The 576,716-nt window shown below is 37.9% G+C and overlaps 1 protein-coding gene, 5 long non-coding RNA genes and 1 other non-coding gene across 10 annotated transcripts; 3 read left to right on the top strand and 4 right to left on the bottom strand.

Moving 5' to 3' along the window:
- Window positions 1-62,306: 62,306 nt before the first annotated feature.
- Window positions 62,307-108,844, bottom strand: LOC134736443 (uncharacterized). The gene is made up of 2 exons (XR_010120443.1): window positions 108,273-108,844; window positions 62,307-62,480 (listed from the first exon to the last, which is right to left on the bottom strand). It is a non-coding gene; the product is annotated as an uncharacterized lncRNA (long non-coding RNA).
- Window positions 108,845-117,172: 8,328 nt separating this feature from the next.
- Window positions 117,173-497,664, bottom strand: TENT5A (terminal nucleotidyltransferase 5A). 4 transcript variants are annotated; one of them, XM_055274170.2, is made up of 5 exons: window positions 497,562-497,664; window positions 457,664-457,730; window positions 167,232-167,278; window positions 123,024-123,612; window positions 117,173-121,905 (listed from the first exon to the last, which is right to left on the bottom strand). In XM_055274170.2, the coding sequence occupies exons 4-5, from the start codon at window positions 123,573-123,575 to the stop codon at window positions 121,129-121,131; spliced, it is 1,329 nt and encodes a 442-aa protein (XP_055130145.1). In that variant the 5' UTR covers window positions 123,576-123,612; window positions 167,232-167,278; window positions 457,664-457,730; window positions 497,562-497,664; the 3' UTR covers window positions 117,173-121,128. The 4 variants fall into 4 exon arrangements, with proteins under 4 accessions (XP_055130145.1, XP_055130142.1, XP_055130143.1 ...); XM_055274167.2 differs by lacking the exons at window positions 457,664-457,730; window positions 497,562-497,664 and adding exons at window positions 299,224-299,268; window positions 303,776-303,904; XM_055274168.2 differs by lacking the exons at window positions 167,232-167,278; window positions 457,664-457,730; window positions 497,562-497,664 and adding an exon at window positions 123,792-124,137.
- On the bottom strand, window positions 133,107-152,182 carry LOC134736444 (uncharacterized). The gene is made up of 2 exons (XR_010120444.1): window positions 152,116-152,182; window positions 133,107-136,016 (listed from the first exon to the last, which is right to left on the bottom strand). It is a non-coding gene; the product is annotated as an uncharacterized lncRNA (long non-coding RNA).
- LOC129481443 (small nucleolar RNA SNORA70) lies at window positions 135,482-135,614 on the top strand. Its single transcript, XR_008657434.1, has one exon. It is a non-coding gene; the product is annotated as a small nucleolar RNA SNORA70 (small nucleolar RNA).
- Window positions 188,671-189,567, bottom strand: LOC129480421 (uncharacterized). The gene is made up of 2 exons (XR_008657036.1): window positions 189,404-189,567; window positions 188,671-189,059 (listed from the first exon to the last, which is right to left on the bottom strand). It is a non-coding gene; the product is annotated as an uncharacterized lncRNA (long non-coding RNA).
- Window positions 218,656-233,187, top strand: LOC134736390 (uncharacterized). The gene is made up of 3 exons (XR_010120392.1): window positions 218,656-218,755; window positions 232,001-232,112; window positions 232,520-233,187. It is a non-coding gene; the product is annotated as an uncharacterized lncRNA (long non-coding RNA).
- Window positions 497,665-517,708: 20,044 nt separating the features above from the next.
- On the top strand, window positions 517,709-518,574 carry LOC129480419 (uncharacterized). Its single transcript, XR_008657034.2, has 3 exons — window positions 517,709-517,764; window positions 517,999-518,099; window positions 518,193-518,574. It is a non-coding gene; the product is annotated as an uncharacterized lncRNA (long non-coding RNA).
- The last annotated feature ends 58,142 nt before the right edge of the window (window positions 518,575-576,716 follow it).

Genomic DNA, 576,716 nt, shown 5'->3' with positions numbered 1-576,716 from the left:
CTCACAGAGGTCCTCGGGGAGGGCTGGCACTGGGAAATGACACATTTTATCATTCTAGAAAAGTATCGGTTTTATCTAAGTTTTCAAATTTTCAACATAAGTTGTATATTTTATAATACAGCCAATATATTTATGTTTCCTATTTTTCATTCCAAATATTGTTTAATGCTTTTGTGCTAAACAAACTGGCCAAGGTTGTGTTTAATTGATATTATTACATTTTAAAATAAACTGTGCTTTTTGCTTTGTTGATGCTTTTTCTCCTATCTTTTCTTCTAGTTTATAAATTCTTGCTTCTTCTTATTTTCTTCTGTCCACTTTTTTGGGGGATTATTCCCATTTTATTTTCTCAGATTCTGAGATATATCCTTAGCTTTTCAAAATTTCGATGTTATCATTTTGTAACATAGGTTTTTAAGGCTATGAATTTTCCTCTAACTTCAACTATATCCCACAAGTTTTGATACATAATCATCTTATTACCATTTACATCTTAGTATTCTCTAGTTTTTATTACATACTTTCCTTTAATTTTTAAGTATTTAGACTTTTTGTTTCAAATGTATAAGACTATATGATGTCAAGACTGTATAAAAATGATACATTCATGTTTGTTCTTTGATATTGAGACATTTATAGCCTAATATGTGGTCAATTTTTATAACTGTTATCTATACATAAAAAATTATATTCTTGATGGGTGCAGAGTTCTATAAACACCCTTTAAGGAAGCTTATTATTATTCAAATATTCTCCATTCTTTTTAATTTTTGGTCTTTTTTATATATTGCTTGTGTAGGGAGATGTATTAAAATCTCCCACTATGACAGTGAGTGCGTCAATATCTTTCTCTAGGTCTGCTACTTTTTGCTTTAGGTGAAATCAATATTATTAGATACATACAAGTTTGGTTGTTACACCTTTCTGGTAAATTAAAACTATAAGTACGCTTTTGCTTTAGTGACTATTTTGTTTAATGTTACACCAGCTCTATTGGCCTTTTGATTAGTATTCCACTTTTTGTAGCCAGTGTTTCTATATTCTATATTTTATTTGTGATACTTATAAGTAATAAATAGCAGAAATCGATTTTTGTCTAATCTGAAAAATCTCTGCATTTAATTGCTAATTTATATTTATTTACATTTATTGAGATTGTTGGTACTCAGATTAATTTTTAGAATTACATAATTGTATTTTATATTACTTATTTTATTTATACTTTTTTCTTTCTTCTTTCCTGCCCTCCTCTGGGGTTTTTTCTAATGAACTGAAAGAGATGCAGTCTATTTCTATTCCTTTAGTAGTTAATCTTACTGCTTAAGATAAATATAAAACAAAGTGTGATGTACACTGTATTTCTAACCTCCTCTTAAATAATATAGGGCTTTAGAAAGTCTAAATTTATATTAACACCCTCCCAACTTATGTTATTCCCATCCAGCCTTTTAACTATATATTTATTTTATATCTCTTATGAGACATTTTATTGTTTTATGCATTTATTTATAGTCATATATGTGTATATACAGACACAATTATTATAATAGTTTATTAATTTAGATTTATCTATTTCTATATATTTGCCCATTTGTCCATCATCCTTGCTTGAGTCTCAGACCTTTCTTTGAGATAACGTTCTTTCTTCTTTCATGAAGACAATCCTCTTGAGTTGTGGTTGAACTTGATATGTAAATAAGGTTTGACATTTATTTTCTCTCAACATTTTTATGATAAAATATTGTAAAATTTTGCAATATTATTTCAATGTCTTCAGTCTGTATTGTTACTGATGAGAAGTTTGATGTGATACTAATTATCTTTTCTTTAAACCTAATTCAAGTTTCCTTTCTTTTAAGGTCTTTCCTTTGTCTTCATTGTTTAGCAGCTTCCATGCAATGTTTTCGGTTTCCTGAACCTGAGGATATATGTCTTCCATTAATTCTGAAAAACTGGGTTTTCCCATGCTCACTCTTCCCTCTTTCTAAAATAACAATTAGACTTATGATATGGTTTCTTAGATTATTCTCCATGTCTTTTATCTTCCTTCTTTATTTTTCATCTTGTGGTCTCTCTGGGTTCAAATCTGGGTAATTTCTTTAGCTATATTTTCCACTTTGCTAATTATCTCTTCACCTGTGTCTAATATTCTGTTAACCCACCCATTTAGCTTTTAATTCCAAAGGTATATGTTACTAGAAGTTTTATCTGGATTTTTTCTCATTTCTGCCTACCCATTTTTGTAAATCTTGTCCTTTATTACTATTTTTATTTCCTTTTCCATTTATTTGAGCATTTTAAAACAAATTTATTTTATATTCTATACTCTATCCTCAACACCTGAGGATCTACAAGGTTAATTTCTGCTATTCGTTTTTCTTTTCCTTTTATTCTCCCGACTCTGGTTTGTATAATTTGTTTACTCAGGCTATTTGTAATTTTGGATAATGGGCTCATGTTTAGCTAGACTCTATCTGTGGGAATCCTGCAATACCTGGTTTGTGTATTCAGCAACCGAATACTGTTTTTGCTTATGTCAAGGTATTCAGAATGCTAGAAACCCAGGGGTTAATTTTAGGTTAGTTTTTAGGTCTGAGTGTTCTATACCATGCAGGAAGTACAAATTCAACCACCAACACTGAGGCTTAAATTCAGTTCATTCTCTGTCTCTTTTCCAAAAGGCATTTTTTTTCCTGCCCTGCTATCCTTTCACTGAGCATGTGTCTCAGTTCCACAGCTCACGTTTCACACAGGACCAGGTCTATGTTGCCTGCCCTTTTGTGGCTATTAAAATACAAACTTATAAAGGGGCAAATGACCTAAGGTCAGTTGCAGATACAGTATCAACTACCACCTTCATACACGACCCTGTATACACCTAGAGGGTACACAGTCAACGCTTGGAGTTCTTCTGTGGGTTATTTTTGACCTGGAAATAAGAATCAGTGTACTCTAGTGATACTAGCAGTAAACTGTGATGTTTTGGAGCTACTGGTGCACATTTTTGCTTTGTGTGGATCAAACCAATCTTTTGAAAGGATGAATAAGACTAAGGTACAGAATGAATCAGAGATAAGAAGTAGTGACAAAGTGTCCTGGCCATTTATTGCTTCTACTTGTTCTTGAATCTTAGATGATCCAGTTGTGTCTCTGTCCATCCCATGATTAATTAACTTTACCTTTCCTTTAATTGCTGAGAAACCCTTTGGCATAAACTAGTTGAGATTATGTCTCTGAGTTTTGCAATAAAAGGACTTCTGACTAATACACAAATATTTTGTTTTACACATCTTTCTCTTTTTCATATCCTGCAAAGCCTATGCATTACATGACAACTGATAGTTGTTGAGTTAAATTGACTTACATAAGATAATCACAGTAGTTTTACTGAGACCTGAAAATTAACTTTTGTTTGGTCCCAGACTACTTTCAGCCAGTGCTTTTAAAATGTTCCAGTAATCAGGACCAAAAGAAATAAAGCAGCCTGAAAACTGTCTCACCCACCCCAAGGTGGGCAGAAAATGGTCCTTCCTTGCACCACAAAACTCACATGCTTTAAGGACCCTTGAGAATCAACCCTGTGCAATAAAATAAATGCTGAAGTACTAATCTGAATTGTCTGAATATTGAAAATTTTCCTCAAGTCCTTAGAAAGGAAAGGTTTTATAGTCATGATTCTAGAACATAGAAAAAAGATCACATTTCAAAATTCGTGACAAAATGTACACAGGCAAACAGGAACGGAGGTCTGAAGCAATTGATTGGTAATGCATATCAAAATGTGCTACTATATAAAAATACCTTTGTGCCTCAAGTCAGCCATGTTGCTTGTCATCAGTGATCAAATCTTTGGCATTGCTCCTCACATTTTGGATACACAAAATCAATCAAGCAGGCCAATCAGAATGGAGCTTAGGGCATAGAAATTAAATCTTTATGCTGTCTTGGAAGTTGGCTGTCAAATAGTGAACAAGTAAAATAAAGGCCTCATTTTCATTACTTCTCTCCATGCTCAAACCCTAATATATAAAAGGCATCCTTGTCTAGTAGTCCTATATAGGCTTACCCTCATTCCAAATATTAACACCAAGGCTTATGTCCCATATAAATATACTTCTATAAATTTAATAGAATTATATTTTAATGCCACTGAATTTTCAATAGTGTGTTAGTCTGTTCTCATGCTGCTAATAAAGACATTCCCAAGACTGGGTAATTTATAAAGGAAAGGAGGTTTAATGGACTCACAGTTCCACATGGCTGGGCAGGCCTCAAAATCATGGCTGAAGGCAAAGGAGGAGTAAAGTCACAACTTACATGGCGGCAGGCAAGAGAGTGTGTGCAGGGGAACTCTACTTTATAAAACCATCAGATCTCATGAGACTTATTCACTATCATAAGAACAGCACTGGAAAGACCCACCCCCATGATTCAATTCAACCCACCCTCCCATGACATGTGGGAATTACGGGAGCTACAAGTCAAGATGAGATTTGGGTGGGGACATAGCCAAACCATATCAAATAGAAAAGAAAGAAAAGGAAGGAAAAAAATATGAGAGCCAGGATGCAACATTTTGATTTATCTTTTTGTTTTTTACACACTAACATTTTTATTTAAATCATAGATTATGTATTTCAAGAAGAGAGTCCCCATTCCTAACCCATTAACTTCTCATTTCCTTTCTTAAACTTCAGAATGTGTCTATTTGTTTCTTTGGAAACTACAAATCATCTGGGAGATCTCCTCACTGGCTGTTTTAGTCCTTTGTCTTTGAGAAATGGGCTTTTTCCCACTGGAAGCTACTAAAAGGATTTTTCCAAAGGAGCTACACCACAATGAAGTGACTGCACAGGCAATTATTTGAGGAAAATGCTCCCTGTGAGTTGGCCAGACAAGATGAAATTGAATAATTTTCTTTTAAACCCTAAAGAGGAGAATAAGAGACTTGGAAATAAAAAAAGGATAGGTTCCAAAAAGAATTTCCCCACACAGGGAAAGGAGTGGTCAAGTACCAAAGCACAAGTCAAAACAAGGATGTCTTGGCCTGTCCTACTTAACGATGCCCTCTGAGGACCAGGAGCTTTCTCTCATTCTCTCTGCGATTCTGTTTGGAGTCACAGTCTTGTGTGTTAGTGTAAAATGAAAATAACCACAATAAAAAATAAATAAATGCCCTTCCAGAAGATACTGTGTCCAGGCATTAAAAGTCCAGCATATGAGATATATTTGATCCACTGAAAATAATATACCATTGGAAGTAGTGAAGTCCACTTTTATAATGAACAGAACATCTTGGCTGAGTTCTTTAATATTTTATCAACATGTTCAGAAGTATTTCCTCTAAGTGAAATCCTTGCTGTTATGAGCTTTTGCTTTTAAATTTGGGAAATAATTTTAATTCCCATGAAGAATTATAAATGAGAATTATAAATGGTATTAGCATTGAGTGACACCACAAAATCCCTTCTCATGTTAAAAGTAAGCAAACTGTAACCTAGAAAGGTGTTCAAGTTTACTCAGCTGCTTAGTGACAGGGTCACAGCCAGTAGATATGTGTGCCTGATCCTAGCCCTACTGTTCTGACCACCTGCTTACTACTCAGTATTCTGCTAAGTGGAAAATAAATATAATAATAATTTGTGCAGATATAATTTTTAAATTATTTCTGTAAGGCTAAGTGTAAATTCGTGAATGGCAAATTTTCTCATTCTAACACAGAGGCAAGTGCAGATAAGTTTATCTTACCATAAGCTGATTTTTATCAATTCAGTGCCTTCACTACATTTTAGTTTTCTATTCAAACATTTAAGTCAAAACCTCTGACCATAAAAAAATACAGAAATAAATTAATTCTGTTTTTACATTGTCAGCAGAAGTACTACAGCCATTCTACCTGCTATGAAAAGTAAATAGTAAACTAATGCTCAAAATTAATCTTAGGCTGGGCACGGTGGCTCACACCTATAATCCCAGCACTTTGGGAGGCCAAGGCAGGCGGATTACCTAAGGTCAGCAGTGTAAGACCAGCCTGACCAACATGGAGAAACCCTGTCTCTACTAAAAATACAAAATTAGCTGGGCATTGTGACGCATGCCTGTAATCCCAGCTACTCGGGAGGCTGAGGCAGGAGAATCACTTGAACCCAGGAGCCGGAGGTTGTGGTGAGCCGAGATGGCGCCATGGCACTCCAGCCTGGGCAACAAGAGCGAAAAGTCCATCTCAAAAATAATAATAATAATAATAATCTTAATAAATTCAGGTTGACAATGACATAGATCACAGAGCATAAAATTATGTGCTGTGACCTTACAATGTACATTCATAAATGCTTGACTTATGCAGTAGATTTTTATTACTACTATTTTTCATAAGTTAGTATTACTTCTAAAAAGGTCAAAATGGGAAGAAATTTCAGGTTAGCCTCCAAATAAAATGTGTCTAAATTCCAGGACTGAAAAAGGGAAATAATACGGATGTTAACCTAAATGACATAAAATACCTAGAAAATCAGAATTGATTGGAAGTGGCATATTTGAGTGTTTTTCACATTTACTAATGAAAAGCATACTGTATTTGTGTAAACAATGTGTCAAAAAAAGTGGCCTTATACTTTAGACATGTAGCAAATGAGAAATTTCCCTGGAAATGATAAATATTTGAGTAACAACTCAAAAGTAACTGAGAATGGACCTGGAAACGGAAAATAAACCAGGCAATGAAGAAATCTGAGGGCTAGGCACAAGGGACTCCAAAATTGAATACACAGTCTTTACACTCAAGTTGCCTCATGTGTAGCTGACAGGCAGAAATGTAAATGTAACCCACATGTTTGCTGGGGTCACTCTGTCCTGTCAGCATTTCTATAAAGCAGGATTAATTTCAGGGGACTCCTATTCTGAGGCTTTCTCATTCTGATATCTTGTTCTTGCTGAACTATCTCACCACCATCCTTCCACCCTGCTCTGACCAGATTTTGAATAGAGTCTCTTGTCCTTGAGTTCAACTGAAGCATCACTCATACAAGGCATTTGCGTGAGACAGACGTTACTGAGGGTCTGTGGCAATGGGAGAAGGACCATTATATCATAAAATCACACACCACAGAACTTGACCATAGAATTGAAGAGATCCCTGGGCTCATAAGTTCTCTAGCCACTTTATTCTGGCCATTTTGCTCCAGTTTCCCACTTTCCCATCACATTCTGCCCTTCTTCCCTTTCTTCTTTCACCTGCTTACCACTCAAGCCCAATTCTCCTTAACCTCTTTGAGTAATTCTTTATTTCACTGCTTCTTCTAGAGTATGCCTTAATAACCTCATCATCTTCCCCCAAAGTAATCTGTTAGCATATTTTTCTAAACAGAGACAGATGCCTCCATAAAAGGAGCTCTTGGATCAAGTGTTAAAGTAACAAACTTCTCCCTAGCAACATGTATGATACAGCATGGTCATTCCTCCAAAACTAATGCAGTGTCAGCAGCAGCAGTTGCAGAGGAGAAAGCAATGGAGGCCTCAGCTTTATTGGTTGTATTAATAAAATTTATCTCTCTTTTCACAGTTACCATTAGGATAAACTGATTGTGCGTATGAACTCTGAGTTATATCCTAATACAACATATGCTATTCAATATCTAGTCATATCTGATTCACAGCACACTTCCAACTAATTTGACAGGCATTCTTCCACACCTACCACATGGCAGAGAGAAACTGAGGATGTTTCAGGAACAAAAAGTCACCAAACGTGATCCTTTTAAAACATTTACCTTTGAAACAGGCCACCATGAGACATTCTGAGTTGTTCTAAGAGAGAAGAACATGACAAAGATGTGTAAGAAAGAAAATACACAATGAATTCATTCATATAGGAGAGTACTGGTGGGTAAATTACAGGTAGATTAGGCAGGGGCTTAAAGGCAGGGTAATTATTTCAGATTTAATTTAATAAATTGGAAACAAAATCACTGCTGTCATGTGTGATGTGACTGACAAATAAATAAGCAATTTGATTGCATAATAGTGTCAGAGCATTCAGCACGTGAGTTGTAAGAGTTTGTGTTTTCTGCTCTGGTCAAGAAATACCTATAGTTGTGTTCAGCCGGGACTCCATTATTTGAGAACTTTCACAAACTGCAGCTAATTCAAAGAGAATGGTAAGGAAGCCTGGTACTACCACACATGAGGAATGACAAAAAGAACAACGAGTGTTTGCCCTGTAAAAGAGCTATTACAAGGGGATGACGTGATAGACCGTGACATTCCTAAGAACATGGTTGGGTATTTTTGACCTTTGAGTCCTCTGTGCCTACATATGGTTGTTACTCAATAAAGGTCTGTTGAATAAATGAATAAATAATTGAATGGCCAGCTGTCAGACGGAATAGAAATTACATTTGTTCTTTGTGTCCCTAAAGGGCAGAGGGTGATGGGAGTTACAGAGATAGAGATATAGATGGCAACTCAACATAAAGAAGATTTGAACACGTGCAACCTCCCAGCAATGAATGGAACTTCTGCCAGAGATGATCGAGTTTCAACTCACATGCTAGGGTGAACAAGCTCATATTTGACAAGGAATGACTTAAGCATCCCTTGAACTCTGTGACTATTCGGCTTCATCAAAATTGTTGAATTTTTAGCATGATATAGGTCTCTTATAATGACTTCCAACAACTTTGTTAATATTACTTGTAAATGTAGTAGCAAATTGCCCTAAAAAATTAGCTTCTTAAACAATGCTCGTATTGCATTTCGAGGTGTTTCATGAGTCACAAATTGGTGAGAGGATACCACACATAGGTAAACACACAGGCAACCCCTACCTCCCACCATGTGTACACATTAGATGAAGTTTCCAATTTATTTAATTGAAGACATGAAGGCTTGTCCGAGTCAGGTGGCTCCACCTGCAAAGGCAGATGTTGCAAATCTCTACACACTTTCCTTTGCCCCTATTGCTTCTGAAGGGGGCAAGCAATTGTTATTTATATTTTCTATCAGAATACCGTCATATCTTTCCCCGTTATATTTGCACTTACACCACCATCTTGGAAAAACTTTTGCATTAACAGTTATATTATTTTGTTTACGACATCAACTCCCACATCCAATTCTTGAACTAAATTCAGCATCAGAAAGGCATAACTTGGGGAGAAAGTAAGATCACTGCACAATGTGTCTGAATAATACCTTTACCTAGGCTTTCCACAATTCTCAAAAACCTATTATTTCATACAATTATAAAAGTAACTTAATTCACATGATTTTCCTAAGGAATTAAATCGTCTTCTTTGAATATTATGTTGTCTACTAATTTCTTAATTCAGCCATTCTTTTTAGTAGCTCCTGGAAAGTATAGACAAAAGAAATCTTAGTGTTCTATATAATTATAAGACTAGACAAAGAAAGCCTAAGGAAGAAAGAATTTGATAAAGAGCTTTAAAAAGAAAACATAAAAGAAATAGGAAAGAGTTTTGGCTTTAATGACAAAAAAGAAAAAAACCAAAAATTCTATTTTATAATATCTTGAGGTTTTGACAAAGAGTCTCTGCTTGATGAGAATTTATCAACCTTCTCAATCTTCTCCTAAGTTCATCTGTGCATTTCCTTGTTAAATCTAGTTTTAGCAAAGAGCCTTGCTAAGTCAGTTTAACGAGAAGCTTCACCCTTGATATTTGGCTCCTTATCCTCTGCCTGCCCTGTGGTGATGACTGATCGCCCTGGGCTGTCTACAGCGAGAATCTTGTTAGGTTGGTCTAGCCAGAATCCCTCTCACCCCTGATGTTTCCTCTTAGTAATTTTCCATCCACTGACTCCCACCCTGCTCCTTGGCTGTAAATTCCCACTTGCTCATGCTGTATTCAGAGTTGAGCTCAATGACTCTCCCAGCTGCAAAACTCTACTGCCAAGGTACCTGTACCTATTGCGATGGTCATGAATAAAGTCAGCCTTACGATGTAACAAACGTCAGTGAATAACTATTTCTTTAACAGTTATTACAAACATAAGAGTAATTAAAATCTGCCTAACGACAGCCATCATTCCAAAAATTTTCAGAAGAAAATTCTGACTTTGTTTAAAAAAAAGGTAAAAAGCATAATAAGTTAGATGACTACCTTCAGACACTCTTAATGGCAATAAGTGAATCTAAAAGAACCCAAGCCCAGTTCTAACACAGAGAAGAAACTAGAGCATTAGAGTATTTATTAAGGAGGTTAGGCAAGAGATTTATGTGTCAGCTGTGGTTTTAGAACTTACAATTTTCTTTTTATGGTGTAGAAGTTAATTCATTTATTAAGTATTTATTGAATACCCTCTCTGCGCCAGACACTGTTACGACTTTGCTTTATTCAAACAAAAATAGAAAAAATATCCCAGTTCTAAGGAGCTCTTTAAAATGCTATTTTACTATTCCATTCAATTTTAATCCTAGCAATTCCAGCCTTGAGGAATGATTAGACAAATTTGTACCTATTCTGAAAAAAAATTTAAGTTGTAAGGAAAAGTAAGCTTTAAATAAAACATGATATTATATTGATTATTTTTTTTACACTTCATTCAATAGCTTAAAATTCTAACAAAAATCTAACTAATCCAACATACTTTAGACTAAAAGCCATTGTGTCTGCCAAAGTATTTACTCCAAATTCTATACAGATTAACACTTCTCTCTCTCTCTCTCTTTCCTCTCTCTCTCCCTCTGTGTGTGTGTGTGTATATATGTGTGTGTGTGTATATATATATATGTATATATATGGTTATGTATATATAATGGTATATATATATAACCATATATATGGTTATATATATACACCATATATATATATATATATACACCATATATATATATATATATATATACTGTAGTATACACAGTATACTACATACACACACACACACATATATATATACTGTAGAAATTATGGCTTTTATAATGAGCAGCAGAATGATTGGTGATGAGGGAGGAAATCCAACCCATCACAGTATAAATGAATCAAGGACATAATAATGAATAATATCCAAAAGGGAAAGCAGTAAAGAACATAATGTCTGGAATGCAAAACTTTTACCAAACTTTTATTTGATCTTAAGTAGCGTTCGGTACACACAGTCAAAATATGTGCCCCAAAGAACATTAGGGCTGCAGAATATAAGCGGATGCTAAGCACAAATATGAAATAAATAAGATAGTCATGGAGAGATGATTTTCATAGTAATATATAGGTTAATGAAACACTGTATAAGACTTCTCAAGATCTTTTATTTTCTAATTAGATAGTATGACTTTCCAGGAAGAGCATATAATTTTTCAGTATTTATGAAATGTGCTTGACCATGGAAACATTTTCATGAAGAATTACTTTGTCAAAGTTTCCAAGAAACAGATTAAGGTGTTGGGAGCCTAAAAGAAATCATGTATACAAAGCACCCATTACGGTGCCTGGCACAGAGCAGACGCTCACTGAAAGGTATTAGTAGCTGTGGGAACAGTCATGGAATTCTTGTTGCTGTTATCACTGCACAAGGAAAGCCATAGTTTTATGATGCCTGGCCCATACTCTAAACACATGTAAAGTGCTTCTGAAAATAGAAGAGGAAAGACAGGAAGGGTTCTAGCAGACATTTATGCCACAACTTGTTAGGCATGCAAATGCATTATCATTGAATTCTTACAACCGTGGTAGAAGGTAGTCTTATCATGTCAGTTTTACAGGTGATGAGACTGAGGTTCACAGTATGCTAACAGTTCCACAGGAAGTAAATGATAGGTCTATCTGAATTCAGAATTAACTAAAGTTACTCTTCTTTGTCAAATCACATTAATTTTTTCAATAGACTCTTGATTTTATACTAGATTTTACTGTTGTTTGCTTGTTTTATTTGTACTTGCCTTAGAGTTTACTAAATAGAGTAGTGCTCTGGAAAATAAAGCAGAGCTGAGGGTCAATTTTGACTCTGCTATTGTTACCTTGAGCCTTAGCTCCTTATTATAAGATGGGATCCTCCCTCCCTTCCTTCCTCCATCCTTATCTCTCTCCCTTCCTTCCTTCCTACCTTTTTTCCTTTCTTCCTTCCATATAAAATCAGTGATATTTGAGCAAACCGAGTGAAGGGAGGAGTAGAAAAAGATGAGATTGGGGAGCTAAACACAGTTATGAAGGGCATGCTAGACCATGGGAGGAAGGTGGAATTTTATGTTAAATAAGGGGAGCCACTTGAGGATCCTAAGCAAGGGAAGTGCATCATCACAGTATCATTGAGAAGATCTCTATTGCTGCTATTTGCAGAATGAATAGGGGCAGTGGTGTGAGTAGCAAAAGTAGAGAAACCAGTTAGAGGCTGATGTGTCCACTGAGGCAAGAGAAGGCAGAGGCCTGGACTAAGAGGGTGGTCTATGACATGAGGTGGGGAGAAGAAGTTCAGATATTATTTTCAAGGTAGTATCAATAAGGTTTGCCAATGTATGGGATGTCTAACTTATCAGAAAGGAAGGCTCCCAGAGGGTTAGCTTGAGTAACTCGATAAAACCCTATGCCTTTTACATAAAAGGAGAACAGGGATTGGAGAAGATTGACATGGAAGGGGAAAAATCCAGAACTTCATTGTGGATCTGTTAAGTTGGAGAACCTGGAGCCACATCCAAAGAAGGATGTCAAGCAGACATTTGGACATGAGAGTGAAGAGCTCAGCAGAAAGATGTGGGCTCCAACGGAAATGTGGAAGCCATTAGCAGCACAGAGCTCACAACCATGGCAGCTAATGAGATCACTTAGGGACAGAGGTTAGAGAAGGAAAAGATGACAGCCTGAGGCCAAATTCTGAGTTACCTAATGAAGAGGTCAGAGAAGGAGCCAGCAAACAAAACAAACAAACAAAAAAACAAAAACACAAAAAAAGAATGAACTGAAGAAGGAAGGAAAGCAGGAGACAGTGGTGTTTTAAAACCGAGAGAGTAAAGCCCTACTATGGAACAGGCATAGAGGATTTTAAAAGTGGTGAATTACTATGTTAAAAAGATGATATCTTGAAATATTAACTCTTTCTTCCCCTAGGATGGGATGAAGGTAATGCTGCGGCCCATGGGAGGAGAGGGACACTTCCTCCATGGGAGACAGATGCAAGGATGGATTGGTTTAGAGATGAAAAGACGAGGGAGTTTACGTCTCATGGCAATAAGTTTTTCAAGAAATGTGAGGCTCTTAGATCAAATCTCAGATACATGAAACCATGTAAAATTAGGACAAAGTTTCATTATGTAGGAGTTCCTGTAACAAGGTATTGTGCAACATGAGGACTGTCTATATAAACATATAAATAGTCATAGTGGCAACAAAGATTGCAATATCTCAAAATATACTCTAGTATAAGGGAAAATGTACTTTCTGTCAAAGCTGAGCCTAATTAGCCTTGACCAAAAAGAATAGACTCCTATCTGCTTTGTAGAGGGTAGTCTTTTTACAGGGGGATAGCGGCATTCCTCTTTCTTTACACTGTAACTTTTACTTTGTTCAAGGGCCATTGTCACACTCACAGTGAACGGACAACCTAGGGACTCTGCCTTTCAGAATAATTAGTAGAGACAGAGAGGAGCAGATCATTTCATGTTATAGATTGGCCCTGACCTTGGTTTCCTAATCTGATTATACTTGATGACTAAAAGGGTGTAGTAAGGGCTCAGCTGAGACACCTGTAAAAACAATCCACCTCCAAAATGTGAGGCAAGGCATAGCTTGAGAGCCTGGTGAGCAAAAGACCACTGGTTATGCAGCTATAAAGCTGTAGACAGCTGATGCATACTTTGCAATGCTGGTTCTAAACTAACACCCACAGAGTTTATAAACTAAATAAAGTCGTGCATAACCTTATTTAGCTGAGGGAATGAATATATTTATCAATTATTCATAGTTTCTCCTACTTGGCCCTTAAATTGGAATTGACCTTTCCTTTAGTCACTAGGTGTTCCAAACTGCATTTTAGGGAAAACTCATCAAGTCCAGGAACATCTTCTAGAAAGAAATTACCCACTTCCTCTCCTCCAACACTGCGGTCAGTTCCTCCTTCTCTAGTCTCAGCTGTGTTCAGTGCTTAGGGCTCGTGTGCCTTTCCCAAATTGAGGGGTAAGTCTCAAACTGGATGGGAAAAAACAAAAATTAGATACCACTACACATCTGTTATAATGGCCCAAATCTAAAACACTGACAACACCAAATGCTGACAAGAGGAGCACCAGGAACTACCATGACTTGCTTGTGGGAATGCACATGGTACATCACTTTGGCAAACATTTTGCACGTGGAACATCCACTTTGGAAAACATTTTGTCAATTTCTTGCAAAACTGAATATAGTCCTACAATACAACCCAGCAATCACACTCTTTGGTATTTGCCCAAATGAGTTACAAACTTACATCCATGCCAAAACCTGCACACAGATGTTTATAGAAGCTTCATTCATAATTACCAAAACTCAGAAGCAACCAAGATGTCCTTTAGTATGTGAATGGATAAATAAACTGTGGTACATCCAGATAATGATATATTATTCAGGGCTAAAAAAAAATGAGTTTATAAACTCATAAAACAACATGATGGAACCATAAATGCATATTGCCAAGGGAAATAAGCCATTTTATTCGTAATTGCCCAAAATTGGAATCACCCAAGATGTCTTTTAATAGACATACGGATAAACAAATTGTGATTCATCCTTATAATAGAATATTATTTGGCAATAGAAAGAAATGAGCTATCAACCCACAAGAAAAGGCATGAAAGAAACATAAATGTATATTACTAAGAGAAAGAAGCTAATCTTAAAAGGCTACATACTATTTGATTTCAAATATATGACATTCTAGAAAAGGCAAAACTATCCATATAGTAAAAGAATCAGTAAAAAGATCAGTGGTTAATGGGGAGGGAGGGATAAATAGCAGAGGACAGAGGACTTTTAGGGCAGTGAAACTGTTCTGTATGAAACTATAATGGCAGATACATGCTATTCATTTATCCAAACCCATAGAATGTACAACACCAAAAGTGAACTCTAATGTAAACTATAGACTTTGAGTGACACATCGTTTGACAATGTGTCAAATGATGTGTAGGTTCGTCGATTGCAACAAATGTACCAATGTGTTTTGGATTTTGATCATGAGAGAGGCTGTGCATGTACTAAGACAGGGTGTATTTGGGAACTCTCTGTACTTTCTGCTCAATTTTTCTGTGAAGCTAAAACTGGTTTTAAAAACACAGTCTATTAAAAATTTGGACAAAAACTAATTCTTTCAATAAGTATTTATCGGATTAGCTGAGACCCCCTAGATCTCTTTCACATATAGGGCTTATTGTGTCTACTCTAAAACATTCTTATTTGACTTTTTCTTTAGCCGAATAATAGAAAGAACTTTATCTTAAGTGATCCTAATTCCCCTGGAAGCTCTATGCTTTTTCTCCCAATATCGCCCTAGTTCAAATAGTTTGTAAAACATTCTCAAACATCTTTCTAAGATAATCCACGTTCTGAAAAGCTTAGCAGTTATAGTTCGCTAGTTTTTTTATTTTTATTTTTAAATTTAAGAAGTCACAGGTGAAGGGAAAAATGCTATAAAGCCCTAGTTTAGAATGACTTTTGAAAGGTTATTATTTAAGGCTGTCTTTTGAGAAAGTGACTTCAACAGGTTATGGTGGGCCTGAATTCAGACAGAACAAGCCCAAATTCCATCTTTCACTGCCATGCTAAACAGGAAGGAACACATAAAACTGTCAGGCATTTCACTGAAAGGTCTGTATTGGAGTTTTTTTTAAAAAATGAAACATTTCCAGTAGTAGTCTGGAAGATTTTATTTCATTTGTTTGCCTTATAAAGTCGTGCTTAGTCATCTTATTAAAAGACAGCCTTGCTATAGAAAACACAAGCCTGCTCCATGAAATTATGCATCAACAAATATTGATTTGCACCAGATTGGACCCTGGTTGCAGGAAGGCAAAGCTATGGCCCAAATGGTCCCATTGATTCAGGATAGAAGAACTGTGTCTTCTGTCTGTTTTGACTCTCCAGGATTTCCCTAACTTTTCCCTCATCAAAAATATATCAGTCTGCGGACTGAGGTGTTGAATGAATGTGCCAGTAGGTGTGAAGCGTTGGGCAAGAGTGGTGAGCTCTTTGCACCTCCCTGTCAATTCCTGCCCACCACTGGCAACCGTGCCTGCCTTTCCTCTCAGCCACTGCTCTGGCTTCATGCTAATGACATTTCTTCACTAAGCTTTCATTCAAAGGCCATTTCACCCACTACCAGTGTAAAACAGAACCACTTCTTTATCCTCACAAATATGGTAGACTCAAGTAGATGTGGCACAATGTGTGGATGTAGCAAGGGGGTGTGTTGAGTTTATTATTTATATACAACAAAACTTGATCAAACAGTTCACCTCTCAGTCCAGTATCCTCAACTTTTGCCTTAAGGAAAGTGAACAGGTAATTAGCTTGCAATGAGTAAGTACCATGAGAAAGGAATGCCACATACGTGCTATAGAACACATTCACTCAAAAAATTCTTGGAGAATAGAGAAAGGTGAGCAGGGAAGCCTTTCCTGAGAGGTAATGACTAAACTGAGACTCAAAGGACAGGAAGTATCTATATCCACAAAAAGAGTAAGGCTGGGTAGCATCTAGTTGGTCTCATTCTTTGTATCAGGAAACTCAGATGGAAAGATGAAGTAAGTTTGTCAGAATCACATAGCAGAACTGGGATTCATATTGTCCCCAGAAGGGACAGAAAGACTGAAGTTCAAATCTTAGTGCAAATTACTTCTTTTCCATAAACCTTCATCCCTTCATTTGTAAAATAATGATGAATGAAATGTTTAGTGTGATGGCTATAAAATAATAATCAGTCAATCAGTGGTATTAATTCAACCATCATTGTCTTGTTTGATTCTGAGCATGCAGGCAATATGTCCATCTTGCTCATTGATACATTTAAGGGCTTTATGCAACACTTGGCATAAGACAGATAATTAATATGTTTGAAGAAGTTATTGGGAGAATGAAATGAAAGAACACATATGAAGTTCAGGCATAATGCCAATATATTCTCAAAAAATGTTAATTCTCATTGCCTACAACTGTGTCAAAAACACAATCCCTTTCAACCATATATAGCCATGCACCACATAATGATGTTTTGGACTGCAAGTACAATTCTGGTCCCATAAGATTATAATATATTTTTACTGTATTTTTCTATATTTAGATATGTTTAGAAACACAAATACCATTGTATTACAACTGCCTACAGTGTTCAGTACAGTAACACACTGTACAGGTTTTTAGCCTAGGAACAATAGACTACCAGATAGCCTAGATGTGTAGTAGGCTATACCATCTAGGTTTGTGTAAGCACACTCTATATTATTGGCACAATGACAAAATAACCTAATGATGCATTTCTCACAATAACACCCCCATCATTAAGTGACACATGTCTATAATTCTATTGGGAATTATGTGCGAGTTCTCTTAAGTGTCATTTGGTATTGGTATCCAGGCTCAAGGTTACAACTCATGGCTAATAGTTTTCCAATTGGTGTTTTGTGGCAATAGGTCAGGCATGGTCTACCGATACAGCCACTGGCACCATCTCAACAGTGATAATAATGATAAAAATTGATGTATCCAAGACAGAATATATAACCCTGTGCATATGACTTCAGAGTTGTCCTCAGGAAAAAAAATAGCTAAAAATAAACGATGAAAGTCATTTTGAGATTCTAAAATCTTAAGAGGCTTTTATATTCCTGTAACAAGTTTGCATTTCCTAATTTTCTGTTGATATTTTGACTCTTTTATAAGCATGGATTTCATCTTTTCAATGATTATCTACAGTTCTCAGAGCAGTGAAGCCCTGGAAAGCTCTGGCTCTGTTGGACAGCAGTGGACAAAATCATCCAAAGACTCTGTGCATGGATACATTTGGTACCAAGAACCTATTGAAATGGTCACAATCACAAAGCAATTCTGACCATTTATACATAGAAAAACTAATTGAGAGGTTAGGACTTGCTAAATGTTCTCTTTTACACTTGCCATCAATCCCCATGATAGCAACTAAAAGATTAGCCTAAACCTGATTGATAATAATTCCATTGGCCTCAGAAGACAGCACAAGAAGCGAAATAAAAAGCAAATAACGTATCATTTTCATTTACCCTTCTTTTAATAACGAGAAAAATGTGTCAGGGAGCTTAAAAGATACACATAAAGCAAATTAACTTTGCTGATAAAATTTTTGAAAATTATTATTATTATAGAGGACTCACATTATCAGAATTCAACATAGATTACCTGGCTTCAAATTCAATGCCAATCTACTTTAATGATGAAAACACTATATATTATTAACTCTATTCTGGTCCCTTACCTGCCATTTAACTCTTGTAGGCCAAGGCCCACTATAAGCAGGAAATGCTATTATATGTACAAAATCTCTGGTAATTTTCATTTTTTAAGAATATGGTCATTGAAGGCCAACGGGTATGTGAAAAACACTCAATATCACTAACTATCAAAAAAAATTCATGATTAAAAAAACAGGCAAATTAAAACCACAGTGAGATATCACCTCATACTTGTTAGAATGGCTATTATAAAAAAGATAAAGGATAACAAGTGTTGGTGAAGATGTGAAGAAAAGGAAGCCCTTGCACATTGTTGGTGAGAATGTAAGTTAGTGTAGCCATTATGGAAAACAGTATGGTGGATTCTATTAAAAATAGCACTACCATATGGTCCAGCAATCCTACTACAGGGTATATATCAAAGGACATAGAATCAGTGTGTCAAGGAAATATCTGCATTCCCATGTTCATTGCAGCACTACTTACAATGGTCAAGACATGGAATCAACCTAAGTGTCCATCAATGGATGAATGAACATAGAATGGTACATGGACACAGTGGAATACTATTCAACCTTTAAAAAGCCAAAATCCTATCATTTGTGACAACACAGATGAACCTGGAGGACATTATGTTAAGTGAACTAGGCCAGGTACAGAAAGACAAATGCCACCCAATCTCACTTGTATGTGGACTCTAAAATAGTCAAATTCATAGAAGCAGAAAGTAGAATGGTGATTACCATTCTACTTGAGCCTAGAGGCTCAAGAGCGAAGGGATAGGAGAGATGCTAGTCAAAGGACACACAATTTTAGTTAGACAGGAAGAATAAGCTCAAGAGATCCACTGTACATCATGGTGACTATAGTTAATAACAATATGTTGTACAACTGAAAATTGCTAAGAGAGTGGATTTTAAGTGTTCTCACCACAAAAAAAATGACAAGCACATGAGGTGATGCATATGTTAATTTGTTGGAATTAGCTATTCCACGAGATATGTATGTATGTATGTATTTCAAAAAATCATATTGTACATCATAAATATATATAATTTTTGTCAGTTAAAAAATTAAATACAGATAAACATTTGTTATGGCAAAAAAAATTGCTCATTAAAAACAGAAACGCTATGCTTTCAAATCAGTGCTGCCAGTGCCAAAGGGCTCCCCTGGTACTTAGTCTCCAGAGATGCATGGCTGATGCCCGCAGAGGTTAGTAACTCTAAGCCTGGGACTTTCCATGAAATGCTCCCATATGTTGTTTGTGACTTTCCCCTACAGTTCAGTTATATATTCAAGTATAGAACAAGTGTAAAACAAAAATGTGCACTGTGTGTGGGGAAATGTATACTAAATATTAAACAGATACTTAGAAGGATCAACTGGACAGGACAAGTTGTGTTTAAAAAGTTGGTTGGAAGGATTTTTTGTTTTTGCTTTTACTTTTGCAATTAAGGTACTAGTTGGTGATTCAAAGAATACTTGCAAGTTTGCCAATTAACGCGTTACTCTTATTCACAGACTACCTATATATCATCACGGATACCTGAGTGAGCAGTGAGAGACAGTATGCTTTACAGAATAAGCTGTATATCAGATCTCTGAATAGAGATCATTTGTTTAAATAAAAATCTGAGAGACAACCCCTTCTCCTGCCTAAAGCCTGACCTTTCTCCTTGTACTAGAGATTTCATTCGTTCTTAAGGACTTGGCTTCTGCAAGTGTTTCCCTGTCTCTCCTGCACTATCAGCTTTTTCCTCTCTTCTGGATCATTCCCATAACAACACAAATGCCCTATATCAGCTATAAAATCTCCTGTAAAAATACTCCCCCCGGGCCTTCCACTATTTCTCTTCCATTCTCTCCTGAATCAACTCCCAAGCAGGCTTTCCTTCCCAGGGCATAACCCCAGTGAAAGCAATCTGGTTAAATGGAGCAGTGATATGCATTATAACACATCCAACGTTCAATTAATGGTCTTCATCTTACTGGACCTCCCAACTGCATTACACAATAGATTACTCTCTCCTCCTTGCAACATTATCTTCACCCACCTCCTACTATATCACTCCCTCCTAGCTTTCTTAGCCCTTCTCTGGCTGGTCTTGATGAGTCTTCTCTCCCATCGCCTTTTCTCTTCCTTTTCTTTACTATATCTCAGGCTCTATCTACATACACTCCCCGGAAGCCTTACTAAGTCCCAAGGCTTTAAACAACATCATATGCCAATGACATCCAAATTTATATCTCTAGTTCCAATACTTTCTAAGTTGCTGATTGATATAGTAGGTACTTGATATCTCTATGTGGATGGCCATTTAAAACTCTGACGTTCTTCCTCTTCTCAGTGAAGGTGCTACCAACAGACCCTCAGTGTGGAGGGAAACAGAAGGAAATCTCTTATCTGAATTTAGCTAGTTGGTTCCTCTGTCTTTCCTCGTTCCCTACAGTCACTTCTCCACCCAGATGCCAAAGGCATTTTTTTTTGAAAACACAAATTGTATTATGTTAATCTCATGCTTGAAACCCTCCAATGCTTCTTGTCCATCACACTTGGCATGAAGCCAAACCCCTGTTTGTAACACATAAGGCCATAAAACATCTGGCACCACTTATCTCTCTAGCCTTCTCACACTGACCATTCTGTTCCTGTCCCCTTTACTCCAGCCACTTGGGCAGTAATGCCATTCCTTGGGCCTATCATGTTCAGTCCCATTTCAGGGTCCTTGTGTGAAAGTTAATTTCAGGTGTCAACTTGACTGAGCTAAAGGATGCCCAGATAGCTGGTAAAACATTATCTCTGGGTGTTTCTGTGAGTGTGTTTCTGGAAGAGATTAGCATTTAAATAGGTAAACTGAGTAAAGAAGCTGTGCCTTCACCAATGTGGGTGGGCATCATCCAATCCATTGAGGGCCTGAATAGAACAAAAAGGCAGAGAAAGGGCAAGTTTGCTCTCTGCTTGAGCTGGGACATCCATCTTCTCCTACCCTTAGACATTGGTGCTTCTGATTCTCAGTCCTTCAAACTTTGACTGAATGACACCACCAGCTTTGCTGGTTCTCCATCCTGCAGATGGCAAATCATGATATTCTCAGCCTCCATAATTGTGTGAGTCAACTCCCATAATAAATCTCTTTTTATATATCTGTGTATATCCTATTGTTTCTCTGGATAACTCTGACTAATACACCTTGCATTTGCCAACCTCTCTGCCTGGAAAATATTTATTCCAGATTCTCTTATGCCCTTCACTAGCTCCCTGCGCTCACATATTAGTTCCTGAGAGAGAACCTCTCCAGCCATCCTTTATAAAATAACTCTCACCCTCACTCACTACCTAGACTACCTGGCCTCCTACTCTAGTCTATTTTTCTCCATAGCACTTACCACTATCTGAAGTTATAACATATATTAATTTACATATTTATTATAATTCTCTCCAATTTGAATGTAATTCTATAAGGTAGAAACAATCCTTTTATCTACATTTGTATCGCTAGTAACTAAAACAATAAATAACAAATAATAGACATTCAATAAATATACTTTGAATAAAATAATAATAAACATGACTGAGGAAACAATACTTTTCACACAGTGACAAATATAGGGTGGGTTTTTTTACATATGACTAATGGTGAAATATACAATTACATTTTATTATCATTGTACTATAAAATTCCCTTGGGCTTTGCTTTTAGTGGTATATTTAATTTAATTTAATTTTTTATTTAATTTTTTCAGTGACATGGCTCTATATGATGCTATTTCTCCACTTATTATTTAGTAATTCTTCTTTCTCCTGTAGTTTCCCATAATATTTCTATAATGTTGGTTCCTTAAAAGCTAGCAGGTAACTATAACGATTCATGCAACAAAGAATTTATTGGCACTGAGCAAAGACAAGCTCAGAACTTGTAATGCAAGCAAGGGTTACTGAAGCATTCCATACACATCCTCTTTCTGAAGGCATGCCTACCCCACCCTTCACTTCACAATCAAGGCTTTACTTTAGGTATTTCTTTATGAAATATCAGAACAACAGTTTGGTTTTTAGTTGGTGGTGGTGGTGGTGGTGAAGCAACTATGAATTTGTCAAAATTCACAAAATTGTACAACAGAAAGTGAATTTTACTGCTTATAAATTAAAGTATAAAGAAAAAGCTAAAAAAAACTTCGTATCACATAACTGCATTTCTTCATGGCTGAAACAGAAAAGTTCTAAAAATGCTGCTTCATGAGGAGTCTCAAAAATCGCTGGAGAACACATTTAGAAGAAAGCTGAATTCTAGCAATTAAGCCAACCAGAGCTCACTAATTTGGTCATAATAAATGATTGAACCTTATTTGTAGTCATGGATAGTTGAAGTTTTAGAAATTTAGAACATAAATAGATAGAAACTTTTTTTTTACCTTTATTTTAAGTTCAGGGGTACAAGTGCAGGTTTGCTACATAGGTAAACTTGTGTCAGGGGGTTTGTTGTACAGATTATTTTACCACCCAGGTAGTAAGCCTAGTACACATTAGTTGTTTTTCCTGATCCTCTCCCTCCTCCCACCCTCCATCCCCCAAGAGGCTCCAGTGTGTGTTGTTCTCCTCTAGGTGTCCATGTGTTCTGATCATTTAGCACCCACTTATAAGTGAGAACATGTGGTATTCGGTTTTCTGTTCCTGTGTTACTTTGCTAAGGATAGTGGCCTCTAACTCCATCCCTGCAAAGGACATGATCTCATCTTTTGTTATGGCTGCATAGTATTCCATGGTGTATATGTACCACATTTTCTTTATCCAGTCTATCATTGATGGGCATTTATGGTGATTCCATGTCTTTGCTATTGTGAATAGTGCTGCAAGGAACATATGCATGCATGTGTCTTTAAATTCAAAGTGCTACATTACTCTAGCCTGCGAATATTTTCATTACTAAGATTATGTAACATATGGAAATATATATGAGACAATCTCTAGTATAGTATTGTTCTACAACTCTGTGTTTTTGACCAATGGCACTTTTGTGAAAGAGTAGAAAACTTGTTCTATACTACATGTCACCTTGTCAGGAGCTGAAGGGCAACACAAATACAGGTACTTCAGCAATTATGAAAGATACTAAATCACACTGTAACTCCAGTTATTGGGAGTTCCTATTCACTGGGGTTGTATAAAAGACAGATGGTTGCTTTGGTGACAAAATAAAAAAAAAATGGCTTCAAACATGAAACAGAAGTAGATGATGTGGAGGTGAAATCAAGAGAAAGGGCAAGGTTGGAATCAAAGCTAAATCTAGAATATTAAGGACACATAGTCAATGAGGAAAACTAGAGAGAATACAAAAGACAAAACTAAAGCTGCAGGAAAAAAAAAAAAAAAAAACATGAGCATGGGAAAGAAGAAAAGACCAGCAGATAAATTGTGCTATGTTTCTGTGGAAGAAAGTGGGTAAATGAAGATGTTAACTAATTCATGTGATGACACATGAATCCATGTGGTCATGTACATTCCAAAATATCCAATTTAGTCTGTGATATATCTGAAATATGGAAAACTCAAGTTGTCCATATTTTCTCATCTGTGGTAATTCCAGTACTTATCTATAGGAAAAACATTAAGGGAAGCAATCAGGTTAAAAAAGAAGACCAAGAGATTGATCATGAAACTATGTTTTTATATAAGTTACATTGTTTATCCATAAATGAAGTTATAGAAAAACATAACAAGCTTTTCTAATGAGGCTTTTATTAATATTTTGTATAATATTTTAAAATACTGTAAGTCATATTAAAATATTATTTTATTATTATGAACTTATACCTAGGAATGCTTTTGGCTACAAGTAACAGAACATTTGGCTAGATGTTAGACAATAAAGATTTTAATCACCTTAAAAAATTAGAAATCAAGAGACAAGTCTTTCTATATTTGATAGAGAAATTCAACAGTATCATCTGCTCTATCAGCCTCAAAGTATTATATTTTTGTCCTTAGATATGCTAGCTCATGGTCTCAAGGTATCTGTCGACGCACCAAATATCACAATCTTATACAATAGTATTCAATCAGGAAGGAAAGAACCTTCTTTGAGGCATTAACTTCTTGTTTTTTTTTAATTGAGGAGAAAATCTGTCCTAAGAATCCCTGTAATAGTTCCTTTATACATCTCATTGACCAGAACTGGGTCATCTCCACCTGTAGGCCAATCAGAAGCAAAGTGGGCTAGAGTTGCCATGACTGGCCTAGCTTGATCAGGAATTATGCCATGGAGATGACTGAGGGGCTTACCTTCCCGAAAACAAGAGATTTCTATCTGTTATCTAGACACAGCTGTGCTTTCATCCACAGGGAAAAAGCAGGGGCTGCAACACAGCTCCAGGGGGTTTATGGCAACATGTAAGAACTAAAACTTCCCATCAACACATTCCTGGGTGCTATTATTCTCTGCTTTGTCAGTTACAGATTCTTATCTCAGCCATGGATATGTGCATTTTTAGTCAACCTAGAAAAATTAAGTGTAAAAATTAGTCTGGTCCCTAGGAATCCAAGGTAGCAATGTATTTCATATACTTGCAAATCAAAGCTTTTTATTTTTTTATTTACTTTTATTTATTTATTTATTTTTTCTGAGACAGAGTCTTGCTCTGTTGCTCAGGCTACAGTGCAATGGCTTAATCGATCATGGCTTACTGCAACCTCTGCCTCCCAGGTTCAAGTGATTCTCTTGCCTCAGCCTCCTGAGTAGCTGGGACTACAGGCTCGCTCCATCACACTCTACTAATTTTTGTATTTTTTGTAGAGATTAGGTTTCACTATGTTGGTCAAGCTGATTTCAAACTCCTGACCTCAGGTGATCTGCCCATCTCAGACTTCCAAAAGTGCTGGGATTAGAGGTGTGAGCCACCACGCCCAGCCCTGCAAATCAAACTTAAGAAAGTAAAGTTAATAAGTAGTTGATAAATAGTCACAAGTTATATCTGGCCTCAGACATAGATCTTTAGTCATGATCAAGCAATGTCTCGTAGATTTTAACTCAGGAAAATGATTATCCTATGGAATAACTTCACAACAATGAAGTTCACCATCTCACTCCCACTGCTTGGAATTCCTAGTATCTGGAATTGCACCTTAGAAGGTTGTTTCTTAGACTAAGACATTCGTCACGTTAAAATGTAATTGTCTGGCATATGGATAGTTATTTAAGTTCTACATTATTACATAGCAATGTAAACTAATATTGAGCTGTCTCCTGAGAAACAAGTTTCCTTTGGGTAAGCAGAAGAGAGAAATACTATGATGAAGCTTAGGAGATGATAATTTGGAACTGAATTTGCCAAGAGTAACAGAGGCACACTAGAAGTTTCAAAGACCCACTTGAAAAAAAAATGATTTTGCAACAATCCTTGATTCTTTGTGCACTTTTATCAGAAAATGAGGATTATACTACCCATTCACTCCTGGGGAAAAAAAATGACTTTTGTATTGGGAATCTCATTGTCTTTCTGAGATTTTCTAATTTTTCTTATTTTTGATAATTATGGAAGTTTTATGAAAGGTATATCTTTTTTTACATGGGTTTTTCTAAAATTTCTCTAAAATTTGGGTATGGCTCAAAACCTTCCAGAAAGGGACTGCAGCTGAAAATCATACATTAATATAATATTATAGACTAATGTGCAAAGGTGGCCATTTTCAGGATGCAAACGAATCTGGAAAGAAATCCAATTATAAAAATCTGAAAAATTATCTTCTGATTAGGTATTGAACCATTCAAAGCTACAATTTTTAGGTAATTTTAATAAAAGATGTATCTATTCTGACTCTCAATGTGAATTGAGAGTTAATTTATATCTACCTTGATATAAGGGTCCTTATAATATAAAGCCTTAAGAATTTAATTTGAAAATAAAATGCAGTCACTTCATTTAGGAGCAACTTAATAAAGATGTTTATTTTAAATTCTAATAGTTTAATGAACAGAAGATAAATTTGTACAACTGATTTTAACACAGATCCCACTTACCTCTGTGTGTAGGGTAACTAACTTGCCTCAGTGTGTGAAAGACGTTCCTGATCTTAGAACTAAAAGTCCTAGTTCTCAGGAAACTAGGATGGTTGGTCACACAGCTGTGTGGAACACATCAATACTGAGAAGCCAACAACTGCTGTAACTTCATTGATTACATATTAATACATTCATCTAACATTTACGTCAGCATGTAGGGTACATGGGGCATATTTCAGGTTAACATTAGAACCCAACAACTTATTAAGCCATTGCCTCAACATAATCATATTTTTCTATTCTGCTTCATATAAGATAATCATGATGATTAATAGAATAGCATGTGCATAGAACCCAAACTTCTTATGAAGCCATTGCCTCAACATAATCATATTTTTCTATTCTGCTTAATATAATTATGATGATTCACAGAATAGCATGTGAGTGCATTTCTTAGCACCCGGAGCTAAGGTGCTACGTTTCAGTGCCCAAGACAAGGAATTATTGTCGCTATTGGAATTCTCGAAGAACCTGAAAGAAATCTAAGCTCAGGTTTGTGAAGCCAAAAGAAAATATGTAATTGTGTAATTGTCTGCTGAATCTGGGTAACCGGGGATAGCCATACTGCTAAAGCAAATAGAGCTCACTTTGGGGCAGCTGAATAATTCTTGTTTTTCTTATACACCATTTGGAATTCAAACTGTGATCTTCATAATAATCCTCTGAGTCTTTCATTATTATCTGCTATGGCTAAGTGAAGTTAAGCAACTTGACCAAATTCATGTAGTGAATATATAGTATAGCTAGGCTTAAACACAAGTCTGTCTGTCCCTACGGCCTATGGTATTTGCATTACGGCACCACTTTCTGCCCCGCATAGTTGAAGTGCCTCCTGGGGAAAATTCATCATTTCAAATAAATCTTCATGTGTGAATATGATGTCAGTAAGCTTCCTCCATTAAAAAACACATTAGTTGAACAGTGATGACATACGGGTGGATCCACATTTTCAGTATGATTATGTTACTGCTGTAATTGTTATTATTGTTTGGTTGTATAGAGCCAGAACGTTTCTTTATGGAACTTTTTCAGTGAAGCAAAAAGAGCATTCTTGAACAAGAGTTAACTGCTAGAGCAGCAGCATCTGACCCACACTCTTGCTCCTGAAGTTGTTCTCTGCACTCTGAGATTACTTCTCATACTTTCCTGGAAGAGGAAAAACATGCTCTTGTACTGGGCATAAAACACATACAAAAATCACCTCAGTCTCAGAAGTAGTGGTCGCCACTTGCCCATTTTGTACAGACATGAATATTTTCTCTTCTTTCCCTAAATGAGGGAAGTGATTGATCTAGTGAGGGATCCCAAGTGTTTCTCAATAGAGCATTGTGATAAAAGGAGTGGTCTCTAGAGCCAAACTGCCTGTGTTCAAATCCTGGTTGGACCAAATGGTGAAACTACTTCAACTCTGGGTCTTTGTTTCCTTGTCCGTAAAATGGCAATGATCAATTTCCTTTAGAGTTTTAAAATTACCTGATTTGATCTAAGTAAATCACTTAAGACATACAGTAAGTTCTCTTATAAGTTTTAAGCTATTATTTTTCACCAGGCAAGGGCACACAACATTCATAAAAAGAGATTTACTGAGTCCCAGAATCTACAGTGCTTAAAACTAGACACTAGAGCTACAGGAGATTTAAGACATGGTCTTGGTATTTAACAATATTACAAACCAACTAAGAATACAAGAAATGTGGTAGAGTAGATAAACAGCAATACAAGGAGGACCAGCTAAGGTGCAAAGTATCTGTCATGCATTATTAAATTTGATTTCTGGCAGACATTATTAGGTAGATAGTATTTACCCTTTATAGACAAAAAAACTAAGGCTCAAAGAAGTCTCCCCTGCTCGTAAACACTATGCATCCTGACTTACTACATGTGAAGAACTGAGACTTCGGTTTCTTCAGTCCCAACATCTTGTCAAGTCAAAAGAAAGCCACTGTGAAAATCTTGGATATCTTATTGAAGAAGGGAAGCATCTGAGAAAAACAGGAACACCCTAGGGAAGCTGACCCATGGAAATGAGATGCCAGAATCATGCCGGCTTTCTATGGTTCATGCTGGCCTGTCTTGAGCTCAGGTTCATTTCCAGTGTTCATCCTTCTTTCTGCCATGGTACAGACTTCAGGAACGCAGTGGGCTCTTCTTAATGCTGCTGTCACTCCCTCAGTTCTTGGAGATTGTCTTCATCTCTCTCATATTGTTGAAGGGTTGGATGGGGTCTCCTCTCTTACCATTCCCTTCCCAATCTCACCAACTTTCACAGCTCCTAACGATCAGCTCACAGATTCTGTGTTTAATTTGTTAAAAGCCACTCAGTTTGAGGTAACAAAAAGTAAAACATAATTAAAATAAGAACTCACTGTATACCAGTTTGAGAATCTCACAAAGTTCTTACAGTCATTTCTGGTTGACAGCTGCTGACTTCCCCTTGAAAAGTTAACAAGGCCTTGTGTGTTTGATTCTCTACTCCAGATACACAAAATGGAGTTGATGAAAACTCTGCTCCCACCTTTCTTCCTCACATTCCTAGACATAGATATTCTCTTGAATAAATGAGCCAATCAACCAACAGAGTGTATTGTTAGTGGTGTAAAACCGAACAAAGCAACTCCACCTGAGGAAAGTAGATTCATACTGAAGGCTTTGAATATGTCTTAGAAAAGTCACTCTCCATCACAGTCTCATGAACAAATAGAAGCAACAACTGCTCTTGACAGATGAAAATACTATACAAAGAAAAAGTCAGGCTATGGAATCCTGAAAGAGCTTAGTTCTTGGAGGTTGCATATATCTGGCATGATCTTTAGAAGCATCAATGTTAATTTTGATACTACATAGAGAAATTGAAGCCAGTGGGGGTTGGGGGACTGTTTAGCCTGTCTCTACAGGCTGGATTCTGTGAGTAGCTCTACTTTCCTATCAGATTTGAAAGTTTTACTTATTTATACTCAGTTGTGTTTCAAATGGGATTGAAGTAGTTCAATTAGCATAGGTGACTTAAATCTGATTATGATTGTTATACGTCAAGTTCAGAAGGCAGAGGGAGAGAAGAATGTCTCCCCAGATCTGAAACGCACGTATTTCTGAGAATAATCACTCAAAACACTTAGAAAGATGTGTTTTATGGAAAATAGATTTATAAAGAGTTCCATTTTCATTCAAAGTAAAATCTCAAACCTTCTCTAGTGAAAAAATAAAAATTAAATAAAGAAACTGTATTTAAAATGGCATGCATTTTATTTCACTAAAGTATAGGACATTAAGCAAAGGTTTGGTTGCCTTGGTGACAAATTGTCAAAAGAGATGCATATCTCACAAAAAGGATACGTAAAATGCTTTCAATATACTATATTCATTGTAGAGAAATACAAAAATTAAAAATAAACTGCATCAAACATCAATTTTTTTGCTGTTTAAAGAACGCCCTGGCTTGAGCAAAGGATACTTTATGCTATTTTATATTTCTTGAGCTGCTAAAAGCCTTCCTAAAGTGTTTTGAAATTTACTGACAACCACAACGATTTTAAGAAAAGTTTTTAAATTTCAGTGATTTTATGTATGTGTTTTTGAAAAATTTAGTTTCACCTAGTTGTATTTCTAATTGCCCAAATGATTCACTAACATAGACCTACCTAATAATTATCAACATGTCTATTATTACTACTCTGTAACATATCATAAATACACTAATCTAGACTATAAAGTAAATGTTTTTCCTTGTATGCTTTTTGTTCTGCAGAGTCCATTTGATCAAAAGGAGGATTAGAAGGCCAATCTTCTAAAACATAGGCTTCTTAATCTACTGATAGATTAAGAAGACTAAAGTAGAAAGGTCAATTTTAGGGAACCTATATGAGAAAATGTATACTGGTGTACACTGGAATTGTTAACATAGACTGGGAAAGGGTCACTTAAATGAAAAGAAACTTCACTGAGTAGGATAGTCTAGGAAAGAACCAAGAGCAAATATGCAGGTGAGGGCCCCATCTCTCTCAAAGCTTGTTTTTCTTTATTGTTAATCATTGGGATTATTGAAAATAATGAATATTTATTGGATCTTTACAACAGCACCTTGGAAAAACTGTCATCAGTATTTTGGTGTATTTCCTTCCCAATTTATTTCTATTGATATTTTACAGACTTGGTTAAACATTGTGTACATGTTTGGCTCTCATTTTCTTCTATTTAATATAAAAATAGGTGCTTTCCAATAGGATAGCACACTTATCGTAAACATCTTTAAAGGCTGTAAGAATTTTTCAACATTTTTAAAGTATCGTAATTTACTTTTTCCATCCTCTACTTTAGAACATTTATATATTTAATGAATGTTGGTACTACTCACATACCTATTGATATCTTTGTGATGTGAAGGAAGGAGAAAAGCAAGCTAGAAAGATAGCAACCTTTAAAAGAAAGAAATAGTACACTTTAAAAAATCCCAGCCTGATAATAGATATGTTCAGTTCTCATTTATATATAATATGTCATACATGCTGACACACAAATTGGAAAAAAATAGAGTTTAATTTATATGTGCTGACTTGTAATGTTGTCAGGCTGTATATCTGGGCTATTAATATGGATCCCAGGAGTTGGAAATGATTGGCTTTTATGTTGCTTCTCTTGTTAAAATTAGCAATTTAATTTTTGCATTTTGAAGATTCAAGTAACAATATTTTATAGCATTAGGTTGGTGCAAAAGTAATTGCTGTTTTTGCCCCTAAAAGTAATGGCACAAACTGCAATGGCTTTTGCACCAACCTAATAACATTTTTAAATGCCTACCTGCAGAGATCAACCAGGAAAAAAAAGAGGATATGAGTTTCTGTGCAGTTTACCAAAATTATATTTTTTAAATCTCAATGTATATAAAAATCTGAACAGAAAAATCCAAATAATAACTATCCTTGAATGTTGGAGATATGAGTAAGTTTTTCTCCTTTTCTTATTTTTTATTTTGTCAAAAATTTCATAGTAAATAGGAATTCATTTTATAATCGAAAAAATATAAATTCTACATTTTATTAAAATATAAAATATACCTGGCATTGATTCCAATCTGCTATTCCTTAGCTGTGAACTTGGATGAACCATTTGATCACCCTAGTCCTCATTTTCATCATGCATAATGACGATTAACAATATCAGCTCTGCCTAACAGATGTATTTTTTATAAGAATTAAATTAAAATTCTTGTGAAAGTAGTATACAAATTAAAACATTCCATATAAATATACGATGTCATTATGATCAGTGATTTAACTATATGGCTAAGTAAAGAGGAGGGAGGAAAGATAACTACAGTTTCTTCCACTCCTTAGCAGACACCCAGGTATTATTTGGCAAGCTACACTTAAAGGATGCTGAGAGGGAGGGAAAAAAGAATAGGGGTAAAGTGGAGAAGGAGCTATAAAAGTAAGAGGAAAAAAAAATCTGCCTACAGATTTTTCATAATTATCACTTACACCGGAAGAAAATTAACTTACTGCTGTGTTATGCACCCCTAAAAGCCACTATGATCAGATGCTAAGAGCTCTTCAGATTGCTGGATATTCCTCTTACCTGATTACATGATGAAAGACAACAATTGTTAAGTAGTTTCCCAATTTAGCCTTATCCTTTTTTCCTACATTTCTTTATTACACTACACCACAATAAATTCTTCACCAAAATTGATTTCATGCTGTCAATGGTGTAATCCATTGGCTTCAAAATAAACTAGATTTTAAAAATCAGTTAACTCCCCGATAAAAGAACTCTTCCATAAATAAAAATAACACTTATAATTAATTAATATATAATTAGTATATAATTAATACTATATTAATGTGATATGAAAACATGTCACTTTGTTTTTTCATAATATAATCTCAACTAGATCATTTAACACATTTAGATATATTAAACTCTTGATATCTCAAAAATCGTATTTTATACTAGGCACTGATTATAAAATGCTTTTATGATCTAAGAGCTGGGTCAAACTCCATTATCAAAAACCATCATTCATTTTAAATTATAATTTTAGAAATCCTTAAAAGTCTCAAATCCGTAAACATTCTGTTTCAAATTGCTTTCAATATAGCCAACCTCTTTCAGATTCAACTGTTTTGATTTCATCTTCTGTAATGCATTTGGAGGGTTTTTTTTTTAAGCAAAAACAACAACACTTGATCTTATTCAGTATTAGTTCCTGTTACCAAGAGTTTTATAGCCTGCAGAATGAGCCCGCTGTAGTCTAACTGCTATCCGCAGACCCAGATTATCAGTGAACAATGAAAGTCAAGATTGCATGGTCCATGCCCTCACAGTGGGAGCTATTTAGTTTCTCTGGGGCCTTTTAGTTTCATCATTTACAAACAGAGATATTTGAATAAATACATTTTCCAAAGGCATGTTTTGGAGCATAGTGGTCCTACCTCATGGTATATGAAAGACAGATAGGGGTGGGGTGGGATGAGGGGATCATTAACATGGTGAATTTAAGAAAGGCTGTATCCTGTATTACTTGTTAAGAGAGTCATAATGGGGATGAGTCAAGTAGATACGCAGAAGAAACCTTTGTAATTCACCCTAAATCACTGTTTCCATAGTGTATGTAAGCATGCAATCATTCTGTATTTTAGAGAGAAAGTAGAGATAGACTCCAGAACACTGGAACACAATTTGAGAAAGTAGATTTTATAATTAATAGCATTCCTTTTAGCACTAAAACTTTCTGATATTATGTTGGTCAACAAAAGAGTAGTAAGATGTATCCTGATTATAAGACAATTATGTCAGAAAACTTTACTATATGGTAACAAATAAATTAAAAACTAATAAAGTCCCCACTAAAAATGATTAATGCCAAATATCCTTTTTTTTGATATTTCATACCATGAAGAGTTGCCTAACAGCAACATAAGTCTAGGTGAAAATGGAAGAGATATAAGATTATCAAGCACTAAAGATTACTGTTTCATATTCAAAATAAGTTTTCGTTTACATTTTGTTTTACTTTTTTAGAGATGAGGTCTCTATGTTGTTCAGGCTGGAATGCAGTAATACACATTGCAGCCTTGAACTCCTGGGCTTAGGTAATCCTCCCACCTCAGCCTCCAGAGTAGCTAGGACTACAGGCATGCACCACCACACCCAGCTAATTTTTATGTTTATTTTTGCATTTTTTAAGAGATGGGGCCTCATTCTGTTACTGAGGCTGGAATCCAGTGGTACAATCACAGCTCACTATAGCCTCAAAGTCCTGGGCTCAAGCAGTCCTACTACTTCAGCCTCCAGAGCAATACAGGCATGTACCACCAAGCCCAGTCAAAATCAGCCTTGACTTCAGCCTCCAGAGCAATACAGGCATGTACCACCATGAATAGTCAAAATCAGCCTTGACTTCAGCCTCCAGAGCAATACAGGCATGTACCACCATGCCCAGTCAAAATCAGCCTTGACTTCAGCCTCCAGAGCAATACAGGCATGTACCACCATGCCCAGTCAAAATCAGCCTTGATAACAAGGAGTCTTTACACAATGGTGTATTAATCCATTTTCACACTGCTATAAAGAAATACCCAAGACTGGATAATTTATGAAGGAAAGAGGTTTAATCGACTCACAGTTCCACATGTCTGAGAAGGCCTAAAGCAGGCACATCTTACAATGTGGCAAGTGAGAGAGTGAGCATGTGAAGGAGGAACCGTCAAACACTTATAAAACCATTAGATCTCATGAAAAGTCACTCACTATTATGAGAACAGCATGGGGGGAAGCACCCCCATAATCCAATCACCTCTCACCAGGTCCCTCCCTCAACGCGTAGAGATTATGGGGATTATAATTCGAGATGAGATTTGGGTGGGGACACAGAACCAAACCATAACAAATGGTGCCCTTTCTCTTTTGCAAAAAAAAAATACCTTTATCATTTGTATAATGTAAAATGAAAAGCCACAAAAAAATTTTTAATCAATGCTTCCAATTCTTAGACATCTGTGTTTGCATGGTTGCTGTATATCTAGTAGATGAATTAATGGTTCAGGGTAAATTGCAGAGAAAATAGAATGGTTTGAAAGGAAACCAAAGCACATTCATTCTCCAGGACTTACAGAAGCTGGAATAAGAAATGGTGTAGAATCACTGTGGAGACTACAGTCACGGGAAATCATAAAAAATTACTTTTCAGTTAGATTACAATTAGCCTCCATCTCATCCCTATGTTCCTGAGAAAAAACACTTTCTTTGAGTGCTGATAGCTTGGTAACAGAGCAGAATGGGAAAAAAATGCAGTGCCAAGATCCTGGGTTTCCTTTTTCCCTAAAGTTTTCTGTTCCAAAATTACCTCAGCATTTGCCTTCAGCTAGATAAATCCGGGTCTGAATCAGGCCCTGTCACTACATTGGCTATATTTTCCTGGGCAAATCCTTGGATGTCTCTGAGCCTGTTTCTCTCATATGTGAAACTCAGATAAGAGTACTTAACTTGTATATAACATGAAAACTAGAAATGGTGTATGTTAAAGTGCTGGCACATAGCAAATCAGGTCTGACCCTAGGCACATGGGTCAATGGGTGGAGTCTGTGATAGTGCCACAGCAGTTCTATATAACAATATTTCAAACTATTGCCATATAACAATATTCCCTCTGATGCAGACGTGCAGTATTCTCAATTATGTTGTATAAAATAACCCCCAAACCCATCCCATGCTCTCCCAGTATGAAGTGTTGTGGTGTCACAGCTAAAAGTCATTTAGGATTTGCTGTGTGCTAGGCACTGTGCTCAATCTATCACATACAGGCTCTCAATGACTCTCCACAAGAATCTTTAAGGTTGAAAGTATTACAAATGAAAAACCTGAGGAATGAGGATGGTGATGGTATCACCTCTGGTAACCCTGGCTATAACAGAGCCGGTACTAAACCCAAATCTTTCTGACTCCAAAGCACATGCCCTTCCTCATCCCACAGTACTAGTACCTGTATCCAGGTCTGTCCTGATGGAGTAGTTTTTGCTCTAAGCAAGCACTTTCCAACCTTTTCCTGAATAGCTTCTTTGCAAAGATAAAAATTGTATAACCCTCTATTATACCCTTCCCCAGTTATACTTGCACTTCTAACTTTCTCTGGGACTTTGCATAAGGATAAATGTTATCTTTACTGCAGATATGCTTTCATATGAAATTGCATGTTATTAGGCATGACAGCAGCTATACACATTAGAAAATTAGATTTACTATTGTGTAGAAGATATACTGGCAATCTAGACAGTGTTTCATGTACTCTGGATAACGCTTTTAATAATTCCACAGCCACCCTTCTCAGAAATCTGCAGCCATCCATTGGGATTCACTATCTAGCTCTTTCCTGACACTGCCAAAACTTACCTTTAACTTAGAAAGTTCTATTTTTGGTGGGCAAGTTAATCTATAGTTTATATTATTGTACATTTTAACAGAAGTGTAAAACCTCCATTCTCATAAAAACTTAAATTTTAGAGATCCTTTAATTTAATCTCTATATATTCACATATAAATCTGTGATGTGTATATTTACTATATGCGAGGTACAGAAATACAATAGTGAATACAATTATAATGTCTGCCCTCATAGAGTTTGTAGTTTGCTGGGATGAATTGATGAGGAAGCCAAACATCAATTAAAATACATACTACAAAGTACTTTGAAAAGCAGTACAAAGTGCCTATGTGGCTGAAATGAAATACCTAATTCATATCATCAAGAAAGGCCTCCAGCAGGAAATGTCTAACCTATGGTAAGAAGAATGATAGGAAACAGTCAAATGAAGGTATCAGTAAGGATCAAGAAAGACAAGAGTTTGGATGAGAGAACGGATGGTGGATTTAGGGAATCAAAGAATCTTGGTAGATGGTAATGGTAGAGTGTGAAGTATAGAGTGTCTTAAAATAGGCTGGGTGCAGTAGCTCAGGCCTGTAATTCTAACATTTTGGGAGGTCGAGGCAGGTGGATCATTTGAGGTCAGGAATTCAAGACCAGCCTAGCTAACATGGTGAAACCCTATCTCTACTAAAAATACAAAAAAAAAAAAAAAATAGCTGGGCATGATGGCACATGTCTGTAATCCCAGCTACTCAGGAGGCTGAAGCAGGAGAATTGCTTGAACCCGGGAGGTGAAGGTTGCAGTGAGTCGAGATCGTGCCGCCACTGCACTCCAGCTGGGGCGACAGAGTGAGACTCCATCTCAAAAAAAAAAAAAAAAGACTTGGATATGGATGAGAGAAAGAATGATAGACGGTAATGGTAGCGTGTGAAGTATAGAGTGTCCTAGAATAAAGCTGAAGCCCTAAGTGTTAAAGGTCCTTGTTAAGGAGCACAGATATCATGTGGTCTAACCAGCATAAGAAACATTATGCCTCTTCAAATTGCTTAACAAAGATGCCAACCTTATCTGCAGCATGAAGAGCCACCCATCCCTTGGCTGCTGCAAGCGTTGGCGGCTAAGGGTTCACAGCTGCACCCTTCCTCCAGAAAATGTCCCTGGGTTACTGGAAGCCACTCCACCAGGAGGGATATTCAGCACCCTTATAATGTAGTGGAATGACCTTGCAGTGTAGTTTAGACTCAAGAGCCTCCCTGCATCAGACCAAGACTAGACTTGATCTAAGACCACATTTTCAATTGCCTCTTTCTTCTTCCTTACTCGGCTTTTTTTTTTCTTTTTCTTTTTCTTCTTCTTCTTTTTTTTTTTTTTTTTTTTTTAGACAGAGTCTCTTTCTGTCACCCAGGCTGGAGTGCACTGGCGCGATCTCGACACACCACAACCTCTGCCTCCTGAGTTCAAGTGATTCTCCTGCCTCAGTCTTCTGAGTAGCTGGGACTACAGGTGCACGCCACCACACCTGGCTAAATTTTTCCTATTTTTAGTAGAGACGAGGTTTTGCCATGTTGGCCAGGTTGCTCTTGAACTCCTGACCTCAGGTGATCCGCCTGCCTTGGCCTCCCAAAGTGCTGGGATTACAGGCATGAGCCACCATGCCCAGCCCACTCCCTTTCTTAGAACTTTTCCCAAAGAGCACTCCTTCCATAAATCAAGTGCACCTGAATCCCTGGTTAGTCAGGCTCTGTTTCTAAGGAAACCACGTAAGGCATGCCACAAAAATTAAAGAAAAATTTTATCAGGTGAAATACACACAAAGACATTAAACTAAAAAACTAAGCAATGTTATCTTCAGATAGATGACTCAGCCAAGCTGTTATTAATGTAATCCTCTAGCCTCTTGGAATGGTGCTATAATTGAGGGAACTCAGTCCAGAAACAAATAATTTCAAAATTACTCAAATTTTAAATGTGCAGTCTTCCAAATAGCATACAAGGAATGTATAGGCCTCAACACTACATAAAATCCTTCTCTGTGCAATCTACTTTCCTCCCATTAAAGTTGCCTTTCAACTTTCCTTAAAGATTTTCCAGCTCATTCTATTCTAGTCCTATCCCAAGTGACCCTTTTTGTCTTTCCCATTTTTTTCCTGATAGTACATCACTACAGCATAAAATACCCACCTACACACCCCCTCAGAGGTTAAATAGATCAGGTGGCGCCAGGTGGTGGATAGTGGAGTGAATTAAATGCTATTAGTAACATGCATATATCCATAATTATTCTAACATTGTTATCAAAGTGCTCCACAAATTTTCTGATTATTCATTTGAGAACTAAATCCATCCTTACTGATTTTCTCAAAAGATTTTTCCATTTTATTTCTTAATATGTTGTGTTCTATCAACAACACAGAAAAACAACTACATCCCTAAAAGGGAAATGGAAAAAACTAATTGATTAAAATGAAGTGACTAAGATGTATTCCTTATTGCTGTGTCTCTTCATGCATATAAGAGGCTAAATGCATATTATAAATAGAGGGTCTTTGAGTACCAAGAGAGCCTTCCTTAAAAAGTATGAACTGAGACAAAGCAAAACATAGGACATCAAGAATTAACTTCGTCAAGGAAAATGATTAACAATACGCATCTTTCAACCAATGCATCAGTTTTGAGATTATAAAAAAAAACTTTTACACACATCCTTTCCAGTCACACAGTAACATTCAAGTGTCAGTGGATGATCCTTCCAGATGTCCTTACAGAAGTATCTGTACTTTCCTAGGGTGAACGACTAAAACTAAGAAAAGTTATTAAAATCTTAGTCCTGGAAAACCTATCTTTGAAATTTTCCCTTCAGTTGATAGTGGCAGCAGTAGCAACAGCAGAGCCCTATTTATTGCAATGTGTCAACACAGCCCAGTTACTCTGAATGTACAGTACTGTATACAACAGAGCTTGGCCCCACCACTGCTTTTAGGAAGCCCACTTTCTGTCAAGTGGGTTGCTTTTCTATTTTATTAGATGCAAACTAAGAAAAATCCTTGTTTTTACGGCCCCAAGAAGTTTGTGTGCATACTTCAGGTGCCTGATTTATATGTTTTTCTAACCAACTCCAAAAAGAAAATATGATCATAGGTATTTTTTGTAAGTGTTGCAATGCCAGGCTTTCTTCCAGCAAGTTGAAGCAATGGATGGCTAAGTCAGCCTTAACTTCTCAGTCTGTTTAGTCAGAATGAGATCAACTGCCCCCATACAGTTTTGAGCTCCTCGAAAAGGGCTTCTGACTTATTCAATGCTGTATTTCAAGTATCTAACATATAATTAATTAGTGCTTAATCTTTTTGAGCTGAATTTTTTTTATCCACATAGTAACAATGTAAAAGGCTTTCCTGGTACTTTCAGGAGTTACTCTGATAAGTTGGTGCCTAATAATGTATATAACACTTGTGCCTTCCCATTTAATATACCATCAAATGAGATCTTAGAGTCAGTTGTATGAGACAAAAAAGTGACATACAGAATACCTTGGAGATATTGCAGGTTTGGTTCTAGACAACTGCAATAAAGTGAATGTTGCAATAAAGTTAGCAAGTCATGCAAATTTTTTGGTTTTCTAGTGCACATAAAAGTTATGTTTATACTATGCTATGGTGAATTCAGTATGCATTCACATTATGTCTAAAAAAATGTACATGCCCTTGATACTTACATAAAAACAGCCATAGATCAGTGGAACAGAATAGAGAACCCACAGATAAACCCATACATCTACAGTGAACTCATTTTTGACAGAGATGCCAAGAACACATACTGGGGAAAGAACAGTCTCTTCAATAAGTGTTGCTGGGAAAGTTGGATATCCATATACAGAAGAATAAAACTAGAGCCCTATCTTCACCATATACAAAAATCAAATGAAAATGGACAAAAGACTTACATCTAAGACTTTAAACTATTAAACTACTAAAAGAAAACATTGGAGAAATTCTCCAGGACATTGGACTAGGCAAAGATTTCTTGAGTAATACCCCACAAGCACAGGCAACTAAAGCAAAAATGGACAAATGAGATGACATCAAGTTAAAAAGGTTCTACACAGCAAAGGAAACAATCATCAAAGTGAAGAGACAACCCACAGAATGCCACAAAATATTTGCAAACTATCATCTGACAAGAGATTAATAACCAGATTATGTTAGAAACTTAAAAAACTCTAGAGGAAAAAATCTAATAATCCTATTAAAATGGGTAAAAACTGAATAGATTTTTCTCAAAAGAAGACACACAAATGGCAAACAGAAATATGAAAAGGTGCACAACATCGGTATTAGTCCATTTTCATGCTGCTGATAAAGACACACCCGAGACTGGGCAATTTACAAAAGAAAGAGATTTAATTGGACTTACAGTTCCATGTGGCTGGAGAAGCTTCAGAGTCATGGCAGAAGGCAAGAAGGAGCATGTCACGTCTTACATGGATGGCACTAGGCAAAGAAAGAGAGCTTGTGCAGGGGAACTCCTCTTTTTAAAACCATCAGATCTTGTGAGACATATTCACTAACACAAGAACAGCAAGGAAAAGACTTGCCACCATGATTTAATTACCTCCCACCAGGTCCCTCACACAGTATGTGAGAATTCAAGATGAGGTTTGGGTGGGGACACAGCCAAACCATATCATTCCACCCCTGACCCCTCCCAAATCTCATGTCCTCACATTTCAAAGCCAATTATGCCTTCCCAACAGTCCCCCCAGGTCTGAACTCATTTCAGCATTGACTCAAAAGCCCACAGTTAGAAGTCTCATCTGAGACAAGGCAAGTCCCTTCCACTTTTGAGCCTGTAAAATCAAAAGCAGGTTAGTTACTTCCTAGACACAGTGGGGTCACAGGCATTGGGTAAATACAGCCATTCCAAATGGGAGAAATTGGCCAAAACAGAGGGGCTACAGACCCCATGCAAGTCCAAAATCCAGCAGGGCAGTCAAATCTTAAAGCTCCAAAATGATCTCCTTTGACTCCATGTCTCACATCCAGGTCACACTGCTGCAAGGGGTGGGTTCCCATGGTCTTGAGTAACGCTGCCCCTGTGGCTTTCAGGGTATGGCCTCCCTTCCAGCTGCTTTCACAGGCTGGCACTGAGTGTCTGCAGCTTTGCAAGCTGTCAGAGGATCTACAATTCTGGGGTCTGGAGGATGGTGGCCCTCTTCTCAAAGCTCCACTAGTTACTAGGTGATGTCCCAGTAGGCACTCTGTGTGGGAGCTCCCACCCCACATTTCCCTTCCACACTGCCCCTGCCCCTAGAGCAAACTTCTGCCTGGGCATCCAGGCATTTCCATAAATCCTCTGAAATTTAGGCAAAGGTTCCCAAACCTCAGTTCCTGACTTCAGTGCATTCACAGGCTCAATACCACATGGAAGCTGCCAAGGCTTGAAGCTTGCATTTTCTGAAGCCATGGCCCAAGCTCTACATTGGCACCTTTCAGCCATGGCTGGAGTGGCTGTGACACAGGGCACCAAGTCCCTAGGCTGCACAGAGTTCGGGGACTCTGGGCCCAGCCCACAAAACCACTTTTTTCCTCTAGGCCGGTGATGGGAGGGGCTGCCACAAAGGTCTCTGACATGCCCTGGAGTCACTTTCACCATTGTCTTGGGGATTAACATTTGGCTCCTCATTACTCATGCAAATTTCTGCAGCTGGCTGGCTTGAATTTCTCCTCAGAAAATGTGATTTTTCTTTCTATTACATTGTCAGGCTGCAAATGTTCTGCTTCCCTTATAAAACTGAATACCTTTAACAGCACCCCAGTCACCTCTTGAATGCTTTGCCGCTTCAAAATTTCTTCTGCCAGATACCCTAAATCATCTCTCTCAAGTTCAAAGTTCCACAGATCTCTAGGGCAGGGGCAAAATGCCACCATCTTTTTGCTAAAATATAACAAGAGTCACCTTTATTCCAGTTCCCAACAAGTTCCTCATTTCCATCTGAGACCACCTTAGCCTGGATGTTATTGACCATATTGCTATCAGGCTTTTGGTCAAAGTCATTCAACAAGTCTCTAGGAAGTTCCAAACATTCCCACATTTTCCTGTCTTCTTTGGAGCCCTCCAAACTGTTCCAACCTCTGCCTGTTACCCAGTTCAAAACTCACTTCCACATTTTTGGACATTTTCAGCAGCACCCCACTCTGCTGATACCAATTTACTGTATTAGTCCATTTTCATGCTGCTGATAAAGACATATCTGAGACTGGGCAATTTACAAAAGAAAGAGGGTTAATTGGACTTACAGTTCCATGTGGCTGGGGAAGCCTCACAATCATGGCAGAAGGCAAGGAAGAGCAAGTCCCATCTTACATGGATGGCAGCAGGCAAAGACAGAGAGAGAGCTTGTGCAGGGGAACTCCTCTTTTTAAAAACATCAGATCTTGTGAGACTTACTCACTATCATGAGAAGAGCAAAGGAAAGATCTGCTCCCATGATTCAATTATCTCCCACCAGGTCCCTCCAACAACACATGGGAGTTCAAGATCAGATTTGAATGGGGACATGGCCAAAACATATCAATATCATTGATCATCAGAGAAACACAAATCAAAGCTATAATGTGTTATCATCTCACCCCAGTTAAAATAGCTTATATCCAAAAGCCAGGCAATAACAAATACTGGAACCCTTGTGCACTGTTGTTGAGAATGTACATTAGTAAAACCACTATGAAGAACAGTTTGGAGGTTCCTCAAAAAACAAAAAATAGAGTGACCACATGATCCAGCAATCCCACTCCTAGGTGTATACCCAAAAGAAAGGAAATCAGTATATCAAAGAGATATCTGAACTCCCATGTTTATTGAACAACTATTCACAATACCCAAGATTTGGAAGCAACCTAGGTGTCCAACAGATAACAAATGAAGAAAATGTGGTACATATGCACAATAGAGTACTATTGAGCCAGAAAAAAAGAATGAGATCCTGTCATTTGCAACGACATGACTGGAACTGGAGGACATTATGTTAAGTAAAATAAGCTAGGTGCAGAAAGACAAACTTCAAGTGTTCTCACTTATTTATGGGAACTAAAAATTAAAACAATTGAACTCATGGAGATAGAGAGAAGAAGGATAGCTACCAAAGGCTGGGAAGAGTAGTGGGAGTTGGCAGAAAAGTAGAGATGGTTAATGGGCACAAAAAAAAATAGGAAGAATAAGACCTACTATTTGATAGCACAACAGGTGACTATAGTAAAAAATAATTTAATTGTACATTTTTAAATAACTAAAAGAGTATAATTGGGTTGTTTGTAACAAAAAAAAAAATGCTTGAGATGATGAATACCCCATTTACTCTGATGTGATTACATATTGTATGCCTGTATCAAAATATCTCATATACATATGTACACACATACCATACACCTATGTACCCACAAAATTTAAAAATCAAAAAAATGCATGCCTTAATTTAAAAATACTTTATTACTAAAACAATGTATTCGGCAGGTTGTAATCTTTTTGCTGGTAGAGGGACTTACCTCCATGGGCATGGATCAAGTCTCCCCCAAGCAATTATAACGCAAACAGCAAAGATTACTGATCATAGATCACTATAACAATATAATAATAATAATACAATTAGAAATATTGTAAGAATTACCAAAATGTAACAAAGAGACATGAAGTGACCACATGCTGTTGGAAAAATGGCGTCAATAGACTTACTGTAAGCACAGTTGCCACAAACCCTCAATTCATTTGAAACACAGTATCTGTGAAGCACAGTAAAGCAAACCGCAATAATAAAAAGTGTGCTCGTATTCTATTTCTTCAACATTTTCTTTTGTTACTAATACCTTATACAATAAATGTATTTCTACCAGATAAACTGTTCATAACTAGAGTTAGTATATAGTTCAGTATCCATAGTTCAATATTATTCGTATTATGTTTTATTCCTCTTGAGATCATAATTTTGAATAATGGGATTGAAGGATGAGGATAAGATTGCTTCAAAGTAGTTCTTGACACTGTTGAAATTTTGCTGATTCCTTGCCTATTTTCTGCTATCTCAACACCTGGTGACCAGGGTGGCCTTTTACCAAAAAATACACTAGTAGGGTCCTAATAAACTGAAAGTAGTATAATTGCAGGCTCAATCTAAACTGGTAAACAACTGATAAGCAGTCTTGCAGTTGCTACCGAAAACTTAGGCTGATTCTCTAATTAAAATAAATACCCAGGAGGAAATAAAAAGCTTGCAGTGAGCTAAATCCCCAGAACGCATATGCTGAAAAGATTATTCCATGTTAAACACAATCAAGAGAGTTGGGTGTGGTGGCATGTAATTGTGTCCCAGTTACTTGGGAAGCTGAGGTGGGAAGATTGCTTAAGGCCAGAAGTTTGAGGCTGCAGTGAACTATGATTATGCCCATGAATAGCTGCTGACCTTCAGAATGGCCAAGACAGTGAGATCCCATCCTCCCTACCCAAAAAATAAAGAGGACTCTACTTAGTTTATCTCAAGATATTTCATCATAAGATCCCTCCTAGAATGCACACATTTGATAAATTTGTGACAGTATTAAAAATGAATACTTTACCATACCGTTTGGTATTGCAGATACTATCATGACTTAAAAGTTTCTCATCTGCACACAGAACATACTCCAAGACTGACCACATGCTCAGCCATAAAGTGCATCTCAATAAACTAGAAAAAAATCAAAATTATACTAACCATACTCTCGAACAGTGGAATCAAAATCAAAATCAATACCAAGAAGATATCTCAAAACCACACAATTACATGGAATTTAAACAACTTGTTTCTGAATGACTTTTGGGTAAACAATAAAATTAAGGCAGAAATCAGAAAATTATGTAAAATAAATGAAAACAAAGACAAAATATACTGAAATCTCTGCAATGCAGTAAAAGCACTGCTAAGATGAAAGTTTATAACACTAAATGCCTTCCTCAAAAAGCTGAAAATATCTTGAATTAATAATCTATTATTATACCTAGGGGAACTACAAAAACAAGAACAAACTAAAACCCAAGACTAGCAGAAGAAATAACTGAAATCAGAGTGAAACTGAATAAAATTGAGATGCAAAAATACATACAAAATGGCCAGACGCAGTGGCTCACACCTGTAATCCCAGCACTTTGGGAGGCCGAGGCAGGCAGGTCATGAGGTCAAGAGATTGAGACCATCCTGGCCAACATGGTGAAACCCTGTCTCTACTAAAACTACAAAAATTAGCTGGGTGTGGTGGCAGGCACCTGTAGTCCCAGCTATTCGGGAGGCTGAGGCAGGAGAATTGCTTGAACCTGGGAGGCAGAGGTTGCAGTGAGCTGAGATTGTGCCACTAAACTCCAGCCTGGTGACAGAGTGAGACCGTCTCAAAAAAAAAAGAAAAGAAAAAAAGAAAAGAAAAGGATAAAGAAACAATGAAAGTAAAAGTTGGCTATTTGAAAGGATATAGAAAAAATAACTAGATTAACAAAGAAAAGAAGAGAGAAGCTCCAAATAAGCACAATCAGAAATGACTAATGTGACAATATAACCAATCCCACAGAAATACAGAATATCACAAAAGACTATTAAGAACACCTCCATGCACACAAACTAGAAAATTTAGAGGAAACTTAGAGAAAACACATAATCTCCCAAGATTGAATCATTAATACAATTAGGACAACACAATCTTCCAAGATTGAATCAGGAAGAAATTGAGACACTGAACAGACCAATATCGAGTTACAAAATTGAATCACTAATAAAAAACCTACCAACCAATAAAAGTTTCATACTAGAAAGATTCATAGCTGAATTCTACCAGAAGTACAAAGAAGACCTGGTACCAATTTTAATAAAACTATTCCAAAAAATCAAGAAGGAGAAACTGCTCCCTAACTCATTCTATGAAACCAGCATCAACCTGATACCAAAACCCGGCAAAGACACAACAACAAAAAAGAAAACTACAGGCCAATATCCCTGAAGAACATATACACAAAAATATCCAACAAAATACTAGCAAACCAAATTCAAAAAACATATCGAAAAGTTACTTCACCACAATCAAGTAGGCTTCATTCCTGATATGCAAGGTTGGTTCAACATATGCAAATCAATAAATACAATAAACCACATGAACAGAATTAAAATATATATAATCATCTCAATACATGTAGAAAAAGCTTTTGATGAAATTCAACATCCATGCATGATAAAAAAACCTTCAAGAAACTAGGCATCAAAGGAACATACCTCAAAATAATAAAAGCCATCTACACCAAACCCACAGCCAACATCATACTGAGTGGGCAAAAGCTGGAACAATTCCCCTTGAGGTCTGGAACAAGAAATGGATGCCCACTCTCACCATTCCTATTCAGCATAGTACTGGAAGTGCTAGTCAGAGCAATCAGGTAAGAGAAAGAAATAACAGACATTCAAATAGGAAAAGAAAAAGTCAAACTGTCTCTCTTTGCAGACAACATGATCCCATATCAAGAAAACCCTAAAGACTCTATCAAAAGGCTCCAGGAATCGATAACTTTGTAAAATTTCAGGATATAAAATCTATGTAAAAAATCAGTAATATTAGTAATATTTCTATACATCAGTAATGTTTGAGAGCCAAATCAAGAATGCAATCTCATTTACAATAGCCAAAAAATAAAATAAAATACCTTGTAATACATCTAATCAAGGAAGCAAAATGTCTCTACAAGGAGAACTACAAAACACTGCTAAAAGTAATCACGGATAACATAAACAAATGGAAAAACATTCTGTGTTTATGGATTACAAGAACCAATATCATTAAAATGGCCATGCTGCCCAAAGCAATCTACAGATCCAACAGTATTCCTATCAAACTATCAACATCATTTTTTACAGAACTAGAAGAAACATTCTAAAATTCATATGGAACCAAAAAGGACCCAAATAGCCAAAGCAAACCTAAGCAAAAAGAACAAAGCTGGAGGCATCACGTTACCCAACTTCAAACTGTACCATCAGGATACAGTAACCAAAACAGCATGGTACTGTACAAAACCAGTCACATAGACCAATGGAACAGAATAGAATACCCAGAAATAAAGCCATACACCTCCAGCCATCTGACCTTTGACAAAGTCAACAAAAATAAGCAGTGGGGAAAGGATTCCCTATTCAATAAATCATACTGGGATAGCTGACTAGCCATATGCAGAAGAATGAAACTGCGCTGTTACATTTTACCTTATACAAAAATTAACTCAAGATAGATTAAAGATTTAAATGTAAAACTTCAAACTATAAAAATCCTAGAAGAAAACCTAAGAGAAATCAGTCTGGACATCAGCTTTGGGAAAGAATTTATGACTAAGTCCTCAAAAGCAATTGCAACAAAAACAAAAACATACAAGTGGGACCTAATTAAACTAAAGAGCTTCTGCACAGCAAAAGAAACTATCAACAGACTAAACAATTAACCTACAGAATGGGAGGAAATATTCACAAACTATGCATCTGACAAAGGTCTAATATCCAGAATCTATAAGGAACTTAATTCAATAGTCAAAAACAACCCCATTAAAAAATGTACAAAAACATGAACAGACATTTCTCAAAAAAAAGGCATACAAGCGGTTAATGAGCATATGAATATAATGCTCCATATCACCAGTCATCAGAGAAATGCAAACCAAAACCACTACACATTAGGGAGAGTATACCGCTCGGGTGATGGGTGCACCAAAATCTCAGAAATCACCACTAAAGAACGTATTCATGTAACCAAACAACACCTGTTCCCCCAAAACCCATTGAACTTAAAACACACACACACACACACACACACACACACACAATGAAATACCATCTCACACCAGTCAGAATAGCTGTTATTAAAATGTAAAAAAACACATGCTGATGAGGCTGTGTATAAAAGAGAATGTTTATACACTGTTGATGGGAGTGTAAATTAGTTCAGCCACTGTGGAAAGCAGTTTGGATATTTCCCAAAGAACTTAAAACAGAACTACCATGTAACCCAGCAATCCCATTATTGGGTATATATCCAAAAGAAAACAAATCCTTTGCTAGGCACAGTGGCTCATGCCTGTAATCCTGGCACTTTGAGAGGCCGAGGCGGGAGCATTGCTTGAGCCCGGGAGTTTAAGACTAGCCTGGCAAAGATAGACCCAGTCTCTACAAAAAATAAACAAAAATTAGCCAAGCATCATGGCATGTGCCTGTAGTCTCAGCTACTTGGGAGGCTGAGGTAGGAGGATTGCTTGAACCTAAGAAGTCAAGGCTGCAGTGAGCCGTGATTGTACCACTGCATTCCAGCCTAGGGTAATAAAGTGAGACCCTCTCAAAAATAGAAAAGAAAAGAAAGGAAAAGAAAAAAAAGAGAAAGGAAGGAAGGAAGGAAGGAAGGAAGGAAGGAAGGAAGGAAGGAAGGAAGGAAAAGAAAGAAAAAGAAAGAAAGAAAGAAAGAAAGAAAGAAAGAAAGAAAGAAAGAAAAGAGAGAGAGAAAGAAAGAAAGAAAGAAAGAAAGAAAGAAAGAAAGAAAGAAAGAAAGAAAAGAAAAGAAAAGAAAGAGAAAGAAAGAGAGGGAGGGAAGGAGGGAAGGAGGGAGGGAGGAAGGCAGGAGGAAAGGAGATGCATGCACTTGCACATTTATGGCAGCAGTATTCACAATAGCAAAGACATGGAATCAACCTAAGTGCCCATCAATGGTGGATTGGATTAAGAGAATGTGCATATACACCATGGAATACTATGCAGCCATAATAAGGAATGAAATAATGTCCTTTGCAGGGACATGGGTGTACCTGGAGGCCATTATCCAAAGCAAATTAATGCAGGAAACAGAAAACCAAATACCATGTGTTCTCACTTATAACTAGGATCTAAACAATGGGCACTCATAGACATAAAGATGGCAATAATAGAAACCGGGGAATGCTAGAGGAAAGAGGGAGGAAGGAAAAGAAAGGTTGAAAAACAAACTATGCTCTGTACCTGGTTGATGGTATTATTTGTTCCCCGAATCTCAGCATCACACAATATATCCAGGCAACAAACATACACATGTGCCCCCTAAAACTAAAATAGAAGTATTTTTCTAAAAAAGTAAAAAAGGTCAGTGAAGTTAATGAATATCTGCAACACTGGAAATTTTTGTGATGATATAATGTGAAATTCACCTCTAAGTGAAATTCTCAGGGAAGTCTTTCAAAGGTCTATTGGCTGAAGTCAATTTTAACATTTTTCCACTAAATAGCTCATGAAAGTTACTTAGCTAGTAGGACTGTATTGTTCTTTGAATCACCGGAGGTAAGGAGAAATACCTAACAGAAAGGCTGCTGTGATATGCAGTGCAAGCTCTTGCCATACGGTCAAATTCATATAGGTAATGCAGTCTCAATTCTGACTAACCATGTCCTACACAAGGCCAAGTTACATCAAATCACTGCTCTTCCAACAGGATAATGGACATAGAATGTAGTGTTTCTAAAAGAAACACTCAAAACTATCTTTGAAAGAGCAGGTACCGTTTAAAATACTTTCTGTTAATGACCAAAAACTGCAGTGGTACTACACAGTAAGAGATAACTTTGATTCTAATGATAAAGTTCAGGAACTAAGATATATCAAAAGTGCCAAGATAAGTTGCCTTAATATTCTGCAATATCCACATAAATGACCATGAATACTAGAGAAGTCAAAGGCACTGTTGCTAAACATTTTTTAAATGAAAATCAAATAACATCTTCTCCTACTGTTCCTAGACCACCAAGGTTGATAAGGCTAAAGTCTGTGGGACGAATGTACTATAAAGAATCTTTATGAAGAATCTTCCAGGTTATATGTTACAAAAGCCTTTTGAATAAAAGAAGATTTGTACGAGTCTGAATCAAATGCAAAACAATAGCTGAAATATGAGACATTTTTATTAGTTTTCCTAAATCATTTCAGCACTTAGCACAGAGCCTAAAATATATGCAGCATTTAATATTAGTTTAGTTGATTTGAAATTTCTCTGGTAACCAGCATCCAACCAGTTATTAAATTTATTCACCTGGAAGATTGACATTTATTTTCCCACTGAAGAGAAATAACAGAAAAGTCACTAAAATATTTAAACAGATTTGTTGAACCATTCACACATATAAGGTGGACTACACAAGTCATGCTAGCATCAAATTCTAGTAGGAAGTTAAGAATTTCATGGAGTCTACATGTGGATTGTGAACAAAGCATTTGAGAAACTTTAGTGGCTTACAGATTATTCTAGTGACCCGAAATTGGTGCAGATGATAAAGATTTCAAAATTGAGGGACACTTTACATGTGTCATTTTGAGTCTAAACATGAAAATATATGGTATTGGTCAATATTCCACACTGATTCTCCAAGACCATTCTGGGGGAAGAACTTTATACTAATGTAGATTTTTTTTTTTTTTCAACCAAACTAGCTTGAAGTGTTTCTAATTTCAGCATTTTTTTTCTGAAAACAGGTCTAGATTTATTCCCTTAAGATGGAATCTTACCATGTGTCTCATTAATTCCAGGAAAATGCTCATGCTCACACTGAATGAATAGAGTAGAATATTCTGGATGTGTCCAGCTAGACAGAGTTTGCCAGGCTTATCATTTCTTAAAATGGCACTCTGTTTTCATGTCTGGGAGTCATTCCTGCTGATTAGCTGGGGAGGCAGTATATCTTTGCTTGCATCTCCAATTGTAATTACATGGCAAACAAAAATAGATTCTGGTGAGTCTGTCTTACACATTTGCTTTTGCCAAAAGGTTTTCCTCTGGTACGGTGCTGAAGTCAGTACTCCTCTTGTACCCTCAACTTCTGTTTGGAGTGGCCCACTCACATGCAGTATTGTTAAGCAGCATTAAATTTGTTAAAGATGTCAACAAAAAAATGAAAAGAATAATTTATACAGCACATTTCATGGCAAACAACTCTTAAATCCCCCTTTTCTCCAAAGACTCCACTACTTTAACAGCAGTTACACTCAACCTGTCTGCCCTCTCCTCAACTTTGTCAAAACAAACTCTTCCTCTAAACTCATATTTCACTCATTTCCATGTAGAGGGAAGGAAGGGAGGAAGGAAGGAAGGAAGGAAGGAAGGAAGGAAGGAAGGAAGGAAGGAAGGAAGGGAGGAAGGAAGGAAGGAAGGGAGGGAGGGAGGGAGGGAGGGAGCAGGGGGAGGGGAGGGGAGGGGGGGAGGGGAGGGGAGGGGGGAGGGGAGGGGAGGGGAGGGGAGGGGAGAGGGGAGGCGAGGGGAGGGGAGGGGAGGGGAGAGGGGAGGCGAGGCGAGGGGAGGGGAGGGGAGGGAAAGACAGTGGGAGAGAAGAAGGGCAGAAGGAAATTTTGGAAAAGGCAACACAATTTATTGGAAGATGGCAGAAGTTACACTGTTAACACTCAGCCATAACAACCCTAGTTTCATTCAGGCATCCCCTTAGTGTGGTACCAGTAAGCATATCAAAATAGTTATTCCCAACATAACAGGACTTTCTCCAAGAGGTACTATTTTGCAGCAGTACAGATGCTTTCCATATTGTTTCTGTAAGAAACAGGCAACCGGGACAGCATGATTTCTGCATGGTAACAGATCTAGAAGCCTGTGCTGTTAAGTTTCAGAGAGCAGATGGACAGTGAAGTCAAAGTTTGCGGATATTTCCCTGTGCAAATAAAAGAGTGGACCTATAGGGCTCAACTTTCCCAAAGTCATCTGGGTCCAAACATCATTAGAGTCCCAATGGAGAGGGAGAAATCTTGACTTGCTGGCAAATAGCTATTAATATAATCTCAACTGGTATCAAATAAGCACTTAAGGGTTTTAATCTAAGGTTGGCTGGTAATGGGGAGATGTGGATTTAGGAGAATTATAATTATAGATGCCAGGAGTGATGTACTTTTATTTATTTTGCATTCTAATAGTGATCTGATCTTTTGGTGTTTGAAAGCTGCATTTTTAATGTGACTAACTCAAAATAATGATTATTTCAGTGAAGAATTTATATTGAAATCCTATTTAATTCCTGCCTGTTTATTGCTAAGCCAACATGGAAAAGTATGACATTCATTGACAATTTGGAAATATATCTCCTGTAAAAAAGTCTTCTATATTAGGAAGTTTAGTTGGGTTTAATGACCAGAATGTTATCACAAAAAGTGAATATATTTGGCCTCAGGCAAGAGAATAGGCAAAGTTCCGCACATGCAAAAATTATGCAATATAACTATACACAATTTTACACAAATACATTTTAGAAATATTTTCAAAGTTCATTAAAAACGAATGATAATGTGAAGTATTTTTTTAACTTTAAAAGCTCTAGCCTCTTCTCATCAGCTCAAACATAAAATTTGAAATAAAAATATTCTCCTGCATAAGTCTAAGAGATTTGTGACAGTAACAAAAGATCCTGGTGATATTGTTAATTAGTTAAGAATCACTGGAATGACGTATGTACTGTAAATGTAGACGTGCAGCTTAACCTTTTAGCACTATGACTCATTTTGATTATAATTGCTTTTGCAGGACGTTCACCCTTTTCCCAACTGTTATTTTATTAGCACAAAGACAACAAAATTCAGCAGAAGGTAGCTTTGTTAACACTGACCTCATGGTGAGGTTCTACCTTAGAATATAAGTGGCTCCAGAATTGCAATGTATCACAAAATGCAGAATTGTGTTCTCTGATAGGCCCTACCCACTACCCTCCCCACACCCACAAGCCCAGGACTCTAAATGAATTCTTCATCCCAATTTGAAACAGAAAAGAAAAACCCAAATAACAACAGAAAGCTTGAGTTATTATTTATCATTTTATGATTAATCATAAAGTGGCAAAGCCAACTAATCTTAAAATAAACCAAACTATATAACTAAGGGAATAGTATGTAGACTAGAAAAATTTCATCCTACCCAAATGCATGAGAACTTTCTATAATGTCATTATTGAAAGAAAGCATGAACACATGCTTTTATACCAGTTCTTAGTCATATATTATGTTTGAGGAGACACAGATCAACATGTGGAATAACCAAGTATATCTAAGATAGGTCATGTCTTTGGATTTAATCATCATCTCAGCATAAACCTAATACCTGAAATTGAATTAATAGGCTAATAATGAACTGCTTCATTTGAATATAATTGATGTCTTCCAGCTAAAATTCGCTAGATTTTGAATTTAATGATCCCTTGTGCATTTCATTTTCTGATTTTTCATAAGAAGTAGAATCTTCCTTTCGTATCACATTTTTTTCCTTTTTAGTTTCTCCAAGTATTCTTCCTTAGTTATTCTGACCCATAGAAAAGTGAAAAGTAATAGTCTCGTTTGTCTGCTTTTCTTTTCTTTTTGTACCAAACTAATTCAAGTGAACTAGTACATACTAAGTATATATTTTGTCAGGAAACTAGTATCAGAGAATGAGACAGTTAGAAAGTGCTTTAATCTGGCATCCACTGGCAGTCTTTACCTTTAGGTTCACAAAGTAACAGATTATGTTATGCCTGAATCGAGCTACTTTGCCGAAATACTCCATTCAAAGATAGCAAGAACAAAAACACAATAACATACATTCCTTCTTGTTAAAAAACACGAGAGCCTTCCTTTAAAAATAATCATTTATCTAGCTATTTTATGTCATTATAATTTGGTTTTGAACTCTTGGCTTGGTAATAACATACCACCATCAACTTAGTAAGATGCCAGCAAGATTGCTCTTATATGCTTGCTCCTGTCACACCTAACTGGTCCTCAGTCCAGGTCTTTATCATATTTCCTGGCTATGCCTCCCAAGACGTAAGTTTTCATTCTGAATGAGTTAAAACATAGACTAAATACAAGTGATATTCTCCCTGCAAATGTGTGTATTGTACAGGATCATTTCCAGTAACATTTTCCACGCAGAATTTAATTGCTAGAGAGCTTTTCTCTTCTACCTACCAAATCTTTTTCTTTTCCTTGTGCTTTTTGGGTAATAACGCACATGAACCTACTAATACATAGAGTATAAATTAATACTAAACTGAATTTTTAAAGATAGACTATCTGAAACCAAATTCACATGTCTGATTTATTATACATTCCTGTCTCCTTACATAATAAATCAACAGACTTACAGAGAAACTGTAGACTTCACAATTTTGCTTGACAATGTGGAGGATAAGGAATGAATGTAAAATATCATCCCTGTATGAAAGGAAACTGTATGAAAGATCACAATCTATATATTCCAGCAACAGGGACATGTTCAAGATACTAAAGCTAAATTGCTGTTCTTGTTGATGTCTAAGAGGTTTCTCAAACTTAACCCTGAGCTAAAATCCTGTTTTTACTTCCCAAAACCTCTTTCCTCACAGTCTTCCACCTGTTGATTAATGGCAAGTTAACTTCCCTTTGAAATCATTTTTGACTCCTCTCCCTTTTTGTAGACATCCAATCTAAAAGTAAATCGTGCAGAATTCACTGATGGAATGTGTCTAGGATCCAGCAACTTCTGACCGCCCTCATTGTTACTGCCGTGGCCCAAGCTACCACCACTTCTCATCCACATCATAGTTATAGTCTCCCAAACAGTATCTCTTTTACCTTGTCCACAATAGTCAAGTCTCATCCAGCAGCCCAAGTGATTGTATGAAAATTAAAATCACATTATACCGTATGCTAAAATCTTCCCCATGGTTTTTTGTTCCACCAAGGAAACCCCAAAAGCTATACAATGTTTACGTGGTTGTTCAGGACCTAGATTTTTAGAAATCATGACCAAAAATGTTTTGTAAGAAGAAAAAATAAAGTCAATAATTCATTACAAGTTGATTATAATATCCTATTCATGGTTCAGATAAATCATCTTTCTTTTGAAAAATGTGTATTTGAGAATAGACATCTCAAACACCTGCGAACTGAAGAATAACTCCAAAACATTGTTTCTAAGTCCCACGGCGGGGTCCGGGCGAGGGCTTTAAAAAAAATTCTGATACTAGGGCTCCACCCCAAATCAATTAAATCAAAATCTCTTTGGATGAAGCCAAAGAATAGTTATGCTTTTACAATCTCTTTGAGTAATTCTGCTATGCTTCCAAAGTTAAGAACTACTGCTCCAAATGGGGCATGAATGAAGATACAAGTCAGTTGCCTGTTATTTATTTTTGTAAAGCATACACTAGAAAGAGAAACATACAAAATTTCTAGCAAGAAAAAGCTTTAACCGCCGTAATTTTCGGCTGAGCAACTTAGGTAATTGGAAACTTCAAATGCTACAATGTGGAAAGCAATGATGTAAAACATTCCAGAAAGAATATGGTAAACAATGAATTTAGTTACCATGATGGTTCATGGAGATGTAACAGGTATTGTTAGAACTTCGGTACTTATAATAAAATCAATTTTAAGTCAATATATAAAAAACTGTCCCTTTTTAATGTCTACAAGTGCACAGAGTCAAACATTAAAATAAATTTATTTTTTGCCATTGTACCTCTCCTGGCACTACTTGGAACAGTAAAGAACTCTAAAACTTGCTATTATTACAAATGAGATTCCCTTATGCCAGCTGGGTCTACATGCTATTAAAAATAAATATTTTTAAAATTTTCAATAAGGTGGACAAATCAATAAAGCCCAAGTCTGGCTCAAGGACCTAGTTACCCTACCACAGAGGATTTTTTTTATTGATCAAGTTATTTCCTCTATTGATGGTACCAGATGGATTCTTGGATGAAACTGAATGACAAGTATGGCTCTGCCAGCAAGAAAATGGCGATGGGCTCCCTGCTATTTTCTGCTCTAGCCGCATCTTCAAATAAGAAGGAAGCATCAATAACTCCAACCTACCTTATGTCTCCTCACATCAATTTATTGGGAAAAATCTCTATAGTCTATCAGTTAAAAATTGAAATAACAAATCACCTGTGAAGCAGCAAGATCCAGAATTATTTTTTTCTATTTTAAATATAAGCAGACATTTCTGTTTACAATGATAAAGTAATAATACTACTTGGTCTCTTTTTCATGCCAGGTAATAGAGGCAATAGAGTTCAATCAATGGTTAAAAGCCTGGGTTTGATTATTGTGTGTATCTTGAGTGAGTTGCTTGACCCCTTTGCACTTCAATTTCATTCGCTGTACAATGAAGATGATATAATAATATCTACTTCAGAAATCCGAGAAAATTAATGATGACATATGCATAGCATATAGAAGAGTGCCTGGCACATGGTAGGTGATGTATACATAGGTACATGGCCACGTGGTTATTGACTTTGCAGTGTACTAGCCAATCTCCCTCAGAGTAGGTCTCCTCTGCTTTTTCCATGGGGAAAATCTCATATCCAAAGTCACATCAAGAAGCTGAAAAACTCTGGCCCTAATGGAGAGCTGCCCACCTCTCCTTCTTCATCTATGCTTGTCACCATTGTCTATTTAAGCAACTGTTGTGTGGGAAAATACATTGGCCCATCAAAACATTCTAATCAAAACATTCACTATATTTCTAAAGTTTTGCCATCAAGAAGAGATACAACCTAAGGGTAAGTAGTTAAGCTAATTACTTTCAGGATCACACAACAATCAATAAACAGGCTCTGTTCAACATATGAAAAATGCTAGTACTTAGGAACACAGTGCACAATTTATGGTATGATGGTTGAGAGTTGTCAGTTGGGGAAATGAGAGTAAAGTATACCGTGAAAAGTGCCCTTAATTTTCAAGAAAAAAATTATTGTATTCGAACTGCACAGATTACCAAAATTAGAGCTGCTGTATTTTAATCTCAACTTTGTCTACGTACTAGTCATTTAAATTTTGTCCCATTTTGCACGCATAGTTTTAATATATTATTTATATTGTTTTCTTCCATTCACAAGTAATGTATATTAGAATTTATGAGATATGTAATTTATTTAAGCAATTATTGACTTGGTATGAATGTTTATTTTCCTATTTCTCCTCTAAAGGATGGGAATTAATTTTAGTTGTTGCCCAAACCATGAGTTTTCATCTAAAAAAGTTACTTTAAATATAACCCATTAAAGTATCCCAGATTGATCAGTTACATACAATGAATTTTCATTTGAGGTATTTTATTTATATATTTGTCTATATCCTTTAAAATGTTACTTTCCCAGCTTTAGTATACAATTTCTCTATTGTTCCTGTGTCTCCATCTTCAGGCCTCTTAATCATTTTTACCTAACAGCCTCCTTAAACCTTCTCACTTTTCTGTCATTTATTTCTAGAATTCAGTTGCTCAAAGCTGACAATTGAACTGTTGAAAGTGTAAAACCATCTCCACATTGTCTATGAGGATCCTTCCTTAGCAGGCGAAAATTACATCAGTCTTAATTTATTGACACCACACATGGCAAAATCATTTGCCCTCTGGTTTCATCTATGTCTCTTTTGGCAATACAGTAGTCTTCTGCTCATAAAATATTTGAGTTTGGGATTATTATTTCTCAAATTATTAATATATTTTGCATTTTTTCCTCTTAAAATTCATTTTCATTGTCGATTTCCCAAACTGCCAATCTATGCTCTCACTTATTTTTTTCCAAATTCATCTGTAATATTTGTTTCCTAACACTTAAATATTTTCAAAAAAACATAAAAATATTAATGAATAAAGCCTTATTAATTTTAGAGCATATTCCTCTTGAAACCTTGTAGGGTATAAAGCCACTATTTAAGTACAAGAGAAGGAAAACTGAATTTTTTTTTTTTTGGATAAAATAATTCTATTTGACTAAAATCAAGGTTAAGTGTTTGTTCTTATTTTGCTCAATCTGTGAGCTGCATTGGACCTGGATAATCCAATTGAAGACTTACTTCTTTTATTTTTATTATTATTATTATTATACTTTAAGTTTTAGGGTACATGTGCACAATGTGCAGGTTTGTTACATATGTATACATGTGCCGTGTTGGTGTGCTGCACCCATTAGCTCGTCATTTAGCATTAGGTATATCTCCTAATGCTGTCCCTCCCCCCACCCCCCACCCCACAACAGGCCCCGGAGTGTGATGTTCCCCTTCCTGTGTCCATGTGTTCTCATTGTTCAATTCCCACCTATTAGTGAGAACATGCAGTGTTTGGCTTTTTGTCCTTGCGATGATGGTTTCCAGCTTCATCTATGTCCCTACAAAGGACATGAACTCATCATTTTTTATGGCTGCATAGTATTCCATGGTGTATATGTGCCACATTTTCTTAATCCAGTCTATCGTTGTTGGACATTTGGGTTGGTTCCAAGTCTTTGCTATTGTGAATAGTGCCGCAATAAACATATGTGTGCATGTGTCTTTATAGCAGCATGATTTATAATCCTTTGGGTATATACCCAGTAATGGGATGGCTGGGTCAAATGGTATTTCTAGTTCTAGATCCCTGAGGAATCGCCACACTGACTTCCACAATGGTTGAACTAGTTTACAGTCCCACCAACAGTGTAAAAGTGTTCCTATTTCTCCACATCCTCTCCAGCACCTGTTGTTTCCTGACTTTTTAATGATCGCCATTCTAACCGGTGTGAGATGGTATCTCATTGTGGTTTTGATTTGCATTTCTCTGATGGCCGGTGATGATGAGCATTTTTTCATGTGGGAAAACTGAATTTTTGAATAAAATACAAGTAATGATGTAAAAGAGATGAAAATATTACATGCCCTTTTTAAAGAACTAATGATATAATTAATTTTAAAAAATAATAAAAATGAAGGAGTTGTTAAAATCATATGTTGAATCTTCCAAATAGTGTCCAGAGACTAGATCTATCTGCGAATATCTAGAAAAGCTTAGTCATAGAATCTTATATTTAAAGGAATATTAGATGAAATTTCAAATGAAAATCTCAACCTAAAACCTGCTTCATTGTTAACGTATCTGTACTGATCTTTCTGCCACACACTGAAACTCATAACAAGTCTACACCTGCTTCCTCAAATGCTTATAGATTGCTATTTTAATTTCCATTTCCACTTCTTTCATCTTTTGATGTGATTTTAAAATCCCTTACCGTCTTGATGGCTAGCCTTGCACACACACTATTTTTAACATGTATTTTTAAATGCGATACTTGAAATTAAACACTTGACTCTAGATGATAACTTTAATTGGTATTGTGAGTGATATGGTCAGCTGGCACTGCCAGGCCACCACTTGCATTATGAATGATGCCCCTTGGAGTTATACAACATAACGGCCCTGGTTGGCACTCAGCAATTATTCCCACCTCCTTCAAGTATGTTGTCCAGTACTCCAAGGAGTAGAAATCTGAAAACTTCATTTCTCAGATGTTCTTGAATTTAGGATTTTAGCTGAAAAACAGATCTGTCAATTAAAAGCAATCATGAGATATTTGGAATGCATAAATGAAGTGGAGGCCACCTTCATATCGCTTCTGACTGTTTTCTGTTGCCAGGAATGTTTAGAGATTCCAGCATCCAATCACCAACCTCATGACTATTGAGAGACACTTGTAACTGAGGCAGCTGGGCTCCACATAGAGTGTTCAGGCAGTTACAGTAATTGTTCCTTCTGACTGCAGCTGCAGTAGAATGTTCTTGAACTCACTCTTTTCAGTGACAACCTTCTTATTCCCCATCTTTCTTGATTAAAGGAGAGATAATAGTTCCTCTAACAGGTGAGTCCATGGTATTCTCTGAGTCACTCCTAGGATACCAGCCTGGCTTCCATTTCCCCAGCTCATCTAACAATTACCATTATACTTGACTGTATGTAAATCCTTTTCTGCTTAAAATGCATAATATATCTTCTGTTTTCTTCACTAAACACTGTTTGTCATAAATAGAAATTAGACTATTATGTACCAGGACCCAAACTCTGTACTTCTATTACACAGAAATTATCACAATTTACTTACACATATTTAAATTAAATAATGATACTTTACTAAACTTTGCGGCCTTTTGGCTGTCTTTGTGGGCAAGAAGTCTCCAGTGTTTAAAAGAAAGCCCCTGGAGATGACAGGTACAAGCATTTAGCAGCAATGCACAGAGAAGCCGAGAGACAGACCTGGTGAAAGGGATCCAAGGAGCATTAACCGTGTCTGTTACGCAACTTTTGAATCATGTGAAAATTGATAAGTCAAGTCTGTACATTAACCAAAGTCTTGAAAAAAAATGTTTTTCAGAGGCTAGGCATGCATGGCAGCTCATGCTTGCACTTTGGGGGGCCGAGGTGGGAGGAATGCTTGAAGCCAGGATTTCGAGGCCAATCTGGGCAAAAACGCGAGACCCCTGTCTCTACAAAAAAAAAAAAAAAAATGTTTTAAAAAAAATTTTAAGTAGTTGGGCATGGTGGCGTGTGCCTGTAGAATCAGCTACCCAGGAGACCAAGACAGAAGGATTATGTGAGCTTAGCAGTTTGAAAGCTGCAGTGAGCCATAATCATGCCACTGCACTCCAGCCTGGGTGACAGAGACAGATGCTGTCTCTTAAAAAAGAAAAAAAAAAAAGTTTTTCTAGGACTAGGTCCATCCTAGAAAATTCTATTTAAAAATTTTATTAAAAAGAATATAATATTGTGAAGAGAAAACCATATTATAACTATTTCACTCCATAGTAGCCACAAAGAAGGTAGCCTAAGGTGGGCAAGTAATCAGAATTAGTGTTATTCTAAGAAACAAACTTTGGTCCCAGCCCTAAAGACTTTTCATCTCTAACTAGAATGAGATCATCTTGACCATTCTAATATTGATACAGTCAATGTCTAGTTTCAAGATCATATCTGAAAAAGAGTTCCACACCATATAATATCACCTGAAGGCTCAGAAGTGTCAGCCATGAGGCTGAGCTTTTTCAATCTTCCTGTTTGATAATCCAGAAAATGGATGAGGAAAATGCTCTCAAATTTACAAGTGTTACTAAACTAGGTCAGACTGTTAATTCTTGAACTACAATTCAAAATGGTCTTGATGAGAAAGAGCTTCTTGTATTTACATGTGTTGGGGACATGTGTTAGAATTTGAGTAATACACACACACACAAGTGGGTGGGCAAACACATATAACAACTGAAGCATGTGTAATACCAAACATTACTTTTAACAGATGAAAATTTTTCAGAGAGTCCAGAGGGCAGTCAGAGAGAAACAAAATAGATGTTTGGGATATAAATTAAGTACAAGATGCTAACAAGAAAAAGTAGAAGAAACTGTTATCTTCAAATTCATAAAAGGTCATATTATGAATAAAAATCATAAGAGAATAAGTGGAAATAAGCTGGTTTAATTGAGGCACAAGGGGAAAAGGAAAAAAATGAGTAGATCCCTCAGGTGAGGTTGGGAAACAGAATCTTTTAGTTTCATCTGGTCATTGGCAGCTAGTGTTCAGTGCCAGTTGTCTTCAATTAACCCCTCAAGTTTTACTCTCTACTCTTCTCCACCTGCTCTCTACCCTCTACTTAATTTATTTATTTGGAGACAGGCTCTTGCTCTGTTGCCCAGGTTGGAGTGCAGTGGTGATCATGTCTCACTGCAGCCTCAACTTCCCCAGGCTCAGGTGTTCCTCCCACCTCAGCCTCCCAAGTAGCTGGGACTACAGGCACGCACCACCATGCCCTGCTAATTTTTGTATTTTTTGTAGAGACGGGGTTTTTGCCATGTCATGCAGGTTGGTCTCAAACTCTTAGGCTCAAGCAATTTGCCCACTTTGGCCTCCCACAGTGCTGGGATTATAGGCATAAGCCACCGCACCTGGTTCACCTACAGTCTACCTTGGAGATGGATCTCCAATGGACTCCATCAACACTCCCCTTTCTCCCCATCTCATCACCTCCACCCTCTGGCTTCCAGTTAGGTTTCAACTCAGCCAGTGTGGCGCCTCAGCAGGAGATCAGAGGGAGAGAGCAAAGCAAGGCCATGGAATTTATTCCCTTGGCCCTATCTTGTAAGTTATCTTGGAGATAATCGTGTCACCCCACTGAAAGCCACTGCTTCTCTCAAGGCCTCGTAATCCACATGAGTCTGTCCTTTCAGATTCCAAGAAACCATCCCTCCCCACATCCCTTCCCACCTAGGCGTGATAATAGTGCAGCTAGAATCAGCCCAGGTTACTGCAGTATCCCATGAATTTTTCCGACAGCCACAGAGGATAAATCACTCATTTTTAAGTAAATACCTGTCTAATTTTCTTACTTTGGATGTGCCATCTATTTCCTATTGGAATCTGACTGGTATGGGGTTCCTGTGATACTACATGAGGTAGCATGAGAGCCAGATGGGGCTACCACATCCTCTTCTCTGCTCTTTGTTAGAAACTATACTGACTTTATTATTATGCAACACCCAGAGACAAAACAACTGACAGCAAATCTTTGCTCCAGTCACTTCTATCCCTAACCACCATTCCCTTGGAATCCAGAAAGCAATTACCTACCACATTTGAGAGACTGCCGACCTCTATTTTAGACTGACTGAGTGGTTTTGAGAATATATTTTCTTCAAATAAAGCTTTTTAAAAAATCTTGTAAGTGCTGCCACTTCCCATTTTGCATATACTTCAGGAACCATTTATGCAGGAGCCATTTATGGATGCTTTTCTCCAGAAATCTGAAGTTTTCTCTTAGTACAACAGCTGTTTTTACTTGGACATCTGCATAAAAATGCAAAATACTTTTTTTTTTATACTGTTAGTTTAATCTAAACCGGTGTAAAATATTTTATGGCCTAACTTCTTAGTCTTTTAACTTTCTTTCCAAAATAAATATGTCCTGTGGCTCTTTGGTCTCACTTTTACAATCATCAGCCTTCATTATTGGCTTTTCTCCATGTGGAAAGGAATTGGATTTAATTCCTTACAAAACGAAATTTTGAAAAATGTATTTGCCAGTGGTTCAACCTTAGCCAGAATGGATGATTCTAGATTTGGCTTCATTGTTCTGGTTCTGGGTCAAAATGGATTTGTCCAACATCTATTTGGAAAAGCATTAATATGTGATTGGAACATTTTGAAAGGCAGGCTAGTGACAGTCCTGGCTTTGTTTCTCCCGACATCTTGAATCGTCATTGCCCGAAGAAGAGTCCATCAACTGCCTCAGAGACAAAGAGGGGTCAGGAATGAATGTGTTCATTATATCGAAGGGTTTCATGAAAACAGAGACAAGAGTGAGAATGAATAGGGGGTTGAAATTAGGATATTCTTTCCATATATAGGAATTCCATAATGAACATTATGGAATATTAGGCACTGAAAGGAACAGACCATGAGAGAAATTCATATTATAATCTTATCCTCCTAAGAATATAAAAAATCATCTTAACCAATTAAAGGGAAAACTCAATTTTTCTTTTAAATAGTCATCATCTATATTAATCCAAGATTATTAATATTTCTTGGTACAACAAATAAATTTTTCTGGTCCCCTAGTTTCAAAGGTTATATATATTTATGGAAGAATAAAAATATAAAAACACTTTTCTTAAAGAAGTAAAACGTTGCAAATATTAATCACTTTCCCTTATTATAACAAGTAATGAGCATATCTTTCAGGGAATGTAACAGCATGTTGTATCAGGTGATATTAAAGAATATAAAATAAATCTTGCTCTCCAAGAACCAATAATCTAAACAAATATTTCTTATTACAAAGCACACATATTACCATGTGATCTCAAAGAAAATATTCTCCACACCTGAAACACCAAGTGATGAAGTAACCTTCCTTTCTAGGGCTGAATGGCTGCAGAAAACCAGCCTATGTTTTATTTAGATAAAGATAGCAGATTTAGTGTCTCCACAAAGCTCTTTGTCAAGGTAGGTGTATGTCACTGATCTCTAGCATGTGACAGCTAAAACAAACCCTTGTCAACACAAGTGTCACATGGTTTTAAATGGTGTCATCACAGCACATATATCAGCTTAAAAGAAATTATGACTGTCAGGTTAAATTTACAGTGTTCACAGAGTAGATTTATGCATATTATATAATAGCAACGATTTCCAGAAAGTTTATATTGATAAGTGAAACCTTTTAAAACAGTTTACGAAATTTATTTTAATAATGTGACTTTTCCATTAATCCTTTATAAGACCTCTTTCAATAAACTAATTAATACATTTGAAATAGGACTAAATCAAAAAATAGCATATCTGAATTTTAAATAAAACTTACGTATTCCAATTAAATTATTTTACTGTAATAATACTTTGTTAGTATTATGTCTCTTACTCTTTATAGATTATGCACTGAGAATATATCTCTATTTCCCTTACTTAAACATACATAAATTGATAAAAGTGACCACAAAGAAGGTGCAAATTGTGAGGTTAATCTGGTATGTCCAAAAGTCACTAACCTAATTTAGTTAAAATTTTTTTTAGAAAAAAATTTAAACATTAAAGTTTAAAATATATATATTTCTCTAGAAAAAAATATAGTCATAAATCATGGGGTAATTGTTGTTGTCAGATATTATCCAGACAACTCTGCTATCTCAGTATCCTGTCATTCCACATGAAATATTTTTTCATTGTGTAACTTTCTTATGTAACTACAAAAACAATATGTTTTCACTAAAGACAATTTGAAAAATACAAAGAATAAAAAGACTTAAAACTTCATCACAGTAAAACAAAAAGAAACTATGTATTTTACACATTTTATTCCAGAATTACTATGTCATGAACTAGGCTATAATAAAGTAAAATTTTGAAACAGAAACAGTTTTCTAGGTTTAGTGCTCAATTTTCTTTTGTTCCTTCCTCTCTTAGGGATCTCCTTATTTTTACTATTTCAACTGTTTTTTCTGTCTGTATAACTTCCAATAACCTCCATTTTTAACTCTCATTTGAGCTCCAAGCAACATTCACATTTGCTTATTTGTTAGTCCTATCTAACTATCTCACTGGCATCTCAAATATCCAATATTGAACTCATTAACTTCCTTCCAAAAACAAGTTCTTCCTCATGAGATTTCTAACTATAAATGAAATATCTTCTATTTCTAAGACATCTCGAAGTCACCTTTGATTTTCTTCTCTCCTTTATTTTCCTCTTTCAGTAATTGTGCGAATCTTTGTGGTATTCTATCTCTGCAAATGACTTATGCTATCCACTCCTACTGCAGTGATTCAGGTGTCATTATTTTTCTTTTACACTTTTTTTTATTAAGTATACACACAGAAAGACACACAAAATATACAGCTTTATTTGCAATGGATATATGCAAGTGAATAAATCCAAATATCCAAAACCAAGATCAGGAAGCTGAATTTCACCAGCACTCTAGGACTCCCTTTGTAATCTCTCTCAGTCTCTACGGCCCATAAGGGTAACCATTATCCTAACAGCTAATAACAGAGATTGTCTTTCTGCCGGTATTACTGAGATGACTTCTGAACATCCTGCCTCTAGAATCTCTCCCAATCAGTCACACTTATGGTCACCAGAACTTTCTTTACTTAAACATACATAAATTGATAAAAGTGACCACAAAGAAGGTGCAAATTGTGAGGTTAATCTGGTATGTCCAAAAGTCACTAACCTAATTTAGTTAAAATTTTTTTTAGAAAAAAATTTAAACATTAAAGTTTAAAATATATATATTTCTCTAGAAAAAAATATAGTCATAAATCATGGGGTAATTGTTGTTGTCAGATATTATCCAGACAACTCTGCTATCTCAGTATCCTGTCATTCCACATGAAATATTTTTTCATTGTGTAACTTTCTTATGTAACTACAAAAATTAGTTAAAAATTTTAACTAAATTAGGTTAGTGACTTTTGGACATACCAGATTAACCTCACAATTTGCACCTTCTTTGTGGTCACTTTTATCAATTTATGTATGTTTAAGTAAAGAAAGTTCTGGTGACCATAAGTGTGACTGATTGGGAGAGATTCTAGAGGCAGGATGTTCTGGATCACAGAATGAAATCTAACCTCATAGTATTGCATTCAGTGCTTCCCCACCTCCTCGTTTAATCTGGTATACCCTTTTGATTTTTTCCATATCATTTGAAAGATTTGCGCACTAGTTAACACAAAAGGAAGCTAATTATACTGATTGAATATCAGTTACTGTCACAGTAATGACTTTAGTCCATGTAACATACATGGTTGATATCTGGGGAAGGGGAAGGGGTATTATGAAAAAAAGGGAAGTGCTTAAATCACATTTCCTCCTTTACATAGTTATAGGTCTGTATAAATAAAATAAAATGTTAGTAATTAGGTAAAAAGGGTCAAAGATAACTATTTTATTCATTTGCTCATTCATTCAGCAATTGTTTAGAGGCATTATTTATAGGGTAAGGTGAACATGCAGATGCTGCCACAATTCCACAATATACCTGTCTTCACTTACACAGAGGTCTCCATTCTCCTCTGCCAGCGGTTTGGCACCTATGGAAATGCTAATTTCATTTTAAAATAAGCAACCTCTTGAAAGAGCCATATTCATTTGCAAGCCTGTCTCTTGCCAGATATTCAAAAGCAGGTGCAACGGGTCAGCTACCTCTGAGATATAAACAAAAGGTTTCATGTATGAGTCAGTGTGACCTTTACCAGCAGAAAACAGGAGGACCAGAGCTGAAAGCAGCAGCTTATGTATTTAGTTAATCTAGTTGCATGAATAAGCAGAGTGTAAAAGGTACAAGTGTTTTCAGTGAATGTAGATTAAATGTGGGCCTCATGGGGTTCGTTTTCAATATTCATAGATGAAACATATTACTCAGGCTAAAATTTCTTCTTCATGGACTCCTACCTCATGGACAGATGTATTCAAAGAATTATCATATTTCTCTATCTAAAAGTTGAGAACTTTTCACCCAAAAAAAGTCATCACCTATGTAAGTAGATTTTAATGAGTCAAGTCGTTCAAACAACAAAATAATCTTTCTTTTGGCAAAGTAATAAAAAGTACTCTATTCTTTTAATAATTTGGAATTATTTCAAATACTTTCCTCATACACTTTAGTGATTCTTCTTAAACCCTTCTGCAATTTACTTTTTCAAAATAAAAATTCTTGTTTAAAACTTTTTTTTTTCTAATTTCTTCTAGGAGAAAGATTTCCTATTGTAAATGCCCTTCGGCTAGTTTCAGAGAAAATTAAGCAGTGTTTGTTTCTGCTTGTGTACATTAATACTTAGAAATATCCTAGAAGCTAATGAACTTAACTCCTCTTGGCATAAAGAATGTAAACTGTGAGGAGTGCAGTCGAGGAGCTCTAGTCTAGTTTTCTGGACTTAACTGACCATACAGTTTTCACTAGCAGATTGTTGGCACTAAAAAAAATATTGGTAGCATGATTTTATTCCAAGAGAATTCAAAATATATTTAATTGCCAACAGCAGCATTAGGTCCATTTTGCCTTCTCTACAAATGACTTGCACAAAACAGACCCCCCTTAATCATTCGTTGAATACATTCACAAACTGCATGTATACATGTGTATACATATGTAAGCACAAAATGCTCAGGCCCATGCAGCTTGACATGTCACTGGAAAGTGGCACACAGTGATCTGAGGACATTTTATAACCACTCCTGTGAGTTCTCTGGACTGACGTCCATGTATCATGAGTAAGCATATGCTCCAACGCTTCCTCTGGCCATCATTCTGATAGCCCTCAAAGGCCACTGAGGTCAGTATGTATTAAAAGAAAACATTCTCCAATCAGGTCTGTCTTTCTCCTCCTGCCTATATTGTTGATTTTGGGGTCACCTGAGTGCCTTGTCCTTGGAATTGAGATGACCAGAAGACTCTGTGACCCTCTCGCAGGAGTTGGAAAACCCAAGCCCTGCTGAGGGGTACATTAGATTTTCCTTTATGTTTTCTGAGAACCAATTAGATTTTCCTTTATGATTTCTGAGAACCAATTAGATTCTTCTGAAGCCCCAGGAAGATTTTTTGTTCATATTTATGTAGGATGGTCTTATTTTCTGTAGATCCTCTCACAAGAGAAAAGTGGACATTAATAATTAGGCTTTCTACCTTTATCTTTTTGGATGCACTTAACAACAGGACTTTTGTCAATGGCCTTTGCACAGGTGCAAATCTCTGTAACAAAATCATACATTGATGATCCTTTTTCATTAATTTTGTAAATAAACTTTCTATTGTCTTTATTGTAAAAACTACATACCCACAGAAAAGTGTTCATCACACGTGTACACAGAGTTAACACCCATGTATCCACTCTCTTTTTAATCACTATTCCTCCAAGAGTACCAGCCATCCTAGTTAGCTAATACCATAGATTGGCTTGCATGATTTTTGAATATTATATAAATAGATTCATAAATTATGTACCCTGTGTCTTGTTTATTTTACCTAATACTATTTTTATGAGATTCATCCATGCTGCCAAAAACTCTAGAGTTTATTCATTATCACTGCTGTGTAGTATTCCTCTGTAGAAATAGATCAATATGAATCAATTTTAGCCTTGATGAACACGTGGATTGTTTCCAGTTTGGTGCTCTTGTACATAATGCTGCTTTGAAGATTCTTGTGCATGCCTTTAGTGCACATTTGTATGCATTTCTATTGGGTATAAATCTGGGTGTGGAAATGCTGGTGAAATATATATATACCCTTGCAACTTTAATGCCAAATATATTCAACTTTATTGCCATATATATTCAACTTTAATGTCAAATAGCTTTCCAAGGAGTTTCATCAAATTTATTCTCCAATCAGCAAGTGCAAATGTTGGCATTTGCAGTGTTTCTCATCACTGCCATTTTGATGTATGTATTATGAAATCAGTTTTAATTTGCATTTCCCTGGCAGTTAGGCTGAACAACTTTTCCTATTAATTGATTATATGCGTTAGACATCCTATTTTTGAGGTTTATGTCTATGACTTTTGCGCATGTTTCTATTGGGATTTTGGCCTTTTTTATTGATTTGTATATTCTGGATACAAATCCTTTGTGTGTTATATGTATTACAAATTTTTTCCCATTCTGTCGTGCCTTTTCACTCTCTTCATGGTGTCTTGATAAACAGAAGTTCTTAATCTCAACATAATAACATTTACCATTTTTTTCTTTTATATTCAGAAATATTTGCCCACCCTCAGGGTTATAAAGATATTATTTCATGCTTTCTTCCAAAATCTATTTTATCTTTTATATTTATAATGATTTTTGTGTGTGGTGAGGTAATAATAAAGATATATTGTGACCTGCTATTCATAACTAAGTTAAAATTGTATTGACTTCTTTTTCTTTTTGATGTATATCCCCAAAATTTAAAAGAAATAATCGAAGTAAAGTCTAGATAGGATATAGTTGTGTAGTATCTGGACTAAGAAAGCATCTTTCTGTAATATAGAAACTATGATGTAATTACCACTGTCCAAAAAAAAAAAAAGCTGAGTAAAGGAAAACAAAATATTATCATTATTCAGGTAGAGCACCACATTTTTCCTTTTAATTCTTCAATAAATTTTGAAAAATTGAAGTAGAAAAAAACTACAATTCTAAGATGACAGGAAAAAAATTCACTAGACTAATAATTCAGAGATCACCTTGAAACTGTCCTGCCCCTGTGACTATGTGAGTATTGGCTGCACCTACTCAAATGCTGCCTCTAGGCCCAGCTTGTAAACATCATCAAGTTTCTTTTGGGTATTGCTATATGAATACCTATAAAATCTGTTTTCTTCTTAGCATAAACTCATAGAGGCCACAATAAAAAGTGAAATTTCATGTTTTTAGAGTAACTAACTCATTTTTGTTTATTACACACTATTTTTGTTCACATTTATTTGCTCTTTGTTATTTTAAAAATCAAGCAAGATATAAGATTATAATTATAAAAGGGATATTTTGTAAAATATTTAGTCTAGCTCCTCACCATCTAATAGTGTACGCAATGACAAAATGTCCTATACCTCTACACCTGCATTGTCTAATACAGTAGCCACACAACACTTGTGAATATTTGCACTTAAAATGTGCTGAGTGAGACAAGGAAACTGAATGTTTTTCTTTAATTTTAGTTAATTTAGATAAAAATATAAATAGCCACAGTGGCTAGTGACTACTATACTGGACCGTCCAGCACAGGTCTACCTAATCTTAAAATGTGAATTTTTCAAGGAACTATTTCCATGGTAAGATGAAGAATAAACATTTATGGAAAAGACAGCACTTGTCTTCCAAATGATTAATCACTAAGGAATTTTTGCAACTAATTGACTATCTCAAACCTAAAGATGGAATGAATATGAATTATGTTTTTGGGCCCACATACAAACAACTCAAAAATTAAGTAGCAGATTGTGAGGTACAAGTCCTTCCTGCCACCAATTGCTGTTCTCTCTCTAAATAGCCTATAGCTAAGTTTGCAATATGCTTGGCTGGGCTCCTACCACAAATTCCATAGGCTAAAAATCAAATACAACCTTTATCCAAGTGCCATGAGCGAGACCAAGCTTATTTTTTAAGAACATTAATCAAAAGTCACATGAAAAAACAACTATCTGCTGTTTCAAAGCACACTAAAATATATGCTGTATTACAAGTTGATGAACTATGAAAACATCCAATCCGAATTTTGTAAATACACTTTAATAGAGGATGAAATATCAACCTAAATATACTTTATATCATCTACCTCCTTTTATTATCATCTACTATTATCATTTATTACCATTTAATAAAATTTACGCTTGAAATTTTAATCTATCTGCATTAATGCATCTAATTTTATATTGCCAGAATTTCAATAAATTTTAAGTATTACTATTCAACTTTATAATTAATTTTCTGATTACAAAACATATTTTACATGTTCAGCTATGACCTAAAATTTGCAACACTGATCTTCCTTGCTACAAAGAAAATAATTGCTATATTCATGATTATAGTCTGTTCAGGGATAGTCATGGGAGGAGAAGGTTGTTTGTTTCATTTTATATTACTCTGTTTAGGAAAATAAGACACCGCTTTTTTTCTCAAAGAGGAGTCTATATGCAGTAAAAACTTTTTTTCTTTTTTCTTTTTTTTTTATTATTATACTTTAGGTTTTAGGGTACATGTGCACAATGTGCAGGTTTGTTACATATGTATCCATGTGCCATATTGGTGTGCTGCACCCATTAACTCGTCATTTAGCATTAGGTATATCTCCTAATGCTATCCCTCCCCCCTCCCCACACCCCACAACAGTCCCCAGAGGGTAATGTTCCCCTTCCTGTGTCCATGTGTTCTCATTGTTCAATTCCCACCTGTGAGTGAGAACATGCGGTGTTTGGTTTTTTGTCCTTGCAACAGTTTACTAAGAATGATGATTTCCAGTTTCATCCATGTCCCTACAAAGGACATGAACTCATCATTTTTTATGGCTGCATAGTATTCCATGGTGTATATGTGCCACATTTTCTTAATCCAGTCTATCGTTGTTGGACGTTTGGGTTGGTTCCAAGTCTTTGCTATTGTGAATAGTGCCGCAATAAACATACGTGTGCATGTGTCTTTATAGCAGCATGATTTATAGTCCTTTGGGTATATACCCAGTAATGGGATGGCTGGGTCAAATGGTATTTCTAGTTCCAGATCCCTGAGGAATCGCCACACTGACTTCCACAATGGTTGAACTAGCTTACAGTCCCACCAACAGTGTAAAAGTGTTCCTATTTCTCCACATCCTCTCCAGCACCTGCTGTTTCCTGATTTTTTAATGATCGCCATTCTAACTGATGTGAGATGGTATCTCATTGTGGTTTTGATTTGCATTTCTCTGATGGCCAGTGATAATGAGCATTTTTTCATGTGTTTTTTGGCTGCATAAATGTCTTCTTTTGAGAAGTGTCTGTTCATGTCCTTTGCCCACTTTTTGATGGGGTTGTTTGTTTTATTCTTGTAAATTTGTTTGAGTTCATTGTAGATTCTGGATATTAGCCCTTTGTCAGATGAGAAGGCTGCGAAAATTTTCTCCCATTTTGTAGGTTGCCTGTTCGGTCTGATGGTAGTTTCTTTTGCTGTGCAGAAGCTCTTTAGTTTAATTAGATCCCGTTTGTCAATTTTGGCTTTTGCTGCCATTGCTTTTGGTGTTTTAGACATGAAGTCCTTGCCCATGCCTATGTCCTGAATGGTAATGCCTAGGTTTTCTTCTAGGGTTTTTATGGTTTTAGGTCTAACATGTAAGTCTTTAATCCATCTTGAATTAATTTTTGTATAAGGTGTAAGGAAGGGATTCAGTTTCAGCTTTCTACATATGGCTAGCCAGTTTTCCCAATAAAAACTTTTAAATCCTCAAAATCAATAGTTTTAGCATTGCAATTCCTCTTTAGATGCAGGAAAATAATCATGTTTATTTAGGAGCTAAAAGGAAAAGAAGACCAAAATAATGATAAAACTTTTTTGATTTGTTGCTTTAGATGTATGAGACGTAAGTTACAATCCCTCGAGTCAATTATTTCTGTGCCAGCCACTCTTGGCCCTTTTGGCATTATGAAACTTTATTCCTCTAGGCTGATACATTGGTCCCAGAAAGAAGATTTAGTGGGGGTGAGGAAGAGAGGCTTCAACTGGCAAGCAGCAAAGTCAATTTTGCAACACCTTTTTTTTCCTTAGTGAAGAGAATCAGTTGTATCTGTAGACAATATTCATTTATTCAGTCACATAGCCAGTCAAGCAACATGAGGGTTAAGTATCATCCCACCAGAGTTTGGTTATTCAATTAAATAGGAAAATGCCTTTTCATTTATACTTTTATTGACCAAATAAGATTTGGAGTACTTAATTTGGAATAAATCTTAACACATTATGCTTTTTTGGATAGTTGTGGGGAAATCAAGAAGAGAAAACCGAGCAGCAAAACCATTCTTTATCACTAAATATATGTCTATGAAGATTTCTTCAGCTGCAAAATGTACACATAAATTTTAGGATTTGAGGAAAAATTGCAGCACAGATAAGCAATGTCTTTGATATAGTGGGATAAAAACAAGAATATATTTGCCTTTCTCAGTTTGACACTATGTGTTATAAAAAGTCATAAAATTTTATAGCAATTGATTTCATCTTTATGCATGTCTCCCAAGGAAATAATCCAAAAAACAAAATTGTGTTATAAAGTTATATATTACAGAGTTATTTAAAATAGTGAAATTTACTACCATCTCTATATATTCAACAACAGAGGAGTATGTGAGTATTTTGGAAGATCTTTTCAGATTTATATAAAGTATTTTTAAATGATGGTTATAAAGATCATGCACTAGGAAATACACTAATTATTGTGGTCTTTAGACCAAACTGGATCAAAACCAAAGAAATTAAAATGTTATTAAATAAGAACTAGAAAGTGGACTTCAGGAAAACAAATTTTCAGAGTACTAGAAAGCTAAGTACAGAGATTATTGGTAGATAACAGAAAATTATTGACAGACTGATAATTAGATGAAGATGCAAAGAGAGATGCAGAGATACATGCAAATATAGATACTATCATAAGTGAAAGTGAAAAACGAAGACACTATTATTTATATAGCATATTTACAATTGTACAAAATACAAACGTATACTGGGAAAATATACAGAAGAATAACAATGGTTATAAAGGGCAGAAAAATAATTTTCATGCCATAAAAGTAATTTTTTATGGAAAGAAAAATCCCTTTCTTCCATTTGCTTTCTTCAATTTGAGCCTTTTGAAGGCAGCATTTTCCCCCATTGGCTATGCATTCTCAGAAAATTATTCCAAGGATTGAAAAATTTCCTTTAGAGACAGTTAAAATTTTCATTATCTCCACTGGGTGATTAGAATAATGATATCTCAATTTTACAAGTGGGACAACAGGCCCAGAGAAATTAAATGTTTGTCCCCATCTCCTACCATTTTCCCCAAAATGACCCAATTGCAACAAAATCATTAGTGAACAATGAATAATGTATTAAAGATTTTGTAGGACATACTCAACAAAGTTAAAAATTACTTCAGAAATCACTTTCTGTTCACCCTGTTCTCTCCAGTTTTGCTCTCCCATTGATACCAATCGTGATTCCCCTCATTGCCTCACATGAAACACTGAAGCCACCCGCTATTTCACCGAGCAATTTTTCTCTGCCCCCAAACTTCCACACACAATTCATTTTGGTGAACGACAACTGATACAGTTTGGCTCTGTGTTCCCTCTGGTGTCTCCTCTTGAATTGTACTCCCATAATTCCTACGTGTTGTGGGAGGGACCCATTAAGAGATCATTTGAATCATGGGGGCAGTTTCCCCCATGCTGTTCTTGTGGTACTGAACAAGTCTCACGAGATCTGATGGTTTTATCAGGGGTTTCTGCTTTTGCATATTCCTCATTTTCTCTTGCCACTGCCATGTAAGAAGTGCCTTTCGCCTTCTGCCATGATTCTGAGGCCTCCCCAGCCATGTGGAACTCTTAAGTCCAATTAAATCTCTTTTTCTTCCCAGTCTAGGGTATGTCTTTATCAGCAGCATGAAAAGGGACTAATAAAACAACCAATACTTTTTAAAAGTACTTTAGTGACCAGGTAGTGTACATAAGTATGCTCCCTTCAAGCAGTGGCTTGATCAAAGTGCCTCTTTAATATACAATATTCTTTTGGAGCAGAATGATGATACAGCTCTTCTCATTTAAACAATGGCTTCAATGACAGCCACCCCCTCAACACTCCCACTCCCAAGCCAGGACATAATGAAACCAACACAAGACTTTCCCCTAGATTCTGATTAGCTCTAAACTTCCTACCCCTGCCTTACCCTGCCAAGAATCCCCACCATAATAGGCCTCTTCATTATTAAGAATGTACTGCAGGTGAATTGACGCTGGGAAAAAGAGTTGAGGACGTTGACTTCATTTCAGCCACTCTGCGGTTATTAGAAGTTTATCATTGGGATTCCTTGGTAGGCACTCTGGATGGCTTCTTCTGCACCCTCCTAAATGTGGATGACACTCCAAAAATGCCACATTCAATAATCCGCTCTCTTCTCACTGCGGTTGCTTTGGTGATAAGCTCTTCTGCAGCTTCGCCAAAGCATCTCCTTCTCAGCAGGACACTCCTAATCCAGTAGCCCCATGCCCCAGCTTCACCTGCACTGCCATACTTCTAACTCCTCCTGGAGTCATTACTCTCTAAAGTCTTCCCACAAATCGAATTATAATGACAATTTGAATATATGATCCTAACAACACCGTTGGAACAACCTGACTTAGGAATGTTAGATATGACATAAAAATCAGATAAATGTAAAGCTTATTTCCCCTTCATATCAGAAGAGAGTATCGTCTCTAAAGAGCATTTTTCTCAAACCAGTGGGCTTTCCTTTTCCAAGCAGGTATATTTATCTCTAAAGATCCACATGAGATGTGATCTAAAGTGCACTACAGATAAAAACTTATTTTAAACAGGCAATAAAACTGTGGTTTGTTGTTTAATTGGGGAATAACAAGAGAACTATTATGTATTTTCATTTAAAAAATGTTATATATGGAAATACACTCCTATTTTGTAAATATCTGTGATGATCAAAGAATCACATGTGTTCTGGAACCTACAGGCCCTAAAGTTTTCATTATAAAGTTGCTTTTCCTGGGGCAACATTGAAGGTGTTGCCAAGATAAACAGGCCCTGTCAGAAGCTACTAACCCCAAGACTTTGCGCGAAGATTATGTTATTTTTATGTTTAAGTTTCCCATATTATCATTTTGTTCTTTCTCTTCATTCAAGTATTTTCTTTAAAAAACTAAGAAAAATTGAAGGGAAAAATATAGGAAGGGAGGGAGGGAAGGAGGGAGGAAGGGAGAGAGGGAGGGAGGAGGCGAGCAGGCAGGAAGGAAGGAAGGGAGGAAAGAACAGGGAGGAAATGAAAAAAGGGAGAGAGGAAGAGCAAGAGGGAGGGAGGAAGTAAAAGAGGGAAAATTAGTTGAAAGTTACGTTTATCCGAATTCTGGTTTAATTAAGGATTTCATTACATTGAAGAAAGGCCAGTTTTTCTGTTCCATTTGCATGCAGATAACATCAGATGCATAATTTCAATAAATACAAACTCAAGTAATGGGATTTCCTGCCTTGAGCTTCTTTAGGAAGTAGAGAAACTTTCCAAAATACTGTCATATCTTCTTTACCCCCAATAATTTAGGTATAACTCATAAGTTCATAGGAACTAAACCAAACATTAAATTTTACATCCTATGTGTATATCTAATCATTGCTAAATTCCCCCTTCCCTGTGAGGAAAGACTAACATCAGCCTTGGTCACTACAAACTATAGCAAGGAGGAAATTGGATATGTCAACTACGGGTTTCCTAAGATTTATCTAACCTTCAAGAATATTGAAAATCCTGATGAAAACTGTGGTCCAACTCAAGTGTCAACCTGAATCACCGTATGTAACTGCATGAGAAACACTCTCATGAGGTAGCAGAGCCAGATGTTCAGAGAAAACCTTCACTGTGATTTCACATTTTTAGAATGGTTTTCATCAAATTAGTATTCAGAAATGTATGTTTCTGAAGATAAAGTGGCTTAGCTGGAGATAGGAGAGAAGCTAATTTCTAAAGCTAGTTCTTAGCAATATTTTTCAGTGGCAGAAATATTTTCAGTATTATTTTAGAAACTTGCTCAAATGAGGAATGCCTTACATATTCCAAAAGGTAAACTCTAAATAATCTTAGATACTGTGTTTCAGATTCCATATTTATCTTATGACAGCTAGGTGATAACAGTGACAAAATTTATCATGGAGCAAATTTATACATTTTTGAAGAAAACAGATCCAGTATTTCAGAGACACTCAGGAAGAAATTCAAGTAATTTAGCTCCACACCCCTATCGTATCCGCTGAAAATCTAACTTAGTCTTCTGTCCATGCTAGTGAATGACTCCCTCAATTAGTGAATTCACTATAGCAATTTGAATTTTTGGTGCTGCTTTGCTTATGCCTGTTCCTTACTTCAATCCAGAACAACCTGTTTATTTCTACAAGATAGCGGTATCACAAGTGAAAACAGAACCAGCTAAGTAGGTTTGTATCCTGCTTTGCAACAGTTTATTGGAGGTGGGGCCAGGGTAATGGTGGTTGGTAAAAAGTAGATCAGGTGTTTACATTATGTGCATCTTATTACTGACTACTGTTGGTTGTACTTTTAGACATGAATGCTACTGTGAACAAATAAACAAAACAAGGTACATTGCATGCCCAATCTGCAAATTTGATGGTTTTATTAGTATCATGAAGGTGGTGTGGCAGAGTGGAAAGGCTCTGCCGTTAGTAGCCTACTGTATGAATTAGGCAGTTAACCTCTGTAAAATTCCAGCTCTGTCCTTCATAACATTGAAGACTCCTTTCTCTACTAACACTACATTTTTTACTGCTTTCCTTGCAAAATATGGTTTTAGAAGTTAGAACTTAAGAATAGTTTTCTTTTTTCATACCTCAAAACATTTTAAAAGACAGATTCTAACTTAATATTAAAAATTGAAAAAATAGAATTCTACTAATAAAAAGTCGTTTTACAATCAACTTTATAGAAATTATTCCCTCCTTTAAAGTGAAATATGTTCAAAATGGAAGCATTAAAGTTCTTTCAAGTATTAAAAATTGCTCCCTTAAAGTTTCATAACATTTAAAAATTAGATTTAACTAACTTTATGGCAGAAACTAAGTAAGTATGTTCAACTTTTTTATTACATAATCAGCAGGTGTTCATTACAGAAAATTAAACAATATAAGTAGTACATGTATTCACATTGTTTCATTTTTTTCATGTGTAAACTCAGGATAATAATGTATATATTACATTTAATGTAGTGGGGATTAAATAAGATAAATAGATGCACGGATAGATAGACAGATGGTAGATGGACAGACAGATAAATAGAAAGCCTAGAATTCTACCACTGCTAACCTAATGAGAGTAAAGAACAGTTAGTCAATAACAATTTTTAGAACTTTTCCAATCAAATATTATCATATTTCTTCCGATCCAACTATATATTCAACTTTATTTGAAAAGAAGATCTATCAGGAGGCACCAAATAAACACTTGGTTAAATAAATATTAGAGAATTAATGTTACTTTCTCTTCAACCATAAAGGCATTTCCAAAATTATTCTTCTCTGTACATCTTCCTAAGTAAAAGTTACTTGAGATTTTAATTAAGTCCCAAGAACAAATAATGTTATTAGTATTTTCTTAAATCATAACACCCTAATTTAAGGAGGAACTTCAAAGGCCCTTCTTTTGGGTCTCTTCCTATTATGTTGCTACCTCACCTACATGTTCTTTCTTACCCCTCTTTCTTAGTCTGCTTTATCTAAAATTAGAGGCAGAATGTTCAGGCCTTCAAAAGTCATAGATTTCTCTCAAGGAGGAGCGGGGATGACTTTTAAAATTAGTTCATACTGTACACTCGTCTGTTCTCCCTTCCAGGAATGGGTCAGAAGGCTGACATTACAGCAGTAGGAAGAACAAAGAAGATGGATGTTTCAAACCTTAGTAACTGTGGAAGACTGGGCAATTTATTTATGCTTAGCAAGGATTTATTTATTAATAAAATAAGAAAAATAAAATATAGAATTATGGTTTAGTATGGGGATTAAGTGAAAGCATATTATAAAGTTTTAAGATTCCAAACAGTTTCTACTTTTCATTAATCCTAAAGAATTGGCCTGTGGGTTAAAGTTTAGTCAAATACTCATATGATTTTGCTTTTTGGTTTTTCTCTAGTAATTAACTTTATTGAGGCTAATTTACATAAAATAAAAAACTTCATTTCAGATGGATAAATGGATAGACAAACTGATGAGTTTTGATTAATGGATACATTTGTGTAACCAATATTGCACTATAATCAAGATACAAAACATTGCCACCATCCTCAAAAGCTTCTGATGCCCCCTTGTACACAGCCTCACCAACTGAAGCCTCAGGCCACCATTGATCTGCTTCTTTCCGGATTAGGTTTGTTCCTTCTAGAGTTTCACATAACTGAGCATGTATTCTTTGGCTTCTGCTCAACATAATGCCTTTGAGATTCATCCATGATGCTGAGAATCAGTAGTTTCTCCCTTTTTATTGAGGAACAGCCTTCTATCATAGGATATACTGTTCCCGGAAAGGGGTCCTGATCCAGACCCAAGAGAGGGTTCTTGGACCTCACACAAAAAAGAATTTGAGGTGAATCCATAAAGAGAAAGCAAGTTTATTAAGAAAGTAAAAAAATAAAAGAATGGCTACCCATAGGCAGAGTAGCAGTATGAGCCACTACGTTGAGTATACTTATACTTATTTCTTGATGATATGCTAAACAAGGGGTGGATTATTCGTGGTTTCCTAGAAAAGAGGAAGGGATTTCTTGGAACTGAGGGTTCCCTACCCTTTTTTGACTATATAGGGTAACTTTCAGATGTTGCCATGGCATTTGTAAACTGTCATGGTGCTGTCAGGAATGTCTCTTAGCATGCTAATGCATTATAATTGGCGTATAATAAGCAGTGAGGGCAGTCAGAGGTCACTTTCAAAGCTATCTTTTGTTTGGTGGATTTTGTCTGGCTTCTTTACTGCATCCTGTTTTATCAGGAGAATCATTGTGACCTGTATCTTGTGCAGACCTCCTATGACTAAGAATGCCTAACCTCCAGAGAATGCGGCCCATTAGGTCTCAGCCTTATTTTACCCAGACCCTACTCAAGATGGAGTTTCCCTGGTTAAAACGTCTCTGCCACAATTTTAAAAATCCTTCCACCAGTCGATGAGACATATATATTGTTCCCAGTTTGGACTACTGTGAATAAAGCTGCTATAATTATGTACTTAAAGTTTTGTGTGGATATATAACTTTCATTCCCTAAGGATAAATATTGAGGATAATTGCTGATTTTTATGCTAAAGTGTAATGTTGAATTTTATAAGAAACTACCAAACTATTTTCCAAAATGGTTATTCCATTTTATATTCCGTCCAGCAACGAGTTCCACTTTCTCTACCTTTTTACCAGCACTTGGTATGGTATTGTCAGTCTTTTTAATTTTAGTCATTCTAGTAGATGTGTAATGGTATCTTATAATTTGAATTTGAATTTTCCTAATAGCTTTTCATGTGCTAATGGACCACTCAAATATCTTCTTTTCTGACGTGTCTGCTCAAATCTTTTGCCACTTTTGATTGGACTATTTGTCTTATTACTGAGTTGTAACAGTTCTTTATACATCCTAGATACAAGTTTTGTTAAACATATGTATTGTGAATATTTTCATCTATTTTATAACTTGACTTTTATTTTCTTAATGATATCTTTATAACAGCAAAAGTTTACAATTTTTATGAACTTTAATTTACCAATTATTTTCTGGTTCATCTTTTTTGGATAATCATTGCTGTCACAGTTTGGTGAGGATTTCCCCATATAATTTCTTCAACAAGTTTTATACCTTTAGATCTATGAGTTAATTTATGTATATGATAAATGTATATCATAATCATATAAGACTTATATGTTTTTATATGGACATTCAATTATTTTGGCATTCCCTATTCAATTACTTTGGCTTCTTTATTGAAAATCAACTGATTTTATGTGCGTAGGTCTATTTCTAGACTCTATTCAGTTCTTTTGCTCTATCTGTCTATCCTTTTGCCAGTATAGTCATGCACTGCCTAATTTTGGTCAAAAGCAGACTACATATATGACTGTGGTCCTGTAAGATTACAATACTATATACTTACTGTAACTTTTCAATGTTTAGATATTTTTGTATAAATTTAAGGAGTACAAGTGCAGTTTTGTTATGCTGATATATTGCCTAATGGTGAAATCTGAGATTTTAGTATATCCATCACCCAAAAAGTATACATTGTACCCATTAAGTAATTTCTCATCCCTTGACCTCTCCCACCCTTCCACCTTTCCAAGTCTCCAATATCTTATTCCACCTTCTATGTCAATGTGTACACATTATTTAGCTCCCAATTATAAGGAAGAACATGTGCTGCTTGTCTTTCAGTTTCTGAGTTCTTTCACTTAATAATGGCCTCCAATTCCATTCATGCTGCTGCTGCAAAAGGCATGACTTCATTCACTTTTATGGCTGAGTAGTATTCTGTGATATATGTGTATATATACATTTGTATATATATGTGTGTATATATATGTGTATATATGTGTGTATATATGTATATATATGTGTGTATATATGTACATATGTGTGTATATATATGTATGTATATATATATGTGTGTGTGTATATATAGATATCTCTCACATTTTTCTTTATCCAATCATCTGTTAATAAACACTTAGGGTGATTTCCTGTCTTTGCTATTGTAAATAGTGTTGTGATAAACATACAAGTGCAGATCTTTTTCTGATATGATTTCTTTTCCTTTGGGTAGATAACCCAGTAGTGGGATTCCTGGGTCGAATGGTAGTGCTATTTTTAGTTCTCTGAGAAATCCCCATTGCATTTCTTTGGTACTTAATGATGTTGGGCATTTTCTTTCAGATGCTTTTTAGCCATTCGTATGTCTTCTTTTGAAAAATATCTATTGATGTCATTTGCCCGCCTTTTAATGGGGCAACATGAATGAAACTGGAGACCATTATCTTAAGTGAAACAACTCAGGAACAGAAGTCAAATACTGCATGTTCTCATTTATAAGTGGGAGCTAAATAATGTCTACGTTTGTACATAGACAGTGAAATAATCAACATAGAAAGTGGAATAATAGACATTGGAGACTCGGAAAGGTGGGAGGAGAGGAGGGAGAGAGGCATGAGAAATTACTTAATGTGCACAAAGTACATTATTCAGGTGATGGATACACTAAAAGCCCAGACTTCACTTACACAGTATATCCATGTAAAAAAACTGCTCTTGTACCCCTTAAAATAACTGCCCAAAGCAATTTATAGATTCAATGCTATTCCCATTAAACTACCATTGACATTCTTCACCAAACTAGAAAAAACTACTTCAAAGTCCATATGGAACCAAAAAAGAGCACAAGCAGCCAAGGAAATTATAAGCAAAAGAACAAAGCTGGAGGTGTCACACTATCTAACTTCAAACAATACTACAGGGCTACAGTAACCAAAACAGTATGGTACGGGTACAAAACAGATACATAGAACAATGGAACAGGATAAAGAACCCAGGAATAAGGCTGCACATCTACAACTATCTAGTACTTGACAAACCTGACAATAACAAGCAATGGGGAAAAGATTTCCTATTCACCAAATGGTGCTGGGAAAACTGTCTAGCCATATGAAGAAGATTGAATTCATTATACCATATAAAAAATTAACTCAAGATGGATTAAAGACAAATTTAAAACCCAAAACTATAAAAATGATAGAAGACAACCCAGGCAATACCATTTAGGACATAGGAAAGGGCAAAGATATCATGACGAAGACACCAAAAGCAATTGCAACAAAAGCAAAAATTGACAAATTAAAGAGTTTCTGCGTAGCAAAGGAAACTATCAACAGAGTGAACAGACAACCTACAGAATGGGAGAAAATTTTTGCAAACTATGCATCCAAAAAATGTCTAATATCCATTATCTAACCATCATTCACAGCAAACTAACATAAGAACAGAAAACCAAACACCACATGTTCTCACTCATAAGTGGGAGCTGAACAATGAGAACACATGGACACAGGGAGGGGGACATCACACACCACAGCTTGTCGAGGGGTGGGGAGATAGGGGAGGGATAGCATTAGGAGAAATACCTAATGTAGATAATGGGTTGATGAGTTCAGCAAACCACTAAGGGACGTGTGTACCTATGTAACAAACCTGTACATTCTGCACATGTACCCCAGAACTTAAAAAGTATAATTAAAAAAAACCAAAATTTTAAAAAAAAGAAAATTCAAATCAAAACCACAATGAGATACATCTTACACCAGTCAGAATGGCTATTATTAAAAAGTCAAAAAATAACAGATGCCACAGAGGTTGTAGAGATAAAGAAGTGATTATTCACTGTTGGTAGGAGTGTAAATTAGGTCAACCATTGTGGAAGACAGTGTGGGAATATCTCAAAGACCTAAACACAGAAATACCATTCAACCTAGCAATCCGGTTACCGGATATATACCCAAAGGAATATAAATTGTTCTATTATCAAGACACATGCACGCGTATGTTGACTATAGCACCATTCACAATAGCAAAGACATGGAATCAATCTAGATGTCCACCAATGATAGACTGGATAAAGAAAATGTGGTACACGTACACCATGGAATACTATGCAGCCATAAAAAAGAATGATATCATGTTCTTTGCAGGAAGATGAATGGAGCTAGAGGCGATTATTCTTAGCAAACTAACACAGGAACAGAAAACCAAACACCACATAGTCTCACTTATAAGTAGGAGCTAAATGATCAGAACACATGGACACACAGAGCGGAACAACACACACTGGAGCCTATCTGAGAGTGGAGGGTGGGAGGAGGGAGAGGATTAGGAAAAAATAACTAATGGGTACTAGGCTTAATACATAGGTGATAAAATAATCTGTACAACAAACCCCCAAGACACAAGCTTACCTATATAACAAACCTGCACGAACAAACCCTGAACCTAAAATAAAAGTTAAATGTTTAAAAATTAAGTAAAATAAAATTTTTTAAAATGAAAAGATGTGCTTTTATTTTTTGTAACAGTAATATTTATTCTATTTATTCTAGGTGTAGTTTAACCCTACTACTAAGGCATGACCATTTTGAGTTTGTCCATGATTTCTGTGATCAAAACGACTCTCCATTCTGGCTGAGCATAGCTCAAACATCTCCATGCTATCCTCAGCTTATAGCTCCCTCATGGTTTTTTGTTTTTTTTTCCTGATCTGGTGAAGTGTATGTGAACTTAGGATGCAGCAAAGGCTCAAGTGAACTCCTATGCAGATTTCCAAAGCTTTTTTTTTTTTCCTTAGCTCTATTCTGCTCAGAACTCTGCTTTGCAACAGCCAACTAATGTAGCCTCCTTGAATTCTGATATGTCTCCTCAACTCAGTTAAGACCAACCTGCCTTGCTTGGGAACCCCTTCCTAAACCTCATTCCAGAATGTACTTCCAGGCAGAAATCCTAAACCTCATTCCAGGAATGTGCTTCCAGGTTATTGTTGGGTAGCATTTATTCCATCTGTTTCCTTCTCAGGAATTGCAGTCTTACACTGCCTGTGGCCCAAAACTTAACAACAGTCATTTCAAGCATATTACCTAGTTTCCAGTTGTTTATGGAAGGAGGATAAGTCTGTTTTCCTAAGTGCATAATGGCCAGAAACAAAAGTCTAACAATCTATTTTGACTGATTTTTTTTTTCACTGACTGGCACAATAGAATAAGAACAGGTAATAACAATAATACATTTAGAATGTGTCAAGTACTATGATAAGTGCCTTTTAAAAATATGTCATTTGGTCATGACAGAAACACTACAAAGCACATCTTTGGAGGGCCAAATTCCATTAAACTGGTAACACCAAATGTGGAGCAATAGGAACTCTATTTATTTCTGGTAGGAATGCAAAATGGTACGGGCACTTTGCAAGGCAGTTTGGCATCTTGTTGCAAAACAAAGAAAACTCTTATCATATTATCCAGCAATCACGCTCCTTGGTATTTACTCAAATGAAATTAAAACAGCTTTATTAATAATTGCCAAACTTGGAGGCAACCAAGATGTTCTTCAGAAAGAGAATGGATAAATAAGCTGTGGCACATCCAGACAATGGACTTCAACACCAAAAAAAAAAAAAAAAAAGGAGTTATGAAGCCATGAAACACCATGAAAGAAACTTAAATGCATATTACTAAATGAAATAAGCAAATCTGCAAAGGCTACATACTGCATAATTCCATGTACATGACTTTCTGGAAGAGGAAAAACTACACAGATAGTAAAAAGATCAGTGATTGCCAGGAGTTGAAGTGAGGAAGGCATGAACAGGCAGAACAGAGAGGATTTTTAGGGTAGTGAAAAGATTCTGTATGATACTGTAAGGATGGATGTATGTCATTATCTATTTGTCCAAAGCCATAGAATGTACAATGTCAAGAGCGAACCCTAACATAAAGTATAGACTTTGAGTAATGATGTATCAGTGAAGGTTCATCAGTTATAACAAACATACCACTGTGGTGGCGGATGTCGATAGCAGAGGAGGCTGTGCATGTGTGGAGGCTGGGTGTATATGGGAAATCTCTGTATCTTCCTTTCAATTTTGCTGTGAACCTAAAATTTCTCTAAAAAACTTAAGTCTTTATAAACACAAATTCTACTGATGAGGTATTATTATCAACACTATTTTAAAGGTGTGGTAAATGGACTTGAAGGAATGAAATACCTTAATCAAGATCACACAATAAAAAGTGACCAATTTGCAACTCAGTCCAACCCACATTTGTCTTATTCTGCAGCTTCACCTCGTACACACTTTATTACCCTGTCCCTTGATTGACATGATACTGTGTTCGATAGGCTTTTTATACTCCTCCATATCAGCATGGAGATCACATGGCTTGATTCAATTCATGATTAATACATTTCACGATTAACTCTCTGAAATAAAAACTATTTTGAGGTGGTAGAGAAGTGGGCTGGAGACAGAAACAAGAAGAATCAATAATTCTTAAATAAAAGTCTTTATATTAGGTCTTAAATTTGGACTGGGAGAATTTACATTCTCAATCATAAGCAGCCTAAATGGCACTTATAAAAGTAACAATAAATGTCTATGAAAAACCCTATGAAGGCCTAAAAAAGACTGTTTAAACATCTGGAATAAAGCTCCATTTCTCTAACTCAATACAACATTTCAGTCAAAAATTTACAGGGACTTTGGGCATTGAAAGAGAATTGCATATCAGCAATTCTAGGTCCAATTTTTTGAATGAACTGTCTGCTATGTGAAGATGTTTAGTCACAGGAGGTCAGCTGATGCTGAGGCAATCAATGCAATTGTCATTATCAATGGGTGACTAGAGTCTGACGACAGTAACATAACAGCCTAGGAGCATAAAAATCCATTCACTACGGAAGTTAGAATCTATGCATATACACAAAATGTGCTGTTTTTTAGATTATTACACTAATCTCCCAACTCTATAAACATAATCACCTGCAATTGCAGACTCTAAACCTGTTTTTTTGATAATAATGTTTGAAGCAGAAATGACACAAGCAGACTTTCAGAAGATGCTTACCAGGGAGATGTAAAGCCAAGGACAGCATAAGGGAAGGCTCAAAATCTCCAAACAGCAAGGAGTGATACATACTTCTAAAACTGAACTGAATTTTTAGAATATTATTTTCATTTTGGACTGGATATTCCTCAAGACATTTTTTAAACCTCCATATTAATACCTGATAAGCTTAAAACCATACTAGTATCACACCATATTAAGTGTGGTACTATTAACTGTTCTCTGTTAAATGGAAAATGGATGGCCTAGACAACATGATTGAAAACTGCCTATAGAACTGTCTACCCACCTTATTTTGAAGCTTGAAATAAGAAGACATGGCAGGGAAAACAAACTGTATTAAACTAAAGTGATGAGGCAGTAAAATTCCATTTCAGTCAGCTTCGTGTCATTGCATGTAGATGCTAAATGCAACTTCCTTTGGGGTGCTATTAAATTGCTATTGCTAAACATTCATAAAGGCTATTCCCTTCCAGTGTTGAAGATTAGAATGTCGATCATAAACTCCTGCAAGCTGGCTTACAATCTAATAGCTGTCCCTGGACCTTTTTGATTGGTTCCTTCAAAGAAGAGGATGCTCAGAATAGGGAGAATTTCAAAATTTGGTTCTCTGGAGTGGCAGATACTCTAACTCTCCTAATTTCCAGGAATCTTCTCTAATAGACTTTATTGACCACAAAGTCAGTGAAAAAAACATATAAATGAATAACTGCACATAAAGGCAGAGAAAAGAAGGTCATTTCCCACCCCTCTAAAAACTTCAGAATTAATTCATCCTGCCTCATACTCTACGGACAAAGAACTTGAGCTCAGGGATTAGGTGGTGTGACCCTCTTAACTAATTAGTGGCAGAGCTGACCCATACCAATATTCTGACTCCTACTTAAGCATGCCCCACCCCACTAAAAAATACACCGTCTCCTCTTTTGGAAAAAGAAATTCCTCAACAACAACTAAAATAAGGTGTTATTTAAGAAAAAGCCATACCTATTTTTCGCTTATTGTTCCATGATACCTGTAACATGCTACTTTTCAAGTGGATGTGAGAGAGAAACACGACAAACATTTAAATCTGAGAAATACAGGCTCAAATTCAAAAATTTATAAAAATGTAAGCATGAAGTAATATAAACTCACGTGACCCCAAAAAATCCATGTGAGAATCACAACCTTTCATTTTGTCCTGCATGTCAGTTTGAGCTATTCTGTCAAATGCATAATAGGGAAATAATTTTCCTGAGATGAAGCAAAGATAAAGACTTGCTGTTATAATGAATTACCAGTGAGTATTTTCTAGACACATAAACATTTTGAATCAAGGAATCTCACTTGCAATCTAAGACAGGTATCAAATTAAATGGCTTCATTTTAATAATATTAGCCAAGAGTTTTCATTTGTCTTACTCATCTACTTAAGGCCATATAACAAGAAAGGTAATTATACTTACAAAAAGGTAGTTAATGTGAGAAAAAAAACATAACCTAATGTTTCCCTGACTCTGAAGTGTCAATGTAAATAACTGAAGAGAATTTTTAAAAATTCTAAGTTATACACGAAAAAAATCATACCACTTGAGCAGCTGAAATCAGCTTTGACTGCTAGGACTTGGTATTCAACAATTTTTCACCAGAAAAGTGATATCTTAACTCTTAATTTCCAACTGCAAATAAAATACTACAGCTGGAAAAATATACATATTGGAATTCATAAAATTCCCATGAAAACAAGAGAGGAAGTTTTCTCCTTGCTTGAAGTCAATGTGGAAAAGACATTAGGAACTTTCATAATCTAAACTGAAGCCTGATATCTTTACCCTATTATTAATGTGGAAATAGTGACTTAACAGGTAAAAACAATTGCATAAGAGCCGTCTTCAGCTTATAAAATACTAAAGGCTAAGCATTCAAAAGAAGCACTAAAATATAATATTAGCACTACTAAACAGATGACATTTAGATAATCATTCTTTACAAATGTGAAGGAGGAAGTCATCTTTAAAACAATTATGACAAGGAAGTACATGTCTATTTGAATAAGAAAAACTTGTCAATACTTAAGATACAGTGATCAGGACTATGATCGTCTAACCATAAAATACGTGAAATATATTCTTGGGTAATAGAGGATGGAACCTTGGTGAAAAAGTAATTAATTATTTTACTAATAACTCCTATTTTTTGACAATATTTCTTTCAGGAGTCTAGGAAAAAAATGGTTTTTTAAACTTTATAAAAATATCATGAATCCTCTGAAGGAAGAGGATACCACAAAGGAAAGATTAGTAGGTTATGAATAAGTGAATATTGCCCAATAAACCTAGTTGTGAACATCCCCAAATGAGGGAAGAAATAAGAAAAGAAAACCACATGTCTTGGATGACCTTTTTACCAAACCTCAGAGAGACAATGAAAGGAAAAAACTGATTGAGAGAGGAATAAAAACCTACAAAAATTGAGTCATGGATCTGACTTTCAATGGTAAGAATTTTTTTCCCCTCTCTGATGAGAACAACTTATTTCTATTTTACACAAATGTTCTATAAATAAGTATACTTAATTCAACTTTTGCATTCTCTTTCCATGTTCCTTACTCTACTGTTGTCCTCTCAGTTACCAAATTTATGGATTAACTATGACTTTCAATTTCATGTTTAGTTTTACTGAACTCTTTCAAGCTGATTTCCAGTTTGGTAAAAGAAACCGTAAATATGATTTTATTTTCCCTTTCCTTCTTCAAAGCATATCTCATGTTGATAATGACACTATTAAACAGGAGCGTCTCTGACTTTCGGGCTGAGATTGGTGGAGATAATCACTTCGTAAGATCGCATGGGAGGAATTATGACTTTTACGTTATCACCCAGTTTATCTCCTCCACTAGGCTGGGAATTCTATGAGGAAACTCATCTAACTTATTATTTGGTTGGTGTATACTCAAGAAATATTTGTTGATCATATTTTTTAGTTGAGTGTTTATTTTCCAAAGACAACATGTCTAAAATGGCTCTGATTATTTGACTATGAAGAACTATGTGTGTTCCAGAGCATTTATCTTTTGTTAGCTCATCTACCTAACTTTTCACAGCCATTTTTCTTTTCCACCACGCACCATTTGTAAAGAACTGGTAGCTAACATATCTGTTTGATTGTTAAGATATACCTGTATTCCCCTAATCTATTCAATCAATTTTGGTTCAAGTCATTTTTATTTCAAGGAGAACCCTAAAAATCTTTCTTTATCCAGGAAGAAGTTGGTGGAAATACTGCTGGGAAAGTTATTCCTCCTGAGAAAGCAGAATCAGCATTTCTGTAAGAAGCTTTGAGGTTCAAGGAACCAAATATGGCAGAGGAATTCACTTTTCTAACACTTTGCCATTTAGTATGAATAAACAATATATCCCAAATGGGAGGAGTCAAGAAACCCAAAGCTGAGCTAAGAGGAGATCTAAGCATTTACAAATATAAAAGCAGGTTATGTTTGTCCCAGGAGCCCTTGGTCAGCTGCAACCTGTTGCAGTTTCTGACCCATGTATATTAAAAATGTTTGTGCCGACTGAAGCCCTTCTGTTAACCTCATCTTAAGGGTAAAATTACGTGACTCCTTCTGTAATTTCTTCTGTAATTTCTGTCTCAGAAAATGGCTTATTTCTATCTATTGATATATCCAGTAAATTTAACACAACTTTAGATAGCATTCTACATAAGATTATTCATTTTATCTTGAATAATTATCATGGCCAATTTTATAGCAAAATACATTTCACTCTGAAATTCTGTATAAATATGAGAAATGTATGTTTACCATAAAGGGAACACAGAGAACTTAATAATCACATATGATTGAAATGAATGGCCAAATAGGTGATGAGATCTTCCAGGCAGATGAGAAAGGGCCTGAAGCCATGTTTCCAAGGCTGAGTCAAACTATGGGCTTATCAAGAATTTCCTATTTCAGATAAATCTGTAAAATTGGTATTCTGAGGTCTGCTAGATCTCAGTTTGAAGTGATTCAGTCTCTTATGAGCTCTGAGATCTTGAACAGACTATTTAATCTCTCTAATTGCAGTTTCCCCATCTGGAAAGAAGAAATAATACCCATTTCAAATGACTGTTATAAACATCAAATGAGATTAAAGGAGGAAGCAGGTGAAAAAAAAAATTTGCCAAAAATATATAGTTATTATTTCTCTTTGTTCTTCCTTCCTTCCTATCTTCTTTCTTTCTTATCTTCCTTCCTTCCTTACTTCCCTCCTTCCTTTCTTCCTTCTTTCCCTCCCTCCTTTATTCCTTCCTTTCTAACATGAAAAATGAAAGCAAAAAATAATCTTATCTGTAGCTAGATGCATTAAGAAGCATGGGGCTTTGGGGAGCTGTCAGTAGTCTGGTTTGTCTAAAGTCTTGGGCCTTTGCTTCATTGACTGGGGTATAGAAACTGGGATTGCAGAAGAGTATGAATGTTTGGGTGTGTGTTAGAGAAGTTCTCAAAAGTAAGATCCCCCTGGCTCCTGCAACACACATTCATTTTCTCTCTCATTTCACCACTCTCATTCTCTCCTGAATCTACACTAATCCTGTTATTTACAGCACTAGTCCACTTAAATTGCTCTCATGGTTTTCACCAATGATTGTCACTTTGCTAAATCCAGTGGTGAATAAAATACACATCTTGTTCTCAGTACCATTTGACACAGTTGATCACTCTCTTCTTGACAAAATGTCTTCCCTTGACTTGCAGGACATACACTGTTCTGGTTTTCCTCTAGCTCATTGGCTGCTCCTCTCAGTCTTCTGAGATGATTTTTTTTCATCTCCTTACCCTCTTCTATATAGGTTCCAAGTCCCAGAACTCTTTCCGTGGTCCAGTCTCCTATACGTTCTATTGGTGATCCCATTTGGTCTTGGCATTAAATTTATGTCTCTGGCTCAAATCCCTCCCCTGAATTTCAGACCTTCGCATATACAACTACCTGCTTCTCATTCTCAACATGTCCACATTGATGGCTAAGAGGTATGACTTAGGCCTAAAATCTAACTCCTACTTTACCCATAAAAACTTGCCTCTCTATACTTTATTCCATCTCAGAGGGATGGCAACTCCTAACTTTCAGTTGCTTAGATTGAGTTCTTCTTGATTTTTATCTTTCTGTCAATCCCCAATTCCAATCTATCTAACAAGTTCTGTTGTCTCTACCCATAAAGTATATCCAGAGTTTGATCACTCTTCATCTTCTCTACTGCTACTACCCTAGCCCAGGCTGTCATTAGCTCTCTCTTAGTTTATTATAATAGTCTCCTACCTGAAGAGGGACTTTGCCTTCCTGGAATTCATTGTCCAGAAGCCAGAGAGATTCTCTGAAAATATTATTGGTTCAAAATGTTCTATAAAATTCCTATATAACTTGAAGTCAAAGTCTTTACCAGGGCCCTACAGAATCCTGGCTTCATTTTCTCTGTCCTTCCCTCCAGCACACACACACAGCCTATACTCCCATTCCTCCTGCCTTGCTTGTTTTTCTCATTATCATTACATAATTTACTTATGTATGTATTGACATACACACACACTTGCTTTTCTCATTATCATTACATAACTTACTTATGTATGTATTTACATACACACAAGAACAAAAACTCCGTGAGGGCAGGAGCATTTTCCTCTCCTATTCTTGTACTCACTGATACATCCTTTGTGTTTAAAACAGTGCCTACCAAAGAGTCAGTGCTCAATAAATGGTAATGAATAAATTTGATGTTATGAGAACTACACATATTTGCCTTTCTGATGGCCTCGTTCATGCAAAGCAATAATATCTTCTTTATCAGCACATCCAAAATGAAAATTTTATAAAATGAAAATAATATTATTGACCAGTTAAACTGTATCATGTCTTAGTTCCTACAAAAACATTTTTTATCAAGGCAAACGAGCCAAGTCCCTTATTACCATAAGGGGAGTAAGCAGGAAGGCAAAACAAAAACTTGGAGCATGTATGTGAACAGAATTGACTGTTCTGTTGCCTAGGATCTATCTAGGTCCTCTCTCTACATAGGATCAATCTAGTCCATCTCTCTAACCTAGACTGCCTCAGCCCTTTTCCAACCTGTCAGAGCTTCCTTTCCCATTATTTTCCCTTGAAACTTCTCTATATCATTTATATGTATTATTTCCTCCAATTAGGAGGACCCAGAGCATCAGCGTTCACTAGGTAAAATGACAACATCAGTAGCAGGTGCAGAAGTAGCTGATGCAAATCCAGCATTTCCGCCAAGCACCATGATAATTGTTTTGCACACATTTTGTCATTTAATGTTCAAAATAGTATCCAGAAGGAGATACTATCATCACCTTGCTTTTACAGAAAAGTAAGCATGTTTAGACATGGTGAAATAACATGTCATCTCAACACAGACAATGGCAAAGTTGAATTATAAATCCTCAAAACTGTCAGCTAACACAATTACCTTCAAACTATGAATATCCACAGTACTTCCCTGGAGGCTCACATTTACCAGGATATGGGTGGAGCTGGGAATTTGTATGTTTAATGAGGCCTCCAGGTAATTCTTCTTATAAGTCTGGGAAAGATGATACTAGTTATCCTGCCTCTCAGTCAGGCAGTTTGATAATTACAAATTGAAAAATGATAGAGAACTGCTGATCTATAGAGTGCTCCATATTGCACTCTCTCCTGCTAATCAAGATAAAAGCCCTTATCAACCACAAGCTACAATATAACAGACTGTCACAGATGTGTGTGTTGTTGTTGTTGTATTTAAATTTCATTTCTTTTATATATAAGCAGCAGTCAATTGTTCTTCAGACATACTTCATTTCCTTCCATGAGGCCTTTACTAATGAGATACATAAAATTATAGTTTAAAAGAAGAAAATGATTCTAAGTCAGTTAAGTTTTTAGCAGAAGTTGCTTCCACCACGTGTGCCTTTTCTCACCTTTCTGTGAGTACACCTTGTACTTTCCCATCCAAGGACCTGCCTGGCAGTGACATGCATCTAGGGCATGTCTACTTCACCCCACTCCTGAGCTACAGATCAGAGAAAGGATGGATGGACCAGAGCCAGGATGATGAAAGCTCTGAGGCCCTCACTCTAAAGTAGCTTCTTTTCTGACTGTGAAGACAAAAAAAAAGGGCAAAATACATAAGCTACTGTATGAACACACAGTATTAACTTTATAAAGATGTAATTATATAAAAATCATTAAAATAATGGTCAGAGAAGAAGGCAATTTCAGGTATTGTAAAGACCACAGACTTTTAAGCCGGTTACTCAGGAGTAAATCCTACTTCTCAATGGATAAAACCTCAGAATCTTCATTGACAAAGAATATCATTGTAATAAAATAAATTCATGGAAAACATCCTGAGACCAATTGCTGTATGTGGACGGATTCTGGGTTAAAATGGGGTTTATCACAAAGGAAGAACTCATACTTAGGCAGCGTTCTAACTTGGGGCTCTACTCGTGCATTCTGATGACTTGTGTTCTAATCTCCAGAGGAAGAAATCAATATAAGTTTATTTTGCTCTTTGTCTTCTAGGCATATGATCTTTCTCCTGATAGCAATTATACATGCTAACGAGATTAATCATGAAATATTTCTCCTATTAATAATCATGTGAATCCACTGTCAATTCTACAAACTAACCACATACCAACCCTTTAGTATGTTCTAATCAAAAACTCCATACAAACACACACAATTCATGATTAAGAGAGGTGGTATTTGTTCTCCATATCATGCTTTCCTTACAAACTACATTTCTTAGGCTCTTGAACAGGGAGCTATAAAATGAGTTCCTTCAGTTCTTATCTAGGCTACCCAATCCTTTGGCCTTGATTTTGAATTTGACAAGCTGCTTACCCAGTCTGTGTCTTAATTCCCATTGGTAAAGTGAAAAAAGCACTGCAAACAACCCACCAGGTAACTGAGAAGAGTTTCCAAAAGGGAACTTCAAGGAGTTTTCAAAACTCATAATACAGAGTACTTAGTTGAGCCCAAGGATTAGATTTCAAACCAGCAACAGAGCAACGGAAGGGGTGGGCTGTGAGCTCCAACTTTCTCAAGGCCCCACATGGGCTGAAAGTTTCCATAGTCTCAAAAGCTTTAGTACAAGCACTAAAAACACTACCATGTTTTCAGGTTGACAGGGAGTCATAGCATGAAATTATAGAGAAAACGAATTCAACCTTTACAAAAAAAAAGTCTTTAAAATCTGGATTAGTATTATAGTACCACATACAAACATAAACATATATATATATATATATATATATATACACACACACATAAAATACAAAGATATAATGAGAAAAAGTGGCATTGAATAAACAAAAACATAGAAAGTTATTTTGAAAACTAAAGAATATAATGTTAGTATAACCTACTTGATAAAAATCAATGATGAAATATATTTACTACTAATAATTGAAATTGTGGCTTCCTTCATTCCTCCATTTAATCCATACTTACTGAATACTTCCCATTTGCTACCTGTTGGGGAAACAACTATAGCCTGGAGTTTAGGTCCCTACCTTAATGGAATTTACCTGCTAGTAGAAGAAAGAGCTTGTCTGGGAATTTTGAAAAATATTTTACAACTTGCTAAAAACCATAAATATTAAATAAAATATAGTTTCTATTCTCAGCTATTTGCATTCTAAAGACAAAAACACATTCATATGTACCACTTTTTAAAATTTTAAAACTTAATGATTTTTTTTAGGTAACTGTAAAGACCAGGAGAAAATACTAAAGTGGAAAGAAGTGTTATATATTGCAAACATTTGGTCCAGGGGATGGGATACAATGGATGGTACCAAGGGAATCAAAGGTCTTGCACAAGAAAGGATTCAAGGAGCATGATCTTCTTTCTCAATACGTGTAGCAGTGACATCCAGGAAATACACACACAAAATAAATAGCATATTGATAAACAATGGATTCTGGAGTCTGTCTCTCCCTGGGTGTCTGAATTCTGATTTGGACATTTAGAATCTATATAATCTGTGTCATTTAAACTCTGTATCCCAGTTCCCTCATCTTCAAAATGAAAATAATTGTGCCCACTTGTGTAGATTCTAAAAATGGACACAGTCCTTTACTCCTCCCTATATTCACATCCATCGTACTTCCTCCCATCTAGTTCCCCTCCCTTGACTAGAGGCTGGCCTTGCGACTGTTTTGGTCAAAAAAACCCATTGGAAGTGACAATGCATTTTCTCCAAGCCCAGGCTTCAACAGACATTGTTCTCTTCTACTCTCTCCCAGGACTCTGCCTTCCCCATAGAAAAATGATGTTTCCATCATAGGAACATGTTGCTGGGTGATGAGCAATCACATGGGCCAGAACCAGTGAGTCAGCCCATTGGTACCAGCCAAGGCCCCTCAGATTATAACAGAGCTTAGCTAAGATTAGCAGACAGAAAATACACTAGCTGGATAAGCAGAACTGTCCAGCTAACCCACAGACTAGTGAATGATATGCAGTGCTATTGTCTTCTGGGCATATGATCTAGTTAGTTTGAAGCTACTAAATTTTAAGGCCCTTTTTTATGCAGCACAAAGCTAACTGGTACACATGAGATAGGACTGATGTGAGGATTACATAAATTCAACTGCCTGGCATATAATAGCACTATGTGAGTACTTCCTATTAAGAAGAGATAATTTCAAAATTGAGACCATTTGCCTAAGGACCTCAAAATCAAAGCCTGTGGGGCTTCTTGCTGGTTTTGTATCCTTTTGATGGACAGTGGCACGGTGGCTGTGAGCCTGACATGCAGCAGTCAGATTTGGATTTCTGAGGTATCTTAACTTTCTATACAAATAATTCATATCACAGCAGAATGGTTGTCTAAGCAGCTCCAAATTCACTACTTGGCTGGGTGGGAAGTAATTTAAAATGTAGAAAGTAAAGGATCAGATAAGTCAACTATTTGATCATCATTTTGATACTCATGATTCTTCCAAATAATCTGGTTATTATCTTGACTTTCAGTAATCATATATAAGTAACCTCTCAAAGTGATTCAGAAGTAAATCTGGAAGAAGGATGGTTACTAGAGGCTAGGAAATGTTTTGGGGGGTTGGTGGGAAGGCAGAGATGGTTAATGGGTACCAAAAATTAGTTAGAAAGAATGAATAAGACCTAGTATTTGATAGCATAGCAGGGTGACTATACTCAATAATAATTTAACTGTACATTTTAAAATAATTGAAATAGTATAATTGGATTGTTTATAACACAAAGGATAAATGCTTGAGGAGATGGATACCTCATTTTCCATGATGTAATTATTACCCATTGCATGTTATTATTATGCATGTGTAACGTTTTTAAAAAAAATTTTTTTAAGAGAAGTTGGGAACTAATCTGGTGAATAAATTTCTTAATACTCAGTAGTCTCATTGAAGTATTCTCCTGATCTCCTTAAGCCGGCAGCATAGACAGTCACTGTATTTGGACAGCAGGCCATGATACTCCTTATTAAACCATATCACTTTTAATAGTGCCTTTAACCATATAACAATTAGCTTGTGTTCTGTCTCAATGTAATCCTTAATACCAACCGACATGTCCTTTTTAATACGCTGTGATGCAGAGGGGATTGTCTTATATACATGCATAAAATGAATTGTGAATATTCTGCCAAGTTAATTTTGTATATTTCAATACGATCTTCTCATCTTTTCCTTATTAAACTTAGTGCTTGGGAATTTCAAGGTCTTTTACAGAGGATCCAGATGCCCTTCGGTAACTGCCACCCACATCTTTTTTTATGATGTTGGTTATTTCAGTTAATGTTTTATTTTGTAAATATAAAATTCATTGCAGAGAACATTGATGTTCTCTCTCTTTCTATCTCTCACTCTCTGTCAGAATACAAATGAATTTGAGGTTTCCATTGCTCTAACTCAGTATATTTGCTAAATATAGAAAGTTTACATCCAAATAAAGAAAATTTGGCTTAATTATACTGCCATAAATAAAAGTGAAATTATCTTATTCTTTTTTTAAATAATCAACAGCATCAGCCATCATTTGAATGTACAGAACAACAGCTATTCTGTTTCACACTGGAGTTTGCTCTCCTAAAATCTGACATACTACAGGTCAGCACACAAATAAAGTATCTACTGCCCAAATAACAATGTACTGGGGATTTAGAGAGGCAGCATGTAAAAACAAATTTATAAAGCTGGAATTGCAAATAATTTTAACACTTGAAGATAATTTCTTCCTTTAACATTCTTGAAGAACTTAAAAGTCTTTTGGAATTTACTAGCACGTTCCTCACTCTGGAATCTCATGGGATTATATTACATTGAGACAAATCTTTCACCTGTTGGTAAGGGAATAGACTTTTGTTAAAATTTAGAGAACAGCCTTTCATAGGTTTGTGAAGAAGGACAGGAGAGAGGGTCTTCCTATATGTCCACAAGACAAGCTGATTTGCACTGAGCTGCTCACTTGTGCTGAGGTCAAAACTATATGGTCTTTATATACACACCATGAACCCTCATATATACTATCAACATTTCTTTAGTACTTCTGAAACACGGCGATCTTCTTTTAAATTATTTTTTTAAAGCCATGAGAAAGTGAAGGTTCAATTGGCCTTACTGACTCCACTTTCATGGAGAATTAATTCCTGTAGTGTGTCAAATAGCTGGTCCCAGGAGTTGACCAAGAAGAGCCTGAAGAGGATTTTCTTCTGCCTGGAATAATAGGAGGAAAATTGGTGGAGAAACTACCAAACAATGTAGAATCTTGGACCTAGAGCTAGAAAAGATTTTAAAGGATAAACCTGATACCTGTATTTTATATTCTCCAGCCAAAGGACTCCGTTAAATTCTAAATCACACAGAATCTTCAAACGTCTCATTTTCTTACTCAGGGTAAAAAGCAAAGTCCTTAAATGCTCTACATAGTCCTATTCTGCCTGCCACTCACCACCTTTGGCCTCAGCTTCTGTGACTTTCTCGCATTGACTTACCTCCAGCACACTGGCCTCCTTGCCAAGACATACGCTCACTGCATGAGATTTCTGTTTGCTGTTCTCTCTACCTGGAATTGTTCCCCTCTCATTTCGACATGACTCATGCCTGTATCACTTTCAGGTCTTCTCTCAAAAGTTACCTTCTCAGCGAGGTCTTTCCCTGACAACCTTAATTAACTTAAAAAAAATCAATCCCCCGCATTTTCTATCCCCTTTCAGTTTTATTTTTTGCACACTACTTATCACCTTCTAACATACCTACGTATTTCCTTTGTTTGGTGCTTGCATCTCACCATCAGAATGCCAGCTCCCTGAGCTGCATTTCTGTCTTGCACTGCTATATCCCCAGAGCCAATAGCATCCTGGTACATTGTAGGCACTTGATACCTTCTTACTGAATGAATATGTGAATGAAAAACGGTGTTCAAAGTACTTAAGGATTTATACAAAGTCACACTCTAGAAATCAGTTAACAGAGCAGGAGTAGACACCAACTTACATCCCCTTTACACAAACTAAATGAAGACTTATTAATATAATACAGGTGTCAGTCTGAAACATAAGCCTACTGACATTTATGTAGGCATTTATTACTCAAAAAACTAATTCTCATTTAATTCTCTTGACCACTCTATCAAGTATAAACTAGTATCTACTTTACAGTTTATAAATTTGATGCTCAAAGAGACTACAGGAAAAAATAGGTTCATTGGAAAGAGATCTGTTAAAGATGCTCTTCTGCCCTCTAAAAGAATGTTTCATTTTGCAAAAAGAAGCACTGCAGAATTTCATTCAATGATAGCTCTTCTAGTACCAAAATTTTAAAGTGAAATTCAATATGCCCACAACTTTTCAGATAAATTCTTAGGGAATAAAGCAAGTGTTCCAGTTCATCTGGATTTCATCCCTCATTTTGCCTTAAGCTTTTATGAATATCATTCTGAGGTCCAAGAATAGTAGTATAACAGAAAAGTTTACTTTCTTTCTGCCTATTTTGTTTTTATGTGGGTATGCACGTGTGTGTGCATGTCTGTATGTGTTTGTAATTTTGTTTTGTTTCAATCTGAGAGGATTTACCAGTCTTAAAGAATCTGGGTCTACTTTGAACAAATCTAATCACTGCAAATTGTCTGCAGATTAAAATAAAATAAAACAAAAAAACTCATGGAAAACAAAAGTAGAAGGAAAGAGAAATTAAAAATAATTCGCTTGGGAAGGAGCAAAAGTTACCCCATGAAATTCTAACAATTTTCCGAAATATTCTGCCTGCAGCTGAGATTAGTCTCATAAGCAAATGCAGACATCCACCTTTTTTTTATCTGAGTATAGCCCCTACATCTACTTGTAGGGCATTCATAAGACATGTAAAATGTGAAATTTATCAGATTTGATGATTCTTAAGAATTAGAAAATCTGGGACTACAAGATATATTCAAGATACCTGCTATGGTGTCACAACTTGTACTCCCCAAAATTTATATATTGAAATCCTAATCTCCAAGGTGATGGCATTAAGAGGTAGGGCCTTTGGGGTGATTACATCAGCGGATAGGGCCCTCATGAAGGGATTAGTGTCCATCAGTGCCTTGATTTGGACTTCCTAGTCTCTAGAACTCTGAGAAATGTTTATTGTCTATAAGCTGCTCAGTTTATGGTATTTTTGTTGTAGTAACCTGAATGGACTAAGACAATACCTTAAGTGAATGTCTTTCTACCACAACTGCATAGAATAGTCCTTTGAAATCCAACTAAAAATTTCTTCCATTGCTGAATCAATTGTAATAACATCACAACTAGAAACTCATAAAAGTGAAACATAAGAAAACTGATTTACAAGAAGAAAAAGCAGAGTGTAGGGTCTTTTTTTTTATGTAATGCATTTACCACAGAGACACTTGGTTTTCAGGTCAAGAAAATTTGTCTGGGGCAAGAATGATTACACTATGGAGGTTAAGCACTAATGCAACAGCCATCTTTATCAAAATAAAAAGTAAGTTCATCAATCATAGAAAAAGCACCCGAGAGACTGTTATACTAACATAGTAATTAAGAAACATAAATGTGAACAAACTACCTGCAGATATAGCAATACTAAGTGTTCCTTTACGGACTTAAAACATAAATGCATTAGTTGCAGAATATTTATAGGCAATCTATAATCTTGCAAATCTAAGAGGTTTTTTTACTAGAACACTGAAAAGCCCGTGACCAAAAAAAAAAAAGTGTAAAGCTTAAAAAAAGAAAATTCATAAGATCTTAGGCTCCAAGTAGATCAGCTCTATTTTCAGTGTCTTAGGGTAGCATCATATTTAAGTCATTCTAGAGAGCTAATAATCAATTAGTATCCACTACAGAAAATGACTTAACAGCCAGCCCTGAAAATCTGCTGCAATTATTAATTTAAAAAATTTGATTTGTACACGCTGTTATTTCTTTCCAGAAAACTAAAATTAAGACCTGATTCATCTGGATGAAGATGAACACCAAGGCATTTTCCTGTTTCAGAGTTTAGAATGTGGAAACTATTTCTGGATGTGGTGTGAAAATAAGAATCCTATGTATTATCCATTTTCGAAGTAGGAGAATGCACTAACCTTACATTTAATGAAATTTAAATTCGGTTGCAGGGAAAAAGGAACAAAATCAAAATCATTATAAAAATTTCCATTACTAAATTTTCATTTTCCCAATTATGAACATTACTTGACATAGCAATATAGTTTATGGCAGAGCACAGAGTTCGAGTTCTAGTCAACAGAACATGAACTGAGTCATCACCTCAAACTCTGCCCTGTCAAAATGGAATCATCTCAATAAATTATAGCTTCCTTGGGTCTCATTTCTCATCCCTTTAATCATCTTTGAGGCTCTCCTCTGAACAACTTCCAAGTGTTCTGCATTCTTCTCTGGCTTCTGAATTTTTTTTTTTTTTTTTTTTTTTTTTTTTTTTGAGACGGAGTCTTGCTCTATCACCCAGGCTGGAGTGCAGTGGCCCGATCTCGGCTCACTGCAAGCTCCGCCTCCCGGGTTCACGCCATTCTCCTGCCTCAGCCTCTCCGAGTAGGGCTTCTGAATTTTAACAACGTATTTGATCAGATGTCAAAGGAAGTTGTTACTAGTCTTTCAGAACAATTTCAAGAATAGATACACTCTTAGAAATCACGACTTAAATGAAACCTGCATAAATCTAAACAATTTAGTTCTACTACCCTCAGTGGAATAGGTAACCAACAGTACGTTATTTTACTCATGTTTCATTATTTATAGAAAATGCTTTTACTCAAAATATACATTGTAAATTTACTTCATTTACCTAAACTGTTTGAAAAGGCACAAATAAGAAATTGATTTTGAACGTTCCGTAGCTATACTCGTTTTAGTAGCACCAATTAACTTAAGTAGGAAAGTGCTTAGAGCAAAAGTAAATATTTTTATTAGAACACACATCTATTATTGATATGACCTTTTGACGGGAGATATACACATTTTTTACTAGTACACATATCTATTGTTGGCATGACATTTTGAAGGAAGGTTTACACATTTTTTTATTAACACACATATCCATCATGACATTTTGACATACATGATATTTTGGTGAGACGATCCATAACCCCTTGCTCTCAGACCTACCTGAGTAGGATGAGGAATCCAGCTACCTTCCCCACTTTAGCAGGGCACCACCTAGTCTACTTTTAATGCTTTTTTTCTTTCCTCACCTCCAAACGGGGCAAGGAGGCTGAAATGGAAATGAGACAAGCGGTTTTAATCCACTCAGCCTGGAGACCCTCCTGATCAGCTCGGTTTCTCAGATTCACAACCACCTTATAACTTAAAGCCCAAATTTACTTAGATGGCTCCCAACCATATCATTGGCCTTTCACTAGCCCAACCAGTGACACTTGAACAAAGTGTACAGGGTGTTAATGTATGTTAACAAATTATTTGACACTCCTCCAATCAACAAGTCTTATTCACCAAGCGATTTACTTCTAAAGAATAGGATGTGGCAGCAGTGAGCAAGTACAAGTTCCAAGGCTAGATTAGAAAAGGTCATTGGGATTCTGACTGATTCTCTCCCTTGGGACATTCACTTCCAGAGCCCTAGCTGCTGTGTAATACGTCTCACTACTCTGAAGCTGCCATACTGGAGAGACCACATGGAAAGACCACAAGAGAAAGAAAGAAATGCTGAGGAGCTCCAGACATTTTTGTCTCAGAGCATTTGCATCTTCCCAGACAACAGCCAACCTCACTACCACACCTGTGAGTGAGCAGCTTTCAGATGGCTCCAGCCCAGCTTTCAAGCCACTGCGATAGAGCAAAGACAAGCTGACCCTCTGAGTCCTGCCCAAATTGCAACTATGTGAGAAAATGAAATATTGATATTGTTTTAAGCTACCAGTTTGGGGGATGGTTTGTTACACAGCAATAGACAAGCCGAATACAGACCTTATCCCTATCAACAGATAAAATCAAGCTTCACATAGAAAAGTGACTAAATCAATAGTCTCTATAATTTTTCATCACACAATCACAATAAATGTTTACTTATTTATTGATTTAAACATGTATGACTACACTAATGTACTCTGCACAAACATAAACTTTCTTCTTTTTTTTTTTCTTTTTTTGAGATGGAGTCTCGCTCTGTCGCCCAGGCTGGAGTGCAGTGGCGCGATCTCGGCTCACTGCAAGCTCCACCTCCCGGGTTCACGCCATTCTCCTGCCTCAGCCTCTCCGAGTAGCTGGGACTACAGGCGCCCGCCACCACACCCGGCTAATTTTTTTGTGTTTTTAGTAGAGACGGGGTTTCACCGTGGTCTCGATCTCCTGACCTCGTGATCCGCCCGCCTCGGCCTCCCAAAGTGCTGGGATTACAAGCGTGAGCCACCGCGCCCGGTTACAAACATACACTTTCAAAAAGAGGAGGTAAAAACAGAAATTCTGGCCGGGCGCAGTGGCTCACGCCTGTAATCCCAGCACTTTGGGAGGCCGAGGCGGGCGGATCACGAGGTCAGGAGATTGAGACCATCGTGGCTAACATGGTGAAACCCCGCCTCTACTAAAAATACAAAAGAAATTTAGCTTGGTATGGTGGCAGGTGCCTGTAGTCCCAGCAACTCAGGAGGCTGAGGCAGGACAATGGCGTGAACCCGGGAGGCGGAGCTTGCAGTGAGCTGAGATTGTGCCACTGCACTCCAGCCTGGGTGACAGAGCGAGACTCCATATCAAAAAAAAAAAAACACAGAAATTCTGATATTCCCCTGTCCCAAAAGGTTTATTACGCTCACCCAACTTTGAAAACTTCTGAAGTCAGCATGCAAATTGTTTAGATAATAGTTCTGAAATTCCAGGTGATTTGACAAACTACTAGTTAGGAACAGATTAAAAGTGCCAAATTTGAAGGAAACGTGGATTTTACGTAGTCTTTAAAAAAAAAATCACTTTAGCAAACAACGGAAACATTTAGAATGGAAGGAGCACTTGCAAGTTTTAGCTAACAACTCAACTCCGGTATCAGCTAAGCCAGTAATCTGTTACAGAAGTTAAGAGACAGCAATTCACGAAGTGTTACTCTTTTGATTTAGTTCGACTGGTTCCAGGAAAACTCTGTTATAAGATATACTGCAGTCACTCATGTTCAATGGTGTTTCCTGGAAGTAGACAATCTGGCATAGTGGCCAAGATCACCACCTTGCCAGGAGTGTGGCTTGGTGGTTAAATCTTCTGAAGTAAGCTCACTGCTCTCCCAGTGTGCCAAACAGGCTGGGTATCTTTGGGCAACTACTTAACTCTTTAAGCATCAATCTCCACTTCTACAAATGGTGATGACAATGGCATCTAACTCTTAAGGTAATGAGGATTTAATCAAGTATCTAAAGCTCTAAGCACCGTTCCTGAAGTGGAAGGAGTGCTCAATAAATTTTAGCTGTTAATTTTTGTTATTATTGTTATTATCAAAAGATAAATAATAAAATTTATAATTTAAGGAATTAGTAAATTGTTTCTGTCTGTCTGTCTTTCCTGAAAGAAAATGGCATTCTTTTAGTCAGGATTAAGGCAGAAAACGAGCCCATTCCCAATCTTTTGCTCATCCAGTCCTAGTCCCCCACTCCTCCACCCTAGGCCACCCTCAAACCATTTATAAGTGGGGCAACTGAAGTGTGGAAAAGGGAAATAACTCGCCACAAGTAACAAAGCTTATTTATGACAAAAGTTGTACCCAAACTACTGAACTAGATGCGTAACAGAAATATCAGTGTACTTTGGAATAAGATGTAGTTCCAGTATGTGGTTCAGTAGCATTATAATTCCAGGTAACATCTGTTTCCTCTTCTGTAAAATTGGGAGTCATAATATACATATTGGCTCTTGTGTAGTGAAAATAAAAATATGTATAAAATGATTTTTGTTACACAAATGTAAGGTAGTAACATTATTAGAGGCCGTATTTCTTAAGCCGGGTCTAATATGTTTTACACCAATATTTTTCAAACTATAGGTGTTAACACATGGGATTTGTGGAATCAGTTTGGTGAGTCACAACCAGCATTTTACAAAAACATAAACAGATTAGAATACAGTAGAACAGAACATATTAGGAAATATCCTTTATTTCAGGTGATAAGGTTCAGAATGATTTTGTGAAAGTTTCACACACGATAATACATGCATAATCATGGAAAAATATTTTCTCAGTAGACAAGTTTGAAAGTCACCACACCACTGGCTTTGAAACTTCTATATGCCTCAGAATCACTCACAGGGCTTGTTAGAATATGTTAGAAACTAGCTGGTACATTTTGTGCCAGCTTCTGTACAATGTTCCACAGAGATGCTAATAAGTGGAAAATCGAAACTGCACAGCACCACCTCATGAGATAGATGAGTGCAAAATGGAGGTAGACATTCATACGTTTGCTACAGGTTCCTAACAGCCTTATTTCTATTTTGTTGATAAGATTTGGCCAGAAAACTTTACATATTGGGGAGTTCTTCAAATATTTACTGGAAAAAAGAATGCACTGACAACTCCCAAATACTTGGCTAAATCACCAACCAAAAGCGGACAGGAGTTGATCAAAGAGTCCCTTAAAAGCTTTCTACTCTATATGTTAGACCTAAAACCATTAAAATCCTACAAGAAAACCTAGGCAATACCATTCAGGACATAGGCGTGGGCAAGGACTTCATGTCTAAAACACCAAAAGCAATGGCAACAAAAGCCAAAATCGACAAATGGGATCTCATTAAACTAAAGAGCTTCTGCACAGCAAAAGAAACTATCATCAGAGTGAACAGGCAACCTACACAATGGGAGAAAATTTTTGCAACCTACTCATCTGACAAAGGACTAATATCCAGAATCTACAATGAACTCAAACAAATTTACAAGAAAAAAACAAACAACCCCATCAAAAAGTGGGCAGAGGACATGAACAGACACTTCTCAAAAGAAGACATTTATGCAGCCAAAAAACACATGAAGAAATGCTCATCATCACTGGCCATCAGAGAAATGCAAATCAAAACCACAATGAGATACCATCTCACACCAGTTAGAATGGCCATCATTAAAAAGTCAGGAAACAACAGGTGCTGGAGAGGATGTGGAGAAATAGGAACACTTTTACACTGTTGGTGGGACTGTAAACTAGTTCAACCATTGTGGAAGTCAGTGTGGCGATTCCTCAGGGATCTGGAACTAGAAATACCATTTGACACAGCAATCCCATTACTGGGTATATACCCAAAGGACTATAAATCATGCTGCTATAAAGACACATGCACACGTATGTTTATTGCGGCACTATTCACAATAGCAAAGAGTTGGAACCAACCCAAATGTCCAACAACAATAGACTGGATTAAGAAAATGTGGCACATATACACCATGGAATACTATGCAGCCATAAAAAATGATGAGTTCGTGTCCTTTGTAGGGACATGGATGAAACTGGAAAACATCATTCTCAGTAAACTATCACAAGGACAAAAAACCAAACACCGCATGTTCTCACTCATAGGTGGGAATTGAACAATGAGAACTCGTGGACACAGGAAGGGGAACATCACACTCCGGGGACTGTTGTGGGGTGGGGGGAGGGGGGAGGGACAGCATTGGGAGATGCGCCTAATGCTAAATGACGAGTTAATGGGTGCAGGAAATCAACATGGCACATGGATACATATGTAACAAACCTGCACATTGTGCACATGTACCCTAAAACCCTAAAGTATAATAAAAAAAAAAATAAAAATAAAAGCTTTCTACTCATTCTGTAGGGAGCAGTCTTGGCTAGTCATGAATGAAAACAAGCACTGGGATACTCTAATTTTCCCATCTACAACTTGTAGTCTGTAAATAAGCTGTCAGGTACTGTCATTAATTAATTCATTCAATGAATATTTATCAAACAGCATGTCAAGCCCTGTATTAGAAACTGGGAACACAATGGCGAGCACATTGCTCTTGCCTCTGGAATTGTTTGGGCCAGTTCATTTCCAGGCCAGGTGACAACACACAACATTCATTACTCAAAGTACTGATGATTTATGATTTTAAGATTTAGGACACATTACAGCTGCTAAAAGAACTTTTATATCCATTATCTCATTAAATCTGTATAGCCATAATCTAAGTTGTTTAGAGCAGGTATTAGTTCATTTTATAGGCTGAAGAAACAAAAGTCCAAGGTTCACTAAGTAGTAAGTGTTGAGACTAGAATTCAAACCTGAAAGCCTGATCCCAAACACTGTCTCTTCCCACCATGCAGACTTGCTGTTTCTTACCCTTTCCATTCCTGGGCTGACGATGAATGCAGATGAGGAGCTGAGCGTGAGGGTCTGTGTATCAAGATCCCACAAGCTCTACTTCTTTTTCAGTGCTTCTGCTGTCTTACTGAATTTACAGGAAACCCAAACTACTCCAGGGATATGACTCATAAAGAGTTTTAATGCAGAAAGAGGGTGCTTACAAAATGGTTGGAAGAGCTAAAGGAGTTAAAGTCAGAGGGCCCTACTGGAATCTTGTTTTTTTTTTTTTTTTTTAAGAGACAAGGTCTCACTCTGTCATTCAGGCTAGAGTGCAATGGAACAATCATGGCTCCCCTCGTTCTTAACCTACCAGGCTCAAGTGATCCTCCTGCCTCAGCCTCCCGAGTAGCTGGGACTACAGGCACGTGTCACCACGCCCAGCTAATTTTTTAAACTTTTTTATAGATAGGGTCTCACTATGTTGCCCAAGCTGGTCTCAAACTCCTGGGCTCAAACTATCTTCCCCTTTGGCCTCCTGAAGTGCTGGGATTACAGGCATGAGCCACCACACTTGGCCAACTCTTGCTTTTAAAGTCACTCCACTATAGCTGAAATCCAAAGGTGAAGAAATTACGATTGTCGCCAGTACACACATCTACAGAAACTTGTCGGTGGTACCACAGCCACATAAAAAGGGGCTCTCTACCACATATTATGCACAAGTGCAACCTATTGGCAAAATCTGAATTACAGCCAGAAACCTAACAGCAAGAGAGTCTTGTAAATGTAGCTCTTTGCCTTCCAACTCCTGGGATGCAGGTTAGAATATAGAAAGGTGGAAAGAGATGCCAGGTGCCAGTCAACAATATTTAACACTAATTTTTATTTTCCCAATGTATTCTGTGTGGCTCCTGTCTTTCCCCAATCTTCTATGCCCTCTTTAAGTCCAACTTTGTCTTTTTGACATGCTGAAATAACCCCTCAATAATCTCTCCTTCACCTTCAGTGACAATATTGCATTGAAGGACATAAACTTTAGCTACTTTCTGCCTCACTTTCTTAGTCAGAACCCCACCTGTTGCCAGATCAACCCTACCTTTGGAATTAAATGAAGCATCACCCTACAGGACATAAAATTTGCATTCCTGCAGAGTCACTCAAGGACCAGATGAAGCAACTAGAAATGGGCAAGAGGTAATTCTACCTGGAGTGAATTTTGACCAGTGGGAGACAGAGAGAAAGCAAGCAGGCAATTATTTCTCCTTTCTCTCCCCTGCATACTACTCCCAGGTACAGTGCTTCCTTTCAAGGCTTCTAGATAATTCCTCCCTGCTGATTGAACAAGCCTGCTGAATTATCTGACATGTTGCGTTATGGCTATGATGCAGTAGCCAGCATGGTAGCACACTGTGTTGCAAGAGATTACATCTGTTCCTTACCTCAACATCCTGTGATGTGATTGTATCTGGAAAATAAACTATTAGAATCATAATCATTGCTTCAGGCTCAGCTTTCCAGAGGACTCAGACTAAATGACATTGATTTGACACTATCGGAATCTGTAAAGCAAGGGCTCTGAGCAGAGCTGTGCTTCAGAAACACTTTGTGAAAATCACAGGTATTTTTGCTTCACTCAAGTCTGACTATATAAAAATGGCTAAGGTGGGCCTGGGCATGCATGTGTTTCTTTAAGTACAGTTTTAGAAATGCATCAACTAGTACAAGTTCAGAACTAAAATCCAGGCCCACAAACCTGATTCTCTCTGCTCCCATCCCTATGAACTATGTACCAAGTGACGAGAGAATTTTGGTGCCACTATGTGCTGAGAAAGGCTTATGACATCATTAACTAGAAGTCACAAACTAGAAGAAGAATTCCAGGGAACATGTCTATGGTGGCATAACTAAACAGATGTGATAAGCATACAGCACAAGAGGACTAATTAACATTTTAGGAGTTTCAGGAGTTTATTCGGAATTTTGTAAGAGGTTAGCATATCTCATTATGCTCTTTACCTTTCCTTTTAGACATTTTCTTTCACTTTTTTTAAAGATTCAAAAGCAGCCACCTGGTAGCATGCATTGTCAATAAGAAGTGATGTAGGCTAGACTAATTGATCACTTTTTAAAGATTAAGTGGCCCATTTGCTGTAATATGAATACAGAAAACAGCTTTGACAACACTGAAGTAGTTTATTGAATTTTGACTGCCAACTGAAAATTTAAATCATGCTTATTTTTCACAAGGTAATCCACTCACAATAGGCAATTGATGTGATCTCTTTCTGTAAGAAAAGCTCTCATGCTCTTCCTGAACCTTCTACTTACTGTGCTGTTATGATGCACCTGCCTTTTGGATAGGTGGTTGATAGGAGATGGGTTGTTAAAGACACAATTTACCTTGTGTGTTTCAAGCAGAAATAGACTCTCTCTGTGTAATCACTGAATGAGTTCCAAAAGCCTTTATGTCTTACATACAAGCTCAGACACTCCAGAACTCATTTTTCTTAACTTAAAAATGGGAATATTATAATACCTTTTGTACCTATCAGGATTATTGTGATTATTAACTGGAAAATATAATTGTTTTATCAAATTGCTATGAATGTGTACCACTTCTGTTACACATTATATGGAAAAGCCTTCCATTGGGAAGTATTGGTCACATTGTACAATCAGTCTTTTTCTTGGGGCTTGTACTACTTCATCTGGGCTACAACTGTGTATCTTTCCTCCTGCTCTTGATATCCTCCACTTTACAGAATTCTTCAAGTGGTCCTTGAAACCTTAAGTTTATTTAGAAGGCCTAAATCTACCTTCTTTCTAATTGGAGCTTTATATCAAATTTTCATTATTTATTGTGAAATACATCCTCCTATTTCATTTTTCTCGATCCATCTCCCTCCTAGCCTCCCTTCTCATGTGAATCACGTGGGTTAAGTAGGTTGAAACTCTGGACAAGATTCAGAGAATTCACATTGGTTTTAATATATACAAGTAGCAAAAATTAGAGACTAATTTTTAAAATTTTTGTAGACTTTGTTTTATCTATGAAGTCCAGCATCCTTTGTCACATAGCTAACTTTTTCAATAATTATAAAACAGCACCTAAAATCAGAAGCCTTATTGTGACAATATGCCATAGCATGGCAGGCACAAGGTCTGACAACATGGCAACATTCTGAAATTGGGAGACTCATGAAAAACCCATAACAAATGGGCACAACAGGTATAATGCCCCAGGGCAAGACTGTTCAATGAGGTTTGACCAGCTAAGGATGCCACTGGAAATACTGATTGCTTTTTAGAAAAGGCTAATGGGCAGACTGCCCTTTCTACATTTCCCTTCTTCAAATAACAAAGTGCATTTCCTGAATAATAGCCTCTATTCTTACTCAAAATATAACAAACAGACCCAGTCTTTGTGCTCTATGTCTTGAAAATTTCAGAGATTCCCTAGTTCTCAGAAATGTAGCAGATGATTTAAAAAAAAGAAAGAAAGTGTAGTTACTACCCAAGACAACTGGAATCCTCACTCTACCAGGCTGCCAGATTTGGTTTGGAACAGATAACAGATCTATGGGTGCTAGCAGATATGTCCCTGAGTATCACACCACAACAAACATTGTTGACCCATTGTTCTCAACTCCTCAAGCTCAGGAATCAAAAAGAGGCAACAGGTTTTTTTTGTTCAAATACTCCTGCCCTAAACAACTCAGCTGAGAGTATCTCTTTCATACTGTTCAGTGCTCCTAAATTGATTCAAAATTGGAATTTCTCCACCTGGGTTTTCCTCCATTCTTTTTCAACAAGCAGGCAATCTCCTGCCTTCTAATAAGATCCTTCTCTTATTTCAACAGTGTTCTTGATGACTCTTCCTTCACCATTTTAACATCTTTGATATGTTCCTAATATTTCACCTCACCTTTCATTTTGAACCAAATGAGACTTACTCATTCATTAACTCACAAAAATTTAACAAGCACCTCCTAGGTAGCAGGCACTATTTCAAACACTAAAAATATAGTAATAAATAAGACAAATTTGTGGCCTTTATGGAATTTCATTCTATGGTGACAAACCATAAACAAAGAAATTGATCTATAATACAGTTTCAGGTAGTGACAAGTGTCATGGTAACATATATATAAAAATCAAGTTAAGAATTTAGAGAGTAATTTTGTAAAAATGTTGGAGAAAACTCTAAAAAAAGAGGATCAGAAAAAAATTTCTCTGAGAAAGTAACATTTCAACAGCAACAAAAATTAATAATAAAGTGAGAGTGCAAGAGATACAAAGATCTGGAGGAAGAGAATTACAAGTAAATGGAACAACCAGCATATGTTATGAAGTGGAAATGAGCTTGGGCACACTTACATTGATCTGGCCAAATAATTGCACTTTTGCTTTATGTTGTATTTGTCCATATACCTGTGTCAACTTTTCAATTTCAGCTTCTAGTGAAAAGAAGCCAGTTTTGTGTAACTCTTTGTAAACCTTCACATAGTATCAACCAAAGACATGAAAAATTAAGTATTTACTGAACATTTTGATGATGGTGAAGGCTGTGCATTTCTCCCATCCTGCAGTACAGGTGAGTGCATAAGTAATTAGTACGAGAGTTATAAAGCCTCTTTAAATAAGGTGTCTACTTTAACTAAAATAAATAGACTGACAGCACAATTGGTTTTACATAAATTGGGAGTGGAATAAGATTTGGAGTGCACGGTGAATTTGATGCAGTTGAAGAATCTGAGAAAGGGACTTTCACAGTGATGAAAAATTACAGCAAAGACTAAATTGTACTAACTTCAAGATGAGAGTTAACCAGAAGTGGTTACATGAGAAACATTCAAGGGAATTTTAATGTGCTGACACAAACAGGATTATAGGGAAATATAATTGCAGTGTACATTCTAGTTAAGTCCTAAAGATTTTTGTAGTAGTTTTGAAAAGAGAACGTAAGTGTCCAGTGACTCAGGACAACGTTTTGCTTCTCTCAGAAAAAACTGCAAAACATCTACTCTTATCCTTTACTGCAAAACAAGCAAATAGCCAGTGCCTGTCTCTATAGTGGCTACCTGTGGGGAGCTCCACTTCTGTAAGCTCCCAAGAAGGTACATTTCAAGGGCTATTACCCTAATCCTGATTCTCCATTAGTCCACAGGGTTCTTTATGGTGCCCCATGCAGAGCTAAGCCTCATGAGTAATTAACCCCAGGGTAGCTGAAAAATTAATATTCAGCAGTGAGTCCTATTTGCAAATAGAATCTAGTCTTCTAAGGGGCATCAGACTAGGCCTTTCACTTATTTTTTTCTAGCTTTATTAAGGTGTCAATAAAAATTATATGTATTCAAGGTAAAGAATGTAATATTTTGATATATGTATACATTGTGAAATGATTACCACAATCAAACTAATTAATATATCTACCACTTCACATAGTTACCTTCTCGTATGCATGTGTAGTTAGAATACTTAAGATCTATTCTCTTAGCAAATTTCAAGTATACAAGATATTACAGTTACCTGGCTGTACGTTAGGTTTCTCGAACTTATTCATCTTATGTGAAAAGCAAGTTGGTCAAAGGATACAGACTTGCTTTTCACTTTTTTGGAGTGCCTCTTAGAGCTAGCATAAATCTAAACACATAAAGGCATTCAGCAAATATTTAATAAATGAACCATGTTTCAAAGGGTTTGCTGCTATGGGTACTCTATGTCAATGCAGTACTTAATGATACCTAAAGGTTAGGTATTAACAAATTATAAAATGTTCATTACTTAAGCTGTAGGAAACTTTTTGAGCTTTATTGTGTAAGCCTAGCTAGGTTTTAGGATTGCCTGAAAAAATACAGGACTCTCAGTTGAATATGAATTTCAGAAAAAAAATAAGTTTTTAGTATATCTATAACATTATATATTATATATTATATATCAGATTATATATTTTATATCATATTATATATTATATCACATTATATATTATATATCATATATTATCATATTATATATTATATATAAATATTACATGACATATTTTTTATAAAAAATATATTTTTAAAATATATATTTGTATAAAAAATCAGTTTATCTGAAATAAAATTTATATTAAATACAGGATATACTGTGTTTTTATTTACTGAATCTGGCAACTCCAATTCAGCCTTTTGGCCTTGAACCTGATTGAATTTGTTTCTCTTCTTTTCTCAAAATACGATTAAACTATTTTAATAGTGTTTATGCCCTATTAAATGAAGACTGTATAATCATGATCCTCTTGATCTTCTTTGAAGACATACAGAAAAAGAAACTCCAGAGCATACGTAGTTCTGGATCAATGTGTAGAATGGCATTATTCACAGGGCCTAGTAAAGCCCAATATGTTGAAGTTTGCTAAAAAAGAAGAAAAAAAATAAAGGAATAGGGTTTCAGCATTTTCTAATGACATGGCCAGATGATGCCACAAAATCTTGGCATTACTGATAAGTACACGCTGTGCTGGAAAATCAATAGTTTCTGAAGGGGATCCTGAAGGGAACTTTCCATTATTGAAGTTAGAAATAACTTAGCCCCACGCTCATAAATTCCTGGAGTTCAGGGTGCTCAGTGTCCCTAAGCAAGAAAGCACGGGACTCGTCCTAACTTCATAACCTGCTGAGCTGGAATTATTGCTTTTACAAATTACAAAGAGTACCTACTTTTTTAAAACTGCATTTTTGACTATTTCAAGTGCCAGACAGTAATTGAGATAGGAAAGTAAATTTAAGTACAAGTGTCCCTCCACTTTAAGAAAGCCTGAATAGGCTGGGCGCGGTGGCTCACGCCTGTAATCCCAGCACTCTGGGAGGCCGAGGCGGGCGGATCACGAGGTCAGGAGATCAAGACCATCCTGGCTAACATGGTGAAACCCCGTCTCTACTAAAAAAATACAAAAAATTAGCCAGGCGTGCTGGCGGGCACCTGCAGTTCTAGCTAATCAGGAGGTTGAGGCAGGAGAATGGCGTGAACCCGGGAGGCGGAGCTTGCAGTGAGCCCAGATTGTGCCACTGCACTCCAGCCTGGGCGACAGAGCGACACTCTGTCTCAAAAAAAAAAAAAAAAAAAGCCTGAACATGCTAAAAGATAAGCTTAGGTAAGCAGATAGGTTGTGGAAGCAGTTATTTACATTAAATAATATTTCATTGCAATGTTCCATTAAATATTAGACTGCCTTGCTATGTTTTAAAAATTACATCATTTTCTCCCTTGCAATGAATTATCAATTTTTCAGATTTTGTGTTATGTTTGGGCGGTGAAAGTTTAGCCCCTTGATCGTTTTAGCGTTCCATGTTATAAATACTTACATAATGGTTTATAGTTATAGTTAGTATTCTCCTTCCTTAAAACTCTAAGGTAATAGTACTCTAAGGTATTATTCTACAGGTAAGCATTGGCTACAGAACTCAGCTTTCTTCAACTCCCTTGCTTTTTTCTAAAACTTGTAGGTAAAGCTTCTCTAAAACTTTTGAGTAAACCACAACTTTTTATTTTCACTCCTTCATATGATCTCCTTACACTGTAAGTACTGAGACATTAAGAAATAAAATTCACTATTATTTTTGCAAATGGAGTCATTGTTCAGAAATAGCAGAGAAGAGTTATTCAGAATTATTCAGTCTTCTTTTTTCTTTCTTTTTTTTTTGAGATGGAGTCTGTCTCTCTTACCAGGCTGGAGAGCAGTGGTACGACCTTGGCTCACTGCAACCTCCACCTCCCGGGTTCAAGCAATTCTCCTGCCTCAGCCTCCCAAGTAGCTGGGACTACAGGCACGTGCCACCACGTCCAGCTAATTTTTGCATTTTTAGTAGAGACAAGGTTTCACCATGTTGGCCAGGATGGTCCCGATCTCTTGACCTCGTGATCCTCCCACCTCAGCCTCCCAAAGTGCTGGGATTACAGGCATGAGCCACCATGTCCGGCCAGTCTTCATTTTCAAATAAACTTTTTATGTGAGAATACTTTTATTTTTAAAAGTGATGATATAGAAAGTTCCTATATACCCCATACCCAGTTTCTCCTTTTGTCAACATCATACTACATTTGTTACAACTAATGAGCTGATATTGAACCATTATTATTTCAATAATGCTTGCTTCAGATTTCCTTAGATTTTACCAAGTGCTCTTTTCTGTTGCCAGACCCCACCAGGATCCCACATTACACTTAGTCATCATGTCTCTTTAGGCTCCTCTTGGCAATGGCAGTTTTCACGCTTTCTTTGTTTTAATAATTTAAGGAATACTGGTCCAGTATTTTACAGAATGCCCCACAATTTAGTTTCGGATGATGCTGTTCTCAAGATTTGGCAGGTTTTAAGAGTGTTGAGGAAAAAACCACAGAGGTAAAGTGCCATTCTTATCGCATCACAACAAGGGCACATACTATCATCATGACTTGTCACTACTGATGTTGACCTTGGTCAGCTGGCTGAGGTAGTGTTTGTTCGGTTTTTGCAATGGTACAGTACTCTTCTTTCTCCCTTTTCCAGACTGTAATCTTTGGACACAAGTCACTTGCACAGCCTACACTTAAGAGGTGGGTAGTTAACCTCCACCTCCTTGAAGGGCCAATATCTACACTGATTATTTGGAATCCTGCACAGTAAATTTGTTTCTTTCCCTCCATTTATTCATTCAATCATTTATTTATATCAGTGTGAATGCATGGATGCTTTACACGTTGTGTTATAATCCATTACTACTTATTTTGTTGCTTAAATTGTTCCAGCTTTAGCTATTGGAGCTCTTTCAGTTAGCTCCTATGTCCCTTTGACATAACCCTGCCACCCTCATCATTATGATTTTTATCTTTTTTTATGCTTTCTGAAGGCATCACAAGATGCTTCAGGCTTCTCATATATTTCCTGCTCCAGACATAACATTCAACTTCTAGTTCCTTTTATTGGAGAATGGCATTAGAAACCAAGATCTGAGTCATGCTAGGTAAAAGCTGCTGTCATTTTAAAATCATTTCTCCTCCCTCTGTCCTACATGATGTATTTGCTATTAGATTGAAGGATACTGCGTTCATATTGTTGATCTCAAACTTGGTTCTTTAAAGAAAATTACAGTTTAATTTTGGAATTACTTGATTTTAACAATCCTTATTCTACTCTATATTTAAAAACTATGATATTAATTTATTTTTCTTTTTTGGTATATTTTGTTCTTTTTCTTACTAAAGGAATTAGAAGTTTAGGGAATGAGGTTCCTAAGGAAGGCTGGATTACTTCTCTCCAGGCTCAGCTAGGAGGGGCAGCCTAGTAATTCAACTAGAAATGGCAGGGTATATCGAAGCCTAGGAGGAGTTTAATATATACTGCTCTTATTCAACCGTTCTTTAAAAATAGTTATGTGATGACCACAGACATATGAGGAACTGGCTGTAGAATGAAGAGGCTGCAACAAAGGAAGAAGAAAATGACACACAAATACCATTGTCAAACCAAATAACCACCTTGTATTTTTATGATGCACTGTATACGTGAAGGAAGCTGGTTTTCAATGCCAGGAGTCGCTCTTTCATACACTCGGTGTCAAGCATGCATTCTGTCCAAGATCAAGACTTTAAGTGGTTTTTACAACCACATGTATATCCTATAGTAGCCTGGGCTTACCAAATTCTCATGCTACTAGCATTGAGACCATCTCCAAAATTACACTAAGAAAAATTTTAATACATAAACGTATGCCCCCTAGCAATTTGAATAGGTGAGGTTACATTAAATGCTAGACAGAAGGGTGATTTCCTTGCACCCGACACACACACACACACACACACAGAACAACATACTAGATCTTTTGATTGCTCTTCCTTCTCTATACTTCCCCTTTCAATTCCTAGCCACCAATTCCTCTCACCCCAACTTAAAAACTCTGAATAACACTATAGAGCCTCGAACAGAATCTATATAACCACTGACGCATCACAGCCCTAAGGCTACTCAGGAAGACCAAGGCTCACGCTAGGGCTACTAGAGCCCTACGGTCTGCTAGAGCCGTGAGTCTCTACTGATACCGGAAAATAGTTCTGACTTCTGGTCACTTAACACTGCTAAATTGATACCCAGACAAAAAAATTGTTGGCATCTATTAGCTAGATGCTTTTGGAGCTTAACTGAGCCAGTCAGAGATGGGCTGGCTGACAGCTGGATGTTTTCATTTACTGTGCTTCAATCAGAAAGTGGCTGAAGGCTACTCTTCTCTATGTACCGCTCTGCCTTTTCTAAAGGACGTGGGTTGGGATTCAAAGGACATGGTCTTTAGTCAATACAGACATTGTAGACAGCAAACACAAATCAATAGAAAAAAATAACTTTTTTATTTACAAAAAAATCCAAATATTGGATGCTGTAAACAAAATTCACAATCTGTTCCCTCTAGCAGATTCAAACATGTCAGTTTTTTAGTCCATTTTCCATCAACTCCTTTTCTGCCTGTGACGCAGCCTATAGTCAAAATATTCCAAAAGAGTAACCCAAGGTGCAGCTTGCTGCAACAGAACACCTCAAAGCAGGCAATGATTGTAGAGCGGTTGGAGGGAGAGACAGCCAGCGGGCAGAGCCTCCTCCATTCTGCAAGGCTTTGCAGCAAGTCTCGTTAACTTGACATCTTCCAACTTTGTACTTTACCATTTGCTTTGTTAGAAAGCCATTATTTTAACAAAATATAACATAGAGATTCTTTCTTAGCACTGAAAATGCTATGCTAAAAGAAATTTTAAAGAAAGATTATATTCAAATAGATGCTATATATGAAATTACTTTTTTTGGCTTTTTGGTTTCATCTAACACACTTCATCTTCAACAACAACAAAAAAGCTTACTTTTGAACTGACAGCTATCAACATAATACATTTCATTTACAAAATAGTTCACAATATTTATTGAACAAGCATTGCATTGAAAACAACTTTATGCACAGTGAAGCAACCAACAATAAGCAAACAGAAAGGGGTGGTAAAAACAGTACGTTCACTTTTCATTTCCTTCCTTGGGTTGGATTACAGATATTCTTCCATCCTTGCATTTTTGGAGCTACATTATTAGTCTATCCAATACCAAAGTGAGCAGATACTTGATCCCATTTCTGGAAGGGAAATGTCCATCTTGATGTAGGAGTTCTTGAGGCAGCTGGATTTACTGCAAATGAAGTAAACTTTTAAAAACGGCATTGTCACAGGCTATGTGTTCTCTGACATGCCAGGCTGGACAGGTGAGAAGAGCCTCCAAAAGACAAAACTTCTTCCTGGTTTAAAGACACAGCACACTAGGCCAGATAAACACAAAAGCAAACAAATCACAGGCGCTAACAGGGAGTCGGGAGCTGTTCTTTCTTCTGACCTATACACATGGCTCTCTCTCACCAGACAAACATTCAAATTTTTAGGCCACACATCCACAAAGACAGACATATATTTCACTGTGTGTTCAACTACATATGCACAAGACTATAGTACATACAAAATAGAAATAAATTATATAAGTCTTAAAGTAAATGCTGGAAGTTGTCTTGAGTACAGCCTGTTCTATATGAATAGGTGCCAGGTGCTGGCACTTCCAACTAAGCTACCAACCCTGAAGTAAGCAAGAAAAGAATATAAATATTTAAGAAAATAAATGAAAGTGTATTTCAAATAAGGCTCTTCCAGACAAGAATCTGTGTTATAAATTAACAGCAGGTTATTGTTATGGCAGAGCCAGAGACCTCCAGACTCTTTAAAATAGTAGACGACTCATTTGTCAAGAGTTAGGGTGAGAAAGCAGATCACCAGCTGCTCCTGTGTTCACAAGTGCTCCCCTAGTTTTCTTTTAGAAAACTTTGAAACAACTAAGCAGGCGGAGCTCTGGTTTCTGACAGGTGAGTGCCAGGCTTCATCTGCAAACTGAACAATGTTTCCTGGGAAGTTGCAATTAATTTTTCAAACCTAGGGCTCGAGTGAGGGAGACTGAGCCAAGATGGTAGTAGGAGTTCCTTAGAAAACTGAGTGGCAGTGCAGGGGCTGTTGCAGCTCTGACAGAATTCACAGGGAAGCTGCTACAGCAAACCCATCAGGTTCCCATTAAGGCTTCAAAGAAAGATGCACAAAAGGTAGTCCAGACAGATTAACCTGGATTAACCTAGCACTAAGCATCTGAGGATCCCTAGATAAACAAACAAACAAATTATACTGCCAACAGAAGGACACTTTTTTCTCCCGTAGTCTCTTTAACTGATGATGAAAATCTTCTGATTGGGTCTTCGAGGAATTATCATAGCAAGCAGTCATCCACTAAGGTTGTGGAGATTATGTGGTTGTTTCACAACACAAAGGGAAGGTTCTTATGTGTTCGTTTTGTTTTGTTTTTAACAAATGCATTTTCAGAGACCAGTATCTAGAGGACTACTGGCAAGGAGAAAGGGTGGTTTTAGGATTAGCTGTTATTGAACTGAAATAGTAATGCCAGTTCATTTCACAAAGGTATAACTGGTATTTTTGTAAGAAAGAAAATAAAGTTGGATTTGATTTAATGGAAAGTGATTTAAAGTACAGTACTAAATATTTAAATGCAGTGTGACAACCAGATCAAAGATGTTTCATATTGACATGATTTATAAAATGTTATATATAATATATATCTCATATATAAATTTTAAGCAATTGTGCAAATATTCTTTAAAAAGGGTCATTTCACATTACTAAATTCTAGTGGTCCAGAAATGCAGAATGCATTCATTAAAATTCATTTAAACATTAGCAAGTAGTGTTTAGATCACCGGAAATCCTTTTTAGCAGTCAGGGATTTAAGTAGCCTATTACTGATCCATGATCCACTAGATTAAACATCATAGAGGAATGCAATTATATTTTTACAATGGGTTCAAACTGTCAAAATGGCAGTTCAATATAAAAAAGAGTGCTCTGCCAAACAAATATTCTCCCATTTGTGGAATTCTATGGCTCACCGAAGAAAAAAAAGAAAAATAAATCCCACTAAAACAGTATAATTTCTGCTCTTCCTATGAAATATATTACTTGGTTCCCTCCTTCATTTAATTTTTTTAGATGTGGATTTAATTCATCATTGCAATATGCCCACGTCTCACGTTATCCTGTTGAAAACATAAAAACACACAGTATTTAAACATTTCCTATTTGAGACATTATTCTAGATCATAGTCAATCTACTGTGTATATATACATATAAAATGTATATATAAAATGTATACATACACACACACATAATTTATACACACATACACATGTACCTATGATAATATCAGATCAACAAATGTTAACTTTATACAAGTATTTGCAAGAAAAAATAGGGCATTTTCTCCACCATTCACAAGCTTATATGTTATTTTCTTCTTGAGGCAGTCCCTGATAAAATAAAATAATCATTAAACCATAATTTTGCCACTTCAAATTTTCGGAAGGCAACAGGCACTTTGATGTATATTGGTGTGTAACAAATATAATCTCTCTTCATATATTCTACTATAACTCTTCTAATTGGGTATTTTTATCTGTTAAATCTTTGGTCCTTGAGCACACTTTCTTTGTTACAGCTGTTTTTGCTTGCATTTTTACATTTTAAAAATGCAATCTATGCACGCAGCTGGAATTAATGGATTGGGTCATCATAAGTTCTGCTGATTGTTACGAGAACTGCACCAACCTACTACTGTTCATTCGGAGCAAGCCGTTTGTTAGCAAAACAAGATCATTCCACAGAAAGCACTTGCTACAAGCCTCAGACAGTAATCCCAACGTTGGAGTTCCCCTTTTTCCTATATTGTTACTATTAATATCTGAACTCCTAAACTGATTCACAAGTTGGAGTGAGACCTTTTTTTCCTCTGTATTTTCCCTTTTATGAATTCCATCTTAAAAGAAACTTTCCACTTTTTTTTTCCTATGGCAAAGCTATGGGAGCAGATATAGCAAACCCATATTGTCATCACACATTTCTTCTCTTGTTATATCAGGAGAACCTGGTTGCTTTTAATGACAGGTCTCTCTTTTTTTGCAGGATAGAATCCAATTGGGTAGGAGAATAAGGGGAGGGAAAAGGATCCTTTCGAGATCATGCTCCCACATCTATTAAAAGATACATAAGCTTTGCCAAACTTAAAACCAGGAGCATATCATCATTGCAGAAAACACATCCCTAATAAGGGCTGGATCACTTTTTTTTCTCTCTTTTTTTTTTTTTTTTCCTCTCCTGTCTTGTCTGAAATGGCTTCCCCACAGGACATTTTTAAATGATTTTTAATTGCAGGGTAGCCAAGTGGAGTAGGTCTGTTGCTGGCACGTGAATACTGGCTGAACCTGTGCAATGTAGTAATTGCTAAAGTTGGCATCTGCTACATAGGGGGCTGGCTGGTAATAGCAAGTGACATTAGCCACATTAGGAATGACATTTTGGTCAGCTAACACCCGGATAGCCAGCATGGTGATAAGGTTTAAAGTCTGTCTTCTTTCATGTCCCATCAGGCACACGGTGCTCTCATTTACCACTCCATGAAGGGTCATGAGATACTCATACTTGCGGTCTTCCAATCCCACAAAGTGGTTCTGCAAATAGGACTCCAGTTTTCTCTGCTGCTCTCCAATGTCTGAGAAGTCGATGAAAAACCTGGAACACATATACCTTTGAAGGGTCTTGATCTCATCAGAGGCGGGCCTAAAGCCCCTCACCAAGAGGTTGCAGTACTTAAGCAGGCCTCCGCCTCGGATTTCCTCTGGGTTCCTGGTGGCAATGATCTTGTTACAAAGGTGATCAAAGGCTTCCTGGAAATCGCCATAGACGCTCTCCCCGATTATTGTGGGGTGAAATGTCTCAGTCATTGGGTTCTCTGAACATTCATAAAAGAGCAGAAGAGAGTCTAATTTGATTTGAAAAGAATCTACACTGAATTCAAACTGCCTCCGGAGGGAATCCACAAATTTCAGTTCCACATTTTTGCCACTGTTGTTTGACAGGGATATAAGACTCCAACGGTCAGAGTCATTGCACACTTTAACCATTTTCTGCACATAAGCTTCCTACAATTTAAAAGATAAAACAAAATGAGCAAACCTAGAAAATAATACATAAATAAATAAATACATCCTCTTCACAGCTGAGAATTATTTTGCTCTTTCCCTTTTGTTTTGTCAAGTTTCAGCCAAACAGTACCTACAGGCTTAAACGGTCTTCTGAAAATAGAAAAAAAAAAATACTTTTAACGAGTAGTTTTACTGTCTGGGAAAGGGACTAGAGGTAATAGTTTGAGGCTTTTGGCAGACGTAGCACAGTATAAGAGGTTTTGTTGTCATGTCTGACTTTTTAAGTGTTACTTTTTGAAAATGGTCTAATAGGCACAATATTCACACAGTATCCAAACAACATTCAAAAGACTCGGAAGGGCATTCAGCGGTAGGTTAGTCAGCCACTCACCCTTGTTCCAAGCCACCCAATTCCTCTCCGCCTGCGGCAATCAATATTATCAGTATCTTCTGTGTCCCTCCAGGGGCACTCTGCAGTTACAATCAAATATAAACTAAATTATGACATTCCGGGAGACTGCCTCCTCAGACAATTTTAACTAATCATATAAAACCCGTCTTGAACTAAAGTGGAGGGTGGGGAGGGGGTGCCACTATACCCTTAACATATGAACCAGCACGAAGAACCACCAGATAGACCTTTAACATGTAGTCAGCTGAATGCCGCTGTGCAATCTATTCACCTTTTCCAGTACAATAAAAAACTCATTGACTCACTTCTGCTTCAGGCTGTTATTTTCCCAAAGGCTAGATCATATAAGGACTCAAAAAATTATTTACATCATTTCATTCTGCCAAGTATCAGAATCTACTCTGGACAAGACTCCAACAGGGAAAGCCAAGAGTTAAACCGCAAGGAGAAAGAAGAGAAGAGAGGGCAGAGGACGACCTGGGAGAAGAGTTGTAGCGCCAAAGCATCAAGGAAACTGAAAACACTCAACACCGTCCACGCACGTCAGTTTACTGGTTTAAAAAATCAAAAATCAAAGAAATACGCGCGCCCAAACTCGTGATGGCCACAGATTCATGGCATTTAACCGATGCCCCTCTGCCCGCTCCCCGCCGCACCTGGCCCAGCCTGGGTCAGGACCCAGGTGCATCTCGGGTGGTGTTACCTTGAGCGTGAGTGGTGTGATCTTCTCTTTGTTCACCCCCTCGGGTAAGAAGTCCAACAGGCAGTCCAGCACGACGTCCTTCACAGTCTGAAACTCCCCTTCCCCGCGCAGGTCGGCGCAGAAGATGAGGTCCAGGTCCTTGTAGCCCAGGCCGCTGTCCTGGTGCAGGACGTGGCTGGCGGCGGAGCCGTTGAGGCGCACGTCGCGGACGCCGATGCGCTTCTCGGCCAGGCGCCGCCGCACCACCTTCACGATCAGGCTCGGCTGCAGCTCGAGCGTGGGGAAGTTGCCGCGCCCGTGAATCGGAATGGTCTCGCTCAGGATGCCGTCCAGCCGCTGCACTTGCTCCCAGTTCAGCACATTGCAGTGCGCCGTGGGGCTTTCGCAATAGTCCACGCAGTGCCCACCGAAGCTGCCGCCGCCGCCGAAGTCGCTGCCGCCAAAGTCGCCGCTGCCAAAGTCGCCGCCGCCGAAGTCGCCGCCTAGGGGAATGTAGGGGCTGCAGGCCAGCTCGTCCTCAGCCATGGCGAAGTACCCTTCGCCCTCCGCCATGTAGTGCCCGCCGAGCGCCACTTGGCCCTGGTCAGTCCTAAAAGGAAAGGGAAAGGAGCGCGGTGAGGACGCGCGGCGGCGGAGGGCAGAGGCCCGCCAGGAAAAGAGCGCCCCCTCCCCCATAGTTCCCTGACCCCGGGCCTCCTCGGAGACTCTCCCTCCCCCGGCCCTTACAGTCCCCAGCCGCGCCCCGCGCCCCGCAGAGCAGCCCCGCACCAAAAGTATCTCTGATGCATCTGGAAAGCGCAAGCGAGAGTCCCGTCTGTGTCACCTGGAGGCGGCCGCCCCTTCTAGGAGCGCAGCGAGCGAGAGAGAAACCGAGAGGCGGCAACACTTCAGGAGCTGTGAGTGCGCTCCGACAGCAACTAGCGACTTCGTCCTTCCCAGACCCCTGCCGCCTGCGCTCACCACTCCCTCCCCGCAACCCCTCCCGCGCCACTGCCACCCCAGCTGCGGTGGTCCCAGAGTGGCGGCTCTTGCTGCCACACACGTTCGTGTCTCTGGAGCTTTAGCAGTTGTGCGGGGAAAATGTCTTCAGTACTTTTTTATACCGGGCTTCTCTGCGCTTCCGGGGCCCGGAGCGGCACGCTCGCCACACCCTCCTCATCTGCATGGGGCGCCGCCCCCTCTGCCCTCCCCCGCCCGCAGGGCACACAGCTGACTAGCCCAGCAGTTAGTGCGGGACTGCGGCCGGTGAGCGTGAGGCCCTAGTGCGTCTGTGCGGATACTGTGTGCGCCCGTAGATGCGTGTATTTATACATACATTTAATTTATGTACGCCCCCTCCCGCAAATCTCTTTTCATTTTCCCCAGGAGGGGACACTTTAAATGCCCCAGGAATCATAACTGGTCATCAAAACCAGATCACGACTAAAATCCTGCAACTGCAGAAACTTCCCAAAATTCTCGCGGATACAGCCCGTCATTAGATCATCACGGTTGGGCTCCAGAGGTTCCTCACGACCGCTCTTTCAAACCTCGATGTCTAGCTAGACCATTTACTCCATTGATAAACCCCATCCAAGTGTGGACTCATGAATCCACGCTTGCACGCAAATCAGTCACGGCGCGTGAGTGGGAAGGGCTTCTTGATAACTGGGTTTCGATTCTCGAAACCTCGGGAAGCGCGCCGGGGAGCTCTGGGCGAGCCCGAGAAGGCGCGGGGGCGGCACCACGGGCCTCGGGCGTGCGCGGCTCCTGCGCACGAGTGGCTCCAAGGGGCCAGTGCGTCGCGGGGACCAGGACGCGTCACGGAGCAGACGCGGGCGAGCAGCCAATGGCCGAGGACTGGGCGGGCCGAGTGCGGCGCAGAGAGCGCGCCCGGGGAGTGCGTGCTGCCCCGGAGTCTGGGGAAAGGGCCGCTAGGTGTTCGGTGCCTTTGCTGCGAGTTCTCTCACAGAAAATTGGAGGCAGCGAAGCGCGTTCCTCGCGGCCCGCTAAGGTTTGGCCATTTTAAGTGCATCATAGTGTCAGTGGATACGATTTGGTTTTCCACGAGACGTAAAAGTAGGGGTTTCAAGAATAAAATGAATTCTCACCTCCAGCTTCGGTGACTTCGGCAGAGCTAATTCTACCCACGCTCAACTCGCGCCACCACCACTCTTTGCTAGAAAGCTGTGGCCGTCTCTTCGGCAGCTCGCTGCCTCCGTCAACGAAACCGGAGCAGCTTTCCCAGCGCCTAGACGCTGCCGGGGGGCCGAGGTGGGGCAGAGGGGAGAATGCCAGGGTCACAGAATACTCCCCAAACCCTGCTCAATCCTGCCCGCCCAGACTGGGAGGAAAAACAGCGCTGACCTCCTAACTGGGGGAGCCCCGGCCTAGTCACCCAAGCTGCGCGGCTCGGGGCTCAGGGGTAGGGTGCGGGGGTGTCACCCGTGGAGCGTCCAGCTGCGTGACAACGCCGCCCCCTGCCGGTGCCCTGCAGAGCTGCGTCCCAAAATGGAGAAACCCGACTGGCTCCGTGGCAGAGGCCGTCCCCTCAGCGCTGCGCCTAAGCACTGAGGTGCGCCTGAGGACTCTAGGACAACTACCCTGTCCGCATAGGGCCATCGCTTCCTTCAGAGCACACCCATGTGTTCCTCTGACCAGCCATCGGCGCATGAATCTATCTTAACCGGGCATTTTATACATGTATATGCATACACACATTCTTGTGTGAGCATGATAGAGCATTTAGTGACCTGTTACGTGCCAGGCAACTGGCTAAGTGCTGAAGATTTAGGAATGACTACCTTTCACAGAATCTAGAGGGCATAGCACCCAGGTGCATAATCATGGTTCAGCTGCATATGTATTTTGAGAGAAGTATATTCTGACGCAATCGCGTGGCGGGCTAACGACATAGGAAACAGAGAGACACCCAAGAAGGTGTCATTTGGACTGGATCTTGAAAGAAAAGAACGGATGTTCCTTCAGTAGTCGGGGAAAGAAGAGAAGAGCGTTATCTACAAAGGGAAGCGTATAGAGTTGGAGAATGTTTGAGAAAGGGTATGTACACTCCCGTGATTCATAAATGAGATTGGTAGTGCCTTGAGATAAGGTTTATGAGTACCAGGAACTTATTGAACACGTCTGGGCTATAACCTGTTTAGCTCCTTAACATAATACCTAATTTAATCTTCAAGAAGAAGGTATTTCCATCTCCTAGGGATCTAGAAACAGAGGAATCCAAGAAGTTAAGACACATTCCCAAGTTCTACAACTAATAAGTTGTGGGAGCAGGCCTTTTGGCCAAAAACAATCCATTTGGCTGTGAATGCTGTTTAGTGGTCATTACGGGGTAACAAGTGGTCTGTAGCTTACCAGTACCTTCTTATTGGAAAACAAGACAAGCACAAATAGCAACGATTTAAGGAAGAAGGAACGATGGGGAGGGGAGGGGGGCGGGAAGAAGAAAAGAAAATGGAGGAAGGGAGGGGAAGAGAAGGGAGAAAGAAAAGAGAGAGAGGGAGAAGAGAAAAGAAGAAAAGAGAAGCGAAAAGAAAAAGAAAAGAAAAAACACCTGTTAAAAATGTTTGCTTCAAAGGCCGGTATGAATTCTGCCCCTTCTTAAAACAAAGCCAAAGTAACAGATCCTGTGTTAGACACACTGTACTTTAAAAATCAAGGGTGTGTGCGTGTGTGTGTGTTTAGCTCTACTACAATTATTTTGTACTTTATTTTTACCTTTGCTCCAAAAACTAAAAATAAAGAAGACTCTTAGAGCTGATGGACACCTGCCTGTGCATACCTAGGATTTCGTTCTGTAGCACTAAAGGAATCTGCATTTTGGCAAGCTGTCAGGGAGATCCTGACACAAGGGCCCAGCCACACTTTACACTGCGCTGACAACAGCCACCATGGTCCAGTTCTCTAAGTGGGGACCCTCCCCCAAGCAAAGGCTGATCCCATGGCCATTCCCAGAAATGGAGGGCACAACTGAGAGGTGGAAGCACAGCATGCAGCTGGACTTGCAGGGCCTGCTTATGTGCTATATGCTGTGCTGGGGAGAAGATAATCCCAACAGCAGTGTGCCAAGACCGCCTCTCCCCCAAGCATCCAATGCTTTGTGGCTGACACTTCCTTAAACCTCTAACAAAACATTCCCCCTTTCCCAACCATAATCCAGACCCTACTGCCTCCTGCACTGGGACATCTGGGATATCTTACTTTTGGCAATGCCTTTGTGGGCAATTTAATCTTTGACTGGATTAATATGTGCCTGATACATAGTGACCAATCATTACATATTGTTGAATGAAAGCATATGTTCACTGTTCCACTCTTCCTGTCTTCAAACTGAAATAATATTTACATTCTAGGAAAAAATACTCATCCTCACATAAAATTGCAGATTCTGCAATTGAAACCATTAATTAATTTTTTCTAGATAACCAAAACAATTATGAAATGAACGCCAGTACTTTCCAAATACATTCACAACTAAGATATTTCTCAACACAGTTACTCTTAGATTAAATTTAGATGCAAAGTTGCTAAATTTTTCCCCCAGGCTTTAGCTTCTGAACCTGTTTGATAAATTATTTACTTTTTCCCACTCGAAAGGAAAAAAAAAAAACCACCTGTGGCAATATGAAGCTCTTAGTTGATAAAGTTAAGACCACCACAAAACTGAAATACGGACAGCCTAAATTTAAACTGCTTTCTAAGCGAGCAGAAAAAAAGTCCTTATTCTGAAAGTTTTAAAGGAAAGCTTTACATACAATTTTGCGAAAGAAACACTTATAATTAGTTCATCTTATTTTTAAAGTTACAGTAACAATCAATCTGGACTTAGCAAAATAAGATGTTCAGCTTCGGCCTTAATGATAGTTATTATTATTGAGTTTGTTATTATATCCCAGAAACTCTGCTAAATATTTTATATACATTATTTTTTCTAAACTTTCTCTAAAAACCAGAGCTGTACACATTATATCTCCATAGGAAAGACAGGGCATAAGAAGGTTAAGTAACTTAGAGAAATCGCAGAGCCTTGGTTCAGACCCATGCACGTCAGTTCCTTACATTCTGTGAGTTGGCTTGTTCCCAGTCTTCTCATATTCCCCCTAGACTTAAACTTGAGCTGGAACTGCACTCTGATTCTTCTTTCTTTCCAAGTTCTGGACATTCAGGTTGGGCATAACTTTGGAGACCAAGTGATTTTATCCTGAAACAACTGCTGAGGGCCAGAATGCACAATGACCTGATGAAGCAGATGGGCGCTTCTTCCCCAGCAGCCACGAATAACCTCTGTGGCAGCGGAGAGCCAGCAAGCTAGCACCTTATGGAGAATTTGCAAGAGACACCAGACACACTGAAACACAATGGGGTGCTTGAAGACTGCCCCAAGTTCACTTAGTGGTACTTTCCCCTTCTTGCCCTGCTTCCTACCTTCTCAAAAATGGTTTCAGAAGATGGGAAGCCACCAAATACGAAATTATTCCTTCAAGTTCATACCCAGAAGGAGAGACATTAGAAAAAAGCACCCCCCCACACACGCACACGCACGAAACCTGCCATTAAGCCTGCTACTTCCCTCTCTCATAGCATTCTAGCCAGTCTCCCCCCATATTCCTGTCCTACTTTTGGTCTTTCCACACCAGCCCTCTCGACTCTCTCTCTTGATTTTCCACCTTCTACCACTTCTGCTCTTGGAACCTTTCCACAAAAAGTGGCATGTACTTCTAGAAGCACCCTGCAATGCAGGCAGAGAAGTGGTAGTGTGAGGAATTTGAGTACTCCCCCACCCCTCTCTGTCCCCCACCCATTTGCTGCCTTTGTGTTGCAAATCCTAGTAATTCCAGAGACCACTGGGGTATTGTATGCTTTTCCAAGCATGCACACACATATGCCTTCTTTGCAGAGTAAACTGGACATCTCTCTGCTGTCCAGTTAGTGTTTGTGGAACAGCAACTGATCTAAGTGCTTCATGTAAAAATTAAAACTCACTTGGGAAAATAAATTACCTGCTTTCACAGGGAAATGGTGCTTGTGAAATGACGTTCCCTATGTTTCTTCAGAAAATAAAAAATGTTTATTCATTATTCAGGGCCTGTGGAAGACCGGCAACATCCTATGTCATACAGGTTAGTTTGGGAATAACCATCCAACGTATTACTTGTATATTCTTTGTAATCAACAAATTAGCTTTTATAGTTTTAAATTTCTCAACCCTTTTTCTTCTATATCATCTCATTTTATCTTCAAAACTGTTCTGATCAGCATGAAGTTCTAAGTTTAGAGATGAAGAAAGGCTAGATGATCTTCCCTATATTTACACAGCTAGTTATGGGAAAGTTAAAGTTAGACTCAGTCGCCCTCATCATGTGGCAAAAGCCCTTCTAACCACACTGTTTAATCTTACATCAGTGTGAGTGCATTTAAATGATCAGCATCAAACAGCTAAGTTTAAAGAGATCCTGTAGCGACACAGAGGATTTTTTATGTGGGCTACATTCCCACCTGTGGACATAGTATAAAGCATCATTACTCTACTGTTGCGCATCTTATAAGTGTAATATCCTAAGATTTTAAGTGTGTTTATTTGAAGTATATGACCACATAAAAATAACTCCATTCACAGTTACAGATCAGTGAGTTTAGGAAATTCAATATGCAAGCAGCAAATATGGTCAGACAGACCTACATCATCACTCTTATAATCGAACTTGGTCTGGACTGTCCTTTAACAGAATTCTTCACCAGAAAGACTAGCTAGTATTCTCTTATGCTATTGTCAGTGTTGATTATGCCAGAAGTTCTTCCTGTTATGACATCTCTGTGAAATTTTACCGTTTCAATCAGTGTTGCAAGGCCCATGGACCAGACTGCTTTCCTTACTCCAGATAAAAAAAGACATTCAAAAGTTACATTCATTTGGCAAAATGTAAACTAGAAATACACTGTATTTTCAAAAACCATCAAATGTGAATAAGTAAACTTTAATATTTGTATTACAACTTTTTTTGTAAATTTGTGCTGGAATACGTTTAACTGCTCTGAAAAAAGTGTTGATTTTACTTGTGGAAACTGTAAGGTTTTGTGAAGAGTACAAGGGAAGAATATAATAAATTATTTCTCTTTTCTAGAAGGAATTTAGCCAAAAATGTTTGGGTACCTTGTAAAAAATAAGGCTGTATTCAATGGGTATGTTATATCCAGCTCATCTTGATATATTTTCAGCCTATTCTTACCTGTTCAACGTATGTTGATACATTTTTTAGCTACTGATAGTTGATTTTTTATATGAGATTTAAACTTACGGCAGCTGTAGAAGGCCTATTTACTCATATGTATACATAAACCATACATTGATTCAATAATGCATATTTGTTTAAAATAACCTTCTTAGTGTTATTTCTACCATCACTTGTTTTTATCTTTTCCTATTAACTTCCTTCCCTGACCTCAAAATTATCTGTTGCCAAACAAATTACAAATTAAATACTACAACTAATGTTATTTTGATGTTTGGGAGAAATTACTATGGAATATGATAAGCAACCAAAAAACACATCATCTTAGAAAGTCTGAAAAACTGAACAAAACATAATAACTAAACAAAAGCTTCCCTTGAAGCTACTCAGACAATGGACATTTTTAAAACACTTAAAAAAAGAACTGTTCAAACCAGACTCTAGGAAGAAAAATATGACTACCTTAAAAACCCTGAGATTGTTAAGTGTAAGTACGGAAACTAGCTGTAGACTTTCTATAGGAAGTCACGCTAAGATGCCAACATTTATTCTGGTAATATGGAATAAAAGAAATTCAAGTTTTCTTTCCTAACAAAAGAAAAGGCTTCAAGATGCTAGTAAATTAGGCATTAGCCGAGAAGCTGTAGAGGAGAACAAAAGCTATAAAAGTTATTGATATTTGAACCATGAAAGTGTCCGGCTGGAAGAGATCAGTTTCCAATAAACTACAACTCCTGCAGGGGAGCTGGGAAATAAAAGAGAATTTGGATTGACACATGATTAAGAAGGCTGAATATTGGTAGTTTAGATAAGTAAGATATCCCTAAAGGGTAATAGAACTGCCCTTTAGGTTTTGAAATTCATAATTATTTATGGAAGTGAATAATTGATTAGCATAAAAGTGATATTCTTAACATAAACTCATGTCAAAATATTAGAAAGGGAAAAAATATATGGCACTCAAGATTCTTTTCCCAACAATTTCTCCCTGATTTCCATTGAAATTCCAAAGATTTTGGTTTTCTTTTTTTTTTTTTTTTTTTTTGCGATTCACTGGAATTAACTTAGCAACCACATCCCACTCTATTTACTTATTGTGAGATCCTTGTGAGCAGTAGTTTGTCATCCTCACACTGACTAGATATGGATTGTGTTGCTGCGTTTTAAAAAAGAAATATTTCTTGCAAACACTGATGACTTGTCTATGTCTTCTACAAGTCTGGACATGTCTTGGAACATTATCTGTGTTCTGTGGGTTACAAGGCTTATCAAGGTCAAAGTACTCAGACATGACACAGGCACCTTGTATACTCCAGAGAGCTAGAAATACTTGGAGATTAAGTCTAGTCCATGCTCAGAGTAGTGCAGAATAGTGTATGTATTTTTAATTCACTATTTTAAAAGTAAATGATAACATTAACAATAGTATATTTCACTTTAGCTATTATACATACTATTATGATTTTTATATGAGATTTTAACATTTCAAAGAGATGTTTAAAAATGGTAGATACCCATTTTTCTAGCATCATTTTTATATACTAAATTCAGAAACTGTGTAATTGCCATATGAACTTGTGGAATCATGGAAATCATTTGAATAAATATACTATCATAATATTTGAATTGTGTTTTGTAGTACGTTGCATTGCATTTCATTTTATATATATATATATATATATATATATATATATCATAACTCTAGACCAAGTGCAGGAATGACATAAGAATATTTCCAACATAAAAGTAATTACCCTTTGCATATTGGATCGGTCATTATTTTGAGTCACACATTCTTCATAAATCAAAGAAATTGAGTTATCATGACTAATTCTTAATCCACTTTGAATCTAAAGACAGCAGACATTTGAATTCAAAGTTTGAAAAACAAACTAATTATTTAGATGTTTTATATACATCATATTTAACAGCCAGATATCTGGCTAAACTTCTTGTTCTTACTCAACTAAAATGGAAATTTTAGTTTTCTTCTAAATTTAATTAAAGATCAATTTGATCCAAACATTTACTCTGGAACTCGCGTTATAGATTTCGAATGCCTGTATTGATCAAATTACCCAGAGGCTTTACAAACTGCACTTTATACTGCACTAAAACTTGAGTAAGCCTGGCCTTTGACTCCCCTCCTAATATAGGGCATGGCCCCCTCCCTACCTGTGGGCTGCAGAGTTGAGGGTGGGTGGGGGAGAGCGCTCTACAACATAGCCTCCTTGGGAAGTTAGAGTATGCATGCACACATGCACTCATTAACTCCCCTAGATTATTTGTTCTTTCACAAATCTTTCTCATTTCCTATTCATTAGTACAAATAAATGACTGTTGAATCAATCTAGTGCCATCACCACTGCAACAGACACCTGCTGTAAATTCTTCAGATCTAGTAACTATGGTTACTTAAAAATCACCTAGCAAATAATATAGATTATATAGCCTAGATATGCTCTGTGTGTCAGATAAAAGTTCTCTTTTTACTTAGGGGGATAATATTTTCAGTTGGAATATAGTCAGCTTTAAAATTTTAGTAAATATCCTCAAAGTTTCCAGTGATTATTTGATGACTCACTTCTAAAGCCTCAGCTACGTATGATTAATGGGATTTTATTGCAGATTTAACTTGTCCATCTATTGTTTATCTTTTAATGCTTCTGGGAATACTCCAGAAGCTTCCACCACTATTCTGTTTTTTAATCAAGTGATATATGAAAATTAATCAATTTTGGATTGCAAATTGTGCTCTCATACATGGGATACAGAATTAAAAACATACCATTTCCTTTTCTGAGGATGTTATGTTACTACTTACTGAAATTCTACAATAATAAGCACATATACATTTTGACTAAGACTTTTGTTCTTATTATACTTTTAGGACATTTGAGTATAGTGAATATGTATCCTAAATCAAAAATCAAAGTATGTGGCCCAACAACTAATATGCTTATAAGGACGAAGGGAAAGTCTATTTGAAATCTCTTCACGTCTTCAGAAATCTGAGATGTATGGTGTTCTTCCATCCGTTGTATAGAATTATGCTTCTTTCTTCAGTTCATTTCCATAAAAGCCTCCCTGACAGCAACATTTCTTATTGTCTATTGGCTATTAAGTTATAGCAGAAATTAAATATAGGGAATTCATTCAATATTCACACACCCACAGATATTCTTCCACTTAAAATTAAAGGCTTTTGCATACCTAGTTGAAAGCTGACCATAATGTTAATTTTGTAAAACTGAAATGTAAATTATTCTCCCTAAGCCTATGGACAAATGTAGTATCTCACTGAAAAGCATTGTGGCCTTCTCAAACACAGAACCCTCCTGATGCCACTCTGTGTTTTTTAAAAATCAGTTTGGGCTAATAAATGCCCATAAAATATTTTAATATATTTAATTGCTCTAGGAAATTAAATTGAACTTTAATTACAATTAAGTAGAAGATATCAAATATAATGCTATTAGAGCATAAGTTGGTTGAGCATTTGTGTTTGATTACATTACCCAAACACATGAAACAGTCAAGTTTCTAAGCTGGTCAACCCCTGCAGGCAGTGACCTGCTGTCTCTTGCCAGTTGAAGTCTGTTTCTGTGTTATTGCTCTTACTGTCAGTAGATGATCCTGACAATTCCATAAATGCTATTTAACTCTCCATGGTTCCCTATATTTCTTATCTGCTTCATTGTTCCAGAAAAAGATGTTCTTTAAAAAAAAAAAAAAAGAGGAAGAGGAAGAAAAAGAATGAAAGAGACAGAGGCAGGCATTTGTTGCAGAACTTCACAAACTATGACTAGTCAGGATTTAGGTAATAGTTCACACCCAAGCCCCAAAATAGCCAGTTCATTTTGTTTATAATAAATTGCAAATCAAAGCAACCTGGTCTGAGGAAGAAAATGGCTTTGTTCCAATGATCTAGAGGCACTAGAGATCGGCTATCCATGATCCTTTAACCTATGGCAAGGCCATCTTAGTTAAGGCCACATCTTCCTTATTATTTGTTTCTTGGGGAAAGTCAGTGGCTGACGTGGAAACAGCTGAGTGCGTTATTCTAAAATTAAGTGATTAAATCATGAGGCTGAGAGTAGGATGCAGGAACCCTGGGGATGGATTTTTTTCTCATTCTTGAAATTGATTCTTCCTATGAGAACTTATAACAATTAGTCCCATTAAAAGCAGCCCATACTTAATTTCAAGTGGCCACAGTAAACTCTTCAAGGTTGAGACTCGGAGGAAAAAAAAGTAAAAATAGTTAGCACAAATCATTACTAAGGAATTAAAAGGAATCAGAAAGATGGGAATCATTGGGAACAGCACCCACAGTACATGTCAGAGCTTTGAAGAAACACTCCCCTAGTGCTGAGCTGAGAAGGGATAAACCCAAGATTGTGACAGAAGGCCAGGCTGGAAAAACAGAATGGCCGGTATTAGATGAATGTAAATATGTAAATATGCCTTAGAGTATGCCTTAGAGCATGGTAAATGTGCCTTGCAACATGTAAAATATGCCTTAGAGAATGCCTGGTCCTTTGTAGGCACTCAGGCCAGCTAACTCATCTGTAAGAGCTGGATAGAATGTAATGCTTAGGCATGGAGACCAGCAAAGGCAGAAGAACGGGCAAAAACCAGGTTGCTCTCCTTCTAGGCATCAGGCCCATGGGAGTTCAAATGATGTTCTCAATCTTACACTGTGGGAGTTACCTCTCAGGGCATCCAGTTTGAGCCTAAGGCAAATTTGGCTGATTCCAAGTTCTACCTGAACTCAAAAACAACTATTATAATATATCCTGCAACTCCATCCTGCAACTGGTGGCTAGTGAGGAGTGATACCATGTGAAAATACCTGTTTGTACATTTGGAACTGCTGGGGCAGAAATGGGGACTTTTAGTTTCTAGGGACAAAGAAGCTTGCAGGTCCCCTTCAACAGTACTGCCCTTGTACAAAGCCAGCAAATTATCTGTGATCTTTATAGCACAGGAAGGACCTCCAAGCTAGAGAAGGGATGGTTCAAGCATGGAAACATCTTTCTTATTAAAACACCACATAAAACCCTGTGAGCTCTGAATCAAGAAAAGAACCTCCAGCTGGTGGGAGCTGACCCCACCAGCAACCTCTGACTCTTTTCTATGAACACTGCCTTTCTCTAGAGTTCTGTCACTCTGATTACCACTGTCACCCCGAATTCTGGGACTCAGCAGACTTTTTAAATTATTCATCTGCAGTCAATTAAGCCAGCTGTACTCCTTTCCTCATAGGGGCTCGGTGTAATGGCTGCAAACAACAGCCTCCTTTGTTGTATACACAGCTTGTTTCTTGTATGGGTTGCTCTAAAGAACATAGGAGACAGCCGTTTCCAATGTATGTTTGTGTCTCTGACCTTTGACTTTGCACTGTTCCCAGTGTAGGCTCCAGACAGGTGTGCAGGGTATCTCTAGAAAGCCCCAGGGTACCATGGCCAGAATTTACACTGGTCAAGTCATCATGTCCGTCCATACCAAGGTGCAGAACAAGGAGCATGTGATTGAGTCCCTATGCAGGGCCAAGTTCAAGTTGCCTGGCCACATCACAAAGAAATGGGGCTCTATCAAGTTTAATGCAGATGAATCTGAAGACATGGTAGTTGAGAAGTGTCTTATCTCAGATGGCTGTGGGGTCAAATGCATCCCCAGTCATGGCTCCTCAACAAGTGGCAGGCCCTGCACTCAGGAAGGCTTCCACTGTTCTGCTGCCTCTTAGGCTCACCAATACTTCCTGTCAAAGAAAAAAACATTGTTAGCATATGTTTAACCAAACCCCTTCTTTCCTTCATCCTTCTTAGCAAAGTAGAGGCATGTAGAATTTTCCAAATCAATGTAATTCGGTATTACACAAAAATGAAAAGGCAGGCATTACAGGCAAGCTACATTGCGTAAAGTCGCAATTCCAAAGTTTTAAGTCCTTGATCCTAAGATGAACACATCCAGCCCTAAAAGACTTCACTATCTCTTGCTGTGAGTCCTCCACCCACCCCCATCTTGCCTGTTATTTGGTCAGTTTTCTAGCTGTCATATTTTCTTTCCATCTTTCCAACTGTGGTAAGTGTTCAAACAATGGGTTGAAATAAAAAATAAGAAGGAATGATCCACTGTAACCGGGATGGTTAAAAAAGGTGTCTTTGTAAAGAAAAGACCAGACTAAAGAGTAAACACCAGCCAGTCATCAGAAGTTGGGAAGAGTGTTCCTGGCAGAGGGAGCAACTTGTACCTGGGCAGGCAAAAATCTCTTGTACTGGAGGAACTCAAATGTGTTCTATGGAACCAGAGCATGCAGAGGAAGGGAGAGATGGCGTGAGATTAGACTGAACAGAATGTCAAAGTTCAGATCATGTACGTTTGTGGTGAGGAGTTTGAAAGATTTTAGATTTTTTTGTGTAAGTGTTAGAAGCTACTGAAGGCTTTGAGCAGGACAGTTGCATGACTGGATTTATCTTTTGAGATCCTTTTTGCTGCGATATGCGGAATTCATGAGGGAAAAATAGAAGAGAAATGGGTTAATAGACTGCTGCAGATATCTGGGCAAATGATGATGCTATCTTAGATTACTGCTATTCAAACTGTACGTCACAACCCATCACAGTTATGCAGTCATTTTAGTGGTCTTAACCCACAATAGCAGTGAAAGAGAATAATGTACAATACAAAACTTCAGCCAGGTGCAGTGGCTCACACCTGTAATCCCAGCAATTTGGGAGGCCAAGGCCGGTGGATCACTTGAGGCCAGGAGTTTGAGACCAACCTGGCCAACATGGCAAAACCCTGCCTCTACTAAAAATACAAAAATTAGCTAGGCATGACGGCAGGCGCCTGTAATCCCAGCTACTTGGGAGGCTGAGACATGAGAATCATTTGAACATGGGAGGTGGAGTTTGCAGTGAGCCAAGATCTCTCCACTACACGCCAGCCTGGGCAACAGTGTGAGACTCTGTCAAAAAAAAAAAAAAAAAAAAGAAAGAAAGAAAAAAGAAAACATAACATCAGAGACTGTCACATCATTTCATAACAGTTCCTCTCAAATTTTTGTGCATATAGGCATGCATTTGCAAGTACTGGATTATACTGTGAAGTGATTTTGTTATTCTTCATAGTGATCAAAAAGGCACTGGCCTAGACTAAAGTGGTGATGGTGGAAGCAGAAAGAAGGTAAAGATGTCTTCAGATACATGGAAATGGAAGAGGTCACCTAAGAGGAGACATAAAAAGAGAGGAAACAGAGTCCTGTGATGTATTTTAAGTTTCACATTCTTATGTTTATGTTCCATCTATTCTTTAAAAAAAATTATAATAACTTAAGCATAGTAAAAATCTAGTAAAATTCAACCATTAACATTGGAAAATGACATGTAACCTGCCATTTTTTTTCCTGAAGGATACATATTTTAAAAATTGAAACATAACCTGATGGTCACCAGTAGGTCATTCTCTCACCTCTCTGCTGAGCATGACTTTTCTGAGTCACTGACATATGTCTAGCAAAGTTTAGAAACAAATCCAGAATATTTCCAAACCAGGCAGGAAATATTAAATCCTAAGTCTACTCAGTCTTCATTCCTTCTGAAGAATGTTTCTTGGGCTTCTGAGTTTCCAGTTCTAGCTTTTCTGAACTTCACAATGCAATCTGGTCTCTGCTCAGTTTAATGTATAAAGTCACCACCATACAACATGTCCAAAAATTCACATCATTGCCACAGTGAGAAAAGAAAATGCACAGTGCACTTGACTATATGTCATGTTTATGTTTTTTTTTTTTTTTTTTGTATAATGTAAGATACAATTACCTTTCTTAGAAAAGATCATCTTTTTTTTTTTTTTTTTTTTTTTTAATTTTAAAGCTGGGTGTCCGGGGAGACATCACATGTCGGCAGGTTCCGTGATGCCCCCGAGCCGAAAAACCAGCAAGTTTTTATTAGGGATTTTCAAAAGTGGACGGAGTGTACGAATAGGGTGCGGGTCACAGAGATCACGTGCTTCACAAGGTAATAGAATATCACAAGGCAAATGGAGGCAGGGCGAGATCACAGGACCACAGGACCAGGGCGAAATTAAAGTTGCTAATGAAGTTTCGGGCTCCAGTACATACAAAGCGACTTATTAAGAAAAGATCATCTTAATAAGTCTCTTTATATGTACTGGAGCACACTGGATTTAAACTTTTGGGATATGCTTTTAACCCGATGAGAAAATAGATTAATAATAAATCGTCACTGAAAATCAGAAATGTGACTTGGAAAGAAAAGGTACATGTCATGGGCAATTACAGATGCAGAAATCCTTTAATTATAAAGCATGCCCATACCTGAGGAACTTTATACTATGCTGACATGAGGCTACATCTAACAATAAGCCTTTTCATTTTACACACACACAAACACACACCCACAATCTATGAACATGTTGAGACCCGTATGTTCAAACAACCCATTTACAAATTGCTAGATGGGACCAGCATGAGCTCCTTACTCCCTTCACCAAATGAAGAAAGCAGTTTTGTTATTTCATCACCTTTCTTCTTCCTGGAGATATCTTCCCGCATTGCTTCTCAATCCGGACCACTTAGGTAACTGCTTATGTTGTTGTCCATGCATTTTGATAGAGCCATCCAGAGAACCACTACTGACCTGAGTAGTTGTGCTGCTGACTCTACTGTAAAGCCATTCCTGTGCCAGATGAACCACAGAATTTCAGCAAGGAAGGAGCTAAGGACAGGGCAACGTTGTAATCTTCAATCTGTTTCTTCATTCTCAAACCTCACAATGTTGGCCCTCTCTGCAGAATTTCAGTTTGTGTTTTATTCACTGAGGAAGTCTGGTACATAGAAAAGCTTCCTCTTAGCATAGATAAGGCTAACAGGCTAACAGTTACTTGGGTAAGTAGGATTAATTATCAGGAAGCTGTTGATAGTTCATGGCTGACCTGTAAAAACCTGGTTAGAATGAGGTCAGCTAAAATAATAGGGTCTATTTAAAGTTTGGGTCATATAAGACGTCATTAAGGATCACATTATTTCAGCAAAGAAAATATTGCAGAGTTATCCTCTTAAAAGAAAATAGCTTTTCTGCTGGAAAGCTTCCAAACCACACCATTGCAAAACCTAAACACTTCAAACCATTGAATGCTAATGTTTAACTGCCCAGCTCTAGTTGTCTTGCAAACCTTTTCCCCTTTGGTAATTGATTTTTTCTGCAATCCAGGTGTCGTTTGGTGTTTAATCCCAATTTTGTTTCTTATGCTGAAGAAAACATGTTTCCATTGCCTGGGGGTTAATTTTTTAAACCCCACATAATGTAGAATATATTCTACTCGGTTGCTTGTGATTAAGAGAAGTAGTAATCAGCATTTTACTAGAGTTGAGGAAAACAGCAAAGGGAAAGGCTAGCCCAAGGCATAATTGGGAAATGCCTGAAATTTTAAAGCCTTTGCCTCATAATTTGTCATTTAACTATTTTTGTGCCTTAATCTCTTGTTCAGTCACTTAGAGCTGCATGACCCCTTCTAAGCTTCAGTTTCCCCCTCTAACCTTCAGTTGCAGGATTGACTGAGACGCTGCACACTACACTGTGCAGCACACTGCCTGAGGCATAGTAAATGTTCAGAAATTGGTAGGTGATCGTCATCATCCTCATCAACATTCCTAAACCTCGGGACTAAGGGATATTTAATATTGACTTATGATGAAATTGCTTGTAAAACATTTGCTTTTAATTTTACTCTCAAAGACTAAAAAACTTACCAAACCCAAAGGAATGTGCCTTTAGTTCTAGTATTTTAAGCCACCACAGGAGGTGGAGAAGAGATATGGTAGCGGGTGCGGGAGTCTTCCCTCCTTTGTAGTGCTGACAGCTACCTGTTCATTAGACTGGACTTGTTGAAAAAAAATGATAATATGAGTCAGGCATGGGGACCAAGACAATATGTGGGGCCTGCCCTGCTTACACCAGAGCAAGAGAGCCCATGTCCCGGACCAGTTCCAAAGCCACGCCCCTGGCAGCCCACCTGTCTGGATTCTTGCCCCTCCCTCCTGTCACCAAGATTCAGTGAAGAGTCTAATTAGTTAGTGCATGTTTAAATGCTGTATTGGCAGGGGCAGATACATGATCTGTGGGATCTAAAGATTATATAATTATGGGGGACCTCTTTAAAAGAATACAAAATTATAAGTAATAGATATGTATGAATATTTAGTTAAGATGAGAAATCACCACAAAGTATACATATAAACAGCTAACAAATACCACAAACATAAAAAGAATCCAGAAAAATATTTATTTATTAAATCCCTGATTCATCCTACATTTTTTTTCTATTTTTTCTTCTTGATTTCATACTCTTTGATTGCACCCCTATGTATGGTAGGAGAGGATTTCTGACTTTTCTGACTTAACACAGCATTGATGAGATTCAAAACCTTTGCTTACAATTTTTTTGTTATGATGATTTGAAAAATGTTCAAGTCTTCTTTCTCTTCTACTGCCCACATACTTCTGGCACAGCACAACATGCTTATATAGTATTACAACCACTGTGTCTTCATTCTGTGATCCCAGATGAGTGGGGAGAGGATTTCTGAAAGTATTCCTGCACATGGACAGGTAGCAATAATAATTACTATACCTGAAAATGACTGCAAACCACATAAATCCATCTCACTAAACCCAAATAGAGGGACTCCCAATTTAATTTCCCATTAGCCAAATCTCAAAAATGTCCACAGCCAGTCTGGGACTATCCAACATGAAAAGGCATGGAAAAGAATTCACATGAAAAGGGATTGCAGTTTTTTTTTTTAGAAGGTCTCACTGTCACCAGGTTGGAGTACAGTGTGATCATAGCTCACTGTAACCTTGAACTCCTGGGCTGAAGCAATTATACTCCTGCCTAAGCCTCCCAAGTGGCTGGGATGACAAGTGTGAGCCAGCACACTCAGCCTAAACTGCAGTCTTAATTGTGGCTAAAATGTTTTACTCCTTCAAATATTAGAAAAGCATATGCCCAAGCAAGTGAGAGTCCCTGAAGATGTAAACTTCTTTAGCTTCACAGAAAATCTATCTCTGCACAGAGGAATTAGCCCCATAGGATTCTGAGGATGAAGGCGAGTTCCTGCCCTCCCATGCTTACAGAAAAAGCTATTTTAGGCAGAAGCACTGTATACTATAAGGACTTATACAACAAAAATAATATCAGCATTATTACTAAAGTCCCTTGTGTCCAAGCATGAAGCACTCTCAGGCAGAAATCACAATATCAGGCTCTTTGGAGAATGGAGAAGAAACTGGAACTGGCCACTTCTTGAACTATGAAGAACCTGGTTCTTTCCCGCCCCCTCCCTTAGTTCTGCCCAAAGTGACCTGAAGAAGCAATTGTCTTTAATCTCATCTAGTTCAATAATTTTAATTGATACTCTGAATCCAAACTCTACTCTGTCACTAACTAGCTGTGTGAGCTGGGACAAATTAGCCTTTCTAAGCGTTTGTATTCTCACACATAAAATGGCAAAAATATTTTATTTGCATAACTGTGAAAAACATTAAATGGATAGTGTATGTATATTACCTGGCACCTAGTAGATAACTAAGATATTGTAGCCATTTTACTATTGTTCACATTTCAAGTGATAACTATAAGGGAGGAACTAGAAAGGGAATATTGAACAGCCAGGACTCCAGATTACCAAACACAGCATGGAAGATCAAACTCCATAAATGCTAAAAGGGATTATTTCAGTTTCAACTTTTTTACTTTGCTCCCAGAGCCCAATGGCAACACAGTGAAAGTGGCTGTGGCAACATGACAGCCACAACACTCTATGAACAGAGTTTATCAATAAACATGAAGCTTTTAGGAGGCCACAAGAATTCCTGTCTGGCTCAGGTGTTCCTCCCGGTGTAGGATCTATCTCTGAAGTTGCATGAGATTTGGGAAATTTTCTTGTCTCAGATTTTGGCAGTTTGATATTTGAACAGAAAACAGCAAGTTGCCCCTGGTAATGGTTGCAAGGGACTGGCACTAAGCACCTGGCAGGTAGTGATGACTCTGTAAAAGATTTCTGAATTCATCTAAAGTGATCTGTCCTCAGAGGCCCTGTACACTGCTGGTCGGGCAAGGCACAGGCTCTGAGTAACCTGAGACATCAGGCAATTTGAGGCATCAGAGCATTGTCATTAGTGTTGGCTCTGAAGTCAGATCAGACCCAGCCCCAAATTCCAGCTCTAGCATTTACCATATTTACAACCTTGAGCAAGCTGCTTAAATTGTCTGTGACTCAGTTCCTTCATTATAAAGCAAGGATAATAAAGTATCTACCTAAAAAGGTTTTAGTGAGTGTTAAATGAGGTAACATTTCTGAAGGGCTTTAGAACAGTGCCTAAAGTCCTTCATTGCAAGTGCTCAGTAATGGCTAGCTCTAATGTTAAAGGGGAAAGCTGGTAGGGATGTCCAGCAGGTGTTTGGTTATGTGGATCTGGCACTCAGAAAAAAGACAGTAATTAAAGCCACAGGTTTTATATTTTCTAGTTTTATTCCTTTCTTATGGTGCCTGTAACAAGTTACCACAAACTTGGGTTGAAAATAACAGATTATTTTCTTACAGTTCTGGAGGCCAAAAGCCCAAAATTGGTATCATGGGGCCAAAATCATGGTGTTGGCAAGCACCCTCCCTCTGGAGATATTAGGGGAGACTCCATTTCTTGCCTCTTCCAGTTTCTGGTGGCTGATGGCATTTCTTGAATCATGACAGCATTGTTGCAATCACTGCCTCTGTGGTTACATTGCCTTCTCCCCTCCTTCTGTATCAAATCTCCCTCACTCTTCTTCTTATAAAGACACTGAATCATGGCATTCAGGGCCTACCTGGATAACCCAGGACAATGCAGAGTAATCCCTCCATCTGAAGAGCATTAACTTAATTACAAAGATGCCCACCCCAGCAAATAAACTAGCATCTATAGATTCCAAGGATTAGGACCTGATATCATTGGGAGCCATTTAATGAGTCTACTCTACTAATTAATACACGATACTGCAAGACATAGGTGAAGATGAAATTATGTGAAGAGAAGACTAAATACAGAACCCCGAACCATAAACACATAACAGGGAAACAAAGAGGAGATACCACAGGGAAATGAGAAGGAAAGGGTGGCTAGAGGAGAAGACGAGGTGAAAGGGGGTTGTCTGAGACTTCAAGAACGTAGTTTCACAAAGGATAGCATCCTGGAAGCACTTCAAAGAATCAAGGTAGGGGGCTGAGGAGGGATTATGGGGTTTGACTTTTGAGAAGAACATCAGTAAATTTAGCCACAGTGAATTTATTGGCATGGGAGAAAGAGAGCAAATTGTGATAGATTAAGGATGGCGTCACTTACCTCTGTGATATACTTTGTACATGGGCATAGTTGTAAGAAGAAAATGGTGCAGACATTCATCTTGACAAGCCACCCTCCGAGACCTTACTCTCAACTGTGTTTTCTTTGGATTCCCAACAATAAAATCCCATGAAAGGCCCTGAACTTGCCAAGGTGGACATGATCTATGATTAGAAGAGGAAGGCACTGCCTCCTTCCCATAGAAATATGTTTGCTCTCCAGCTCCTGAGAGAGGTCAATGAAAAAGTTATATTTATCTTCATGATTTACTCAGCCCACCCTCTCTCTCAAAGGTATTATTAATGCCTAGACTAGTCAAGTGGTGATGTTTTTAATCATTATACTCTTTTACTCTTCTTCAATATCTTAAAAAAGCACTCTAAATATTGAAGAAGTTTACATTTTTTCTAACAGAGAAACATTATTAGTCACTCAAAAATTATTATAGAAAATAAACCATGTGCTAGAAAGTATATTAGAGATAATATGAGATTAAAATATTAATAGCTAATATTTGAGTACCTTGTATGGGACAGGCACTAATCTAAGTGCTTTATATATCAACTTATTTCAAAAATTTGGTGACAGAGGAGGTACTAATATTACACTATTATTATCATCCCAACTTTATAGAAGAGTGAACAGAGGTGCAAAGATAAGGGAAAAACACACAGCTAGGAAACAGGAAGCAAGGATTAACTCAGCAGTCAGTCTCTGGGCCTACTCTAACCACTGCGGCATTCATTTTTACAGCATTTGCAAGAAGACACCATACAAATAAGCATTATTTTAAAGTGACTTGACAAAAGCCAGTTTTTGCATTTAAAAAATCTTGTAATACTGGAAATATTTGTCACTCAGAACATATTGACTGAGTACCTAGTAATTTACTAGGCACTCTTCTAGAAACTGAACTTCCAAAAATGAACAAAATGGACACAAACTCCTGCCCTCATGTTCAAGTAAGCCATCCCCATCTTTAAATGTCACGCAATAATAACACCACCACCATACTTCCAGAGCCAAGAAGAAGCCAACTCTTCCCTCACTGTATAAGAGAACAGCATTGAATCATTACAAGCAAAATTACAGCAGAAACTACTGTTACCGACTATTGACATCGTGCTTCTGGAGGAAATTTTGCTATACTGAACCATGGGTGAGAAATCACACAGAAAATAGCTAATGCGTGCTGGGCTTAATACCTAGGTGGTGAGTTGACAGGTGTAGCAAACCACCATGGCACATGTTTACCTATGTGACAAACCTGCACATCCTACATGTGTATCCTAGAATTTAAAGTAAAATAAAATAATAAAATAAAAATTTTAAAAAGAAATTACAGAAAAAAATGGAAAATCGTATATGGAGGATCTTTTTCTTGAAGCTCACTGACCTTTCGAGCATCTAAATCAATAATCCTGGTTCGAAGAAGCACTATTTTCTTGATATTAAACAAAGTGTGTGACATTTCTGGGTCTGTTCCCTGAAAATGGTATTGCCTGAAAAAATACTAAAATTAAATAAATAAGTAATAAATAAATAAAACTGATTTGGGTTTAGGGGGAAAATGGTATTGCCTGTACCAGACATCTAAGATCATTTTCCGTCTGGCTTTATGTGACCCTAAGTAACAAATATCAGGAGTTACAAGGAAGTAACCCAACTTCCTCCACGTTAGAGCTCCAACACGTTCTACTTTCCACTCACCCACAGTCAAGAATCTAAGAGAAATCCCCAAACCTCAATGACTCAGAATAAGACAGCCCTGTCCAGGCCTCTGCAGTAGGGCAAATGGAGCCCCAGGGCTCTGCAATGTTCTTCATTCCACAACCTATGACACCCTCTTCCCATCAAAATTTATCACTGAATCACATTTGCCCTTTATCCCAGAGGAAGATTCAAGGCTCCCAGTGCATTCCTCATTACCAAGTATAGTTGCCAGATAAAATAATAGGGTGACTGACAAATTTAACTGGACATCCTGTATTTTTGTTTGCTAATTCTGGAAACTCTAGCCCAGGCCTCTCAACCCTTTAGATGAAAATGCCACCATATCCAGGAAGACTTTCCATATCATGCAGCCTGTTTTTTTAACTTGCAACCTTTCCTCCCTCAACATTTCCTATCTTACTCCTGGGTTAATTCTCCCCATAGCATTTATTGTCACCTGTCATAGGATACATTTTATTTTATTGTATTTTTTTTAATTCTCTGCTCTTTCCTCCTCCCACCAAGATTAAAGGCCCTCAAGACTATAAGTATTTATCGACTTTGTTCATGCTATGTCTCCAGTGCCTACAATACTTCCAGGCACAGAGTAACTGTTAGATAAATATTTGTGAATCAGTTTGTTAAATTAAGTATCTTTCTTTGATGTCAAAAATGACGATAGAATTGTGATAAATATCACAGGTGAATTGAATAATAATAATGAATACAAATAGATCATATTTATGGTGTACATATATGCCTGGCAATATGCTAAACAGTTTACCTAGATTAACTCATTTAATACAAAACAAAAAAACAAAAAACCATTTAATACTCACAAAAACCTGTCATCTTCATTTTACAGCTGAAGCAACTGATACAGAGAAAAATAAGAAACTTGCTCAAGGGCACATAGGGTAGCTTCAAGATTCAAACTCAGCTGCCTGACTCTAGAGAGTGAGTTCTTTCCTTAAAAATAATGTTTTTACCTGGGAGACAAAAATATGAAAAGGGGATTAAATACTTACACAAATGATTGAAGGCTTTTGAATGAATAAATTACTTCACCTGGCAAAAACAAAAATGTGTTTAATGGATCGCCATATGTGAAATAGAACCTGGATGTGGACAACTTAAGACATTGTTATGTAGCAGATTAGAGTCATGTTAATACACCACTGGGTTGGAAAGGAGTCTGAGAAGGTGGCTTCATAGCTGCTAACATGTTTATGCTCACTTTGAAGCTCAGAAACTTGACTCCAGTAGGTACCAACATATAACTGGCTCTATATACTGTGTACACAGGTAGTTTCTTCGCTTAGGACTTTATAAAGATGGCAAAGGGATTGATAAGTAACAACTGAAGCCACCGTATATTCTGAAATAATAGTGATAATTTATTTTACTAACAATTAACATGAACACAAATATACACAATTCTAGGTAAGATCTGATTTAAATTTCTAGTTCCTCCTCATTGAGAAACAGGCTATATTACTCTTTGCCACTGACATGAAGGGAATTTCTCTTCTTTTGCCCGTTCAGAAAGCCTCTCCTTTCCCCTTCTGTGTTGGATGTTCTCAGCTCACACTGCTCCGTGCTAGGTTCTTTTTCTTATATGAGGATGCTTACTATCATTTTCACATTACTCCCAATACCTGCTAAAACAATGATTACAAATTTCCATGAAGGACTCTCTGTTATTTAAAACTAGTGCACAGTGCCGCTATCAAGACCCAGGATCCCAGCAACAGCCCATATGTAGGAAGCAGTAGCCAGCAGCTGTTACTGATTAACTATTGCTTGTTCTTTTGTGACAATGCTTTTGCTGGTCTTCTCTTGGGCATCTAGCCCAAGATCAACAAATAGCCAACAGGCAAAATCTAGCCAATAGCCTATTTTTGTATAGTCCAGGAGCTAGGAAAGGTTTATAGAGAAAAATATTTACAATCTATTAGAGGATACGGAACACCAATGTTAAACATCTGTTAAGTAAAATGTTCTTTTAAAAAAATCAATTCTTCTTCTTAGCAAAACTGTATTACAGAAAATTGTACTCCATTATATTTTTAATTTCATCAATTAAAATTGTGGAAACGTGTTCTCTTTTGCCATATAAGTAGCCACTTATACTCAATTTAGCTTCTTGGCCCGTAAATCCTAAAATATTTACCCACCTTTTACAGAAAAAAAAATGCTTATCTTTGTTCTAGTCTTTGATATTAAGGCAGTATGATGCCAAAAGGCTAATTGATAATTATTTTTTAAAAGAAATTAAGTACCTTTTCACCAACTCTAATTTTCTTATTTAGATGTGATTTAAGTATGCTATTTAGTGATATCTTTTTTAAACTTCATATTTATTTTCTGGCACAGACAGGGTTATTAAAATTTTTTATTGTTATTTCCATTTTTGAAAGACACTACTTTTTTAGCATAAGTTTGTATTGTTTCAACTTACTAATTGTTACTAAAACATTCCACTTTGGCAGTTCATTTTTATGGGAGCCAAATTATATGCAGTACATTGTAAAAAGATAATTCAGTTCATTTAAAAATATGCTTCAATAAACACAATCTAGAGAGGCTTTTTCTTCAGGATCATCTCTTCCCTATCTATATCAGCAAGGATGTTAATATTTTTTTAAAAATTCCAATTGACTGGCATCTCATTGCAGATGGAAAAAAATAAAACTTTTTTAAACAAAAAGTACCTGCTGAAGAAAGTTTGCATGGATGTCCACTCAAACACACACACACACACACACACACACAAAAATCCCTTTAGCTGACCTCAAGGAAAGTGTGGCACATTCTTGATGGAACTATAAAAACACAGTTATGACTTGTTCTATACCATATTAAACTTTTTTAAAAGCTCTCTCTCTCTCTCTCCCTCTCTCTCTTTTTGTGGTAGACCTTGAATCAGCCAGGGGAAGAAGAACACACGTAGGCATTGCTGAGTCCCTGGAAGTCTCTAAAGGCCATCATTGGATTTAACCAAGCCAGGTTTATGGAACAAATCAATTCAACCTGGACCTGGGGCTGTTTGTTCATCATTCCCTAGTCCACTCAACACCCCTTTACTGGGAGGAATTCAGAGTTAATTTAATCCTGTTTAAATTGTTTGGCCAAGGTTGGCCCTTGGAGAAACTATAGTTCAAGTAAATATAGCTTGCTGTCTCTCACTTGGTTTACCTATATTGCCTTTACCTTTTAAAGTTACCAGTATAATTGCTCCTGGGATACCAAAGATCTATAGCCCACTGATGCTATTCCTGCCTTAGTTTCTGGAAGTCAGAACCTACTCCCTAGAGCCTCCATTGGAGCCTTCCCTATGACTCAGATCTTCAGCCATCTCCAGAGCACCCAAAGGCAAGATTCCTCTTTCACTACTCTATGTTATTTCCCATCTCATTCCTCCAGGATCAGATTGATTCTAAAGAGTCAACTAGAACTTTAGGAAGTAGTCTGTCAAGTCCACTAGCATTCTAGGAAGTGAACTAACTTCTCAGACTTCTAGATGAGAATAATAGGCAACATTTATCAGTTCCAATGCTGACTTAGGCCAGCTGCTGTTCTATAGACTTTACATGAGTTCACTTAGAATTCTTTCATAGTAACCTCATGAAGTAAGTGCTTCTATCCCTGTGCATTTTGAAGATGAGGAAATGGGCACAAGAAGCTTTACTAACTTGCTCAAGGATGTTCTGCTGAGATGTGGAAGGCCAGATACAAAGCGAACTTGTCTGACCTGTAACCTCTACTCTCTCAAGTGCCTTTAACAAGATTTAGAAGATTTATATAGATTTTAGGAGTTGATCAGCCAGAAGCAGGCTTCCAAATTTGACCTGACCAAGCAGAGACTAGAGTACCCCCCGATCCAAGGGGACTATGTTCCAAGATCCCCAGTGGATGCCTGAAACCACAGATAGTACCAAAACCAATATATACTATGCTCTTTCCTATACATACATACCTATGATAATGTTTAATTAGACATAGTAACAACAGATAACTAAAAATAAAGTAGAACAATTGTTAAAAAAAAAACCTGTAATAAAAGTTATGAGAAATTGGTCTCTCTCTCAAAATATCTTATAGTACTGTACTCACTCTTCTTCATGTGATGATGTGAGGTGATAAAGTTCCTGTGTGATGAGATGAAGTGAGGTGAATGATGTAAGTGGAAAATTTCGGAAATAAACAATTCATAAGTTATTAATTGTGTATTATCCTAAGTAGCATGATGAACTCTTCAGCCATTGTGCCTGCATTGCCTTTAGTAGCCTTCCATGTTATTAGATGGGCTGTCAGTGTCACAGTGCTTGTGTTCAAGTCACTCTGATTTTACTTAATAGTGGTCCCTAAATGCAAGAGTAGTGATGTAATATTTTCAGACCAAGGATGACTGTAGGTAAGAGAAGCCAAGAATATGGGAGGACTACCGTACTTTGAGGAGAGGAATTTTGAGCTGAGACTGAGGGATAGGTAGACTTCCTTGGAAGAACGACACTTTCACTTTTAGTAAAAGAAACAGCCTACAATGATCAATGTTGAACTGAGGGCATTGAAGGAATTATTTCATAACAGAAGCCCATTTCTTGGAAAGTCAGAAATAAGCAGCCTTTTAGGCTTCCATGTCCTGACCTGGTCACCTTGTTCCTGTGGATGAACTTCCCAATGGGGCCCACAATAAGGGGCTCCATACTGGGGGACTTTTTCACAGCAGTAACCTGATGACTCCAAGGCCAGGTTGTGGCCAGGATGAAAAGTCAACCAGGACTTGGGATGTACGTGATCCAGTCAGAGGCCAAGTCCTTCAGAGAAATATGTTTCCCTCGTCACATCAGGAGAAAAAGGCTAGAGCCAGGTGGCCAATTATCAAAGATTTTCTGAGCTGCAACATTCTTCAAATGTGAAACATATCATGTCAGCCCAGGCCCCTGATCATGACTATGTGAATACATTAAAACTGCCAGGCCTGGCATGGTGACTTACTCCTGTAATCCCAGCACTTTGGGAGACTGAGGCTGGTGGATCACTTGAGGCCAGGAGCTCAAGACTAGCCTGGTCAACATGGTGAAACACCATCTCTACTAAAAATACAAAGATTAGCTGGGTGTGGTGACGTGCACCTGTAATCCCAGCTACTTGAGAGGCTGAAGCATGAGAATTGCTTGACCCTGGGAGGCAGATGTTACAGCAAACTGAGATTGCACAACTGCACTCCAGCCTGGGTGACAAAGTGAGGCTCTGTCAAAAAAAAAAAAAAAAGGCAGACAAAAGAAAGAAAGAAGAAAAAAAAAGAAAGGAAGGAAGGAAGGAGAGAAGGAAAAAGAAAGAAAGAAGAAAGAAAGAAAGAAAGAAAGAAAGAAAGAAAGAAAGAAAGAAAGAAAGAAAGAAAGAAAGAAAGAAGCAAACATCAGAGGCCATCACATCATTTCATAACATTTCCTCTCAGATTTTTGTGCGTATAGGCATGCATATGCAAGTACTGGATTGTACTGTGAAGTGACTTTGTTACTCTGCATAGTGATCAAAAAGGCACTGGCCTAGACAAAAGTGGTGATGGTGGAAGCAGAAAAATGGTAAAGATGCCTTCAGATACATGGAAATGGAAGAGGTCACCTAAGAAAAGATATAAAAAGAGAGGAAAGAGTACTGGCATGGTGGCGGGTACCTGTTATCCCAGCTACTTGGCAAGCTGAGGCAGGAGAATTGCTTGAACCCCAGAGGCGGAGGTTGCAGTGAGCCATACCACTGCGCTCCAGCCTGGGTGACAGAGCGAGACTCCGTCTCAAAATACATACATACATACATACATACAACTGCCAGAGTGAGATTTTGGTTTTGACTTGTGTATGTGTGTGTGCCTGTGTGTCACTACTTCATTTTGTGTTGCTATAAAGGAATATCTGTGTATTAGTCCATTTCCATGCTGTTGATAAAGACATACCAGAGACTTGGCAATTTACAAAAGAAAGAGGTTTAATTGGACTTACAGTTCTATGTGGCTGGGGAAGCCTCACAATCATAGTGGAAGGCAAGGAGGAGCAAGTCACGTCTTGCATGGATGTTAGCAGGCAAAGAGAGAATGAGTACCAAGTGAAACGAGTTTCCCCTTATCAAACCATCAGATCTCTGGAGACTTGTTCACTACTGCCAGAACAGTATGGGAAAGACCCTTCCCGATAATTCAATCATCTTACTGGGTCCCTGCCACAACACATAGAAATTATGGGAGCTACAAGATGAGATTTGGGTGGGAACACAGAGCAAAACCACATCAATATGAGTCTGGGTAATTTACAAAGAAAGGAGGTTTATTTGGCTCATGGTTCTGCAGACTGTACCAGAAGCATGGTGCTAGCATCTATTTCTGGTGAGGGCATCAGGAAGCTTTCAATCACAGAGGAAGGTGAAGGGGTGCAGGCGTGTCCCATGGCAAGAACAGGAGCAAGAGAGTGTGGGAGAGGGAAGTCCCAGACTCTTTTTAACAACCAAACCTCCCAAGAACTGACAGAGTGAGAACTCACTCCTTACAGTGGGGAGGACACCAAGCCATTCATGAGGGTTCCACCCCCATGACTGAAACACCTGCCACCAGGCCCCACCTCCAACACTGATCACATTTCACTGTGAGATTTAAAGGGAATAAATATACACACTATATCAATCAGTCCTCCAGAAGCTGCATAGAATATGTCAAAAGAAGTTGGCATTTGTGAGGGCACTCACACTGTACAGACCCAGCAGGCAGACTTCAGCAGGCACAACTTCCCCTGCATGCCCAGGCTTTCTGGCATCCCCTTCCCATTCCTTCCAGTGGACTCTGGGGCTGGTTGGGTTAGATTCTGATAGAACAGAGATCATTTGGCCTGCCCGTAGATCAGAAAGAATAGCTTTGGGTACCTGGAATGGCAAAAATTTATACACCACAGCAATGTGGTAAGGACAAAGACAATGTGAGCTCCGTTACTGTCACCAGATGCCAATCACCCTTCCCTACTTGAAGGAGAGTTTTAACTTCAGGACTGGCTTTTCAGATTTTTCCTTTTCATCTCACATATAATTCGTTACTACTCACCTTCTTGCTTTTAACTGATATTTAGTATATAATTGAATTAAGCCAGACATCAGGATCCTAAAGCGTTTCTCAGAGAGTTTTGTTGGTTTGTTTGTTTTGTTTTCTATTTGCAAACACCAGTCTTCATTGCCCCCAAATAAAACAATTTAGGAGACAATTTAAAATAGATTTTCCAGGACATCATATGTGGCAAGAACTTTGAGAATTCCTAGATATTATGTGAAAATGTGCTTTATGCCCCAATGCACAGGATAAAAAGTCCACGAGGCTGCCCAAAGCCATGTCTTCTACACTCCCCTTTAGGATGGAGCCTGATCCTCTAAAGACTGGACTAAGAGCAGAGATGAAGTCTATAGAGGAAGATGAATGCTAAGCATTTGGGGGACTTACAGGAATGTAAGGATAGTAAAGGGACCATGATTCAGAGCTCCCTGGAAGTTACTTATTTCCATCCTTTCTTTCACCCTTTCTCCTTCCCCTTTATTCACATTATTTGTTACGGAAAGAGTAAAAGATTTGAAATTTGGGTTAAAAATCCTGGCTTCACCATTTCCTACTTGCTAGAGTCTTTCTTGCTTATAAAATGGGAATGATATTCACTTCACAGGTTGGGAGGATTATGTGAGGGAACATTTGCAAAATGGAGAATAATAGCCTGACCATGTAGTAAACACTCAACAACTAGAGCCACTTCTACTCCACTTGTTCAGATGATGTTAGAAACTCCTTTGATTACAAAAAAAAGCATTTCAATTAGAGATTAAAAAGTGAGTAAAATTCAATTTGATATATCAGTAGAGTCTATACCAGATTTTGATGAGACTTGGAGCTAAGGCCCAACTGATTTTGGAGATTTCTAACAAAAAAGGCTTTAGTATTTTAAAATGTATTATTACTTTTAATGACATGTTATCTCCTTAGTAAATGATAAATAAATGGTAAGTTATCTCATTTCTAAATGGTAAATTATCAGAAGGAAAATAGGAGAATAAAATCTTGAGGAAGATGAATTATCGCCAATGTTTATTGAGTTCTTATCCTTGTCAGGCACTGTTCTAAGGGTTTTTTACATGTGAATCCATCCCATCTAACAACACTCTGATGTAAGATACTCATTGTCTTAATCATACAGGCAAGGAAACTAACTTTCCCAAGATCACAAAACTATAAATAATAGGTCTAGATTCAAGCCCAGGCATTCTGGATCCAGAGCACACACTCAGCCTCTTCACCACTTGCCTAGTCCTTAGTTTCTAGATATTGGCTAATCAACAAAATGAAATCATTATCCCAGGATTATTTTATTCAATTTAAAAGCCTTCTTTTGGTAACCAGCAGCTCTTAGTTTAAGTATATACAGCATAGCACACACACACACACACACACACACACGCACACACACACTCTCTCTCAAACACAGTTGGCAATTGTCTTGTTTATTCATAATCATATTATTTTTAAGATACACAATATAGGAACCAAGCAGTAAACCCCCTGATTTTACTGAAAGAAATTAGGAGACATGACTAAAGTACTAAAGTCATCCCGTTAATTTGTAAGAAAATCATTATTAAAAGTTCCGGTTCTTATCTTCCAGTTCAGAGCCCTTTGCTCTATTTTACTGTCTTATAGTAATGACAACATTGAGGACTCACTGTGTGCTCTGTTAAGCTGTAGATTAAAGTTATCCTACATAATCTTTCCAAAAATCCTATTCGATGTTTTTATACTCATTTTACAGATAAGCAAACTTATATGGCCTATGTATGTATAAGCCAGTCCATGTTATTAACTTTCACATTAATAGCATTGCATGTACCAGATTTATTAGTTAATTGAAATAAATAGACAACCCAAGGGCTTTATTTTATTTTTTGGTTATTTCATTTAGCACTCTTGTCAATTCTCTGAGTAGTACCCATCTCTCTGTAAGACTACATTGAGAACGTTAGTATTCTATGCTACCTATTAGTCTTATTTACATAAAAACAAGGAATAAAAGCAAAAAGTTCCACAGGCTAAAGAGCCTCTAAGTAAGAAATCAATTGGAAGGCCGGGCATAGTGGCTCACGCCTGTAATACCAGCACTTCGGTAGGCCAAAGCAGACGGATCACAAAGTCAGGAGATCAAGACCATACTGGCTAACATGGTGAAACCCCATCTCTACTAAAAACACAAAAAATTAGCCAGGCGTGGTGGCGGGTGCCTGTAGTCCCAGCTACTCGGGAGGCTGAGGCAGGAGAATGGCTTCAACCCGGGAGGTGGAGCTTGCAGTGAGCCGAGATCAGGCCACTGCACTCCAGCCCAGGTGACAGAGCAAGACTCCATCTCAAAAAAAACAAAAACAAAAACAACAACAACAAAAACAACAAAAAGCATCCTTTGGTGAAAGCATTAGAACTTATTTTCTGTTTTATGATTTCTTTCAAGAGCCTTCATTATTTAGAAAGCAAATGTTAGAAGAGCTGAACTTCCTCTGTGTGTGCCATAAAATCCAGTCCACATCTGTGTGCTTTTCAAGCATGTGAATCTAGCCACCATCCTGAAGGAACAGGGAAACCGTTCAATAGTTGCTGTATGAAGAGGAAGAAAATGCCAGTTGGAATTCGAAGGCAGTGCAGAATTCTGTTAACATTTGCAAATAATGCTGGCTTGTTTGTTTCTACTTTTGGTTTTGTATGTTGTTGTAGTTATTTTGTAATCTCTCCTCTTCTATTGCTCAGTTTAATTAACTGCTCATCAAATCATCTTTCAATGAGGCATATCAAAAGGTGCTGCAGGACAGCGCTTTCCACTTATAACCTAGGGGAATGTAATGGACTCAGGCACTGACACTGAGGATTATTTAACATTAAATGCAAATTAGAATTAAATTATGGTTATTCAATGATTATAAATAACTAAATTCATTATAAATGAATAATTACTATTACCAAATTAATATCAAAGTGCAAATCATCTGAGAAATCAAAACTCTAAAGAGGAAGCTTAAAGACAAGAATGCAAACTGATTTTCTGAACTAACTCTACATGGACAATTCCTATTAATATTTAAGGAAGAAAACACACAAAAACCAACAGTCACTCATTTCCGGAATTCCATCTTTACTAGGCCCTCTGGGTCAATTACATTTGTTTGATTAAAGTCAAATGCTGATTTAATCTTCAAGATATTTTATGCTCTGGGGGCAGCTTCACACATCCCTCCCACCCATAACCCATTCTAAAAAAGCAAATACAGGGTGATTATGCTAAATAAATAACCTCATAAAAGAATTTTATGCTTGTGACAAAAATCATTTATTCCCAAATGGACATACATAATACATCTTCACATCATATTGTATATAAATTGTTAATTGACGTTCAAAAGGCTGAACTTAAATGAAGAAAAAAATTAAAACATTTGGAAAAAGGAAAGACTTGTGCATGTTTTGAACATGTACCTCTCAGAAATTAGGAATACACTTCTTATTGGTTAACTATAAATAAACCAAAAGAAAAAAGAAAAAAAAAAACTGGGAGTATTCTGTGTTATGTGATTCAACTCTGTGACCCGGAAGCTGGATTCATGATTGTTTTATTAGCATGTAGGCAGCTTTTAAAACTCTTAGAGGACAGTTTACACTTTCAATTGCATCCCCACTTAAAAATGACTATCAGTGACATTCCTAAAGTATATCCTTGCTTAATTGTAAGACTTGAGGGTGTCTTTAGAAGAACTCCAATCTCACAATCCAGGACTTACTTAGACTTCAGGAATGGCCCTTTTAATCTTAAGAAGGAGATTCCATAACTCTGTTGGTCTATGTTGGTAATAAGTTGTGGAAGGTTATATTTTCCAAGATGTCTGCAACAACAGCTCATGTTCCACATGCTCTACTACAATGTGTTTCTTACTCTTGAATCTGTGCAGGGTTATGATTTGCTGATAACAGATGGAATGCAGCAAATTGATGCAACATGACTTCATGACTTCCAAGCCTAAGTCAAAAAAGCCAAGGCAGCTTTCACCTTGCTCACTGGAAAGGTTGTTTTTGGAGTCTTCTCCTGTCATATAAAAATTTCAACTATCTTGAGACCACCATACTAGGAGGAAGCTTAAGTCACATGAAAAGACCACATGTTGGTGTTCCCATCAATTGCCCAGCTGTATTAGTGTGTTCTCATGCTGCTAAAAAAGACACATCTGAGATTAGGTAATTTATAAAGGAAAGAAGTTTAATTGACTCACAGTTCAGTACATGCTGGGGAGGCCTCAGGAAACTTACAATCATGGTGGAAGGGGAAGCAAACACATCCTTCTTCACATGGCAGCAGGAGAGAGAAGAATCACTTCCCAGTGAAGTGGGAAGCCCTTTATAAAACCATCAGATCTCAAAAGAACTACTCACTATCACGAGAATAGGATGAGGGAAACTGCCCCCATGATTCAATTACCTTCATCTGGTCCCTCCCACGACACACGGGGATTTTGGAAACTACAATTCAGGATGAGATTTGGGTGTGGACACTGCCAAACCATATCACCAGCTGAAGTGCCAGTCCATAGCCAGCATCAACCACAGTATACATCAATGAACAATACCATGAGATCAACCATGTTAAATAAGAATATATTAATCACATATGAAGTTTTAAATTTTCTATTAGACATATTTTAAAAATTAAATGAGTGAAATTAATGTTAATATATTTTACTTTACCCATTATATCTAAAAGAGTATTATTTCAACATATAATCAATATATGAATTATTAACAAGATAGCTTAAATTATTTTATTTTCCATACAAAGTCTTTGAAATAGTGGATGTGTATGTGTGTGTGTGTGTGTGTGTGTGTTTTGAACTTAGAGCACAACTCAATTCAGACTAGACACATTTCAAGCACTCAATAGCAACGTGTGATTATTGCCTTCTCTACTGGACAGCACAGCTTTGGAAAATTTCAGCCTTCAGCCATCAAATTCTCCTCCACTCCCATAGCAGCTGTGGAGTCTTCCCAGTTAAGCACTAAACAATGTAGAGGTCTCCCCATAATCTTGACACACAAAATACAGGTTTTAAGCTGCTAAATTTTGGGAAAATGATTGGCACTGATAGTGGAACCTAGGTACTACTAGAAATGTGGGTTATGAGAACAGATGTGTTTTTTGTCCTCTGTTTAAGCTTAATTATTTTTAAGAAAGATTAAATCATAGAATCTTAGAGGCCCTTAGAAAAGGTCTTAAAGAGTGTTTATTTCAACCTCCTACCTAGTGCTAATCATGTCTATATCATCCTCAGAAAATGGTCTACTCATCTTTGCTTGATCATTTACAAGTTATACCTCACAAGAAAATGTATTGAATTTTTTAGTGATTTTTACTTTTTGAAATTTTCCTTTATATTGAATTTTTAAATGGCCTTTTTATAACTTCTTTTCACCAGTGCTATTCTGGCCTGTAGAGCTACAGGTCTCATCCCTCTGATGTAATAGCCTTCAGACAAGACAATAAATATATTTTCTCTGTCCATATATTACCCCACCTCAACCCCCATATTCCTTTTTCTAGGCTGAACACCCAAATTTCTTCAATTGCTCCTTGTAAGACATAGTTTTAAAAACTTTCACCACTAGAATAAACTCCCTCAGCTCTCCACTTTCTGACTTTTCATAAATCTCAAATCTTTCAATGTAATACTCAAAAGAGTATGCTCTAGATAGGGCCTGGCCAATACACAGTTGAGTAGGATGGTTAGTCTTGTTCTAGATGATGTATTTTCATGAAGGTAAGAAAGATTGCTGCTCTTGAAAGGTGTTTTAATGAAGCCGGGGCTCCCTCTATCTAAATACAAAGGATTGGTACTGATAGTGGATTAAGAGACAGCAGGGACTAAACAAATAGTCCCTTAGCTGCATGCAGCACCTTAGAGCCTAGGACTTAAAATTGGAAGACTGACTTTGATTTCAATTGGCAATTTACTAGATTTGTGACTTCAGGAAAGTTGTTTATACTGTCTGTGTCACACTTTGTTAAAAAAAATCTTTATAGGAATATCATAAGAATATGCTAGTATAGAAATGTGGCATTTTTGGCAGTCATTAAATGAACTAAGTATGTATAAATGATTTGCAATCTGTAATTATGCAAACATAAAATCTTTTTTTAATTACTGTCAACCTAAGAATAGAACTTGATGCTCATTTCCATATAATTTTAACTTCCTGATTTTGACTTATCATCACAGCTTGTGGAAAACTTTCTTTAAAATGTTATTTAGTCTGGTTCAGTAATTTAATAAATACTTACTAAGCATTTATTCAATATGACACATAGCATATTGGTTCTCCTTAGAAAGTCGACGAAAGTTTCAAAGTTCCCAGGTTATCCATCAACTGCCTACAGATCCATTGGAGTATTTTAATCAAAGGAGTAATTTGATTTCGGACTGAGGATGCTGTTCTTTGTACCTGATGATCCGGAACCCTGGGTCAGGTTGCCCAGGGCAGCAGCAGCAGTAGTCAATAGACCTAACTCCACTTTAGGGCTGCTACAAGAAGCTACCTGTACAGCTTCCTACTCCATTCCAAAGCTCTAGCACAGTCTGAGTGAGCCAAACAATTACCACAGAATAAAAGAGCCTTTTTAATTAGTGTAGATGTTGGATCTGGAGACTCTGGGACTCAGACTGGTGAAGGCAGTAGGCCGTTTGGTATCTGGAACTTAGTCATGGAGGAGACTGCACTCTTCTGCAAGGCTTCTAGTGGCACCAGACTCAGGAACAAGCTGTAACATTTGGACTTACTATGTCAGTCCACAATATACTCCCACTGAAAAAGTCTAGAAGAGAGAAGCATATTTTCCATGCTCCTTCCCTTTATTTCATTTGCTTTTCTGTCTCATACAATAACATTTATATAAAGTATAGCGACTTTAAACTCACTGTGAATGGCATGGCAGAGAATGGCAAGGTATTTTTCTGATATGACCTAGCATAGATGTATTACAGATTTCTCCCTGTCTACGAGTCATAGACAGGGAGAAATCTGTCTCCCTGTCCCCAGAGGGACCTTCTGGATCAGCTAGTGTGACATACTCAATTTACAGGAGAGATTGAGCTTTGGAAAATTAATTTGGCAAATTAACGGCAGCACAGACTACAATTTCCTATCTAATGAATTTTCTCCATGCTGTACTGATTAAGCAATTGAGGAGTTAAGCCGTTGAGAAGGTCACAAATACACAAACATACATATATACACTCAGGCATAACACATTAAGTTGGAATGTGAAAGAAACTGAGACCAACATCACTTAAAATCTGATTCATGGCAGTTTCTCTTCATAAATGGAAACTGGAGGCACCAGTTTTGCATTTGTTTTTTTTTTTTTTTTGAAAGCTGCAATGAAGTGACTGAATTGATCCACCCTCGTTATGTACACCCACTCTTAGTTGCATACACTATACTAAAACTCCATTAACATCTACTGAAATATGGGGTCTTGCACAACTGTCTATTAAGTGGCATTGAAATTAGAATTAACAAAGCAGAATGGGACCAACCATGCAAGGTTTCCAGAAAGGTAGATCTTTAAGATGGTAAGAGCAATACATCCATGTAGAAAAATGAGGATAACGTGAAGTTAAACAGCTTCTAAAAACACAGAAGTGGAAACAATCAAGTGGTATGAGAAAGGTGGAAAGCAAATAGTCTTGGCTGGGGCAGGGGCAGATGTATGGAAATCTGGTAGAAAGTGATGTGAAAGGGTGCCCACTGTCTCGACACCATCTAGATATGTATAATGGCATTATGCCGCTTCTACTGCTTATTGCACAGGGCGATAATCCCAGCAGTGAAAACAATGTGGAGGCAGTTAATATTAGTAATACCATATGGGGCAGTTTCCAAAGTTAAATGCATTTCTCCCCAACATGGAGTTGGTTAGAACTAATTAACATGAAATCCATTGTACAAAAAGAGGGCGCAGAAGTGCTCACACTTCGCTGAGTTTTTCATCTAAGTAATTCTGTGAAATCAAAGCAAGTACTGTACTTGAACTACTCTGTCAGGAACTATATATGCCATGCGTTTATTAGCATTTCACGGTTTGCCAAGCACATTCGCAGATACATTTTGTTTCATCTGATTTTCACATCAATCCTATGAGTTAGGCTATTATTATTCACAACTCACAGATGAACAAAGCCCAGCCTTGAGAAATTTGGTGAGTTGCCTGAGGTCATTCCGCTTGTGGTGTCAGTGCTGGAGTTCAGACCCAGGTTCTGAATCTGAATCAAGTTATCTTTCCACTGAACCATTTCAGGGAATAATAAGGACATCTTCTTGGGCCCACCACCTTGGGTAGCCTTCTGACAGAAGGGACTTCTGTTAAGGTGTTCCTAGCTACCATAAAGAGTTGAATGTTAGACAAGAGCCACCTTCTCTGCAGGACACTTTATAATCCGTCTGTTTGATGGCTCACATGGGCAAGTCTGCAATACACAACAGGACAATGGGTACTACGATACAGTTTATGTATATAGAAGCTTGGAATGTCTATGACCCTCTGTGTAGCAAAATGGCAACTTGAAGAATTGTTTTAATAGGATTTATTAAACGTTTGACCTTTATGCTTTCTGGGGAAGATGAGTTATGTAGACAGCAAAATGGATTTACTTTTTAATTGGCTTTTCTAAAATAATTCGTCTCACTTTGCATTTAGTCTTCAGCTGTTGCTCCGATGCCTAAAATTTTACGTTTTTACATTTTCTGAGGCAGACATTATTAAAATATTCACTGCTACTTGATATTTCAGTGCTTTAGTTTCAGTTTCATTTTTAGGAAACTGATAATATTTTCAAATTATATACCAGAGTGATTGTGTCAATGCAATTTCCTTTTTGTTTTTACTGTATTTACTTTATTCAAGATGTTTTTTGCTTTCTTTACTCAGACACACATCCTTGTGTGATTTTTTGTATGTGCGCTTTCTAATATTTTTTTCTTGCCCAGTGGCTATTACTATTTTGCCTTGTTCAAAATTCATTCATGTCGATTTCAAAGAGATTTTTAAAAGAACTTCAAATATTTGTTCACATTTTACTGTACAAGGCAAGTCCTGTCATTCATCTAACAATGGCCAACGTTGCTTCTTTAAATGTGTCCCCAAAATAGGTTCTCCTCATTTCTTCATTTTACCTCAAAGAATCAGAATGACAAGGAAAACTTTAGCAGGAAAAGCAAATGGTCGTCCTATAACTTTTTTAAAAACAGCAATAAATTGTATCATTGGCAGCACAAGAAAAAGTCTGTGGCTGATGACGTTAACAAAGTTGACATAGTGCCATTTGAATTGACTCTACTCCTAGACAAGCATAAGTAGTATTTACTCAGTCCCAGAAACTATGATTCTCAGGTTGCATCTGAAAATAAAAACCCAACAGTCTGTCAATTTTTATTTTCTTAAATCTCAGGCTGATATTTAAAACCATTGAAAGACAAAATTGGCTGTTTGATAGTAGCAGCATAGTATTATAGCTCACACACTTCTACTCAGAGAAATACGATGCCCTAAGAACAAAACGTTGACAGAGCTTAGCTATTTAAGGTTCATAATACTCTGAATTTGTAGAGTATACTTCGGTTTACAAATATTGCTTTGAAACTGGCAGCAAACTTAAGAGGTTTGCAGAGAGCATACACTATTAATCCCAGTTTAGAGCAGAGAGGAGTGGAGGTCAGTCAGAAGGTCTAAATGACTCACAAAAGGGCAAACAACTAATTAGAAGAAGATCCAGGTTTCCCAATACCTAGTCCATATTATTTGTACTATTTCGGTTGAGCCATTTTTAAATTTCTATGCTATTAGAACATCTTTAGACCAATAAGAAGGACAATTTCATATGGTCTCTCAAATGTGCTTCTTGCAATGAATATTGTCATTGTTGGTAGTTTTTATGTGGGAGTATGGAGTGCGGAGTAGGAGGAAACAGGTTTGAATTTTATATAATTACTAACTAGTTTGAAAATATTTCATGACGATGTGACTTTAATATTATTTTCCTTCTACATAGCAGGAGTTCAATTAATTAATTGTGATACTTATTAATACTGTGAAGTACATATTTCCACAGAAACTTCCAAAACTTATAAACATATAGGGTTTAAAAATTGGGGATGAGGAAGATACATCACTAACCCATATTATCAAATAAAATATTTAAATACTCACTTTGTACTCTAATCTTCCTGAAGACAGTTTATTTCTTTTTATATCTAAGATTCTATATTCTACTGGACTCTACCTCTGATTTATTTTAAAAGAAATTTTAATAGTAATCAGAGTGGAAAGTCAATAACTCAAACTTATCAGAATTGAGAAAGGTTCTAGCTTAGGAAACTTGTCCCTATTCACTCAGGAAATAGAGAGCACTTAATCTAAAGGAAGATGCTTGCTCCCATTCAGGAGGGAGAAATGTTGTTCTCTGTTGCTTGCGTCTCTCCCCAGCCCAGTGCCTATGCCCTAACCCAACTGCCATCTCCAACTTCAGAGAGCAGCTTTAGTAAAACACTTTGGCTCCATATGTCATGCTCCCAGACCAGCGGGATCCACACACTCTCTTAAGGCCAGAAAGACATCTTTATTTGTGAACAACATGTTCCAGGAAGCTCCATACACCTACCATCAATAAAGCACCACTCAGGACCTTGGGAGCTGGTGACTCAATGGTGTTTGTTCTGTTTTTTTTTTTTTTTTTTTTCATTGCTGTTTATGGAGGACCATTGTACAAGGAAAATTAAAGCTTAAAAAAGACAGTTCTGCCAATGTTACATTGGTGGAAACTGCACTATTGATTCTCATTTGCCTCATGAGTCACCCAGGATTTTTCCCTATTTCCTGTCAATGGAAATTGTCTGATAGGGTTTTAAAGGATAAACTGTGTCTCATGGTCAAGGCAGGCAGAACAGCATTAATGGTGAAAAGCAGGTGGCTTTTATGTAGACTGCCTGGGTTTGGAGCCTGGCTCCACAGCTTACTGGTTATGTGACCTTGTGCAAGTTTGCTAACATTTTTACCTCAAATTCCACATCTATAAATGGAGATGATGATAGTACCTACTTAGTAGAGATGTTATGAGGATTACATGGATTAATGCATGTTAAGCTCTTAAAATAGTGTGTAGCACATGGAAAGTGCTCAACATGTATTTGTCACTGTAATCAGCTCAGGTGCCCAACTAGCCCAGTGATAAATATATTCGTCTTCAGAAAAACAACACCTATATGTGACTCTGTTATCTCTAATGTATGATGACCACAGAAGTCATAAATAAAAGGTCACCTCAGCACCACGTTAAAAGTATGATCAGGACAATGTACTGAAAGAGCTCTATTCTGTAAGTCAAAAGACACAAATTTTAATCCATGTTTGCTACTAACTTGCTATGATCTTGGGCAGTTATGCATCTTTTTTGTCCCAGTTTTCTGAACTATAAAATTAAGCAAATCTTCCAAAGGCTTATCCAGACTTACTACCCTACAATTACTTGGCCTTTGAGGGATAAAAGAGAAACCTAAATGGTTCAGTAAACTGAAAATAATTCATTCAGTGAATATTTGTGTGCCACATACAGTTGTGGGTCCTAGTTGGGGATAAAGATTGGAACAAGACAGACAAGAATTCTGCCCTCCTGGAGTTTGTCGTCTAGAGAAGAGAATCCATCAATTGATATAGACTAACAAATACAGAAAAATATTCCAGGTAGTGAAAAGTGCCGTGAGAGAACTAACACATGATGAAGGGATATGAAAGAATGGGTTACTTTAGTTTGGGTGGTCAGGAAAGTTCTCTTGGAGATGTTATTTAAGTTGAGAACTGCAGGGCAAGAAGAAGCCAGCTATGTGAAGACTCAGAGAAGAGCATTCCAAGCAGAGGGACCAGTGGTTCAAGCCCAAAGTAGAAACTGGTTTGGAGTATCTGGGTACAAAAGGAAGACTATGAATGTGGGAGAGAGTGGAAGAGTCTCAAATGGGGAGGTGGATTCCTGTAAGCCTCACAGCTATGGGGAGAAATTCAGGTTTTATTCTAAATGTGATGGGGGCCAATGTGTTTTAAATAATGGGGGTTGGGTGGCTTATTCTGATTTGTGGTTTATAGTGTCTTTTTAAAAATAAGGACTGATGCCAGAAACCTCACTGGTGGTGGCAGTCACTGTTTTCTGAAGAGAGGGATGAATTACCTACTTTATTAATTCAACAGTCCTGATCCTTTGTCTCAATTTAGCTTTCAACCGAGAGATGATTTGGCAAGTCATATAATTCATAATTGCCTCCTTTTCTTATCAGAAAAATAAGAATCAAACTATTTTCTCACCTTATATTTGGAGGTATGACAAGAACTGAGATTATGCTGTAAAAGCCCTTTGAGTTGCTTTAAGGATAATGTATCTTACACATTTTCTATTCAATGTTTTAAAATGTTCCATATTCCTATGAAAAATGGAGAGAAGAAAGGTAACAGGGAATGAAGAGTGGATGTCTGCAATAGCCGGTCATTAAAATTACAGGCTCAGAACCAAACTACTAAATTGGTATGTGCAATCCTGAGAAAGTTACTTAACTCCATCTGTAAAATGGGAATAATAATACTGGTAATAGTACCTCATTCACAGAGTTATTGTGAATGTTAAATGAAATAATGTCCCTATAAAGTGCTTAGTACAGTAATTGGTAAGTAAGTACTCAGTTGATAAAACCACTACTTCTTTTGGTTCTCTGTCATTTACCCTGACCACTCTATTCCCATTTGGGGGGACTCCCACAGTGCTGTGCTTACTGATGCTCTGCCATCCACTATGAAAAATGAGTGCACTGTGACCTAGTCTGGGTCCATCAGGGCAATTAAGATGCAAAGATGATGGAGTTACTATGCTTTATTCACAGCCAGGCTCTCTGCTGCACAAGAGATTTGGGTCTGTCCTCCACCAACACCACTCCCACTGCCTCAGGGTGCTTTGGTACCCAACCTATATTATCCAAATGCAATCCTCCAGCCTCTTTCTGATACTGTGAACCCCTCATCTCCCACCAATTCATTTCTCTTAGCTTTAGATAGCCAGAGTTAGTTTATTTAGTTACAAACAAATGATTCCTAGGGAATACAGGCTAGAACCTTCCCTCTGGCTCTGCCTCTAGGGCCTTCCTCTTCTCCCCTTATTCAATCTTCTAAGATGATTGAATTGCTAGAAGACAGCTAGTGATAACATCACAGCTGCCTAGCCTTGCTTAATGTGTAGGCCAGAATACTGTACAATAGAAAGTCTTCCTTTCACTAAGGAGATTTACAATAAATCTCTCCTCATCCAAGAAGCAGAAATACAGACCCCTCTCCCCTTCATATTGCCATCATACATGGTTATCAAGCCTAGTACTGGCCACACTATGTTTTACATCAGAATTATTTGAGTATGTACCTATTTCTCCTCTGGACTGTTAGCACCCAGAATGCAGGAATTACATGTTACTCATTTTAAAATTAGTATTTGATACACATTTAATTCATTAATATAATCTCCTTTGAGAATTATATCATTGTAGCTAATAGTTAAAACTCCCTTTGACAACTATCTTTAATCCTGGCCCCCTTCATGCCCCCAAGTTAACAAGAGTCATCATATTGGTGTGCGGCTATCAGCTGTGGCTGCCAGACTGTCACCAAACAACCCATCACCCATGTGAATAACACTTCCTGCCACTGTGCAGTGGGAGGACCTACATCAGAGGGTATTGTTCCAGAGTCATTGCTATGCATCACAGTGATTATGGAGAAAATAAATAATAGAGAAAGAGAGTGTGTGTATTTGTGTGACTGTGTGTGTGTGTGTGTGTGTGTGTTGTGCATTTACATAGAGTATCATACTGGATGCATCACTTTATATAGTTATTTTTTCTCTAACATCATGTCTTGGAGACCTTTCCACTTGTGGATCTACCTTCCTCTTTGCAAATGATGCATGGTTTTCCATTGTATGAATATCTCAGAATTGGTTTTGCCAGTCTCTTAATGATGGGCATGTCGGTCATTTCTGAGTTTTCACTGTTATTAACAATACATCAGTGAACACTTTGGTACATGCCCCCTTGGGTTCAAGCACACTTTCTAAGATGGATAAGTGAGAATCACTGGCTTGCTCATGAATTTTGTATACCTCGCACACTGTCCAGCACAATATCTGGCTTTCAATAAGCCTTCAGGAGATATTTTTTAGATGAATTTGAATAATCAAAGCTCACCTCCATTCTAGTTCTTGTTTCTCAAACAGAAATCCCATCCAGAGACAGTGTAAGCTGAGATTAATATTGCCTATGCCAAGAACAGAGGCACCTCCTAAGTTCTAAAGAAGGCTAGGAAGTCTTTCCACAGACACAATCATATCCAATAGCAATCATAAGTTTTAAAAGACCTCCTTGAAACAGGCAGAAAACAAAATTCAAATTAGACCCAAGGAGGTATAGCTTCTATAGAAGCAATTACAGCCATTTTTTTTACAGCAACCAGATTTATCAACATCTCTTTTTCTGCAGCCCAAATCCCTCCCATTTACAGATGAGACAATTATTGTCCCCATCATAAACATTAAAGGATATTTATGCAGTGTTCATCTGCTCTACAGTTTCCATACACTTTATACGCCTTCATTCACTTGCAGCAGAGGCACATTAATAGCAAATGCTGAATGATACATTATTTCTCATGGGAAAGATAGTTAATTTCACTGACCTGCATGTGTCACAATTCAATGCATCACCCTGGTTGAGGAAGCAGACCTGTGGAGAGGAAACCACAAAAAGACAAATCAATGCAAAGCTCTGTGATCCAAGGCTAAGGTCATTTTTAATGGAATAAAAGGCACTCCAGGGCTTTAGCTATTATACCACAATCACATGCCACTGTACCCTCAACTATAATTAGAGCACAATAATACAAATTCTGGGATGTTTTCTTTAATTGGCACTGAAAGCTGAGGGAGGGATGAAAAAGAACTATTTGTCAGGTAGTAAGATTTAAAAAGAATAAATTGCAACATTGATTAAATAAGTCATTTTGTGTTTTTTATTACAATTTATAATTTTACTTTGCTTGTCCCTACCTAAGCTAGTCACCAGATATAAAGCATTCTCCCCCTAAACAATGTTGAAATTAATGACCTCATTACTGTGGGGTTGCAGATAGCAATGATGAGGCTATCCCTATTTTAGAGGTTATGTAGTTTGACTGCGAGCTTGTTGTTGTTAGGGATCAATCACATTATGCATTGCTTGGGTGGGGGAGCAGTAGAGGCAATGTTGGAGGGAATTGGGTGGCTTACTAAGGTGTGACCTTTATTGAGAGCACGTGAAAACAATGTATGCAAAAAGTTATCCTCCTACTTCAGCCCTGGTGGTTTCCTAGTTCTGTTACCAGCTACCTCCTTCAATAAACATGTTTTCTTAACATGACTGGAACTAAATTTACTTTCCTTGTACCCTAAAGTCCCCAACTTGAAAAGTAGTCGAGTGTCAAGATTTATGATAATTTATCGTAAGAAATAACCAAGTACTTTCCTGGAGTGTGAGGTTCTCTTTGTGAGTACAACGTTTGTACGTTCGCATGGAACTGTATTCATCTTTTATTTCAAGTCATTTGTTTCTGTCCATATTTCTTTAGCTAAGTGTAATTGAAGTTAGAAGACAGAATTTCATCCACAGAAAGATATTTCTCATGAGTAATCTTACCCCACTTGGCTTCTGTTTGGTAAGCAAGGCTACTCCTGACACATGTGGCAGTCTAAAAAGTTCTTATTGAGCCAGCCTGTAGAGTTCTTGGAAATTGCATACCATCTTCATGGGAATTATGATTCTACTCAGGCTGGGAGGAGTACATTAATTGAAGCATTTGGGAATATGTTAAATTCAATCCTTTCCAAGTCATAATTGTTTTTTGAAGAAGGAGAGAAGGAAAAAAGGCTAAACTTAATTCAGGTTAAAGGGAAGTAGAGAAAAGAGGATGTGAAAGAAATTATTATTAAGAAAAAAAAGTGTGTGGAAATGGATGTGAGTTAAATGTTCCCTCTTTGGAGGAAAATGTGGAAACGGAGGAAAAAAGAAAATTTTCACTAAATTTAAGGAAAGAGTATTTTCTTTTTCTTTTTATTTGCATAACACTTAAATAAGAAAAACATTAGTGGTTCTAATTGTTCTCGGGAATAATGTAAATCACTAAATCATAAGTAGTGCTTTGTGCAGTTCTATGGCAGTAACTTCGACAATCTTAAGGAAAATTGATTATTTTCTAAGGAAATGTGTAGAGCCAAAATAGCAAAATGGGCTAAAGAAGAGATTGGAAGTTCTAAGAAATAATCATACCATAAGAAATGAAGAGAGATACCAAAGAAGTACTCTCTCCTTGCCCTAGGTACCCTACCCAGTTGGATGTATGAGTAGAATTTTTCCCCCAAATATTTCCTGAATAAGTAACTCTAATGTTACTTAAATTATTTCAGAGAATAGAGAATGAAAGAATGCTTCATAGCTTATTTACATTCAATTAACATAAATTATATGTTATTAGTACTTACATATATTTAGGGGAAAAAAAGATGTTAGATTTGCCTGTAAGACAACTGAAATATATTTATGACAAAAAGCATTTTTTAAAAAGGTTAAAAGGCAAAGCACAAACTTTAAAAATATTTGCAGCATACATGATACTATATTACTTTCCTTTACACAGACTCACACACACATGCACATACACAAACACACATAAACAAATCAGTAGGAAAAATTTTTAAATCCACATACAAACGTGGGCAAAAGGCATACATAGAAAATTTATGAAGAAATGCAAATACTCCATAGAAATGCTCTACTTATAAGAAATCAAAATGCAAGTTAAAACAAGACACCAATTTTGGATTTTCAGATTAGCAACAATTAAAAAGGTATTCATCACTATTGTCAATTAGAGAATAGACTTGCTCGTATAATTGTGGTGGGAAGGAGTAGACATTAGCATGACTTCTTGAGAACGAAATATGTATTAAGGCATTTAAAATATGCCTATAGCCTTGGCATAGCAGCTCTAATTCTTATTATAAATAAAAATTGTGGGAACTCACAAACAATGGATATATAAGGATGTTTATATTGGTTAAGAACTGCAAATTTATTAAAATATCACCTCTAAACATGCACTTCCCCTATGTCCCAGGAATTACGCTCTTGGGTGTGTTTGTCCTAGAGAAATAAAAACACATTTATACACAAAAACCTGTATACATTCATAGCAGCTTTTTTTTTTTTTTGTAATCGCCAAGTACTGGAAACATACCAAATTTCTTCCAACAGGTGAGTGGATGAACAAACTGTGACTTATCCATACAATGAAATACCATTCAGCAGTTTGAAACAATGAACTGTTAGTAGGTACAACTACTTAGATGGGTCATCACGGTGTTATCCTAAATAAAAAAGCCAATCACAGAAGGTTGCATATTATTTGATTCTATTTATATGACATTCTTGAAATGACAAAAGTATAAAGGTGGAGGAGAGATCAGGGGTTAGAATTGGGTAGAAGAGTGTTACTGTTAAGGGGTAACACAAAGGAGTTTTTTGTGGTGATGGAACAGTTCTATGTGCTGATTGTGGTGATATTTACATGAATCTATGCATGTGACAAAATTTCATAGAACTACACACATACACATGCACATACATGAATGCATATAAAAACTGGTAAAATCCTAATGAGGTCTGCAGCTCAGTTAACAGTATTGTACCAATGTTGATTTCCTGGGTTGATTAAAATGCACTGTGATTATGTAAGATGTTACCATTGGGGAAGCTGGGCAAAGGGTATATGAGAACTCTGTACTAATTTGCAACTTCTTATGAGTATAGAACTATCTTAAATGTTTTTAAAAATATGACTGTAGCTTCCAAATTTTTATGAAATGGTCTCACTTACTTGAAGCTCTTCCTATGACTTGGCCCATTTTCTCATTCTAATTTTCATTTGATATCACTCTCTCTTACTATTCCTCTGTCTCTCTCCTTTAAAGCACCTCATTCCTCTTGCAAGAGACTTATAAAATTCAGCTTTTATCTTATTACTCTACTAGATTTTAAGGTTATTGAAGACAAGGACTATGTAATTTGCATCTTAGTATATCTGAATATTTGCCACTTACATTGAATGTAAAAAACACTATTCCAGCATAGTTTATAGTCAATGACGTTTGTTCAGTTAATTTCATTTAACTCAAATTCATAAATCCCCCCTAGTTGCAAAAGAATGAAAGGGTATAAAATATTTCCTCCACCACTTCCACTTTGGTGAATGTAGTCCTTAACTGCCCTGAGCATATAAAATGAAAGTAAAAATATTAAAAATACATAAAACATTTAACACATTGTAAAGTTCTCAATAATAATATTTACTGAATTAAACTAAAGCTAAGATTCACTTTTGGTATAGAAGGAAAACAGAAGTGAGATTTTTCCATGTAAAGTCAATCTCTCTGATTCTTTAACTGTGGATATTATGAAACGTTTGTTATGTAAACTGAATGTTGGTGATGAATATTGTTGTGGGTTTTCTTTGTCACGGCAGCGCCTAGTATCAAAAGAAGAGAATCAAATTACCAGGTTTCTATGCTATGCTATGATTGTATTGATTTTTCTGAGGCACAAGATACAAAATGATCCTGTTGGAAACATTCCTTTCTATATAGCCTATTTAAAAAAAAAAAACTTTATTGAAGTATGATTGAATACAAATAGCTGTGCATATTTAATGTATTAAATGTTATGACTTAATGAGTTTGAAAACCATCACTACAATCAATGCTATAAACATATCCATCACCTCCAAAAGTTTCTTCTTGCTCTCTTTATTAGTCTTATGTGCAATAAGAACACTTAAAATAAGGTCAGCATTTCTAGCATAATTTTAATTATACAATACAGTTATGGTTACAGACACCATGCTGTATAGTACATATCTAAGACTAACTTATCTTGCATAACTTAAACTTTGTTGCCTTTGACCTTTCACATTTTCCCATGTCCCCAACCTAGGCAACTACCATTCTACTCTCTGCTTCTATGAGTTTGATAGATTGCACATGTAAGTGAGATTGTGTGGTATTTGTCTTTCTGTTCCTCTCTTGTTTCACTGAGCATCATTTCCTCCAGTTTCATCTATGTCACTAATGGCAGAATTTCCTTTTTTTAAAAGGATAAATAATATTGCATTGTATATACATGTTATATTTTCTTTATCAATTCATCCATATATGGACTCAGGTTGATTCCATAACTGGGCTATTGTGAATAATACTGCAGTGAACACAGAAGTGCAGATATCTCTTTGACATACTGATTTCATATCCTTTGGATATATACTGAAAAGTTGGATAGTTTAGTCATTTGGTAGTTCTATTTTTAATTTTTTGAGGAACTCCTTACTGTTTTTCACAGTTGCTGCACAATTAACATTCCCACCAACTGTGTATAAGGCTTCCCTTTTCTCCACATCCCCACCAACACTTGTAACCTTTTGTTTTTTGGATAATAGCCATCCTAATACATAGGAAGTGATATCTCATTGTGGTTTTAACTTGCATTTCCCTAGTGATTAGTGATGCTAAGCACGTTTTTATATACTTTTTGGCCATTGTATGTGTTCTTTGGAGAAATGTCTATTCAGGGTTATTTGTGGGTTTCTTGCTACTGAGTTGTAGAATTAATACTGTTAACATGTCCATACTACTTGAAGTGACCTACAGATTCAATGTAATCCCTATCAAATCCCAAGGGCATTTTTTACAGAAATAGAAAAAACAACCCTAAAAATGCACATAGAACCACAAAAGATGCTGAATAGCCAAAGCAATTTTGAGTAAGAAAAACAAACCTGGATGCATCATACATCCTGATTTCCAATTATATTACAAAGCTGAGGTAATATGGTACTGGCATAAAAACAGACATATAAACCAATGACACCAAATAAAAAAAATCAAGAAATAAATGTACACATATCCAGTCAACTGAGATTTATTTTTCCAAAAAGGTTTTTATACTGTACTTAATGCTGCCACTCAACTGGTCTTTGATAAGTATGCGAAGAATATGCAATAGGAAAAAGATAGTCTCTTCAATAAGTGGTGTTCTGAAAACTAGAGAGCCACAGGCAAAAGAATGGGATTGAACCCTTATCTCACTCCATATGTAAAATCAACACAACATAGATTAAAGACTCAAACAGAAGACCTCAACCCATAAAACTCACAGAAGAACAGAGGGGAAAATCTTCTGGATGTAGGCTTTGGCAATATTTTTTTTTGGATATAACACCAAGAATACATGAAACAAAAGCAAAAATAGATAAGTGGAATTATATCAGACTAAAAAGCTTCTGCAAAACAAAGGAAACAGTCCACAAAATGAAAAGGCTACATTTAGGATGAGAGAAAATATTTGCAATCCATATATCTAAAAAATGTCTAATATCCAATAGTAAGGAAACCCTACAGCTCAATAGCAGACACACACACACACACACACACACAAACACAAAACAACGACAACAACAACAACAACCAGAGACCCACCCCAGCCTGTTTAAGAGTTTCTTTGAAGTAAGTCAAAGAAGTAAAAGATATGTTTCCCAATGCTTCCCAAACCCTAGCCCTGTATTGGGATGGATGTAAAACTTTCATGCTGCCATCTTCTCACATCCTTAGTTAGGAAATTCCCCATCATACCCTGCTATTTTGATGGAATAAAAGGAGAAACAACATTCTCTTATTTACACTTTGAAAACAATTTTTTCTTTCATAAAGAAAAAGAGGTAATTTAATATATCTCTGTCAGAAGACTTTTCAGCAGAGGTCATATAAATTCATGTAAGTAGTACCTCAGGTAACAGCACAGGATTTGTTGAATAGTCAACATTCTATGACAAGTGAATGACAGAGGCATAATTTTATCTTGCTCCTTTCTAATAGTGTGTTGAGTTACTGTTTGTAAGTTATTGGCAGGGCCAAATCCAACTATGCTTTAAAGACCTATGCTATAAAGATTAAACAGTTTTACGATTGAGTTTCCTTTCATGCTGAGTTCTTTTTAAGAAAAATAACAGAATGAAGTATGAACATAAAAACCTGGGTTATTTCTTTTGTCCTCCTAGAAGTCTTGACTTGTTTTTTTTTAACTCTGATTTTCTTTGGACAGCAGAAACAGCTTGAGGTCAGTAGTCTGTGACTTTGCCTCATTTTGCTAACTGATATAAAATGCCATTTGGGTGTGGCTGTATGGAATGGATTCCTAGATAGGAAATCAAAATTCCCACCCTATGGGCCTTATTAATGTCAGCTGTGGAGCAAAACAAGGACTATTGAGTCTTGATTAGATGACATGATTTTAATCATTCATGGGATGCTCGAAGCAGGTTTATTTTTCCATTATATCTCATGATCAACAGAGCAGGCTGATTGTTCATTCATTCAAGATACTTACCTAATATTGTAATAAAACTTACTATCTAATGAGAACTTATTAGATAGTAAGTTTCTTGTGCAATAGCATTTCTCACAATCTTATTTATACAATAGTGAAAATGTAGAGGGGGAAATACTTTTTTAAAAAGATGTGTGCTGGCTATTTCCCAGTCCAGATATACTCCACACCCTTCTTCATTTAACTCTGTTCCAAGCATGGCTGACCTCTGTGGGCTCTATGTCAAAGACTTCTTTGCACTCTGACTGAATTTACCCAAGGAGAAGCAGCATCAGGAGACTGGAAGGCAGAAGCAGAGAGAAATTGGGGTGTTTATTTCCCTTTTTCCCTCCCTACCAGGCTTGTACCAGAGATCTCCTCTGACAGCTATACCTCTCTGAGGATTCTGATAACCATTCTATCCCACTCCCTCTCAAGCTTGGATGATAATGACTCTGAGTATTTTATCATTGCTTGTTGGTATCCCTGACCATGCCCATATACCTGTAAATTATCCTTTTATAAACTACTGTTGGTTGTCCCAGTTGGGTGGGTCACCTGTTTTCTTTTTTTTTTTTTTTTTTTGTATTTTTTTTTTTTTTATTATACTTTAGGGTTTTAGGGTACATGTGCACAATGTGCAGGTTTGTTACATATGTATCCATGTGCCATGTTGATTTCCTGCACCCATTAATTCGTCATTTAGCATTAGGTGTATCTCCTAATGCTGTCCCTCCCCCCTCCCCCCACCCCACAACAGTCCCCGGAGCGTGATGTTCCCCTTCCTGTGTCCATGAGTTCTCATTGTTCAATTCCCACCTATGAGTGAGAACATGCGGTGTTTGGTTTTTTGTCCTTGCGATAGTTGACTGAGAATGATGTTTTCCAGTTTCATCCATGTCCCTACAAAGGACACGAACTCATCATTTTTTATGGCTGCATAGTATTCCATGGTGTATATGTGCCACATTTTCTTAATCCAGTCTATCGTTGTTGGACATTTGGGTTGGTTCCAACTCTTTGCTATTGTGAATAGTGCCGCAATAAACATACGTGTGCATGTGTCTTTATAGCAGCATGATTTATAGTCCTTTGGGTATATACCCAGTAATGGGATGGCTGGGTCAAATGGTATTTCTAGTTCGAGATCCCTGAGGAATCGCCACACTGACCTCCACAATGGTTGAACTAGTTTACAGTCCCACCAACAGTGTAAAAGTGTTCCTATTTCTCCACATCCTCTCCAGCACCTGTTGTTTCCTGATTTTTTAATGATGGCCATTCTAACTGGTGTGAGATGGTATCTCACTGTGGTTTTGATTTGCATTTCTCTGATGGCCAGTGATGAGGAGCATTTCTTCATGTGTTTTTTGGCTGCATAAATGTCTTCTTTTGAGAAGTGTCTGTTCATGTCCTCTGCCCACTTTTTGATGGGGTTGTTTGTTTTTTTCTTGGTCACCTGTTTTCTAATAGGACCCTGACTAATACAAAATGGGAATAAATTGTATTTTAATATAGCCATATGACGAGATATTATATAATCATTAAACATAATTTTTTACAAATACTTTATAAGAAAATGCTCAGAATAAGGAAAAAAGGATATATAATAATAGCATGAGTATGACTTCAATTTTGAAAAGAAAAAGTGTGTGTGATGTGTGTGAATGTGTAAGCAAAAAATTTAAAGACTAAAAAGAGATACACGGAACTGTTAGTTAAGAGCTTATATAATTGATAAATTTGAGAAATGTTTCAAATGTTTTCTTATTTATGCTAGTATTTTCCACGTTACCTATTATACGCTTATATTGTTTTATAGTCAAATTTATAAGTAAGCTCTTTCTTAAATATTTACATCTATCTATATGAGTGTGTCTCAGTCCATTGTGTTGCTATATAGGATTACCAGAGGGTGGGCAATTGATAAAAAATCAATATTTATTTGGCTCATGGTTTTGCAAGCTATACAAGAATCATAGTGCTGGCATCTGCTTCTAGCAAGGGACTCAGGCTGCTTCCACCCTTGATGGAAGGCAAAGGGGAGCCGGTGGTTGCAGATCACATGCTGAGAGAGAGGAAGAACAAGAGGAGAAAGTGTCAGGTTGTTTCCAACAACCAGTTCTGTCGGGAACTAAGAATAAGAATTCACTCTCTCTCCGGAGAATGACACCAAGCCATTCATGAGAAATCCACTCCACTCCACCCCATGATCCAAACACCTCCCACCAGGCCCTGTCTCCACCACTGGCGATCAAATTTCAACATGAAACTTGAAAGGACCAAACAAACCATATCCAAACCATAGAAATATGTATATACGGTTTCTTCGTTTAACACTGGAATTGTTGGTAAAGGATAGGCCATACCATTTTGTTTAAAGTATGCTTTAGCTAAGGACATGGATTCTATTGTCTTATAATGCCATATGGTTTCTAAGCACAAAGCTATTAGAGAAAACGAAATGAAAAAGATATTTAGTAAAACTTCTACAGAAGAAAAAGGTTATATACACTTCTATAAAATTGGAATGTTTCAAGACTTTAGAACATAACACTTACTTATAGAGAACAGTAATTATTAAAGCAATAGTGACAAAGCCATCTATTTTTTATAGTACTTTTCATTTTAAAACCTTTTGTATATACAATAGTCTATTTTCTTTTTCTAATAACTCAGGGAGGGTTTTGTGTGTCCCCACAACAAAATTTTTAGTACCATGCAACACTTCACATTCTTGTAATTTGAAACTGTAGAACCCACTTGCACATGTCAGTTTTCAGGGCCGACTAAAAGTGACTAACAAAATTATAGACTACTTTCGTCTGAATGTTTGTGTTCCCACAAAAGCCATATGTTGAAGTCGAATCCCCAGTGTGATGGTGTTAGGAGCTTCGGCTTTTGGCATGATTAGGCCATGAGAGCAGGGCCCTCCTGAATGGGATTAGTGTCACTATCAGAGTTGCCATGTCCCTTTCACTATATGAGCCTACAGCAAAAAGATTAGCCATCTAGCAAACAACCTTCACTAGACACTGATCTGTTGGTACCTTAATTTCAGGCTTCCCAGCCACTAGAACTGTGAGAAATAAATTTCTGTTGTTTGTAAACCACTCAGTCTATGGTATTTCGTTACAGCAGCCTGAACAGACTAAGACACAGACTACGATTAACTGAATATGGCTCAGAAAAACTTGAGTTTTTGTAGCTCAATCAGTCTCACTCACTGCTCTAGCTCTGGTTCATGTCTAAATTTTATTTCACTAAAATAGATATTATTTGTACAAAGTAAAAAACAAGAGTTAGATTAAGTAAAAACTTTCTTATTCCCCAATACCAATCTAATTTCTCTGGTCCTATGGTATAACAACTATTAAGAAATGGTTTAATGTGTGTTATTTCGCATGTTTTTATGAGGCGTGTGTGTGTGTGTGTGTGTGTGTGTGTGTGTTTGGTGTATGGGTGGGTAGGTGGTTGTGTGTGTGTTTCTTTTAATACAAATTAAAGTCTTTTCTATTCATCTTATTCTGTAATCCAGGTTTTTAAAAAATTAAAAATAGAAAAGATAAAAATTTAAAAGGCAGACATCTTTTCTTATGAAAACATATAAATCCACCTCATTTTCTCCCTCCGCCAAAGTTATATATCATTTAAATTGCATAAATATGCATAAATACATTCTTGTTATAAAATATGCTTCAATTTTCACTACCATCTATCTAGAACATACACGAAGAAAGATTGCATCATCAAAGACTCCCCAAAAATTATGCCTCAATTTTTTCCTCCTTCCTGTACTACCCTGCCTATGCTTCCTACCTACAGTGTATATCATCACACTCCAGCACAACTGGCAAGTACAAATGCATGACATGAGTAACCCTATACAGTGCAGGGTGGATTTCCAGGCATAAACAATGCACTGTTCAGGTTAAATCTCAGAACCCCACATTATTCTGTTTAATTGGCACAGATATAAGGTATTATGTGAAGCATTCTGGGGGGACTCCACTTTCTGCCATTTTCTCCTCAATCATTTTTCTCTTCACAACTGGGTCTCAGAAAATCATATTCAGGGCTAGAGCAAACTCTTTAGTTACAACTTCTAACCATCAAAGGGATATGAGACTCTGTGCCTTCCCCCATTATGCAACTAAAAATAAAGTAAAAATAAATAATTAAATTAAAATTATATTTTTTCAGGATTTTGTAAAGTTTCTAGTAACTGGTTTTTTTTTAAGGTTTGTAATTTATTTTCCAACTCTAGAGAAATATACAGTCTTATAACCCATTTTTATTCATGATTTTGTCTTTTCTTTAAAGAAGGTCTTGTCAATTAAGTAAACTGTAGACTTCATAAAATCTGGATGGTTTTCTTATAGCTGGTTGCTGTTCTTATACCTTATGCATATTTTGTAAATATTTTCAGATATATGGAACATTTAATAAAACTAATATAATTTTTTAAAAGGAAAAGAGAAGCCTTTAGTTTACAATGGCTGGTCTCGCTCTGTTGTCTATTCCAGTTCCAGCTCTAGATTCACGCTTTTCTCCCAGTGAGTCGGTTCCTATTTTAATGATTAATTCTAGTATCTGTTTTTCTATCTTATTTCTCCTTCTCACTCCTTACTCATCATTTCATCACATCTTCCAATGGACAATCTTCCTTTACCTTACTCCCTTGAGTTCCAATTTTTTAGTTCCCCTGGAAAAGCGTCTTTCATTAAAACTTTACTTTTACCTGTCCGTGAAAGCTCGGCTGCTGCTTGACATCCATAACACTTTGTTTGCAGCCTAAATCATTCTGTTGCCTTTGTGCTGGCACCACACCCCTCACCTTCCAGGACTGACTAGGATGCCTATGAGGGGATCTCCCTCATCCCAGCTCTCTGACATATTGCCACTGCTGATTACTCCCCTCACCACTTGCCTCACCCCAATGTAGTCTTCAAGATTTATATGTGTCCTTGCCTCTGTCTGACCTGATTTAGGGGACAACACACAGCCCTTCCCAGAGACAATGAACACAATGGAAAAATCACTTTCCTCTCTCTTGCTTGACATATTTTCCATGAACCTTAGTGGTATCATATGCTTTCTCAGGCTCTAAACAGAGAGTCCACAGTTACACTGCCTTCTCTTTGGCTTCTTGCATCTGGACTCATCCTGTCCATTCTTCATTTTTCCTCCCATTCAGTTTTATCACCATTCCTATCATGTGATCCAAACATCTACTGCCAACCATGATGATCATTACTTTTATTACAACTCTCTGGCCCAGGCACTGTGCTCAGCATTTTCCCTATATATTTCACTTAATTGTCACAAAGCTATGATGAGAAAAATGTTATCATTATCTATTTTTGTTGGAGTGAGAAACTGAGGTTTAGAAATGTGAGTAACTTGACAAAGGTCATTCAACTAATAAATGAGAGAGCCAAACATCAAATTCAGAATATTCTGCAAGAGTATCTTCATGGCAACACTGGCAGTCACTCTACTGCTGGCCTTATCTGCATTAGCTATGACTTCCGTATTTCTAGACATTAACTTTTCAATGGCTGCCCATTGCCTACAGGATAAAGTTCAAACTTTCTTACATTCACCCTGGTGCCAAATTATCTTTGTGTACTTTATGTACACATAACGCATACCCTGCTCCTTTATCTAATCTTATGAAATTCCCATTCATTCTTCAAAGCACTTCTCAGCTCTTGCCTTCTCGATGATATCATTCCCAAGTCCCGATCCATAGCCATCTTTTCAATTCCTGAACAATAATTATTCTGTGCTACTTATTAATTTTTCATTTTTATTATTTCTGATTTTTCACATAATCACATCTTTTCTCCCCAATTAATCTGCAACATTTCTAAAAGCAGGTATAATGGTGTTATATATGTTACATAGCTTTTTATTCATCACAACACTTACCTAAATGTCCTTCCTGTGGTAGGAGCTCAAAAATTATATGTTGATTAATCTTCCAAATTTCCTACATCCCACTGTTGAGTCCTATTTTAGTCATGCACAACAGTGATACATAAATTAATTCGAAGAGTTTTTAAATGTAACATGCTAACACATTTCCCCACACCAGACAACACTCATTGGTACCTCTCACTTGTGGATAATCATGCCCCCTGAGGCCACACAATTTAAAACTTGGGAATGAATCATAGTGTTCAGTGTTCTGGAGTTTCCTGAGCATCTCTGTCACCATTTTTTTTCCCAACACCAACTGAAAGTATTATTGAGAAAGAAAATGAGACTAAAAGAAGATGAAATGTGCAACGAACCTGAAAACAATTCAAGAGGCCAATTTTATGGATGCTAAAGCATGCCCATTGCACTGCCTTGGGTAACTTTTGGCTTCACAAAAGACTTTGGGAAGATTCAGTCACAGGAAACCAAGACTATGAAAACGGAAAGGAGACACCTAAAGTGGCCATCAGTTTATGTCACTGACACTGTTTTCTTAGTCTTATCACACACCTACAACGATGGAGGCAATCATACTTTGATTCCAGTGACACCAAGGGGTTGATAGAGATGAGTGGCTGGCCCCTGGAATTTCTGTCAGTGATCCTATAGCTACACCAATGTAATAGTATAATAATCTCTAGAAAGTTGATCCTTTCTCAAACTCAAGCAGCATGAACATAAACTACATTAGAAACTCACTATTTTTATTGACCCAAAACATGTATGAAGTAAAAACATTACTTGTGATGCAAATTCAGCTTCCAGATGAGTCCATAATTTATCTTCCAGCCCTATTGTTGCCATTAAATCCATCTATGTAGAATTCTGAAACTGCTTCCAATGAAAGGTCAAATTTGTTGCGATTGATATTATTTCCTTTGGGAACTCTCTGGAGGAGGTTACAGATTTTGTTCCACATTCAGTTTCTAAACATTGAAATCTTGGTATCACCAAGGTGTTTCCACACCACTGTTCCACCATCAACACTGAATATCGCTTTTGTATGTAAGCTCATGTCATCTAGATTTCCATCTTCCCTGTCAACTCCTCCAGATCACCTCACTAAAGTACTTAGAACAGTATCTGGGATTTAGTGAGCATTCGATGCATGGGAGTTATTATTATACCTAGAACCACTGGGTGTTTCCAACGTCCTTCAGCAGGGGTATGCCAAGGCCAGCTTATTTGATTGTTAATATTTTTATTATTTTTTGATCATCCATCCCAGAATGCCATTTTAATACCTTTAGAAATTTAACAAGCCAATTGTTGGACATGCCCATCATTAAAAATTATATGAACTTATAAGTCAATAAATTATATTAAAAATAAGGGTTATAAGCACCCAAAACTCATCACTTTCTAATTATTTTACTATATTTTATATTACTTATGTTTTTGAGGCTATTTAACTCTATTGTATCAGCATGGCAGAAATACTATATGATGGTGTACTACCGTGCTTCTCTTCCCCACTCTGTGTTTGGTGACATCACGCTAGTAGCTTGAAAATGGTCATGATGGCAATGCTTCACGGAAGAAAGGAGCCAACACTACAAATCAGGACTTGGTTTAGAATTCTGTTGATTGTTTAGACTAAAGAAAATGATGGAGAAATTGTTAATAATGCCAATTAAACTTAACAGTGTGTTGTGCCTAATATTAAAGCCAAAAGCAATTTCAATTTAATGAACATAACTTTGCACAAGGGTTAGCAATAGTTCAACAATTAATCACATATAGGATTTAATGGCAACAAATTTATTGGAAAAAGAGGTAGCAGATTGGGATCTAATCATTTGTGAAATCATGGCAGCATTGCAACCATAAGTTGGTTATGCATACAAGAGTTCTACAAAAAATAACAAAAGTATACTGTAAGAATCAATTGGATATGTGGAATTTACAAAAGGGTATTATATATTTTACTATTTATAAATTTGTGTTATACTTTATTATATTACATTTATAAACTTTATATGTAAAATGTACAACAAATATGTATATATATGCACACGTACATATACATATCTGTACACATACACATGCCTTTTTCCTAAAAGCTTTATTATGAAACATTCACTGCACATTTCTGCCTTTGGATTTTCTTACCAATCAGAGGATAAAAGAACTTTGCTAAAGGTGGAATTCATACAAAAATGAGATGGTGAAAAGGAAAAATGGACATCACCATAGAAAACCATGGAATCATTCAAGTAGCAAATATTTATAATCAGTTATTGCTGCAAAACAAATCACCTCAAAATCAGAAGCTTAAAACTGAGAATATTTTTTATTGCTCTGAATTTATGGTTCAGCTATGTAGTCCTGCTCATCTGACCCAGGTTTGACTGGGTTTACTCATGCATTCACAATCAACTAGCTGGTCTAGGATGGCTTTGCTCGTATGTCTAGCAACAGTCAGGTTGTTGTCTGGAGTGATAGAGGTAACCGAGCCACATATATCCACCTACCAACGGGACACCTCAGCTCATTTTCATAATTACGGGCAAGATTAATACAAGGCCTCTTGCAGCCTGGGCTTAGAAGTGGCATAAAACTCACTTCCTCCTAATTGTTGACTAAAACAAGTCACAAATACAGCTCAGATTCAGAGGCGGGAAAATAACTTCCACCCCTTAATGGGAGTCTGGGAAGTCAAAGGATATGGATATAGAGAGGCATTGGCAATTTGAGTCATCATCTACCACAATGTTTTCTCCCATCATCTACATATGCCCACTTCAGGATCCAGCTGAAATCCTATTTACCTTGGTTAAACAAACTGCCTGTGAATGGGGCCGGCCCAGCTGTAAACCGACAAACAAAATCTTCTTTGTCCCTGGATTATGGTCCTGCTCTCCCATTTTCTGAATATGAACAATTTAGTAGACCTACTGTAGACAAGGATAAAGTAGCTAGAATTTAGTCTCAGTTTCTCTTTTCTCATAAAAAAAATCCCATACAATGCAAATTTGCAATTAGAATCAGGTTGTAGAAGAAAAATTAAAAAGAGATTTAGCAGAATTAAGGAAGCTGAATGAAATTTAATCCCAAACACCAAGAAAAATATGTCTTAAAAGCTGTGGTTTTACAAAGTATTAGAGATATATGGACCCAAGCTAAACTCGTGTAAAGAGAAAAAGGGGGCAAAAAAGGACTACTTTATTCCAGATAGAGACACTAAGGTTATAGGAAGGAACTACATTGTGATAACATCTTTTTTCTTCTTTGGTCCCTTACCAACATTTGCAATTATATATATTTATTAACTGGCCTTTTTGTTGACTCATGTATCCCTAACACGTAACTCAGTACTCTGGCACAATAAATAGTTAAATGTTAAACTAATGCCTCAATGTATGAGACAACAATGACTTTTATAGAAAAGTTATATTCATGTATTCATTTCAGTAATGTTTTCCTTTTAAAAATACTCTCTGCATAGTCTTCAAAACTGAAACAGTAGAAAGGAAGGGTCCCGCCTAAATATTGGAAAACATTTGAGGATTTCTATGGTTCTTTCCTTCCTTTTGGGGACTGCAGAAGAATTGTAGAACCATACCAATCTTAACGTTTATCCAAATTAATCAGCCCTATTCCCTCAGCACAGCAGTGTAACCCGCACAAAAAATACTGATGCATCTGTTTATAACATTTCTGTGTGGGGATCACATCTACCAATTTGGCTTTCACTCACAGCAATGACTATCTCTCAGTGGTGTTTAGCCAGTCATATTAAAATAATCCTGCCTGCTGATTCAGAATAGGAAGAAAGGAAGATAATGAATATTAGTTGAGTGATTAATTATCAGTTCCTATTCCAGGGTCTCTAATACATTATCTCTTTTAATTCTCTAAAACAATTCTTCAAAAAAGTATCACAATCTCCATTTCACAGATGAGAAATCTGAGGCTCAAAGAGGTCAAGAATTTGATCCAGTTTACAGTTTGTAAAGTGACAGATACGGGATGTCAACTCCAGTAAGTCTGATTCTAAAGCTTTTGTTCTTTTCACTCTATAACTGTATTATTTCATCTCTTTTGTCTTAATCAAGATGGGCTTATATTCTTTATTTGAATTTTAATGGGGAAGAAGATTTATAATGTATCATTGGAAATGTAGTAGAAAAGAAAAAGAAATTTCTAAGCCTCTCCTCCCATTTATGGTTCTTCCAGAAAGCATGAACAACCAAAAGAATGCCATATTTCCGCCCTCAAGGCAGACTGAATCAAACATTCTCATCAGCTATGGTTTATGTCGCAGCAAAATTTTGTATTGCCCATAACTAAAATATGCCCCTCCTTTTGATAATGAAGATCCCAGGTCTCACTGTACCCCTCGTATCATTCATCCAATTCTGGCTGGCACTGCTCCATGGCTGCACTCCCAGAATCAGTACATTCCCAAGCCAAACCATTCTTCTATTCCATATTATGTCTGCTTTAATGGGGGAAGGAGTCTCAGAGAAAAGGAAACAGATAGAGGCTGTGTAAACACAGCATATCCTAGGCTTCAGAGTGAAGTAATATTAGAGGAAGTCTGAAATTTTGCAAAGTGATAGCAATTATACAGTTTAAGCATAATTACATGTAAGCATCATATATAATATAAAAGAGAAAGATACTATAAGCAAGTGGCAAAGAAAGATGGAAATGGGTATCAGTGCATACACAGGAGAAAAAGAAACGGACCCTCAGAGGATTAATACAATTTCTCCTTTTAGTGGCAAGCACAAGGCAGTTTAATTTCACTTACTTCTCTATTTGACAAGGTTGTTTTCATGATCTCTTCTATTTATAGCCAAATGTTCTCCAGTGCAGTACTCCTCAAACTTGACTGTGCATGAAAATCACTAGGAGAGTTTGTTAAAATGCAGATTCTGATCCAGTAGCTCTGGAGTAAGCCCTGAAGAGACTGTGTTTCTAACAAGCTCACAGTTAATATCCATGCTGCTGGACAATTCTAGAACCCCATTTGAGAAGCAAGTGTCAATAAGACACTATATTGTGGAGTATGAGTGGGGAGAGGAGTAAAAAGATCTAGTGCTTTAGAAAATGGAGTTAAAAACAATATTTACTTACTTTTCATTTCTAAGAATTCTCCAATTTTCGGCTATCAGTATTGACATCTTTTATCAGATTTCGGAAACTCGTTATGCTTTCCTTTTTAATATAAACAACATTTTTGTTTTGCTGTCTTCTAGCATTTGAGACTAGTTAGTTCCTCAAATGTTAAGTCTGTGTTTATGTAACAAAAAATGAATCTAGATTTCTACTTTCAAGGGTTCAATAGGATTCTTCTTTTCTCTTATGGATGAATCTGTGAAGTCACAAAAATCAAAACCAACTAAGTCATGGTGGTTCACGCCTATAGTCCCAGAACTTTGGGAGGCTGAGGTGGGAGGATCACTTGAGGCCGGGAGCTGGAAAGCAGCCTGGGCAACATAGTGAGACCCTGTCTCAAAAAAAAAAAATAGCTGGACATGGTGCTGTGTACCTGGAGTCAAAGCTACTCAGGAAGCTGAGGTGGGAGCACCAGTTGAGCCCAGGAGTTTGAAGCTGCAGTAAGCTATGATCGCAACACTGCACTCCAAACTGGGCAAAAGAGTGAGAACCTATCTCTAAAAATAAAATAAAAATAAAATCAATGTCATTATTTGTATAGGTGTGTACATATGTCATCTGAATCAAAATGGATTTTAAGGCGAAAATACACACAACACAATTTTGAAGTTTCTTTTCAACAAGCAGTAGTAAGTTTCCGTCTAGCCAGGGGTAACCTAGTCTAAGAAAATGCTCCATAAATAATTGAGGGACACAGATTTGCTCCTTCTGTTTCAGAAGCTTCTGGCTAGAAAGAAAAATACCGAAATAAGATTTCCAGTTATAAAGTAAAACAGTATCTTTGTCAGAGATGTAGTGAAATAAAGCTTGATTCTTCTCATTTCCCAGATCAGAAAATCAAGGCACGGAGAGGTTAGTCCACTTGTTCAAGATTGCTGGAGTCATTAGCTCCAGGGGATAAGTTATGAGAATAAAAGCCAGCTCACTGACGCTGAGGCCAGTTCCTTCCTCTCCCTATGCTGCCTGCCTGCTTAGGTTTCCACCTTCCCCTGCTACCCCAACTTGGCTTTCCTGTCGCCTGGACTTCTCACCTTCAGAAATGTCATTGACCGCTTAGAATTTCTGGGCTCAAGTGGTGCTCCCACCTCAACTTCTTGAGCAGCTGAGACACAGTGCACACCGCCATGCTCCGCTAATTTTCCTTTAGAGGCAGGGTCTCGCTATGTTGCCCAGGCTACTCTCCAACTCCTGGCCTCAAGTGATCCTCCTGCCTCAGATTTCCAAAGCTCTGGGATTACAGACATGAGCCACCATGCCTGACCTGAGTTTTATCATTGATATGCTGGAATTTTAGGCAGTTTCTAACTCAGTTTGCCAGTGAGATGTTAAGATTGGTTCTCAGCACAAGTGAATGTCCTATTTCAATATTTTTGCCCAGATCCACTGGTATATTATTAATAGTAAACTTCATTTGCTCTCTTATAACTCCTATCATGTATGATGAACTTTTGAGAAATCTAGTCTTAGAACTCTAATCTTCCCCTGCTACTCCGATTTCCTTTCCTTCGGCCATTCCCAGTCCCAACTCCCTGAAGCCCATGATCCTGCCTCACACAGCTCAGTTACTCAGAGAGTGATGAAGGAAGGGAAAAGTGAACTGTCTTTTCTTAGAGAACCTTGGCCCATTCACAACACAAGCATTTGTTCTATCCTTCACAGCTAAGGTGATCAAATGATTCATAGTCTACATCAGGAAACTTTTGAAAATGACAGGAGCAAGGTTAAAACTAGGCCAGGGTTACAGGCATAAATTAGGATTGTGCTGGGCATATTGTAACATGGCCAACTAAAAATGGCTACACAGGGCACTCCACAAACTCCTCTAAGATTTCACTGGAAAAGGCATTGAATGCCAGGAAGTTTGGTGGACCCTGAGCAGTAATCTATGCGTGAAATGTGATGTACAGCCTCTAGAAGTTCCACCACATTGTAACTTTCAGGTGTCAATTGTTTTAACAACTTTTAAGATCTCAAATTATAATGAACACATGCAGAGACATGCACAAACCAACAGAATAAAGAAAAAGATGAGACATATTAATATTAATTTTTTGTTGTTTTTGCTTCCAGCTGACTTAAAACCTCTGTTTGCTGGATATAAAACATTTTTTGTGTTTGCAGAACACTTACATCAGAAACCAGTGTTGATCAAAATGAGAAATCCAGTTTATTTTTAATTACCCTTGGCTCCCTACTCCCGTTCTTTGCTTAAGAGCCAAGTTTAGTTTAATTTAAAAAGGGAAGCAAGGCTGAGAAGTGATAAATTGTACACTCTAAGAAGATATTAAAATACTCTTATTTCATAACACATTTTAAAATCTGGAAGTCCCCTGTACAGTGACATCTAATTCCCTCATCGAATGCAACAGCACAGAGAATGGGGTATTGTATCATCTTAAGCTGCCTTATAGATGCTATATCTAAAATATTTTCCCATTTGTTTTTTCACAACTCCAATCTTTGTCTCCAATAGTCTCCTAATTCTTAGTCCCCTTGAATTTACTTGCAGCCCTTGTTATCTTTTGCAAATGCTTCTCTGAACCTGTATCTCCGCAGAAAGTTTCAAGGTCCTCCAATAAGGAAACTACAAAATATTTAACCCAATTTACAAATCCCTACATCATCCATGCCTCCAGACTTATCGCTGAGAAAGTAATGGGCTTGCATTTGTTGAATGATTGTAACCAAAGATTAAAAAGACATGCCAAGCCTTTCTCTCAAGTGACTTTCTTTCTTTGAAAAGGTAGTTAAAACACTAGTGTTGGGATGGACTGAGATATCCCAAGAGCTGATTGGAGAATAGTTTTTATTTCTGTTTTGCTGAGCTCGTGGTAATTGGGGAAGCAAACAGGAGGAAGTAAGAGGGGACCGAAATTGTTTTAGTCTAGGAAGCAGGCGGAGGAACTGGGTTCCAAGCTGTGGAGAAGAGCAGAAACATGGAGGAGTGGAAATGAAACAAAAATGAAAACGGAGCAGAGAGACCAAGATTGGAAGAGAACTTTCCTTCCGAACTATTTTTAAATCTCTTTGAGGTTGTAAGAGCTCATTTCATCAAAAGAAGACTTACGTTTGATGTTTGGTGCCATAGATGTGGACCCTTTGACTCTGTGATTCTCAATCTTGGCTGCACATTGAAATCACAAAGACATTTATAAGATGATAATTTGCAGCACTCACCTCTGGATGTTCTGATTTAACGGTTTTAGGTGGGGCTGAAAAGTGTAGTGTTTAAAAGCTTTACCCTCCCCACCCCCACCACCAGGTGACTCTTGTGAAGATGAAAGGAGATTACCCATGTGACTGCATTTTACACAGGGCTCTCTAAAGGTTGATCTTATTGATAGGATCCTATCTTATTGATAGGATTACTAAATCGGTGGCCACTGAATTTCAAAGCAAATGGGGGAAAGAGCACAGTTATGGACTCTGCTAGGGCCTAAGCTCTGTTCATAATCACTTTTTCAACTAAATCTTGAAGTCCAAGTTAGGTAAAGAATAGGGTCAAGCAGCCCAGGAGAAGGAAGAGCATACACAAAAGCACAAAGGTGAGAAATAGCATATTCTGTGCAGAATGCATTTAATTTTCTGACTTATTCAACAACCATTTATTGCATACTTAATCCATGCTTCACACTGTCCTATCCAGTGGGGGCATAAAAGTGACAGACAAGAAATTTACAAACTAAAGTGGATTGGACACAGCAAGGCTGTCTTCTCCTCTGGAGTGCTTGCAATGTTGTGTTGGTCAAGTTGAACTTTAAAGGAACCTTTAGGAGCAAACAAAGGGCAGGACCTTCCTGTGGTGAACTTCTCATGCCTCAGCTAATTCAGAGTCAAAGACTAAATGTCAGGAAGAATGGGCCTAAAAGTCCAGTGTGATTAGCTTCACAAGAGAAAAGTACGAGTAAGGGTCTCATATACATCCTCTTACTGGCACACTGCAAAGTCTCTGCAATATGAAACAGCATTATTATTATTGGCTCTTCAAAGCAAATGTTAATAAATCAAGAAAAAAATATTTTAATACCTAGTAAGTATTAATCCCACAGAAACTATAAAATGCATTTAATATTAATGTATTAAGATTTAAACCTTTATTCAGATCTTCATATGTGCAGTGACCCAGTTCATCCAAGTTTTAGTAGTTGCCTGAAACTCTTTGTGGAAAGATACATAAATCCAGAAATACATATACAGGATTATTGAGATCGTAACTCTTCCCAGACATGTTTTTTTCACTAAAATTTTTCCACGTTTCTAAGGAAATATGTGTATGAATCAAGAGTAACTTACCAAGGCAGCCCAGGGAGAACCAGGACCAAGGACAAGAGACCCCTGGGCACTGAGGGTGTTCCATAAAGTGGCGGGAGTTGAGGGGGGAAGCTGGAGACTCAAACACCAATTACAACACATAAATTGGTGCAGTGATTTGCAAATATGGTCCTAGAACCAGCTATGTCAGCATCACTGGGAACTTGATAGAAATGCAAATTGTCAGGCCAGGATATATATTGAGCCAGACCCCTTGAGGGTAGGATCCAGTAATGCGTGCTTTAACAAACCCTCAAGTGACCTGATGGTTGAGAACCACTAGATTAGTGGTCCCCACTGCTGGCTACTTATTGAATTTATTTAAGGACTATATTGTTTTCTAGGGTGGCCATGACAAATACCACAGACTGGGAAGCTTAAATGAAAATTATTTTCTCACAGTTCTGAAGAATAGGAGTCTGAGATTAAAGTGTTCACAGGGCAGGTTTCTTCTGAAGCCTCTCTTCTTGGTTTATAGACAACTGTCTTCTCACTGTCTTCACATAACATTTCTTCTATGTGTCTGTCTCTGTGTCCTAATTTCCTCTTCTTAGAAGGACATCAGTCAGATTAGGGCCTACCCTAATAACCTCATTCTAACTTAATTACCTTTTTAAATATGCTGTCTTCAAATACAGTCACATTCTGAGGGACTGGGGGTTAGGACTTCAATATATGAATTTTAGGGGTATTATGAGGTAACACCCTAAATAGCTCAGATCATAACAAGAACCTTTCATTTAAAAATATCAGTATCACATGAGACCAACTGACTCTGAATTCTTAGGGGTGGGGCCCTGGCATAAGTATTTCTTAAAAGCTCTCTTGTGAGTCACATGTGTAGCAGGGCTGAGAATCAGGCTATAATGGGTAAAAGGCCAAACAGTTGGGCACATGGCAGGAGATGTAGCCATCAGTGGCCACATGCTGCCCAGTAAGGCAGGTAGACCCTACCAGGAATAGAGGGTGCTATGAGGTAGCAGGAACTCAACCATGAGAAGTCTGGCTTAGGGCAGCATATTCAGCCAAGCCCTAAAGCAAGAGTGAAGAGACTGAGAATTCAGGTAATAGCACAGAGGTGTGTGAGAGAGCCAGTTTATAAGACACCAACATCAGAACGAGTGTGAAAGATTAGAACTCAGCTGTAATCCACAGAGCTGATTTGACTCTGGTGGCACAGGTTTCTGACCAGGAAGCTGTTGCCAGGGCTGCAGAAACCCAAGAGATGGCAGTGAAGGAATTCAGATGGCATCTGAGGCTTTTACAAGACATCCTACCTTTTAATATCTCGAATATACATATCTCTTTATAGTGTTTTATAAAGAAAGAAAACAAGACAAACAGCAATAACAAAACCACTGCCCTGAAGATAAAATGTATTTATGGTCTTAGGAGGCTGTGTGAGGAGCTATCCAATTCCTAGTGAGTTCCTGGACTTTATTTTCTGTGGGTGTTGGGGAGTCTCAAAGAGTGACTCATTAAACATCTAGCCACTTTTGTCTGGTCAAAGCCAATAATCTCTGCTTTGTTATCCTTCAGAGAGAGGAAGCCAGTTGTGTTCAAATTGTCATTATTAGCTCCATTTCCAACACCACAAAAATTAAAGGACTGTTGCAAAGAAACAAATGGAATCCAGGAAGAACACACAATGTCTTTGAAACCTCCTCACCCCCATCCACCCACCTGGCCCAGAGATGGAGGAATTACAGGGAACCCAGCTGAGTAATAATGTTGTTGATTCCCTGCTAATCGGATTTTTCTTGAGTCCGGCAACAGTCAAGTGTTTACAAGACTTCTCTTTTCAAAACAACTCAAAAGACATTCCCAGCAGAGAAGCTAGGAACGAGCAAATCAATAATGTAGGAACTGCTACTAAGGATTTTCATCTGCCCAGCAAGGAGAATATTTATTTATAGAAAAACTGGCCACTCCAGTTTAGTGTGGTAATAACATGGTGCAGCTAGTTCAAAGAGTGGCATGGTTGAACACAGCCTTGTATTATGCCCACCGTAAATGGTCTCTATGAGGAAAGGCCTATAATTTAGAAAGATTTGCCATGGATGGTAAAGCCCGGGTCATTGTAACAGATACTTTTTACCAACTCTATTTGTGGAGAGGGCATGTAAAAAGGAAGGAAAAAGGTTAGCTTCAGGAAACCTGGAAGGAGAAAGTGAGCCTCATTTGGTTTTACCTACATGAGAGCTATCTTACACCCAAACTGAAGCCTTCCGTGATGGTTGGAGACAAATTTATTACAAAGGCACAGAATTTTTTACATGCAATATATATATGTTTTGTTCCCTAAAGAATCATTTCTCCACTGTCCTGCTTATACATTATCTCTCTTTACCTGCCCTTGAATGCTGAGGAAAAACGATGTACTCTTCAATTGCATTTTTATATTAGGGTATACCATTGGGTGGAAGTCAGAAAACACTGACTCAAAATGTCAAGCTCTTCTCCAGGGAATTCCCTGTGGTATGGCTCTGTTGACCTTCTGTTGTTTATCCCATCAATCTTTGTCATCGCTACTGGAAAAGCAGAAGGTGCAGATTGTAGATGTGGCTGCTTCAAAGCCAGTCTCTGAAGATGCATGTAACAATTTCTTTGACCTATATTTTTAATCATCAGGTAAATATCCTGTCAAGAATTAGGAATTGTACATCTGAACTTATCTCTCTGTGTCTATCATTGTCATTTCTAGTTTTTATCAGCCAGCTGTGATGCAGTCCCAAAGGTGACATTTGTACAGTGGTATCTGGTAAAGATTTAAAACTAGCTCTCTGGGGAAAATAGGACTGATTTGTATTGTTTGACAATTTCCTTGATGTAAATACTTCCACATGGCTCATTTCAAGCTATCAACATGAAGTTCTTGGAAGCAAAGTTGGGAAGAGATACACCATTAAGTAGTATTTCCAGAAAACAGATATAGTTGAAGGAAAAAATCCCAGGAGTATACGTAATAATAAAATGTAGTAAAATAAGCAGTAAGTGATAAGTTTTGAGTATTTTTGACCTTGTTTTTAATAAAATTTACATAACTGTAAGTTTATATAATTTAGTTTTTTAAATGGTTGTGTTTATCATCCATCTTTACAAAATTCCTGAAAATCTAAGATTGGCTTACATGAGCCAATAGTAGCCAGTTTCAGCACACCACTGGTCCTCTGGAAGGTGAAGCCCAGATTTACGAATTAAAGGAGAACCCAGGCCCACAACATCAAGCATTAGATACTGTGAAAACCCTGAGCCTGTGAGCAGAGAAGAGGCTGATCAAATGGCACTATAGGCTTGAGGAATAAACACAAAACCACATTTCCAGATTCCAGCCTGTAGGGCAGAGGTCACCAATTAGGGGGCTGAAAAATATCTTTTGTTGGGGAGTTCTGATCCCACTGGGCCAGCTTGTGCATTTAGCATTGCAGAAATCAGCTGGATCTGAGAGGTAGCTGCCACCTTTGGGTAAGATTTGTGAACTCTGATTTACAACTATCCAAACCTCTCTTTCCATGGCTTGTTGCATTCATTTACATTGCCTCTGAAGTCAGGAGTGCTTCCAAATCAGCACTTAGCCAAGTACACCCCTTCAAGAAGCCTCATGGCTTTAAGTGACAGCTACATGCTGGTGCATCCCTCCCCTGAACTGGAGACTCCTGTATCTAATAGCCACTGCCTATGCAGCATCTCTCCTTGAACATTTAACAGGCAGCTCAAACCTAACGTGTTCAGAAGTGAACTGCCCCTGTCACTGTGTTCACCAACTCAGAAAACGGCTACTCCATCCTTCCAGTTTCCTGGCCAAGAGTCATGGCCTCATCTTTGACACCTTTTTCTCTCTGTCCCACATTCTATCTGGGGGCAAATCTTGTCATCTCTGCCTTCAAAATACATCCAGAAGCTGATCTTTTCACCACATCCACCACAGCTTTTATAATCTCTCCCCTTCATTATTGCAATAGCATCCTAGCCGGTCTCTGTTTCTGGACTTGCCCACCTACTGCCCATTCTTAAAACAGCTACCACGAGCCTTTTACAACTTAATTCCAGTCATGTATTTTCTCTGGGGAAATAACTCAATGTCTCCCTATTTCACTTAGAGTAAAAGCCAGAGTCCTTAGGCCTTTGCTTCTGCTGTTCCCTAAGAAATGTTCTTTCCCCAGATATTCTCACGGACCCCTTTCCCATCCACTAAGCGTTTTCTGAATGTCATCTCTTCACCTGTCTTCAGAATTGTATCCTCCATCAAAATCTCCTTTGGCTTTCTTCTCCATTGCACTTATCACTAGACTGTACATTTTACTTTTTTTCTTCCTGGAAGAAGTTAAGCTTCCTGCGGGTAGAGATTTCTGTTTTGTTCACTGCTGTATCCCCAGCACCTAGAAACAATGCCTAGCATGGTGGGTCTCAGCTATCAGTTGGATGAATGGATACCAACCCATAGGAAATGAAGTTATTTCAAACACAATTAGGAAGGTGTGGTAGGATGGGAGAGGAGGTAGGGAGAAGGGAGTTAGGGGAGTCATAGGAAAATAGAACATTCCAACTGGACAACTCAGAATCTAGCCTCTTCAGCTTTCTTGCTGAGAATCAGTGAATGGTGTGGAATTTTAGAAAATTCCAGCACTTCTGATGTGGAATAGGGGCATATATAAAGGCAGGCTGTGTGCTTTCCTAAAAGGAACAATATTTTAAGTGAGATAAATGTCGTTCTACTCCTGTCGTTATTTTCTTGGGTATATAATTTAATCCCTCTAAGCTTCTCCTGGTGCTCCTTTCATTGAATTCTTCCCCTTTTAGGCAGCTGGCTTCTGTGGCATCTTTTATTCCCTTGATCTCTTAAAGGCTGCGCCTAGCAGCCTTTCTACCACCCTCTTCTCTTCTGACTCTAGCCTGATAGCACCACACTTTTCACCTTCCTGATTTCACTCACGCTACTCCCTTAGCCTGAAGAAAACAGACAAATTTAGACAGAGAAAACAGTGCAAACTCAAGTCTTCTCTGTTCAGCACAAATTGCCGTGTGTTCACATGATCCCATCTCACCCACCTCCCTCATAACTGCAAGATGTCATGGGACAAGTGTAAGCCTTAGAGGAAAAACTGAACTTATCACAGGATCATCATTTCACAGCCATGTTAACTTGAATCAGTCCCTTAAACTGTATAAGCTTCTGTTTCTCTAAGTGAAAAATGAGCAGGAAGCCAGGTATCCTGGCTCTAGCAATAGACTCCTTGGGTTATATCACAGCTCTGCTACTTTTAGCTGGGTGAAAGGGCAAATTAATGTCTCCAAGCTTTGAAGTCCTCCTTGATGAAAGTATGAATAATGAGGCCCACTTCATAGGGTTGCTGTACAGATGTGATGAGATGTAAAACCCTGATACACTGCCTGGCACATAGGTAGCCCTTGATTCAGGTCAATTATTTCAATTATTATTATGGGGCCACTGTAAATACCCATGAGCTAATGTCCATGTCCTGGACAGCCTCTGTTTGCCCCTCTATATCCACTCTGCCCTCAGCCTTCTTCCCCCAACTCAGGCCCCATGAAGCTCAGTTGGAGGGCCTCCATCAAAGCTCCTTCATCCTTGGGCTTCTGTTTGGGCAAATGGAGGCACTAGCAGGAGATGTGCTCCCTCCCTGGGAAGCTCCGTGGCTCCTGTCAAATGACTTTCTCCACGAGATGCCCTACGCACTGTATATATTGTCTGGGGACGAGTAAACACGACCTCCTCTTGGTAGTGACGTCCTGCTATTACTAGCTCTGGGATATTAGATTATCTTGGTTTTGCTTCACTGTGGTGACTCCCCTATAAATAGTTTCTTTATTGAACTCTACTCTATGTGAGCATGCTAACTGCTTCCTGACTGACACCCAGTTGATAGAGTGTACATTAGAGTACTTTGTGAAGTTACGACACACATCTTTCACCTACGTGCTTATTTGTCCCTACATCCCTAGCAACTGGCAGTGTCAAGCACAATGAGGAAAGAAAAAATACTGCGTTGGGCACACTGGGTCACACCTGCAATCTCAGCCCTTTGGGAAGGTAGATCGCTTGAGTCCAGGAGCTTGAGACCAGCCTGGGCAACATGGTGAAACCCTGTCTATACAAAAAAAAAAAAAAAAAAAAAAAAAAAAAACCCAAAACAAACAAAAAAAACCACGAAAATCAGTGGGCATGGTGGTGCACATCTGTAGTCCCAGCTATTTGAGAGGCTGAGGTGGGAGGATGTCTTGAGCCTAGGAGGCAGAGGTTGTAAAGAGTTGAGATCACACCTTTGCACTCCAACCTGGGTGACAGTGCAAAACACGGTCTCAAAAAAAACAAAATCACTGTTCAAGTTTTTAAAACATACACTGCCTTGAATGTGTCCTCCAAAACTCATGCTGAAATTGAATTGCCATTGTGGCAGTATTAAGAGGTGGGATCTTTTAAAGGTGATAGAGTCTTAAAGACTCCGCCCTCATGAATGGATTAATCACAGGCATGGGTCTGTTATCATGAGGGTTCAGCCCCTATTCTCCCCGAGTCTCGCTTGCTGGCTTGTTCTTCCTTTCACTTTGCACCATGGGATAACCCTTACCAGATGTCTGGCACCACTATCATGGACTTTCCAGCCTCCAGAACAATTAGTCAAATAATATATATTCTGTATAAACTGCCCAGTCTGTGGTATTCTGTTATAGCAGCAGAAAATAGTCTAAAACAAAAAGAGACTGACTTTTTATAGAATGACACTTTTCCGTTTTATAAGGCATTCTTTGCTAAGCCTTCTATAAAATGCATTAGCATTTCTTATCAGCATCAATGGACAAAACTCGTTACCAGGTGCCAAGCACTTCTATCAAGTGTACATCTTAGACCCCATGGAGAACTGGAACTGCCTCCACTGTTCCACAAGACTTTTCGTCTGCAACCTCCCTTCATCAGTCTCTTTCTGTAAGCTCCCAGGTTAAAGTCTCTTTGCTATTTTCATTTGTTTGCCTGAAGCATAGTTTGTTTCCAGCTGTTAGCTGTAGTGCAGTAACCCATTTAAAGTCCTTTCATACTTCCTTCTAGAGATAATTGATGCTAATGAGGCATAAAATAATCTATTTGAATAACTGGTAGAGAAGTTTCAGTTTCAGTTCAGTTTCTTTTCATGGAAAATAAAACTTCACAACTTGATCATGTGTGAAAGCAAAGTCAGCTATTTCAAAGAAAGGAACTGATTAAAAAGAAAACACACACACACACCCCATAACCTGTTGACACTAAACTACCTGAACACAGAAGGCATTTGGGCCAAGGCAGAGTAATTGAGATTTGTGCTTACTTTTCCCTTGGTCTTGCCCTTTTGGGTTCATGAGGATTGTCTATAATGAACAAATAATAATTCTGATAAATGGGTTTATTGGTTAATTCATAAAACATATGGCAAGCTTCCTCTGCTACAGTATTTGGGCAAAGGAAAAGCAAATGAAGATCAAGAATAAACAAATGATATGACACAAAAACAATGTTTTGAAGTAGACCAGAAAAGTCAACTAATTAGGGTTTTATTGATCTAGAAAAGAGGAAACCCCAGTTCTATTCTAGGCACATTTGCACACACCTAAGTATCAAAATGGAGATGAAAACTGTGTTTTCATTAAAACTCAATGGGTGTGGGCCCTAATTCTCACATTCTTCTGTAGGTTATCACATGTTTGCTCTGTAGACTTTATGTTGCAAAATAATGAATGCTATATAAAAGGAGCAGTTACCTTCCTCATATTAGCCTGGATAAGAATGACAGTGCTGTAATATTAAATAACCCCCAAAATCACAATTTTAACTTAATAAAATCTTATTTCTGCCTCCCATAGTGTATACTGCTAGTCCAGGTGATTGTCCAGGATAGGCTTTTTGATCTTGTTTTACTTCCATTTCAACATGTATTTCCAACATGGCTGATCACTTCACCAGAGAAGACAGTGTTGCTGGAGGTCTTCTACCAACAATTAAATACGCCAGCCAGGAAGTACCACATGGTACCTAATGTCCAAACAGGAATGTGGGGCCATTACTGTAACACAGAAGCACTATACAGCGGTACTCAGTTCTGTCACAATTCTCTCATCTCCAAAATCCAGATCATAGTCAAGCCTCTTTTTGGCTTGTGCCTCTCTACCCTGGAGGATGCTAAATTTTTAACAACAGAATATCCTAGTAGGAGGAATATTGGTTTGGCTTCTGTTTGCACCAATTCCCAAGTGACCTTGGACATATTATTTAACTTCTCCAAGCCTAATTTTCCTCATTTGACAGATGAGGATAATAGTAGTTCCTATCTTATAGGCTTGTGGGATTAAAATGAATAATACATGAGAAGTAGTTGGCATTGAAGAAGCATGCAGTAAATGCCTGGCCATTCCAAAAGTGCAGTCATGGACAAAGTTTCACGTCCTGCCTATCTCATGTATTCTCTACCCACTGATAAATGCCTATGAGAGAGGGAGATGAAGCAGCAATGCCTATGAGAGAGGGAGAACTCAACTAGAGGACAAGCAAGTGTCTGGATCTGAGGTCTCTGCTTGGAGGTTATAAAGTGTCTGTGTCACTAGAATTATAATTGCTTCTGATCCCTGTAAATACTGCCCTGGAAAATGGACTTAGGTGAGTACTTTGGAACTCCCATGGAAATGAAGGTGATAGACAACAGGCAGCCTACTTCTCTGGAACCATTTCAAATCTGGTTTAAGTTTACTTTGAAAAGTAAACAATGGTTTACAGCAGTCCTGTGAATAAAACCTACGTAATACTTTACCCAAAAGCACACTTGACCTTTTAAACTTGCTTTCAGAAAGAGGTGAAGATGTCATTCTATTTCAACAGAACTGCTGTATGAAATTTTTGATTTTATGTAAAATCATTATAGGTATGATTTATCACTTTGCAACAGGATTCAGTATAGAATTGGTTTAAATAGCACACCTTTTCTGAACTTTATTATATATATTTATTGTTATACATAATTATATAATAACTATTATTTGCCTGGACTTTATTATTTTTATTTTTTATATTTATGTATATTTTATTTTCCCCAGTCCCCTCCACATTTCCTGGCCTCTGGTAACCACAAATCTACTCTCTATCTTCATGAGATCCATTCTATTTAGCTCCCACATATGAGTGAGAATATGTGATATATGTCTTTCTGGCTTACTTCATTTAACGCAATATCCTCCAGTTCCTTCCATGTTGCTACAATGACAGGAGTTTATTCTTTTTTATGGATGAATAATATTCTACTGTGTATATATGTTACATTTTCTTTATCCATTCATTCATTTATAGGCACTTAGTCTGATTCCATATTTTGTCTACTGTAAATAGTCTTGCAATAAATGTGAGAGTGCAGATATCTCTACAGCATATTGATTTCTTTTGGATATACACCCAGTGGTGGAATTGCTGGACCACATGGTACTTCCATTTTTAGTATTTTGAGAAACCTCCATATAGCTTTCCATAGTAGTTCTCCTAATTTACATGCCCACCAACAGTGTATGAGAATTCCCCTTTCTCCATACCCTCACCAGCCTCCATTATTCTGTTTTTTTGATGACTGTCATTTTAACTGGAGTGAGATGTCTAACTATGGTTTTGATTTGCATTTCTCTGATGATTAGTGATGTCAAACTATTTTTCATATACACATTGGCCATTTGTATGTCTTATTTTGAGAAATATGTGTTCAGATCTTTTGCCCAGTTTTTAATTGAATTGTTTATTTATTTAATTTTGTTATGGAGTTGCTTGAGTTCCTTATATATTTCAGTTATTAACTTATTGTCAGATAGAGAGTTTGCGAATATTTTCTGCCATTCTTTAGGTTGTCTCTTCACTTTGTTGATAGTTTCCTTTGCTGTGCAGAAGCTTTTTAGTTTAATGTGGTCCCATTTATTCATTTTTACTTTGGTGGTCTGTCCTTTTACACAAGTCTTACACAAGAAAAATATGTGCCCATAACAAGTTCTGGACCATTTCCCCAAAGTTTTCTTCTACTAGTTTTATAGTTTCAGGTCTTAGATTTAAGTCTTTAATCCATTTTGAGTTGACTTTTGTATATGGGGAGAGACAGAATTCTAATTTCATTATTCTGCATGTTGTTACCTTGTTTTCCCAGCACCATTTCCCAGAGACTGTCCTTTTTCTATTGTATGTTCTTGATACCTTTGTCAAAAATGAGTTTGGCTTTAAATGTGTGGATTTATATCTGGGTTCTCCATTCTATGTGCCTGCGTTTATTCCAGTACCATTCTAGTTTGGTTATTATAGCTTTGTAGTATATTTTGAAGTCAGGTAGTGTGATGCCTCCAGCTTTGGCTATTTAGGGTTTGTGTAGTTCCATATAAATTTTAGAACTTCTTTTTAGTTTTGTGAAGAATGCCATTCATATATTGATAGGCATATATTTCTTTCATCAGTGTTTTATTGCCTTCCTTGGATAGAATTTTCACTTTGGTTAGATGGATTTCAAAGTATTTTATATTATTTGTAACTACTATAAATGAGATTGCTTTCTTGATTTCTTTTTCAGATTTTTCAGATAGTTGTCATATATAAATGCTATGATTTTTGTATGTCGATTTTGTACCTGCAACTTTACTGAATTTGTTTACCAGTTCAAACAGTTTTTTTGGTAGAGTTTTTAGGCTTTTCTAAGTGTGAGACCATGTCATCTGGAAACAAGGCTAATTTGACTTGTTCCTTTCTGATTTGATCTTTATTTATTTCTCTTGCCTAATTACTCTGACCAGGAATTCCATATTATATTGAATAAAGGTGGTGTAAGCAGTCATCTTTGTTTTGTTCCAGATCTTAGAAGAAAAACTTTCAATGTTTCCCCCATTCAGTACGATGTTAGCTATGGGTTTATAAAATACGGTCTTTATTATTTTGAGGTATGTTCCTTCTATATCCCATTTGTTGAAGGTTTGTATCATAAAGGAATGTTGAATTTTATTAAGTGCTTTTCAGCATCTATTGTAATGATCATACAATTTTTGTTCTTGGTTCTGTTAATGTGATGTATTATTTTCACTGATTTGAATATGTTAAACCACTCTTGCATCCCTGGGATAAATCTCACTTGATCATGATAAATGGTCTCTTTAATTTATTGTAGAATTCAAATTGCTAGTATTTTGTTGAGGTTTTTTGCATATATATTGATCAGTGACATTGTCTTGTAGTTTTTTTGTCGTTGTGTGCTTGTGTGATTTTGGTAACAGGGGAATGCTGGTCTCAGAATAAGTTTGGAAGTATTCCCTCCTCTTCAATTTTTTGGAAGACTTTGAGTAGAACTTGTGTTAGTTTTTCTTTAAATGTTTGGTGGAGCTTCAATCTCATTACTCATTATCGGTTTGTTGAGGTTTTCTATTTTCGTGGTTCAATCTTGGAAGGTTATATGTGTCCAGGAATTTATCCACTTCTTCTAGGTTTTCCAATTTGTTCACATATAGTTGTTCATCATAGTCTTTAATGATTCTTTGTATTTCTGTGGCCTTCATTGTTATGTCTCCTTTTTTGTTTCTGATTTTATATATTTGAGTTTTTTCTCATTTTCTTAGTCTAACTGAAAGATGGTCAATTTTGTTTATCTTTTCAAAAAGTCAACTTTTCATTTTGTTGATCTTCTGTATTATTTTAGTCTCAATTTTATTCATTTCTGCTCTAATATTCATTGTTTCTTTCCTTCTACTAAATTTGCACTTGTTTTATTCTTGCTTTTTTGTCTGCCTGTAAAGTTGTCTAACATGCCAACAAGTTTTCAAGAATGCAATACAAACTAAAAAGGGGTTTGTGAAGGACATATATGATCAATAGAAGACTTCACTTCTCTACTTTCTTTTGCAGCTTTCCAAAAGAATCATGCTAATATCCAAGTAAGCATATACACAGAGATTTAAATTACCATGATTTTGTCTTTCAGAGAAAGGGGAGGTTCTTATTTCTAGAGTTGAAATATGTTTTTCAAAATGTCCAGCTTTTAACAAAAAATTGTGAGACATACAAAGAAACAAGAACATACGGCCCACATACAAGGATGAAAGATCACTGAAAACTGTCTTTGAGGAAGCCCTAAATGTTGAATTTACTAGGCAGAGACTTTAAATCAGTTATTTTACATATTTTCAAAGAACTCAAGTAAATAGTATCTGAAGAACTAAAGTGTAAAAACAACATCTCACCAAACAGAGACTATCAATAAAGAGATATAAATTATAAAAAAGGGTCAAACAGAAAGTCTGATGTTGAAAAGTATAATAACTGAAATGAAAAATTTAGTGGAGACATTCAATAGCAGATTTGAACTGGCAAAAGAGAATCAGTGAACTTGAAAACAGATCCATCAAATGTATCCAGTCTGAAGAGTAGAAAGAAAAACGAATGGAAAAAAAAAAGAAACCAGAGCCTTAGAAAATTGCAAGATACCTAATCCAACATAAGCGTAATAAGAGTTTCAAAAGAAAAAGAAAGCAGAAGGGAAAAAAGAAACATTTGAATAAACGATGACTAAAATTTTCCAAAATTTGTTTAAAAAACATTAATCTACACATCCAAGAAGCTGAATGTATCCATGTAGACAAACAAGAAGATTCACACCAAAACTCATAATAAAACTGTTGAAAAAGACAAAGAGAAAATCTTGAAAGCCACAAGAGAAAAGCAGCTCATCATATACATAAAAGGGATCCTCTAAATTAACAGTTAATTTTTTATTAGAAACCATGGTGCCAATCACATATTCAGAGTGACAAAAGAAAAAAAAACTGTCAACTAAGCAAAACTATTTCTTAAAGAGGAAAGAGAAATTAAGACATTCCCCGTATATAGAACCAGAGAATTTGTTGCTAGTTGGGCCCCAAAGGAAATACTACTATGAACAAATATATGGGAACATATTAAATAATCTAAACAAAACGAACACTTTCTTAGAAAGGCATAAACTACCAAAACTGACTCAAGAAGAATAAAATATCTGAATAGACATATAGCAAGAAAAGAGATTGAATTAGCAATCAAAAAATTTCCCATAAAGAAAATTCCAGGACAAATTGGCTTCACTGGTGAATCAACCAAATGTTTAAAGAATTAACATCAAATCGTCACAAACTTATATAAAAAACAGAAAACATTTCAGAACTCATTTTATGAGGTTAGGATAATTCTGATACCAAAACTAGACAATAGTATATCTAACAAAAAAGTGCAAACAAATATCCCTTATGAATACGGACACAAAAATCCCCAAAAACAATACAAAACTAGCAAACTAAATCTAGCAACATATATCAAGAATTATACATCATGACCATTAAATGAGATTTATTTCAGTAATGAAATATTGGTTCAGCATACAAAAATCAATGTAATACATGAGTAGTCTGACTCCCAAAATATTATGTGCCATTTTTCAGGTCTGACCACAGGACCAATTTCAAAAGCTTTACCTGGCAGGCCTCTTGGGGGAAAGCTACCTTCTCTACACGAGACATGGCGTACAGCTAGTGCAATGCAGGCTCCAAGGAAAGTTGCAGTCATTTGCATTCCTAGTTCAGGATCCTCCCTTCGAAGGCATCGTTAGCAGGAGGCCCTTGGCCAAAGCCTCTTCAGGTGCATCTACTAAGCCCACCATACCTGGGGGACCTTGAAGACACTTTTCTTCACTCTGACTTAATATTAAGTACTTTCCTTTCCCAGTCCTAGCCTTCTGTCTCTTCCCCTTCCATCCCCTGGGTCAGGAAACAGCAGGACCCTTTTTGGGAGGAATCCCTTAGCAGTGAAATAATCCCCATGTCTGCAATGTTACATCTGACTCCTCCCAACACCATTCCATGGGGGAAAATGGAACATTGAGAGAGCCAGCACTTTTTCCTATTTAGCCTCTTGCTTATATTATCACCACTAAGTGATTAAAGGTTTGACTGTTACTTTCGCTTTGGCTTATTATTTTAATTGGCCACCTAGACCCTGGCAGCTCAGCTCTCTTAAGTTCAGTTCTTGACATAGTAATATATTACATAATCATAGTAATATAATAAAGGACAAATTCCACATGATGATCTCAATGGGCACAGAAAAGACATTTGACAAACATCTAACAGTATTTATTATGATAAAACAGATTTGTTATGATAAAACAGTATTTTTATGAGAAAGCACACAATAATCTAAGATTTTTTTTTTTTTTTTTTTTTTTTTTGTGAGACGGATTCTTGCTCTGTCGCCCAGGCTGAAGTGCAGTGGCATGATCTCGGCTCACTGCAAGCTCTGTCTCCCAGGTTCCTAAGAGTACTTCCTTAACTTGATAAAGGGCATCCGTAAAAACCCACTATTAACATTTTTCTTAATGGTAAAAGACTGAAAGCTTTCTCCTTAAGATCAGAAATGGGACAGGTACATCCCCTCTCATAATGTCTATTCAACATTAAATTTAACATTCTAGCCAGAGCAACTAGGCAAGAAGAAGTAATGAAAGGAACACAGACTGGAAAGAAACAAGTAAAACTATCTCTATTTCCAGATGACATAATCTTGCATATAGAAAATTCTTTTTAAAAAATCCATAAAAAACTATTAGAACTAATAAATTACTTCAGCAAGGTTGCAGGATATAAGATCAGTATACAAAAATCAATTGTTTTTCCACACACTACCAATGAATAATCTGAAAAAAATTAAGAAAGCTATTGCATCTGCAATAGTATCAAAAATAATAAAATACTCAGTAATACATTTAACAAAAAAGTTTTGTATTCTACATTGAAAAATAAAAAAAACTTGAAGGAAATTTAAAAAGATATAAATAGGCATCCCACGCTCATAATTTGGAAGATTTAATATGGTAAAAATGGCAATATTCTCCAAATGGATCTACAGATTTAATGCAATCAGTCTCACAATTCCAGCTTCCTTTTTTAGAGAAATTAACAAACTGATCCTAAAACTCAGAAATTTAAGGGGCCCAAAAAGCCAAAACAACCTTGAAAAAGAAGAAAAAATTTGGATAATTCTCTATTTCCATTTCCAATTGAGACTGTGTGGTACTGGTCCAGGATAGACATATAGGTCAATGGAATAGAATTGAGAATTAAAAAAAGAAAAAGAAAGAAAAAGAAAAAGAAGAAAGAATCCTGCTACATTTACAGCTTTTTTTTTTTTTTTTTCCTGAGACGGAGTTTCGCTCTTGTTGTCCAGACTAAAGTGCAATGGCGTGATCTCAGCACACTGCAACCTCCACCTCCTGGGTTCAGGCGATTCTTCTGCCTCAGCCTCCTGAGTAGCTGGGATTACAGGCATGTGCCACCAGGCCCAGCTAATTCTATATTTTTAGTAGAGACAGGGTTTCACAACGTTGGTCAGGCTGGTCTCAAACTCCTGACCTCAGGTGATCTACCCACCTTGGCCTCCCAAAGTGATGGGATTACAGGCATGAGCTACCAAGCCCAGCCCATTTACAGCTAATTTTTTTAACAAGGGTGCCAAGACAATTGATTTAGAAAAGAATATTTTTTTCAACAAATTGTGCTGAGGTAATTAGATATCCACGTGTAAAAATAATGAATTCGGATTCCTACTTCACACCATATAAAAATCTATTCAAAACTCTATATGTAGGTGAGAAGACTGTAAAATCTTCAAATGAACCATAGAGATAAGTCTTTATGACCTGAGATTAGACAATGATTTCTAGTTATTACTCCAAAAGCATAAGGAATAATAATAATAAAATAGGTAAATTGCATTTTTCAAAACAAAAACTTGTGAGCTTCAAAGGACACCTTTGAGAAAGTGAAAACACTAGCAAATCATAGAGCTAATAGGTACTTTTACTTAGAATATATACAGAACCCTTATGACTCAATAACAAGATGATAAATAATCCAGTTTTAAAATGGGCAAAGGATCTGAATAGACATTTCTCCACATAAGATATACCGATGGCCAATAAGCACGTGAAAAAATGCCTAATACCATTATCTCTAGGAGAAATGCAAATCAAACCACAATGTCATACAACTTCACCCCCACTAGGATGTCTAGAATCAAGAAAAATGAACAAATGTAAGTGCTGTGGAAGATGTGAAAAAATTGGAACCATCGTAAATTGCTGGTGGGAATGTAAAAACGGCAGAGCCACTGTGGAAAACAATTTGGCAGGTCCTCAAAACTAAACATAGAGCTTAATAAGAAGATTCAGCAATTCTACTCCTAAACATATACCCAAGAGAATTGAAAGCTTATGTCCATACAAAAACTTATGCATGCATGTTCATAGCAGCATTACTCATAATAGTCATTAAGTGAAAACAACCCAAATATTCATCAACTGATGAGTGGATAAACAAAATACGTTATATCCAAATGGAACATTATTCAGCCATAAACAGTAATCGAGTACTGATACATGATACAACATAGAAAAACCTTGGAAACATTATGCTAAGTGAAAGATAAAAGACCTAAAAGACTACATGTTGTGTCCATTTATAGAAAATATCTAGACCAGGAAATCCCACAGAGACAGAATGTAACTTAGTAGTTTCCAGGGGCCTGGGGGCAAGGAGGAATAGGGAATGACTGCTAAATGGTACCGAGTTTCTTTTTGGTGTGATGAAAGTGTTTTGGCATTAGACAGAGGTGATGGTTGGATACCCTTGTGGGTATACTAAAAACCACTGAATTTTACATTTTAAGAAATGTGAATTTTATGATATGCGAATTATAGCTCAATTTTTAAAAACCCATGGAGAGGTTTAAAATGAAAATTAGTGCCATCAATAACTCTATGTTCTGGAGACAAGCACCACTAACATTTTGAATATTCCATTCCATTTTTTTCTTATGGATATATACATATTTTAAGTCAAGCTCATATCCTACATATATAGACATATATTTTCCTCTATTGGCATTATATTTTTTGTTGTAAGAACAAAAATTTTAAGAAATATTCTAAAGACCTCTTTTTTTGGAAGAGTTTATTAATCTTGTGCCAGTAGAGCAGTTCCAGCTCATCTACTGATTAGACAAATGCAAGAAGTTGCTTTCTAGGAGCAAGCCTTCACATTGAAAATGATTTTGAATAGTGACATTGAGTGTAGAGGTACCAAGATACTGTAGAAAAATGGTTCGACACGATATTTTGCAAAGCGTTTTTCTTTCTCTTTCAACATTCCTTTCCTTTCTTTCATAAATATATTTGTTTTTCAACACAGGTATATAGTCAAAGGCTGCATACTGGCTAATGATTAGCCAGCTGCTCTGATTATTTGCCAAGCTAATGTTGTACGGGAATATTGCACGTTGAATGATAAAAACCTTGGATACTGCACATTAACTCTGGTACAACAGGTATTCTAAATGTCCCCCCTTTGACTGGGAAAGTCTAGTACATTTTAAGGGTGGTTTATTTTTGTTTGCATTTCATTCAAAGGCTGAAACAGCATACCATCTTTTCTAAGTGCACAAATGGCTCCAGCATCTTAACTTATCTATGAAAATTAGGGTTTTTTTTTTTTTTTTTTTTTTTTTGAGACAGTGTCTCACTTTGTCACTCAGGCTGAAGGGCAGTGACACCATCATAGCTCCCTTCAGTGTCAACCTCCCAGGCTCAAGCAATCCTCCTATCTTAGCCTCTTGAGTAGCTGGGACCATAGGAGTGAGCCACCATTTGATTGAGACACCAAATTAAAATTCTAAAGTACTGTGACCCTTCCTCGGCACTCAAATTATAGAAAAGATTTTTGAGGCAAAGAAATGGCTCTTTATGAAATAGGTCCTATCTATAGCATTATAAAAGTATTTCAGAAGATGGTTTAAGTCAAATATGTGGTATAGATTATTCTCATTAAAAAGCATTCATATAAGACTATGTTTTGTAGGCCCTTGAAAAAATTTCATTGCTTATCAGTTACAACGTAGTAAGTCAATTTCTTTTAGAAAAGGCAATTGAGATGCTCATGGTTAGATTTGCTCAGACCCACCCAGCAACACAATGGCAGATTGAAAGTCCTGGTTCTTTAATTCCCAGGCCTGGTTCTAATGCTGCTGGATCACAAGGTCTTTATAATAGATCTTATAAAAGCACATTTTATGTGAGGTGACTGGTTAGAGAAAATATGACCTTTCAAACTATATCACCATTTTCCACATAAAAGCCTCAGCCAACCTCCTAATTTATGCGACCTTTGGAAGCCATAAAATCACTTCCCAGGGAAAGTTGATGTTGATTTGATTAGGGCCTGCTCTTTTTGACCCAGAGTGGGTAGGAGCCAGCCACCCAGGGAACAGCCCAGGGAACATCAAAATTCACTCAGCCCAGGGAGAAAATTGCAGCCTAAGGAAGTCATTTGAGCCCAGTAATGCACTTGCTAGAGACAGCTAGTTACTCTAGCTAAAGGTTTAATCTTTATCTCCTCAACTGAAAACCTAAGAAAACCTTTAGATTTGCCAATTGCTTGAAGAGGAATATTTCACAGATGTTAAGGAATACAGGACTCTACAAATAGAAATGCTAAGAGTATGTATGCATAGAAATTAAAGTCATCAGAAAAGGAAATGCTGCCTGATTGAAAACTCATACATTTAATAGAATTTCTGTTTATTAATAAAGCAGTTTTACTTTAGAACTTGATGAATGACTAAGTGAAACAGAGGAAAGAGCAAAGGACTTGACAAAGTGCTGTTTAATACCTTTAAAGTATATCCTGTTTTTTAATATAAAGTCATTTTTATAGTATATCTGCCTTATGGGAAATCCCAAATAATTGGATAATAAAAGATACAACTAAGATTTGTTGGATTTTATATTCATTACTTTTTGTAATGTACAGATTTAGGTACCTGGGTGAAATTCTACTTATATATATAGGATAAAAGTAGGATATATATATATGTGTGTGTGTGTGTATATATACTAAAAGTGTGTCTGTGTGTGTATATACACACACACACACACACATATATATCCTACTTTTATTCACAAAACATAATAGTAGTATTTTCCCCATGTGATTATAAATACTATGAGAACCTCATCATAAACTGCTGAATAATGTTCCAACATATGAAAGTGCTACAACTTATTGAAATATTCCATTATTGATGAACTTTAGAGTTTTCAATTGTTTTATATCATAACTAACAATCCATTAAACATTTTTGTGGATAAAAGGTTCTCGTGTATTTCAGCTTGTTGTGTGGAATAGATGAATTTATAATGTGTTAAATCACATTTCCTTTTTGAAGATGAGTATCACCAACAGCCTTTCTATTTTTCTCCAGGTATATTACAACCTTCTTTTTGCAATTATAATCATTGAATTTGGACTATGAATCAAAGAACCAGGTTGAATACTGTGTTTTTACCTGCATGCCTCTGACATTCCATAGATCTCTTGGATAATTACTCTCCCTTTAACAACACCATGAGTCCACTTAATCTAGGAATTTGAACCTTGAACAAGAGACAACTGAAGAATTATGTAAGAAAGAAACAGAAGAAGTGATGTTCTCAAGCTCTGGAGATTTTCAGGCAGCTTTGAAAATCTTTTTTATCTTATGTTTTATTCCCACAAAACTTAAAATCCTACTGGGGCATTAAGGTAGTATCGGAGGGGTAGTTTTTCAAGATGTTCTTGTACAGCTTCCTTCTAGAAATATCTAGAGTTCTCTAAACTACGTTTAAAAACTCACTAATTTAAGACTTATAACTTTGCAGATGGACTTTCTTACCTGGGAGAACAAATTGTTCTTTTCTGCTTCAAGGAAATTTTAAAATGCTAAGTAAGGCTTGCTATCCTCAGAGTCAACATTGACATCCTGAAACAATTTTGGCCATCTGATTCCTGAGGGTTTGGCCAACAGCTGTGCCCAAAATGGATAATTGTGCCTGGTTAAGTTTAGTCTTCTCTGACATCACACATCACAGAGGAAATCAGCCCCACACATTTTTCCTCAAGGAGAGAAGAGAATTCATACAGATGATTCAGAATCAAGGAATGGAAATGACAACAAGCATGCAAATGTCACACTGAAAACAAAAATCCTTCCAAGTTCATTGGCTAAAGAGGCAGTAGAAACGTCCTGGGTGGAACTGAGAGCTGTGACTCTTGTCCTCAGTGGCCTGGAGCCATTCACAGCATCATCAGGAAGTGAAGGCAGGGAGCAGCGCAAGGCCTGGTTGCATCTGTTTACCGAGTTCTGTAGGCCTTACCAACTATCATGTAGTAGTTTCTTTTTATGGAAACTAGATAAACAACATGCGTCACCATGGCTATTTCACTTTATCAGAGAAGTGGAAGAAAGACTTCTACAAACGGCAGATATCATGCAAGTGTGTGGGCCTTTCCAAGCTATTATTGCACAAAATCAGAAAGAAATTGAAATGTTTTCTGCCAATGACTGATTATTTTTATCCAAGTCAGACAGAAAAATATTTCTAAACATATAGATGTTTACCAGCTGTTCCCAGAGGCATTCGTGTGACTGCGACATCCTTTCTATCAGCCCTTTAGGTTTGGAGTTTTCCATGCCAAAGAGACTGAACATCTTCTGCATTTTAACCCCAGCTCAGAGACACTTCCAGGAATTCCAGGCCTCCAAGATTTCAAATGTCTTTATTCCTGTTCTACACTTCAGTTTTGTGCTGAAAGCATCTAAAGGAGGAAGAATGAGGGAGGAGGAATTCTGCCTTTTTTTTTTTTTCAAAATTTGTGTCTTTTTTTTATTATACTTTAAGTTCTGGGGTACACGTGCAGAACGTACGGTTTTGTTACATAGGTATACACGTGCCATGGTGGTTTGCTGCACCCATCAACCCATCACCTGCATTAGGTATTTCTCCTAATGTTATCCCTCCCCTAGCCCCCCAGCCCCCGACAGGCCCCTGTGTGTGATGGTCCCTGCCCTGTATCCATGTGTTCTCATTGTTTAACTCCTACTTATGAGTGAGAACATGCGGTGTTTGGTTTTCTGTTCTTGTGATAGTTCGCTGAGAATGATGGTTTCCAGCTTCATCCATGTCTTTGCAAAGGACATGAACTCATCCTTTTTTATGGCTGCGTAGTATTCCATGGTGTATATGTGCCACATTTGCTTTATCCAGTCTATTGCCCTCTCTTTAATCCATGGTCTTCTCACCTTTGCTTATCAACATTTGTTGACTGACGAGTTGATGTCTCAGTTTTACCTTCATCTTGCACTCACTGTGTTTCAGTGGATCCTTACCTTCTTTCTCATCTCTTCTTTGTGACCTCAAGTTATTTATCAGGATCTTTCCTTGAGGGACTTGGGGTATGTAGCACATAATGTGGAACCAGCCAGGGCCCATTTATCTTTTCAGTTACACTTATCTGACTATTATATTTAATTTATAGGGCATTGTCTGGCTCATAAGGTTTTTAGAAGTCCAGCCTTCCCTCTCTTTCTCTGCCTGTTCCACCCTGCTCACTTCCTACACTGGTACATTTGTTTGTTTGTGCTCCCAAAGAAGACCCCTATGATTTCTCCCCACTTCTCCAATTGCTCCAGACTCTGACAAGGTTAAATTGTTGGCCTGAGAACATGTTCTCAAGAGGCACCCATGATTGTTGTCCTAGTGCCTAATTAAGAAGGGTGGAGAAAATTCAACAGCAGGACCACAGTGTCATCATGGGAAGGGAGGAAATCAGATCAGTTTGCATAAGGGATATCTGCACTCACATGTTCATTGCAGCACTATTCACAACACCCAAAATACGAAACCAACCTAAGTGCCCATCAACAGATGAATGGATATGTGGTGTGTACACACAATGAAATACTATTCAGCTGTTAAAAAGAGGGAAGTCCTGTCATGTGCCATAACATGGAAGAACCTGAAGGACATGATGCTGAGTGAAATAAGAAGCACAGAAAGGCATATAACTGCACAATTTCATTTATATGTGCAATCTAGGGAAGTCAAACTCACAGAAGCAAAGAGTGGAACAGTGGTTACCAGCAGCAAGTTGAAGTAGGGTGGACAGGTGGGGTTGGCTTGGGGAGATGTTGTTTGAGGATATAAGATTTTAGTTAAGTAGAAGGAATAAATTCAGAAGATTTATTATACATCATGAGGGTTATAGTTAATAATAATGCATTGTATACTTGAAAATTGCTAAGGGAATAGATTTTAAATGTTCCCGTCACAAAAAATGATAAGTATGTGCAATAATAAATATGTTAATTAGCTTAACTTAGTCATTCCACAATGTGTGTGTATATATATATATCAAAATATCATGCTGTATACCATAAATATATACAATTTTTATTTGTTGATTAAAAACATTTAAATTTAAATTTCAATAAATGGAAAGGGAAATGGGTTTGGAGTCACTCAGAACTGGATCAGATTCCTGGCTGCACAATTTACATGGACAAATCCTTTAACTTTGATGAATGTCCACTTTCTCATCTTTAAAATTAACCTGATAATACCACAAGAAATTTCTGGAAATATGAAATAAACTAATGTATGTGAAATGATTGGCAGGTTATAGATGATCAGTATCAGAGCCAGTTTCCATCTCTCTGCCCCTCAGTTTTATTCCTTCTTCCCTGTCTTCTGCCCAGGGCTCTTTCATTCTATATCTGATACACAGACAAAATACAATAAATAGTTACTGACTGGGTGAACTTCTGTAAAGATGCTGGTGAGTAGACCATGTTTGCAAATGTGCAGAGTAATATCACCCTTTTGGCCAACCCAAATTCTTGCTTTGCATGGGGACTTCCTTAGCTCTCCAGAATTCCCAGATAGATAACAAGATAGAAACAGGTGAGATGGATATTATTATTGTTGTTTTATGTGCATCAGTATGTATAACTCTGCATGTAGATATTTATACTGGATGGATTTATATAAATTTTCTATTTCTAGGCAAGTGTTTCCTACATTCTACTTTTCTGGATTATGAGGAAATCCTTGAATAGTGTGGGCTCTGCCAATCTCTCCGTCCAAATTCCTGCCATCTCTTTTCTCTTCCAGCATTCCTATGCCTTCTATATTATGGGTTAAATGATTCAAAAGTGCTGCTACCTCCTTGGTGCCTTTGCACAAATCATTTCTTCCATTAGACTCATCCTTCCCTTAATCTACCATGTATTAACTTGTCCTTTAGCTCAACCATTACTTCTGAGAAGACTCTCCTAACACCACCTCCTCCTTTCTCATAGTTGTCTAGACTTTTCTACTCACCATATTTGCCATTTTATTATTGGTTTAGTTTCTGTCTGTTTCCTACCCTAGATTCTCATCCTCATGAGAGCTGGGTCAGCAATTTTTCTTGCTTTCTTCTGTGTTTCTATAGTACTCCATAGTTCCTGGCTCATAGTAGGCGCTTTAAAAGTATTTGTTGAAGGAATGAATGAAGAGGTGAAAGCACCTCACAAATTCACATTCGCTTCTCTTCAAGTAATGCTCCTGTAAGTAGAAAATGGTTGGGTATATTTCCAACAAGATCATTTTATATAATTTGTCAAACCTGAAAATGATTTTATGTCTGAGTCTCCAGCACTTAACTCAACATTGTTTTTAAAAAGTTTCTCATAATAAAATACAACTAAATTTTCAGTGGGTATATAGAGGAAATACAGGAAGAAATACCCCTTTTAAACAGGCAAGCTTCATGGACCATTCACATCTAATGTGCAGCAGAAGCAATTCTATGTATTGTTTCCAATTCCATTATTATACCCATGATTTTTGAATAAGGATGCAACCATATACCTCTGATTTCCTTCTTAGAATCTTTGTGATGTTGTCGATACAGGTGCACGCCTTCAGTATGTACAACATGATTCACAGAGTGTATGACATCACAGGAGGTTTAACAAACATAAGAAGTAACTAGAGTACAGTTGCTTGACTGGTGTTGCTAGGTTACTATCTAGTAATCCTCTTGCTTATCTTGGGCTTCTGGTATTTTCAATTCCATTTAGTAAGGGTTGGAGCTACCCTGATGTGTCTAGTTCTGTAATATATTAAAAGTCTAGCCAAAAAGAGGTGGCTATTCATTATAAGTGGGAGCTAAGTGTTTAAAAAAACACATGCAATGAGAGAAATAGGCCAAATCATCAGGAAGGACAGTGTCAGGAAGCTTTGTCTGACTTATTTTAATTTCTTTTTTTAACTATCTGACTCCATGTAAGTATTCATAAGGCTTATCTTGCCAATATAAAATGTGCTAATCATGATATTAACATTTTTACCTGTTAACACATATATTCTGCCCCCTAAATGTCTTTTAGCACAGGTGAGAGAAAATTCAGTGAGTAACGTGGTTTTCAGTAGTTCAAGTTTGCCACTCATGGATATTTAAAAATAGAATAATGGCAACATGTCTTTCCTAGAAATGCAAGAAGAATCATCCACTGACTGTCATAAAGCATGAACCATGAGTGATATACACAGGACATAAGAAATAGTTATGAACTTTTTTCTCCATTTAGGCCTAACAGAGGTGAAGAAGATAAAGAAAAAATGAAAAGAAGAGAGCGAGAATGAAGAAAGAAAAAAGAAAGAAAAGAAAGAAAGAAGGAAGGAAGGAAGGAAAGAAACAAAAAAGGAAAGAAAGAGAAGAGAGAAGACGGTGAAAAGAAAAGGAAGGAAGAAAAAGAAAAGAGACTCTCAATAAATGAGAAGGGTCATTCGTCCATTGAGGCAGGCAGGAAATCACTATACATATTTTACACAGGTAATAAATGGCAGGGGTATTGCTGAGGGCAGGAGGAAAAAGGAATTAAACCCATAGAAAACTAGACAAAGTGCAATACTCTAAGAGTTAGACCTCCAAATTAAATCCTTACAATGATGTTGAGTAAGCGTTTTGATACGTGTATAAGCAGAGTCCTGCTAGAACACAGAAGTTCTAATGCCTCCTGGAGGAGAGCAGGGACACTTCAGAGAGGAGATAGCCCTTGAGCAGACTTTCACAGCAATTGCATATTTCCTCCACCAAAATCTCCATAAGGCACTGAAGTAATCCATTGCATTGCTGAACAGAAAGTTTATGAAGGGGAATAAAATACATCTGAGATTGGACAGTCACTTGAATTATTTCTAAAGTTCACAAAACTCCAAAGTAACACTAACAACCACAACAATTACTATTATTACTAACATTTATTCACAATATTTTATTTTAAATTACCATTTGTTAAATACTAAGAATCTACAGGACTTAATGCTACAGAACAGAAACCATAAGTAGAAAGAGGCAGTATCTCTCACTGATTAAAAATGAATGAGGACATGTATTGAAAAATGAGATAGAGTTTAATAAGGTGTCTCCTGTGAATCTGCATAAGACAGGAAAAAATCTTGCTCTTTAAATCCATTAAACAATAACAAAGAAATTGGTGTCAGAAAACTTAGATATGCATATTCAGCTATATTAAATAAAACAAAGACCGAAAGAACTAGAATAATCTTAATTAGATATTTATTCTAGTCAATATCTATATCTAGTGTGTATCATTTTGGACAGTTGTCTTTCTTTCAAAACCCTTCAGCTAGAATGCCTACCCCACTGCCACCTCCACTGTAGCCTTCAAGACCAAAGTCTCACGTTAATATGTTGATCAAGAAGCCAAGCTCAAACAAACATAATCAACAGAGTTATGGTAAAAATTATAGTTGGCTAAATAGTTTACTGGCTCAACTTAAGCAAAAAGAAAAGTCTAATTTTGCCAGAATATTGCAGTAGAATCTTCATGAAGGGTATTGGGGCTGAGTCTACAAACATTTACCCTAACTAGATTGGAAAGGAAACAAAAATTTAAAACAAAGAAACCAAAAAAAAAAAAGTGTGTTTGATTAGTCATAGCTTGCCAATAGCTCCTCTAGCCAACAGAACCCCAGAAACATTTTCCTCTGCTGATCCCCTACCACCTTCTCAAATCATTCTTCTTAAGAGGCCCCTGTGAAAGTCAGTTCCACTAGATGTGTGCTGACTCAGTCAGGCCAGCCAACTTTGACTGAGAGCTCACCTGAACGCAGGAGCCATGAGCCAGTCAGTTCATCTCTGAAGTGAGAGAAAGAACAGTTCATGTCTTCGTTAATTAGATACTAGCAAACTAAATGAGTAGATTCATAGGAGTAGGCTATCATTTTTACCACCTGAATGCGAAAAGGAGAGGTGGCACAGATATGATTCTTCAGCAAATTGGCTACAGCTGCCAAATTGCACATTCAGACAGCCCAAGACAGTAACTATTTAACAGAGTATCTGTGCTGGGCCTAAAATTTTCCTAAGACATGTTTTTGTATATCTTATCATCAGTTGGGTTGAGGTATAGGCTAAGAAGTATAGATGAGACATTGGTTTATCTTCCTAACTGAATTAAGTTCGTGAAAGTGCACAGAAACGATGGATTCATTTAACACTCATCACTTTGATTTATTTTGCCTCAATGCATTTATCTACAAAATGAGACAGACAAATATCTGTTTAAAGGCACCTCCTAGTATTGAGCTGAAAGTAATATAAATAAGAAATGTATTTTAAAAGCTAAAAATGCAAGTGTAATTTTTATAGTGGATGACTTTTCTCTTTAAGCTACTGATCTTTTTAAAGACTTATTTTCTTTGTATTTTGTTTCTACCTTTGTAGCATGAGAATACTTTTTTTTTTTTTTTTGAGACGAAGTTTGCTCTTGTTGTCCAGGCTGGAGTGCAATGGCGTGGTCTTGGCTCACTGCAACCTCTGCCTCCTGGGTTCAAGCGATTCTCGTGCCTCAGCCTCCCAAGTAGCTGGGATTACAGATGCCCGCCACCACACTTGGCTAATTTTTGTATTTTTAGCAGAGATAGTGTTTCACCGTGTTGGCCAGGTTCATCTCGAACGCCAGACCTCAGGTGGTCCTCCCGCCTTGGCCTCCCAAAGTGCTGGGATTACAGGCATGAGCCACCATGCCCGGCCGAGAGTACTTAATACTTACAAATACAAAAGAAAGTTGTTCAAATCTAGTATTAAAAACATAATTAATCTGTTAACATGCTTAACTCTACTAGATTAACAAGATTCTAAATAACCTGAAATAGAACATGTCATTAATGAACAAATTTTCAAAAAGTAAATTACACTTAAAAATTTCTTGAGAGTAGATCTCATGTTAAACACTTTACTGCAATAAACTAAAAGAAAAAATGTTTAAGTAAATAATTTCTAATTTTATTGGGTTTTCCTATTTGAAAACGTCTTTGTGGACTTCAGGGAAAGGATGTTGTATAAGAAATTATTAGGCCGGGCGCAGTGGCTCACGCTTGTAATCCCAGCACTTTGGGAGGCCGAGGCGGGTGGATCACGAGGTCAGGAGATCGAGACCACGGTGAAACCCCGTCTCTACTAAAAATACAAAAAATTAGCCGGGCGTGGTGGCGGGCGCCTGTAGTCCCAGCTACTCAGAGAGGCTGAGGCAGGAGAATGGCGTGAACCCGGGAGGTGGAGCTTGCAGTGAGCCGAGATTGCGCCACTGCACTCCAGCCTGGACGACAGAGCGAGACTCCGTCTCAAAAAAAAAAAAAAAAAAAAAAAAAAAGAAATTATTTTACCAATCCCCTGTTGATTTTAGGCTCCACTGAAGAATATGATTAGAGTTTGGCCCAAAAATTGTTGACAGAAAACTTGTATTCAAATTTTATTTGGTGACTTTCGTTGAATGAAAAGTTTATGAAGATGTTTGTCTTTTATATTATATTCCTTCCCATCCTGTCCTCATATATGTGCACTGGGGGACGATAGGGAGATGAAGACAGGAGAGATTTATTAAAGGAGGACTATTTATTTTCTGGCCAATTTCTAGTCTAAATCTAAATTCCTAAGAAAAAAAGACATGTCAGCCATGTAACTGCTACTTAGCAGACATCAATTTCTGCTGTCATTTCCAGAAAAGCACCATGATTTAGTGTGGCACTCTAACATCAGACTTTTGGGTTGGGATCTCTGCTCTGTCATGCACTAGCTGTGTGACAGAGGGCAAATTATTTGACTGTTTTATCTCTATGTTCTCATGTGTAGAGTGGGAATAATATACAGTTGTTAAGATTCAATAAGTTAATACACATAAAATGCCCAGAACATGGTAAATGCTCAGTAAGTTTTACTTATTACATCCATTTTTTTTTAAATTTGTGGGGGGTTTTTTGTAAAAATTAATCTGCTCTGCTGTTAGAAAACAAGAGTTGCTTAAGGTGAAATGAAAGAAAGAAAAGTAAAGAAAGAAAATTCTATTCGTCTACTAGTTGTGGAAAAATCATATTTTATATCTTGGAATTGAAATGGAAGACCTCAAGAAGAGAAGACTCAGTCACACCAGAAGAAAAAATTGCCCATGAAACTTGAACTATTGCTAGCAGAGGTCACCATGTGAAAGCAGGAGCCTGCAAGCATTGTTGAACTCACAGTCTTTTTGGAGGACAGCCCAGGGACACAGGTCAAAACTATGCAACTTTCATTCACTACTACTCAGTGAATAGGAATGAATTTCATTCCTACTACTTCTTAGGGATATAAGCGCTAAAAAAATCAGTCAAGAGGGGAATAAACTCTACCATGTTTATAAAAATGGCTATTTCAGTATTATGTATAATCTTGAAAAACTACGAAATGACCTAGCTCATAGGGAAATGTCTAGTTGATGAAATATTATATTATTAAAATCATACATGTTAAAATTAGCAACATGGAAAATAATGTTTAATACTAAGAAAAAAGGGCTTGAAAGTGTATATAGCTTATTACTGCATCTTTATGGAAATACATTCATAAATATTTAATGCAATTATATGATAAAAGGCAGTAAGTGAGCTGAGAAAAAAATAGTTGGGTTTTGTGATAATAATTTCTTTGTACTGTTTTTGTGAGCATAATTCCTTTGTACTGTTCTACATTGATACTAAATAAATACAAAATTAAAACATAAACACATACATGAAGCGTAATGCTAAAATCAATCAAGTAACTCATGTTGTAACAAACCAATAGCTTAAATAACTGTTCAATTTCATGAATTAGTAGAGGATTTGTTTTACCTTTCTGCTGGTATTGATGATGTTACTAAAGCAGTGTTCATTTCACATGTGTAATAGGAAACCTATGTGTCATGACTTAGCAAGTGTGAAGTGAAAAAACATCTTATTGATTTTTTCTGTTTAAAAAGTATATATAATTGGGTGGAGCCAAGATGGCCGAATAGGAACAGCTCCGGTCTCCAGCTCCCAGCCCGAGCAACACAGAAGACTGGTGATTTCTGCATTTCTGTTTGAGGTACCGGTTTCATCTCACTAGGGAGTGCCTAACAGTGGGTGCAGGACAGTCGGTGAAGCGCACTGTGCGCGAGCCCAAGCAGGGCGAGGCATTGCCTCACTCGGGAAGCGCAAGGGGTCAGGGAGTTCCCTTTCCTAGTCAAAGAAAGGGGAAACAGACGGCACCTGGAAAATCGGATCAGTCCCACCCTCATACTGCGCTGTTCCAACGGGCCTGGAAAACGGCACACTAGGAGATTGTGTCCCGCACCTGGCTCGGAGGGTCCTATGCCCACAGAGTCTCGCTGATTGCTAGCACAGCAGTCTGAGATCACGCTGCAAGGCGGCAGTGAGGCTGGGGGAGGGGCGCCTGCCATTGCCCAGGCTTGCTTAGGTAAACAAAGCAGCCAGGAAGCTCGAACAGGGTGGAGCCCACCACAGCTCAAGGAGGCCTGTCTGCCTCTGTAGGCTCCACCTCTGGGGGCAGGGCACAGACAAACAAAAAGTCAGCAGGAATCTCCAGAGACTTAAATGTCCCTGTCTGACTGACAGCTTTGAAGAGAGTAGTGGTTCTCCCAGCACGCAGCTGGAGACCTGAGAACAGACAGACTGCCTCCTAAAGTGGGTCCCTCACCCCTGAGCAGCCTAACTGGGAGGCACCCCCCCAGTAGGGAAAGACTGACACGTCACTGGGCCGGGTACTCCTCTGAGACAAAACATCCAGAGGAACTATCAGACAGCTGAAATTGTGGTCTCAGGAAAATCCGCTGTTCTGCAGCCACCACTGCTGACACCCAGCCAAACAGGGTCTGGAGTGGACCTCTAGTAAACTCCAACAGACCTGCAGCTCAGGGTCCTGTCTGGTAGAAGGAAAACTAACAAACAGAAAGGACATCTACACCAAAAACCCATCTGTACATCACCATAATCAAAGCCCAAAAGTAGATAAAACCGCAAAGATGGGGAAAAAACAGAGCAGAAAAACTGGAAACTCTAAAAAGCAGAGCACCTCTCCTCCTCCAAAGGAATGCAGTTCCTCCCCAACAACGGAACAAAGCTGGATGGAGGATGACTTTGACCACTTGAGAGAAGAAGGCTTCAGACGATCAAACTACTCTGAGCTACGGGAGGAAATTCAAAACACTAGCAAAGAAGTTAAAAACTTTGAAAAAAAATTAGAAGAATGGATAACTAGAATAACCAATGGAGAGAAGGGCTTAAAGGAGATGATGGAGCTGAAAGCCAATTTTCGAGAACTACGTGAAGATTGCAGAAGCCTCAGTAGCAGATGCAATCAACTGGAAGAAAGGGTATCGCTGATGGAAGATGAAATGAATGAAATGAAGCGAGAAGGGAAGTCTAGAGAAAAAAGAATAAAAAGAAATGAACAAAGCCTCCAAGAAATTTGGGACTACGTGAAATGACCAAACCTACGTCTGATTGGTGTACCTGAAAATGACGGGGAGAATGGAACCAAGTTGGAAAACACTCTGCAAGATATTATCCAGGAGAACTTCCCCAATCTAGCAAGGCAGGCCAACATTCAGATTCAGGAAATACAGAGAATGCCACAAAGATACTCCTCGAGAAGAGCAACTCCAAGACACATAATTGTCAGATTCACCAAAGTTGAAATGAAGGAAAAAATGTTAAGGGCAGCCAGAGAGAAAGGTCGGGTTACCCACAAAGGGTAAGCCCATCAGACTAACAGCTGATCTCTCGGAAGAAACTCTACAAGCCAGAAGAGAGTGGGGACCGATATTCAACATTCTTAAAGAAAAGAATTTTCAACCCAGAATTTCATATCCAGCCAAACTAAGCTTCATAAGTGAAGGAGAAATAAAATACTTTACAGACAAGCAAACGCTGAATGATTTTGTCACCACCAGGCCTGCCCTAAAACAGCTCCTGAAGGAAGGACTAAACGTGGAAAGGAACAACCGGTACCAGCCACTGCAAAAACATGCCAAATTGTAAAGACCATCGAGGCTAGGAAGAAACTGCATCAACTAATGAGCAAAATAACCAACTAACATCATAATGACAGGATCAGATTCACACATAACAATATTAACGTTAAATGTAAATGGGCTAAATGCTCCAATTAAAAGACACAGACTGGCAAACTGGATGAGGAGTCAGGACCCATCAGTGTGCTGTATTCAGGAAACCCATCTCACGTGCAGAGACACACACAGACTCAAAAAAAGGGATGGAGGAAGATCTATCAAGCAAATGGAAAACAAAAAAAGGCAGGGGTTGCAATCCTAGTCTCTGAAAAATAGACTTTAAACCAACAAAGATCAAAAGAGACAAAGAAGGCCATTACATAATGGGAAAGGGATCAATTCAACAAGAAGAGCTAACTATCCTAAATATATATGCACCCAACACAGGAGCACCCAGATTCATAAAGCAAGTCCTGAGTGACCTACAAAGGGACTTAAACTCCCACACAATAATAATGGGAGATTTTAACACCCCACTGTCAACATTAGACAGATCATCGAGACAGAAAGTTAACAAGGATATCCAGGAATTGAACTCAGCTCTAAACAAAGTGGACCTAATAGACATCTACAGAACTCTCCACCCCAAATCAACAGAATATACATTTTTTTCAGCAACACACCACACCTATTCCAAAATTGACCACATAGTAGGAAGTAAAGCTCTCCTCAGCAAATGTAAAAGAACAGAAATTATAACAAACTGTCTCTCAGACCACAGTGCAATCAAACTAGAACTCAGCATTAAAAAACTCACTCAAAACCGCTCAACTACATGGAAACTGAACAACCAGCTCCTGAATGACTATTGGGTACATAATGAAATGAAGGCAGAAATAAAGATGTTCTTTGAAACCAACGAGAACAAAGACACAACATACCAGAATCGCTGGGACACATTCAAACAGTGTGTAGAGAGAAATTTATAGCACTAAATGCCCATAAGAGAAAGCAGGAAAGATCCAAAATTGACACCCTAACATCACAATTAAAAGAACTACAAAAGCAAGAGGAAACACATTCAAAAGCTAGCAGAAGGCTAGAAATAACTAAAATCAGAGCAGAACTGAAGGAAATAGAGACACAAAAAACCCTTCAAAAAATTAATGAATCCAGGAGCTGGTTTTTTGAGAGGATCAACAAAACTGATAGACCGCTAGCAAGACTAATAAAGAAGAAAAGAGAGAAGAATCAAATAGATGCAATAAAAAATGAAAAAGGGGATATCACCACCAATCCCACAGAAATACAATCTACAATCAGAGAATACTACAAACACCTCTATGCAAATAAACTAGAAAATCTAGAAGAAATGGATAAATTCCTCGACAAATACATCCTCCCAAGACTAAATCAGGAAGAGGTTGAATCTCTGAATAGACCAACAACAGGTTCTGAAATTGTGGCAATAATCAATAGCTTACCAACCAAAAAGAGTCCAGGACCTGATGGATTCACAGCTGAATTCTACCAGAGGTACAAGAAGGAACTGGTACCATTCCTTCTGAAACTATTCCAATTGATAGAAAAACAGGGAATCCTCCCTAACACATTTTACGAAGCCAGCATCGTCCTGATACCAAAGCCAGGCAGAGACACAACCAAAAAAGAGAATTTTAGACCAATATCCTTGATGAACATTGATGCAAAAATCCTCAATAAAATACTGGCAAACCAAATCCAGCAGGACATCAAAAAGCTTATACACCATGATCAAGTGGGCTTCATCCCTGGGATGCAAGGCTGGTTCAACATACGCAAATCAATAAATGTAATCCAGCATATAAACAGAACCAAAGACAAAAACCACATGATTATCTCAATAGATGCAGAAAAGGCCTTTGACAAAATTCAACAACCCTTCATGCTAAAAACTCTCAATAAATTAGGTATTGATGGGACGTATCTCAAAATAATAAGAGCTATCTACGACAAACCCACAGCCAATATCATACTGAATGGGCAAAAACTGGAAGCATTCCCTCTGAAAACTGGCACAAGACAGGGATGCCCTCTCTCACCGCTCCTATTCAACATACTGCTGGAAGTTCTGGCCACAGCAATCAGGCAGGAGAAGGAAATAAAGGGTATTCAATTAGGAAAAGAGGAAGTCAAACTGTCCCTGTTTGCAGATGACATGATTGTATATATAGAAAATCCCACTGTCTCAGCCCAAAATCTCCTTAAGCTGATTAGCAACTTCAGCAAAGTCTCAGGATACAAAATCAATGTACAAAAATCACAAGCATTCTTGTACACCAATCACAGACAAACAGAGAGCCAAATCATGAGTGAACTCCCATTCACAATTGCTTCAAAGAGAATAAAATACCTAGGAATCCAACTTACGAGGGATGTGAAGGACCTCTTCAAGGAGAACTACAAACCACTGCTCAATGAAATAAAAGAGGATACAAACAAATGGAAGAACATTCCATGCTCATAGGTTGGAAGAATCAATATCGTGAAAATGGCCATACTGCTCAAAGTAATTTATAGATTCAATGCCATCCCCATCAAGCTACCAATGACTTTCTTCACAGAATTGGAAAAAACTACTTTAAACTTCATATGGAACCAAAAAACAGCCCGCATCGCCAAGTCAATCCTAAGCCAAAAGAACAAAGCTGGAGGCATCACGCTACCTGACTTCAAACTATACTACAAGGCTACAGTAACCAAAACAGCATGGTACTGGTACCACAACAGAGATATAGATCAATGGAACAGAACAGAGCCTTCAGAAATGATGCCGCATATCTACAACTATCTGATCTTTGACAAACCTGACAAAAACAAGCAATGGGGAAAAGATTCCCTATTTAATAAATGGTGCTGGGAAAACTGGCTAGCCATATGTAGAAAGCTGAAACTGGATCCCTTCCTTACACCTTATACAAAAATTAATTCAAGATGGATTAAAGACTTAAATGTTAGACCTAAAACCATTAAAATCCTACAAGAAAACCTAGGCAATACCATTCAGGACATAGGCGTGGGCAAGGACTTCATGTCTAAAACACCAAAAGCAATGGCAACAAAAGCCAAAATTGACAAATGGGATCTAATTAAACTAAAGAGCTTTGCACAGCAAAAGAAACTACCATCAGAGTGAACAGGCAACCTACAGAATGGGAGAAAATTTTTGCAACCTACTCATCTGACAAAGGGCTAATATCCAGAATCTACAATGAACTCAAACAAATTTACAAGAAAAAAACAAACAACCCCATCAAAAAGTGGGCAAAGGACATGAACAGACACTTCTCAAAAGAAGACATTTATGCAGCCAAAAAACACATGAAGAAATGCTCCTCATCACTGGCCATCAGAGAAATGCAAATCAAAACCACAGTGAGATACCATCTCACACCAGTTAGAATGGCCATCATTAAAAAAGCAGGAAACAACAGGTGCTGGAGAGGATGTGGAGAAATAGGAACACTTTTACACTGTTGGTGGGACTGTAAACTAGTTCAACCATTGTGGAAGTCAGTGTGGCGATTCCTCAGGGATCTCGAACTAGAAATACCATTTGACCCAGCCATCCCATTACTGGGTATATACCCAAAGGACTATAAATCATGCTGCTATAAAGACACATGCACACGTATGTTTATTGTGGCACTATTCACAATAGCAAAGAGTTGGAACCAACCCAAATATCCAACAACGATAGACTGGATTAAGAAAATGTGGCACATATACACCATGGAATACTATGCAGCCATAAAAAATGATGAGCTCGTGTCCTTTGTAGGGACATGGATGAAACTGGAAAACATCATTCTCAGTAAACTATCACAAGGACAAAAAACCAAACACTGCATGTTCTCACTCATAGGTGGGAATTGAACAATGAGAACTCATGGACACAGGAAGGGGAACATCACATTCAGGGGACTGTTGTGGGGTGGGGGGAGGGGGGAGGGACAGCATTAGGAGATATACCTAATGCTAAATGACAAGTTAATGGGTGCAGGAAATCAACATGGCACATGGATACATATGTAACAAACCTGCACATTGTGCACATGTACCCTAAAACCTAAAGTATAATAAATAAAAAAAAAAGTATATATAAAATCGTTCATCGTTCAATAGTTAATTATGATGAAAAATAGGTGGCACAGTAAAAAACCAACATTTACTGAAAACATATTATGTGATATATAGGGTTTTTAGAAATACATGATTTCTCCTCTCAAATGCTACAAGAAAATTATGATTGATACCAGAGTAAACAAAAAATCACATGCCATTGTGGTCAGGCACCATGTTTGCCTCTAGGAGTTCCATGAACCACAAATATAGAGTGAAAAGAATGTGTGTCAAAGAAGTAGACCATGAGTTCATTTGCTGCTGACTTCCGCTCAGAAACATGATCCCACGAAGCACATTGGAGCTGACCAAGTTGCACCCAAGGATTGGACCAGCCACCCATGGTGGAAACCAGTGAAAGACCACAGGAGACCAGGTGACTCCTCCTCCTCCCAGCATCAAGAGGATCACTAGGACAGACACCACACTGGGAAGAAGTAAGAATTGAAAGGTAGAAGTCACCATAATAAGGACTTAAATTTAGAATTCCTGGAATATTTACCTCAACAAGAAATCTGAAATCAAAATAGACTGTTTAAATCAGAGGAGGCAAAGAAACCATTGAATGACATTATTTTTATTTTTCCTTGCTACCCAGAGGTGTAAGGTAGAGATGGGGAGAAGAGAGCTTGAGTTTAAGGAACATTCTATAGAAGTAGAAAAAGAAGATAATCTTCTTTGTTTATCTAAGCAGTAGAATGAATAGCTTTCTATATTTTGAGATCTCTGAAAGAAGAAATCACATTTTATTCTTGTACTTATCCCCCTTTAGAAATTAGTTATACAATAAATGGCACTGAACGAATAAATCACAAGACTTGAAGGGATGAGAGAGGTTTTCTAATTCATCATCCCAATTCCAGGTAGACTACCACAATTCAGCACAGAAACCTTTTTCTTGAGGACCTGCAGTATTTATCATGAGTTTGTTCTTGGCCTGTGCAGTAAGCAGGCAGAACAGTCACTCTCCGCCAGCCCTACCTTTCCTTTCCTGTCCTTTCTTCCTTTCATTACAACTTGCAGGCTGTTTTTCTTTACTTGCTGATTGTTAATAAATTTCTGCCCTTCCTCTCCCCACCCCTCATATCACCTTACTTTTCCAACTAAGGAAACACCAGTCTTGTTGAACCATCTATTACAAACACTACAGCAGAATAGCAAAGGGATTTTTTAATCAAGGAACAACTTGAGGTTAAATTATTACTATCTTGATTATGTGGGTTGTTCAAAAGAACTTTAATTTTTTTCTCCAATGAGAAATTCCTCCAGATAACCTATTGAGTATTTGAGTCCTCTGAGTCCTCCTGAGGCACTAGCACACTCAATTTTTTATATTGATCAAATTATAAAACACACCATACATGCAATTTGTTAGCTTGACTGAGTTTTGTTTTGCTTTCATTCTTTTTGGTTTTATTTGTTGTTTTCTCGTTTCCTTTTTTTAAAAAAAGGAAACTTTCTCTAGTTCTATCTACTTCAGGGACATTTATTTGGAATGAAATAAAAGTGACTTGTAATTATAGTTTAATGCCTCAAAATAGAAAAATGTGCCAAGTTGCTTAACCAAATACATATTTGGTTGGGATTTCAGAGTTACTCCTGAGTCAAGGCCCTGGAAAGTCTGAACCATTGCTTATCTTTAATTTATGGTTCTCTGCTAAGGGCAGCATAGAACTGATTGTTCATAAGGTTAAAATTTTGGCTTATGAAAGTTGTGCATCACAGAACAGGCATTAAGACAAATTTCTACTGCATTCTTTTTCTTAGTTGTGGCATCTATTTCCCTCCGTTTAAGACTCCCTCATGGAGGTATATCCAATACTGATTAACAGGGCTGTGGATAAAATGGTCTGAGATAAAGGCAAAGTGTTCGATGAGCTCTTCCTGAGATTCCTGAGCTCTTCCATTTCCTTCTTTCTTATTTTGGCCTCATAAAATACTGTTTGTGGTGTCTCACCAGAAATGATCTTGTACACTTTAGAATTCTAACATGCACAATTTTAAAAATGCATATATCTCCAAGTTTAGAGTAAGAGTAAAATGGAGAACTGTGCTTTTCTCAAGTGTTTGCCAACTTTCAAAGCTTTGGCATTTTAAGTAGAGATCCTTACAAAATGGAGTTTTTCCTGACATGTCTGGATGTGTATGTACCTGAACTAACTGAATTTAGTCTTTCAGGGAAGCAGAAGATGACCAAGGTGACTAAGGGGACAGTGAGGGCCCTGTGGATTCATTCCTAAAGTTCAGCACAGTGCTCCTCCATCTGTGCAGCTTGGTTGATGTATCAACCAGGATCCTGGCAAGAAACAGATGGCACACTCAAATTGGGTGCTCTGAAGAGAGATAGTAGGGGGACTATTTATTAAGGTGAAGGTAAGGTGAGGAAGCTACAAGTACTTTGAGGCTAGTGACAGTTGGATTGGGAGGAGGGATTGGTGGTACCCTGGGCCAGAAGGGGCAAGGGGAGGAAGTAGTTACCAGAACCTAGAGACAGATAACAAAGAAAGAAAGAGGCATGTGGTGACAGCTGTTGGCAAGAGCCTGGCTTCTGGTGGGGATATAGCTGGACTAAAGAAGTTGGATACAGCCAGCCCAGAATGGACTTGTCCTTGAGCTCCACAACTGGAATCCCAGAATAAGGGAGGCAGTTGATGCAGGTCAGACTCTTGGAGAAACAGCAGGGTGAATTCTGGGTTTGAAAGTGAAAACAGAAGAAATACAAAAACCAATGAGATTGATTCCCAAACTCCAAGGTCATGGCTGCTGCTAATTCATAGATACCTCTTTGTGAACTAGAAAAATAAAATGCCCTTTTTGAGTGACACAGACCTATTAGTGCACAGGGTTTTGTTCTACTGGACTCTGATCAATCTGAGCCAACTGAAGTAATTCTATTCCCCCTGCCAGAGTTATTGGTTTGGTGATGGGTGCAGAACCTAGTCCAAACCAGTCAGCATCCTGACTATCCTCTGATAAAAGCCAATGATTCAAGGGCAGGCATGTGTCTGGCAATAGCCTGATGGGAGTGAAGTTCAGAACATTTGATCTATGACTGTTCAAGAAATTCTTTCCTCCTTCCCCAAGTGAACAAGGGAGCTCATGGTCCTGAGAGATTCTAGCATTTACCATAAGGGAAACCAGACTAAGAATAGACCTGGTGTCTAAAGGGCAACAAAATGAAGAAATTATCCACAGCTCTTATTTTTATTATTATACTGTTTGTATCCTGAGACTTTGCTGAAGTTGCTTATCAGCTTAAGGAGATTTTGGGCTAAGATGATGGGGTTTTCTAAATATCCAATCATGTCATCTGCAAACAGAGACAATTTGACTTCCTCTCTTCCTGTTTGAATACCATTTATTTCTTTCTCTTGCCTGATTGCCCTGGCCATATCTTCCAACACTATATTGAATAGGAGTGGCGAGAGAGGACATTCTTGTCTTGTGCCGGTTTTCAAAGTGAATGCTTCCAGGTTTTGCCCATTCAGTATGATATTAGCTGTGGGTTTGTCATAAATAGCTATTATTTTGAGATACGTTCCATCAATACCTAGTTGATTCAGAGTTTTTAGCATGAAGGGGTGTTGAATTTTATTGAAGGCCTTTTCTGCATCTATTAAGATAATCATGTGGTTTTTGTCATTTGTTCTGTTTATGTGATGGATTACGTTTATTGATTTGCGTATGTTGAACCAGCCTTGCATCCCAGGAATGAAGCCCACTTGATCGTGGTGGATAAGCTTTTTGATGTGCTGCTGGATTCAGCTTGCCAATATTTCACTGAGAATTTTTGCATCGATGTTCATCAGGGATATTGGCCTGAAATTTTCTTTTTTTGTTGTGTCTCTGCCAGGTTTTGCTATCAGGATGATGCTGGCCTCATAAAATGAGTTAGGGAGAAGTCCCTCTTTTTTTATTGTTTGGAATAGTTTCAGAAGGAATGGTACCAGCTCCTCTTTGTACCTCCCACAGCTCTTACATCATGAGTATCCAAGTTAAATTATGCCTGAAGTCTACCCTGTCTCTATATTTTTCAATCACATTAGTCAATAAATTTCCTTTAGTTCGTAAGTTAGCCAGAGTTGAATTTTCTTTTGCTTGCAAACAGGGATTCATAGTTCTTACTGACCTTTCCATTGTGGACAACTTAAAGCTTTTTAGCTTTCTCATTATTTGAACCATACGGGACAAGGAAGATTTTTTAAAAATTGATTCTACCCAAACTACATTTTCAACTCAAACCAGATTGATTTCAATCATTCCTGTAAGTCTATCCTTACTGATGTTCACTTAGAAGTGAAAGTACCTGCAAAATTATTTAACACATTTCAGGTCATGTTTTATTTCTGACACCTTCTTTAGCATAATTGCAATGAAAGTATCTTTTATCATCTCTTCAAACAATTGTATTTGCGTTTGTCAAACAATGCTCCCTCTGAGTGGACATCTGCCCAAGTTATCCTTTTGATACCCACAATTGAATTTTCTTTTGGTAATTTGAATATTTTACATTTAACTTCCTTGCTCACAAATGTGAAGGTATAACTTAACATTAGAGACATTTCTGTAAGAAGAAATCAAAAAATGCAAACTAAAGTTTAGCAACTCAGGAATTTGGTTAGGTTTAACTATCAGGAGCTAGACTCCAAAAGTAGACTAAAGTGTGGCCGTCCTAATCTCTGTAGTGATCAGAGCTTGTCTGAACTCTTTTTTATATATTTGGTTTATTTCTAGCTGGTATGCAACATAAAACAGCCTTTAAACCAGCTTCCCCATAGGTAATCTTGACCTCTTGAAAATCTGCCTTTGCGCTACCCACAGGAAGTTGAAGGTCACTCTCCCGATTGGGAAGGGTGCCACATAATAAGGCCTCAATAGACTTTTGTATAGTTTCTTGCTTAAAAGAATTTTGTTCAGGCCCCTCAACAAGAAAGATAAAGTCCTCAGTGTCTTGCTTGGTTTCCAATCTGGTTTCCCCCCTTTCTGTTCCGTGCCCTGAACTTTAACTTAACCAGCATCTCCACTACACAATTCTGTTTTCTAGCTGTGTCTTTGCTCTATCTCTCCACCTGGAATGTCCTCTCAGGCTCCCCTCCACAACCTTCTCAGGCTTACCTGGCCAGCTCCTACTCTTGCTTGGCTCAGTTGGCACCCTCTCCAGGAACGCTCCTCTTTTCACACTCTGGCAGCTTTGCTTCCTTAGCACTCTCATGTTAGTTGTGTCCTTGCAATTCTACTCTCAGCATATCTCAGTGTGTGGACTCATCCACTAGACTGAGCTCCATAAGCAGGAACAATTTCTTACTTCTCTTTTTATGCCCACTGACCATGGAGAGGGAGTCCTATACTTAAAGAATTCCATGTACAAAAGAATATTTTTATCTCCTTGTCCAGGTATGAACTCCCCAAAACATTAGATTTCATATCACAAAACACAGTTGAGTCAACTGAGAAAACAATTAGTTTGCACTAAAGTTAGACATTGAATTGAAATTCCTTTTGAGCTGTGAGTGGAGAAGATAAATTTAAATTCAAATAAAATTTTAAGTTAACAATACTGTAAGTGATATTTTGTTTTTCTAGATAGCATCATAAGTATTTTTCCAATAGCTTGCTAATCATATTCCAAATACTTTCAGTGACTGATGTGATGGTACCTTCAAAAAGCAGCAACAAAAACAAAAACAACTATTGCAAAGCATTCTTTGAAAATCTGTCATCTATATTGTACAATAAGTATAGAGTTTTACAATATAAAAACAATTCTGGAGATGGATGGCAGTGACGCTTGTACAACATTATGAATGTATATAATCTCACTGAACTTAAAAGTGATTAACATGGTAAATTTTATGATATATGTAGTTACCACAAAAAAATGGGGAAAAGTCTGTCAAACAAAAATTCCTGGTGAAAAATATTAATTCTAAATTTCTGATGGGCTTTCTTCCACCTGCTTGGCTCTCATTTCTAACAGCCAGATATTTCAAGGGAAGTTCTAAAGTAGAATTAAAAGGTAGTCTGGTTCTTCTTAGGACCTTTCTAGTTGAGGTCTTCTAGGAAACTCTATCTTCCTATTTGAAATCATGAAATGATTTCAGAATCTACCTTACTTGTCCAAGGGTTGTGAACCAGCAAGGAGGGAGACTTCATATCACCACAGATGGTAAGGGATTGGGGAGCAGCCTGGCATGGAACAAGTGTCCACTGAGCGGCCAGGAAAGCCTGTGACCATGGTGAGGGGAGGAGGCAGTGCAGCTGTCAGCCACAGTTGATCAGCTAGTCCAGAGACATATGGCCAGGCAGGCTACTGACCTTGTAAGCAGGGGTGGGCTCCCTTCCAGGACCATGAAGGAGACCTTTAACTGACCATGCAGGGAAGGTAGCTCTATAAGTACGTTAAGAGCTCAGTATCTGACTGAGAGAAAGTAGTGTAATAGTATTCATAGCTGTGACAGGGAACATTTTAGGAGTAGAGAAAGTCAACTCTATGTACTTGAATTCTTACAAGTCTTGATATCACTGCTAGTTTTCTGCCTTCAAAGCAGCTTCAGGAATGATCAACAGCAGCCCTGGAAGCTGCCTAAAAATGAACAGGAAGGGGCTGGGCGCAGTGGCTCACAGCTGTAATCCCAGCACTTTGGGAGGCTGAGGCAGGTGGATCATGAGGTCAGGAGATGGAGACCATCCTGGCCAACATGGTGAAACTCCATCTCTACTAAAAATACAAAAATTAACTGGGCTTGGTGGCGGGCCCTGTAGTCCCAGCTACAGGGGAGGCTGAGGCAGGAGAATTGCTTGAACCCGGGAGGCAGAGGTTGCAGTGAGCCGAGATTGCGCCACTGCACTCCAGCCTGGTGACAGAGCGAGACTCCATTAAAAAAAAAAAAAAAAAAAAAAAAAAAAAAAAAAAAAAAGAACAGGAAGGAGAAGGAATGTTCACCTTCCAGAAAAACAAGAAGAGATGAAGAGTGAGAGAGAGAAATGAGAAATGAAAGGAGAATTGGTATGGTTTGGATCTGTGTCCTCACCCAAATCTCAGGTCAAATTGTAATCCCCCATATTGTATTTGGGGCCTGGTGAGAGTGATTGGATCACGGGGATGGAATCTTCATGAATGGTTTAGCACTGTCTTCTTGCTGCTGTTCTTGTTATAGGGAATGAGTTACCACGAGATCTGGTTGTTTAAAAGGATGTAGCACCTCCCGCATCTCTTTCTTCCTCCTGCTCCCACCATAAAAGACGCCTGCTCCAGCTTTGCCTTCTGCCGTAAGTAAGACCTCCCTGAGGCCTCCCCAGAAGCAGATGCTGCTATGCATCCTGTACAGCCTGTGGAATCATGGGCCAATTAAACCTCTTTTCTTTATAAATTACCCAATCTCTGGTATTTCTTTATAGCAATACAAGAGTGGACTAATGCAAAAAATATATATAAAATATGTGCTGTTAATAAAGATTTAAATCAGAGCAGACAAATGAGAAGTAATTGCAAAAGATAAAAAGGTATAAGAAGATATATGAATGGGTTGTGGTTCCCCAAAAAGATATGTCGAAGTCCTAATTCCCAGTATCTCGCTCAGAAGGGTCTTATTTGGAAATAGAGTCTTGTAGATATAATCAGCTATCATACTGTAGTAGGGTGGGTCTTTAATCCAATATAACTGGTGTCCTTATAGGGAGAGGAGAAGACAGACACCTGAGGGAGAAGGCCATGTGGTGATGGAGGCAGAGACTGAAGTGCTGCAGCTTCAAGTCAAGGAGTGCCAAGGATTGCTGCAAACCACCAAAAGCAAGAAAGACACAAAGGAGGATTCTATCCTACAGATTAGAGAGGAGAGTATGGACCTGCTGACACCTTGATTTTGAACTTTTAGACTCCAGAACTGTGAGATAATAAATTTCCATTGTTTTAAGCTACCCACTTTGTGGTACTTTGTTATGCAGGCCTAGGAAACGAATACAGAAAAAAAAGTCATACCATATCTCATCAAATCTGATACACCATTGATTGCAAGATGCCCTGTTATATTATACACCTTGAAGAGATTTTAAAAAGCTGTCAATTTGCTGAGAGCGGTGGCTTACACCTGTAATCCCAGCACTTTGGGTGGCTGAGGCGGGTGGATCATGAGGTCAGGAGTTCGAGACCAGCCTGGCCAATATGGTGAAACCCCGTCTCTACCAAAAATATGAAAATTGGCCAGGCATGGTGGTGCATGCCTGTAGTCCCAGCTACTTGGGAGCTACAGCAGAAGAATCACTTGAACCCAGGAGGCAGAGGTTGCAGTGAGCCAAGATCGTGCCACTGCACTCCAGCCTGGTCAACAGAGCGAGACTCTGTCTCAAAAAAAAAAAAAAACAAAAAAAGAAACAATGACAATTCAATTATGGCACATCGTCAGTTGTAAGATGCAAACTAATTTAAAGATGTTAAAAAAAACAGTATCTTAGAATCTATAAAATATGGTACCTCGATTCTATCAGCTCAGTCAAATAATAATGTTTGGGTGAGTGTTAACTTGTGCATCATCTAAGATGCCAGGTACCTTGAAAGTACTTCCCACTTGGTGTCTAAACAGACATCAACCCAAACTGGACATTGTCAATAAGTAAGGTATGTAAAATGATACCAAACAGGTGTAATCCATTTTAAGGTAAACATGGGTTGTATCATGTGGTGTTAATCTTTACTTCTAGGGAATATCAAGCCTGGGAAAAAAAATAAAAATTGAATGAGCTGTTTCTTCCTTCTTCCTTTTAAGTTACTTCTGTGTTGCTTGTTACCATAATCATGGCTTTCCTTTTGTATCCTCTTAGAATCCCTGACTGTCTAGGCTAGTGGTTCTCAACCTGACTGTACATCAGAATTAGTTTGAAAACATTTTTTGAGAATTTATTCCTGAAATTCAGAAGCTTGGTAACACACTCTGTTGAAAAAATTATGGAAAAAGATTTTCTCATACATTGCTAGTAGTAATACAAAAAAAATCTGACAATACTCATGGAGAAAAATTTGATAATATCTATCAGGATGCCTTTCCACCCAGAAATCCCACTTTTAGGAATTTGCTTCCACTGGGTTACAGTGCTATAAATACAAAAAGAAAACAATTCTAGGTAAAAAGTTTACTCACTGTGGCATTGTTTGTCATTTTTAAAAAAATGGAAATTATCCATGTCTATCTACAGGAGGCTAATTGAACAAGTTCTACTATAGCCACACAATGGAGTTCTCTTTTACACTAGAGATATACAAAAAAAAAAAAAAAAAAAAATGAAGACTTCTGAGAGTGAATATGGAGAGAAAAAAAGCAAGATACAAAAGAGTATGTTGCGATTTGTATATATCTATCTTACATAAATATATAATTATTTATTTTGTCAAAAAAATAGGAAGGATATACCAGAAATAAATATGAATGTTTCACTCTTTGGGGTCAGAGGAGAGGAAATTGGTGGTAACACAAGTTGGGAGGCATATAAGGCTTCTCAAAGTACAAATTTTTAATAGTTTTGAGGGTTTGGGGGATGTATAAATATTTTATGTATTCAAAAATAAAATTGTATCGGCAAGGATGGAAAACAAATGCTAAAATGTAACTCAAACAGAAACAAATTGACCCAACTGTATATTAAAATAACACAACCTCATAGGAAAGAAAAGAATGATTCAAATAACTCATGAAAACATTTTTCTTAATGTACACCTTTAGTGAGATATTTTCTCAAGATAGAAAGAAGAACATGACTTAGTAAATTTGTTGATTATTAAAACTATTTTGTGTATTATAATATAAAGCAAATGAGCAAATACATTGGTGTTGTCAGGATTCAGGGTTCACACTGCGGGAGAAGCAGTATGTAAATGTGGAATGGGGAAGGAGAAACCCAGAGGTATTGGATCTGAAATGGAGTCATCAGCACGAACTCATGATTTCAAAAATGTATATATTCTCTGCCTCCTGAAGAGACCCAGAAACAATGTCACCTTGAGGCACTGAACATATTAATATCAAGATCTTGGTTTTGAAATACTACTCACTGCTCACTACTGAAAGCAAACAATGTTTCCTGGAGAAATGGCTAATTCCAGATTACAGAGAGATAGTGTACAAGGTGAATCCTGAACATTCTGTGTCAGAAAGCTAAGGAAGTGCCCAGAGAATGATAAATACAATCAAAAGAACAAAGCGGCAAGCACGAAAGGCCAAATATGAGATAATTTGAGAATTTAAAAAAATGAACATAATGGATCGTAACACATTGAATTTTTTAAAATTCTTGAGCCTGTAGTGATACTGGAGGAAGGAGTCTTTTGTGTACACAAGAATGCCAGAAAATAAATGTAAAAGGGATAATAAAATTAGGAAATGACTATTTTGCAATCTCTAATGTGGTTCAGACAAAGGTCATCAGTGCACGCTAAAACTACTGGGTGAAAGTGTATTGGAGAACACAATATTCACATAGTATCAAAATGTCATCCCATCCATTACTTATTAATTATAAAGGAAAAGCATAACTTCAAAATGAAAAACAAAACTTGACAGGTAACCAAAAAAAACTTGACATCTTAACCAGGTAACCAAACATCACACAAAACACACAGAGGCCCCTGATGTGATGTAATCAAATGTACACAACAGCACTTGTGCAGTTTTTCTGCCGAAGATATTTAACCTAAATCTAGTCATGAGACACAATCAGACAGATTTACAGAAATTCTCTAAGACAAGCCTTAACTCTTCAAAAACGACAGGTTAATCAAAGGCAAAACATAGGTGGAAAACTGCTTGGAACTTAAGAAAGACAGTACAACTCATGCAAGGTGTGGGATCCTTGATTAGAGTCTGGATTTTTAAAATCAGCTAAAAGATACATTACTAAACAAACAACCAAACAAACAAATCATTTTGGGACAACTGAGATAGTTTAAATGTTGACTTGTTATATTGTTCACTGTAGTGCGGAACTTTTTTTTAAATCCCATTTCAATCAGATGATATTATTCATATGCAATGGGTATCAAAGTTTTAACAGCCAAGCATTATTAATACAACAAATAGGTCTTCTAAGCATTTCATGTAATATTTTTAAGCTTATTAGAGTTTTTTATGTCATAATAAGGATACTGTTTCAAATGTAGAGATTATTTTTCCTTTAGTAAAGATGAAGCCTGTGGTTTTTATAAATTCCCCTTTTCTCTCTCTGCCAATCAACTAAAAATAATTGTTTGACAGCTAGTCAGCTCCACAAAAACCCGCCACAGAAACTGAATTGAAAAGTTACAACAACAAATAAACCCAAGAAAAAAGTAAATTAAAATAATTCATGCATATGAACAGATACCTTAGTCTTTTTAATCTCTTCTTCTCTTGTAATAATTAGCACATGGCCTTTTATATGATAGATGCTTGTCATTTCTCAAGACCCAGCCAACTAACTGTTAGTAGCATTGACTCAGAAACAGGGGACAACATGAAAATAAAGTTCCTAGAACTTGAACTATGACAGAAAATTGGTGATCATTGTGCTACAGGATCAGTGCTTCCAATGATAGATGCCACATCCCAAAGTGTGGTTAAACAGTGGGGATGGTAAATACCTGGTGGTCATGCTGTCTCTCCTTTTTCTACACCCACAACAGACACTATATTCTTTTTCATTGGCTTGCACCTTTGCCTCAGCATTTTCTTCAACCCAGTACTCAAAGTCACCACCGATAGTCAGTTGAAAATGCATTTCCTATGAAATAAGAACTGCAATTTGGAAATTCTTCCTGTTTCAGATTAGGCTAGAGTGGCAAGAAGAGGGGCTCTATCACCACAGCTTGGAGAGAAAGCTTGCTAGGCTAGCAACCACGCAGAGATAAATAACGCTCAACAGCTGTTAAACTAGAAAGTGAACTAGAGAAGAACAGCAAAAACAATTTTCTTCTACGTCGCATCTTGTATCATGACCTCAATGTGGCAAGTGCTTACCTGGTTGCAAACTGAGCAAAAGCAAAAAAGCTGCCCCACTTCACAAAGATAAGTTGCTGATTGAGGTATCAGAAAACAAGTCTGAACCAGATGGTTACAAAGGTGTTATTTCAAAGTTTTCACAGGGCTGGTGGTATCTGCTAACCTGGGGTGTTTGGAATAAATTCAAAGGAATTCTTCACTGTGGTTTCTCTGAGTCTTTTACAAGCAACACCTATGCTTCCTCACTCTCTGAAATTCTACCATTATTAATTTTTTTAATACTAGGCTTTTAGGCACTAAATAGGGTACACCATGAAGCAGTTTGAAATTTTATTGAAAATGACATATTTTTGAAAAATGGTTGTGCAGTATTTTTTATTTGCAACATATTTTTGTTACAAACATCCTAGCTAATTATCCATCCTAGTTATTCAGGGACTAGACCACCCTTACATTACATATATGAAAAATGAGAGAGGTAAGTTCAGCTTAGTGAAGTTAACTTTGCATGCCTCCTAGCCAGTGAAAATCAAAATAATTTGCCCTACATTGTATATAGTAAAATAATCACCTGGCCATGATTAAAACCCTCAGTCTCAGAAACTCTTGCTCAGTTCCCTGAATAATTCAGCCCTTTTTACAAGGATTTTGTTGTTTCATGATACATTTATTTTTCTTGAAAAATTAGTCTCCTATAGCAAATGCATAGTAGTCAAAACTATAATTGTTGACTATTTAGGAAATAGGGATGCCATTTATTTATTTTATATCTTCCATTTCTCATAGTCCCAGCATTACCATTTCTTTCTCCATAGCTTATAAACATGACCAAGAATCTCTAATTGTATGAAATCTCTTGACCTTATGTCCCCATTAATAAACTAGTTTGCTGCTTCCTCTTTTTAAACTTTTTGACAAAATAACCTATACTCACCATCTTCATTCTGGCACTACCCAATCACTCCTTAGCTCACAGGAATTTACTTTCTGTTCCAACCAATTAATTGACATGTTCTATCAAAGTGCATTCACTGACTCAATTATGCTCAAGTCCAAAGGGCACTTTGAGATTTTATTTATTGTTCTTGATCTGATTGATGTATTTAGCTTTGTTGAGGTCTCTTTCTCAACTCTTTAAATTTACCTCTGTCCAGTCCTTCTCTATCTCTTTCATGAGCTACTCCCAGTTTGCCTCTCTCTTAAACGTTGAGTTTCCTAGTTCCATTCTTCTTCCATTGCTTTTTTCATGGTGAAGGTTCTCTTTGGACTGTCATCCACTTTCAGGATTTTAACTACTTTCCACGTCCTATGATTTTTGAAACTAAATCTTCATCCACGACCTTCCCTCCAGATTTCAACTCACATATACAAATATCGGTTGGACATTTCCAATAATGAGATCCATAGGCTACATATAAAATTTATTTTACACTCAATCCTGCCCTTCCCATATTCCCTACATCATTTTATAAATAAACATCTACAAACCTTAATTCTGAGAGCTTTGCTAGTTTTCTCTGTGCTGTCATTCTCCATATTCAACTAAATAACATATTCTGTGCATTGTATCTCCTAAATATTTATTAATCTTCTCTGCTCTACTTCTATATCTCCCATGTAGTTTTAGTCTTATAAGTTTAATTACGTTCTAATTGAGTTTCTTGTTTGTAGTCTCAACCTCTCCAAACTCATTCACTGCACCAAAGCCACCTGGGGTAAAACCAAATCTGATGATCATTCTCCTTCTTACAGTCCTCAAAGCTTCCCTATAGCTTACAGAATAAAGTCCAAGTTTGTAAGAGTGGGTACAAGGGCCTTTATAACCTGACTTTAGTCTACCATTGCCAAAGATGCCTGATACTGCCTGACTCACTATTTAGTAGTACCAAAATAATTGTAGTTTCCCAGGCTCATGGAAATTTATCAAGCCTCAGCTGTTGACTGTGTCTGGAACACTCTTCAAATATCACCCCTGTGGGACTTATTAATAGTGTTTTCACTATTTCCAGATACTCTTCTGGGTACATGGTAGGATAGCACTCCCCACCCCCTTGAAGATGGGCATGATCATATGACTTGCTTTGGCCAATGATAAGTGAGGAAAAGTGATGTGAACTGCATCCAAGCAGAAGAATTTAGGAGTGAGGTATGATTTTTTGTCTTCCTCCCTCCTGTCATGGCAAAGCAACATTCCAGAGGCAGCTTAATTTTTTTAAAGCTAATTGCTGTATTTTATTTAACCATTTGTCTGGAAACCAACATCCGGAATTAATTCAAAAGAATGGTATCCTCTAGATCTGTCACCACATTAATTGGGTGACTTTGGGTAATTTAGCAGCTGAGTGCCTCAGTTTTCTCAACTGTAATATGTAGATAATAACACTATCTGCCTAATAGGGCTGTTGTGGGATTTTTAAAAAGTCAATTCACATAAAAAATGCTTGCAATGGTAGATATCTAGATATTTGCCTTATAAAATGTGCCTGTTGATGTGGTGGTGATTATTATGATATAATGATGTCATTTGCCTGATCTATCTCTTTCCCATAGGCTTTGATTGTGCCTAACTTTCTGTCCTTCAGTAAAAATCAAGCTAGATAAGCCTTGCTCCAGGTAGCTTTCTTTATCAAAATGCCAGTACCAGAATTGCCAGTTTGGAGACTGGAAATATCCAGAATAGAAAAGGAAAGAGTGCAGACCTGTGGTCAGGTTTCAGCTACACCAAGTGGTCAGGGTATGTTTGCATGATTAACTTCTATGAGCTTCAGTTTCTTCTATTTTAATATATAAATAGTAATATGTAGAGGGCTTGGGGGGATTAAAGGAAATAATATGCATAGGAGTCAAGCATCATATCTAGCACACAGCAATTTAACAATACGTGATTTTCATTCCTAGTTACTGTTATCATGTTTATCATCGTGAATCCTGATGAAAGGCTGTCATTCTGGGACCATAAATAGTTAACTTTGCTTTGCCTCCACTACAATTCACAAAACTAAGGGCAGACATACCATCACATTTTATTTATCCTGAATGCCAAATACAGTGCTCAGTAAATATTTATTGGATTCAACTGAATTTTTAATCAAGTGTTTTGGATAGCTCAAATCCATGTGATGAATCTCTGTGTTGAAGACAGAGTTGGGGTTACATCTTGAGATGGCACAAACCCCCGGCCTCTCCCAGCTGGGAGGCAACTGCCATTGGCATGCCATGCCACTGGTCTTAGGAACTGCCTCTCTATCTGAACGGTTAGAATTGCCACCTAGAATGCTGGTGATTGTTCACAAACACTACGCACATATCTGTAGCAGCTTCAGCACTGTGCAGGTGCAGTAACACACACAGACTGCCTGAAAATATTTGTTAAGCTCTACAAAAGGGCAACGACTGACAAGAGATAATCCTATAAACTGAGGAATTCTCTCACTCACTGTAGAAAATCTCATAGAAACAATTAGCATCAAAGTTTGAGAATTTGGGACCCTGGGTATAAAAGTATAATACTTTTTTATTTTCTGTATCTCATACTTTGACCAACTTTCAGCAGAGAATGAAAAGTATGGAAGCTTTAAAACAATCTATAGAAATGTGATAACCTGCTGAATAGCCACAACTAGAAGGGGGAAGAAAAGAAAAAGAAAAGAAAACTTCTACACATAATATTGGATGAAGTTCAATGTGCCACACAGAAATCCATCAATAGATTCTGACAAACTAGTATGAAGCAAAGAAAATTCATGATTCTTTTTCCCAGTAACTTGGTTCAGATAAAGAAACCCTAGGACTAAGGTCACATATATAGCATGACAGTCAATTGGGAACCAATCTATTTATCCGTGACCTGACATCTGACATTTAGTTTTCCCTTTGTATGCTGAAATAATTGCATGTATATCAAATGACTGCAAGAAGTGAAAACCAAAACAAGCCCTCATCCTGCACAGGGAATATGCACCATTTGGCAAGACACCAGCCTCCCAGGCCACGCCAGCATTTGAGACCGAAGACTATCAATGATGATGCCATCAGCAACAAGTGGCCAGGAATCACCCAATCCAGACAAGTCCATGTGATCTTCATGTTCTGCTTTCTTGTGCAAAGGCATTCATCTTTTACCTACCTGATCAAACACTGAGGTTCTAATAAAAGTAGTTTCTATGGAGTCTTTGGATCTTAGGGAAGTATCTTCATCAGCCAAAATAAATACATTCATACAGTATTTTTTAAGGTACATTATTCTTTGTCTAGTTTGCATTTTGCTTATTTTGTCAGGCACAAGGAAAATGCTTTCTGGCCAAAAAGGAGAAGTATTCAAAAAGAAAACATGGAAGAAAAAGAAACAGTTGCTAGAACATTTTATTCAGACCTCTTCCTGAAACTTTATCTGGCAAGCCATTTCAGAAAACATAACACATAATCTGCTAAAAATTTTAAAAGTGACTGGGAATTTTTATTATCAATCCCAATGTTCTGACTAAAACCTTCTCTTCTAGCTCTAAGAGCCAAATCTGCATTGACATATGCTTTTCTTCCCACAGCCTCTCTGGATTTCATGGTGGATAAAGTTATTCCAAGATTTGAGAAATTGGATGACTTCTTGGTTCCTAATGATTTTGTGAGAAATTATATTACTCTGTGAAGAGAGAAGTGAACTCAGGTCTAATTTTTCCAGTGACTTTTTTCTGGCCCAAACAATTCATTAAATTGTGTTGGCACCATAGAAACATTTGTTTATTACCTATATTGCTTAGTGTGTCAGAATGGAAAGGAAAACATGTTTGGCTTTGAAATTTGAAGTTAAACCGGGAATTAAGAATTGACTTCTAACTCCACCTCCTACTAGCTGCATGAATGTTATATAACAATTCTGAAATGTAGTTTTTATTCCTTTCTTTCTCTCCTTCCTTCCTCTCTCCCTCTTTCCCTCCCTTCTTTCCTTCTCTTTATCTCATGTTTCTCATCTATTTACGTGACTATTTGATTATTAAATAATCAAAGGATTATTGGGAGGATTAGGCATATGAAAAGCAGACATTGCCTGGAATGTAATAACTCCTCCATAAGCATTAGATTCTATTGATTTCACTGGTTTTCCACGTGAGCAATCCCCATTTTGTTAATGTGCGAAACATCTAAGTAGGCATGCATCCGAATCACCTAGAAGGCTTGATAAATGCAGACCCCTGGGTCCCACACCCCAAAATTCTAACTCAGTAGGTCTGTGGGTAGGCCTGAGAACTTATACCTCTAACAAATACCCAGATCATGTTGATGCTGCTGATCCAACAACACACTTTGAGTGTCACTGATCATCTTAACGGAGAGAAAACAAATTTCATCACTTGGGCCAACTCCAATTATTGGTGTGCTCTGTTGGGAAAGATTCTGCGGCCATGTCAGGCTTGGGGTGAGACCATGTTTTTGGAGTGCTGAGTATTTAACATCTCTATCATCCCTGCAAAAACTTTCTTCCTTTTTCTCACCACTTGCCCCTTTCCCAATCAAAATGCTAAATCAACCTCAAATTTCAGCAGCTTCAAATCATATGGCCAGTCCTCACACAGGCGCAGGAAGGTGCAGAATTGTTCCATCCACTTCCTGGTACCAGACCTCCTTTCAACCCCACAGACAGCTATAGAACAGTCAGGAACAGATGCCCATACATGTCCATCAGGTACAGAAAACCCATGACATCCAGAAAAATAAATAATAACAATAATGGTGTTAGACCTTAGCGTGCACATATATATTTTTTATTTTATTTTTTATCTTATTATTCCAAAAATTCTATGATATAGGTATTATTGTCCCTGGCTTAGAAATGAAGAAATGATGTTTGGAGAGTTTTCTCAGGTAGTTTTCCCAAAGTTATTGAGAAATTATGCAAAATATCTCTAATTCCAAAGGCTGTATTCTTAATCTCTACAGAAATAAGAGGAAGAAATACTCAAACAATTTCTCCATAGTTTGAAAGCAAAACACTATTGTCCTTTGGAGGCCAAGATTTGTTTTAGTTTTATTAAATAGATGCAATCCATCATTCTCATATATCACACACAAGTGAAGTATCTAACACATACAATAGCCCCCTCCATCTGCAACTCTTCTTTCTGAAGTTTCAGTTACTTGCCGTCAACCATGGTCCAAAAATATTAAATAAAAATTTTCAGAAAGAAACAATTTATAAGTTTTTAACTGTGTGCTGTTCTGAGTAGCATGATGAAATCTTGTGCCATCCTCCTTTATCTTGCACGGGATGCAAATCATCCCTTGGTCCAGCATATGCACACTGTACATGCTACCTGCCTGTTACTCACTTCGTCACCATCTCAATTATCAGATTAAAAAAATAGTATTGTATGTGTATGGTTTGGCATTATCCATGGTTTCAGGCATCCACTGCGGTTCTTGGAACATAGCCTCTGCAGATACGGGAGGGTTGCTGTATGTAAATGGAGTTCTGTGCAATTTCAGAGTCATCTCTTCTAAATACAGACTATGTATACATGCTCTGGCTTAGTATTCTTCAATATTTTCTAATCAACTATCTTATTACAGAAGTACCTCATTTAAAAAGCAACATATCTTAACTCAAGTCTTATGATTCTGATTTATCCCAGGTTTTAAATTTAATGCATATTCAATGCTTTGCTAGGCTCCAATATTAGATGTCTTTACTTTTTACTTGGAAGGCACTAGGGTCATATTTTATTACTGATTTCTTGCTTCCTAATGTTCACTATCAAATTAATTTAATTTATGTGTATTCATGCATGATTCATTTCTTATTTCTAAGAAAAATCATATTTCAAAGCAGGTCAGACGTTGGTAAATTACACGTATGCTGCAATAATTTAATATGACTGCTTAATAAAGAAAGGACTGCTATAAAAATCATTCCCTCAAGCCTCTGGAGAATTTAGATTAGTGGTAGAAGCAGAAATTTTTCCTCCCAGGTTGCTGGTATATTTATGAAAATGGATAATCAAAGCCATTTTGAAATGTAATTTATTCTATTCCTTTTATGTTTGGGAAATTTCTTTTTTTAAGTAACATGTTTGTATTGACAGAAATTAATTTGGCACTTGTGAAAGATGCTTCACGGATAGTACTATGAGTTGTTTTTAAGCTTTCTTATTCTCTTGAACAGCGCATATCGTCATGAGCACCATAGAGGGAAATAGCCTGGTATTTGTTTTTCTCTGCATCTTACAGAGCTGTCTTTGAGATCAAAGAGATTCCTGTGTGAGAAGGAGGCTCACGAAGTGCAGGATGAACAGGCAGCTGATGCCAAACAGGCAGGGGAGTCTGATTGTGAAGACCAACTTCCAAGTAACCAAAAGTATCAGCAGCTGACATAGGGAAACAAGCATTACAGGATTATAGAGTTTTGAAGTCCAATCTCAGAGAAAACCTAGCCTGATATTTGTATTTCACAACTGATTATACTGAAAAGGAGAGAGTATCCAAGACCTCAAAGTCAATTGCAGAAAAAGAAAAGTTTATTAAAATGATGACAAATAATGCCACCAGAAACCCTTTGAGTTCTGGTCTAAGCCAGAACAAAAATTGGGTAACATATTCACCAGTAAGCAGCTAACTGTAGGTAGGAAAGCGCTTCAAGATGCCAAGTAGAGGAAAACAGCCAAGAGTCAAGAATCTTTAAAAAAAAAAAAAAGGAAATGAGATTCATCATATTATTATTTTTATTTATGGCTACAAGAATATTAAGAATGAATGAGAGAAACAGTCACTGAAAACATATAAAAACTTTTCTACTAGGACATATTTTATTCTATTTAGGAACGATTTTGACCAAAGTGTCTCTGGTCTCCCTGGTGACTTCCAGGGAGCTGGATTCAGCAAGAAATCTATGAAAAGATGACTCAGGAGGAAAGACCCATTAAGATAGGATCCTTCATGAATAGGACACAAAATGTATTTGCCGACTTTACACTTTAGTTCATGGTATGATACCCAGTATTAACTCTGGTACGATTTCTAGCTTAACCAGTTATGAAGTTGAGACTATGATTCTAAAACAAACTTCATCCAAGCAAATATATTATAAATTTGAATCTACAAATCAGGATAAATACAGTATTACAGTGTAAAACTACAAGTTACACACACACAAACAAAAAATGTCCCCAGAATTAGCTCAAAATTTCATAGAAGGAAACTTAAATTGCCATATTTACCAGAATGTAGGTAAATATTTGCCTCCATTGACAATTGGTGCAAATATTTAAACAGCATAAGTACCTGTTTACTTATAAGGTTGGCGTTGATTCCCTTGTTACTATAGGAGATAGTTAAAGTTGATTTCATGCTCTAACCAAAAGCTTTCATATCTCTACTCTTGGGAGGAGTGGATGAATTCTACTACTGAAAGCTAGGGAGTTCTCTATGTGATCAGGCCCTATCAATATGTTTGTTTGAATCATTTCTAACAATGCTAGTAGTTACTCTAGGTAACCAGAAATTGTTGTATTTTTTGGATATTGTACACATTTACACTGGAACATGCACCAGAATTCAAGGGAGAAAACAATATAAAATTAGCAACTAGGTGCTTTGGTATGTATCTTAAGTGGACTAGTCACTATTTCCTGGAAATTCATACTAGTTTACACTTACGTTAATTGCACACTCTGTTCTGGATGCTTAGAACACCCTTTCTTTCCCCAACAATGCATTTCTGTTTACCTCCTGAAGACTCGATTTCCTTTATCTTTCCTTCAGTATTAGAGAAAACTATATGTAGACTATATATATGTTAAATGGCAAACTGCTTTGTCATTTAACAACATGTGGGGATTATCTCATATTCTATCATATTCTATTAGCATATATAGATGTATTTTTAATGTACTACAAAGTTTTCCATCACATTACATAAAACAATCTATTCAACCAGTCCCTTACTGGCACCACTATTAGTAGTGTCCAGTTTGTGTAATAACGAAAAAGGCTGCAAAAGATTGTAAACTGGTGTATCTTTGTGTGTGTGTCTTTGAACATATGAAATTATAGCTAGAAATTGCTGTGTTTAAAGGGCGTATTTATTTTAAATTTTGGTACCAATTTCCAAATTGCTCTATCAAGGGCTTACAACAACAGAAATAGGATTTACGAATGTTTCTTTGCCCACCCCAGAGCCAACACCCTACTATCAAACTTTGTTCATCTTTGCACATCTGACTAGTGAAAAGTAGCATGTTATTCTTAGTTTTTTTAAAAATATGAGTCATTTAGATTCATTTTCTAGACTTTCTAAGGTTTTGTGTTCTATGTTGAACTACTTCAACCCATTTTTAGAAGTTCATGCACAGTTTGAGAATATGAATATTTGTTAATAATCTAACCTACAATCAGAATTTTTATTTTACTTTATTATTTTCTTTCTCACACTCTGTCTGCATCTTTTGTATTTATCTTTGTTAAACCTTCTCTTGTTTCAGCCATTCTGCCAGGCTGTGTAGTGATGCCATCATCCACTGCATTAATTCCCCTCCCAGCCTTGTGCTCGCATCCTTCCACAAGAGCAACTGTCATTTTCTTCATTCAGATTTCTGGCCTCATGTGCTGTGGCCAGAGCCCATCCGGTTGAGATGCTGTGGCCCTCAACTGAGGTCTTGCCCATCCTGACAGAATATCCCATGTGGCCTCTTATGCCCACCTCCAAGCTCTGAAACATGCTTGGGAGAAATCTGCATAGGAACCATAAACGGAGATGTTTCTGCAGTATTTAAATAAGAGTTGTTTACCCCCACCTCTCACCACTCATTCATGCCTTCTCCTGGTTGTTTTAGTCAGCTGCATAATCAATCCTGATGAGTCATATCTTCACTACTGAGGGAAAGGGAATGGGAGAAAAGCTGAGGGAAACAGCTTCCTGATTTAGTTTATAAATCCACTGACTAAATGAACAGACACTCTTGGTTTGTGTTTCCACCAACTCACACTTGAATGTTATGGAGTCATCTGATTTATCAAATACATTCACATTTTTTCTTTCCTTTAAAGTGGTAGCTTTACTTAATAAAAAAATAAAAACTGATCATCAATTGAATAAACCTAATTCAACCCTCCTTGCCTTTTTCTTCATGACTTACTATGGTCATCTTATTTTCATCTGCAGATGATTCAAACTTATTGTAATTCCTTCATATCCTTCCAAATCTTTTCCCCAAATCTTTTTAATTCGGGAGTTCTATCTAGACACACCCAGAGAGCTGGGTCTCAGAGCCCAGGAGATGTCCAAATCCCCTCTCCAGAGGGCAAAAGTATAGGGTAGGCAGGAAATGATCTACTTCTTTAAAATCACAGCATGTCTAGACTTATGCCCAAATACATCGGTTCATGATAAAGTAGTAAGTAGGACTTTTGTGGAAAAATATATGGTAGAGAAAACAACACAGAAGCTTACATCCTTTGAAAATTGGACATTGCATAGGGTTCAGGAATTGTCTAGCCACAGGTTGTTTACATGTGGTCTGAGCATTTTCTTAATGTGATCCTGTACTTAAGTGTATATAGGTTCAGCCAGAAAAGAGAAAGATGAACATCAAATTGTTGCAATGCCAGAAGAAAATTATAGGGTGTTTCCATGTTTGAAAGATCACTAGTTTTCACCATTGGTTTGGAGCAATGAATTATCCATAAATAAAAACCTTAGAGATCTCTGACCAAAAACATACACTTTGTTTACAAAATGTACAAGTTCAATGAGTAGCCGCTCCTATCAAAAAGATTAAATGTACTCAATTTGAAAAAAAAGTTAGAGAAACTAAAAGCACTGAAGTAGCTTTGGAAATTTTCTGTCAACATATTCTAGAGTTTCCTTTCCCATACTGACTTATTTTATAACCAAAAAAAAAAAAAAAATAGAAGAACTTTTGTTTTTGTTTTTGCTTTGTTTTGTTTTGAGACAGGGTCTTGCTCTGTTGCCAAGGCTGAAGTGCAGTGATGTGATCACCGTAATTCCAGATTCCTGGGATAAAGTGGTCCTTCCACCTCAGCCTCCAAAATAGCAAGGACTACAAGTATATGTCACCACTCTGAGCTAATACATTTTCTTATTTGTAGAAACGAGGATCTCACTATGTTGCCTAGGCTGCTCCAACTCTCAGCCTTAAGAGATCCTCCCACCTGAGCCTCCCAAACAGCTTGGCTTACAGGCATGTGCCACCTTGCCTGGACAGAAGAAGCTTTTAATAACTAATTCTATTTAGGAAAGTCTGTAAATAATGATGGCTTTCATTTATTGATTGCTTACTCTGTGCAAGACACTATACTAAGAAGTTTACATGCATCACCTCATATGATCTTCAAAATAACGCTGTACATTGGTCAACACTGGCCACACAAATCTATGACAAATAGAAATTCAACACAATTGACAACACAAAAATTTATTTCCGACACACAAAAGTTTATTCTAATCCAGTGTGGTCAGGTAAATTTCCAGGGTAGTCATCCTCAGATTTCACATCACTGAAATACAAAACAGCTAAACATTGCACCGCAGCTTTCAAATTCTTTGGACTAGAAGTGGCACACATCACTTTTATTAACAGCCCACTGGCCAGAATTACTTGTATGTCTAAATGTAACTGCAAAGGAGGCGGGAAATGTGAGGAAGCACATGGATATTTACTGAGCAGTGTATTTTCTATATTTTACAGAGTAGGCATTATCTCCATTTTATAGATAAAGAAACTGAAGTGTATCTATAAATTTACAGCTATGGAGAAGTAGATCTCTAATTCAAACAATAAACTGCATCAGCTGTTCAAATATTGGAACCATCTTTGTTTTGCTGATAGTGGTAAGGCTGCCTTACTTATCTTTGCATCTTATATAATAACTAGATAGAGATCAGCAAATGAATTTAATGTAGACATAATATGACTTTTTATGAATTGAATAATGTGATTATTTCTTAAATCCTCAATTATAAATAAGAGTCTCATACTTGTTATCTCTATAATCCCAAACACAGATCTCATACTAAGTGCTCAATTAATAAGTATGTATTGGTTGATTGACTGTAACAATTTTCAGCTTCCCATTAATACTTTCCATTTGGACTAGTTATTTGTATTTTCACCTTCTAATAGCAGAGGTAAAATATCCTGCATAAAGACAAAGGCTTTTCTGGAAAAAGAAGAGAGTTATTTATTGTAATTTTTCTAGATTTACCTGACGATTTTCAACTTGGGTAAAGAAAAAAGCATTTTGAAGTTATTGAAAGCTGACACATACCACAGAGTAATGGAAAAGAAAACATTGTTACCAGCCAATCATTATGATTTTATATGATTTGGTTGTCTTCTTTTTAACACATTATTATTTTCAGTTCCTAGGACAGCCATAATTTTGCATGAGTTCGTACCAGATTTCTTTCTCTGCCTTTATGTATTTTTTAAACTTTCTATTCTTTTTAATATTCTTCTATCCTCTTATTTTGTTTTGAAAGTTTCTTCATCTCTCTTCTGGTATGTTATTTACCTTTTAAAATAATGTCCAGTTTAGTATTTATATGCTATTTTGTTGAGGGTTTTTGTTGTTAACTGTTTCTTTCTTCTTGATTGTCCAGATGTTTTCACTTTACAGCTTTAACTGGACCTCCTTTTACCTCTAATATCCCTGACACGGTTCTTAGCATTACTACATACTCAAGTGAGGCTTAAGTGGTCTTGTAGGATGGTAGCATCAAGTCTTTTTACAATCTGAGTCCTAATTTATGTTTTTTTTTTCAGTTTTCCATTATAATGGGTTTTTTGTCCTTTATTCTGTTCTTCCACAGAGATCACACATTTTCTCTAACTGCCCATTCTTAATTATGTAATGCATTTAACACCCAGTTTGTGATATAACTTTACCCCTCTGTTTCTGTATAACTTCTATATAATTGTGTGTTGATGAAAAATATGTTCATTTCTTTTTCAATTATGTATCTTTATATAAATTCATCTATTGATAATTAAGAATTTTGAATAAAATGAGCAGATAACCAAATCTGTTAAGCATAAGCTGTTTTGTTATTATTGTTTTTATATTCAAGAGTAATTAAAATTAAAGACATTAGTTATATCATGATGAGTTTCTTTTTGTCCAGTGGATTACTTTCTTAAAAATTGTCAAGCTAATTACTAGGTAATTCAGCACTGACAAAATAATTGTTATAAAAATAAGTTTGGGTGGCTGGCAAGACAGCCAAATAGAAACAGCTCTGGTATGCAGCTTCCAGCAAGATCAATGCAGAAGGCAGGTGATTTCTGCATTTCCAACTGTGGTACCCAGCTCTTCTCATTGGGACTAGTTAAACAATGGGTACAGCCCACAGAGGGCGAGCCGAAGCACGGTGGGGCATCCCTCACCCAGGAAGTGCAAGGGGTCAGAACTCCCACCCCTAGTCAAGGGAAGCCGCGAGGAACTGTGCCTTGAGGAACTGTGCATTCTGGCCCAGAAACTAAGCTTTTCCCATGGTCTTCGCAACCCGCAGACCAGGAGATTCCCTTGGTTGCCTACATTACCAGGGCCCTAGGTTTCAAGCACAAAACTGGGCGGCCGATTGGGCAGACACCAAGCTAGCTGCAGGAGATTTTTTTCATACCTCAGTGGCGCCTGGAATGCCAGTGAGACAGAACTGTTCACTCCCCTGGAAAGGTGGCTGAAGCCAGGCAACTAAGTGGTCTAGCTCAGTGGATCCCACCCCTAGGGAGCCCTGCAATCTAAGATCCACTGGCTTGAAATTCTCGCTGCCAGCAGAGCAGTCTGAAGTTGACCTGGGATGCTCGAGCCTGGTGGAGGGAGGAACGACTGCCATTACTGAGGCTTGGGTAGGCAGTTTTCCTCTCATAGTGTAAACAAAACCACCAGGAAGTTCATACTGGCTGAGGCCCACTGCAGCACCACAAAGCCGCTGTAGCCAGACTGCCTTCCTAGATTCCTCCTCCCTGGGCAGGGTATCTCTGAAAAAAAGGCAGCAGCCCCATTAACGGGCTTATAGATAAAACTCCCATCTTCCTGGGACAGAGCACCTGGGGGAAGGGGTGGCTGTGGGTGCAGCTTCAGCAGACTTAAACATTCCTGCCTGCTGGCTCTGAAGAGAGCAGTGGATCTCCCAGCACAGAACTGGAGCTCTGCTAAGGGACAGACTGCCTCCTCAAATGGGTCCCCGACCCCCTTGCCTCCCGACCTGGAGACACCTCTTAGCAGGGGTCAACAGACACGTCATACAGGAGAGCTTGGGCTGATATCTGGCAGGTGCCCCTCTGAAATGAAGCTTCCAGAGGAAGGAACAGGCAGCAATCTTTGCTGTTCCGCAGCCTCCACTAGTGATACCCAGGCAAACAGGGTCTGGAGTGGATCTCCAGCTAACTCCAGCAGACCTGTGGCAGAGGGGCCTGACTGTTAGAAGGAAAACTAACAAACATAAAGGAATAGCATCAACATCAACAAAAAGGATGTCCACACAAAAACCCCATCCAAAGGTCACTGGCATCAAAGACCAAACGTAGATAAATCCACAAAGATGAGGAAAAACCAGTGCAAAAAGGCTGAAAATTCCAAAAACCAGAATGCCTCTTTTCCTCCAAAGGATCACAACTCCTTGCCAGCAAGGAAACAAAACTGGATGCAGAATGAGTTTGACAAATTGACAGAAGTAGTCTTCAGAAGTGTGTAATAACATTAACTCCTCCAAGCTAAGGGAACATGTTCTAACCCAATGCAAGGAAGCTAAGAACTTGAAAAAAGGTTAGACAAATAGCTAACTAGAATAATCAGTTTAGAGAAGAACATAAATGACCTGATGGAGCTGAAAAACACAGCATGAGAACTTCGTGAAGCATACACAAGTATCAATAGCCAAATCGATCAAGCAGAAGAAAGGATATCAGAGATTGAAGATCAACTTAGCAAAATAAAACATGAAGACAAGATTAAAGAAAAAAAGAGTGAAAATGAATGAATAAAGCCTCCAAGAAATATGGGACTATGTCAAAAGACCAAACCTATGTTTGATTGGTGTACCTGAAAGTGATGAGGAGAATGGAACCGAGTTGGAAAACACTCTTCAGGATATTATCCAGGAGAACTTTCCCAACCTAGCAAGACAGGCCAACATTCAAATTCAGGAAACACAGAGAACACCACAAATATACTCCTCGAGAAGAGCAACCCCAAGACACATAATCATCAGATTGACCAAGGTTGAAATGAAGGAAAAAATGTTAAGGGCAGCCAGAGAGAAAGATCGGGTTACCCACAAGGGGAAGCCCACCAGACTAACAGCAGACCACTCTGCAGAAACCCTACAAGCCAGAAGAGAGTTGGGGCCAATATTCAACATTCTAAAAGAAAACAATTTTCAACCCAGAATTTCATATCCAGCCAAATTAAGCTTCATAAGTGAAGGAGAAAAAAAATCCTTTACAGACAAGCAAATGCTGAGGGATTTCATTACCACCAGGCCTGCCTTACAAGAGCTCCTGAAGGAAGCACTAAACATGGAAAGGAAAAACTGGTACCAGCCACTGCAAAAACGTACCAAATTGCAAAGGCTATTGATGCTATGAAGAAACTGCAACAACTAATGGGCAAAATAAGCACTTACCCTCATAATGATAGGATCAAATTCACACATAACAATATTAACCTTAAATGTAAATGGGCTAAATGCCCCAATTAAAAGACACAGACTGACAAATTGTGCAAAGAGTCAATTTGGTGTGCTGTATTCAGGAGACCCATCTCATGTGCAAAGACACACATAGGCTCAAAATAAAGGGATGGAAGAATATTTACCAAGCAAATGGAAAGCAAAACAAACAAACAAACAAAAAAAAAACAGGGGTTGCAATCCTAGTCTCTGATAAAACAGACTTTAAACCAACAAAGATCAAAAAAAGACAAAGAAGGGTATTACATAATAGTAAAAGGATCAATGCAACAAGAAGAGCTAATTGTTCTAAATATATATGTACCCAATACAGGAACACCCAGATTCATAAAGCAAGTCCTTAGAGACCTACAAAGAGAATTAGACTCCCACACAACAATCGTGGGAGACTTTAACACTTCACTGTCAATATTAGACAGATAAATGAGACAGGAAATTAACAAGGATATTCAAGACTTGAACTCAGCTCTGGAGCAAGTGGACCTAATAGATACCTACAGAACTCTCCACCCCAAATCAACAGAATATACATTCTTCTCAACACGACATCGCACTTATTCTAAAATTGACCACATAATTGGAAGTAAAACACTCCTCAGCAAATGGAAAATAATGGAAATCATAAGTCTCTCAGACCACAGGGCAACCAAATTAGAACTCAAGATTAAGAAATTCACTCAAAACTGCACAACTACATGGAAACTGAACAACCTGCTCCTGAATGACTCCTTTTTTTTTTTTTGAGACGGAGTCTCACTCTGTCGCCCAGGCTGGAGTACAGTGGCGCAATCTCGGCTCACTGCAACATCTGCCTCCTGGGTTCATGCCATTCTCCTGCCTCAACCTCCCGAGTAGCTGGGAATACAGGTGCCCACCACCATGCCCCACTGATTTTTTTTTTTGTATTTTTATTAGAGATGGGTTTCACCACATTAGCCAGGATGGTCTCGATCTCCTGATCCCATGATCCACCCGCCTCAGCCTCCCAAAGTGCTGGGATTACAGGTGTGTGCCACCATGCTCAGTTGAGAGGTTTATAATATCACTCTAATCTACTTTCCCAGTATTGAGTTCTGAATTGGATCATAGAACTAAAAGGGAAACAAATACATAACATATATTTATTGCAATGTATGCTAAATTACAAACAATATAGTAAAGATGATATGTACTATCTTTTGAGAGACATTCCTGTAACTCTCTCTTAAGATTGGTGTGACTTAGAAATGTTTATATTAAGAGATAGTATTAGATGAACCTTGAGAGAAATGTAGAACTCAGATGAGCAGAACAGTAAGCAAAGGGTATTCTAGGAAGGCAGAATAAAGATGTAAATACAGAAATCTCTAGGGCATGTAGATTTGAGATATTAAGGAAGGCAGATAAGGAAGCATGGGGTCTGAGCTATGATGGTAAAGTTCAGACAGGAGATAATTGAGGATATGGTCCATGTTGACAGAAATCTGTTTGGAGGCAAGAAAAGATACGCACAGATTAAGATCTATTAAGTTCCAGGAGAAAAAGGTCCCAATAGAAATATTCAGTGAGAAAGGGCTTGAACTTAAGTTACTATTATGGGTTGAACAAGAAATTTGGGAGTCATCTAAACATAGAAGGTTTTTGTAATCACAACGAAGACTGTGCCCATAATGAGGACATAAAAGATGAAAAGAATTCATTGTAGAAGGCAGATTGGTAAGAAAGAGAAAACCAATAAAGAGCATTTTCATCTACATCAATGGAGAAAAAGAGATTTTAAAGGAAGAATCAACAGTGTTAAAATTATTGGGTAGAGGTGGAAGAAAATAAGCACTGGATGTGTCATTGATTTAAAGCCTATTGTCAGTCTTGAAAAAATAGAGGGTACTAAGAAACGACATTACATCCATTCATTTCATAAATAACTCCTCAGTATCTACTAAGTGCCAGCCACTGAAGTGGATACTAAAAATATAATAGGGAACAAAATAGATGGGGTCTTTAACTTCAGAATCTTAAGACTGTGAAACAGGCAACCAGATAGTTAGAATAGAATGTATAGATGGGGGGGTTCCCCTATGAAAGCCCACAGAAAGGCTGGAAAGTTGTTAACGTTGTGTGCTGCTATTGCTTTTTTCTGAAGAAAGTGACGCCCAAGGCCGACTTGGAGGATAAATTGGAGTGATTTGAGTGAGGTGTTGATGGAAAAGAGAACAAAGGTAATCCAGGAAGAGGAAAATATGTTCAAAGACCCAAGGCATGAAAGGAGGTGATCAGAAGACAGAGTGGAGAGACAGGATATTAGTAGAGGTCAGATTGTGGGAGGCCTTGTGAACTGAGCGTATTAGTTAGGGTTCTCTAAAGGGACAGAACTAATAGGTTATATGTATATATGAAAGGGACTTTAGTAAAGAGAATTGATTCACACGATCACAAGGTAAAGTCCCACGATAGGCAGTTTACAAGTTGAGGGGCAAGGAAGCCACTAGCGGATCAGTCTGGAGTCCCAAAACCTCAAAAGTAGGGAAGCTGACACTGAAGCCTTCAGTCTGTGACTGAAGGCCTGAGAGTCCCTGGAAAAAACACTGGTGTAAGTTCAAGAGTCCAAAAACCAAAGAACTTGGAGTCTGATATTCAAGGTCAGGAAGCATCTAGCACAGCAGAAAGATGAAGGCCAGAAGACTCAGAATGTCTGGTAATTCTACCTTCTGCCTGTTTTTTACTAGCTGCACTGGCAGCTGAGGAAATGGTGCCCACCCAGATGAAGGGTGGGTCTTCCTCTCCCAGTCCACTGACTCAAATGTTAATCTCCTCTAGCAACACCCTGGCAGACATACCCAGAAACAATACTTCAATTCAATCAATCCTTCAATCCAATCAAGTTGACATTTAATACTAACCATCACAAATCCACCCCTTGTCAACTTGAACCCATATAGATCTCCAAATAAAGAAAATAATAAGGTCATAATTATGCCTAACATAATACAGCTATCTTTCATACAACCAGAAGTGCACTAATCCTTAACCTAAATGTTATTACATAAAGTTAACAACACTTAAATGTTGATATGGAGGCAATAAATCTTATGTTGCATGATAAAGGAAAAAGAAAGGAAATAAAATGAAGATATTTTCTTAGTACAAGTGTATATATACACAAACATTTTCTTAACAAAATAAGGAGGAAATATTCATGAAAATTACAGTCCTCGTTTCTGCAACTGGTCACGTGGTCATAGCTGGTATTGACGACTATCTTCTTCTACTACCCATCCTGTATTCCCTTTGCCTTCAGCTAGCACCTCAGCAGGCATGGTTTTTCACCTGGTAGAGTGAATCAAACCTTCATTCCTGAAGAGTCTGGGCCATTTGTAGTCCCTGAATGGATTGGGTTGTTGTAGTTTCCCATTGACTTAATCACAGGACATGGTAATACTAAGAGATGCCCGAAAAGATCTCCTGCATTCCACACGTACTCTTCCTTACCTCCATTGTGGAGTGGTAGACTTTCATCTTGATATTCTAAGGTCAATCACCCCAACCAACACTCTAACTCCCTTCTTAGCCTGTTAACTTAGAAGTAGGAGGAACCCAACAGGGCCAGGTGGCAATCTTTTTTTTTTTATTTTCTAAATAATTTTTATTTATTATTATTATTATTATTATACTTTAAGTTTTAGGGTACATGTGCACAACATGCAGGTATGTTACATATGTATACATGTGCCATGTTGGTGTGCTGCACCCATCAACTCGTCATTTAGCATTAGGTATATCTCCCAATGCTATCCCTCCCCCTCCCCCCACCCCACAACAGGCCCCAGTGTGTGATGTTCCCCTTCCTGTGTCCATATGTTCTCATTGTTCAATTCTCACCTATGAGTGAGAACATGCGATGTTTGGTTTTTTGTCCTTGCGATAGTTTGCTGAGAATGATGGTTTCCAGCTTCATCCATGTCCCTACAAAGGACAAGAACTCATCAGTTTTTATGGCTGCATAGTATTCCATGGTGTATATGTGCCACATTTTCTTAATCCAGTCTTTCATTGTTGGACATTTGGGTTGGTTCCAAGTCTTTGCTATTGTGAATAGTGCCGCAAAGGTGGCAATCTTAACTTCCAGTTTAGTGGAATCATTGTTGTGTCTCCTAGTGGCAGCATTCCTCCCTCTGGAGTTAAGACCTCTAGGCCAGCAGAAGGTTGGGTAGCAGAAAGCAAGAATTTTGCTAGTGAGTCACTGGGGGTGATGGTGAGTGGTGCCACTTCAACTTCCACCCCTTCATTCCTGAACCCATGAATCCTGGCTATAGGAAAAACAGTACCATATATTGGATCCTAATTTAGAGCATACATAGCCTTCTGGAGAACTTTTCCTCAGCCCTGAAAAGCCCTGTCACCTACTTGGTGTTGTAATTGTGACTTCAAAAGGCCATTCCACCCTTCTATCTATCCAGCTGCTTCAAGATGATGGGAAACATGGTAAGACCAGTTAATTCTATGAGCATGAGCCCATTGCCATACTTCTTTAGGTGTAAAGTGAATGCCTTTGTCAGAGGCAATGCTGTGTGGAATACCATGATGGTGGATAAGGCATTTTGTGAGTCCACAGATGGTAGTCTTGGCAGAAGCATTGAGTGCAGGATAGGCAAACTCACATGGGGAGTAAATGTTTATTCCAGTGAGGACAGACTGCTGCCCTTTCCATGATGGAAGTCCAGTATAACCTGCCAACAAGTAGCTGGCTGATCACCCCGAAGAAAGGTGCCATATCAAGAGCTCAGTGTTGGTCTCTACTGCTGGCAAATTAAACACTCAGCAATGGCCATAGCCAGGTCAGCCTTGGTGAGTGGAAGTCCATGTTGCTGAGCCCATGGGTAATCTCCATCCCTGCCACCATGGCCACTTTTTCCATGGGCTCATTAGGCAATGACACGGGTGGCTGGGGAAAGAGGCTGAGCAGTGTTCACAGAATGAATCATCCTATTCACTTGATTATTAAAGTCCTCCTCTGTTGAGGTCATCTTTTGGTTAGCATTTACATGGGATACAAATATATTCCATTTTTGACCACTCAGAGAAGTCCATCCACATCCCTCTTCCCCAAATTTCTGTCACCAATTTTCCAATCATGTTTCTTCCAAGTCCCTGACCAGCCAGTGAAACCATTGGCTACAGCTCATGAATCAGTATATAATCACACATCTGGCCATTTCTCTTTCCAAGCAAAGCCCACTGCTTGAAGTTCTGCCCACTGGGAAGATTTCCCTTGGCCACTGTCCTTCAGGAATGTCCTAGAAAGGGGCTGTAGTGCTGTAGCTGTCCACTTTCGGGTGGTGCGTGCATATCATGCATGGCCATCTGTAAACGAGGCCCTAGTCTCCTCTTTCTCTGCCAACTGATCTTAGGAAACTCCCAATGAGGCCATCAGTGCAGGCTGGGGGAGAGAGGGCAGGGCGGCAGGAGTGGAGACCATGGACATTTGAGCCACTTCCTCATGTAACTTACTTGTGTCTTTAGGAGCTACTCAAGCCCAATCAAGTATAAATAACTTCCATCTCATGATGGAAGGCTGCTGAAGTGTGCATGCCCCACTTTATGGCAAAACCACTAGTGTAAATTCAAGAGGCCAAAGGCCAAATAACTTGGAGTTTAATGTTCAAGGGCAGGAAGCATCCAGCATGGGAAAAAGGTGAAGGCTGGAAGACTCAACAAGTCTGCTAATTCCACCTTCTGCCTGTTTTTTCTAGCCACACTGGCAGCTGAGGGGATGGTGCCCACCCAGATTAAGGGTGGGTCTTCCTCTCCCAGTCCACTGACTCAAATGTTAATCTCCTCTAGCAACACCCTGGAAGACATACCCAAAAACAATACTTTGCATTCTTCAATCCAATCACGTTGACACTTAATATTAACCATCATACTGAGTTAAGGATTTTCAACTCTTTATTATCAGAGAGAGCTTGCCACAACAGGACTTCGGGTTCAGAAACATTCCTCTGGATTCCGTGTGGCAAAAGGTTTGCAAAAGAGTCAGATGGGAAACAGGGAGTGAGAAGTGGTTGAAAGAGAGATAACTAACCGAGGACAAATATCAGGGTTGAATTGATATTAGAAGTGCACATCCTAAGGACTGAAAGATTCAAGTAGTGATGGTTGGAGAGACTAGTATGTTGTCAACAAAGAGGAACATGGATTTTGCTCTGCTCAGTAAGGATCCCAACTAATTTTAGGGAACCTGAATGTGCAGGTGACTAAGTTAACAAATCCTATAAAACTATCCAGTAATGCAAAGTGACCTGGGAAGATTAAGGCCTTGAGCATGTCCTGGGGCTGGAGATTAGTTAGACAGAATTAACATTTACGAATCCTCATGAATAAATAATTACATTGAAGCTGCCCATCTTAAACTTCCTTCATCCAAAGATGAATTATATAATAGCTTGACCTGGAAAAAAGGTCAAAAGCTGATTTTAAGGGAAGAAGAGTGGCAGAGTAGAGCTAGACAGAACAGAGATCTAGGAAAGAAACACAAGTAAACAAACATTTCAGAATACTGACCATCAGAGGTTGGTCACTGTTAGTCTCGAACGCATAGAAGATCCTATAACATAAATTGAGACACCTAGAAATATCATAAAAATACGAAATATGATAATGCTGGAAGACTGTCTGTTTTGTTCACAGATCTATCTCTAGAGCAGTGGTGGTGCCCAGCAGGTTTAAATAAATATTTGTTAAATTAATGATTGAATTTATTTGTAGTATTTGACAGAAACATCTAGATGAAGGAGCAAAATTACTGTAAAAAAAAAATCCAGAAGAAAAACTTATATCTTTAGCTTTAATTTTCAAAGGTAATGTAAGGAACTTGCTAGAAATGAAGGCCTGGTACAGGGAACGGGTCCAAAAGGAAAAGACTTCTTGTAATAGTAATACACAGAATGTGAATAACACATGGCACAGCCCACAGCTTATTGACACATCTTCCCTGGTCTGTTACGTCAACGCACAGAACTGAGTATATTTAATTTGAAAGGCACAGAACAAACCAGAATATCTTCCTCTACAGCATAATGTGTGTCATACAGACTTTGGCTTTAATCCTTAGCTTTGTATTTGAGCATACGAGGCCTGTTAGGAAACATTTGACCACACACAGTCAAACAATAGCTTAACTGTTTCAATACTATCCAAATATTAGTATCAACATAATAGTAATCTGCATTTCTTTAACCCATTACATTTACAAATATTCTTCATTTCTGTTAACTCATTTGCTGGTTGGAACAACTCACTCTATATAGGCAAGACAGAGATACTTCACAGATGAGTAACTGAATCGCAGGGAGCTGACAGGATTTACTGTGACCACCTGATTAGAGGCAGAGCTGGAACCAAAATTTAGTGTGCCCAACCCAAACCAGCATTCTTTCCAGTACCCCATACAGACACATCTCAAACCACAGTTGAGTCACATTTGAGAACATGGCTACAGCCCATGGTGCATAAGCTTTCAATCTGGTGGTTGAAACACCACTTGGCTTCAGTACAGAGCTTCAGCCTAGTGACCTAGTGCCGAGTTTCAGAATGCATTGTGAAAATCTGGGTAAGAATCCTAAGACAAATGTTGCCCTCTTCCAGAACAGTAGGCACTGGCATCCCTCAGTGTGCATTTTGTTCAGGGAAAGTAATTGCTCTGAGGTCAAGACAGAGCATCTTAGCCATAGATTTCTACCAGCTTACTTTCATGGCACTGATTCTGGGTGAGATCACTGGGAGACACCAAGACACCAAGCAATTCAGCCTTCAGATGAACAGCATAAAAACAAAATGCAAGTATCCACTCCAGAATCACTTTCTAAGGGGCTTTAAAGAATACTGTGAAACAAAAATAAATCCATTGCTCCATGTTTTTGTTACATATTTCAGAAAATGAATTTGATGTGGTTTTATGAAGGAAAGCACACTTTACCTGACATCAGAAAGTTTGCTTTTTTGTCCCTCTATGCCAGCTGTGAGACTTTGATCAAGCCACTTGCTTCTCCTGAGCTTCAGTTTTCTTATAAATTTTTTTTTAAAAAAGATCTTTTTCAATTCTATATTATCATCATTTGGGTATTTTAAATAGTACTGAGTTTCGATCGAGATATATTTTAAAACTTGAACCCTGAATATCTAAAACATAAAAATAAATTACAAAAACATTGAATCATGTTAATATCTGTCAAAACTGAAGGATAGTAGAAATATGTTTGGAGTTAACGAATTTTCATATATTTTTTTGTTTCCACTCTGAGGTTTCTTGAGTCCTTATTCATTTGCCCAAGAAAGCTTAATTTAGAATTGGCCTGACTCCGAGTCTTTAGGATTGGTTAGGATAGTCCTAAGTGCTACTTAAATGCCACCTTCTATTTCCTGGGCAAGAGTGTCCGGGCTGGCACAACCCCACAGCCCAGCAGGGCAGCAGTGGTTGTGGTAGGAGCTGCAGAGGGGTTGCTGTTTCAGCCCCTGAAATTAGTGCCTAGAGAGCTGGAAATTCCAGTAGTCTCTGATCAGAAGGTCCGGAACTGGAAATAACAGGAGTGAGAAGTTCATAAAAGGGAAGGCTACAATCCCAAGGGAAATTTGCACAAAAGCCCACCACTGCACACCACTTTCAGCAGAAAAGAATTCAGCTCCATTCCTCCCTGGCTTTCTACCTTCAGACCTGTCTTCTCCTGGCTGATATTAGTATTAAATAACGTGGCACCTGTGTCTAGATCTACTCAGTGAGAACAACAAGGTCCTCACCCCACCCTGCCCGCTTCTCTTCAATCCTCCCATTTCCTCTTCCTTACCTTCTTTCTGTTTTTTGTCACCTATTCTTCTTTCTGACTGTAATTCCTCTACCCTAGCAACTTCTCACATGGTTTTTGAAATGTCAGGCAGGGCATAAACAACAAACAACATGGCTATACTGAATCTTTAGTGTCCACATTGCCAGAGTAGGGAATATGAATTTTTATAGCAGTTGTTAGTGCCCCACTCCCAAATAAGACTCCCGATACATCCTACACCTGAGCAGGTAGAGGAGCCAGGTAGAGAGCTTCCACCTCTTAAAAGCCCCATGAGACTTCTCTCCAGGCTCCAACCTCTCATTGAATGAAAATTAAGCGACTTTTAAAAGTATAATTCTCAAATTAAAAAAAGAGAATATATGACTCATGGTATCTAATACATGTCAGTACCAGTAGTCAGTTTTTCAAGTACCTTTTCTTTTGGAAGTCAGATAAATATAAATCTCTAAGTTGATATTAAAAATTGACATACCACCAACTGTGTCTGGAACCTAGCAGCTAGTGATTCCTGACAATGAGGCCAGAAGCTGGTATCAATACGGCAGTGTGGGAGACACTGCAAGTCTGATTACTCAGCCGTTTAACTGACGAATAAGAGGAAGACCTCAAGTTATCTACATCAAGATAAAGAGCTTAGGGAGAAGATTAACCAGAGTCAGTGCTTGAGAAAAGGAACATCAGTTAACTGAGCTTCTTAACTGTTTTGAGAGTGTTGCTACTAAGCAAAAAACAGTGATAGGCACAGTAGATATATCCATTCTGACCAGTCTTCAAGCAGTGCCTCTACCTTCATAAAGTAGGATAATCTATAATGATTTAAATGGCAATAAGAAAGTAGGTATTCTGGTTTGGATCCTGAAGAATGAAAAAATATAGTAATAAAGGACATTATTAGAACAATTGCCAAATTTTGAATAAATATTGGAGATTAGATAACAAAAAAAAAAAAAAGAAACTAGGTAAATATTTTAGAGTCCCCAGTCACACATCTTATACTCCAGCCATATCAAATGTCTTACTTTCTTTAAACCAGCCTAGCCTATTTATGGCCACTAAGGGTTTGAATGCTGTTACCTTCTCTATCTGAAATGTCTTCTCCTCTCCAGGGTATGGAGCATTGTAACCCAATCTTCAAAACCAGCTCAAATTTTTTTTTTTTTTTCTAGCAGATATCCCTTAGCCAAGTTAGGAATTTTTTCATGGGGGAGGAGGTGTCTCACAAAATTGATTTCTTTCCTCTTAGAGACTTCATCACATTATATCATAACTAAGTGTGCACATGTCACCTCTCCCCATTCCCCACCCCTTACCTCCCCATAGAACTTAAGTTTAACTGGGGCAGGAGCCGTGTCTTAGTTCTCTGTTTGTCCCTAGAATAGGTCTGAAAGGTAGTAAGCTCTCAATAGGTATTGAAGAATGAGTTGAGAATGCAGCTGAAGGCAGGTTAGAGATGGGACTGGAGACAGCAGGGGTCCTGTCGGTAAATTCACCCAAATTCATAGAGCAGGAAGGCCTTGGGAAAGCTCTCATCTCTTCATAGTATATTAAGTGATACCTAAGATGTAAGTAAGCTGTATGTTTGTACTGTGAAATTTTGAAGACTATTGTATTCAGCATAATGGAAAGAACTTTCTATAATTTCTTAGAAAAACAAAGGCAAGGAAACAATTCCTGAACAAACTAACAAAAAGAAACAAGTTTACTGTGTGAAGTCTCAGATAACAATGAATCTCCATCAGTGGATTCTGAGTGAATTAAACTTCCGAGTTTCCAACATACAGGAATAAAATATTTAGAAGACAGAAAAAGTTATAACTGTAAAATGGAGTAGTGATAAGTACCTCACAAACATGAAAGAATTATAATCTCTATTTTCCGTCTTTTTAAAGAAAGTGTGCATATGCCTCTATCTTGTATAATTAATGTAATGATATGAAAAGCTACCACTTCTAACTTCTCGTAGTTGACAAGATGAAGAGGCATCCAGAGGGCTGGGAAAAGCTCATGGTTACCTCACAGATTCTGGGAACAGATCTCTCTGATCTGTATGACTTCACACACATTGGACTTGAGTCTGAAGAGAAGCCCAAGATAATTTCACAAGAGATGAAATTTCGAATTCTTTTCAGAAGGGAAAGTAAAACATCATCCATGTCTGGGCAAGAATGCTGAGGCAGATACAGCATGTGTTTATGAACATGGGAATGATGACTTACGCATGTTTGGAGAAAGAATATATTTACTTTTCTTTGCAATCATCTCTGTGTATTTTTGAGGTACAGGAACACACATTTGAGATCCCTGACACAGAAGGGCAGGAAAAAAAAAAAGAAAACAAAGAAAAGAAAAAAGAAAGACAAGACAAGACATCAAAAGGAAAGCAAAACTATACCATGTTGTCCCTGGAGGTGTAAGATGTGAGACTCTGAAGGTGAAGAGACCAGTGGGCTGAGTTACTCACCGGGAGACATGGGCTTTGCACTCTGTCTGGTTTAGTCATTCTAACTAGCACTGAGGCAGACAGAACTGGAGAGGAAAGACGGCAGGCCTTATATTCATAAACCCACTCTGGGAAGACAGCCGCAAAGGCTGCTGGTTCATCAGAGGACACAGTAAGAGCAGGTTTGGCAGAAGTGGCATTTGTGCTGCTGACAGTTCTGTTGTGCTCTGTGCTTTGCAAGGCTCTGAGGGACGCAGGACAAAAGGCCATTGATGATCTTTTGGCATAGCCTGAATGACAGAAAGTTGCGTGTGGGGCCAACAGGCGGATAGAATGAATGGCATCATTTAGAGCCAGAAGTCAAGCAGAAGGGATAGGGCGGGAACATTTTCATTTCTGTGTTCCATCCACACAGTCCCTAGAATTGTTCCCAACACACTTGGGAACTCGGTCAATATTAATTAGGAAGAAGGGAGAAACATACTTAGAAGCATGAAGTGTCATTGAAAAAGACTGAATGTAGGCAGCAAGAGATGGAAAAAAAACTTGACAAGGTATACTTATTTTGAAAGTTGGGGTCAAATCCGTAAGCTTTCAACTCATTTGCAAAGCAGAAGCTGAGATTCTTGAATAAATTCTCTGTTTTAGGACCTTAGACAGGATTGAGTCAGTGGCTTCAGCAAGTAACGTATTTTCTTTGCTTGTTTGTTTTCTAATGGAAGAAAAGATAAGGTCCTGAACTTCAGACATTGCTGAAATTCTGTTATTAGTGAATCAGGGGCTTGAAAGGCAAGAAGCTCATTAGTGGCTTCTGTGGAGAAGTCTGGGGCACTCCATGCTAGAAGGAAGTGGAAAAGCTGCCAGTTAACAGCAGGAACATCTAAATCATCACACTTAGGAGGAGAACTGGAAAAACAAGACAGTATTTTACCCTCCACAGAAAAATAATAGTGAAAGAAAGCCTTCACTGAGTATATATACGAAATGTCTTAAGTCAGGCTGCTAAATAAACAGCTGCTGCTGATGAAGGCAAGAAGATAAACAGGCATTCTTAATGGCCAGAAGGTTAGAGGGCATAGGCTGTCCAGTAGAGGGCACTTGCCATTCCTGATCACCAAGTCAAACATACCCCAGGCAATACTGACTCAGAAACCAGCATCTTGTTGCCCCTCATTCTGTGGCAAATACTAGGTTCAGTCTATTACAATATCTCATAGCTTGGTGGCCTGGGTCATATCAACCAATCAACTAATATTTTTAAACATCGACCATGTGCAAAATACTATGCTCATCATTGCCGGGAGTGTCATGGGGGTGGGGCGGGAAGGGGATCACTGATTCATCTTCCCTTTTTTTTTTTTTTTTTTTTTGAGATGGAGTCTCACTCTCTCACTCAGGCTGGAGTGCAGTGGCGTGATCTCAGCCTCACTGCAACCTCCGCCTCCCGGGTTCAAGCAATTCTCTGCCTCAGCCTCCCAAGTAGCTGGGATTACAGGAGCCCACCACCACACGAGGCTAATTTTTGTATTTTTAGTACAGACAGGGTTTCGCCACCTTGGCCAGACTGGTCTTGAACTCCAAACCTCATGATCCACCTGCCTCAGCCTCCCAAAGTGCTGGGACCACAGGCGTGAGCCACTGCTCCTGGCCACATCCTTCCTTTTAAAGCATGTCCCATGTACTTGCAGAAACAGGATCCAAACACAAAAAAGGATACAAGCATTGCGGTTCCCAGAATAGCATCGAATGGCCAAATGATAATAAATATTCCAGGGGTTGAAAGGAGGGCAAGATTGCCAGGACATGAAGTGTTTAATTTAACTGTTCAGAGACCAAAGTACATTTAGGCTGAAAGATTGTCAAGAAAGAAATGCAGTCCAAAGCTTTTCAAAAATGAGAAAATTGAAGGTACCTGAGAAATGTCCATGGTATTACAGTGAATAATAGTTCCTCAGAGGAACTTAGTGTTTGAATCACAGTTGCACCATGTATTTCTGGAAAGTTATTTAACCTCTCTGCACTCAGCTCATGAATAAAAGAGGAATAATGATAATAATCCACACAAACTATCGTTAAGAATTGAATCCAATCATTAGCCAACCATGATGTTCTCTCCCTCAGATCCAGACTGAGCCTCAGACCCTTCTCAACACAGAGCCCCAGGCAGCCTCAGCCATTCCTAATTGAATGGAATTTCCAGTGAGATTCAACATATAAACAATATTTAAACATATTTAAACAACAATAAACAAACATTGATTTTTCAATAAATCAAGGGGATTTTTACTGCTATTGATGACAAATCTGTAGACAAATTAAAAACTACTATTTTTTTAAGTTGTAATCTAACTCCTTTCAGGAAACTAAATTATTTCTCGGTTTGATTCACAGCCTCCAAGTCTTACTAGATCATCGCCATTAGTTGAAACCAATTACGCAGGAGGTCTCCACGGTACCTGATTGTTCTCATAGCGGCTGCTTCAAAATAAAATGTATGTTTTCATTTTTAGGTATGACGGGCAGCAGTCTGGTTTAACATTATGATGTGGCATGTCATGAGGTGGAAGCTGAGCTTGCCCCACTTCAGCATTTCTTTCAGGAAAGGAGGCTGAGATCAATTATAGTCATACACACATCCCACTGCTATAGATGCTCCCCCCAGCTATGTGGCTGTTTTTCATTTAATGGGCAAAGTAAATATAAGAGCCACCAAATGTTAAATGTGAGAAGAGATCTTAGAAGTGATTTAGCTCACTCTCCCACCTAACATGCAGTTAGTTCCCTGTCACTGAAGACCATAGGCTGAGGCAAGTCAGAAGTTCCACAGTACCTTCATTCAGCAAGACCAAATTAAAGGCATATTAGTCACATGAAGAAAAGTTGAAGCAGCTGGAGCAGTGGCACCTGGGAAGGAAAGAGAACCCACCTATTCTGTAATCTTCCCTAGCAAGGCCATCAACTGCTTGCTTAAGTCAGTGCAGTATTACATTTGTGCCCAATATTGTAGAACTTGGAGAGGCAGGGCTAAAGAAACCCTAATTCTGATAGATCAACAATATCCTACAGAAAAGGAAGGAGAAATGTAAAAACAGTTGAGACTAAACATCCCTGCCTTACATAGTTCAAAGGGCATGTTTGTGGTTCAGGAACACCCAACTCCAGAAATGGGAAGCTGTTGGGATGAAAGCCAGCGTGGAGATGGCTCCCTCCAGACTGTTTAATGGGAAGATTATGTGTTGTGTCCAGCTTCATAATGGAGGGAATCTAAGGGGCTTGTCGATAAAGTGCTGATGGAAGTACTCGCCTGCACACCATTATTTATCTCCTTTGATTTGCTAAAGTATAAATAATCAAAATGATAAATAAATTTAATTGCTGGTGTTGTGTAGTTATTTTTGAGGAACAGCCACAAATCTGAGATCTGGTATTTAACAAACAACTCAGGCTACCTACTCAGACTAAACACATAGTGTGTTTTCCAGGCTGTAATTTTATAAAAACAAAATGTCTTTAGAGAGAGAACAAGCTAGTACTATTACTTTAAAAATCACTTTAGGAAAAGTTTCCTTACTAAACTAAAATAAAACATAGACAATGTAATCCATTTTGCTGGCTGGTCCTGATCCGCCCTGTTATGCCATGTTATTACCTTCATTTCATTGACATCCCACACAAATGTCTTCTCTCTGACAGGCTCAGGGAGCAGATAAACGCCTCTCTCTTATGGTGGGGCTTTGTTTCTCTAAGAGCAGAAGTTTGTAGACATTTCAGTTCTGGACCTTTTCATACCCTTAAAAATCACTCAGACTCTACAGACCTTTTGTTATGTGTATTTTGTCTGTTGATGTTTACTGCGGTGAAAATTAAACATTTTTATAAAAATAATGTCACCAAAACAAAATTTAGTAAAAAGGGTGACATTATGTCATATATTTGCACATCTCTTTATTGTCTGGATTAACAGAAGAGAACTGGGTTCTCATATCTACATCTGCATTTCATCTGTTAAGATGTGCTGTTCTAGTTGAAGTACAGTATGTAAAGAACATCTAGCCTCACACAGATATGTAGAAAGAAAAGGGAAAACTATTCTAATAATCTTTTTAGAGAATTATAGATATTCATTCTACCCAAACTCGACAAGTAGTAATTTCTTAAAGATTAGTTGCAATGAGGCATCTGAAACATTACTAACAAACTTTTTGTACTCTATTACACTAAAATCCATTGGTCTATCTTGTATTTTTAAATGAATATTTTATCTATGTATGATTTTTATAAGATCATTTTATAAGGTCATTGACACTTGTAATTATACAATATCCAAAAATCACATAGATCTGTGAAGTCACAGTCTCATAGAAAAGTCTTAAAGTATTAGGAAGCTTTCAAGCTTATGGTGGTAGACAGAAGTGTATTCTTTCTGTGAGTATTTGCTGGTAAAGACTACAACTGACTACTTGTGTAATTTGGAGCCACTGCCTTGATTTGTGCTAAGGCAACGGGAGTTTCATTCACCATAGCTTTTGCCCTATTAGTGCAAATGTAACAAAGGGAAAAATGCAAATAATGTCTTAGTATTGTTATGAAAATAGTTTTAATCTCAAAGACAGACTGGAAATGTCTCAGGGACCCACAGGGGTCCAGGGAACATAGTTAGAGGATTACCGTGTTGGAATTTTTCAACAAATTTCGCAAGCCAAAATAAGTATAAAAAGGAAGAATATCCAAATGGGTAACAGCCATTAATTTTTTTCATAAGTACTTTATTATAAAGTCAATAAAAATATCAAAATACAGGAATGCTATGTTCTCAAAATAGAGACCTGCTCCCTTTGACCCATAATTTTTGTCCATAATTCTTGATTACTTGCATTTCTCTGTGCCTCAGATCTTCCAACCGTAAAATGGAAATGATAAAAGCACCTTCACACATTTCTTTTTTTTCACAATTACAAACTCTTTATTGAGGACATCTATGACTCATGAGTGTGAAGTTATTTATGATAGTTTTCTGTGATAAAAATATAACTGCACTTTTCCTTCTTATATATTCCGACATCAAAATGCCCTTTAATAGTTTCTTCCTGAAAGATTTTTTAAAATAAACTTAATACTGACAACGCAAAATTTGAAATGAAATGTGAAGATCCTTAAAATTAATGCCTGCTACACTTTTATCTACAGAAAAAAGGACAAGGATAACATTGGTCCCTTGTACAATATGATTGACTAAATCAGAATGATGAAAGTTACAGTGAAAAAGTTGTGAGTTTATTATCCAGCTTAAGATTTTAATGACTAGATGACATAAAATATTACTTTTGATGTGCTTTGACATTTTCCTTTATTAGAAAATATTTTCAAATAGCTAAGTAACAGCACCATTAGCAAAAATATTGAATTTTGCAGAATATTACTCTCAGTGTCGCCTGGCATGGGATGAGACATACTACTCAGTGTGAATTCCTAAGACTGAATGAGGGCTTTGAATGTGAATAAAGGTTCGCAAACTTCACAAAAATGTGTCCTTCCTTCTGGCATGAACTTTGAGAAATACCTCTGCCAGTGTTTACACAGTTTTAGGAGGGCTTCATCGTTTATGATCAGATTAGTCTACTTTCCCCCTAGTGCATGGCTCCCAATTCCACATGTGGAAATGTTTCTCCAAGAGCAGTAATGAGTGAAGCCTGTGCTTCAAGAGTTCCTGCAGTCAGGAATAATCAAAATCTAATAAAGGCAGTCAGTTTGAGAGATACTAGATTTCAAAGCTAGAAAATAGGGAGAAAACTTGGGTTCTTATACTATAAAAATGTTTGAAAATAAATCCTCCCCAACTCACTCACCTGAAAGCCAATAACACAGCTACATGAGTTTCAGGCTGTAACTGCCCTGTTAAAATGAAAGCTAGATATAGGATGAAAGAGGGGAGTGTGCAAAAAGTGACCACATCACCATGTTTCTGTTTCATACTTCTGTGCTGTCATTAGCCTTGAAATGGAGCAAAACTGAGCAATGGAAAGAACCCCAGGGGCTGAGAAGTTGTATCCATGTGACCAAAAAATGGTCATTATGAGCACGGATGATGATGGGTTATCTAAGCAGTTTATAGGTATTGAGCCAATAAAAGGACATGGGGTATGACTTGGGCAGAAGAATGTAATGAAGAACTATGCATCATGGATATCAAAGGTTAGAAAATGATGGTGGGAATGCATGTGTCTAAACACAGCCAATCAACCAAAAAGTCTTAGTACGCACTTACTATGTGCCTACTGCTGTGTTATACTCTGATCATTGGATGACAATGTTCATTTAAACAATGTTCTATGCAGACCATGAGGCTAAGGAGGAGTCACCACAAGAGGCAACATTTCCTAAAAAGAAAGGGAGACCAGTGGGCAGGATGCCCTTGAGTGTAGGAAAGCAAGAATATGAAGCTCTGCCATCCATCTTAGCAGTAGCAATAGCACATCTTCAGATATATACAGAAAGACAAGTGAGAAAGCGAAGGAGTAAACTGAAGAGTAGACAAAGAGATCAAAAGTAATCTCTTTGTAGAATACGCAGGCATCTTTTGCAACTTGCATCAGTACTTTAATGGATAACTCCCTTTCTCATTTAGTTTCTTCAGCCCCTTGAGCTCAACTTAATCCTTGTATAAAGTGACAGCTGGAAGTAGTATTTCACTTTAAAACTTTCAGAACATTTCTTGCAGTCAAGTATTTGGTTTTGCGCCCATGTTTGTTTTTGCACCTCCTTGTGCTACACAGCAACCCTGCCTTCTGCAAGCCAAGGCCAGACAGAGCCTAGGAGGCAAGTTCCAAATGGCTGACAGTGCCAGATTCCAGATATAAGAAGGCATCTCTCCTCTCCTGTGTCTCTCTTTCTTTTCCTGATGACAAGGATAGTGATTTCTCTGCAATGTGACATTTGAAATTATGCCTAGCTTTCACTAAAGATAAGCAAGCTGCCAGCCCTGGAAGAATTGTGAGGACACAGGATTCAAGAGCACAGAAAGTATTGGGAGGCTTATTGCTCACCCTCTTGTATAGTACTAGTAGAGCCAACCCCTCACAAATCACCTTTTCTTCATTTCCAGAACCTCTGGACATTACTGCGAGGTAAAAAAAGAAAAAAGAAAAAAAAAAGAAATGTTAGAAGCAAAAGACAACAGGTTAGTTGACAGAATGAGAGAAGTGATCAGACTTCTCAGTAAAGAGAGTCAGAAAGAAAACCAAGGGCTTTTTAGATATAGGTTAAGTATATTAGACCTTCTCATAAATGTCAAAATTAAGGTGACATTAATATTTTTAAAAACATTTTGGAAGACTTTGTTAAGATTAAAATGTGAGGTTTAAATGATTAACTTTTCAAATATGTTGGCTTCTCTCCTGTTGAATTTACAAACTATTTAATAACTCTGCCTCTAACACTTTGTACTAACTTTAAACCTAGTAAGTTACAGTGAGAATTGTTGAAAATAGAATTCCGGGAAATCAAATGCTTTAATTCTTTAGCTCCTCATTCTTACCATCTCTGAGAAATTTAAGATGCCTTCTGTCTTTTGTTCTAATTACCCTCTGCAAGTATCATTTGGGTATCATCACCTTCTTAAATGTCTACAATGGTTGCCCAAATTTTTCAATTAAAAGTAAAAATCGTGATCATGACTTTCTAGACCAATCAGCTGTGAATTCATTCATCAAACATTTATTGCATACCTAATGCATGTCAGATATTTTCTAGGTGAGGAAAATATAGAGATGAAAGATGGGCTTAGTGTTGAGCAACACACAGTTTTGGTGGAGAAATTGATCCATAAGTGGCCTTCTACCAATCAGTGTTATAAGTGCTATGGGACCACGGAGACAAGACCCTTAAAACTCCGTGTTGAAGAGTTTGGAAGGCTCTCTGGAAGAGGTGATGATTAGGTTGATTTTTAAATAAAAAGTGGACATTAGCCAGGTGAAGGAAGTTTATGTCCAGGGGACGGAATGTACAAAGGTGTGGAGGTGAAGCAATTTACAAATAAAATGCTATTTCTATTAAATTACCAAGATCATTTTTCACATAACTAGAAAAAAACTATTCTAAATGCATATAGAACCAAAAGAGAGCCCAATAGCCAAAGCAATCCTAAGCACAAAGAACAAAGTTGGAGACATCACATTACCTGACTTCAAACTATACTACAAGACTACAGTAACCAAAACAGCATGGTACTTGTGCAAAAACAAGTACAAAGACACATAGAACAATGGAATAAAATAGAGCCCAGAAGTAATGCACACACCTACAACCATCTGATACTTGACCAAGTCAACAAAAACAAGCAATAGGGAAAGGCCTCCCTATTCAATAAATTGTGCTGAGATAAATGGCTAGCCATATGCAGAAGATTGAAACTGGACCCTTTCCTTACACTATATACAAAAATCAACTGACGATGGATTAGAGACTTAAGTTAAAACCTAAAACTATAAAAACCCTGGAAGATAGCCTAGAAAATACCATTCTAGACATAGGACCTGGCAACGATTTTAAGAAGAAGATGCCAAACAATTGCAGCAAAAACAAAAATTGACAAATAGAACCTAATTAAACTAAAGAGCTTCTGCACAGCCAAAGAAACTATCAACAGAGTACAGACGACCTACAGAATGGGAGAAAATATTTGCAACTATGCATCTGACAAAGGTCTAAAATTTAGACTCTATAAGGAACTTAAATTATCAAGCAAAAAACAACCCCATTAAAAAGTGAGCAAAGGATACTTTTCAAAAGAAGACACACATGTGGCTAAAAACCATATAAAAAAAAAGTTCCACATCACTAATCATTAGGGAAATGCAAATCAAAATCACAATGAGATACCATCTCACACCAGGCAGAATGGCTATTTCTAAAAAGTCAAAAAATAACAGATGCTGGTGTGGTTGTGGAGAAAAGGGAACACTTACACGCTGCTAGTGAGAATGCAAATTAGTGCTCATTGTGGTAAGCAGTCTGGCAATTTCTCAAAGAACTTAAAACAAAATTACCATTCAACTCAACAATCCTATTACTGAATATATACCCAAGAAAATATAAACTGTTCTGCCATAAAGACACATGCTGTATGTTCATCACAGCATTATCCACAATAGGAAAGATGTGTAATCAACCTAAATTCAAAGACATGGAATCAATCATCAGTGGTAAACTGGATAAAGAAAATGTGGTACTCATATACCATGGAATACTACACAGCCATAAAAAAGAACAAGATCATGTTCTTTGCAACATCATGGGTGGAGCTGGAGGCCATTATCTTAAGCGAACTAGCACAGGAACAGAAAACCAAATACTGTATGTTCTCACTTATAAGTGAGAGCTAAACATTGAGTACATATGGGCACAAAGAAGGAAACAACAGACACCAGGGCCTACATGAGTGTAGAGGAAGGGAGAATCAAAAACTACCTATTTGGTACTGTGCTTATTGCCTGTGTGATGAAATCATTTGAACATCAAACCCCTGTGACACACAATTTACCTATATGACAAACCTGCACATGCATACCTGAACCGAAAATAAGAGTTAAAAAAGAAAAAAACCCTAAAACAAGAGCAGCTTGGCTGGGGTGTAAGGCATGCATAGCAATAATGAGACCAGACTGGTATGTATGGGACAGCTTATTAAAAACCCTGCAAAGAGTTTGGATTTTAACTCAAATATAATACATTTACAGGAAAGGTTTTAAGAGGACAGAAACATGACAATTTCTGTATTTTGGAAAGATTTTTCCAAAAGTCCCAAGCAGAATGGATTGATATAGGAAGACCAATACAGAGGTTATTACAGGAAGCTGGAAAATCAACAATGAGGACTTGAATTGTATAGGGAGAGAAGTGTGGAAAGAAAGATATGGGCAGGGCCGGGCGCAATGGCTCACACCTGTAATCCCAGCACCTTGGGAGGCCAACGTGGGTGGATCACGAGGTCAGGAGATCGAGACCATCCTGGCTAACACGGTGAAATCCTGTCGCTAATAAAAATACAAAAAATTAGCTGGACACGGTGGTGCATGCCTGCAGTCCCAGCTACTCGGTAGGCTGAGGCAGGAGAATCGTTTGAACCCGGGAGGCAGAGGTTGCAGTGAGCTGAGATTGCGCCACTGCACTCCAGCCTGGGCAACAGAGCGAGACTCTATTTCAAAAAAACAAAAAAACAAAAAAAAAAAAAGGAAGAAAGAAAGATATGGACATATAGGCAGATAAGATTTATAAACAGTGTTGTAGTTTCTGATCACACACTGCTTTGGGGAGCTATCGCTGAGGGAAAGGAGAAATCAAATAAGATTCCCAGTTAATGATTTTATTACTTTAAAGAATAATCAGGCCTGAGAACAGAGATAATCTTAACTGTGGACATGTTGCTTTTGAATGACCTTTTGCTTTATGATTTTATGTTATATATACAGCCTGTACTGGATTAGGAAGTGCACACTTATTCATCACCATGTTAGTCACATACATATTAGTTAAAAAACCGGGAGAGTAAATGAGGTTCTTTGGATTTTATATGTAAAACACATGATCAATAATCCAGAAGGCGAAACCAAAGAGTGATGTCATGGAAGCTAAGGGAAAAAGAAGTCTTAAGAACAAAGTGGTCAACAGTGTTAAATGCAGCAAAGGCACCCTGGAAGATAAAGCCAGAAACCATCATTGTGTATGGCAACTGTGACCTTTCCACAATAGTTTAATTAGTGTGGTAGGGATAGAAATTGGAGTGTAGGGAGTTGAGGAGTGAATGAAAGGTATGTAGAAAAATGTGACAACAACATTTGTATCATCCAGGATAGACTAAGTTAGGCTGAAGGAACAACTCTCAGATTGTAGTGGCTGACCACAACAAAGGCCTGTTTTTCATTGTGCTACATGTCCAATTCAGGTCATCAGGAGGACTCTGCTTATGGTAGTCACACAGAGGCCCAGGCCAGTGAAGGCTCACCTCAGCACACGCATCTGCAATTGCCGTAACAAGAAGAGAGAACTGCTGTACCTCGCCTTGGCAAACAAACAAACAAACAAACAAACAAACAAAACCTTCTAGGCTTTCACCTGGAAGCAAGACCTGCCATTTCACTCTTATTTCACTGGTCAAGACAAGTCACATGGCCACACAAGGCAGAGAAGTAGAATGCTACCGTGCATCCAGAAAGAAGAGAACTGGGATATTTGTATACAGTCCTCAGGAGTAGGTTAGAGCACTAGCTACAACAGGGATATAAGTTGGAGGAGAGATTTTTTGTTTGTCTGGTTTTTAAGATAAGATAGACAATGACACTAGCAGAATACATTTCTCATCATGTTCCACAGCTTGCCCTTTGTGCTACTGTTGTGCAATCCACCAGGTAAACATGTTTAATCCTCTCTTTTGGAATATCCTTCCTACTGTCCTGTATTGGGTACATCTTGCTCTACTTCCAAACTCTGTTTATGAATCACTTCATGCATGAAGCTGTCCCTTGATGAAGCTACTTGGCTACTCGTGTCCAATTATATTTTGATAAGTATATTTTCTCATGTTTCCGTTGTTCACTTGTATCTTTTTCATACATTTTGAAGTCCTTTTCCCTAACCTCCTAAAAGGCAAGAACGTCCCCATTTGTTTATTTTCTTTCCATGTGGTAACTGGCCATAGGTGTGTGTTCAATCCATGATGTTGACTAAACAATTGGTTTCTCTAAGACCAGAGAAGATCTTTCAGCAAAGTTTATGGGGTGTTACCACCCCTGAGCACACAGAGTCATTTATACAATGGTTTATGAAGAAAACTGCAGATTCTGGGTTTTTTTCCATGGCTGAAGAGGCAGGAAATTGAGCAGCAGTGGCAGCCTAACTCTTATGGAAACTCCACCCCATGAACTGGCACCATGGTAATTTTGCCTAGTCTGCTTTTTGGGACTAGCCCAAACCTGTCAAGTTCTCACTTTGAAAATTTGCAGATGCATCCACCGCATATTTATACACTTGCTTTCATATGCAAAGAAGTGGCTACCAAGAAGAGACACCTCATCAAGAAAGCTTACAACTGAGTTCTTTTGATGATGACAGATTTATTCAGATTCACCTTCATTTCTCCTTCTGGCCCTCCAGTACCATGGTTATGCATGTGCAGAGTACCTCTGGGTTCAGAGTTCAGCCTGGTCTGCAGGACATGTGTACTAACTGGCACCTAAGCATCAAAGCCATAACCCAGGCCTCATTAGCACCATCTGATCTTCTGAGCTAAACAAGCACAGATATGCAAATTCAGGAAGACTTTGGAAATGAAACAGGTGCACATGCATTTTGGTAAGGATTTCCACTTCACTCAGCGCTAAAAATTTAGACTCAGTCATTAAATTTTGGGGCCAGGAGGAGTCACAAAAAACACCCACACACAAAATAAATAGGTCAATACATAACCCAGACAGACCAGAAGAGGCTTTTTGAAGAAAAGGGAAAATTTGTCAAGAAATGTGCTTAATGAGAGGATAAATTATGCAGCAAAGACAGTGTATGATTAGGAAAAAGCTCAGCCACAGCTATTTGGATGTGTCCTGAGGACAAGTATCTACCGTGATCCATTGAAACTACTAAATAATCTTTTTACACAGGTGAGAAAATGCAACTTTTGGTGCTGCTAATTTTAATTCTTGATACAGGATAGCAGCAATACCGAAGAAGCCTTACAGCCAAATTGCAATCATAAATAACTTTCCTCTCAAGTAAGTTGGCTCCAGTTGGCACTTATCAACTTACAGGTCAGCACAAATGTTTTTATAATAAACCATAAAAGGGGAAAATATAGTCTGCACTGGCAATCAGAAATTCTGCTTTCTCGTAGCAATGCGACTGAGTCTGACTTTAATATCAGCTCCTTGACAGGTTAGGTGGGGGCAGTTTCTTACCTTTGAAATGGTGTGTAAAATGTTTTAACAATGGACAACACATACTCCAGGGGTAGGTTGGCTGGACCACTGAGTGATTCCTAACACAATCACTGGTGCCTTCTTCCCATCCCCGTCTCTACTCACTAAGCACGTATTTTTTTTTATCCACTTCTCCCTGCTTCTATTATTCTCATTCTCTCCATTTTTTTTTCTCATTCTGTATGTTTTAGTCCTGCTATTGGCACTTAGAGCTCCAATACCCACTGCTAAGCTTTGTGGAAGGACTGAGGATGCAACTGTCTTATAGCTACAATGAAGATGCTGCCAAAATGAAAGCTTCATGAGGGCAGAATCATGGCTTCCTTGCACATAGTAAGCATTCAGTAAATATAGACATGCAGAGTTTAACATATTTTCAGTAGCTGAAACACATTTCTCCTTAGCTTTCATATGAAAATATTTATTAACATTGTCAAGGTACCATATCCCATTTATATTCCTCAAACATCCTAACACAAGGAACAGAAATTTGCTCTGGACTATCAAGCTTCTAAATACTTCCAGCCAGTCTCTCAATCAGTGGCTCTATTTCAGTAAAATCAAGAGTATGGAAATGGAAATAGAACCAGGAAATAGTTTTGTATATCCCAAACTCATTTAGAGCCAGACTCCACAGCATTTTGAAATTCATGTTGTCACTGTTGTATTTCTAACATTTTCCACAGCAGCTAAAAATCTCATGCCATAAAAAAAGCAGAGAGGGGATGACTACAATACAAAATCTGTAGCAAACTCTCAAGAATGTAAGCCTTTTATCAGAGAGGTACTGGTTTACAGCTCAGCAGACTTGTTGAAAGAGGGTTGTAACAGGAGAAAGCGAGAGATGTTCAGCACTTCTGACCTATAAAAAAAGAAATGTTTTTCAATTTTGCTCTTCCACTGCCTGATGTCCTGACATCTTACTCCAAATTCCATTCACTGGCCACCAGCACAGACCAGTTAACAACTATTTACTAAACACTATTGTGGCCAATAAAGCCCTCCAAACCATTATTCAATCTGTTTGTACCATGACGTAGTTTGACTTTACAGAATAAAATATTAAAATCATCTGCTATAAACTCAGACTGTTATTTTAAATTTGAGACGATTTTTGCCAAAGCCAACAAGAATTTTGAGTAAATTATCCTCAAGGCAAACAGCGTGACACATTCCAAATTATCGTGAGGACAACCATCAGTCTACAACCTTGCTGTTCTTTGAAAACAGAAGCACAAACTACTTTTATCCAGTAGGGTCTTTGCAAATCTGCACTACTTCAACGATTTAAATCTAAGTAGAAGGAAGTAGAAAGTAAGACGTACTTAGGAAGTAGAAAGAACTGTAATATAGTCTCATCCAATGTAACAGTCTCACTCCATTTACAAATAGGATGACAAAATATTTAAGCTTAATATTTCAACTTGATTTTGTGCCAATACTTTTCTGACTACTACATGTTAACACAAGTAGTCAAAGGTGCTTTTCCTACTTCCCATGTTAACCCAAGAATGCCTCTCCCTTAGGAAGAGAAGTTAATATTTTCCAAGGAAAGAGAGCCCAATAAATGATGCTGTGATTACTTTACCCAATGCCAACATGTCCTGTTTATCTTCAACATTAGATAAACCTCTAAAATCTAGATGTGCAATGCTCATCTCATACCTTAGCATATTTAGGAATCCCTAAATCCCAAGAACCAAAATTATGAAGCAAAAACTAATCATTAGTACAGTGATTAAGAAAAATAAATTTTATCTCCTTTCAGTCACCATAATTTGGAAAAAAAAAACTTTGAAAAGTAAAAAAAACTCAAATCCACACATAAAACATCACCTGAATCATTATAATTTTCATAAATAAACATAAAATATGTCCTAAACAATATAACTAAAAAATATATTTTTAGAAAACAGATAAATTGATGATTCCTTTTTGGCATTCACTCTGACAAATAATATGGAATAGCTACTTTCTATTTTTTAAAAAGTGGAGATCTCTGGTTTTGGCAACTTGGAAACTCCCACCTTTTTCTCTCATGTCTTTGTTTATTCTTTTTGAAGATTAAAAATTTAACATTTTCATTATTCAAAACACTTCTTTGTTATCACTTAATAAATAAAGTTAAATTGGCTTGAGAATTTTCAGAAAAAAAATTAAATTGTATCTAAGTGGTATTATTTTTAATGAAAGGGAGAAAAATTTAAAACAACCTAAACCCTATTTGCTTGTTAAAAATAACCCTTTTGAATTTTTTAAATTCTAAAATAATCATGACACCAAATTACTAATCAAAGTGTATCAACTGCCCAAATGTGGTACATGGAAACATGCTGGTCTGCCGTAGACAATCTTGTGGTTTCAAAATAATAAACAGCAGGAAATGAAAGAGACTGGAATTGCCTTTGACCACGTTGAACACCAAGGAACTTTCATTCAAGTTAAGAGAAGGCACACGTGAGGTTGGCGAAAACATAGGAAGGAAATTAACGATAGTAGGTTTAATATGAGCTAGGAACACACTGAAGAAGTATCTCATTTAATCCCCACAACACACTTTAAAATATGTATTATCCCCATGAAAGCAAAGAGGCAAGCAAATCATAAAGAAATAAAATAATTTGCTCAAGATCTACTAGCAAGGGATCAGTGGGGCCTGCAGGTATGTGCACTGTGAACTGTACTATGCAGCTTCACCATTGTAGTTCTACTTTTGTGTTTCAAGATCACACTGTATATTTTAGTCCACCCTACAGACACTGTTGGCCCTGTTAGCAGTAGTGGCATGCTGCAGAAGAGCTGAGTGAGTTTACATCCAGATCCTGAGGCTCAGATTTGCATATGTGAGCAGTGAAGCCAGTGAGAGGCAAAATTGTGGAGTTAGCAGACAGGATCTTTATTGCCTCCACCCTACTTTCCCCTGAGGCACCCTGATGTCTTGCAGATGCCTGGCACCTTCAGCTGGCCCAAGCCCTGAAATAGAGCAGCACTTCTAGCTCATCTCCTCCTGCAGCACCGCAGATTGCCTTGAATTATAATTACCTGTGTGGCCTCCTCACCATGATTCTCTATTAGATTGTATAATCCTTAAGGACACAGAGTTTCCCATTTCTGGTTTTTTTTTTTTTTTTTTTGAGACTGACTTGCACTCTTGTCACCTAGGCTGGAGTGCAATAGCACGATCTTGACTCACTGCAATGTCCGTCTCCTAGGTTCAAGCAATTCTTCTGCCTCAGCCTCCCAAGTAGCTGGGATTACAGGCACGCACCACCATGCCTGGCTAATTTTATATTTTTAGTAGAGACGGGGTTTCACCATGTTGGCCAGGCTGGTCCCGAACTCCTGACCTCAGGTGATCCACCCACCTCGGCCTCCCAAAGTGCTGGGATTACAGGCATGAGCCACTGCACCTGGCCCCATTTCCCTATTGTGCTTAGCTTAAAGTGGTTTCTCAGTGAATATCTGTAGAATAAATTCATGAATGTGTGACTGGAACTCCCTCCCATCCCTAATCAAAATATTCATATCCTTTATTTTCACTCTCCAGTTCTCTGATCTTTGCTCCTTAAGGTGGTGAACAACTAATACATGCTGTTAACATAACAACAAGTCATTGACTGCTTGACTCTCTCAGGTCTTATGTATCAGTATTGCTGTAGGTATTTGTTTTTGTTTTGAAGACTAAATACTCAATATTTGCAATATATCCACTGGCTACTTGTATCTTGGGAATTTGGACACAGGCCATTAGAGAGGGGAGTATGTCAGTAAGACTGAATGTGGAGCGATAAAAGTGCCTAGGGGACAGAGCTAGTATGACAATGCCTAGAGTGGTCTGGCTAACAATAGCAAACAACAGCAGGCAGAAAGCAGAGTGCATGCTAATACCTCACACTTGACAGATGGCATCTCATTTCATCCTCACAACAACCTTTGAAGCAGGTTCCAATTTTATTGAAGGAAAAAAAAGTTAGGCCCAGACACATTATGTATTATGCCAAGACCAGACAGGGAGTAAGGGTAGAGAAAGGATTCAGTTTGAGCCTGCCAATAACTCTTTTACTATCCCTGAGTCCCTCAGTCCCTCAAAGTTATTGTCCAAGCAGCAGCTAGAGGACTGAAGACTTAATCTATTACAAGGAGGGTTTATCATGAAAACTAGGACTGTTAACCCTCTTAATGTGACTGGAGAAAGAAATCTTGGGATAGAAAAGAAACAACTCATTTGGGGCACAGTTTCCTAGCCTTGGCTAGGAAAGGCTGATAGCCCCACCTGATATCCCACCAAAAGTGCCACTTCTCTTGCCACAGATGCCCTTGCCCATGGTGATCATAAGGCTGTTTCTGAACCTGCATCAGCCACGTAAATAAAGGCCTGGATGGTTTCTGTGGCAAAACCTGGGTAAAGATTTCATTTGATAGGAAATGAATTTCATATTCCCACAAGATATTTTGATTTTTTCTAAGAGGCGTAACATAAACATTCACAATAATCTTGTAGTTGATTACATGGATATAGTGGAAAGAGCACAAGACCAAAAGACAGGAGATGGTTGTGAGAATTACATGAGATAATGTATATAAAGCACATAGTAGAGGTTTAAATGAATTATGGCTATTATTATTATGTTGGAGACCCCATATATTAAAAGAGATTGTTATTTAAAAAGAAATTTATGAATACTGACAACAGTCTTAAGCTAAAATGGCCTCAGTTGGTTCCTGGTAACCAAAATGAAGTTGATGCTGAGAGGAATTCCACAAACTCTCTCTTGATTATCCTGTGAGCATGATTTGTGGAGTCAGGGAGGCTCATGGCTGTTTAAGCACCATACTGAAGGTTGTTATGTCTCAGTCTAATAGTCAGTTACTAGTGCTTTGCCATGATCCTCCTCGACTTTTAGAAATGTATTCTTTCTTTTATGACTACAAAGAATATATATTCTTTCTTGAGAATTTGAAAAATCTTAAAAATTATAAGAAAAAAATGAAAATCACCCCAAATTCCAATGATAACAATGGGTTTATATCCTTCCAGCCTGTCTCATTTTTTTTTCAATTTCAAAGTGCATGTGTATATATGTATATACAAATACAGGCACTACCACAAATTGGTTTTGTATTATACACAAACTTTTTTAACATGTCATTCACACAAAATATTTTATGGCTACTCAATGTTCCTCTGAAACATGGTTGCATCTTATGAATTTATTATACTTTAACCAAATTTTACTTTTGTCATTAATATTTTATCATTTTAAATATCAGTGATTAGCATCATTGTACACGTTTGTGTATATTTCTAAAATAATTTTGCTTTTTATGATAAATTTGTGAATTTTCTGGAGAAAACAGAATGTGCATATAATCATGGCTTTTGATACATTATCCTTCTATGTATCCATTTTGCTTAGGAAACGATTCATTTAACACAAATCCACAAACTCCAGATATTATCAAAAAGAAGGCTACCACTGTGATAAGTTCAATATGCTAAAGATTCATTACTTTGATTTATGCTTCATTTCTGACCTGTGAGTTTGAGTATTTTAAAATATTTATTGAACATTTGTTTTTCCTTGTTAAAGGACTGTCTGCTCGTAAACTTTTCCCATAATTCAATTGGCCTTTATCTGTAATTTCGAATTATTTGAAAGAGCTCCTAAAAGATTAAGAGTGTGAATCTTTCACCAGTACATATATTGTAAATATTTTTTCCAGTTGATCACTTTTTATTTTTTTAAATTTTTGATTTTTGACATATAAAGACATTTTTCATTTAGCCAAACTTATCCACCTTTTCAAAAGAAAAGAAATAGCAAGACCTGTATAAAACAGGTAACCTAAAATGGTGGCAGAAATAAAACAAATGCACTTTAATTATGACAGAAAATGTAAATTGTTTAAACATTTGTATTAGAAATAATAACTTCAAGTTGACTAAAAAAAATAAATCCAACTTTATGGAAGACAGCCATCAAAATACAATCTATTTAAGGTGAGAGGATAGTTAAAAAAATAAAAGCGTCAGTTAAAGGCACATAACATTTGGAATACTGGAGTAAGAAATATCCGAATTCAAGACAAAAATAATAATAGAAGCAGTAAGAAGACCAAGAAACACATTGTGTATCAATTAATGAGAAAACAGTCTACAGGATATATATAGTGGTTACAAAACTATGAGTTGAATAGTCCAGATCAAAATACATAAATCAAAAACTTTAGAAATTCAAGGAGAACTCAGCAGAAACATAATGTTATTGGAATAACAGAATTTACCACTCAGTTTCTGACAATTCAAATAAGAAAACAAGAAACTAAAGATACAGATCTGAATAAGCTCATTAATAAGTGTAAGTAGATAAATATAGCAAACTCTGTAGCAAAAAAAAGTACATCTTTTTTTAAGCACTTGTTTACAACTTACAAAAATATTATCCTACACACAAAGAAAACAAAACATCTAAAAAATAAGTTACACTGTATACAATGCGATCACAAAGCAATAACACTAGAAATTGTTAACAAAGCATAAACAAATAGAAGAAAGTGGGTTGGAGTTTTTTAAGTACAGTTATTCCTCAAAATCCACAGGATTTTGGTTTCAAGACCTCTCTCCCAATACCAAAATCTCTAATGCTCAAGTCTCTCATATAAAAAGGTATCATATTTGCATATAACCTACGCACATTCTTCTGTTTGTCATGTCTAGATTATGAAAAAAAAAAACTAATACAGTGTAAATGCTATGTAAATAGTTACACTATATTATTTAGGGAATGATGACAAGGAAAAAAGTCTGTACATTTTCAGTACAGACACAATATTTTTTAAATATTTTAGATCTATGGTTGATTGACTCCATGGATGCAGAACCCACAGATATAGAAGGCTGACTGTACACACATTTCATTAACTCGTATTAAATAAAAAATTAAAACTTTGTTTACAAATTAGATCCATATTATTGCCAGAGGAAAATCCAAGACTTTTTAATTATTAACAAGGTATGTTAGGCAAAAAGATAAAATTTTAACCTGAATTTGTGCCTCAAATGGCAATTTGCACAAACACAGAAAGGAGGTTTTTCATGGCCACAGCTCAATAAGAACCTACGTTGTAAAAAGGTAGGCCAAGAAACCAACATAATCTTGGACTATGTTAATAGGCATTAAATGTTCAGATAAATGCCAGGCATGATCTCTAGACTACTGTGTATGGCGCCTGCTTCTACTCCTCTTGCAAATCTCATCTCGGGAATAGAAGACATCACATGGCTCCAGGTGGGGAGGAATTAGGAAACACTAAAAAGATTGGGCAGAGTAAAGCAATCTCACGTGTTTTCTTTTTTTTTCTTCCCCCCTCCCCCCCCCATCAGGGTCAGGACAGCATAAGTAAGACATAGTGGGATGGGACAAGGATGATAAGCGTCTTGTCCAAAAGCATAAAAAGATGACCAATGCTTTCTTCATCTCTTATTTTCATTTATCAAAGGGATGGTACTATTATGAGCTATGCATTTGGGGTTAGCAGATTATTTTTTTAGGAAGCATCATTGACTTTAGGCAGAGAAGACCAATAGGATGGAGCCCTGAGAGAGAATTCAAGGAGGAAATGGCTACCTGCTGAAACCTCTTGAACCTGTCTTTCATAGGTGAAATGGTGTGCTCAAGTTTTCTTCTAACTAGTTTCTCACAGTAGAAAAGTTAGGAAGGGATTCAGAGTAGAAGCATAATTGAAGAAGGAAGGAAGTTCATTTGGCTAAGATGAGTTCCTTGACAGTGCAGTAGGTAGCAGGATGGCAGACAGATGTAGACAATAAGAATACCCAGGTCACTGGTATGGCCATGTCTGAGAACTGTATTCAGGGTCAGGTACTACATTTTAAGTAGAGAATGTGATAAATCAGAAAAGCGGGACAAGGAACGATAAAGGGTCTGAAAATCACATCCTACGAGGAAAGGTTGATGTCTAGCCTGCAAAAAAGGTAAACTGAATCGGGAGCTTCATGTCTATAAGCATATAAGAGGCGTCCACATCTCTATTCTATCAAATGGGTAAACAAGGAGGAAAATGGTGTCAATTATGGAGTATCCATATTTGCTCCAAATGAGGAACATTATAACAATTATAAAATGAAAGAGTTGACTTATGGAGCTATTGAGAACCCTTATCTGGATGTGTCTAAGCAGAGATTGGTAAAGATTGTCTTGTTTTTCATTCTTTAAAAATTCATGTAATTTTTTTATTATACTTTAAGTTCTAGGGTACATGTGCACAACGTGGTTTATTACATATGTATACATGTGCCGTGTTGGTGTGCTGCACCTATTAACTTGTCATTTACATTAGGTATATCTCCTAATGCTATCCCTCCTCCCTCCCCAGGGGAACAGGAAGGGGAACATCACACACCCCATAAAAGGCCCCGGAGTGTGATGTTCCCCTTCCTGTGTCCAAGTGTTTTCATTGTTCAATTTCCACCTATGAGTGAGAACATGCGGTGTTTGGTATTTTGTCTTTGCGATAGTTTGCTGAGAATTATGATTTCCAGTTTCATCCACGTCCCTACAAAGGACATGAACTCATCCTTTTTTATGGCTGCATAGTATTCCATGGTGTATATGTGCCACATTTTCTTAATCCAGTCTATCGTTGTTGGACATTTGGGTTGGTTCCAAGTCTTTGCTATTGTGAGTAGTGCCGCAATAAACATACGTGTGCATATGTCTTTATAGGAGCATGATTTATAGTCCTTTGGGTATATACCCAGTAATGGGATGGCTGGGTCAAAAGGTATTTCTAGTTCTAGATCCTTGAGGAATCGCCACACTGTCTTCCACAATGGTTGAACTAGTTTACAGTCCCATCAACAGTGTAAAAGTGTTCCTATTTCTCCACATCCTCTCCAGCACCTGTTGTTTCCTGACTTTTGAATGATGGCCATTCTAACAGGTGTGAGATACTATCTCATTGTGGTTTTGATTTGCATTTCTCTGATGGCCAGTGATGATGAGCATTTTTTCATGTGTCTTTTGGCTGCATAAACATCTTCTTTTGAGAAGTGTCTGTTCATATACTTTGCCCACTTTTTGATGGGGTTGTTTGTTTTTTTCTTGTAAATTTGTTTGAGTTCTTTGTAGATTCTGGTTATTAGCCCTTTGTCAGATGAGTAGATTGCAAAAATTTTCTCCCATTCTGTAGGTTGCCTGTTCACTCTGATGGTAGTTTCTTTTGCTGTGCCGAAGCTCTTTAGTTTAATTAGATCCCATTTCTCCATTTTGGCTTTTGTTGCCATTGCTTTTGTTGTTTTAGACATGAAGTCCTTGCCCATGCCTATGTCGTGAATGGTATTGCCTGGGTTTTCTTCTAGGGTTTTTATGGTTTTATAGATTAAACATAATTAAAGCTTTATATTAAAGAGTGAATTGCTGTCATTCTAATACAAACATGTTTACCTCATGTACATTGAAATGTTAGATAATTCACTCGTTAAGAATAAATTGAGTGAGTCAAAACTTCAAAAAAAATCCATGTAATTTCTTCTCTTTGAATTTATTCATTCCTTTTACTGGATGCCTACTTGGCTCAAGCCTATACTAGGTGCTGAGGAGACCAAGAAGGATAAAACACAATCCGACAAGGTACTCTCATCCTCTGAGGAAGATTGGCACAATATAAAAAGGGTGATAGGAAGGGGAACCCACCCAAATTGACAAGGCTTGACTTTAGAAGTAATTCTAGGAGGATGGGTATAGAAAAAAATGCACCAGGCCTCAGAATCAGAATCAGTCCACCTACCCTCCCTCCGTAATGTGGCAATGGCACAGGCAGTCCCTGAGGGGCTAAATCCCTGCTACAAGGAGAGTCCCCAGGTCCAGGAGAATACTTTTGAAAGTTTTCAGGCCTAGAATCTTAATCGAGGTCTTCTCTTGAGTCCTGGTAGTATCATCATATAAATAACCAACTTAGGCAATTAAATGCTAATAGCCTTATAAGAAGTTGAAACTGAAACATACTGCTGTAAATGTAATGTACATTTACTATAGTAGATACTACACTGGATACTCATACAGTGTATACTCACCCAAGTGGGCTGACTACCATCCTAATAACAGCATTGGCATGGGTGCAAATGGGAAAAACAAAGCCCAAATTGATGTTTTACTTTGGGGCAGGATAAGGGAAGTACTCTGACAGACTGTGCCAGGATAAGCCTCTAAAAACAACTGGGAATGTAGAAAAGAAAAGGAAAAAAGTAGACAGAGTGATAAAGAAAGATAATGTTAAGTACATATAACCAGCATCTACTTTGATTCAGTATACTACACCACAGGTTTTTTTCCATAACATTTTCTTGTCACATATTATTCTCAGGGCAAGATGGTAAGATCAAAAATGTGGGTAGTCAGAGTTAAGCCTCATACAGTGAGGACACTCCAATCCTCTGAGTTCTCACTCTCCCTCTTCTACCTCTACTCCCTCTGTCTATCTCTCTCTGTCTCCCTCCCTCTCCTCAGTAGGTAAGTAGGTAGGTAGGTAGGTAGGTAGGTAGGTAGGTAGGTAGATAGATAGATAGATGATAGATGATAGATAGATAGATAGATAGATAGATAAGAGATAGATAGATAGATAGATAGATAGATAGATAGATGATAGATAGATAGATGATAGATAGATAGATGATAGATAGATAGATAGATAGATGATAGATAGATAGATAGATGATAGATAGATAGATAGATAGATAGATGATAGATAGATAGATAGATGATAGATAGATAGATGATAGATAGATAGATAGATAGATGATAGACAGATAGATGATAGATAGATGATAGATAGATAGATGATAGATAGATAGATAGATAGATGATAGATAGATAGATAGATGATAGATAGATAGATGATAGATAGATAGATAGATAGATAGATAGATAGATAGATAGATAGATGATAGATAGATAGATGATAGATAGATAGATGATAGATAGATAGATAGATAGATAGATAGATAGATAGATAGATGATAGATAGATAGATGATAGATAGATAGATGATAGATAGATAGATAGATAGATAGATAGATAGATGATAGATAGATAGATGATAGATAGATAGATAGATAGATGATAGATAGATAGATAGATGATAGATAGATAGATGATAGATAGATGATAGATAGATAGATGATAGATAGATAGATAGATGATAGATAGATAGATAGATAGATGATAGATAGATAGATAGATGATAGATAGATAGATAGATGATAGATAGATAGATAGATGATAGATAGATAGATAGATAGATAGATGATAGATAGATAGATAGATAGATGATAGATAGATAGATAGATAGATAAATGATAGATAGACAGATGATAGATAGATGATAGATAGATGATAGATAGATAGATAGATGATAGATAGATAGATAGATGATAGATAGATAGATAGATGATAGATAGATAGATAGATAGATAGATAGATGATAGATAGATGATAGATAGATGATAGATAGATAGATAGATAGATAGATAGATAGATGATAGATAGATAGATAGATAGATAGATAGATAGATAGATAGATGATAGATAGATAGATAGATGATAGATAGATAGATAGATGATAGATAGATGATAGATAGATAGATAGATGATAGATAGATAGATAGATAGATAGATAGATGATAGATAGATAGATAGATAGATAGATGATAGATAGATGATAGATAGATAGATGATAGATAGATAGATGATAGATAGATAGATAGATAGATAGATAGATGATAGATAGATAGATAGATAGATGATAGATAGATAGATGATAGATAGATAGATAGATAGATAGATAGATAGATAGATAGATGATAGATAGATAGATAGATAGATGATAGATAGATAGATAGATAGATAGATAGATAGATAGATGATAGATAGATAGATGATAGATAGATGATAGATAGATGATAGATAGATAGATAGATAGATGATAGATAGATAGATAGATGATAGATAGATAGATAGATGATAGATAGATAGATAGATAGATAGATAGATAGATAGATAGATGATAGATAGATAGATAGATAGATAGATGATAGATAGATAGATAGATAGATAGATAGATATTGTTCAGTTAGAGTTTGTGGCCTCAAACCTTTATATCACCCTTTAGTCACTATCAAAATGGAAGTTCTTGGAAAAATAATATTATTCTATGAGACGTCGATACTCTCTTGGGCTGGGGGTGCTAACGGGGTGCCACCGCACTTCACAGTTTGACTTGAAGGGTGCTGACAAAATATGATGTGAGTCTATGTAAAGTATTGAGCAGGGCCCTGGCCACACAGCAGATACTCAGTGAAGGCCAGTTTCCTCCTTCCACAACTCTCCCTTTTGCTTCTCCTCTCAATAGATTTAAAGAATCACATTGCTAGAGTCATGGTAATTCTCCAAGGAAGTGGCCCAGGCTTGGGGTGACGACAAGCACAAACTCCTTATACAATGCTGTTCTTTGCCATAACACATCCATTGTGCCAACACCCTTCTTCTTGTCACGTGGTAGGTCTTCAAACAATGGGAATGCCCCCCACCTTTTTCCTTCTTTCAGAAGGAAATGACATTACTTTCTCTTCCACTTAACTTCATTAAATCCAACTCAACATACATTTAGTGTCTTCTAAATACTACTTGTTATTTAGTCCTGTGATGAGCTCAGCTACCTGAGGTTGCAAAATGCTCAACTGTGGAGTTGTTGGACAACTAATAATTCTGAGAAACTCAAGTCAGGCTAAGTGGGGTTGGCAGGGGGTAGTGGGAGGGTCCTCATAGATTGGTCTTGCTGCACTCCTCACTGTGACCTCACTCTGTCCAGGAAGGACACTGTGAGCTATCCCTCACTCACAGGCATTGTAGGGTCCTGCACATGCTCAGAATATTTGTTTTATTACAATTCTAGATATGAATGAAACACAATATTACTGCCTTTGTAGCCCAGATTAACCCAGTTTGCTGAGGCCATGACTAAGTTTATCTGATATCAAGTATTTGGCAATGAGGACATTAAAAATTTAAGTACATCTTTCCCTGTAAGCACAGGGTGTAGCTAAAGCAATAATCCTGCTTTATTTTCAAATAACTTAAACATGACTAGCATTTTGACAAATTAGCCTATCATTACGAAATTACCAGCTCAAGAAAAATTATTACAATTCAGGAATCCCTCCCACTGCTATAAACTACTCTCCCAGATATATTTTGATTTGTGCATCACCACACATCTCTCATTTTGTAATGATTGAAAACAATGATGGTGTGATTACAAGAGAGAGAAGCAAGACATATTTTATGATAGCCCAAGATTTTCAAAAACATAAAGATGTGTGTATGCTAATGCAACCTTTGGAGAAGTTAAGAGGTGATAGGTACACAAGCAGATGGACTTGGTCCACAAGCAAGATCACAAGCTTCTCTCATGTCATTCAAGGTTTCCAGCCATTTATCCTTACAGAGCATTTTTCCAGGAAGGCAATACAACACGGATGCCCTATCCACAGAGCAACATATTTGTCCTTGTGAGGGGAACATCATCTTAGTAATTCAAAGACTAACTCTAAATACCTAACATTTACTAAGTTTGTGCCGTGTGTGTTAATATGCTGAGTGATTTACATGAATTATCGCACATGAGATAGATAATATTATAATGTCTAATTAACAGATGAAGAAATTGAGGTTTAGAAAGTTACTGAAGCAATATTACCAGTAAAAGACAGAGCAGGAATTTGACCCAGGCTTCACTGAACCTAGAGCCACACTCTTATTTGCTGCGCTGGGCCTCCATGAACAGAAGAAACTCTTTCAAGCTGGAAACAGCCAGGGTCACTATGATCCCCTGAAAAACTAATTTCTCTTCTTGTGCTCTAGGCTGAATTGTTTGAATCAAGCAGAATGCAATATGCTCACACCCACACACACATATTTTTCATATAGAAAGCCTTCATGAACATGCACAGAAAGTAAAGATATATACTAACAGTAACATCTTTGAAAAAAAAAATTCTACACCACCACTAGGACTTACATGTGTATTATAAGGTAACTGCGATTTCTCATAATTTTAAAAATTCTGGTAATATGTTCTTCCTTCTCAGAAAATATCCCACACTGATGATGGAAAACATGTTGTATGAGGTCCATTCTTTGAACATTGCTGTTTTTGTGGTACCCCTCATTTAAAATGCAAATATTACTGGAAGTGTAACTTAGTAAGTCATGAACAACTTTATGTAAGTAGTTTTATTATAACCCTCAGTTCCCATGAGCCAAGAGGGCATTCATGGTGCTTAAACACACAATGGACCTCAGCTAAAAACCAAACCAAAACAAAAAATCTGGTAGTCATCTAGGGTTTGTCTCAAAACTAGTGAGCAGGTTCACAGAATGACCAACACGTAAGAGAAGATGGTATGTCTTCTATTGTAGGGTAGAGCTAGAGATCTCTGTTTTATAACATAGCAGTAGCTTTCCTAATAAGATTTTAATATCTAAGTTATGTCCAAATGTTATTTGGGCCTCTGGGCATTTTTGAAAACAACATTCTCAGATTCTATGCATAATGATTACCTCGCTTATAATAAAATACCGCAGGATATTTTCTAAAATTTCCTATTGAATAAAAAGGTGGACCTGGACTGCTGTTCCTGGGAAGATGGAGTAGATACACTTTTCCCTCTTCCTTTCACTAAGTACAACTAAAACCGTGGGTAGTCGATAGAAAACAAACATAATAAGACTCTGAAGCTCTGAAGAGTGGAGAGAAGGAGGAAGACTGGCTATGGAAATGAAGACCCAAAAAATAGCACAGTGCTGAGATCACTGGATTTTCTTTTTGTTTCATATATATCCCAGACTAGAAGCTGAAAATATCAACCACCATGAAATGCCAATCAATGGGTGCAGGAGGAAAAAAAAAAGTTTGCTCTCTCTAGCCAGAGTACCAAAAAAGGCAGCTTAGAAAGAAAGAAAACTTTCTTACACAATGTCTGTTCTACTCCAGCCACTCATCAGAGAAAAAAAATTGTAACACCATTCTACCTGTGCCACAGAGGCCAAGTGAGAGCCTAGACTTCCACGCTCCTGAGGACATACCAAGGCACCCCAATATCTCCACCAGGATGGAGTCAGAGAGGGTTAAATATGAAGCTGGGCTTTCATTCTCCCAGCATGTAATGAGCTCCTAAACCCACACAGCATCCACGGAGACCAAGCGTAAAGCCTGGACTGCCACTTCCACCTAGTAGTAATGAATTGGTCCTTTCTCCATTGGGATGGTGAGAGAGGAGGCATAAGAGGGGGGTCAGTCCTTTCACCATTGTCCAGTGCTAACAAGGCCACCAACACCATGGGGAGTGGCAACTTCCATCTCCCTCTGGCAATAATGAGGACCCCAGTGTCAATAGAGGATGAAAGAAAAGCCTGAACTTCTACCTCCACCTGACGATAATGAAGCATGATCTCTCTGTTGGAGCAGTGTCTGATAAAATAAAGAAAAAAACAGCTAAAACAGAAGATTCATGCGTAAGATTGAGAGTCTTATAACTGAATTCTGAAAATGTCCAGACTTCAATAAAAAAATCACTCACTCTACAAATAACCAAGAAGTTCTCAAATTTAAAAAGACAATCAGTAGACCCCGCCACCAAGAAGACAGAGATGTTAGAATTTCCTGACAAAGATTTTAAAGTGGCTTTTATGAAAATACTCCAATAATCAATTACCAATGTGCTTCAAACAAATGATAAATTAGAAAGCCTAGGCAAAGAAATAGAAGAGATAAAGAAAAATCAAATGTAAAAGAACTAAAAAGAAATAACTGAAATAAAAAGCTAAGTAGATGGACTTAAAAATCAGAATGGAGAGAACAGAGAAAATAAACAGAGAACCAGTGGATAGGAAGATAAAGCAATAGAAATTACCCACTATGAAATATTAAAAAAAAACTACACTGATAAAATTAACAGTCTCAGAAGCTTGTGGAACTACAACATAATATCTACATTTGTGTCACTGGAATTATGGAGGGAGAGGAGAAAGAGTGGTGCTGAAAAGAACTTGAAGTAATAATGGCTGAAAAGTTCTCAATTTGACAAGAGGCATAAACTTACAAATTCACAAAGCTTAGCAAGCCATAAACGGAATAAAGCCAAAAAATTTACTCTAAGACACACAATAATTAAACTTTTGAAAACCAAAGATAAAGAAAAAATCTTGAAACAGTCTGAGAGAAACAACACTTTATCTATGGAGAAAATAATTAAAATGACAATGAATTTTTCATCAGAAACCACAGAGGCCAGCAAAGGTGGCACAACATATAAAAAGTGCTGAAAGAAAATCATCATCAATCTAGCATCCCATAACCTGCAAAAATATCTTTCAGGAATGAAGGGGAACTCAAGACATTTTCAGATTAAAAAAACCTGAGAGTTTGTTATCATCAGACCTACCCGAAAATTATAGTTAAATGTTTGCCCAAACAGAAAGGAAACACTAAAAGAAAGAACCTTGGAACATAAATGAACGTAGAGAAAATATTAATATTTAAGATAATTATATTATAAATGGGGGACGATAAAGGGATTTAAAAGGAGGTAAGATTACTATACTTCACCCAAACTGGTAAAATGACAATATCAGTAGATTGTGATGTTATGAATATATATATATATATATAATATATATAATGAAATAGCTAGAGTTATAAGAAGAGTTTTTTAAGTTATACCAAGAGATACATTCAAAAACACTATAAATAAATAAAAATAAAATTATAAAGAGTGCTCAAGTAATCCACAGAAAGGCAGGAAAAAGAAAACATAAATGAAAAACAGAACAAACGAAAAATAAAACCAAAATGACATAGTTAAGTTACAACATATCAATAATTATTTTAAATATAAATGTACTAGTTAAAGGATAAAAGAAACTGAACTCATAATTTAAAAATTTCCCCCCAAAATCTCTAGGCCCAGGTGTTTTTACTGGAGAATTCTACCAAACTCATGTACAAGAATTAAAACCAATTTTACACAACCACTCCTAGAAAATAAAGGAACACTTGCCAGTTCATGTTATGAGGTTAGTGTTATCTTGATACCAAAAACCATACAAAGACAATACACAATTTAAAAAAGGGCAATATTGCTTATGAATATATGTGCCAAAATACTTTACAAAATATTAGCAAAAAAATCAGCAATATATAAAAAGAATTACATATTTGACCAAGTGGCATTTATTCCAGGGATGAAAGTCTAGCTCAATATTTAAAAATCAATCACTGTAATCCATCATAAGAGGCTAAGAAAAAAACATTGCATAATTGTACCAACTTGACAAAATTCCACACCCATTTATAATAAAAAGTCTCAGAAAAATTAGAATAGAGGGGAAGTTTCATCAGCTTACGAGCATCTACAAAAAAATCAATACCTAATACTATACTTAACAGTAAAAGACTGAATGCTTTCCCCCTACTATCAAGAAAAGGATGTATACTCTCACTGCGCTTATTTCAACATAACACTGGAAGTTCTAGTCAATGCAATAAGATAAGAAAAAGAAAGAAAAGTCATACATGTGAAGAAGGAAGAAGTAATGCTGTCTTTATTTGAACATAACATCTTGATCTATACTGAAAATCTTAAGGAATTCACAAAAAGACTACAAGAACTAATAAGTGAGTTCAGTAAGGTCATAGGATACAAGGTAAACATATAAAAATCGATTGTATTTCCATATACTGGCAAAGGACATATAGAAACCTAAGTTAAAAGCACAATACCATTTACAATTGCTCAAAAAAAAAATAGGTATAAATCTAACAATACATGTACAGTACTGATATGCTGAAAACTAAACAACAATAATAAAAGAAATTAAAGAAGATTTCAATAAATGGAGAAATATACTATGCTCATAGATCAGAAAACTGAACATAGTCAAGACATCGATTCTCTCCAAAACTGATAGATGGTTAATATCATTCCTTTCAAAATTCCAGTAATATTTTTATAGATATGGACAAAATAATTCTAGAATTTATGTGGAAAGGCATTGGCACTAGCACAGCTAAAATAACTTTGAAAAATAAGAACAAAGTGGGAGGAACCAGTCTACCTGATTTCAAGACTGACAGCCACAGTAGTCAATCCTAGTGTATTTGTGTAGGGCTAGACATACAGATCATTAAAATAGAACCTAGAAATAGACCTAGACAAATATTTCCAGCTCATATTTAATGAAGTTACAAAAACACTTCAAAAGAGGAAAGGTAGCCTTATCAATAAATGGTATCAGGCAATCGGGCATCCATAGACAACAAGAAGACAAGGAGTCAGGGAAGTGGAGAAGGAGGAGGTGGAAGGAGAAGAAGGAAGAGGAGGAGATCAACTTAGACTTAAGTCTGATACCTTATATAAAAAATAAAATTGAATCAGTCTTCACTGTAAAGCATAAAATTATAAAATGTTTAGAAAAAAATTAGGAGAAAATTTTCAGGATCTAGTTCTGAGCAAATAATTCTTAGACTTGAAACCAAAAGCACATAAAAGGAAATTGATAAATTGAACTTCATCAAAATTAAACATTTTTGCTTCATGTAAGACTCTGTTAAGAACTGAAAAGACATGCTACAGACTGGGAAAAAGTAATTGCACATCATATATCTGACAAGGGACTAGGATCTAAAAGATATGTTAACTTAAAAAAAACTCTGAAAACCCAGCAACAAAAAATATCATTATAAAATGGGCAAAAGACATGAAAAGACATTTTATTGAAGAGGATATGTAGATGGCAGATAAGCACATGAAAAAATATTCAATATCAATAACCAGCAGAGAAATACAAATAAAAACCACAATGAGCTATCACTGAACACCTATCAGAATGGCTTATATAAAAAAATAGTGACAACACCAAATGCTGGCAAGGATACAGAGAAACTGGACAGATCAACTGTTGGAGATTTAAACTGCTATGGCTGCTCTACAAAACATTTTGGCAGTTTCTTTAAAAATTAAACATGCAATTACCATGTGGCCTAGAGATTGTACTCCTGGGCACATTTTTTACCGCACAGAAACAGAGTTAAGTTCACACCAAAATCCTGTGCCCAAATTTTTTTAGTGGCTTTATTCATGATAGCCTTAACCGGGAAAAAACCCAAATACCCTTCAACAGGTGAATGATGAAACAAACTCCAGTGCATCTATACCATAGAATACTACTCAGCGATAAAAAACAAACAAGTATATTTTCCATGCAGAAAAATATGGATGAATCTCCAGTGAATTAACGCTGAGTGAAAAAATCCAGTCAGAGAAAGTTACATATTGCATGATTCCATTTTTGCAACATGCTTGAAATGACAAAATTATAGAAATGAAGAACAGATTAGTCTTTGCCAGGGATTAAGGAGAAGAGGCGGCCAGGTAGGAAATGGCTGTGGCTATAATTGGCAACATAAGAGATCCTCGTAGTGATGGAAATGTTCTATTTCTTGACTCTATCAATGTCAATAGCTTGGTTGTAAAATGTTCTCTAGTGCTGCAAAATATTAACATCGTGGGACACTGGGAAATGAATACACAGGATATTTCTGAACTCTTTATTGCTTCTTCCTTTTTTTTTTTTTTGTTTGTTTGTTTGATTTTTTCAGTAGAGATGGTGGAGGTGGAGGGTCCCAGGGTGATCTTGAAATCCCTCCTGGCTTCAAGGGATCCTCCCGCCTCGGCCTCCCAAAGCACTGAGCCACCGCGCCTGGCCTATTTCTCACCATTGCATGTGTATTTACAATTTTCTCAAAAGAAAAAGTTGAATTAAGAGATAATACTCAGAAGCCATCCAAAACAAAATAAATACAGGTTATTAACAATATATACATGTTAAGTTGTATCTATATGCTGTTTGACATCCTCTACCAGATGTTTGGAAACTGAGAAATTTGATCATGGAGATTAAATAATTTACATTATTTTTCTTCTTACAAAAGACCTGGAACAGGGATGGCAAATAGATTAAATCTGATTCATTCGTTGATGGGAAAGGGTGCTATAAGGGAAGAGGAATGTCTGTTATGAGCCCTGTATTGGGGGATGTTGTGGCCTGTGTACCACGTAATTGCCATTCCTGCCTTGGAGTTTTAACCTAAAGCCTTGTCAGTAGGATCTCTGATAGCTTGAGAATTCCTGAGACTAGGAGTTTCCAAAATAGCACCCATTTTAGTTTCACTCAAATGCTAGCATTTAAAAGCTGCTAAATCCCCTGGGTCGTCACTCTGGATGTGCCATGCGAAATGGCTGAGCTACAAAGTTGGCTGTTTAGCTGATGTTCCACAATTATCATTTGCTGCCCCACAAACACATTATGCAGTTCATTGCTCAGGAAAATTTTCTCTTTGTTTGAGTTACAGGGATTAAACGTATTACAGCTTAATCCCTTTGATGCATCCAGGCCATTTTAAAATTGAATGTTTTTCTATTAACTCTCCTACTGGGAACCAATTCACTGACGCTGTAGCAATAGAGCCAGGCAATCCTGATTAATTACAGAATTTTTGCCCTTCTGCTCTGTGAGTCTCTCTAAAATATCTAATAACAAAAGCACTTAAATAAATCTATGGGGTTAATCAATGTTTCATGTAATTTGTAATAAGAAACTTCAAAGCCTTTCAAATAAATAGTGAGAGAGAGATGAGAACTAGCAGATTAAAGAAACAAGTGTTTAAGAATTCATATGTATTAAAGGCTCAAACCATGTCAATTCTCAAACTAACCAAAAAACTAATTCATGCTAGAAAATCAGTACACACTTTGTTTGTTACAATTCTTGAAATGGAGAACATGAGTTTATAAATTAAATTATACATTCAATTCAGAGGCTGTAATGCTGCTGTCAAATTTACGGCCTCCAATTTACAGAGATCAAGACATAATAAACTATCAGGGAGGGAGGCTCTCTGGTCATCAGATCTGCTTTAAGAAGATGGGTTGGACTGAACATTCCCCCCAATGGTAAACACAGGGATGAATGAGGGTCTCTACTTTTGTTAGTGGTGCCTGTGAAGAAAGCTGTATCAGAAAGACCTGTCTGATGTAGAAAAATGAGTATTATACTTCACTTTATGTGCTACAGAAAATGGAAGAGATCAGTGCTGGCGAAGATTTAAGCATCTCAATTGTAGAATAGCACATATTGAGAAATTAATCTGCCCACTGAATAATACAAGAAAAAATTGTGACCCCGGAAGAATTAGCATCACAGGAAGATCACAGAATGAAATACATTTTGATTCTGAAAAAACAAAACTTGTGCAAACTTAAAATTCACAACCTACTTCAAGATATTTCTCATCAGCAACCTTATAACTATGTAGCATAAAATTTATTTTATACATCAACAAGGATCAGTTTCACTCATGATTATATTTTTCATTAACTGATTTTCTTACACTCTAAGATTGTATTTATTTCCTGAGGCCTATCATGTAGACTTATTCCAAAGAAGAACAGCAGTGCTGAGGAATTGTTCATAGTTGCTTAAGGACAAAGCACTATGTTAAATATTGCGGAATTATTATATGGTGCCCCACACACAGAATCCTTGGAAATTAATTTAGACAGGCAAGAATTGGTTTGATTTTCATGTGTGCAATGAGACAAGCCTTTTTGAAATTTGAAAGATAAAATTCCTTTCAAAGATGCCACTTGTCAGCCTAATAAGAAAATCATCTGTACTTTTTCCTACATATTTTCCTGAGTATTAAACTTTTTAATCAAGGCCATGTGAGCACTGAAGTATTATAAAGCTCATTTCTTTTACTTAGGAAAGTCTATTCGTCTGGGATATCACACACTATTCACAGTTTTTCCATTTTTATTTTCTAATTAATATTTTCTTCCTCTTTTCTTTCTATATTTGCTGTTTACATTTTTGTAATTTGACACTAATCATTGCACCAGTATTGTGGGCTTCTATGTCTGCATACGGCATCATGCTGGAGGCTGGAAGAGATACACAGTTGTGAGTCCAAGTTTCGGCCTTCAAGGTGGCATGCGTTCCAGTGAAAGAAAAAGACCCACACCAAGACACAAAAAAAGACCCACCAGACACAAAAGGGAGCATGACCGGGGCCTTGCTGCTCAAAAGGTGTTTCTCAGACCAGCATGCTCACTTGGAGTTGGTGAGAAATGCAGTCTAAGTCCTATTGAATCAGAAGATGCATGTTAACAAAATCCCCACACAGTTCATATTCCCACTACAATATGAGGATTGGGCAACGGGCTTGGTGTGGAAGGGGAACTGAGTACGGAAATAAGAAGCCTAAAAATTCCACACAGTACCGCTGGCAGAACAATTTGGAGGACATGGTTCACAGTCATTTCCTAGGTGTAGTTATATTTGGATTTTGAACCTTACCTGGTCTGAGGACAGTTGAGCAAAGGTACATGGATGGGGATCCATCTAAAATAAATAATTTAAAGGCTTGAAGAAATCTCTCAAATTAAAGGATGCTCATTTCTGTTTGTATTTTTGTACATCAGATTTTCGTAATACAGAATTCTCCTGACATCACTAACTCATAAGTAAAAATAAGATCAGATTTGCTTTGATATTCAAGTTACATAGATTTCTAGATCCCATATGATCAGAGTAGCAATAAATGCAGTTATCCACCAATCCAACCTCTAACACCTTACTTCTTTAAAATTTTCTACTGTGGTAAAATATAGATTTTACCTATATTCAATGGCATTAAGTACATTCATATTGTTTCCAATCATCACCACTGTCTATTTCAAGAACTTCATCATCACAAACAGAATCTCTGTTACCCATTAAACAATAATTCCCTATTCTGTTCTGCCCCTAGCTCCAGGTAACCACCACTCTACTTTCTGTCCCTATGAATTTGACTACTCTAGGCACCTTACATAAGTGGAATAATACAGTATTTGTTCTTTTGTGATAGTTCACGAGGCATAATGTCCTTTTGGTTTGTTCATGCTATAGCATGTATCAGAATTTTATTCCTTTTTAAGGCCAAATAATATTCCATTGTATGTACATATAACATTTTTTAAACGTTTATTTTAGGTTCAGGGTACATGTGAAGGTTTGTTATAGGTAAACTTGTGTCACATGGGTTTGTTGTACAAATTATTTCATCAACCAGGTATTAAGCCCAGAACCACACAGTTATCTTTTCTGCTCCTCTCCTTCTTCCCACCCTCCACCCTAAAGTAAACCCCAGTGTTTGCTGTTCCCTTCTTTGTGTTCATAAGTTCTCATCATTTACATACCACATTTTTATCCATTAATCTGCTGATGGACATTTGGGTTGTCTGTAGCTTTTGGCTGTTATGAATAGTGCTGCGTAAAACCTTATCTTTTCATGTTACTGAGTGTAAAGTTATTGAGAGCTACCTCTGCATTGTTCTGAAGCTGAGCAATCTTGGCAGCTTTCACAGAAGCTGTCATCATGTGCATGATGGAGCTATTGGGGGCAGTATGCCCTATTTCACTTCATTTTTGCTGAAGTGCAGATTGACTGCCAAAACCAAGACACTCTAATCCAAGTTCTACTCACTAGTGTGTTGAAACCTTACCAAGACACAGAATTCCTGTGGGAAGGAGGACATACCCTCCCCAGCAGTAAGCTTACACTCAAAATTAGCCCAGCTGCCAAGTGTACAGTGCTGAGTGTTAGCCATTGCCTGTCACTCAGAAGCAGCCACTTCCTCCAAAGCATGTGGTGGCACCCTAGAAGTGGGTTAGAGGAGATCCCAGTACCACTCTGAACATCCCAGAGCCAGTCACCACTCTCACAACCCACATCCTGGGTGCAATCTACAAAGCTAGTATGGATCCATTTCCCTCCAGCTTTCCTGGACTATTGCTTGGTGACTAATTTCAGAGCAGCTCTTTAGTCTTACTTGCCATCTCACCTGAATAGAGGTTACTGCCAGTCCCTTGGGTATGTTTTTAAAACTAAAACACAAAGTGGAAGACCTGGGACCTGAAGAGTTTCCACCCCACAAGCCCCTGTGTAGCAAGTACTTTTCCAGAATTTGTATCTTGTAATCTCCAATCTCTTTAGGGCACTGAGTTTCACAGAGGGGTATGGGGATTCTATCCATCTATAGAGCTGGATCCAGGCGTGGCTCAATTTAGTCCCACTATATGCTCTCCCTGAACTGGAGTATCAGCTTTGCATGCAATACATCCAGGTGGTTCTTCTCAGACTAAGGGAATCTACCCAAAGGAGAATGATCAGCTAGCTCATCTTTGAGGCACCAGAAAGTAGAGCTTATTTTAAAAGACCTTCCAGCCTATAAGAGGATTTAAATTTGATTTATTCTGAGTATTCTGTTACACATATGTGCACTTATGTTTCTGAGTACTCTGTTGTACATGTGTGCACTTATGGCCCTGATGGGACAAGACCAGTACAACTCTAATTAAATTGAAGAGTAGCCTCTGAAGGAAAAACTCATCCTGCAGGAAAGGAGAATCAGGCAAGTAAACTTAACCTAGCTAAACTTCAGGTATCTGAGGATCACTCAGTTCTTAGTGCTACATGGTGTCTATCTCTTAGGTCTGCCATCACACACAAACAGCTAGGTGCTAGGGAGCAGAGGTGTTTTGAGAAAACCTAGAAGGTCTCCCTTCACTCTGTAAAGCACTGGAGCTTAGAAAATGCTCTGGTGATGCCTATGTGCCAGCCAGTGACACAAAAGTGGCTGTGGGAGGTGGTGATTACTCCATATCTGTGAGGAAGATAGCATAGTTTTGGTACCTGGATGACTTAAGCACATTCATGCCCAAACACACAGGCTGCAGTATCCAGAGGAAATGTGGGGGCAGAGGTAATGGGCCTGGCAGGGAAGTGACACTGGTGTATCTTGGAGTGGTTTCAGCATCTGCATAGGTATGGATGTCCCAAAGAGATGCTGATGTCAACTTACAGAGGCATTGCATTTAGGAAAGGAAGCTTATGGTGCTTGCTTCAGCAGCACATATACTAGAAAAGAAAGCTTATGGAGGGACCAGAAGGAGGTTATTTCATCCAGCTTTGTTTGACATGACCTTCGCTTAAGGGCACTGGGGCAGGAAAGTAGAAAGTGACACATGCTGTAGTGTGTCATATAGGATCTATGTCTAAGCACTTGTAAGACACTCTGGGGGAATCCTAGGAAAACCTAAAGGGAGACCCTAAATGGGAGTGAGGTTAAATTCTAACTCACACTATCCAAAGGCTCCCATTACTTTTACCATGGATTTCCTTGGACTCAGAACACACACGATCCCTTAAAATAATACACATAAGAAAGCTGAACCTGGATCCCTTCCTTACACCTTATACAAAAATCAACTCAAATGGATTAAAGACTTAAATGTAAGACCTAATACCATAAAAACCCTAGGAGAAAACCTAGGCAATACCATTCAGGACATAGGCATGGACAAAGACTTCATGAATAAAACACCAAAAGCAATGGCAACAAAAGCCAAAATTGACAAATGGGATCTAATTAAACTAAAGAGCTTCTGCACAGCAAAATAAACTATCATCAGAGTGAACAGGCAACCTACAGATTGGGAGAAAAATTTTGCAATTTATCCATCTGACAAAGGGCTAATATCCAGAATCTACAAAGAACTTAAACAAATTTACAAGAAAAAACAAACAACCCCTTCAAAAAATGGGTGAAAGATATGAACAGACACTTCTCAAAAGAAGATATTTATGCAGCCAACAAACATATGAAAAAAAGCTCATCATCACTGGTCATTAGAGAAATGCAAATCAAAACCACAATGAGATACCATCTCATGCCAGTTAGAATGGCAGTCATTAAAAAGTCAGGAAACAACAGAAGCTGGAGAGGATGTGGAGAAATAGGAATGCTTTTACACTGTTGGTGGGAGTGTAAATTAGTTCAATCATTGTGGAAAATAGTGTGGCAATTTTTCAAGGATCTAGAACTAGAAATACCATTTAACCCAGCAACCCCATTACTGTATATATACCCAAAGGATTATAAATCATTCTACTATAAAAACACATGCACACGTATGTTTATTGCAGCACTGTTCACGATAGCAAAGTCTTGGAGCCAACCCAAATGCCTATTAATGATAGACTGGATAGAGAAAATGTGGCACATATACATCATGGAATACTACGCAGCCATAAAAAATGATGAGTTCATGTCCTTTTCAGGGACATGGATAAAACTGGAAACCATCATTCTTAGCAAAGTAACACAAGAAGAGAAAACCAAATACAGCATGTTCTCACTCATAAGTGGGAGCTGAACAATGAGAACACATGGACACAGGGAGGGTAACATCACACACTGGGGCCTGTCAGGGGATGGGGCCTGGGGGAGGGATAGCATTAGGAGAAATACCTAATGCAAATGACGAGTTGATGGGTGCAGCAAACCAACATGGCACATGTATACTTAGGTAACAAACCTGCACGTTGCACACATGTACCCCAGAACTTAAAGTATAATTTAAGAAAATAATAATAATACACATATATGCAAATTTAAGAATGCTTCTTTAGGATGAGCAAATGATTAGCTTTTCACTTCTTACCTCATTTCCTAAATAGGACTTGTTTTTAACTATGCTGTTTGTTATGTTTTTAAGAGTGAGGAACATTGAACCATTCACTGCTTTGAAACCTTTACTATATCTCCCTATGATGTATAGTAGTAGGTCACAACTTCAAGGACAATGACATGGATGGACAGGTAAATATGTTTGAATGTGTGATACGATGGTTACAAGGCAATAAAGAGTGGCTGGAGAGAGCACTGGCCCTGTCTAAAGGCATGCTGCTTCATTGAAAACAAAACAAAAACCAAAAACCCTTCGCCACACAAAACACGTCCATGGGCCACATCAAGCCAAGAGGCTACCTGGATTGTCATTATATCATTGTTGTTACTCTCACCACATAGACAGTTGACCTCTACCTCAGGCTGAGATCAACGCTGTCTTTCATGGTTGACATGGATGAAAACGAACAGAAGCACATCATAGTATCACTCCAATTATCCTTGGAGCTGGCCAAAAGAAGGGACCCTACTTCTTCATCTTTGTAATCTGTTTACCAGTTCAGTTTTCAAATAATCAGCATTGTGATCTCATGGGGAAACTATGTCAGATAAAAGAGAATGATAATACCAAACAACTATTGGGAGCTCATTTCTTGCCAGGCCCTGTACTAAGAATTTTCCTTATCCTGTTTCATTTACTCTTCCTAACTAACCTATTGCATAAGAACTATCATTATCTCAATTTTATGGATGAGAGAACTGAACACAAGAGGTGAGGCAGAAATTTGGTGACTTCAAAGTCTATGATTTTAACCAAAATATATATACTTATGTAAAGCAAGTGTGAGTCAGTGGTTCAAGGATTGTGCAATAGGCTAGAAGGAAAGATATTGAATGTAGGTAATATTTAACAGGGAATTACTGTTTCCAACAATAGACCTTAGCAGCATTAGCAAGAGGAAGAGCAGTGGATCCAGGAGGGCTTGGAGAGAGGCTCAGTGGTGGGAGACTGAGGTTAGGGTTAGGGTTGAAGTGTAGTCTGACAGGAGGGTGGGTGGAGACAGTGTTGAGTCTGAGCTTCTCCTCCCCCACAATTTCTCTTTCTCCATCCCCCCCTACCCTTCATCTGTCCACTTACACAAGTTCCAACTACGAAGAGATAACTGAAACTTAGAAAAACACCATATTTCATATATTTGAAGCATAGGTGATTTCTCTGTACATCTCCCACCCTCCCCTTGGGTGTCTAGCCTCTATTAAGTTAGGAAAACAGAAAAATGTAAACTTTAGTGATGTGGAGAAAAGGACAGACTTTTCCCCTTCATACTGCACCACAGTTGGGCTCTAAGGTCTGGGTTTGGTGTGTTATGGATGTTTTTCTCTGAGGGAAGGGCCTGAAGAGATCAGAGACAATAAACTCCAACCCCTACAGAAGCCTTGAAAGGCAGAGCAAAGTTCTCGCTGTTCTGTCCCATCTGGTCTCTGGACTCTGTTTAGGAGTGACTTCTAGTAATAACATTTCTGTCAATGAACAGACTCTCCCCATACTTCCTGATGTCACCCTGTGATGGCTAATTGTTTTGTTTGTTTGTTTTAAGACGGAGTCTCGCTCTGTCTCCAGGCTGGAATGCAGTGACATGATCTCGGCTCACTGCAACCTCTGCCTCCCAGGTTCAAGCGATTCTCCTGCCTCGTCTCACAAGTAGCTGGACCTACAGGAGCATGCTACCATGCGCAGCTAATTTTTGTATTTTTAGTAGAAATGGGGTTTCACCATGTTGGCCAGGATGGTCTCAATATTTTGACTTTGTGATCTGCTCGCCTTGGCTTCCCAAAGTGCTGGGATTACAGGTGTGAGCCACCGTGCCCGGCCGTTATGGTTAATTTTATGTCGACTTGGCTAGACACTATACCCAGATATTTGTTCAAACATTATTCTAGATGTTTCTATGAAGATATTCTTAGATGAGATTAACTTTTAAATCAGTCGACTTTGAGTAAAACAGATTACACCTCATGATGTGAGTGGGTCTCATCCAATCAGTTGAAGGCCTTAAAACAAAAAGCCTGACCTCCTCAGAGGAAGAGGGAATTCTGCCAGGAGACTGCCTTTGGACTCAAATTGCAGCTCTTCCCTGGGTCTCCAGTCTGCCAAACTACCCTGCAGATTTTGGATTTGCCAACCTCAACAGTCACATGGGCTATTTCCTTAAAATAAATCTTTCTTTCTCTATATACATACACATCCTATCAGTTCTGTTTTGTTGGAGAACTTTATTGAATCTACACCCTACTTCACCAATTCTAAGATGTATATTTTTTCACACTTCTCTAAAATTGTAAGATATTTTAAATTGACATTGTTTCCAGTGAAACATGATTGTTCCTAGTATTTGACAGAGTATTCGCCATTCCCTCAACTAGATATTACTTTGGAAATGCAAACTAATAGTTTGCTATATTGGGCTGAGTGACTGTAGTGTAACCACCATCCATGATTTATATAGCCATGCAATGACTTTTCTCCAAGGATTTCAAAGTTCTATGCATTTTTAAATAATTATTTTCCACAATCCTGTCATCTAATTGCCATCTGTAGGCTCTGAAAAAAATATTTTTCCAAGGGATGCAAAATATGAACACAATGAGGGAGACAGAGCTTCAAAGCAATGCTTTGAAAGGGAAGGATAGGAAAATGGAATGGAATATATTTGTCCTCAGTTAAGCCTCATTGTATTACTTAAGCCCCACTTTCCTTTCCATACAGGATTATCGCATTTTAACCACCAAATGTACCTTCTTTATTCTGTTGAAGGAGGCAGTTTGTTTTTCTACCTGGTATATTTTCAAAAGAATTGGATAATTGGCCAATACTATAACAGTTTTTCGATATATCACTGTCTTGCATAAAACTAAGACTCAAAGGTAACAGTACGTCTTAAGTACGTGTGTATGTCAGCATCTCAGTACTTAGCATGTGCACAAAGTAGACATGGATAGTTGTGAATACATGCATGTCACTGAATAACCAGACGACAATGTGAAATGTTGGCAAATGTCCAGGCTTTTTTTTTTGAGACAGGGTCTTGTTCTGTAGCCCAGGTTAGAGTGCTCATTGCAGCTCAACCTCCCAGGCTCAAACAATACTCCTACCTTAGCTTCTTGAGTAGCTGAGATTACAAGCATGTACTACCATGCCTGGCTAATTTTTTATTTTTTTGTAGAGACAGGACCTCGCTATGCTGCCCAGGCTGGTCTCAAACTCCTGAGCTCAAGTGAGCCTCCCGCCTTGGCCTCCCAAAGTGCTGGGATTACAAGCATGAACTACTGTACTCAGCCAGATGTCCAGGCATTTAAGGAAGCCCTTCAAATCTATATACTCAAAATCATCAAATAAGTGAGTATTTTCCCCCCTTTTATTTATTTAGGTATTACATCTTCCCTTATATTCTAGGTGCATGTGTGTGTATGTGTGTGTGTGTGTGTGATTGAGTGAGTCAGAGACAGAGAGAAGTTGAGCGAATGAGAGAGAGATTGTCTCTTCTGGGTTGTGAATATTTCGAAGGTGGCTTCGTCAAAATACCATAGGTTTAGTGCCACCATTTTGAATACTGCTTCTGCCACATATAGGCAATGTGACTTTGGAATAATTACTTAACTTTTCTCATCTTCAGTTTTTGTGCTTAGAAAATAAACATAATACCTGCATTGAAGAGTTTAGTGAGGCTTAAAAATAATTTTTGAAAGAAACAGGCAAAATTTTAGCTCTCATCATCCCATCTCTCTCTCCTGCTGTAGCCCTAGGCACAGCGCCTTGGACTTGGAAGGTACTGTCATGTTTGTTGACTGAATCACAAAGAAGTGTCTTGACAAAAAACACACACTATTTTTGGCTTTCCATAAAACATGCAATAAATTTTATGGCCTGACTCTTTTGAGTACAAAGTAAAGAACCATTCATGATGTGACCCCTTTTTACCCCAAATGTTTAATATTTTCAACCAGAGTCATCAAATCCAATGTATTACTTATGTTCTAGCCTCACTGTCCTATATCAATATCATCTTCATTTAGATGAAAACGACAACCATAAAACAAACAATACTGCAGATATTTCAGTTAAACCATGGAACTTACTTCAAGTTTATGGTATTACTAGTTTGAATTTTTCACAGAAGAAACCAAGATAGTCATTTCTAGATTTTAAGAGATAAAAAAATCACAAAACAGACATCTTCATGTCAACATTATTTCCCCTTTTGTTTCTTTCTTTCCTTTCTTTTTCCACTATCTTCTCCCCTACCCACCATCTGTTTGTTTGGAAGATCAATGAATGAATCATCCAACAGGCGAACAAACTCTGGATGACACATTAGTTGAAGCCACATCTGAAATGAATTGAAAGTTTAAAAGGCCACATAATAACATGATCGGTATGCATGCTTTTCTTGTTGAAAGATAATCAGATGCCAGAAGGGCCCTTTGTAACACACTGTCCCACGGACTATCAATTCCAGCATCCACACATACGTTCCCCCCATGAAGCACTGGCAGCCATTTTGTACTTATTGATTGTGCCTCAATAATTCTTCTTCAGATAAATGATTCACCAGATTGTAGTAGCCGTTAGTCAGAGAATCACAACTAATAGCTAAAAGCAAGTGTCAAAACCAAGCAAATGAGAGAGCGATACTCTCTTCGCACTGTTTCGGGTAGCGATGGAAAGAGTAAATCCTAAATAGACTGGAAGCTGAGAACAGACAGATGGAAGGAAGGTAGGACGATAGGGAACAAAGAAAGTGTTAGTGGATGGATTTAGGGCCAGATTAGTTCAAAAACCTGAGTCAAATTTCAGCTCTAAGTTGTAGAAACTGAGTGGAAGCCCTGGAATCCAAACAAATACTTCATTTATTCAGTGGAACTATTTAACCAATATTCTATGTCAGGAGATGTTCTAGATACTGGGGATATGTTATTAACCGAAACAGAAATGTGTAAACTCCTAGAAATTATATTCCAGCGGGGGATGATAACAACAAACATTTAATGTAATCAATCAATAAATTACTCATAAACTATATTGAAAGAGAAAGAGAAGTGCTGTAGAAAAATTAAAAATCAGGACAAGGAGAATTGCAAATGCCAGAGTGGAAGCTTCCACATAAATGCTGTGGTCTTAGCGGGAGGATTAAATATCAATAATTCATCAGAAAATGGCAGAATCACAAAACTGAAAGGAAATCATTATGTAACATAACACAAAGAGAGCAATTTCATGACAGTATATAAAAGGACTACTCACATTTTTCATCTAATTTAAAGAAAATATTTACTCTGCATGTAACACCAGAGAAGCTCTGAAAACATTTCAGAGATCGTTGCTTGTCCATATTCTTCTTTAATAAAACATCTTTCTGCTAAAGAACACAGTTATGTGAACTTCACTTACTGGCAAGGTCAAAGTCCTCTAAAAGCAGTTTCGTCTCATCACTGTCCATGTGACTGATACTATTATCTTTGTTTTACAGGTGGGGACATTAGAATGTTGATGACTAAGCACCATGAGTCAGTGGTAGGGTTTATGGAAAACGCATGTCCTAGGCAGCATGCAAATGACTTCATCTTATGTGGGTTTGGCCATGTAAGAAGTTAAATTATCTCAGCAATTTTGTGAACTTGGCTTTCTTCATAATTATCCTTCTTCCTGTCTGCTGTCCCAAAAGACCTGGTTACTGAAGAAAGCTCTCTGAGAGCTAAGGATGAGTGTAAATGCCATGAAAACACCATAAAAGTATTCAGTAGGTGCCATGCCACAGACTTCTTCTAATGAAGGAATTCAGGAAAAGCTTAAGCACTGCCAAAGAGTTTAAGTTCTCAAGTATTTTCTTTTTCCCTCTTAGAAAAGTGCCTTTTTGGCTGGCACTTCACAGGAAAATGACAAAGACTTTACAGCAAGTCCCTTATCTCCTTTCACTTTTTAAATCTTTAGAACATGGTTAATACTATGTATTTGTGGTTCAACTAGTAAACTCACTGATTACACTTGGCAAGTGACAGCAATAGAAGCAACCCCACAAAACTTAGGCAATAATGATGGTTTCTTTAAATTTGGAATTCAAGATAAAATTGGGAAATGCATCAAGAAGGGATAAAGCTCTTTAGGTTATCTTATCACAGAATTTGAAATTTGTGGCCAAGAGAATGAAGTTATGTTTATTTTATACTACTTGATCAGTCTGAAAGTTTTCCAAGTTATTTCAGACTAAACTTAAAGCAGGATATTGTGTTAATCAACTCTTAAATATTAATGTGGCCCTGCCAAACTGGTTTCCTTAAAACCTCTTTCATTTGTGTTACCCTACCATTTTCTCATGTAACAGATGAAGATAAATGTGCAATGCTGTTAGCCCATTTTGCTACTTGGATTACTAGGTTCACACATAAACACATAGAGAGAAAACCTAATTATTCAGGTCAAAAGCCACAATTGCCCAACGCAACTTACTTTGTCTACCTATTACTCTTTTAGTGATCATTTTCTTTCCCTTGAAAAGTATCAGAATTGAAACACCAGGAATTCCAAAACAAACCACTCCTCCCTGTGTCATCCTTGTCCTGCTGCTTCTGATCTTGGCCCTCAAACCCAATCAATGGCCTTATCAGAACTGATCAAGCTGACTTAGACTGGAGTTATTTTGATGAGAGCTTGAGTGTGTAATCAGGTGTATGGATTTTTGCCCTCTCCCAGAAACAGGCCAGAAACATGTGGATAGAGCTCTAAGGGGTAGCCTGGTCTCGTTTGAAAGAAAATAAATTGGCTTCACAGTGGCCACTCTGACCTCTGGCAGTCTAATTTCTTAGCTAGATTATAACTAGATGCCCTACATACAGCTATTCTCAAGAACTACACAAGCCTACGAAAGAGAGAGAAACTTTTAACTGGTGAGAATGCTGGAGCTACATCTGTCCAGGAAACTGGTAATACGGTGACATCAACTGGGCTCCAGAAGTTTTGAGAACTTCCATTTGGCTTTGAGAAACAATTCAAGGTGTTAATTCTGACTTATAAAGCTGTCTGTGTTTTGGATGCTGGTTACCTTAGAAATGGCTCTAAGGCCATTTCTCTTAGCTCTAAGTCTAAAGAGTTCCCAGATTTACACTTCAAACACCCAGAAGCAACACCCTTCCATAAACAGACAAGATGGCTAGAATTAAGGGCTGCTTCAATCTCACAGAATTCTACTTTGTAAATTACAAATTTTACCCCTTGGCTTCCTTTACTGATTAGAAATATGAATGTGGAGAAAGTACCAATGTGAAAATTTTACCATCAGCAGCTTAATATCCTTGAGTGTTAAAACATTTAAAGTCCAATCTTAAAACAGTATAATAACAAATTCCAGTGTATATTTAAATAATGTTCCTGTTTATAACCCTATCTATACCACATATTTATTCCATGAGATCATATATTTAAACAATTATCTTCTTACTGGCAAGCACATATTCCCATGAGCAATGAGATTTTAATAAATTAGATGTCATCATCTGTAAATACCTTGTTTTAAAATATGCCTTTCATTTATACTAGGTTTTTAAAAGAATTTGGCAGATCTGTTTCCTTAACCTCTTCACGAGATTGACTTAACCTGCATACACTTGTACCATTTTTACTATATCCTAATTATTCAACCATTGTTTTATTTGTCCAAAAACATCTGAACATGCTTTGAATAATCCAGACAGTGAAGAGTTGAAACTGTCTGGGGATTTAGCATAAGCTTTCTCTGGAACTAGCAGCACCATGAATGCTCAGTGCTCCTCCTTTTAATATTCTAGTGTTTTAAGATCATTCTGTAACATTCCTTTCAGCTGCAGGATGTCTTTATAATTCTTTTTTTCACAGAGGATAAAAACAGAAGCAGAATTGATTAAGAGGCTTACCCAAGGCCATTCAACAGATTACTGATAAAGGTAGAATTGGTGCATTATATCTCGTTGAAGAAAGCTTTTCCTTTTTGCGCATTTCTCTACCAACTAAATTAACCTGTATCCTATCAGCAGGTGATGTCAATCTCAGAAGACAAACTATTCTTGCTTTTCCTGTTAAAATATGTGTATGGAGCACATGTATGAGAACACCATATAAAGGAACAAGAAATCAGTAGAGTGAGAGCCAATTCAAGATTGAAGTACAAGAGAAAAGTCCATAACTGTTCAAAATTGGACAGTTACTGGCAGCCTCAAACACTCTTGCACTGGTATCAAAAGCAGAGAAGTGCCGCGCCAGAATGCTAGGACAGTTCCTCATTCTCTTTCATACAAGCACAAGTATAGTCAACAGCATAAAAAGTCAAGATTGTTAGCAATGCCTAACCACCTAATTGCCCAAGTAACCGTCTTTTCTTTTACAGGCCTCATTGTCTTGAGCATGAAGGAAGTGGCAAACCAGTGGGACTGTAATCTAATATCTGTTACCACTAAGAGCAGGGATGCATTGTGACACCAAGAGGGAAAAAAAGGCCAGGGAAACAGACACGGGGAAGACTCATCCGAGTAAGGCTGTACTAGACATTGCCTTCATCTTTGCTTCAAAAGACTGACTTACAACTGTGGGTACACTGGGGAGGAGAGCCAGGAGGAGATAAGAAAAAGAAATCAATGTGATAGAAGAGCTTGAATAGGTTGGGCAAGGAGTGATTTTACATAGAGTGTAGTTTCCTGGTCCTTGCTCTGGTCTACATGCCTGTGAATCAATTATACAGACACACACACACACACACACACACACACACATATGCTCTCTCCCTCTCTCTCTCTTTCGTAAATTAATCACTCCTACAGATTACTGAATGAAGCCCGTGCACAATGTGGCAGAATACGTGATGAATCCACCTGCCAGGACCCTCAGATGGTGCGTATGGTGGTGGGTTGGGCAACACTTACCAAAGGCACAGCTGTCTTGTTCTCACCAAAAAGCGCATGAATAAAAGCCAATGCAAAATGATCTGCAACTGTAACATTGTTTTACTAAAGTTAATCTGGCTGCCAAGTATGGTCCAAACAGCTTTTTATTTGCTTGTTTTAAGCCCTAGAGCTTTTTGCTGTTGGCTTTTGTGATTGAGACATCAATTTTGAGAAAATCCTTTAATTGTTGTGCTTTTTAAAACCTTAATGCCCAGATACCACTCTAAAGGTTTCCTTGCCTTCCTCTCTCTGATACTCTGGAAAATGTCAGCTCCACAGCTGTTTCATGATCCAGTGCAAAGCTAACTAGAAAGATCATAAAACAATATGGCCAGAAACGTTAAAATAAAGTAGCTCACTCTTTTCTCATAAACTAGATTCTAGTGTAAACTTGTATGAAGTACAAGCTTAAAATTTAAAGCTTCACAATTTTAGAATGTGTCCATAAAAAATATAGGAGTAATGACAGTGAATAAAATATGTTTTAATAAACTTTTGGTTCTGCCAAAAAATTTTTAAAAACATTCTGTAATGAAATGTTTTAAGAACCTAAATTAGAAAATGGCCGAATAGGAATAGCTCCAGTCTACAGCTCCGGTCTACAGCTCCCAGCGTGAGTGACGCAGAAGACGGGTGATTTCTGCATTTCCATCTGAGGTACCGGGTTCATCTCACTAGGGAGTGCCAGACAGTGGGCGCAGGACAGTGGGTGCAGCATACCGTGCGTGAGCTGAAGCTGGGTGAGGCATTGCCTCACTTGGGAAGCTCAAGGGGTCAGGGAGTTCCCTTTCCTAGTCAAAGAAAGGGGTGACAGACGGCACCTGGAAAATCGGGTCACTTCCACCCTAATACTGCGCTTTTCGGACGGGCTTCAAAAACGGCACACCAGGAGATTATATCCCACACCTGGCTTGGAGGGTCCTACACCTACGGAGTCTCGCTGATTGCTAGCACAGCAGTCTGAGATCAAACTGCAAGATGGCAGCGAGGCTGGGGGAGGGGCGCCTGCCATTGCCCAGGCTTGCTTAGGTAAATAAAGCAGCCAGGAAGCTCGAACTGGGTGTAGCCCACCACAGCTAAAGGAGGCCTGCCTGCCTCTGTAGGCTCCACCTCTAGGGGCAGGGCACAGACAAACAAAAAGACAGCAGTAACCTCTGCAGACTTAAATGTCCCTGTCTGACTGACAGCTTTGAAGAGAGCAGCGGTTCTCCCAGCACGCAGCTAGAGATCTGAGAACGGGCAGACTGCCTCCTCAAGTGGGTCCCTGACCCCTGACCCCCGAGCAGCTTAACTGGGAGGCACCCCCCAGTAAGGGCAGACTGACACCTCACACGGCCAGGTACTCCTCTGAGACAAAACTTCCAGAGGAACGATAAAACAGCAGCATTCGCGGTTCACGAAAATCCGCTGTTCTGCAGCATCCGCTGCTGATATCCAGGCAAACAGCATCTGGAGTGGATCTGTAGCAAATTCCAACAGACCTGCACCTGAGGGTCCTGTCTGTTAGAAGGAAAACTAACAAACAGAAAGGACATCCACACCAAAAACCCATCTGTACATCACCACTATCAAAGACCAAAAGTAGATAAAACCACAAAGATGGGGAAAAAACAGAGCAGAGAAACTGGAAACTCTAAAAAGCAGAGCACCTCTTCTCCTCCAAAGGAACACAGTTCCTCACCAGCAACAGAACAAAGCTGGATGGAGAATGACTTTGACGAGTTGAGAGAAGAAGGCTTCAGACGATCAAACTACTCCAAGCTAAAGGAGGAAATTCAAACCAAAGGCAAAGAAATTAAAAAGTTTGAAAAAAATTTAGACAAATGTATAACGAGAATAACCAATAAAGAGAAGTGCTTGCTTAAAGGAGCTGACGGAGCTGAAAGCCAAGGCTCGAGAACTACATGAAGAATGCAGAAGCCTCAGGAGCCAATGCGATCAACTGGAAGAAAGGGTATCAGCAATGCAAGATGAAATGAATGAAATAAATCAAGAAGGGAAGTTTAGAGAAAAAAGAATAAAAGGAAACCAACAAAGCCTCCAAGAAATATGGGACTATGTGAAAAGACCAAATCTATGTCTCATTGGTGTATCTGAAAGTGACACGGAGAATGGAACCAAGATGGAAAACACTCTGTAGGATATTATCCAGGAGAACTTCCCCAATCGAGCAAGGCAGGCCAACAATCAGATTCAGGAAATACAGAGAATGCCACAAAGATACTCCTCGAGAAGAGCAACTCCAAGACACATAACTGTCAGATTCACCAAAGTTGAAATGAAGGAAAAAATGTTAAGGGCAGCCAGAGAGAAAGGTCGGGTTACCCACAAAGGGAAGCCCATCAGACTAACAGTGGATCTCTTGGCAGAAACTCTACAAGCCAGAAGAGAGTGGGGGCCAATATTCAACATTCTTCAACAAAAGATTTTTCAACCCAGAATTTCATATCCAGACAAACTAAGCTTCATAAGTGAAGGAGAAATAAAATACTTTACAGACAGGCAAATCCTGAGAGATTTTGTCCCCACCAGGCCTGCCCCAAAAGACCTCCTGACGGAAGCACTAAACATGGAAAGGAACAACCAGTACCAGCCACTGCAAATTCATGCCAAATTGTAAAGACCAGCAAGGCTAGGAGGAAACCGCATCAACTAATCAGCAAAATAACCAGCTAACATCATAATGACAGGATCAAATTCACACATAACAATATTAACTTTAAATGCAAATGGACTAAATGCTCCAATTAAAAGACACAGACTGACAAACTGGATAAAGAGAAAAGACCCATCAGTGTGCTGTATTCAGGAAACCCATCTCACATGCAGAGACACATATAGGCTCAAAATAAAAGGATGGAGGAAGATCTACCAAGCAAATGGAAAACAAAAAAAGGCAGGGGTTTCAATCCTACTCTCTGATAAAACAGAGATCAAAAGACACAAAGAAGGCCATTACATAAAGGGAAAGGGATCAATTCAACAAGAAGAGCTAACTATCCTAAATATATATGCACCCAATACAGGAGCACCCAGATTCATAAAGCAAGTCCTGAGTGACCTAAAAAGGGACTTAGACTCCCACACAATAATAATGGGAGATTTTAACACCCCACTGTCAACATTAGACAGATCAATGAGACAGAAAGTTAACAAGCATACTCAGGAATTCAACTCAGCTCTGCAGCAAGCAGACCTAATAGACATATACAGAACTCTCCACCTCAAATCAACAGAATATACATTTTTTTCAGCACCACACCACACCTATTCCAAAATTGACCACATAGTTGGAAGTAAAGCTCTCCTCAGCAAATGCAAAAGAACAGAAATTATAACAAACTGTCTAGCAGACCACAGTGCAATCAAACCAGAACTCAGGATTAAGAAACTCATCCAAAACCACTCAACTACATGGAAACTGAACAACCTGCTCCTGAATGACTACTGGCTACATAACGAAATGAAGGCAGAAATAAAGACATTCTTTGAAACCAATGAGAACAAAGACACAACATACCAGAATCTCTGGGATACATTCAAAGCAGTGTGTAGAGGGAAATTTATAGTACTAAATGCCCACAAGAGAAAGCAGGAAAGATCCAAAATTGACACCCTAACATCACAATTAAAAGAACTAGAAAAGCAAGAGCAAACACATTCAAAAACTAGCAAAAGGCAAGAAATAACTAAAATCAGAGCAGAACTGAAGGAAATAGAGACACAAAAAACCCTTCAAAAAATTAATGAATCCAGGAGCTGGTTTTTGAAAGGATCAACAAAATCGATAGACCGCTAGCAAGACTAATAAAGAAGAAAAGAGAAGAATCAAATAGACCAATAAAAAATGATAAAGGAGATCTCACCACCAATCCCACAGAAATACAATCTACCATCAGAGAATACTACAAACACCTCTATGCAAATAAACTAGAAAATCTAGAAGAAATGGATAAATTCCTCGACACATACACCCTCCCAAGACTAAACTAGGAAGAAATTCAATCTCTGAATAGACCAATAACAGGATCTGAAATTGAGGCAATAATTAATAGCTTACCAACCAAAAAGAGTCCAGGACCAGATGGATTCAGAGCCGAATTCTACCAGAGGTACAAGGAGGAACTGGTACCATTCCTTCTGAAACTATTCCAATCAATAGAAAAAGAGGGAATCCTCCCTAACTCATTTTATCAGGCCAGCATCATCCTGATACCAAAGCCAGGCAGAGACACAACCACAAAAGAGAATTTTAGACCAATATCCTTGATGAACATTGATGCAAAAATCCTCAATAAAATACTGCCAAACCGAATCCAGCAGCACATCAAAAAGCTTATCCACCATGATCAAGTGGGCTTCATCCCTGGGATGCAAGCCTGGTTCAACACACCCAAATCAATAAATATAATCCAGCATATAAACAGAACCAAAGACAAAAACCACATGATTATCTCAATAGATGCAGAAAAGGCCTTTGACAAAATTCAACAACCTTTCATGCTAAAAATTCTCAATAAATTATGTATTGATGGGATGTATCTCAAAATAATAAGAGCTATCTATGATAAACCCACAGCCAACATCATACTGAATGGGCAAAAACTGGAAGCATTCCCTTTGAAAACTGGCACAAGACAGGGATGCCCTCTCTCACCACTCCTATTCAACATAGTGTTGGAAGTTCTGGTCAGGGCAATGAGGCAGGAGAAGGAAATAAAGGGTATTCAATTAGGAAAAGAGGAAGTCAAATTGTCCCTGTTTGCAGATGACAAGATTGCATATCTAGAAAACCCCATTGTCTCAGCCCAAAATCTCCTTAAGCTGATAAGCAACTTCAGCAAAATCTCAGGATACAAAATCAATGTGCAAAAATCACAAGCATTCTTACACACCAATTAGAGACAAACAGAGAGCCAAATCATGAGTGAACTCCCATTCACAATTGCTTCAAAGAGAATAAAATACCTAGGAATCCAACTTACAAGGGACATGAAGGACCTCTTCAAGGAGAACTACAAACCACTGCTCAATGAAATAAAAGAGGATACAAACAAATGGAAGAACATTCCATGCTCATGGGTTGGAAGAATCAATAACGTGAAAATGACCATACTGCCCAAGGTAATTTATAGATTCAATGCCATCCCCATCAAGCTACCAGTGACTTTCTTCACAGAGTTGGAAAAAACTACTTTAAAGTTCATATGGAACCAAAAAAGAGCCCGCATCACCAAGTCAATCCTAAGCCAAAAGAACAAAGCTGGAGGCATCACACTACCTGACTTCAAACTATACTACAAGGCTACAGTAACCAAAACAGCATGGTGCTGGTACCAAAACAGAGATATAGGTCAATGGAACAGAACAGAGCCCTCAGAAATAACCCGCATATCTACAACTATCTGATCTTTGACAAACCTGACAAAAACAAGCAATGGAGAAAGGATTCCCTATTTAATACATGGTGCTGGGAAAACTGGCTAGCCATATGTAGAAAGCTGAAACTGGATCCCTTCCTTACACCTTATACAAAAATTAATTCAAGATGGATTAAAGACTTACATGTTAGAACTAAAACCATAAAAACCCTAGAAGAAAACCTAGGCATTACTATTGAGGACATAGGCATGGGCAAGGACTTCATGTCTAAAATACCAAAAGCAATGGCAACAAAAGCCAAAAGTGACAAATGGGATCTAATTAAACTAAAGAGCTTCTGCACAGCAAAAGAAACTACCATCAGAGTGAACAGGCAACCTACAAAATGGGAGAAAATTTTCGCAACCTACTCATCTGCAAAGGGCTAATATCCAGAATCTACAATGAACTCAAACAAATTTACAAGAAAAAAACAAGCAGCCCCATCAAAAAGTGAGTGAAGGACATGAACAGACACTTCTCAAAAGAAGACATTTATGCAGCCAAAAGACACATAAAAAAATGTTCATCATCACTGGCCATCAGAGAAATGCAAATCAAAACCACAATGAGATACCATCTCACACCAGTTAGAATAGCCATCATTAAAAAGTCAGGAAACAACAGGTGCTGGAGAGGATGTGGAGAAATAGGAACACTTTACACTGTTGGTGGGACTGTAAACTAGTTCAACCATTGTGGAAGTCAGTGTGGCGATTCCTCAGAGATCTAGAACTAGAAATACCATTTGACCTAGCCATCCCATTACTGGGTATGTACCCAAAGGACTATAAATCATGCTGCTATAAAGACACATGAACACGTATGTTTATTGAGGTACTATTCACAATAGCAAAGACTTGGAACCAACCCAAATGTCCAACAATGATAGACTGGATTAAGAAAATGTGGCACATATACACCATGGAATACTATGCAGCCATAAAAAAGGATGAGTTCATGTCCTTTGTAGGGACATGGATGAAACTGGAAATCATCATTCTCAGTAAACTATCGCAAGGACAAAAAACCAAACACCGCATGTTCCCACTCATAGGTGGGAATTGAACTATGAGAACACATGGACACAGGAAGGGGAACATCACACTCTGGGGACTGTTGTGGGGTGGGGAAGGGGGGAGTGATAGCATTAGGAGATAGACCTAATGTAAATGATAAGTCAATGGGTGTAGCACACCAACATGGCACATGGATACACATGTAACAAACCTGCACGTTGTGCACATGTACCCTAAAACTTGAAGTATAATAATAATAAAATAAAATAAAATTAAATTAAATTTTAAAAAGATAAGAAAAAAAAAGAACCTAAATTAGAAAACAGAAAGGTACTAAATATGAAGCCTTGGTAAATTATTTGTTTATAAATTAGAAATTAAATATAGACAGATATTAAAAACCAAAATATTAGATATTAATTAGATCTAAGATGGTGTGCCAAGTAAATACATTCTTATTAGATGCTAGAATATCTATAGATGGAGTTCAGGCAATTAGCATATCCTTTAAAATAGTATGAAAAATCGTGTATCTTTGTGAACATGCTTTCTGTTAGATTCTGAGATAGGTTCACAATATAAATAAGAAAGTTTTAAAACCACTGACACAAAATATATGTCTCAAACAATTCAAACGTTCAGTATTCAGTAATGCTTTTTTCTTTTTGATGGTTTTTCTAACTTAAGGCTGTTATACTTACTCAACTACTAAGGCATTATCTCAAACTTTTGTAATATTTGGTGTATGCAATCATTGCAAAATGCAAATTTCTTTTCATCATTCCTTTTCTGTACAGAAAAAAAGGAAAGAAGTGCCTAATAGGATAAGGACTATGTTATAAGTAATAACAATAAAATTAAAATGTTAGTGAATTTATTTAAATATCAAAACAAAAATGCATACATATTGCCCTATTTTATTATCCATAAATCAAAAACTGGTTTTATTCTGTTCATTATTTTTCAAAGAAAGGAAGAAAATTCATCTTCCATTCATTTTAAAGGTATTCATAGGCACTAAAAGTATCTTACAGAAGGTTATTTGGCAATATGCTTAATGATTTGGATACTGAATAGTTACTTTAAACTGTACAGACTTTCTTTACTTAAACAAGCAATTTTTCATTTCAAGAAGAATCTCATCAAAAATTGAACAGTGCCTCTACTTTACTGTCTGAGCAAAGGCCAGAATACTTTCATTTATCCAAAAGAATGTATTTTTCTTCTTCTCCAGACTCCTATTTATCAAAAGCTTCCTGACTGTGGGGGATAAAAAGAGTTTCACAAAACTAATAGACAATCTAAAGTTCTCTATACAATTGCAAATAATTTATCAACACAAATAAGAATAAACGTTCATTTCTTGTCAATATGCATCATGAGGATAAAAGGAAACTGTGGTACTTTGACATTTTTTTCAAACTGTTAATATAAACGTAATTCAAGAAATGTTTGGAAGAAGCAGTAGACTCCTGGTGTTGAAGCCTTATCTTCATATATATTCTGCTCAAGTATCATCAAGTTTTGAAAGCTAACTAGTGACTTGCCTAACTTATATTATCTCAAACTTTTGTAATATTTGGCTTGTGCACACATTACGTCCCAGTTAGCCATAATGAACTCCAAAATCAAACGAGAAAAGATATTACAGGAGGAAAGGAAAGGGCATTTAGACATTTCACTTTTTAGTCAAGTTTTTAAAGGTTTTATTATTGGTTTTCTACTTAATATGGCCCTGGGCCAGGCACGGTGGCTCATGCCTGCAATCCCAGCACTTTGGGAGGCCAAGGCGGGTGGATCACTTGAGGTCAGGAGTTTGAAAGCAGCCTGGTCAACATGGCGAAACCCCATCTCTACTAAAAATACAAAATTTAGCCAGGCATGGTGTTGCATGCCTGTAATCCCAGCTACATGGAAGGCTGAGGCAGGAGAACCGCTTGAATCCAAGAGGTGGAAGTTGCAGTAAGCCAAGATTGCGCCATTGCACTCCAGCCTGGGCAAAAGAGTGAGACTTTGTCTTAAAAAAACAAAAATATATGGCTCTGAATAACAACATTTAAACTCTTTTGCTTGATATTCAAAGTTTTTATAATTTTATCCCCAAAATTCCATGTCTTTGTTTCCCAGAAAATTGTTAACCTTAGCAATATGCTTCAGGTTATGGGCTTTGGGAGCAGTCAAACCTAAATTCGAGCCCTAGTTCCATTGTCTACCAACCAAGTAACCTTGGCTACTTGGTTAATGTTTCACTTATGAAACATGCATTTTCTCATTTAATACTCCCAGCAACCTGACTGATTAGATTTCAGTGATGATCAAATGAGCTACTCTATGTAAAGCTATGTACAGTGTCCGGCACAGAGTAACTCTCCAGTGACTATCAGTCATTGTTATTAAAATATGTCTACACTAATGCTCTGTCCCTGCCTAGTTCTTTACTCATGATTTTCTAAAATGTATTCCGTCTCAGCTCCATACTTTCTCAGATGTTGCCATGCATCCAAATGCCACTTATACATCGTCTCTCCAATATACCTCCTTATAAAGTCTTCTTTTAGGATTTTTTTTAAGCTCCCATATCCTAATTATTGACTTCACATATCATTTGGTAGTTATCTATTATCTGTTATGTATCTATATTTTCCTAAACTATTACTTATACTATTTCTATATTTTGAATTTATGTTTAGTATACCAAATGAAACAGTAATTTTTTTATTATTATTATATTTTACGTTTTAGGGTACATGTGCACAATGTGCAGGTTCGTTACATATGTATCCATGTGCCATGTTGGTGTGCTGCACCCATTAACTCGTCATTTAGCATTAGGTATACCTCCTAATGCTGTCCCTCCCCCCTCCCCCCACCCCACAACAGTAATTTAAGGATAAGCATTATCTTACATCTTTTCCTATTTTCCCTAATATCTAGCAGAATGTGTTGCCCTTATGTGTGCTACATAGAGATGATTTAATTTTTTAAGCCTATAGAAGAAAGAGAGAGACTATTTAAAATTATCTAAAATCTATTCACTTCTACAAAACCCAGGCCTATAGCATTGAGCTGCATAATGGGGTTCAGAAGCATGAGAAGTTGTTAGTTGTTATAGCCAGTGTTGTGCTGGAGTCACATGGAACCACTGTATCTTGCAGGCGTCAATTATGTATATTTTTCCCCCTACTCTGCGTACAATGATGTCTCATTTGTAGCTTGAAATAGATCATGGTGTACTTATAGCACGAGAATTGGTAAACACTCAAATCTGGGCTTTCTCTCTTTCTCTCTCTCTCTCTCCTTTCTTTCTTTTGTTTTTTTTGGAAAGCTGATTGTTATACATACATTTATCAGCATACCACAAAGATTGATTTAAAGCTATCCAAAGGATCTATGTAGATTTAATACTAAGAAAACTCATATATCTATGCTTCCCTACCAGAATCAGAGGGCATTCTATGCACACAGAAATAGCATATTCATATTATTAGTGGAGAGATTCTACATTTATTATTTAAACAGTAATTTTCTTTGCAAATGATCGAGATATTTGGCAGATAGTCCATGTATTTGTATAGTGAAGCTATGGCTTTATTTTTCAAGAGCTCCTTCTAAAAGGTGAGCTCTTCAGGGGAAGTTGCTGGATTAAAGACATATATCAAGCCGGGACCGTATTAATGGCTGTGCTGGGCTCAGAGTAGTCACTCGGAAAAAAAAAAAAAATCCATTCATCTCTTACTTTTAAAATCTAATGTTGCTCAAGATGAATGGGAATTTAAAAGAAAGAGAGTATGTTCCACACACTAAAACAATTACCAAAGCACAAGTATATTCTTAGCTTTGGAGATTGTAAATAGAGATTGTAGCAGCTATTTTTTTGTATGTGTCTCTTTTGTCATTTGTTCTGTAATTCAAACAAGTTTGTAAAAGATGCCATTGTCTGTGTTAGGTCAGCAGTATAATCCTGGAGAAACTTATATTTGGTTGTTGTTGTTTTTTTTTTAACCATGAGGTTGATTGGTGTTTTCCTTAAAGCACTTCCAATTCAGGCCGTGGGGTCAGCCCTGAGCCTCCCTGCACTGCATCCAGAAGCAGCATTCTTTAGGTTATTATGAAGAGAGAGGAGGACAGAGGAAGGCACATTAGTAAAATCTCAGTTTGCATGTGATACATGAAAGATTTCTTCTGAAGGCAGATATAAAACACCACCAAAGATTAAAACATCATGACACACCAAAATCACATACTGAAAGTCCAGTGATGCATCAAACACACTTAGGACAAGACTTTTTATTGTGTGTGAACATAGGTATTTGTCTCCTATTTCAGGAAAAGCAGTTATGTTCTCTTACCACAGAGGCACAACAATAAACCACCTTAACCGAGAAATTCAAAGGAGAGCTGGATCTCCATTGTACAAATGGAACCACCATAGGGTTCTAACTCCTTTGTAATGAACTTAACTTAATAATCGGATTTCCTCATTTTCACAACTTCCCTATTTTTCCAGTTCAGGATTTTAGTCCTGGAAGCTCCCTGTGCTCCCTGACAGAGGCTGTGTGCCTCAGGCTCCCCACCTTCTGCTATTAAAGTGGAGACTAGCAGATACTGAAGACATGTTAGCATTTAGATGAAGGTCTCACCCGGATGTTAACAGGAGGCATTAAAGAATATTTTTGGACAGAAATTGTGCATCTCTGGAATAGATTTAGTAACAGGAACAAACATTTCAAGCATTGGCCTTTTGTGGGATCACTAGAACCTGCCCGCTTACATTCTAAATGAGGACAGTATCCACTATGGGACATCTAAATAGAGACCCAAGATTATGGTGCTTACTAGGGCAAAGCAGCAAGGAAAAACATCCAAACTAAAAAGGCAGTTTACTCTGTAAACAGTAATTTTAAATTGACATTTGATTTCAGATAAGTTGAAACATCTGAGCCCGAATCCCATGCCAAATTAAAACATACATAAAAACCATCCTTTGGGGTTGTGAAGCTTTCAAAGATGGAGCAGTAATGTAAGTATACTCTTTACACAGAGCTATTCCTAATTGTGTCTCTTCTGTGTTCAAAACACTTCAGTTGTTCCCTGTTAAACTGTAGGATGAAGTCCAATGCCTCAGTATGGCGTGCAAAGTCCTTAATGATCCCACGTCTCCTGCCTCGTAGTTCACTCCTAGTCCCCTCCCTGGATGTTCTCTACACCACTAATACTGTATTTCCTTCAATTTTCTTGTTTCTAGTCCTTTTCATGAACTGTTCTGTACCTGAAGTGCTGGCTAATTCCTATATATCTTTGGGGTCTCAGCTTGGACCTTTCTCCTTTCCTTTGCTGACTTCTGAAGGCATGGTTAGATTCCCCTCAAATTTTCTCCATACCACAAGGTACTTCACTCATATGGCACTTAAGACATTGTATTTTAAGAGCTTATGTCCTTGTCTCCATCCACTAATAGATAGTCAACTTCATAAAGGCAGAGGCTCTGATCATTTTGTTGGTGCTGAATCCTCAGCATACTCTCTTCATAGTAGGTTGTCAATAATCATTTGCCTACTAAGTGAATAAATTAAACTTCTGTAACTCTATTAAGATCAATGACCAGCCAGGTGTGATGGCTCATGCCTGTAATCCCAGCACTTTGGGAGGCCGAGGAGAGTGGATCACCTAAGGTCAGGAGTTCGAGACCACCCTAGGCAACATGGTGAAACCCTGTGTTTACTAAAAACACAAAAAATTAGCAGGGCGTGATGGCAGGCACCTGTAATCCCAGCTACTCAGGAGGCTGAGGCAGGAGAATCGCTTGAACTCAGGAGGGAGAGATGGCAGTGAGCTGAGGTCACTCCATTGCACTCCAGCCTAAGCAACAAGAGCGAAACTCTGTCTCGAAAGGAAAGGAAAGGAAAGGAAAGGAAAGGAAAGGAAAGGAAAGGAAAGGAAAAGAAAGGAATCAATGACCACAAGTACCTAAGTGGTTAGTGTCATTGCAGGGAAATTCATGAGAGCAGAGAACTTGTCCTGTCTACCCTTGTATCCCCAGCATTACCATTGTATCTGACACACAGTAAGTAAATGCTCAACAAACATTTATTGAATTAAAAAAATTGAAATACTGAATAGGATTTAAATTACAATATATTGTCTTTGACATAGTGGTTAACACAATATTCATATTAATAACTCTAACAAGAATATTAAGCATTTTCAGGATTTTTTAAGTCATAATAGCTCAGGGGGGCAATTATTATTCTTATTATACCAACCATTACTACTGTCAACCTTAGTAACTTTGCCTATTACAGATCAATAATTTTTTTCTTCTCAAGGATTATCCTGAATAAGTGTTTCCTAGTCTATTGAGTAGTGTTTTCAGATTTGCATCTTTGAGTTTCAGTAATGCCTAGCCTTCTTGAAATATGTTATTTTCCAACTACACAAATGTCCTCCCTGACTCCCTCAATAGAAACACAGCTGGATTTCTATATTTCTCAAAGAGAAAAACAAAAGAAACCAATAAATTCTCTGGAGCCAAGCATCCTTACCTAGGAAAAAATCAAAACATCTAACTAGAAGGGTATTTGAGAAATGATCTGGCTCAGCAACATGCTCAGGACTGAATGATTTATTCTTCCTTTAAAAGGAAGAGGATGGCTACAATCACAGTATTCGATTAGCCTGCTCCAAATACTTATTTTTTTCTTTAAAAATAGCGCTAGTCTACACACATACATCACTCATAGAGTCATTACCTCTATACATGATGTAAACAATTTGCATAACTAATATAAATGATAAAACACTATTACCTATGAATATAATCAAGGAGAACCAAGTTGAGCATTCATAGATGCATGATAATCACATTACATAAATACAAATAGTACTCCCACCACTGCCCACCCATATATTCCTACCATTTCAGGGAAAATCTCCTTTTTGCAGTTCTAGGTGATGAAAATATTGCATCAGACTGAATATTGTGCTACAAGTTTTGTTACTATGAAAATAAACCCCTATTTTACTAAAGAAAAAGAACAACTATAAAACTATATGGAGTCCAGATCTATCTTGCATAAGACTGTCCCACACCCCCATAGCTCCTCACTTGGGCCTGACTTTTGAAACTTTATTTTTTCTGTTTGAATTCAGTAATCAGCAGACAAAGCCAGGAACATCAGAAGTGTCGAGTGGCTCAGATTTGAAAGAAAAAACCCTTTTGTAGACAGAGCGATAGAGGAGCTGTATCTGGAGGCTCTCACGTGGCAGGACTTGAAGAATATGGCCTTTCCATTCACAATCCAGCAGCAAGGAGAAGCAAGGTAAGAGAATGACAGCTAGACATCTTAAGCAGGTGGTTAAAAAAAGAAAAGCTTCAGGAAAAGAAGGGTGGGTGATTGTCTCAGTCCATCTGGGCTGCTGTAACAAAATAGCACGAAGAGGGTGGAGCCAAGATGGCCGAATAAGAACAGCTCCGGTCTCCAGCTCCCAGCCCCAGCGACACAGAAGAGGGGTGATTTCTGCATTTCTGCTTGAGGTACCGGTTTCATCTCACTAGGGAGTGCCTAACAGTGGGTTCAGGACAGTCGGTGAAGCGCACTGTGCGCGAGCCAAAGCAGGGCGAGGCATTGCCACACTCGGGAAGCGCAAGGGGTCAGGGAGTTCCCTTTCCTAGTCAAAGAAAGGGGAAACAGACGGCACCTGGAATATCAGGTCAGTCCCGTCCTAATACTGCGCTTTTCCAACGGGCCTGGAAAACGGCACACTAGGAGATTGTGTCCCGCACCTGGCTCGGAGGGTCCTATGCCCACAGAGTCTTGCTGATTGCTAGCACAGCAGTCTGAGATCACCCTGCAAGGAGGCAACGAGGCTGGGGGAGGGGCGCCCGCCATTGCCCAGGCTTGCTTAGGTAAACAAAGCAGCCAGGAAGCTCGAACTGGGTGGAGCCCACCACAGCTCAAGGAGGCCTGCCTGCCTCTGTAGGCTCCACCTCTGGGGGCAGGGCACAGACAACCAAAAACTCAGCGAGAACCTCCACAGCCTTAAATGTCCCTGTCTGACTGACAGCTTTGAAGAGAGTAGTGGTTCTCCCAGCACGCAGCTGGAGATCTGAGAACGGACAGACTGCCTCCTAAAGTGGGTCCCTCACCCCTGAGCAGCCTAACTGGGAGGCACCCCCCCAGTAGGGACAGACTGACACCTCATTCAACCGGGTACTCCTCTGAGACAAAACTTTCAGAGGAACTATCAGACAGCTGCATTTGTGGTCTCACGAAAATCCGCTGTTCTGCAGCCACCAGTGCTGACACCCAGCCAAACAGGGTCTGGAGTGGACCTCTAGTAAACTCCAACAGACCTGCAGCTGAGGGTCTTGTCTGGTAGAAGGAAAATTAACAAACAGAAAGGACATCCACACCAAAAACCCATCTGTACATCACCATCATCGAAGACAAAAAGTAGACAAAACCACAAAGATGGGGAAAAAGCAGACCAAAAAAACTGGTAACGCTAAAAAACAGAGCACTTCTCCTCCTCCAAAGGAACGCAGTTCCTCACCAGCAACGGAGCAAAGCTGGATGGAGGATAACTTTGATGAGTTGAGAGAAGAAGGCTCCATACGATCAAACTACTCTGAGCTACGAGAGGAAATTCAAAACAATAGCAAAGAAGTTAAAAACTTTGAAAAAAAATTAGAAGAATGGATAACTAGAATAACCAATGGAGAGAAGGGCTTAAAGGAGATGATGGAGCTGAAAGCCAAGTTTCGAGAACTACGCGAAGAATGCAGAAGCCTCAGTAGCAGATGCGATCAACTGGAAGAAAGGGTATCGCTGATAGAAGATGAAATGAATGAAATGAAGAGAGAAGGGAAGTTTAGAGAAAAAAGATTAAAAAGAAATGAACAAAGCCTCCAAGAAATTTGGCACTATGTGAAAAGACCAAACCTACGTCTGATTGGTGTACCCGAAAATGATGGGGAGAATGGAACCAAGTTGGAGAACACTCTGCAAGATATTATCCAGGAGAACTTCCCCAATCTAGCAAGGCAGGCCAGCATTCAGATTCAGGAAATACAGAGAACACCACAAAGATACTCCTCGAGAAGGGCAACTCCAAGACACATAATTGTCAGATTCACCAAAGTTGAAATGAAGGAAAAAATGTTAAGGGCAGCCAGAGAGAAAGGTTGGGTTACCCACAAAGGGAAGCCCATCAGACTAACAGCTGATCTCTCAGCAGAAACTCTACAAGCCAGAAGAGAGTGGGGGCCGATATTCAACATTCTTAAAGAAAAGAATTTTCAACCCAGAATTTCCTATCCCGCCAAACTAAGCTTCATAAGTGAAGGAGAAATAAAATACTTTACAGACAAGCAAACGCTGAGTGATTTTGTCACCACCAGGCCTGCCCTAAAAGAGCTCCTGAAGGAAGCACTAAACATGGAAAGGAACAACCGGTACCAGCCCCTGCAAAAACATGCCAAATTGTAAAGACCATCGAGGCTAGGAAGAAACTATAGCAACTAACGAGCAAAATAACCAACTAACATCATAATGACAGGATCAGATTCACACATAACAATATTCACGTTAAATGTAAATGGGCTAAATGCTCCAATCAAAAGACACAGACTGGCAAACTGGATAAGGAGTCAGGACCCATCAGTGTGCTGTATTCAGGAAACCCATCTCACGTGCAGAGACACACATAGACTCAAAATAAAGGGATGGAGGAAGATCTATCAAGCAACTGGAAAACAAAAAAAGGCAGAGGTTGCAATCCTAGTCTCTGATAAAATAGACTTTAAACCAACAAAGATCAAAAGAGACAAAGAAGGCCATTATATAATGGTAAAGGGATCAATTCAACAAGAAGAGCTAACTATTCTAAATATATATGCACCCAACACAGGAGCACCCAGATTCATAAAGCAAGTCCTCAGTGACCTACAGGGGGACTTAAACTCCCACACAATAATGGTGGGAGATTTTAACACCCCACTGTCAGCATTAGACAGATCAACGAGACAGAAAGTTAACAAGGATATCCAAGAATTGAACTCAGCTCTACATAAAGTGGACCTAATAGACATCTACAGAACTCTCCACCCCAAATCAACAGAATATACATGTTTTTCAGCACCACACCACACCTATTCCAAAATTGACCACATTGTTGGAAGTAAAGCTCTTCTCAGCAAATGTGAAAGAACAGAGATTATAACAAACTGTCTCTCAGACCACAGTGCAATCAAACTAGAACTCAGGATTAAGAAACTCAGTCAAAACCGCTCAACTACATGGAAACTGAACAACCTGCTCCTGAATGACTATTGGGTACATAATGAAATGAAGGCAGAAATAAAGATGTTCTTTGAAACCAACAAGAACAAAGACACAACATACCAGAATCTCTGGGACACGTTCAAAGCAGTGTGTAGAGGGAAATTTATAGCACTAAATGCACACAAGAGAAAGCAGGAAAGATCCAAAATTGACACCCTAACATCACAATTAAAAGAACTAGAAAAGCAGGAGCAAACACATTCAAAAGCTAGCAGAAGGCTAGAAATAACTAAAATCAGAGCAGAACTGAAGGAAATAGAGACACAAAAAACCCTTCAAAAAATTAATGAATCCAGGAGCTGGTTTTTTGAAAAGATCAACAAAATTGATGGACCGCTAGCAAGACTAATAAAGAAGAAAAGAGAGAAGAATCAAATAGATGCAATAAAAAACGAAAAAGGGGATATCACCACCGATCCCACAGAAATACAATCTACCATCAGAGAATACTACAAACACCTCTATGCAAATAAACTAGAAAATCTAGAAGAAATGGATAAATTCCTCAACAAATACACCCTCCCAAGACTAAACCAGGAAGAAGTTGAATCTCTGAATAGACCAATAACAGGTTCTGAAATTGTGGCAATAATCAATAGCTTACCAACCAAAAAGAGTCCAGGACCTGATGGATTCACAGCCGAATTCTACCAGAGGTACAAGGAGGAACTGGTACCATTCCTTCTGAAACTATTCCAATCGATAGAAAAAGAGGGAATCCTCCCTAACACATTTTACGAAGCCAGCATCGTCCTGATACCAAAACCTGGCAGAGACATAACCAAAAAAGAGAATTTCAGACCAATATCCTTGATGAACATTGATGCAAAAATCCTCAATAAAATACTGGCAAACCGAATCCAGCAGCACATCAAAAAGCTTATCCACCATGATCAAGTGGGCTTCATCCCTGGGATGCAAGGCTGGTTCAACATACGCAAATCAATAAATGTAATCCAGCATATAAACAGAACCAAAGACAAAAACCACATGATTATCTCAATAGATGCAGAAAAGGCCTTTGACAAAATTCAACAACCCTTCATGCTAAAAACTCTCAATAAATTAGGTATTGATGGGACGTATCTCAAAATAATAAGAGCTATCTACAACAAACCCACAGCCAATATCATACTGAATGGGCAAAAACTGGAAGCATTCCCTCTGAAAACTTGCACAAGACAGGGATGCCCTCTCTCACCGCTCCTATTCAACATAGTGCTGGAAGTTCTGGCCAGAGCAATCAGGCAGGAGAAGGAAATAAAGGGTATTCAATTAGGAAAAGAGGAAGTCAAATTGTCCCTGTTTGCAGATGACATGATTGTATATCTAGAAAACCCCATTGTCTCAGCCCAAAATCTCCTTAAGCTGATTAGCAACTTCAGCAAAGTCTCAGGATAAAAAATTAATGTACAAAAATCACAAGCATTCTTGTACACCAATAACAGACAAACAGAGAGCCAAATCATGAGTGAACTCCCATTCACAATTGCTTCAAAGAGAATAAAATACCTAGGAATCCAACTTACCAGGGATGTGAAGGACCTCTTCAAGGAGAACTACAAACCACTGCTCAATGAAATAAAAGAGGATACAAACAAATGGAAGAACATTCCATGCTCATGGGTTGGAAGAATCAATAACGTGAAAATGGCCATACTGCCCAAGGTAATTTATAGTTTCAATGCCATCCCCATCAAGCTACCAATGACTTTCTTCACAGAATTGGAAAAAACTACTTTCAAGTTCATATGGAACCAAAAAAGAGCCCGCATCGCCAGGTCAATCCTAAGCCAAAAGAACAAAGCTGGAGGCATCACGCTACCTGACTTTAAACTATACTACAAGGCTACAGTAACCAAAACAGCATGGTACTGATACCACAACAGAGACATAGATCAATGGAACAGAACAGAGCCCTCAGAAATGATGCCGCATAGCTACAACTATCTGATCTTTGACAAACCTGACAAAAACAAGAAATGGGGAAAGGATTCCCTATTTAATAAATGGTGCTGGGAAAACTGGCTAGCCATATGTAGAAAGCTGCAACTGGATCCCTTCCTTACACCTTATACAAAAATTAATTCAAGATGGATTAAAGACTTATATGTTAGACCTAAAACCATTAAAATCCTACAAGAAAACCTAGGCAATACCATTCAGGACATAGGCGTGGGCAAGGACTTCATGTCTAAAACACCAAAAGCAATGGCAACAAAAGCCAAAATCGACAAATGGGATCTCATTAAACTAAAGAGCTTCTGCACAGCAAAAGAAACTATCATCAGAGTGAACAGGCAACCTACACAATGGGAGAAAATTTTTGCAACCTACTCATCTGACAAAGGGCTAATATCCAGAATCTACAATGAACTCAAACAAATTTACAAGAAAAAAACAAACAACCCCATCAAAAAGTGGGCAGAGGACATGAACAGACACTTCTCAAAAGAAGACATTTATGCAGCCAAAAAACACATGAAGAAATGCTCCTCATCACTGGCCATCAGAGAAATGCAAATCAAAACCACGGTGAGATACCATCTCACACCAGTTAGAATGGCCATCATTAAAAAATCAGGAAACAACAGGTGCTGGAGAGGATGTGGAGAAATAGGAAAACTTTTACACTGTTGGTGGGACTGTAAACTAGTTCAACCATTGTGGAAGTCAGTGTGGCGTCTCCTCAGGGATCTAGAACTAGAAATACCATTTGACCCAGCCATCCCATTACTGGGTATATACCCAAAGGACTATAAATCATGCTGCTATAAAGACACATGCACACGTATGTTTATTGCGGCACTATTCACAATAGCAAAGAGTTGGAACCAACCCAAATGTCCAACAACGATAGACTGGATTAAGAAAATGTGGCACATATACACCATGGAATACTATGCAGCCATAAAAAATGATGAGTTCGTGTCCTTTGTAGGGACATGGATGAAACTGGAAAACATCATTCTCAGTAAACTATCGCAAGGACAAAAAACCAAACACCGCATGTTCTCACTCATAGGTGGGAATTGAACAATGAGAACTCATGGACACAGGAAGGGGAACATCACGCTCTGGGGACTGTTTTGGGGTGGGGGGAGGGGGGAGGGACAGCATTAGGAGATACACCTAATGCTAAATGACGAGTTAATGGGTGCAGGAAATCAACATGGCACATGGATACATATGTAACAAACCTGCACATTGTGCACATGTACCCTAAAACCCTAAAGTATAATAAAAAAAAAAAAAAAATACCACGAACTGGATAGCTTTTAAGCAAATGAAATTTACTGCTCACAGTACTAGAGATTGGAAAGTCCACGATCAAGGCACTGGCAGATTCAACGTCTGGTGAGGACCCACTGTCTGGTTCATACGTGGCACCTTCTAGCTGCATCCTCACATATTAGAAAAAACCAATAAATTCTTTGGAGCCTCTTTTATAAAAGAACTAATTCCATTCATAAAGGCAGAGCCCTTATGATCTAATCACCTTAGAAAGAGCCCTTCCTTCTACACTTGATCTTAGCCAAAAGGCTGAGAAGCAATGAGCCCTTCCTTCTAATACCATCAACCTAGCTACCAAGATGTTACAAACCTAACACTTCACAGGTAGGTTTCAACATGTGAATTTGGGGGAAACACAAGCATTCAGACGATAGCAGTGATACTGGCTATCCAAGTAAGTTACTTATCAGGTGATATGTCAGGAACCTGGACACACATTCAGACTCAGGGATCCAGGAGAACAGACAAGAATGAGGCGTGGTACCAGAAAGATTTACTAGAGTAGAACTTTGAAAACAACCATCAAAGTAGAAGTAGGTTATTAACCCATGCCTGGTACAATATTGCACGGCTGTTGACTCAATACCAAGACATCAAGTGCCAGTCTATGTGTCTCATGAAGATCCTGGAAAAGTGTGTGCTGGACCGTTAGGTAGGTTAAAAGACACCAGATTTGCAGAGAAGGGAGGATATATGCTGGATGTTGACTTCTAGACTTTCCTCTAAGCTCTTGATATTCATCAGAATTTCCTACCCTGGCGTCAGGGCTTTCCTTCTACACAAATTAACCCTTTTGGTTTATACGATCTTAACTAAAGGATGCCCCTCAACAGGTTAAGGCTGTCCTTTTCCTTAGCTTCAGAATGCCCTCACCAGTCAAGGAGGAAGGAAATGCTCACCAAAATTAGCCCAGTGAACAGAGGAAAACGTGAAAGCTGCTTGGCCTCTGCTTCTCACACTTTTGATCTCATACAGGATGGCAGCCAGATTAGAAAACTACACTCATGGGGAAAACATACGGCATTGATAAAGGTAAAGAAAGGCTGACTAAATGTACTTAGGGCAGAAATAACCATAGCTGACCATGAGTCGGCTATGCATCACATTACTAAAAATAATCTATCCCACCAATTCCTTCTTTCTGTCATCTGCCATTAGCCTTGATCACATCATTAAAACCAAGTTGGTTTTTTAGAGCTCTTCCTTAGTCCATCCCACAGCAAGTGATATTCTCTGCTCCAATCTCATCTATATTCCAAGGTCACTGTGATTTTTCTCAGTCTTCTATCTTAGATATATTTCAATTTCATATATATTTAAACATCACCTGCCTGACAAATTAAGTTCACATTTTTTATTCTGACCTAAACATTTTTCCAGCATTACCTTCTACTACCCAACCTGTATCAAAGGCAACTGTAAATTTTGATTGTTCCTGGTTTTCTGAATACATTTATCATTTTCTCACTTCTGGATATTTATCCTCACTGTTCCTTTATGGGCATGTCCTACCTTCACCTCTACCTGACAAAATTCTATCTGTTCTTCTAAAATCTAGATGCTGCTTAAATGCCTAATATTCCCTAGTCCTTTCAACCACAGGGATTTCTCACCTCACTGATTTTGTAGCTATCTCTCATGCTAACTGTACTCATTACGTTCGATGCTGGATTAAGAATTTTTTTCTGGGTCCACTGTCATAATATCTGCTGCCAGTGAACTTTTAATAAATGTTTGTGGAATTTAAAAGAAGCAAGCATGATTCTTGTGGATGGATAGATAGACAGACAGACACGCATGAGCTACACACAACTGTTTTAAAATAGAATATGGTATCTAATTAAGAAAATCAGAAATCAACAAAATTATAATGCCCACGAAGTACAGTCATGATGTAAAGTATGTTTCAGCTCTCTAAAGTTTGCTGTTAAATACCACCTTCCTAAAACCTCAGAATCTTTATGAAAACCATCATGTAGACAAAATGACCTAAAGAGAATTGAGATAATCATTGTCATATAAAATTCACATTTTGGCCAGGCGCAGTGGCTCACGCTTGTAATCCTAGCACTTTGGGAAGCTGATCACCTGAGGTGATCAGGTGGGTGGATCACCTGAAGTCAGGAGTTCAAGACCACCCTGACCATCATAGGGAAACCCCACCTCTACTAAAAATATAGTATTAGCCGGGCGTGGTGGTGCATGCCTGTAATCCCAGCTACTTGGAAGGCTGAGGCAGGAGAATCGCTAGAACCCGGAAGGAGGAGGTTGTGGTGAGCCAAGATCACACCATTGCACTCCAGCCTAGGCAACAAGAGAGAAACTCTATCTCAAAAAAAAAAAAAAATCACTTTCTGGCAATTTAGTCATTCTGGTGAAATCTATTGAAGTTGAAGATAGCAGCTAGGGGCTTCTAGCTCTTTCAAATCATGCAGTTAATTCAGAGGGAAATCTTTAAGGCAAGATTTGCTTTCCTGGTAATGGTTTCAAAAATATTAATAACTTAGAATAAGTTTTTTATGAAAAAGATAAATTCAGAGAATGAGATTTGGATTCCAGTTCTAATACAAACCCTGGACATGTACACTTGAGTGAAACACCTTACGATTGCAATAACCCATCTCCAGACTATAAAATAAGGAAATATCCTGGTGCCTTACCTATTTCATTGTGAGGACTGAAACAGGTAAATCAAGGGAAAGCACTTTGTGAACTGGAGGAAAAGCACCAAAAGCTCTAATGATAGTAATGTCAGTTCCTATTAGCTCTCCACTAACCTAGATCAAGCAGCTCTGTAGTTGAACCAGCTACCTTCCCACCCACCTCACATGCAGCACTCCAGATAGATTCTGTGATTTTCTAGTTGACCATACTTGTAAGAACCTCAGATTCCTCTTGTCCACCAGTATGAGTCTTGTAAATTTTTTTCATTTTTTTTTATTATACTTTAAGTTTTAGGGTACATGTGCACAATGTGCAGGTTTGTTACATGTGTATACATGTGCCATGTTGGTGTGCTGCACCCATTAACTCATCATTTACATTAGGTCAATCTCCTAATGCTATCCCTCCCCCCTCCCCCCACTCCAGCACGGGCCCCGGTGTGTGATGTTCCCCTTCCTGTGTCCAAGTATTCTCATTAATCAATTCCCACCTATGAGTGAGAACATGTGGTGTTTGGTTTTTTGTCCTTGTGATAGTTTGCTGAGAATGATGGTTTCCAGCTTCATCCATGTCCCTACAAAGGACATGAACTCATCCTTTTTAATGGCTGCATAGTATTCCATGGTGTACATGTGCCACATTTTCTTAATCCTGTCTGTCACTGATGGACATTTGGGTTGGTTCCAAGTCTTTGCTATTGGGAATAGTGCCACAATAAACATACATGTGCATGTGTCTTTATAGCAGCATGATTTATAGTCCTTTGGGTATATACCCAGTAATGGGATGGGTGGGTCAAATGGTATTTCCAGTTCTAGATTCTTGAGGAATTGCCACACTGACTTCCACAATGGTTGAACTAGTTTGCAGTCCCACCAACAGTGTAAAAGTGTTCCTATTTCTCCACATCCTCTCCAGCACCTGTTGTTTCCTGACTTTTTAATGATGGCCATTCTAACTGGTGTGAGATGGTATCTCATTGTGGTTTTGATTTGCATTTCTCTGATGGCCAGTGCTGATGAGCATTTTTTCATGTGTCTGTTGGCTGCATAAATGTCTTCTTTTGAGAAGTGTCTGTTCATATGCTTCACCCACTTGTTGATGGGGTTGTTTTTTTTCTGTAAATTTGTTTGAGTTCTTTGTAGATTCTGGATATTAGCCCTTTGTCAGATGAGTAAATTGCAAAAATTATCTCCCATTCTGTAGGCTGCCTGTTCACTCTGATGATAGTTTCTTTTGCTGTGCAGAAGCTCTTTAGTTTAATTAGATCCCATTTGTCAATTTTGGCTTTTGTTGCCATTGCTTTTGGTGTTTTAGACATGAAGCCTTGCCCATACCTATGGGTATTGAATGGTATTGCCTAGGTTTTCTTCTAGAGTTTTTATGGTTTTAGGTCTAACATGTAAGTCTTTAATCCATCTGAATTAATTGTTGTATAAGGTGTAAGGAAGGGATCCAGTTTCAGCTTTCTGCATATGGCTAGCCAGTTTTCCTAGCACCATTTATTAAATAGAGAATCCTTTCCTGATTGCTTGTTTTGGTCAGTTTTGTCAAAGATCAGATGGTTGTAGATGTGTGGTATTATTTCTGAGGGCTCTGTTCTGTTCCATTGGTCTATATCTCTGTTTTGGTACCAGTACCATGCTGTTTTGGTTACTGTAGCCTTGTAGTACAGTTTGAAGTTAGGTAGCCCGATGCCTCCAGCTTTCTTCGTTGGGCTTAGAATTGTCTTGGCAATACAGGCTCTTTTTTGGTTCCATATGAACTTTAAAGTAGTTTTTTCCAATTCTGTGAAGAAAGTCATTGGTAGCTTGATGGGGATGGCATTGAATCTATAAATTACCTTGGGCAGTATGGCCATTTTTCACAATATCGATTCTTCCTACCCATGAGCATGGAATGTTCTTCCATTTGTGTCCTCTTTTATTTCATTGAGCAGTGGTTTGCAGTTCTCCTTGAAGAGGTCCTTCATGTCCCTTGTAAGTTGGATTCTTAGGTATTTTATTCTCTTTGAAGCAATTGTGAATGGGAGTTCACTCATGCTTTGGCTCTCTGTTTGTCTGTTACTGGTATATAGGAAATCTTGTGATTTTTGCATATTGACTTTGTATCCTGAGACTTTCCTGAAGTTGCTTATCAGCTTAAGGAGATTTTGGGCTGAGATGATCGGGTTTTCTAAATATACAATCATGTCAACTGCAAACAGAGACAATTTGATTTACTATTTTCCTAATTGAATACCCTTTATTTCTTTCCCCTGCCTGATTGCCCTGGCCAGAACTTCCAACACTATCTTGAATAGGAGTGGTGAGAGAGGACATCCCTGTCTTGTGCCAGTTTTCAAAGGGAAGGCTTCCAGTTTTTGCCCATTCAGTATGATATTGGCTGTGGGTTTGTCATAAATAGCTCTTATTATTTTGAGATACGTCCCTACGATACCTAATTTATTGAGAGTATTTAGCATGAAGTGCTGTTGAATTTTGTCAAAGGCCTTTTCTGCATCTATTGAGATAATCATGTGATTTTTGTCTCTGGTTTTGTTTATATGCTGGATTATGTTTATTGATTTGGGTATATTGAACCAGCCTTGCATCCCAGGGATGAAGCCCACTTGATCATGGTGGATAAGCTTTTTGATGTGCTGCTGGATTCAGTTTGGCAGTATTTTATTGAGGAGTTTTGCATCAATGTTCATCAGCGATATTGGTCTAAAATTTTCTTTTTTTGTTGTGTCTCTGCCAGGCTTTCATATCAGGATGGTGCTGGCCATAAAATGAGTTAGGGAGGAGTCCCTCTTTTTCTATTGATTGGAATAGTTTCAGAAGGAAAGGTACCAGTTCCTCCTTGTACCCCTGGTAAAATTAAGCTGTGAATCCATCTGGTCCTGGACTTTTTTTGGTTGGTAGGCTATTAATTATTGCCTCAATTTCAGATCCTGTTATTGGTCTATTCAGGGATTCAACTTCTTCCTGGTTTAGTCTTGGGAGGGTGTATATGTCGAGGAATTTATCCATTTCTTCTAGATTTTCCAGTTTATTTGCGTAGAGGTGTTTATAGTATTCTCTGATGGTAGTTTGTATTTCTGTGGGATTCGTGGTGATATCCCCTTTGTCAACTTTTATTGCATCTATTTGATTCTTCTCTCTTTTCTTCTTTATTAGTCTTGCTAGCAGTCTATCAATTTTGTTGATCTTTTCAAAAAACCAGCTCCTGGATTCATTGATTTTTTGAAGGGTTTTTTGTGTCTTTATCTCCTTCAGTTCTGCTCTGATCTTAGTTATTTCTCACCTTTTGCTAGCTTTTGAATGTGTTTGCTCTTGCTTCTGTAGTTCTTTTGATTGTGATGTTAGGGTGTCAATTTTAGATCTTTTCTGCTTTCTCTTATGGGCATTTAGTGCTATAAATTTCCCTCTACACACTGCTTTAATTGTGTCCCAGAGATTCTGGTATGTTGTGTCTTTGTTCTTGTTGGTTTCAAAGAACGTCTTTATTTCTGCCTTCATTTCGTTATGTACCAAGTAGTCATTCAGGAGCAGGTTGTTCAGTTTCCATGTAGTTGAGCGGTTTTGAGTGAGTTTCTTAATCCTGAGTTCTAGTTTGATTGCACTGTGGTCTGAGAGACAGTTTGTTATAATTTCTGTTCTTTTACACTTGCTGAGGAGTGCTTTACTTCCAGCCATGTTGTCAATTTTGGAATAAGTGCAATGTGGTGCTGAGAAGAAAGTATATTCTGTTGATTTGAGGTGGAGAGTTCTGTAGATGTCTATTAGGTCTGCTTGGTGCAGAACTGAGTTCAATTCCTGGATATCCTTGTTAACTTTCTGTCTCATTGATCTGTCTAATGTTGACAGATCATTCATTGTCAAGTGGGGTGTTAAAGTCTCCCATTATTCTTGTGTGGGAGTCTAAGTCTCTTTGTAAGTCTCTAAGGACTTGCTTTATGAATCTGGGTGCTCCTGTATTGGGTGCATATATATTTAGGATAGTTAGCTCTTCTTGTTGAATTGATCCCTTTACCATTAAGCAATGGCCTTGTCTCTTTTGATCTTTGTTGGTTTAAAGTCTGTTTTATCAGAGACTAGGATTGCACCCCTTGCCTTTTTTTGTTTTCCATTTGCTTGGTAGATCTTCTTCCATCCCTTTATTTTGAGCCTATGTGTGCCTCTGCAAGTGAGATGGGTCTCCTGAATATAGCACACTGATGGGTCTTGACTCTTTATCCAATTTGCCAGTCTATGTCTTCTAATGGGAGCATTTAGCCCATTTACATTTAAGGTTAATATTGTTATGTGTGGATTTGATCCTGTCATTATGATGTTAGTTATTTTGCTCATTAGTTAATGCAGTTTCTTCCTAGCCTTGATGGTCTTTACAATTTGGCATGTTTTTGCAGTGGCTAGTACCGGTTTTTCCTTCCATGTTTAGTGCTTCCTCCAGGAGCTCTTGTAGGGCGGCCGGGTGGTGACAAAATCTCTCAGCATTTGCTTGTCTGTAAAGGATTTTATTTCTCCTTCACTTATGAAGCTTAGTTGGGCTGGATATGAAATTCTGGGTTGAAAATTCTTGTCTTTAAGAGTGTTGAATATTGGCCCTCACTCTCTTCTGGCTTGTAGAGTTTCTGCTGAGAGATCCGCTGTTAGTCTGATGGGCTTCCCTTTGTGGGTAACCCAACCTTTTTCTCTTGCTGCCCTTAATATTTTTTCCTTCATTTCAACTTTGGTGAATCTGACAGTTATGTGTCTTGGAGTTGCTCTTCTCGAGGAGTATCTTTGTGGCATTCTCTGTATTTCCTGAATTTGAATGTTGGCCTGCCTTGCTAGGTTGGGGAAGTTCTCCTGCATAATATCCTGCAGTGTTTTCTAGCTTGGGTCCATTCTCCCCGTCACTTTCAGGTACACCAATCAGATGTAGATTTGGTCTTTTCACATAGTCCCATATTTCTTGGAGGCTTTGTTCATTTCTTTTTACTCTTTATTCTCTAAACTTCTCACTTCATTTCATTCATTTGATCTTCAATCACTGATACCCTTTCTTCTAGTTGATCGAATCAGCTACTGAAGCTTGTGCATTCATCAGGTAGTTCTTGTGCCATGGTTTTCAGCTCCACCAGGTCATTTAAGGACTTATCTACAGTGTTTATTCTAATTAGCCATTTGTCTAATCTTTTTTGAAGGTTTTTAGCTTCTTTGTGATGGGTTTGAACTTCTTCCTTTAGCTCGGAGAAGTTTGATCATCTGAAGCCTTCTTCTCTCAGCTCATCAAAGTCATTCTCCATCTAGCTTTGTCCTGTTGCTGGTGAGGAGCTACGTTCCTTTGGAGGAGGAGTGGCGCTCTGATTTTTAGAATTTTCAGCTTTTCTGTTCTGTTTTTTCCCCATCTTTGTGGTTTCATCTACCTTTGGTCTTTGATGATGGTGACGTACAGATGGGGTTTTGGTGTGGATGTCCTTTCTGTTTGTTAGTTTTTCTTCTAACAGGACCCTCAGGTGCAGGTCTGTTGGAGTTTGCTGGAGGTCCACTCCAGACTCTGTTTGCCTGGATATCAGCAGCAGAGGCTGCAGTACAGCGAATATTGCTGAAAAACAAATGTTGCTGCCTGATCATTCCTCTGGAATCTTCATCTCAGAGGGGTACCTGGCTGTGTGAGGTGTCAGTCTGCCCCTACTAGGGGGTGCCTCCCAGTTAGGCTACTCAGGGGTCAGGGACCCACTTGAGGAGGCAGTCTGTCCATTCTCAGATCTCAAACTCCATGCTAGGAGAACTACTACTCTCTTCAAAGCTGTCAGACAGGGACATTTAAGTCTGCAGAGGTTTCTGCTGCCTTTTGTTCGGCTATGCCCTGCCTCCAGAGGTGGAGTCTACAGAGGCAGGCAGGCCTCCTTGAGCTGAGGTGGGCTCCACCCAGCACGAGCTTCGCAGCCTCTTTGTTTATCTACTCAAGCCTCAGCAATGGCGGGTGCCCCTCCCCCAGCCCCACTGTTGCCTTGCAGTTTGATCTCAGACTGCTGTGCTAGCAATGAACGAGGCTCTGAGGGCATGGGACCTTCTGAGCCAGGCATGGGATATAATCTCCTGATGTGCCATTTGCTAAGACTGTTGGAAAAGCACAGTATTAGGGTGGGAGTGACCTGATTTTCCAGGTGCTGTCCAACACTGCTTCCCTTGGCTAGGAAAGGGAATTCCCTGCCCCTTGCACTTCCCGGGTGAGGTGATGCCTTGCCCTGCTTTGGCTCATGTTTGGTGGGCTGCACTGTCCTGCCCCCACTGTCCAACAAGCCGCAGTAAGATGAACTCGGTACCTCAGTTGGAAATGCAGAAATCACCCGCCTTCTGCGTCGCTCACGCTGGGAGCTGTAGACTGGAGCTGTTCCTATTCGGCCATCTTGGAACTGCTGCCCTGAGTCTTGTAATTTCTTCAGACACTTTAACCCCTATGAAACTTTCATTCCTAATCAACCCACTAGGATTTTTGCTGTCAGAATTCTTTTCACACCAATATTCTCAACCTCAAATACAGCACTAGTTTACACCTTTATATACACCGATTTATTATAGTTTGCAGATTTGGGTAAAACTATATAGAAAATTTATTTAAAAAGATTCACTAGGAGCAAGATTTATGCTTTCTGTGTATGAATAATACATCTACCTCTTTTATATCACTCAAAGTCCCTAGCTCAGGGCTGGCTGGCACACAGCTTCTTAAAAAGAATGAACTATGTCTTGTTTAACTTTCTTTCCCCAAGTTCTTGACTAAAGGACACCTTGACTGCCTCACATGTTATCCTTGACATGTTATCCATCATCAAGTCTCTACTTTGCCTTCAAAATAAAGTCTCAAATCTGCCCACTTCTTTCTATGTCATCTGCAGCACTTCAAAAGCTTCTTTACTGCAATTCCACTTCATCAATGGCTTTCAAGAAACCCACTCTGTTCACACAGACAGAAAATAATTCGTATTAAGAAATCCAATTATGCCCTCTGTCTTTTTAGAAGCCATAAATGGCTTTTCATTTTACTGAATACCTGACAGTGGCCTCCAAGGCCATATATGATATGGCCCCTGCCAACTCTCTAATCTTAGCATAAGGCACTCTCCTTCCTCTTTCTAACCCAGCCACATGGGCCTCCTTTGATCTTTACTCAGTGGTTATGGTCATTTGGCTCAAGGCCTTTGCACTTCTTGGCCCCCTCCCTAAAAGACTCTTCCTTCCTCAGCACTTTACATAACCATTTCCATCTCTCCTTCCAGGTATAGAGCATCATGCTTGCTTTTCTCCCCCCAGCTCTTCTTTAGACAGGAATACTTGAGCAGTTCTGTCACTGTGCACTTTATCTTACTGATAATGGGTTATTATGATTATTATTATTTGAGACAGAGTCATCCAGGCTGGAGTGCAGTGGCACGATCTCGGCTCACTGCAACATTCGCTTCCCGGGTTCAAGGGATTCTCCTGCCTCAGCCTCCTGAGTAGCTGGGTTACAGGCACCCACCACCACGACCGGCTAATTGTACTTTTTAGTAGAGATGGGGTTTCATCATGTTGGCAAAGCTGGTCTCGAACTCCTGACCTCAGGTAATCCATCTGCCTTGGCCTCCCAAAGTGCTAGGACTGCAGGTGTGAGCCAACATACCCAGCTGAGAATGGGTAATTATTAGTTATTTTCTGGTTTACTTCTAAATTATTTCTCATATCTCTAGATTATAATATCCATGAAGGTAGGGACCATGTATGTTTGTTGTTTTTGCTTTTATTTTCATCATTGTATACCCAGCATCTAGCCCAATTACCTGCCACATAGAAAGCACTCTGAAATATTTGTCAAATAAGAATCTATGAAGTGAGACTTGAGTATTTAGTATGTGCCAGGCGCAAGAAAGACAAAGTAAAATAATTCCAGGCCTCTACCCCTTAACTAATATTTCTTCCTAACTCCCTGTTTAGTGATATCATCTTAGCTTGAATTTGGCCATGGTAGACTATTCATATGAGGGAAATTACCAATTCTGCAAATCAGTGCTTCCCTCCCTGCATGACAGCCAGTTTACAAACACATCATTTTAAATAGGAAAACTTATACATATATGTGCAAAATATTAAGGCAGCTTTCAATATATAGTGTTAGGAAAACTGGACATCCACAAGCCAAAGAATGAAGTTGGACCTCTAACTTACACCATATATAAAAATTAACTCAAAATGAATGAAAGACCTAAACATAAAAGCTAAAACTATAAAACTTCTATAAGAAAACATGGGAACATCTTCATAATATGAGATCTATTAAAGATTTCTTATATATGACACCAAAAGCACAGTCAACAAAAGATAAATAGGCTGGTGCAGTGGCTCATGCCTGTAATTCCAGCACTTTGGGAGGCCGAGGCAGGCGGATCATGAGGTCAGGAGTTTGAGACCAGCCTGACCAACATGGTGAAACCCCGTCTATACTAAAAATACAAAAATTAGCTGGGTGTGGTGGTGCACACCTGTAAGCCCAGCTACTTGGGAGGCTCTGGCAAGAAAATTGCTTGAACCTGGAGGTGGAGGTTGCAGTGAGACAAGACTGCACCACTGCACTCCAGCCTGGGCGACAGAGCAAGACTCTGTCTTTAAAAAAAAAAAAAAAAAAAAAAAAAAAGATAAATAACCTATATAAAAATTAAAATTAAAAACTTTTGTGCATCAAAGGGTGTTACCAACCAAATAAGAAGTCAGCTCATGGAATGGGAGAAAAATATTTGCACATCACCTATATGACAAGGGGTTAATATCCAGAATGTATAAAGAATGCCTACAACTCAACAACAACAACAACAACAAAACTAAATAAAACATGTGCAAAGGACTTAAACAGCCATTTCTCCAAAGAAGACATTTTTCCAAATAGCTGATGAGCACATGAAAAGATGTTCAACATTGCTGTTAATTAGGAAAATACAAATCAACACTATGAGATGCCACTTCGCATCCATTAGGATGACTATTGTAAAAAAAAAAAAAAAAAAAAAGAAGAAGAAGAAGGAAAGAAGGAGGAGGAGGAGGAAAGAATGAAATAAACTGTTGATGAAAATATAGAGAAATCAGAGCCCTTGTGCCCTGCTGGTAAGGATGTAAAATGGTGCAGCTGCTACATAAAACAGTATGGTAGTTCTTCCAAAAATTAAGTATAGAGTATGATCCAGCAGTTCCATTCCTGGGGATATACCCACAACAATTGAAAGCAGGAACTTGAATAGATACTTGCACACCAATGTTCGTACCAGCCTTATTCACAATAGCTAAAAGGTGGAAGCAAACCAAGTGTCTGTCAATGAATGACTGCATAAACAAAAAGTGACATACTCATACAAAGAAATATTGTTCAGCCTTAAAAATAAAGGAAATTCTGACACATGCTAAACACGGATGAACCTTCAAGACATGAAGCTAAGTGAAATAAGCCAGTCACAAAGGGATAATTAGTGGAACGATTCCAGTAATAGTGAAATTCATAGAGACAGAGTAGAGTGGTGGTTGCCTGGGGCTAAAAGGAAGAACTATGGGGAGTTATTGTTTAATAGGGTACTGTTTAATGGATTTCAGCTTGGGAAGATGAAAAGAGTGCTGGAGATGGATGGTGGTGGTTGTTGCACAACAGTGTCAGTGTACTTAATGGTTGTTGCACAACAGCAAGTGTACTTAATGCCACTCAATTGTACACTTAAAAATGGATAAAATTTAAATTGTATGTTATGTATATTTTACCACTATGAAAAAATTACCAAAAAAATGTTATAGGAGTATAAAAGAGCAAGCAATTGGATTGGGAGAGATTCTTGTGAAGGAAATAAGGACTTCACAGAAGAGGTGACATCTAAACAGAAAGAAGAGAAAAAGTATTTCTGGACAAAAGGAAGAGAATGTACCAAGGAAAGGGGCATGAGAGAGAGGGATCTATCTGTTCAAGGAAGGGATGGCTGCTTGGTGAAGGCTAGTCACAGAGGTAAACATGAGCTGTAACTAACAAAAGATCCCAACAGTCTGATCAGAAAATGTTACATTACTTTCTACTAACTTGAAACCTGAAGAGCCCATATATGTTATGTTTGGTTATCCAACAGAGTATGTAATTACCCAAAATAGCCATTTTCTCATTCCCTCAGATTTCAGATGTTTATTCAGTTTAACAATGAACTTAATGGTGAGACTTTTGACCAGAACTAGATAATCATATTTTAAAGGCTGTAGGCAAAAGAGATTCATCCTGTTTACATCAAGTACGAATCCAGATTTCAACATCCAAAGTCTAGAGCAAAAAGATTGGATGCCAGTGCACTCCACAGCCAACATATGCGGCCTAAGCCTGGGAAGAAGTCTTAATTCTCAGCTTAAGATACTTTCAATAATTACTAAACGTGTCACTACATTTTTTTCTCTGTAACATAAAAAATGGAAATGTTGTTTTTCAGTCTAAGGTTAATGCTTTGTATTAAATGATTAATTGTAAAGGCCCAATATAAAGTAGACAATAAATCTCACTTTTTATTACATGTTATAGACTATAAAGAGTCAACCACAGTGAAGAGAAATAAACATCATAACATTCTGTCACTCTGAGCACAGTCATGTCAATATCATACAAGTGTAAAACAGTGTTTCTAACACCAAAACAATTGGGTATTGAGGCCTAGGAAAGCCTGCTTCAATTCATCTGAATGGATCAGCATGGTTTAAACGTTATTCAGAGACCTGACCTAAGGTCCAAAGGCACTCCCATGTCAAAACTTACCAGGATAGGGTCTCATACACCAGTGTTCCTGAATGAAGAAAGAAATGAATGATTTAAGGAATGAATTTTAAACTAAAAGGAGCTTAAGAGAGTAGAGTTTCTTTTGTTTTACTGCAATAAATATGGGCTAAATACCTTCTGAGAAGGTAATATTCAGGCTGTGGAGTGAAAGTAAAGGCATTTCTTCTGGACAAGAGTTGTCAGATTTGATCATTTTTCTTCCTTCTTATGTCATCTCACTCTAGCCTGCTTTGTTCTCTTATTCCCTACTCCATTATAATCTGCAATGAGAACCTCATTTAATTAAAGATCCTCCACCCAATGCCTTAGGAGAATGGAGGTTGCTTCCGTCTTTTGGGTTTGGTTTTTCCCCTAAGTATGTTCTTAAAAACTATATTCTTTCTTCCTATCAAAACCCATGCAGTTTCTTTCTAATTTTAGTTTCCCTCTGTGCATAGCAACCTACAATCAAAATTTTGGCATATAAACATATTATAGGGCTTTTCATTTTATGAGTGCTGCTGTTGAATTTGGGCATATAATATGGAAGGTTTCAGAACATTTTTTATACCAACCATTAATCTCCTCATCTCTTTGCTCCCGTCATACTGTAGCTCCACCTCTATTACTGTATATACCAATTTCAGTGTGTTCAGCATTACATCATATGCTCCATAAGGGTAAGGATAAATTTAATTTACTCTTTCATCCAACAAACATTTACGAAGTGGCAGCTGTGAACAAGCACAGGACAGTTGGTTGGCAATATAAAGAGAAATAAATAGAGTCCCTCTCCTCAAGGAGTTCACTTTAATTTCTATTCTTATTACATGCACTATATGTTTGTTGAATTAAACTAAAACACTAGATAATGCTTCATCTTGAAGATGCTGAGAGCCTTTGTCCTAGTTAAATAATCAAGTGTTTCTGTGATGCCCTCACCATACAGCCTCACATACTTGTTTTCTCTTGAGCCTCCAATCCCAAATATTACAGGAGCTGTGGTTGCAAAGATGGCAGAGGAAGGGAAGGGGAAAAGCCCATCCAGGCTGAACTGAAGGTGAGGAAGAGCCCACAGCTTTCTTGCCCAGGTCTTTTCACATCTATGTCTGTGGTAAAGGGCCACCATGTCAACCTTGAGTGGCCCCACTTCATACCAAATTTTTCAATGTTATTAACTTAACAAAACTCAGAATCCAAAAGCGGCTAAAGCTGAACTCATAATTTGAACGTTTCACAAAGTTTATGCAAATTGTCAACTAAAATGCTGCTTTTATACAATGACCTATGAGCAGACATACCAGAGACAAAGATGGTATCTACACAGAGGTGAAGAAATACACTATATGACAATGTGGAAAGACCGCTCTGGCCAATTGATGTCACAACAAATAATCTATGGATAAGGAGACTTAGAGTCCCAACAGGCCCCTTAAAGTTTATGTACATTGGTTATGTTACAGATTAAACCAAGTTTATTTTTTCATGAATTTCTATGTAAGAAGCCCTTTATAGAGATTAATAATTTTTATCATTTGCTCAACAATTTTTGAGTGTCATTCTGTGCCATGCTCTATGTTGGGTACTGCAGACACAAAGGTGAATATGACATCATCCCAAGAAACTCCCAACCCAGCGAAGGAACAAACAAATAAATGTGTGGATGGGGACCAGATCTTTAATCTGCATTCAACTCACAATCTCTCTAGTCACACTAATCATCTGTAGGAGAGTATTTGCTAACTTGAATGCTTAAGATTTTGAGAAGCAAAATTAGAAAAAATAGGAAGAAAGAAGAGATAGGAAAAGGTAATTAGATGAAAGCATGAAGAGGCTAAATTGGGCTACCTTAAGAGATGGAATGAAGTAGTAAGTTACATAAAAAAGTCAGTTGGCACTAAAGCTGAAGACAGCATTTTAGAAGCTGGTATATAAGCAACTCTGGAACATAAGAGTTTATGAAGTGAAGGGTAAGAAAGCAGAAGAGTGGAGGAAATGATACCAATAAGAGTTGTTCTGAGACAGGAGTTGAACTCCTCTGTTGTTTTGTTGAGAGATAAAAGTAAAGTTAAAATATACTATAAAGTGACTTTTGGTCTGCCAGATCATGCTTCTTTGTGTGTGATTCTATGTAGATACTGAGCCATGTGGGGCTCCAAGATTTAGGGTGTACGCTGGAAATGCAGGCTCTGTTGGTAGAGTGTATAAAGGTCACTCTGAGGTTCACAATATAGAAATGTCAATATTATTTGGCTAAGCAGAACTTTTCTCAAGCTGAAGAGTCCTAATTCACTATGTCAGTTTATCAGGATCTTCTAATGTCGGTGAAGGCTCCAGGAAGGATGTGATATGTGAATTAGTGAGCTGTGGGTTTGTTTTCAGTGGAAAGTATGTATTCAACCTTCCACTTAAAGATGGAAAAGGGATGGGAAAAAGATGGCAAAGGGATGAGAAAGAACGAGTAGAGTGGAAATTCAACTGCTGAATAAGGTTGGATGAGTCAAGGAAGAACACAACATGGGAATGGGGCTATAAGGTGATAGCTGTCATGCTTACTGCTGCCATTAATACTGCGATCCTGGTGAAACCCAGTCAACCTCTCCCAAGATAGAATGCTCATAGTTTTATTTTCTATTTTGATGAAGACTAGGTGAGTTTTACACTATTACATTTAAAAAAAGAGATGACTTACCTTTTACTATCCACATAATGAATTTTATGTATGTTATACCTGTCATATCAGGGTTATTGGTTTTTATGTTTGTTTGTTTTTCTTCCTTTAGGGAAGTTACAGAAACATGTTCCTCTTCTATTCCTTCCCTGGTGATACAATATACAATATTATGGGAGTAGAATATTCTAGACCAAAGGCAGATCTACATGAAATATTATGGCATGTGAAAGAAATTGCAAGTTATTTCTTGGGGATCTAACAGGAGATGAATAAACACTCCTGAACATTTATTATGGCCAGGCACTAGGCTGAACCCTTTATTTATATCATTTCATAGTCTCAATAATAACCCTAAAGTCGATGCTATTACAAGGCTTATTTAATAAAACCAAAGAAGTTAAATAACTTGCCCAAGATCAAACAACTAGCAAACAACAGAGTCAGGATTCAAATAAGGAATTAAATTCCAGAGCCCAGGTTCCTAAGTGTTTGGTTACACTGCCTCCTCATGAATGTCGTGCATCAAGATCTGATGTGCATCAAGATCTGAGCTATATCCTTTAGGTCTCTATTTCTCCAACTATAGCATATGAGTCAGAAATACATAAAGCCAGAGAATATATATAGCCATTTGCCCAGTAAATCAATGGTACTGAAAGACCTATGAGGGAAAATTTTACTCAGATAGGTGAGAAGATGTTAAACAGTGAGAATTTTCAAACATAGGAAAAAGAAATAAAGATACATTGTAGATTAATATGCAAAACTTTATAAATTATAAAGGTAAATCATGAAATTTTGGAAAAATGCCATGGTTGTGGTCACCATTTTAGCCTATGATCTCTTTCCTCCAAGCTTACTCATTTTTTTTGTGCATTCACATATATTTTTTGAAATATTGCCTTAGGCACGAGAGCCATGGAGTGCTGCAACAGAGATGCATTGTGGCCAGGTTTACATTTTGGAAAGCTTCTAACAGGTGAGGGAGGAACACAAGGAAACAATCGCACTTCCCTAGTAGAATGAACACTGATTTCACTTACAAGATAAGAGTGAGTTTGAGGAGCCTGGGGATCCTCCAAGTGGCATGGCTATGAAGAAAACTGGAACTCAGAAGAGAGGTCTTCCACAAAAACCTTGTATCTTATTTTACACTAACATCATTCAAAATTATGTTCCCACCTATTTCACAGAACAGTGTTTGGGGCAGAGTAGGTACCCCAAAACCATCTGTTGAATGAATGAAGTGGAAAATAGAGGGTATATACTAATAATGTAATTAAGAGAATCCATTAATGCTACACTGCAAAAAAATGTTCAGAATTAAAGGACCTTTTATATATTTATATGTGCGTATGAATGTCAAACATTTTATAAGGTTCATAGGATATAGTGACATTTATCCCTTCAAGAAAATGACTTTTAAAGAGGAGAAAGTCCCCACATAGTCCTACTGCATTTAAAAGAAGCTTTAGATTTTAACATGCCGATCATTTGTTATTTCTATAATGTGGAGACGTTACTAAAGGTAAATGTTTATAAAGAGCTTTTAAATAAATCCTTCTGTCTTAGGAAATTATTGTCTCTTTACTAATCTCTGAGAAGATTTTTGGCTGCCACTGCCAAGTACTTCTGCCAAAATTGTATATGTGTGTGTATATATATATATATATATATATATATACACACACACATATGTAATTATTTTATATGTAGGATTCATATATTATATGTGTGTATATATGTATATACTTGTATACATATATGTATGCATATATTGCAGAGTGTGTGTGTGTGTGTGTGTATATATATATATATATATATATATATATATCAGAATATGGTCTCCTTTTTTCCAATATGACCTCTGTAATATAACAAATTGTTTAAATGTTGATTTTGCCTCAGTAATTTCTCCCAGTGGCTTCATTAGTTTTTCCATGTTTTAAGAACTCTATAGCTACATTTCCTAAGAGACATTTACTTCTGTGTTTCCTGGTTATAGCTTTATAGATTACTAGGAGTTCTGGGTCACTGTATTACTATAAGATTGAGTTCCAACTTTATGACTCATTTTCTAGAAATCAATTTTCTCAAGCCACTGTCCATTTAATTTCATTGGCCATGATAATTTTGAAATAAATGCATATATGCCTATAGATGACACTTTAGAAACTATTATTGACTTAGGTTTTACATTGAACTCCATTTTAAAGTTCAAATTGTGTTTTATAGTATTTGCTTCCTTTAAATGTGTTTTTATTGAGAAAATAAAACTTTATTTTGCATTAAACTTACCATTAAAAATATGCATGTCAGTATAATATGACTAAACACTACTACTATTAAATCTTAGAGGTCTTAGTTTGCCTTTGCTTCTTTAACTAGCTATGTGTGGTTGGAGAACATGAACTAGCCTGTCATGATTCCCATTCTAGGCAACGAAATTAGAAGTGTGCATTATGACAGTGTTCTGTGACTTCCTTCTCCTGACCCCAACTTCTAACCATCTTCCCATTCCCAGTACTTTCATTATGTTTCTTGGAGCCCTCAATCCCTAGCCTTGCCACTAAACTCACTCCACCTTCTTGCCTTAATTAAAGCTTTTCTCTATCTGAGGACACTGCTTCTCCAGCAGTCTCACCAAGTGAAGAATGTGGCTGTCAACATCCCTTGGTATCTCAGAATAAGGAAGCAGAGTTCAGATCGTCTTCACCTAGCAGTGCTTCAAACCAATCCTCATCACCACCAATCCTCATGCAAAATCCCTCCATCCTTGGAGGTTCAGGTTATCCAGACATAACACATTCCACCGTCCCTTGGACCCAGAGTGTCTGCTGATTCCATGGACAATTTTCCCATATTCACTAAACACTTCCGCACATAACTGTAGTCTTTCTCTCCACGCAACTTCCTACCACCATTCAGGATGACATCCTGTCCATGCAATACCCAAGTTTCATAATTCTTGACCTTCTCATCTTCAGTTACTTCTTCTCCATTTTATTTCAGCCACCATAGCATCACTCCTCCACCTCTGAAAACCTAAGTTCAGCCATCTCATTCTCTGACCACAACTTCCTACCATTTCCTACCATATCCCTTACTCAGTGATTCCTCAATACATGTTCTTCATATTCATGGAGTTCTCTAACCACCTGATAACTCTACTTTCTCCCTCTCTCCACCTTCCTGTATCCATTTCCTTTCCTATTCATCTAGGAATGTATAATTCGTTACATCAATATTTTCTTGCCAATATTCTCATAACACTAGCCCACTGACCTTCGAATTGCTACAGACTAGCAAAACCCCAATCCTGGACCAACCCACACATCTACCCTGTCTATATTCTAAGTCTGCAAAACCTGGCCAAAGAATATCATGAAAACATATCAATTTGAGTGGCAGGGCCAAGATAGACAACTAGAAGCAGCAGCATTTGGAGGCTCCATTAAAAAAAAAAAAAAAAAAAAAAAAAAAAAAAAAAAAAAAAAAAACCACACACAATAAGCATGTGAATCCTTCACCAGCAATCAAGATATCCAGGTTATCTCATCAAAATTGACTAGAAGGCTGGTATGACCCACTGAGAGAAGGAAGTGCAGTGTGGTGCCACCGCCCACCTGAGAGCCACACAGGGAAGGGGAATCCCCTCCCCCCAGTCAAGGGAGGCAGTGGGTGAGCGCGCTACCCAGCGGGGGAAACTGTGCTTTTTCCATAGAACTGTGCAACCTTCGGATCGGAAGATCCCACTCGCGAACACACGCCACCGGGCCTACCGTCTCAACCCCGGAATACACAGATTCTTACACCCTCTCAGCTAGAATCTGTTTAAGCCTACCAAACTCCCCGGGGGAGGGGCGACCAGCACAGCCTGCTGATGACTGCCTTCTAAGCCGTTGAGCTCTGTCGGGGAGGGGCAGCAGCCAGAACTGGGACTCACAACCGTCTAACACGCTAAGCTCCCTGGGAAGGAGAAGGGTAGCACCCATTTCTATAACTCCAGGCTGTGCTTTTCTCCTGCTGGAGCCAGGGAGGCTGGAGGGTTTGGACCCAAGACATGTCCCCACAGCCCAACAAACCACACCAGCTGTGGCAGGCTGTGGCCAGAGTGCCTCTTCAGGCCTCTATCTGACTTATTTTTCCCCAGCGGGTGAGGCTTCCCTGCAGGATCTCCACTAAGTCCAACTAGAGGCTGAGGGACAGAATTCCAATCTCCCTGGGCCTGAGCTCCTAGCGGGAGGGGTGGCTGCAGTCTCTGCAGACCAGCAGACTTCGCTTCTCCTCCTGGTAGTTCTGACGAATCCGGGCAGCCCAGATGAGTGGGTTTCCCCCCAGTGAAACACAACCTCTCCACAATGGACAAAATGCTTCATTAAACGAGTCCTATCCCCATACCACCGAACTGGGTGAGACCCTCCAACAGGGGTTGTCAGATACCCCATAAAGGAGCGATCCTACTGACATTAGGTTGGTGCACCTTGAGGTCAGAGGTTCCAGAAGAAGAAGGAGGCAGCCATCTTTGCAGCTCTCCAGCCTCCTTGAGTGACATCTCCAGGCACAGGAGTGAATTAGATCAATAGGGCCTGAAGTGAACCCCCAGAAAACTGAAGCAGCCCTACAGAAGAGGGTCCTGACTATTGAAAGAAGAGCAAACAAGCAGAAAGGAACAACAATAGCATCATGAACAAGAACAACAAAAATGCCCCCACAAAAACCCCATCCAGGAGTCAGCAGCCTCAAAGACCGAAACTAGACAAACTCACAAAGATGAGAAAGAATCAATGAAAAAATGCTGAAAACCCAACAGGCCAAAGTGCCTCTTCTCCTCCAAATGATCACAACATCTCTCCACCAAGGGCACAGAACTGGATGGAGGATCAGATGGACAAACTGACAGAAGTAGGCTTCAGAAGATGAGTAATAAAAGGCTACAATGAGCTAAAGGAGCATGTTTTAACCCAATGCAAAGAAGATAAGAACCTTGATAAAAGGTTAGAGGAATTGCTAACTAGAATAACCAGTTTAGGGAGAAGCCTAAGTGACCTGATGGAGGTGAAAAACACAGCACGAGAACTTCGTGAAGCATATGCACGCATCAACAGCCAAATCGACCAAGCAGGAGAAAGGATAGCAGAGTTTGATGCAGACATAAATAGAAAAAAAAGAATGAAAAAGAATGAACAAAGACTCCAAGAAATATGGAACATCATAAAAAGATCAAACCTACAATTGATCAGAATACCAGAAGGAGACGAGGAGAATGGAAACAAGCTGGAAAATACACTTCAGGATATTATCCAGGAGAACTTCCTACAGATCAACTACAAAGGGAAGCTCATCAGACTAACAGAGGACCTCTCAGCAGAAACTCTACAAGCCAGAAGAGATTGGGGGCCAATTTTCAACATTCTTAAAGAAAATAATTTCCAACCCAGAATTTCATATCCAGCCAAACTAAGCTTCATAAGCAAAGGAGAAATAAAATCCTTTCCAGACAAGCAAATGCTGAGAGATTTCTTTTTTTTTTTTATACTTTAAGGTTTAGGGTACATGTGCACAACGTGTAGGTTTGTTACATATGTATACATGTGCCATGTTGGTGTGCTGCACCCATTAACTCATCATTTACATTAGGTATATCTCCTAATGCTATCCCTCCCCCCTCCCCCCACCCCACAACAGGCCCCGGGGTGTGATTTTCCCTTTCCTGTGTCCAAGTGTTCTCATTGTTCAATTCCCACCTGTGAGTGAGAAGATGCGGTGTTTGGTTTTTTGTCCTTGCAATAGTTTGCTGAGAATGATGGTTTCCCAGCTTCATCCATGTCCCTACAAAGGACATGCTGAGGGATTTCATTACCACCAGGCCGGCCCTGCAAGAGCTCCTGAAAGAAGCACTAAATATGAAAGAAAAAACTGGCACCAGCCACTGCAAAAACACACCAAAATATAAAGACCAATGACACTATGAAGAAATTGCATCAACTGGTGTGCAAAAATAACCAAATAGCAGCATAATGACAGGATCAAATTCACACATAACAATGCTAACCTTAAATGTAAATGGGCTAAATGCCCAAATTAAAAGACACAGACTGGCAAATTGAATAAGGAGTTAAGACCCATCAGTGTGCTATATTCAGGAGACCCATCTTACATGCAAAGACACACACGGGCTCAAAATAAAGGGATGGAGGAAAACTTACCAAGCAAATGGAAAGCAAAAAGTCTGATAAAACAGACTTTAAACCAAAAAAGATCAAAAAAGACAAGGGCATTACATAATGATAAAGGGAACAATTCAACAAGAAGAGCTAACTATTCTAAATATATATGCACCCAATACAGGAGCACCCAGATTCATAAAACAAGTTCTTAGAGACCTATGAAGAGACTTAGACTCCCATACAATAATAATGGAAGACCTTAACACCCCACTGTCAGTATTAGACATATCAATGAGACAGGAAATTAACAAGGATATTCAGGACTTGAACTCAGCTCAGGATCAAGTAGATCTAGTAGATGTCTACAGAACTCTCTACCCCCAAATCAACAGAATATACATTCTTCTTAGTGCCACATGACACTTATTCTAAAATCGACCACAGAATTGGAAGTAAAACACTCTTCAGCAAATGCAAAAGAACTGAAATCATAGCAAACAGTCTCTCAGACCACAGTGCAATCAAATTAGAATTCGTGATTAAGAAAGTCACTCAAAACCTCACAATTTCATGGAAATTGAACAACCTGCTCCTGAATGACTTCTGGGTAAATAATGAAATTAAGGCAGAAATCAAGAAGTTCTTTGAAACCAATGAGAACAAAGAGACAATGTATCAGAATCACTGGGACACAGCTAAAGCAGTGTTAAGAGGGAAATTTATAGCACTAAGTGCCCACATCAAAAGGCTAGAAAGATCTCAAATTGACACCCTAACATCCCAATTAAAAGAGCTAGAGAGGCAAGAGCAAACTAATCCAAAAGCCAGCAGAAGACAAGAAACAACTAAGATCAGAGAGGAATCGAAGGAGATAGAGATATTAAAAACCCTCCAAAAAATCAATGAATCCAGGAGCTGACCTTTTGAAAAAAATAACAAAATAGATAGACTGCTAGCTAGACTAATGAAGAGAGAAAAGAATCAAATAGACTTTAAAAAATAATAAAGGGGGTATCACCACTGAGCCCATAGAAATACAAACTACCATCAGAGAATACTATAAACACACCTATGCAAATAAACTAGAAAATCTAGAAGAAATGGATAAATTCCTGGATGCATACACTCTACCAAGACTAAACCAGGAAGAAGTTGAATCCCTGAATAGACCAATAACAAGCTCTGAAACTGAGACAATAATTAATAGCCTACCAACAAAAAAAGCCCAGGACCAGATGGATTCACAGCTGAATTCTACCAGAAATACAAAGAGGAGCTGGTACAATTCCTTCTGAAACTATTCCAAACAATTGAAAGGAGGGAATCCTCCCTAACTCATTTTATGAAGCCAGCATCATCCTGATACCAAAAGCAGGAAGAGACACAACAACAACAAAAACACTTCAGGCCAATATCCCTGATGAACATCGATGAGAAAATCCTCAATAAAACACTGGCAAACAAAATCCAGCAGAACATCAAAAAAACTTATCTACCACGATCAAGTCGGCTTCATCCCCGGGATGCAAGGCTGGCTCAACATATGCAAATCAATAAACATAATTCAGCACATGGAACCAATTACAAAAACCACATGATTATCTCAATAGATGCAGAAAAGACCTTTGATAAAATTTAACATCTCTTCTTGTTAAAAACTCAATAAACTAGGTATTGATGGAACATATCTCAAAATAATAAGAGCTATTTATGACAAACCCACAGCCAATATCATACCGAATGGGCAAAAGCTGGAAGTATTCCCTTTGAAAATCAGTACAAGACAAGTATGTCCTCTCTCACCACTCCTATTCAACATAGTATTGGAAGTTCTGGCCAGGGCAATCAGGCAAGGGAAATAAACAAATGGTATTCAAATAGGAAGAGAGGAAGTCAAGTTGTCTCTTTGCAGATAACATGATTTTATATTTTGAAAAACCCACCATCTCAGACAAACAATTTCTTGAAATGATAAGTAACTTCAGCAAAGTCCCAGGATACAAAATCAATATGCAAAAATCACAAGCATTTCTTTACAACAACAATGGGCAAGCAGAGCACCAAATCATGAATGAACTCCCATTCACAATTGTTACAAAGAGAATAAAACACCTAGGAATACAGCTAACAAGGGATGTGAAGGACCTCTTCATGAAGAACTACAAATCGCTGCTCAAGGAAATAAGAGAGGACACAAACAAATGGAAAAGCATTCCATCCTCATGGATAGGAAGAATCAATATCATGAAAATGGCCGTACTGCCCAAAGTAATTTATAGATCCAATGCTATTCCCATCAAACTACCATTGACATTCTTAACAGAATTAGATTTAAATTTCATATGGAAGCAAAGAAGACCACTTATAGCCAAGACAATCCTAAGCAAAAAGAACAAAGCTGGAGGCATCATGCTACCTGACTTCAAACTATACTACAAGGTTATGGTAACCAAAACAGCATGGTACTGGTACCAAAACAGACATGTAGGCCAATGGAGCAGAACAGAGACCTCAGAAATAACACCACACATCTACAACCATCTGATCTTTGACAAACCTGACAAAAACAAGCAATGGGGAAAGGATCTCCTATTCAGTAAATGGTGCTAGGAAAACTGGCTAGCCATATGCAGAAAACTGAAACTGGACCCCTTCCACAAAAGTTAACTCAAGATGAATTAAAGTCTTAAATGTAAAACCCAAAACCATAAAAACCCTAGAAGAAAACCTAGGCGATATCATCCAGGACATAGGCATGGAAAAAGACTTCATGACTAAATGCCAAATGCAATTGCAACAAAAGCCAAAATTGACAAATGGGACACAATAAATCTAAAGAGCATCTGCACAGAAAAAGAAACTATCATCAGAGCTAGCAGGCAACCTACTGAACGGGAGAAAATTTTTGCAGTCTATCCATCTGACAAAGGTCTAATTTCCAGAATTTACAAAGAACTTAAACATATTTACAAGAAAAAGCAAACAAACAACCCCATTGAAAAGTGGGCAACAGATACGAACAGACACTTCCAAAAAGAAGACATTTACGTGGCCAGCAAACATATGATAAAAAGCTCAACATCACTGATCATCAGAGAAATGCAAATCAAAACCACAATGGGATACCATCTCATGCCAGTCAGAATGGTGATTATTTTTAAAGTCAGGAAAAATACATGCTGGGGAGGCTGTGGAGAAATAGGAATATTTTTATACTCCTGGTGGGAATGTAAATTAGTAAAACCATTGTGGAAGACAGTATGGTGATTCTTCAAGGATCTAGAACCAGAAATACCATTTGACCCAGAAATCCCATTACTGGGTATATACCCAAAGGAATATAAATCATTCTGCTATAAAGACACATGTACACATATATTTACTGCAGCACTATTTATAATAGCAAAGACATGGAACCAACCGAAATGCCCATCAATGATAGACTAGATAAAGAAAATGTGGTACATATACACCATGGAATACTATACAGCCATAAAAAGGAATGAGATCATGTCCTTTGCAGGGACATGGATGAAGCTGGAATCCATCATCCTCAGTGAACTAACACAAGAACAGAAAACTAAACACCACATGTTCTCACTCATAAGTGGGAGTTGAACAATGAGAATACATGGACACAGGGAAGGGAACATCACATACCAGGGCCTGTTGGGGGTTGGGAGGGAGGGGAGCGAACTTAAAGGATGGGTCTATAGGTGCAGTAAACCACCATGGCACATGTATACCTATGTAACAAACCTGTGCATTCTGCATGTGTATCCCATTATTTTTTAGAAGAAAAAAAAGAAATAAAAAACAACACGTCTGTTGGTGCCAAGACAAATTAATAACCTTCAATTCCAATGAGATCCACAGCATCTGGCAATCCTTTCATGATACTCCAGTCAAGTCCCTCTCCCATCTTCCATAATGTATTTCAAACCTTCCATGCTCTCCTAAAACTTCGTATCCCCCCACATCATCCCTGTCATTCTTAGCTGATTACTTCCTCTACTTCCCAGAGAAAACAGAAGCCATCATTCAAGAAATCCTTGAGCTTCCTACACAAACCCATACATTTATTTGTGTTGTCTCTGTTCTTTCCATTTTTCCTCCTGCCTCAATAGAGGAGTGATATACTTTGGATGTACTGCCCAAATCTCATGTTTAATTGTAATTCCCAGTGCAGGAGATGGGGCCTTGTAGGAGGTATTTGTATCATGGGGGCAGATCCCTCATGGTGTAGTGCTGTCCAGATCTGGTTATTTAAACATACGAGGCACCTCCCCCCAGCTCTCTCAGTCTTGCTCCAGTTTTCACCATATGATATGCCTGCTCCTGAGAACTTCGCGAAGTATACACCTTCCACCATGATTGTAAGCTTCCTGAGGCCAGAAAGCTTATGCTGGTGTTATGCTTCCTGTACAACCTGCAGAACCATGACCCACTTAAATCTTTTTTCTTATAAATTACCCAGTCTCAGGTATGTCTTATGCTGGTGTTATGCTTCCTACACAACCTGCAGAACCATGAGCCACTTAATCTTTTTTCTTATAAATTACCCAGTCTCAGGTATGTCTTTATAGCAATGCAAGAATGGCCTAATACAAAGAGTTATTTATTCTCCCATTTAAGGCTAACCTTACTTAGATGCAGGTTCCCATTCTTCTCATTCCCTCAGGAACCTGCTCTGTACACTATCCCCTTTCTCTTACATTTTAATCAAGAAATGTAATCAACTAGTTTCTACCCACCAACACACAACACACTAAGCCTTCTACAATTAATTTTTAAAAATTCATTCACCTCACATTCTCCTCCAATTTAACACTGCAGGATTCTTCTTCACCTTTCCTCATTTTATATTAGTTTCCTACAACAATAGCAATAGACTTAATCATGGGCATTATCTTACAATACAGTCATGGATCACTTAAGGACAGTGATACATTCTGAAAAACTAGTTGTTAAATGATTTCATTACTGTGTGAACATCATAGAGTGTACTTACACAAACCTAGATCGTATAGCCTACTACACACCTATGCTATCTGGCATAGCCTATTGCTCCTGCAGTACAAACATGTGCAGCATGTTACTGCACATGCTACTGAATACTGTAGGCAACTGTAACACACTGGTAAGTATTTGTGTAACTAAACGTATCTAAACACAGAAAAGGTACAGTAAAAATACAGCCTAAACAATTTGTAAATGGTATTCCTGTATAGGGCACTTACTATGAATGGAGCTTGCTGGACTGGAATTTTCTCTGGCTGAGTCAGTGAGTCAGTAGTAAGTGAATGTGAAGGCCGGGACATTACTATGAACTACTCTAGACTTTACAAACCCTGCACACTTCAGCTACGTTAAATTTATTTAAAAATATTTTCTTTCTTCAATAATACATTAACTTTAGCTTACTGTGACATTTTTACTTTGTAAACTTTTAAATTTTTTCAACTTTTTGGTCCATTTGTAATAACACTTAGCTTAAAACACATTATACAGCTGTACAAAAATATTTCCTTTTTATATCCCTATTCTATAGCTTTATTAACTTTTTTATTTTACTTTTTAAACTTTTTTGTTAAAACCTAAGACAACAACACACACATTAGCCTAAGCCTTCACAGTATCAGGATCATCAATATCACTGTCTTCCACCTCTACATCTTGTTTGGCTAGAAGGTCTTCAGATGTAATAACATGCATGGGGCTGTTATCTATGATAATAATGCTTTCTTCTGGAATACCTCCTACTGGACTTGTTTGAAGCTGCTTTACTTAACTTTTTTCTTATAAGTAGAAGGAGCATCCTCTAAAATGATGATAAAAATGAAAGTATGGTGAATATATAAACAAATAACATAATTGTTTATTATAATTACCAAGTATTATGTATTGTACATAATCCTACGTGCTATACTTTTATATGACTGAGAGCACAGTAGATTTTACACCAGCATCACCACAAACATGAGTAATGCACTGCACTATGACGTTACAGTAGCTATGACATCACCAGGCAATACACATTTTTCAACTCCATTATAATCTTATGGGATGACTGTCCCTATGCACAAGGTCTGACCAAAACATTGTTTTATATTATTATATTCTCATCATCAAAAACAAACCTACCATGTGAAGATTCACATTTCTTTGCAACTTTTTGTCTTTAGAATATATTGAATTTAAAGTGTACAGAGTACTGTGATCCAAGTTACTTGAATCCATTATTCTCATATATATAGTTGTATTATCACTTTGACAAAAAGATTCATTTATTTCTACTTGTATTAGAGTTTTTCTTCATTTTTAAAGTTTTATTTTTTCACATTTACAAACTTTTACATGATTCAAATATATATAAAGGTAAGCTCAAAAAAGTTATACTCTCAACCTATCAATCCTGTCCCACTCGCACCCAACCCTAATATATAATCATTTTTATTCAATTCTGGGACATTCTTCTTGAATTTCTTTTTTTGCAAAAACTACATACGCTTTTTCACTTATATTTCTTCACAATGCTACCATACCATATACAATTCTTATACTTTGCTCTTTCTACTGACAATATATCTTGGCTCAAGTCAATTTTATGTTATATTTACTGGCATATCAGTAACATTTACTGTTTCTTTCTCTTGGTATTTAGGAAGGTTTTGCTCTTCTCCCAGTGGTTACCTCTTTCTAATGTTGTTTGTAATGTCTTCAGTCCACTTTTGCCTTTCTGAGGCTTCTACTGTTTGGTTTGTCAACTCTAATTGATATACTTGGACTGCACATATTACCTATAAAGCAGTAAGTTTATTCTTTCCACCTTCTCTTCACTTTTCTCTATAATGTTTCTGGGGAGTTGTCTTATTTCTACTTTGTCAGATTGTATAATGCTTATATACTCTTTCTCCACTATTTGTTTTAATGTTAGGACTACATTGAAATATATTCCATGTATACTATAAGTTCATTTGCCAGAGTTTTTCTGGTCTTCTGTTGGTTGGATAAAGCTTAGCTTCTTGTTCTGTTTGTGAATATACCACTCCTTGAGTTCTAGCACTTTATCTTCAAAACTGTTTTTATATAGCATTGGTGGTTTAACACTAACTTGTCTAGATATAAAAGCTTTCACTCACACTTTCTGTTCTTGCCTTTGAAAACTCTTGTTTTTAAGTTGTTTTGCTTTGTATCTTGCTGTCAAGAACTCTGATTTAAACTTTCTTTCTCTTGTAAATTATATGGTCTTTTTGTCTGGAACCCCTGAGATTATTTTTTAATCATTAAAGTCTAAAAGTTTCATTAGCACATATTTCTGAGTTGATCATTCTAAGTCATTTTTAGTCCTATATATGTAGATTCAGGTTTTTAAATTTATAATAAAAATAATAATTTTAAATAACATTTCTGTTATTCCACTGCTTTGTTTTTTTCTGATTTAAAGACTCCAATTGTATGTATGTGAGATCTTCTTTGCCTATCTTCTATAGGTATCACTTGCTGATTGTTTCCCTTTCTTGTTATTTTCATTCTCTTGGCTATTTTAATTCTCTTCCTCAATTTCCCTGTGATATTTATCATTGATTCCTTTCTCTCTTGGTTACCTTGTACCTTAGTTTTCATTCCTAAAATGTTTTTATCCTTTTTTTTTCCTATTTCTTTCTGGATTTAGCTTAATTCTCATATTCTTTTGCCCCCTTCTTAATATTTGAGTTTCTATTGGGATGGGCTTCTTAACATATGAAAATAATATTATTTAATTCAGTTTTATTACTCTTCATGGATTTTTCTTAGAATTTTCATCAGTAGGAATATTTTGATTCTTATTTTCCATCTTCTTTATATAGTAACCTTTATGCTTGTTGTTTACAGTAAATATCTTATATTTTCTGCATTAACAATAAGAATTCTGTGTTGACAAATGTGAGACATTTGGTGGCTTACTAGTTTTTTAGTTCAAGAGCACCCTCTTCTGTTGATATAATAAAATGTAATTTTATTAAATGGCGCCATTTGTTAAGAGAAGAATTGGTTTGACTTTATTTTTATTTTATTTTATTTTATTTTATTTTATTTTATTTTATTTTATTTTATTTTTGAGATGGAGTTTTGCTCTTGCTGCCTAGGCTGGAGTGCAATGGCACAATCTTGGCTCACTGCAACCTCCACCTCCTGGGTTCAAGCAATTCTCCTGCCTCAGCCTCCTGAGTAGCTGGGATTACAGGCACGCACCACCATGCCCGGCTAATTTTTGTATTTTTCATAGAGACGGGGTGCCTCCATATTGGCCATGCTGGTCTCAAACTCCCAACCTTAGGTAATCCACCTGCCTCAGCCTCCCAAACTGCTGGGATTACAGGCATGAGCCACCGCGCCTGGTCAGTTTGACTTTTTATTAAGTAATCTTCTTTTGTTTATTTGGATCCTATTTTCCACTGATTTTTTTCTCTTACTTTCTTCACCACCAAGTCCTTTCAATTCCCCACAAATGGGACTCTTCCAAGATTTCCATCTTAGATCCCCTGCATTTTGAGCCACTTCCTTTTGAATTCCTGCAGCCAGCACTCTGACATACAAGGTGATTTTTTTTTAATTCGTTGTTTTATCACCACTAAACACCCCTGCCTTCCTTTTACCATGAAGTCTGCACTTGATTTCCATTTTGATGTGTGCTCCAGAGTTGTCTTTGCTGGTTAGTTTATTTCCCCTCCTTCATGTAAATGAAATTTTTCGTATCTTTTATCTCCTAGTTTTTTTTTTTTTTTTCTCTTATTTTTATTACTATACTTTAGGTTTTAGGGTACATGTGCACAATGTGCAGGTTTGTTACATATGTATCCATGTGCCATGTTGTTTTGCTGCACCCATTAACTCGTCATTTAGCATTAGGTATATCTCCTAATGCTGTCCCTCCCCCTCCCCCCACCCCACAACAGTCCCCGGAGTATGATGTTCCCCTTCCTGTGTCCATGAGTTCTCATTGTTCAATTCCCACCTATGAGCGAGAACATGTGGTGTTTGGTTTTTTGTCCTTGCGATAGTTTACTGAGAATGATGATTTCCAGTTTCATCCATGTCCCTACAAAGGATATGAACTCATCATTTTTTATGGCTGCATAGTATTCCACGGTGTATATGTGCCACATTTTCTTAATCCAGTCTATCATTGTTGGACATTTGGGTTGGTTCCAATTCTTTGCTATTGTGAATAGTGCCACAATAAACATACGTGTGCATGTGTATTTATAGCAGCATGATTTATGCCGAGTGGTCTAAGGCACCAGACTCAAGCAGAATCTACAATGAACTCAAACAAATTTACAGGAAAAAAAACAAACAACCCCATCAAAAAGTGGGCGAAGGACATGAACAGACACTTCTCAAAAGAAGACATTTATGCAGCCAAAAAACACATGAAAAAATGCTCATCACCACTGGCCATCAGAGAAATGCAAATCAAAACCACAATGAGATACTATCTCACACCAGTTAGAATGGCCATCATTCAAAAGTCAGGAAACAACAGGTGCTGGAGAGGATGTGAAGAAATAGGAACATTTTTACACTGTTGGTGGGAGTGTAAACTAGTTCAACCATTGTGGAAGTCAGTGTGGCGATTCCTCAGGGATCTAGAACTAGAAATACCATTTGACCCAGCCATCCCATTACTGGGTATATACCCAAAGGACTATAAATCATGCTGCTATATCTCCTAGTTATGTGGTGGGCATGGGTCCACAGAATTTTACTTGCTCTCCTTATCTGTATAGTTTTGGTAAGATGTTTAGTTTTTGTATTTAGGTAGCTATAATTTTTCTTAAGTTGTAATGTTTCACAGGGGTCTTTTCTAGAACTCCCTTTTCACTTTTCACAAACTCTGAGTGACCTCAACCACTTCTATTCCTTAAATTAAAGCTTATAGACTGATGACTAACAAACTTTATTTTGTTGCTGGGCTCCACAGCTTTTGCTAATAATAAACAAGATATCTCAATAGGACATTGCACAGTTGCCCCCACTTCACATAAACAAAACTAAATTATGTTTTATTCTTCACCCTCTCTCATACCTGCTCCTTCTCCTGTGTTCCTCATCTTAGTAAATGGTGTTATATCACCCTCCCCAACATGCTTTGTTATGGTTGCCTAAGACAGAAAGCTTTCTATCACTCTGGCCCCAGTCACTCTCTAAGTACTAAGTATTCTACCTCCAAAATATCTCAAAACTGTCTTCCACCCTTCTCCAAATCAACAGTTTATGGCAGCATCACCTCTTGACTAGATTACTACAACAGCATCCAGTTAAAATTCTTGCTTTCACTTTTGCCTCTTTCATGCCACAATCCACATAATTTTGATAAGCCTTTCATTTAATTATGTCATTCCCCTTCCAAATGTTACACTGACTTCTTGATATAGTCTAACTCTGTTAGAATGATCTAAATGACCATACATAACCTGACGACTGCTTACCTCCTTAGACTTCTCTTTCATCAATCTCCACCCTCACCTCTTCCCTTCCACTATGAAACACACAGAAAACAGAAACAGAGTAGTCCCCAAAAATGGCCACAACAATATTTTTAGTTCCCTATGCTGTTCCAGAAGCATGCCATTCCCCCTCAAGAGGTGAAATCTAGTTTCCTTCCTCTTGAACATGATCCAGCCTTAGTGACTCACTTCTAATGAATGAAATTCCATTATAGTGATGCTGTATAGCTTACAAACAAAATCAGTACACCTTTGACCTGGTGCACCTCCTCTCTCTCTCTTTGCACGTATATGTTATGCCTGGTGCATGATAGGTATTCCATAAATTATATTTACTATCATTCTCACGTTTCAGATTAAGAAACTGAGACAAGTTAGAAAGTTCAATAATTTTCCCAAGGTCACATGGCTAGCAAGAGGCAACGCTGAAATTCCATCTCAAGTCTGTCTGTCTGCTGAGCCCATGTACCAGTACGGCCTGATTCTCCACTCATCCTTGTCTTATTTTATTCTTTGGCATTTATCCATTATTTTCCTTGTTCTAGCAATTCATACTTTCAGATACTTTCAGAAAGCTTAATTGAAATTTAAGGATATAATTGAGCAAAAGAAAATCACTTAATAAGAGATTATAAATGAAATGTTTTGTTCTTATAAACTACCTTTTGTGAAAGCAGTAAACAATATTTTCATGTCACAATATTTAAACACTGATGTGATCTAACCAAAATTCTATTATTATGTTGGTGGGAGGGGGAGATAGGGCTAAGGGGAGTGAGAGGTGTTTCAGAAAGATAAGGCTTCATTTACTATGGAGGGAAGTCAACAGACAATGTCTAAAATTGATAAGCCAAAACAGCTATATAGACATATTATATAGAAAAAAAAGCTAAGCATATTTGAAATGCCTGTGGATAACAGGACTTGGAGGCTAGAAAAGAGGTGGAGTAAAAGACTAATACTTCCATTACAAACTTTTAAGAAATATTTGAGTTCATAAAAGTGAATGTGCATTTGATTAAAAATAATTAAAATAGATTATTTACCCATCTGGAATTTATATTGTGAGTGGGGTGAAATAGAGATCTAAACATCATGGTTTTCCAACTGCCTGTCCAGTTATTATCGAGGCCAATTTTAATTACAGTACTTTCTTTCTTCTCACATATTTGTAATTTGAAGGAACACCAATAAATTTGAAAATGTGGTGTCATACACACACTCTGTTCTTTCTTTTTTTAAGGTCAATGTCATGCTCTTAGGTAATTTATGCCTGAATTTCTTCAAGTCACACATGAAATGATCAGAGAGGTCACAAACATCGGGTGAAATATGAGAACTGGATCTTTAGAGGATTTAGGTGATAAACCTGCTGAGAACATTTGCTTCACATGAATGTTGCCTGTGACCCCAGCTGCCCTCTACTTAATGTGAATTAAAAGGCTGACACACAAATGGCCAATGAGTACATGCTAAAGTATTCTATTAGGTTGGTGCAAAAGTAATTTTGTTGGTAATGGAACAAATAATAGAAACAAAAAAGTAATTTTGTTTCTATTAGTTTGATGCAAAAGTACTTTTAATGGCAAAAACCTCAATTACTTTTGCACCAACCTAATACATCATTAGTCATTGGGGGAAAATGCAAATTAAACCCACAATGAGATACTAGTATACATCCACCAAAATGAATAAAATTTTAAAATACCTATAGAGCTAAATGTTGCTAAGGATTTGGAGAAACTGCAATTCTCATAAACCGATAGTGAGAAATTTTCCACCACACTGGAAAATTTGGGAGAAGTTTTTGATGAAGTTAAATGAACACCTGCTCCTATAGCCAACAATTCCACTTCTACGTATTTAGCAAAAATGAATGAAAATATACATTGGCAAAAAGATTTGTAGCATAATGTTTAAGTCACTTCATTCACAATAACCAAAAACTGGAAATAGCCCAGGTGTCTGTTAAAATAACAAGTAAACTGTGATACATTCATACAATAAAATACTACTCAGCAATAAAAAGAACAAGCTACTCATAAAATCAACAGATAAATCTCAAAAACAGTTTGATAATTGAAATAGCTGTTATGTGCTAAATTGTGTTGCCAAAAGTTCATATGTTGAAGTTATAATCCCCAGCACTTCAGAATATGTCCATGTATGGTGGCAGGGCCTTTAGAGAGGTTATTAGGAAAAATAAGGTCTCATGGATAGGCCCTAATCCAATATGCTGGTGTCATTAGAAGAAGAGATTAGGACATGGACAAAATATAAACAGAGAGTGACCATCTGAGGTCACAGTGAGAAGGCAGCTATCTGAAAACCAAGAAGAGAGGCCTCAGAAGACACCAAACCTGCTGACACTTTGATTTCAAACTTCCAGCCTTCCGAAAAGTCAGAAAATAAAGTTCTGTTGTTTAAATCACTCAATCTATGGTATTTTGTTATGGCAGCCCTAGAAAACTAATACAGAAGCCTTACACAAAAGAGTACATACTGAATTATTCAAATTATATGAAGTCCTATAACAGGAAAACTATCTATGGTGAAAAAAATCAGAAAAGTAGTTACCTCTGAGGGGTGGGTAGGGGATTAATTGGGAAGGGGCATTCCAGGACATTTTGGAGTGGTGGTAAAAAAAAAAAAAAGTTTGGGTTACACAAATATATACATTGATCAAAACTAATGAATGTCTACTTAAGATTTGTGCATTTCATTGTACATAAATGCTGTATCAAAACAGAAAAACTAGAAAAGTTATTGGGCCCCACTTCTGACATTAGATGCTGTACGAACGGTTCCCATTTCTCCTCTTTTCACTACAATCATAAACCCAAGCACCAGCTGTGCTACTGATATTTTGCAATTTGCATTTGGATGTCTGCTAAAACTCAGCAAGGTGAAATGCGGTGGCTGAAATGCCTGGGCTGTGTTCATTAGCAGAGAGAGGTGAGTTGAAGACTGAAGCTGAATTGAGAGGTGACATTAACTTTTTATTCCCAGAAGAAAAAAAAAACAAAGCCCAATTGTAACACCAGCCAAAAGCATTTGATCTTCAGTTGAAATAAATTTAGTAGATCAAAAATCTCAGCATATAAATCTATAATATTCAAGGCCCTGAGTTGAACATTATTAAACTCAGAACTACTTGAGGAGCAAGGAACTAGAAATTTGCAAGAGACCAGGTGATAGCAGGAGGAGCTGTTCATGTGGTCTGGCTTCCTACAGTTACAACATGAGAAAGCCTCTGACTCTGGTTCAACGTTCAGACACATTTTGGGAAAAGGGGAAGAAAAACTCAAAGGTTCTATCTATGTCCTCCTTCCTATAAGTTATCTAGCTTGTATTCTAGATGCTAATATTCTACTTTTTGGGAAACTCTACCCTTTGTGCCTTTCAAGGGATTCAGCATCAATTTCTCAAATTGCCTTAGGACATCTGCTACATAATCTCCTTGGCATTTAGATTCTTTCTGGCCCATGTATCAAGTTTCATTTGTTTCTGAGTGATTTCAATCTTTCTTTACTTCACTAAGATTTCATATATACACTTTAAGTTTTAGGGTACATGTGCAGTACATCACTAAGATTTCTTATTTCACCTGAAGGAAATGGGTGGGAAGCCATGGCTAAGGATGACCATAGAAGAGGAAAACAAACAGCAGTTCTGAATCTATGAGATTTGGGATGAGGCACTAAATATAGTATCTTTAGGTTTATTATGAGAGTCCTTCTCACAATACTCAATTTTTGAATAAACCTAAAAAAAGTACCAAGCTTTCAAAATATTTGAAGAAAAAATTGCCTAGCTTTCAACTTGACAGCACTTCTGAAGAAATCTCTTATACTGCCTGAACTCCTCACTTTTCTCCTCTTTATTCTTTTGTAAATAAAAAGATGTTGCTTCGAATGGGCTAGAAGCTCAGCATGGTCCATAGAATGAAGGGTGCTAGAAATCGGTGAGATTATCCCAATCTCCATCTGGAAGAGTCCAACATTGACTGTGAAAACCAACACTTAGTTATAATTCAAAGACTTTATGAGGTCTCCTAAAAATGCAAATCCTTATTCTTCTAGGTCCTATCTTTCTATATAGGATATTACAGAGAGGTGTATTCTGAATCTCTTTTACATCCTTCTAAGACTAATATTACATTTTTAAAAATCCTTAAATAAATGAATAAAATTCTTTAAAACCTTACAAAACTGACCAATATGTAGGATCTAAGTCAGGAAGCTGATATGAATTATATTATTATTGCTCCCCGAAGTTTCTGATCACCATAATATTCTGTTCATTTTTACTTTGCTCACACCCTGGAGTGGAAATTTGTCTCCATTTGTGAACTTCAATGTGACAACATTTTAAGAACAACATGTTCCTCCATATATTTTTTTCAATCAAGATTCTTTCTGGCTGGTCTTTACATTTCTGGTTGGTCATACTTCACAAAGACTTTTTTTTTTCTTCAACTTTTATTTTAAGTCTGGGATACACGTGCAGGATGTGCAAGTTTGTTACATAGGTAAAAGTGTACTATAGTGGTTTGCTGAACAGATCATCCCATCACCTAGGTATTAAGCCCAGCATCTATCAGCTGTTCTTCCTGATGCTCTCCCTCTCGCAACCCTACCTCTGACGGGCCCCAGTGTGTGTTGTCCCCACTTCCATATGTTAATGTGTTCTCATCATTCAGCTCCCAATTATAAGTGAGAACATGTAGTGTTTGGTTTTCTGTTCCTGTGTTAGTTTACTGAGGAGTATGGCTTCTAAGTCCATCCATTTCCTTGCAAAGGGCATGATCTTGTTCCTTTTTATGGCTGCATAGTATTCCATGGTATATATGCACCACATTTTCTCTACCCAGTCTATCACTGATGGGCATTTAGGTTGATTCCATACCTTCGCTATTGTGAATAATGCTGCAATGAACATACATGTGCATATATCTTTATAATAGAATGACTTATATTCTTTTGGGAATATACCCAGTAAAGAGACTTTCATCAAATACCACTCTCCCCAAGGATAGATCATAATCAATGCCTCAGCTAACTTCTTTCTAAATCCTCCTATTCCTTAGATTCCACTTAGTTCCCTTAATAAATATGAAATCTCAAGCCCCTTAACTCCCTTAATAAAATAACTGTACTATTATGCTTTACCTCAACCCATCCCAACTGAGCTTGGCAAGTGTCAGGAATAGTGACACAATCAATAACCCAACAACTGTGGAACTTTATAATCCAAATCCCCCACGAAAATAAATGGATATTATTTGACCAAAATTGTGTTTTAATCAAATCTTTCAGTGACTAAATATTGTTTCTCAGAATACAGCAATATGGAAAGTGATGTGGTTTGGCTGTGCCTCCACCCAAATCTCATCTTGAATTCCCATGTGTTGTGGGAGGGACCCCATGGAGGGTAGTTGAATCATGGGGCAGGTCTTTCCTGTGCTGTTCTTGTGGTGGTGAATGAGTCTCACAGGATTTGATGATGTATACTGGAGAGTTTTCCCGCACAAGATCTCTTATCTTGTCTGTCGCCATGTGAGACATGCCTTTCACCTTCCATCATGATTGTGAAACCTCCCCAGCTCCTGTAAGTCCATTAAATGTCTTTCTTTTGTAAATTGCCCAGTCTCAGGTATGTCTTTATCAGCAGCGTGAAAATGAACTAATACAGAAAGTAAATGAAAATATTTAAATCTCTGAAGTATTCATGAAAACAATTTTGCCATGTCCAAACGGTCAGGCCCCTTTAAAACCTAAGCTAACAGAAAAAATAATAATTTAATACACATCAAAGTTCAGCCAACATCACAAAGGGAGTCTTCAAACTCTTGAATTGATATAACAAGATCATATTTCTTTGGTACTTTTCCAGTTTCCAGAAGACAGTAGTATGATGAGTCTTAATTTCTATATATTGATTGACAAGATACACTTTTGTGTGTGAAATCAATGTAATAAATAACCGAACATTATATCCTCCAAATATTCATTAGGCAATAGCACAATGCTGGTAGGTAATATACTTTATCTTGGACTGCTCATCCAAGTTTAAATCTGAATTTATTAGATTATTCTGTACATATTCTTTCCAGGTCTTTCTCTGCAAAGCGGATAAAAAATGGAGCACAGTTTCTTAAGCTAATTCATCTTCATAACTTCACCATATTAAATGCAATCTCTGTGATAAATTGAAATGTAATTTCACATACATTTTTAAGGGGTTAATATTATTAAATGTGTAAACTCAGTTCACTGCACTATCTTCACCTGGAAATGCTAAAATGTGAAATGATTTCCTAAAACTTAATATGAACTTCATTGACACTGCTGGAAATATGTTGCCACATTAATTATTAGAGCAAGCAATATTATAGACCTAAGCCGACTAGGGTGGAATGACAATTTCTACTACTATGACTTGAGATTAATAATGATGAAAAGAATTGACAACTTTTTATTCAAAATCATCTGTGGGAAAAACAAATTCTTTTAAATATATATATATATATATATATATATATATATATGATAGAAGATAGGCTGAAACCAACCTTGACCATATCTGTTCTGGGAGAATAAAGTTGGCTCTCCTATGTCTTCATTTGACAATACCTGTAGACAAAAACACAGTCTCCTTTTTTCCCTTGAGCAAACTTCCCCAAAGCTATCAAATTCACTTTAACTTAAATCACTCAATGACTCATAAAGTTCATATCTGTTTCAAAAGGTAGCTCTGAAAAGAAGGCTCAATAACAAGTGACAACAATCAGTAAAAATATTTTGGAAAATTGTTGCCCATGGTAAGATTTTTTTTAAAGAAATGATAAAAGCATAAATATCCATTGAAAACTAGACAATCTTTGGGATATCTCACCTGAGTGTCAGTGTAACAAACATGCCAAGCACCAAGAAAGTCCAAACAGAAAACTTTCCACATACTCAGTTGTTATTTGCTGGATTATAAACCTATATGGCTTATGTATAAATAAATATATAACAATAGAAATCCCCCATTATTTCAAGTATTCCAAAGACTACTAGGAGAATTATGATAATCTGGTGATCTTAAGCACTAAAAAAATTGTTGGGTAATTCGAGTAAACAAAAGTATTAAGGAGATCGCTAGCATTTTTATTGCTTCACAGTATAGAATGAGTCCTTCATATTTTGTAGATTCCAAAAAACCTCAGAGTTGAGAGGGAAAAATCTACAACTATGTGATCAACTTTATAAAAATAAAAATATCCCCAAGAAAAGATCTTTTGTTATAGATTTATTTAGCATCTGACCAATATGTGTAGGTATTCCCAACCCAGTTTAAGCAACTAATCCTAAAAGAGATTGTTAAGTATAACTTCCTGCCTGACAAAAAAAAAAAAAGCAAACTCCTTTATCTTCTCAAATTTAAGAATAGTCAATCTGTGAACTTTACTTTAAAATCCAATACTATAACTTTAATTTCATCATCTAACATACATTAAAACATATAAAGTAGAAAACATACATAAGATAAAATCTAAGATTGATAGTTAACCTGTTGCTTTCATATGAGAAATTTTTACTAACTACAAAGACAATGGAGCTCATTTCAGAAACAAGCGTTCATCTGCCCATGTTTCACTTCATTAAACAGAATGAACCTGCCAATCAGGAAGCAGGCAAAAAAAGGACACCAAAACACACCATTACCTAACCCCCAACTCAGAAGAGCACATTCTCCATCAACCTGAGCAATGAGGAGGGCTTGCTTATCAATATTCTGCCAAATTTCTGAACCAACCAAAATAAAATTCCCATCCGTCTTCATTCAATATCTACAAGACTACTGAAAAATTATGATGTGCATCATAGAACTATACTGCAAAACAGAAGTTTCCATCTCACGCCTACAGAACCTCATTAGATAACTGAATTTGGTTTAGGCATTTTGCATATCATGTTGTCCTATAGCTGGAGATCTGAAAATCTACAGCTCCCAAGTGGACAGTCAGTAGCACACACAGTCTGTTTTGTCCAAAAAGAGAGAGAGAGAAAGATCTTGAAGCCCAAATAGAGGCAATGTCATCCTCCCAATTCCTCGAAGAATAAATAAGCTTTGGAAACTGGTATGATAAAATCCAGAACAAAATTTTAGAAAATGTCTTGGATTCCTCAGTAAAATAAAAGAAGACATGGTCTGTATGATAAAGTAACATAAAGTAATAAGGAGTGAACAAACTGATATTTAAACATAACAGAGTGAGATTTAAAAAATAACAGGTTTGAGCATGAAAACTATGATGCAGTAAATAAAAAGTAGAGGTAGAAAAAAAACAGTATTCACAGTTTAAATCCAGTAATTGATGAGGAAAACAGAGTTGAGAAGCTATTTCAGAGTGCAGAGGACAAGAGTAGATATTAACAGATTGAGTCACTGTAAAGGGAAAAAAAATACGTCCATCATAAAAAATCTAGACATTCACAAGAAATATACAAGAACATGAAGAAAAAAGAAGTTTGAAACAAAGCAGTAACCAAAAGTACAATGAAAAAGAGTCTTCCCAAACTAAGACAAAATATTGTGTGAATATGCATTCATTTATTACATACAAATACAAATAATTACTTGGGTACCATTATACAAAATACACTGAGGATAAATTTTTTAAAGGGATATCTTTACCCTGTGAGTAATTAGGAAACACAGACAGATAATCACATGACTCAACATAAAATTACAACCAGGACAAGAGAGTAGGTGGTGATATGAGAGCATGTGATGGGGATGTGAGCTAATCAGGAGGTCAGAAAAGGTTTCCCTGAGGAAATGATGTTTCATATAAGGTTTGAGAGACAGGGGAAATTAACCAGGGAAGAGGTGAGTCTCAGGTAGAGAGAAGAGCATATGCAAAGACCTTTAGTCAAAGCGAGCATAGCATGGTTGAGGAGCGGTAAGTTGAGGAACGTGGCTGAGGAACAGAAGGCCCCCGTGAAACAAGAAGCCTAGAGTCAAGAGGAACACGGATGAGATGACAACTGGGGAGAGAGGCAAGGGCTAGATTATCCAGGGCACTGTAGGTCAACGACTTCAACCATCTTTTTTAACACCGTGACCTAAAGTAAGAAATACTTTCTATATCATAGCCCAGTACACAAACCCATATGTACATATACAGAAATCAATTTGCTAGATCATGAGAGCATTTAAAAAAATGAAAGAACAGAATAAAATAGAACATACCAGAGTGCTTTTCTTATTGTAAAAGTAGGTAGCAGTTCAAGAAATCTTTTGTTTAGGTTTATTTATATTTTATATGTATATTCCATCTATATAATGATTTATTTAATGCTCTCATGATCTCACAAATTGATTTTGTGACACATCAATAGATCCCCACTTGCAGTTTAAAAAATTCTATAGTAAATCTATGTTAGAGATTTCACTCTTTATCTAAAAGCCATCAGATTTATTTAAGCAGATATGTGATGTGAACAGATTTGAATTTGGAGACAAAATGATCTTTCTGACTACAGTGTGTAGATTTGTAAAGAAGCAAGTCTAAGGCTCTTATAGTGAGACTCCTGGTAAGAGATATCAGTGGTTTGACCTTGGATGGGAACAGGAGATTAAGAAAGTGAACATCATTTCCAGAGCTGATGGATGTAAAGAATCAACAGGACATTCTGATATGATAAATATGGACACAATTTTCAAAGACAACTCTTACATTGAGAGGGGCTTAGTATAAATTATTAAAAAGAAACCGAAGAGTGACAAAATATTGGACTTACAAGAATAAACAAACCATCTAACAAGCAATCCTCCAGAAAACACATGTTACTAACAGAGAAGACTCTTCTTTTGCAATGTGAAATGCCAAGAGGTAATGAAAAAAGCAACCACAGAATTTTGAAGGAAAAAAGGTGGTGAACTAAAATGTTATGCTAAGCCAACTTGTCATTCACGCATGAAGGAAATAGAAAGTTATTATAAAGTGCAGGCATATTCAGAAAAACATATCCACAATCTTGAAAAAAATTACTTGACATTGTTCTACCAAGGGATAAATCCAAATTTAAAATCTAAGAATGAGAAGGTCATGATTTAAAAAAAGATTAATAATTGATACTGAAACTGAAACCAATTAATAATTGAGTTTAAGTAATTATTAATAAGATAAAACTTAATACAAAGTAGAAAAAACAAAAAACATACATAATATTAAAAATTATAAAATTATAAGAATCAGAATAAAACACAAATTATATTAAAAGGGAAGAAGATTTAAAGCATGCTAAATATCTCACATAAAAAAGGGAAATAAAGATTCAAAAGATCCAACTGCACTAGATTTTGATTATTAAAAGGAACCTTTGAAGAATATTTTTGAAATAAATGTAAGTGTAGCCACAAGCTGAATGTGAAACACAATGTAAATCTTCAAAATCACTGTATTTTAAAATTTACAGTATAAAAATAGTTTAGAAATAGTTTTTTTAGAGACCCCAAAAAAGTTAAGGAGTGTGTAAAAAAGCAAATAAGGGAACAAAATAGCCAAAACAAAACTCTTACAAGACACATTAAACATATCACTTATAAACTTTCAGACCTCATTTTGAAGACAAAGAATACTTAGACAGTGAAAAACTTCTTACAAAGCTAATATAGAATGAAAAGTATTAAAAATTACTTTTTAAAAATGATTTAGGGCCAGTTTACCAGTAACCTCTTTCTTGTATCAAATTATAAAGATCAAGTAATTCTCATTTCATACTATTACTCGACTGTAATAAAAAATGAAAAGCCATTCAATAAATTTTCTGAAACCAACACAATTCTTGTGACACAGTTTAATGTAAATATTTTTTAAAGTTTTAAGATTTGTCATTTGAAACATACTTATGTAAAAGATAATGAGAATAAAAACAAAAATAGAAACTTCAGATATATGGCCAAATTTACTTATAAAAATAGTCTTCAAGGTTTTATTTGAACTCAAAATGTCAGAAAATCAAGACAGAACCTAAGGAAAATTGGAAGAAAAAAATTAGAGAAGTTATTAAATATAATCAAGTATTCAATTACTAAAATAATTGAATAAATTTGAACATAATAGAAATGGATTGTAAAATCTTCATAGTTATTTTTTAAAAAGATTTACACTTTGATAAACTTAGCAGAAGAGAAAAAACACAAACATTAGTAATGAGAAAGCATATATAATCAAGAAACATGGGATTATTTAAAAGTATGAAAGAATATCATATGCAAATATTCCATACAAAATGTTATAGATATTTTAAAATATAAAATTATAAATATTGTGTGTAATGGACAGTTTGTGAGAAAATATAAATAATCAAGATGGACTCAAAAGAAGTGAAATATCTTAATAGGCCCATAGCTATGGACATTACTTTTTTAATTTGAAGAATTGCCTTCAAAGAACGCTATAGAATCCAACAGTTTTATAAGCAAGATCCTTCAACTGTCAAGGAACAGATATTTCTCATGATCTATAAACCATTTTAGAGTACTAAAACATTTGGAATGCTATTTTTAATACATTTACTGAAGCAAAGCCATTCCCAATATGAAAATTTCACAAAATTAAAATGACAAAGATGTAAAGAGAAAGCTATACACAATTTTGGTTAGAAACACTAGGATTGGGCAGGACTCCTAAGAAATAGAGTGTAACAGAACATTAGCAAATACCATTTCAGATCAGCGGGAAAGGGTGATTTGTTAAAAATGGTGTTGAGATTCAGGTTCATTTTGAAATAAAACAATTTAGATGTATTCACATATACCAAGTTAAATAATCCAAATGAATAAAACTTAAGTGTAAGAGGTGAAAGTATAAAAGAACTAGAAGGAAATTTAGAAACACATTCATACCATTTTGGAGTGGGGAAGACATTTCAAACTATAGCAAAGAAGAAAACATAAAGGGAAAAGTCTTCCTAGTAAGACTTGGGACTTTATCCCTTCAGTCATATTTTTTTCTCTTCACTACTTAAAATTCCATTCTTCTGCCTGGGACTATTATATTTTTCTTATTAAAAATCATAACTTGCCTAAGTCTAGGTTTTAGTAGGCATAATCATTGTCTAGCTAAATTTCAGCTTTTCAAAGCTGAAAAATGAACCAGAGGAGGAAGATTTTATGGAAAAAAAGCAGAAACAAAATTACAATGGAAAAGATTGACTAAATAAAAATGAAAGTTTCTAATACCAAAGATTAAAAGGCAAATCATAAACTATGAATGTATTTGCAACAAATATCACAGCAATAATATCCTTAATAAAATAAAACACAAATTTCCCAACAACTAAGAATTGAATGAATTAGAAATTATTTGCATAAAGGATTATTAACCATTAAAATAGTTTTCATGAGGAAATGGTCATGATTTTTTATTAAACGGAAGACTAATACAAAATCATATATCCATATAGATACATAGACATAGATACATCTCAATTCCAAATGTTTATATGCACTACATGTTCTCATTCATAATATACAACTATATACCATATATAAATTTATATTCATATGTTTAGACACATGCATTTATTCATTGTGGCAACAAATCAAATATTAGTTTGCTAATATTTCAACAAAGTGATGTTGAAATTATAAATGCATTTTTTATTTTATCTTTATAGATTTATCTACTTGAATTACTTTCATAATACAAAAGTATATAAACAGTTTTTTTAAAAAAAGCAATTCACTATCTGGCAACTACCCTCTCCCATGCTCCAGTGCAAGTATCTTCCCTGGGGTTCGATTTAATGTTACACCTTCAACCTTTATAGACGGCAACAGAAAAGGTACTTCGTTCAACATTTTACCTGGATATTGCGTGATTTTGTGCTTAAAACACTGACTGCTGTGTTCCTCCAAACCACCTATATAAGAAACTGCATGACAGATTCCTCCTAGAGCTTGGTTCCTGGGAAAGGTTTGACTCCAGAGAAATGTGATTATTTTAACCAACAATAAAATTATATTCAAACTATTTCAGCTTTGCCTGAGCTACCAGGAAACACAGAGAAGAGGCAAACTCAATGTCCTGTTACAAAAAAAAGGTTTTATTTTGATAGTCTAAAAACGTGTCCTCTCTCTGTCCCTTACAGATGCTTGCTGCTCTACTCTTCTTTCTAATCCTACTTGTAACTTTTACATTAATATAGTTTTATATGGCACATCAAATCCCTTTAGGAAAAGGTGAATGTAAATTGTAAATAAAACATGACCATTCTAAGAGGGGTAACAGAAAATGTCTCATCTGCTTTAAGTCATGTTGATGCATTACAGCAAAATCTTTACTCACCTGAAAAATTTCCACATCTAAGCTCTAAAAACCTTTAAAAAGGTGGCAAGTTGAAGAATAGCATAAAGCCATTAAATTCATGTAGTCTTTGTTTTTGTAGTGAGCTTATTAGTGATGGCCCTTTGATTTAAACACTGCCTTTAAGCCTTCGATCCTGGATGACACCAGGTAATTCATGCTTAAAGAGTCCAAAAAGAAGTATGCACAGTAAAATCATTATCTCCACAATTAACACTTCCACATTACATCAAATAAATATTGTAAAGCACTTGCCATGTGCTGAGACGTGCTGGGCAGTGGGAATAAATGGAGACTACCAAAAGCTCTAGACCCGCCATGAAAGAGCACAGTCTAGTATTCCTCTTCTCTCTGGTCTGGCACAGGGCATGAACTTTGTTGATTTTGTTCTTCCATGTCTTACTCTCTGAACCATGATGATGACTAAATTCTGAATCTAATAGGAATCAGATTTCAGATAATTCCCTAAAGCAGTCTGCCAACATTGCAGTAAGAGCAATTAAAGGAATCAGGAAAGTAGAATGCTGCTTTCATTTCATTAGCAGGGTAATATTAATCTAATCTTTGGAGAAAGTGCAAAACAACATTGGATAATTATTTTTCAGTTGAAAGATTTCACACTTAAATTTTTAAAATTCCCCCCAGTTGAATATATCCACTACTTTCATTCCTCTCTATGCTCCCATCTCTTAAAGTAATCTGGTTTGGCGCCTCCTCCTTCACTGAACCTTCCCAAGAACCACAAATCAGCATTGTTGCTATCCTCAAAGGCCCTTTTTCTGTTTCTGTTTTGCCCTCTTTCTCCTTGCATTCCTTGTAGCTTTTAACATGTTTCATCTTGAAGTAATGCTATCAACCTGTGGGATGAGGCAGCATTTCCTGACGCTATTCCTTCTCCTTGTTGGTCTTTTTGATGACTGCTTTTGTCAATCCTTCCCCACCTCCCCAAACACAGGCTTTTCACAAGGTTGGAACCTTTGCCCCCTCTCTCAAATATTCATACTACTTCTTCTGGAAAACTCATTGACTATTAATAGTTCAATTATCATTTCTTTATGTACGCCACCCAAATCTTTAGCTATCAGAGATGCAGGACTGCATCTCCAAAGACGAAGTGGTTGGTTAGCATAGACATCCCACCATTGCTTTTAACTCAATATATTTAAAATAAAATTTCTCATCTCCCCTAAACACACACTCACTCAATGACTATTTTGTTTCATAGGCCTCTCAAGCACACAGACCTCATACCTCTGAATCATCTCTGAAAACTGTTACTCAAACCATCAGGTTTAACTCAAATACTCATTTGAATTAACTTGTTTTTTTTGAGTGCTGAGTCTTGATTCTCTCACCTGTAAAATGGGGTTAAAGTAGAGGTCAGATGAGACGGTCAGATCACAGGTGTGACTGTAATCAAGAACTTAGACTGCCACATTCATACTGGATGCCATGTGCATATTAAATTGTTTCACTCAGACCAGTACATGACATATAATACATACTCAATAAATATTTGCTGATCAAAAGAACGAACGAATAACTGATTGAATTAATGTGACCTTTCCTTCTTTTGAATTCCTATTGCATTTACTGCCTGCTATATCATCCATTTGACTCAGATTATATACTACTCAGTCTCTTGTTAGCATTTTAATTATATATATATATATATATATATATATATATATTTTTTTTTTTTTTTTTTTTTTTTTTTTCAGACGGAGTCCGTCTCTGTCGCCCAGGCTGGAGTGCAGTGGCGCAATCTCGGCTCACTGCAAGCTCCGCCTGCCGGGTTCATGCCATTCTCCTGCCTCAGCCTCTCCGAGTAGCTGGGACTACAGGCGCCCGCCACCACGCCCGGCTAATTTTTTGTATTTTTAGTAGAGACAGGGTTTCACCATGGTCTCGATCTCCTGACCTCGTGATCCGCCCGCCTCAGCCTCCCAAGCATTTTAATTATATTTGACCTGACTTCTTGGATAGGCATTCAGATTCTTCAGATTAGACACCTAACTTACCCTTCCTTGTGTTTCTCACAGGGCCCAGCAAAGTCCTTAGACATAGCAGGCATGCACTACTATTTGACTGCGTATCTCATTTATAAGTCTTACATGTATATCAGCTAATTTTTTTCCGTTAAAGGAAATTGGTACACATTATTTTGCAAGCACATATTCTTGAGGCTTTTTAAATTTGTGACTCATATCTTGGTTCAGAAACTAACACTAAACAGTGATTTTAGTGGCATGATGAAAGAGGGTTTAGTCAGGCCTCCTCACTTTTCTGATTTGCTTCAGTTCAGCCATAAAATTCCTTCCCAGCTGTATACCAATAGCCAGGGGCATTTTTACCCTGATATAAAATGTAATCAAGCTGCTTCTAGCTATGTTAAAGTAATCTATACTGTGGAATTACAACTATGCATCACACCAGAAATAAAAGAATTTTTAAAAATGTCTTACTTCACGATGGCATTTCTACACTCAAGCAAACAACTTTCCTGTCTTTCTTCCTCCTCTCTTAAAAAAAACTTGCTCCTCAAGGGTGAAAAAAAACAGTACCCACACACTGGCCAGCAGAGTAATTATGATGAAAGGGGAAATATGTACGTGTCAAACAGCACACCACAGCTTGGGTTATCTGGTCTCTATGAAGAGAACTTTTCAGTTAGATGTGAGTGGGTGAAATTGCTGTGTCACCCACAAAAGTATTTTCATTACCAATTTCCTGGCAGACTTTTACTCATAGCTCTATCTTTATTACTCTGAATATTGGTATATTAAATATCCTAAGATCTATTAAAATAGAAATGAATGAATGATGGGCACTTCCCAGTCACATACGAGCCCAACAGGGTTTTGCATCTCATAAGTTACAAGTAACTCCCATGGGTCAGACACATCAGAGACAGATTAGTGTAATGGGCCTAAAGACTCAGAACATTTACCAGCCTGAGTGACTCTTTAATTTCTGTTTCTGAAATACACTTCTCCTAGGTGTGGTTTTGACAGTTTGTGTTCCCTCAAACTCTCCTAATATAGAACTTTTAATATAGACTGCTAATGGGGCAACCATGAAAAGTATAGATTCCTACATAGTAGGAATTAGTTTATTAGTTTTCTAGGTCAGCTTTAACAAAGTACCACAAACCGAGTGGCTCAAACAACAGAAATTTATTGTTTCACAGTTCTGGAGGCCTGAAACCTGAGATTAGGGTGTCAGCAGGAAGTTCACCACAAAGGCATCTACCTTAGAAGGATGGTTCCAGGTCTGTCTCCTAGCTTCTGGGAGTTCCTTGAATTTGGGGAGCATAACTCCAATTCACACATGACATTCTTTCTGTGTGCATGTATCTCCATGTCCAAACTTCTCTTTGTTATAAAGATGCAATCTTCACCATAACTTGATCATCTACAAAGACCCTGTTTCCAAATAAGGTCAAATTTACAGGTACTGGGAGTTACGACCTCAATATTTTTAGAGGGGACAGAATTCAAACCATAAGAATCCCCATTCAGTCAGTGTGGTTAATCCCAATACATGAGGGAGAGCAACAAAAGTGGACCTTAGCAACACAGATAAACAAGCAACGTTGGTATTTTAAGCCACAGAAATGATAATGCCTTCCACTCTTCTGAATCATAATTCACATTTAGGTTAGATCAAATTTTGGGTTTTTTCCTAAAAAGTAAGCAAAACTGTCTAAAATGAAGAAATGATGACTCTTAAATAATCATACAAACTAACTTTTCCCATATGAATCAGCATGAGAATAAAAACTGGAGCGTTATCAGCTATACATGAAGATAAACGGACATCTTATAACAATAATAACAATGAAGGCTGGGCACAGTGGCTCATACCTGTAATCCCAGCACTTTGAGAGGCCAAGGTGGGCAGATCATCTGCGGTCAGGAGTTCAAGACCAGCCTGGCTAACATGGTGAAACCCTGTTTCTACTAAAAATACAAAACATTAGCCGGGCGTGGTGGCATGCACCTGTAATCCCAGCTACTCAGGAAGGCTGAGGCAGGAGCAGCGCTTGAACCCAGGAGGTGGAGGTTGCAGTGAGCCGAGATTGTGCATTGCACTCCAGTTTGGGCAACAAGAGTGAAACTCCATCTCAAAAAAAATTAATTAAATAAAATAACAACAATGAAAACAAGGAGGGATGTCAGCAAGATGATGGATTAGGAGATTCTAGATGTCATGCCCTGCCAAAACACCAATTTTGGTAACTACCCATGGATGAGTATATCTTTGTGGGAATCACAGAGTCTAACTGATACTTCAGCACTCCAGGGGAACACAAAATCCAAGAGCAGACGCACTGAAAAGACTAGACATAAATCCTATTAATCAGCTTTCACATTCCACCAAGACGTTTGCCCACAGAATGACTCACCTGAGGACCATCATAATCAGCTGGCACATGCCTCCAGGACCCCACATGCCCTCCCCATGGACAGTACTCTGTGCATAGCCCACATAAAATCCCATTGATAGCACACATATCTCAACAGAAGGTGTGGATCTTAGCAGACGGCTCAACCCTGCTGATTTGAATAACCTTGAACATTGCCCTAGGAAAAATAAATGGGAGCCTCATAGCACCAGACCTGGTGTTGCAGAATCCAGAGACAGCACACAATCCCTAAAATTTCTCCTCTTACAGAGAACAAGAAGAGTAAAATTGATACATCCAGAAAAAGTCTGAGAGACTCCCAGAATCTCTAGCTGGGCTTGCTGGTGAAGGTCTTTCTCTCTTGAAGCCAGTCAGTAAAGAGTAGAGAAGACGATTACTTCTTCAAATGCAACAAGAGTAACGCAAGTCTACAAGGAGCACAAAGAATCAAGGAAATATAGCAGCACCAAAGTAACAAAATAAAGCTCCAGTGGACTAACCCCAAAGAAAGGGAGATTTATAAATTCCATGATAAGTAAATCAAAATAGCCATCCTAAAGCTCAGTGAACTATGAGAGAATGCAGAACACTAGACAAAATCAGGAAAACAATACAAGAAAAGAAAATCAGAAGTTCAAAAGAGATAGAGAAACCACAAAAAAAAGAGCCAAACGGAAATTCTGGAGTCAAAGAATACAATGTCTAAAGTGAAAAAAAGAATAGAGAGCTTCAATAGAAGAATCAGTCAAGTAGAAGAAAGAATCAGCAAATGCTAAGACAGATCATTTGAAATTACCCAGTCAGAGGAACAAAAATAATAACAATAATAATGAAAAGAGTGAAGAAAGCATATAGGACTTCTGGGACACTGTCAAGCAGACCAATAAGCATATCATGGAAATCTCAGAAGGATCAAAGAAAAAGAAAAAGGCTAGAAGGTTATTTAAAGAAATAATGATGACCAGGTGCGGTGGTGCACACCTGTAATCCCAGCACTTTGAGAGGCTGAGCAGGGTGGATCACCTGATGTCAGGAGTTCAAGACCAGCCTGACCAACATGGTGAAACCCTGTCTCTATTAAATACAAAAAATTAGCCAGGCATGGTGGTGCATGCCTGTAATCCCAGCTACTCGGAAGGCTAAGAGAGGAGAATCACTTGAACCTGGTAGGCAGAGGTTGCAATGAGCCGGGATCACATTATTGCACTCCAGCCTGGGCAACAACAATGAAACTTCGTCTCAAAAAAAAAAAAAAAAAGAAAGAAAGAAAGAAGGAAATGATGACACAAAACTTCCCAGATCTGGAGCAGGAAATGAACATGTGGATACATGAAACCCAAAGAACTCCAAATAGGTTGAGCATAAAGAGATCTTCATTGAGTCACATCTTAATCAAATTGTCAAAAATCAAAGTAAGAGAATTTTGAAATCAGCAAGAGAAAAGCAGCTCATCTCATCACTTACAAAGGAAGCTGCATTACATTATCTGTAAATTTCTCAGGAGAAACCTTGCAGGCAGGAGAGAATGGAATAATATATTCAAAGCGTCAAAGGAAAACAATCGCCAACCAAGTATATCGCATCCAGCAAGCTGTTATTCACTGGTCAAAGTAAATATAGAGTAAATTCACAGTCCAATAATACTGTAATGATGGTGCATAAATCATTTTTAGTCTAGTATTAAGGTTAAAAAGACAGAAGTTTTAAAAAATATAGCTTCAATAACTTGTTAATGATTACATATTATAAAAAGATGTCAGTAGTGAAATCAATAACATAAAATGGGGTGAATAAAAGTTTAGAGTTTTCATATGTAATTAAAATTAAGTTGTTATAAATTTAAAATACTGTTATAACTATAAGATGTTTTATGTAAGCCTCATGATCATCACAAAGAAAAATCTGTATTAGATGCACAAAAGATAAAGGAATAAAAGCATACCACTATAAAAAAATCTAGCTAGAACCTCCTGATTCAAATAACAAAGAAAGACAGCAAGAGAGAAAGGAACAAAGGAGGTACAACACAGTAAGAAAACTATTAGATGCCAGAAAAGTGGCTCTAAATAAAACAATTAGCAAAATGACAATAGTAAGTCCTTACCTATCAATGACCACTTTAAATCAGTTTAAATTTATTACATTTTCCAACCAAAAAACAAAGACTAGCTGAATGGATTTAAAATAAAACAAAAACAAGATCCATCTAGATGTTGCCTATAAGAGACATACTTTAGTTTTAAGGATATACTTAGGCTTAAAGTGAAGATATGTAAAAAGATAATTCATGTAAATGCTAACCAAAAGAGAGCAAGAGTAGCTATATTTATATCAAAGACACTTTAAGTGAAAAACTGTCACAAGAGGCAAAGAATGTCATATAATTATAAAAGGATCAATTCCTCAAGAAGATATAACAAGTATAAACACAGTGGATCCTCTGTATGCACAGCTTTCACATCCACCAATTCCACAAATTAAAAATACAGTTAGGGTTACAATGGTTACATCTGTACCGAACATGTAAGAACTTTTATCTTGTAGTTATTCCCTAAACAATACAGCATAACAACCACTTAGGTCACATATATATGTATTCGATATTACAAGTAATCTAGAGATGATTTAAAGTATACAGGAGTATATGTATAGGTTATATGCAAATACTATGCCATTTTATATGAGACTTGAGCATCTGTAAATGGGGTGATGGAATCAATTTCCAAGGATACCAAGGAATGACTGTATATATGCATTCAACATTAGAGCACTTAAATATATGAAAAAAACACTAACAGAACTAAAGGGAGAAATATACAGCTTTACAATAATAGTAGGTAAATTTAATACCTCACTTTTAACTCTGGATAGATCAGCCATTTAGAAAGCCAGTACAGAAACAGTGAACTTGAACAACACTACAGAAAAATAGACCTAACAGATAGAAACAGATCATTCTGTCCAATAGCATTACAATACATATTCTTCTCAAAGGCACAAGGAATATTCTCCAGGATGGATCACATGGTAAGCCACAAAACAAATCTTAACAAATTTCAGTAGACTGAAATTATATCAAGTATATTTTCTAACAACAACAGTATGAAACTAAAAATCAGTAACAGGAGGAAAATTGGAAATCTTATAAATATGCAAAATTAACAAATACACTCCTAAAGAACGAATGAGTGTAAGAAGAAATCAAAAGGGAAATAAAAAAATATCTTGAGACAAACAAAATTGGAAATACAATGTACAAAACTTACAGGGTGCTGAGAAAAAAAAGCTCAAAGAATAAAGTTTGGTGCTATAAAGGTCTACATCAAGAAAAAATAAAAATCGCAAATAAACAACCTAACTGTATACCTTAAATGAACTGGATTTTTTTTTTTGAGATGGAGTCTTGCTCTGTTGCCCAGGCTGGAGTGCAGTGGTGCAATTTCAGCTCACTGCAAGCTCTGCCTCCCAGGTTTGAGCGATTCTCCTGCCTCAGCCTCCGGAGTAGCTGGGACTTCAGGCACCCACCATCAGGCTCAGCGAATTTTTTGTATTTTTAGTAGAGACAGGGTTTCACCATGTTAGCTAGGATGTTCTCGATCTCCAGACCTTGTGATCCACCCGCCTCGGCCTCCCAAAGTGCTGGGATTACAGACGTGAGCCACTGCGCCCGGCCAAAAGAACTGGATTTTAAAGAAACAAATGAAGCACAAAATTAGCAGAAGAGAGGAAATAATGTTAGGAGTGAAATAAATGAAATAGAAACTAGACAAACAATTGGAAACTTCAACAAAAATAAGAGTTTTTTTTTTAAGATAAACAGAATTGACAAACCTTTAGCTAGAGTAAGAAAAAAAGAGAGGAAACTCAAGTAAAAATATAAATTAAAGGAAAAGCATTTTTAATTTATACCACATAAAAATAAAGAACCATAAAAGTCTACTGTTAAAAAATTATATTCCAACAAATTGGATATAAATACACTGAATCAACGGCACATTAAAATACTCATATGAAATAATCAAGTAGGATTTATCTCTGGGATGCAAAGATATTTCAACAGACACAATAAACATGAAGACATTAACAGAATGAAAGAAAAAAATAATATGTTCATGTCAATAGATTCAGAAAAAAAGCATTTTGTAAAATTCAACACCATTTTATGATTTTAAAAAACCTCTCAAGAAATTAGGTAGGAAGGAATGCACCTCAACATCATAATAAAGACCATATATGACAAGCCCACAGCTAACATCGTACTTATTAGTGGAAAACTAAAAGCTTTTTCTCTAAGATCAGGAAAAAGAAGTGTATGCACACTCTCACGCTTCTATTCAACATAATCCTGGAAGTCCTAGCCAGAGCAAATAGGAAAGAAAAAGCAATAAAAACCATTCAAATCAGAAAGGAAGAAGTTAAATTGTCTCTGTTTGCTCATGACATAATCTTACATCTAGAAAATCCTAATGTCTACACACACACACACACACACACACACTGTTAGAAATGATTAATGAATTCAGTAAAGTTGCAGGATACAAAATCAACATATGAAAATCAGTTGTGTTTTTATACACCAGTTACAAACTATCTGAAAAAGAAATTACAAAAACAATGCCATTTATAATAGCATTAAAACAACACAATATTTATGCATAAATTTAACAAGGAGATGAGAAATCTATACTCTGAAAACTATAAAATATTTTTTCACACTCTTTAGACACTACAGAGTGAAAACTATAAAACATTGATGTGGCTGGCGCAGTTGCTCATGCCTGTAATCCCAGCACTTTGGGAGGAAGCGGGGGGGGGGGTGGTTCACCTGAGATCAGGAGTTCGAGACCAGCTTGACCAACATGGAGAAACACCATCTCTACTAAAAAATACAAAATTAGCTGAGTGTGGTGATGCATACCTGTAATCCCAGCTACTCGGGAGGCAAAGAAGGAGAATCACTTGAACCCAGGAGGCGGAGGTTGCACTGAGCTGAGTGTGCACTATTGCACTCCAGCCTGGGCAACAAGAGTGAAACTGCGTCTCAAAAAAAAAAAAAAAAAATTGATGCAAGCAATTAAAGTATACACAAATAAACAGAATGATATCTGTTCATAAATTGGAAGAGTCAATATTGTTAAAATGTTTATACTACCCATAGAAAACTACAGATTCAATGCAATTGCTATCAAAATTCCAGTGGCACTTTCTTTCTTTTTTTTTTTTTGAAACGGAGTCTCGCTCTGTCGCCCAGGCTGGAGTGCAGTGGCGTGATCTCGGCTCACTGCAAGCTCCACCTCCCAGGTTCACGCCATTCTTCTGCCTCAGCCTCCGGAGTAGCTGGGACTACAGGTGCCCACCACCGTGCCTGGCTAATTTCTTTGTATTTTTAGTAGAGATGGGGTTTCACCGTGTTCGCCAGGATGGTCTCAATCTCCTGACCTCGTGATCCGCCCACCTTGGCCTCCCAAAGTGCTGGGATTACAGGCGTGAGCCACCGCACCTGGCCTCCAGTGGCACTTTCATAGAAATAGAAAAAACAATTCTAAAATTTGTATGGACTCACAAAGAGCCCTGAATACCCAAAGCCACCTTGAGAAAGAACAAAACTGAAAGCATTACACTTCCTCATTTCAAATTATTTTACAGAAGAAGGAAAACAGGAATCTTCCAAAATCGTTAAGGACATTCCAGATCCCAGGAAGGAGAATGCTGGCAAACAGCCCCCATGATGGTGTCTGACTGATAAACACGAGTGAAGAAGCCCAGTCTGCGAAAGAAGCAGAGACACCCTCTGTGACTCGCCTTTACACTGGGGATCTGTGTAACCCAAACCTTGAGCAACCCAAACCTAGAGAGTGCGCTTTGTTTCTCCCAAACCCTGGCGCTAACTTGGGAAAAGGCCTGGAGACACTGGGAAAGACACCGGGAAAAGGTACAGAAATTTTCCCACACCTGGGACCTAGAACTGGACACCATTTTTAATTCAGGTGAATACAAAGTCAGCCATTCTTTGGACATTTGCCAGCATGCTCACACAGGCATTTTAGACTCAGATAGGAGCACCTGCTCTTCTCCATTCCATTGCAAGACTGGAACAGGAGAGCTGCTATAGCTGTAGCTTCTGTTGAAGAGTGAGACTTAAGCCAGAGCCATCTTGGCCACCTAGAACTGCTCTGCATGTGCCATTGTTGGGGCCTTAGGCTGCTTCCCTAAGATCATGGTGTGGCACAGACCTCTCCACTCCACACCCAAGCATATCTCCAGGCATCTGGAGCACCCACTTGTCTGATTCAGCAGCTTGATTCACCCTATCCTTCCTGGACATAGATTGTGGTGCAGCGAAGCTTTTTCTGCTCCGTGCCCAGGCAGATCTCCAGGCATTCCAAGCACCCGCTTGCCTGAATCAGCCGCCAGAGCTACCCTATGCAGAGTGACAGACCTCCTATGCAGAGATCTTGGTGCAGGGGAACCCTCCTTGCTCTATGCCAGGCAGATCTCCAGGCATCTGGAGTACCCATTATCTTGGATTAGGAGTTTAGACCCCTCCCCCGCCACACACACACACACACACACACACACACACACACATGCAGATAAGTTGGGGCTGAGTAGGCTTCCCAGCTCCATGCCAAGGCATATTTCTGGGTGCCTGGTGGCCACCCACTGGATTCTCACACAGTGAGGTGCTTGTGCCTGCCATCGGGGACTTGCCCAGTTCAGCCCCATCAATTGTTGCCCCCACTGCCTCCGGGCTGAGCAGAGAACTCACACCACTGTGCATTCCATGAACCAGCCCATTGCCTCACGTAACAAAGAGCTTCTGCCAGTAAACAAGGATCAAGTATATACCCAGCCACGCTGGACACAGCCAGCTCTTACCTATAAGTGCCATCTGCTTGCTCGTTGGTCAAACTGCACAGCCCAGTATAAAATCTGCCAAAAACAGTGCATAAGACTATAGAAGGAAAGCCAAAAGACCCTATCCAGCATTCTCTACAGTTGCAGCCCCTGGTGAGGTGGAGGGGGCGAAGGAAACAGAAAGGAAAAACATATATATTACAGGGAAAGAAAGAAAAAGAAAAAATCCCTCCTGCACAAAAATAATTACAAAAATTAGAAGTGCCAGTGTCCCCAGATGAGAAGGAACCAGTGCAAAAATTCTGGCACCATGAAAAAGCTGAATGTAGTAACACCACCAAAAAAATCACACTAGCTCTCCAGCAATGGTCACTAACAAAATGGAAATTCAAAAATGACAGATAAAGCATTTAAAGCATGGATTGCAAGGAAGCTCAAAAAGCTCCAAGATAAGATTGAAAATCAACACAAAGAAACTTCTAAAGCAATCAAAGAAATGAAGGAAGAGATAAACATCATGAAAAGAAATCAATTAGAGCTTCTGGAATTTAAAAACTCACTTAAGGAATTTCAACATACAATTGAAAGCTTTATCAATAGCCTGGATCAAGCAGAAGAAAGAATTTCAGAGCCTGAAGACTAGTCTTTCTAGCTAACCCAGACAAAAATCAAGAAAAAAGAATTTTTTTAATGAACAAAGTCTTCAAAAAATATGGAATTATATAAATTGACTAAACCTACAAATTATTGGCATTCCTGAGAGAGAATGAAAAGAGAAGGATAAAAACCTGAAAAACATATTTAAGGGAATAATTCAAAAAAAATCCCTAATCTTGCTAGACAGGTAGACATCTAGATACAAGAAATCCAAAGAACACTTGTGAGCTACTATTCAAAATAAACATCACCAAGACATATAGTCACCAAACTGTCCAAGGTCAACACTAAACAAAAACTCTTAAAGGTTGCTAGAGAAAAAGGTCAGATGACATACAAAGGGAAGCCCATCAGGCTAACAGCAGAAATCTTACAAGCAAGGAAAGATGGGAGGCCTGTTTTCAGCATTCTTAAAGACAAGAAATTTCAGCCAAGGATTTCATGTCCCACCAAACTAAGCTTCATAAGCAAAGGAGAAATGAAACTTTTTTAGACAAGCAAGCACTAAGGGAATTCATTACCACTAGACAAACCATATGATCATCTCAATAGGTGTGGAAAGAGCTTTCAAGAAAATCCAACATCCCTTCATGATAAAAAAAATAAAAAACCTCAAGAAACTATGTTCTTCAAGAAGGAATATACCTCAAAATAATAAGAACCCTCTCTGACAAACACAGAGCCAAAATCACACTGAATGGATAAGAACTGGAAGCATTTCCCTTGAGAACTGGAGCAAGAAAAGAATGCCTATTCTTATCACTGCTAACATTGTACTAGAGGTGCTAGCCAGAGCAATCAAGCAAGAGAAACAAATAAAAGACATCCAAATAGGAAAAGAAGAAGTCAAACTATCTGTCTTTGCAAATATGATTCTACACCTAGAAACCCCCTAAAAGCTCCACAAAAAGGCTCCTAGAACTGAAAAATGACTTCAGTAAAGTTTCAGAATACAAAATCAATGTACAAAAATTACTAGCATTTCTACGCATCAATACATTCAAGCTGAAAGCTAAATCAAGAATGCAATCTCATTTACAATGGCCATGCAAAAAAAAATAATAACTTAGGAATACATCTAACAAGAAGACGAAAGATCTCTAAAAGAAGAACTGCAAAACACTGCTAAAAGAAATCATAGATGACAGAAACAAATGAAAATCTTTCCATACTCATAGTTTGGAAAAATCAATATTGTTAAAATTGCAATACTACCCAAAGCAATCTACTGATTCAATGCTATTCTTATCAAACTACCAACATCATTTTTCACAGAACTAGAAAAAAAATTCTAAAATTTATATGGAACCAAAAAAGAGCCCAAAACAACCAAGGCAATTCTAAACAAAAAGAACAAAGCCATAGGCATCACACTACCCAATTTCAAACTATATTATAAAGCTATGGTAACCAAGCAGCATGGTACTAGTACAAAAACAGACACATAGACCAACGGAACAGATAGAGAATCCACAAATAATGCTGCATACCTACAGCTATCTTACCTTTGACAAAGCTGACAAAAATAAGCAGTGAAGAAAGGACTCCCTTTTCAAAAAAATGGTGCTGGGATAACCAACTAGGCATATGCAGAAGAATGAAACTGGACCCCTACCTTTCACCACATACAAAAATTAACTCAAGATGGGTTAAATATTTAAACACAAGACCTCAAAGTATAAGAATCCTAGAAAAAAACAGAGGAAACACCATTCTGGATATTGGCCTAAGGAAAGAATTTGTGACCAAGTCCTCAAAAAAAACTAATAAGTGGGACCTAATTAAACTAAAGAGCTTCTGCACAGTAAAAGAAACTATCAACAGAGTAGATAGACAAGCAACATAGAATGGGAGAAAATACTTGCAAACTACACATCAGACAAAGGTCTAATATCCAGAATCTACGAGGAACTTAAACAATTGCATAAACAAAAAACAATCCCATTTAAAAAAGGGCAAAAGACATAAAGAGGCACTTCCTCAAAGAAGAGATACAAGTGGCCAACAAACATATTTAAAAATGCTTAGCATCACTAATCATCAGAGAAATGCAAATCAAACCCACAATGAGATACCATCTCACACCAGTCAGAATGACTATTAGTAAAAAGTCAAAAACAAAGTTGAAATGAAGAAAAAAATATTAAGGGCAGCCAGAGAGAAAGGTCGGGTTACCCATAAAGGGAAGCCCATTAGACTAACAGCTGATCTCTCGGCAGAAACTCTACAAGCCAGAAGAGAGTGGGGGCCAATATTCAACATTCCTAAAGAAAAGAATTTTCAACCCAGAATTTCATATCCAGCCAAACTAAGCTTCATAAGTGAAGGAGAAATAAAATCCTTTACAGACAAGCAAACGCTGAGAGATTTTGTCACCACCAGGCCTGCCCTACAAGACCTCCTGAAGGAAGCACTAAGCATGGAAAGGAACAACCGGTACCAGCCACTGCAAAAACATGCCAAATTGTAAAGACCATCGAGGCTAGGAAGAAACTGCATCAACTAATGAGCAAAATAACCAACTACCATCATAATGACAGGATCAGATTCACACATAACAATATTAACGTTAAATGTAAATGGGCTAAATGCTCCAATTAAAAGACACAGACTGGCAAATTGGATAAAAAGTCAAGACCCATCAGTGTGCTGTATTCAGGAAACCCATCTCACATGCAGAGACACACATAGGCTCAAAATAAAGGGATGGAGGAAGATCTATCAAGCAAATGGAAAACAAAAAACGGCAGGGGTTGCAATCCTAGTCTCTGATAAAACAGATATTAAACCAACAAAGATCAAAAGAGACAAAGAAGGCCATTACATAATGGGAAAGGGATCAATTCAACAGGAAGAGCTAACTATCCTAAATATATACGAACCCAATACAGGAGCACTCAGATTCATAAAGCAAGTCCTGAGTGACCTACAAAGAGACTTAGACTCCCACACAATAATAATGGGAGACTTTAACACCCCACTGTCAACATTAGACAGATCAACGAGACAGAAAGTTAACAAGGATATCCAGGAATTGAACTCAGCTCTGCATCAAGCGGACCTAATAGAAATCTAAAGAACTCTCCAACCCAAATCAACAGAATATACATTTTTTTTCAGCACCACACCACACCTATTCCAAAATTGACCACATAGTTGGAAGTAAAGCTCTCCTCAGCAAATGGAAAAGAACAGAAATTATAACAAACTGTCTCTCAGACCACAGTGCAATCAAACTAGAACTCAGGATTAAGAAACTCACTCAAAACCGCTCAACTACATGGAAACTGAACAACCTCCTCCTGAATGACTACTGGGTACATAACAAAATGAAGGTAGAAATAAAGATGTTCTTTGAAACCAACGAGAACAAAGACACAACATACCAGAATCTCTGGGACACATTCAAAGCAGTGTGTAGAGGGAAATTTATAGCACTAAATGCCCACAAGAGAAAGCAGGAAAGATCCAAAATTGAAACCACAACATCACAATTAAAAGAACTAGAGAAGCAAGAGCAAACACATTCAAAAGCCAGCAGAAGACAAGAAATAACTAAAATCAGAGCAGAACTGAAGGAAATAAACACACAAAAAACCCTTCAAAAAATTAATGAATCCAGGAGCTGGTTTTTTGAAAAGATCAACAAAATTGATAGACCACTCGCAAGACTAATAAAGAAGAAAAGAGAGAAGAATCAAATAGACACAATAAAAAATGATAAAGGGGATATCACCACCGATCCCACAGAAATACAAACTACCATCAGAGAATACTACAAACACCTCTATGCAAATAAACTAGAAAATCTAGAAGAAATGGATAAATTCCTCGACACATACACCCTCCCAAGACTAAACCAGGAAGAAGTTGAATCCCTGAATAGACCAATAACAGGCTCTGAAATTGTGGCAATAATCAATAGCTTACCAACCAAAAAAAGTCCAGGACCTGATGTATTCACAGCCGAATTCTACCAGAGGTACAAGGAGGAGCTGGTACCATTCCTTCTGAAACTATTCCAATCAATAGAAAAAGAGGGAATCCTCTCTAACTCATTTTATGAGGCCAGCATCATCCTGATACCAAAGCCTGACAGAGACACAACCAAAAATGAGAATTTTAGACCAATATCCTTGATGAACATTGATACAAAAATCCTCAATAAAATACTGGCAAACCGAATCCAGCAGCACATCAAAAAGCTTATCCACCACGATCAAGTGGGCTTCATCCCAGGGATGCAAGGCTGGTTCAACATACCCAAATCAATAAATGTAATCCAGCACATAAACAGAACCAAAGACAAAAACCACATGATTATGTTAATAGATGCAGAAAAGGCCTTTGACAAAATTCAATAACTCTTCATGCTAAAAACTCTCAATAAATTAGGTATTGATGGGACATATCTCAAAACAGTAAGAGCTATCTATGACAAACCCACAGCCAATATCATACTGAATGGGCAAAAACTGGAAGCATTCCCTTTGAAAACTGGCACAAGACAGGGATGCCCTCTCTCACCACTCCTATTCAACATAGTGTTGGAAGTTCTGGCCAGGACAATAAGGCAGGAGAAGGAAATAAAGGGTATTCCATTATGAAAAGAGGAAGTCACACTGTCCCTGTTTGCAGATGATTGTATATCTAGAAAACCCCATTGTCTCAGCCCAAAATCTCCTTAAGCTGATAAGCAACTTCAGCAAAGTCTCAGGATACAAAATCAATGTATAAAGATCACAAGCATTCTTATACACCAATAACAGACAAACAGAGAGCCAAATCATGAGTGAACTACCATTCACAATTGCTTCAAAGAGAATAAAATACCTAGGAATCCAACTTACAAGGGATGTGACGGACTTCTTCAAGCAGAACTACAAACCACTGCTCAATGAAATAAAAGAGGATACAAACAAATGGAAGAACATTCCATGCTCATGGGTTGCAAGAATCAATATCGTGAAAATGGCCATACTGCCCAAGGTAATTTATAGACTCAATGCCATCCCCATCAAGCTACCAATGACTTTCTTCACAGAATTGGAAAAAACTACTCTAAAGTTCATATGGAACCAAGAAAGAGCCCGCATTGCCAGGTCAATCCTAAGCCAAAAGAACAAAGCTGGAGGCATCAGGCTACCTGACTTCAAACTGTACTACAAGGCTACAGTAACCAAAACAACATGGTACTGGTACCAAAACAGAGATATAGACCAATGGAACAGAACAGAACCCTCAGAAATAATGCCGCATATCTACAACCATCTGATCTTCGACAAATCTGACAAAAGCAAGCAATGGGGAAAGTATTCCCTATTTAATAAATGGTGCTGGGAAAACTGGCTACCCATATGTAGAAAGCTGAAACTGGATCCCTTCCTTACACCTTATACAAAAATTAATTCAAGATGGATTAAAGACTTACATGTTAGACCTAAAACCATATAAACCCTAGAAGAAAATCTAGGCAATACCATTCAGGACATAGGCATGGGCAAGGACTTCATGACTAAAACACCAAAAGCAATGGCAACAAAAGCCAAAATTGACAAATGGGATCTAATTAAACTAAAGAGCTTCTGCACAGCAAAAGAAACTACCATCAGAGTGAACAGGCAACCTACAGAATGGGAGAAAATTTTCGCAACCTACTCATCTGACAAAGGGCTAATATCCAGAATCTACAATCAACTCAAACAAATTTACAAGAAAGAAACAAACAACCCCATCAAAAAGTGGGCAAAGGATATGAACAGACACTTCTCAAAAGAAGACATTTATGCAGCCAAAAAACACATGAAAAAATGCTCATCATCACTGGCCATCAGACAAATGCAAATCAAAACCACAATGAGATACCATCTCACACCAGTTAGAATGGCCATCATTCAAAAGTCAGGAAACAACAGGTGCTGGAGGGGATGTGGAGAAATAGGAACACTTTTACACTGTTGGTGCGACTGTAAACTAGTTCAACCATTGTGGAAGTCAGTGTGGCAATTCCTCAGGGATCTAGAACTAGAAATACCATTTGACCCAGCCACCCCATTACTGGGTATATACTCAAAGGATTCTAAATCATGCTGCTATAAAGACACATGCACACGTATGTTTATTGCAGCACTATTCACAATAGCAAAGACTTGGAACCAACCCAAATGTCCAACAATGATAGACTGGATTAAGAAAATGTGGCACATATACACCATGGAATACTATGCAGCCATAAAAAATGATGAGTTCATGTCGTTTGTAGGGACATGGATAAAACTGGAAACCATCATTCTTAGCAAACTATAGCATTAGGAGATATACCTAATGTTAAATGACTAGTTAATGGGTGTAGCACACCAACATGGCACATGTATACATATGTAACAAACCCACACATTGTGCACATGTACCCTAAAACTTAAAGTATAATAATAAAAAAAAGAACAAAAAAAAAGAAAGAAAGAAAATGTGGCACATATACACCATGGAATACTATGCAGCCATAAAAACTGATGAGTTCATGTCCTTTGTAGGGACATGGATGAAGCTGGAAACCATCATTCTCAGCAAACTATCGCAAGGACAAAAAACCAAACACCGCATGTTCTCACTCATAGGTGGGAATTGAACAATGAGAACACATGGACACAGGAAGGGGAACATCACATACCGGGGACTGTTGTGGGGTGGGGGGAGGGGGGAGGGACAGCATTAGGAGATATACCTGATGCTAAATGACGAGTTAATGGGTGCAGCACACCAACAGGGTACATGGATACATATGTAACAAACCTGCACATTGTGCACATGTACCCTAAAACTTAAAGTATAATAGTAATAATAATAATAATAAAGTCAAAAACAATAAGTGCTGGCCAGACCGTGGAGAAAGAGAACACTTTTACATTGTTGGTGAGAATGTAAATTAGTTCAGCCACTATGAAAAGCAGTTTGGCAATTTCTCAAAGAACTTAGAACAGAACTACCACTTGACCTAGCAATCCCATTACTGGGTATATACCCAAAAGAAAATAAATCATTCTACCAAAAGACACATGCACTTACATGTTCATTGCAGCACTATTCAAAATAGTAGACATAGACTTAACAAAGGTTCCCATTAAAGGTGGACTGGATAAAGAGATTGTGGTACACACACACCATAGAATACTATGTAACCACAAAAAAGAATGAAATCATATCCTTTGCAGCAGCATGGATATAGCTGAAGGCCATTATCTTAAGCAAATTAACACAGGAACAGAAAATCAAATACCACATGTTCTCACTTAGAAGTGGTAGCTAAACATCAATTACTCATGAACACAAAGATTCCAACAATAGAAACTAGGGACTTCTAGAAGGAGGAGAAAGGGGGTGGGGCAAAAGTTACAAAATGAGTATTGGGTACTATGCTTAGTAACTGGGTTGGATATTATTCATACCCCAAAACTCAGCATCATGCAGTATACCCAGGTAAATAAAAATCTGCACATGTACCCAATGAATCTAAAGTAAAAGTTGAAAAAAAAGCCATAAGCTATGATAATCAAAACAGTACAGTGGTTGCACAAACAAAAACATAAACCAGTGAAACAGAATAGAAAGCCCAGAAGTAAACCCACCCATTTGCGACTAATTTTTTTAAATTTTACTTTAAGTTCTGGGATACATGTGCAGAACGTGCAGGTTTGTTGCATAGGTATACATGTGCCATGATGGGTTGCTGCACCTATCAACCCATCATCTAGGTTTTAAGCCCCTCATGCATTAGGTGTCCTAATGCTCTCCCTTCCCTTACCCACCACCCCCTGAGAGGCCCCAGTGTGTAATGCTCCCCTCCCTGGGTCCATGTGTTCTCACTGTTCAACTCCCACTTATGAGTGAGAACACGTGGTATTTGGTTTTCTACTCCTGTGTTAGTTTGCTGAGAATGATGGCTTCCAGCTTCATCCATGTCCCTGCAAAGGACATGAACTCATTCTTTTTTATGGCTGCATAGTATCCATGGTGCATATGTGCCACATTTTCTTTATGTAGTCTATCATTGATGGGCATTTGAGTTGGTTCCAAGTCTTTGCTATTGTAAATAGTGCTACAATAAACATACATATCCATGTGTCTTTATAGTAGAATGATTTACATTCCTTTAATATATACCCAGAAATGGGATTGCTGCATCAAATGGTATTTCTGGTTCCAGATCCTTGAGGAATTGCCACACTGTCTTCCACAAGGATTGAACTAATTTACATTCCCACCAACAGTGTAAAAGTGTTACTGTTTCTCCACAGCCTCGCACCTATTGTTTCCTGACTTTTTGGCATGAGATGGTATCTCATTGTGGTTTTGATTCGCATTTCTCTAATGACCAGTGATGATGAGCTTTTGTTCATGTTTGTTGGCCACATAAATGTCTTCTTTTGAAAAGTGTCTGTTCATATAGTTCACCCACTTTTTGATGGGGTTGTTTTTTTCTTTTTGATGGGGTTCTTTTTGATGGGGTTGTTTAAGCTCCTTGTAGATTCTGGAAATTAGACCTTTGTCAGATGGGTAGATCGCAAAAATTTTCTCCCATTCTGTAGGTTGCCTGTTCACTCTGATGATCGTTTCTTTTGTTGTGCAAAAGCTCTTTAGCTTAATTAGATCTCATTAGTCACTTCTGGCTTTTGTTGCAATTTCTTTTGGTGTTTTAGTCTTGAAGTCTTTGCCCATCATTTGCAATTAATTTTTGACAAGGGCACCAGAAATTCACAAGATTAAAAGATAACCTTTTGAATAAATATTGAATAGAAATCTGTGTATCTACAGGTAAAACAATGAAACTGGACTCTTATCTTACACCAAGCACCAACATCAACTCAAAATAAAGACTTAGAGAAGAAGATATAGGGGAAAAGCTACTTGAAGTTAATTTTAGTGATGATTTTTTTTAAAAAAAAAGCACAGACAACAAAAGCAAAAATAAACGAGTAGTATTACATCAAACTAACAAGCTCTGGATAGCAAAAGAAATGATCAACAAAATGAAAAGGCAACTTATGGAGTGGGAGAAAGTATTTGCAAACCATATATCTGATAAGGGATTAATATCTAAAATAATAAGGAATTCACACAGCTGTAAAGAAAAACATTAATAAATATGACTACAAAATAGGCAAAGAACTTGAAGTTTCTCAAAAAAAAGACATACAAATGGCCAAGAAGTGTATATAAATGTGCTCAACATCACTAATCATCAGAGAAATGCAAATTGAAATCTCTAGATATCATCTCACACTTATTAGGATGGCTGTTATAAGATAAAGAAGTAAATAAATAAAAGGTAAGTATTGCCAAAGATGTGGAGAAAAGGGAACCCTGTACTGTTGATGGGAATGTAAATGTGTAAAGCCATTATGGAAAACAGTATGGAAGTTCCTTAAAAAAATAAAAATAGAACTAATATATGATCCAGCAATCCGACTTCTGGGTATATATCCAAAAGAGTTGAAATAGGATCCTGAAGAGACAGACATCTGCATTCCCACGTTCATTGCAGCATTGTTCACAATAACCAAGATATGGAAACAACCTAATTGTCCATCAATGGATGAATGAATGAAAAAGTCATGGTAGATACATATAATGGAGTATTATTCAACCTCAAAAATAAGGAAATCCTACCATTTGCACAACATGGATGAACCTGAAGACATTATGTTAAATGGAATAAGCCAGACTCAGAAAGATAAACACTGTATGATTCACTTTCATGTGGAATCTAAAATAGTCAAACTCACAGTAGCAGAGAGTAGAATGGTAGTTGTCAGTGAATAGGGAGAGGAAGAAATGGGAAAAGAACAATTAAAAGGTACAAAGTTTCAGTTGTGTAAGATAAGTTCTGGAGATCTATACATCATTGCACCCATCACTAACAATACTGTATTACGTACTTAAAATTCCTAAGAGAGTAGATCATATGTTAAGTGTTCTTATAGAAAGACAGTAACAATAACAAGAGGGCAGGAGGACACTTTGGGAGGTGATGGATGTTTATGGCTTTGATGGTGGTGCTGGTTTTATGGATGTATACTTATCCCCAAACTCATCAAGATGCATATATTAAATGTATACAGCTACTTATATGTCAATTACACCTAAATAAGTTGGTCTTTTTAAAAAAGAAATTAAGTAAACAGAAAAGATGCAGCCTCTACTTGATAAAATTGCCGCATACTATGTTTTAGGGAAAAGGGGAAAAAAGCCCTTTAAGTTGATAGAATGCACACCAAGGTAATACAGGAAAACATTTGAAAAATAGGATTTTGATGATGTTTTACAAAAGGAGAGTTAACACTGAAAATTGTGCAAGCTCTCTTCTTTTGAAATATGAGGTAGAACAATTTTTCTTTTCATTCGAGTAGTCTCTAGGACTATTTAACTCCAACACCATACCATGTTTTCAAACAGCTGTTCAGACAACTGAGGCCTCTACAGAAGTAATTCAGGTTAAATGAGGTCATAAGTGTAGAGCCCTGATCCAATAGGATTAGTGTCCTTATAAGAGACACCAAGGAGCTCTCTCCCTCTTCACAAGCTCACGAAGAGGTTCTGTGAAGCAGCCAGAAAGCAGCCACTAAGAGAAGAGGCCTCACGATGAAACCTACTTTGCCAACATCTTGATCCTGGGCTCCTGAGACTCTCAAAACATTAGGAATAAAATCTGTTGTTTAAGCCACCCAGGCTGTGGTACTTTTTGTTATGACAGTTTTAGCAGACCAAAACAGGGCTGTTCACATCTCCACTCACCCATTCATAGTTTCTCTCCAAGGTTGTATTTCCTAGATAACTAGATAAAGAGGATTTCATCACCACACTGGTTCTAATTCTAAATGTCTATCCTACAAATATAATCTTATTTTTATAATCTTATAAAGTTATAGACCCATTATCTGTAAGAAAATTATATACATGTTGCAGAAAAAGGATCAAATACCAAAGAGTCATTTCAGCAAGTAGCTAACCTGCCGTTTAATCCAACTTTGCCAGCATGAGAAAGCAGGTTTAATTTGGGAGTAGAGGAATAGAGCCACTAGGAAGGACTGGATCAGGGCCTCTACTGAACACCGTGAAGAATCTTTGTGTGAATTGAAAAAGGCAATCCTTCCTCCAGTTAAAAAAAAAAAAGGATAATTTATTATTATACAATCAGACCCAGGGTACATGGTCATTCTGGTGTGGGGAAAATAGGAATGTAGGCAGCCACCCCACTTGGCATCATTAGGTAATCCCAGCCAACAGGGATGATGAGTGGTTATTTCATGTCATTATTTCTCTTGATCAAAATTAGTCTCATTTTGGGTTCATCATATTGAATGATGATTCTAAAAGGCTCTGTGGAAAGAGAATCTCCTCTACTGCTCATGGAGGATACTATTCATCCTTTCTAGTTACTCCATGCCAAATCAATTCTGGTTCAAGACCAAAGCTAATATTAGAAGAAAAAAAGTTTTCCAGTGTTTGTTTATTTTAAAAGAACAAAATCTACTCTAGGGAATAGTGGAAAGTGTAATCCTTCTTCCCACAGGGGTGTGGTAGGGGGTGTTAAGTGAGGCCAGGCCTAAGAGAAAAGACAAGGGAAGGTTGTTTTTTTTTCCCTCATTTTCAGACTAGCCATCTGTGACTTAAAAATAAAAAGAAGGAAAGAAAAAGTCTTGGAGAATCTTGGCTTCCCCTTTGCCAATATCTTTGAGAGTTCACTTTCTGTTCAAAATGTGAAAGGGACATAATTATTTCCACATCTGACTAATACGCACTTATTTGTGAAGGGCCATAATCCCGTAACCCATCTGGATCAGGGTCTTGGTTATATTGAAAGTCAAAAAATGAGGGCTGTTTTCATCCTGGCTCCTCTGCTGACTGAGTCACCATGTCCTTGGGCAAGTTATTTCCTCTCTGTGTACCCGCTTTTAAAAACAGAGAGATAATAGTGTTCCTGACCTCCTTACCTCACTGGGATGTTGTCAGCATTAACAAGCAATAGACTCATATTTTTAGAGTAGACAGAAAGAAAATTGCTTAAATTTTAAAATATTTTTTTCTACCCATAGAGCTATTTTGTTTATCTTAAAGTTCCTAAATGGATCACAGGGGACAAATCTTTGGAGTCTTTCCAGTTTTCTTAAGAAAAATATGAAGACCAATGACATTAATTTATTTTGGGGGAGTTTTTACAGACAGTAAGTTACCAAACAAATAAAAATCATGGGATGAACTATTAAGAAAAAATAATCACAGTGTAGTAAAAATAGCACTGAACTGAGAGTTGAGAAAAACTAACTTATTTAAGTCAAGTTATACTTCTCTAAGCCTCAGTTTACTGATTCAAAAAATGAGAGCCTATGATAATAATAGTTATCGGGTCTAGGGTACTGAATTTAACAAGATTCAAATAAAATAATATATGTAAATACTCCTGAAAATTATAAAACACTGTGCAAATACGAGATTTTGTTGCTACTGCTGAGCATACCAGCCCATCTCTGTGGTTACCACAGCATCACCTCATTGCTTCAAGGACAGTGGTTACACCAATTTACTTGGACATGAAAAGAGTATCCAGCATGTTCCACATAATTAGAGCTCCTACCCAGCCATTTTTCACTTTAACGGGGAAAAAAAGGAAGGGAAGGGCTGTGTTCCATGTTTAGGACATCCTTTGATTCAGATATAAAATGAGAGCTTTGAGGCTGAGGTGATGGGTCTGTGCTGACTCAGGAAATGAACTGCCTTCTTCCGAGGAGCTTTAAGTTCTACCCATTTCAGGGTGTGTCAGCAGAGACACAGAAAGTCAATATTCCATACAGTAAGGTTTGAAGCACTGCTGATCTACTCAAGGGCTGAAGGAAAGGACTGTGGAAGAAGGCTTCCAATATTTTCCAACACTGGATGGCAAGAAAGCAGTTTTGCTAGATGACAGCTACAGTCTCCTCCAACCCTGCAGCTCAATCAGTCTATGAATCAGCAAACCATAAAAATAATTAAGGAAGTACACATAGTCTGCTTGACTCCTTTGTCCTTTTTTTTTTTTTTGTGACATAGCCATTCTGAGTCAGTTCTGAAATAACCTGGGTTTTCAGTTTGCCAGAGTCTGTCAACCTTTCTCGGCCACTCCAAGCCATCCTTATAATTCTTCGTTCTTTACAGACCACCCCACTCAATTCTGCCCTTAATGATCTTCTTTCTTATATCATTGTCTATTATTCTATCAGTATCTGCCTTAACAACCAGATTGTAAAGTCTTTGGGTGCACAAAGGCATCACACTTCTGGCTTTTCATGGCACTTTGTAATCTTAATTCTCAGAGGTTCGTTTTTGTTGATGAAATCAATCATTCCAGGGTCACTCTTTGTGTGTTTTTGCCTTTGTGTCACTGGTCCTTAAACATCATGCCCCACGTCACAGCATTTCCTTCTGATGCTTTGCTCTGAATTTCCCTTCCTCTTTACACTGCCACTCCAGAAAACTTAAGTACCATCCAAAGACCATGTTCACAAATGTCTAATGAGAAGTGAGCCATGAGATGCTAGCCATAGTGGGTCTACGTGCTACAGAAAAACTTAAAAAGTACTCAGTGTAGGAAAATTTTCACAACTATTCCATGGTGAAAAATAAATATTGGCAATAGGCATGAGAGGGAAATAAGAAAAAGAGAGACTCATTTCTCAAAACTGAATGGCAAGTGACAACTGTGCATTACTTTGACTATGCAGTGATTCCAAGAGCAAATGTGGAAGAAAGAACTTTTAGAAGTTTAAATTCTACTCTCATATTTTTGCCCTACCTATTTCTACACTTGATTTACACTCTTCAGAATAGAGAAGATCACTGAGTTGAAAGAACATTCAGTAGGAGGCAGGAGTGTGGGTGAAAAGGAAGAGTGGAAAAGAAGGAAACAGCAGAAACTCTGACCTATTCAGAATACTATGTTCATCTTCCTTTGCACCTACACTGGGAAAATGGTTGTTGAAACACTGAAAGAAGGCAACAATTTCAGCACATTGAATGGAATATAGTGGATTAATAGTTCAGTTTTATGTTCCAGTTACTGAGTCAAGAATATTGATGCCCAGGGATAATGATTAATTTAGGGTGAGTACATGGTAAACTGATGGCCCCATGTGTTCACAACTCCCTGTATCCATACCCTTTGCAATATGCCTTTGCATATCTGTCCTTTGCTAGTTGAGGTCTATTTTCATGCCTCTTATACACAGTCCCATCCTCCACATCACTGAAACTGATAGCCAGCCACGTGAGTGACACTATTCTATATCAGCCTGTTTCTAACTGACCCAACAGCAGACATAAGATGCATCAGTGAGCTCAGCAGAACTAAGCAAAGATCAGATAAGCAGGACTCAAAACTGTCTAGCTAGCCAACAGTCTCATCAGGAATAATAACTGCAACAAAAGGTAATTGATACAGAGTCATTCAATCAATAGTTTGGCCAGACACTTTGCCTACTAAGAGAGGCATATACATAAATCTGGAGATAGCCAGGAGCCTGAGCCAGTAGTTTTCAGAGTTTATACTCCTACCAGGGCTGTTTGGAATCCAGAATAAGTAGTTCCAAAAATAAATTTAAAGCTCCAGAGAACATTTATAATAATAATGATCTTAGAAGCTAATATACATGAAATTGTTAATACAAAGCCATAATCTCCTCTAATTTCATCAAATATAAGCTATTATTATCCTGGTTTATGGGTGAGAAACTGAAAGTAAGAGAAGTTAGGTTGGTAACTAGAGCTGAGATGGAAAACTTGATTGAGTCTGATGCCTAACCCCAGGTTATAAGCACTGCACAATAGTGTGTCACTGGAGATATGGCACTATTTTCACAGCTGGCAACCAAGGACCAAGCTTGGAGGCAACTCTCCTATCTACAGTAGAAATGGTATTTGGGGTAACTATCTAGGCTTATTCAAAGGAACAGGAGGAAAGGGGGCAGCTGGAGAGAAGGTAGTTGCTTAACACCTGACAGATGTTATTGCAGCAATAAACAAGCCAAGCAAATCCTCCTTCCCTCTTTAGAACATTTGTCTCCATGGTGAAATAATGCAAAACTGGGCAAGAATCAGTCATAACCTGGGAGAAGGGAGGGCTCAGGGTCACAGAGGCTTAGCAGAGTCCTCTCTGCCGACTCTGACTCATCAATCCCTGAGGAGTTAAGCACTTGCTTAACAGCTCTCCCAGTCATTTCAACAGGCAAAAGGAGAAGGGGACAGAGCAAGCAGGAATCTCATGCCATTGTAAAGTTTTTAGATTTGATTTGGGATTTCTCAGTCTCCCCTGTGAGCATTGCAAAATATTTCTACCCATTCTGGGTATGATTAATCTGTCCAATCCACATGAAAATTACCATATTGAGTGCTCCAAAAATATTCTGTGTTGAAGAATCAGTTTATAAGTTAATTCCATTGTATAGAATTAATAATAATTAATTCTACTCTCAAAGGCAACCCTATGATGTAGGTATTAGTATTTTCATTTTAACAGATGAAGAATTTAAAGTTTGGAGAGGGGATAAGCAACTTGCCAAAAATCACAAAGTGGGCCCCCAGTCAAATCTAGTTTGGCAACTGCCAGAACCCATGCTACTGTCTCTTATGACTACCATGCTAATAGAAGTTTTATTTTTAGTATACTAGTAATTTTCTGGAGGTCAGGGACAAGAATAAGATTCAGTTTGAACTCTTGCCTATATTCTCTTTAGAACTTGGAAATGGCACTGAAGATAGAATTCCAAAGATGTCAGCACCTTGACAGGTAAGTCCTGAGCATCTTGAGACTTCATTACCTTCCAAATTATCACATTTCCAGATTCCTTACAGCTAATTTCAACTCTGCTGAAACTGAACAGCAAAACCATCAGACTTTTCTTTAGGTGTTTATAGTTTTTTGTTTTTGTTTTTTAATGCACTCAAGACATAGCTCCTAGTTCCTGAATCAACTATGCCAGTGTTTCTCTGAGCCACGCTAAAGGTCTGAGATATGTTCTTACCCAACTAATCTGTTCTCATTTGGGACACAGAAAAAAAGCACATTCCAGGAATAAGGTTGGGTGCATTCAAGTGAAGGATACAAGTCGGGGGCATCCAAGAGACTCAGCACGTTCTGTGGTTATTTTCTTAAACTTAGTTGTGTGATGGTGAGTTTTTGTGTGTCGAATGCCTGAGTTACAAGTGGGCAATATGAATGCCAGATCTCTAGAAAACTCATCATTTTCTTAGCACTTCCTTCTTCTTATCCCTTTACACTTGCAGACGGCACATGTTTGAAGTTCAAGTTTTCAGCCATCACAAGTCTCATTGCATATGACTACAGCAAAGTGGAAAAGGAATTCATCAAAGTCCTCCAATCCAGCCCTCCCCCACGCATGGAGTCTAACGTACTCTTTTAAGGATAAATCTAACTTCTGTTCAAATAGTTCTAATACAGACAACTGATGAGCTTGCAGGATGAATGATTAATTAATTAATTATTTGAATGGTTCAATTTACTAGTACAACAGACAGATATTAAAAACTTTCTTTATCTGTCAAGCATTGCCCTGTGACGGAGTTAGATGATAAAACATCCTACTCTCAAGAAACTGACAGTCCAACATAAGAAACACAATCAGCCTCCCTTTAGCATGTCACCCCTCTTTCATGGTTCTCTTGTAAGGTGCCACAGAGTAAATTCAGTCCTTTCTCTACTTAACACCCTCAACTATCACACCCCCGTTAGGTATCATCTCATGTTTACAATCCTGGATCCTTCAAACTATAACATGGCTTAAGGTTTTGTCCTTCAATGGCTACCAGGTTCTCCTCTAGCTCTACTCTAGGTCAATTGCCCTTCTAAAATCAGGAGCCAACTATTGAATTAAACATTTAAGGATGCTGGAAGACCATGGTCTTCCCATATCAATGGCTTCCAAATCAGATTTAAAGCCAAAATTTCAGTTTTAAATACTTATCTCTGGAAATAAATGATTCCTATGAAATGCCCCTAAAAGAAACACAATGTGAAGTTCCTATCAGTCAAAGATATTTTTGACAATGAGCTGTGAGTTTTCTACTTTTGACAGAGAAGAACAGGAGAATAGTTTCTGACCAAAGAAAAATAGGAAAGAAAGTCCACTAGTGCTAGAAAATATTTACCTAGGTATTGACTTGATTGATGTAGCATCAATGTTGACCATGCTAAAGAATATGAAAAAAATTCAGGGTTTGTTATTACTATATTTCTAGATATTAATGACCAACATTTAGTCTTTCATGACTTCTATCAACTACTTTCTACTTCTTAAATTTTTTTGCACCTATGATTGCCTCTTCTCTACCAGCTTCATTGGCTTTTTATTCTGTTTAGATATTTTAAATGCTAGCATTCTCTAGTATCTGACTTTCATTTCCATGTTAAGTTTCAAGCCTCTTCATGAGCTTCCCGTGGCTTCCATCAGTCTAAAAGCTGGCAACTGTACCCCTCAATCTGTATCTCCAGCCTGGACCTCTCTCCTGGGATCCACAAGTATATTGCCAATTTCCTAACCCACTGTATTGCCTTTGAGCACATCAAATCAATTATTCTCTTTTCCAAATATGTTTCTCCTTCCATATTCATAATCTCTGTTCATTTTGTCACCATCCACCTTATTAACAAGCTAGCAAATCCTGTCTATTCTACCTCAGGACTATTCCCTGATTGCAATCTTTCGTTTATAGCTGCAGGTATTACAACTAGAAAATAGCTTACTTTTCTGTTCTTGTTTCTCTCCTGTTTATTCCACCTTCCACATTGCTCCCATAATTATGCTCCTAAAATAAATGAATGAATTGGTATAATCTGATCATACCAATCTCCTTCCTGTAGCTGTTCTTGGTGCCTGTCACCTTTACAGAAAATAGTCTAAAATTAATATATAACAAAAATCTCCTTCACTATCTGTCTCCAGCTGTACCTCTTCTACATAAACCCACTCCCAGACCATTCCCTGCACCTCAATACACCCACTCTATACACGTACAAACTCTGCTCCAGCCACCATGAACTTCTTACTTGATCTTTTTCTTAAACATAACCTATAATGATTTTGTCTCTGACTGTGCTGGTCTGTTTTCCTGAATGCCTACCTCTTTTTCAATCTGACAAGCTCATATTTGTCCTTCAAAATCCAATCCAAATCTTTTCTTTTCTGGGAGACAATTTCTGACTCATCCAGACAGTTATAAATTTCTTCCTATGCATTGGTGAATTGTCAAAAATATTATTGTGCATCAGACACCAGACATGCTAGACACTATGCTGGATAGTGGATATACCATGTTTAGTTAGGAAGATAGAAAAGTCCCTACTTTATGGGATGTACAATCTGGTGGGCAAGGTGGGGCAATATAAGTAATTCAAGTACACTGACCATTATAAAAGAAGCTATGTTTTACAGAGATCTGTAGTCTAGTCAATGCTGTTCAATAGAATTTTCTGTATCTGTAAAGTGTTCTATATTTGTGCAGCCCAATATGATAGCCACTAGCCACATGTGGCTATTGAATATTTGAAATATGGCTAATGCAACTGAGGAATTAAATTTTTCATTTTATTTAATTAATTTAAAAGCCCTGATGTGACCACTATGCAATCTATGCATATAACACAATTGCATATGTACCTTATACATTTGTGCCAATTTTAAAAATAAATAAAAATAAAATGGGCAAAAAAAGATTTAAATAGCCAGCTAGTGTCATTTACAAAGGATAGTGAAGTTCTAGATGTTAAAGAATTATCTGAAAGAATGAGATCACTTGGATTTGAAGGATGAACAGATCTGACAGGCAAGTGAGCAGGGGAAAAGAATATTAGAAGAGAGCATTCTGAAGGTCCAGATTTACAAGTTCACTCTTCTCTGCTAATCCTACACCCCCTTCTGCTCTTGTGAACTTCAATAGTACCTGGGACATAGTAAGCATTCAACATATAGTCATTATTATTATGTAATTAAGTTTTTCTGGTTTATAGACTTCTCCATAAGCTTTATTAAATAATTCGCATATGTGTGTACCTTCAGCCCCCATCAATTTCATAAAAATGGAAACTGTCAGAGTATTTTCAATTCTGACACAGTTTCCCAAAGAGGGCTATGCAGGAAGATTCACTCTCCACCTGAAACATTCTGCATTTTAAGAAATACAAATGGCCGGGCGCGGTGGCTCACGCTTGTAATCCCAGCACTTTGGGAGGCCGAGGCGGGCGGATCACGAGGTCAGGAGATCGAGACCACGGTGAAACCCCGTCTCTACTAAAAAAATACAAAAAATTAGCCAGGCGCGGTGGCGGGCACCTGTAGTCCCAGCTACTCGGAGGCTGAGGCAGGAGAATGGCGTGAACCCGGGAGGCGGAGCTTGCAGTGAGCCGAGATTGCGCCACTGCACTCCAGCCCGGGCGACAGAGCGACACTCTGTCTCAAAAAAAAAAAAAAGAGGCCGGACGCGGTGGCTCACGCTTGTAATCCCAGCACTTTGGGAGGCCGAGGCGGGCGGATCACGAGGTCAGGAGATCGAGACCACGGTGAAACCCCGTCTCTACTAAAAAATACAAAAAATTAGCCGGGCGCGGTGGCGGGCGCCTGTAGTCCCAGCTACTCGGAGGCTGAGGCAGGAGAATGGCGTGAACCCGGGAGGCGGAGCTTGCAGTGAGCCGAGATTGCGCCACTGCACTCCAGCCCGGGCGACAGAGCGAGACTCTGTCTCAAAAAAAAAAAAAAAAAAAAAAAAGAAAGAAAGAAAGAAATACAAATTAGTGAGGACATAAGCAGCCAAGTGATGATTATCCCAGCACACTGTGAGTCTGAACCTTGTAGTTCCAAGGTCAGTGCATAGAGTCAATCATGTATATTTTGAGGATTCTGGGTTAGTGTTTAAATTAAGCCATATGCTGCCTGTCCTCCTCAGTCCTAGAGTTATCTACACTAACTTTCTAGTGAGAATTTTGTCTCTTACCTGAAATATAATCACACCTCAAACCCAGCTTCGCATTGCTATCAATGGAAAGGCATTGCCATCCCATTTTAGAGTATAGTTTTATCTGAGTGCAATATGGTTTTATATGCAACATGTAAAAGGTACGGGCAGAAGAAATGCTATTTTGGAATGCATGCTTATCAACACATAACAAGTGTGCAATAAAAATTGCAAAGAGCTGTTTTTAACATAATATGGCAAATCCCCGAGAGTATCTGGAAGAGCCAATAGTGCAGGTGGTTTGGCAGTCTAAGCAGCTGACTCTGCAACCTCACCTCCAAACCTAAAGAGGGCTTCAGGTTATTTTTAAACATAAACTGATATCTGTATTCATTCAGATATCTGTATAATATATGAGGAACTATGGATTTATGGAGAGAAATTGGATGCATCAAACTGAGAAAGGGAACTGTCAATGAACTGAAAGTTCACCAAAAAGATGGAATCAGCAAATGACCAGCAAAGCCACAGCAAGTTCCTTCTCGCTGCAAAGTCTGATGCTACCCATTTTTGATTGAGAGACTTCTCCCAAATTTTGATCCAATGTTCAAGGCCCAATTCAAATCCCACTTGCTCTACAGATCTGTGATGACCTGTTACTACTGAAATCCTAGAGTATTTGTCTTTACTTCTCAGTTTGGAACATCACTATATATTCTTTTATGTTATTTGCTAAGATTTCATGTGCTTGGGTCTTATCTCCTCAGCCAGAATATAAGTTTCACAGGGTGAAACAGCTGTCACATAACCATCCTGAATTCCAGTGTCCCAGCATACAGCAGGGCACTTCATGGAACCCCTGATAAATATCTTCTGATCTATTCAATAACATGCTACAGGACAGACCATTGCCAAACAGACAGAGGAAGAGAAGCAAGGGAAAAGGAGAGCAGGGTGCAGGGACTGTGCCCTCACGAAAGCAGCTAAGATTTCCTGAAGTGACTCATAGAACAGGAATGCCAACACTGATGAGTAGAAGTGGCTACATGTCTTAGACACTTGAACTCTGATATTCTCTTAGTATTAGCTGACTCCTGGATTACTTCCTCTAACAGTGTATAAGGGGCAAATTTTTTGTTAAGAAACTTCCATCCTAGGTGTTAAGAAAAAGTCCACATGAAAGGATTTCCCCCTCCAGAGCCCTGTAAGAATTACTAATCAAATGAATCACCTGACCTATGGTTCCGGAATGTTAAAACTGGAAGGAGCGTCACATATCATCTCATCTCTGTTCCAGAAACTGAGGCCCAAAGACATGAAATGACTTGTTCAAAGCAATGTAACTGGTTAGTAGCAGAGCTGTGTCTAGAACACAGGCTTCCTGGTTTCTAAGGCCCATGATCTTTCCATATCCATTTCATGAGAAGTAGCAGAATTCCACTGGCTTAGTTGGTGAAACTGCCAATGACTAGTCTCTATTCCTCCTCACTTGATTTCCTCTTCTCACCAGACTGGACCTTCATCACTTAAACCATTCTCCCATCAAGGCTGGATTTCAGTTTCCTTGTCTATGTGTCCTACTGCCCCTACACTAGAAGCCTTAAACACGGAGTGAATCCAATAATCCACTTCGTCCCTTCCTCCACAGTATGCTAAACACAAATGGAAAAAATCATACAATCACAACAAAAATGTATGATTCTCATTTCCTGTGCCCTCGACAATGAACAGCATTCCTTTGACTTATTCTTGATCGGTACCCTCTCCAGCCCCCTTAGTGACTACTTCAAACTCCAGCCCCCTCTTCAGCGCCACAAGACTGACTCATTCTCATTAATGACCACACCTGCTACTTCACAGCGGGAATAAGCACTTTCAATGTAAACTTCATCAGCCTTCCACCTAATCTACCAAGCTACATTCACCCCACTGAACTTTTCTTACTTCATCAAGACCTTGTACTATCGACTCTCTCTTTCTGCTGTATAACCAGCCTCCTCCTTTTTGCTGGCTTCTCTTCAGCACATAAATGTGTGCAAATATATCTTCAAGAAACTATTTCTTAACTCTGCATTATCCCTATAGCTTTCACTCTATCCTTCTCTTCACAACTGTTCTTGATGACTCTACCTCCTTCGTTTCCATTTGCCCCATCATAGCACACAGTAAATTTGTGATTCTAGCCCTTACATTATGAAATGGACTAGGAAAGGTCAACTATAACATCTTAAGGCACATAGCCATTTTTTGTATTTTTAATAATGTTACTGTGGTAAAATATATATACATAAAATTTACCAATTTGAACACTTTAAGTATATAGGTCTGTGGCATTAAGTATTTTTTACAGTGTTGTACAACCATCACCACTCTCCATTTGCATCACAAACAGAAACTCTGTTTGCATCATCATCACAAACAGAAACTCTGTACCCATTATACAGTAACTTCTCAGTCCCCTTTCCCCTCAGCTTCTGGTAACCTCTATCTCCTTTCTGTCTCTATAAATTCAACTCCCCTATGTACCTCACATAAGTGGACTCACAATATTTTTCCTTCTTTTGTCTGGCTTATTTCACTTAGTATAATGTCTCCAAGATTCATCCATGTTAAGGAATGTGTCAAAATTTCCCTCATTTAAGGCTGAGTAATATGCCATTGTATGTGTATACCACCTTTTGCTTATACATTTATCTATTGATAGATATTTATGTTGTTTCTATCTTTCTGCCATTTTTATTGATGTGCTATGAATATTGGTGCACAAGTATCAGACTGAGTTCTTGCTTTCAATTCTTTGGGGTATATCCCTAGATGTAAAATTGCTGGATCTTATGTTAATTCTATGTTTAACTTTTTAGGCACCACCTAATGGTTTTCCACAGTGGCTGTACCATTTCACATTCTGACCAGCAGTACAAACAAGTTCTAATTTCTGAACATCCTCATCAACATTATTTTCTATTTTTTGGATAATTACTATGCTAATAGGTGGAAAGTGGTATGGGGTTTTGATCTGCATCTCCCTAATGACTAGTGATGTTAAGTATCTTTTCATGTGCTTATTGGCCATTTAGATATTGTCTTTGAAAAAAATATCTATCCAAATCCTTTGCCTATTTTTGAATTGGGTTGCTTGTGGCTTTTTCCTTGCTGAAAATTGTTGTTTTTAGTTCTTACCTTACTTGATTACCTGTAGCATTTGCCCTATTCTGACCAGATAATCTGATCTTCTGAATCCATGACTCCACTCTCTCCCACTTCTCCTCTTCCTACTCTGATCTTTCCTGAGTAATATAATCACTAACTCCTGAAACATTTAATACCTTTCCACTCTAACATTTATTGAGTACTTTGTAAGTGCCAGACACTATGCTAAGTGTTTTATGTGCGTTCTCTTCCTTTATGTTTAAAACCACACATTAGACAGACAGGGTTATTTAAAAAAGTCATTCAATAGATATGAAAACTGATGCTCAAAGAAATAAAGTATTTTGCTTAAGTTTATTAGAGTAATTAGTGATAGAGTTAGCATTTAAATACAGGAAACTCATTCCAGAGTTTACGCTTTTAAGACTATCCTATCTAGTTTAATGACATTAACAACTAAGTTAAGCTAATACAGCCTTGCATCAATAAGTTATATAATTAAATTATTTAGTTGCAAGCAATGAAAACCGGCTTTGACAACTTAAGCTGAAAAGGAATTTGTGGTAAGGATATAAGGTAACTCACATAATTGAAGGGGAAGCTAAAGACTTGGCCTTAAAAATAGACCTAGATGGAGTGCAGCACCAAGCTTGTAGGAACTGAAAGAAGTCTCATCAGGACCCAGCAACTTCAATAAATTGGCTGAAAATTATTTCAGCTCCTTGGTCAAACTGAAATTCCAGAAAGTGAATATCATATTGGTCTCACTGGGACATACCACAATCCCATGGGTAAGGGAGACAGGAAGAGCATATGTCAATTGCTAATCCAAATCTGGCTGTATCAAAGAGGGAAAGGTTTGTGCCTCAAAGGCAAAGGAACAAACAATGAATAAGTGGGTACAAAATTACAAGTCTACCATGCTCCCATCTTTAACGTTAGGCTAAACCTCTCCCAGCTCCAATGACTGACCATTTCTACTTAAAGTTCTTAGCACATTGATAACTACTTGCTCCTCATTAATTGGGTAGAAGTCTATCTTACAGATCTCTTTCCTGCTGCATTTCTTACTGTGAACTAAAAATATGTGTCAGTCTCTCTCCTTCATGAGATTGTGAGCTCCTCCACTGTATCCCTTAACATTAAGCATAGTGCCATGTACGCAGCAGGGGCTTAGCAAATGTTTGCTGCCTGCTGAATGACCCAAAACTATAGACTTGAGGGGAACTCTCAAGTTACAAATTATATTACTGTAAAGTAACATACAGTCACATAACAAGAGACTTGAACAAAAAGGACATTGAGGTTTTAACTGAAACAGGTACAATATAAGCCAAGATATGTTTTATAAGCTGGTCAAAATGTGAATGTTATCTTGGTTCTATTGATAAAATATGGTGTACACAAAAGAAAGGAGTAGGTCTATGGTACCTAACAATAAACAGACTACATCTTTAGTATTATCACTATTTCTGATCACGACATTATAAGGAGATTGAAAAGTCTGAAATGTTTGAAAACTATATTAAATGAAACATGTTAACTGAACAGGGAAAGTTTGCAATAGGAAAGAAAAGCATTAAGAGGTTTGATCACCACAGTTATACAGGAGAACCATGCAAAACAGAAAGCAAGAGTTATTCTGTATGATTACAGATAAAAATCAAGATGAATGGATAGAAGATAGATTCATCTTCTGCTCTGGAAATGACAAATCATTTGTCACACAACATGTCTGGATTCAGGGCTCAGAAGCTGTAGTCAATGTGATGTTTGAAGATGAGAGTGAGTGAAGTTTAACAGGACTAGAGATGTCAGAAGGGTTTGTATATGTGTATGTGTGTGAAAGAGAATAGAACCTTAGTGCAAGTGTTACAAATTAATATTCTAGAATAGGAATACACCTCTTCGACTAACTATTAGGAAACAACTATAAATTGGCACAAATGCAAATGCAAAGGAAACCTCTGGTACAATTTAGCAAGTCAAGAAATAATAACTATGATGACTATAGTTAATAACAATGTATTACATTTTCTAAAATTGGTAAGAGAGTAAATTTTAAATGATTATCTTTTAAGTGTAAATTTAGCTAATTAACATACGCATTACCTCACCACAAAAAAATGAGGTAATACATATGTTAATTAGCTAAGTTATTCACTCCACAATATATACATATTTTAAAATGTGATGTACACGATGAATCTACACAATTTTTATTTGACAATTTAAATAAATACATATTCTAAAATAAATAATAACTAAACAAATCACATTTGTGAATCTGCAGTAAACTATCCCTTTTCTTTATGAAACAGTAGGTTCCCCAGGCTGTGAGTCTACAGAAACGAAATTTTGAAACTGCTGGTTTGGGTTTTTGAATAGAACAGTAAGTTTGAACAAAACAGAAGCACAATGACATGAATTCATAATGGGAGAAGTCAGCTGATATTCTACATTGTATGTTTACCAAAGTGGGATGGAACTTCTCTGGTTGAAGTTTCCAATCAACAGACAAAAAGGGAACAATGGCGCCCAAAGTTGTCGGGAGGGCCACAAGGACAGAGCTACTGCTGATCCAGATAGAGCACAGTACACATTAAAAAGAACATAAGACCCAAACTTTGGGGGGCGAATGATATTTGGGAATTCTGTGATCTCTAAAAACTAATTTTAGAGAAGAAGGTTCAGTTAGGTGGAGGCTGTTGAGATGGACAGTGCAGCAGAAGGCATTTTCATTCACTTTAAGCTCCCCTGATGCTGGAGAAGTACTTACAATGACTTCAGCAATTCTCCTCTTTTTAGTTCAGTAAGTGTGTCTGTTTAGTGCTGATTAAAGATGGGAGCCTGACAAACACTCATTTTTAGTGAATTATTGGTCAAGAACTATTTACCTTGGGTTTACACTGCATCTCCAGCTCTTATATTTGACCAGTCTAGTAATGATAATTAAGCATTGATAGTTAGCTGAACATTCTTGAATCAAGACGACTGGGGTTTTTTGTTGTTGTTGTTGTTTTTTGGTTGCTGTCAATCTCCTTCTCCTCCCTCAGCAGTTACAATTTGTATTTACCTGGGTCCGCATTAGTGAGTTATATTCCGCTAAGACTATAGACACAACCTCTGCTCCACTGTCCATCTGAGTGCCGATCTGGCTAAGTCCTCATCTCTAACATTCATTTCTAGAGATCACAGAGCTGAGGTAGGAAAACTTAAAATGAATGAAAATGCTCCAATTGACAATAAATGAAGAAGATGTGGGCTCAGAGTTAGAGAATTTCCTTGAATTGATCTAAATTTATGCAGTTGGAAGGCTTTTAAAAGTGCCATCCTACTCAACCTTCTAAAAGTATAATTTTTCTTTTTAATAGAAAATTCACATTTGATTGAAGAGATGGAACATAGCAATTTCAGTTTAATGTTTCCCAGAGAAGCTTGTCATTCACTGGATTATATGCTTAATATTAAGTTCAAAACACAGATTTTAGATAATTTATTTTCAGTAAAGATGAATTTATATAACTCAAAGAACAAACTAATAATGACAACTTTTCTTTTGAAGCACACTTTAAGGTATTATTCAATAAACATTTATTGAACACTTTCGGTGTGCAAAAGACTACCTTGAGAACTTAAAGAATATACAGATATATTTATGATGTGGCTTATTTCTTCAGCATGCTTACAGCCTGATAAGAGAGATAAACACATAAATATCATGGTTTTTATTGTAGCAAATGTCAAAGGAAATATGAAAAAATACCATTAGAAATTTGCAGAAGGATGGCGATTTTTCTGAATGATAAGATGAGAAGCATATTGGAGGAATTGGCAATTGGCTAATTTTTAAAAAATAAAATGACTACAGGTAGGGGTGAAGGGGTGGGGTTGGGGTCATAGGAAAAGGAGGCATTGGAAAAGCAAGGAAAAAAGGGAAAATCCCATAGAGCGTGTTTGTGAACTAACAAGAAAGACTGTTTGAAAATGTAATACCCGAGTGGGGAAAGTATATAAATGAGGCTTAAAACATCAGATCATGGGGAATTTTGAATGCTAGGAGTTACTGAAGGTGTTTTAGAAAGACAATGGCATTATTAGAGCTACGCTTCCTCAGGATAAATCTGGAGTTAGAATGTATAATCGAATGCAGAGGCAAATAAAATAGGCTACTGAGATGGTTCAGGAGAACTAACAAGGGTCTTAATTCTCAAGATCTTCAGGCCCTACATGCATAACATCTCTTGATGCTGTTTATTGACTGGGCATCTGCCCTCTCTCTGAATACCATGCTATGCCTGCCTGGCTGGATTTTTTCCCATGATTTACTGCTGGATCTGTTCCTCTGAGCCTAGTGTTCACTGAAAAGTCAAAGTCCCAATCCTTCTAGGTCTTTGCAGCAGCAACAGAGCCATTGCTGGCAATGCATCAAAAGATTAAGTGTAGGCATGCCTATATAAAAGGGGAAAAACTAATGGACAGGTCCAGCAGCCAGTAACGGAGGCAGAGAAGGAGTGCTCCAAATTTAAGAACAAACCTAGATAGTACAATGTAATGGAATGTATGAGGCATTGTTGCAAGAACAACTGATTCAGAAACCATTTATTTTGTAAAAATGAATGAAAAGACTATGGTATTTGGGAATCACCATGTCTTGTAATGCCACATCTGTACCAATAGTTATACTGCAGGGCAAATGTTCCCCAAAAGCATGGATTGGGGTCTTACTCCCAACCTATCATAGTACCGGTCATAGGAAAGTAGCCAAATAATTGTTTCTTAGATAAGTTAATGAATTAAAAAATGGGTAGTCACTCAACGTCATCTTCAAAAGAAAATATTTTTAATTTCAAAGTGAGGGAGGAGGGTAAAGAGTGAGTGGTAAGGAATTAGAAGTAATCAACGTAGACCGAAATGTTCTGAAAGGAAATAGTGAAATAAACTAACAGCACAAGAAGTTAGCAGATGTTTTTGGTTTTGTTAATGGTGGTTGATGTTGCTGTTGTTTCTTTTAGCCTTTTATTGATTGATTGACTGATTGATTGATTGATTGAGACAGAGTCTCACGCTGTCGCCAGGCTATGGAATGCAGTGGTGCAATTTTGGCTCACTGCAATTTCCACCTCCCGGGTTCAAGTGATTCCCCTGCCTCAGCCTCCCAAGTAGCTGGAACTACAGGCTTGCACCACCACGCCCAGCTAATTTTTTTTGTATTTTAGTAGAGGCTGGGTTTCACCTTGTTGGCCAGGATGGTCTCGATCTCCTGACCTCAAGATCCACCTGCCTCGGCCTCCCAAACTGCTGAGATTACAGGCATGAGCCACCATGCCCAGCCCTAGCCTTTTATTTTTAAGTGTGAAGGAGACTTGGGCCCTTTTACAGTTTGTCAATAAAGAACAATGATAAGAGAGAGAAGGAGAGAGAGGAAAAAAAACATCGTTTATGGAAAAAAGCAGCCAGAAAAGATCACAGGACATGGGATAAAAAGAGCAAGTCCTCAGAAGTGATACTTCTTATTCTAAGAGAGGAAAAAAGGAGAAACGCTGTTATGTGAGAATCAATGGAGCATTTTGGGACATAAATCTTGAGCTAGATACAGAGAAATTCTGAGCTGAAGAATTTTCTTGGCCTTAACTTCTCTTGAAAGGAGAGAGAGATTGTGCAAGTTGAAGTTTTGTGATTAAGAAGAGTAGAAAGGTTAGGAATAGCAGTCTCGAAAATACATTTAAGAGACATAATACAAAGTTATTAGTTCTGAGGGCCCCAGGTGAGGGCAGAAGGCTGTGTGAATTGTAGGAGACTCAATCAGTTTGGTTTATGGCTCCCTCTAGCCAGAAGCTCAGGGATTTGTTGGACAGGTACAAGCAAAGGTCACAGAATGAAAGACTTCAGATTACCAATGAAAGAAACCTTGTTGCCAATAAACAAGAGACAGCATTTCTCATAAATTATTTTTCATAATTAGTTGTTTAATGGCTATCTCTCCCACTTCAGTTTAAGCCCTACTAGGGCAATCTCTCCCACTTGAGTGTAAGCCCTGTGAGGGCAGGGTACAGTGCCTAACCCAATCACATAGTTGGCCCTCAATAAGTAGCTGTCGACATATCAAAGAAAGAAAGGGAATAAGAGAGCAAAGAAGGCAGAAAGAGATTAAATGAGGGTAGTAGGACTTTACAGCTTTTGTTAAGAACCAATGATTATGTTGTAATTAAGAATACATGAAACAATATTCACCTTTATTAAAGTAAACACCCACTACACATTTACAGTGCTAAATAATGTGCTGTGGACTGTTTTCCAATCTCTCACTTACTTATAAGAGAATGTTAAAAACATGTTGGTTGTATATTAACTAGAGCAAAGTCATAAAAGGCATTGAATACAGTGTCCATGTAGTTTTTATTCTTAAGAAAAAATGAAGTTCATTTCTGACAGCAATATCAGATTAATCAAGAAGTCTGTTAGTGAAATTGATAAGAAAAATGGCACAATTTGTTATCATTATCAAGGATATGTTCAAAAATAAACCTATCTCACCAGATCTTTGAGAAATGTGTGATAGCAACTATAGCAATCTCAAGCATTAGATAAAATGTATTTCTGCCTATCAAATATGTTCTCAAATAATTATTCAGAGGAAAAGGGTGTTAGTTATTTAAATGATAGACCATCCTATATGAGTCAGTTTAATGAGTGTATACTCTGATTAAAAAAAAAAAAAAAAAAAACCCTTTAGCCAAATTTGTGAGATAAAAGGGAAACTTAAAAATAATCAGAAGTTATATCAATGTTCAAAGCTTAGCAGGCCAGAAGGGGTTCTGGTTAATAGCAAAGTGGTCTAGAAATAATTATGACCATAGTATCAGGAACGTTACAGGAGGAATTCAGAGTTTCACTGAGTGCCTGAATTTTCCAAGATTAACATCTTCCAGAATTTTCTGATGGCCAAATGTTGTTTCTTCTGCTCTATCCCCTTGTCATAGGCCCGCCCAGCAAGATTTATGGAACGCATAACTCTAATGAGTAGCTTTCAGCCATCTGCTCCACAATTTGATATTAATAGATGCAAGAGAAATAGTGCAAACAATTAGTGGTAACTTAGAAAAAACATCAACAGGCTCAATCTTACCCAATTCCCAGATTAAAGAGTATGGAAACAACCTTGGCCTCTCTCATCTTCTCAGCCCTCCTCCCCCCACCACACCTTATTCCATTCTCGCCAGAATTAAAATGTGGCTGCTCTGCCCAACACTCTAATCGCAGTCTAACTTGGGAGAGGGTTAACAAAAGGCTGACCCGTGAGTGCCTGTCATGCTGTTTAAGTCACATTCCTGCATGCCTAACAGATAACTCATTCTGATAACACTGCTCTGCTCCTGAGCTCCCCAACCCAAGGTCTCCCTTTGTGACTTCCTTAACAACATTTATTCTTATAAATTCTTGGGATCCTAGCTTCCCTGAAAAACCCATTGTCCTGCCTTTATACTTCCAAGATAGCTTTAAAGAGTGTGAAGATTTTACCCAAACCCAGCCCAGTGCTTTATGTATTGCCTACCAAAACTGCCAGCACTTCACACAATGTCTGGCACATAGCAGCTACCTAATAAATGTTAGTTGAATTGAATTGAAACATGACCTGCCCTAGTTCTCCAGCGCCAATGCCAACCATGTGCCTGAAGAGTGTCTGAGGAATACCACCTCACACCCACACACTCTGCTGTTCCTTGCTTGTGTGACTGCAGCTCGGCTGCCAATCAGGCTGTCATCCAGTGAGGATGACATAGTGTCAGGTCTTCATCTATCCACTGCCATGTCCTACTTTAGGTAATTGGCAGGTCTGGTCAACAAGGACAGTCTACTCTGGGCCCAGTGCCTTTTACAGGTGTCTTACTATTGACAAGGAACCTATTTTGAACTTGATTTCCTAAAATCAAGTTCAAAATAAATGAAATAAACCTCAAATTTTACGTGACATGCCTTAAACAGCTGAGTACTGAGTGTTTTGGCATATTACATATGGAACTTATTTTCTCTAGTGTGATACGGTCTCATAAAAATATATACTACAATGCACATGACTTATATATTGGTATTGGCTTATATTCTGCCATCTTCTAGAATTATCTAGTCAAAATGTGATAGGCTATACCAGGACATTCTGAAATTTTATCAAGTGGACAAGGGATAATTATAGCCAACACTGAGAAAAAGGATGCTTAAAGAAATATTCAGTGACTGACCCTTGTGTCAAGTAAAACTTTAAGCAAGAAAACATATGTGATAATGGTAGCTACCCATCTAGAGAATTGAGTATGTGTCAGAAATACTTTTATTATTTTACAATGTAAAAGCTTTTAAAAATAATTATTATCACATGTTTCTATATGCATAAGACTTAGTTTAAACTCATGCTTTCATCTTCTTTGTCAAGAAGAACAATCTTGAGCTTGGAAAGATCAGAATAAGGATAAGATAAACCCAAAACCCAAGAACAATATAGAGATTCTACGACTGGCTCTAAAATAACTTAAGTCTCATGATCTGAACAAAATCACATAAATAATTTGGGGTGGGGGAAGAGTTCTCAGAAACAAATTTTTGAGGCACCAGAAAAAACAAAGAATGGGCCATTGTGGTGTACATTTCCAAAGAGGAGAGACAGGTTCCTCAAATCACAAACCAGAAGATTTGATATTCATTTTGGGCGAGATTCTTGACTGGATTATTAAAACCTTGCCTTTTAATACACGAAAAGAAAGTAGGGGGATGGTGGAGCCAAGATGGCTGAATGGGAACAGCTCCGGTCTACAGCTCCCAGCCTGAGGGACACAGAAGACCGGTGACTTCTGCATTTCCATTTGAGGTACCGGGTTCATCTCACTAGGGAGTGCCAAACAGTCGGTGCAGCGCACTGTGTGCAAGTCGAAGCAGGGCGAGGCATTACCTCACTCCGGAAGCGCAAGGGGTCAGGAAGTTCCCTTTCCTAGTCAAAGAAAGGGGTAACAGACAGCACCTGGAAAATCGGGTCAGTCCCACCCTAATACTGTGCTTTTCCAACGGGCCTGGAAAATGGTATACCAGGAGATTGTGTCCCACACCTGGCTTGGAGGGTCCTATGCCCACGGAGTCTCGCTGATTGCTAGCACAGCAGTCTGAGATCAAACTGCAAGGCAGCAGCGAGGCTGGGGGAGGGGTACCCGTCAGTGCCCAGGCTTGCTTAGGTAAACAAAGCAGCCAGGAAGCTCAAACTGGGTGGAGCCCACCACAGCTCAAGGAGGCCTGCCTGCCTCTGTAGGCTCCACCTCTGGGGGCAGGGCACAGACAAACAAAAATTCAGCAGGAACCTCTGCAGACTTAAATGTCCCTGTCTGACTGACAGCTTTGAAGAGAGTAGTGGTTCTCCCAGCACGCAGCTGGAGATCTGAGAACGGACAGACTGCCTCCTAAAGTGGGTCCCACACCCCCGAGCAGCCTAACTGGGAGGTACCCCCGAGTAGGGACAGACTGACACCTCACTCAGCCAGGTACTCCTCTGAGACAAAACTTCCAGAGGAACTATCAGACAGCTGAATTTGTGGTCTCACGAAAATCCACTGTTCTGCAGCCACCGCTGCTGACACCCAGCCAAACAGGGTCTGGAGTGGACCTCTAGCAAACTCCAACAGACCTGCAGCTGAGGGTCCTGCCTGGTAGAAGGAAAACTAACAAACAGAAAGGACATCCACACCAAAAACCCATCTGTACATCACCATCATCAAAGACCAAACGTAGATAAAACCACAAAGATGGGGAAAAAACAGAGCAGAAAAACTGGAAACTCTAAAAAGCAGAGCACCTCTCCTCCTCCAAAGGAATGCAGTTCCTCACCAGCAACGGAACAAAGCTGGATGGAGAATGACTTTGACGAGTTGAGAGAAGAAGTCTTCATACGATCAAACTACTCCGAGCTATGGGAGGAAATTCAAAACAATAGCAAAGAAGTTAAAAAGTTTGAAAAAAAATTAGAAGAATGGATAACTAGAATAACCAATGGAGAGAAGGGCTTAAAGGAGCTGATGGAGCTGAAAGCCAAGTACCAAGAACTACGCGAAGATTGCAGAAACCTCGGTAGCCGATGCGATCAACTGGAAGAAAGGGTATCGCTGATGGAAGATGAAATGAATGAAATGAAGCAAGAAGGGAAGTTTAGAGAAAAAAGAATAAAAAGAAACGAACAAAGCCTCCAAGAAATTTGGGACTATGTGAAAAGACCAAACCTACATCTGATTGGTGTAACTGAAAATGATGGAGAGAATGGAACCAAGTTGGAAAACACTCTGTAGGATGTTATCCAGGAGAACTTCCCCAATCTAGCAAGGCAGGCCAACATTCAGATTCAGGAAATACAGAGAACGCCACAAAGATACTCCTCGGGAAGAGCAACTCCAAGACACATAACTGTCAGATTCACCAAAGTTGAAATGAAGGAAAAAATGTTAAGGCAGCCAGAGAGAAAGGTCGGGTTACCCACAAAGGGAAGCCCATTAGACTAACAGCTGATCTCTCGGCAGAAACTCTACAAGCCAGAAGAGAGTGGGGGCCGATATTCAACATTCTTCAAGAAAAGAATTTTCAACCCAGAATTTCATATCCAGCCAAACTAAGCTTCATAAGTGAAGGAGAAATAAAATACTTTAGAGACAAGCAAATGCTGAGTGATTTTGTCACCACCAGGCCTGCCCTAAAAGAGCTCCTGAAGGAAGCACTAAACGTGGAAAGGAACAATTGGTACCAGCCCCTGCAAAAACATGCCAAATTGTAAAGACCATCGAGGCTAGGAAGAAACTGCATCAACTAATGAGCAAAATAACCAACTAGCATCATAATGACAGGATCAAATTCACATATAACAATATTAACTTTAAATGTAAATGGGCTAAATGCTCCAATTAAAAGACACAGACTGGCAAACTGGATAAGGAGTCAAGACCCATCAGTGTGCTGTATTCAGGAAACCCATCTCACGTGTAGAGACACACATAGGCTCAAAATAAAGGGATGGAGGAAGATCTATCAAGCAAATGGAAAACACGAAAAGGCAGGGGTTGCAATCCTAGTCTCTGATAAAATAGACTTTAAACCAACAAAGATCAAAAGAGACAAAGAAGGCCATTACATAATGGGAAAGGGATCAATTCAACAAGAAGAGCTAACTATCCTAAATATATATGCACCCAACACAGGAGCACCCAGATTCATAAAGCAAGTCCTCAGTGACCTACAAAGGGACTTAAACTCCCACACAATAATAATGGGAGATTTTAACACCCCACTGTCAACATTAGACAGATCAACGAGACAGAAAGTTAACAAGGATATCCAGGAATTGAACTCAGCTCTGCACAAAGTGGACCTAATAGACATCTACAGAACCCTCCACCCCAAATCAACAGAATATACATTTTTTTCAGTACCACACCACACCTATTCCAAAATTGACCACACAGTTGGAAGGAAAGATCTCCTCAGCAAATGTAAAAGAACAGAAATTATAACAAATTGTCTCGCAGACCCCAGTGCGATGAAACTAGAACTCAGGATTAAGAAACTCACTCAAAACAGCTCAACTACATGGAAACTGAACAACCTGCTCCTGAATGACTATTGGGTACATAATGAAATGAAGGCAGAAATAAAGATGTTCTTTGAAACCAACGAGAACAAAGACACAACATACCAGAATCTCTGGGACACATTCAAAGCAGTGTGTAGAGGGAAATTTATAGCACTAAATGCCCACAAGAGAAAGCAGGAAAGATCCAAAATTGACACCCTAACATCACAATTAAAAGAACTAGAAAAGCAAGAGCAAACACATTCAAAAGCTAGCAAAAGGCTAGAAATAACTAAAATCAGAGCAGAACTGAAGGAAACAGAGACACAAAAAACCCTTCAAAAAATTAATGAATCCAGGAGCTGGTTTTTTGAAAAGATCAACAAAATTGATAGACTGCTAGCAAGACTAATAAAGAAGAAATGAGAGAAGAATCAAATAGATGCAATAAAAAATGAAAAAAGGGATATCACCACCGATCCCACAGAAATACAAACTACCATCAGAGAATACTACAAACACCTCTATGCAAACAAACTAGAAAATCTAGAAGAAATGGATAAATTCCTCGAGAAATACACCCTCTCAAGACTAAACCAGGAAGAAGTTGAATCTCTGAATAGACCAATAACAGGTTCTGAAATTGTGGCAATAATCAATAGCTTACCAACCAAAAAGAGTCCAGGACCTGATGGATTCACAGCTGAATTCTACCAGAGGTACAAGGAGGAACTGGTACCATTCCTTCTGAAACTATTCCAATCGATAGAGAAAGAGGGAATCCTCCCTAACACATTTTATGAGGCCAGCATCGTCCTGATACCAAAGCCTGGCAGAGACATAACCAAAAAAGAGAATTTCAGACCAATATCCTTGATGAATATTGATACAAAAATCCTCAATAAAATACTGGCAAACCGAATCCAGCAGCACATCAAAAAGCTTATCCATCATGATCAAGTGGGCTTCATCCCTGGGATGCAAGGCTGGTTCAACATACCCAAATCAATAAATGTAATCCAGCATATAAACAGAACCAAAGACAAAAACCACATGATTATCTCAATAGATGCAGAAAAGGCCTTTGACAAAATTCAACAACACTTCATGCTAAAAACTCTCAATAAATTAGGTATTGATGGGACGTATCTCAAAATAATAAGAGCTATCTATGACAAACCCACAGCCAATATCATACTGAATGGGCAAAAACTGGAAGCATTCCCTTTGAAAACTGGCACAAGACAGGGATGCCCTCTCTCACCACTCCTATTCAACATAGTGCTGGAAGTTCTGGCCAAGGCAATCAGGCAGGAGAAGGAAATAAAGGGTATTCAATTAGGAAAAGAGGAAGTCAAATTCTCCCTGTTTGCAGATGACATGATTGTATATCTAGAAAACCCCATTGTCTCAGCCCAAAATCTCCTTAAGCTGATTAGCAACTTCAGCAAAGTCTCAGGATACAAAATCAATGTACAAAAATCACAAGCATTCTTGTACACCAATCACAGACAAACAGAGAGCCAAATCATGAGTGAACTCCCATTCACAATTGCTTCAAAGAGAATAAAATACCTAGGAATCCAACTTACAAGGGATGTGAAGGACCTCTTCAAGGAGAACTACAAACCACTGCTCAATGAAATAAAAGAGGATACAAACAAATGGAAGAACATTCCATGCTCATGGGTTGGAAAAATCAATATTGTGAAAATGGCCATACTGCCCAAGGTAATTTATAGATTCAATGCCATCCCCATCAAGCTACCAATGACTTTCTTCACAGAATTGGAAAAAACTACTCTAAAGTTCATATGGAACCAAAAAAGAGCCCGCATCACCAAGTCAATCCTAAGCCAAAAGAACAAAGCTGGAGGCATCACCCTACCTGACTTCAAACTATACTACAAGGCTACAGTAACCAAAACAGCATGGTACTGGTACCACAACAGAGACATAGATCAATGGAACAGAACAGAGCCGTCAGAAATGATGCCGCATATCTACAACTATCTGATCTTTGACAAACCTGACAAAAACAAGAAATGGGGAAAGGATTCCCTATTTAATAAATGGTGCTGGGAAAACTGGCTAGCCATATGTAGAAAGCTGAAACTGGATCCCTTCCTTACACCTTATACAAAAATTAATTCAAGATGGATTAAAGACTTAAATGTTAGATCTAAAACCATTAAAACCCTAGAAGAAAACCTAGGCAATACCATTCAGGACATAGGCGTGGGCAAGGACTTCATGTCTAAAACACCAAAAGCCATGGCAACAAAAGCCAAAATTGACAAATGGGATCTAATTAAACTAAAGAGCTTCTGCACAGCAAAAGAAACTACCATCAGAGTGAACAGGCAACCTACAGAATGGGAGAAAATTTTTGCAACCTACTCATCTGACAAAGGGCTAATATCCAGAATCTACAATGAACTCAAACAAATTTACAAGAAAAAAACAACAACCCCATCAAAAAGTGGGCAAAGGACATGAACAGACACTTCTCAAAAGAAGACATTTATGCAGCCAAAAAACACATGAAAAAATGCTCATCATCACTGGCCATCAGACAAATGCAAATCAAAACCACAGTGAGATACCATCTCACACCAGTTAGAATGGCCATCATTCAAAAGTCAGGAAACAACAGGTGCTGGAGAGGATGTGGAGAAATAGGAACACTTTTACACTGTTGGTGGGACTGTAAACTAGTTCAACCATTGTGGAAGTCAGTGTGGCGATTCCTCAGGGATCTAGAACTAGAAATACCATTTGACCCAGCCATCCCATTACTGGGTATATACCCAAAGGACTATAAATCATGCTGCTATAAAGACACATGCACACGTATGTTTATTGCGGCACTATTCACAATAGCAAAGACTTGGAACCAACCCAAATGTCCAACAACGATAGACTGGATTAAGAAAATGTGGCACATATACACCATGGAATACTATGCAGCAATAAAAAGTGATGAGTTCATGTCCTTTGTAGGGACATGGATGAAACTGGAAAACATCATTCTCAGTAAACTATCGCAAGGACAAAAAACCAAACACCGCATGTTCTCACTCATAGGTGGGAATTGAACAATGAGATCTCATGGACACAGGAAGGGGAACATCACACTCCGGTGACTGTTGTGGGGTTGGGGGAGGGGGGAGGGAGAGCATTAGGAGATATACCTAATGCTGAATGACAAGTTAATGGGTACAGCAAACCAACATGGCACATGGATACATATGTAATAAACCTGCACATTGTGCACATGTACCCTAAAACCTAAAGTATAATAATAATAAAAAATAAATAAAAAAATAAAAAAATAAAAAATAAAAAGGAAAGAAAATGAAGGAGATTGCTTTCAACAAAAAAAAAAGAGAAAAGAAAGTAGGGATAATAAGAAATAAATCAACTGAGATTAAACTAATTGTTGGTAGGGTTACTAAGTTGGCAAGAAATAATTATGTAAATATGGCATAACATGATTGCAGCAAGATGTTGGACAGAGTCTCTTAAAATATTTTACTTTGTATTCAGGCCAGATAATTATAAATTGGATAAGAGGAGTTAGTTGACTTTAAAATGGGTTGAATAACTTTGATGAAGAAGTCATTGTCAACCTAAAGGGATTTCCAAGAGCATCTTTCCTATCCTATGCAATGTTTCTACCTGTGGTTTGAGCAAGGTTTCTCAACTCTGAAAGTGCCAAAGCTGAGACAGATAGCAAATACCCATGTGACGGCAACAGGACATAAAAGATCTCAAATGCCTTAAATAATGAGCCAAGTCAAACAAAAATTAAACATAAAAAAATAGGGCCTTTCTCATGGGTTGAAAGAACCAGAGCATTATTACAAAAGAGGGGGAAAGAAATATTAGAGAATGGGGAACAAAAAACAGGGGATTTTAGTGAAAGGATAGTGTATTACTTTTCTAGGGATGCCATAAAAAAGTACCAAAAATTAGGTAGCTTAAAACAACGGAAATTTTATTATCTCACAGTTCTAAGGGCCAGAGGTCCAAAATCAAGATACTAGCAATGCTATGCTCTCTCTGGCAGCTGTCCCTTCCTTGCCTGTTCTAGCTTGTTTGCCAGCAATACCTGGTGTTTCCTAGAATGTAGATGCACCCCTGCAGTCACAGGGTTATTGTATCCCTGTGAGTTTACACCACCTTCCCTCTGTGCATGTCTGTCAGTATGTTCTAATTTCCCCTTTTCATAAGAACCCCAGTCATATCGGATTAGGGACCACCCTAATGACCTCATTTTACTTGATCACCTCTGTAAAGATTCTGTTTCCAAATAAGGTCACATTCTGAGGTACTGGGGGTTAGAACTTCAACATATCTCTTTGGAAGGACACAATTCAGCCCATAACAAACAGCTTGGTGTGAATTAACAGTAATCTGCCAATCATGAAAGCCATGACTGCATAGATCAGGAAGAAAGGGACAGTTCAGCCTCTCTGGACAGAAAACACCTGGGGAACGGCAGTCAGTTCTGGCCTTTGACAGACACAAGGGAAAGCAATCAGCACGAGGAGGGAACTTAAAACCAAATGATTGAAGCGTGGTTTGGAGGAAATGGGAATGTTTAGCCTGAGGAAGAACAGTCATGGGGGAAATGAAAGCTGCCTTCAAATACACAATCAGCTGGCTGAAAGTAGAACAAGAGTTGTTTTTTATGGCTCTGAGGTCAGAATTATATGACTAAAAGAGATTGATTCAACTGGATTAAAAGAAGATTCTAAAAGGTAGTATGTCCAGAGGCAGTTGGGATTTCATGGGAAATACTGAATTCTCTATCTTTGGATGTCTTCAAGCAAAGGCTTAACACAGAGAGGAATCAAAGCATTGGAAATTAGCTTGGATCATGAAGCTTCTGACCCTGATATTCAAGAATTCTATAAAGAAGATTTTCATTTAAGTAAAGAATGTTAATGTCCAGACAAAATAACACATGATATCTTATAAGGAAATGGAATGTGCTAACCAAAATTTGGAATTCTTTTTTATTAAAGACAATGTGGAGGAAAGAAAAATGAGAGGAATCACATATTTTAACTCCACAATATAATAAAAAATAAATGGTCTAAGTAAACATAAAATATACTCAGTAAGCATATAGAAAAACCACAGAATCAAATAAAGGAAAGTGAAAGCCTTATTCAAGTCACAGGAATTTTAAAACAAAAGTAGAGTTTCAACTTTTATAGAAGAAATATGAGAGATGAAATCTAGAACAAGAAATAGAAAATTCAATAAGTACCAACATTGTTTCCCCCAATACCCAGGAGCATAGAGGAAACGGGAAACACAGACACTAATCTGGTAAAGTGAACTGACTGCTCTGAAAGAGGTTTGGAGAGAAGAAGAGATCCAGCGAAGATGTCCAATAGAAGGAGGCCATACAGGCAGGGGAAAGGGCACCAGCTATGAAATAGGTCAGGAGACCAGATGGGCTTCGCTCGGCCACCAAACAGCTGTACAAGGTTTTACAAAACACTTTTCTGCTTCTATTTAAAAAAAAAAAACAAACAGATGATATTTTAACAGTTTTGTCCAGATGCAAAATTGTGACATTGATGAATATCCACACGTAGGGAATGAGGAAATACTTTGACAGTATAAAGGCATAGGGATGTTCAACTTTAAAAGACAACAAGCAAGAAAAAGCCAATGTAGCTGCTTAACAGACTGAAACCAAAAGCAACTGATTAAAATACAATAATAGTTACTGTAAATGGGGATGTGCAAATATCTCTGCCAAATATCATAAGCCAAATGTACATATACAAAGATTTTTTTACTTTCATGCAAAATAAAAAGGAAGTCAGTAACCAGCCTATTATTACATGTGAAATGTTAGCTTTATACTATGAATGAAATTATGAGTACCATGTAAGCAGTCATTCAAGACTATTTCCATAAGCCCACTCACACTCAAGACATTGCTTGGTATGATCCAAGATGTAATATATCCCTAAGCTTGAGGCTACTTGCTTGGCTCCCAAGTTCAAATAATTTCACCTTCTAGGGAATGTGATTTAGGATTACGTTCTCAAGTACTTTTTCTGCAATAGCAATTTCATTAAAATTCTCTACCATATTCATTTCAATATGCATTTAATGACTACTGTAATAAAGAAAGATAAACTAGAATGTATTAATATTACAGAATAATATATACAATAAGCCATGAAGATTTAACATACAGAAAAAAAATTCAAAGAGGCAGTAGTGACTGAGTGGGGTTTTAAAGGATAAGTAGGAGTTCATTCAACACACACACAAAAAATGGAGAAACATTCCAAGGAGAATCTTCACTGGCAGGAAAGCAAGAAATAAAATTGAAGATTTCATAAACTACAATGCATTAAATAGTTCTGAAACAAAGTACCAGGAGTAGAGAATAGCAAGAGGTGAAGCAAGAAAAAGACAATTAGCTCTCAAAGGGCCTTCTAGGCCATTTTGGGAGCAAAGGCTTTTTCTTATTGGTAATAAAAATGCACTGAGAAATTTTGAGCATTTAAGTAATAGGCTCAGGTTGGCATTTCAGGAAGATGATTCCAGCTGCCAAGTGGAGGAAGGATGTGAGCTAGTGAAGAAGTGAGGAGTGGTGAGGGGAAAGAGGTGGGAAGGACCTGAATTAAAGCCGTGACCAAGCAGAGCAATCACCTTCAAAGTGGAACCGGTGGGATTTTGGTAACCAATGAGATGTTTCAGACCTGCGGTAGATCCAGTCTCAGAGAGGGAGCACAGAAGGGAAAACAGGTTTAGGGGCCTAGGTTGGACCATTATTGTATTTTAGTGGCCAGAAAACATATACACCCATCTCTATATCATCTTCTTCCTTTCTAACTTCTGCACATTTGAAAAGCCTATTTTTAGACAATAAAAAGCCTAATATTAGGGTTTTTTTAATTAAAGGTCTCTTTAAGAAAATAAAATGGAATTGTGTTTTCCCCCAGAGTAAAAATCAAGCACCACAAAATGCTCCTTAAAAAAATAGTTTCCTCAAATAATACCTACTCTAAATTCTGTAAAAGATATTATCCAATCAGAGACCAGTTAATCAAATTTTTATCAATAAAAAGTAACTGTATATGTCATACTCGGATATCAGAGTTCAAAGAATGGGAATGCAAAGGATACACTTAATAGCAAAACCGATTACAACTCTATCTTCCAGGATTCAAAGACTCTTACCATGGATGTGCTCTTGTGTACCTCACTCAAAACTGCATGTATGTGTGGAACTGCACTTGCCTTTGCTGGATGCTAAGCGGACCATCCTACTTTGTGTAATGGCCTGCACTTAGTTTGAACAGAGGAATCTCAGGGGATGACAGCATCTTTAAAAGGACAGGGAACAGTGAGCCAAGTTTGCATTCCCCCTGGGCAACATAGGGCCAGACTCATAGGAATTTGGTCAAGACAGAAAGTGAAGTTTAACTGATATTTGACGTGGTGTAGTTGAGAAGGCCAGGGTTGCTGCAGTGTGTGTCAACAAGCCCAGTGAGAAAAACAGACGGTGCAAGGAGTATTTCCAAGACTCACACATTGGCAGGCTGACAGACGCTAACACATTTGGGTAGCAATAGCCAATCCAAAGTTTTCTTGCATAATGAATATATTTGGTAGTCTTGAGAAAAAACTTTTTCCATGAAGAACTTGCTTTGAAGGCAGACCTTCACTGCCAGGTCTCCTGAGAGACTCGTTTTTTCTAGCTCTCACTATCGCTTTCTCTGACTCATCTCTCAAGTTTAAGGGAAAACATTCTTGGATGAGGAGGGGGAAGTGGGGGTTGCAACAAAATATTTGAGTGTCTCCAAATGTCTCCTATAATTAGAGCATCATATGACTTTGCTAAAGCTCAGATTTGAAAACTCTAGCTCTGGGCTTCATCCTGGAGAGGAAGAGAATAGGTAAGCTGTAGGGGCAGCCTGCCGCTGAGAAAAAGTACTTCAAATGACCCATCAGTGGTGCCTGAGGTCAGGAAACATTGTTATCCTTGAGACAAAGTAGTAATTTACCCTTGAGAGGAGCAGAGAAAAAGTTGTGGGCAATGTAGAGTGAGGAGTGAGTTTCCTCACTCAATGTAGAGTGAGTGAGATGAGAAGGGAAAGATTATCTCAACACTTTAGGAAATGACTAGAAAATATCAAACAAGCTTGGGTGGCCTTCCTAAGCCCCTTCAAAAATAACTCCCACTAAATTGGCTAACAATGGAAACAAATATGTCCAAAAGAACAAGCTTTTACTGGTTTGGACTCTTGGGTGAAAAGCATTTGGGGGAAACAAATCAACTCTGATTCTGCAGTGATAAAATATCATAATCTTTGCCTTTTTGCAATTCATTATTTTTTCTTTTCATTTTTAAATTATTTATTTAACTATTTAGAGACAGAGTCTTGCTCTGTCACCCCGGCTGGAACTCAGTGGCACAATCATACCTCACTGCTTACCACCATGCCCGGCTACTTTGTGGTGGTTGCTGTTGTTGTTGTTGAGACAGGGTCTTGTTACGTTGCCCATGCTGGTCTCAAACTCCTGGCCTCAAGCAATCTTCCTACCTTAGCCTCCCAAAATGCTGAGATTACAGACATGAGCCATCGCACCTGGCCAATTATTTTAATCTTTCAAATTCTTTCTAACTCCTCAACACCTCAATATTAAGTTGATCAAAGCTTAAGATGGGTGGGACGGTAATTATTTTCTCTAGTTTGTTAAATATGACCCACACTTCTAACCCACAATCCTAACAGAGAATTCTACTTCATACCACTGAGCAGTAAGATGTTCCTGGGATGCTGGTTCAATTCGTCAGTATCCTCAACTGAGAATGAGTCTCTTCACCAAGGTCAGAGAGAATTCAAGCAGTCTCTGCCAGGTGAAATGACAGAACACTGGCTAAGAACAATGCAGTATGCCTTGGTGCTGGCAATGCAGCCTGCCTCTGCCTCTGGAGACCCCATCACCAGGGTTGATGCAACTTCAACACTGGATAAATTATATAGAAGAAAAATAAATAGCTTCTCCTTTGGGTCTGAGATTTTCAGATTTTTCCTGTAAAAACATTTTACTGTTCTATAAACAGTCTCCTATGGCCCTGGTTTTATTTTAATTACATATATCCATTTTTTTCTTCTACCAAACCTGGGCAGTACACTATTGCACATTTAAAAGAAACCACATTCTTGGAATGAAACACCCTGAAATAGCATCTCCATGTTTCTTTGGACTGATATTCACAGCTTCCACATACATGAGTTTAGAATTACTCTTGGCCATTGGGCAGCTTTGAGGAGGTTAGGAGCACAGCCCATCTTTCTTCTGCAGGTTTCATAGGTTTTTGACCTACTTACTGCCCTTGAGTGAGACCAGGTGCCAGGAAAATTTTCTTGGAGTTCTGATCTACTTCCCATCAAAACACAAAAGATTCTTATATTACATTTGTAAGTCATAAGAAGATTCACATTGGAGGCCAAGATTCCAATTATGAAATGAAAAGTTCTGTCCTCTCGAATTTGATTTTATATATGAAAACTTTATATATACACATATATATGCACACACATACATATATGTAAGGATGTAATTATTTTAACATAACTCCTCAAAGGCAACTATAAGAAATGTTTGATGAATGTATTATTCTTACATAATCAGAAGATTCTCTCAGTGTAACAGCTACTGAATGGAGTAGTAATTGTACAGAAAAGGCTTTCAGTGATAGAGCCTTAGTGGGGCAAAATCCTGGAGAACACATCACAGAGGGTTGCAGCAGTCAACTATGAGGACCCCTATGAAACACAGCACCAGTGGCATAGGTTAGAGTAAACTTTTACATTCTCAAATGGCTTTGGAAGAATGTACAACTTTGAGCTGTGATACTGTTGTACTTCTGGAAAGATGCCACTTCTAAGTGATAGCCATGTCCCTCCCACAGGAGACAGCCTATGTCTCCCAGACCACCGCAATTATGCCTCGCCTCTCCTGGACTCTGCCCATAGCATAGGTCAAGATGCCACTACTCACTTACAGCACTCTCTCCTTTAGTGTCCCAAGGGAATGTTCAATACCGCGTATGTGAATTTTGGTGAAATGCACTAGAAAAAAAAAGCAGCATGATTCAGAAATAGTGAAGCAATAAATCCCAATGTATAGTCAGTATTTTTCAGGGGTTCCACATATATTAATATTTCAGAGAATAATTAATTTATTTAAGTATCAAAATGCTTTTAAATGTGATGGATTTGGTGAAATAGAATCTAAAGTGCTATTACACTCTTTATTGCTTTCTCAACTCCTAAGCTTAACTTTACTATTATTAATAAATTGGCATTATTATTTTCTATGGTTAAGAACACAATCTAGAGCCGTGTTCATTTCCTACTAATCTCTTTGCCCTATCCTTACTCCAGTTCAGCCAAAATGAACCATTCCACAGTCCCCTTTACATTCCTCACTCTTGCCATTTGCAGCCCTTATTCAGGCATATTTGTTGATTGAATCTCTCTGGTTCTCATTTCCACAAACCAAGCTCTTCTCATCTTTCCTGGACCAGCTGCATTAGGAGGACTCCTATGAATCCCTTCTCTATTCAGCCTCTGAAAATAATATTTCCCTAAATAGACGCTATTTTTTTAATTTTTCATATTGACATTTATCACCTATTGATTGTTACTTATTAATGTGAGTATAAGTTGTTTAGCTCTGTAGCCATATTTTATATACTCTAACTTACCTAATTGTGCCTTAAAACAGTGTCTAGAGAAAATAGATAATTTTATAAAAATACGTCTAACACATTTGTAGAATGAGTTTATAATTAGAGTCCTGGCTAGCCAAAACTAAAATTTGACACAGCTGGCAGGTGAACCTAAGTGAACCTCACCCTACTCCTAGCCCAAACTCCTTCATATCTATTCTACAGTCATTGACCTAACTAAGGGTTAAAAGTCTCCTTGAAAAAAATACTCAAACCATGTCCACAATTGGAATTTATGCCTTACTTCTGGTGCATGAAATGAGTAGTAAATGAATAAACTAAGTTGGGTGAGAAATCAGGCCTAATGTGCCTTAATTCTGGTGCATTTTCATAGAGAACATCACTTTATCTTAGAGTATCCTTTACTCCTCAGCCTCAGGAGTAAGGACATATGTGATTGGAAAGATCAGCAGGCAGCTGAATTCTGGAGCCTAGGAGAGATGATGGCCACTGTGTCTGCTCAGCTCTCAGCTGCAACAGCATCCTTACTGCTCAGGCTTCAGCTCAGGGGGAGATAAAAAAAAATTGTGGAAAACAATTTTCAGCATGGTAAAGACAAAGACAGGAATGCCGGAGCATCTCAGGCCCATTGCATTCCTAGACTGGCACAGGGAACTAGAAATGATCCACACAGATCATGAACTCACAGATGACACCTCGCAGTGTGTCCTGGAAACATATGAACGGGATTCTCAAGGAAATAAAGTTCCTACATGAAAAAAAAAAAGGCTGCCATTAGCTGGTAAATTTAGTTTTATTGTTTAATCTGTCATCATTTTGTCCAAGAGTAGATGTGGAACCACTTGGAAAATGAATGAATGAATAATCATACTTAGTAAAACTGAATTCTTAGAAAATAGGTTTTTTCCCATAGTAGATGTTAAATATTTTAGTAAAGTTTAACAGAAAGACATTTAAAATTATAGAATATCAGAACCAGGGAGCTTAGTAAGTAATCATTCTAAACCCCTTGCTTTACTGGTGAGAGAACTTTCCAGTCCTATGGCTAGTTGTCAACCAACGGCATCAAGATCAGTAACAAGACCTGCTGACTCCCAGTAGTGTAGCTTTCTCTGTATGTACCAGAACAGACATTCCCTAAAGCATGATGTGAAAATCAGTTTCACTTGGAGTCAAACTGGAGCCATGAGATACATGCATACTGAAGGGAATCAGGTTCTGAGCCCCAGTGGCCAACTCAAGCCAATCAGCCTTAACGGCTCCTACTAACGGACAAGTCAAGTATTTTCCATTCCCAGTAAAAGAAAGTTAGAACTACATAGTATCTCAAAACATTTGATCTTTTCTTTAATAGAAGCCACAGCAAAAAGCATGCTGCCCTTAAATCATCACATCTCAGAGAAAAATGAGTTTGAATTGCATGGACGCTGAGAGGCTTTTATTTCTAGGATTTTTTTGTTTAATTAAGGGGAAAAAGAGAAAAACAGAAAAGGAAATCTGTGGATAGCAATAGCAAAAGGATAAATTTATCTCGAAATTTTCACTTGGCAACTGAAATTCTGCTTGGAAATCAGAATATATTTTTTTAATTATAAAGGAAATTTAGTTGTAGCGACAGTCAGTCTTTCATCCATCTAATAAATATGTATTAAGGGCCAACATCCTTCCAGGAACTGTGCTAGAGATGGAAAAAAATCACAAGAACCTAATGGAGCTAAGCCCAGGCATATGGAGGCGGACAGCATGGAGGGCTTCTCTGAGTTGCTGAGTCTTTAGGGACAACAGTTGTTAACTACATGAAGCCTGAGATGAAGGGTATTGCAGACAGAGGCAAAAGAGAGCACATTGTTCCAGGAACAGAAAGAAGCCCAGTGAGCCTGGAATGCTGAGTGTGGGAAAGAGGTGGGGTGACAAAGGAAGCTGGAGGGTAAAAGAAAGACCACCTTGGGCAGGTGACCCAGCAAAGTTAATTGAGTCCTGTCCTGTAATATGTAATACTGTATTTATGGGAAAAGGTCTCTTCTGGGTTGCTAAATGGCAATGGTGTAAGCCTAGAACTGGGTATGGTCACAGCTACCCTCTCCCACATAGATGAAGCTGATCTGCAATGAGAGAGAGAACTCAGAGAGGGATAGGGTTGTGGGGTTGGTATACAGTGACAAAGACAGACACACACACACACACACACACACACATACACACACAGTTAGAAACCTCTGACTGACCAAGAAATGGAGACCGAGACAGGCAGAGATGCATAAGGCATAGAACTTAGACGCAGACGTAGAAATAAAGAAAAAGAGAAAAGAGAAAGAGCGAACATTGTCTATCAGTGCTACTCCTGTCCTTCCTACATGTCAGATAATAATTTTTTAAATTTCTTTCTTTTTTGTTTTTTGCTAAAGCTAATTTTATTTAGTCATCTTTCCCTTGCAGGTGAAATACTTCTGACCCAAATGGTTTTATCGGTGAATTAAAATAATAATTAAGGAACAGATAATTCCTTTGTTCTTTTTGCTATTCCAAAGCAGAGGGAAAAACACCCATAACATTTTTCCACCTGTTTTATAAGGCTAGTGTAACTATGACATAAAAAATGAAAAGTCACAGCACATGGAAACAACGAGTATAAAACTATAGATGCATATTTCCTAAATGTAACCAGAAGACATCTATCTCTTTATCCTCACAGGCTGGTTCCATTTGGCCCTGCATTATTCGCTGCAGATCTTACCCTCTTCTCTGGTTTACACAGAAAACTCAGTCACGTTGTCCTTGTCCAGATGGACAAGGTTTTGCTGTGGTAATAAATAAACCCAAGTTCTCAATGGTTTTAAAAAAAAAAAAAAAAAAAAAAAAGAAAGACCACCTTGGGAATTTGAGCTGGGTCCAAGGGTAAAGACCTATCAGAAATGTCAAGAAATTCTTATACGATCTGATTTGTATTTTCAAAATAGTCAACATTAAATGGCTCTTAGTCTAAGCACATAGGATGCTCGGTTAAATTTAGAGATACTGTTTTTCACCTATCAGATTGGCAAAAAGCAAAAAGTTTGAGAGGGATGAAGAAACAGGCATTTTCACACATTTCTGGCAGGAGTAATATCAATTTGGTAATAGATATTAAAATTAAAAACACACATACCTTTCACCTAGCAGTCCCAATTCTCGAGCTCTGTCTTGCAGTTACGTTCACACTCATGTAGACTGACATATGTACAACTTTATTCATTTCAGCATTGTTTCTAGTAGCAAACTATAGGAAACATTAAATACCCAGTAAAAGCAGGTTGGCTACATTGTCAGCACAATATGATGCACTTGCACTTAAAAAACAAAAAAGAACTTCCATAAATGGAAAGGTCACCAAGACACAACGCATATTTTTAAAGTACAAAACAATGTGTACAGCATGGCATCTTTATGTAAAAGGGCAAGACATATTATTTTATTGGATATGTATATAACATTTATGTGATCACACACACACACAAAATCCTCACCATTATTGTCTGTGTGGAGAGAAACTGAGTGGCTAGGAGACAGGGGTGCAGGGATCCTTTCTGGTGGATGCCACCTTTTGCGATCTTTGCCCAAAGTGTTTCTAGGAGTAATGTAAACAAAGCCAAGGCAGAGTGGGTTGAGGACTGGACTGATTAGGAAGTGATGGCCATGAGACCACTTTCAGGAAGTCTGGTTGTGGAAAGGGACAGCAATAGGGCAGGGCTTAGGGTGAGCTGAAGGAACAATGTCAGACTGAGAAAAGTCTCTTTTTGACTGAGAAACAGACACAAAATTATTTATAAATACAGACACAGAGAGAAACAAAAGTGAACGATATAGGATAAAGAAGGCAATATTGAAATAAAGAAAGGCAGGAAATGGAAATACTACGAACTTCCAAACAAGCGCAAGTCCAAGGATTATAGCTTTCCTTTTTTCTTTCCTTTTTATCTGCCCTCAATTGGCTTTAGAATCGTGGTTTGTACCAAGCAGGACCCACGAAATGTTTTTTTACCCCTTCTTATCATGCTGCCTGAGCTCATGCTTTGGGGTAACTTCCTTCATTTGTTACCATATGGCACATCCAAAAAGATATGCTATAGCAGACACTGCATGCCTGAATCAAAGCAAGATCCAAGTGGCATACACCTACCTGGATAGTGGATGCAAGAATTCTACAAGCCCTACAGCCCTCACTGTCCCTAGAGGGGCAGAGAATGTCAGTCCTCCCTGTTCCTCCTTGGCCTCTTTGGACTGCCCTGTCTTGAGTCTCTGGCTGCTGGTGAATCTTCCACCAAGGGCTGTGCTTCCATCAGGTCCAGACCCACACTCAGTATGCAGGACTATACAGTATACAAGACTATACAGTATACAGGACTGAGTGTGGGTCTGGACCTGTTGGAAGCATAGCCCTTAGCAGGACACAGCCCCACTGTCTAAGTTTCCAGTGCTTTTTATGCCCCAGCATAGAAATTCCTGTCTAAGTTTTCAGTGTTTTCTATGCCCCACCATTCCAACCCTCTTTCTGGCATTTTCTAAGTGAAAAATTTGTCTCACACTCCCCCTAGTGACAGCCTCAGGAAACCTTTTCATAGCCTAAAGCACAGCTCACTGACAGCAAAAAGAGCCAGCCCTGAATGCTGCTGATTGTAGGAATGGGCACCTCATTTTCCCACTCCACACCTGACACATATGCTGCTGCTGTTTTCTGTGATTAGAAAGAAATATTCGGCAAACCGAATATCTAGAAATTAACAGACTGAAGGGAATGAGTGTCTGTCACGGCGTAAACAAGCTCTTCCTTGTTTTGTGAGAAGAAAAGTGTTAGAAGCAGGAAGACTCTATACATAAAAAAGGAGAAAGGAGGAATGTGGAATATGCTAGATCCGTCCCAGTCTGTACTAGTGATCCCAAAGTCAAGGCAGTGAAATCACTGCCACACTCAGAGGCTCAACTTGAGAAGACAGAAATCTCAAGGTTTAGTGAACTAAGACAGGGAGGAAATGAAAAAATTTCCTGTGGAAATTTCCTCCCTTTCTTAATCTGCAATACCCTTCATCCCAGTACCTGTGGAACAGGCGGCTGAAGAATGCCATGATGGCAGCCAGTAAATGTTTGAAGGGCTGAAATGTGGAAGATTGAACTTTCTTTGTTTAGAGCAACTCCAAATCAGTGGTTCTGAACCATGTGAGGGTCAGTTTGAGAACTGATGAATCTATGGCCTTTCTCTGTAGAAAAATGTACTTTTTTATTACATGGAGAGCCACAGGAAAAAAACATTAATGGCTAATAAACACAAAAAGAGATGCTCAATTTCCCTTAGAAATTCAGGCCAAAGTAACAGGGATCTAACATTTTTTAATCTGTCAATTCGGAAAAGATTCAAAAATTTAACAATACAAAGTACACTTGACCCTTAAACAACATGGGTTTAAACTGTGCAGTTGCACTTATATGTGAATTTTCTTCTGCCTCTGCCACCCCTAAAATGGCAGGACCAACCCCTCCTCTTCCTCAGCCTACTCACCATGAAGATGATGAGGATGAAGGCCTTTATGATGATCTACTTCTTAATGAATTGTTACTATATTTTTACTTATGATTTTCTTAATAACATTTTCTTTACTCTGGCTTACCTTACTGTAAGAATATAGTATATAATACATATAATATACAAAATTTGTGTTAATTGATTATGTTATCAGTAAGGCTTCTGGTCAACAGTAGTCTATTAGTAAAGTTTTGGGGGAGTCAAAAGTTATAGGTGGATTTTCAACTGCATGTGGGTCAGCACCCCTAATCTCTGCATTGTTCAAGGACCAACTCCATTGTCACGAGTGGAAAAACAGGTACACTTATGCTATTGATGCATTATAAACCAGTGCCATCTTTTCAGAGAATGCTCCATACATTAAGATCTCCCCCATGCCATAGCTTTAGTTCATCTCTAGGCCTATGGTTCTCCAATGTAAATCAGCCATTTAGCTCAGACCCATTTTTAATATTTAAACATAATCAACTGTCAGCTTGACATCTTTACCTGACTGTCCCAAAAATTCTTCAAATCCATCCATGTTCAAGACAGAACTCAAAACTCTCACAAAATTGGTCTCCTGATAGCATTCCATGGTGGTATGTAGCAACTCCATCCATCTAGTTGTTGTAGTTGGAAATCTCAGCACCTCGTGGGCATTTCCCTCTACCTACTTCTCCCCACTTCCCATGTCACTACACCACTTAAGCAATCACTTCTCATCTGGGTGACTGTAATAATCTCCTAGCTTGTGTCCTAACACTCATTCTACTCCTCTGATGGCTATCCTCATTGCAGTCTGAGTAACCTTTTCAAAACTCAAATCTAAGTTCACCAATCCGTCTGCTTAAAGTGCTGCCATTGCTTTTAAGATAAAGACAAAAATCCTAAATACAATCTGCCAACCCTACAAAGACTCATTTCTAACTACCTTTCCAGGCTCCTCTACCTGCTTCTTTTCTTCATTCTCACACTGTAGCACTGTAGCTTCTTTCTCTTACTCTGAAGTTGTTTTTTTTTATTCCTGCTACAGGGCCTTTTTATGTTTCTTTTGTCTGAAGTGATCTCTCTCTCTTTACCTAGTTAAGTCTTACTCAGGATATAATCTCAATTCCCTGGAGAAGGCTCCTGTCTCCCCATTTCAGCTCTATGTTCTTTTCTTACTTGTATATGAAATCATGGGACAATGTCTTTTTCTTCATGGCACTTACAGCAATTTGTAATGATGCCTAATCTATGTGATTATTTTAGTTCTATCTTTTCTATTACCAAACCATAATCTTCATGTCAGCAGAGACCTTCTATTTTCCAGTATATGCTACTTATCTTGAAATAGTGAGAGATGGGCCCTGTGTATGTATGTGTTGGCTTGCACGTGTGTGTGTGCCAGAAAATACCCAAAAGTCTTAACAGTGGTTATCTCTAAGTGATGCATGTTAAACTTTTTATTTTTTTCTGCATTTTGTATATGTTATGCAATAGGTCTGCATTTATTTATAACCAGACAAAATCAATAATAATTATACTATTAAAAGCCTTCATTAACTGAATTTCAGAGGAAATACCTGCCAGCTACCTATACCAAAAATGAGTGGACCACAAAGGATTACCAGAAAAAGTAAGAAAAATTAACATCATGAAAGAGAGTGTCTAAGATAAAATAACTACCTATGGAGTAAACAACAGGACAGAAGATGCTGTTTTTTTTTTTTTTTAAATCTCAATTGGTATCCTCAGAGACATTTGAGGAATATCATTTTTATAACTGGTATGAAAAAGAGGGCAATCAGAAAACAAGATATTTATCTAACTAAAAATATATTTGAGGCCAGGCATGGTGGCTCACGCCTGTAATCCCAGCACTTGGGTTGGCCAAGGCAGGCGGGTCACCTAAGGTCAGGAGTTCAAGACCAGCCTGGCCAACATGGTAAAATCCCATCTCTACTGAAAAAATAAATAAATAAATACAAAAATTAGCCAGGCATGGTGGTGCTCGCCTGTAATCCTAGCTACTTGGGAGCCTGAGGCAGGAGAATTGCTTGAATCTGAGAGGTGGAGGTTGCAGTGAGCCGAGATTGCACTGCTGCACTCCAGCCTGGGCAACAAAGCAAGACTCTGTCTCAAAAATAAAAATAAAAATAAATTTGCATAAAGGCAGTGAAAAATCTGTATAATAAAATCTATAAATCTGAAGTTAGTGAGCAGAAAGAGAAATAAAGGCAATCTCCCAAAACAGAGAAAATTTAAAGAAATGAGAAATATGAAGATAAGTTTAAAAACATAGAAAATAGTCCAGTTGATCTAACCTATGTCCAAAAAGTGTTTAAGAAAGATGTTGTAGGAACTATATAGAAGAGTGGTTGGGGGAGAAAAAGAAGGAGAGAAACAGAGAGGAAAGAAGGAAGGAAGGAAAGAATATGACAGAAATATAAATCTTGGCAATGTAAAAACACTACAATAAATAAAATCAGGTCAAGGGAAGTGAGAAGTGCAAGTACACTAAAACTTTCATTTTTGTGGAGAGTTAATAGATGCTGTCAATCTTTAAATCAAAACACAGTCCTTCAACCACCAGAAAAAAACTGAAAATAATAATATAACCAACACATTTAGGAAATCAAGAAAGAAAAATAGAATTGTTTAAATTTATTTTTATCCTTCATCTTATAAATCACTGGGTTAATGCATGTGGTCTAAAGTTGATAAATCTGGAACTTAAAATTATAATGTCAATTCCAGAAGAAGTAAAGGACAATGGGACTACTTCTGGGGAGTAGGACTAACTTAAGAGGAAGTAGTAGGAAGAGATCTTTACTTCTAATTTTATACATTTCAATATCTTGTAATTTATCTGTGCATATGTATATATGCATTATTTCCAAAATGTTTTTTAAAAGTTAAAGTAATTTAAGAGTCTATGAATGCTGTCTTTGAGTCCAGCAATGCCTCTAAAAGATTATATAATGAAGCACTTGGTGAAGTCTAGCTCCTTTCAGAATTGACTTCACCAAGTGCTAACATTAATGTGCTAGCTTTTACCAAATATTGCTTTGAAAAACCATAAAAAATATTTTCTTGTTTACTGTAAAACTTGTTGAGGACATCATTAATGACATGAATCATCTTTCACTGTATAGGGGTCCTTGAGTGAATCTCTTCATGTCAGTGCTAAATGAAGCTTGCTTCTGCTCAAGGATTGTTTTGCTCTCTCCTTGGTTATGTTCACCTTTTTCACCAAGAAACTTGAAGCCCTACCCCAGTGTATTAGTCTGTTCTCACACTGCTGGTAAAGACATACCCGGGACTGGGTAATTTATAAAGAAAAAGAGGTTTAATGGACTTACAGTGCCACGTGGCTGGGGAGGCCTCACAATCACGGTGGAAGGCAAAAGGCATATCTTACATGGTGGCAGGGAGAGAGAATCAGAGAGCCAATCGAAAAAGGAAACCCCTTATAAAAACCATCACATCTCGTGAGACTTATTCACTATCATAACAGTATGGGGGAAACTGCCCCATGATTCAACTATCTCACACTGGGTGTCACCCATAACATGTGGGAATTACGGGATGAGATTTGGGTGGGGACACAACCAAACCATATCACCCAGCAATTATGTCATTTTATATGAGGAGCATAGTTGTATTTTCTTCCCCTTGGTCTTGGTTTTCTATTAATACTTTATCATTTACTTTTGTTCCCTGTGATATAAATGTGTTAAAAAAATCTGTAAATTGAAGTGGGAAATAAGTGAATTTTGTTACATAGTTAAATATATTAATGATCATTAATAAAACACGTAATCCCTCTATGTTCTCAAGTTGTCAAATCTTACCCAACAATTCATTTTCCCATTACTTTTGGGATTATACTGGTTAAATTTAGATATAGTTACATAAAATACACAGCAAAATATCCTCAACATTTCTTGAACTGGGCAAAAGTTCCAAGCAGACATGCAAAAGAAAAGCTTGAATACGATAAATATAAATGCCAAATATAAAGAAAAAAATTGCCAATAGCTAGAGCAGTCCAAAGATGGGAATGGGCAGCTCTGTCCCCAGGAATTTGCCCTCTTATGGGACTTTAGACTGCTTTCTGATGGAGGTAGGGAGACAGAACACATGTTAGGTACTCCTCACTAGCAAATACTACCACAGTATCCCTGTCTCACGCCATTTCAGTGTTTGAAAATATCACAGGATTCTATTGCAAATGTTCAGGGTGGTAGATCCAATGTCTAAATCTCTCCCTTACCCTTTCCATCTCCCCTATTTTAAGGTAAGCATTAGTCTCATTGGCTGTTTGCTCTGTCAATCTCAGTTGTCATGGCAGAATATCTACTCTGTCTGTCATGAGTTTATTTTTTTATATGGATTAGTAAGAAGATTTCTGCAAAGGACAAATAATGCTAAATCAGCAGCCCTATATGTAACTACCAAGAAGTTATGTACAACATTAATATTGGCGCATGGTTCTGCTTGAGCTCACCTCAATGTCTGATTCGGCTGCAGATCAGAGATATTATACTGATTCCAGCTGTTTTGCAAGCAAGTTGTGGTAGTCATCTAATACTTATGACCCCTGGTACAATTTGCAACCCTCAGTCTTCATGACTTGCTGAATTATATGCAGTACCCGTTCTTCTTTATCTCCTATTTCAAAGGTTATATGCAAACAGACATGGTTACTCAGCATTACAGACCAGAATTACTTCAAATGAACTGGGAAAGGCTCAGGAAAGAAATTCCAGAGAAAGGCTTGAATCTTTTAAAGAGTCATGCAGAGCAATGTCATATAAGGTCATGGAACAGAGAGTCACTAGACCACGTAGGACTTTAATTCTCTGAGAATGGAAACTGTAATGACTCATTCAGACCAAAGGAGGCCGTAGTGCCTCATATCCACACAATTCACTCAGAGCGTAAATCACACCTTCTCCTGGGGTGGAGAAGCAGGAAGCTGAGGAGGGCAGAGAGAAGAGTCCTGAGTTGGGGTTGAAATGTGGGAAGGAAACTGAGAACTGAACAACACATAAACTGTACCGCCAAACCCAGACACATCTAGACCTGTGTTCAGAAAAAATAACACCACCTCTAAAATGTTATCCTTCTCCATGGTTTTGCTATTTTTTTGTTTCCTTAGTTCTACGGAGAAATTTCATATTAAATAAAAAACCTCAAAAATTATAGATGCTCCATAAATGATAAATTAGGAAGTGATTCTCCACTTTAACAAAAAGATATTTAGCTCCACAAAAGAAAAGGTCGTAGCATTTTAAAAATGACTACATCCCTTTATACACCTACCTATATTATGATGTATCACTTTGTACTAACCAGGGTCCCAACAGGAAGCACCATGCTAAATTTATTATGCAAAAATCTCTGTAGCCCAACATTAATTGGCTGTTAACTAAAGTCTTTATCTAGAATATGCTCAATGCTGTGCTAGATGCTGAGAAACATTCAGAAGTATATATTTCTATCCTAAAGTGGGTTAAAGTTCAAAAAAGCTTAAAGTTATGTTAGAAAGATAAGACATGCATATAAAGTCGCAAGAAGCACTAAAACCAGAATTTGTTCTAAATGTTAGAGTGCATTCTTCAAGAGCTTTAGGAGACTACAGAAGCCATGAAGCCCAAATCGGTATGGGGAAACCTGAAAAATAGAACAACTAGGAAAAATAGAAAATGAAGAAGCAGAACCAGACTATTTCCCCAGAGGGAGAGAAGAAATTGAATGTATGCAAATTGGAAATAGGTATAGAAGCTAACAAGATAGTCTGCAGACTGCAAAAGCCACTTCCGGAATACAAGGAAGATCCTCCACACTGTGACTCTTTTTAAACAATGGGCCATGTTTTAGATTCTAAATAGACCTAAGCAATTTGAGACAGCAATCCCTTCCACCTCTGCTCACTCACACAGACCTTCCTCCAACAGTTGTGAAGACTGAAGACATATAATGAAGATCACAATTTAGAAAGAAGTTAACTGATAGCTACTGGTAGTAAACAAGACTTCAGCTATTGACTAGACAGATGATAAAACAGCCTCACTTTTTGCTAATTACATTATCTCCCTTTCTTCCACTAGCAACCTAATCAACCCTGATGGCAGTTTGTAGCAAGTGTCTTGGTGACAGTTCACGAAGATTAACATTAGAGCTTTATTTGATTGTGAGTGGGTTGAAGAGACACTAGGTTTCAAAATCCATAAAATTGTTTTTTCATTACTTACAACATAATTTAGTGCTTGTCTGTGTTTGTCCCAGCCAAATATCATAACCTAATAGCTGAAGTGAGTTCTCATTGACCAATGAATTGTAAAAATTACATCATCAAAGTTGTTCCATTAAAAAACCCTCTGATGTTTTTTGCCTTCTGTGCTCCAGGTAAAAAAGTAGAGAACATTTTGACCTGGAAATAAGAATATAAAAGCCAAGCTGACATGCAGACAAATGGCAGGGTGACAATGTCACCTAATCACTTCTGTCTCTTGTGCTCCTTCCCCCTTCCAACCCTCACTCATACACCTGTTATTTCAAAGTGGTCCTGCCATTGCCAATAAAGGCAAGGATGACCGATGACCTAGGGGGTTGCTTTGTGGAAATCCCTGTTACTGACCTCACTGAAAGGACTGGGAGGGAATATCATCTTAAAGGAGCACTCTTCCTAAAAGGATTAAGTTCACCCTAAAACAAAATCATGTGTGACTCACCAGTGTGAAGTTCAACCTCCATCTTCCTTTCTGAAGCAGGTCTGGTCAAATAGGAAGCTGGTAGGGACTAAGCACCCAAATAGGATAAGGATTTTGGTAATTTTATGTAGCAAGGCAAGATCTAGAATATTAATAAATCCTTCAGCTTTTCTTTAAATTTAGAATCTCTACTCTTTTTTAACGTCTGTAGTTTTCTACCTGGCTGTACAAAAGAATCATCTGGGAAGGTTTTTTAAAATGCTGGCACCTGCACCCACTCGAAACCAATTAAATCAGGATCTCTGAGGGTGAAGCCCAGGCACTGTTAGACCTGCAACTCTCCAGATGATTCCAATGTGTAATCAACTTTGACTACCAAAGTAGTCCAAGGTGCTCATTTGGCCTAAATAAGAACCACTTGGGCTGGGTTGGAGAGTGTAAAATCCCTGTCCATGTTTGGTGCTTGGAGCGGAAGACGTGCTGAGAGGGGGCCTGAGGGTGTGCCTGGTCCCCAGGAGAAAATGCAGACTCATATCAACCCAATTATAGTCCTTGAACACCAGTGCAGTTTGGGGATGAATGTACGACTATTCTTTTACTTTACTAGACAGCATTCTACTCTCACAAAGAGTTTTATCTTCTTCCCCATTTTACTTATCTGTTAGCAGTGTAGACTCATGGATTCTTACTTTATTTAATGAATTACAATTTTCTGATGCTCACATTGTCCCAGATTTGGCTCAAGCTAGCTCTTCTGTCCTTTGGACATGACCCCATCCTTTTATTCTGAGCACTTTCTTACTTTGAAGTACCACAAGATGTTCTGGATTCAGCTTGTATACTCCCTGCACCAGCCATGGACTTAGTCATTTCTCCAAATAGCCTAAGTTCCTTTTAGTAAGGAATGATATTTAGAAACCAACAACTGGGCTCTAGGTTAGTTCATCTGCAAAGCAGAAGCGTTACTGCTTCTAAGCAAGTAGTGCACTCAGAAGTTTCTCTCCTTCCAGTAACCCTTCTGCTCCATTCCCTTACACTGAACCTCTTGCTGTTCAGCAATTTCATTAGTTTCTGGTTTATATTTCCTGGGCCCCATTTTGGAAAAGTACATACGTGTTTCAATTCTTTTTTTTAACCACAGGTAGCATACTATATATATTCTGCACTTTTTAAAAAATGGAACATTTTGGAAGGATCACGCTATGCCATGTGTTAGAGAACTTTGCTTTTTGTGTTTAAAGCTGCATAGTATTCAATTATGTATGTGTACTGCGGGGAAGGAAAGATTCTTTCCTCATCCATTAGTAGTTTCATGGTCAAGGCCCCATCACAAAAGGCAGATTAACAAGAGAAAAGCATGCCCATGTATTTAATATGTTTTAGAGAATACAGGGAACTTCATAAGGACATGAAGACTCAAAGAAATAGGTAAACTTTTGTATTTTTACACTTAGGTTTGATTGAAATGTAGATAGCCATGGAGAAGTATGACTGGGTAAAGGGGGTATGATCTAATGATAATAAACTGGAGGGAACTTAGAAAGGCCTGTTTGTTAAGATTCCTCTCTGTGTCCCTTTTCTCCAGGTATAAGAAGGGCACCTCTCAAGTGAGAGTCTCATGACCAGCTTCAGAAGAGAAGGGTGGGAAGTCAGAAAGTAACCATCTTAGGATTTATACCCTGTTTCAGGGAGAAGGGGGGAAAAGGAAAAATGACCTTCCTACTTCTGCTGTTTCTCAAATGCCCAATGTTTTGGGGTAGCTCATCAGTACCATATTTATTTAACTACCTACCTATGTTTGGGCATTTGTTTCCAATATTTTGTGAACATATGTTTTCATTTCTCCTGGTTAAATACCTGAGAGTGGTATTGCTGGGTCATAGCATAGGTATATGTTTATTTTAAAAACAGCAGTTTTCTAAAATGGTTGTACCATTTTATACTCTTATCAGGAATGTATGATTGTCCATAATGTTTCATACCATGGCCAACGTTTAGTGCAGTCTTTTCAATTTCGATTATTCTAGTTGGTGTGGAATATTTTCTATGGTATCCTTTTGTGGGTAAAATTCACTTCCCCCAAGACAATGTTGAGCACCTATCCTTCTGTGTAATGGTTATTTGCATTGACATGTTGGTTCAAGTTTTGTTCATTTTTGAATGGGTTGACTTTTTGTTATTGATTTGTAGGAGTTTTTATATTTACAAATTTCAAATATATGTATTGAAAATATACTTTCCAAATCTATGGATTGTCTTTTTATTTTTATTTATTTCTATTTTTTGAGATGGAGTCTCTCTCTGTCACCCAGGCTGGAGTGCAGTGGCACAATCTCGGCTCACTGCAACCTCCGCCTCCTGGGCTCAGGTAATCCTTCCACCTCAGCCTCCCAAGTAGTTGGGATTACAGGCACGTGCCACTGTGCCCAGCTAATTTTTGTATTTTTAGTAAAGCCAGGGTTTCACTGTGTTGGCCAGGCTGGTCTCAAACTCCTGGCCTCAAGTGATCCACCAGCCTCAGCCTCCCAAAGTGCTGGGATTACAGGCATGAGCCACTGTGCCCAGCCTGTCTTTTTATTTTTTAATGGCATCTTTAGATATTAAAAAGCTAATATTTATGAAGTTGATTTGTTCATTTCTTTTATAATTAGTGCTTTTTCTATACTATTTAAGAAATCTTTACTCCAAATTTGCAAAGATATTCTCTTACGTGTTTTAGAAACTTTTTAATTTTAACTTTTTTGTTTAGATCTATAATTTATCTCAAATTAATTTTTGAGTATGCATGAGGTAGTGTTAATACCCTTTTTTTCACAAAATTAAACAGTCTAGTACCATTTGTTGAAAAGACTTTTCTTTTCCCTTTAAATAGCCTTGATGCCTTTAGAAAAAATCAGTTTTCCATGTATATATAGGTCTACTTTTGCACTCTCTATTCTGTTCTAGCTCTCTGTCTGTTTATACCAATTTCAACATGTCTTAAGCAATACAGCCTAATAGTGTAGTCATTCCTTGATCTTCAGGGGATGAATTCCAGGACACCCTGTAGATACCAAAATCTGCAGATGCTCAAGTCTTTTACATAAAATAACAGTATTTGCGTATAACCTACACACCACACATCCTCTCATATACTTCTCATATACTTTAAATCATCTCTAGATTACTTATAATACTTAATACTATGTAAATGCTATGTAAATAGTTGATATACTGTATTGTTTTTAAATTTGCATTATCTTTATTGTGGTATTGTTATTTTTATTGTTTTTTTCAAATGTTTTCTGTGTTGGTTGAACCTACAGATGCAAAACCCAGATATGAGCTTACTGTCTCTTGAAATTAGGTACAACGAAGCCTCTAACGTTGTTCTTTTACAAGATTGTTTTGGCTATTCTAGAGCCTCTTATTTCCCACATAAATTTGGAACCAGTATTTTTTAATGTCTATATTTTAAAAATGTAGAACCAACATGTTGGGTGAAATTGGATTCAATCTATATTTGAATTTGTGGAGAATTAATATCTCAATAATAGTGAATTTTCAATCCATAAATGTTCTGTATCTCTTATTAAGTCTTCTTTAATTTCCTTCAACAATGTAGTTTTCCATGTTGAGGTCTTGTATACATTTTGTTTAAATTATTCTTGAGAATGTTATGTTTTGAGTGCTTTATGGATAAAAATGTTTTCTTGCTTTGTTTTTTAATTGTTTATGACTAACATATAGAAATAATTTTTTAATATTGATCTTGTATACTGAGTCCTTCCTAAATTCACTTCTCCATTCCAGTGGTTCTTCTGTAGATTCTTTAGGATTTTCTAAGTAAACAATGATTTCTCCTGTGAACATAAATAGAAGAACAAAAACTTCTCCCTATCTGATCTTTGTGACTTTTTCTCATCTTTTTGCACTGACTAGTGCCTCAAGTACAAATGGAATGGTAAGAACAATCTTGTTTCCAATCTTAAAAGGAAAGCATTCAATTTCACAACTAAATATAAGCTGTTGGTTTTTAGTGAGTCCTCTTTATGAGATTGAGAAAATTTCTATTTTTAATTTCCTGAAAGGTTTTAATCATAAATGGATGTTGAATATTGTGAACTGTTTTGTCTGCACCTATTAAAATGAATTTATGATTTTTCTCCTTTTCTTAATGGTGAACTATGTTGATTGAGTTTAAAATTTTACACAAACCCTTTTATTCCTTGAAAACAAACACCTGATCATGATATAGTCATACACACTGACACACACACAAACATACACACACACACACACACATATACAAGAACAAACATACGGCTGGATCCTATTTCCTATTATTTTGTGAAGGATTTCTATGTCTGTGTGCAGGGAAGATATTTGACTATAATTTTCTTTGTGTGCAATGTTTTTGTCTGGCTATATTATCAGGGTAATGTTGGCCTCATAGAATAATATAGAAAGTATTCCTTTCAGCTCTATTTTCCAAAAGAATTTGTGTAAAGTTGGCAATATTTATTTCTTAAGTTGTTAATAGATTTTTCCAGTGAAACTATCTGGATGTATAGATTCTTTGTGAGGTTTTTGGTAACAAATTCAATTTATTTTATAGAACTATTAATATTTTCCATTTCTTCTCATGTTAGTTTGATAAATTGCATTTTGAAGAAATGTTTCTATTTCATCTAAGTTGTCAAATGTTACTGGTTTAATGTTGTTCATAATATTTCTTCTCAGATTATAACAGTCCTTTCTGGAATTCCTGCAGCTCTTATAAATTTACAATATATCATATTGTAATTAGTGCACAATATGGTAATTTTTAAGTGTGTCAGTTTTTATTTCCACAATTAGATTGCAGGCTTCCTATGAAAAGGGACTATTACTGAATCTGCCTTCAAACTTTACCCTAGTTTAGACTAAAAAAAGGCAAATGTGTTAACCTGAGAGGAGACCAGTCATTATCAATATGTTAGAAACTTAACCTATTGATGTGGAACACAGATGTTAAAAGAAGGTCAGGAAAGACTAAGCAGATATAATTTGGAGCTGAGCCTTGAAAGGTAAACAAGAGCTTTCTAGAAAGACAAAATAGGGGGTGAAAGAACATCTAGACAGAGGGAATAACATGGGCAAAGATGTAGAGGCACAAGAGAGCATGGTGTTATGAGAAGACCTGTATCAACTGTAGGAGGATATGGTGTCAGGGATAATGAAACAAGTATCTAGGAAAGGCTTTCTGGCATAGATAGGCACTGGCCTGAGTGGGGCATGAGGTCTGTGGGTGTATTAATCTGTTTTCACACTGCTGATAATGACATACCCAAAACTGTGCAATTTACAAAGGAAAGAAGTGTAATGGACTCACAGTTACACATGGCTGGGAAGCCTCACAATCATGTTGGAAGGTGAAAGGCATGTCTCACATGGCAGCAGACGAGAGAAGAGAATGAGAACCTAGCAAAAGGTGTTTCCCCTTATAAAACCATCAGATCTTGTGAGACTTATTCACTATCATGAGAACAGTATGGGGGAAACTGCCCCCATGATTCAATTATCTCCTATCTTGTCCCTCCCACAACATAAGGGAATTATGGGAGCTACAATTCAAGATGAGATTTGGGTGGGGACACAACCAAACCATATCAGTGGGCCTGAGACCACTAAGCCAGGAACCTCTTATTCTCCTCTCCCCCACAAGTTTACCTAAAAATGAGTTTGAATCATGCTTTCATTTGACAGAATCATACCAGCACTATCATCAAAGTTATAATCACCTGGTCCCCTGCAGGCAGGACTTGGTTTGATCTAGAGCTCCTCTTCATCTACAAACCACTAATCTGTGTCTCTGTTACTCTTTGCAGTCATGATCATCTGACCTCTTTCCATGGAGAGCATTAAAGTAGCATCCAAAAATCTATGGTACAGCATTCTTCAAACAAACAAACAAAAAAACCACCTCAAAGGTAGAATTTTAAGGAGGATTACAAACCCTCCAGCCCTTAGCCAAAGATTTGACTCTCCCCAGAGGATAACAACTGACCAAAGGGTATCAAGGGATAAAACTGGGGCCCAGAATAGTTCATAAGGTCATGATAACCTGTTATGGGAACTCACCTCCCATTTTTTTTTCTTCTTTCTTATTTTTTTCCTGACATTCTCTAACTTTTTAATAAGACAAATGGTCACACTCCACCCTAAATTTATTAAGTCTGTATTATCTAACAGAATTTCAGTGTCAGGAGCCAATCCCAGACTTTTACTGACACCTGAAGTCCAGTCAATTACTGATTTTGTCACTTCCTTCTCACTCAGCTATGATTGGGGGAGAAATTTTATCACATAGGAGGGATGGTCAATAAACTAGATGATTCAAGATTCTGCCTTTTGGGGGGCAGCCCTTTAGTTCTACAATAATTAAACAGGTCCAGAAATAGAAACTGACCAGAGATTATGGGTGTGGATGCCAGCACAACAGCAAGCATGAGCCTCTAATTCTCCCTTCTGGGTGACCTTTGAAGTCAGCTGCCACATCCCCAGGAACTGTGTGGTGGTGGCAGAATAAGAGGTGTTCAGAAGACATGAGCTTCATCCAACAGGTGTTAACATGTGAGTTCTAACAAGTATCCTCCCGGTTAAAAGTAAGAGTTTCCCTCCTGTTTTCCTGAGAGGTGGCCAGAATCATTATACTTTCGTCAAATCCATGATATGTATAAGTCAGTCCCCAAGGTCTGGAAAAGAGGAGAAAGGACAAATACTAGGACTAGAAACTAAACAACTGTAGGTCTGAAGTTAGAAGGGATGTCCATGCTTTGGATGGAATCCCATCTCTGAGGCAACTCCTCCCTACTTCCACTTTTCTCATCAGCATTTCCCTTTTGGAGAAAGCAAAGAAAGAGATCTGGCAGCAGCACATCTGTAGTGACAGTAGTAACAGAATTATCTTCAGCTGAAATCTAATGTCTCTCTACTAGGCAAACCTTTTTTTGGTTCTGATATTTCCTCTCATCACCACGTACAAGTTGAACTACCCCACTCATGAAGACATCCCATTTCCAACCCCAGATTATTTCAAAGCTGGTAAGTTAAAGCCAATTTTTTTATTGTAGAAGGCAGGTTATAGAGATCACTAAATCCAACCCCATTTTACAGATTAGAATGTCAATGTCAAGAGACTGAACAATTCACCTAGAGTTACACTTAGTGAAGAGTACAAGACAGATTTCTCACCCTTTGAAAAAACTGTGATCCATCCATCACCCAGTCTCTAGCCTAGATAAACTGAATAACACAAATTGTAATAGGCAACCTTGAAAATGAACTTATACCAAGGTACTGGGCTGTGCTGATATCATTCAAAAATATTAATTGCATATTAAGGCACAATTATGAGCAGTTATTGTCATTTCTATAATTGAACAGTACAATTCAAACAAGAAGAGTAAGAATAGAAGGAGATAGGCCAGAGACCCCAGCGAATATAGCTTTGTACCTCTCTACTTCCTTCAGATTAAAAATCAGTGAATAATCATAGGCTGGTATTTGCTGAGAGCTAGATATCATATTGCTAAGATGTTACCAAGAGATTCAGTTCTATAAATTAAATAATAAGAACGTATGAATAAAGAGAATAGCAGTATATATTTCACTTGGAAGCAAAGACTAAAACATTAACTGATAAGATTTTGCTACTAATTCAAATACAAACACTAATTCTTATTTTGGCAGCTTTCAGTTTATTCCCCACAAGGCCACTCCAGAGAAATCCTCAAAAAATATTTTGTATGCTCTCTCTTCTTTTACCTTTACTATTCCTACTCCACCTGCAAGGACAGAAAGAGGGTTGGAGGGTAATTGTATAATCATGATTAGGTTGTAATAAGACCTATTTGTGGGGAAAAGAACTTTCACCATTCTTTGTTTTGTTTTTCATGTTAACAACCTTTAAACCTGCTCCAAGTATAAATTCAATTAGAGTGAATCATATACTTTGCATAATTTAATAACCTGTTTTCTTATTATGGAAGTTCTTATAGTCATTTTATTTTCATGGTAAAAAAAATTAAGCAGACATGGACATAAAATTTTAGAAAAGCAGCAAAGAACCCATTCATAATTCTACCACCAAATCATTAACCACTGTTAATATTTTGGAGTATATACTTCCAGAGGGTGGTGTGTGTGTGTTTCAGGTGTCCTCGCCAGTGTTGATGCCTGTAAGGTCCTGGCTTCTTGGTCCTGCCTCAGCCTTATCCTGACCTCTCTGTGGTCAAGACTGATAATATAACAACAGATAGAGCTCCCACCAGCTGGTAGAGTCTGGAACTGATCTTGCTACTGGGGTTCTGTGAGGGCCAAGATGAGCCTTGGGCTCCTGTGAGTATCTGGAGCTACAGCCTTCCTACCCATTTTGAGTTTGTGCAACCCATGGGACTGGGCAGCTGCCTCACTTTCCTGATTTGCACTTTTGCTCTCCATTCAAGGCCTGGAACCCTGTTTCTCTCAAGCTCCTTGGCTGACACCCAACACACAGCCTAGCTCTTGCCCGTGGCTCCCTTCTTTCTGGGCCACTAAACTCTATGTCCTGACCCCTTGGCTGCTGTGTGCACCTGCCCATGAGCATTTCCTGGAGACTTCAACTGCAACAACCCACCCAACAAGTCAGACTCCCCCTGGGTGCTGGAATCACCAGGCATCTTTGTCCCCAGTTGGGTCACTTTCATCAGGAACAAACCCTAGGATGGCTTACCCAAATTTCTTTATTTGCTGTCTAATGTTTTCAGCCATTTGTTTTTCTCTTTCACTTAAAACTCCTACCCTTTACTGAGCACTGGGTTAAACTGTGGTAGGGCAATCGGTGACATTTTAATTAATTGCTTAGCAATGTTTCAAAGCAATGAAAACTTAGATTACGCTCACACTTTCCTGTAAATGGCTCAGTACCATCTGACACAAATTTGCCCTCACATTATAGCCTTCTAATCCTTGTCAGCAGGAACAGCAGGAAGGAAAAGAAAAGAATAAACAACCAAAGGAGATTTATTAATATCATGTTTTCTCCTCTCAGAGAAGGGCAAAAAAAGTGGTATCCTCTCATCCACTAATGGTTAGATGTTGGCTTTGATATGTTTTCATCTGGATTGGAACAAGTGTTCGGGGTACATCTTGCTGCCTTCAAATATCAGATAATAACTCCTCTTTGTGATAACAGAATGGGAAAGCCTATGGTGCTATTTTGCCCAAAGTAACGTGTACGGGGGGATTATTTGAAAAGCAAAAAGACACATTTGCCTAACAGACAAGCTTGGACAAGTTCAAGTGGCAGAAGAAAAATCCTCAGAAAGGTGTTTTGTGACATGCTGAGCCATTAGTCTCTAATGTCACTTTTTTCTCAGGAAAAAAAAAAACCTGTTTTTGAGATTGTTTCACTAATGAGCACATTGTATTGAAGGGCAGTGAAAGAATCACAAACCTTGTTTCAGTCCCAGCTGTCAGCTCTCCACTGCAAGGAAGCCATTTACTTATTCATGGACTGGATCCTAGATGTAAAAAAAAGGAAAGAAAGAAAAAGCGTGTGTAGCTACCAATCAGTGTGAACTGAACATTATTATCTACTAGCCTCTTCCTAGCAGTTTACAGCAGTATCAAGTTCCTACCAGAGATGCAGATGAATAAGGAGCAGGGGCTGCATGCTCAGCCCGTTCAGGTGCTGGGCAGGGAAGTGAATGGGCGAGGTTACCAGTGGCAATGCCTGTAAGGAGGAGAGCAGATGCCTCATCTGCTTGTCTGATGGGCCAGATGCTGCTCAGCCCCAACCTGCCCAGGCCACATAGAAAGGCCAGCCCAATGCTGACAAATACTCTGAGGCTTTGCAAGAGAAGGTGGAAGGAAATTTGAATATTTATGATAATTCTCCAGATTTTTAAATGTTGGCAATTGACTTAAAGAATTTCCAAACCCCCGGCAAGCCCAACAAGACACATATGGGTGCCAGATGCAACCCTTAGACATCTAGTTTGTGAGCTGCGTTCTAGAGCATAAGGAAAAGGGAGGAGAGAGAGCCATATGGCCAGCTGGGTGAGTTCCTGCAGAGTTGACCTGCACACCCAGAGAATATCAGCTACAGGGTGATAGGGGTTACTCAGGAAAGCAAAGACACTCTTCGATCAGGTCAAAACTGATCATGTTGGGCACAGTCCTTCACTTAAGTTTATCTGTAGTACATATGTATGCTAAGTTATATACAGTACATATTTAATACTTTATTTAATATACATATATTTACATATGAAAATATACCAGCCCTTTGTATCGGTGAATATATATGCATTTATACCTATTCAATGAAATGGTCTTTCACTCATTGTTTATCCCTACATTCAACACCACTCACAATGCCTTGCACATAAAAGGGAGCCATTAAATGTTTGTTAAATTTATTTTTAAAAAATACTTATTGAGCTAATATATGCTAAGAACTGTTCTAGGAATCTGAGATAAATTACTGAGTAAGGCAGGCAAAGCGCTCAGTCCTTGAGGGAGCAGAGTTCCAATGGTGGACTATCAGACAATCAATAATGAACACAATAAATAAGTAAATTATATTTTGTGATAGAAAGTAGTGTTACAGAAAGAAAAGTAAAGTAGGATAAAGGGAACTGGGATTACTGGAAGAGGTACTTCTTGTGGTATTAAATTGGGTGAAATTTTGCATTTTAAAAAGCTAAGTATGCGGATAGCTAATATTAGTCCACTTTTAGTTGAATAGCTAATATAACTAAAGTGACTCCTAATTTCAAATCTTTTTATTTTGGTGTTCATATACCTACTAGTTAGCAATCAAATAATCAAAAGAAAAGAGTATTTGTTCATTTATTCAGCTTTTCTTTACTGAACATCTACTCGATGCAAAGTGCCAAGTCAAGCATCAGGTACAGAAGGGAGGACATGGCAGAGACAGTGAGAGAAGACCTTGGTAACACACAAGCCTCAGGAACATAAACTTCTGTATAGAGATATTGGCCTTTTCTCTGCCCCATTCACCAGGTCCTTATTAAGGACCAGCTTGGCTTTCATCATTCTTCAGAGTAGTTGAATTCAGGTAGGAAAGCAACCTTCCAGCCTGTCTTCCCACCAATCCATGTCCATTGGGAGCCATGTCTATCCATCCCCATGGACTTGGGCTGCCTCCTGTGTAATTCACTCCATCTGGCCAGAAACATAAGACCATGGAAGCATTATGTCAATGTGGTCTCCCAGTGTGATCCCAGAAGCCAAGGCTCTCATAACTTTGTGATTCTCCCTCATAACAATATAATTTAATGTGCATATATTTTTTAATTCCCTCCAGAATGATAGATGGTGTGTGATGGTAGAGACAGGGCAATGACAAGACTAAAGATATATGTCCTTCACATTTTACAGGATTCTTGTGAGAATCAAATGAGCTATGGTAAGGAAGAGCTCTCTAAACTTTAAAGTGCTATTATAATAATTTCAACAAGAGCTAACACTTACCAAGTTGTTACCACATGTCAACAGTGGTTCTACTTTACGTATACTAACTCAGTGAAGGCTCACAACAGTCTATGAGGTGGGTGGTATTATTTTTCCCATTTTCTGAATAAGGAAGTCCAGACACAGGAGGTTCAATGACTTACCCAAAGTCACACAGTTGTCTAGTGGCATAGCCAGGAATCTACCCAAGCTATCTGACTCCAGAAACAAAGCATTTAATTCCACTTGTAAATGCTACTACATGATTTATACAAGCATGGTCCATTCCACAATATTCATTATCTTCAATGTGCAAAGCACCAAGCTAAGTAGCATGAGAAATATAGAGAGTAAACTAAACCTTCAATAAATTCAAAGCTAATGAATTTATAGATGAACATTAAAGTCATTAAAAGCACATTTGTGTACATGGACACCATACATCCACTCCCATGCTATTTCTTGACTCAAACTCCTTACCGTCAGTAAAACACACATGAGAGCCCTTAAATTAGAGGAAGATAGTTCACATATGAGAGGGCAGAACCAAGCTCCGTGGTCTAGGGGTTCTTGGGAACAGGAGAAGTTATAGATAGCAATAGATGTTAGACAGCTAGAACCTAAATCTTCCACCACCAATGGCCACTCCAGAGATGGCTTTTGAATTGGAGGCAGAAGTAGACAGACATTTCTGTGGCATGTCTTCAATGTCACATTTGAAATTAGATCAATATGACAACCTCCCAAGTGATGCCAAGGAATAGTACATATTCCAAGAGAGCTAGCTTCCTTCAAAGAGGGGTAAGGGGAGGATGTAGGAAGATCCTCACAAATATGTGTTTGCCTCACTCCCACTCCCCAAACACTCTGGTCCAAGCTGCTTTGGGGCCTTCACTGGTCTTTGTGAGGTGGAAGAAAGTGCTGGTTGAAGCCCTTCAGGGGTTCATTTAAAATTCATCCCCCAGGTAACAATAAAACACTGATTTCTAAAAAATGTTCATTAAAGCATCAATGCACTTGATTTCATTATTTTACTTCTTAAAACCCCCAATGAACGTTCCATTATGGTTGGTCTCCTTCAGTGATCCACTGCTGAAGTCTTTCCACAATCCAAAAATTTTTAAATGTAAATTCTAATGTGTATCACTATCTGCATCTCACAATAAGGAAAAACAAACAATGATCTGCTTTAATTCTGTAGGTATCTGAAGACATGACGAGTTAGGAAGTGGTTAGAAAGGTGGCTGTAAGATAAGAGTTGTGCAGCTCAGATTTGGATCTCTAAAATGCACTGTGAAGAAGCCCCCAAGGGTCTACTCTCATTCAGGACTCTTTCAGAAAGGTCAAGTCTGAAAACAAAGAAAACTTAGAGCCCTCGGCGACCACCCTGATTCCTTGTTTCTTTCTCAAACTGTATGGGGGTCAATCAATGTTAGCCTTCTTGAAACAAATGATTACAGAAAATAAGAAGTCTCTTTTACAAAAACAAATTCAGATGAACCCCTCCATGGCAAACACAGACTGAACCTCCCAAATCTCTGGGCCACTATCACAGCAAATGGGACAACCCAACAGCAATGATCCGGAGAAAGAGTGGACTATCCCAAGTGGGAGGTACTAAGTCCTAGAGAGGCTGAATTGATTCCTCAAGATGTTTGGTTCCACCTGGCCTAAACCCCTGGGAATCAGGGGAGCCATCTAAGTAAATGAGGATTTTTGTGCTGGCCAACCAGAGTAGTTTCAATTGTTTCATTTAAAAATCTTAAGGTCTTCCTGTAAAGAATCCTCAGATGTTTATACCCAACTATTCTCGAAAATCCCTGAACTCAAAAAGTAAATTTTAGCTTCTGAGAGTTCTCATGTAAATCACAAATAAATGTTTTCTCAAAGAAACTACACTACCACCACCACCTCTCCCCACATCCTTGTTGGGAGATAATACACATTAAGAATCTTTTTTATTTGCCAAAAATATTCTGAATCAACTTTAGGTGCCGCAACACATGCTTGCATTGACTGGTTTACATCTAGCAAATCTGAATTCCATCTAACGCTAAATGCTATTTTAAGCTAGCAAACCACTAGCTTTATTGGGCCAGGGGAGACTGATGGGGAATCTTTCAGTCTGGTGTTCAAAAATATTTTACATTCATAAAGAAAGAAGGAAACCCTACACACCAAATGGCAATTGCCCTAATTTCAATATTTACCAAAAATGTCAACAGATGAAAACAAAGAAATAAGGCTTTGTTTTCAAACCTTACTCAATTTTCTCAATATGTATGTATGCCTGCAGTTTAGGTCATGAACCACAATCTACATTTTCTATTTGTCTCTTAATTCCAATCTCGAAATTCCTCACCATCCAATATGCAAGTTGTGCCCTCCAAAATTAGGTAAGAAGCTATATTTTTTTGGTGGCATGCAGGAAAGTGTAAAGCCTGTCATGACAGGTAATCTGATACTACTAAAATCAGATGGATAAGAAAGGGAAAAAAGGCCGGGCGCAGTGGCTCACACCTGTAATCCCAGAATTTTGAGAGGCCAAGGTGGGCAGATCACTTGAGGTCAGAAGTTCAAGACTAGCCTGACCAGCATGGTGAAACCCCATCTCTATCAAAAAATACAAAAATTAGCCCAGCGTGGTGGCGTGCACCTGTAGTCTCAGCTACTCGGGAGGCTGAGACATGAGAATCCCTTGATCTCGGGAGGCAGAAGTTGCAGTGAGCCAAAATCTCACCACTGCATTCCAGCCTGGGCAACGGAGTGAGATCCTGTCTCAAACAACAGCAACAACAACAAGACTGTTACTTCACCCTAAAAAACTGACATGACTGCTTGAAATGATTGATTATGGAGCTAAAGATTCATCTGTTCATGTTCACTGCTTAGTAAGTCATTTGCTTAATTGCATTTGAATAACTAAATTGAATGTTTTTTCCTTTATACAGCTTTATTGTTGATACTGACTTCCAATTATTAAACAATACTGCAGGTAGAATATCTTCATGACTACAAAGTAAGGAAAGAGTTATTAATCAGGAAAAAAACAACTATAAAAAATTAATAAATGTTAATGTATTAAAATAAGAATTTGTGTTCATCAAAAAGCATAATACTAGAGGGAACAGAAAAACTGCAAGTAGAAGAAAATATTAGAATTTATTGTTTTTTGAGACGGAGTCTTGCTCTGTCACCCAGGCTGGAGTGCAGTGGCTTGATCTCCACTCACTGCAACCTCCGCCTCCTAGGTTCAAGTGATTCTCCTGCTGCAGCCTCCCAAGTAGCTTGGATTACAGGTGCATCCCACCACACCCGGCTAATTTTTGTATTTTCAGTAGAGTCGGATTTCACCATGTTGACCAGGCTGGTCTCCAACTCCTGGCCTCAAACGGCCCACTCACCTCAGCCTCCCAAAGTGCTAGGATTATAGGCATGAGCCACCGTAGACTGGTCTAGAATTTCATGAAGTATTTCTACAAATCTTTAAGGAAAAGGACATTCCGATAGAATGGGTAAAAACCTGAATAGATCTTACACAAAACATAATATCCAAATGGGCAATTAATGAATGTGAAAGTGCTTAATCTCATTGATCATCAGGGAAATACAAAATAAAACTACAATGAGATATGACTAGACAAACAAGATGACTAAAATAGCATAGAAGGAAAACAGTGTTGGTGAAAAGGTAGAGTCATAGGAACTCACAAACACTGTTGGTAGAAATGTTAATTGGGTGGAAAACTTGCAGTATCTGCCAGTATCTGCTAAGCTGAACATATGTGTACCATATGATCAACACATGTGTGCATGTGCTAACCAGAGACAGTACTAGAACATTCATAGAACACTGATAATAGCTGCAAGTTGGAAACTACCCAAATGCCTATCAACAATAGAATGAATAAGCAAAATAATATATTCACACAACAAAATACCATATAGCAATGAGAATAATCACCCTATAACTATATATAAAAATATGTCAAGTGAAACAAGCCAGATGCAAAATATATACTCTGATTCCAGTAATATAAAGTATAAAACTGGCAAAACTAGTATAATCTGTTAGAAGTGGTTATCCTTGGGAATGAAGAGGCAGGCAAAGAAGAGGGTTTCTGAGTGCTGGTAATATTCTGGCTTTGGATGTGGGTGTTGCTTACTGGGGGTGATCATTTTATAGGTGAAACCATCAAGTAGCACACTTGTAATTAGAGTGCTTTCTATATTTATACTATTCTTCCATAGAGTTACTAATGAATAAACAAATTGGACATAACTAACTTGCATTTTCATAAAAACACTTTCAGTCCTCAGAGGACACTGTACATTTTAATAGATAAAATTTGTATTTCTTTACTAGACCTCTTTGTAATTGAGAAAATATATTCTTTTAAACCCTTCTTTCTTTCTTTTTTTTTCAGGTGGGATCTCACTCTGTCATCCAGGCTTGAGTGCAGTGGTGCAATCTCGGCTCACTGCAACCTCTACTTCCTAGGTTCAAGTGATCCTCCCACCTCAGCTTCCCAAGTAGCTTGGACTGAGGTGTGCACCCCCACACTTGGCTAATTGAAACACTTCCTTCTATCACAAAAAAAGCAACAAGTACCAAACATTTACAAACAATATACTTTTTTTTTTGAAGAGGTGCAATAATTTATCTCAGTAAATTAAACAAGTAATAAAAAGTCTTTTGTGTTAATGATAATGTTTTGGTATACCCAATATTTTATGTTTGCTAAAATACTATTTTCACACATAGTATCTCTCCCTTGAGCCATAGTTGATAAATAGGGCAAGTATTGTTATTATTCCCATTTTATGGGTAAGGAAAATGAAGTTCAAGGCTCAATGTGTCCAGGGTCACAAAGGTAATAACTTGCATTGCCCAGATTCAAAATTTCTGATGGAAAATTAATTCACTATATTAATATTATAAGTTGAAATATTGTAACCCTAAATATTGTAAGTTGAAAATGAATTTATTACATCTAAACTATCAAACATCATAGTTTAGCATAGCCTACTAGTCACATGACTGCTTAGTAGATCATTTAATTTTCTCTGTATTTCTAATAATTTGCCTGATATGAAATAATCTCTCTCATGATTCTAGTTTTATTCCTCATCCATTTACCAAAAGTCAAAGTGCTTCTTAGTGAAGTAGGCTAAAATATTATTTGACAAATTTTTTTCTTGTTTGAATATTTTTATGTTTGATGCCAATTTTTCTTTGTTTTTAATCTGGCAAAACCTACCGATAGCTCCTCAGTGTGTTAAAACAAGGCCACTCAAGGTGGCTTACCTTTGCTCCCAGGTAATTAAAACGACACTATAATACCTGGGTCACCTTTGACTTTGTATTCAATGTCTTCATCTTGAAAGTTAGAAGGTTAAGAAAAAAAGAGGAGGGGTCTACATGATGAATGTGAATCCAACTATACCGTGGATTTAGAGTTGTGCTCTAAAATCAAGCACAGTTGTCTTCAATAAGGAATATTTTAGTAGAAGAACTAAGGACTTCAGACTCTGTACAACTTCTGAATTTTCCAGAATGCCTCCACTAACTTCTATTACTTGTTGTTGAGCATGACCTATCTACTCTCCCAATCCAGCTGTTAATCTGACATAGTGTTTCCCAGCTCACCTAGAAATATGTCAAAAGCCATAGTTCAATATGGATATATGGATGCTCCTCGATTTATGATGGGATTACATCCTAATAAACCCATCATAAATTGAAAATACTGTGAGTTGAAATGCTTTTGTTACACATAACCTATCGAACACCTTTCTTTAGCCTAGCCTACTTAAATGTGCTCAGAACACTTACATACATTTGCCCAGCCTACAGTTGGGCAAAATAATCTAACACAAAGCCTATTTTATAATAAAGTATTGAGTATTTCACATAACTTATTGAATACTATAGTAAAACTGGAAAACAGAATGGTTGGATATGTGCTCAAAGGACAGTTTCTACTGAATACATATCACTTTTGCACCACCATAAAGTTGAAAAATCATAGGTTGAACCGTCATAAGTGAGGGATCATATGTAATTGCTTTCAAAGAACATAGTCCTACAGTGATTCCAAAAATGTCTCCGATGGTCCTAGAATAGTTGCTAAAATAAGTGTCAACTATTCTCGTTGATTAGAAGAATCTGCCATGTCTGGGTGACTTTTTAGAATTTGGAAACTGAGGTCTTTAATTCATAACAAACGGTGTTAGGTTTTTTTGTGTGTTTTTGTGTTTTGTTTTGGTTTTTGCTGCCATAAAAAATTATAGCAAATTTAGTGGCTTAAAACAATACAATTGTATTGTCTTAGAGTTCTGTGGACCAGAAGTCCAGTATGGGTTTTACTGAACTAAAATCATTGTGTTGGCAGGCCATATGCCTTTCTGGAGGTTCTAGGGGAGAATCCATTTCCTACTCATTAGGGTTGTTGGCAGAATTCAGTTCCTTTTGGTTACAAGTCATAGGCTGAGATAGTTGTTTCTTTGCTGGCTGTCAGGTGAAGGCTATTCCCAGCTTCTAGAGGTCCCATTCCTGCATCTTCAAAGCCAACACTGGTGGGTTGAGACCCTCTAATATTGAATCTCTCTGACCTTCTCAATTTCCTCCACTTTTAAGGTCTCATGTGATTAGATTGAGCCTACCTGTATAATTTCCCCACTCAAATTCTGTAGCCTTAATCACATCTGCCAAGTGCCTTGCACTCTGTAAGAAAACATGTTCACAAATTCCAGAGGTTAGGATGTGGACACCTTTGAAAAGCCATTAGCCTTTCTACTACACCAATTTTACATATCCCTGGCTGAACAATAATTTCCTATACTGAAGAGAATAAGCTTACGAAAAGATTTGTAATAAATAAAATTTTATGACTGGTGAATGAATTTTACAGAACTTATGTTGAAATGTATTCTTTGCTTGATTTATCCGTTTTATTCTCATCTGCTACCAGCAGTCTATATGGAGAGATGAAAAAAATAAGTCAATGCTAGGGGCTCACATTCACATGTTGAAGCCCTAAGCCCCAGTGTGATTATATTTGGAGATGGGGCCTTTGGGAGGTAATCAGGTTTAGATGAGGTCATGAGAGTGAGGTCTTCATGATGAGATTAGTGTCCCTTAAAAAAGAGATACCAGCACTTGCTCTCTCATGCGCGCTCTCTCCATTTCTCTTTCTGTGTCTCTCTCTCCTCCTCCCTTTCTCTGCCATGTGAGGACACAGAGAGAAGGCAGCTGTCTGCAAGTGAGGAAGTAGGCCCTCATCAGAATTCAACCATGCTGGCACTCTGATCTTAGACATCTAGCTTCCAGAACTATGGGAAATAAATTGTTTTTTGTTTAAACCACACAGTCTATAATATTTTGTTTGGCAGTGAGAGCAGACTGAAACAGAAAAGTCAATATAAACAAAAGACATACATCCCCTATTTTCAATTTAAGGAAATGTAGTTTCACAATGGAGGTGGCATAACCCCTTCCAAAAAGCAATTAACTTTAGCTTCCATTAGATATCCTCTTATTTAATCACTGATTTTTACTAGGTAAGAGCAGAAAAATCTTACCTAACTATATGGAGTTTTTCTAAAATCCACTATCACTAGAATGGTTTGAGACCTTCAAAATATTATTTATAATAATTATTGCCTCTTCTATATGATTATAGATCAGGACCCTGTCAAGTAGCAGTAATAATGTCAAGGAGTAATTTCTTTGAATGTGAAACTAAGGCAAACTATATAAAACTTGCACTAATTTTTAAGGCTTAACAATTAATTTCTCAGGCCAGGCAAGGCGGCTCGCACCTATAATCCCAGCACTTTGGGAGGCCGAGGCAGGAGAATCACTTGAGATCAGGAGTTTGAGACCAGTCTGGCCAACATGGTTTGGTCACTACTGAAAATACAAAAATTAGCTGGGCATGGTGACGGGTGCCTGTAATCCCAGCTACTTGGGAGGCTGAGGTAAGAGAATTGCTTGACCATGGCAGTAGGAGTTTTCAGTGAGCCGAGATTGAGCCACTGCACTCCCGCCTGGGTGAGAGAGCTAAGCTGCATCTCAAAATAATAATAATAATAATAATAATAATAATAATAATAATAAAATAAATTGATTTATCTCCCTCCACTGCACACAGAATAATTTTCATAAGTTTCATGCATGGAACAGTGAGGATGGCTAATAAACTGATTTATCTACGTGTTTCAAATTTTAAAATCTAAAAAATATTGCTTATTTATTTGCTTTTTTAAAGATCAGGGCAATCTGTCAATAACATGATGGCAGGATAAAAGGAATAAACACGCGTGTAATCCCAGCACTTTGGGAGGCCGAAGCGGGTGGATCACGAGGTCAGGAGATCAAGACCATGTGGCTAACACAGTGAAACTCCGTCTCTACTAAAAATACAGCAAATTAGCCAGGCGTGGTGGCGGGTGCCTGTAGTTCCAGCTACTCGGGAGGCTGAGGCAGGAGAATGGCGTGAACCCGGGAGGCGGAGCTTGCAGTGAGCCGAGATCTCGCCACTGCACTCCAGCCTGGGCGACAGAGCGAGACTCCATCTCAAAAAAAAAAAAAAAAGAAAAAAGAAAAGAAAAGAAAAGAAAAAGAATAAACACAAAGATAAAGATGTCCATTTTGTGGGCAGCCACAATGGCATAATATCAGGGACCCAGGAAGGTCCTTTTGGTAGATAGTTCTAAAAATTATACATCAGTTTCTGTCTTTCGTGTACAACATGCCATTCCCTCAGCTGAGAGGTAGAATTTATTTTTTCTCCCCTTGAATCTAGACTGGACTTGCAACTACTTTGACCAAAAGAAGACAGTGAAAATAACATTCTGTGTACTTCTAAGTCCAGACCTTAAGAAGACTGGCAGCTTCTACTTCCTTCCTCTTAGAATATTCTTCCCTGGAACTCAGCCACCAATCAGTGAAGAAGCCCAAACAGCTACATGGAGAGGCTCACATGGAGAAGAACCCGAGCCCTTGACTAACAGCTTCAACTTAGCTCCCATATGGCAGCCAGAATCAACTGCCAGCCACATGTCCGAGGCCATCTGGACCCTCAAGCCATCCTAGTACCCCAGGCAACACCACATGAAGCAGAAGGATTGTCCTGCCCAACTAAAATGGGAGAAAAAAAAAATAAAAGCAAGGTAAGAAGGAAGGTGAGCATTACAGTTTTAAATAGAGTATCCAGGGGAGACCTCATGAGAAAGATGAACGAGTGAGTGAGCCCTATCAATATCTGGAGGAAGAGTGTACCAGACAGAGGGAATAGCCAGTGCAAAGGCCCTTTCTATGAGCACCTGGCATGTTTGAGATAATCAGTGAAGCCAGTGTAGTTTCAAAAGGGTGATCAAGAAGAGGAGTGGCACTTTGGGAGGCCGAGGCGGGCGGATCACGAGGTCACGAGATCGAGACCACGGTGAAACCCCGTCTCTACTAAAAAATACAAAAAAATTAGCCGGGCGCGGTGGCGGGCGCCTGTAGTCCCAGCTACTCGGAGGCTGAGGCAGGAGAATGGCGTGAACCCGGGAGGCAGAGCTTGCAGTGAGCCGAGATTGCGCCACTGCACTCCAGCCCGGGCGACAGAGCGAGACTCTGTCTCAAAAAAAAAAAAAAAGAAGAGGAGTGGTCCAAGAGGTAACCCGGGTTCATAGAAGGTGGGGATCTAGAGTGGGATAAATGCGGGACCCCCAAAAGATATGCCCACATCCTAACTCCTGGAACCTGTAAATGTGACCTTATTTGGAAAAGGAGTTTTTACAAATGCAAATAATTTAATCATCTCAAAATGAGATGATCCTGGATTATCCAGGGGCTTCAATACAGTAACAAGTGTCCTTATAAGAGAAAAGAGAGGGCTGTGTAAAGTGGGAAGTAGAGATCGGTTTCACTGCCACAGGCCAAGGAACACCTGGAGTCACAAGAAGCTGAAAGAGGCAAGGAAGGATTCTCCCCTAGAACTCACAGAGGGAGCATGCCAACACCTTGGTATTGTACTTCTGGCCTCCAGAACTGTAAAAGAATATTTCCGTTGTTACAAGCCATCCAGTTTGTGATACTTTGTTACAACAGCTCTAGGGAATTAATGTAGGCTCCATAGGACATTATAAGGACTTTGTTTTTTAATTGGGAAAAATGGGAGCCATTATAGAGTCAGAAAAGAGAAGTTACAACATCCAACTTTCATTTTTTTAAAGACACTAGGTTGAAAACCAAATGTAGAAACCAGGAGACAAATTGGAAATGATAGCACAGGCCAGTATTGCAGTGTTAGGGATGAGGAGTAGTTAGATTATGAATACATTTTCAAGGTAGAGAGAACAAAATTTGTTGATAGATTGGACATAGGTTATGAGGGGAAATAAATAGTCAAGGGTGACTCCAAGGTTTTGTATGTAAGCAAATGGAAAAATGGAGTTGCCATTGACCAAGATAGGAAAGGTTGAAGGTAAAACAGATTTGGGAGGAAAGATCAGGGACTCTCTATTTGGGGCATATTAAATTTGAGATTTCTATTAAATATCCAACTAGATATGTCAGGTATGCAGTTGCATACAAAAATCTGAAGGTCAGGAGATGGTATGGGCTGAAGATGTTCATTAGAGTACATCAGCACACAGATGATATTCAAAATCATGAAACTGGGTGAGGTCAACAAGAAAATAAATATAGATAAAGAAAAGAGATCTATAAACAGAACCCACAGTACCTGAGGAGTGGAGAGAAATGGAGAGCAGAACAAGCAGCAAAGGACACAAAAAAGGAGTAACTGATGAGATAGGAAGAAACCCAAGAAAATGGGGTATCCTGGAAGCGAAGCAAGGATGTCAAGGAGGGAGTGCTTCCACTTTATTAGATTCATGGGTTGGATAAGTAAGACAAGGACTGAGAATTATTCAGTACATTTACCAACAAGGAGGTCACTGGTGGCTTTGACAAGAGCCATCCTGGTGAAGTATTTGGAGCATAAGCCTGGCTGAAGTGGACTTAAGAGGGAATGAGGAAAGAGCATTTGGAGACAGGGAGCATAGAAATATTTTTAGTGTTCTTTTAACACAAGGGGAGCAATAAAATGATATGGCAGCTGGCAGGGGAAGCAGGATTGAAAGAAAGCTTTCTGAAATTGAAAGAAAAAGGACATACATATATGCTGATGGTGGCAATTGAGAAGAGCAGGAAAAAATGACAACTTAGAAAAAAGAGAGGGGAATTGCTGGAGCTATGTCCTTAAGGAAGCAAGATGAGATGAGATCTATGCAAGAGTACAGGGATTGACACAGAGCTCCTATGGTGCAGACCAAAAGCAGACGAGGTGGATGCTGCCAAGCAGATAGGTAGGGCAGTAGTCATCTGTGCAAGTTCTCTTCTATTTACTTCAATATACTCATGAAGCAGGAATTGGGGTCCTCAGCTGAGAGTCAAGATGGAAGAGGTGGTGTTGGAGTTTGGAGCAAAGAGAGGAGAAAATGTGAAATACATGTCCAGGAGAGTGGGAGAGTGAATAGCTAGGAAAGTATAGAATGGCTGTCCAAGGCCGGGCGCGGTGGCTCATGCTTGTAATCCCAGCACTTTGGGAGGCTGAGGCGGGCGGATCACGAGGTCAGGAGATTGAGACCACGGTGAAACCCCGTCTCTACTAAAAAATACAAAAAACTAGCTGGGCGTGGTGGCGGGCGCCTGTAGTCCCAGCTATTCGGAGAGGCTGAGGCAGGAGAATGGCGTGAACCCGGGAGGCGGAGCTTGCAGTGAGCCGAGATTGCCCACTGCACTCCAGCCTAGGCGACAGAGCGAGACTCCGTCTCAAAAAAAAAAATGAATGGCTGTCCAGCGGCTGCCAAGTTCTGTTTAATGTGTGTGGTGATGAATTTAAAGTGGTTGAGTTGAGTGTTTTCTCCAGCCAAGCCCAGCTGCGCAGAGCAGGCACCGAGCAGGCTGACTCTTGGACTGAACCAGGGCTCTAGGCTTTCTAAGAGACGTCTACAAAACGAGAAAGGCGAAGAGTAGCCCAGTGTGTACCTAAGGGAACAACATGACAATTGGCCTCGGAATCAAGGTTGTTAAGGAAAGGAGAGAAGCCAATAAAGGGATGCAGGGTAGTAAAGGGATGGAGGGGACCAGTCGGTAGAAGGTTAGGGATTGTGGGGAGCAAAGGACTGTCGTGGGAGCCAGAAGGAATAAACATGTAAAAGAAACACAAAAGAAAGAATCTTAATGTTATGTTACTGAAAACCAGAACAGACCAGAGGGCAAAAGCCCTTCCATTTGATGTGCAAATCACGCTAGAAGAGAAGGGAATTTTTGAGATGGACCAAAAACAATTTCCTTATCCATTATTTCCTATATTGAAAATGCCATTTACTTCCAAAGCTATCTTATTTATTCAAGTTTGCAGTAAAACAGGAGGCCTAGATTATTTCCCAGGTAAATTTCTAACTGTCCTGTTTCAGAGGTATTCCCCTAAGATTCATAGTACATTTTCACTTTAAGTTACATGTTATAAATGTACATGATTTTCTCCAAACCAATGACAGTGTTCTTTAACCCTCCTCCCTAAATCCTTTTTGGAAATCTTTATTTTCATCCTCTTATTCTTCCCTATCACTAATCTCTTGAAATTAAAATATAATGATAAAACCGGAATTTGACATAAGGCCCTCACCAATGCCAAGAATAGCAAGAGGATTATCTTGCCATTCTTGTACATTATTTACTTTCCCAGTGTCATGTCAGTATTGGGTTTAGCGTTTCTCAGGAAGTAGACGCCCACCCTCTAATTGAGTCAGAGCCAAGAGTAGGACATGGTCTCACTGAGCCATCTTGCACCTGGAGATATCTCCTGGGGAAGAGATGCAAAAATAAACAGCAGCCCCAGGGAACTAGACCTCATTATATTTTTATTAACACAGTAACTCTTTTAAACAAGCAATATCCTAAATTGGATAATTACCTCCCACATTGCTTTCCCCTTGACTTTGGAACTAAACACAGGCTCTTTCTCAATTAGCATTCTGAGCTTTGAGTCAAGTTCCTTATGTGCAGTTACCCAGCTGCTGCACAACTACTCAGATGTTGCATGAAGCCCTTCCTAAATATAGCTTTTAAAACACATTCAGAATCCTTCAGGAAAAAATAAATAATATTAGTATAAGATTTCACTGGCAAGAATCAAAATCCACCCCTTAAAACTTATTTTTAAAAACCAATTATAAATAAGTCAAATAAGCAAAATTTTATTAAGACTAGATTTCAAGCTACCAACCTGGCCAAGGTAAAAAGATCATCAGGTAATAAAATCTGATCCAAGTTCATTATGTAGCATCCTTATCCAGGAATATCTTATTACTGAGTAAAGGTAATTTAGTAATAAAATGGTTAAGCATGAAATAAGGTACATTGGGGAAAAAATCTGCTCGTGTTTTGCATTTAAATATTTCAGCATTTAAATGGAAACCAAAAAAAGCAGAAATATTCTGAAGCAAAAACAGAACTGGAATTTCCATGTCCCATCCACATCATAAATGAGATCATTCCACAGCAATGACTCCTTGCACACTACTTGGAAATGAGTGCACTCAGACAGAATCTGTGGTCTGGGCCCAAGGCACTGAAAACCCATACTGGCTTCCGAAGGATTCATTACACACATGCACACATACACACAGAAGGTGGATTTTCAGCTCTACCAGAAGTCGTATAACCTATGGCTAAGTCTCTATAAAATTTATGAATAAACAGCTAAAGCAGCTTCAGGCAAAAGTGGCAGAAACCATTGCTGTTTGTATACCACTCAGGAAATAAATTTCATTCACTGGGAAAGTTAACGTGATGCTTTGACAACATCAGAAATAATACTTAATAACTTAGAAATCTTCTGTCATACAGTCCAATATCCCCAAAAGAATTAACATCTGAGTCCATTTCTTTAAATCTGAATTCAGAGGGCCCTCAAGCTGCCCATGTGGCTTCTGTCCAAGCATGGAACTCACATTTGTGCAGCCATATCTGAACGAGTCACCAACCTGGCATAGCTGTTCTTCATTGGCCTGTCACTTACAAGAGATGTGTTATCAAAGACTGTCAAACTACTTCCCACCTTCAGGACAGAGTGCCAGCTTGCAGAGGAATTAGCAGATGGGGAGATGGGTTAGGGTACAGAGGTAGATGGCACTGCTGTGCAAATAGAAATATCAGAGGGAACTCACAGCAGATAAATAAAGGAGAAAAAAAGTCAGACTAATCCTTTCAGCAGTCAATAAGAAGCATGGTTTGCCCTGACGACTGAGCCCTGTGGGAGGTGAGTGTTCACACAGTGGAAGCAGCCTACTCCTGTCTGGCACCACCTGCGCTGTCTGCTCCACGGTCCATGGTGCCTGTAAGAGAGGATGTAGTCCTGGGCCTCCTCGTAGTGACCAGCTCCAGCCCACTGCCCTTGGCACAGCTAAAGCTATACACATCCTATGGCTTGTTTGCTGACTCCCAAACTCATCTGAAGTTTGAAAGAAAAGAAATATTGCCACAATATTTACACAACCCACTGATTGTTTCCTCCAGAATAACATTTTTAAAAAGATATTCCAGATAACCTATGGAGATGAGTCTGAGGAAGGTTAAAGAAATAAGAGGCTGGCCGGGCGCGGTGGCTCACGCTTGTAATCCCAGCACTTTGGGAGGCCGAGGCGGGCGGATCACGAGGTCAGGAGATCGAGACCATCCTGGCTAACACGGTGAAACCCCGTCTCTACTAAAAATACAAAAAATTAGCCGGGCGTGGTGGCGGGCGCCTGTAGTCCCAGCTACTCAGAGAGGCTGAGGCAGGAGAATGGCATGAACCCGGGAGGCGGAGCTTGCAGTGAGCCGAGATTGCGCCACTGCACTCCAGCCTGGGCGACACAGCGACTCTGTCTCAAAAAAAAAGAAATAGAGGCTGGACAGGGTGGGGAACATCACACACCGGGGCCTGTTGTAGGGTAGGGGGCTGGGGTAGGGATGGCACTAGGAGATATACCTAATATAAATGACAAGTTGATGGAGGCAGCACACCAACATGACATGTATACATATGTAACCTGCACGTTGTACACATGTACCCTAGAACTTAAAGTATAATAAATAAAAAAAAGAAATAGAGGCTGGGCGCAGTGGCTCACGCCTGTAATCCCAGCAGTTTGGAAGGCCGAGGTGGGCAGATCACCTGAGGTTGGGAGTTTGAGACCAGCCTGACCAACATAGAGAAACCCCGTCTATACTAAAAATACAAAATAGCCGGGCGTGGTGGCGCATGCCTGTAATCGCAACTACTCAGGAGGCTGAGGCAGGAGAATCCCTTGAACTCCGGAGGCAGAGGTTGCAGTGAGCCAAGACTGCGCCATTGCACTCCAGCCTGGGCAACAAGAGCGAAACTCCATCTCAAAAAATAAAAAAGGGAAGAAAAAATAGAAAGAAGAGATACCTCCCTCTTAAGCTGAGGGAAGGAGAGAAGAAATAGAAAGGGAGAGAAGTTGTTAAGAGGGAAAAAGTAAATTAAATGAAAGGAATGGTAGGTAACTTTGGAAATTATTTCTTCAAATTCTTAGGTTTCTTTCTAGCATTTCCTGTCAGCTGTCTGGCTCTCTATCAGGGAAAAGGAAAACCTCCTAATTCTATTCTTGTGGGAATTTGAATTGGAAGTAGGAGAAATAACAATGGCCCACATGCCAAAGAAGGAAATGGTAAAATTCCTAAATGACTACAGTTGAAAAATCAAGAACAGTGTAAAATATTTGTGTTTTTCTAGTTTTCTGTGTGCTGATGCACAAGATGCATCTATGTACCATGAAGTATTCCTGATGAATTGATATGAAGTAGCATCACACCACTCTGGCAACATTACATATCTATTAAGTGCTATTGCTAAACCATAAACACTGCACAAGCAGTAGCGTTTGGGAGTTTAGAGCTCGGTTCTCCTGCCAGCCAGACTGCACTTAAACACAAGCTCTTCTCTCTCCACATCACCCTGGAAAGTGATTTAAACACTGTGAGCCTCAGTTTCCTCATCTAGGAAATAGAAATAATAACAGTACTTTCTTCAAAAAGTTGTGTGGATTAAGTAAAGTAATACATTTAAAGTATTTGGAATAGCACCTGGCATGAAGCACACAATATATGCTAGCTATTATTATCACTATCATTATACCAGTAATAGCTATGTTACTTTCAGGTGTAAATAGGAATTTTTTATACTTTAAAATAGATTTTCTTAAGTTCTATGGGAAATTAATCATCCAGATAAATATATGACATAGAAAATCATCACAAAAATAATCAGATATTTTACTTTCCTTTTTATTCCACAAATCAAATATATACATTATATATTGGTCAATTATGTATGTATTTATTATAAAAATATAACAAAGTAGATAGTATATTTGTATGACTTAATTATATGTATAGTTTTGATTTTATATTGTGAGCCTATAGATCCTAGTGGAGTTGACTGAAAAGGAGGGATGTAAATTGCTTGAGAAATGGCAATAAACAGACAGTTGCAGAGCTGAGGTTAAGAATAGCTCCATTTGGTTGGGCACGGTGGCTTATGCCTATAATCTCAGCACTTTGGGAGGTCGAGGCAGGTGGATCACCTAAGGTCAGAAGTTGGAGACCAACCTGGACAACATGGTGAAATCCCTGTCTCTACTAAAAAAAAAAAAAAATTAGCTGGGCATGGTGGCACATGCCTGTAATCCCAGCTACTCGGGACAGCGAGACTCCATCTCCAAAAAAAAAAAAAAAAAAAAAAAAAAAAATAGCTCCAGCTTTTTGCCATTCTATTTAAAAAAAAAAGGGAACAAAACAAAGTTAGTGGGATCTGTTATTTTGCCTCGCAAGCATTAGACAATTACATGGGTGAATGAATGAGTGAATGAATGAATAAAATTAGTTGTCCCAGTTTGTTTTCAGGCTTTCCTACTGATATTATTTCCCTCCATTCCATTCTTTAATTTTCCTTCTCAAATATCGGCTCACATATTATCTTAAGGAAACTAACGCAGGAACAGAAAATCAAATACTGCATGTTCTCACTTATAAGTGGGAGCTAAATATTGAGCACACATGGACACAAAGAAGGGAACAACAGACACCAGGGCATACTTGAGGGTGGAGGTGAGGAGGAAGGAGACGATCAAAAAACTACCTCTCAGGTACTACACTTACTACCTGGATGACAAAATAATCTGTACACCAAACCCCTGTGACATGCAATTTACCTATATAACAAACCTACATATGTATGCCTGAACCTAAAAGTTTTAAAAGAGTTCACATGTGAAAAGCAAAAGCTTCTGAACTGATCACAAAACAAATAAGAAAAAATATATGTTCATTTGTTTAATAAAATAACCCTCGCTTTCCTCAAACTCTTATTTTTTCCATCCCATCCAATATGTTTGCATAATTCTCTCCCACGCCTCTTTTTTCCCCAATGATTACCTCAATTCTCTCACAAAACTTAAGTTTAAGGTGTTTTTCTACCTACCATAATCATAATCAGTACACCTTTCCCACCCTGGAATAAAGGATGAAATAAATGTGAGAAAACATCATGCAGTGTTCACTGTTCATTTGTTTTCTTAGGATTTAGGCTCCAGCAGCTCTGAGACCAGGTCTGCTGAAATTGTGAATGCTCAATAAACATGATTTGGAACAGTCTTGCTTTGAGGACTACAGCTCTCTGTGTGACTATCCTTACTCCACGTTACCACTGTCTGGATGAGGCTTACTCCTCATTATATTTCCACTTGTTTCTGTTTTTCTGTTTTCTTACAGACTACAGTCAGGGCCAGAAATATCCTCAGTCTACCCTTTACTCAGCTAAGGGTGTCTCCTCCCTTCTTCATTTTGCTTGCTATTAAACAGAGCTTTTTATAGTGCCCAGAGGGTGTCAGCCTTCTCAGATGAATTACTTTTCCTGAAAAAGAAAAAAGAGGAAATAAAATAATAAAATGATTCATGATCTTGACCCTTGGGACTGGAAAGTAATGTCTCACTGAGTGAAAAGGCAGCACAAAACTCTAGAGAAACTGCAGTTTATATTTCAGTTCATACCTGTTAACTTTCCAGCAGTTGGTGGAAATTATTGCAAAGGAACAAGAAAGAATTTGGCCATGGTGTATGGAAATAACAATAAAAAACTATAAATAAAAACGTAAGGAAAGCAATTATTGCTAGTCCAGCTACTGTTAGCATTGAGTTATTGGTTCATTTATTCATTCAGGATATGATAATCTCTGAGAAAAGTTTATTCCAAAACATCACTCCTAATAACTCCCTTGTCATCTTATTTATGTGAAGTGGACTTATTAATCCTAGCACTAAAAGACAAAAATGTGAAAGTAAAAATAGAGTAAACCAGAGTGTAATAATGAGGTCAAATTGTTTTACCAGTTTGAATATAAAAATTATTAAAGATTGGTCAGGGGCGGTGGCTCATGCCTATCATCCCAGCACTTTCAGAGGCTGAGGTGGGTGGATCGTTTGCAGTTCCTAGGACAGGAGTTTGAGACCAGCCTGAGCAACATGGCAAACCCCATCTCTACTAAAAATACAAAAATTATCCGGGCGTGGTGGCACGTGCCTGTAGTCCCAGCTACGGGACACTGAGGCATGAGAATCGCTGGAACCCAGGAGGTGGGTGTTGCAGTGAGTAGAGATTGCACCACTGCACTCCAGCCTCAGCGACAGAATAAGACTCTGTCTCAAAAATAGATAATTTATAAAAATATATATATATATTAAAGATTAATTGAATAAGAAATGAGAAAAATTGAAAAGACCAAGTCGAGTCTCTCCTAATGTTTTTTTTTTAATTTTTTAAGTATGTCACACTATTTCAATTAAAACATTGTACTTATTTTAAATATAGCTTACCTTTATATTGTATGTTTAGAATTTTACCCCTTTGTCCATTTACAAATAAATATTTATTAAATATCCACTCTGGGCTAGGCAATGAAATAAAACAATTTCTCACTGCAATGAGGCTCATATTTTAGAAGAGAAACAAGTAAACAAAAATACAATAAAATATGTAAAGCATAATAATAAAGACCTCACAAGATCAGAGATGGCTCAACAAAGGACAGGATAACTCTCAGGGGAGTTAATGGACAAAAATGAATAGAACATATCAGTCAGGCTTGGTAGTGAAGAAAATTCTGGGAAGAAAATGAACCATATGCATAAAGCCATGGACACATGAGCTAACACGAAGTATCCTAAGAACTGCAAGCCATGTGAAATAGCTGGAGCATGTGGGAAGGAGGTAGATGATGAGGTTGCAGAGCATGCCAGGGCCATGGTCACAAACAGTTCAAATGCAGTGTTAGTAAACAGCCAGCTCCATGGGCATGGGACTTATGCAACTGCACAGGGCCCCACATTTAGAAGCACTCTATACTTAGTTTACTGCTCTGCTATTACTATCTTGAAGTTTTTACTTTTTGAACAAGAGGCCCTGCACATTTATTTTGTACTGGGTCCCACAATCTATGGCCCTCCTCATGTTAAAGATTTTATTTTATTTTATTTTTATTTTTTTGAGACAGAGTCTCGCACTGTCGCCCAGGCTGAAGTGCAGTGGCGTGATCTCTGGTGGAGATCACTGCAACCTCCACCTCCCAGGTTCAAGCAATTCCTATGCCTCACCCTCCCAAGTAGCTGGGACTACAGGTGTGTGCCAGCATGCTTGGATAATTTTTGTATTTTTAGTAGAGATGGGGTTTTGCCATGTTGTTCAGGCTGGTCTCGAACTCCTGACCTCAAATGATCACACCCCTTCGCCTCCCAAAGTGCTGGGATTACAGGCATGAGCCACCATGCCCAGCCAAAGATTTAAATAGTAAGTATTTCTGGGAAAAAAAAAAATGAACAACAAAACCTAATCCTCCTTAGACTATTTATGACTGTTTGACTTTAACGAGTGTCAATCACTACAGATGAATACCAATGATTCTCTAAAGAAGGAAGATAAATTTCTAAAAGACTGCTCCTGACCAAACTAATTGAGGAAACCAGCTAATTGACTGTGTTTCTTGGCCTTCATGCTGATTCTTGCTCACACTCGGGTTTGAAAATATCCTCCAGTTCAGTACTCTACAAACTTCTAAATATTTTCTGGGATTATCTTTATAAAAACACATCTGTTAAATAGAACACATAAAATCATTCAGCATTCCATTTGAGAATAAAACATACATTTTGTTCTTAGCCTCCTAACTCAACCCACTTTCCACTTAGAATCTTAAGCAACAACACATAAGGTTATAGATGAACTTTTGTTTACAATGTTGTACAATGGTTTACATTATTGCTTATCTATGGAACAAGTTGTGAACTTTCTGAAACTATTCATAATTCATTTACCTTCTCCTATTTTAAAAACAAAAGTCCTCAGTCCAAGAAACAGTGCTTAATTCACTCCAGATGTCATTTTAAAATGACTACAAAACACTGCTGAAAGAAATCAGAGGTGACACAAATGGAAAAACATTCCATGTTCATGGGTTGGAAGAATCAATACCATAAAAATGGCCCTACTACCCAAAGCAACTTACAGATTCAATGCTATTCCTATCAAACTACCAACATCATTCTTCACAGAATTAGAAAAATCTATTCTAAAATTCATATGGAACCAAAAAAGCCTAAATAGCGAAAGCAATCCTAAACAAAAAAAAACAAAGCCAGAGGCATCACACTACTCAACTTCAAACTATACTATAAAGCCACAGCAACCAAACCAGCATGATACTGATACAAAAACAGATACATAAGCCAGTGGAACCGAATAGAAAACTCAGAAAATAAAGCTGCACACCTAAAACCATCTGATCTTTGATAAGGCAGACAAAAACAAACAATGGGGAAAGGACTCCCTATTCAATAAATGGTGCTAGAATAACTGACTAGTCATATGCAGAAAATGAAATTGGACTCCTACCTTTCACCACATACAAAAATTAATTCAAAATGGATTGAACATTTAAATGTAAGACCTCAAATTATAAAAATTCTGGAAGACAGCTGGGCGCAGTGGCTCACGCCAGTAATCCCAGCACTTTGGGAGGCCGAGGTGGGTGGATTACCTGAGGTCAGGAGTTTGAGACCAGCCTGCCCAACAGGGCAAAACCCCACCTCTACTAAAAATACAAAAAATTAGCCAGACGCGGTAGCAGGCTACCTGTAATCCCAGCTACTCGGGAAGCTGAGGCAGGAGAATCGCTTGAACCTGGGAGGTGGAGGTTGCAGTGAGCCGAGATCGCACACCACTGCACTCCAGCCTGGGTGACAAGAGTGAAATTCCATCTCTAAATAAAACAAAATAAAATAAAATTCTGGAAGACATCCTAGAAATAGTCTTCTTGACATAGCCTTGGCAAAGAATTTTTGGCTAAGTTTCCAAAAGCAATTTCAACAAAAACAAAAAATAGACAAGTGGGGCCTAGTTAAACTAAAGAGCTTCTGCACAGCAAAAGAAACTATCAACAGAGTAAACAGGCAATCTACAGAATGGAAGATGTTCATAAACTCTGCATCTGACAAAAGCCTAATATCCAGAATCTACAGGGAACTTAAACAATTCAACAAGCAAACAACAAATAACCCCATTTTAAAAATGGGCAAAGAAAAACAGACACTTCTCAAAAGAAGACATACGTACAAGTGGCCAACAAACATGAAAAAATGCTCAGCATCACTAATCAGAGAAATGCAAATCAAAACCACAGTGAGATACCATCTCACACTAGTCAGAATGGCTACTATTAAAAAATTAAAAAACAACATGTGCTGGCCAGGCTGCTAAGAGAACGCTTATACTTGTCATGTATACACTTATACCTTGGAATGTAAATTAGTTCGGCCACTGTGGAAAACACCTGGAGATTTTTCAAAGAACTTAAACAGAGCAACCCTGCAATCCCATTACTAGATATATATCCAAAAGAAACAAATAGTTCTACAAAAATATACATGCACTTGTATGTCCATCACTGCACTATTCACAATAGCAAAGACATGGAATCACCCAGGTGTCCATCAATGGTAGATGGGCTAAAGAAAATGTATATTTTCTTATATGCCATGGAATACTATACATTATGGAATATTATGCAACCGTTAAAAAGAATGAAATTATGTCCTTTGCAGCAACATGGATGGAGCAGAAGGCCAAAATCCTAAGCAAATTAATGCAAAAACAGAAAATCAAATACTGCATGTTCTCATTTATAAGTGGGAGCTAAGCAATGAGCACACATAGACATAAATATGGGAACAATAGACACCCAACTACTAGACTCTACTAAAGGGTAGAGTGGGGAGAGTGGGTTAAGAAATTACCTATGGGGTACTATGCTCACCACCAGGGTGATGGGATCGGTACTCTAAACCTCAGCATCACACAATGTACCCAGGTAATAAACCTGCACATATACCCCCTGTATCTAAAGTAAAAGTTAAAAATTTGTTTAAAATGAATGAATCCATTTCCAATATTTCCTTTTATTTGAAATATCACATTTATTCAACTCACTCTCTGATTCAGTAAAAATATATCATTTCTCCATATGTATTATTCTCAGCAATTTTTCCACCACAACCCTAGATCAACAAAGATGGTGTTTTAATTTTTCATTTTGTTTTAATTGAAATATCAAATGTATAAAGTGCACAAATCTTAAGCATACATATCAATATATATCATGTATACACACATACACACACATATACACACACTAATATAATCACCATGCAGATCAAGATAAAAATATTTCTAACACCCCAGAAAGATGTTTCTCATCCCTTCTGAGTCAATACTTCCCCAGAGTTAACCACTTCTTCTGACTTCTATTACCATAGAATAATCTCTCCTACTCTTAAACTTCATAAAAATGGAATTTGGATACATTTTATTTATTAATATGTCTGTGCAGTTTCTTCCTGTTGTTTATAGCAGTTTATTCTTTTTTATTGCTGTATAATTTATTAATTTGTCCATTGTGCTGTTAATGGATATTTGTATTATTGAGTCTTACTGATGAGTTTTGAATACCCAGGCACTGTTCAAGACTATGCAGGTAAAAGGAGCATAAGCCAAGGTTCTTGATGCCAGGAATATATAATCTAGATAAAGCATAATGAAAATACATATGAAAACCTGGATACAACTTAAGTCTACACACTATGCTATCTTCAGTATCTTGTGTCTTCAGCTCTGAGGCATGCATATATCTTGTCTAAAACATTTCAGCATATCTTTCCCTGTTGTCTTTCTTCCTTCAATCCATTCTCCACTTCACCTCTCCAATGCACACACATGCATACACCCATCTGAATATCAAATGTACTTTGAAATAATAACAGATTCTCTTCAGAAGAGAGTGCAACGTGTTCTTTAAAATTTACTCTGTGTCCCAGGTTTAGTGCTGTGCACTTTAAAAGCTATTGATTGTTAAATACAGAATTATTAGTCAATCTTTCAAAAGACTACCTAATTTTCTGCTTTTAAAAGATAAAACTCTCAATAAATTAGGTATTGATGGGACGTATCTCAAAATAATAAGAGCTATCTATAACAAACCCACAGCCAATATCATACTGAATGGGCAAAAACTGGAAGCATTCCCTCTGAAAACTGGCACAAGACAGGGATGCCCTCTCTCACCGCTCCTATTCAACATAGTGCTGGAAGTTCTGGCCAGAGCAATCAGGCAGGAGAAGGAAATAAAGGGTATTCAATTAGGAAAAGAGGAAGTCAAATTGTCCCTGTTTGCAGATGACATGATTGTATATCTAGAAAACCCCATTGTCTCAGCCCAAAATCTCCTTAAGCTGATTAGCAACTTCAGCAAAGTCTCAGGATACAAAATTAATGTACAAAAATCACAAGCATTCTTGTACACCAATAACAGACAAACAGAGAGCCAAATCATGAGTGAACTCCCATTCACAATTGCTTCAAAGAGAATAAAATACCTAGGAATCCAACTTACAAGGGATGTGAAGGACCTCTTCAAGGAGAACTACAAACCACTGCTCAATGAAATAAAAGAGGATACAAACAAATGGAAGAACATTCCATGCTCATGGGTTGGAAGAATCAATATTGTGAAAATGGCCATACTGCCCAAGGTAATTTATAGATTCAATGCCATCCCCATCAAGCTACCAATGACTTTCTTCACAGAATTGGAAAAAACTACTCTAAAGTTCATATGGAACCAAAAAAGAGCCCGCATCGCCAAGTCAATCCTAAGCCAAAAGAACAAAGCTGGAGGCATCACGCTACCTGACTTTAAACTATAGTACAAGGCTACAGTAACCAAAACAGCATGGTACTGGTACCACAACAGAGACATAGATCAATGGAACAGAACAGAGCCCTCAGAAATGATGCCGCATAGCTACAACTATCTGATCTTTGACAAACCTGACAAAAACAAGAAATGGGGAAAGGATTCCCTATTTAATAAATGGTGCTGGGAAAACTGGCTAGCCATATGTAGAAAGCTGCAACTGGATCCCTTCCTTACACCTTATACAAAAATTAATTCAAGATGGATTAAAGACTTATATGTTAGACCTAAAACCATTAAAATCCTACAAGAAAACCTAGGCAATACCATTCAGGACATAGGCGTGGGCAAGGACTTCATGTCTAAAACACCAAAAGCAATGGCAACAAAAGCCAAAATCGACAAATGGGATCTCATTAAACTAAAGAGCTTCTGCACAGCAAAAGAAACTATCATCAGAGTGAACAGGCAACCTACACAATGGGAGAAAATTTTTGCAACCTACTCATCTGACAAAGGGCTAATATCCAGAATCTACAATGAACTCAAACAAATTTACAAGAAAAAAACAAACAACCCCATCAAAAAGTGGGCAGAGGACATGAACAGACACTTCTCAAAAGAAGACATTTATGCAGCCAAAAAACACATGAAGAAATGCTCCTCATCACTGGCCATCAGAGAAATGCAAATCAAAACCACAGTGAGATACCATCTCACACCAGTTAGAATGGCCATCATTAAAAAATCAGGAAACGACAGGTGCTGGAGAGGATGTGGAGAAATAGGAACACTTTTACACTGTTGGTGGGACTGTAAACTAGTTCAACCATTGTGGAAGTCAGTGTGGCGATTCCTCAGGGATCTAGAACTAGAAATACCATTTGACCCAGCCATCCCATTACTGGGTATATACCCAAAGGACTATAAATCATGCTGCTATAAAGACACATGCACACGTATGTTTATTGCGGCACTATTCACAATAGCAAAGACTTGGAACCAACCCAAATGTCCAACAACGATAGACTGGATTAAGAAAATGTGGCACATATACACCATGGAATACTATGGAGCCATAAAAAATGATGAGTTCGTGTCCTTTGTAGGGACATGGATGAAACTGGAAAACATCATTCTCAGTAAACTATCGCAAGGACAAAAAACCAAACACCGCATGTTCTCACTCATAGGTGGGAATTGAACAATGAGAACTCATGGACACAGAAAGGGGAACATCACACTCCGGGGACTGTTGTGGGGTGGGGGGAGGGGGGAGGGACAGCATTAGGAGATACACCTAATGCTAAATGACGAGTTAATGGGTGCAGGAAATCAACATGGCACATGGATACATATGTAACAAACCTGCACATTGTGCACATGTACCCTAAAACCCTAAAGTATAATAAAAAAAAAAAAAGATAAAACATGCCATTTTGAATTAATATAGGAGCTATACACAGAAATTGGCAGAAATCTAGATGCTGTCAAGTTTAGACACAAAGGTCGTAAAACAAATATTTTCTAAATAGGTAATTTCAATGTCTATAATTTAAACAACCCAGCATATGCAATGTGACCTAAACTGGATCACTTAAGTTAAACTGTAACCTGAGTGTTATCCAGATCAAATGGCATACTGGTGTTCTATTCAGGAAGCCCATACTCCAAAGTTGGTGCTACAAGAGAGCTGTTCCTTGTATCTTGATCAGTAACCAATGCTTTGCTAATTTGAATATACAATATCAGAAATAGATGTCTCTAAGGCGTCTGTTAACTAATAAGTGGTCTATTAATAAGTTGACTATTAACATGAAGACTTTGACTCTCTTGATGGAACTTTTAAAATATAAATTGACTAAAATTATTTTAGAGACATTCTCTACCTTTAAATTAACCAAATAAAGAACCCAAGTGTTGGCCGAGCATGGTGGCTTATGTCTACAATCCCAGCATTTTGGAAGGCCAAGATGGGAGGATCACTTGAGGCCAGCAGTTCAAGACCAGCCTGGTCAACATAGCAAGACCCCATCTCTATTGTAATTTATTTTAATTTATTAAAAAAGAACCGAAGGAGGCCTGCACCCTGCACCTTTTATCTTCAGGGAAGAAACCCAAATACTCTTGTGTCAAGCTGTGAACTCTTGTTTCCTGATGAACCTATCATAAACAAAAGACACAGAGACCACTGAGCAAACATTTGATCAATAAGTAATCTATAAGGATAGCAATCCTGCCTCTGGAATCTGGGCACTAGTCTTGAGTGAACTCTCACTGAACCATAGTACCTTTTGAAGGATTGAGAACTGAGGTGGTCCTGAGCCTACAGAAAAGCCTGGATGAAGTGTTACTTGATACTTGGGCCCTTTTTCTTGACTTTAGCAATTCATTTAGAGAGCATAAGAGTATAATTTTATATGGTATAATGTAGTATAGTAAGGAATACTATTAATAATAGCTAGTACATACTTTAGAAGTATTCACCATGTGTCAGTACTGTCCTATGCCAGGGATCAGCAAACTTTTTCTTTAAGATAATAAACATTTTAGGCCTTATGGACCAAAAGGCAAAATTGAAGATATTATGTAAGTACTTATACAACCACTTCAAATGCAATCATTTAAAACATTTTATTTTAATTCTTAGTTCATGGATCATTTAAAAAAAAAAACAGGCTGCTGGATGAATTTGGCTCATGGGCCATAGTTTGTTGATTCTGTTCTAAGAACTTTACATATATTAACTCATTTAATCTTTTCATCCACCTATGAAGTAGGTACTATTGAATCCCTATTTTAGGAATAAGGAAATTGAAGCAAAGAGAAATTTGGTTACTTCCTGAGATCAGACAACTGTATCCTATTAGTATAAATAGTAGAGTCTAGTATACGGGATATTATTTTCTCTATGTGCATTTCCTTCTTTTGAAAGCCCATATATAATCCTTTTTTGTCCACAGTAAAAGACACACTGATTAGAATGTTCCTCTTGTTAGATAATCTGTTTCTGACCTCAAAATGCTAGGCATCTTGGAATTATGCTGGGGGCTACAGTACATAAAGGTATGGGAAAGAAATCTAGCCTTTTCTTTATGCCCTTGCCAACCTATTATAAGCCTCCTTTAACTTCTTCATTTTATCAGCCAAGGTACAAAGAGCCAAGGTCAGACATTTGGTGACAATCAGGCAGAAAGAAAAGAGTAAAGAGGACCCTATTTTCTTTAGAGCTGGCATTTCCTCTGTAAAATAATAAAGCTTTTGTGAAGAGCCTCCCAATGCAAATAACAATACAACATTCATATTCCCAGATGGCACACTGCAGTCATTCATCTTTATGTAACCGGATGGATGATTAGTGTGGGTTAGCAACTGAAGCTAAATTATCTGTCAGTTTGTCTTTAGACCTTGCTGATAACATCAGCCCAATATTTGTAATAACTGATGACATGCACTTATGCATAGAAGAGAAGATTAAGCTTTACTGTCTCTAAAAGGAAACGTCAAAGGCAAAAAATACAAAGATGGCTTTGGGTCCCAAGCTTCTGGCACCAATGAAAGGCTCTTACTGGCCAACATTCTGAAAATGGTACATCCTTTTTCTGGCTAATGGTGCAATGATTCTCAGATGGGTGTCATTTTCTCTGGCTTTTTAATCAGGAGCAAAATCAAGAGGAAATAGCTTTGTTATGTGTAGCTTCAAATCAGACAGCTCTTCGCTAGGTAATCATCACTCTGGGAACATTTCAAAACATTACAGATTTGAACTTTCCAGTATTAGGAGCATCCTTATTTGGCAAGTCCAGATAATAAGGGTCCTGGTCAAATTATGGACAGTATTCTGGGTATGATAGTGAGTTTCTCTATGAGTATTTCAAATTATAAATAATTCCAGTTCATTAATAACTAGTATGACTTGGAGGCGAGTGGATTGCTTGAGCCCAGGAGTTCAAGACCAGACTGGGCAACATGGCAAAATCCCGTCTCTACCAAAAAAAAAAAAAAAAATTAATAAAAATAAAAACTAGTATGACTTAAATGTTTAGGACAAAAAAAAAAAAGCACAAGGTGCCATAGTATAGTACAAAACTCAACGACACTTTCTGTCCAAAGATATAATTCATACTAAAATTATACTAAAACAAGATATGCTTTAGGATTCAGCTGATGTGCAAGATTAGCAAAACAAATTGTTATATGGTAAATGTATGTGACTACTACTTAATAGAATCATATTAACCTGCGATGTTTTAGATCAGAAACAATTGAATCTTGGTAATTTCATACTTTCCAACCTACTATAAATTAACAGATTTCTGGCCGGGCACGGTGGCTCACGCTTGTAATCCCAGCACTTTGGGAGGCCGAGGCGGGCGGATCACGAGGTCAGGAGATCGAGACCACAGTGAAACCCCGTCTCTACTAAAAAAATACAAAAAATTAGCCGGGCGTGGTGGCGGGCGCCTGTAGTCCCAGCTACTCGGAGAGGCTGAGGCAGGAGAATGGCGTGAACCCGGGAGGCCGAGCTTGCAGTGAGCCGAGATTGCGCCACTGCACTCCAGCCTGGGCGACAGAGCAAGACTCCGTCTCAAAAAAAAAAAAAAAAAAAAAAAAAAAAAAAAAAAAATTAACAGATTTCTAACGTCACGTATGGAATGTTTGTTGTGTTTTTCTTAAAATTAATTTGCTATGGGACGCTTTCTTTATTTTGATACTTTGAAGTTAGAGCCTTAAGACCTGGAACTCCTAATATCTTACCTAGAAGAAGCCACGTTTGCTTTCCAGGTTACTTTTGTGATTCCCCTGGTGATCGGTGGCAGCTTGCTCTCTACGTTTGCAGCTTCTGCTTGCTGCTGAGTGGTAGGATATGAATGGTGAGGAGGCATCGTGTGAGCTTTCTTGCTGAGCACCACTAGGAGCCACTGAGACTCCACAGCCATGTGGCTTCTGAAGAGCTAGGCTGTGTGACACACTTGGCAGACTGGAGCTCACTGGTGTGAAATACCAATCTCCATTGTTGCTGCCTGTGGAAATTGTACACTAAATGGCAAAATGGGAGTGTAGTACCCCTCCGTTATGCATGCAATTAGATTCACTTAAACAAATTATACTTTAAATATAGCATCAATCGTATTATTAAATAACATATATGCTTCTTCCATTCTGGTAGATAATAAGAATTTAAGTGAGGTTTTTAAAGCACACAAAAGTTATTTTAACCAAGCACAGAAAGGTAAATACCATATTATCTCACTTTTATGTGGAATCTAAAAAAGTTGAACTTATAGAAGCAGAGAAAAAAACGGTATTTCTAGGGGCTGGAGGAAGGGAGGAGCAGGATTGGGAATATGTTGGTCAAAGGGTCAAGGGATAAAAAATTTAAATTAGTTAAGGAGGAATAAGTTCAAGAAATTTTATGGTACTACACATAGTCAATGACAATGTGTAGTACACTTTAAAATTGCCAAGAGTAGATTTTAAGTGTTCTTACTACACGAAAAAGTGTGTGCAGTTATGCATATGTTAATGAGTTTTAGTCATTCTACAATGCATACATATTTCAAACCATGATGCTGCTGTTAACCATAAATACACAATTTTTATTTGCCAATTACAAAATAAAAATTTTGAAGTTACTTTAAGACCCTTTAACAAATTTTATTAAATACCTACTCTGTCCCAGACTCTGCCAGTCCCTTTCTCATATGTCATCTCTTTCTTTCTACAACAGGGTAAGGGTTAGAACCCAGGTTTTTGAACCAAACATGGGATACCAAAGTGCCACACTGCCTTTGTGACCTTATGTGGAAATCTTTCTCAGGGCTGTTTGGTAGGCATTATGCAATATGTTTTGAACCAATTTGCTAAAACCGAGAACTAGAACAGTTTGCTTTTAATTTCTTTCAGAGACATTGTGTGGAATTAAAAGTTCCTGCATTGAACACAATGAGACTTTTCACTTTGGCAGTGAGTATACACAACCTCAGTAGGGACTGTCCACAGTGACTATTTTCTTTAGAAGGAGAAACAAGCCACAGTTAATGATAACTGCCTCCTAAACAGAACTAAACTGAACCACCCAGCTTAACTTCCCTAGGGAGAACCTGCGTCATATTGAACACAAATATTTACCTAGATGGACTTGAAAAGGAACCCAAGACGCCTTCCGGGTGTGGATTACCAACATACATCAAAGAGCTGGGCACTCACAATGCGGCCATAATGACCAGGCCGAAGACTAGTCACTGAAATGGCAATTCAATGTTCTGATGTTGTGTCCAGAATTGGTGGGTTCTTGGTCTCACTGACTTCAAGAATGAAGCCGCGGACACTCGCGGTGTTACAGCTCTTAAGGTGGCGCGTCTGGAGTTGTTCGTTCCTTCCGATGTTCGGATGTGTTCAGAGTTTCTTCCTTCTGGTGGGTTCGTGGTCTCACTGGCTTCAGGAGTGAAGCTGCAGACCTTTGCGGTGAGTGTTACAGCTCATAAAGGCAGGATGGACCCAAAGAGTGAGCAGTAGCAAGATTTATTGCAGAGAGCAAAAGAACAAAGCTTCCACAGTGTGTAAGGGGATCCGAGCGGGTTGCCACTGCTGGCTCAGGCAGCCTGCTTTTATTCTTATCTGGCCCCACCCACGTCCTGCTGATTGGTAGAGCCCAGTGGTCTGTTTTGACAGGGCACTGATTGGTGCGTTTACAATCCCTGAGCTAGAGGTAAAAGTTCTCCACGTCCCCATCAGATCAGTTAGATACAGAGTATCCACACAAAGGTTCTCCAAGGCCCTACCAGAGCAGCTACATACAGAGTGTCGATTGGTGCATCCACAAACCTCGAGCTAGACACAGGGTGCTGATTGGTGTGTTCACAAACCCTGAGCTAGACATAAAGGTTCCCCACATCTCCACCAGACCCAGGAGCCCAGCTGGCTTCACTCAGTGGATCCCGCACCGGGGCTGCAGGTGGAGCTGCCTGCCAGTCCCACGCCCTACGCTCGCACTCCTCAGCCCTTGGGTGGTCGATGGGACTGGGTGCTGTGGAGCAGGGGGTGATGCTCGTCGGGGAGGCTTGGGCTGCACAGGAGTCCATGGAGGGGTTGGGAGGCTCAGGCATGGCAGGTTGCAGGTCCCCAGCCATACCCGGCGGGAAGGCAGCTAAGGCCCGGTGAGAAATCCAGCGCAGTGCCTGTGGGTCAGCACTGCTGGGGGACCCAGTACACCCTCCGCAGCCACTGGCAGGGGTGCTAAGCCCCTCATTGCCCGGGGCCAGCAGGGCCCGCCGGCTGCTCTGAGTCGGGGGGCCGCCAAGCCCACGCCCACCCGAACTCCAGCTGGCCCACAAGCTGCACGCGCAGCCCCTGTTCCCGCTCGCGCCTCTCCCTCCACACCTCCCTGCAAGCTGAGAGAGCCGGCTCCCGCCTTGGCCAGCCCAGAAAGGGGCTCCCACAGTGCAGGGGTGGGCTGAAGGGCTCCTCAAGTGCCGCCAAAGTGGGAACCCAGGCAGAGGAGGTGCCGAGAGCAAGCGAGGGCTGTGAGGACTGCCAGCATGCTGTCACCTCTCAATTTGGCACTAAGTTATAGTTTATATAAATATTACGTAACTAAACAATAGAAAATAGGAAGAAAATATATGTAGAAACAAGCCAGCAAGGATTTCACTAAACTTTTCAGTCCTTTATTATAGTACTGGGAATTATCTAGGAACTCACCTTTACTGGGTAAATTCCACAAAGACATGTTTGCATCATCCCTGCCTTTATAATGAGAAGCAGTAATAGACATGATGTGTATACCACATAATGTAATTCCATAATAAGTGTGCTACAGGGAAGAAGAGGCTGGGTCACAGGCCTTGAAGAGCCTAACAATGGATGACCTGCCACTTCACAGAGCTGTGGGAGACCTGGCCCTGCCACAGCCTCTGGAGGCCATGGAACCCCTGACTAGTGCTCAAGTCTTGCTTATTAGTATACCTGCAGTGTTATCACAGACCCTGTAAGATGCTAAAAAATAAATGAAAACCACCTGCACCTCCTTAGAGGTACAACTCCCGCAGGATTGGTTACCTAACTTGCAGAGCACAGTGAAAAATGAAAATGTGGGGCTTCTAATTCAAAAAGAAAAAAAAAAAAGGCTATTTTTTCTTTTTTTCTGAGGTCTTTTTCTCAACCTGTCATGGTGTTCTTTTTTTTGTTTTTGCCATTTAATGTCCTGCTTCTTTGGGCACAGAGATACTCACTAGGCAAGTACAGATCTTCATAGGCATGAAGTCCCCAACTCTCTCCAACCTCCCCAACTCAGCACATGGGGTTTGCACACCTGCCTCTGACTCTCCTCAAACCTGTACCCAGCCCACCGTGGTAGGGACATATGGGGACAGTGATCTCCAGGCAGAGGCAGGGGAATGAGCAGCTGAGAACCTGTCCCTGGGAGAAGCCTCATGAGGGAGGACCCTGTGTGAAGCAGGCTCCAAGACCTTCTACATCCTCTATGGTCCCATCAGACTTCACTTATAAAACACAAACTTAAAGATAAAATTAAGAATATCAAGATGGTGACTGCATTTCATTAAAACCCAAGTGTAGAATGAGCACATAGCCCAGTACAACCACACAGGCCATGTCCAAGAAGACAGAATATCTGGCTAAACCCTGAAGGTTTCTCAGAGCACTTACTTGCTGAAGATTAGCTATTCTGTTTAGAAATTCATTGGTCACTGATGTTAGTCTAACTAAAAAGGGACACTGTCCAAAAATACTCCTAAAGCAAAAATGCCAGCCAATGTGCCCCAGAGCTACAAAGGTAGCTCTCCTAATTTTGAATTTACCAGTAAATAAAATGAGTTCAGGGATCTAAAATCTTAACCTTGGATGCTGGAATTTGTAATGTCCATTAGAATGAACTTTTAAGTAGAAAAACTCCGAGTTTCTTAGTTGAGAAGCTAAAGTCAAAGTAGTTAATGAAAGAAAACTAATGAGATAAACAGTACAGAAGCTACCAAATCATGGAAATTCAAACAGACAAATAGGGATTATCTTATCATCTGGGCCAAGAAACCAGAGGGTCAGAGAAGCAGCTCTGGATGCCTGGAAAATAAAATATTAAGAATAAGAAAGAAAAATAGAAACACCGTAACAGCCTTGAATTCTGAGCTAGGAATGGGACAAAAATCCAGATAAGCTTAAAAAGAACAATCATGGGTCTTGCATTTTTAGAAACAGTTCACATGTCATCCTCAATGGATTATAAAGCTCAAAAATAACCCAGAATTCTTGACACTGAAACTACATAACTGAGATATTAGGTTAAGTGTTTTAAGTTGGATAGCATGCCTCATTGTCAAGACCACCTGCTGAGGTTTGGGTGCGGTTTGCCTACATCAGAACTCATGTTGAAATTTTATTCCCAATGTGGTAGTGATGGGAGATGGGGCCTAGCTAGGAGGTGTCTGGCTCGCAGCGGTGGATCCTTCATGGATAGATTAATGATCTTTTGGGAATGAGCTCTTCCTCTTGGGGGACTGAATTAATTACCAGGACAGCAAGTTGCTTCTCCCTGTGTTTGGTCTCTTTGCACTCACCCTGCTCCACCTGCTGCTTTCTGCCATGAGTAGAAACACCTGAGGCCCTCAACAGATGTGCTACCCAATCTTGGATTTCCCAGCCTCTCCAGAATCTTGAGCCAAATAAACTTTTCTTGATAAATTACCCAGTCTCAGGTATTCTGTCATAGCAACACTAAACGGACTAAGACACCACCCTTCATTAACTTCATTTTGCATGTGGGAAGCCAGAGCTTAAAACGGGTACCTGGCCCAGAGTCTCACAAGTGGTACACAGAAACAGAGCTTAGTGTGACTCAATCAGCCTGCCTCTGTGTCTGCACTACTAGTCGCTACACTTCCTCATACTCACAGCACAGACTGCTTTGTATTCCCTTAAGGGGCACAAGAAGCATTTGTTAAGCCTTGTGTCCTGATTTTTGAATTGGAAATTGTAATCACTAAAACACAAGAACTTAAACAATGAAGCTAATGAAAAGCAGAGGATTCAAAGAAATTTTACTTCTCTTTTCTCTCTTCTTTCTATACTAACTATTCCTCTTAGCTTTTCTAAGCCCCTATGTCCTATTTGTAAGATAAAAATAATAAAGTTTTCCTCTTAGTATTGTTTTGAGGATTAAAGCAGATAATATATATACATTGTTTAGCACAGCACTCAATAAAATTTAACATTATTAATACACGATTAGTTTTAATATCACTGTTAGTAGCGATTTGGGCAAGGAAAAAATTTGTTGAATGTTCTTTTAGCAAGACTAAAAGTAAGAAAAAGCAGAGCAGTATACTGAGGTGGGTCAAAGAAAATTAGAAATTGTGGACTTAATGATAATTAAAACCTAAATATACAAAGAAGCAAGCCAGACACAGTGGCTCACGCCTATAATCCCAGTACTTTGGGAGGCTGAGGCAAATGGATTGCCTTGGCCCAGGAGTTCGAGACCAGCCTGGGTGACTTGTCAAAACCCTGTCTCGACAAAAAATACAAAAAAATTAGCCAGGCATGGTGGGACATGCCTATAGTTGCAGCTACTTGAGCCCAGGAGGCAGAGGTTGCCGTGAGCCATGATCACACCACTGAACTCCAGTCTGGGTAAAGAGATCCTGTTTCAAATATATATATAAAATAAAACATATGTATAAAGAAGCACACCAAATGTGTTTTATTGTCTAGCCTATATTCTCCTAATTCTTTCCGGGGCTCCTCTTATCCCATATAGGACGAATTTAACAGTCATACAGAAAGGAATCCAATGGAAGAGCTATGTCTCAGTGTACTAGGATCCAAATGTTGCCAATTTATCAGCTCTAAAATTTATTCATGAAAAATTTCACATCAATTGGTTTATTTTATATTTTACTGCTTCACAATCTATAAATGGTTTAGGATTCATATTTTACTACTTCATAATCTATAAATGGTTTAGGATTCAGTTCCATCTTTTTTTTTTTTTTTTTTTTTTTTTGGAGACAGAGTCTCATTCTGTCACCCAGGCTGGAGTGCAATGGCATGATCTCAGCTCACCGCAACCTCTGCCTCTTGGGTTCAAGCAATTCTTGTGCCTCAGCCTCCTGAGTAGCTGAGATTACAGGTGCGAGTCACCACACCTAGATAATTTTTTGTATTTCTAGCAGAGACAGGGTTTTGCTATGTTGGCCAGGCTGGTCTGGAACCCCTGACTTCAAGTGATCCACCTGTCTCAGCCTCCCAAAGTGCTGGAATTACAGGCGTGAGCCACTGCGCCTGGCCCAGTTCCATCATTCTTATATTTTACTTATCATCTCACATGAGTAAAAGTTTGATATTTTCCAATTTCTAGCACAGTAAAACACAAAAGAGGATGTCTGAAGCAGGTTTAATTTGTTAATTTAAAGCTATGAAACACTTCCTAACATTCCCTTAGTGAACTTTTTTCTGATCCCTACTAGTTTGACTTCTTTTAGTTTAGAGGTTTTAGTCCTCAAGAGAAAACACATCAACCAAGAAACCTAGCAAGAATCCTACTGAATACTAAGCTATACCTGCTGTCCAACCACTACAGGCAACACACGCCAAAGGACTAGCAGGTAAAAAAAGAAACCATCTTGGCAGGGGTAATGGACCCTGATCATCAATCAGGAAGGATGCAAAATTGCTGTAACACAAAGAGAGCAGAAAGGAGTAAGGTTGGCACCCAGACGATCCTCTTGAGCTTGTCTTAGTGTTCCCTTGCCTAATTATGATGCTGATGATGACACAGCAAGAACTCCTGAAGAGGGAGATTGAACTCCTTAGGGTTGAGAGTCTGGACCTCTCACCAAGTAATTCCCGTAGATCAGCCAAAGGTGAAGGGAATTTTGAATGGTTAGCAGAGGAGGGAGGTAATGAGTATCATTTGTGGCCTTGAGGCTAACTGCAGTGGTGGGGCAATAGTTTCTCTCACTAACCAGCCTTTTTAAGCCTGCCTCAGGAAAAGAGGCCCACCAGAATCCTATAGGAACTGGCCCCAGAATTCATTTGAAGTAAGTACAACTAAGCAGTATAAGGAATGGGCCAACATGAATGCAGTGCCACAGTCAGATTCTCCCTGCAAGATTTAAAGATGTATCTCCCCAGCTCAAGAGAAGGTTGTAGACTGTCAGTCCTCCTTGGGAATTGCCTCAGCTGAAGAGGACCTCATCCCAAAGTCATGCCTCCTTCCAGGCACACCACATATAAAGACCACTTAATGCACTATAAAAGCCCGGACTTCTAACCCCAAATCACGACAACTCTAAAAGGCCATTCTAGTTTTAGAGCTGCCACAGTGTAGGTAGAGGCTTTGTTGTGACTGCCCCTCAGCCCAACTTCTCCTTCTGCCCAATTTTTCTTCCTCTTTAACCCCCACTTTATTATACTTTCTGTACACTAGCTCCAACTCAGATTTTTCTTGCTGGGAATCCAACTGGGACAGTATTACTTTGACTAACAGTAAACTCTTTATCCAAATAATCATATCCTTTCATTTTCAGGCCCAACTTTATTTGATGAGTCAAATGGACTTAAAGAGAGATGGGGCTTGATCTGTTTTGCCAATGCTACACAAACGAGGGCTAGCCACTGGCAAAGGGACCTAGTAGCAAGAGACTGAGAGGTTTTCTTCTACAGGTAAAGATGAGGAGGTAGAGCAGGAGCTTCTCCTATTAGGAGCTGTGATGTTGAGGGGGTCTCAAAAGATACCCTCAAAAATCTCATGTATGTTCCCCTTAAGACAGCTAACATTTTCATGTTTACCACACAGACTGCATTCACCAGCCAGGATGGGTCAAAGATGATACAAATATATACAACAGAGAACTGTAGGCAGTGGTTTGCTAGTAAAGGTCTGACAACCAGAAATCAATGCAGAGGGGAAAAAGCACTGATATGTAATGTTTGCTTTTTTCCATTGTATAAACACACCCACCATGTGTGATTTTAAGCCATCAGTGGGATATGACTGATTGGAGTTGGAAGACATATGCAACAGCGTATAGTTACAATAGTATTTCCACCATATAAAAGTGTGATACACGTAAATAACCTTAAAAGAATAGATAATAGTAAGACAGTAAAATAATTAGGAAGCGACACATTGTTAGTATTTATTGCCTGTTTTAAATATAATTTGATATAATTTAGTTTTAATAATAACATTTAACAATTGGCACATAAAATTTCTGTAACTTTAATAATCAGCTGATACAAGTCAACTCTAGGACATCACCTGAGGCAGGACCAGTTCAGAAAAAATACTTTGCTTTTGTTCCCTCATTCCTCTTACCAGTCTCCAATACAAAAAGCTAAAAGCAGAAGAGGAAGAGAGAGAAAAAAAAAAATATGTCCCCAGGCCAGATAAAAAAGGAAAGGGGATGTATTAATCTATTTTCATACTGTCCGTTTTCATACCCCTGAGACTGGGTAATTTATAAAGGAAAAAGGTTTAATTGACTCACCGTTCAGCACAGCTGTGGAGGCCTCAGAAAACTTAAAATCACGGTGGAAGGTCAAAAGAAAGCAAGGCACTTTCTTCACAAGGGGGCAGGAAGGAGAAGTGCCAAGTGAAAGAGGAAGAGCCTCTTAGAAAACCATCAGATCTCGTGAGAATTCACTCACTCTCACAAGAACAATATGGGGAAAACCGACCCCATGATTCAATTACCTTCACCTGGTCTCTGCCTTGACATGTGGGGATTATGGGGATTAAAATTCTAGATGAGATTTGGGTGGAGACACAAAGCCTAACCATATTAGGGGAAATGTTCCAGTTATCTACTGCTACATAATCAACTACCCCAAAATATAGCGGCTTTTCTCTCATGGGTATGAAGTTTGACTGGAATCAGCTGGGTAATTCTTCTGCTCCATGCGAAGTTCGCTGCAGCTGCAATCATCTGGATTGACTAAGCTCTCATACCCAAGATATATGGCTGGTCCCTTGGTAGAGAGAGCTGGAAGATGGAGCTGAGCTGGTACTTTGGAATAACGGGGTCTCTCTCTGTCTCTCCTTGAAAGCTCAGGGTTTCTCCCTCTCCATGTGGTCTCTCTATATGATATGTGGGCATGCCAGATTTCTTAAATGGTGGCTCAATGTTTCCAAAATCACAAAATAAGAAGCTTATAGGCCTTCTAATGACTTAGGCACAGAACCAGCTCAGGATCCTTTCCACTGCATTCTATTGTTTAATGAGTCACAGGCCAAGTGCAGATTTGATGCAGAAGGAGACATAGAAGGGAATGGTCCATTGAGGGCCAGCCTTGGAGATGAGTTACCACAGGATGGGAATGCATAGGTGGGAATAAGGAGACAAAATTTGAATTGAATTTGAAATTAGAAGTTTACATTTCCTATTGGACCAGATTGAGTTTTTAAATAACTAAAAATGACAGGAAATAAAGTATTCTAGACAAATGTTATTAAGGGGTGGGAAAGGAATATTATACATAACAGGTTAGAAGGCATTTGGAATAATATAAAATAATTGGGTATATATACCCCTATTTGGTTTAAATGATTCAAAAAACCAACTGCATAAAACTGCATAAATATTAATGATGATTACAAGTCATTAAACTAGCATACCAAAATTGAGGTAGGTAGAGGTGTTTTATTAATCTATGTTCACTCTTACTTTTAATAATGAACATCTTAATTTCTATCTGAATAGTGTATGAGCTAACAAATGTTTTATATTTATTACTATTTTTTTTTTTTTTTTGAGATGGAGTTTCACTCTTGTCGCCCAGGCTGGAGTGCATATGATGCGATCTCGGCTCACTGCAACCTCTGCCTCCCAGGTTCACGCAATTCTCCTGCCTCAGCCTCCCGAGTAGCTGAGATTACAGGTGCCTGCTACCACACCCAGCTAATTTTTGTATTTATAGTAGAGATGGGGTTTCACCACGTTGGCCCGGCTGGTCTCAAACTCCTGACCTCAGGTTATCTGCCCACCTCAGCCTCCCAAAGTGCTAGGATTACAAGTGTGAGCCACTACACCTGGCCCATTTATTGTTTTTATCATACATTTTAGCATAAAACTCAGCATGTAGCCCAGTCTTCCATAAATTTTTGCAGCTTTTTCAAATATGGAAATTATGGAAAAGTAAAGTATTCTTTGGTATATACTCACATTTTGCTTAATTTTGAACAGGTTAAGAAACAATGCTTGGAATTCGCAGTATCAGTTAGATACTTTCCTTGAACAATACATTGCAGTATATTTTTAAAGTATGATTGGGAATATAGACTAATAAAATTTTTCTCTATAGTGATAACATATTTCCTTAGTTTTTTACAGTTTGAGAAACACCTTCAGGTATATTTCATTCTAGCCTCGAACAACATTGAACGGTAGAGCTTACTGCCACCATATTGCAGAGAAAGAAAACAAGGCCTCCATATCAGCCCTCTTCTTAACCTTCTTATTCATGCTGATGCACTATTTCCTCCCACAAACATGCATTTGATTAGAAACTACTCTAAGAATGTTAGATTTTAAATGCTAAAGAATAAATAGAGGCCAGGAGCGGTGGCTCATGCCTGTAATCCCAGCACTTTGGGAGGTTGAGGCAGGTGGATCACCTGAGGTTAGGAATTCGAGATCAGCCTGGCCAATGACCAACATGGTGAAACCCCATCTCTACTAAAAATACAAAAATTAGCCAGGCGTAGTAGCAGGCGCCTGTAATCCCAGCTACTTGGGAGGCTGAGGCAGGAGAAGCGCTTCAGCCCAGTTGGAGGTTGCAGTGAGCCAAGATTGTGCCATTGCACTCCAGCTTGGGGGAAAAGAGCGAAACTCCCTCAAAAAAAAAAAAAAAAGCAAAATAAAGAATAAAGAGATAAATAAGCATTATAGTGCAAATTTTCTAGATGAAATTGGATTTGACATTTATGTCTCAGTAAGGAGATGCTTTAGACTTTAAAAAGATAAAAGAATGAAAGAAAGCAATAATAATACTAAAACACGTAACTAGGTACTGTTGAAGATTGTTTGGAACTAAGATCTCTGGTCCATTTTTATGAATAATTCTCTTCGTGTTATGTCAGGTGAGTCATTTTTCTATGAATCATATTTGTTGTGATGGTTCAATATTTACTGACTACTTATAACACACAAAGCACAATCCCTGAAGGTGTGGTAACACAGCCTCCCGGGGGTTCATTCTCTCTCTACTTTTGTTAACTTACACAAGTTCCAAGAGACTAGGAGATAATGACAGTCAGTACAATAGTAGTGTGAGAATAACATTGACTACTTATTAATAAGGTGAACTCTGAAGTGAGTTGTGCAGGAAAGAAACAGTTGCCAACCTGTAAGAATAAATCTCTGTCCTACCGGAAGAGATTTAGGTTAGTAGTCATAGGGTTAATCAAGGAGATTTGGTGTAAAAAGGGAGAAAATGGCCGTTGGCTTTAAAAGAGAGCCCATAACCTCCCCTTTTTGCCACTGTCACTTTACTCAGAGGGTTATAGGTTCAGGCATTAATGGAACCCTGTTGCAGAGGATGGACACTTGGCATGATCAGGGATGCATGTGTGTCCCTACAGAGTACCCTCTGACTCTCCCTTTTTTACTCTTAACATTTTATTGCTTCTTTTTTACTCTCTCTTGGAATGGCCCTACTCTGAGCAGGCTTGGGGCAAATAGCTTAGATTCATCGCTAGCTCTGAGAGAGAAATGTCCTTCCCTTCTCCTTGTAGGTGTGTTATTCATTGGGTGCTTCTTTGTGCTGCCCCATGCCCCAGTTCCAGGAAATTGCAAGGCAAAGCTACACCCTCCCAAGACTGAACCAGGAAGAAATTGAACCCCTGAACAGACCAATAATGAGCTCCAAAAATGAGTCAGTAATAAATAGCCTACCAACCAAAAAAAGCCAAGGACCAGGTGGATCCACAGCTGAATTTTCTACCAGATGTACAAAGAAGAGCTCGTATCATTTCTGCTGAAACGATTCCCAAAAAAACTGAGGAAGAGGGACTCCTCCCTAACTAGTTCTCTGAGGCCACCTTATCCTGATAGCAAAACCTGGCAGAGACACAATTAATAAGGAACACTTCAGGCCAATATACTTGATGAACATCAATGTAAAAATCCTCAATGAAATACTGACAAACCAAATCCCACAGCACATCAAAAAATATATCTGCCACAATCAAGTAGGCTTTTTCCCTGGGATATTAGGTTGGTTCAACATACACAAATCAATAAATGTGATTCATCACATAAACAGAACCAAAAACCGATACCACATGATTATCTTAATAGATACAGAAAAGGCTTTTGATAAAATTCAACACTCCTTCATTATGAAAAACTTTCAGTACCCTAGGTATTGAAGGAACATACCTCAAAATAATAAGAGCCATCTATGACAAAACCAGAGCCAACATCATACTGAATGGGCAAAAGCTGGAAGCATTCCCCTTGAAAACCTGCACGAGAAAAGGATTCCCTCTCTCACCACTCCTATTCTAAATAGCCTTGGAAATCCTGGCTAGTGCAATCAGACAAGAGAAAGAAATAAAGGGAATCCAAATAAAAAGAGAGGAAGCCAAACTATCCCTGTTGGCAGACAACATGATCCTATATCTAGAAAACCCCATAATCTCAGTCCAAAAGCTCCTTAAGTTGATAAATAAGTTGAGCAAAGTCTCAGGATAAAAAATAAATGTGCGAAAATCACAAAAATATTCCTATACACCAACAGCCAAGCTGACAGCCAACTTAGGAATGCAACCTCATTCACAATTGCAACAAAAAATAAAGTAAAATACCTAAGAATACAGCTAACCAGGGAAATGAAATATCTCTACAAAGAGAACTACAAAACACTGTACAAAGAAATAAGGGATGACACAAACACATGGAAATACATTCCACGCTAATGGATTGGAGGACTTGATATTGTTAAAATGGCTATAGTCTCCAAAGCAATTTATAGATTCAATGCTATTCCTATTAAACTACCATTGAAATTCTTCACAGAACTAGAGAAAACTATTTTAAAATTCATATGGAACCAAAAAAGAGCACAAATAGCCAAGGCAATTCTAAGCAAAAGGAAAAAAGCTAGAGGTATCATGCTACCCAATGTCAAATTGTACTATAAGGCTACAGTAATCAAAACAGCATGGTACTGATACAAAAACAGACACATAGACCAATGGAACAGAATAGAGAAGCCAGAAATAAGGCCACACACCTACAACTATCTGATCTTTGACAAATCTGACAAAAAGAAGCAATGGTAAAAGAATTCTCTATTCAATAAATGGTGCTGGGATAACTGGCTAGCCATATGCAGAAGATTGAAACTGGACCCCTTCCTTACACCATGTACAAAAATTAACTCAAGATGAATTAAAGGCGTAAAACCCAAAACTATAAAAACCCTGGAAGACAACCTAGGCAATACCATTCTGGACATAAGAATAGGCAAAGATTTCATGACAAAGGCATCAAAAGCAATTGCAACAAAAGCAAAAATGAATAAATGGGATCTAATTAAATTACAGATATTCTGCTCAGCCAAATAAATAAATAAATAAAACATCAATGAAATAAACAGACAACCTACACAATGGGAGAAATTTTCCACAAACTATGCATCTGACAAAGGAACTAAAGGAACATCTATAAGGAACTTAAACAAATTTACAAGCAAAAAAAAAAAGAACCTCATTAAAAAGTGGACAAAAGACAGGAACAGTCACTTTTCAAAAGAAGATGTGCATGCAGCCAATAATCATATTTTTTAAAAAAAGCTCAACATCACTAATCACTAAAGAAATTCAAATCAAAAGCACATTGAGATACCATCTCATACCAGTCAGAATGGCTATTAGTAAAAAGTAAAAAAAAAAACAAAAACAGATGCTGGTGAGTTTGTGGAGAAGAAGGAACACTTACATGCTGTTAGTGGGGGTGTAAATTAGTTCAACCACTGTGGAAGACAATGTGGCAATTTCTCAAAGACCTAAAGACAGAAATGCCATTTGACCCAGCAATTCTGTTACTGGGTACATACCCAAGGTAATACAAATCATTCTATTATAAAGACACATGCACGCCTATGTTCACTGCGGCACTATTCACAATAGCAAAGACATGGAATCAACCTAAATGCCCATCAGTGATAGACTGGATAAAGAAAATATTGTATATATACACCATGGAATACTATGCAGCCATAAAGAGAATGAGATCATGTTCTTTGCAGCAACATGGATGGAGTTGGAGGCCATTATCCTTAGCAAACTAACTCAGGCAAGAAAACCAAATACCACATGTTCTCACTTATAAATGTGAGCTAAATGATGGGAACACATGGATACATAAAGGGAAACAATAGATACTAGGGCTTCCTTGAGAGTGCAGGGTGAGAGGAAGGAGAGCATCAGGAAAAATAACTAATGAGTACTAGGTTTAATACCTGGGTGACAAAATAATCTGTACAACAAACCCCCATGACCCAAGTTTACCTGTATGACAAACCTACACATGTACCCTTGAACATAAAATAAAGGTTAAATAAAAAGAAAATCTTTCAACAAATTAATAGTTAAAAACTTCCCAAGTCTAACAAGAGATTTATATATCCAAATACAGGAAGCTCAGAGCTTCCTAAACAGATATAACCTAAAAAGGTCTTCTCCAAGGTGCATTATAGTCAAACTGTCAAAAGTCAAAAAAATAATTCTAAAAACAGCAAAAGTAAAGCATCTAGTCACACACAAGGTAACTCCCATCAGAGTAACAATGGATTTCTCAGAAAAAACTTTACAAGCCAGGAGAGAATTAAATGATATATTCAAAGTGCTGGGGGTGGAAATCCTGCCAGACAAGAAAACTACATCCAGCAAAGTTATTCTTCATAAACAAATAAAAAACATAGTATTTCCCAGAAAAGCAAAAACTGAGGAAACTGATCCCCACTGGACCAACCGTACAAGAAATGCTGAAGGGAGTCCCACACCTGGAAACAGAAGAAAAATATCTACCATCATGAAAATGCACAAAAGTATAAAACTCACTGATAGAGCAGACATGCAAACGAGGAACAAGAGGACACAAATGTCACCACTACGAGAAATGGAAAACCGCCAAACAGTAATAATAAACAATAAGAAAGATAAGAAGAAAGCATATACAAAACAACCGGAAAACAATTAACAAAATGACATGAATAAGTCCTCATGTATCAATAATAACCTTGAATATAAACAAATTAAATTTTTCAATTAAAAGATATAGACAGGCTGAATAAATTTTTTAAATGATCCAGCTATATGCTGCCTACAAGAAATTTATTTTGGAGGAACAGCTCCGGTCTCCAGCTCCCAGCCCCAGTGACACAGAAGACGGGTGATTTCTGCATTTCTGCTTGAGGTACCGGTTTCATCTCACTAGGGAGTGCCTAACAGTGGGTGCAGGACAGTCGGTGAAGCGCACTGTGCGCGAGCCGAAGCAGGGCGAGGCATTGCCTCACTCGGGAAGCGCAAGGGGTCAGGGAGTTCCCTTTCCTAGTCAAAGAAAGGGGAAACAGACGGCACCTGGAATATCAGGTCAGTCCCGTCCTAATACTGCACTTTTCCAACGGGCCTGGAAAACGGCACACTAGGAGATTGTGTCCCGCACCTGGCTCGGAGGGTCCTATGCCCACAGAGTCTTGCTGATTGCTAGCACAGCAGTCTGAGGTCACGCTGCAAGGCGGCAACGAGGCTGGGGGAGGGGCGACCGCCATTGCCCAGGCTTGCTTAGGTAAACAAAGCAGCCAGGAAGCTCGAACTGGGTGGAGCCCACCACAGCTCAAGGAGGCCTGCCTGCCTCTGTAGGCTCCACCTCTGGGGGCAGGGCACAGACAACCAAAAACTCAGTGAGAACCTCCACAGCCTTAAATGTCCCTGTCTGACTGACAGCTTTGAAGAGAGTAGTGGTTCTCCCAGCACGCAGCTGGAGATCTGAGAACGGACAGACTGCCTCCTAAAGTGGGTCCCTCACCCCTGAGCAGCCTAACTGGGAGGCACCCCCCCAGTAGGGACAGACTGACACCTCATTCAACCGGGTACTCCTCTGAGACAAAACTTTCAGAGGAACTATCAGACAGCTGAATTTGTGGTCTCACCAAAATCCGCTGTTCTGCAGCCACCGGTGCTGACACCCAGCCAAACAGGGTCTGGAGTGGACCTCTAGTAAACTCCAACAGACCTGCAGCTGAGAGTCTTGTCTGGTAGAAGGAAAATTAACAAACAGAAAGGACATCCACACCAAAAACCCATCTGTACATCACCATCATCGAAGACAAAAAGTAGACAAAACCACAAAGATGGGGAAAAAACAGACCAAAAAAACTGGAAACTCTAAAAAACAGAGCACCTCTCCTCCTCCAAAGGAACGCAGTTCCTCACCAGCAACGGAACAAAGCTGGATGGAGGATGACTTTGATGAGTTGAGAGAAGAAAGCTTCAGACGATCAAACTACTCTGAGCTACGAGAGGAAATTCAAAACAATAGCAAAGAAGTTAAAAACTTTGAAAAAAAATTAGAAGAATGGATAACTAGAATAACCAATGGAGAGAAGGGCTTAAAGGAGATGATGGAGCTGAAAGCCAAGTTTCGAGAACTACGCGAAGAATGCAGAAGCCTCAGTAGCAGATGCGATCAACGGGAAGAAAGGGTATCGCTGATAGAAGATGAAATGAATGAAATGAAGAGAGAAGGGAAGTTTAGAGAAAAAAGAATAAAAAGAAATGAACAAAGCCTCCAAGAAATTTGGGACTATGTGAAAAGACCAAACCTACGTCTGATTGGTGTACCTGAAAATGATGGGGAGAATGGAACCAAGTTGGAAAACACTCTGCAAGATATTATCCAGGAGAACTTCCCCAATCTAGCAAGGCAGGCCAGCATTCAGATTCAGGAAATACAGAGAACGCCACAAAGATACTCCTCGAGAAGGGCAACTCCAAGACACATAATTGTCAGATTCACCAAAGTTGAAATGAAGGAAAAAATGTTAAGGGCAGCCAGAGAGAAAGGTCGGGTTACCCACAAAGGGAAGCCCATCAGACTAACAGCTGATCTCTCAGCAGAAACTCTACAAGCCAGAAGAGAGTGGGGGCCGATATTCAACATTCTTAAAGAAAAGAATTTTCAACCCAGAATTTCCTATCCCGCCAAACTAAGCTTCATAAGTGAAGGAGAAATAAAATACTTTACAGACAAGCAAACGCTGAGTGATTTTGTCACCACCAGGCCTGCCCTAAAAGAGCTCCTGAAGGAAGCACTAAACATGGAAAGGAACAACCGGTACCAGCCCCTGCAAAAACATGCCAAATTGTAAAGACCATCGAGGCTAGGAAGAAACTATAGCAACTAACGAGCAAAATAACCAACTAACATCATAATGACAGGATCGGATTCACACATAACAATATTCACGTTAAATGTAAATGGGCTAAATGCTCCAATCAAAAGACACAGACTGGCAAACTGGATAAGGAGTCAGGACCCATCAGTGTGCTGTATTCAGGAAACCCATCTCACGTGCAGAGACACACATAGACTCAAAATAAAGGGATGGAGGAAGATCTATCAAGCACATGGAAAACAAAAAAAGGCAGGGGTTGCAATCCTAGTCTCTGATAAAATAGACTTTAAACCAACAAAGATCAAAAGAGACAAAGAAGGCCATTACATAATGGTAAAGGGATCAATTCAACAAGAAGAGCTAACTATCCTAAATATATATGCACCCAACACAGGAGCACCCAGATTCATAAAGCAAGTCCTCAGTGACCTACAAAGGGACTTAAACTCCCACACAATAATAATGGGAGATTTTAACACCCCACTGTCAGCATTAGACAGATCAACGAGACAGAAAGTTAACAAGGATATCCAGGAATTGAACTCAGCTCTATATAAAGTGGACCTAATAGACATCTACAGAACTCTCCACCCCAAATCAACAGAATATACATTTTTTTCAGCACCACACCACACCTATTCCAAAATTGACCACATAGTTGGAAGTAAAGCTCTTCTCAGCAAATGTAAAAGAACAGAGATTATAACAAACTGTCTCTCAGACCACAGTGCAATCAAACTAGAACTCAGGATTAAGAAACTCAGTCAAAACCGCTCAACTACATGGAAACTGAACAACCTGCTCCTGAATGACTATTGGGTACATAATGAAATGAAGGCAGAAATAAAGATGTTCTTTGAAACCAACGAGAACAAAGACACAACATACCAGAATCTCTGGGACACGTTCAAAGCAGTGTGTAGAGGGAAATTTATAGCACTAAATGCCCACAAGAGAAAGCAGGAAAGATCCAAAATTGACACCCTAACATCACAATTAAAAGAACTAGAAAAGCAAGAGCAAACACATTCAAAAGCTAGCAGAAGGCTAGAAATAACTAAAATCAGAGCAGAACTGAAGGAAATAGAGACACAAAAAACCCTTCAAAAAATTAATGAATCCAGGAGCTGGTTTTTTGAAAAGATCAACAAAATTGATGGACCGCTAGCAAGACTAATAAAGAAGAAAAGAGAGAAGAATCAAATAGATGCAATAAAAAACGAAAAAGGGGATATCACCACCGATCCCACAGAAATACAATCTACCATCAGAGAATACTACAAACACCTCTATGCAAATAAACTAGAAAATCTAGAAGAAATGGATAAATTCCTCGACAAATACACCCTCCCAAGACTAAACCAGGAAGAAGTTGAATCTCTGAATAGACCAATAACAGGTTCTGAAATTGTGGCAATAATCAATAGCTTACCAACCAAAAAGAGTCCAGGACCTGACGGATTCACAGCTGAATTCTACCAGAGGTACAAGGAGGAACTGGTACCATTCCTTCTGAAACTATTCCAATCGATAGAAAAAGAGGGAATCCTCCCTAACACATTTTACGAAGCCAGCATCGTCCTGATACCAAAACCTGGCAGAGACATAACCAAAAAAGAGAATTTCAGACCAATATCCTTGATGAACATTGATGCAAAAATCCTCAATAAAATACTGGCAAACCGAATCCAGCAGCACATCAAAAAGCTTATCCACCATGATCAAGTGGGCTTCATCCCTGGGATGCAAGGCTGGTTCAACATACGCAAATCAATAAATGTAATCCAGCATATAAACAGAACCAAAGACAAAAACCACATGATTATCTCAATAGATGCAGAAAAGGCCTTTGACAAAATTCAACAACCCTTCATGCTAAAAACTCTCAATAAATTAGGTATTGATGGGACGTATCTCAAAATAATAAGAGCTATCTACGACAAACCCACAGCCAATATCATACTGAATGGGCAAAAACTGGAAGCATTCCCTCTGAAAACTGGCACAAGACAGGGATGCCCTCTCTCACCGCTCCTATTCAACATAGTGCTGGAAGTTCTGGCCAGAGCAATCAGGCAGGAGAAGGAAATAAAGGGTATTCAATTAGGAAAAGAGGAAGTCAAATTGTCCCTGTTTGCAGATGACATGATTGTATATCTAGAAAACCCCATTGTCTCAGCCCAAAATCTCCTTAAGCTCATTAGCAACTTCAGCAAAGTCTCAGGATACAAAATTAATGTACAAAAATCGCAAGCATTCTTATACACCAATAACAGACAAACAGAGAGCCAAATCATGAGTGAACTCCCATTCACAATTGCTTCAAAGAGAATAAAATACCTAGGAATCCAACTTACAAGGGATGTGAAGGACCTCTTCAAGGAGAACTACAAACCACTGCTCAATGAAATAAAAGAGGATACAAACAAATGGAAGAACATTCCATGCTCATGGGTTGGAAGAATCAATATCGTGAAAATGGCCATACTGCCCAAGGTAATTTATAGATTCAATGCCATCCCCATCAAGCTACCAATGACTTTCTTCACAGAATTGGAAAAAACTACTTTCAAGTTCATATGGAACCAAAAAAGAGCCCGCATCGCCAAGTCAATCCTAAGCCAAAAGAACAAAGCTGGAGGCATCACGCTACCTGACTTTAAACTATACTACAAGGCTACAGTAACCAAAACAGCATGGTACTGGTACCACAACAGAGACATAGATCAATGGAACAGAACAGAGCCCTCAGAAATGATGCCGCATAGCTACAACTGACAAAAACAAGAAATGGGGAAAGGATTCCCTATTTAATAAATGGTGCTGGGAAAACTGGCTAGCCATATGTAGAAAGCTGCAACTGGATCCCTTCCTTACACCTTATACAAAAATTAATTCAAGATGGATTAAAGACTTATATGTTAGACCTAAAACCATTAAAATCCTACAAGAAAACCTAGGCAATACCATTCAGGACATAGGCGTGGGCAAGGACTTCATGTCTAAAACACCAAAAGCAATGGCAACAAAAGCCAAAATCGACAAATGGGATCTCATTAAACTAAAGAGCTTCTGCACAGCAAAAGAAACTATCATCAGAGTGAACAGGCAACCTACACAATGGGAGAAAATTTTCGCAACCTACTCATCTGACAAAGGGCTAATATCCAGAATCTACAATGAACTCAAACAAATTTACAAGAAAAAAACAAACAACCCCATCAAAAAGTGGGCAGAGGACATGAACAGACACTTCTCAAAAGAAGACATTTATGCAGCCAAAAAACACATGAAGAAATGCTCCTCATCACTGGCCATCAGAGAAATGCAAATCAAAACCACACTGAGATACCATCTCACACCAGTTAGAATGGCCATCATTAAAAAATCAGGAAACAACAGGTGCTGGAGAGGATGTGGAGAAATAGGAACACTTTTACACTGTTGGTGGGACTGTAAACTAGTTCAACCATTGTGGAAGTCAGTGTGGCGATTCCTCAGGGATCTCGAACTAGAAATACCATTTGACCCAGCCATCCCATTACTGGGTATATACCCAAAGGACTATAAATCATGCTGCTATAAAGACACATGCACACGTATGTTTATTGCGGCACTATTCACAATAGCAAAGAGTTGGAACCAACCCAAATGTCCAACAACGATAGACTGGATTAAGAAAATGTGGCACATATACACCATGGAATACTATGCAGCCATAAAAAATGATGAGTTTGTGTCCTTTGTAGGGACATGGATGAAACTGGAAAACATCATTCTCAGTAAACTATCGCAAGGACAAAAAACCAAACACCGCATGTTCTCACTCATAGGTGGGAATTGAACAATGAGAACTCATGGACACAGGAAGGGGAACATCACACTCCGGGGACTGTTGTGGGGTGGGGGGAGGGGGGAGGGACAGCATTAGGAGATACACCTAATGCTAAATGACGAGTTAATGGGTGCAGGAAATCAACATGGCATATGGATACATATGTAACAAACCTGCACATTGTGCACATGTACCCTAAAACCCTAAAGTATAATAAAAAAAAAAAGAAAAAAAAAAAAAAAAAAAAAAGAAATTTATTTTGCCTGAAGTCACATACAGACTGAAGTAAAGGCATGGAAAAAGATTACGCACAAGTAAAGATCAAAAAAGAGCAAGAATAGTGATATTTATAACAGATAAAACAGACTTTAAGTAAAAAACAGTAGGTCATTATATAGGAATAAAGGGATCACTTCAGCAGGAGGATATAACTATTCTAAATATATATGCACCCAACACTGGAACACCTAGATATTTAAAGTAAATATTATTAGATCTAAAGAGAGTGATAGGCTCCAATATATAATAATAGCTGGGGGCTTCAGCATCCCCTTCTCATGATTAGACAGATCATCTAGACAAAAAAAAAAATCAACAAAGAACCTTAGATTTAAACTGCACTTTAAACCAAATGGACCTAATAGGCATTTACAGAACATTTCATCCAAGAGCTACAGAACACACATTCCTATTGTCACCACATGGAACATTCTCCAAAACAGACCATATGTTAGGACAGAAAAGTCTCAGCAAATTTATAAAAATTGAAATCATACAAGTATCTTCTCAGTCTGCAATGGAATAAAACCAGAGTAACAAGAGGAACTTTGAAAGCTATACAAATACATGAAAATTAAACGACAAGCTCCAACCATTGGGTCAATGGAGGAATAACAAAAGAAAAAAATTTCTTGAAACAAATAAAAATGGAAGCACAACACACCAAAACATATGGGATACAGCAAAAGCAGTGCTAAGAAGGAAGTGTAAAGCAATAAATGCCTACATCAAAGAAGTAGAAAGATTTCAAATAAACAATGTAATAATGCACCTCTAGGAAATAGAAAAGCAAGAAAAAAGCCATAAATCAGAAGAAAGCAATAATACAAATCAGAGCCCAACTAAATGAAATAGAGACTATAAAAAGAAGACAAAGGATCAACAAAATAAAAAGTTAGTTTTTTGAATAGGTAAAAATGGATAGAGGTTGCAAAAACAGGAAAAAGATTGATAAACCACTAGCTAAACTAACCAAGCAAAAAAGAGAAATGAGACAGATAAAATTAGAAACAAAAAGGGTACATTACAAAGGATACCACAGAAATACAAAAGATTATCGGAGGCTACCATGAACAACTACGCCCTAACAAACTGGAAAACCTAGAGGAAACGAATACATTTCTGGACAAATACAACGTACCGCCCTCTCTCACCACTCCTATTCAACATAGGGTTGGAAGTTCTGGCCAGGGCAATTAGGCAGAAGAAGGAAATAAAGGGTATTCAATTAGGAAAAGAGGAAGTCAAATTGTCCCTGTTTGCAGATGACATGATTGTATATGTAGAAAACCCCATTGTCTCAGCCCAAAATCTCCTTAAGCTGATTAGCAACTTCAGCAAAGTCTCAGGATACAAAATCAAGGTACAAAACTCACAAGCATTCTTATACACCAATAACAGACAAACAGAGAGCCAAATCATGAGTGAACTCCCATTCACAATTGCTTCAAAGAGAATAAAATACCTAGGAATCCAACTTACAAGGGACATGAAGGACCTCTTCAAGGAGAACTACAAACCACTGCTCAATGAAATAAAAGAGGATACAAACAAATGGAAGAACATTCCATGCTCATGGGTTGGAAGAATCAATATCGTGAAAATGGCCATGCTGCCCAAGGTAATTTATAGATTCAGTGCCATCCCCATCAAGCTACCAATGACTTTCTTCACAGAATTGGAAAAAACTACTTTAAAGTTCATATGGAACCAAAAAAGAGCCTGCATTGCCAAGTCAATCCTAAGCCAAAGAACAAAGCTGGAGGCATCACGCTACCTGACTTCAAACTATACTACAAGGCTACAGTAACCAAAACAGCATGGTTCTGGTACCAAAACAGAGATATACATCAATGGAACAGAACAGAGTCCTCAGAAATAATGCCGCAGATCTACAACTATCTGATCTTTGACAAACCTGACAAAAATAAGCAATGGGAAAAAGATTCCATTTAATAAATGGTGCTGGGAAAACTGGCTAGCCATATGTAGAAAGCTGAAACTGGATCCCTTCCTTACACCTTACACAAAAATTAATTCAAGATGGATTAAAGACTTACATGTTAGACCTAAAACCATAAAAACCCTAGAAGAAAACCTAGGCATTACCATTCAGGACATAGGCGTGGGCAAGGACTTCATGTCTAAAACACCAAAAGCAATGGCAACAAAAGCCAAAATTGACAAATGGGATCTAATCAAACTAAAGAGCTTCTGCACAGCAAAAGAAACTACCACCAGAGTGAACAGGCAACCTATAAAATGGGAGAAAATCTTCGCAACCTACTCATCTGACAAAGGGCTAATATCCAGAATCTACAATTAACTCAAACAAATTTACAAGAAAAAAACAAACAACCCCATCAAAAAGTGGGCGAAGGACATGAACAGACACTTCTCAAAAGAAGACATTTATGCAGCCAAAAAACATGAAAAAATGCTCATCATCACTGGCCATCAGAGAAATGCAAATCAAAACCACAGTGAGATACCATCTCACACCAGTTAGAATGGCAATCATTAAAAAGTCAGGAAACAAAGGTGCTGGAGAGGATGTGGAGAAACAGGAAAACTTTTACACTGTTGGTGGGACTGTAAACTAGTTCAACCATTGTGGAAGTCAATGTGGCAATTCCTCAGGGATCTCGAACTAGAAATACCATTTGACCCAGCCATCCCATTACTGGGTATATACCCAAAGGATTATAAATCATGCTGCTATAAAGACACATGCACACGTATGTTTATTGCGGCACTATTCACAATAGCAAAGACTTGGAACCAACCCAAATGTCCAATAACGATAGACTGGATTAAGAAAATGTGGCACATATACACCATGGAATACTATGCAGCAATAAAAAGTGATGAGTTCATGTCCTTTGTAGGCACATGGATGAAACTGGAAATCATCATTCTCAGAAAACTATCGCAAGGACAAAAAACCAAACACCGCATGTTCTCACTCATAGGTGGGAATTGAACAATGAGAACACATGGACACAGGAAGGGGAACATCACACTCTGGGGACTGTTGTGGGGTATGGGGAGCGGGGAGGGATAGCATTAGGAGATATAGCTAATGCTAAATGACGAGTTGATGGGTGGAGCACACCAACATGGCACATGTATGCATATGTAACAAGCCTGCACATTGTGCACGTGTACCCTAAAACTTAAAGTATAATAATAAAAAATAAATAAATAAAAGAATAAAAAGAAGATTACATCAGGAAGAAACAGAATACCTGCACAGACCAATAATGAGTAAGGAGATTGAATCAGAAATAAAGTCTCCCAAGAAAGGAAAGCCCAGGATCAGGTGGCCTTACTGCCAAATTCTACCAAACTTATAAAGGAGAACTAATACCAATTCTCCTACGCTATTCCAAAAAAAAAAAAAAAAATTGAGAAGGAAGGATTCTCCCTAACTCATTCTATAAGGCCAACATTACCCTGATACAAAAACCAGACAAGGACCCAATAAAAAAATGAAAACTACAGGCCAATGTCCTTGATGAATTGAGGCACAAAAATTATCAGCAAAATACTATCCAACTGACTCCAACAGTACATACACATATACAATCAAGTAGGATTTGTCTTAAGGATATGAGGACGATTCAACATACACAAATCTATAAATGTGATACATCACATCAACACAATGAAGGACAAAAATCATATGATAATATCAACAGATGCTGAAAAACCATTTGATAAAGTTTAACATTCCTTCATGATGAAGGCTCTCAACAAACTATGCATCGAGGGACCATACCTCAACATAATAAAGGTCATATATAACAAACACAGAGCTAACATATTGAATGAGAAAAAGCTGAAAACATTTCCCTTAAGAACTGGAACAAGACAAGGATATCCACTCTTACCACTCCTATTCAACATAATATAGAGGTCCTAGCCAGAGCAATAAGGCAAGAGAACAAAATAAAAGGCATTTTCTTTTATTTCCAAATTGGAAAAGAGGAAGTCAAATTGTCCCTTTGCTGATGATATGACCTTAGATTTAGAAAAACCTAAAGACTCTAGCAAAAACCCTGAGATCTGATCAACCAACTCAATGAAGTTTTAGGATACTAAATCAACATTAAAAAATCAGTAGCATCTCTATACACCAATATTGAACTAGATGAAAAAAAAAGAGGCAATCCTATTTACAATAGCTACAAAAAATAAAATACTTAGGAATAGATTTAACCAAGGAGGTAAAACACCTCTACAAGGAAAACTATAAAATACTAATGTCAACAATTAAAGAGGACACAAACATATGGAAAATCATCTTATGCGTATGGATCAGAATAATAATATTGTTAAAATGACCATACTACCTATGCAATCTACAGATTCAAAGCAATCCCTATTTAAATACCAGTGACATTCTTCACAATCCTAAAATTTGTATGGAACCAAAAAAGAGCCTACATAACCAAAGCAATCCTGAGCAAAAAAATAGAAAGCTGGAGGTACCACATTATCAGACTTCAAAATATATTACAAGGCTATAGTAACCAAAACAGCATGAAAACCATATAAAAACAGACACGTAGACCAATGGAACAGAACAGAGAATCCAGAAACACATCCATCTATTTACAATGACTAGTTTTCAAAAAAGATGTCAAGGGCATACACTGGGGAAAGGACATCTCTTCAATAAATGATGCTGGAAAAATTGAATTTCCATATGCAGAAGAACAAAACTGGACTCCTATCTCTCACTATATAAAAAAATCAACTTCACATGAATTTTAAATCAATCTATTGAGATCATCATATTTTTGTCCTTTATTGTGTTCATGTAATGTATCATGTTTGTTGATTTGTGTAAATTGAACCATCCTTACATCCCTAGGATAAATCCCACTTGATCATGTATGTGTATGTGCTGCTGTATTCAATTTGCTAGTATTTTGTGCAGGATTTTTGGTGCCTATCTTCATCAGGGATATTGGCTTGTGGCTTGTTGTTTTCTTTCTTTCTTTCTTTCTTTTTTTGATGGGAACTTGTAAATTCTTACTTCAATGTAAGACTTGAAACTATAAAACTATTAGAAGATAACAGGGGAAACACTTCAAGACATTAGTCTAGGTGATGATTTTATGGCTAAAACCTCCCTCAAAACCACAGGGAACAAAAACAAAAACAGACAATTGGGACTATATTAAACTAAAAAGCTTCTGCGCAGCAAAGGAAACAGCAGAGTAAAGAGACAACTTGTTGAATGAGAGAAAATATTTGCAAACTATATGTAGATAATTGAGACTATATTAAACTAAAGAGCTTCTGCATAGCAAACAGTCAGCAGAGTGAAGAGACAACCTGTTGAATAACAGAAAATATTTGCAAACTAGTTATATGACAAAGGGCTAATATCTAGAATATACAAAGAACTCAAATAACACAACAGTAGAAAAACAACCCCATTAAAAAGTTGGCAAAGGACATGAAGAGATATTTCTCAAAAAAAGACTTACAAATGGTCAACAAGTATGTGAAAAAATGCTCAATATCATTAATCATCAGAGAAATGCAAATCAAAACCACAATGAGATATCATCTTAATCCGGTTAGAATGGCTAATATCAAAAAGACAAAAAAAAAACCATACTGGGGAGGATGAGGAGAAAAAGAACTCTTATACACTGTTGGTGAGAATGTAAATTAGTGCAGCCATTATGGAAAACAGTATGGAGAATGGAGATTTATCAAAAAACTAAAAATAGAATTACCATATGATCCAGCAATCCCACTAATGAGTATTTATCCAAAGAACAGAAAAATTAGAATATCGAAGGGATAATGCTCCCACATGTTTCTTTCAGCACTACTCATATAGCAATGATATGAAATCAACCTAAGTGCCCATCAACAGATGAATGAATAAAGAAATGTGACATATATACACAATGAAATACTTTTCAGCCATAAAAAAGGAATGAAATCCTGTCATTTGCAGTAATGTGGATGGGACTGGAAGTTATTATGTTAAGTGAAATAAGCCAGGCACAGAAAGACAGATATCACATGTTCTCACACACATATATGTAGAAGCTAAAAAAAATTGATCTCATGGAAGTAGAGAGTAGAATGATAGCTACCGAAACCTGGGAAGGGTTGCTAGAGGGGGTGGGAGGGATGAAGAGAGGTTGGTTAATGTGTGCCAAATACAGTTAGATAAAAGAAATACATTCTAGTGTTTACAGATAACTATAGTCACAGAAGCGTGACTACAGTTGACAACAACGTAGTGTATATTTCAAAACAGGTAGAAGGGAGCTTTTGAAATGTTCCCAACACATAGAAATTATAAATGCTTGAGGTGATAGATACCCTAAATACCCTGACTTAATCGTTACACATTCTGTGCATGTAATAAAATATCACATGTACCCCACTAATACTAGGTATCCATAAAAAAAAGAAATAAAGGAACACTATTGTGTTGGTTTGAGAGCCAAACATTCTTGAAGTGACATGTAAAAGACACTTGGCAAAGGAAAGCATTATTAACAATTAGATGCAAAAGTTTGGAGCTGTGATAAAGAGTGGTTCTCTACAGTTTCTCACTTTGAGTTTCATAGAGTCTGGCAGCAGTCTTTAGAAAGAAGGCATAATATCACATTCACTTGTAATTTGTTGTTGAGAACAGGCTGTGTGAAAATGATTCTCATCAGTGATAAGATGGACATCACAGCCCTGAGGCCCATCACCTTCCATTTCAGAGTTACAGAAGAACTAGCAACAAGGATTGTCACCTTGAGGTCTGAGTACTCAGGAATGTTTGTGGAGTGAATTATTATGAGTGAATGAATAAATGAGGTGCTCAGAAAAGAAACTCAAGTGGAACTATCCTCCACTTTGATTTTGTTGTTTACTTCCTTCTCAGGCTTCAGTGTAACTATGAACAAAAACATTTTCTTAATGGCTTATTTGACATTAGTATCTAGTCAAAGTCAAGCTTGTTTGACAATAGACTTTATTTTCCATTTTCAAATTCTAATTAGCTTCATATTAAATAACTGATTTTTATTCATAGACTACAGAAGTCAGACTATCACATTCTAAATTAGAATTAAGATTTCCCCAAGGAGACGATTCAGAATAGAATGTGATGTGGTGGACGCTTTCCTTCCTTCCCCTTCTCCCATGTAAGTGTAATCTTTTTAGAGGAATTTACTGTTAATCCTATAATGATGCCTGAAGGAAAATCAGTGAGGATAGAGTAGGTCTGATTGTTCTAACCATAAATACTATCAGTTAGAGCTAGAAATAACTTTGGGAAACCATCACCACCAAAACTATGGTTAAACTAAAAATAACACAATACAATTTGAAGGGGGTGGATGACTGTGGTTCAGACAACAGTTTTCTCTTTATTGCAGGTTTATAGGCAGAGGTCACTACAGAGTCAGCCGTCGTGGTTTCTGACAAGCCTTTTCCAGCTCTGCAGTCCAGAGATCCTGAATACGATCATCTTCTCTATGTAATTTCCCATCCCCTTAAAATTCCCTTGGATTCACTTTGTGGAGGGGGAGAGAGGGGAGGTGTGCTTGATATGGTGTTTTCTTCATCTGAGGCCAAAAGATGGAGCATCAGGGTAGAAGGAGAAATTCTTAGAGGAAGCAGGAAAGAGGAGTCCAAGTTGACCACTGGATGTGATTTTCTCCTAATAATGGTGCCCAAACTTCTTTTTCACCATGGCTGAGTGGCCATCCGCAAAATCTCCAACCTAAGAGACGGTTTCATCTACTTCAGGCAAAACTGACAGTGTGAAAATGCTGGGGTCACTGAGCAAATTCACTCCAGCCTGTGCTGACTGAGACTTACATCTTACAATTAAGCAGTGTTTTGTCCTGCTTTACAAATCAGTAGTTTCCTTATTGCTTAACATAAATACATCTTATCAAAAGGAAAAACAAAATCTTCATAAAATAATAAAACTATACAATGCTACTTGATACTGCTCTATCACAATTTGAGAATTTCAAACATGAATTGCGTAATCATCATTTATGGGAAAGGAGAAGTGATTTGAAACAGTGATATTGCCTGGCCCTTCAATTTATAAAGTCACAATGTAAGAAGAAATGGCGAAATACAGAAGGAAATTGAGTTACAGACTAACCCAGGAGGCTGACAAGTAAAATCCAGAGGGTTCTGGGTTCTGTGCTGCTTCCATGTCCTCAAGGGAGCACATCACTCTCACTGTAGCAGACACTACTACACAGTACCCATTCTCCCCTTCTTTCTTACTTTAGGGGAAGCAGTTGTGTTCAGGTTAAACACACACCACCACCACCATTTTCTGGCTTTACTTGTAACTCCAGATGTCCATGTGACACGGTTGCGATTTAAGATGTAAGCGGTGTGTGATAGGGTGGGTTCCTGGGAAACTTTGTTTAAAGGCAGTAAATGTGGCCAGCCCGTGCCTCTTTCCTTTCATCCTTTTCCTCCTTTCCTGAAGGCACCGTGTTGGGAAAAAGAGGAGCCATCTTACAATCATGAGGAAGAGTAGCTGAACTAAGGGTGTCGGGGCAAAAGAAAAAAGCCCTGTGTTTCAGCAGGTGTCATTCTGATCATTTGAGCCCAACACAGTCTCTAATTGACACACTCATCTCTGTAAATGAGGAACCTCCTTGAAACTGACCAGAGTCACACACGATATGTAAAAGAGCCATGATGCAAGTCTACGTCTATTTCCCAGGCACCCATTTTTTTTCTTCTTTGTCCCTACTGTTTGCCTCTGCTTCCTCAGTTGAGACCTAGAACTTATGGTGTTTTCCAGTAGCTCACAACTCCTGGCAAAAGTTCCTGAAAATGATTCATTTCACAATACTAAATGACAGACTTACCTCCTGTTTGACCTTGTCATGCCAAAGTGAGTTCAAAGGTATTCTTTGAACTATTCCTCATTGAAACATTGAAGGAAATTCAGAGCAAGCTTCCTAAAGAACAGGGCATTAGAACTGGGCTGTGAAGGTTTCAGGGATTTCAACCACTGAGGTCATAGAAGGAAAGGCATTTCAAGCAAAGAGAACACTTTGAGTGAAAGCATAAAGAAGGTCAACCCCAGTTTGGCAGGAGCAAAGGATGTGTAAAGAGCTATACTCACTTTTTTAAAGTTTTTATGCACTAAATATTTCCAAAAATGATTCTGGAGGTGGCATACTGTAAACAATGGAAATTCAATAAAATCACAAAACCAAAATAAAAATGGGAACTATTTTTAGTGCTGAATAATAAACCTGGTAGAAGATACTAGTACCAGACAACCTAAACTAAGGAAATCTTCAGCAGCTGAGTGCAAAACTGAATTTAACTTTCCAGCAGCAAAAGCAAAAAAACAAGAATGTAATGTGTTGTACTGTAGTATCAATAAATGGCAAAACAGTTTTCCAAGAATTGAAAGCACTTACTGAGTATCAATTACACTGTAGGTTATTTTTAATCTATGTGCAGAACTGCAAGCCTGGGAATTTTGTTCAATGCAGTGAGGCTAAATAGACAGGAAAGGTTGAAAACTACTGTACTAGGAGGTGGAGGTACAAAGAGGAATAAGACACAGAACATGCCTTCTAGAAATTTCTAATCCTAGATGAGGGAGATGAAGAAATGAAGGCTTATTGGGTACAAACTATGTAATGGGCATTTTTAATCTCATTAAGTCTTAGTAAATCCTCAACACATCGCCTCAAGAGTAGGTGTTATTTATTAATAGTCCCATTGGCAGATAGGAAAACTAAGTTGTTGAGGGGTAGAGTGCATGGCCAATGGCACAAAGCTAGTAAGAGATGGAATCAAAAATTAATCTCAGAACCATTTGATGCCTTAAATCACATGCTCTTGACTCAGAAGTTTCCAAGTGTAAGAATAGCAAATGAATCTTTTTCTTTTCAGGTGGGTGTCCACACTTTTGTCCTAGTGTCTTCTCCCAAGTCCCTTTCCATGAGGGGCGATCCCCGGAGACCCCAGCTTGTGCAGTTTAGATCCACAGGGCCAAATGATGTCTCTCTCCAAATTTAGATTTTCCTGGCTCTGACTGCTGAGGTTATCCCATGCAGAACATCACAGTCAGAGGATTATAGATAACACTATAATGGGTTCCTCTTCAGCATCACTTTAATCATCAGTGTAGATTCCTTCTTTACATGGTCATTCTTCCACTGACACACCTAAAAGCCAAGGACACACTGCTAAATTGTAAAGCTTTGAAAGCACTTATTTGGAGAGTTCAGGTTATGTAGGGTTTAGGTAGTCTGGTGCAAACTGGAGAAAAGTTAGGCATATAATCAGCATGTTCAAGAATCTGTATTAATTTTTCATTGAATATGTATGTTTTCAGGATATGGAAAGTGAAAGTGTTGATATTAGAATCACTAAGAACAAGCTGAAGGTATCCTATAGCTGATTTAAAGTAGTTCCAAGCTAAAGATTCTAGGCTTGTAGGAAGCAAGGCTGACATTTAGGAGTAAAAATCAGAGAATCTGATTTGTTTTCTAGCTATATCACAGGTTTGCATGATTGAGCATGACTCAAGTGGTTTTCCAAATGTCTGAGTTATAATACATGAATAAGATGAACTGGGCCTGGAGATTTGGAGGCTAGGAGTTAACATGATGTCCCTCCATCATCAGACTCCTGGAATACATTGTGGTTTTAGATTAATTCGTGTATTCCCAGGCTCTACTCTGATCCTGGGTCATGATGATGCCAAGAACTTCATATAAGAAGGAATCATAATACAGGTCCCTTATTTTTAAAATCCTTTTGGGGATTCACATAGTCCTAGACAGGAATTAGGAGGATTTTTTGTTTGTTTGTTTTTGGGGGGGGGGTTTCCAGGTTTTTTTTAATTGGAAGTTTTAAAAAACTGCACAAAGTGAACAAGGCATTCTTCTTAGTCTCATTCTGATAGAAGAAGAGTCAAGTATTAATCAAGTATGACCAGAAGTTCAGCTGCACAAACCAAAATAAATAATCACAAATCCTTGACTAGTATTGGATTCAAGCTTGTGGCACAGAGTCCAGGAGAGCAAGCTCCGGAAACCCCCACCTATTTGCTGCTCATGAAGGGCAGCCAAATACCCAGGGATTGTGTTTGTCAGAAACCATGGTCTTGAGTTCTGAGATCTCCTGGTGGTTTAGCTTATAGATCTCCTGAATTACTAAGACTGGTCATTTTTATGTGGGGACTCTCGGTCTTTTTATACATTAAGTATCTCTATTAGGAGAAATGACCTGGTACAATGGTATATTAGGAGGAAGGTTTCACCTGAGACAGAGACTATGTAGGCAGCTATTGCAAGGGTTCAAAGGAAAATAATAAGGAACTGAATTAGGGTTGGGAAATAAAAACAAGGAGAGAAAGAGATAAAATAGAGTTATCAGTGGGTTTGGCATAAGAAAGGATCTTGGTGGAGAGAAATTCTTAAGAAATCACAGGACTCATAATACCTATACCAATTGTGGAAAATTGTTAAAATTCAACAGAATAAAAGACTTTATGGACAAATATAGTTGTACTATTATTTTAAGCAGAAACTTATAAATAACTGAAATTTTCAATGACAGGGAAATAGGTAAGTAAACTATAGTGAGAATGAAGTAGAACATTTAATGATCCTATTATATGCCTGAAGTCAGGAAAAAGTAGAACCTGAAGTCCAAAGTCCTCCTGAGTTCACTTGACTGTCTTAACCTGTCTATTGTTGAAGCCAAGGTTGTGGGTCAGGTAGGGTGTTCAGGAATCTGGGAGGGATGTGAGAGTGCAGCATGAACTGAAAGGCTGGTCCGGACACTCCAACCCAACGCATTACTCCAGGAAGGCCCGCCATAGAGAGAGAGGCAGGACCTAAGGATGTCAGAGCAATCGAGCTCAGGGAGAAAGAAAAAGGCAGAAGTTAAGGAGTTTTCAGGGAGAGATTGCGGCCTCACCTATGAGTGGAGAGGGGGAAATTAGAAGTTCATAACTAATATGAACATTCATTTCTTGACGTAAGAAATGGAATAGGGAACTCACTATGCAACCATATGCTTTTCTCATACGTCTCCCACACAATGCATTTCCAGTGGCCACGTGACACCAGCAGAGCTGTGGGAGAGGCACGGTCCTGAAAGGAGCATAATTCCATCTCAAAGTTGTGCCAACCCCAGGGGCTCTGTTTTCCATGGCACTGAAAGGCAAGTATTAACCAGGACCCAGATAAGCTGAAGCCCTTTATGTAACCATACTTTTTTATAGTGTAGTCCAGATAACAAGCACGTATGAAGAATGCATTTGGCAACAAAGTAAGAACTTCTAGTGTGGTGCTATGTATGCCAAAAGTGTTGTGGTATAATCTTTGTGTGAGTATTGTACCTTCAGGCTTTAAAACTCTTAAGGGATCCACATTTGCCTGCTACAGGAAGGAGGATGTGGAGAGTTATGCAATCATTCACTGTAATATAAGAGGCCCCACGGTGCACAGGAAAGAGTCCTGGGTTTGAAGTCAGACCAGGGTAACTTTATAGCTGTATGACCTCAGAAACATCATTCAAAATGACACTTTCCTTTTATATAAAATGAGGCTAATAGTGCTTCTAGCGTCTTTCAGAATTATTTTAACAACTGTGAAATATTAAAAATAAAAATATTAAAATCTCTATAAAAGTATCTATAAAGAACTACATAAAATAATATTAAAATAATGTACTAAAGCCTGTTTCGGCCTATTGCAGAGACTCCTAAACATTACATATAGGTTCTAGGGTTACATACCAATTATTCCCAAACCTAAAAATCTGGCCAACTTCTTTTCTAAGTTCAAAGCCTTACCTAAATATTTCACAAGAGTCACACTGAAAATGCCATAAACTCACCTCAAAGTCAATCCCTCCTCCTGTTTTCTCTTTCTTAATGAATCATATAACCATCCGCCCAAGGTCACAAATCAGGAACTTGAAAGTTGTTTTGCTTCCCTCTCCTGTTTACTCCTAAATTCCATCGATGCGAATACCATTTGTACCTGTCTCCATCATCACGGCTTTCGTTTATTTCTTGCTTCTTACCTCTGTTTATCCTTCCGCTAGTCTCTTATCCTTGCTGTTGCAATTGATAGCTTTCTAAAGTTTAAGTCCAAATATGACGCTCTACTAAAATTCTTTCATGGCTTGCCGTGGTTCTCAGTACAACCCCAATCCCTTTCACAAAGCTCACTAAGCCCTTTGTGATGGTCCCTGTACTCCTCCCAAGGGTCTCATTTACTTATCTCTCCTCTGCTCCAAAATCCAGACGCACTGATCTGCAGTTCCCTGAATGTGCCGTCTCTCCATGTGAATGCACTGTTAATTCTGTTCCTGGAATACTGTTCTTATTTAGCTTACTCTTACACGTCTTTAAGGTTCAGTTTAAATACCACCTCTTCCAGCAAACCACCGCACACCCCTCCAGTACACACACACGCACACATACACATGTAGTCCTGGCACCTCCATAGACATAGTCTCCACAACATTTCTCGTATTGCAATTTTTGTTTATTCTCTGTTTTCTTTACCAGATGAGCTCCTTAAGGGCAAGTACTGAGACTTTCATTGTTTTCTCTCCAACAACTTATTCTGTGCCTGGCATAAAAATGGGTAACCCTGACCAGATGTTAAGCATTGAAGGGACCTATCCAAAGAGAATCTTCTTTTGGACCCCTGCTCAGACAGGCGAAGGGTTTCTTTAACTAGGCGTGAATTTAAGAATGGCCAGCAGATGGATACAAAGAGTTCAACGGTTTAATCATAGGGCCTCTCTTATACCTATGACATTTTAAAGAAAAGCATCTGGTTATCCTTCAGATTCACACACTTGATCTTAGCCAAAAGGCTGAGAAGCGATTATCCTTCAGATTCACAACTGAAAAGCAGCCACAGCAAGCAGGGGAAGGTCTTTGATATTAGACTAATAACCAAAAGAGAAGTTAATGGGAGAGTTTGTTCTCATGGCCTTGAGCACAGCTAGCCCTTCAAGTAGAAGTAGGTGAAAAATCCAAAGCAGTCAGAAGGGCCAAGGAGAGACCCAACCCTTGTAGGATCAGGCTCTTAATCCCTTAACTTAGCACAGGGGAAAATCCTCCCAGCTCTGCAAGCTAATAAAATACTCTTGCTCTTGAGGGTAACACAATACTCTTTCCCTTACGCTGGCGGAGAGAAAGAGGAAGAGAAGCATTGAACATTTCCTTAGAAATCTACTCCTTGCTTAACAAATTACGGAAACCTACTTCCTGAAAAACAATTCCAGTCTTCATTAAAATCATGATGAAAATAGTACTGATATCTTGATACACGCAGGCAATACATAAAAATCCCAGGAGATGTGCTCTGTCCACATCAGATCTTGCTAAGGAGCCATCCCTACCCCACAAGTTGTTCTCTGCCCACCCTTTGATGGAGACACATACCTACAATCTACCACTCCTGTGAGTATCATGGTATCCAACACAGCACAAACATTATTCAGAAAGCCAATGCCCATTCTCCCATCTATGTTAGCAGAACAAATAGACAGCTTGTTTAGATGGAGCAAGAAATAGGCAGTGAGGGACATTTGCTCAATTTTTTTTCTGCACTGTATTTTTTTTTCCTCCATCAATTATATTTCAGGCAGGTGGCGGAATCAAGATGCATACCAACGCACAAGTTGTGTGACCCCTGCCATTCTCCCGGTTGCCAAAGATGGAAATCATAACCTGGGTTTGATGTCAATATTTTAGTAAATTCTTAACAGACTGAAAATGTATAGTTGTGTCAGTGTTTCTTGCTCTGGGCTTCATCCACATTCATCTTAATGAGATGGCTCCAGGGAAAGAATGAAAAACCAAAGAAGATAAAGATGCTGTTATTATTTGTTGAGAATAATCATTTAGAAAACATTTTCACTTACAGAAATTTAGTTGGGAAATATGCAAAAGAGTTCCTATTAAGGGATTAAGAAAGGAATCTAGAGTGGAGAGAATATGAGTATCCTGGTGATTTGAGTCTTTCTTTTTGTATATTATATATAAAAATTTGTATAATGAGCATATATTTATAATTGCTAAATTTAGCAAATAAAAATAGAAGATGTCCAGTTAAATTTAAATATCTGATAAACAATGAATATATTTTAGTGTATGTCTCAAATATTGCTTGGGACATACATATACCAAAAAATTATTCATTGTTTATCTGAAATTCAAATTTAGCTAGTCATCCTCTTTTTAACCTGGCAATTCTACATGTAATTAGTGGTAGTAGTTAAAAAGAAAAAAATAACATACAGAGAACATAGAAAATGCTAGCAGTGGTTCTTTCCACATGATGGAATTTCTGCTTTTATTTTCATTAAGCTTTTCAGAAATTTCCAGATTTCTTGCCATAATTTTTATAATCAGAAATAAAATGCAAATGATAGTTTTTTTGAAAAGAATCTGTGTCCAGTCAGGCCAATATTTACATAAGTTGTATTCAAAGACAACCCAGTTATTTAGAAAATAGAATCTAGGTTCCTCTTTTAGATAGTGAGCAGAAGGACTAACCAGGTATAAGAATCTATAATTGTCCATGCATGAGCTGGAGAGCAAGCATTTAACCCAGGAATTCAAAATGTGAAGAAACTTTTCTTCCGCTAAGAAAAAATATACCAGCCTGGCCAACATGGTGAAACCCATCTCTGCCAAAAAACACAAAAATTAGCTGGGAGTGGTGGCATGAGCCTGTAGTCCCAGCTAATTGGGAGGCTAAGGTGGGACAATCACTTGAACCTGGGAAGCAGAGGTTGTAGTGAGCCAAGATCATGCCACTGTACTCCAGCCTGGGTGACAGGAGACCCTGTCTCAGAAAAAAAGAAAAGAAAAAACACAGGCTGGACACAGGCTCACACCTGTAATCCCAACACTTTGGGAGGCCAAGGCAGGAGGATTGCTTAAGCCAGGATTGCTTGAGGCCAGCCTAGGCAACGTAGCAAACCCCCATCTCTATAAAAAATACAGAAATTAGACAGGCATAGTGGTGCATCCCTGCAGACCTGGCTACTCGGGAGGCTGAGGTGGGAGGCTCACTTGAGCCCAGGAGGTCAAAGCTGCAGTGAGCTATTATCACGCCACAGCACTCCAGCCCAGGTGACAGAGGAAGACCTTGTCTCTCAAAAGAATACTAAAAGAAAGAAAGAAAAAATATGTCTATCTATCATGGAGCATTCCTGTCAATGAAAGTCCTGGAGCATGATGCATAGGGAAGCAGGAACTATCATTCAAAAGTGAAAAGGAGAATAGTAAAGTTTTGAGTTTTTTAATCATCAAAGCATACAAATTAGAAAAGTATGCATTCAAATTTCCTAATATATGATCCATCAATGCTTGTGTTTGAACTTGCACTGAACTCGTACCTTTTCTTTAAATTCAGTCACCATCCTATGTAAGCAGCCAGTTAAAAAACAAAACAAAGCAAACCTCATGTTTATAGGCAATGATCTTCCAACTTCAAAGTTACAGACCAGGAAACCATTGAGTCTTTGCAGGCAAGCTTTTCAGAATCATGAATATTTGAGTAAAATTGCTTTATTGTTAGTAATAAAAACCTCAAGTTATTTTTTCCATGACTTAAGAAATAGCATCAATGAACTTTCATTAATATTCCACTGAAGTCAAAATCAGACACCAAATTTGTTTTGATTTATATTCATTTTTAAATTATTTTCACTTCATGGAATGATTTGTTGAAATTTGATGGTCTCTGTGATTTTATAAATCACCCCAGGAAATGGTTCCTCACAAATTTGTTGGGATTCTTAATAAGTTTACATGATTAATGATGATTAAAGGTTATTAACAACTTAACATGATAAATATTAAATATCCATTCTGGTGATTACTGGCTCTTATTCAGAGTCATTTTTGCAATGAGAGATGCTGTGAATGGTGTCTGGAGGGGAACAAAAATGTCAAACACAGCCCTGCTTTTTAATAATAGCCTTGAGCTTCAACTTCTAATTTTCATTGAACAGTTTCCTAAAGCCACCTCAACCCCCCAGCAGGAGGATACATATGAAGAAGAGCTTAGTAATGACAGGCAAGCTGTATCACCACTAGGTAGTAGTGATTGGGCCAAGCCCTGACAACCTCACCTCCTGAGGCTTCTTTTCTGATTAACCCTGTTTCCACCACTTAGAGGTGTGTGAATCAGGAAGACTATTTTAACCTCTTTGTGGCTCAACTTCCTTGTCTTTAAAATAGGAATTTTCTAAACTTGCAGATTTATTATGAAGGTTAAACTAAACATTGCACAGAAAATGCATAGTGCACTTTAAAAAGAGAAAAGGGCACTGAATAACTAGAAACTGTTTGTTCTATTTGCCCCCCTCCCAAGAGGATGTCTTGGAAAAGAAAATACGAGTCCTGCTTTGCCTGTGATTCTCAGAGGTTCTATACTTCACAGTCCATTTGCCAGGGCCTGCAGTCACCTCTTCTTTGGACCCCAAGAGAGACATATACTTTATGAAATTACCAAGCAGAACTAGGTCCAGCAGTGTGAAGATCATGATAACAAGAGATTTTACCAGATGATTTCTCCCTTTGGGAATCTCTAGAATTTTTAACCTGAACATAATTCCCTTCATTGCTACATGCCACCACTTCAGGGCAATGCCCCTTGAAGGTGTCAGGCCACGTGGCCAAAGCGTGGGGTACGGCTCTCTGTTCTGGTAAACAGAGCCTGCACGTGTCTCTGGATTTTGGAGGATGGAGGAAGGGAAGAGCTTTTTACCAGAAGCAGCTGGTAGAACTGGTGTTTCATCCTGCGCCATTTAACACACGGAGCCAGGGGTGGGCCTGCACAGTCATGCACAAGGCTAGGCTGTCACTTGGTTAGACGCTGTCTCTCGTGGCACTGCTGGAAAACTCTGCTCTTCCTTATCTAAATCAACACATAAGTGGGATGAAGCTGTTGGAATGGAACAATATGTGATGATATCAGTTTGTGGAGTATTTTCCTCTCCCTGTATTTTCCCCTTTCCTTTCCCCACTTTCAAACCAATAGTAGGCTCTGGTCTTCCTGTCTTAGGATAGCAGGTTGGGCTCTGAGTGTGTTTTGGAGGATGGAGGAAGGGAAGAGCTTGTATCAGAAACAGCCTGCAAGTATCTCTGGATTTTGCATTCTAAAAGTCTAAACTTTTTTTTTAATTATACTTTAAGTTATAGGATACATGTGCACAATGTGCAGGTTACATATGTATACATGTGCCATGTTGGTGTGCTGCACCTATTAACTCATCATTTACATTAGGCATATCTCCTAATGCTATTCCTCCCCCCTCCCCTCACCCCACAACAGGCCCTGGTGTGTGATGTTCCCCGCCCTGTGTCCAAGTGTTCTCATTCTTCAATTCCCAACTATGAGTGAGAACATGCCGTGTTTGGTTTTTTGTCCTTGTGATAGTTTGCTGAGAATGATAGCTTGCAGTTTCATCCATGTCCCTACAAAGGACTTGAACTCATCATCTTTTACGGCTGCATGGTATTCCATGGTGTATATGTGCCACATTTTCTTAATCCAGTCTATCCTTGATGGACATTTGGGTTGGTTCCAAGTCTTTGCTATTGTGAATAGTGCCACAATAAACATATAGGTGCATGTGTCTTTATAGCAGCATGATTTATAATCCTTTGGGTATATACCCAGTAATGGGATGGCTGGGTCAAATGGTATTTCTAGTTCTAGATCCTTGAGGAATTGCCACACTGCCTTCCACAATGGTTGAACTAGTTTACAGTCCCACCAACAGTGTAAAAGTGTTCCTATTTCTCCACATCCTCTCCAGCATCTGTTGTTTCCTGATCTTTTAATGACGGCCATTCTAACTGGTGTGAGATGGTATCTCATTGTGGTTTTGATTTGCATTTTTCTGATGGCCAGTGATGATGAGCATTTTCTCATGTGTCTGTTGGCTGCATAAATGTCTTCCTTTGAAAAGTGTCTGTTCATATCCTTTGCCCATTTTTTGATGGGGTTGTTTTCTTGTAAATTTGTTTGAGTTCTTTGTAGATTCTGCATATTAGCCCTTTGTCAGATGAGTAGATTGCAAAAATTTTTCTCCCATTCTGTAGGTTGCCTGCTCACTCTGATGGTAGTTTCTTTTGCCGTGCAGAAGCTCTTTAGTTTAATTAGATCCCATTTGTCAATTTTGGTTTTTGTTGCCATTGCTTTTGGTGTTTTAGACATGAAGTCCTTTCCCATGCCTATGTCATGAATGGTATAGCCTAGGTTTTCTTCTAGGATTTTTATGGTTTTAGGTCTAATGTTTAAGTCTTTAATCCATCTTGAATTAATTTTTGTATAAGGTGTAAGGAAAGGGTCCAGTTTCAGCTTTCTACATATGGCTAGCCAGTTTTCCCAGCACCATTTATTAAATAAGGAATCCTTTCCCAATTTCTTGTTTTTGTCAGGTTTGTCAAACATCAGATGGTTGTAGATGTGTGGTATTATTTCTGAGGACTCCGTTCTGTTCCATTGGTCTATATCTCTGTTTTGGTACCAGTACCATGCTGTTTTGGTTACTGTAGCCTTGTAGTACAGTTTGACGTCAGGTAGCTTGATGCCTCCAGCTTTGTTCTTTTGGCTTAGAATTGTTTTGGCAATGCGGGCTGTTTTTTGGTTCCATATGAACTTTAAAGTAGTTTTTTTTCCAATTTTGTGAAGAAAGTCATTGGTAGCTTGATGGGGATGGCATTGAATCTATAAATTAGCTTGGGCAGTATGGCCATTTTCAGAATACTGATTCTTCCTACCCATGAGCAGGGAATGTTCTTACATTTGTTTGTATCCTCTTTTATTTCGTTGAGCAGTGGTTTGTAGTTCTCCTTGAAGAGGTCCTTCACATCCCTTGCAAGTTGGATTCCTAGGTATTTTATTCTCTTTGAAGCAATTGTGAATGGGAGTTCACTCATGACTTGGCTGTTTGTCTGTTATTGGTGTATAGGAATACTTGTGATTTTTGCACATTGACTTTGTATCCTGAGACTTTGCTGAAGTTGCTTATCAGCTTAAGGAGATTTTGGGCTGAGATGATGGGGTTTTCTAAATATACAATCATGTCATCTGCAAACAGGGACAATTTGACTTCCTCTTTTCCTAATTGAATACACTTTATTTCCTTCTCCTGCCTGATTGCCCTGGCCAGAACTTCCAATACTATCTTGAATAGGAGTGGTGAGAGAGGGCATCCCTGTCTTGCGCCAGTTTTCAAAGGGAATGCTTCCAGTTTTTGCCCATTCGGTATGATATTGGCTGTGGATTTGTCATAAATAGCTCTTATTATTTTGAAATACATCCCATCAATACCTAATTTATTGAGAGTTTTTAGCATGAAGGCTGTTTAATTTTCTGGAAGGCCTTTTCTGCATCTATGGAGATAATCATGTGGTTTTTGTCTTGGGTTCTGTTTATATGCTGGATTACATTTATTGATTTGGGTATGTTGAACCAGGCTTGCATCGCAGGGATGAAGCCCACTTGATCATGGTGGATAAGCTTTTTGATGTGCTGCTGGATTTTGTTTGCCAGTATTTTACTGAGGATTTTTGCATCAATGTTCAAGGATGTTGGTCTAAAATTCTCTTTTTTTGTTGTATGTCTGCCAGGCTTTGGTATCAGGATGATGGTGGCTCAAATGAGTTAGGGAGGATTCTTTCTTTTTCCATTGATTGGAATAGTTTCAGAAGGAATGGTACCAGCTCCTCCTTGTACCTCTGGTAGAATTTGGCTGTGAATCCATCTGGTCCTGGACTTTTTTTGGTTGGTAGGCTATTAATTATTGCCTCAATTTCAGAGCCTGTTATTGGTCTATTCAGGGATTCAACTTCTTCCTGGTTTAGTCTTGGGAGGGTGTATGTGTCCAGGAATTTATCCATTTCTTCTAGATTTTCTAGTTTATTTGCATAGAGGTGTTTACAGTATTCTCTCATGGTAGTTTGTATTTCTGTGGGATCAGTGATGCTATCCCCTTTATCATTTTTTATTGCATCTATTTGATTCTTCTCTCTTTTCTTCTTTATTAATCTTGCTAGTGGTCTATCAATCTTGTTGATCTTTTCAAAAAACCACCTCCTGGATTCATTGATTTTTTTGAAGAGTTTTTTTGTCTCTATCTCCTTCAGTTCTGCTCTGATCTTGGTTATTTCTTGCCTTCTGCTAGCTTTTGAATGTGTTTGCTCTTGCTTCTCTAGTTCTTTTGATTGTGATGTTAGGGTATCCATTTTAGATCTTTCCTGCTTTCTCTTGTGGGCGTTTGGTGCTATAAATTTCCCTCTACACACTGCTTTAAATGTGTCTCAGAGATTCTGGTATGTTGTGTCTTTGTTCTCATTGGTTTCAAAGAACATCTTTATTTCTACCTTCATTTTGTTATGTACCCAGCAGTCTTTCAGGAGCAGGTTGTTCAGTTTCCATGTAGTTGAGCAGTTTTGAGTGAGTTTCTTAATCCTGAGTTCTAGTTTGATTGCACTGTAGTCTGAGAGAAAGTCTGTTATAATTTCTCTTCTTTTACATTTGCTGAGGAGTGCTTTACTTCCAACTATGTGGTCAACTTTGGAATAAGTGTGATGTGGTGCTGAGAAGAATGTATATTCTGTTGATTTGGGGTGGAGAGTTCTGTAGATGTCTATTAGGTCCACTTGGTGCAGAGCTGAGTTCAATTCCTGGATATCCTTGTTAATTTTCTGTCTTGTTGATCTGTCTAATGTTGACAGTGGGGTGTTAAAGTCTCCCATTATTATTGTATGGGAGTCTAAGTCTCTTTGTAGGTCTCTAAGGACTTGCTTTATGAATCTGGGTGCTCCTGTATTGGGTGCATATATATTTAAGATAGTTGGCTCTTCTTGTTGAATTGATCCCTTTCCCATTATGTAATGGCCTTCTTTGTCTCTTTTGATCTTTGTTGGTTTAAAGTCTGTTTTATCAGAGACTAGGATTGCAACCCTTGCCTTTTTTTGTTTTCCATTTGCTTGGCAGATCTTCCTCCATCCCTTTATTTTGGGCCTATGTATGTCTCTGCACATGAGATGGTTCTCCTGAATACAGCACACTGATGGATCTTGACTCCTTATCCAATTTGCCAGTCTGTGCCTTTTAATTGGAGCATTTAGCCCATTTACATTTAAGGTTAATATTGTTATGTGTGGATTTGATCCTGTCATTATGATGTTAGCTGGTTATTTTGCTCGTTAGTTGATGCAGTTTCTTCCTAGCATTGATGGTCTTTACAACTTGGCATGTTTTTGCAGTGGCTGGTACCAGTTGTTCCTTTCCATGTTTAGTGCTTCCTTCAGGAGCTCTTGTAGGGCAGGCCTGGTGGTGACAAAATCTCTCAGCATTTGCTTGTCTGTAAAGGATTTTATTTCTCCTTCACTTATGAAGCTTAGTTTGTCTGGATATGAAATTCTGGTTTGAAAAATCTTTTCTTTAAGAATGTTGAATATCGGCCCCCACTCTCTTCTGGCTTGTAGAGTTTCTGCCAAGAGATCAGCTGTTAGTCTGATGTGCTTCCCTTTGTGGGTAACCCAACCTTTCTCTCTGGCTGCCCTTAACATTTTTTCCTTCATTTCAACTTTGGTGAATCTGACAATTATGTGTCTTGGAGTTGCTCTTCTCGAGGAGTATCTTTGTGGCATTCTCTGTATTTCCTGAATTTGAATGTTGGCCTGCCTTGCTAGGTTGAGTAAGTTCTCCTGGATGATATCCTGCAGAGTGTTTTCCAACTTGGTTCCATTCTCCCCGTCACTTTCAGGTACACCAATCAGATGTAAATTTGGTCTTTTCACATAGTCCCATATTTTTTGGAGGCTTTGTTCGTTTCTTTTTACTCTTTTTTTCTCTAAACTTCTCTTCTCGCTTCATTTCATTCATTTGATCTTCAATCACTGATACCCTTTCTTCTAGTTCATCAAATCAGCTACTAAAGCTTGTGCATTCGTCACGTAGTTCTCACACCATGGTTTTCAGCTCCATCAGGTCATTTAAGGACTTATCTACAGTGTTCATTCTAGTTAGCCATTCATCTAAACTTTTTTCAAGGTTTTTTGCTTCTTTGTGATGGGTTGGAACTTCCTCCTTTAGCTCAGATAAGTTTGAGTTGGGTAATGCTGCAGTAACAAAATCACACACACACACACAAATCTCAGTAGTTTCTAACAACGCTTTATTTCTTGTTCACTTTACATGGCAGCTGTTAGTTGGCTGCAGCTCTAGTCAGCATTTTCTTCACTCTTGGATCAAGCGTAAAGCAGTTTCTCATCTGGCTATTGCCAGTCTCATGGAGGAGGAAACAGAAAATGCTAGAACCATGTGATGGTTTAAGGCTTTTGCTGGAAGTAGCACCTAGCACCTTGTGTGGCATTTCATTGGCTGAAGCAAGTCATGTGGGTCAAGCAAATCATGAAGATATATAATCCTCCAACAGGGAGCATTCAGCACAACTGGTTCTAGAAACACACTTTGAGAAATCCCACATTAGGGACACAGAAGATTAAAATCTCTCTGGGCCTAGGGCACCCTGCATTTCCCATGGTAGAAGAATGAACTGGAACCACAGGGCAGTGCAAAATTATACCACAAACAAATCTTGGATTCTATCCCAAATTTGTTACACTTATAATTTAGACTTGTCTTTCAGTTTGAGAAAAACAGTAAATAAAATAAGGATTGTAGAATTGTCCAAAATTTCACTTCTCTAGCTTAATATGCCTAAATATTTTTAAAAGAAGAGAAACATTAAATCTTCTATTATCTTCTGCCTAAAAATTCTGATTGTCAGACTTACTCAAAGGAAAATAGAAATCTGCCTGCATCTGGTAAAAGAGAACAGAGTTTGTTTGGTTTTCTTCTTTATGCTATTTTGGGGATTGAGCTCCATGCATTGTAAGTGAACGTAAATCACCAATGCCCTGCCCTCTTCACAGCACTTGGCTCATCTTTTCTGACAGGGCTATGTACACATCCCCACTCGGCCTTGCCAATATGCCACTGCAGATAGGTCTGCATGACTTGATGAAAAGCAAACTGTTTTGTCCAAATAACTACTTGACTACGGGCTATATCTGAACCAATAACAAAGCTGGTTAAAGGCTTCAAAATCCCAATAATAGAACATGGCATTCACTTACTGAAAAAAGAAAAGAAGATTCAAGAAAAAAGGCACAAATCCAAGGTTAATGACAAGAGACTTTATTTTCTTTTCCTTCTTATTGCCCTTGCCTCTTTCACTTCTGTGTACCAGGCAGGGGACAGAGGTAACTTGTCCCAATTAAGAAAACTAAAAATAATAGGTATGTTAATTACTACTTGGCTAATTACTGATCCTAAACTTCACTCTCCTGACTGCAAGCTGAAAGCACATTGAATTGTTTACTAATAATCCCTAAAACACCTCCATCCCAACAAATCTATATCAAACATTTCAGGAATAAGGATCACTCACTGGGTTCCTCTTCTTTAAGGAATATCTTTATACTCACAACTTAAGGCTGCTGACCCATTCAGTGCAATAAGAAAAAGACTTTCAAAATCAGCTTTAAAAACATTACAGTTATTTAGACTCTATCTTATCTCTCACTGCCCCACCATTAAAAGTCCCTTCATTAGATGTGGGTGTGGTGGCTCACACCTGTAATCCCAGCACTTTGGGAGGCCAAGGTGGGTGGATCACTTGAGGTCAGGAGTTTGAGATCAGCCTGGCCATGTAGTAGAGTCATGGTGAAATCCTGACTCTACTAAAAATACAAAAAAATTTAGCTGGGTGCGGTGGCACGTGCCTGTAATCCCAGCTACCAGGCAGGCTGTGGCATGAGAATCACTTGAACCTGGGATGCAAAGGTTGCATTGAGCTGAGTTTGTGCCACTGCACTCCAGCATGGCTGATGGAGTAAGGCTCTGTTTCAAAAAAAAGAAAGTCCCTTCATTAAAAGTTACATTACACTGTATACACACACACACACACACACACACACATACAGTGTTTGATTTTCTTCTTTATGCTACTTTGAGGATTGAGCTCCATGTGTTGTATATATATGTGTGTGTGTGTGTGTGTGTGTGTGTATATATGGATATATGTATGTATATATGTATATATGTATATATGTGTATGTGTGTGTATATATATATACACATACATATTTAATATATATAAAACACTTGCTGTTATATAACTTAAAACACATAAATTTGAACTTAAAATTATGTCATAGAATTTTACATAACATTATATATAATTTTATATAATAGCTACATGTTGATAGCTAGAGACTATGATATCTTCTACTTAAATAAAACATCTTCAAGGTAGTTTTAACTGGTGCCCTTTAAAAAACCAGGAACTGGCCCAGTGACTGTGTTTTATGAATGTGTTATTTTATTCTCTCCTGGGCCACATGTTTTAAACAACATAATTAATAAGTCTTGTATTTTCATCTCAGCCAAAAAGTTATTTGGTTCATGAACCATAGGTTTGACCTAGATTTGACTGTACATGAATGAAACTAGTCCTTGTTCTGAGCCATGTGTCATCAGGATTTAAAACCAATTCTTCAGGTAGACATGATGGATATGCTGGCTCTTCAGAAATGCACAGCTAGAGAGGCTGGATACAAAACAAGTATTTCAAGTCCCTTAAGTAGCTTTGTGCAACACAAGTTATTTTGTACTGCCTAAAATGAGCACAAACCCAGCAGTGTTCACAAAACCATAACCCACACTCTTTCCTCCTCCAGATGGTCTTCATAGTAGCCTAATTAAATTATTTTGTTAGCTAAAACCTATCATTGCACTATAATGAAAACTTCCTACTAACTTACAACTTAGAAGTCACAGCCAATTATCTTGAAACATCATGCAGTTTTGCCACTTGATGTTTATTATGAAACTGTCCAGAAAAATGGAATATGATATTTTAGTATTTATCTAGGCTATAAAGAATATACATTTTAGTTATAGCTTTAGATAAGTGTTATAAATTATTTTTCTGACTTTTAACAAAGTTCTTCCAACCAAAGAACTGGAGGAAATGTAAAGAAAGAAGAAAAGGCTAAGGCTGTGTTAACAAAGACCACAGTTGTGACTGGGCGTGGTGGCTCATGCCTGTAATCGCAGCATTTTGGGAGGCCGAGGTGGGCAGGTCACGCGGTCAGGAGATCGAGACCATCCTGGCTAACACGGTGAAACCCCGTCTCTACTGAAAAAAAATACAAAAAATTAGCCGGGCATGGTGGCGGGCGCCTGTAGTCCCAGCTACTCGGGAGGCTGGGGCAGGAGGATGGCCTGAACCTGGGAGACGGAGCTTGCAGTGAGCCAAGATCGCACCACTGCACTCCAGCGTGGGTGACAGAGCAAGACTCCGTCTCAAAAAAAAAAAAAAAAAAAAGACCACAGTCATAAGCAAACTTGGCTGAGGCAAATAGGAACTTCACGTAAGAAAGAAAATAACTGGGTAGCAGTCTATCTATATTGTTAATCTTTTCAAAAACAAGCTCCTGGATTCATTGATTTTTTTGAAGGGTTTTTTGTGTCTCTTTCTCCTTCAGTTCTGCTCTGATCTTAGTTATTTCTTGTCTTCTGCTAGCTTTTGAATTTTTGTTCTTGCTTCTCTAGTTCTTTTGATTGTGATGTTAGGGGGTCAATTTCAGATCTTTCCCGCTTTCTGATGTGGGCATTTAGAGCTATAAGTTTCCCTCTTAACACTCCTTTAGCTGTGTCCCAGAGATTCTAGTATGTTGACTTGGAACCAACCTAAATGCCCATCAATGATAGACTCGATAAAGAAAATGTGGCACATATACACCATGGAATAATATGCAGCCATAAAAAAGAATGAGTTCATGTTCTTTGCAGGGAAATAGATGAAGCTAGAAACCATCATTCTCAACAAACACAAGAACAGAAAACCAAACACTACATGTTCTCATTCATAAGCGGAAGTTGAACAATGGGAACACATGGACACAGGGAGGGGAATAGCACACACTGGGGCCTGTTAGAGGGTGGGGAGCAAGGGGAGGGAGAGCATCAGGACAAATACCTAATGCATGCAGGGCTTAAAACCTAGATGATGGGTTGATAGGTGCAGTAAACCATCATGGCACATGTATACCTATGTAACAAACCTGTACATTCTGCACATGTATCAAAGAACTTAAAAATAAATAAAAATTTAAAATTTAAAAATTTTTTAAAGTTCCATTAAGATATGGAAATACTGGTCTTATGTAGCTCTATTCCCTCTCCCCCCATTTTGTACTATTATTGCTATATATATATATATATATATATATATATATACAAACTCAACCCATCATTATAATTATTACTGCATACAGTGTTGCATCAATTAAAGAAGCTGAGAAAAGAGAAAGAAAAAAAAGAAAGAAAATAACCGGCTGGGCGTGGTAACTCACGCCTGTAATCCCAGCACTTTGAGAGGCCAAGGTGGGAAGATCACTTGAAGTCAGGAGTTTGAGACCAGCCTGGCCAACATGTCTCTACTAAAAATACAAAAAATTAGCTGGGCATGGTGGCACACACCTGTTATCTCAGCTACCTGAGAGGCTGAGGCACAAGAATTGCTTGGACCCAGGAAGCAGAGATTACAGTGAGATGAGATTGCGCCACTGCACTCCAGCCTGGGTGACAGGGCAAGACTCCATCTCAATTAAAAAAAAAGAAAGAAAGAAGGAAAAGAACGTATATGTCATTGAATTGTAAATATTTCATGGAAATTTTTAAATTTATTTTTTACTAGATTCAGATTCCCTTTAGAATCTGAATCCAGTTGCCTAAACCTTAAGCTAATAGCAAACAAAAGAAAACACCTTCCGTCACTCTTCCAATCCCATTTATGCATAGCAAAACTTGCAAAAAAATTATAAAGCAACGCTTTAGAATTTGATAGACAACAAATTTGTTAGTTTTGCTACTTCAAGAACACAAAAGGTCATTTTCCAAGAACCTGATAAAGAAAATTTCTGTCCTGCAGAGGAGTAATGATTTAAGGGATTAGTGTTTTCATCATGCTCTTTTCCTCTATCTCAGTAGATGATGTTCATTCATTCTCAACTAAAACTAAAACAGCAACTTCTTCATCTACCTGTCACAAATCTACCTTTATCCACACTCATGTTCTTTGTTTTCTCCTTTGATGAGGGAAATGTCCCTCCCACTATGAAATATCTCCTCTTATTCTCTGGAACCCATCCCCTTTTACCTTTACAAGGACATCACTTTTGCAATTGTTTCTTTTTTCCACCATCCTCTACTTATTTTTTTCCTCTGGATCACTCCATTGGCACATGGACATGTTCCTGTTGTCCACTCTCAAAAAACACATAGCAATAGCAATGAAAGCAAACTCCCTTAGATCCCACGGAACCCTCAATACCTGACTCACTGCCCTGCTCCTCTTCACAGAAAAACTTCTTGAACTTGTATCCACCCATTCACAGTCTTCACTTCCTAACTTCCTTTAACCTTCAGTCAACTCCTACCAGTCTTTCATCTTACACACCACTGACTGCTTTGGCCAGGGTCACCACAAGCTGTACGTTGTACTTCCAAGGGTCTGTCTGCCATCATGTTTTATAAACTCTCAGCAGCTCTCAAAGAGGTGACCATTCTCTTCTTCTTGAAGCACTTTCCTCTTAGGGAATCAATGAGTCCATAATTTCCTTAATCTCCATCCAGTCTCTGCCATTTATTTTCTTTCTTTATGTGCTACTCATCCTTGGCCCAGTCTCTAAGATTAGAAGGGCTCAGGATTCAATCTTCCTACTGTATGTTATCTCCTTGGGTTATCTCATCAAATCTCATGGCTTTTAATGCTATTTATGTTCCAATGACTAAGGAGTCATCAAGTAGGACTCTCGTACTGCAAATAACCAAAAATCAAACTCTGTCCTAAATAATAAAGGGTTTTTTTGGCTCACATAATTGAAAATTCCTCAAGCAAGATAATCCTGAAGGCTCAATGATGTCATCAGAGGATCAGTTTCTTTTCAGTTCTCTGTCCTGCCTTTTATTAGTTTCATACTCAAAGCAATGTCCCTTATGTTGACAAAGTGGCTGCAGCAGTTCCAGGATTCACATCCACAAATCATATCATCCAAAATGAGAGGGAAACTTAATTTATGGTAGATTTTTCAGTGTTCTCCAAGGGGAATAAAATATTATTTTTTAGAAGATCCCAGAAAATGCAAAAAAAATTATAAAGCAACGCTTCAGAATTTGATAGACAACAAATTTGTTAGTTTTGCTACTTCAAGAACACAAAAGGTCATTTTCCAAGAACCTGATAAAGAAAATTTCTGTCCTGCAGAGGAGTAATGATGTCCTACATGTCCTATTTCTCAAATGTTTTACAGACCTACTCCTAATCCAATTTCTTTGGAAAGGTTAATGTCATGTGCAGAATGGCTTAAATCTAGTTTACTTTAATCAATAAATATAATGTGGGCCAGGTACAGTGGCTCACACCTGTAGTTCCAACATTTTGGGAAGCCGAAGCAGGCAGATCACTTGAGGCCAAGAGTTTGAGACCAGCCTGGCCAACATAATGAAACCTCATCTCTACTAAAAATACAAAAAAAAAAAAAAAAATAGCCTGGGCATGGTGGCACATGTCTGTAATCCTAGCTACTCAGGAGGCTGAGAATTGCTTGAATCTGGGAGGCAAAGGTTGCAGTGAGCCAAGATTGTGCTACTGCACTCCAGCCTGGGTGACAGAGCAATTCTCTGTCTCAAAAATAAATAACCATAATGTGGAAGAAGAAGGAGTATCCACAATCAATATCTACACCAGACTCGAGGTGAGGAGTTGGCTCCCTCCGAATAATATGGGTGTCACACAATAGTGGTAGGAAAGAAGGAACAGTGGGGAGGTAACCACTATACCCATATATAATATCCAAAATGATGCTTTATTTCTCTCCTCTGAGCTCCAGACTTAAGTATCCAACTATTTACAGTCAAGTGCCATATAATGACATTTCAGTCAACAACATACTGCATATACAATGGTGGTACCATAACATTATAATACTATATTTTTACTATACCTTCTCTATGTTTAGACATGTTTAGATACACAAATACTTAGCACTGTGTCACAATTGCCTACAGTATTCATCACAGTAACATGCTGTACAGGTGTGTAGACTAGACTATGTTATAAAGCCTAAATGTTTAGTAGGCTATACCAACTAAGTTTGTGTAAGTACACTCTATGATGTTCACACCATTTAAAAAATTGCCTAATGATATGTTTCTCAGAATATATTCTCATGAAGTGACGCATGACTGTATTTAACATCTCCATGTGACATGACCAAGCTAACCCTCTCTTGCTACCATATGCCCTCTCTAAATCTGGTTTCTCCTCCAATATTCCCTTATCAGTAATTGGCATCACTATATATTACTTTGCTAAGACCAGAATTTGGAGATTACCTTTGACTTTTTGCTTTTCCTTACCCAATAATCTAATCCATGAGTGAGTTCTATTGGTTCCATCTTCCAATTATATTCTAAAGCTATTCATTTCTCTGTCTGCCTCCATTATCACCCTTAGGTCCAAGCCATCATTATGTCTTGCCTAAACTACTGCAATCACCAACTGTCATCCTGATTCCTTTCTTGCCTTCCTATAATTCATTCTCTATACAACCTCTAGAATGGTCTTTTAAAAATATAAGATCATGTCATTGACCTGCCTAAGTCCCTTCATTGGCTTCCTACCTCCTTTAGATAAAAAAAAACCCTCAAATTTAGATGTTAGATGGAGGCCCTCCAACATCTGGCTTATGTCCACCTCTCCATTATTATCTCATTTCACTTTATTCTCTATATTCCAGACACACAGATTTTTTTTTACCATATCCTATACATGGGCAGCTTGGACCTATTTTCACTGTTGAATGTTTATAGGCCCCAACAGCCCATTCTGTGGCCATAATTTCTTATCCCTCTAGTGCCCTCACTGGATCACTCATTCATTATGTTCTCCAGGCCCTTGACTACATGATTCACAAGTATATCAGTTCTTCCACCCACACTTCCTTCCCATTCACCCTAGACAACATGGAGAAAATTATACAATTATACAAATTAGTGCCATTGTCTCATGTGATCTTTGGCCTTGTCTATCCCCAACATACTGTTTGACAATCTTGGCTAGGCATGGTGGCTCACACCTGTAATCCAAGCACTTTGGGAGACTGAGGCGGGTGGATCACTTGAGCTCAGGAATTCAAGGCCAGCCTGGGCAACATGCAAAACCCCATCTCTATAAAAAATACAAAAAATTGGCCAGGCATGGTAGAGCATGCCTGTGGTCCCAGCTACTCAGGAGGCTGAGGTGGAAGGATCACTGGAGCCCAGGAAGTTATGGCTGCAGTGAGCCGTGATCATGCCACTGCACTCCAGCCTGGGTGACAAAGTGAGACCCTGTCACAAACAAACAAACAAACGACAATCTTATTGCATGTCTCCAGACAGATCCCCTCCCATTGCCTTCATCATTGTCATCAATCCTCAATGTCATCTCCTCTCTCATCATTTAGCTTCTTAAAACACAGGAAAAAAAAAGAATGCTCTCTCAGTCTACTGCCCATCTAGCACAAAATAAGGTGCTTGTCCATCCATTTTTAATTCTTTCCACAATATCTCACAAAGAGAAGCCTTTTAGTTTGGATAAGTTCTGTTATAAGTACCAGAATACTAAAATGAATGTGGCTTAAATAGCAAGAATATGTAAACTCATAGAACAAGAAGCATGAAGTTTAAAGGTTGATGCAGTAGCTGATGGCATCAAGGCCCCAACTTCTTCCCATCATTCCACTCTGCAATACTCACCATGTTAGCTTTCATCCCAAGGCATCACTTCCTCATTCAATGTAGTCCAAAGGCAGAAAGACTGGTAGTGGGATCTCTTCTTGTATCTCTTATCAAAGGAGACACCCGCCCCCCTCCAGGAGAAACCATGCAGACTGTGCCCAGGGTCCATGGCCAAGATTGGATCACATGCAGTGTGGACTGGTAAATGTTTCATGGTCTGCTCTCCATGAAAATGCAAATAATCCTCAATTATTTATCTCCAGCCAAGACTTATTTTTAGTTCCAGACTTATATATACACTTGTCTTTTATACATTTACACATTAATGACTTCCAAGCATCTCTAAACTATAACTCATTATCTTTCCCCCAAAGTTACTGCACCCATACTGCTGTTGTCCATGACTGGCACACCCAGACTAGATTGCTGCAAGTCATATTACATTCTTCCATTGCCTCTACCCTCTGTCTAATGAAAGCTCAGTATTGTGAGTCTCCTTCCTAAATATCTCCCAAATCCTTACTCACTCGTTCAAGAACCATCATCCTTTTCTGTATATTTAGTAATCCTGAATGTCCTCTTTGTCTCTAGATCCTCCTACGCACCTTTAATCTATCTTCCCTGGGTTTTGTGGAGGGACCTTTCTATTATATGTGCTGGCTCAAAATTCTTTACTGGCTCTAATTGTCCAAAAGGTGAAACTGAATTCCTCTAATTTACACGTGGACCTTCTTTATCTGAACTCTAACAACATGTTCACTCTCATCTTCTGTCTTTCATCTCTCGTCACTCTAATTTTGCCTTCTAACTATATTAAACTATTTGTACAGAACACATCATGCTCTCTTATATGCTTCCATTCCTTTGTACATTGTGTCTCTCTTTTAAGTGTACTTTCCTCCCTTATGTAACAAGAAAACTTTTCATCCTTAAAGTCTCAGTTAGCATCTTTGTCAGCGTAAAGTCTTCTCTGAATATCTCAGAGAAAATAGGGGCTTCTATATTGACTGTACTTTGCATATATCTTCATAAAATAAATTTCTCACTCTAATTCTTGATTTTTAAACCCTTCGAGGACAAGAACAGTTTCATCACTATATCCTTTGTGTCCAGAATAGTGTCAGGCACACAGTAAGTGTTTAAATAAATGCTTATTGAATAACAAAATGAATGAACATATTAATATTGAATCACTAGAATAACAATTGGTGCTGTTGTAAAGACAACAGAGACTAGTTTAGCAAAGCACTGCTATAAGTCCCAGATCAAGAATACCCATCTTATAAAGATCAGATAACTCTACTTGTCTCATAGCAAGTCAACCACCAAATTTTTGCCAACAATATAGTAAGATGGCAACAATATAGTAAGTGTGTCTACTGTACTGTTCAAAAAATAAACTATTGATAAGTAACATGGTCTATTGATAATGGGCATTACATGTACAATGGACAGCATATAAAAACATACATTTTGATAATAAAACAGATATAACAAAGACTCCTAGAAGCTAATTGACTCATTTCCTCTCCTCTATCTAGGTCAAACTTGGGACAATTACATTAGAATGTGTGTCTCTTATTTTTAATCCTTTATGTTCCCCTGCAACTTTCCAGTACAAAATTTTCATATTTTAGATTCTTGGACTGTGATCCTGAAGGGACTAGAGATCCTCTCTTATTGTGTGCTGAGTTTTGTAACAAGGCATCAACTGGAGAGTAGGTTTAGAAAAAAAAATTATTGATCGAAGTGGATTATGTCTTGCTTGAGATGTGGGGGTAAGATTGGTCCAGATGGCCATCACGTATAGGTCTGGAGCTTAAATTTTCCAGTTTCTATTGCTATTTAATAGTAAATAATGTCACTGAAAAATTCACAAATGGGTTTGGGTGAGTTTACGTTTCTATCATGTAGACATTTCTCTTTCTCTTTGTGTCCTAAAAAGAATTTCAGGGCAAGTTTTCTAACTATAATCCAAGTCTTTTGTGCATAAGCATTTATAATAACACAAAAAGATAATTGCATATGAGGTAATGAGTAGACTTTTTACATATTTTTTCTCAAAAAGTACACATCAAAAACTATATAGTTATTAAATTCAGCCCTAACTAAATAGGAAGAAAAGTGTGTTCAAATTATTTTGAACTCAGAAAGAATGGAAGATGCATGTATTGATGGAATGAATAAAGAACAAGTACTGAATCCTGGGCATTTTTGTGGAAGCTATGTTAATTTTGTAAAGCTGCATCAATTTATTTTTCTTCTTTAGACTTCACATTTTTGACTTTTTTCTTTAAAATGTCTTTAGGAATCCTTTGAAATATTTTGGATTTCTCAGAAATAGGATAATTTAACAGTCATGTTGTTTAAAAAATTCTTGATGGCAAATCTACTTGGTAAAAAGTGAATAGCATGACTGGTTACTATTTTGACTTACTTTATCGAAGGCAGGGTTGTCTTAGAAAACAGTTTCCATGTCTATTAGAGCTGAAATTAAAATTAAATAGATCAAATGTGCTCTTATCAAGAGAGTTTTTAAAATTGCAGATACTTTGAAATAAAATCTCAAAATTTTATTACAATCTAGTACTCCAAAGAAATATAAGAAAAAAAAAAACTCTTTGACCCATCTTGTCTCTACCCTGAATTTCTCTGAGACTGAGAAGGAATTATTCAATTTTTTCTTCTTTCTGACAGAACTATCCCAAATGAATAGCCTACAATGGCCAATGGACGTACCATAGATTTGTGCTCTGAGATTCCCTTGTTAAGGGTAGGAGAGGGACTCATGGGAAGAATTTGGGCTGAGGAGGGATGGGAAAGGAAAGAGGGAAGGAGAAAAGGAGGGCATTCCTCTAGAAGCTCACAAAAATACAGACATAACCTCATAAACCCTACCACAATACATGGGAAAAAAATTGTGCCTTCCCCAGAGTTACACAATGTCCTCTTGTGTCTTCTTTCTCCCCTGTCAAGGTGAGATCTCACATACATAATACTGTTCATTGGTGACTCTTCAAGGATGTGGAGTTAGAAAAGAAGAGAGTATTAGACATTGTGATATACCTGAGCCCCCAGGCTTCATAGCCCCACACTCTGATGGTAGTTTTCTGTTTTTGTTCAAAGAAAAGAGAATTAAGATTATGCCATTAAAACAATATTGGTTTAACCTTCCATGATAGGTAGACACATGGTAGAAAGGGAGATAGAGAGAAAGGCATGTCTTTGGGATATATTTTTGAAGTGGATCAATTTATGTTATTGTTGAGGGAAAAGCAAATAAAAACAGAACCAAGAATTACCCTGAGGTTTTGATAGGGTGGATGCCATTGTCTGAGATGGAGAAAAATGATCAAGAGGTAGGTTCAGGGATGAGGAATAGAAATTAAGAGCTTTGGTTTCGCCATGCTAAGTTTGCAACGTCTTTAGTAGTCCCAGTAAATGCAGATTTGGTAGGCTCCAGTGCTGTATTTAGGCTGACGTATTCTTCTTAGTTGAATGACACCAGCATCCACTCTGTCTCCCAGGAGGAAAGCCTAAATGGCACCCCAGACCAGCCTTCCCCTTCCTGCCAGCCATTCACCTGCAACCAATTCAAGCTCTCTACATCTCATCACCCTGTTATTACATCTAAATTCTCATACCCAACCGACTTCTTCAATCCAGTTCCCATAACATTGTGCCCCTTTCAATCATTAGAACCAAAAAAGTGTAGTTGTGTAACCGCTACTGGATGGTATCCATCACAGCACAGGACACAATCCAACAGATGATAAAGATTTGATGATACACTGGGCATGATGGCTCACGCCTGTAATCCCAGGACTTTGGGAAGCCGAGGTGGAAGGACTACTGAAGCCCAGGAGTTCAAGATACGCCTGGGCAACATAATGAGAACTCATCTCTACAAAAAAAATTTAAATGAGATGGGCATGGTGGCATATGCCTGTAGTTCCAGCTACTTGGGAGGCTGAGGCAGGAAGATGGCTTGAGCCTGAGAGGTCGAGGCTGCAGTGAGCTGTGATCATGTCATTGCACTCTAGCATGGGTGAGAGTGAGACACTGTCTAAAAAAAGATGATCTGTAGTACGGCAGAATTTTATGTTTCTTTTGTTTCTTTTCTGTATCCTTCCCACACAACCCTAATGTGGGTACTTCCAACAATACCCACAGGTAATGCTGCCACAGCCCCAGCAGAAGTCTGGTTAACCAGAGCTCCAGTTAAGACATCAAAACTAGGCCGGGCGCGGTGGCTCACGCTTGTAATCCCAGCACTTTGGGAGGCCGAGGCGGGCGGATCACGAGGTCAGGAGATCGAGACCACGGTGATAACCCTGTCTCTACTAAAAATACAAAAAAATTAGCCGGGCGTGGTGGCGGGCGCCTGTAGTCCCAGCTACTTGGAGAGGCTGAGGCAGGAGAATGGCGTGAACCCGGGAGGCGGAGCTTGCAGTGAGCCGAGATTGCGCCACTGCACTCCAGCCTGGGCGACAGAGCGAGACTCCGTCTCAAAAAAAAAAAAAAAAAGACATCAAAACTAGTTCCAAAGTCTAGAAAAATCTCAGCATCACTCAGTTGGCCCAATGTTTCCAGCACAGGTGTGTTCAGTTCAAGAACTTCATCTTTGATGATTCCTTATCTCTTTCAGGCAGTGAGGCAATAGAAGGAGAGAAGAAAGAGAATAAATGCTATGTATATGTCATTTCATTTCCACACTCTCAATCATCATCATTCTAATATCATATGGTATTGGTGCATTTTCCTGTTCCAATGGCCATCAGAATGGATCTCTAGTTAATGCCAATTGTCTACCGTATATATAATCATTACAGAATGAAAAGAGAGGAGTAAGCATAAATGATTAGAAATTGTTCAAATTTCTTCAGAAAAGGTTCTTACAATAAGAGTCTCCACTGGGGCCAGGTGCAGTGGCTCACACCTGTAATACTGGCACTTGGGGACGCCAAGGAGGGCGAATCACTTAAACACATGAGTTCAAGACCAGCCTGGGCAACATGGTGAAACCTCATCTCTACTAAAAATACAAAAATTAGCCGAGCATGGTGGCGCACACCTGTAGTCCCAGCTACTCAGAAGGCTGAGACACGAGAATCGCTTGAACCAGGGAGATAGAGGTTGCAGTGAGCCAAGATCGCCCCACTGCACTCCAGCCTTTGTGACAGAGTGAGACCCTGTCCGCCCCCCAAAAAAAATAAATCAATAAATAAATAGAGTTTCAACTGGTGTTGACAAGTGAAATGAAGACCCAGGACATGGCAGAAAGGAAGACAGAAATTACCCTAGTTAGAGAAAGTACATTGAGATGAGGCAAAACCAATCAGATAGAAGCAGCTCATGAAAAGGTGTGCATCAAGAGATGCAGAAGCTGGCATGGGCTTTCCATGGAGGTCATTGGAGTTCATGGGCAGAAATGTGAATTTCATTACTGAAGTAACTGAGAAATCATTAGAGCAAATTTGACCAATTATAATTAACCCTATTGGGTCAGCCAGGGGCAGAAACATACTTCCATTCTCTTTTCCAGACCTCAACTCCATTAAGAAGTTAATTTGTATTGCACAACCCAGTCTTCTGGCTTAGACAGAAATATTTCATTTTTTAGAAATTACCAAAAATATTTATAGCTTGACTAAGCTAATTTAAAACACACAGCAAAAGCATGGCATGCCTTACGTTCTCTGGGCTGCATATCTCTAAGCCCACGTGATGGCTTTGTCAAGAGCACTCTATTAAAAGCAACACTCTGCATTCACCAGCACTGCTGCATAGATTACATAGGACCTCTTTTGTTCATTAAGTAACTGTCTAGCATGGAAACGCAATTATTTCCTGTCATGTTTTCTTCAGAACCTAAACTTTCGAGGCATTTGGGCCTTGAGCAAGAGCCTGAGCTCATCTCAGGGTGAGATATTTTGTGTACTGACCCAGCAAAATATTTTATAATCCATTTCCTAAACCAGGAAAAGCTGAGTCTTACCGTTGTATAAACCCAAAATTTGCCCTGAAAAACAAATGTGATTAAATAAAACAATTGGAAAAAGATTTGCTTTGTTCTGCTGAGAAGATTCAATATTTGCCCAATAGCCACAGCCAGCCTAGGCATCAGGAATCATGGCCAAGGCATGCAGGCAGCCAAGCTCATTCCTTCACACCTGACACAGACACCAGACATTTCTCCATCTCTTCCTGGCCCTTTAGGAGAAGCAGAGACTACTATTGGTTCCTTTACTATCAAAGACAGACACCAAAAGCTCCTCAAATCTCCAGAGAATGTGAAGTTTATCATTTCTAAATATACTGGACAAACTTTTTTTTCTGATTTAATTAGTAATATGTTGTCTGGAAAAGCTATTTTGTCATAAATTACAAAGAGCATCAAGAAGAAATAAAAATTATTTTGCTCCAACATGTACATGGAGAAAAGGTAAGTGGAAGAGCAGAGGGGAGGGGAAGGGAGGCCATTAGGAAAGGCCACCACTAGCTAAGGTTTGTGCTGGAAACTTCTTTAAGCAGATGTTGATTTCACGTGCTGCATTTGATACATATGTGTCTCCTGATAAAAGCAAAGAGAACGAAATTACAAAGTCCAACACTGTCATCACCACAAAGCAATAGGCAAATTATGATCTTAAAATAAGTGTCTGAGAGGCTTGGGTAGTTTCACCCATACAAAGGCAATTTCTTTGTCATCCTCTTACTGTTTAACTACACTAATCTCCAGTGAAGCAAGCTTGGGATTTCTACAAAGTACAATGCTGTGATCCATGACATTTAAGACATGGAAGGGGCCTCTCCAGAAATGAGCCACTGGGCTGAGCCTGGGCAGAAAATAGACTGCAATGAGTCACACAATGTAAGACGGCACAAAAGATGATTCACCATGTCTAAAGGAAAATAAATAGGAGTGAATGGCTAGTGTACTCAGGGAAACTCAGTCCCAATGGGCAGAGTTTTTTGGTCTGCATCACTCTGAGTTCCGTCGTGGAGCTGTTGGGATGAGGTGATGGTGCTGGAAATGCTGAAATGGGTGGGGGTGAGGAAGCAGCTCCTTTTGGGGCAGTAGCAGTGCAGTAGCTGCTTGTTTCCAGTTAAGGATCTCTGTGGCAGGGGGATACATCTGCACTGGATGCTCTGAAGTGTATGATGTGAAATGATTTATCCAGAAGGCTGCACAGCTGGCATCAGATAAAACATTTGGAACCACTTCAGCTGTGCATTACCTAGAGGCAGCATTCCCTTCCTCGATGCTAAATTTAAACCATTCCTGTCATTTCAGACTCTCTAATGAAATCTGTTTCTCACAGGATGTCTCTGTCTTGGAAATGGCATGTGATCTCCTTGCAAAATGAAAAGGAATTTAAAGCATATAAATCACCTGTTCTTCTTCCTCTCTCACCCTACACACACAGACACACACACACACACACACACAAACTCCTGTTAAAATAATTTCAGAACAGAAGAAGAAATGCATGGAAGTGATAAAGGTGTGCTTCCCAGAACAGGGAATGGCGAGGGAGGAGTGGCTACTGCCTGTCAATAGCTCACAAGCAGCAATGCTGACTGCTGAATGACTCATGCAAAAGTCCCAGAGGTATCGGTTCCCTCAGTCGCCCTTTAGGAGAGAGAGACAGAAAATGTGATATAAATGTTCCCACAGAATCACGGCTTTGTCAGATCCAAGGCTTATGCTGCTGCTCACTATGCTGGAGTGTAAATAAGTTGATGTGCCCTATCGTAGCTAAAAACCTAACGGAAAACATTCAAAACACTCACATACATACTTGTACGCAATTCAAGCTCCAATGGGAAAGTATAAATAGTCTGAGTCTATCCTCTTCTATGCTTGAATATTAAAGTAAGTTTTAAAGCCTTCCAATATTACTTGATGCAATTTAAACGCTAAATCTATACTGTGATATTACTATCTTTATCTCAACTATAATTGCAAAACCACTCAAAAACTAAAAATCAAGTTTAAGCAGAACCCAGGAAGGGCTGCAGTTTGAAGTCTAAACACAAATGCTCTTTACTATTGGTAAATAGGGGCCTTACTTCCATTGATTATAAGCCACAGTTACAAGAATACCACATCTTTAACTTTTCCCATATGCCTTGGTTTTCCATGGTGATGATGCTACTGCTTACCATAGTTCTTCACCTTGCCTGGAATTGGCCAAAGAATTGGATCCTATTTTCAAGGGTGCTAGGAAAGACACCTAGGGCTCGGCCCAGTTTGTAACAGTGCAACAAATGGTTAGTGAGCCTTGTTTGTCTGAGTACCCTCCTTCCTCCGCACAATGTGGCTCAGATATCGCAGTTAAGTGCAGGCTTCTGTGCCCCTCTCTTAAGGTGAACAGACAGGGAGGACACCAGGAGCCCTTATCAATGATGATTCAGTGAGAAATGGGAAGAGTTTGGTTGTTTTTTGTTCAAAGAAGCAGACCCTCTGAATACTTTCCTAGAGAGCCCAAACCATTCAGATTACTTGATCTCTTGAGTTGCCAGGGTTTTCTATCCAGGCCTTTGGCCAAAACTGCTGTGGTCACCATGCATTGTGAGATTACAGTGCTCAAACAGTTAATGTGGCTGAAAGCTTCCACTTGATATTTTATAGGAGGTGACACAAAGCCACTGGGGAAGAAACTGGTTCTTCACAGGAAGTCCTAAAGCCCTACACCATAAATCACTTCAGGTGTCAAAACATCTTCTTAAGCCACATCATCAATGTTTCTGGCTTTCATTAACACAAGTAAAACCACCTGCAGTCCTCACTACCCAAACTAAGAGCTTTAGTCTTCCTGAGGTTCTACCATGTTTCTTATCCATATTAATTATTGCAGAAACACCTAAACCCTTCACTTATTGCTTAGTGTCGGGCTTGCCATCAAAAGGATGTTTTCAGAAATGTCAAGCAGTTTTTGGCCACCGAGTGTATGTCAGTGTATTCCGGCGGATACAAATTACTGTTTTGCGTTACTTACCACATTATCTTGCAATAAAAGACCTGCAAACTCGTTACAAGATCAACTTCAAAGTCATCTACAGAATGTAACCATATCTACAATGACAAAGAAGACATTGTTATGTTACCAAGTCAAAATATCCTACACTGGCACTATCCTACACATTGTACTGCCAATTATAAATATCTTTCTGGTGGTTTTAGCCCAAGTAAAAGTTACCCTAGTGAAGGTGCGTTAATGAAGTCCACTCCACTCCCTGCCTGGTTACTAAAACCTTTACTCAATGCTCAGAACAAAGTCTGATTAATTCTTCATTGACTTTCAGAATACAAATGGTATCCATATTTTCTCTTCCATTAAAACAAGCAGTGATTAGCAGACCCTGGCAATATATACTCAGTCATTCAAATCTCTTTAGAAGGTACTGAAAGATACTTTGTAGGCAAGAGTCACGAAACCAAGATTTCAGGGTCAAATATAAAACAGGCACAACTCTTAAGTATATTCCTTTTCTAATAAAAAGTATTTTCAGATCTCTTCCATTAAAATAGAAAATAGTTTTGGTTGTTCTGACAGCAGTTTATCATACTGGCTCCCTCCTGAGGTTTCTAGTGCTAGGGTCTGGCCATGTCTGTGCTTTCCACAAGGAGTCAGAGTAACCTAATATTCTTCTACAATGTTTGAAGGGGACTGTTAGCTAGTTATTCCCTATGGCCTGGGCCCAGATCTGTGTCTTCCTTTCCTAGGCTTATTTTCAAATAGAAAGTAAAAGTAAGTCCCACTTATGTCAAAGAGGTTCAACGAGCTTTGTATTAAAAAAAAAAACAAAACACAACTAATTTTGATGGCAACTCACTGAAATAAGGAAAAGGTGTTAACAAGATTCTTACTGGAAGATTGCAATACTAGGCAGGGAAGGCCGTGGTATGCCGACAAGCATATTGCAGTACAGTTGAACAATAATTTGTCCCAATTTCCAGTCCATGTGCCAAAAGTCTCACTTCCTGCTGAAGCATCACTTCATGCTTTCATGCAACACACTTATTCAATATGTGAAACTAAATTCAGAATCATCTTCCTGTTAAATTTGTGTATAAAACTTCTGCTAGTTGAATCCTGGCCTTTAGAGCCTCTACTGTCAATGTTAAAATACAGCTATTGTGATAGTTGGCACCATAGAATCATGTTCCAATGGATATACTTGTATAAAATAAATGTCAAATTTAAAAGTCATATTATGTTCCGTTGAGCAAGTGCATTTCTCACTGAAAGTATTAGTCACATTTGCTTTGGGTTTTGTTATTCCAAGTGTTTAGTTTAACTAAGAGCATACATTTAAATAGTGTTCCACACTAAATCATGATTTTGAAGCACTATGTACTCAGTAGCCAATGAAAACAGGCCTCTCTGTGTGGAAAAATGGACAAATTGATTTTTATCTCTAGAAATGATCTGGCTGCTCTGCATATGTTTACAAGACATCCCAATAGATGTTTTGTGTGTGTGTGAGCAGAACTTTCCAGTAACACAGGAATAACACAATTAACTTTTCTTAGGTGAGGTAGAGTTTACCTTATAGATTTATTTTCCAAGTAGGGATAAGAAACAGCCCGAGAATAACAGGACGGCATCAGGGCAATTGTGGGGAGCAGAATGAATTGTCTTAATCATTTGTCAGCTCTGGTAGCTATGACAGAACAACACTGCTTCCATTCTCCTCCTGGTCCTCCTTATGAAGTCTCTCCTTCCACTCCCTCCTCTCCAAAGAATAAAGTAAGGAGGATGTGCATGGTAAGTGTTTGGACACATTTCCTTCTGTGGACATGCTTCTTATTGACATTTTTCCAGTGCAGAGAGTATATGCCAAGTACCTGACATTTCTAACATTCACGAGGGAATAGGGGTTTGGGTGGCAGTTCTATGGGGGTATAAAGAGCATAGAGTTGGGCAACTGCAGGACTATGGAATTAGTTTTGTAGAAAACACTCTTCTCAAGGATGGGGTGGAAAGGAAGGGACTCAGAATAAGACAATCAGCATTTATTCACATGACCATTCACAATTACTGAAAACAGTAATTCAATCTACTGGTCTATAGTATCCTGAGGCACAAGGAGGGACTGAAAATAAAAATTTAAAAAATTCACCATTTTACTATCTTGGACAGTGAACAAGAGAGCTACTACTTAGGAAAAATTTAAAGCCCAAATTCTTAAATGTATTGACATAGCTTTGGGGGGGATTACATTGCAATTATATTACATGCTGTTTTTCTTCAAAGAAAAAGCAAAAACAATGTTTATAAAGCACATTGCCATTCAGTAAAGCTCCTTCCTCAAAGAAATTAAGTGATTTCAGCCACCATACGTGGTTTGAGTCCATGTAAGTATAAACTTTACATTTCTAGTAAATTAGTACCCTTGTTCTGTAAAAAGTATAGCTGCTCAACTTACAATGGGGTTATGTCTTGATAAATATCATAAGTCAAAAATGTATTTAATACGCCTAACCTACTGAACATCCTAGCTTAATGTAGCATACCTTAAAGGTGTTCAGAACTTACATTAGCCTACAGTTGGACAAAATCATCTGGTACAGAGTGCACTGTACAGTACTGGTTATTTACCCTCGTGATATTATGGCTGCCTCGGAGCTGCAACTCACTGCTGCTGCCCAGCATCACAAGAAAGAAGATCATGAAGCATACTGCTAGCCCCAGAAAAGATCAAAATTCAAAATTTTGACTACAGTTTCGACTGAATGTGCTGAATGTGTATCACTTTTGTATCATCACAAAGCCAATAAATTGTAAGTCGATTGACATACAGTCATAAGTCTGGGACAATCTGTATAGTACTTTGTAGTTTTGTTTTTATTTTTTTTGAGACAGGATCTCTGTCATCCAGGTTGGAGTCCAGTGACACAATCACGGCTCACTATAGCCTTGACCTCCCCAGGCTTAGGTGATCCTCCCGCCTCAGCCTCCCGAGCAGCTGGGACATAGTCATCTCTAAATTGAAAACATGTGCAAAAGATGCAATGGCAAAAAATAAAAATAAAAAAATTAAAAAAAAAAGACGTAAAACTTAGGATTCCTTGGGGAAAGGGAAGCGCCTATTTTCTCATCGTGCTTTGACCCTTGCTTGATTTCCACTGTGGGCATTCGCCAGCCCTTTACCATGACATGTTCTGTGGGCTCAGGCTGTCCCAATTTCAGAGATCTTCAAGAGTCTGTATATTTCATCTGCCTCTGAAGCCCACAACGTAGGATTTGGTAAGAAGTCCCACTGACCAACACAGGATCCACTAGTTCAGATTATCCCTGCTCAGGTTACTTGCTGCAAAAACTCCTTGGCTCTGCCTAATCCCCACGTTGCCTATTCCTTTCTGCAATTTGGTCTTGTTTACAGGATTGGGTCTCTGCCTAGGTTCCCCTTTAATTTTTGCCAGTTAGTTGCCCTATTTAGTACACTCTTTACCCTCAAAGACAGGCACTAAATCCTGAGCCTGAGTTAATGGAGAAAGAGCCCCTAATGGTTTTTGCCAACAAATATCTAGAGCTATCTAGGACTTCTGTCCCTGTACTTCTAACCAAATAAAGGCATATCATTTGGGATCATGATTTGAGTTTCCTGGCTCCAGAGGCCCAAGTTCTAAGTCTCCCTACTACTATTTATTCACTTAGCTGGAGGTGCATGCAACTTTTCTCTGAGGTGGTAGCAATAATCTCTCCCATCTCACATGCACATTTTTAAAAAACTTTTTATTTTGAAATAATTATAGTCTCATGGAAGGTTGTTAAGAGTCCCATGTAGTCTTCAATCAATTTCCCTAACTGTTAATATAAAAAACATAGCCATAGGGCCAGGCGCAGTAGCTCATGCCTGTAATCCCAGCACTTTGGGAGGCTGAGGTGGGCGGGTCACGAGGTCAGGAGATCGAGATCATCCTGGCTAAGACGGTGAAACCCCGTCTCTACTAAAAATACAAAAAAAAAAAAATTAGCCAGGCATGGTGGCGGGTGCCTGTAGTCCCAGCCATTTGGGAGGCTGAGGCAGGAGAATGGCATGAACCCCGGAGGCGGAGCTTGCAGTGAACCGAAATCGCACCACTGCACTCCAGCCTGGGCGACAAAGTGAGACTCCATCTCAAAAAAAAAAAAAAAAAAAAAATTATAGCTTTAGTACAATATCACAATTACAGTACAATATATATTGAGACTATTATGAACAATTAGATGCCAATAAACTGGAAAATCTAGGAGAAATGAATAACTTCCCGGACACATAAAACTCTCCTAGATTGAATCTAGAAGAAATAAAAATCCTGAATAAACCAATAAGTAATGAGAGTAAAGCAACAATAAAAAAAAAAAAATCTTCCATCAAAGAAAAGCTCAGGAACTGATGACTTCACTGATGAATCCTTCCAAACATTTAAAGAACTAATATCAATTCTACTCAAACTCTTCAAACAAATTGAAGAGGAGGGAATACTTCCAAACCCATTATATTAGGCCAGCATTACCCTGATACCAAAATCAGGCAAGGACACAACAAAAAAAAATACAGGCCAATATTCCTGATTTAGATAGTTACAGAAGTCCTCAACAAAATATCAGCAAACCAAACTCACTAACATATTAAAAAGATCATTTATCATGACTAAGTGGGATTTATCCTAAGGATGCAAGGATGGCTCAACATATGCAAATAAAAATCAATGTGATACATTGGATTAATAGAACTAAGAACGAAAACCATATGACCATTTCAATAGATGCTGAAAAAACATTCCATAAAGTTCAACGTCCCTTTATGATAAACAACCTCCCACTCTCCCTGCCAAAAAAACATGGATATAAAAGGTACACATGTCCAGAAAATAAAGACCTATTTGACAAGCTCACAGCTAACATCATACTTAACAGGAAAAATTCCAAATACTTTCCTCTAACATATGAAATAAGACAAGGATGCCCACTTTCACCAGTTTTATTCAATATAATACTGGAAGTTGTAGCCACATCAATCAGGCAAGAGAAAAAGGAAAAGGCATACAAATTGAAAACAAAGAAGTCAAATTATCTTTGTTCACAGAAGCCATAACCTTGTATCTAAAAAACCCTAAAGACTCCACCAAAACAACTGTTAGAACTAAAAAACAAACTCAGTAAAGTTACAGGATTAAAAAAATGTGCAAAAAATCAGTAGCATTTACATACAGTAGGAGTGAGCAATCTAAAAAAAAAAAAAATCAAGAAAGCAATGCCATTTAAAATCTCTAGAAAAAGTATAAAATACCTAAAAATAAATGTAATCAAAAAACGGAAAGATCTCTACAAGGAAAAGTAAAACCTCTGGTAAAAGAAATTGAAGAGGACAGAAAAAAAAAAATAAAAAGATATTCCATGAACATGAATTGAAAGAATTAATATTATTAAAATGTCAGTACTACCCAAATCAATGTACAGATTCAATACAATCCCTATCAAAATGGCAATGACATTTTTCACAGAAATAAAAAAAAATCTTAAAACAAGTACCAAGCAATAAAAGACCCTGAATAGCCAAAGCAATCCTGAGCAAAGAGAACAAAGCTGGAGGCATCACAACACCTGACTTCAAAATATACTATAAAGCCATAGTAACCACAATAGCATGGCAGTTATATAAAAACTGACACATAAACCAAAGGAACTGAATAGACAGCCTACAAATAAATCCCTCCATTTATAGCTGACTCATTTTTGACAAAGGTGCCAAGAATATACTGTAGGCAAAGTACAATCTCTCCAATACATGGTGTTGGGAAAATTGGATAACCATATGCAGAAGAATGATTGGATAACCATATGCAGAAGATAGATCCCTATCTCTCATAATATACAAAAGTCAAATTAAAATGGATTAAAATCTAAGATCTGAAGATAGCTGTTCCAAGATGGCTGAATAGGAACAGCTCCAGCATGCAGCTCCCAGTGTGACTGATGCAGAAGATGGGTGATTTCTGCATTTCCAACTGAGGTACCTGGTTCATCTCACTGGGACTGGTTGGATAGTTGGTGCAGCCCACAGAGGGTGAGCCGAAGCAGGGTAGGATGTTGCCTCACATGGGAAGCGCAAGGGGTCGGGGCATTTCCCTTTCCTAGCTAAGGTAAGTCATGACAGACTGTACCTGGAAAAACGGGACACTCCTGCTCAAATACTGTGCTTTTCCCAAGGTCTTAGCAACTGGCAGACAAGGAGATTCTCTCCCATGCCTGGCTTGGTGGGTCCCATGCCCACGGAGCCTTGCTCACTGCTAGCGCAGCAGTCTGAGATTGAACTGCGAGGCAGCAGCCTGGCTGGGGGAGGGACGTCCACCATTGCTGAGGCTTGAGTAGGTAAACAAAGCAGTCAGGAAGCTTGAACTGGGCGGAGCCCACCACAGCTCAACAAGGCCTACTGCCTCTATAGACTCCACCTCTGTGAGCAGGGCATAGCTGAACAAAAGGCAGCAGAAAACTTCTGCAGACTTAAACGTCCCTGTCTGACAGCTCTGAAGAGAGCAGTAGTTCTCCCAGCATGGTGTTTGAGCTCTGAGAATGGACAGACTGCCTCCTCAAGTGGGTCCCTGACCGCCCCCTGTAGCCTAACTGGGAGACACCTCCCAGTAGGGGCTGAAATACACCACATATAGGTGGGTGCCCCTCTGGGATGAAGCTTCCAGAGGAAGGATGAGGCAGCAATATTTGCTGTTCTACAATATTTGCTGTTCTGCAGCCTCTGCTGGTGATACCCAGGCAAACAGGGTCCGGAGTGGACCTCAAGCAAACTCCAACAGACCTGCAGCTGAGGGACCTAACTGTTAGAAGGAAAACTAACAAACAGAAAGGAATAGCATCAACATCAACAAAAACGTCATCTACACCAAAACCCCATCTGTAAGTCACCAACATCAAAGACCAAAGGTAGATAAAACCACAAAGATGGGGAGAAACCAGAGCAGAAAAGCTGAAATTCTAAAAACCAGAGTGCCTCTTCTCCTCCAAAAGATTGCAGCTCCTCGCCAGCAACAGAACAAAGCTGGACAGAGAATGACTTTGATGAGCTGACAGAAGTAGGCTTCAGAAGGTTGGTAATAACAAACTTTTCCAAGCTAAAGGAGGATGTTTGAACCCATCACAAGGAAGCTAAAAATCTTGAAAAACGGCTAGACGAATGGCTAACTAGAATAAACAGTGTAAAGAAGACCTTAAATGACCTGATGGAGCTGAAAACCATGGCACAAAAACTTCATGACACATGCACAAGCTTCAATAGCTGATTTGATCAAGTGGAAGAAAGGGTATAAGTGATTGAAGATCAAATGAATGAAATGAAGCGAGAAGACAAGGTTAGAGAAAAAAGAGTAAAAAGAAACAAACAAAGCCTCCAAGAAATATGGGACTATGTGAAAAAACCAAATCTGCATTCGACTGATGTACCTGAAAGTGACGGGGAGAATGTAACCAAGCTGGAAAACACTCTTCAGGTATTACCCAGGAGAAAATCCCCAACATAGCAAGACAAGCCAACACTCAAATTCAGGAAATAAAGAGAACACCACAAAGATACTCCGTGAGAAGAGCAACCCCAAGACGTTTAATTGTCAGATTCACCAAGGTTGGAATGAAGGAAAAAATGTTAAGGGCAGCCAGAGAGAAAGGTCAAATTACTCACGAACGGGAAGCCCATCAGACTAACAGCGGGTCTCTTGGCAGAAACCCTACATGCCAGAAGAGAGTGGGGGCCGATATTCAACATTCTTGAAGAAAAGAATTTTCAACCCAGAATTTCATATCCAGACAAACTAAGCTTCCTAAGTGAAGGAGAAATAAAATCCTTTACAGACAAGCAAATGCTGAGAGATTTTGTCACCACCAGGCCTGCCCTAAAAGAGCTCCTGAAGGAAGTACTAAACATGGAAAGGAACAACCAGTACCAGCCACTGCAAAAACATGCAAAATTGTAAAGATCATCCATGCTATGAAGGAACTGCATCAATTAATGGGCAACATAACCAGCTAACATCATAATAACATGATGGAATTCACACATAACAATATTAACCTTAAATGTAAATGGGCTAAATGCTCCAATTAAAAGACACAGACTGGCAAACTGGATAAACAGTCAAGACCTATCAGTGTGCTGTACTCAGGAGACCCATCTCACATACAGAGACACATATAGGCTCAAAATAAGGGGATGCAGAAAGATCTACCAAGCAAATGAAATGCAGAAAAAAAGCCAGGGTTGCATTCCTGTTCTCTGATAAAACAGACTTTAAACCAACAAAGATCAAAAGAGACAAAGACGGCCATTACATAATGGTAAAGGGATCAATTCAACAAGAAGAGCTAACTATCCTAAATATATATGCACCCAATACAGGAGCACCCAGATTCATAAAGCAAGTCCTTAGAGACCTACAAAGAGACTTAGACTCCCACACAATAATAATGGGAGACTTTTACACCCCATTGTCAATATTCAATCAACAAGGTTAACAAGGATATCTAGGACTTGAACTCAGCTCTGCACCAAACAGACCTAATAGATATCTATAGAATTCTCCACCCCAAATCAACAGAATATACATTCTTCTCAGCAACACATGGCACTTATTCTAAAACTGACCACATAATTGGAAGTAAAGCACTCCACAGCAAATGTAAAAGAACAGAAATCACAACAAACTGTCTCTCAGACCACAGTGCAGCCAAATTAGAACTCAGGATTAAGAAACACACTCAAAACCACACAACTACATGGAAACTGAACAACCTACTTCTGAATGACTACTGGGTAGATAAGGAAATTGAGGCAGCAATAAAGATGTTCTTTGAAACCAATGAGAACAAAGACACAACATACCAGAATCTCTGGGACACATTTAAAGTAGTATGTAGAGGATAATTTATATCACCAAATGCCCACAAGAGAAAGCAGGAAAGATCTAAAATCAACACCCTAATATCACAATTAAAAGAACTAGAGAAGCAAGAGCAAACACATTCAAAAGCTAGCAGAAGGCAAGAAATAACTAAGATAAGAGCAGAACTGAAGGAGATAGGGACACAAAACACCCTTCAAAAAATCAGTGAATCCAGGAGCTGGTTTTTTGAAAAGATCAACAAAATTGATAGGCCGCTAGCAAGACTAATTAAGAAAAAAAGAAGAATCAAATAAATGCAACAAAAAATGAAAAAGGGGATATCACCACTGATCCCACAGAAATACAAACTAAAATCAGAGAATACTATAAACACGTCTACACAAATAAACTAGAATATCTAAAAGAAATGGATAAATTTGACACATACACCCTCATAAGACTAAACCAGGAAGAAGGTGAATCTCTGAATAGACCAAGAACAGGCTCTGAAATTGCGGCAATAATTAATAGCCTACCAACCAAAAAAAGTCCAGGATCAGAGGGACTCACAGCCAAATTCTACCAGAGGTACAAAGAGGAGCTGGTACCATTCCTTCTGAAACTATTCCAATCAACAGAAAAAGAGGGAATCCTCCCTAACTCATTTTATGAGGCCAGCATCATCCTGATACCAAAGCCTGGCAGAGACACAACAAAAAAAGAGAATTTTAGACCAATATCCCTGCTGAACATCGAAAATCCTCAATAAAATACTGACAAACTGAATCCAGCAGTACATCAAAAAGCTTATCCACCATGATCAAGTCAGCTTCATCCCTGGGATGCAAGGCAGGTTCAATATACACAAATCAATAAATGTAATCCAGCACATAAACAGAACCAACGACAAAAACCACATGAGTATCTCTTGATGCAGAAAAGGCCTTTGACAAAATTTAACAGCCCTTCATCCTAAAAACTCACAATAAACTAGGTATTGATGGAACGTATCTCAAAATAATAAGAGTTATTTATGACAAACCCACAGCCAATATCATACGGAATGGGCAAAAACTGGAAGCATTCCTTTTGAAAATCGGCACAAGATAAGGATGGCTTCTCTCACCACACCTATTCAACATGGTGTTGGAAATTCTGGCCAGGGCAATCAGGCAAGAGAAAGAAATAAATGTCATTCTATTAGGAAAAAAGGAAGTCGAATTGTCCCTGTTTGCAGATGACATGATTATATATTTAGAAAACCCCGTCATCTCAGCCCAAAATCTCCTTAAGCTGATAAGCAACTTCAGCAAAGTCTCAGGATACAAAATCCATGTGCAAAAATCACAAGCATTCCTATACACCAATAACAGACAAGCATACAGCCAAATCATGAGTGAACTCCCATTCACAATTGCTACAAAGAGAATAAAATACCTAGTAATACAACTTACAAGGTATGTGAAGGACCTCTTCAAGGAGAACTGCAAACCATGCCCAACGAAATAAAAGAGGACACAAACAAATGGAAGAACATTCCATGCTCATGGATAGGAAGAATCAATATTGTGAAAATGGCCATACTGCCTAAGGTAATTTATAGGTTCAATGCCATCCCCATCAAGCTGCCATTGACTTTCTTCACAGAATTGGAAAAAACTACTTTAAAGTTCATATGAAACCAAAAAAGGGCCCGCATTGCCAAGACAATCCTAAGCAAAAAGAACAAAGCTGGAGGCATCATGCTACATGACTTCAAACTATACTACAATGCTACAGTAAACAAAACAGCATGGTTCTGGTACCAAAACAGAGAGACAGACCAATGGAACAGAACAGAGGCCTCAGAAATAATACTACATATCAACAACCATCTGATCTTTGACAAACCTGACAAAAACAAGAAATGGGGAAAGGATTCCCTATTTAATAAGCGGTGCTGTGAAAACTGGCTAGCCATATGTAGAAAGCTAAAACTGGATCCCTTCCTTACACTTTATACAAAAATTAATTCAAGATGGATTAAAGACTTAAATGTTAGACATAAACCATAAAATCCCTTGAAGAAAACCTAGGCAATACCATTCAGGACATAGGCATGGGCAAGGACTTCATGACTAAAACACCAAAAGCAATGGCAACAAAAGCCAGAACAGACAAATGGGATCTAATTAAACTAAAGAGCTTCTGCATGGCAAAAGAAACTATCATCAAAGTGAACAGGCAACCTACAGAATGAGAGAAAATTTTAGCAATCTACCCATCTCACAAAGGGCTAATCCAGAATCTACAAGGAACTCAAACAAATTTACAAGAAAAAAAAACCAACCCCATCAAAAAGTGGGCAAAGGAAATGAACAGATACTTCTCAAAAGAAGGTATCTATGCATCCAATAGACACATGAAAAAATGCTCATCATCACTGGTCATCAGAGAAATGCAAATTAAAACCACAACGAGATGATACCATCTCATGCCAGTTAGAATGGTGATCGTTAAAAAGTCAGGAAACAACAGATGCTGGAGAGGATGTGGAGAACTAGGAATGCTTTTACACTGTTGGTGGGAGTGTAAATTAGTTCATCCATTGTGGAAGACAGTGTGGCAATTCCTCAAGGATCTAGAACTAGAAATACCATTTGACCCCACAATCCCATTACTGGGTATATACCCAAAGGATTATAAATCATGCTACTATAAAGACACATGCACACATATGTTTATTGCAGCACTATTCACAATAGCAAAAACTTGGAACCAACCCAAATGTCCATCAATGATAGACTGGATAAAGAAAATGTGGCACATATACACCATGGAATACTATGCAGCCATAAAAAAGGGTGAGTTCATGTCATTTGCAGGGACATGGATGAAGCTGGAAACCATAATTCTCAAGAAACTATCACAAGAAGAGAAAACCAAACACCACATGCTCTCACTCATAGTTGGGAATTGAACAATGAGAACACTTGGACACAGGGCAGGGAACATCACACACTGGGGCCTATCGGGAGGTGAGGGCCTGGGGGAGGGATAGCTTTAGGAGAAATACCTAATGTAAATGACGAGGCGATGGGTGCAGCAAACCAACATGACACATGTATACCTATATATCAAACATGCATGTTGTGCACATGTACCCTAGAACTTAAAGTATAATAATAATAAAAAAAATCTAAGACCTGAAACCATAAAAATTCTAGAAGACAACCTCGGGAAAATTCTTCCAGACATTGGCTTAGGCAAAAAGTTTATAACCAAGAACCCATTCATAGGTGGGAACTAAAAAAGTTAATATGGAGGTAGAGAGTAGAATAATTACTACCACAGACTGGCCAGGGTGTATGTGTGGATGGGGAAAGATGAAGAGAGAGGTTGGTTAATGGTTACAAATGCAACAAAAACAAAAATAAATATATGGGATTTAATTAAACTAAAAAGCTTCTGCACAGCAAAAGAAATAATCAGCAAACAGACAATCCACAGAGTGGGAGAAAGTTTTCGCAACTATACATCCAACAAAGGACTAATATCCAGAATCTACGAGTAACTCAAACAAATCAGCAAGAAAAAAATAAATAATTCCACCAAAAAGTGGGCTAAGGACATGAATAGACAATTATCAAAAGAAGATATAAAAATGACCAACAAACATGAAAAAGTGCTCAACATCACTGATTATCAGGGAAATGCAAATCAAAACCACAATGTAATACAACTTTACTCCTGCAAGAATGGCCATAATTTTTTAAAAAAATACTAGATATTGGTGCGGATGTTGTGAAAAGGGAACACTTTTACCCTGCTGGTGGCAATGTAAACTAGTACAACCACTGTGGAAAACAATGTGGAGATTCCTTAAATAACTAAAAGTAGAACTACCATTTGATTCAGCAGTCCCACTACTGGGTATCTACCCAGAGGAAAAGAAGTCATTATATGAAAAAGACACTTGCACACACATTTATAGCAACACAATTCACAACTGCAAAAATATGAAACCAGCCCAAATGCCCATCAATCAAGTGGTTTAAAAATGTGATATATATATCACATTTCATATATGATAAATATGTGATATATTTTATATATGATATATATGTGATTATATGTAGTTACATATATATATATGTTATACACACACACACCATGGAATACTACTCAGCCATATAAAAGAATGAAATAAGGGCATTTGCAGCAACCTGGATGGCGTTGGATACCACTATTCTAAGTGAAGTAACTCAGGAATGTAAAACCAAACATCATTCTTGTAACTGCGAGCTCATCTATGAGGACACAAAGGTGTAAGAATGATACAATGGACTTTGGGGACTCAGGGAGAAGGGTGGGAGGGGGCTGAGGGATAAAAGGCTATACATTGGGTACAGTGTACACTGCTCCTGTTCCCCAAAAACTATTGAAAAATAATCTGGAAATTAAAAAAATTGAAATCCTATAATTTGCAGCAACATGGATGAAACTGGAGGTCATTATGATAAGTGATATAAGCTAAGCACAGAAAGACAAATATTGTACATTCTCATCCATAGGTGAGAACTAACAAAGTTAATATGGGTGTAGAGAGTAGAATAATAACTACCAGAGACTGGCCAAGGTGCGCGTGTGTGATGAAGAGAGAGGTCGGTTAATGGTTACAAATATACAGTTAAATAGATAAACTAAGATCTAGTGTTCAATAAATCAGTAGAGTGACTATTGTAAACAATAATCTATTGTATATTTCAAAACAGCTAGTAGAGAATAATGCAAATGTTCCCAGCATAAAGAAAAATTTTTAAGGTGATGAATATTCCAATTATCTTGGCTTGATTATAACACATTATATGAATACATCAAAACATCACATGTGGGTGAGGGGAGGGGGGAGGGACAGCATTAGGAGATACACCTAATGCTAAATGACGAGTTAATGGGTGCAGGAAATCAACATGGCACATGGATACATATGTGACAAACCTGCACATTGTGCACATGTACCCTAAAACCCTAAAGTATAATAAAAAAAATAAAATAAATAAAAAAAATAAGAAAAAACATCACATGTACCCTCAAAAAAGTACATCTATTATATATCACAAAAATATGGATCAGAAACCAAAGCAAAATTTATATTTTAATATAAAATGGATCAAGTTTTTCTATTACATGACAGTTTTCTTTGCTGACATACTGCTCAGCTTGTCTAGGCTTGTTATATTGTGTCAAGGAATTAATTATATTGGCTGCACTTGTGATCTCTGCTTCAGCAATTAATGCTGTTTTGATAAGTAAGCATCTTTTAGTGTTTACTATAAGCTATGTTCTAGCAATCTCTAACGAATTAGCAATCTGTAATACTCTCATTAGGTAGAAATTATTATTCCTAATGTACAGATAAGAACCTGGGACTCGAAAAGGTAAAATGACTTTCTAGGTTGTCTAATTCCGGAGTTTTTACATCTAATGCTGTTGCCTCTATGATCCAGAATAATTGCCATAGAATTTCAGTCCCTAGATAAATTGCTTGACAAAGGCCTTCATTGGTTAAGTGAATTTAGTGTACATTTTAAAATAAAGTATGTTGTAGAAGTCCCTTCTTGACAGTTTTCAATGCATATTAGCATACTAAAGCCTCCAAGAAGTCCTGCTAAAAGAAGTAATTGTTTAACCTAGCATTTCCCAAATTAATTTAGCCATAGGGCTTTTTAGAAAAACACAATCAGCACTCCTCATAGCCAGTATTCCATAATTCCATAGAATATGTTTTAGGGAACTCTGTTCTGAACGTACATTCTGCCCTGTTTTAAAATACCTGGTATTTCTATAAACTATATAATCCTGTAAGAAAGGCACCAAAGTGCTACTGTCACAAGAACTCAATGAACAGTTCATTTATATGGCATTATAGCGTCTTACCAATAGAGATAATAATCCCTATGGCAAAAGTAGTGAAGTATGTGCGTGTGTGTGTGTGTGTGTGTGTGTGTTCCTTCGGTTTCTGAAGATAACGCTAGAGAAGTAGAAAGTTTACACCAAGTCTGAAGGCAAGTGCTGTTAAAAAAAAACAAACATCTCCTTAATGAGCTTGATTTTCACCTTCAATAGTGTACTACTGTGAAAAGTTTAAGAAAACAAGGTCATTGGTTGGGGGTGTCTATTTAACTAGCACAAAACAGGATTTAACATATACCAAAGAATCTACTTTCTTTAAATCTCAGTCGCTGGTTTTAATTTTAGTACCTATTGCCTGTGTCTGTACATGGCTCATGTAACATACTACACTATTTCCTACCACTCTCAGCTCAAATGTCAGTTTCTAGACAGACCCTACACTTTCTATTCCGTCCTTGAACTCTACCCTCTGTCAACTAGATATTTAAACAAACGCTTGGAGGCCGGGCGCGGTGGCTCACGCTTGTAATCCCAGCACTTTGGGAGGCCGAGGCGGGCGGATCGCGAGGTCAGGAGATCGAGACCACGGTGAAACCCCGTCTCTACTAAAAATACAAAAAAAAATTAGCCGGGCGTGGTGGCGGGCGCCTGTAGTCCCAGCTACTCGGAGAGGCTGAGGCAGGAGAATGGCGGGAACCCGGGAGGCGGAGCTTGCAGTGAGCCGAGATTGCGCCACTGCACTCCAGCCTGGGCGACAGAGAGACTCCGTCTCAAAAAAAAAAAACAAACGCTTGGTAATGAGTGTGATGATGATGATGACAATAACGGTTTTAGATGCAAAGTTATGGACATACAACTAACATAATATCATACTAAGTGCCTTTTTTTTTCTAAATGTCTTTGTATTAGTCCCCTTTCATACTGCTGTAAACAACTGCCCGAGACTGGGTAATTTATAAAGGAAAGAGGTTTCATTGACTCACAGTTCAGCATGGCTGGCGAGGCCTCAGGAGACTTAGAATGATGGCGCAAGCCAAAGGGGAAACAAGGCACCTTCCCCACAAGGCGGCAAAAAGAAGTGCCGAGCGAAGCGGGAAGAGCCCCCTGTAAAACCATCATATCTCGTGAGAACGAACTCACTATCACGAGAACAGCATGGGGGAAACCGCCTCCATGATCCAATTACCTCCACCTGGTCTTTCCCTTGACAAGTGGGGATTATGAGGTTTATAATTCAAGATGAGATCTGGGTGAAGACACAAAGCCTCATCATATCAGTTTTTCATTTTTAATACAATTGCAAAATGAGTCAAATACGCTGTTCTATTTTATAGTCACAGCATAGAGTAACGAGCAAACCTAGGCTGGTCACTGCTATGTTATTCTTATAAGGAAAAGGAAAATTCAGCTTTCCATTCCAGCTTGCTGGTATTTCCATTTCACTAGGCTATAAATAAAACGAACACTAGAGTTAAAAAACTTGAATGTTTTTCTCTTTCTAGTGATAAGTGTAATTAGTAATTTGTTTTAAAGATATTTTTAAACCCTTTAAATGATTTAATTGAGGTCAGTAAGCTATGTAACAAACAGCATGTTAGAGACACAATGGCTAAAACTCCTCATTTTCTCTAAAAATTAAAATTATTTTCTCTAAATATAAGAAATGCCAAACTGAGCTACAATAACTAAGACAATACTTATTTTTAATAGAACCATCTATAATTTCTACCTATAGAATACTTTTAAATGTTCTAAACTAAGGCATTTAACAGTGTCAGGCAATACTTATTTTTAATAGAACCATCTATAATTTCTACCTATAGAATACTTTTAAAGGTTCTAAACTAAGGCATTTAACAGTGTCAGGCACAAATTGTTACCAATCGAATGAACTAAATTAAGATGCTTTTATTTGCTATTATTAATTTTTTTTCAGTGGGTGAATACTACTTTTTCTGTGTCCTAAACTACTTAAAGTACATAAAATATACTTTTATAATATACTAGAACTTACTGTTTCCCAGACTTAAGACTGAGTCATTAGAGTAAGCTACACACTAGAGTGGAACAAAATTTAGCTTAATCTGAAGTTCATGATTTGGTTTAAAATAAACCAAATTTTACTTTGCCTTCTAACTTTGTAACATTTTAAAGCTTATTCAGGTCACGATGCAATGAAAATAAAAAACAATTGACAAATGTACTTTGTGTTAATTCTGTTTAAACACTTGTCCACCTAGAAACTTTAGAGGTTTTCATACAGAACACAAAAATGCTATTACCTTTCCAATCTTAAGCTAATAATTGTAATACAATTCACAACTTAAAATTCTAAACTAACATGCCATCTGTTGCTATGAATCTAAAAATGTTGCCATATTTGGAAACTTTTATTATATTAAAGCATGAAAATTTGGATTTCTGAACAACCAGTAACTTGTAAAAAAGCTCTAATTTCTACTTTCAGAATACGTTTAGGATTCATATGTTCTTGTGATTCTATAGAATTTGAAGTCCAGTGGAGCACAAAATTAAAACCAATTTTAAAAGTATTTAACTTTAATAGAAATTGGCACATGCATTCATAAATCTTAACTAATTTTGTTATCCTCCTTTAAATCAATTTCTTTACATAGTAGTCCAGTTAGTAAGTTGCTAATTTACTAGTTGCTAAGTTGCCAGTTAATAAGTCCAGCTGCTAAGACAACTCAGCAATTAATGTGTATTAGAATTGGATTTCTTCAAATGTGCTATAACTATATGGCCTACATTGGGCATTTATCAGAATATACAACTTACATGTCTCTTCGCATTAACACATCATAATGGATTCAAAGGTTTACCTTTAGTAAGTTTAATTTAAAACTTAAATAAGTTTTAAATATGAAACAAGTTTAAATGCTATAAAACAAGAGTTAATATACGTAAATAACCTAAAGGCTTACTTTATATTCCACCACAGACTTTGTCTTAAAATATCTGGTAGTTATAAGACACGGTGAAGATAGATGCATTTTCAAAAACTGTGGCTTATTTCATGAAGGAAATTTGGCTTAATAATTAGAGCTTTCAGCTGGGCGCGGTCGCTCACGCCTGTAATCCCAGCACTTTGGGAGGCCAAGGTGGGCGGATCACGAGGTCAGGAGATCGAGACCATCCTGGCTAACACGGTGAAACCCCGTCTCTACTAAAAATACAAAGAAAAATTAGCCGGGCGTGGTGGCGGGCGCCTGTAGTCCCAGCTACTCAGGCGGCTGAGGCAGGAAAATGGCGTGAACCCGGGAGGCGGAGCTTGTAGTGAGCCGAGATCACGCCACTGTACTTCAGCCTGGGCGACGGGGCGAGACTTTGTCTAAAAAAAAAAGAAAATAATAATAATAATAATAATAATAGCTTTCATGTTAACTAAGTTCAAGGTAATTGCTTTATAGTCTCAAATTTTAAAATATTAAAAACATAAAGTTAACATTTGTATGAGTAAGAATTATGTCTGGTTCTCTTTTCTATAAAGCCATCTATCTACTTACATTTTAGAGCTTATACTTTAAATTTTTTTAATTATAAAAGTGATATATATGCAGAGCTTGAAAAAGTCAAACCTTGTTTTAAAAGATTTAAACCAGCCAGGCGCGGTATTATTATAATTTCTGTGAAGAAAACAAAAAGTTTTTCCAGCTACATGGTCTGTTAGAAAATAAAAATTAAATGGCTCAGACTAAGAAGATGTGGAAGAAATTATAGGGCCAGACTCATTTTCAGATACTCAAAACAAACGATCAGTTGCCAAGTAATCAAGTACCTTTTTTACATTCTCTTACCTCACCCATTCTTTATACATTTAATTATGTGTGTATGTGCTTTTTAGATCCCATACCTGTATAATTATCTTTAATTTTTAGTTTAATTTGCATAGGAAATGAAGAACTGGATACATTAAAATTTTTTTGTTCTGAATATGAATTTATACTGCTGTATTAACAAAGACTGCAGTCATGACTGGGTGTGGTGGCTCACGCCTGTAATCCCAGCACTTCGGGAGGCCAAGGTGGGCAGATCACGAGGTCAGAAGATCGAGACCATCCTGGCTAACACGGTGAAACCCCGTCTCTACTAAAAAATACAAAAAAATTAGCCTGGCATGGTGGCGGGCGCCTGTAGTTCCAGCTACTTGGGAGGCTGAGGCAGGATAATGGCATGAACCCAGGAGGCAGAGCTTGCAGTGAGCCGATATAGCACCACTGCACTCCAGACTGGGCAACAGAACGAGACTCCCTCTCAAAAAAAAAAAAAAAAAAAAGATTTAAACCAAAACAGTTGTCCCCTGACTTCAGCCCAGAGCCAATCAACTTCCACTCTTTTAATGGTTTCTTCTTTCTGCTTTGTTTTCTGCTACCTCTAGATAATTTAATATGTTGCTTTTTGTTTTTAACTCTTTGGATAAAATATTTAGCCAGCCTTTGACAGCTCTGTAAAGCTTCTCTCAACATTTTTCCATCGTTAAACCTGTCAGATAACCCAATTGTCACTTTTCGAGTCACCTTCCTGGGGCCTGCCATTCTCCTCAGTTCACCAGAATGGTTTGCTCTTTGGGTCTGATAAACTTTCCCTTCACCATTAAACTGAGATTCCTACTTGTCACTCCTCTTCATTATTGATTACCCTATTTCCTGGATATCATGTCTTCCTCTCAATCTATTTCTTCGTTTAGTGGAGTACATTCTCCAGCAGCCTCTAAGAAAGGGTATATGGTAGGTTTATTAGAGACTTTGTTTATTTGAAAATACCTTTATTCTATCTTTATACTGAATAGAGAGCTCTGTGGCCGGGCGCAATGGCTCACGCCTGTAATCCTCAAACTTTGGGAGGCTGAGGTGGGTGGAGTTCGAGACCAGCCTGGCCAACATGGCGAAACCCTGTCTCTACTAAAAATATACAAAAAATTAGCCGGGTGTGGTGGTGGGCACCTGTAATCCCAGCTACTTGGGAGGCTGAGGCAGGAGAACTGCTTGAACCCAGGAGGTGGAGGTTGCAGTGAGCCAAGGTCGCGCCACTACACTCCATCCAGCCTGAAGACAGAGTGAGGCTCTGTCTCAAAAAAAAAAAAAAAAAGAAAGAAAAGAAAAGAAAAAAAGAAATCCTACTGCACATTAAATTGTGCCTTAAAGTCTCTACTAAAAAGGAAAAAGGTGTATTATCTCCAAATCTTTCTTTTACCTTTTCACATGAAGGTGAAGGGATTGGAAATTCCCTTAATTTTTTCAGTCTTTTAAAAGGGTATTATGGATATGCGCTATTTCAAATGGCTTTTGTTTTAAAAGGAGTATATTTATCAGATTTTATCTTTTAGGGGCTCCAAATATATCCTAAGTTGAGCACCACAGCTAAAGTACATTGTAAGTATTTTGAAAAATACTTACAGTATAAATTCACAATCAAAACAAAAAATTTTTAATGTAGCCAGTTATTCATTTCCTATGCAAATTAAACTAAAAATTAAAGATAATTATACAGGTATGGGATCTAAAAAGCACATATACACATAATTAAATGTATAAAGAATGGATGAGGTGAGAGAATGTAAAAAAGGTACTTGATTACTTGGCAACTGATCGTTTGTTTTGAGTATCTGAAAATGAGTCTGGCCCTATAATTTCTTCCACATCTTCTTAGTCTGAGCCATTTAATTTTTATTTTAACAGACCATTTGGCTGGAAAAACTTTTGTTTTCTTCACAAAAGTTATAAATAATTAAAATTAGTGAACTCTAGGGCACCCAAGGACATCTCAAAATCTTTTAAAGCTGTACTAAATATTTGAGATTTTAAAAGTAAGCAACTTACAAACATCTCCCTTTCACTATCAATTAATGAAAAGCCTCCCATTCCTAATAAACAAAATTTAAGGCTTTTAAATTTGTATAGCAAATGTTTTCCACTCTCTTCCAGTTACCAACCCTTGCTATGCAATAGGAAATATTTCTAGACTATCAAGCCTGTGCCTATCTTCCCTTCTCTTTCGCCTCAAAATACCTACTTTAGCAAGCATCCGAATCACCTGGAGGGCTTGTTAAAACAGATTGCCGGGCACCCCTTCCTGTTTCCAATTCAGTAGAGGCGAAGCCCATGAATTTGTATTATCACATGTTCCCAGTGATGTTGATGTTGCTACTCTAGGAATCAATAAAATTATCTTCAATTTCTTTCCCTCAGTTTAAGAAAATTAAGTAGCACTTCTTTCCTTTCCAACAAGTTTAACTTTGTACTCTTGGTTTTATCTTCATTCTCATTCTACCGTTATTTCTGTATTTCCAGCATCTCAGTCTCTTTCTATATGCATTGACTCCTCTCTTTCTGCCTTCTAGATGCACAGAGCTCCTTTTTAAAAAATATATATAAAACAAACACACCATCTATTTAAAAGCTACCATCTGTGTCTCTCATAAATCTGTTCACTGCCAAATTTCTAGGTAAAATATCCTTGAACCAAAACCTCTACATTCGGCCAGGCGTGGTGGCTCACCCTGTAATCCCAGCGCTTTGGGAGGCTGAGGCAGGCTGATCACTTGAGGCCAGGAGTTCAAGACCAGCCTGGTCAACATGGTGAAACCCTATATCTACTTAAAAAAAAAAAGAAAAAAAATACAAAAAATTAACCAGGCATGGTGGCACATGCTTGTAATCCCAGCTACTTGGGAGGCTGAGGCAGGAGAATCCTTGAACCCATGAGGCAAAGGTTGCAGTGAGCTGAGATCGCACCACTGCACTCCAGCCTGGGCGACAAGAGCGAAACTCCATCTCAAAAAGACAAACAAACAAAATCTCTACATTCTATTACTTCCCTCCATTACTTAGATCATCTTTCAATCAGAGTCCAAGCAGGAAACAGACAGCACTCTCAACTTGGGAGAATTATTATTAAATTATTTATAAAAGTATGGGCAGGATGTAGGAAAACCACAATGGATACTGCAGTTAGTTGGGCTAGATAACAACGCGAGATCTTTTGCCATTCCTAGGCCTGAGGGTGTGGGAAAGCAACATCCCCAGAAGCTGGAGAGATTGTCGTATGGAGAGAGCCGCCCGACAGGAGCTGTGACCTTCTCATGATTGTGGCTCTTAACAACATCATGAGAGAGGGCAGAAAAAAAAGGCTTCATTCTCTTTCTCCTGCCAACACGCCAATATTTTCTGCTAGTGCTCCAAATGGTTATCAAGCCTGTGCATATCTTTCTTTCTCTTACGGCTCAAAATACCTACTTTAGTACACATCAGAATCACTTGGAGGGTTATAACTGGATGTCAGAGGGAAAATAAGCTGGTTGGTAAAGTCCTAGAGATTAATTTCACAAGATATAGTAGAGAACAAAGGATGGATCTGCAAATAAGCAATAACCCTTACCATATGGCCCATCTTTTTTGTTCCTCAGATTCTTATCCTTTGTTTAGGTAGACACATTTATGTCCTCAACACAGGAAACATACAAACATACAAAGTCTTACAAGCTACTATTTCATAAGATTGATGTCAATTTAGTAATATTCTTCTCCTGTACACATGGAACATTCTCCAAGACAGAACATATACTAGACTATAAAAGATATTTCAACAAACCTAAAAGGACTGAAATAATACAAAATATGTCCTCCAAATTTAACAAAAGTAAATTAGCAATCAATAACAAACAGATATTTGGTAAGAATTCCCAAATACTTGAAAATTAAACAATATACTTTTAAGTAATCCATAGTTCAAAGAAGAAATCAAGATGAAATTTAAAAATATTTTGAACTGAATGAAAATAAAAACATGACATATACAAATTTATGAGATGCAGCTAAAGCAGTGCTTAGAGGGAAATCTACAGGTCTACATGCCTGTATTTGAGAAAAAGAGAACTCTCTAAGCCTAAATATATAGAAAAAGAACAGCAAATTAAAGCTAAAGGAAGCAGAAAATAATAATAAAGAGAACAGAACCAATGAAAAAGAAAAGAGAATAGAGAAAAATCAATGAACCCCAAGTTGGTTCTTTCACTTCAATAACTTCTTTGACAACTTCAATGTTGATTGATATGATTAAGGAAAAAAAAAGAGAGAGAGAGAAAATAAAGATTACCAAAATTACAAAAGTGGGGAGGAACTTGACCACTAAACCTTACGAAATTAAAAGGACTGTAAGGCACTACTATGAACAAACTAGACAACTGAAATGAACTGGATAAATTCCTAGAAAGACATGAATTATTGAAACTGAATAAAGAACATATAGAAAATCTCAACAGGCCTGTAATATGTAAAGAAATTGAAAAAATAATAATAATTTAAAATCTTCCCACAAAGAAAATCCCATACCTGGATGATTCCACTAGTCAATTCTATCAAATATTTAAATAAGAAATAATACCAATCATTTATGAACACTTCCATAAAAGTGAATCCTTCCCAATTCACTCTATAAGGCTACTATTACAGTGATACCAGAGTAAAAGACAGGAGAAAAAAAAGGAAAAGAAATAGAAAACCACAGACTGATATCCCTCATGAATACAGATGCAAAAGTCTTCATTGAAATGTTAGCAAATCAAATCCAGGACCTCTTTCTGAAGTGCTGTCATGGTCCATTTCTTGACTTACTGGTAAATTACTTAGCTAAATATTTTTGTCTTGTGCACTTACCTCTTTATGTTATGGTTCAAGATTTTAAAAGATTTAAACATACACATACACAAGAAAGAAAAGAATGCCTAGTCTATGCCCTCAAAGGACAAGTAATTTAGTAAAAGACTAGATTAATAGAAAAACAAAATGGCAGAATATGACAAGTACCCTAAAAGGTATAGGGTTACAAGGAAATGAGAACATAGCTGATCCATGTATGCTACTGTTTTTATTTTATGTTACTTTATGTTTGAGGGTGTATGGAGGGAAACCAGAAAAATTATAAAGGAAAGAGAATTTTGATTGCTTTAATTATGGATAGGTAGAATTTTATCTGAAGAAAAAGAAAAATTTAGGTAGAGATCAGCATGAGCAAAGCTTAAAGCACATTTGGGAGAAACATCAGGTCAAGTTTGGCTCCACCACTATACGTACAATTTTTTTTTTTTTTTTTCGAGATGGGGTCTCACTCTGTCACCCAGGCTGGAGCACAGTGGCATGATGTTGGTTCACTGCAACCTCTGCCTCCCTGACTCAGGTGATACTCCCACCTCAGCCTCCCAAGTAGCCGGGATTACAGGCGCCCACTACCACATTCGGCTAATTTTTATATTTTTAGTAAAGATGGGTTTCACCATGTTGGTCAGCCTGGTCTTGAACTCCTGGCCTCAAGTGATCCACCAGCATCAGCCTCCCAGAGTACTGGAATTATAGGCATGAGCACCACGCCTGGCCAGCTTTCTTCAATTTATAAAATGAAGAGAATATACATAAAATTAATCAATAAGGCTTCAGATCTAAAATTTTATGAAAGAGCTATTTACACCTTATCATGAACAAATATATACACCCTGGCCTCCAAAACAGTTAAAGGGAATCAACCCAGACATAACTAGCAATACTTTTTCAAATGACTGGATATTGCTCCTATATAAAGCTGGGTTTTCTTAAATTTATTTTAAAAACCATCTCTTTAGGACTTGAAGAAAAGTCCTGAATCCCAGTATTTTGTCAACAAATTTGACTTTACCTGATTAGCAGTCTTCTTGATTTTGCAAGTTTTAAGCATATTCTGCCTCTGACATACCCTTATCACAAAGTCCTACCCAACCATCACTTTTTCAGGCTGAAGAGTTCTGCCAGGAGGCAAAGGTTGCAGTCAGCCAAGATCCTGCCACTGCACTCCAGTCTGAGTGATGGAGTGAGATTGTGCCTCAAGAAAAAAAAAAAAAAAAGAGTTCTGTAATTGTTTTCATAAATCTTAAAGATCTCTCTATCCCACTGATCTTTTAAATTTGTCATTTCCAGTATTTCTTCAATTCTATCAGGTCTTTTTGAGGTTATGGAATTAGAGATGAATACTGTAGCAGAATAATGTTATTTTGTTAGGGGAGAAAGAAAACCCTTATCACTTTCCTGGGCTTTTTGACAGTAATTTGTCAGATAGCTATCTTCATGGAATTATTTATGAAGAAATACAGTTTATGGCAGTGTTTCTATTTAACTTTACTAGCAAAAGAACTCCTTTTTTCCCAATAAAATTATATATAATACCTCACTACATAAAACAGACCATAAAGTGCAACTGCTCTGGTTGTGGTTTGTAACTGCCTAAAGCCTCACAGATGTGGTTCAGCTCGTGCCCCTCTTTCACACCCCATCCAACAAAGACCCCCAAGAGTGCTTCCCAGGCAGCATGGAGGACAGCAAAAAAATCATCACTTTACAGCATCTGTAAATATTAAAGATGTCAATATATACAGAAGAATCAAAGCTTCAAATGAAATCAA

The sequence above is a fragment of the Symphalangus syndactylus genome, chromosome 4 (assembly GCF_028878055.3).
Source record: "Symphalangus syndactylus isolate Jambi chromosome 4, NHGRI_mSymSyn1-v2.1_pri, whole genome shotgun sequence".
NCBI classification, from domain to species: domain Eukaryota; kingdom Metazoa; phylum Chordata; class Mammalia; order Primates; family Hylobatidae; genus Symphalangus; species Symphalangus syndactylus.
Note: the sequence above shows the minus strand (reverse complement) of the source record. Positions and strands in the feature narration are given on the sequence as shown.

Coding starts and splice junctions, on each gene's coding strand:
- TENT5A (XM_055274167.2), bottom strand. CDS start 299,268: ATGGATCCCCATCCATGTACCTTTGCTCAACTGTCCTCAGACCAG. Junction 167,279..299,223: donor CTCAACTGTCCTCAGACCAG/GTAAGGTTCAAA, acceptor TCCTCTCCACAG/GTCTGCTTCCTCAACCAGGG. Junction 121,906..123,023: donor TCACACCACTCACGCTCAAG/GTAACACCACCC, acceptor TTTAAATTGTAG/GAAGCTTATGTGCAGAAAAT.